We start from the raw sequence: 576,716 nt of genomic DNA, 5'->3' as shown, positions 1-576,716 counted from the left end.
GTATTGAAGTCTGCGTCTTTTATTATACTGCTGTCTATTTCTCATTTAAGTTCTGTTAATATTTGTTCTGTATATTTAGATACTTCAGTGTTGCATACATGCATATTTACAATTGTTATTATATAATGACCTTCTTTGTCTCTAGTGACAGTTTTTGACTTAAAATTATTTTGCCTTGGTATAAGGCTCTGTTATGGTCACCATTTGCATGGAACATCTTCTATCCCTTCACTTTCAGGCTGTGCGTGTACTTATAGGTGAAGTGTGTCTCTGTAAGCAGCAGGTAGTTGAATTGTATTTTAAAATTCATTCAGCATTCTATGTCTTCTGATTGGATCATTTAATCCATTTATATTTAAAGTAATTATTAATAGATAAGGAGATACTATTAGCATATTATTAATTTCTTTGCTTTGTAATTCTTTTCTTCCTTTCTTGCTATCTTCCTTTGTGACTTGATTTTTTTGTAGTGATATGTTTTGATTTATTTCTCTTTAACTTTTGTATTTACTATAGGTTTTTCTCTTTATGATCACCATGGGGCTTACATAAACATTTTATAGTTTCAACAGTCTGTTTAAACTTCATTTTAATTTTGACTTACTGCTTTCCAAGCCTGTTGCAGATTTTCAAGCTAAGATTATTGTTATTGCATTCCTGGGTTAGTTCCACTTTTCTTGGGTCACAGATATCTTTTCTTTATTGAATTCCTACTTTCTGTGATAGAACATATCTTCAAATGCTTTTTAAATTTTTATAAAGGTTTATGGAAGATAAACTTACCTGGAACTGAATTTATTTTTATTTTTTATTTGATTGATAGTTTGGCTGGGTATGGATTTTCAGGTTTGAAATATTTCTCACCCAAAACTATAAATGAATTTCTATCCCTTGTTCAAGTAGGGTATTGAAGTCCACGTCTTTTATTATATTACTCTGTTGTCTTCTAACATTTTGTGTTGTCAATTGTAAATCTTATGTCTAGCTTAGTAACAGCTCTTGGTAGAGACTACCCACCATCTAGCTTTTCCTTCTTCTCTATTTTCTTTCCAGTCCCTTATTTTGTTTAAGTGTCAAGACCATTGCTTTGAAGAAGGAGGCCATCTTCCCCAACCAGTCATGATAAGTCCATTCTTTTCATGAGTCATTGCCTCAGAAATAAGCTTTTATGTGTTCTTGTTTGAGGATTTGATGATTCTAAATTGTTGCAGCCATCCTGTGACCATGAGAAGAGCAAAATGTCACAGATAGTAGAGTAGAAAGGCTGAAAGAATCTGTTCTCATCTCTCTCTGTTCCTGTCTGTCTGTCCCTATCTAGCCCTCTCTCTGACTCTCTCTCTGTCTCTGTGAAAAAAAAAAAAAGAATATTATTTGTGTACTTGTTTGGGTTTATTGGTTTGTCATCGTATTTGTCTCCCCTTCCTGGGCTGACAGGCGCTCAAGGCAGAGGTTGTCCCCGTCCGAGTCAGCAAACCAGGAAGTGTTAGGGGATGAGGGTCGAGTGCTGGGACAGAGGCAGAGCAGGCCAGGAGCCCATGAGGTCTTAGTGAGACCACCACCCAATGGCAATTGTATTGATGATACAATTGTACAGTTGAATTAACCAACCCTAAAAATGCTTCACACTGTAAAATTTTCATTTGTTAATAGATTTTTAAATAGTCTTAGACCGAGGATCACTTTGCTTCTTGAAGACATTACTTTTATTATGTATAACTCTTATTTTGAATCATTAGCATCTCAACATGATTGATTTTTGTGTTAAAATAATTCAGGTCATGTGTTTCTCTAATCTCTTCTTCATGAAGTAGTGGGGAACTACAAAAAAAGAAAAAAGTGTCTCTACAATAAATTTGATAGACTTGTAAAACTGAAAAGGCTGTCAAGATTTAATTTAGTATATTGTCCTGACTCTAAGCAGGCTTGATGAGAAATGGCCCCATAAAATTTCTTCATGTGCTTTTCATAGACATAGAAATGTCATTTCCTCCCTTGCTGTGGTGCATTTCAGCATGTCGATGCCAGGGAAGGAAGTATGGCATCGAAGTTTTATCCTGAAATAAATGTGCTAGCATTTGTTCTGTAGAATCAGTTTCTCTTAGTGTGTGGAGGCCTGTCTTGCTGTAAGAAAATCAACTAATGTGAAAATTTATGAAATTGAAAGATTCAAGAAAGTCAGAGTTTGAACTGTAAAACTAGCTTTATTTTACAAAATGTTTCTAGAGTATTCTTTTAAACATAGGACTCACCAAATGGATTAAAAATGTAGCTTAATTCCAAAAATAAAAATCCGAAATACTACATATCTAATGGGAAATTTATTTTAAGTGATTGATAATGCTGTCAAATTTACAAAACTCTTCTATTATGTAGTAGCAATTGGAAAGCCTCTACTTTGGGAGTGGCATTTGCCTTCTCTCCACCATGCATTTCCTGAGGGTGGGGATGTGCTCAACAACCCTAATTCCTTCCACATGGAGGCTATGACCATCTGCAGTTGCAAACCACAATTTTTTGACACGCAAATCCCAGGTGGTGCTTTGAATTTAAGGCCCATATTGCATGCAGACTTCTACCACATGTGGTTTCATTCTTTTGCTTATTGTTACTCAATGCATACTCACTGTGGGAGAAAAAAAAGGTAGATAAATACATAACATAAAGAAAAAATATTCTTAGACCCATGACTATTAATATTTCAAAATGTATCCTTCTAAATGTTTTTAAGGCATATTATTTATACGTATAACTTAATTTTTTCTTACAAAAATGGTCTTGTACCTGTCCTGCCCAGGACTGCCTCCTATCTTGCATGTACATGCCTTGAATGCCGTGGGTCACAGGCGACTTGGACGTACCCCACAGGAGCTACTGCTTGGGAGCTCATAAACCTATGGGAAGATAAAGGAAGCCATTGGACCCAGAGCTACCAATTATTGAGCACCTACTGTTTGCTAGTTAATAGGCTACATGTGTCATCTCTACTTCTCACAACTATCTTCAGAAAGGGCTCGTTATCTCCTCTTTGTAGATGAGGAAACTGAGGTTGGCTGAGTCAAGATTTAAATTCAGATCGCTTTGAGCCCAAAGCCAGTATTCTTGTAGCGCTCCAATGCGTCTGGCTACCCAGCTGCTATGCCTTCCAGATCACAGAGACCTAGGGTGGAGGAGGATGGAAATGGGGATGACCAGAGATCCTTGTGATGGACAGAAAGGCTGCCCAGGGAGTGCTTTCTGCACAGGCAGGAGGAGGGTGCTAGTGGCAGGATTAAGCCTTAATGGGAAAGGTGGACTCTAGGGTACACAAGTCGGGAGGCAGGAAGAGTTTCCTTGGGGAATAACATGAATCTAGGAAAGTTTGGTTTCTACCAATCTGCAAAGCTTTCAAGCTTGCCAGGTCCCTGAAGCCCCTTTAGGGGGTCCCAGACCACATGCCTGATTCTATGGCCTCTTTGGACAAGACTAGTCCAGAGTGTAGGTCTCCCACATGTCCTATCAAAACTCCCACATGCAGTAGTCAATCTCTCAGCATGCTTTCTCTGTAAGAGCTAACTCAAGAAACGCATTCATACTGTTAGGTTAATGGATATTATTGGCTCAATGTATATCTCTCTTCCTTGTGCATTTTAACTGCATTGTTGGTACCACGTGCCGGAAATCCAAAGATGAGCCAGCTTCTCTTTAGCAGCTTACTATAGTGGGGAGATGTGGCACAGGGGGTGTGATAAGGTATGTGTAAAAGCTATTTTCTCTTTCTCATCTTTCTTTCTCTCTCTCTCTCTCTCTCTCTCTCTCTCTCTCTTTCCTCTGGAGAGAGTTGGTGGAATGTAGCCCTGGAAGGACAGGTTTGATGGGGCTCTGAGGGATGAGTAGGAGATGTGTACCTGGTTGAGGAGTCACTGGGCAGGGAAGTGACATACCCAATGCTTGGAGACAGTAACAGCCTCTGCTCTGGCTCAATAAAGTAGGCCACAGCCAGCAGTCTGGACAGGACTGTCGAGGGCCTCATGAGACATTAATAGTGTTCTGTGGGTAGCTGGCTCCATCATACTTAAAACTGTTTTAATCAGAGAAGAGACTATCTGACTTGTGTTCCAGAAAGACAGTCTTGGTGACAATGAGGAGGCTGGATGGGTCATTTGCAGAAAGAGAGACATATTCCTGAGATTTCAGTAATACAGACGGACATCTTCAGCAGATGGTGAAGGGGAGTGTGGGCCCAGGGGGCCTTTTCCAGGGTTCCGATGACAGAAGATGAGCTCTGGCCTCAGGGAAAGGAAAACAGCCTTAGGGAGGGTGGGTGGCATCTCTTAAACCTGAGAGGTAAGAGAGCACTTTCCCTGGCTCAGGGGCTGCAGGGGCTGAAGACCCCAGTTATTCGTGGATTACAATAAACACTTGGACTGGCCAATGGGAAGCCCTGGACACCCTTTCAGTGTTCACTTTCTGATAGTATCCAAGTTTTGTAAAACTCTTCTGTTTCCCGAGGGGGGAAAGAGCACAGAAAACAAGCTCTGAGGTGGTTCTGCCAAGCCCTGGGCTGAGAAGGGGTTCCAACTGTGCAGAAAGGCTCTGGCCCAAACAAACAGCCAGCAACAGACTTTGGGGAACCTTCCAGGGGTGGGAGCTAGCGTGGACAGGACGTGGTCTGCCAAATGCTTCTTGGGCACAATTGTTGGTATTAAACTGCAATTAAAGACAGTGGCTCATCCTGATTACGAGCAAGGACTCTGGAGCTAAAGTGTAGGTTCAAATCCCAGCCCTGCTGCTTCTTCACCTTGGGAAAGCTGCTTTGTCTCTTGGTGTCTTGGTTTTCTTATCTGTAACATGGGGCAATGATGGTACCCACGCTGCAGGTTTGCTGTGAGCTAAGTCACCTACAGCACTTAGAGCAGCGGGGGCCTTGTGAGTATCATGTACAACACATTTGAGTCCCTGTCCCCAGATTCACCCTGGTCTCTTCCATCTTCCCCTCAACACAGGTAGCAGCTGCAACCTGAGACACCCGTCTTCTCTCTCCATACTTCCTGCAGACCCAAGGATCAACCGGAGCCCAGACATACCCAGTTAAGGGACTGGGGAGGGGCAGTGTGGCACTCGGCCTGTCCTGAGAGCCCCGTAGAGACAGGGGAGGGACCCGCTCGGCCCAAACTGTCCAGCTGCACCTGGACCCCACCCCTGTCACATCACCCCTTGCCTGGAACTGCAAAGTGGTTTATTTTTTCTTTTCACATTTGGATTCCAAGAATATTTAATGGGATGTGTTACAGCAAAACAACCATAACTTAAGAGTCTTTCTCTCCAGGTGCAGGATCCTTCTTTGGCCAAGTTCGTCAGCAGCTGGGGGCGCCCGATCTCTGTGGGCCTTTGTGGCTGGGCCTTCTTCCTGGCTTTGGGGCTCCCCAGATGCCCCTGTGTTCAGAGCTCTGACGCCCCAGCTGTCCTGGCCACAGTGAAACATTGCACTCCCTCACCACGCTGGACAAGCCCATCTGAGCTGTGACAGTCTGAGGCAAAAACGAAAAGTATTTTCCTGTTATCAGGTGCTTTTGACTGAATTCACATGCTTTCCGAGGTGGAGGACAGGGAGTGAGACTGTTAAGCCCAGTGGGAACCACACTGTGACAGTCATGAAGAGCCAGTTAGTGAGATCTCTCCTCCCCCTTTCCCCTCTTCAAAGACTCCTGCTCCCACTTTAAGGATTGTTCCAGCATCTTATCAGGGACAGAGACCAGCTCAGCCCACACCAGGGCTTGCAGGAAGTGTGGCCTCCCCTTGGGCCCAGGGACCTTCTTTCTGCCTCTCCCCTCTCTCATGGTCATGTCCTATTGTAAACAATACTGTCAGAGAGCCAGTGGCTCCCAGGGAGGTCCACTGCCAGCTGGTGATAGGTGGGCCTGGGATGGAGCCTTGGGCCTTGTCAGTCACACCTATTGCCTGCTCCAGAAAGGGCCTGTTAGCACAGCCCCACGCAGACCATCCATCTCCAAGTTCCGGGTATTTTCAAACAGCTGTGGAGCCAGCCATTTCAAAGGGGAACATAGTTCCGGTTTGTGGTAAGAATAACACACAAAATGTGCTCCAAATCTCAGCCTGGATTCCAGCCTGGATCCCTGAGCCTGGGTGTGGCCATTTCCTCTTTGGGTCTGTCACCGCAGAGGAAGCTCCCTCTCCGCACCTCCTTCTGCAAATGGTCATGCCTGTTAGTCACCCAGGGACTCAGCTCAGGGTGCACGTAGGTGGAGGATGTTTCCTCTCTTCCCCTCTCCCTGCGACCTCCTTTCTGTGCAACACCCCAGGAGCAGTGCTCGGGGCCAAAGCCTGGACCAGGAAGGGTATTTCTTCCCACAGATGGACATCATCTTCCCTTCATCCTCTGCCCTCTTGTCCCTTCTCTTTTTCTCTTGCTTCTCTCCCCCTCTGCCTCATGTTACGCTTTCTTTTCCCAGGGAGACCTAGCTCTGAGGGGGTGGATTTGGGTCTGCAGCAGTCACCCGGCCAGCCTGCTGTGTGGGTACTGGCCCACGGGTTATAAGGGCTGGTCATCAGCAAGACACAGTGGCTGCTCAGTGAGAACAGAGACAGATGTGAGAGTGAGGATTGAGGCACACAAGGACCCGGTGGGAGACAGAGGGGCCCAGAGGGCAAGGACAGAGGAGGGGACAGAAAGAAGAGTGGCCAGGCTCTAGGGCCCCACTGACTGTCCCAGCACCTCAGAGCCAAGTTCATGGCTACACAACGGGGCTGGGCTGTGAGGCTGGAGCCTGGCATCCCCCTTTCTTCTTTCCAGAACTGCCAACACGTTGAAACAAAGGGCCTTCCCCATCACCCTGCCCACTACAGCGCTGGCCTACAGAGAGGGGCCTACTGACAGCATGCAGTGTGCCTGTCCTCTTCAGAAGTTTCCCTCTTTTTCTTGTCCGAGGTTCAGGCTGCAGGCACCTCCGGTAAACACTCAAGGTCCATGAGAAATCAGAACTTGACTGGTGTGGTCTCAGCTGGGTTTGTGAAATTGGATACTGTTTTCATTTTTTTTAAAATGTTTTATCATCCTGGGTGTCATGGAGCCCAGATGGGCATTCATCTCCATGTCCGCCTCAAAGCTGTCTCTGTAGGGAAACCTTCCAGTGTTGGGGATGTCCGCCCAGGCCTGATCCCCAAGAGTGGCATAAGCAGGCCATGCCTTACTATGACTCCCTGGTCAGCTTCTCAGCTGTGTCACCAGCACTTGCTAAGCCTAGAGGCTCCCTCGCCTGCTCCATCCCTCCACCGGTGCCCTCAAAGACTGGAAGGCAGGGCACAGGAGGGGTGGGGTGGGGGGTAGATAGCGCAGAGCACAGCACCCTGCGTCACACACATAGCAGGCCCATACACGTGTGTGGCCATATTCACCATGAAAGTAATCACAACCACAGTACAGAGCATTTAATAAACAGATATAATAAACATTAAATGCTAGACATTTCTCAAGAAAAAAATAATTCTCTTTATTTAAACACACCCCATAGTAATTTGGGCTGGGAAGAGCTGCAATTTCAAAATTAATGAGCAGTTGTTAGGGCTCCAGAAAAGGCTGGGGACTGTGCCCTGGCTTAGCTCCCTGTAGAAGCCTTCGGGCAGTCGCTTTCATTAGTTTTCGTCTTTTTCCTCATCCCATTTTGTGGCATCTTTCTCCTTTTGTCTCTCGAGACCTGCCTGCTCTGATTTAGGGTTATCTGTGGGGCCCCAGCCCTGGGCCACACATTAGGCTGGGCACCTTCCAGGGCTGAGCGCCCCTATCCATTCCTACCTGGCTGCTTTAATTGTCACTTCCCTGATGCAAAACACCACCTAAAGGAAATGGGTCTCAGTGCTCTACTGGCCATTCGTCCTCCTCTTCCTCCTGCTCCTCCTGCTCCTCTTCCGCCTCCTCCTCCTTCCTCTTCCTCTTTCCTATTCCTCTTCCTCTTCTTCCCCCTTCTCCTCCTGTTCCTCCTCCTTCTTCTCCTGCTCCTCCTCCTCCTTCCTATTCCCTTCCTCCTCCTCCTTCCTCTTCCTCCTCCTCCTGTTCTTCCTCCTCCTTCCTCCTCCTCCTTCCTATTCCCTTCCTCCTCCTCCTTCCTCTTCCTCCTCCTTCCTCTTCCTCCTCCTTCCTCTTCCTCCTCCTTCCTCTTCCTCCTCCTTCCTCCTCCTCCTCCTCCTCCTCCTCCTCCTCCTCCTCCTCCTCCTCCTCCTCCTCCTCCTCCTCCTCCTCCTCCTCTTCTTCTTCTTCTTCTTCTTCTTCTTCTTCTTCTTCTTCTTTCTCTTTTTCCGAATTAGGGACTGATTACTTTCAGTCTCCCTCTCTGCTTGTGTGAGCCTGTTGTCCCCCTGGCTCCTGCAAGTCCTGAACACTCTGCTTCAGTGATGCCATGAGTGTTTCCTCCCATCTTTCCCAGAGCGTGTGCGCCACCCATTCTTCAAGGTGCTCAGATAATTGAAGCAATCCATCTTGGTCAGAGCCAGCTTGGGGGGGGGGGCAGGAGGCCAGCCTGGGGATCTGTGGTTCGGTGTAATTACTCTTCTGAGCAAATCCCAATCCTGGAAGCTCTTCTCAGCCTCCTGCAGATCCCCAGTGCCTTGAGCTGTGTTTCTGTCACCCCTCTCCTTCCTCCTCACCAAATCCATCCTTGGGCTTTCATCCTAGATCAGTTTTAGCAACACTTTTACCCTGATCTGAGAAACACAGATGGGCCTTTGAGGGGGCTGGCCATTAGAAAGAATGTTCGTCCCTGAAGCTTGGAGAAACTGAAATACACTACTGAGAAAGGTGATGGGACTTTTTTAAAGAAAGATCTAGGGAAAGGACAGAAAGTGGGTTTCTCTTGAGAGACTATTAGAAAATTAACTGTCCTCCCCCAACCCATTCCCAGTATAGGCAGGTGCACCAAGTTTGGCTTCATGTGTGCAATTTTAACATTAATAGTACATAGTATTTTTAATTTATTTAAAAATATGGTTAACATGTATTTTTATTTTCCATCTCTCTTTTTTTAAGGGTTCTAATCTTTTCTTCTGCGCCTGGGGCCTCAACCAACCTAAATCTACCTCAATACAGGGAGAATTGTTGGAGTTGGAAGAGACCTTAGCAATAATCTATTCCAACTTCGCATTCAATAGCAGTTTTGGGATATCATTTCTTAGCATGGATCTTCCCTATTTATTCATTCACTTACCCTAGTCATTCATTCCTTCTTTCCTTCTTCCTTCTTCCTTTCTTCCCTTCTTTCCTTCCTTCCTTCCTTCCTTCCTTCCTTCCTTCCTTCTTTCCTTCTTTCCTTTCTTCCTCCCCCCCTCCCTCTCTCCCTCTTTCCCTTCTATCCTTCCTTCTACAGATATCTATGACTCAGGTCATCATATGGGTATAGGCAGCAAGACCAAAGGAGTGTCCCTCTGGAAGAATGAAAACAGTTGTATAAATGGCTTTAATATTGTCTCCAGACTGTCAAATTAATAAAAACCAAAAAAAAAAAAAAATTATCATCAGTTGTTTTAGGGGCATAGTCTGCAAGAGAGACTTTGCATTCAAAGGGACATCATCTCTTCCAACCATGGCCAATCAACAATGGTAATGAAACAGAGACATAATCACAGCAATAAAGAAAACCTTAATATGTGTAGCCTTGTAAATGTAGACCATGCAATAAAAGACCAGAAACCCAGTATTTCAACTAGGTGTGTAATCACAGAAATAGTTTGCTCTAGAGGCCCAGACAATTTGAGGCGGTAATTATTTCTGAAACCCTTTGCACACACAGACAGGCAGAATATGGCTGCCTCACTTGGAATTCAAGTCTTTTGAGATAAGACCTCAATTTTACCTTCTCCTCATGGGCTGCTGTTAATCCAAATTCGGAGGGACCCGAATTATGGAAGACAGAAGCAAGGTCCGTCGTTTACACATTAAAGCTTTATTGTCTAGCTTGGCCAAGCGGCGGGAACTCCGACAGAAATCTGACGGAGAGCGCACAGGCCCTTTGTTCTACTTAGTTTTTATAGTTTTGTAAGTGGGAAGTACAGAAGCAAAAATTGCAATTAGGAGCCCCTTACCGCTATTGGTTATAGTCATATGTCCTTTAACATGATAGGACCACGTTCAATTTGCAAACCATACATCATTTTGGAGAAAACAAAATTTACAAGTCAACACAATGGTAGAAAGATGTCTCTTTACATATTAAAAGGCCTTCCTATATTTTCTAGTGTTCATCCGCCATCTCTCTGTCCAGAGTCAGATGTATTAACCACATGCATTTACATAAGAGAGGTAGTTTCCGTGGGGACAAATGCCCGCAAATGGCTCATTGCTATAAGAAAAGGTTTATTTTGGCTTTTCCCTTCCTGCACCTGGCTAGCCATTCACTCCTTTCCCCACAGGTGTGGTGGAATGTCAGCGAATCTATGCTTCCTTCCCTTTTCATTTACAATACAATGGCAAGAGCCATCCTAGTTATGCTAATCACACAGCACAGAGACTATTCTCACAATTTCTCTTAACCCAAATTAATAAAATGTTCTCCAAGCCTCCTAAAATATTAATATTAATTCTGTAGCCTTTGGTACTTTACAACACCTGTGGGTGAAATGGCTCAGTGGCTCCTCAGCTGCATTATAACTTTAGAGGTCCCAAGTATTGATATGATTATGGTGTCTCATCTCTCTCCTCCAGAGGAGTAAATGTAAAACATTATTAAAAGCCATAACATAAGTATAAGGAAGTCTAACTCTGTTCTGAATTTTCCATGATATCTTCTTGACGTTTTAAAAAATATATCAATAGTAAGTTCTTAAACAAAAATTGTTGGTGTCCTTGCTATGTTGGTGGTGTGAGTATGTGATCAGTTTGACAGAGGATAACCAATCATTGTCTCCTGTGTCCTCCCAAGAACCCTCCACTCAGTCCAGTCTGATCTCATGCTCAGGACTTCCTTCGTGTCTAGAATATCTCTCTTTCTTCTCCGGTTGCATGACTCCCACTTTTCTCTAAGGTCCTGCTCTATTCCAGACCAGCAGCACCACCAAACCACCCCCCCAACTATGGAGGCCTCTACTGACGATTCCCACTGACCGCTGATCTCTATCAAAAGTACTGCCACACCACTTAATAACACACCACATTGTGACATGTCTCACATCATTACTATATGCTTGTATTTATTTTTAAATTTAAATCTTATTTTTTGTTTTACTTACTAGATGTAAGGCCAGTGGATGCTGCATCATGGCCGTGCACATGCAGATTCTCATTGGATTTGGGCAATGGTAAAGAAACAGTGGAGCCAAAAAATGGTGGGCCATTTCATTTATTCAAGTCTCGCACCACCGATGAGCAAACACACAGGGCGTTGGGGGTGCGCAAAGCCCAGGGCTTTTTTCTGCCTCCTCTCTGTAAACATGGCTTCTTTTTGTCTCTTCTCCTTCTCGTTCTTTTCAAAACTTTCTGGTATAAAAACCTTTCCCCCAGCAAACATTAGCAAAACAATGGCCTTTTCCAAGCAAGAAGGTAATTTGCAATTTCACAGACCACATATACCTGGTGCTGCCCAGCCCCAATGCAAAGTATAAGTAAGCAAACATAAAAATCATATTTTACAAACTTATTTGACCAACACTAGACCACCAGTTTATTACAGAAGGATACAACTTAGAAACAGCCCATTGGGAAAGATGCATAAGGCAAGGTATGGAGGAGGGCACAAGACTTCCATGCCTCTCTCCCAATGTCCACATGTATACCCACCTGGAAATGGATTTCTTTTTTCTAAATGTTCCTGTATTGTTTCATAATGAGCCTATAAGTTTCCAAGGGTAGGACTTGGGTCTGATGTTTCTGTCTCTGCCTTCGGTACTACCCCAATCTGAGGAACAGAGAGACTCACTTTAGAAGCAGAGATTTTCCATAACACTGAGAACACGATCCACTTTAGAAATATTGTGCTAAAAGTTGGTGATTTCTTGATTGTAAACTAAAGCTTACAAGCAAGCACTGATTAACAGAAAAGTGAAAATACAAAACCTAAATGTCATGAAGACTGTTAGACCCTCAATTATATATCTTTACCCCTACTTCTGCCCTGCCCCTGCCCCACCACCCCCTTTTACTACTATTCACATTTGAGAAGCACTGAGCTAAGTGTTTGAAAGTTGTTATCAAAGTAGCAAATAGTTCACCCATTAACACCTCAGCTTCAATTATCTCTTTGGCTAAGTCATTCTTCACTTAACAGTACAATAGGAAAGAGGGCACAAGCCAGTTGCATTGTTATGGGGTGAGAGGAAGGGTGGAAAATCTAGAGTTTTAGATACTCAGTACCCTGAGATTCTGGACAGTCCCAGCAGGTCAGACTTCTCCATGTCAGAGCAAGAACCAGGAGGAAAAACACTTAAGTGTGAGTTTCAAGACAGAAGATATGTTGGCGGATGATGCCAGGCGCCATGTGGAGAGGCACTAACACTAGGAATTGGGCAGAGTTTGCAGTGCATTGTTCTTCAGGAGAGAGGGGTGAGGTGACAGAGCAGGACTGCAGCAGTGGGTCAGGTGCTATGTGGGAGGTGAGAACGTGGAGGGAGAGAGGGTAGAAGGGACACTTGAGGAGGCATGAGATGAAAGAAAGCTTTTGTTGGTTTATTTTTTCTCTGGATACAGTAATGAGCATATTTATAGCTGAAATGACTGGAGGTTCAAAAGAGATGGTGCAAGTGATGAAACAAGGATGGCCAGGGTGGGGTGGGGGCTGAACTGACAGCAGGAGGAAGACTTTCCTAGAGGGTGCAGGAAGTGACTTTTCCCTCAGAGACACAGGCAGAGAGTGACGTTATAATGCACCACAGAAGAAGAGGTCTTTGATGGTAAGTGGAAGAAACAAACTTAAATCTGGTAAGAGAAAAAAAAAAAAAGACAGAAGCATGGCGGGGCCTCAGGAACATCCAACCAGGACTCTCCATGTGCTCTCAGATACTCTCCATTTACCTGATTCTTCTCTCAGCCCTGCGGGTCCTCAGCTTCTTCCATGTGTAGAGAAAACAAGGCTGCAGATGCAGCTATGGGGGACCGACTAAACTGACGCTCTTGGCCCCAAACCCAGAATTCTAGGGATTGATTTTTACTGGTCCATCTTGACTTTTTTTTTTCTTTTCTGCCCCTCCCCTCCCCCAACCACTCCCTCTTCTCCCTCCACCCCATAACCCCCACACTCTTGTCCATGTCTCTGAGTCTCATTTTTATGTCCCACCTATATATGGAATCATAGAATTCTTAGTTTTTTTTCTGGTTTACTTATTTTGCTCAGTATAATGTTATCAAGGTCTGTCCATGTTGTTGTAAATGATCCGATGTCATCATTTCTTATGGCTGAGTGGTATTACATAGTACATATGTACCAAAGCTTTTTCATCCACTCGTCCACTGACGGACACTTGGGCTGTTTCCAAATCTTCGCTATTGTGAACGATGCTGCCATAAATATGGGGGTACATTTCTTCTTTTCAAATAGTGCTACGGTGTTCTTGCGGTATATTCCTAAAAGTGGTATAGCTGGGTCAAAAGGCAGTTCGATTTTTAATTTCTTGAGGAATCTCCATACTGTTTTCCACAGTGGCTGCACCAGTCTGCATTCCCACCAGCAGTGCAGGAGGGTTCCCTTTTCTCCACATCCTCACCAGCACTTATTCTGTGTTGTTTTGTTGATGAGAGCCATTCTGACTGGTGTGAGATGATACTCATTGTGGTCTTAATTTGCATTTCTCTAATGATTAGTGATGTTGAACATTTTTTCATATGCCTATTGGCCATCTGTATGTCCTCTTTGGAGAAGTGTCTATTCATTTCTTTCACCCATTTTTTGATTGAATTGTTTGTCTTCCTAGTATTGAGTTTTACAAGTTCTTTATAAATTTTGGTTATTAACCCCTTATCAGACATATTGTCAAATATATTCTCCCATTGTGTAGTTTGTCTTTTTATTCTGTTCTTATTGTCTTTAGCTGTGCAAAAGCTTTTTAGTTTGATATAGTCACATTTGTTTATCCTGTCTTTTATTTCACTTCCCCGTGGAGATAAATTGGCAAATATATTGCTGCGAGAGATGTCAAAGAGCTTACTACCTATGTTTTCTTCTAAGATGCTTATGGTTTTATGGCTTACATTTAAGTCTTTTATCATTTTGAGTATATTTTTGTGAATGGTGTAAGTTGGTGGTCTAGTTTCATATTTTTGCAGGCAGCTGTCCAATTTTCCCAACACCATTTGTTGAAGAGACTGTCTTTACTCCAATGTATGCTCTTACCTCCTTTGTCAAATATAAGTTGTCCATAAAAGTGTGGGTTTATTTCTAGGAATCTCAGTTCTGTTCCATTGATCTATATGCCTGTTCTTATGCCAGTACCAGGCTGTTTTGAGTACAATGGCCTTGTAGTATAACTTGATATTTGGAAGTGTGATACCTCCCACTTTATTCTTCCTTTTCAAGATTGCTGAAGCTATTTGTGTTCACTTTTGGTTCCATATAAATTTTTGGAATATGTGTTCTATATCTTTGAAGTAAGTCATTGGTATTTTAATTGGTATTGCATTGAATTTATAAATTGCTTTGGGTAATATAGACATTTTAATGATGTTTATTCTTCTTAACCTTGAGCACGGTATATGCTTCCACTTGTTTGTATCTTCTCTGATTTCTTTTATCAGTGTTTTATAATTTTCCGAGTACAAGTCTTTAATCTCCCTGGTTAAATTTATTTCTAGGTACTTTATTTTTTGGTTGCAATGGTGAAGGGGATTGATTCCTTAATTTCTCTTTCTGACAGTTCATTGTTAGTGTATAAAAATGCCTCTGATTTCTGAGTATTGATTTTATATTCTGCCACCTTGCTGAATTCATTTATCAGGTCAAGTAGTTTTTTGACTGAGACTTTATGGTTTTCTATATACAATATCATATCTTCTGCAAATAATGATAGTTTTACTTCTTCTTTTTCATATTGGATGCCTTTTATTTCTTTTTCTTCTCTGATTGCTGTGGCTAGGACTTCCAGAACTATGTTGAATACGAGTGGTAAAAGGGGGCACCCCTGTCTTCTTCCTGATCTTAAGGGGATTGCTTTTAATTTTTGCCCATTGAGTATGATGTTGGCTGTGGGTTTGTCATAGATGACCTTTATCATGTTAAGGTATTGTCCCTGTATTCCCACTTTGCTGATCATGAATGGGTGCTAGATTTTATCTAATGCTTTTTCTACATCTATTGAAATTATCATGTGGTTTTTCTCTTTCCTTTTATTTATGTGATGAATCACATTGATTGATTTGCGAATATTGTACCAGCTTTGCCTCCCCAGAATAAATCCCACTTGATCATGGTGTATGATTTTTTTCATATATTGCTGGATCAGGTTTGCTAATATTTTTTTGAAGATTTTAGCCTCTATATTCATCAGGTATATTGGCCTATAATTTTCTTTCTTTGTGTTGTCTTTACCTGGTTTTGGAATCAGAATTATACTCGCCTCATAAAAGGAGCTTGGAAGTCTTCTTTCCTCCTGAATTTTTTGAAATAGCTTGAGAAGGATAGGAGTTAGTTCTTCTTTGAATATTTGGTAGAATTCACTTGTGAAGCCATCAGGCCCAGGACTTTTTTTTTGGGGGGGGGAGTTTTTTGATAACTGTTTTGATCTCATTTGCTGTAATTGGTCTGTTTAGATTTTCTGATTCTTCCAGATTAATTTTTGGAAGATTATATGTTTCAAGGAACTTGTCCATTTCATCTAGGTTGTCTAGTTTTTTGGCGTACAGTTCTTCATAGTATTTTCTTACAATATTTTGTATTTCTGTCGTGTCAGTTGTTATTTCTCCACTCTCATTTCTAATTTTATTTATTTGAGTTCTCTCTCTTTTTTTCTTGGTGAGTCTAGTTAAAGGTTCATCGATCTTGTTTACCTTTTCAAAAAACCAGCTCCTGGTTTCATTTATCCTCTGTATTGTTTCTTTAGCCTCTATGCCATTTATTTCTTCTCTGATCTTCATTATTTCCTTCCTTCTACTAGCTCTGGGATTTACTTGCTGTTCTTTTTCCAGTTATTTTTGATGCAGGCTCAAGTTGTTTATTTGAGCTTTTTTCTAGCTTCTTAAGGTATGACTGTAATGCTATCAACTTCCCTCTCAGGACTGCTTTTGCTGTGTCCCATCCATCTTGACTCTTTAGGAGCCCACCTGTGGGTCAGTAAATTGTGGCTAGGCCATGGGGAGGACGTCCCACCTAAGCACATGTCTGCACCCATGGGGACCATACAGATGGATTGAGTGGAAAGAGGGTCAGTTTTCACTGAAAAGGGTGTGCACTAACACATGAAGTTTGGAAGTGAGGAGAGTTTAGAAAACCTGAGAAGTTCACATATGACTGGTTTGTTTTGTTTTTGTTTTTCATTCTTGATGAAGTTAGTTCTTCGGTGAAGAATTTGGGGGATAAGTGGGGACTTGGGCTACCAAAGGTTTTGACAGTCACCATGTGAAATGAGAAAGCCAACAGAACAACTGAGCAGTGTTGAACAGCATTCAAGGGTCGAAAGCATAATTGTTTCATGGGGTCAACCCAGACTTATTCACTTGACAAACATTATTGATGCCAATCTCTATCATCTCTCAGCACCCTGGACATAACACCAATAAAAAACAGATGGCTGGGTTGATCCAAGGCAGGAGAGTGGAAATGCAGATGCTTTAGTTATAGAGGGTGTTGGTCAAATAAGTTTGTAAAATATGACTTTTATATTTGCTCGCTTATAGTTTGCATTGGAGGCTGGTCAGTACCAGGTGTATGTGGTCTGTGAAATTGCAAATTACCTTCCTGCTTGGGAAGGGCTATTGTTTTGCTAATGTTTGCTGGAGGAAAGGTTTTCACACCAGAAAGTTTTGAAAAGGGAAGAAGGAGAAGAGGCAGAAAGAAGCCATGTTTGCAGAGTGAGAGAGAGGAGAGAATGCAGAGTGCTGAAGAAGAAGCCAGTTTATGCAGAGAGAGGGAAGGTGTGCAGATGGGGAGCCAGAGCTGAGGGGCTTTGGGAGCTGCACTAAGGCTGGTGGGGCCTTTGACTCTAGGAGAAACTGGAGAAGATTCTCCTGGTTGTGGATCTGGAAAATGCATCAGCGGCTTTGGGAGTCCTATGTGTTTGCTCGTTGGCCTATTGTGAGACTTTAATAAAGGAATGTCCCACCATTTTTTGGCTCCACTACTTCTTTACTGTCTGTCCAAATTCAATGAGAACCTGCATGTGAATGGCCACGACGGCGGCTCCTGGCCTTACAGAAGGCAAAATTGCCAAGGTGAAGAGACAGGCCGCGGGGGCTGAAGATGTGTCTACAGAAGGGGACCAAGGGCTAATGAGTTCAGAGACATCATCAGGGAGGAGCTCACAACTACTGTGTTTCAGTGGTGTCCCTTCTGATGGCCCTTCACAAAGAAGATGACCCCTCAAGTGAGGTAAACACACTCTGCTTTGCTGAGGAAGTTCTGTGGAATTATCAGTGGCCCCTCTTTCCATCAGTGAGAGTTCTGAATCTGGGTGCTGAATCACTTGGTAAGTGCATCACGGGCCAGGTCTGAAGTGACAGGGAACATTACTTCTCAGGGATGTCTTTTCATTCTCGGTTGTAGCCCCAGGCCTGATGGTCTGGAAAGAATAAACCCTGAGCTCTCAACTGGCTTCTCTCCTGGTCACCATGAGGGGGATGGGAACACATGAAGTCTCCAGTGCCTAGAGACATGGGGTCTAAAGAGAAAGGACCAGAGACAGACACAAAGGTGCCATGGCCTGTCTTGCTGTCTTACTGCAGGAGGAGGGGGTGGGAAGAATGGCTCCACTTCTTGTCAGTGGCAAGTGTGCCCGCATCCAAACCAGGTCTTGCAGGCTAGCTGGTACACCCAGGTGCCCACATCCAAACTGGGTTCCCCAGGCTAGCTAGTATACCCAGGGTGCCTCAGGGCAGGTAGTGCCATAAACCACTTGCAGTTATGACCACCCACTGCAGCTGTTAATGGCATGAAAAGGACTAGGGCCATGCTGAGATTTCTCTGCTCCCACCACAGTGGAGACCAACCATTTCTTGCCCATAGTGAATTCTCAGTACATACTTGCATGACAAAATAGATATCCTCCCCAGAACAGACTGGAGCTATCTTGTCTGAGGACTCCCAGTGGCCATGAACTTGATGTGCAGAACTAAATGTGCAACAGTATGCCCAGGAGATGGGGCAAGTGAGGATGGGGAGCAGGCTGTCAGGACCTGGGGTAGAGTCCTTTCACATGCCAGCTGGTGATCAGCTTATACACTAAAGCACAACATTAATAACCAGGGTAATTTTATTCTAGTCAGAAACTAACTACAGATGTGGGCTTATTGGGTGAAACAGTTAATCCCTTCTACATTTGGCTCGTTCATGAAACGTGATGCCTCAGGTTGTCAAAACCACAATTCCCTCACAGGCCTGCTGCTGGGTGCAGCCTCCTCTCCAGGGCTGAGTGGGCAGATGTCTGTGTTCTTGCCTGTTGGGTGAGCAGACATTATCACTTGACTGATGATGGAGGGGAAGAGAAAAGGAGTAGGGGTGTGTGTGTGTGTGTGTATGTGTGTGGACATGGAGGGGAGGGAGAGTAGAGTTGAAGGAAATGGTTAAGTGTCAGAATAGGTGGTTGTACAGAGAGGCTGAAGGGAAAAAGACTGTTGGAAATAAATGTAGGGTTCATTGCAACTACAAGTCCCAAAGCCTTGAAGGGGTGAGGAGGCAGCAGGAGGGGGGAAGAAGGCTGAGGAAAGTGCTGTAAAGTACCAAAAAGCTGAAAATTGATATTGATATTCTGGGAGGAAAGGTCAGGCTTTCCTGTCAGGCTTTCCTGTCCTGTCCCTCCTTTAAGAAGGGGAGGGAGAAGAATGTAGAAGTTTCTGGCTTGCAAGAACAATGGGTCATTCAGTTTTAAATCTAAAATAAAGGTTAACCTAGAAACTTCTTCCTTTCAATAGGAGGCAGAATTTACATACCACCTTGCATTGACTGTAGTTCCTCCCCCTTCCTGGAATCTTGAGGGTAAAATACCTCTAGGCTAGTGAGGGAAGATGAACCCTGAAAGATTTGTACACATCTTTGATTGTGTTACCTTGAAAGTCTTAATGTTTCTGTGTATCCCCTAAACAAATGTTGTCAGCTTGTACCTTGATGTCGTGCTCTCCCACTCTCGTGTGTGATCAAGGGTATATAAGCAGCCCCTTAACTATTTTTGGCACTGCACAATTTGGGCCTGATGCCCTGTGTCAGCCATATGCAGCCGGCATATTTAATAACTCTCCTCCTCTAATGAAACTCTTCAAAATTCATCTGGACTGGATGTCTCTATGTGAACTTGATGAAATGAGGTACAGTGCTTTTCTAAATCTGGGGTGTGGTACTTTATAACATATGGGGGCTCATCCGGGATCTGGTGTTTCATGTCACTAGATAGAGACACCCTGAATTGGCTGGTCTCTCCAGGGAGCTGCCCGGCCTCCTTGAATCTCATGGAGTGGTGCCCCCTGAGACTTTTCAGGGCTCCCGGTCTTCCTGTGGGGTCCAGACCGTTCCTTGGTAGATGCCTCCTGGTTCCCAAAATCAACAATTTGGACAATTTGACAGAGAAATCAAGGAGGTAGGTAGAGCAACTCTTTTTGCTTTACTGAACTTTCTAACTTCCCTTTGAACTCTTACTTTCACTTTTTTGTTTGTAACTAGCTTGTAGTCTGTGTCGGACTAGAATGTAGGTAGAGTAGATTTGGGGGCTTTGCTGATTTGGAAATCCAGGGATGTGGAACCCTGGTGAAGAGGTAGGGCTTTCAAAACTGCTTTGTTGGTTGTAACTAGACTATAGTCTTTATGTTTTGAACTGGATCTGGCGTGAAACAGACCAGATGTAGTCGTAAGTTCACGCAGGCTCTCCAAGACCAAGACATTGGTGGGGAGTTTTGGTGGTCCTGCTTTGGGTTCTCGTTGCGCTCTCAGTAGAATGCCAGAAGTGGGGACATGCGTCTTTCTCTAGGAAGGCTAGTGGAGGTTAAATTTGTCCAGGATTAGTCAGTCTCACATCACACTGAATCAGAGGAGATTGAGCTAATCTGGATTAATTAATCTCGACCCAAGACTTCCAAGACATGTCTCTGTGTTTGTCGAGATCTCAGTCTTTGCCTTAATGTTTCTGTCTCTAAAACTCTTGGTTAAGAAATCTCTGGTGCCGAGACCTGCGTGCACCTGAGAGGCCATGAGGGGAAGCCTTCCCTCCTGTGTGAGGCTTTGTCTTTGTTCATCAAATTATCCAGTATTATTTAATTGAAATAGGTGCATATTGTTTGTGTGTATAAGTCCTTTGTTTAATGTCTAAAAGTGTCTATTTGAGTCTTTTATGTCAAGATTGGAAGCTTCTGACTAAAAAGCAATCTTAAGTAGCGAACTGTTATTCTCTTTGTCCTCAAATTAGCTTCAGGGCACCCTGTAGGGTGGTTTCTTCTCTGAAAAAAATCATTCTCTTTGGTTGGCTTCTTCCCCTTGTCTTGTGTAATAACTAATATCTTTATAGTCAAACACCCTCTTATTCTGGGTGCTAGTTAATTATCTATCTTATCTTTATTGATAGTGCACTGATTCTTAGATTCTCCTGAAACAAGTTTCAGTTTTGTAATAAGTAATAGCAACCGGAAATTCTAATCCCCAGATAATAAGGACAGTCTGGAATATAATAATTGGGAACCCAGGTTGTCCCGATCAGTTTCCATACATTGATCGGAGGCTAAATTTAATAACAAATCCACCACAGTGGCTTAAAACATGCTCCATACAAAGCAGGTGCCACATCTTCTTTGTCATGCAAAATTTCAGTCAAAAACAGGAAAAAGGAATAACTAAGGCAACAGTAGCAGCATTCCAAGAGACAAACTCTTCTAAGGGTAAGGGACCCTCAGAGGAGGAAGAAGAGTTCTCTGAGGTACATGAGGACATGGCTACCCTTGAGAAGGATTATGAGAAAATTAGTGTAAATTCTAGCAAAGGAGAGGGGGAAGAAGAAAATAGAGAAGGAAATAATTCAAGAAAGAATATGACTCAGCTAGAAAAGAATCAATGTGCATATTGTAAGGAAAAGGACCACTGGAAAAATAAATGTCCCAATTTATAAGCAGCCATGGGGAAGAGAGAAAAGCGAAGTCCACAGATTGAAAGTGTTTCTCCAAACTCTGGAGCAAAAGGAAAAGCAAGTAAGCAGTTTGAGAGAAAAACCGAGCCAGTCCGTGCGGTGCGTGGAGCGAGGGGTGGGGCCGTGGTCAAGGGGAGGCAAATGTACACATGCCCCTCCCCTCTCTGTTGTTCCCCGGTCTCCCAGGTGCTACACCAGAGCAGAAGGCAAACAGTAAACAGCAAATCAAGAGACAAGCCCCACTACCTTCAGGCGCATGGTTAGGTTAGGATTCAGCCTGCTATGTGTAGAGCAACAGAAAGGTAATTAAAGTAAGGGTAAGGTAACTAAAATATAGAACAGAAATTAGTTTCAAATGTCTACCTACTGACCAAAAGAGGTTTTGCCCATTTAGAAAATACAAGATAGGAATAGTATTAAAAATTAAACTTTGCTTTAGAAAAAAAGTCTCTAAGGTGAGAAAAAGAATTTAGAAATTAACAAACCGTAGGTGTGGACCTTGCTAGTTAATTGGTAGTTTCTTAAATTGCAACTCCAGAAGGAGTAATAGAATCATAAGTAATAGGATTATAGGGAATAAAATTAAAAATAAGCTCTCCGAGTGTTGGGGATGATGGCTTGTTGCCCCCACTGGTGTAAAAATAAGGAAAAGTTCCAACACTCTCCCACGGGCAGAGAGGGTGTTGGAATCTTTCCAAGCCTCTCAGTTATGTAGAAGACATGAAGTTCATAAGGAAGACCCACAGCATTAACCATAATGGTAAAAACTGTAAAAGGGAATTTTCAGGAAATTGCAGAAAAATTTGGAAACCTCATATAGGCGAAGGCAACTCACTATTGGGAAAGTAATTTTGTGAAAATTGTATTTAACTACTGAAAGCAAGGCAGGTGGCAAATTGATTCAAGTCCTGCTTAGGAGAAGTCCCATTATCTTGCTAAGGAGCTTGGCTACAAATTGCAGAAAATAAGGAGGGGCGGTAAAAGCTGCAAGCTCTCAGTTCTTGGAGTCTGCTTCTCCATCAGGCATCCACCCCACCTCTCATGATTGACTTAATAGCGTAAATTACTGTGGGTCAAAGAAAGTTAATATCTCATTGCCAGCTGGGTAGTTTATACCAAGAATCCCTTATTGTATAAAAGTATTTTCCATGTTAAAATGTATATATTATTTTAAAGGTGTTTTGTTAATTCCTTTATTTGCTGTTTTATAACCCTGTAATATTGGAATCTTAGTCTAAATATTAGGAATTGTGAATAATGTCTTTTTATGTAATGTTAAGTTTATTATGCTAAGTAATATAAGAAAAAGAAGTCATATCTTAGAACTCCTGCAAATCTATTTTATCATGCTTTTGTTAAAATTTCTTTTGAATGCTAATGTACTGAATCATTTAGCAGCGAAGAGACTCTGAAATTCTAAAGGAGACACCCAAACCTATTTTTCTTGAATTGATCAAGCTAATGATGTTGCTTTTGTCTTTTTCCAAAAGTTTATATAAACAGATAAGAACCCTCAAGTCCCTCAGTGAGATTTTCTGAGCATGACTTTTAAGGTCTATAATGACCAAAATAGTAACAGAAAAGGCAAATAAGGCCCAAAAGAGGTCAGGAAATACCAGCTTTTGGCATACGCTCTAAAGCAGTGGTTCTCAACCTGTGGGTCACAACCCCGGTGGGGATCGAACACAAAAAATGTATTTCTGATGGCTTTAGGTGACCCCTGTGTTTTGGTCGATTGACCCCCGCCGGGGTCACGACTCACAGGTTGAGAACCACTTCTCTAAAGGCTCCAGTGCCCTTAAAGGGTTTCATAGGATTCCATCAAGGCCTGCTTCAAGAGTGGAAAGAAAGGTCATTGAACTGAGGCCTGCCAGGCTTCTTGACCTCACTGGGGAACATGTCTTTGCTGTGGAAAGAGGGACACGAGAAGGTAAGCTGCCCCCTTGCTCCATGGAGGGAGGGTTCAGTCTCTTCTAGCCCTGCTTCAGCTACCTGTGACCTGACCTTGCCCAGCATACTGGGAATTGCCAATGAAGGCTAACAGGTGCCCAAGGCAGGCCATTGGCCCCATTTCATGACATCATTCATGAGCCTAAGGTATTTCTTCCAAGTAGCAGGTAAACTGATCTCATTTCTTATGAACACAGGGGCCCTTTACTATGCCTTGCCTGAATATTTGAGCTTTATTTATCCCTCGAAGATCTCTACTGTGGGTATTGACAGTCTAATTTTATTGCTTTATTTAACATATAGTGTCTCCTTTATTCCTCTTGTCTCAATGTCTCATGCCTATTGTAGGCGGGACCTGCTGCTAATTCCAGCTAGAAGCAGTGGTCTCCAGGACTTAAACGCTAACTGCAAAGTGTAGAAATGTGACCACAACTCCAATGCCTTGTGGACTTTTCTGAATATGTATAACTCTTGTTTTTTAGGACATTTCTCAGACTAAAGTGAAATTAAGTTACATTGGCAAATAATATAAAGCAATGAAAATGTCAACATAGACTTTGTAAAATTACATTAACATGTTAAGAACATTTGTGACTGTAAGAATTTTATTTTGAATCCTGTTATATTAGTTCAAATTTTATTTTTGTTTAATAATCTAGTAGGCTCTAGTCACTTATTGTATTAAGATGCTTGTTATAGTATTTGTTAACATTAGCTATTTGAATTTTATTGTTAATTGTATATTTTTCCAGTCTGACTCAAAATCAGAATATAGTAATTCAAATAAGTAAATGCCACCCAGAACCAGTGGGGTTTTGGGACCCTTATTGCCAAAGGTATATTCAAAACCAATTAGAAGAAGGATTTGGCCAACAGGAAAGAGATAATTAGAAAAGCTAAACTTAGAATCTATTACATAAAGCATAATATCTGAATGTTTAGTTTATGCCCAAGTGAATACTAAGCAAAATAAGGAAATTATAGAAAAAACAGGAAAAAAAAAAGGAATTTTCCCAAGTAAACATTTAAAATAGACTTTATAGACTTTAATAAATTAATTGACAATTGTTAGGAAATAGCTATATAAAATTCTTTCTAGGTTTGGATTGCCCATTCTAGTATTAGACCTGCATTTGTGTCCACAGTCTCAAAGCCAGTAGGAAAGGAACCCAATATTAATTAGAAACTAATTTGAAGTTACATTGTGCCCACAGGTACCAAAAGGTTCAGGGCAAGTAAAATGCATGAAACAAATAGTAAAAGAAACATAACCACTCTTTTCCTAAGTACTTGCAGGATTTATAGGTTAGTCAGCAAACTGTTCAAAGACTATCCAAGAGGTGCTTCCAGTACTACCAGGAGATCAAGTACATTACTCAAAGACTGACTTTTACGTGGATGAGTCCACACACCGTGATCCTGACCACTCCCACTGCTGCTAAAGTAGAAAAATGGCGTGTCCTACTCCAACCACAAACCGGAAGCTGGTTGGTCTACATATGGCGAATGTATAAAGAAACTCACTAAGGACTTCTTTCTAATCAGACTTTGGGAAAAGGGAAACTCGGGTAAAAAGAAAGTCAACTTAATTGTCACTAAAGGTTAAAGGTTTTAAAATTAAGAGTTCTGACTAAAGGTAAATTTTTGCAAAGGCCAATTAGTCTGATATAAATTGCAAAAAAGGATTGTATAGTTAATAGAAAATTAATTAGTAATATTTGTTTCTTCAGTGAACTGTAATGCTATTAATTCTGTCTGTTAAATATCTGTTACATGTTATAAGTTAATAACCCTAGACAACAGCCTCATACTCTTCAGTAAACTAAGTCAAGGATTTGACTTAGGAAATAGAACCAGTGGGGAATGTTGTAAGGTACCAAAAAGCTAAAAATTGATATTAATATTCTGGGAGGAAAGGCCAGGCTTTCCTGTCCTGTCCCTCTTTTAGGGAGGGGGGGGAGAAGAATGTAGAAGTTTCTGGCTTGCAAGAACAATGGGTCATTCAGTTTTAAATCTAAAATAAAGGTTAACCTAGAAACTTCTTCTCTTTCAATAGGAGGCAGAATTTACATACCATTTCTCATTGACTGTAGTTCCTCCCCCTTCCTGAAATCTTGAGGGTAAAATACCTCTAGGCTAGTGAGGGAAGATGAACCCTAAAAGATTTGTACACATCTTTGATTATTGCCTTGAAAGTCTTAATGTTTTTGCGTATCCCCCAAACAAATGTTGTCAGCTTGTACCGTGATGTCATGCTCTCCCACGCCCGTGTGTGAGCAAGGGTATATAAGCAGCCCCTTAACTATTTTTGGCACTGCACAATTTGGGCCTGATGCCCTGTGTCAGCCATATGCGGCTGGCATATTTAATAACTCTCCTCTAATAAAACTCTTTAAAATTCATCTGGACTGGGTATCGCAGCATGAACTCGATGAAATAAGGTACAGTTCCTTTCAGAATCTGGGGTGCAGTACTTTATAACAAAAAGGGCTTGCCCTTGGGTGTGCACGCAGGTCTCTGAGCCAGCAGGCACCAGTGAGGTCACAGGGTGGTAAGTGGTTGGAGGCTCCAAAGCCTGGAGATGCAAACAATTCAAGAGCTGCTGCTTGTAGGGCAGAGACGACAGGGTTCCCCAGCCAGTCCATGACAAGCTTCGAAGAGCAGCCACGCAGGGCTAAGAACTGAGGTCTGAACCCAGTGTTGTCCAGAGAGCCCAGCGGGCTCTCCAGAGTGAGCGGGGCTCAGCACGGGGCTCAGCACGGGTGGGGGCACGTGACCGCACCCCACCTCCCCATGGGGAGTGCTCTGCCCTGAAACTTCCCGCCCTGTGCGTAGGAATACCGGGAGGTGGGTCCACCACCCCCATGGGGCGGCAGTGCTTTGCTCACCCCGGCACCTCGCCTCTCCGTGTTTTCAGCCAGGAGCTGAAGGAGGAGGAGAACTTAAAACTTCTTTCCAGAAACTTGAAGACATGCCCTGGGGTTCTTGGAAGCCATTGCCTGTCATTCTTAGCTGGACCCAGAGACAACACTGGGCTCAGGAGTCCCCGGGCCGGCAGAGGACGCAGGGGTGTGTGGGAGAGGGCAGAGTGACCCGAGGCTGTTAATAAAACCTTCTGCTCCTCTCCCCCCTTCCTCTTCCCTGGTATCTAGTGTCCTTATTTGATGCCCTCTGAACCCCCCCCCCCAAGCTCTTGCAGGGAAGGGCGGCCTTAGGCTCTCTGCTGAGCTAGGGAGGGTTTGGCCTCTGCCAGTGGCTCTGGGTTGGGAGGCTCACATCACCAAGGCAACGAGTTTTTCCGGTGCAAATGAGAAGCCCCAGAACGTGCAGGAGGTTGGAGGAGGATCGGAGGCTGGGGGGCACAGTTGAGCTTGACCAGCGACCCTGAGCGTGGATTCAGAGCCCTGTATGTTTTCTCCGAATTAGATGGGGCCACACGTGCTGGACACGTGACGTGCTGCGCTCTACCACTGCTGCGGGTTACCAAATGGATTTGCTGACTGGTTTAGGACCACCACTGCTTAGCTTTGGGCTGAGCCAAGGGGGGCGCGTCTGTTCCATCCTCCCTGGGTGGGGAAACGGGAAGCTCCTGTTGAGAGAACAGGAGTTTGAGCTATGCAATTCAGTTCTGTGTGGCTCAGGCCACTGATTCCATTTTTATATATTTTTGAAACCTGGTTAAATCATGAAAAAAAATTTTTTTTTCCAATTTAGAAAGGTATGAAGAAAAAAATGAAAATGATTCCCAATTCCCAATTCTTCCACCCAAAGAGAACCACTAACATTTTGGTTTCATCCTTGCAGATTCTTTCTGCACACGTTCATGTATGGATGTAGGTATAGTTACAAAAGGAGATTTCAGGGTGCATAATGTTTTGTCACCTGTGTTTTCACTTACCACACACGTGGGGGTAAGTGAAAAATCTGTATCGTTACTTCTAATGGCAGTGTAGGATTAATATAATTTATTAACCAATTTATTCTGCAAATTTAAGTTGCTGCCCAATTTATACTCTTCTACTCTGTGATAAACATCATAATATATAGAGTTTTGTACACTCACTCTGTTAGTTTTCAAGGTAAACTTCTAGAAATACAATTACTGGGTCAAAGGATGGGTATTTACATTTTTGAAGCACATTTCTAAATTCTGGATCTATGGATTTTTTTAAAGAACCAGTAGATTTCATTTATTCATTCATTCATTTAATTGAATTTATTGGAGTGACGCTGGTTAACATAATCATACAGGTTTCAGGTGCCCAATTCCGCAGCATATCTTGTACATTGTATTGTATGTTCACCCCCAAGTCGAGTCTTTGTCCAGTAGGCTTTATTTTCTTCTCCATTGGTGTTGGAAATAACAGGGACAGGTCTGTTAAATACAGTGACTTAGTTTATATTTTCCACCAAAGCATCATGTGAAACAGAATTAGGGTGTAATTTGCTTTTTTCCAGCGGTGAACCAAGGAGTCTAAAGGGTGAACACAAGGTGTACTAATGAGCAGGTTACTGCTGTGGGCAACAGGGGCCCCCATCCTTCTGGGAACCTTCTGAGAGAGCACGGTAGAACATTCCTCAGAATTGACCCTCATTAGTCTCTACAGGTTTTAACTCTCTCCAGATCTTCTGCGTTTTTTACTATTATTTGGAAAATGTCTACAAGCATGGCAAGGGGACATGGCTGAAGAACCTACAGCCTCAGATACAAATGAATTATTACCCTTTCCCCTGAGCCCAAGCCAGGGGTGAGGTTAACCCAGGACAAAGTTGCATGCTGGATTGAGGTTTTCATCATCACTCCCTCCTCCTCTCTTTGTTCCCTCAGTGCCTGCCTGTGCTGTTCAAGGCGCTGAAGAGATTTAATTCTCCAAGACACATCAAAGAGGTCTTCCCAGTGATTTACTTACAGTGTTAGAAACAACATGTGTCACTCTTCCAGGAATATTTCAATTTTACGACAGGAACCAAAGTGGAGAATCATTCTGTACAAAAGGAACTGGTGATGGTGCTGGCACCGCAGGCAGCTGAATGCATCCCTGGCAAGGGTGTCCCCGCTTGTGCTGGTCCAGAAGAGGAGTTCTGCTTGTCCTTTCCTGACCTGCAGCAGGTGTCAGGCAGGCAGAAGTGGAACAGGAAGAAGAGTCCAGAGCCATGCTTCCCTTGCCCTGATGACACTCAAAGGCCTGCGGATTTTAGAAAAATGAGGCAGGAAAGAGGAAATAAGGCTGTCTGTGGCTGGAAGGAATGGGAAGAAAGTGAGCCGCCAAAGCAGGCTGGGCAGAACGGTTGAGAAGAGGACCTAGCAGGTGAAAACAACAGAGAAGCATCTCCATTGGCACCAGGTGAAATGAACGAGGCACTCACTTGAAAGAGGGACTTACAGCCTCAGTCCCCATCTTTACTTGCTGCTTCTTGTTTGCCCTCCTTCCTCTTTATGTAGGGGTCCACTTTTTTTTTTTTTTTTTTTTTTTTGTATTTTTCTGAAGCTGGAAACAGGGAGAGACAGACAGACTCCCGCATGCGCCCGACCGGGATCCACCCGGCACGCCCACCAGGGGGCGATGCTCTTCCCACCAGGGGGCGATGCTCTGCCCCTCCGGGGGGTCGCTCTGTTGCGACCAGAGCCACTCTAGCGCCTGGGGCAGAGGCCAAGGAGCCATCCCCAGCGCCCGGGCCATCTTTGTTCCAATGGAGCCTTGCTACAGGAGGGAAGAGACAGAGAGGAAGGAGGGGGGAGTGGAGAAGCAATGGGTGCCTCTCCTGTGTGCCCTGGCCGGGAATCGAACCCGGGTCCCCCGCACACCAGGCTGATGCTCCACCACTGAGCCAACCAGCCAGGGCCTGTAGGGGTCCACTTTTTTCATGCCCCTCCCCGAATGCTCATACTACTTAGAGTTCTGTCCTGTGCCCTTTCTCCGCTCCACCTGCACACACTCTCTGGGCAGTCAATGTCCACCATGGCTCCTGCTGCCGTCACACACAGATGCCACACAGATGGCTGGCCCAGCTCTCTCTTCGGAGCTCAGGCCCCACCTGTCCAGGAGTTGACAGAAGTCAGGGCAATAGGAGAAATCTTGGGACAGACAGGCACATCCTTCAGTCTCTGAGTTCTTTGGTTGTTGTTTTTGAAAGCTGGGTGTTCACAGTGAAGTTTGAGCTGTGTGAAGACAAGGGCTATGGCTTTTACTTCCTTGATTAGTCATGTGCAGTGACCATCAGACACCGGTTGAGTTAATCCTTGTAGGAGTTTCCTCATCAGCAACATTATGGGGACATCAGAGGATGAGGTCCTTGTTTTTATTGACACAGCCCCTTCCGACCCTCCATGGTTACCAGTAACCCTCTGTTCACCAAATAGAGTAGACTTTCCCAGTTCTCATTCTCCTTGCTCTCTTTGAAGTATCTGGAACTGTGCTGGTTGCACCATCTTGAAACTATATTCTTTCTTTGCCTCTACAATATTTCACTCTTTCAACATTTTTCTGTACAATAAGCTGTTTCCTTTTGTCTCTTAAACATAGTTCTCCCTCAGACTCCATCCTTTGGAGCAGGATGAGGTAGTGGAAAGAATGCAGGTTTGGGAGCCAGAGTGGCTGTGTTTGATTCTGGGCCACATCATTTATTAGTTGGGTGACCTCTCTGAGTCTCAATTTTCTCCACTCTAAAATGCAGATAATCATGAGGTTTGAAGATATTTCAGGCTAAGGGCCTGACACAAAGTAACTGCTAAATCCATGGTAGTGATGGGTGTTCTTGTGTGATTCTGCCAAATATTACACAACCTCATGTTGACCCACGGCTCACCTCTGGGCTGAGGAGTGCCAGCACTCTCTCTCCATTCCTGATCTCTCTCCTGCATCTGGTCCTTGAGTCCACATATATGCTAACTATTTTTACTTTTGATGTCTTGCCATGACCCCCAATATCAGCTAGCATAAACCATCCCTGTTATTTTTCCTTTTTAAAAACTTTTTGTGCTAGTGTTTCTCTGATTCAATTAGAATCTCAGGCTTGAAAATGTTGGAAGTGTTTTTTGTTCAGCCATATCCTTTCCTTCCATATTTGGAAATAATAATTATTGGTAGAGTGCCTCTGCATTCATTAACTTCAATAGTATTTTGAAGTAAAATATTATCTAGCCTGGAGAGGAAAAATAATCTGCCTAAGGAGAGAGTGCATAGCAGAGCAGGACTCAGATGCAAAAACTGGGCTTCTGTCATTTCTTAGAGATGCCTTTCATGGAAGGACTGGCAGCTAGGCTGGTCCTAAGTCCCACCAACTCAAGATGCTGAAGTCTCTCCATCTGAAAAACAAGCTGACAAGCCCTTTCCCATGTCTCCTCCAACACCAGCCTCCTTTCCCCTCCCCTTCACAGATAAACTTTTAAAATGTGTTCACACCTACTCAACCACCTTATTCTCTTTTCTTTGGTTTTTCTATCACTGTCATCCAGCTGCCGCCTCCCCTGGACGCCTCCCCTCACTAAGGTCACTCAGTCCCCAGGACACTCTAGTCCTCCTCATGCATGAGTCCTGCTTAGCCCCCCTGCAAGCCATTCTTCCTCACAATACCCACTCCCTTGGTTTCCCTCCTGAATTTCATTTTATCTCTTTGACCATTGTGTCTTAGTGTCTTTGGCTCAGCAATTTTCAGCATACTTCACCTAATGGCACACATAAACTAATTACTAAAATTCTGTGGCACACTATATATTTTTTGCCAATATGACAAAAATAGGTATAATTTAAACTGAATTACAAGAAAAATTACCCTTTTTGTTATAAAGAGGTTTAAAAAAACCATGTGTGACCATTGGACCCACAAGAAACCTCCTACCACCCTCCCAAGACAGGGAGTCCTGGTGTATATGGTTAATACATAGAAACAAACTCAAAGAACCAGACAAAATGGGGAAACAATGACAACAAAATGCCTGAAATAGAAGAACAGGAGAAACCCCCAGAAAAAGATTTAAATGAAATGGAGGAAAGCAACTTATCAGATATAGAGTTCAAAGCAATAATTATAAGGATGCTTAACAGCTTGAAAAAGAACATAGAAAGCATAGAAAAGAACCAATCAGAAATGAATACAATCTCTGAAACAAAAAATACAGCAGAAAAAACAAACAGGTTGGATGAAGCAGAGGATCGAATCAGTAATTTGGAAGACAAGGTAGAAAAAGCACCTGATCAAAGCAGCAAAAAGTAAAAAGAAATAAAAAATAATGCAGATAGTTGAAGGCAGTGTTTTTCAACTGCTGGTCTGTGGACCAGTCTGCCAGAAATTTCCTGCCAGTCCATGAAAGGGTTAACCACCCTGATGTTGTATGAAGATATAAACTCCGTGATCCTCGATGAATTTACTTTTTTTTAAATTGATTTTAATTTACTGTGTTTACATAGATGTTAGTGTTGCCCCAAATGCATCCCCCCTCCACCATATTTCCCTCAACATCTCCCTTGCCCTCCTCCCCATAGCACCCTCCTATCATCCCCCTTCCCTCTGTTCTCTTTTCCTCTGGTCCCTTTGACCTCTCCTCTGTCTCAATTCCGTTCCTCAGTTCACATTGTTCATTGGATTCCTCAAATGAGTGAGGTCATATGATATTTTTCTTTTTCTGCCTGGCTTATTTCATTCAACATAATAGTTTCCAGGTCTATCCATGTTATCGCAAAAGGTAAGATTTCTTTCTTTTTCATGGCCCCATAGTATTCCATAGTATATATGTATCAAAGCTTTTTAATCCACTTGTTTACTGATGGACACTTGGGCTGTTTTCAGATCTTCACTATTGTGAACAATGCTGCCATAAACATGGGGGTACATTTCTCCTTTTGAAACAGTGCTATGGTGTTCTTTGGGGATATTCCTAAAACTGGGATAGCTGGGTCAAAAGGCAGTTTGATATTTAATTATTTGAGGAATCTCCATACTGTTTTCCACAGTGGCTGCACCAGTCTGTATTACCACCAGCAGTGCAGGAGGGTTCCCTTTTCTCCACATCCTCGCCAGCACTTATTATATGTTGTTTTGATAATGAGTGCCATTCTGACTGGTGTGAGGTGATATCTCACTGTGGTTTTAATTTGCATTTCTCTAATGATTACTGATGTTGAGCATTTTTTCATATGCCTTTTGGCCATCTTTATGTCCTCTTTGGAGAAGTGTCTATTCATGTCTTTTGCCCATTTTTTGATTGAATTGTTTATCTTCCTGGTGTTGAGTTTTACAAGTTCTTTATAAATTTTGGTTATTAACCCCTTATCCGACATATTGTCGAATATGTTCTCCCATTGTGTAGTTTGTCTTTTTATTCTGTTCTTATTGTCTTTCGCTGTGCAAAAGCTTTTTAGTTTGATATAGTCACATTTGTTTCTCTTGTCTTTTATTTCACTTGCCCATGAAGATAAATTAGCAAATATATCGCTGCGAGAGATGTCGGAGAGCCTACTGCCTATGTTTTCTTCTAAGATGTTTATGGTTTCATGGCTTACATTTAAGTTTTTTATCCATTTTGAGTTTATTTTTGTGAATGGTGTAAGTTGGAGGTCTAGTTTCATTTTCTTGCAGGTAGCTGTCCAATTTTCCCAACACCATTGTTAAAGAGACTATCTTTTCTCCATTGTATGTTCTTACCCTCTTTGTCAAATATCAGTTGTCCATAGAGCTGTGGGTTTATTTCTGGGTTCTCTGATTTGTTCCATTGATCTGTATGCCTGTTCTTATGCCAGTACCAGGCTGTTTTGAGTACAATGGCCTTGTAGTATAACTTGATATCTTCCTTTTCAAGATTTGCTGCTCTGCTTCCGTGCCTTTATTTATCTTGTCCTCTAACTCACTGATTCGATCCTTGGCTTCATTCCTCCTGCTTTTAATTCCTTCCACTGTGGTCTTCATTTCTTATATTGTATTTGTCAGTTCTGACTGATTCTTTTTTATTATTTCAATGTCCTTTTTTATACTTGCTATCTCTTTAGGTGTTTGCTATGTCCATCTATTGTTGTTCTAAGTTCTTTGGCATCCTAACAATCATTATTTTAAACTCTGCATTCTATAATTTGTTTATATCTGACTCATTCAGGTCCTTTTCTGGGGATTTCTCTTGATTCATTTGGTTTGCATTTCTCTGCGTTTCCATTTTGTCTGTGTATAAGACGAGTGTGGCCACTGGAGTCCAATGGGTGTGGCCTCTATGTTCCCTAGATGTGGTCTGTCTGCAGGCCCACCACCCCCTCTGCTGCTGCCTCGGGTATTCAGGTATGGGCATTGCCAGCACCTGCCCGCTTCGCTGTTGCTGTGGTTTCTGCCTCTCCTCCACAGAGGGGCTATGTTCACATGCCTAGGCTACAAGCCCTGGAGGGCCTTGGCCTTCACCCGCTTCCGCTGGTGGGGCTGCAAGCCTTGGCACTGCGGGTGAGGCTGCACACCTACGCTCACCCACTGGTCTCCGCCTGTTCCCATGTCTGGCCGCAAGCCCCGGCTCCACAGGCCGGGCAGGGATGCGTGCCTGTGCTCAGCCATGCATCTCTGCAGTTCCCAGGCTTTCGCCTTTCTCCTGGGGGGCAGGATTGAAGATGAAACCACTCTTGCTTGCCCAGCCCTGCAGCCAGGCTGGACAGCTTTCCTGTGTCCCCTCCGCCACTGCCAGGTGAGACTGAACTCATGCTGGGCCTCAGTCTTGGTCTGCCCAGCTTTCGGCCCCATTGATGCAACTGTGCTTCCACATCCTGCTGCTGCCTGACCTCCGGCAAGCCCTCAGCAGTGTGGGTGGGGGTGCTGCACCTCAGACCCTAGCACTCAATACTGTATTCCTGAAGGCTCCCTCCTTCTAAGCGACTCTGCTCTGAGTGCTCCGGGAGAGCTTGTTTTCTGGTGTCCTGCTTCCCTTTGCTGGTATTACTGTTTCCAGGGGAAATATTCAGTTTAGATTTGGGTGGTGACTGAGCCCAGGGGTTAGGGTGGCTGTCCCTCAAAGTGTTCCTCCCTGTGCCTCCTAGATTATACTCTCTTCCCATTGCTCCAGTCCTCTCCTCTCTCCTGTCCCCCAGAGCCCTGGGTGGGTGGTTGTGAGAGAAGTTTTTTGCATGGTCCCTTTGTTGTAAAGTACCATACCCCAAATGTTGTAAAGTACTGTACCTCACTTTGGCGGGTTTAGGAAGAGACACCAAGTCCAGATGAATTTTGAAAAGTTTTATTAAAAGGAGGAGATTTATTAATATGCTGGCTGCATATCACTGACACGGGGCATAGCAGACCCAAATCGTGCAGCCCCATATGTATTTTATAGGCTAGTTATATTCCCTTTGACCACACACTGGTTGAGGGGAGCATGACTGCATGACATAATCATTAACAAGATTATAACATTTGTTTAGGGGATTTAAAAAACTTTCAAGATAATACGATCAAAGACATTCACAAGTCTTTTAGTGTCTATCTTTCCTCTTTTGTCTAGAGTAGAGGTCGGGAACCTTGGCTCATGAGCCAGATGTGGCTCTTTTGATGACTGCATCTGGCTTGCAGACAAATCTTTAATAAAAATAATAATAACATTAAAAATATAAAACATTCTCATGTATTATAATTCATTCTTTTTCTACTGCTCATGTTCATGGTTGCGAGTGGCTGGAGCCAATCACAGCTGTCCTCTGGGACAACACCAAATTTTTATTGGATAATGTATAACGTACACGGATCATTGTGAGGTCAGGAAGTAAACTTCCCTCCTTTTAATCAAGTAGTCAGGTAGCTAATTGCAGAAACCCTTTTAACTAAGAAGATGGCTAAAAGAAAGAAAGATGAGGAGTATTGTAATTTTTAGCAGGAATGGACAGAGGATTTTGCCTTTGTGGAGAGAGCCGATTCTGCAGTGTGTCTAATATGCAATGATAAAATTGCATTGATGAAATGGTTAAATATAAAGTGGCACTTTGACACATGCCATACTTCATTTGCATCGAAATATCCAGTGGGGGACAGCAGAAAGAAAGCATGTCAAGAGCTACTGTGCAAAGTGCAAGCTAGTTAGCAGCAACTCCGTGTTTGGACTCAACAAGGAATTCTGCTAGTTTTGTTGGTGTTTTAGCAATTGTGAGAAACAGAAAGCCATTCACAGATGGGGAGTATATCAAAACATTCATGCTTGATGTTGCCAATGAACTTTTTGATGACTTTTTAAATAAAGACAAGATAATCAAGCGAATAGCAGACATGCCTCTATTGGCAAGAACTGTTCACAATTGTACCATCATGATGGCAAATCAAATTGAGGCAACACAAGTGAAGGACATAAATGCAGAACCATTCTTTTCTCTCGCTTTGGATGAGTCAACAGACATAAGCCATTTATCCCAGTTTAGCATGATTGCAAGGTATGCTGTTGGTGAGGAAAGTCTTGCTGTTTTGCCTATGAAAGAGACAACAAGAGGGGTGGATTTATTCAAGTCTTTCACTGAGTTCGCTAAAGAAAAAAAATCTACCAATGGATAAACATTTCAGTGTGTACTGATGGTGCTCCATGCATAATGGGGAAAAACAGAGGATTCGTAGCACTTCTTTGTGAACATGAAAAGAGACTCATCCTAAGTTTTCACTGCATCCTACATCAGGAGGCACTTTGTGCTCAGATGTGTGGCGAGCAGCTTGGTGAGGTGATGTCACCGGTCATTCGGGTGGTCAACTTTATTGTTGCCCAAGCTTTAAATGATCGCCATTTAAAATACTGCTGGATGAAGTCGGGAATAATTATCCTGGTCTGCTTCTGCACAGCAATGTGCGTTGGTTGTCAAGAGGGAAGGTGTTCAGCCATTTCACGGCTTGTCTGAGTGAAATCCAGACTTTTCTTGAAATGAGAAATGTGGAGCATCCTGAGTTAGCTGACACTGAGTGGCTCCTGAAGTTCTATTATCTCATGGACATGACTGAACATCTGAACCAGCTCAATGTGAAAATGCAAGGCATTGAAAATACAGTCTTATGCCTTCAACAAGCAGTGTTTGCATTTGAAAACAAGCTGGAACTCTTCATCGTGGACATTGAAACAGGTCGTTTACTACACTTTGAAAAACTGGGAGAGTTAAAGATGCATACACAGCAAGTGACCCTGCTCAACATCTTGATCTCCAGCAGCTAGCGGGTTTCACATCTAATCTCCTGCAGTCATTCAAAGTGCACTTTGGAGAATTTTGTGAGAGCACTTGTCTTTTTAAGTTCATCACCCATCCACAGGAGTGTGCAGTGGACAGCGCCAACCTGAGTTACATCCCCGGGTCTCCGTCAGAGATTTTGAGCTACAAGCTGCTGACCTGAAGGCCTCAGACATGTGGGTGAATAAGTTCATCACTGAATGATGATTTGGAAAGACTTGCATGAGAGCAAGCAGAGTTGGCGAGCAAACACAAGTGGGGAGAAATGAAAAAACTTAAACCCGCGAACCAACTAATTGTCAAAAGTTGGAACGCGCTTCCTGTCACACCAACACTGCAGCGTGTGAGTATTGCTGTACTGACAATTTTTGGCTCTATGTGTGCACGTGAGCAGTCTTTCTCACATCTAAAGAATGTTAAGACCAACCTAAAATCACATTTAATGGATGGAAGTCTCAACGCCTGCATGAAGCTTAACCTCACCACATATCAACCAGACTACAAAGCCATCAGCAAAACCATGCAGCACCAGAAGCTACATTAATGGTAAGAAGTACTTTATTCATCATTGGTTAGCAACAGCATAACAATGTTATTAAAAAGAATTCAGAGACTTATTTTACTTTAAAAGTGTTGGTCTTACATAAAATGCACACATTTACTTGTATTTAGTGTTAAACACATTGTATGGCTCTCATGGAACTACATTTTAAAATATGTGGCGTTCATGGCTCTCTCAGCCAAAAAGGTTCCCAATCCCTGGACTAAAGAGGCAGCAGGCTCTGGAAACAACCTGACATCAACCTGCAGAAGCTTTGGATATCCGTGCTGTGGGATCACTTCCCCCTTTCCCTACTTTTAAAAAAATTTTTAACTTTAATTTGTTGTGTTTACGTAGTTACAAATGTACCCCTGAATATATCTTCATCTCTTTCATCCCATGTTCTCCTTGATACCCCACTTGCCCCCTCCCCCCACCGCCATACCCCTTTCCCTCCATGACCTACTATCCTGCCATCTATCTCTCTGTGTTATGTGTATATACTTTCACTAACATCTTTCTTTTCTTTGTTCCCCTCCTCTCATCCCCTTTCCCTTTGACTGCTTTCCCTCTGGACTCTTTAACCCCTTCTTTGCCTCTCTTCTGTTCCTCAGTTCACATTGTTCATTGGATTTCTCATATGAGTGAGGTCATATGATATTTTTCTTTCTCTGCCTGGCTTATTTCGCTTAGTCTAATAGACTCCAGGTCCATCCATGTTGTTGCAAAGGTAAGATTTTCTTTTTTATCATGGCTGCATAGTAGTATTCCATTGCATATATGTACCACTGCTTTTTAATCCACTTGTCTACTGATGGACACTTGGGCTGTTTCCAGATCTTGGATATTGTAAAACTTGTTGCAATAAACATGGGGGTGCATTTCTTCTTTTGAATCAGTGATTTGTTATTCTTAAGATATATTCCTAAAAGTGAAATAGCTGAGTCAAAAGGCATTTCATTTTTAATTTTTTGAGAAGTCTCCATACTGTTTTCCACAGTGGCTGCAGCAGTCTGCATTCCCACCAGCAGTGCAGGTGGGTTCCCTTTTCTCCACACCCTCACCAGCACTTATTCTGTGTTGTTTTGTTGATGAGCACCATTCTGACTGGTGTGAGGTGATATCTCATTGTGGTTTTACTTTGCATTTCTCTAATGATTAGTGATGTTGAACATTTTTTCATGTGCCCATTGGCCATCTGTATGTCCTCTTTGGAGAAGTGTCTATTAATTTCTTTTGCCCATTTTTTTTTTCATTTTTCTGAAGCTGGAAACAGGGAGAGACAGTCTGACAGACTCCCGCGTGTGCCCGACCGGGATCCACCCAGCACGCCCACCAGGGGTGACGCTCTGCCCACCAGGGGGCGATGCTCTGCCCATCCTGGGTGTCGCCATGTTGTGACCAGAGCCACTCTAGGGCCTGAGGCAGAGGCCACAGAGCCATCCCCAGCGCCTGGGCCATCTCCGCTCCAATGGAGCCTCAGCTGCAGGAGGGGAAGAGAGAGACAGAGAGGAAAGCGCGGCGGAGGGGTGGAGAAGCAAATGGGCGCTTCTCCTGTGTGCCCTGGCCGGGAATCGAACCCGGGTCCTCCGCACGCCAGGCCAACGCTCTACCGCTGAGCCAACCGGCCAGGGCCCCTTTTGCCCATTTTTTATTGAATTGCTTATCTTCCTGGTGTTGAGTTTTATAAGTTCTTTATAGATTTTGGTTATTAACCCCTATCGAATGTGTTGGCGAATATGTTTTCCCATTGTGTGGGTTCTCTTTTTATTTTGTTTATATTGTTTTTAGCTGTGCAAAAGCTTTTTAGTTTGATATAGTCCCATTTGTTCTTCTTGTCCTGTATTTCACTTGCCCGTGGAGTTAACTCAGCAAATATATTGCTGCGAGAGATGTCGGAGAGCCTACTGCCTATGTTTTCTTCCAAGTTGATCATGGTTTCACAACTTACATTTAAGTTTTTTATCCATTTTGAGGGGTTTTTTAATGGTGTAAGTTGGTGATTTAGTTTTATTTTTTTGCATGTATTTGTCCAATTTTCCCAACACCATTTCTTAAAGAGACTGTCTTTACTCCTTTGTATGCTCTTACCTTCTTTGTCAAATACCAGTTGTCCATAAAGGTGTGGGTTTATTTCTGGGTTCTCTGATTTGTTCCATTGATTTATATGCCTGTTCTTATGCCAGTACCAGGCTGCTTTGAGTACAATGGCTTTGTAGTATAACTTGATATCAGGAAGTGTGATACCCCCCACTTTCTTTTTCTTTTTCAAGATTGCTGATGCTATTCGTGTTCTGTTTTGGTTCTATATAAATTTTTGAAATATTTGTTCTATATCTTTGAAGTATGACATTGGTATTTTAATAGAAATTGTATTGAATTTATACATTGTTTTGGGTAGTACAAACATTTTAACAATATTTATTCTTCCTATCCATGAACACAGTATATGCTTCCACTTGTTTGTATCTTCCTTGATTTCTTTTATCAATGCTTTATAATTTTTTTAGAACATGTCTTTAACCTCCTTGGTTAAATTTACTCTTAGGTACTTTATTTTTTTGGTTACAATAGTAAAGGACATTGTTTCCTTAATTTTTCTTTCAGACAGTTCATTGTTGGTGTATATAAATGCCACTGATATCTGAATATTTTTATATCCTGCCACCTTGCTGAATTCCTTTATCAGTTTCAGTAGTTTTTTGACTGAGACTTTAGGGTTTTCTATATACAGTATCAAGTCATCAGCAAATAATGATAGTTTTATTTCTTCTTTTCCAATATGGATGCCTTTTATTTCTTCTTTTTGTCTGATTGCTGTAGCTAGGACTTCCAGAACTATGTTGAATAAGAGTGGTGAAAGGGGGCACCCCTGCCTTGTTCCAGTTCTTAAAGAAATTGCTTTTAATTTTTGCCCATTGAGTATGATTTTGGCTTTGGGTTTGTCATAGATGGCCTTTATCATTTTGAGGTATGTTCCTTGTATTCCCACTTTGCTGAGAGTTTTGATCATAAATGGGTGCTGGATTTTATCAAATGCTTTTTCTGCATCTACTGAAATTATCATGCGGTTTTTATCCTTTCTTTTGTTTATGTGATGAATCATATTGATTGATTTGCAAATATTGTACCAGCCTTGCCTCTCTAGAATAAATCCCACTTGATCATGATGTATGATTTATTGCATGTATTGCTGGATCCAATTTGCTAATATTTTGTTGAGAATTTTAGCACCTATGTTCATCAGGGATATTCGCCTATAGTTTTTTTTTCTTTGTAGTGTCTTTGCCTGGTTTTGGAATCAGAATTATACTCGCCTCATAAAAGAAGTATGAAAGTCTTCCTTCCTCTTGACTTTTTTGATATAGCTTGATAAGGATAGGAGTTAGTTCTTTAAATATTTGGTAGAATTCACTTGTAAAGCCATCAGGCCCAGGACTTTTCTTTTTGGGGAGTTTTTTGATAACTGTTTTAATCTCATTTGTTGTAATTGGTCTGTTTAGGTTTTCTGATTCTTCCAGATTAATTTTTGGAAGATTATATGTTTCAAAGAATTTGTCCATTTTATCTAGGTTGTCTAGTTTTTTGGCGTACAGTACTTCATAGTATTTTCTTACAATATTTTGTATTTCTGTTGTGTCAGTTGTTATTTCTCCACTCTCATTTCTAATTTTATTTATTTGAGTTCTCTCTCTTTTTTTCTTGGTGAGTCTGGTTAAAGGTTCATCAATCTTGTTTACCTTTTCAAAGAACCAGCTCCTGGTTTCATTGATCCTCTGTATTGTGTCTTTAGCCTCTATGTCATTTATTTTCACTCTGATCTTTATTATTACCTTTCTTCTACTACCTCTAGGCTTTACTTCTTGTTCTTTTTCTAGTTCTTTTAGATGCAGGGTTAGGTTGTTTATTTGAGCTTTTTCTAGCTTCTTAAAGTATACCTGTAATGCTATGAACTTCCCTCTCAAGACTGCTTTTGCTGTGTCCCATAAATTTTGAGTTGATGTATGCTCATTATCGTTCATTTCTAAGAATTTTTTTATTTCTTCTTTGATCTCATTGGTAACATATTTGTTATTTAATAACATGCTATTTAGTTTCCAAGTGTTTGAGTATTTTTCAGTTTTTCTGTTGTGGTTGATTTCTAGTTTCATGCCATTGCGATCATTAAAGTACTCAATATAATTTAAATCTTTTTAAATTTGTTGAGACTGCTTTTGTGTCCTAACATGTGGTCTACCCTAGAGAATGTACCATGAGCACTTGAAAAAAATGTATATTCTGCTGCTTTAGGATGAAAGGTTCTGAAGATATCAATTAAATCCAGTTGATCTAGTGCAGCGGTTCTCAACCTGTGGGTCGCAACCCCAGCGGGGGTCGAATAAACAAAACACAGGAGTCGCCTAAAGCCATCGGAAATGCATATTCTATTTAAAAATGTCGTGTATAATAAATATGTATTTTTTGATGGCTTTAGGCGACCCCTGTGTTTTGGTAGTTCTACCCCTGCAAGGGTCACGACCCACAGGTTGAGAACTGCGAGTTCTTTATAAATTTTGGTTATTAACCCCTTATCAGATGTATTGTCAAATATGTTCTCCCATTGTGTAGTTTGTCTTTTTATTCTGTTCTTGTTGTCTTTCACTGTGTCTCAGATGTCATTCTTATGGGGGCTCCTTTGTAGGTGATAACTTTTTTTCTCTTGCAGCTTTTAATATTTTCTCTTTACCGCTTAGCTTTGGTATTTTAATTATGATGTGTCTTGGTGTAGGTTTCTTTGGGTTTCTCTTTAATGGAGTCCTCTGTGGTTCTTGTATTTGTGAGAGTTTCTCTTGCATTAATTTAGGGAAGTTTTTAGCTATGATATGATTGAACAAAGTCTCTATCCCTTGTTCTTTTTCTTCTTCAGGAACCCCTATAATGCGGATGTTATTTCTCTTCATGTTGTCACAGAGCTCTCTAAGAGTTTCCTCTGACTTTTTAAGTCTCTTTTCTCTTTTCTTCTCTGCTTTCATGCCTTCATTCCAGTTGTCCTCTAACTCGCTGATTCGATCCTCTATCTATCCTGTTTTTAATTCCTTCCATTGTGGTCTTTATTTCTGATATTGTATTTGTCATCTGCAACTGATTCTTTTTTATACTTGCTATTTCTTTATGTAGGTTTTCATACTGACCCTCCATTGTTGTTCTAAGATCCCTAAGCATCCTTACAATCATTATTTTGAACTCTGCATCTGGAAGTTTGATTATTTCCATATTACTCAGTTCATCTCCTGAAGGTATCTCTTGTGGTTTCATTTGGATTGCACTTTTTTGTCTTCTTATTGTGTTTGGGTGTTTTATTTGTAGAGTTGGTTGAATCTAGGCTTGGTGTTGTCTGCCTCCAGTTTTCAGTTGTGTTATTTCTAGGTCTTCTTGGGTTGGTATCAGCTGTTATCTGTAATCCACTTTTGGATTTGGGCAGCTTTGAAGTCTTGATTTGTTTGTTTTCTTAACAGGTGATAGTCTTGTTTACTGATCTCAGCAGGGGGCTTCCTTGAAACTGTATTCAGGAATGCGATGGGTGTAACCTGAGACTCTGAAGGCCTCTTTGGCCAGCTAATCTCACTGGGGGAAGGGTGTTTTTTCAGCTTCAGTAGGGGGAAGTGTATCTCAGATCTCCATGGAGACCTGAGTTACTGCCCCTCCTCCTCACTTCTTGTTTTCAGCTGTGTCTTGTTGCAATGATTGGAGCTGGAGAGATGTCCGGAGATCTCTGATCCGGAAGCACTTCAGCTCTGTTTTGTGGAAGGTTCAGTCCCTCCCCCAGCTATGGCCATCTCCAGCACGGATGAGTCAGCCCTTTTAGCTCGTCTCTTGCATTCCTTAGCCCCTCACAATCTGTCCCTCTCCCTTTCCTCTCTACCTGGGAGATAAGCTGGTCCTTTCAACACACCTCGCTCCCTGGTCACCAGGCAAGTGGCTGTGAGCAGTATTTTCTGCTCCCCTCCCTCTGAGATCCTCTTTGGGCTCTCAGCCCCACCCCCCCCCTGTTCCGGCAAGCAGAGGAGGTTCAGGGGCTCCCTACCAGGACTCCTGTGGTTTCTTCTTTGCTCCTTGGTTTTTGAGAGCCATTCCTGCAGTTCAGAGTTGGTTTCTCATGCTGATTTTTCCTAAATTGATTTGTATTCCAGTTTGGAGGTGAGAGCTGGGCGTTTGTGCATCCGCCTACTCCGCTGCCATCTTTTTCTCTTATATCAAGTTGTGTTGTATTTTATCGAATGCCTTTTCTGCATTCATTGATAAGATCATGTGATTTTTCTTCTTTGTTTTGTTGATATGGTGTATTACGTTAACCGTTTTACGTATGTTGAACCATCCTTGAGATTCTGGGATGAATCCCACTTGATCATGATGTATTATTTTTTTAATATGTTGTTGTATTCGATTTGCTAGTATTTTGTTTAGTATTTTAGCATCTGTATTCATTAGAGATATTGGTCTGTAGTTTTCTTTTTTTGTGCTGTCCTTGCCAGGTTTTGTTCTGAGGGTTATGTTAGCCTCATAAAATGTGTTTGGAAGTATTGCTTGTTCTTCAATTTTTTGGAAGACTTTCAGTAGAATAGGAATCAAGTCTTCTTTGAATGTTTGATAGAATTCACTAGTATAACCGTCTGGGCCTGGACTTTTATTTTTGGGGAGGTTTTTAATCGTTTTTTCTATTTCCTTCATGCTAATTGGTCTGTTTAGGCTTTCTGCTTCTTCATGACTCAGTCTAGGAAGGTTGTATTGTTCTAGGAATTATCCATTTCTTCTAGATTGTTGAATTTGGTGGCATATAATTTTTCATAGTATTCTACAATAACTCTTTGTATATCTCTGATGTCTGTGGTGGATTCTCCTCTTTCATTTTGGATTTTGTGTATATGAGTCCTTTCTCTTTTTTTCCTGGTAAGTCTTGCCAAGGCTTTTTCAATTTTGTTGATATTTTCAAAGAACCAGCTCCTTGTTCTATTAATTTTTTTATAGTTTTTCTGTTCTCTATTTCATTTATTTCTGCTCTGATTTTTATTATTTCCTTTCTTCTGCTGATTTTGGGTTGTCTTTATTCTTCTTTTTCTAGTTCTTTAAGGTGTGAAGTTAAGTGGTTCACTTGGGCTCTCTCTTGTTTGTTCATATAGGTCTGAAGTGATATGAACTTTCCTCTTATCCCTGCTTTTGCTGCATCCCAGAGATTCTCATATGTCATATTGTCATTTTCATTTGTCTGTATATATCTTTTGATCTCTGCGCTTATTTCTTCTTTAACCCATTTATTTTTTAAAAGTATGTTGTTTAGTTTCCACATTTTTGTCGGGCGTTTTCCCTCTTTTTTGCAGTTGAATTCTAGTTTCAAGGCTTTATGATCAGAAAATATGCTTGGTACAATTTTAATTTTTCTAAATTTGCTGATGTTATTTTTGTGGCCCAACATATGGTCATTTATTGAGAATGTTCCATGTACACTAGAGAAAAATGTATACTCTGTCACTTTGGGATGAAGTGTCCTGTAGATATCTATCATAACCAGGTGCTCTAGTGTTTTGTTTAAGGCCAATATATCTTTATTGATTCTCTGTTTCGATGACCGAGCTAGAGCCGTCAGCTGTGTATTGAGGTCTCCAAGTATGATTGTATTTTTGTCACTTTTTGTTTTTAGGTCAATAAGTATCTATCTTATGTATTTTGGTGCTCCTTGGTTTGGTGCATATATTTTAAGGATTGTTATATCTTCTTGATTCAGTGTCCCCTTAATCCTTATGAAATGACCAGTTTTGTCTCTGAGTACTTTTTCTGTCTTGTATTCAGCATTATTAAATATGAGTATTGCTACACTTGCTTTCTTTTTATCTGTTTACAACAGGCCCCTTAACATTTTCTGCAGCATTGGTTTAGTTGTAATGAATTTCTTGAGTTGTTTTTTGTCTGGGAAACTTTTTATTTCTGCTTCAATTTTAAATGATAGCCTTGTTGGATAAAGTATTCTTGGTTGTAGGTTCTTGTTCTGCATTACTTTGAATATTTCTTGCCATTCCCTTCTGGCCTCAAGTGTTTCTGTTGAGAAGTCGGATGTCATCCTTATGGGGGCTCCTTTATAGGTGATAGCTTTTTTTTTCTCTTGCAGCTTTTAATATTTTCTCTTTATCACTTAACTTTGGTATTTTAATTATGATGTGTCTTGGTGTAGGTTTCTTTGGGTTTCTCTTTAATGGAGTCCTCTGTGCTTCTTGAACTTGTGAGACGTTTTCCTGCATTAACTTAGGGAAGTTTTCAGCTATGATATGATTGAACAAAGTCTCTATCCCTTGTTCTTTTTCTTCTTCTTCAGGAACCCCTATGATGCAGATGTTATTTCTCTTCATGTTGTCACAGAGCTCTCTAAGAGTTTCCTCTGACTTTTTGAGTCTCTTTTCTTTTTTCTTCTCTGCTTTCATGCCTTCATTTCAGTTGTCCTCCAACTCACTGATTTGATCTTCAGCTTCATCCATCCTGTTTTTAATTCCTTCCATTGTGGTCTTTATTTCTGATATTGTATTTGTCATCTGCAACTGATTCTTTTTTATACTTGCTTTTTCTTTATTTAGGTGTTCATAATGACCATCCATTGTTGTTCTAAGATCCTTAAGCATCCTTACAATCATTATTTTGAACTCTGCATCTGGAAGTTTGATTATTTCCATATTACTCAGTTCATCTCCTGAAGGTATCTCTTGTGGTTTCATTTGGATTGCACTTTTTTGTCTTCTTATTGTGTTTGGGTGTTTTATTTGTAGAGTTGGTTGAGTCTAGGCTTGGTGTTGTCTGCCTCCAGTTTTCAGTTGTGTTATTTCTAGGTCTTCTTGGGTTGGTATCAGCTATTATTTGTAATCCACTTTTGGATTTGGGCAGCTTTGAAGTCTTGATTTGTTTGTTTGTTTTTTTTTATTGATCTTACCAGGGGGTTTCCTTGAAACTGTATCCAGGAATGCGATGGGTGTAACCTGAGACTCTGAAGGCCTCTTTGGCCAGCTAATCTCACTGGGGGAAGGGTGTTTTTTCAGCTTCAGTAGGGGGAGGTGTATCTCAGATCTCCATGGAGACCTGAGTTACTGCCCTTCCTCCCCACTTCTTTTCAGCTGTGTCTTGTTGCAATGATTGGAGCTGGATCGATGTCTGGAGATCTCTGATCCGGAAGCAATTCAGTACTGTTTTGTGAAAGGTTCAGTCCCTCCCCCAGCTATGGCCGCCTCCAGCTCAGATGAGTCAGCTTTTTAAGTTCATTTCCTGCATTCCTTAGCCCCTCACAGTCTGTCCCTCTCCCTGTCCTTTCCGCTTAGGAGATAAGCTGGTCTTTTCAACACACCTTGCTCCCTGGTCACCAGGCAAGGACTACGAGCAGTATTTTCTGCTCTTTTCCCTGGGGTGAGATCCCCTTTGGGCTCTCAGCCTCCCTCTCCCTTCTATTCCTGTAAGCAGAGGAGATTCAGGCACTCCCTACCAGGTTTGTTGTGACTTCTTCTTTGCTCCTTGGTTTTTGAGAGCTGTTCTTGTAGTCCAGAGTTGGTTTTTCACACTGATTTTTCCTAAATTGATTTGTATTCCAGTTTGGTGGGGAGAGCTGGGCATCTGTGCGTCCACCTACTATGCTGCCATCTTCTCATCCCTCTACACCTGCTTTTTTTTGGATGTTATTTGCTTGGAGTATTGTTTCCAGCCTTTCACTTTGAATTTGTTTTTATCCTTGTTGCTTAGATGTGTTTCTTGTAGGCAGCATACAGTTGGATTTTATTTTTAATCCATTCTGCTACTCTGTGTCTTTTTATTGATGAGTTTAATCCATTTACATTTAGTGTAATTATTGACACTTGTGGGTTCCTTATTGCCATTTTAAAAATTGCTTTCTGTTAGTTTTGTATCTTGTTTGATTCTTCTCTTTTGTTTTTCTATCATTTGTTTTTGTTTGTTTGTATTCCATACTTCTTTCCTCTGTTGCTACTTTTTTTAAGTCATGTGCTTCTGTGATGGTTTTTTCAAGGGTGGTTACCATTAAGTAATGAAAAGGGTACCTACCATATTCATTGTAGTACCCTATCTTATGAGTGTTTCTGCACTTTATCGTTTTGTTGTCACAGTTTAAATTTGGTTTTGTTCTTGGTGGAGCTTTTACTTGTGGTTTTGTTTTGTTTTGTTCTTTGAATCTGGTTGGAAAACCCCCTTTAGTATTTCCTGGAGTGGGGTTTTTTGATGATAAATTCCCTCATTCTTTCTGTATTTGTGAATGTTTTTATTTCTCCTTCATATTTGAAGGATAGCTTTGATGGGTATGGTATTCTTGGCTGAAAGTTCCTCTCTTTCAGGGCTTTAAATATTGGGGTCCATTCTCTTCTAGATTGTAGAGTTTCTGCTGAAAAATCTGATGATAATCTAATAGGCCTTCCTTTATATGTTGTATTCTTCTTTTCCCTGGCTGCCTTGAGAATTTTTTCTTTATTGTTGGTTTGTACCATTTTTATTATGATATGCCTTGGAGCAGGTTTGTTGTGGTTAAGAAAACTCGGTGTTCTGTTTGCTTCTTGAATTTCTGGCTTTAGTTCTTTCCACAGGCTTGGGAAGTTCTCATCTATTATTTGTTTGAATATATTTTCCATTCCATTTTCTCTCTCTTCTCCTTCTGATAAACCTATTTTTCTTGTTATTCTTTTTGATGGAGTTAGACAATTCCTATAGGGCTTTCTAATTTTTTAAAAATTTTTGAGTCTCTCTCTTCTTCTCTCTGTTGTGCCTGAAGTTGCTTGTCTTTTATGTCACTAATCCTTCCTTCTATCTGGCCTGTTCTATTAGCTAAGCTTGTTACCTCATTTTTCAGTTCATAAATTGAATTTTTCATCTCTCTTTGATTTTTTTTTTATAGTTTTAATTTCCTTGGTAAGATATTCTTTGTTGAGTTCTTTTCTGAGCTCTCTAAATTGCCTTTCTGTGTTTTCTTGTATATCTCTGAGTATTTTTAGGATTTCTATTTTAAATTCTCTGTCATTTAGCTTCAAGGTTTTTAATATATTAAATTTTTTCTTCATAGATTTTTCCACACATATCTGTGCTACTTCTCTATCTTTTGTATCTATGATATTCGATTTTATTTTTCTTAATGGCATCTGAGGGTGGTCTTGTTGATAGCACTAATGAGAATTAATAAAGAATAAAAGGTAAAAAAGAAAGAAAAATTTGAAAAAAAATAATAATTTATTATTTTTCTTTTTTTTCCTTCTCTTCCCCTCCTCTCCCCTCCTCCTTAGGAAAATATTATGATGAACTGTGAATTATATTATGCTAAATGGAACAAAAACTGCCTATAATGGAGGGCCTGAGTTGGGGGAAAATGATCAAGGGGCAAAAAAGGTGGTAGGGACCCACAAAATGCAAAAAGGAAAAAAATTTGGGTCAAGTATAAAATGATTTTCTTGTAAGTGATGTCGACTAAGAGATATAATGAGAGGTATAAGAGGGAAATAGGAAAAAGGAAAAAAAATTACTATTGTATTAAGTGGAGCAAAAACTAGGTAGAATGGAGAGCCTGGGTTCAGAGGAATGCTAATGAGTTAAAAAGTGAAGTAAAAATCACCCAAAATGCCACAAAAAACATTGAGTCCCAAATAAAATAATTTGTTCATGATTGAGGATTGGATGAAAGGAAAAGGAAAAGGAGAAAAGAAGAAAATAATAGAGAGGGAGAAAAAAGAAAAAAGGGAAAAGGAAATGAAGGACAAAAAACAAAAAGAGAGAGAGTTAAGGGTTTTGGAGTGTAATTTTCATGCTGAGAAAGGAAGAAGCGAAGAAAGAAAATGGGAAATGTAACACTTATGGGTAGTGTAGTTCAAGAAGAGGAAAGAATAAGATGGGCAGAGAATAAAAGGACCAAGATGGAGGAAAAAGAAATAATAATAATAATAATAATAATAATAATAATAAAGGCAAGAAATGAAAGAAACAAAAAAAAATAGTGGAACAAGTTATAAAGTCTGTGGATTTTTCTTGATTTTGAGATGTTTACTTCTTCCTTTTTCTTTCCTCCCCCTTTTCCTGGTCAGTGACTCTGTACCCCAGGCTCTGCCCCTGTAGCATGCTTAGGTAGAGATTTGCAGTTGATGAGACTCTAAGGCGATGTTATATATTAAGCTTCAGTCTCGTTGATAGTCGGGGCTTGTTAGTGTTTGCAGCCTTCGACAGTGAGAGAGTCCGTTTTCCCGGAGCCTCTCTCCTAGTCTCTCCTTCCTAAATTAGCAGCCTGATGATCCAGCTATGAGGCTGCCGCTGCCTCTGCCTGGGGAGTAAGAGGCTCAAAGAGCTGGCAGATCCCCACTCTATCCCCACTCAACACAGGGCTCTGGGTAAGGCTCTGTCAGTCAGAGCCGCCAGTGTAATCAGGCGGGGCTGGAAGCTAATTGTTCTCAAGGTGACTTTCTATGAGCCTCCAGGCCTGTTCAGCATGCCTAGCACTCTGTGGGACCATTCTCCCCAGGCTTTTTGCACTTTGTAACCTGTTTTGGCTGGGAAAAAGATGCCCCAGTTGCTGCCTGCAGTACAGGAGGTCTTAAAAGCTGCCAAGTCCCTCTTTTTAGCATATATCCCTGAGTATGAAAGCTCTGCCAATCATAAGTTTCCCCCACCCCTTTAGCAAGAGGCACTAAAAAATATTGCGCCTCTTGTCTTAAATCACTGAACTGAGAGAGATCTTGTCAGTTAGAGCCGTGTAGGTCAGTTGGGAGGTGAGCAGATTGTGGGTTAAGCTAATTTCAGTGATTGGGTCCTCCGATCTGCTCCAGGAAGGTCTGTAAGTTGCCCACATGCCCCTCCCCCGATGCTTGATTGTTAACTTGAATGGCTGGGTGAGGCACCCCACCCGACCAGAGAAGCTCGGGCATAAGGAAGTTTGCTTTGGTGCACTCCCCACGCTGCTGGCAGCTGAGCTGCTGCTCACCCGTCCTTGCTGTGGACCGGTGCAGGCTTTAGCTCACGTGGTCTGAGTCTCCGCAGGCACACTCTTTCCTCGGCTTGAATGTCAATGCTGCAGCCTAGCTTCCTTCACACCCTTAGGCCTCCCAACTCTATCTCAGTTCCAAGTGAAAGCAGCACTTGCTCAAGTCAGTGAGGAAGGCGGAGTGTTCCTTTCTCCGTCTTGTTTTTTTCAGGGTTGATTATATATTTAGTCAATTTTTTGCTCAATCATACCTTCGTTTTCAGTGTGTGGGACTCCCAGATGCTCCAAGGAGAGATTTTACTGTCTCTGGTTGATGAACTTGTTGAAATTTTGGGAAGATTTGTTGGTCACACTCCTCACGGCGCCATTTCTCTGACAAAACTCCTCTGGGTTTCTCTTTAATGGAGTTCTCTGTGCTTCTTGAACTTGTGAGACGTTTTCCTGCTTTAATTTAGGGAAGTTTTCAGCTATGATATGTTTAAACAAAGTCTCTATCCCTTGTTCTTTCTCTTTGTCTTCAGGAACCCCTATGATGTGAATGTTATTTCTCTTCATGTTGTCACAGAGCTCTCTTAGAGTTTCCTCAGACTTTTTGAGTCTCTTTTCTTTTTTTTGCTCTGCTTCCGTGCCTTCATTTATCTTGTCCTCTATTTTGATGATTCAATTCTCTGTTTCATCCATCCTGCTTTTAATTCCTTCCATTGTTTTCTTCATTTCTGATATTGTATTTGTCATTTCTGACTGATTTTTTTTTATTATTTCAATGTCCTTTTTTATATTTGCTATCTCTTTATTTAGGTGTTCTTAATGACCATTTATTGTTGTTGTAAGATCTTTGAGCATCCTAACAAACATTATTTTAAACTCTGCATTCTGTAATTTGGTTATATCCGACTCATTCAGGTCCTTTTCTGGGGATTTCTCTTGATTCATTTATGTTGAATTTCTCTGCCTTCTCATTTTGTCTGTGTAAAAGAAGGTTTTGGCCACTGGGGTCCACTGAGTGTGACCTCTATGTTCCCTATGTGTGGTCTTTCAGCAGGCCATCCACCCCCTTTGCTGCTGCTGCCTAGGGAAAATGCCTAGGGCATTTTGGTATGGACGTTGCTGGTGCCTGCCCACTGGGGCTGTTGCTGTGGTTTCCGCCTCTCCTTCACAGGAGTGGCTGTGATCACATGCTTGGGTGTATAAGCCTGGGTGGCCTTGGCCTTTGCCCGCTCCCACAGGTGGGGTTATGCTCAGCCATGAGGGCAGGGGTGGGCACCTTTGCTCAGCTGCGGGTCTCCAACTGATTTCGGGCTTTTGCCCTGCTCCTGCAGGAGGAGCCCACCTGTGGGACAGCTGCAAGCCTTGGCTCCACAGGCCGGGTGGGACTGCATGCCCACGCTCAGTAGCGGGAATCCACCTGTTTTGGGCTTTTTGCTCCACCACCATGGGAGGAGCCGGCTCCCATGTCAGGCCTCAAGCCTCAATTCCACAGGCGGGGCAAGGCTGCTCCTGTGCCCTTGCTCAAGGGCAGGTCTCTACACCTTCCGGGGTTCCTGCACTTCCCTCCACAGGCTGGATTTCAGGTGGTCCGCAGCTGGGCTTGACCACTTTCGCACATCCCCTCCTCCCCAGCTGGGCAAGACTGAGCTCACACCTGGGCCTCAGTGGTGGCCAGCTGGCTTCTGCCCTGGCCAACAGAACTGCACTTCCGCATCCTGCCACCTGCCCTTGGGCAAGGCCTTAGCTGTGCGGGTAGGGGCGCTGCAGCTCAGACCCTAAGACTCACTACTCTAGTCCCAAAAGCTCTCTCCTTCTAAGCGACTCTTCTCTGAGTGCTGGGGGAGAGCTTGTTTGGCTGGTGTCCTGCTTCCCTTTGCTGGTATTGCTGTTTCCAGGGGAAATATTTACTTCAGATTTGGGAAGTGACTCATCCCAGGGGTTAGGGTGGCTGTCTCTCAAAATGTTTCTCCCTGTGCCTCCTAGATTACACTCTCTTCCTGCTACTCCGGTCCTCTCCTCTCTTCCTGTCCCCCTGAAGCCCCGGGTGAGTGGTTGTGAGAGAGGTTTTCTGTGCAGTCCCTTTAAGAAGAATCTTGGGTCTGAGAAATCAGTCTCTTTCTCACAAACAGTATCCTGACTTGTTTCCAGCTAAATACTGTCTGTACGCCTCTTCTAGGCTCTGGGGCTGCAGGCTGGGACTTTGTTCCTGGGACTCAGAACCTTCCGCTCTCTGTTAAATTCACTTCCCCCCACACGAATCTCTCCCAGCTGCCACTCACTCTGCTCCAGGGAGCTGGGCGGCCCTCTCCACGTTTCCGCTTTTTCTACCAGTCTCAGTGTGGCTTCTTCAGTGTTCCTTGGGTGAAGAGTCCTCTTAGTTTAGTCCAAAGTTGGTTTTTCCAGATGATGGTTCTTAAAATTAGGTTGTAATCCACTTTGGTTCTGGGAGGTGGAAGTTGGTATGTCCACCTACTACATTGCCATCTTGTCCTTTGGGAGTTTTTTGATAACTGTTTTGATTCCATTTGTTGTAATTGGTCTGTTTAGATTTTCTAATTCTTCCAGATTGATTTTTAAAAGATTGTAAGCTTCAAGGAATTTATCCATTTCATCTAGGTTGTCTATTCTTTTGGCATACAGTTGTTCATAGTATTTTGTTATAATATTTTGTATTTCTGTTGTGTCTGTTGTTATTTCTCCACTCTCATTTCTAATTTTATTTATTTGAGTTCTTTCTCTTTTTTTCTTGGAGAGTCTGGTTAAAGGTTCATCGATCTTGTTTACCTTTTCAAAGAACCAGCTACTGGTTTCATTGATCCTCTGTATTGTTTCTTTAGCCTCTATGTCATTTATTTCCTCTCTGATCTTTATTATCTCCTTTTTTTCTACTACATCTCGGTTTTATTTGCTGTTGTTTTTCTAGTTCTTTTAAATGCAGGTTGTTTATTTGAGCTTCTTAAAGTATGCCTGTAGTGCTATAAACTTCCTCTCAGTACTGCTTTTGCTGTGTCCCATAAATTTTGAGTTGTTTTATGCTCATCATCATTCATTTCTAGAATTAAAAATTTTTTTTCTTTGATCTCATTGTTAACCCATTTGTTATTTAAAACATGCTATTTAGTTTCCAAGTATTTGAGTATTTTTCAGTTTTTCTGTGTGGTTGATTTCTAGTTTCTTGCCGTTGTGATCAGAGAAAATGCTTGATATGATTTCAGTCTTCTTAAATTTGTTGAGACTACTTTTGTGCACTAACATGTGGTCTATCTAATGTACCATGAGCACTTGAAAAGAATGTACATTCTGCTGCTTTAGGGTGAAAGGTTCTGAAAATATCTATTAAATTGAGTTGATCTAGTGTTTCCAATAAGTCTGCTGTTTCTTTGTTAATTTTCTTTCTTGAGGATCTATCTAGTGATGTTAGTGGGGTATTGAAATCCCCTACTATTATAGTATTGCTGTTGATCTCGCCCTTTTAATCCATCAAAGTCTGCTTTATATATTTAGGTGCTCTTATATTAGGTGCATAGATATTTATAATAGTTATATCTTCCTGTTGGACTACTCCCTTTATCATTATGTAGTGGCCTTCTTTATCTCTTACTATATCCTTTGTTTTAAAGTCCAATTTGTCTGATATAAGTATTGCTACCCCAGCTTTTTTTTCATTTCCGTTTGCATGAAACGTTTTTTTCCAACCTTTTACCTTCAATCTATGTGTGTCTTTTGTTCTAAGGTGTGTCTCTTGTAGACAACATATGTATGGGTCCTGTTTTCTTATCCACTCAGCTACCCTATGTCTTTTGATTGGATCATTTAATCCATTTACATCTAAGGTTATTATTGATATGTAGTTGTTTATTGCCATTTTATTCTTTAAAGCTGTATTCCTCTTTTGCTATATTCTTTTCCCACTTTGATCTGTTTACAACAGGCCCCTTAACATTTCTTGCAGCATTGGTTTGGTTGTAATGAATTCCTTGAGTTGTTTTTTGTTTGGGAAGCTTTTTATTTCTCCTTCAATTTTAAATGATAGCCTTGCTGGATAAAGTAGTCTTAGTTGTAGACTCTTGTTCTGCATTACTTTGAATATTTCTTGCCATTCCCTTCTGGCCTCAAGTGTTTCTGTTGAGAAGTCATATATCATCCTTATAGGGGCTCCTTTGTAGGTGATAGCCTTTTTTTCTTAGCAGTTTTTAGTATTTTCTCTTTATCACTTAGCTTTTGTATTTTAATTATGATGTGTCGTGGTGTAGGTTTCTTTGGATTTCTCTTTAATGAAGTTCTCTATGATTCTTGAACTTGTGAGAGTTTTTCCTGCCTTAATTTAGGAAAGTTTTCAGCTATGATATGATTGAACAAAGTCTCTATCTTTTGTTATTTCTCTTCTTCTTCAGAAATCCCTCAATGTGATGTTATTTCTTTTTATGTTGTCACAGAGCTCTCTTACAGTTTCCTCAGACTTTTTGAGTCTCTTCTTTTTTCTGCTCTGCTTCCATGCCTTTGTTCAACCTGTCCTCCAACTCACTGATTTGATCTTCAGCTTAATTCATCCTGTTTTTAATTCCTTCCATTGTGGTCTTTATTGCTGATATTGTATTTGTCATCTCAGACTGTTCTTTTTTTGATATTTCAATGTCCTTTTTTATACTTTCTATTTCTTTATTTAGGTGTTCGTAATGACCATTCATTGTTTTTCTAAAATCCCTAAGCATTCTAAGAAGCATTATTTTAAACTCTACATCCAGAAGTTTGGTTATTTCCATATCACTCAGTTCATTTCCTGGAGGTTTTTCTTGTGGTTTCATTTGAATTGCACTTTTCTGTCTTCTCATTATGTCTGTGTGTTTTTTTTGTGTGTGTTGTTTGTAGAGCTGGTTGAGTCTAGGCTTGGTGTTGTCTGCCTCCAATTTTTAGTTGTGTTATTTCTAGGTGTTCCTAGGTTGGCATCAGCTGTTATTTGTAATCCACTGTCGGATTTGGCTTTTCTCTAGAAACAAGAGTAATCTTAAAACAAAAATCTAACTTTACACTTAAAGGTACCTAAAAAAATAATGAAGCCCAAAATGAATATAAGAAAAGAATGAATAAAGATCAGAGCAGAAATAAGAAGTAGAATCTAGGCCCTGGCCCGTGGCTCAGGGGATAGAGCATTGGCCTGGTGTATGTATGTTCCAGAATCGATTCCCAGTCAGGGCACACAGGAGAAGTGACCACCTGCTTTTCTCCTCCTCTCTTTTCCCCTTCTCCCGCTCTCCCCCTTCTGCAGCCAGTGGCTCAATTGGTTCAAGTGTGACCTGGGCACTGTTGAAGTGTGACAACTTCAGGTGCTAAAAATAGCTTGGTATGGAGCATTTTCCCCGGTGGGATTGCCAAGTGGATCCCTGTGGGGGCACATGTAGGAGTCTGCTTCACTATTAACTCTTCTCACCTAAAACCAAACAAAAAATAACAAACCACCAAATAAGAAAGATGTCAAAATCAGTTGTCTTAACACTTTCAAGCAATAAAAAAAGATGCAATGGTTAATGAATTCTTGTTCACCTTGCTATAAGCACATTTTGTAATTAGCATATTAATTGATGATATTCAAATGAGAGCTGGAAGATTTTAGCTTTTTAAAACAGACTAAACACAATCACAATCCTCTCTCTCTCTCTCTCTCTCTCTCTCTCTCTCTCTCTCCTTGAGAGAGGCAGGGAGACTGGAAGATGGAGCTTCTCCTGTATGTGCCCTGACCAAGGAATCGAACTGGCAACCTCTGTGCTCCAGGATGACATTCAACCAACTGAGCTATCTGGCCAGGGCTTAATTTCTTTTCTTCCTTTTTCTTTTTCATTTTTTTAGAGACAGAGAGAAGTGGTAGAGAAGGGAGGGGAAGAGAAGCATTCATTTGTTATTCCACTCAGTCATGTATTCATCAGTTGCTTCCTGTGTGTGCCTTGACCAGGGACTGAACCCATAACCGTTTTGTTTCAGGACAATGCTCTTAATTGACTGAGCTAACCAGCCAAAGCTACAATCTTTTTTTTAAATGTTATTAGTTTGTGTTTTGAGGGATAGATAGGGCACAATGGTAAACAGCATAACTCTTGTTCAAATAGTGACAGATGTTAATGACTTGGAGATAAGTGATTAAGCTTTTACACTGAGTCCATTTTGCCCCCTAGGTGCCCTCCATGAAGCAGCCAATGGTAACAGAGGGGGGAGAGCATGCTGGCATCCCCTGCAACGCCGCAGGGCTGCCCCCCTTGTAGAATGTAACATTTCATCTTTCTTCCTTTGGAAAGTCCTGAAAGAGAAATTCCTCATTCCACATGGGGTGGAGTAGGATCTGGAGGGACCAAAAGGCATTGAATGAGTCTGATTCTTTTCAGAGAATTTGGAAGTTTGAACAGAACATTAGAGTCAGAGAAGGTTTGAAATTAGAGTTTTGAGGTCATATTTTTTTTATGAGACAGGCCAGGATGTGTGGTCCTGGTTCTGGACCTTTGTGTGACAGATTAGAAAGTTTCTCTGTCTTCTCTCACTGTCACTCCAGAGACCCAGAGACAATGGGAGTACCTAAAATGCCCCTCTTGAATGGGGAGCAACCCTCTTCCTCCTGCATCCAAGTGAGTACCTTTCCCTGGACCATGGTCCATGCCTTAACCAAGGCAGGGGGTGACTTGCAATCAAGGGACTTAACACAGAGCACCTGGAACTCAGTTTTTGCCCCGACTCCCCCAGGGCTGCCGTTCCTTCCAGAAGGTCTCACCGCAGAGGTCAAGGCGCTAGGCTTCTGGTGAAATGCGGGCTCTGCCTGGAGTAGAAAGAGAAAGAAGGCACCCAGGCTTGCAGTCCGACCTAGAGTCACATGAGGAGGACCCAGCAGCCTGTCCGTGCCCAGGGCTGCTCCTCCTGCAGGATTTCCTGCAGTCTGCGTGTACAAGACACCCCAAATGACAAATGGCAAGATCAAAGTTTCTTCCCATCAGGATGAAGGCACCTCAGGGCACTGCTCACCAGGCTCTCCTGGCGCTGGCTGAGCCATCCTGGGAGAATGAGTCTGAGCCTCAGGATGCAGGGTGAGCAGCAGCCACCATGCCCTTGCCCCCAGAGCAGAACTGAGGCTACAGGAAGCAGAGGCGCAACCCTGACCCTTTCCTTTAAGGAAATGTTGCCCTGATGTTGCATAATCTCTTCTTCCACTGGGCACAGTCACCTGGCCACAGGGGGGCAAAGAAACATGGCCACAAACCCCGCTAAATCTTGGCACGTCTGTTATTGTGAGGGGTGAATGATTATACAGGAGATAGCAATCAGACTCAGATACATTTTTTTCATTAAACTTTTCTAAATATTGATTTTTAAAAATTTAAAATACTTGCTTACATCAAACAATACAAAGATAGATGAAGAAAAAGCATGCTTCTGAGGGAAATAATATTAACTGCTTGATGTATAGTCTTTCCTGCCTTTCTTGAGTCATTTAAAAATACTCAAACGTTTCTGTCTCTCTACCCATTTTTATATTTTTAAAATGAGTTCTGCATTTTCAAGATAAAATATTTCCTACAATTGGCTTGTTTTTCATGTACAATAAATCATGTACAATTATCAGTAACTACATATGGCTCTAACCTGTTTTTAATGACTGCCTAATAGCTCACAGTGCAGATTTCATAGTTGAATGCACTGATTCCTTCTGTTGCCACAGTAAGTAAAGTTGCAACAGAAACAGCTGTGCAGATGATTCAGGAATTTCTTTCTGGAGGGTACCATCATCCAGCAGACAGGGAGGCTGAGCCCAGGGTGCCACTTGACTCGGCCAAGTCCACTGAGCAAGGAAAGGTGGGCAGGGTTTGGGTTCTAGGACCCACTGCCAGACCCCAAGCTGTCTCCGTCACTCAGCACTGCGCTGGTCAGCATCTCTGGGTTTTGGCTTGTGTGTCCTTTGCTTGTTCTGATTTGCAGCCTGGTGAAGCCCTGCGGTGGCCAGGCCACACAACCTTGAGGGTGGGGTAGGGGCCACAGCTGGGGGTGGAGAGTAGGCCTTCCCACTCCTCCTTCTCCTCCTCCTAGTTCTCTGCACACCAATACCCCCCCCAGCACTGCAGAGCAGGGCCTTGAGGGGGCGATGGCCCTGCAGGTCCTGATGACCAGTGTTGCCCAGCGTACAGCTGGCCAAGGCAGGGAGGGCCTGCACACCTGCGCATGTTGTTCCCGCTGGTCCGCTCAGCCTGCAGCCCCACTGCATAGACTGGGGACTTGGGAGTGACGAAGTGGAGACTGAGCTCGGGACTGACCCTCCAGACTCTTGCTTCCCCTCCACTGCTGAGGGTGCTTCTGTCTCTCCATCGCAGGCCTGATGCCCCCTTACCCTGTGTTCCCTTCTGTCTCTGCAGGGAAAGGGGAGAGACTTTGGCAAGGATAGGCTAATTCTTCTGCATGCTCAGCATCTTGAAGGGCACCCTCTTCCTGTTGCAGATGTTCAGCCTGGGGGTGAGAAGGGTGCTGTCTAACTGTAGGTCAGCTTGGGGTGGTCCCACCCCCCTCAGGAACCCCTTTGTGCTTCCTGGATTCCTGGACTCTCCACTCTCAAGGTTTCTACCTCTTAGAATGATGTAACCCACTTCCCCCACACATACAATTGTGTCCTGGACATATGATATCAATTGATCATTGTCGAAGCAATCTTACGGCCAATGGGAAATGACCCACAGCTGGAGAGAGGAGGGCAGTTTCTCCCAACTCTTGTGCCTCTTGTGTCTTTCAGTGAAATCACTGCTAGTGATTGTTGTTCTGGACAAATCAGACTGTCCATTTGAATAACTACAATTCAGGAGCCTGCTGCCCTTGCTTGGACCTGTCAGCTCTACCTGGGTCCTGAGGTTTCTCTGCTTTTCTCAGCCTGGGGGAGCGGTCAGCACAGCTGTCTATAGGGCCAGGCCAAGGACCAGCCACACAGTGCCTGAGTGTCCCTTTATCTGCCAGTGGCTCTCACAGTCTGAGGACACCTCATTCTGGGCAAACTTCCCTTTGTTCCTCAGGAGTTTAGATTTGGCTGTTGTTCTCCTCGCATCTGGGAAAATTCAGACTTTGTGTCCTTCAGGGTGAAGACAGAGGCCAGGGCTGGGTTGTATGTTCTGCTCAGCAACTCAAGCTGTGGCACTGAGAGATACTTCTAACTTTGGAAAAGGAGGGAAACAAGGCCCCCATGGCAGCCCTGCTGGTAGTGTGGCAAGGGCGGGGCCTAGCTGGCCATTCTGGGTCAGCGTGAGCTCCCCAAGGGGCACTGACTGTGCCTTCTGATTCTGAGTCCTCAGCACCTCCACAGGGCCTGGCCCGGAAAGTGCTCCATAAATATATACTACTGGGCAAGTGCATATATTTAGTGCATATACTGGGCAAGTGCAAAGAGACCCTGGGCTCAAAGGCAGAGCCTGTGCCTAAGAACCCAATGTCTTCTGTGGCCCCATGTACCCTGGGCAGTGGGCTGGAGGCTCCGCATCCTGGAGCTGACTGGGGATCTTTATTTCTGTATCACCAGCTCTGTTCCAGGCAATTGAAATCCCTGGGCCAGCCCTAGCGACAGCTACCAAGGTAAACAAACAGCAGAGGAAGACTGGATCCCAGCAGAGGAAGACTGGAACCCAGCTGGCTCCCTTTTGGGGGGCTCTGAGAGAGACACGGACATGTGGGCCCATCAGGGTGATCTCCTGGGGCTGGGTTGAGGCAGGGAGCAGCGTGGTGCCCCACCCAGCCACTTGACATGTGTAACTAAATTGAGTTAATTCCATTCTGTGGCACAGAGCCCAAGAGTCAGGGTTCTCGAATAATGCTATTATCTCACTTTGTGTAAATGTCACAGTGGCGCATCTGGAGCGGGAAGAAAGGACATTGTTGAGATGTTCCTGGTCCCCTGAGTGGATTGTGTTCCATTCTGGCAGCATGAAGTCCATCTAATCCCAAGGCCTCCAGGAGCTGGTGCTGATGCCATGTTACATTTCTAGAACCTTCCACAGAGTAACAGGAAAAGTGCTTTTTCTGGATCAATCCAAGAACTGAATGAGGGACCCTGACGGAGCAGTGGAGCCCGAGCCCCCAGCCTGCCCCCCCCCACCGCGTCTGCTCAGGGACCAGTTGGAACCATTCACCTTCCCAGGTCTGCCCCGAGGGGAAGTGACTGAGAAATGGAGACATGAACCCAGGCAGCCACGTTCTCCTTTTCATCACGGGCCTGCAGCAACTCCATGAAAGTGGGTGGCCCTCAGGGACATGGCTGGGAAACGGTCAGTGAACAAAAAAGGGACTGCATGGTCCCTTTCAAGATAAGGACATGAGATACAAACCAAACTTGTGCGCTGTGTGAGATCAGAGCCTGGACAAACTCAGTCATTCTTTCCAAGTGTTCCAGAGGGAAAGACTTGACAAACAAAAGCAACTGGGAGTCTCTTTCTGGGCCCTTTCTGCTGCACAGCCCTGCCCTGGGGGACGTGGGCAGGTGCCACAGCCTCCTGGTGTTCCCTCCCTCACACCCACCCCAGCCTCCACCTCTCCGCGTGGCCGTTTGCTCACAGGGCTGCTCTGGGTGCTCACCAGTCTCTCAGGGGCCGGGGCTGCCCTGGGTCAGGCTCCCTAAGAAAGCAGTCTGGCTCAGGGGCAATGTCTTTGCTGCTGGGTTGGAGCTCTGACTGTCCCCAACACTGCAGTGCTGGCCTCAGTGATGGGCTTCTGTGGTTCTGCAGGTCTCTGTGCTAGAATGGTAGAAGTTGAGGCCTTAGATCTCAGGAGTGAACAACCCAATAGGAAAATATCCCTAGCTTCCCGAGGAGGGGTCTCAGAACCTGAGGACCACACGTGCCATTTTTGTGAGGTGCATGTTTCTCCATGTGACCACTAGGACCCTTGGGATGGCCATTTGCTTGTGCCCTACGGAAAGTGGCCTGTGGCCTCCCAACTTCTTTTCCACCTGCTCAGATGATGCCGCTTCTGCTGTGTCATTAAGCCACTGGACCCTCGGAGTCTGGATTTCACAGAAACATGTGTTTTAGGCCTGAAAGGGGTCTCAGAAGTAGTTTATATGTATTTCTGTTATGTTACATAGCTTTAAACTGCTCTCTTGAGCATTTCCTCATCTTAGCATAAAGACTGTTCCTCCCCACAAAGAGCACAGAGCAGGACACTGAGGTTGACAGGTCAGTTGACTGGGTTAAGGCGATGCCGATTCCACTCCCTGTCCTCCATGAAGTGTCCACAGGGCCTGTGAATCCTCTTCCTCGGTGGACTGGCCCCCACCTCTGGTGTTAAGTGGACCACACAGCATGGACCCGACCAGCTACGGGGTGGGGGTTGAGGCAGCCGCAGCTGGTTTTCCTGAGCCCATCACAACTGGAAGGTCTTGAGGCCTTTGCCTAAAGGCCTTGCCAAGGCAGCTCAGGGCACGGTCTGCCCAGACTCAGGCCTCCTGCAATCCACAAACTCGAAGTGCGGCTGATGACTTCTGGTGCTTTCATTCAGAATCCCTAGCAGCTCTCTTGTGCCATGGATCCGAGAGCCTGGGAGCCTCCCTCTCAGAACAGGGTCACACTGAGGGTGAGGTGCCCAGGACTGTGCTGCTGAGTGAAACCTAAAGCGATCTCCACCATGGGTGCTTACCAACCAAGAGAGAAAGGTGGCTTGCTTCCCCGCCAGATCCTGGGCCGACCACCTGCTCTGCCTGGTTTGATAAGTATTTGATTCACCTTGAACAGGTCACCCCAGCCACTCCCCTGCCTCCTGGCAGGCTCTGCAGGGGCCGTCACGGGCAGGCAAACCTGACTTGTTTTTGAAGGCCTGTTCCGTGAGCAGGGACTTTCATGTGAGGACACAGACAAAACACACTGGTTTGTGGTGCTGCTTCCTGACTGATGTGTGGTGCTGGCAGTCCAATGGAGGGACAGTGACCAGACCCAGCCTGGGTGTGTGTGCTACCCTGAGCAGCCACTGGGAAGGAGGGTGGCACAAGTCCTGCTGCAGGCCTCTGGCACTGAGCCAACGCACGACACTTAACTCGAGAGTAAAATGGGAGAAGAAATTGGTGGTCCTCCTAAGCAGGACAGCTTTGCCCAGAGCAGACAGAGCCAAGCAGCCTTCTCCTGCACAGTTAGCGTTTCCACAGAGCCAGCTGACCTGGGCTGCAAGATCTCGCCATCTCCTAGAAGGCTGTGGTGCTTCCATCCTTGTTCAGACAGGGAGATCCTTTGAAACTGAGCGCTGGTGAAGAGACTCAGCTCATTTTTAATGGACTTTGACAGCAGGATTGGGACTCTGGCCATCACTAGTGCCTGTGGGATCGTTGTTGGTACCAGGAAGGATGCTGAGGCTGAGGCTGAGGCCAGTGCGAAGGTGGGGATCAGGCTGCGGGTGGACTACTTTCTGCACTGGCAGAATGGGTGCCCCACCAAATACCCCTCTGGAGGGTTCAGGTGCACATAAGCCTGTCCTGCCCCCTCGCCCTGCAGCATTTTATCAAGCCCCATCCCCACATCTGTATTGTGCTGCTCTGATGACTGGCGTCCCTGATTCTTCCTCATGGACGTGCTATGAGAGGTCAGAACCGGCCTCCACTGGCACTCCTGAAGAAGTCATTCCAGGGCTTCACCTGTAGGAAAATAAAATACTGTTCGTGGTTTCAGATTTTGTATATGCATCTTTGTAAAATGACATGTGTATTTGTAATTTCCTTTTCCCACTCAACACCGTGTTTTTAGACCTCCTTCTGTTGCCATCCACTGGTCTGTTTTGCAGTGTTAATACTGCCCGGAACTCCACAGTATGCACTCCACGTGGCTTTTTGTTCATTCTTATAGCAATAAACACTTTGATTTTGGAGTTTCCTGATACCAAAAACAATGCTGCAAATTGCCTCCTACCCACCTGCTGGGAGGGCCTCTGTGAGAACTCCCAAGTTCTTTCCGCAGAAGTGGGCCTGCTGGGCCTGCGAGATGGGCAGGTTGGACTCCACTGCACGAGGCAGAGTGGCAGGAGCAGTGCGTTCCCCCAGGGCAGCACAGGAGGGGTCCAGGTTTCTTCACATTTTCTCGAGAATCTGATTTAATCCACGTTAACTTTCCCTCTACGAATGTCATCTCCTTGCTTTCGTTTGCATCCTTTCCTTAGGAGTTTGTGGTCCTCTCCTTAGTTCCCCTAGTTGTTTGGATTTCATTTTGTAAAGTGAGTCTTCATATCCTTTTCCAAGCTTTTCTACCAGATTTTCTGTTGTTTCTGCTTGTTGAGTGACAGGGATTTCTTGAATGCTCTAGATGTGTCAATTTTAGATATAAAAAACATCTCCTAGTTGGTCATATGCTAATTAACTTTAATTAGGATATCATTTCTGATAAATCTTTAATTTTTTATGTAGTCAAATATATAATTCTTTACTTTAGGGTTTGTTCTTTTGGGGTCTCATTTGAGAAGTCCTTTCCTGCCCCTGTGTCACAGAGATATTCTCTTACACATTCTTCCATCAGCCTCATTTTTCTTCTCCACTGCCCCATCCCCCATTCGGTGATCTTTAATTCCCCTGGAATCAATTTTTACAAACAATATGAATGGGAATTTTATTTAATTTTTTTCATGTGGTGAATCAGTTTTCTCACCACCACCTACTAAAGAATCTGCTCTTTTCTCATTAATTTGTGGTGCTAATTATATCATATGTCAAATGCACACACATATACACTATTAAAAGGTAAACTGAGGCATATTGAAAATTTTAAGTTTATTTGAGCAAAAATTGATTGGAATTGGACAGCACCAACCATGAAGTGGTTAAGAGCATTCTGCTGACAGGAACCATAAAGACTTGTGTAAAGAAAGTGTGAAGCAGTCTGACCAGTGGATAGAGCATCAGCTTGGGACTCTGAGGACCCAGGTTCGAAACCCCAAGGTCATTCATTGTCTTGAGCCCAAGGTTGCTGGCTTGAGCAAGGGGTCACTGGCTCAGCTGGAGCCCCACGGTTAAGACACATATGAGAAAGCAATCAGTGAACAACTAAAGTGCTACAACTATGAGTTGATGAGTCTCATCTCTCTCCTTTCCTGGCTGTCTGTCTCTCGGTAAAAAAAGAAAGTGTAAAGCGAAGATAGGAAGTTGTTTGATTGACTACAGCTTAAAGCCTACATGGCTATTGGTGATTGATCCTCCTTAGCGATTTCTTGACCCTGAGGCAGTTATAGGTGGTAGCCTCCTTATTTAGAAACACATGCACACAGCAGATTCTTATTATCCATAGAAGTTATCTTCTACTGTATTTGTGAAAAATGCTAAATTAACACAAAATTAGTGAATTTTCTAAGAATTACTGTTCTTAGGAAAAATACAAGGTTAAGTTACTTTAAGCCTCTAGTCACAACATTTTCATCAACCAGTCAACACGCAGCCTTGTTTTATGTGTGTTTCTGTTTAAGAACCCCTTACTTAACATGTATTTCTCAGAAATAATTAATTCAGTCTTTGAATAATTTAAAGTTCATAACCCTCATATGGTAGAAAGAGAGTGAGAGAGCTCCCTGGTGTGTCTGTTATAGGAGCACTATTCCATTCATGAGGGCTCCACACCCTGGCTTAATCACCTCCCAAAGACCCTAATTCACCATCACAGTGGGGGTTAGGTTTCAACGTAGGAATTTGGAGGGGGACACAAACTACTGTAGCAATGGGTTTGGGTATATAGGAATGCGTGTAGGAATGCCCTCTGGGTTTGGATACTTTGGGAACATTAAATTCAGTTTTCTAATAATTATTGGTCTATTCAATATTTTACTTTCAGCCTGACCTGTGGTGGCACAGTGGATAAAACACTGACCTGGAATGCTGAGGTCGCCAGTTCAGAGCCCTGGACCTGCCTGGTCAAGGCACATATGGGAGTTGATACTTCCTGCTCCTCCCCCTTCTCTCTCTCTCTCCTCTCTAAAATGAATAAATAAAACTTTTTTTTTTTTTTACTTTCTTCTTGTACCATTATTTTGGTCTTTTTTTTTTTTTTTTTTTTTTGGTTGTGTGGTATAATTGACATATAATAAATATTATGTTAGTTTCAGGTGTACAACATAATGACTGGATATTTGTATACATTGTGAAATGGTCACCACAGTAAGTTGAGTTCACATCTGTCATCATATTTAGTTACAAAATAAGTTTTTCCCCGTGATGATTTTTAAGATCTACTTTCTTAGCAACTTTCCAATATCTAATGCAGTGTTGTTAACTACAGTCACCATGCTGTACCAGACATCCCCAGGACATATTTATTTTATAACTGGAAGTTTATAAAGTCTATACCTCTTATTCCTTTTCACCTCTTTTACTTGAGAGTATAACAGAGAGTATACCTACGTGATTGGACAGATTCATCTTCTAATTTGTGTCTACTGGCCAGAGCAGACCCAGTGTTCTTTAACAATCAGGAAAACATTTCCCATGCTTTGGTATCAATTGCTCTTTTCAGTTTTCTTTGGGGATTTTCTTTCTTCCTTTTCTCTTCTCTCTCTCTCTCTTTTAGAAAGAGGCAGGGAGAGAGAGAGAGACAGAGAGAGAGGAACATCAAGCTGTTTCTGTGTGTGCCCTGACCAGGGGTTGAACAGGCAACCTCTGCACTTCGGGATGATGCTCCAGCCAACTGAGCCAGCACTTAATTTTTAATGATTGACTGATATTTAGAAAGACGAAGAGAGAGGAGGAGAGAGAGGGGGGAGGGAGAAGGGAAGCATTCATTTGTTGTTCCACTTAGTTGTGCATCCATTGGTTGCTTTCCAGTGAGCCCTGACCAGGGATCGAACCCACAACCTTGTCATTTTGGGAGGACGTGCCAACCGACTGAGCTAACTAGCTAACTAGCTCTTTGGGAATTTTTTTAATCAGACTTTCTTGGAAGTTATATTAAAGGGTTTAAAGTATGTACATCAAATATAATTTCATACATGATGTAATAGAAGAAAAGTACACCCGATCCCTTATTTCAACACCCGTCACCAGAACTTGGGAAGATTAGGGCCCAGGGGAAACCAGGCTACTATCAAATAATCATACAAAAATGAAAATTACAATGGTGGTCAGTTCCAAGGAGCAGAGAAAGGTGATGAGTGTGATGTAGGAGCACTGGCTCAATCATGACAGTCAAGGGAGGTTTTCTTGAGCAAGTGGCAGAAGCTAACTCAGCAAGGAGAAAAAGGAGCAGCGGTAGAGATAGAGGACGCGGCATGAACAAAGGTCCCAGAGCAGGGTATCGATCTGATTAAACCGAGAAAAAGACTGAGTAAATACAGTCAGAGATTTTTGTCATCAAGTTTGAAACAGTGGGGATGGCTGTGCATATAGACAGAAGAGTGTTGAGAAAAAGTCCTAAGTTGTAAACTACAAAGGGAATGCATTAAAGTTAGGGAAAACTAAAAGACACATCAAGAAATATAAATCTGATTTGCATCCTGAAAAGCAACTGCAAAGACATATTTTAAGAACTAACCATACCCTCAGAAAACACTCCTCTCTCACTTACCACAGATGCCATAACAAATATTGTCCTTGGAAGAGTTTGAAATTACTTTTACAATTGATTTGAAATAATTAAAACTCAAAATGTTGATGTTTAAAATTAAAAGTAATTTAAATTTAGAATGACTCTGAGTGTTAGGTCTAGAGTAAAATTTGTTCAACTTTCTCATCATTTAATATTGAAAATTAATATATTTTTATTTCACACAATACCATTTGCTTTTCATTTGGGTTAAAAGGTGCTGATTAGGAATTTTTCTTTTTTATAGATTTCATTTATTGACTTTTAAAGAGAGGGGTCAGCGGTAGAGCGTCGGCCTGGTGTGTGGGGGACCCAGGTTCGATTCCCGGCCAGGGCACATAGGAGAAGCGCCCATTTGCTTCTCCACCCCCACGCCCTCCTTCCTCTCTGTCTCTCTCTTCCCCTCCCGCAGCCAAGGCTCCATTGGAGCAAAGATGGCCCGGGCGCTGGGGATGGCTCCTTGGCCTCTGCCCCAGGCGCTAGAGTGGCTCTGGTCACGGCAGAGCGACGCCCTGGAGGGGCAGAGCATCGCCCCTGGTGGGCGTGCCGGGTGGATCCCGGTCGGGCGCATGCGGGAGTCTGTCTGACTGTCTCTCCCCATTTCCAGCTTCAGAAAAATACAAAAAATAAAAAAATAAATAAAGAGAGGGGTGAGAGAGAGGAAGGGGGTAGGGGGGAGGGACAGAGAAATAGAAAAATGGAGAAGTGGGAAGCATCAACTCATGGTAGTTGCTTCCTCTATGTGCTTGACCCAGCAGCCCGGGGTTTCCAGTAGTCCAGATTGACACTTTATCCACTGTGCCCCCATAGGTCAGACAGCAATTTTCAAATCTTTAACAAAAAGCTTTCCTTAAGAGCACCAATTCATATGCCCTGGACGGATAGCTCTGTTGGTTAGAGATCATCATGATACTAAAAGGTTGCATGTTCAATCCTCAGTCAGCACATTTACAGGAACAGATCCATGTTTCCTTCTCTCTCTAGTCAATAAATAAAATAAAAATAAAAATAAAAAAGAGCACCAACTCAATTCAGCCGTGGTGCACCATGGCGGTGCACTGGGTCTAGTGAGCGAGAGGTGTGCAGCATTGGCGCTTCTGCTGCGTCAGGACACACACCAGCATTTGGGTTGAGAGATAATATTCACAAGCACTAAATATTTTTTAAAATGAAAAGCCCAGGTTTGCTCAGAGAATACAAACTTCAGCTGCTCCACATGTGTGAGTGTAGGCTACAAATTAGCCTTAAAAAAGTCAAGAAATAGGATGTGATTTACAGCTTCTGTTCCAAAGAAAAGGCAAAACAATTTGTTCATTCTAATAGGTTTTTTCTTTCTTTTTATTCCAAGAATTCACAGATTTGATCATTATTTTTCTTAAATTTTAAAAATTTTTTATTGATTTTAATTTGTTTACATAGATTCAAGTGTCCCATAAAATACATCCCTCCCACCCCGTGTTTCCCTCAACATCCCCCTGTCCCCCTCCCCCCAAACGCTCCCCCTTTGCCTCCAGAATTTGCTTTCCTGTTCTCTATAACACTGCGGTATGTGTATATAATTTCACCAATTGCTTTCCCTTCTCTGATTCCCTCCTTTCATCCCCTTTCCCTCTGTCATTTTCTTTCTGGTCCCTTTGATCCCGCCTCTGCTTCTATTCCGCTACTCAGTTCACATTGTTCATTGGATTCCTCAAATGAGTGAGATCATACGATATTTTTCTTTCTATGCCTGGCTTATTTCATTTAGCATAATAATTTCCAGGTCCATCCATGTTGTCACACAGGTAAGATTTCCTTCTTTTTCACAGCCATGTAGTATTCCATTGCGTTTTTTAATCCACTCGTCTATTGACACTTTGGTTGTTTCCAGATCTTGGCTATTGTAAACAATGCTGCAATAAACATGGGGGTGCATTTCTTCTTTTGAATCAGTGATTTGTTATTCTTAGAATATATTCCTAAAAGTGGGATGGTTGGGTCAAAAGGCAGTTCGATTTTTAATTTTTTGAGGAATCTCCAGTTTTCCACAGTGGTTGCACCAGTCTGCATTCCCATCAGCAGAGCAGGAGGGTTCCCTTTTTTCCACATCCTTCCCAGCACTTATTCTGTGTTGTTTTGTTGATGAGCACCATTCTGACTGGTGTGAGGTGATATCTCATTGTGGTTCTAATTTGCATTTCTCTAATGATTAGTGATGTTGAACATTTTTTCATATGCCCATTGGCCATCTGTATGTCCTCTTTGGTGAAGTGTCTATTCATTTCTTTCGACCATTATTTGATTGGATTGTTTATCTTCCTGGTGTTGAGTTTTACAAGTTCTTTATAGATTTTGGTTATTAGACCCTTATCAAACCTATTGTTGAATATGTTCTCCCATTGTGTGTGTTGTCTTTTTATTTTTTTATATTGTCTTTAGTTGTGCAAAAGCTTTTTAGTTTAAAGTAGTCCCATTTGTTGTTCATCCTGTCCTTTATTTCACTTGCTCGTGAAGATAAATCAGCAAATATATTGATGCAAGAGATGTTGGAGAGCTTACTGCCTATATTTTCTTCTAAGATGCTTACGGTTTCACGGCTTACATTTAAGTCTTTTATTGACTTTGAGTTTATTTTTGTGAATGGTGTAAGTTGGTTGTCTAGTTTCATTTTTGTGTAGGTAGCTGTCAAATTTTCCCAACACCATTTGTTGAAGAGGCTGTCTTTACTCCATTGTATGCTCTTAACTCCTTTGTCAAATATCAGTTGTGCATAAAGGTGTGGATTTATTTCTGGGTTCTCTGTTCTGTTCCATGAATCTATATGCCTGTTCTTATGCCAGTAACAACCCGTTTTCAGTACAATGACCTGTAGTATAACTTGATATCAGGAACTTTGATACCACCCACTTTATTCTTCTTTTTTAAGATTGCTGAGGCTATTGTGTTCTTTTTGAATTTCATATAAAATTCTGAATATTTGTTCTATATCTTTGAAGTATGTCATTGGTATTTTAATAGGAATTTTGTTGAATTTATAAATTGCTTTGGCTAATACAGCTATTTTAATAATGTTTCTTCATACTATCCATGCACACTGTATATGCTTCCACTTGTTTGTACCTTCCTTGATATCTTTTATCAATGTTTTATAATTTTCTGAGTCTTTAACCTCCTTGGTTAAATTTACTCCTAGGTACATTATTTTTTTGATTGCAATAGTAAAAGGGATTGTTTCCTTAATTTCTCTTTCAGACAGTTCATTGTTGGTATATAAAAATGCCTCTGATTTTTGAATATTAATATAGCCTGCCACCTTGCTAATTTCATTTATCAGGTCTAGTAGTTTTTTGACTGAGACTTTAGGATTTTCTATGTACAGTATCATATCATAAGCAAATAATGATAGTTTTACTTCTTTTCCAATTTGGATGCCTTTTATTTCTTCTTCTTGTCTGATTGCTGTAGCTAGGATTTCTAGAACTATGTTGAATAAGAGTGGTGAAAGGGGGCACCCCTACATTGTTCCTGATCTTAAGGGGATTGCTTTTAAATTTGCTCATTGAATATGATGTTGGCTGTGGGTTTGTCATATATGGCCTTTATCATGTTGAGGTATGTTCCCTGTATTCCCACTTTGCTGAGAGTTTTTTGATCATGAATGGGTGGTGGATTTTATCAAATGCTTTTTCTGCATCTGTTAATATTATCATGTGATTTTATCCTTCCTTTTGTTTATATGATGAATCACATTGATTGATTTGCAAATATTGTACCAGCCTTGCCTACCCAGAATAAATCCCACTTGATTATTATGTATGATTTTTTTCATGTCTTGGTGGATCCGGTTTGCTAACATTTGTTAAGAATTTTAGCATCTACATTCATCAGAGATATTGGCCTATAGTTTTCTTTCTTTGTATTGTCTTTGTCTGGTTTTGGAATAAGGAGTATGTTCACCTCATAAAAGGAGCTTGGAAGTCTTCCCTCCTCTTGAATTTTTTGAAATAGCTTGAGGAGGATAGGAGTTAGTTCTACTTTAATATTTGGTAGAATTCTCCTGTGAAGCCATCTGGCCCAAAACTTTTGTTTGTTGGAAGTTTTTTGATAACTATTTCAATTTCATTTGTTGTAATCAGTCCGTTTAGGTTTTCTGATTCTTACGGATTGATTTTTAAAAGATTATATGTTTCAAGGAATTTGTCCATTTCACCCAGGTTGTCTAATTTTTTGGCATACAGTTCTTCATAGTATTTTCTTAGAATCCTTTGTATTTCTGCTATGTCATTTGTTACTTCTCCACTCTCATTTCCATTTTTTTTTTCCGAAGCTAGAAACAGGGAGAGACAGACAGATTCTCGCATGCGCCCGACCGGGATCCACCCGGCATGCCCACCAGGGGGCGATGCTCCGCCCCTCCGGGGCATCACTCTGCGGTGACCAGAGCCACTCTAGTGCCTGAGGCAGAGGCCAAGGAGCCATCCCCAGCGCCCGGGCCATCTTTGCTCCAATGGAGCCTCGGCTGCGGGAGGAGAAGAGAGAGACAGAGAGGAAGGAGAGGGGGAGGGGTGGAGAAGCAGACGGGCGCTTCTCCTGTGTGCCCTGGCCGGGAATCGAACCCGGGACTCCTGCATGCCAGGCCGACGCTCTACCACTGAGCCAACCGGCCAGGGCCTCCAATTTTCTTTTTTGAGTCCTCTCTCTTTTTATTGGTGAGTCTGGTTAAAGGTTCAGCAATTTTATTTACCTTTTCAAAGAACCAGCTCTTGGTTTCATTGATCTTCTGTATTGTTTTTTATGTTGTTGTTGGTTTTTTGTTTTTGCCTCTATGTCATTTATTTCCTCTCAAATATTTATTATTTCCTTCCTTCTATTTCTTTGGGATTTACTTGCTGTCTTTTTTCTAGTATTTTTAGATGCAGGATTAAGTTGTTTATTTGAGCATTTTCTTGCTTCTTATGGTATGCCTGTAATGCTATGAACTTCCCTCTAAGGACTGCTTTTACTGAATTCCATAAATTTTGAGTTGTTTTATGTTCACTTTCATTTCTTTCAAGAAAACTTTTGATTTCTTCATTGATCTCATTGTTAACTCATTCGTTATTTAATAACATGCTATTTAGTTTCCAAGTGTTTGAATGTTTTTCAGTTTTTCTCTTGTAGTTGATTTCTAGTTTCATGCCATTGTGATCAGAGAAGATACTTGATATGATTTCAATCTGCTTAAATTTATTGAGACTCATTTTATGCCCTAATATGTGGTATATCTTAGAGAATGTACCATGCACACTTGAAAAGAATGTATATTCTGCTGCTTTAGGGTGAAAGTCTGAAGATATTACATCCAGTTGATCTAGTGTGTCTTTAAAGGCTGCTGGTTCTTTGTTAATTTTCTTTCTTGAGGATCTATCTAGTGATGTTAGTGGGGTATTGAAATCCCCTACTATCATAGTATTGCTGTTGATCTCTCCCTTTATGTCCATCAAAATCTGCTTTATATATTTAGGTGCTCCTATGTTAGGTGCATAAATATTTACAATGGTTATATCCTCCTGCTTGATTGTTCCCTTTATCATTATACAGTGACCTTCTTTATCCCTTAGTATAAAGTTAAAGTTCATTTTGTTTTAAAGTTCATTTTGTCAGATATATGTATTGCTACCCCAGCATTTTTTTCATTTCAATTTGCATGAAATATTTCTTTCCATCCCTTTACTTTCAGTCTATATGTATTTGTTTTGAGATGGGTCTCTTCTAGACAGTCTATGTATAGGTCCTGTTTTCTTATCCATGCCACCAGCCTATGTCTTTTGATTGGAGCATTTAATCTGTTTACATTTAAGGTTATTATTGATATGTAGTTGTTTATTCCATTTTATTCTTTATCTCTACATTCCTATTTTACTATATTTTTTCCCCACTTTGATCTGTTTACAACAGGCCCCTTAACTTCTTGCAGCATCAGTTTGGTTGTTATGAATTGAGTTTTGTGGGTTTTTTTTTTTTTTTTTTTTTGTCTAGGAAGCTTTTTATTTCTGCTTCAATTTTAAATGATAATCTTGCTGGACTAAAAAGTTTTGGCTGTAGGCTCTTGTTGTGCATTGAACAAGGTTCAATGCACTTTGAATATTTCTTGCCATTCCCTTCTGGCCTCAGGTGTTTCTGTTGAAAAGTCAGATGTTGTGACATCAGAGAAATGGCACTGTGAGGAGTGCTCCTGATACCTCTCCCTGAAATTTCAACAAATTCAACAACTAGAGACAGAAAAACAATCTCAGGAGCATCTGAAATACACATACATCAAACAAAGGTACGATTGAGCAAAAAGGTGGCTGAATATATAATCCACTCTGAAAGAAATAAGATGGAGAACAAAGTATTTCGCTTTCTTCACTGACCTGAGCAAGGGCTGCTTTCACTTGGAACTGAGAGAAAACGAGGACTGGGGGCATGGAAAAAGCTGGGCTAGAGCAAAGACATTCAAGCCGAGAAGAGAGTGTGCCCATGGCTCAGCCCACATGGAGGTAACAATGTCAGTGCCAGACCCTGGAAGAGGTGGGCGAGCAGTTGCCTTGTTTACTCCCAGTATCCTGGTCAGCAAACGTGGGCAGTGTGCGAGTGGATCCACCTGGCGCTTCGGGCGTGGGTGCCCTTGTTTCCGGATGGAGGGGCTGGGTGGGAGACTGTCACAGTCTGTGTGGGCTGTGACCAGAGTTTTTGGATAATCCTGACTTCCCAAACAGTGCACATGAAGTGCATGAAAGCAAGCTTCCCTACACCCAGACCTGTCTAGGTGACGCACCTCCACCAGCCATACAGGCTAACAAAGCACACTCCTGGGGAAGAGAACTGCAGAAGTGGTGGGGAGAAGGGCGCGCAGTCAGCTTACAGACAGCCCCTGAAGAGCACACCTGTGGAGTGCTGAGGTATACTAGACATGGCCGGAGGCTCATAGAAAGACACCTGAAAGGCAATCGGCTCCCAGCCCTGCCTGATTATGCTGGCAGCTCTGGCTGGCAAAGCCTTACCCAGAACCCTGCATTGAGTGGGGACAGAGGGGGGATTTGTCAGCTCTTAGAGCCTCTTGCTCTCCAGGCAGTGGCTGGGGCAACTTCACAGCTGAGTCCCAGGCTGCTTGTTCAAGAAGGAGAGATTTGGGGAGAGGCTTTGGGAAAACGGACTCTCCCATTGTTGGAGCCTGCAAACGCTAACAAGCCCCGCCTACCAACGGGACTGAGGCCTAGTTTATGTCATCACCATAGTGACACAACAGCAAATCTCTGCCTAAGAGTGCCACAGGGGCAGAACCTGGGGTACAGCATCACTTACCAAAAAGAGAGAGAAGAAAGAAAAAGGAAAAAGATAACTTCTCAAAACCATAAAAAATCCACAGACTATAACTTTTTCCATTTTTTTCTTATATTTTTTATCTTTTTTTTCTTGTACCATGGTCATTTTATCCTCTTTCTGTTTTATTCTTTTCTTTTCATTTTGAACATTATTACCTGTAGGTGTTACTTTTTCCATTCTTTTTTTTCTATAAGTGTTACATTCCAAAAAATTTAACTCAATTTTTTTAAATCTCTTTTTGTTTCTTTCTTTGTCTTTCATTTTTCTCTCATTTGAATATCACCCACCAACAAATTATTTTATTCTGGATTCAAATTTTTTCTTTGTGGCATTTTGTGTGCTTTTTACTTTGCTTTTTATCTCTTTAGCATTTCCCCCAACTCCGGCTCTCTATTCTATAGTTTTTGTGCCACTTAATACAAAAGAATTTTCATTTTTCACTGTATTTTTTTCTCTTTTTCTTTTCTCTTACACTATTTCTCTCATTCGACCATCATTTACAAATTATTTTATTCTTGATCCAAATTTCTTCCTTGTGGCATTTTGTGGGTTCTTGCTTTGTTTCCTTTTGCCTCTTTGTCACTTCTCCCCAACTCAGACCCTCTGTTCTATGTATTTTTGTTCCACTTAGTACAATAGAATTTTCAGTTCTTCATTGCATTTTCTCAAGAAATTTTTTTTTACCAACCCTTATTAGTGTTATTAACAATACCACTCTCAAATGCCATTAAAGAAAAAGAAATCAAATATCATGGATACAAAAGACAGTGATGTAGCTCAGATAGATTAGGAAAAATCTATGAAAAAAATTTCAATAGCTTAGAAACTTTGGAGTTAAATGACAGAGATTTTAAAATTGAAGTCCCAAAAATACTCAGGGATATACAAGAAAGCACAGAAAGGCAATTTATGGAGCTCAAAAAACAATTCAAGGAACAGAAAGAATACTTCACCAAGGAAATTGAAACTATAAAAACAAATCAAACAGAGATTAAAAAAAACTCAATTCATAAACTGAAAAACAAGGTAACAAGCTTAGCCAATAGAACAGGTCAGATAGAGGGGAGAATTAGTGACATAGAAGACAGGCAACTAGCAGTACTACAGAGAAGATGAGAGAGACTCACAATTAAAAAAAAGAAGATAGCCCTACAGGAATTGTCCAACTCCATCAGAAAGAGCAACGTAAGATAATGGTTATATCAGAAAAAGAAGAGAGAGGAAATGGAATGGAGAACATATTCAAACAAATAATAGATGAGAACTTCCCAAGCCTGTGGAAAGAACTGAAGCCTTGAATTCAAGGAGCAAACAGAACACCGAGTTATCTTAACCCTAACAAACCTACTCCAAGGCATATCATAATGAAATTGACACAAACCCATGACAAATAAAAAATTCTCAAGGCAACCAGGGAAAAGAAAAATACAACATATAAAGGAAGGTGCATAAGATTATCAACAGATATCTTAGCAGAAACTCTACAAGCTTGAAGAGTGTGGACCCTAATATTTAAAGTTCTGAAATAGAGGAACTTCCAGCCAAGAATACTATACCCATCAAAGCTTTCCTTCAAAAGAAGGAGAAATAAAAACATTCACAGATATAGAAAAGATGAGGAAATTTATCACCAGAAAACCCCCCCTTCAGGAAATACTAAAGGGGATTTTACAACCAGACACAAAGAACAAAACAAAACAAAACTACAAGTAAAAGCCCCATCAAAATCACAATAAAAACAAGATTAATCTATGACAAAGAAACAAAAAAGGGGAGAGGACAAAGATTAACAGTAGCAAAGGAGGTTGGAGTGCAGAAGCACTCATGAGATAGTGTACTACAATGAGCATGATATGTATACTTTCCATTACTTAATGGTAACCACCCCAGAAAAAACAACACAGAAGCACATGACTTGAAAAAAGAAGTAACAGAGAAAAGAAGTATGGATTACAACCAAACAAAAACAAATTATAGAAAAATAGAAGAACCAAACAAGATATAAAACTATTAGAAAGTAATATATAAAATGGCAATAAAACCCCTCAAATGTCAATAATTACACTAAACATAAATGGATTGAACTCACCAATGAAAAGACATAAAGTAGCAGAGTGGATTAAAAAAGAAAATCCAACTCTATGCTGCCTACAAGAAACACATCTAAGCTACAAGGATAAAAGCAAATTCAAAATGAAAGGTTGGAAAACAATACTCCAAGCAAATAACATCCTCCAAAAAAGCAGGTGTAGCAATACTCATCTAAGAATGCTGACTATAAGACAGCAAAGGTAATCAGAGACAAAAACAGTCATTTCATAATGATAAAGGGAACACTGAATCAAGAAGACATAACACTTCTTAATATATATGCACCAAACCAAGGAGTACCAAAATATATAAGACAGCTACTGACTGACTCGAAAACAAAAAATGACAAAAATACAATCATACTTGGAGACCTCAATACACCACTGACAGCTCTAGATCGTTCATCCAAACAAGAAATCAATAAAGAAATGTTGGCTTTAAATGAAACACTAGAACAATTGGATATGATAGACATCTATAGGATATTTCATCCCAAAGTGCCAGAGTATACATTTTTCTCTAGTGTACATGGAATATTCTCAAGAATTGACCATATGTTGGGCGACAGAAATAACATCAACAAATTCAGAAAGATTGAAATTATACCAAGCATATTTTCTGATCATAAAGCCTTGAAACTAGAATTCAACTGCAAAAAAGAGGTACACAAACCCACAAAAATGTGGAAACTAAACAACATAATTAAAAAAATGAGTAGGTCAAAGAAGAAATAAGTGCAGAGATCAAAAGACACATACATGCAAGCGAAAATAACAAAACAACATATAAGAATCTCTGAGATGCAGAAAAAGCAGTAATAAGAGGTTAGTTCCTATCACTACAGGCCTATATGAATAAACAAGAAAGAGCCCAAGTAAACCACTTAACTTCACATCTTAAGGAACTAGAAAAAGAAAAACAAAGACAACCAAAAACCAGCAGAAGAAAGGAAATAATAAAAATCAGAGCAGAAATAAACAAAATAGAGAACAGAAAAACTATAGAAAAAAATTAATAAAACAAGGAGCTGGTTCTTTGAAAATATCAACAAAATTGACAAACCCTTGGCAAGACTCACCAAGGAAAAAAGAGAAAGGACTCATATAAACAAAATCCAAAATGAAAGAGGAGAAATCACCACAGATACCATAGATATACAAAGAATTATTGTAGAATACTATGAAAAACTATATGCCATCAAATTTAACAATATAGAAGAAATAGATAAATTCTTAGAACAATACAATCTTCCTAGACTGAGTCATGAAGAAGCAGAAAGCCTAAACAGAGCCATAAGCAGGGAGGAAATAGAAAGAACTATTAAAAACCTCCCTAAAAAGAAAAGCCCAGGGACAGATGGCTATACTAGTGAATTCTATCAAACATTCAAAGAAGACTTGGTTCCTATTCTATTAAAAATCTTCCAAAAAATTGAAGAAGAAGCCAAACACATTTTATGAGGCCAACATAACCCTCATACCAAAACCTGGCAAGGACAACACACAAAAAAAGAAAACTACAGACCAATATCTCTGATGAATACAGATGCAAACATACTAATGTGTTGAAACAACACATTAAAAAATAATTCATCATGATCAAGTGGGATTCATTCCAGAATCACAAGGATGGTTCAACATACATAAAACGGTTAACACCATATCAACAAAACAAAGAACAAAAACCATATGATCTTATCAATAGATGCAGAAAGGCATTCTATAAAATAGAACATTATTTTATGTTTAAAACACTTAACAAAATGAGTATAGAAGGAAAATATCTCAACACAATAAAGGCCATCTATGATAAACCATCAGCTAACATAATATAAAATAGCATAAAACTGAGGACTGTTCCCCTAAAATCAGAAACAAGACAAGGTTGTCCACTCTCTCCCCTCTTATTCAACGTAGTGCTGGAAGTTTTAGCCAGAGCACTCAGACAAGAGAAAGAAATAAAAGGCATTCATATTGGGAAAGAAAAAGTAAAGGTTTCAGTTTTTGCAGATGATATGATCCTGTACATCAAAAACCCCAAAGACTCCAAAAAAAAAAAAAAAAAAAAAAGACTACTAGAAACAATAAACCAATACAGCAGGGGTCCCCAAACTTTTTACACAGGGGGCCAGTTCACTGTCCCTCAGACCGTTGGAGGGCCGGACTATAAAAAAACTATGAACAAATCCCTATGCACACTGCACATATCTTATTTTAAAGTAAAAAAACAAAGTGGAAACAAATACAATATTTAAAATAAAGAACAAGTAAATTTAAATCAACAAACTGACCAGTATTTTAATGGGAACTATAGGCCTGCTTTTGGCTAATGAGATGGTCAATGTGCTCCTCTCACTGACCACCAATGAAAGAGGTGCCCCTTCCGGAAGTGCGGTGGGGGCTGGATAAATGGCCTCAGGGGGCCGCATGCAGCCCGCGGGCCGTAGTTTGGGGACCCCTGTAATACAGTAAGGTCGCAGGATACAAAATTAATATACAAAAGTCCTTTGCCTTCCTATATGCCAACTATGAAACATCAGAAAATGAGCTCAAAAAACAATCCCCTTCATGGTTGCAACAACAACAAAAATACCTAGGAATAAACATAACAAAGAATGTAAAGGACATATATAATGAAAACTACAAAGCATTATTAAGAAAAATCAAAAAAGATATAATAAAATGGAAAAATATTCCTTGTTCTTGGATAGGAAGAATAAATATAATCAAAATTATATTACCCAAAGCGATATAAAAATTTACTGCAATTCTCATCAAAATTCCAATGTCACTTTTTAAAGAAAAGGGACAAAAATCATCAGGTTTATATGGAACTATAAAAATACCCCGAATAGCCAGAGCAATCCTAAGGAAAAAGAACGAAGCTGGGGGCATTACAATACCTGACTTCAAATTATATTATAGAGCTATGATAATCAAAATAGCATGATATTGGCAGAAAAATAGACACTCAGACCAATGGAACAAAATAGAAGGCCCAGAAATAAAACCACATGTATATGGTCAAATAATTTTTGATAAAAGGGCCAACAACACATAATGGAGAAAAGAAAGCCTCTTCAACAATGGTGCTGGGAAAACTGGAAAGCCACATGCAAAAGAATAAAACTTGACTACAGTTTGTTCCCTTGTACTAAAATTAATTCAAAATGGATCAAAGACCTAAATATAAGACCTGAAACAATAAATTACATAGAAGAAAACATAGGTACTAAACTCATGGACCTTGGTTACAAAAAGCACTTAAGAATTTGACTCCAAAGGCAAGGGAAGTGAAGGCAAAGATAAATGAATGGGATTACATTAGACTAAAAAGATTTTGCACAGCAAAAAAAACTGAGAACAAAACAGACAGCCAACTAAATGGGAGATTAGATGTTCAAGCAACAGCTCAGATAAGAGCCTAATATCTAAAATATACAGAGAACTCATAAAACTCATCAACAAACAAGCAAACAGTCCAATAAAAAAATGGGAAGAGGACATGAACAGACACTTCTTCCAGGAAGAAATACAAATGGCTAACAGATATATGAAAAGAAGCTCATCTTGATTAGCTATTAGAGAAATGCAAATCAAAACTACAATGAGATACCACCTCACACCTGTTAGATTAGCTATTATTAACAAGACAGGTAGTAAGTGTTGGAGAGGCTGTGGAGAAAAAGGAATCCTCATCCACTGTTGGTGGGAATGTAAAGTAGTACAACCACTATGGAAGAAAGTATTTTCAAAAAACTGAAAATAGAACTACCATATGACCCAGCAATCCCTCTACTGGGAATATACCCCCCAAAACTAAAAAACACTGGTACGTAGGCACATGCAGCCCCATGTTCACTGCAGCATTGTTCACAGTGGCCAAGACATGGAAACAACCAAAAAGCCTTTCAATAGATGTTGGGATAAAGAAGAAGTGGTACATATATACTATGGAATACTACTCAGCCATAAGAAATGAGGACATCGGATCATTTACAACAACATGGGTGGACCTTGATAACATTATACTGAGTGAAATAAGTAAATCAGAAAAAAACTAAGAACTATATGATTCCATACATAGGTGGGACATAAAAATGAGACTCAGGAACATGAACAAGAATGTGGTGGTTACCAGGGATGGGGTGGGGAAGGGAGGGGTGGGGGAAAGGAGGGGCACAGAGAAAACCAGATAGAAGGTGACAGAAGACTATATGACTTTGGGTGATGGGTATGCAACATAATTAAATGTCAAAATAACCTGGAGATGTTTTCTCTGAACCTATGTACCCTGATTAATTTAATGTCATCCCATTAAAATTAATAATAAAAAAAGAAAAGTCAGATGTCATCCTTATGAGGGCTCCTTTGTAGGTAATTGACTACTTTTGTCTTGCAGCTTTTAATATTCTTTATCTCTTAGCTTTGGTATTTTAATTATGATGTGTCTTGGTGTAAGTCTCTTGAGTTTCTCTTTAATGGGATTCTCTGTGCTTCTTGAACTTGTGTGACTTTTTCCTTCATCAATTTAGGGAAGGTTTTAGCTCTGATTTCTTCAATCAGGTTCCCTATTCCTTGTTCTTTCTCTTCTCCTTCAGGAACCCCTATTATGCGGATGTTATTTCTCTTCATGTTGTCACAGAGCTCTCTTATAACTTCCTCAGACTTTTTGATCTTCTTTTCTTTTTGCTGTTCTGCTTCTGTGCTTTCACTTATCTTGTCCTCTAAATTGCTGATTTGATCCTCTGCTTCATCCAGCCTTTTAATTTCTTCTAGTGTTGTCTTCATTCCTGATATTGTATTTGTCATTTGTCTGATTCTTTTTTTATGATTTCAATGTCCTTTTTGATGCTTTCTATCTCTTTGTTTAGGTGCTCTTTATGTCCATCTATTGTTGCTCTAAGATCCTTGAGCATCCTAACAATCAGTATTCTAAACTCTGTATCTGGTATCTTGGTTATTTCCATCTCATTCAGTTCTTTTTCTGGGGCTTTCTCTTGTTGATTTATTTGGATTGCATTTCTCTGTCTTCTTATTTTGTCTCTGTATAGACTGCTCCTTTGGATGTGGTGTTTGTGTAGCTAGTTGAGTATAGGTTTGGTGTTATCTGCCTCCAGCTTTCAATTGTGTTGTTTCTAGATCTACTTGGGTTGGCCTCTGCTGTTGTTTGTAATCTGCTGTCGGCTACTTGTCTGCTGCTACTGTTCTTTTTGCTATTTGTGTCAGTGTTTTTTATGCCTTAGCTGGGTCAGGTGTGAGGAGCCCTTCCTTAAGATACCATTCTAAGTAGGATTGTTAAATCCTGAGCTGATGATCTCTGTATCCGGCCCCTGGATGTACCAGCCCTGGACCTTCCTGCGTGGAACCTGGTGCAGACCAGTGGGGGTCACTGCTTATGACTGGCCCTTAGCAACCTTCTTGGAGCTACAGGCAAGCCAGAATTTGTGGCTGCCTCTGCTAGGGCAATTCCTGATGGCATTGTAACTATCAGCTGCACTCCTAGGCTGGTTTTTATCTACTCTTGGCCAGTGTGTGTGGCCTCTCTATTCCCAAGGTGTGGTCTTTCCATCAGCCTGCCACTGCTGCCACCTCCTCAGGCACTTGAGCATCGGTACTGCTGGGTATATGAGCTTGTGGGCTGCAGCTCAGGCTGCCCCATGGGCTTGTGGGACCCCTCGCTGGGCTTCACCTTCTGCAGGCATGCAGAATGCCATGCCCCACCAGGCTCCGCCTTTGGTGGGTGTGCCGGACACCACTTTTTTCCTGCTAAATACTGCCCATATGCCTCCTCTATTCTCTGGGGCTCTGGTCCTGGGGCTGAGGACCCACAACTCTCTGGGCAACCCACCCCACCTTGAAGGACCCTCCAGGCCACCTCTTGCTGGGAGTAGGGCAGCCCTTCCTGTGTCTCTGCCCTTCCTACCAGCCTGTGTGTTTTCTTCGATGATGCCTGGTTATAGATTCTTCTTAGTTTAGTCCAAAATTGGATTTTCAAGATGATTGTTCCTAAGTTAAGTTGTAATCCACTTTCATTCTGGGAGGTTGAAGTTGTAATGTCCGCCTAATCTGTTGCCATTTTCTCTTCCCCCTAATAGGGTTTTAATAGACTTTTTCCCATAACACTTATTGCAAGCTAGAACATTAAGCAGGACAAAAACCTTCTTATGACCGTGAATCCAATAATGTGACAAACACGCAGCTTTGGTTATAAAGCCTGAGACTGGCTTACATGTATTTGGTTTTGCAGCAGATGGCCTTCTTGGAGAGCCATTTCCCATGCACTGTGCCTTTCTAATTAAAACTAGTGATTTCCGCCCTGGCCGGTTGGCTCAGTGGTAGAGTGCCGGTCTGGTGTGCAGAAGTCCCGGGTTTGATTCCTGGCCAGGGCACACAGGAGAAGCTCCCATCTGCTTCTCCACCCCTCCCCCTCTCCTTCCTCTCTGTCTCTCTCTTCCCCTCCCACAGCGAGGCTCCAGTGGAGCAAAGATGGCCCAGGTGCTGGGGATGGCTCCTTGGCCTCTGCCCCAGGCGCTAGAGTGGCTCTGGTCGCAAAAGAGTGATGCCCCAGAGGGGTAGAGCATCGCCCCCTGGTGGGCAGAGCATCACCCCCTGGTGGGCGTGCCGGGTGGATCCCGGTCGGGCACATGTGGGAGTCTGTCTGACTGTCTCTCCCCGTTTCCAGCTTCAGAAAAATACAACCCCCCCCCCCCCAAAACTAGTGATTTTCTTTGTCACCTAATTATTTCTTTCATCCATTTCCTGGTGCAGAAACCTTCAGAGTCACACAAAGACTGAATATCACAGTCAGAAACTGTAGCTCCTCCCTGGCCTGTCCTCTTCCATTCTCCTGCAGCAACCATGCAGGTACACACCTACTTGCCCCTCCATGGAAGGGCCGCAGGCCTCCCCACCTGTGTCCTTCAGGAAGTGCTGCCTGGAAAGTCCTCTTTTGTTTGTCTTCCATCTTGGTCTACTGAAACCCTTGCAGTTCCTTCAGGATCAGCTCAGACGCACCAGGCCTCCTGCAAGATTCACCTGACCTAATTATGTGTCCCACCTGGGTTCCTCACAACACCAACCCTATGATCATCTCCCTGGAGTCACAAAACAAAAACAGCACCTTAAATGCTCCAAGAAGTCATATGGTAAAGCTATCTGTTAATTTTTGTCCTGCTCAGCAGCTCTTAAGACTTATTTGACCATGGAATTCTCTTTTTCCCCCAGATAACATTCACATCCCAAAGAGCTCACAGTGCAAAATTTTCCCTGCTACACCGTGTTCCCTATTCTCACATCCTTATTTATCCACCACTTGGTTAACTGATATACATTGACCATCTTCTAAGTGTAGAAAAGGATAAAAAGGACTCAGCACCTTGAGAGAATTTAAAGTCTGTATGTGCCATGGCAGAAGCCCTGGTAAGAGGCTGTGGAGGCTCCAGAGATGGAAAACATTATTTCAACCCAGGGGAATATGGTAGTCTGGGTTCTTCAGGAAGCAGATTCGAAGCCAGGACTAAATGTACAAGAATTCGACTCAGCGATACCAGCTACGAGAAATGGGGAGGAAGCTGAGCAGCCTGGGAGAGCCATCAGGCCATCATGTGAGGCTGACTCTGCATTCAGGAAAGAGGGATTGAGAGTCAGGTGGGTGTATGTGGCTTCCAAGGAAGTTCCAGCCAGCTTTAGGAGTCTTCTAGCCAAAGCAAGCACATCCGAGTTGTCCAGAACCTCCCGGGAACAGGCCTGCTGCAGTGTTCCTGTCATACTCAGTCACTGGCTGGGAGCAGCCCACAGGCAGTGTGGCCTTTGCACAAAGATAACAATTAAATTCAGAGTGAAGCCATGGTCTGGACATCAATCCCAACCCCTGTCACTGCAGTAGTTGAGGTATATTCCCAGGGTTACCACAGGAAATTGGGGGAATCTGCAGGAGCTGGCATTGGTGGTTGACCTTGATGGAGTGCTTGGTAGATGGACTTGGGAGAGAAGAGTGTTCCAGATAACAGGAGTAGCATGAGTAGGAAACTCTGAAATTGTCTATGGAAAACTGGGAGTGTTTTATTTATTGTTGGAACTTCAGATGTGGGGCAGCAGTCACAGACATAAGCGTGGATTCTGGAGTCAGGTGGCCTGGTCTAACATCCCAGCAGCTCCCCTAACTTGAGTAAGTCACTTACCATCTCTTTGTTTCAATTTCCTTATCTTTAAAATGGGAACAGCTGTGGGACCGTTGTGTCATTCCAACAGCTAATTCTATGGTTCTTTGAAACAAACTAAATTTCTTATCATTCAATCCAGTTCTTACACTGACTACCTGGAGTTATCACAGATGCCAAAGTTGAGGGCTCAATCTCACTTAAATGACTGTCCTGCCTTAAGGTATCAGTTGCAAAAGAGGTCTCATGCTACCTGCACTCCTGCCCAGCTAGCTGTAAATTCAGGGTTTTTCATAATTTCTCCTCTCAGGTTTGATAATTCATGAGAATAACTCACGGAACTCAGAATAGTGCTTTACTGACAATTGCTAGTTTATTGCAAAGGATACAACTCAGGAACAGCCAAATGGGAGAGAAGCTTAAAACAAGGTGTAGGGTTGGGTGTGCAGAATTCCATGCATCCTCCAGGCACACTCTGTGTCCCAACACATACACGTACACCAACCTAGGAACTCACAAGCCTCACTGTCCAAAAGTTTTAAGTTCTTGTAACATAGGCATGATTGATCTTATTGGCATGATTGATCACATTTGTCATTAGTGATGGTACTCAATTTTCAGATCCACTCATTTCCCTGGAGGTCAGGGGGTGGGGCTGGAAGTTCTAACCTTCTAATCATGTGCATGGTCTATCTGGTATGGCCAGCCCCTTCCTTGAATCTACCTAAGGGCTTACCTTGTCAGCATAAACTCTGGTATGGTTGAAAGAAGCTTGTTATGCATAATAAAAGACACTCCTGTACTCAGGAATAATAATGTTTATGTAAAATACATATAACATAAAATTTATCATTTTAAACAGTGCATAGGGTTCCAATTTCTCCACATTCTCACCAAAATGTGTTCTTTTTTTCTTTTTAAATAGTAGCCATGCTACTGTGTGTGAAGTAGTATATCCTTGTAGTTTTGCCTTGCACTTCTCTAGTGATTAGTGACGTTGAACGTCCTTTCGTGTGCTTCACTCAAATACTTTTATTTCTTTCAGAAATGTCTCAAGTAGTTTTAAGTAGACTACTTAAGCTGGTTTTTGAATTGAATTGTTTTTCTGATGTTTTAAGAGTTCTCTATATATTCTGGATATTAAACCCTTATCAGATTTATAATTTGCAAATATTACCCCCATTGGGTCGGTTCTGCCTTATTACACTTGTTGATGGTGTCTTTTGAGACCAAAGCTTTAATTTTTTTATGAAGTCCAACTTCTCTGTATTTTGTTTTATCTGTGCCTTTGGTGCAATATCCAAAACATCACTGTCAAATCCAATGTCAAGATGCTTTTGTTTTGTTTTCTTTGGAAACCTGTATTGTTTTAGGTCTTACAGTTAGACCTTGATCATTCTGAGTTAATTTTTGCACATGCTGGTAGGCAAGAGTCCACTTTTACTCTTTTTGCAAATGGTTCTTCAGTTTCCCAGCCTCACTTGCTGAAAAGTCTGTCTTTTCTTCAGCTGAATGATCTTGGCACCCTTGTCAAAAGATCACTTGATCCTATATATGAGAGTTTCTAGGCTCCATACTCTGTTCCATTGGTCTATCTGTCTGTCTTTTTGTCAGTACCACACTGTGTTGACTACTGTATCTTTATTGTAAGGTTTGAAATCAGAAAGTGTGAATCCACGTTGCACCATGCTTGCATTTCAGAAGTAAATCCTATGTGCTGAGGGTGTATAATCCTTTGAATAAACTGCAGAATTCTGTTTGCTAGTATTTTGGTGAGGACTTTTCCATCCACGTTCACAGGGATTTTGTCATTTCATTTACTTAAATTTTTTTTATTGAATTTATTGGAGTGACATTGGTTAATAAAATTATATAGGTTTCAAGTACAATTCTATAATCTATCATTATTTTCTTTTCTTGTAGTGTTTTTGCTTGGCTTTTACATCAGGGTTCTACTGTCTGTTGAATGGGTTAAAAAGTGTGCCCTACTGTTCAGTTTTTAGAAATGTTTGAGGTGGATTGATATTAGTTATTCTTTAAGTTTGGTAGAATTCAGTAGTGAAGCCATCAGGTTGTAAGCTTTACTTTGTTGGGAGGTTTTCGATTCCCAATTCAATCTAGTTATAGGTCTATTCAGATTTTCTATTTCTTTGTGATTCTGTCTAGATAGGTTTTGTGTTTCTAGGACATTTTCCATTTCAGCTAAGTTATCCAATTTGTTGGTGTAGAATTATTTATAGTACTTTCTTATCCTCTTTTTTATTTCTGTAAAATTGGTACTAGGTGCCACACATTCAATTCTGATTTTAGTAATTTGAGCCTTCTCTTTTTTCTTAGTCAATCTAGCTAATGGTTAATTTTTTTGATCTTTTTAAAGAACCAATGTTCTATTATATTAGTTTGTCTATTCTTCTATTGTTTATTTCACTTACCTTGCTCTAATCTTTATTTTCCTTTTCCTGCTAGCTTTGTTTGTTCTAGTTTGTTCTTGTTTTTCTAGTTCCTTGTGTTTGTAAAGTTATTTTGTTGATTTGAAATGTTTCTTTTTTAAAAAAAAATTTTTTTAAGGTGTTTATAGCTATAAATTTCTCTTGTAGTATCATTTTTGCTGCACCTTGTAAGTTTTGGTATGTTGTATTTTCATTTTTATTCATCTCTAAGTATTTTCTCATTTCCTTTGTGATTTCTTCATTATGTTATATCCGATTGTTTTACCCAATATTGTGAGTGGGGTATGGAAAGTTCCAACAACTATTATAGAACTATTTCTCCCTTCAATTGTTACTTTTTGCTTCAGATATTCTGATAGTCTGTCATTTGGCATGCAAATATTTGTAATTATTATATCTTCTCATGGTATTTAATGTTTTATAATATATGATGTCCTTTTTTTGTCTTATGCAACCCTTTTTTACTTCAATTCTATTTTATGTGATATTACCATAGTCCCTGAATTTACAGTAGCTTAACAGTAACATACAAACACTGCTCCCTTACCTTCACCTCTTGTGGTTGTTGATGTCACAAAATTGCATTGTCACATAGTGTATGCCTGAAAATAACCTAATAATTATTTTAAGTGCATTAGTCCAAAGTAAAGTTTGAAATTATAAACCAAAGTTACAGCAATACTAGCTTTTATACCAGTAACTGTTTTTTGTCTTTAAATGTATTCACCTTTTAAATCACGTAGAAAACAATTCAATCGATAGTATCCCACGTGTCTCTTAGGCTCTGTTCACTTTTACAATCTTTTTCTTCAGTTACACAGATACAATAATTTCCATTGCCCTATGCATTTTTCCCCCCATTTAATAAAAATTTACATTCAACATAATTTTTATTAGTTTCAGGAGTTCAGTGTAGTAGTTAGGAAATCATATACTTTACAAAGTGTTCCTCTAATATTTCCAGTACCTGCCTGGCTCCATATGCAGTTATTATAATAACACTGACTATATATCCCTATGCTGTACTTTACATCCTTGTGACTATTCTGTAACTACCAACCTGTACTCTCAATCTCTTCACCTTTCTCAAACAGTCCCCCAACATCTCACTCCTTTAGCAACCACTCATCTATTCTCTGTATATGATCTGTTTCTATTGTTTGTTTATACTGTTCTTTACATTCCACATATAAATAAAATCATATAGTATTTGTCTTTCCCTGACTTATTTCACTTAGTATAATACCCTCTAGGTTCATCCATGCAGTCACAAATGGGAAGGTTTCATTCTTTTTTATGGCCTGTAATATTCCATTGTATAAAGGTACCATCACTTTTTCATCCACTCTTCTACTGATGGACATGTAAGTTACTTCGGTATCTTTGGTATTGTAAATAACACTGAAATAAAATAAGGGTTCACATAGTGTTTCAAAGTAGTGTTTTGGGTTTCTCTGGATATATACCTGAGTGGAATTGCTGGGTCATAAGGTAGTTACATTTAACTTTTTGAAAGAATCTCCAAAATGTTTTCCATAGTAGCTATACCAATCTGCATTCCCACCAACAGTGCACAAGGTTTCCCTTTTCTCCACACCTGATCAACATTTGTTGTCTGTTTATTTATTGATGATAGCCATTCTTAAAGGTGTAAGCTGCTATCTCATTGTGGCTTTAATTTGCATTTTTCTGATGATTAGTGATGTTGAGAATCTTTTCATACATCTATTGGCCACTTGTATGTCCTTTTTGGAGAAATGTCTATTCAGGTCCTTTACCCATTTTTAATGGATTGTTTGTGCTTTTGGTCTTGAGTTATTTAAATTCTCTACAAATTTTGGAAATTATCCCTTTATCAGATGTAACAATGGTGATAATCTTCTTTCATTCCAATAGGTTGTCTTTTCATCTTGTTGATGGTTTCCTTTGCTATGAAGAAACAATTTAGTTTGTTGTAGTTCCATTTACTTAACTTCTGTTTTGCTTCCCTTGCTTGAGGAGATATATCAGAAAAAATATTGCTAAGAGAAATATTAGAGATTTTACTGCCTGTTTTCTTCAAGGAATTTTATGGTTTTGAGCCTTTTGAGTTTTAATCCAATTTGAGTTTATTCCTATATGATGTAAGAAGGTAGTCTGGTTTATTTTTTTTTTCATGTATTTGTCAAATTTTTCCAACACCATTTATTGAATAGATTGTCTTTGCCTCATTGTATGTTCTTGCTGCCTTTGTCAAATATTAATTGGCCATAAAGGCATGGGTTTATTTTTAGGCTGTCTATTCTGTTCCATTGGTCTATATATGTTTGTTTTCATGCCAGTGCCATACTGTTTTAATTACTGTAGCCTTGTAGTGTAGTTTGATATCAGGTAGCATGATACTTCCAAATTTCTTTTTCTTTCTCATGATTGCTGTGGATATTCAGGGACTTTTTTAGTTTTATAAACATTTTTGAATTATTTGTTCTAGTTCTGTAAAATACACCATTGGTATTTTGATAAGAATTGTGTTGAATTTATAGTTTCCTTTGGGTAGTATGGACATTTTAATGATGCTAATTCTTCCTATTCATTAGCATGCTATAGGCTTCCAGTAATTTATATCTTCTTTTCTTTTTTCTTATGCATCTTAAAATTCTCTGATTTACTTCCTTGGTTAAGTTTATGTCTCAGTATTTTATTTAATATTTTTGATGCAATTGTAAATGAGGTTTTCTTAATTTCCCTTTCTGATAGGTGTATAAAAGTACAACTGGCTTCTCAATATTAATTTTATATCCTGCTCCTTTATTGAATTCATTCATCACTTCTAGTAGTCTCTTGGTGGAATCTTTAGGGTTCTCTATATACAGTATCATGTCATATGCAAATAATAACAGTTTTACTTCTTTTCAAATTGGATGACTGTATTTCTTCTTTTTGTTTGACTGCTGTGGCTCAGACTACCAATACTATGTTGAATAAGAGTGCTGAAAATGGACATATCTGTCTTGTTCCTCATCTTAAGAGAAACACTTCTAGTTTTTTCCCATTGAGTATAATGTTAGCTGTGGGTCTGTCATATATGACCTTTGTTATGTTGAAGCATGTTTTCTCTATTCCCACTTTGCTCAGAGTTTTTCTCATACATAGGTGCTGGATTATGTCCAATGCTTTTTCTGCATCTATTGATAAAATCATAAGATTTTTTGCCTTTATATTTTTATGTGGTGTATGTATTACATTAATTGACAGGTAATAACAAATGTGGAGAAAAAGGAACCCTAACTCACTGCTGGTGGGAATTGTAAACTTGTGCAACCATTATGGAAGAAATAATGATGGTTCTTCAAAAAAAAATTAAGAATAGAACTACCGTATGACCCAGCAATCCCCCTACTGGATATCTGCCCAAAAAACTCAAAAATATTGGTACGCAAAGACACATGCACCCTCATATTCACTGCAGCATTATCCACAGTGGACAAGACATGGAAACAACCAAAATGTCCCTTGATAGAGGATTGGATAAAGAAGATGTGGTACATATATACAACAAACTACTACTATGTAGCCATAAGAAATTATAACATATTGCCACTTACAATATAAATGAACCATGAGAACATTATATTAAGTGAAATAAGTAAATCAGAAAAAGCTAAGAACTGTATGATTTCACTTATAGATGGGATATAAAACTGAGACTCATAGACATAGATAAAAGTGAAGTGGTTACCATGGGGAGGGGGTCATGGGAGAGGAGGTTGTGGGGAAGGGAAGTAAAAAGGGACAAACGTAGGTGATAGAAAATGATTAGACTTTGGGTGATAGGCACACTGCACAATCAACAGTTCAAATGCTATAGAAATATTTACCTGAAACCTATGTACTCATTAATAGATCAATGTCATCCCATTAAATTTTTTTTTTAAAATGTATTGTCAATTTCCAATAATTTGTGGGAGTATTTTTTAGATATATATTATTAACTTCTAGTTTAATTCTATTATATTCAAAGAAAACACTTTGCTTGCAATTCTTTTGAATTTGAGAGTAGTAGTTTTATGGACCATAATATGGTTTCTCTTCATGAACGTCCTATGTGTTGTTGGGAAGAGAGCGTTGTTGAATGGAATCTATGTTCACTCGAGCAGAAGAGCTGCTGCTGCTTCTTCTTTTTTTTTTTTTTTTAGGTTCAGATAAAAGTCCATATAGTGACTCTCCTAATATAGCCTCCCACTGATCTCAAGAGAAGAAATCTGTTGTTAAGTTTGCATTTTCATGTTGTCAAGGTAAATCTTAAGATTGCACACAGGGCCCTGGCCGGTTGGCTCAGCGGTAGAGCGTCGGCCTAACGTGCGGAGGACCCGGGTTCGATTCCAGGCCAGGGCACACAGGAGAAGCGCACATTTGCTTCTCCACCCCTCCGCCGCGCTTTCCTCTCTGTCTCTCTCTTCCCCTCCTGCAGCCAAGGCTCCATTGGAGCAAAGATGGCCCGGGCGCTGGGGATGGCTCTGTGGCCTCTGCCCCAGGCACTACAGTGGCTCTGGTCGCAACATGGCGACGCCCAGGATGGGCAGAGCATCGCCCCCTGGTGGGCAGAGCGTTGCCCCTGGTGGGCGTGCCGGGTGGATCCCGGTCGGGCGCATGCGGGAGTCTGTCTGACTGTCTCTCCCCGTTTCCAGCTTCAGAAAAATGAAAAAAAAAAAAAAAAAAAAAGATTGCACACAGATTTCAGAATACTCAGCCCCCTCTTTTAGCCCACTATGGAATGTGTATTAGTCTTGCTGATATTTTCTACTCCTATTATTTAAGACCAGGCTTGAGTTAAAATGTGGACAGTGTAAATTTATTCTTACATGAGATGTGATATAGGCTAGCTAAGAGTATGGAGCTTAGCATGCTATAGGCCTGTGTTCAAATTCTTATTCTGCTTCTTAAATTGTATGTATTCATGGGCACATGGTCTTTAGATTTTCTAAGACTTGGGTGAAAGTTAATTTTGATAATAGCAGTGAAGCATCTCTCATGGCACAAGTAAATAACACATGACACTGCTGTTATGTAATTTGAGGGAATACTGAGAAATGTTCACATGTTTTACTTTTCAAAACTTTTCTGATGATGCCTGGATTCCTATATTAGCCATTTATCCACACATAGCTTCTCTGAGCTCCTTACTGCAGCAGTTACAGTATGAGTGCCCCAGGGGAGGGGTGCTTACTCTTATTGCCCAGCACTGTGCCATGAATTTGCTTACTAGACAGCTGTTCTCAGTGACAGAAGAAATGAAGCAACATAACATTAACGAGCACCTGGAAGTGTGAGGCTATAGAAAGGGACCTGGGTCCTATAATAAAGAGTTTAGTAGGATTGACTTATCACTTCTATGAGCCTTGAATGCCTGTGTCATGTACCATTAAGTTAAACACCAGATATATACCTAGAACTGAACTCTCAAATCAGAACATTATGGCAATAGGAAAAGGAGGTATAATTTAGTATTTGTCTATTTTGTCTAGTGTTTGATAGGACCCGAATAAGAAAATTATTCAATTGAGAACATTTCACAGATATGTTCTCAAAGTAGAAGCAAAATAGTAAAAACATAGCTGAACTGTGTTAATGTGTAAATTATATTTTCATTCAAGGTTGCCCCTACTGGTGCTAGGCATCTGTGAGGCACTGGGGATGTGGGAGCAACTGGCAGCTGGTCCTGTCCCTAGGGGGGTGATAAGAAAGATACAAGGGGCTGTGGGAGTGCAGAAGAAAGGCAAGCTACACCCGGGGTTCCTGCCCGACCCAAAGGAGGAGACTGTTACGGGATCAACAGTAAAGGGTTTCCGGAAGAGAGAGCAACCTCCATGGATGGCTGTTAGTCATTATTCTGACCTCACCAGAAACAGCCCCAAGAAAATCCACAACCTACTGATGAATGTCTAAAACATTAGTTTGTTACTCAAACTGAGTCCAAGATAAACCAAGGGCAGAATGACAATGTAAAACCTCATTTCACAGAGTTAAAAAAACCTCTCAATAAAAATTAAAAGATGACAGCAGGTCAGGCTTGTTGATGCATTTTATTGTGAGATGGGAAGTCTGGTAAAAAACTAGAAAATGATCATGGTGTAACAAGGAACTTAAAAATGAAGAGTCAGATTTGTAACTTACATACATGAATACAGGAACAAATTGGCACAAAATGTTAAACATTGTTCCCAACACTGTTTATATCGGGTTCCCCTAACTTGGCTTACTAAGGAGATGAGTTGTATGGTTAGGCTAATCTCTTAATAAAACTGCAGAGCAGCATGCTATTAGTCACACAGTGAATTTCAAAATTTCAGAGTTTTATATTAAAAATTGGGTAAAGGTAAAATGACTTGATTGTAGTTGTAAAACTAATACATTCCCATTTAAATTCTGTTCTACAGTCCCAAGGCAAGTATAAATGTTAACATAACACTGTTAAATCAAATCTCAATGCAAGAGAACCAATTGCATCTCTACTTTAAATCTTATCAACTTTCCAAATTTTCATACTAAAATATATTATTGTATTAATACAAACTACAGTATTATACACTACACTGTGTAATAAATAAAGAAATATAAAAATAAGACACATAAATATAAAAGTTTTCTAAAACTAAAAGTACATATGTCAGTAAGAAGGGTATTAATACTGCCAGATTTGAAGACATACAGTACAAAAATGTTGTACAGATCTATAAACTAAAAGAAATAATACTGATAGGTAAAAATCAGCTAATGATGTTAATAAACTGGGTCCATAATAACTAACATTTGGAAACAGTTATGAGCCAAATAACAAATGGCATGTCCATGTCAGAAATGCAAGTAAATGGATAAAGCAGATTAGAAAATTTCCCTTTCATTTCTGTAGAGAAATTCTGAAAGTCAATTAACGTCAAATGAATACTGAGGAATTAAAGGATAAAGTGTCCCAGTGTTTCAGTTTCTTTGACAGAGTCAGTGGTTTTAATGTTTACTTTGGAATTTGAGAAAAGAAACAAATCCACAAATGCTAGTTATTGCAGGCCATGGGATGAGTGAAGGCGGGCAGAGCCTCAACAATACTGACAAATGGCACTTACAGCACACAGGTCTTGCTTAAGGCCAAAGGAGATACAAAGCTTCATATCAAATCCTTCATATTTGTTACCACATACTCAAACACAATTACAAACACTGATTCTGACTACTCTGCTGTCCTTACCAGTATTAACACGGTTAGTCCCTGCAATCAGAATGCAGTGACAACCTTCTGAACTCCATTTTAAACATGAGTAAGAAACTCCAGTTCTGTTCTCGGCTGCTCTCTTAAGGCTAACAACACACTTTAACTGAGAATACACTCTACTCTGACATCTAAATATTAGAAATGACTACCTTCGAGGTGGAATTTTTAAAAGGTAGTTAGCACAATTTGGAACTGCATAATACTTTTCTGTGAAGGGAATTTTGTAGTGCAGAAGTTCTCACATTAAAAAAAAACATAATAAAATACTGAAGCGGATTTACATATGTTTATCAATAAAAAATTATAAAATTTCTCCCAATTGTACAGCTTAAGAATAAACCAATATGATAATTAATACTGATAAATGAAGCAATGCCAGATGTTGAATCAATCAGCTTTCTTTAACCTGTTAAATCTTTGCTTTCTGAGTCATTATAGTTTTCTAATCTGCTTCATGTTACAAACTTTTTCCTAACTTTGAAAAACGCACAAAAAATTACTAGGTTGGAGGTTCAGGCACACCTGGATTTTTTTTTGTTTTTTTCTTTTTTTTTTTTGTATTTTGTATTTTTCAAAATTTTTACTTTACACAGTAGTGAACAGAAATCACAGTATACAGGTTACTGTGTTTCCATGAAAAGCATGTATAATATAGAATAAACTTCATTACCAATTGGAATTTATTTGCCTTCTAGAAAAACTACTAGGCTTCATTCGTTTTTTCTTCTGACACTTGCTCACTATTCTCGCTCACTTTTTGTTCTAAGCCGCTGCCCCGCCTTCCAGCCCCACCATCCCTCATGGCGCTCTCAGTTTCTGCTCCTTCGCCTACATCCTCTGCCTCTTCTCCCTCCTCCTCCTCCTCCTCCTCCTCCTCCATCTCCACTTCCTCCTCCTCCTCCTCCTCACCCGCCTGTGGCTTTTCACATTCTTTTTCTTCTTGTAGTTCCTCCATCTCTTTATCCTCTTCCTCCTCTTCCTCCTTCTCGCTGTCTTCATCTTCCTCCCTTGTCAGGCTCTCCCTCTCATCGGAGTCGGCCGGGGAGGGAGAGGCCCTGGCCCCACGGCCCCTGCCCGGGACCCCGGGCCCGGCCTCTTCCAGCTCCGCGCTGTCCCGCTCCTCAGCCTCCCGCTTGCAGTAGGAGTATCGGTGGTTCATGTGCTGCGAGTAAGACCCGGAGTGGGAGAAGCGCTTCCCACATTTGTCACATTGGTAGGGCTTTTCCCCAGAATGTAACCGCATGTGCTCAATCAAGTGATGTTTGTGTTTAAACGCCTTTTTACAGATACCACATTCGTGGGGTCTTTTACCTGCATAAAAGGAAGACAGATATGAAATAGAATGGTGGTTTTAAGCAAATAAAATCCTCATTAAGCTTCTGGGGGGCACTCCAGGTTGTGAAAAGGGTTAGAGAAGAGATGCATTTTTAAAAAACTGTCAGGTTCATCAACATACCTGTGTGTTCATATTTATGTCTCAATAACGAACTACTCTTTTGGAATATCTTATCACACAAATCACAAGCATACATTCCATTTTCTGTCTTCCGCATCTTCTTCTTGGGTGGTGTAGAATCAGAGTCATTCTGATCCTCTACATTTGAAACTCCTTCTGAGCTAGTGTCTTGCCTTTCATCCTAACAGATAAAAAGGAATAAGAAAATTTAAATTTAAAAGGTAAGCAAGAGACATTAATAAAAGTATAGATTAAAGGACGACTTTGATTTATACTTTCTTTTTTTTTTTTTTTTTTAAATATTTTATTTATTGATTTTTTTTTAGAGAGAGAGGAGTGAGAGAGAGAGAGACAGAGAGAGAGAGAGAAGGGGGAGGAGCAGGAAGCATCAACTCCCATATGTGCCTTGACCAGGCAAGCCCAAGGTTTCGAACCGGCGACCTCAGTGTTCCAGGTCGACGCTTTATCCCACTGCGCCACCACAGGTCAGGCCTGATTTATACTTTCAACAATTTGACCAAAGCAAGCTCACTGCTCCGCACTGCACATGGGCTCTGCGCTGGGCTAGATGAGTGGGGCGGAGGCAGACAAGAGTGAGCTTGGGCAAGATAGTTGCAACCGTAACAAAAACATATGGTCAAATGGTGCTGAAAGGAAAGGTCCCCAAAGGAAAAAGTGTAAAATTTGTGAAAAAAACAAAATTTACTTAGCTCCCTGTAAATCATTACTTTATGAGAAATTTACAGCAAGTTTAACTCATGAATATGGGATATAATCACTAATATCTAACTATATCCTTTACCTTCCTTTTTTCCTTCTGGGTCTCACTAAGCAAAAATTGAGATTCTGTTTTTTAAAAGTGGTCTTCAGATTGTATCTTCCAGAGCATCAGAGTTCTATGGACTAACCTCCATGGTCTCCTTGAAAAGAGAGAGTTTACGCTATCATGGTTCTAAGGAGTAAGACAGAAAACAGGGCAGGAGGATCTAGGTTTTCAAATGAGAATACTTGTCTGTCAGAATGAATCTTCAGCATTTTAGTAGAATAAAAACATTTCAGGCACTCTCAGGGAGACACTTCAGGCAGGGGCCATCACGTAGGGAGGATAACCCTTCAGGGAGCCTACAGTGGAACTGGGTCCCCTGACAGCCTTGTGTCTTTTCTGAAGCCTTCTATTTTGTTGCTTCTAAACCCACAACTTTTCTAAAAGTTCAAAGGTTCCCCACAGCACTTATTCTGGCTTTGGAAGGGAGGAGAGTGCAGCCATCTGTCTGGGTCACTTCTGAGCTGCCAGCAGGTGCTAAGGAAGGCGACTCCACCCTCAATGCTATCTGATCTAGTCATAATTGAGCAAAATGTTAGCAGTCCCCCCATTGTTATTCAAAGGCGTGCACGATGTTCCACACACTAAAAACTTAAGATGAATTCACTGGTCATGTGAAATTTTTCTCAATAGTCATCACAATTACAGAAAACCCAATTGGTAGCAATATTTAAGGAGGAAAAAGGCATAAAACACATTTGAACAGGATATTGTAATTATTTTAGCTGTGTACCTACTTATAGCAAATATTTGAATAAAGGAGCAAATCATTTGACTCAATCAAAAATTGATGGAAAAAATGGAGAGGCATCAAGGTTAGTCACAGAAAAGCCTGGCCAATGAGGCACACCACAATCACATAAAAAGTTTCTATCTAGAATGATCATAACTTTTGGGAGAAAGTTAAAAAGGATATGCATTTATTGATAAGACTGCACCAGATGTCATCTCTGTGTTTGGATTCAGACCCATTTTGGTGGTGGCAAGACAACTGGCTTTGGCATGATTTACGATTCCTTGGATTACACAAAGAAAAGTGAACCCAAACAAACTTTCAAGACAGGGCCTGTACAAGGAACACGAGAGCAGAATACAGACAGTCGGGGGGGGGGGGGGGAGGGCTGCAGGGGCCAACTGGGTGCTGGCAAAGATGACAGAGACCGGACAGCAGAAGGAGCAAAGGTTCTTCAGTGACATTATCTCTGGCGACTGCAGGTCTTTTATGAGAGAATTAATAAACTAAGAACTTCAAAAAATAAAAATATATTTCCTCAGATATATTATGACTGAACCCTGTTTACGTTATAGCTCATAAAGGGATCTGTAAATTCACTAGATGAGTTCTTTGTATACTTAATTCTTGTTTAAAGCTTTTTATAAACAGAGGAGCTAACATAAAAAATGAGAGCTAAGTCTGCCTGGTGTGGAATGTCAGTGAGTCTGCCTAGTGTGGAATGTCTGTGAACGAGAACATGTTTTCATTTATTAATGATCATAATAAAGGCAGAAATTATCATAAAAACAAATCCAACTAGTGAATATTCCAACATTTCTTTTCTGTCTCTAGCTTCAAATAGCCAAATCTTTGGCTGAGACTAAGCAATAGGTTTTCACAGCAGAATAACTCTCTGAACTAGAGTCGATAACGATACCTTGGATTAGGAAACAGCTGAAGACATGATGCTACTACTAAGGTCAAAGCAAAAGTTCATCTATATTTACTTTTTAATTTTTTTAAATTTTTTAATTTTAATTTTTTGTATATTTCTGAAGCTGGAAACGGGGAGAGACAGTCAGACAGATTCCCGCATGCACCCGACCGGGATCCACCCAGCATGCCCACCAGGGGGCGATGCTCTGCCCCTCCGGGGTGTCGCTCTGTTGCGACCAGAGCCACTCCAGTGCCTGGGGCAGAGGCCAAGGAGCCATCCCCAGCGCCCGGGCCATCTTTGCTCCAATGGAGCCTCGCTGCGGGAGGGGAAGAGAGAGACAGAGAGGAAGGAGAGGGGGAAGGGTGGTGAAGCAGATGGGCGCCTCTCCTGTGTGCCCCGGCCGGGAATCGAACCCGGGACTTCTGCACGCCAGGCCGACGCTCTACCACTGAGCCAACCGGCCAGGGCCTATATTTACTTTTTTTAAAATGGCAGTTTGTAGCAACCTGTTTGGCTCTGTAGAAATTCATTGAAATAAGTCAAGCTAGCATTTTACGAAACAGGTTTGGAATGGAAGCTTTTTACCTGATTTCCATTTGACTGGATCACCTTCAAGGGCGCTTCTTGGACTGCCGGGCTGACTGTAGCTGAGTATGTGTAAGCCACCTGGGGGATCAGAATAGCCTGCTTATTGGCAGCTAGTGCTCTCAAGCACGGAACACTGTTCTGGTCGGCAATGGCCACGATCGTGGGTAACTGGGCAGTGACTGTAGGTATAGCAATATTTATGGGGTTGGCACTTGGTGGGATTACATTTACAACTGGTTCTGAGTCTGTAACACAACTGTCCTTTTGTGGCTCCTTTTTTGCACAAGACAAGTTCAAGGGTTCTTCCTGGACAGAATAAACACTGTTCTGGTAAACACTAGTGATAGTTGACCTTTCCAATAATTCTCCCTGTTGCTTTGGTAGTGAAAGATCAAGAGGTTCTACTTGTGGCTCTTCCTGTGCACCTTCTGCTGTGTACAAGTAACCCTGTGTATTTCTGGATGAAGAAAGGTTTAGAGGTGATGGGGAGGATGTAATACTTCTGGAACCATTGACGGATGATCCCACTGGTAAAACTGGAGAGTTAGTGATCTTCAGAGGACTTTGTAGATTTCCTGTGTTGTCCTGGGATTCGTTTACATTTGTAGACTGAAGCTGATCATCGTTCTTTGCTGAGATACTTACTTTTCCTGCTTCGGGAGAAGATGGTTCAGAAGACTGCACTGAAATCTGTCCGGCTTGCATCTTTTCAAACCACTTTTTTACGACATCCAGGGGTAGGTTTACTGAATCAGCAATCTTTGAGAGCTCTTCTGCACTTGGTTGTGCATTCAAAGCATAATATGCTTTTAGAAGAGACAAGAGGTTCTTCAACGGTGGCTGACTGGGAGACAAATTGCCATCTCCAGGCCCTGATGAAGCAGAGGACTCAGGCTTCTCAGCCTCCAGGGCAGGGAGTAGAGGGAGCTGGGCAGGCTGCTTCAGGTTATAGTGCTTTAGCTCTGGAAGTGCACTGATATCTCCTGGACAGTCGTCACACAGAAGGCAAGTGCTCTCGTTCACTCCTTCCTCGAAACTTTTGTCCCTCTCAGATTTAACAGTAAGATCTTCTGGTAACTTTTCACTTTTGCAACTGTTTGTTGGGACTGGATTTTCTTTTTTTAAATTTTGAGGAACAACTTGAAGTTGGCTAGGTTGCTCAAGACTATAGTTAATGATAATTTTGGTTGTTCCATCTTGATCAACCAAAGGAAGACTGATGGCTGAAATAACAGAATGGCCACCTTGCTGTATGGATGAAGCACTGATTGTTTCCTGTTCTTTGGATGCAAGGTTGGCTTGATTATTCTCCAAAACTTGCCTTATTACATTACCATCTACAGCCACTTTAAGTACATTCTGAATATCACTTAAATTGATACTTATGGGAGACACCAAACCAACTGTTGGCAGAACAACAGCTTGCACCACACCCTGAGGAGAACTGGTTGCCTGTAAGGGGCCACCACCACTGAAAACCCCGTTTTGCAAAGGGGTTGAACAGTTGATTCCTGAAGCAACCACTATGGGTTTGAATTCATAATCCACAGGTTCAGTTTTAATTTGGTTTACAGAAAGTTGTTCTTGAAGGGGTTTATTCTCTATCTTCTGCCGTATCTGTGGCCGCGTGGGGCTGCCTGGTGATGCGGAGAGAGATGGTGAGGAACACTGAGACGTCTTGAGTCCTGTTCGTGGTCGCCCGTTCACAGGCATCAGGCTGATACATTTCTTACTGCTTATGTGTGAGCTATAGGAACCAGAATGGGAAAAACGTTTCTTGCAGTTTGGGCACTCATATGGCTTCTCTCCTAAACAACAACAAAAATATATATTTATACATTTTTATGTATCTACATTTTCCATAAAACAAACAATATCAATTTAAAAAGGGATTGCCATGTATACTTGTGGTACAGTTTTATTTAGAATCATCATTTAAGTTCAAAACCTATATAATCTGTACTACAATTGGTAACCACAATAAGGGCGTCTTCTCTGCATATATGTGTTATATTTCTGCTAACTTTTAAAACTTCAAATCATTCTCAGATATCCAAAATATATGACACCCTGCTCTCCCAAGTATTTTTTTTCTTATCCTGTTTCACCAATGTATGAAGTTGTCTATACTTCATTCTTCTTAACCACCTGTAGGAGAAAATAATATTAGAGGAAAAAAATAAATGAACTATTCTGAAAAACTTAACAAGTCTGAATATCTCTGACTGAATCATATACATATCTCTTTCCCATATCTTTAGGTTTTTTTTGAAAAGACTTTCTCAAAGAGAATAAAACTTTAAATATAAGATACTTCTATAACTGGGATGTATGTATGCCCAGAGACATAAGGCAATGTTCTAGTGGAAATGCAAAGTACCTTGGAGTTTCAATTTTAGTGACGTGATTATGGTAACTTAAAGTATTATTTTTATATTAAAACAGATTATACGTTGTTGCACAAATGCATCATCTGTGTGAACTGTTAGGAAGAAAGCACAATGTCAAAGAAGCTTCTTGCTTGTAGAGGCCTCCATTCAAGTTTCTGCCCTAAACCCCTAGGGCACAAGGCATCCCCCTCCTGCCAGGAGGGGTACTATGGTAGAGAATAACGAGAAGCACTGAGCTAAGCAGAATATTTCATGCCACTCTAATTCTTCATGTTTAATCTACAGTTATAGTTCATTACTTTATAAGTTACAGGTTATTGGTGGAGAGTGTCAGAAACAAGATGGACACTTGCAGGTTTGTTTGCCATTTATCCCTCGCACCTACTACAGCACAGACCACAAAGATGCATATCAAACCTTTTTTTAGGTTAATGAATGGGTAACTATAGAACTATGAAATGTAACAATATTGATTTCTCTACCCAATGTCAAAATAAAGCTTTCTTTCCCCCTTTCTTTTTAAGAATGAAGATTAATTAAAATTAAGTGCATTAAAATAAAAGCATACACTGAGAAATCAATGTAAGTTCTCTTAGTTATGTAATTTCAATGTTGTCAAGTTTTTAAAAAGTGAGTTTTGTTTTCTCATAAATTAGATTACTTGAAGAATCAGAGATTGGAATTGGAAGCAAGTAAGAAGTCCCCTAGTCCAGCCTTCTTTTCAATGATCTGATATCAACCCTGACACTGGCTAGCTTCCGAGAGACTCCCGTATTAAGAGGAGGTCATCACTGTTGGGCAACACTATGAAGATGGTCTAGTTCGGTCCTGCTAAAGAAAATGGATCTGTGTTCAGATCCTAGGTCTGCCACATACTGTTTCCTTCACTTTTCCATGACTTGGTGTTCTGGTGTGTAAATAAATGCAGCTACACCCTCACTGGCTTGTTACAGCAGTTATATGAGATAATACAGCAAAACTCAGTGTGTTCTTGGTAAATGTTAGTGACTCTTAAAAAGCATTTCTGAGAAGGTACAGATTCAGTTGGCTTGGTATAACGCTGATTTACTTCCTTCTGATGCCCCAGAGAACAAGCCTGACCTCCACACAGAAGAAGAATTGTTCCATGCATCCTTAAACTAATCTCAGGTAGGTTAAACCTTGCAGGCCCTTCAAACCCTCATGGGACATGGCTTTCAGAACCCTCACCTGCTTGTTAACTCCCCTCTGGAAATTCGCTGCCCATTTATCACTATCTTCCCAACAGAATGCCTAAAAGGTGATTCAGTACTCAAAATGCATCAGATAAAAATTTCTAGGAGTGGTAAAACAAGTGACACAGTCTCATACATCTCTATTTTAACATTTTTAATACTTTCATAAACATTTTTTAGATAAGCTACATGTTTGTTCTCTTATTTTCTTGATTCTTTTGCTCATTAGGAAAATAGGCAGCTGTAATGTAGTTTATCTTATCTTCACAGACAGGGGGGTAGGAAGCACAATTGGTAAGGCAATGGCTTTGGAGTCAGGATGGCTACAGCTTTGCCATACATTAGATGAGTGAGACAATGGCCAAGTTAACTAGGCTCTGTCAGACTCCATTGCTCTCATTTGTGTAAAAAGGAGGAGGTAGGAATATATGCCTCACAGGGTTAATAAGAGGATTCTCAGTTAATGCACATAAGTAGCTAGAATGTGGCTCTACAGAGTTAAGTGTTCAATATGTGCTATTATCATTATTGTTATTGTTGGGAATTACTCTAGTATTTTATTGCTGCAAAGAAAGTCAACAATATTCTAAAGCCAAAGTCACTATGTTTGTTAGAAAACTCCTACTTTCTTAACTTCACAGCTTTATGGTACATAACTAACATATATCACTTAATTCATCTATTTAGGTTAGTGTTTGTAACTACTACATCCTGGAAGTGATATCAGTAAGTTGCCCTGCTCAAAGATAGATGGACTATAAATACTCTGTTTTTTTAATGGCTGAGGTGAGTGTTTGGTTACATACCATGTAAAATTTTTCCAGGCTACAATTACTATATGGCCATGGAACTACTGTTTTCTGGGGAGTGCAGGTGCTACTCTGTCTCACCTCTGAGTGGACATGTGGTGGCCTCCATTCATCACAGCTCAATTCCCACATGCAGAGTTCAAGTGATAACTGACACATGGCTCTGCAGTGGGCTCATTTATGGGCATCAGAAGAAAGCAATGATCAGTGTAATTTTAGGGTGTATAACTGAGGACCTTGATCCTTAATAACTTTTAAAAAAATTGAACTGAGAAAAAAAAATTACACAGGTTTACTAAAGGACATGCAGTTGTCCACTATTAGATACTTTAACCAGTGCTTTTAACACTATCTGTGGTGAAGAACTGCTTTTCCTTTAATTCTGTTTTAAATTTCCAAACTACCGTGGACTTGTATCTGTAAAACAAAATGGAATTATTACTGCACTGTTTTGACATGTAACATTTTCTAAATGCTTCCTCTTAATTTGTGTATTTAAAGAGCTGGTAACAACTAGCTGCAGACAGCGACCAGTCCTGGGGACCAGTCCCCGAGTGCCCCTCCCAGACATCTTCCCTGGGGTGGTAGGGGGGGACAGGCCATTAGAAATCTGTAGACTTGGATTGTCAAGTGGCCACCTGGAGAAATGTTTTTTTCCTAATTGCAGTTTGGTGAAATATCAATGGACTCTGTTTAAGAATCTTATTTTAAAAGAAAACCCTATCAAATTCTCCACTGTATTATGTTATTGAGGATGATATAAATTGTGTTTTGCTCTTTCTTCTTTATGATACTTCAAGAAACAAGTTTATCTATAGACTTAGTACCAGGAATAGGTGTGCTTTTTCTAGCAACAGGTGCCTTTATCACTGACACTGGTCTTGGTTACTGACTGCAATTTTCTTACTTCCTAAACTGTAGAGTCTAATTTGTGGTCTACATCTAGGATATGCAAGGGATTTCATAGCATTCTCCCCCCCCCCCCCCGCCCCCCCCCCACATTTCATGTCAGTTTTACTTTACTAATTTTATTTTCCTTATGTATTTTAAATTAAATTTTCTTGCCATATTAAAGGCATACAAGCTTCATACTAAATAACATTGAGAACAAGACAGGTATAAACATGTAGTGACACTGCTAAATTTGCATTAGCACTTTAAGCAGCAGTAGCACACTGCAAGTTAGATGGGGAAACCTCTTGGCCATTCAGACTCCTACAATCCCTCTGTAGGCACTGCAGACGGCATGTCCTTACTTACTAATCCACTGAGGCTATGTCCTTACTTACTACTCCACTGAGGCTATGTCCTTACTTACTACTCCACTGAGGCTATGTCCTTACTTACTACTTCACTGAGGCTATGTCCTTACTTGCTACTTCACTGAGGCTATGTCCTTACTTACTACTTCACTGAGACTATGTCCTTACTTACTACTTCACTGAGGCTATGTCCTTACTTACTACTCCACTGCAGACGGCATGTCCTTACTTACTACTTCACTGAGACTATGTCCTTACTTACTACTCCACTGAGGCTATGTCCTTACTTACTACTCCACTGCAGACGGCATGTCCTTACTTACTACTTCACTGAGACTATGCCCTTACTTGCTACTTCACTGAGACTATGTCCTTACTTACTACTCCACTGAGGCTATGTCCTTACTTACTACTCCACTGAGATTATGTCCTTACTTACTACTCCACTGAGGCTATGTCCTTACTACTCCACTGAGGCTATGTCCTTACTTACTACTCCACTGAGACTATGTCCTTACTTGCTACTTCACTGAGACTATGTCCTTACTTGCTACTCCACTGAGGCTATGTCCTTACTTACTACTCCACTGAGGCTATGTCCTTACTTACTACTTCACTGAGACTATGTCCTTACTTGCTACTTCACTGAGACTATGTCCTTACTTACTACTTCACTGAGACTATGTCCTTACTTACTACTCCACTGAGGCTAAGTCCTTACTTACTACTCCACTGCAGATGGCATGTCCTTACTTACTACTTCACTGAGACTATGTCCTTACTTAGTACTTCACTGAGACTATGTCCTTACTTACTACTCCACTGAGGCTATGTCCTTACTTACTACTCCACTGCAGACGGCATGTTCTTACTTACTACTTCACTGAGACTATGTCCTTACTTACTACTCCACTGAGGCTATGTCCTTACTTACTACTCCACTGCAGACGGCATGTCCTTACTTACTACTTCACTGAGACTATGTCCTTACTTACTACTCCACTGAGGCTAAGTCCTTACTTACTACTCCACTGCAGATGGCATGTCCTTACTTACTACTTCACTGAGACTATGTCCTTACTTAGTACTTCACTGAGACTATGTCCTTACTTACTACTCCACTGAGGCTATGTCCTTACTTACTACTCCACTGCAGACGGCATGTCCTTACTTACTACTTCACTGAGACTATGTCCTTACTTACTACTCCACTGAGGCTATGTCCTTACTTACTACTCCACTGCAGACGGCATGTCCTTACTTACTACTCCACTGAGGCTATGTCCTTACTTACTACTCCACTGCAGACGGCATGTCCTTACTTACTACTTCACTGAGACTATGTCCTTACTTACTACTCCACTGAGGCTATGTCCTTACTTACTACTCCACTGCAGACGGCATGTCCTTACTTACTACTCCACTGAGGCTATGTCCTTACTTACTACTCCACTGCAGACGGCATGTCCTTACTTACTACTTCACTGAGACTATGTTCTTACTTACTACTCCACTGAGGCTATGTCCTTACTTACTACTCCACTGCAGACGGCATGTCCTTACTTACTACTCCACTGAGGCTATGTCCTTACTTACTACTCCACTGAGATTATGTCCTTACTTACTACTCCACTGAGGCTATGTCCTTACTACTCCACTGAGGCTATGTCCTTACTTACTACTCCACTGAGACTATGTCCTTACTTGCTACTTCACTGAGACTATGTCCTTACTTGCTACTTCACTGAGACTATGTCCTTACTTACTACTCCACTGAGGCTATGTCCTTACTTACTACTCTACTGAGGCTATGTCCTTACTACTTCACTGAGACTATGTCCTTACTTGCTACTTCACTGAGACTATGTCCTTACTTACTACTCCACTGAGGCTAAGTCCTTACTTACTACTCCACTGCAGACGGCATGTCCTTACTTACTACTTCACTGAGACTATGTCCTTACTTACTACTCCACTGAGGCTATGTCCTTACTTACTACTCCACTGCAGATGGCATGTCCTTACTTACTACTTCACTGAGACTATGTCCTTACTTACTACTCCACTGAGGCTATGTCCTTACTTACTACTCCACTGCAGACGGCATGTCCTTACTTACTACTTCACTGAGACTATGTCCTTACTTGCTACTTCACTGAGACTATGTCCTTACTTACTACTTCACTGAGACTATGTCCTTACTTACTACTCCACTGAGGCTATGTCCTTACTTACTACTCCACTGCAGACGGCATGTCCTTACTTACTACTTCAGAGACTATGTCCTTACTTACTACTTCACTGAGGCTATGTCCTTACTTACTACTCCACTGAGGCTATGTCCTTACTTACTACTCCACTGAGGCTATGTCCTTACTTACTACTCCACTGCAGACGGCATGTCCTTACTTACTACTTCACTGAGGCTATGTCTTTACTTACTACTTCACTGAGGCTATGTCCTTACTTACTACTTCACTGAGACTATGTCCTTACTTACTACTTCACTGAGGCTATGTCCTTACTTACTACTTCACTGAGGCTATGTCCTTACTTACTACTTCACTGAGGCTATGTCCTTACTTGCTACTTCACTGAGGCTATGTCCTTACTTGCTACTTCACTGAGACTATGTCCTTACTTGCTACTTCACTGAGACTATGTCCTTACTTGCTACTTCACTGAGACTATGTCCTTACTTGCTACTTCACTGAGACTATGTCCTTACTTGCTACTTCACTGAGACTATGTCCTTACTTGCTACTTCACTGAGACTATGTCCTTACTTACTACTTCACTGAGACTATGTCCTTACTTACTACTTCACTGAGACTATGTCCTTACTTACTACTTCACTGAGACTATGTCCTTACTTACTACTTCACTGAGACTATGTCCTTACTACTTCACTGAGACTATGTCCTTACTTGCTACTTCACTGAGACTATGTCCTTACTTACTACTTCACTGAGACTATGTCCTTACTTACTACTTCACTGAGACTATGTCCTTACTTACTACTTCACTGAGACTATGTCCTTACTTACTACTTCACTGAGACTATGTCCTTACTACTTCACTGAGACTATGTCCTTACTTACTACTTCACTGAGACTATGTCCTTACTTACTACTTCACTGAGGCTGATCGCTGACTATCAATGCAGGGTTCTGTGATGAAATATCAACTTGCTTCTAGATCTGCATTGTAACCTTTGGTATAAGCCACACCTCCAAACTTTGTATTCTCTATAGATCTGCTTGGTTCTGCTACACAACTGCAGCAGGACCATGTGACATTCACTTTGTACGGGAATCTTACTCTGAGCTTTATTCTTCCTGTACCCCATTTCAACGTGTCAAAAAAGGTCCCCCAAATTAGCTGTCACTCTATCAACATCTTTGAATCATCGCTGGTAGGAAGGAAGGTTATTAAAAATATACTGATGAAAACTAGAGCTAAGAAATAGAGCCCTGTGGCAGGCTGCAAAGGACAGCCTCTGTGTTTCGGAAGCATTCAGGTGTGGAAATAAATAAATGTTTTTGTAAGAATTTTGTTTGAGCATTTTTAAGAGATAGCTTTAACATTATTTAGCCCTCAATGAGCAATACAGTAAAGCTTCCAGAACCTCTGAAGTCCCACAGTAAAATACAGGTATTACAAACCACTCTCACCAAGCCATCCAACTATACTATTTCTGTGAAATAATATGTTTGTAAATGTGAATGCTAATACAATAATTTCCACAAAATAAGAAATGTGTAGATACAATTTCCCAATGATTAACTAATAATATTTTAATTAAAATTGTTTTAGTCTAAAATGGCATATCATACTTAACAGGAAATGAACAGAGTTCACAGTGCAATGTGGTGCTAGGTTTTCTTAATAGCCTCTAAGCAGAGCCTCAGAAGAAATGCAAATACGGTTATCTTTGTTTTTGAGTTTCTAAAAGAGACATAATATCCTCACCATATGACATTATTCTTTCTCTGGGTATTGGTTTAGAAATGACGTGGGCTGGAAAGGTGGCTGCTGCGGAGGCCACTCCCTTCCAGGTCTCTACCCACGGCTGCTCCACTGGGTGCTGCCGCCTGCCACCAGCGCCCTCAGCAGCGCCTCCCACCTGCAGTGCGTTTCCACTGCTCCCTGTAAGCAGTTTCATCTCATTTCCTCGAGCAAACTGTACCTCTATACCCTTTTTCATTATCTTGTTAACTGTGCCAGAGAGGCCATAAAATTAATGTTCAAGTGTTTTTAGGTTGTACTTCTTGTTAAGACGTTTTATTCTGCCAAGGAAATTTTATGTGTCTTATTATATTTACCTGATGATATACTTTAGTAAGATTAAAACACCAATAAAATACCATTTATGGACAAAAAAATTTCTCCAGATTCATTTATATCCTAAAAGAAAAGCAAGGCGTTTCTAATCATGTGTGAAGATCACATGTTATATTTATTTCCATGTATGCTGTAATATTCAAAGTGTAGAAAGATAAATATTTACCACTGTGGATTCTTAAGTGCTCTTTTAGATGGTGTTTGTATTTGAAAGCTTTTCCACATTCAGTGCACTTGAATTTACGATTACCCCCCGACTGCGTCACATGTCTCTGTAAGAAAGAATTGGTATTTTATTTATAAAGCAAAAAAAGCTTTAGACATAAAGAACATTCAGTCTGCTAAAAGTAATGTTTTGGTGGTTATTGTGTTTCTTAAAGACCTCTAATTATTGCAGTCACAAAAACCTAACACTTGAAACATTACCAAAAAGGAGGGTGATAGTAGAACAAAATTTTGACATAAAGAAAAATCTCCACTTTATAATTTAATGTATCAGAATACTTTATTAAGCAATATAGTATTTAACAAAAATAATAATACTAGGAACTGGAGATAATCTCATTTACACTCTCATTTATAGATAAATCAAGATCAAGAACATTCAGTCATCTGTCTAGAGCAGTTACTCAATAGGAGGCCAGGCCTACTGAAAAGTAGAAGAGGCCAGCCTTTTCAAATATTTTATCCTGTCTCTTACAATGCCTTGCATTTCTAAAAATTGCATTCTAATAAATTTAAAAAATACTTCCATTTTTTTCCTTTTTATGGAATTTATTCAGGTGACACTGGCTAACAAAATTATATAAATGGACAGTTCTACAGCACACCATCTGTACTCTGTATCGTGTGTTCATCCCCAAGTCAAGTCTCCTTCCATCACCATTATCCCCCTATGCTCTCCTCCAACACCTGTCTTTCCAGCCAGATATAAATTACTATAATGACTTTTTGTGTCATTTATCAAATCTTCACTATTATATATTTCAAATATATTCTACACCCTTAATCTCAGGAAAACACTGCTTAAATTGAATTGAACAAAATCCTGCTTATAAATCTCCGCAGGATCCCACCCCCTGGAATACAGCCCGGAGTCCACAGGCTTACTCCTCACCAGCAATCTGGGGGTCCTGCCTTGGTCATTCAGTGAGTCAGTTTTGCAACATGATGCTCTTCTCTCTCTCCTTGCCTCAGTTTATGCTATTCCTTATTTCTTGGCTATATTTCCCTTTCATTATGACTTTTAATATTCTACCTGTTTTTCAAAGGCTTATCTCAAGACTACCCACCTCATGCTCAGCCCAAGCGGAATCTCCCTCCTTGTCTTTCGTGTGGGAAGGAAAGAGAATATGCACTTACTGTGTGTCAGGCCCTATTTTATCCAAATCCCTGCTTTAAAAACCAAATCTCTGGTGACAATTCCTAAATCTGTACCTTTAAACCTCTCCCCTCAACACCAGACTCATTGCCAATTGCTTCATCAATACTCCTTGATATTGGAAAGTGACAGGCATCTGCTAACATGACTAACACTAAACTCAGTTTCTCTCCTAAAAGTCAGCAACACTTCTAGTGTTTCCTATTTTCATGAGTAACACCGTCCTTTACTGGATTATTCCTTAGGCCCTGAACTTTGGAGTGACTCTTTCTTATATCCTTACCCATTCCATCAGCAAGCCTTCTGAATACATTCTGAACCCAGTATTTATCCTTTGGTGATGTCTGTCACCATTACTGAGTTTAAAGCCACCGACCACCTCTGGCCTGAATTACAGCAATAGCCTCTTAAGTGGTCTCCCTGCTTCCATTTTTGTCTCTCTTAACCTAGCCTGTACCCAAAAGTATTCTCTTAAAAATAATTAAAAAAAAAAAGTTGAAATCCAATGTCCTTCTACGGCTTCCCTACTGCACTCTGGAATAGATCAAATCTTTATCACGGCTTCCACAAGGACCTACATCATCTGCTCCCCACAGCTCCCCGGCCTGCCCTTCTTTTTCCCCTTCATTCTCACTGGCCTCCTGGCTGTTGCCTGGTGATACTGGGCAGGGTTCTGCTGCAAGGTCTTGCCATGCTTCAGTCTGTCCCTTTGAGCACAATGCCTTCCCCAGTCATTCTATAACTTTCTTCAGTTCACTCCGGTCTGGCCAGGCTGCATGTCCTCAGAAAGGTCCTCTACCCTTTCAACAAATAGCAGTGTTCATCATTTGCCATCCTCTCACCCTACTTGTCTTCATACTACCTGCTTTTATGTTTTATATCACCTACTAATACAGTGTTGTATAAATGAAAAATACAATAATTAATAAACAATAACGAGAATAAACTGTTTTGTGTGCTCACAACTGTAAACCTACTTGCCCCATCCCGTACTTGCCCCCACTGTCAGGGACTTCGCTGGTCTTTTTTATTATTCTGCCTTCAACACCTACAACAGGGCCTGACACATGACAGAAACTCAAATAGCTGTTGACTGAATAAATGAATAAAACGTGGAAACGCTTACCTTTAAGCTGTGGAATGATTTTCAAGGCCAGCAAGCTACACAGTCTACTCTTTGGTTTGCTGCCTCATCACCTTAATTGTTTCCGAACCCTCACAATAATAGTTCCTCACTTGACTGCTCCCACATTGATCACATCTCCTTTTTGACCTTAGTCTGATCACACACTTCATATAGCGAACCTGCTACCTTGCCCCCATCAGAAAATTCATCATGCAGAGTGTTTCATGCCCATCAGAGAGCTCCTGGTTTGCTTTCACAATAGCAGCTCCTGTTCTCACCATCAGCTTCGCCTGACCCTGGAGACCCTTTCCTTCCACAGGGGCCCATGGTTGAGGGAGGATATGGGGGAAACGGGTGTGGGACAGATCTGCTTCCCAAACATCATGTGAATAGGCTCTTTTCCCAAGGCCTGTCTATATCATGGTCGCTTCAGGACTCTAAGATGTAAAGAGCACCTGTCTTCCTTGTCCCCAGTGGGACTAACAGTAGGGAAGATGGTAAGCAGATGGTGTCCATCTTCCACAGTTCCTTCTCTGCACGTTTCCTCCTTTTGGCACTCTGTCCCACTTCAAGGCTCCTTCAGAGACTTAACCATTAGCCTACTGACGGCCATCTTGGTCCTGTAGTCCCTGATTTGCCAGTGCCCAATCCCCAGTCTTACTTCATTAGTGCTGTTGCTAAAGTCCTGAAGAAGGTAGGCTGACCATGCTCAATTACTACTCCTCACCCATCATTTTTTGTTTAGTTTTTTGGTTTGGCCATCATCTTAGCAAAAAGACTAACTTATTTTCTATGGGACATATGACTTATCTTAGGTACATTCCTAGGGCAAAGCTCATGCAGACTCATGTAATACAGATATTCACAATCCTTTGATGTAAGAAAATGGACATGAGCCCCAACCCCAACATATAGCCTTGACATACCTGGTGTAGTTGAATATTTATTTGATTTTTAAAGTTAGAATTAAGGAGCTATTTAGTTGATTGTTTATAGTTGATAGTTATCAAAAATTTATAAAAAAAGGGATGACAAGATTCTTTAACTCTTTAACTTTAACCCTTCAGTATAGAGCCGACAATGTATAGTAGCTTACACTTACAGAGTAGTACTGGTTCATATTTCTAGAGACTGAGGAAAAGTGACACAGAAGTAGAATAAACCATATGAAAACTTACTTTTCAGAATAAAAATGCATTAGAATCTAAATTTTAGATTCTTAAAGGAGGCTACAATAACGCTATAGTTTATACTGAGAATAGTCACTTGTTCACAAAATAATGAAACTTTATTATGCTTTGATTTTCTTTAACATTTGGTCAGTAAGTAGTAAGTCATGTGGTTTATGTAACAAATATTTATTTTCCTATCCTGAACATTTTAGTATAATGCATTATAAAATCCAGTTCTAAACTTAAGAGAAATATTTATTACTGTATAAGACAAATAATTAAATTAAGATGAAAGATCTTTTTTGAAAAAGAATCTTTGATTTTTAACTCAGAAATGACCAGATAAATCAAATAAATAACTGATTTCACTTTGATAAGGCCACAGACAAGATGCTTTATAGTACATCTTTTTAGCTTTTAAGTATATTAAACCTCTTGCCTTCTACGAGGGACGAATTCTTAAAATCCAGAGAGCGAGTTAATCGATCATTTCACTTACTTGTTCTCGTCCTGATTTATGTGATGTCATGTGACGTTCCAGCTGGGTTCTGTATGCAAAGGTATAACTGCACAGGGAGCAACTAAAGTTATCTTCATTTTTTTCATGGCGGTATTTAATGTGTTCTTTCAGAGAGGTAAAGCGTTTATAGCCTCTATCACAATACGGGCAGGTGAGTAACTGGGAAAATGCATCTGGTGTTCCTGTAAAAGAAAGACCACATAATTTTGAATTTAAAAAATTTAAAAAAAGGTAAATTATATAATTGTCTAATCACTATGCTGTATACTTGAAACTCATAAAATAATATTAAATGTCAACTGTAATAGACTAGTAAAATTTAAAAAATTCAAAAATATTACCAAAGCTACTTTTGAGTCCTTCCATATGCTATGTGACAGGTATTATGCTGCCTAGTTATTTATATACAATATTTGATACATTGTATTATATCAAAACAATACAATGATACTCGTCTATACATTATAAAAATAAAAATGTGAGGCTCAGAAAGATTAAATAACTTAAAAGTCACATAGCCAGTAAATGATGAAGTCAGGATTCAAATGTGTGCTGTCTGACTTTAAGATCTCATATATTTTTCACTAACCCCAATTCTTTTTTTCTTTTATATGGTCAATTAGACAAAGAAAACAAAAATAAAATTAGAATGTAGATTATATTGGTAAATGTATACATATTAACGGACTTGTATACCACAATAAACTCTTTCTGCAGGCAACAATGTCATCATGATTTATTTAGTGTTCATTCTTTCAAATTTGAAGATGACATTAGTTACTGTCATCTCAGAGTAAGTAGTACATACATAGTTGGACTATCTTTCTAAGACTTGTCCCAGGTAGGTGGCCACATGACCAAGTTCAGACCAAAAGAAGGCACATTATTGGGGGGAGTGGCACAGAAATGGGAGCCAGATTCAAACTTGGACATACAGACCATTCATGCATCATTATTCTTGTTCTTTTTTCTACTGAAACACACTGACATATTTTCTGTATTTTTATATGGAAGAATATAGGATAGCTTTCAGAAGATGAAGGCATTCTGAATAAATTGGGGTTCACTGAATGAACTGTATGTGATTTTGGAATCATGTAGCCTTACAATCCTAAAATGTAATAATAGTACTCTGTCAATTAATATTATTTAACTAGGGGTAGTTTTTCATATTTGATTTATTTTTTCAAAGAAATAAATTCCTAAGTGAATCTATTGTAAATGTAATCTCTACTTTCATTTTTGAAGAAGTAATTTTTATAGAAAAACAGACTATCAAGAAAAATTTCATAACAACCTCCAATGCTCCATAAACTTATATTACTTTTACTGAAATTCAAGTTTACCACATTTCCCCATGTATAAGACACACCTTAATTTTGGGGCGTGAAATTTGGGGAAAAAATATATTACATAAAGTTATTGAACTCAAGTTTTATTCATCATAAAATTCATACAACTCCTCATCATTGTCAAAACTCCCACCCATTAGCTTGTCTTTATCTGTGTCTGATGACGAATCACTGTCTTCAACAATGAGCACAAAAGCAAGCTCAAAAAAGCAGGAAATGCAAGTAAAAAAAACTTACAACCACTATATAAAACTCACCCAGTTTTTAGACTACAAATTTTTTGAAAGAGTGTGAGGCTTATACATGGGAAATGTGGTATATAAATTTCATGTCTTGCTCAAGGACCAGCCTGCAAATAATGGACTGAGCAACTAACTCTATATAGCTAGGTAAATATGCTAAAATATGTATCAAAATATGAATGTGAATATTTTATTCAAATACTAAAAATCAAACAACCAAAACTCCTGAAGATTAGGATGGCATCTTTTGTTAACAAGGCACCCAGAACTAGAGAGTTTTCTATAGGTGATGACTCTAACATGACTCACTTCTTTGGAGACTAGATTTGCTGCATGAGGAAATTTTTTTGGAAATCATGTTTTGTCTAGTATCAATTTCCTGTTTGTACAGGCAGGTGGGAAGTCAACATTTGACACACTCTCCTTGCCAGACTGCCTTTTTCATCCTATTAGTTTAGCTGCTTACAATGGCAAAAGTCAGAGTTCACCAGTGCAGGTGTTCACTATTGGCCCCACAATCACAATATGATTTCCTTCACTCAGCCTGCTTGTACCCTACAGTGTTATAGAGCTGTCTGCTCTCTTTATTTGCTATTTTAATTTTTGTCTTCAGAATTAATGCCTCCAATTAATAAATAAAATATTAATAATTTTGTAAAAATGACAGTTGCTTATATTTCAACAGCAAGTTATTTTCATAAATCAGTATCTATTGAATTGTCTCAGACACAAGATCTGAATTTATTCTTTTAGGTCACTAGCATAAAACAATGAAAAGTAAGTCTGAATCTCTGACATTATAAACAAGTTATAGAATGCAGTTTTAAAAATTTAAGTGAACCTTTCTGTTTCCATTTTTAAAAAAGACTGATTTTTGTCTGACCTGTGGTGGCGCAGTAGATAAAGCATCGACCTGGAATGCTGAGGTCGCTGGTTTGAAACCCCCGGCTTGCCCGGTCAAGGCACATATGAGAGTTGATGCTTCCTGCCTCTCCCCGCCCTCCCTTTCTCTCTTTCCTTTCTCTAAACTCAATAAATAAAATCTTAAAAGTATATAGTTCTTCTAAAAATTACTTTTTAGCAGTAAAGGCTTTTCATGTAAGGAAAAATATTTCTTAGAATTCCTTTAACAAACTTAAGGCACAATTCAATATAGCCAAAAATACAACCTATCTGATCACTTTTTAAATTTCTTATAATTTATATATCTGAGTCCATTAATATGTTTATTTAAAACCTTAAAAAATGTTTTGTATCCTCCTCTTTCTTTGATAGGTAGCATATAACACTTCAAATTGAGAGCATTACTTGATGTAAAACTTTTGAAAAATCTTGATCTGTTCCCCACTAATCTAGAATCTGTGCTAATTCAACCTACTGGAGTAAAGTTGGCTGGTTCAAATTTAGGAAGTGCAGGGAGGGCACATTTAATCTCCTAAAGCTTAAAAAATTTAGGAGTTTCTAAAGATAACAGCTTTTTTACATTTAAACAGATGTTACTGGTGTGACGGAATATCTACTGTGAAATACTTTATTAGCAGTATACAAATTATATTATATACCTGAACATAAGGAATACCTGAATCAAATACATATTCTATAATTTAAACATTTTACAAGATCAGAATGGTGAGGGCCCCAAGTTTTGGGGATTTTACTATGTTGATTTATAACAATGAACTTGACAAAGATTAATCTTATTTGACCTAGGCAATGGAATATTTCTTTAGTTTTCATTGTTTCCTTTCACTGAAGTCTTCTGAAAACATTTTTGTTACATAAAAATTTTACATATATACATATTGTGTTTAAAATTTTCTATTTCTACTTCATATTTATTTTAACCATTTGCTTCTACAGGTCAAATACTAATACATGTTCTTTAATAAAAAACAACAACAACCAAGAAATGAAAGTAGAAACAGTAGAGCATTATAGGATTATAGTGCCAATAACTACTGCCTCTCCAAATATGCAGCAAGGTCATCAGAACACTAATCAGTAAGCTGAAATGCAGTGTCCTTAGGGGCACTAATCTACAGTGTCCATAAATGTGACCTTTTGGTACACTGGAAGAAACAGTTTTGGAGTACCCTACTTCTACCTTCCTCTGTCACTGATTTAGTTACAGAAAATCTATTTATTCTGGCATGAAATTTCTGTTTCTTCTCTTTTTCATAGCTGATGCCTGATTTAAGGAAGATACAACTGGCTCTTTTCAATGGGATCTATTTTGTTTTCTCTACCATTTTTCTCAATTCCTTTCAAAATTTAAGTTTATTGATATAATACCATTAACATCAGCACCAAAATGTTGAAATATTTAGGTATAAATCTAACAAAACATGTATGAGGTTTATATGAGGAAAACTAAAAAACTGATGAACAAAATCAAAGAACTAAATAAATGGAGAGATATTCCATCTTCATGGATAAGGAGACTCATATTGTCAATATGTGAGTTCTTCCTAACTTGATCTACAGACTCAGTGCAATCCCAATAAATATCTTAGAGAGTTGTTTTATGGCTATTTACAAAGATTCTGAAGTTTATATGGTGAGTCAAAAGACCCAGAATAGCAATCACAATATTGAAGAAGAACAAAGCCAGAGGACTGACACTATCCAACTTACTATAAAGTTATAGTAATCAAGACAGTGTGGTCTAGACAAAGGGACCAGTGAAACAGAACAGAGAGCCCAGAACTAGATCCCTGTAAATACTGTCAACTTATCTTTGATAAAGGGGCAAAGGCAATACAATATAGCAAAAAACAGTCTTCTCAACACTGGTAATAGAAATGAACATCCTCATGTAGAGATGTTCTCTCTGAACATATGTACCCTAATTTATCAATGTCACCCCATTAAAATTAATTAAAAAAGGAGCTATCAAGCCATGAAAAGACATGGAAGAACCTTAAATGCAGATTTCTAAGTGAAAAAAGTCAACCTGAAAAGGCTATATACTGTATGACTCTGGAAAGAACAAGGCTAAGGAGACTTAAATATCTGTGGTTGCCTTGGGGAGGGGCGAGGAGAGAAGATGAATGAACAGAGCACAAAGGACTTTTAGGGTCAGTAAAACCACTCTGTGTCATATGGTAATAATAGATACACATCCTTATATATTTGTCCAAACCCATGGAATATACAACACGAAGAGTGAACCCTAAGGTAAACTATAAACTTTGAATGTGTCAATATAGGTTTATCCTTGGTTAAAAAAAGAAAAGAAAGTACTATTCTGGTTATAGTACTATTCTGGTTATATTGATCATGGGAAAGGCCTAGACATGTGTGTGTGTGGGGGTGGGGGGTGTTAAGGGGTATATGGGACATCTCTGTACCTCTGTCTCAATTTTGTTATAAACATACAACTACTCAATTATTCTAAAAAATGTCTGAAAAAAAGTTGATTATTTGAATATTAAGCTAAATATATCCATTAAACTGGGATCCTGGAAAAATCAGCCTAGTCTTAGGATCTTAAAACTTGAAGTAATCTTAAACATCCCAAGTAACTTCCTACTCTTTGGTACAGATCTTGCATAAAATTTCTGAGAAGATTATCTGCCAGCTATTTTCATCTGTTTCTGGTATATAGAAGGGCAGAGAAGTAGCCTATTTCTTTTTAGGAGATTACAAACACTTTATAATTGCATTTTGTTACACTATATACAGCGGCTGTTCATATCAGAGTGGACTAAATCAGATAGAGAAAAACCATTTATCTGCAAATTCGTATGTTTTGAGCCGGACAACCATGTTTTGCTTGCTAGAAGAACAGTGGGAAAAAATCAGTTCATTGTAGCTTCCATATCTACTTGCTGCCATATGTGTTAGTCAATGAAAATCAATGTCTACACACTGTTTTAAGCATTTCACATGCAGTGGCAGGCATTACCACTATATACATTAGATGCCACTAATAGAAACTATACTGTTATCACAGACAGTGTTCCTTCCATTAATTAAAGAGATTAGTCTTTACAGCCACCTGCAGTTAATTTTGGTTTTCAAAAATGATCTGTGTAGCAGGATAGTAGGTTCCCACAGCAGAGGAATGGGAATATCCAGTAAAGGTGAGAAACAAAACACCGTGCCGCTCCACTCACCATTCTCATCATGGCCGCTGGCTTCTGGTGTGCCCTGCCTCTGGTCCTCTTCAGGTGCCTCAGGGTAAATGACAGCGGTGTCTTGTTGCTGCAGGAACTCTTCCACATCAGGGTCATGGTTTTGTTCATTTTCTGCATCCGAGTCGCATTCATCATCTTTTACTAAAAGGAATGTATACTTTATTAATAGCAACTTCACCAGTTTTTCTAAATGAGAAGCTGTCTATCCTGAGAGATTAGATTGTTCTTAAATCTGTAGGAAATATTTGCTGAATATCAAAAACAAAATTCACTTAACCTGTTAGAATCGATTAAGAAATGATTCTAAATGATTTAAAAAATAAATTTAAAGTGTCATAAAAGTGTTAAAATTTCACAATATTCCTTTTACGCTTCATAGCTTTACTTGTGCTCCATTTTAACAGACAAGACACAGAGAAGGCTCACGCAGGGGGTAGCAGTCCTAAACTTCTCAATGCTAAAGCAAGAAAAAAAAAGACAAAACCTTAGTCTCAAAACTTGGTGTTTCCAACGAAAGAGAAGGAACAAACAAGACACAAAACTAACAGAAAGCAATACATAAAATGGCAATAGGGAACTCACAAGTGTCAATAATTACACTAAATGTAAACAGAATAAACTCACCAATAAAAAGGCACAGAGTAGCAGAATGGATTAAAAAAGAAAATCCAACTGTATGCTGCCTACAGGAAACTCATCTAAGCAACAAGGATAAAAACAAATTCAAAGTGAAAGGCTGAAAACAATACTCCAAGCAAATAACATCCAAAAAAAAGAAGGCGTAGCAATACTCATATCTGATAATGCTGACTACAAGACAGAAAAAGTATTCAGAGACAAAAATGGCCATTTCATAATGGCTAAGGGTACACTGAATCAAGACATAACAATTCTTAATATATATGCACCAAACCAAGGAGCACCAAAATATATAAGACAGCTACTTATTGACCTTAAAACAAAAACTGACAAAAATACAATCATACTTGGAGACCTCAATACACCGCTGATGGCTCTAGATCGGTCATCCAAACAGAGAATCAACAAAGATATAGTGGCCTTAAACAAAACACTAGAGCACCTAGATATGATAGACATCTACAGGACATTTCATCCCAAAGTGACTGAGTATACATTTTTCTCCAGTGTACATGGATCATTCTCAAGAATTGACCATATGTTGGGCCACAAAAACATCAGCAAATTCAGAAAAATCGAAGTTGTACCAAGCATATTTTCTGATCATAAAGCCTTGAAATTAGAATTCAACTGCAAAAAAGAGGAAAAAAATCCCACAAAAATGTGGAAACTAAACAACATACTTTTAAAAAATGAATGGGTCAAAGAAGAAATAAGTGCAGCGATCAAAAGATATATACAGACAAATGAAAATGACAATACGACATATCAGAATCTATGGGATGCAGCAAAAGCAGTGATAAGAGGGAAGTTCATATCACTTCAGGCCTATATGAACAAACAAGAGAGAGCCCAAGTGAACCACTTAACTTCACACCTTAAGGAACTAGAAAAAGAAGAACAAAGAAAACCCAAAACCAGCCGAAGAAAGGAGATAATAAAAATCAGAGCAGAAATAAATGAAATAGAGAACAGAAAAACTATAAAAAAAATTAATAGAACAAGGAGCTGGTTCTTTGAAAAGATCAACAAAATTGACAAACCCTTGGCAAGACTTACCAAGGAAAATAGAGAAAGAACTCATATAAACAAAATCCAAAACAAAAGAGGAGAAATCACCACGGACACCATAGATATACAAAGAATTATTGTAGAATACTATGAAAAACTTTATGCCACTAAATTCAACAACCTAGAAGAAATAGATAAATTCCTAGAACAATACAACCTTCCTAGACTGAGTCAAGAAGTAGAAAGCCTAAACAGACCTATTAGTAGAGAAAAAATAGAAAAAACCATTAAAAATCTCCCCCAAAATAAAAGTCCAGGCCCTGACAACTATATCAGCAAATTTTATCAAACATTCAAAGAAGATTTGGTTCCTATTCTACTGAAAGTCTTCCAAAAAATTGAAGAAGAAGCAATACTTCCAAACACATTTTATGAGGCCAACATAACCCTCATACCAAAACCAGGCAAGGATGGCACAAAAAAAGAAAACTACAGACCAATATCTCTAATGAATACAGATGCTAAAATACTAAACAAAATACTAGCAAATCAAATACAACAACATATTAAAAAAAATAATACATCATGATCAAGTGGGATTCATCCCAGAATCTCAAGGATGGTTCAACATACGTAAAACGGTTAATGTAATACACCATATCAACAAAACAAAGAACTAAAACCACATGATCTTATCAACAGATGCAGAAAAGGCTTTCGATAAAATACAACACAATTTTATGTTTAAGACTCTCAACAAAATGGGTATAGAAGGAAAATATCTCAACATGATAAAGGCCATATATGATAAACCATCAGCTAACATCATATTAAATGGCACTAAACTGAAGGCTTTCCCCCTTAAATCAGGAACAAGACAGGGTTGTCCACTCTCTCCACTCTTATTTAATGTGGTACTAGAGGTTCTAGCCAGAGCAATCAGACAAGACAAAGAAATAAAAGGCATCCATATAGGAAAAGAAAAAATAAAGGTATCACTTTTTGCAGATGATATGATCCTATACATCGAAAACCCCAAAGAATCCACAAAAAGACTACTAGAAACAATAAGCCAATACAGTAAGGTCGCAGGATACAAAATTAACATACAGAAGTCAATAGCCTTTCTATATGCCAACAATGAAACAATTGAGAACAAACTCAAAAGAATAATCCCCTTCACGATTGCAACAAAAAAAATAAAATACTTAGGAATAAACATAACAAAGAATGTAAACAACTTATATAATGAAAACTATAAACCATTGTTAAGGGAAATCAAAAAAGATATAATGAGATGGAAGAATATAATTTGTTCTTGGTTAGGAAGAATAAATATAATCAAGATGGCCATATTACCCAAAGCAATATACAAATTTAATGCAATTCCCATCAAAATTCCAATGACATTTTTTAAAGAAATAGAGCAAAAATACATCAGATTTATATGGAACTATAAAAAACCCCGAATAGCCAAAGCAATCCTAAAGAAAAAGAATGAAGCTGGGGAAATTACAGTACCTGACCTCAAACTATATTATAGGGCCACGACAATCAAAACAGCATGGTATTGGCAGAAAAATAGACACTCAGACCAATGGAACAGAATAGAAAGTCCAGAAATAAAACCTCATATATATAGTCAAATAATTTTTGATAAAGGGGCCAACAACACACAATGGAGAAAAGAAAGCTTCTTCAATAAATGGTGCTAGGAAAACTGAAAAGCCACATGCAAAAGAATGAAACTGGACTACAGTTTGTCCCCCTGTACTAAAATTAACTCAAAATGGATCAAAGATCTAAACATAAGACCTGAAACAATTAAGTACATAGAAGAAGACATAGGTACTCAACTCATGGACCTGGGTTTTAAAGAGCATTTTATGAATTTGACTCCAAAGGCAAGAGAAGTGAAGGCAAAAATTAATGAATGGGACTACATCAGACTAAGAAGTTTTTGCTCAGCAAGAGAAACTGATAACAAAATAAACAGAAAGCCAACTAAATGGGAAATGATATTTTCAAACAACAGCTCAGATAAGGGCCTAATATCCAAAATATACAAAGAACTCATAAAACTCAACAACAAACAAACAAACAATCCAATAAAAAAATGGGAAGAGGACATGAACAGACACTTCTCCCAGGAAGAAATACAAATGGCCAACAGATATATGAAAAGATACTCATCTTCTTTAGCTATTAGAGAAATGCAAATCAAAACTGCAATGAGATACCACCTCACACCTGTTAGATTAGCTTTTATTAACAAGACAGGTAATAGCAAATGTTGGAGAGGCTGTGGAGAAAAAGGAACCCTCATACACTGTTGATGGGAACGTAAAGTAGTACAACCATTATGGGAGAAAGTATGGTGGTTCCTCAAAAAACTGAAAACCGAACTACCTTATGACCCAGCAATCCCTCTACTGGGTATATACCCCCAAAACTCAGAAACATTGATACGTAAAGACACATGCAGCCCCATGTTCATTGCAGCATTGTTCACAGTGGCCAGGACATGGAAACAACCAAAAAGCCCATCAATAGATGACTGGATAAAGAAGATGTGGCACATATACACTATGGAATACTACTCAGCCATAAGAAATGATGACATCGGATCATTTACAGCAAAATGGTGGGATCTTGATAACATGATACAAAGTGAAATAAGTAAATCAGAAAAAACCAGGAACTGCATTATTCCATACGTAGGTGGGACATAAAAGTGAAACTAAGAGACATTGATAAGAGTGTGGTGGTTACAGGGGGGGGGAGGGGGGAAAGGGACAGGAAAAGGGGGAGGGGGAGGGGCAGAAAGAAAACTAGATAGAAGGTGACAGAGGACAATCTGACTTTGGGTGATGGGTATACAACATAATTGAACGACAAGATAATCTGGACTTGTTATCTTTGAATATATGTATCCTGATTTATTGATGTCACCCCATTAAAAAAATAAAATTAAAAAAAAAACTTGGCAACCTACTGTATCGTATACTTAAGAGTTGTAACTTGAATCTGAATCATTCTCAATATAAACCACTGTGAAGTATAGTTATTTTCTTAGAAAATAGCTTAAATAGTTATCTCCTTTTGCTCTTCTTTTGCCTCAACAGACCTTTAACTGTGGCATTGAGGCAGAGGCACTTTTTTTCCTGAATTAGAAAGGTTTAAGGGATAACAGCTTACCTTCACTTTGAGAAGACGGCCCGAGTGCTGCTGAGGTTCTAAGCAGCACTACGCCTCAGCCCTCCTCCATTCCACACTGGCAGGGGGTCTGTCTACTTGGCTAGGGGAGCTCTCCTGGGTTAGGATGGTTCCCAAATGTCTCCTGGCTGCTTCTTTATGCACTTCTAACTGCACTTCCGTTCCCAGCAGAGAATAATTGGGCCAAATTAAAATGATGATGTATAGGCATCTTTTTTGTTCAGCAGCCATTAAAACAATCTTGCTAAATTTCTTCCTGCACAGTATTAGTAGCTAACCTCCTTAGGGGGCACTGCTGTTTAAAACCATAGAGTCAACAACATGGTAATAATGGCGACCCACCATTTTTTCCCCTTCTTTTCATACAGCCAATGACTACTGAATATTTAGCATCTGCTATACACCGCCAGTAGTTACCAAGCTGGGGTTACTGGTCAGAGAAAACTCTTTAAAAGTTGCTGGTTCTGTTGGTTCTAAGGGGATCTGCTCTCAGAACCTCAACTTCCACGTATGATCTTTCTTAGTCTTAGAGGTTCATTTTTCTCTCTAGCCTCCCCTTTTCACAGAAAAGAAACATCCCTCCACTGACGAGTACATAACACAACACGTTGCCTCAGAACACAAAAACCTTCAGGTTGCCAAAAGAAAAAAATTCAAAACACTGATTGGGAAAACTTCTTAATTTTATTTATTTATTTATTCATTTTATAGAGGAGAGGGGGAAACAGAGAGAGAGAGAGAGAGAGAGAGAGAGAGAACGAGAGAGAGAGGAGAGACAGAGAGAGAGAAGTGGGGGAGGAGCTGGAAGCATCAACTCCCATATGTGCCTTGACCAGGCAAGCCCAGGGTTTCAAACCAGCGACCTCAGCATTTCCAGGTCAACGCTTTATCCACTGCGCCACCACAGATCAGGCGGGAAAACTTCTTTATTGCTTAATCAAGGCAACATAAATCCATGACAAGCATAGCTGTGTTTGTGGTTTACATGGGTGTCTATTAGGGTGAAGAATAGCAACTGAAATGAGAATACTGAGTCCTAGTTAGGAAGCTCTGCAATCAGTCATATAATAATATGGCAGAGGGAAGTGACAGTGATTATCCTCTAACGACCTCACCTCTTCCATTCCCTACTATTAAAACATTCATTGCTTTTCAAGAGCCTGGTGTGAGAAAGCCAAAGAGAAGTCTCAAAAAATCATTCTCAGTCTCCATCATTAGTGGAAAGCAATAAGCATTCTTGAAAAGCTAAAGCATAAAGTCAGCGTCACTGAATCTTCAACATAACTTTAAATTATCAAGTTAATTTAGATAAGTCATAGTAAAATTAGTATTTTATGACTTCTTATAGATTCATGTAGAGTTAACAAGAAACAAACTATTTTATCAAATTATGTTATAAAATGTTTCTTTCAATTAAACAGTCTCCACTTATAAAATGTTTATACTTTTTATATCTTGATAACTATATATACATACACACGTATAAACAAACAACTCATACATATGTTGTTATCATGGGTTTTTAAAATAATATACACTTTTCAGAATTACATAGTCTGCACTTTAAATATGAACCTTGAATCTTTAATAAGTTTTAATACTCTTCTATGTACAGACTGGTTTAAATGTACTCATTTAGAGACAAATATAGATAAGGTCTAAAATCGATTTCCCAATTTTAATGATCTTTAGTTAAAAGATACATTTATTATATGTAATATAGTCCTGATTATTAATAACTTCTATATTTTTGAGAAAATTTATATTTTTATTTTTATCTTTTTATTGATTTTAGTTTATTGTGTTTACATAGGATCTAGTGTCACCCTGAATGCATCCCCACTTCTCTGTATTCCTCTCAACATCTCCCTTGTCTCCCTCCCTATAGCACCCTCCCCCCTTCCCTTCAGGTTTATCCCATCCTCTCATCCCCTTCCCTCTATCCTCTTTTCCTCTGGTCCCTTTGATCCATCCTCTATCTCAATTCTGTTCCTCAGTTCACACTGTTCATTGGATTCCTCAAATGAGTGAGGTCATATGATATTTTTCTTTTTCTGCTTGGCTTATTTCACTTAACATAATAGTTTCCAAGTCCATCCATGTTGTCGAAAAGGTAAGATTTCCTTCTTGTTCATGGTCTCATAGTATTCCATTGTATATATGTACCAAAGCTTTTTAATCTACTCATCCACTGACGGACACTTGGGCTGTTTCCAGATCTTCACTATTGTGAACAATGCTGCCATAAACACGGGGGTGCATTTCTCCTTTTGAATCAGTGATATGGTGGTCTTGGAATATATTCTTAAAAGTGGGGTGGCTGGGTCAAAAGGCAGTTTGATTTTTAATTTTTTGAGGAATCTTCATACTTTTTTTTTCATACTGTTTTTAATAGTGGCTGCACCAGTCCTTATTCCCACCAGCAGTGCAGAAGGGTTCCCTTTTCTCCACATCCTCGCCAGCACTTATTCTGTGTTGTTTCGTTGATGAGTGCCATTCTGACTAGTATGAGGTGATATCTCATTGTGGTTTTAATTTGCATTTCTGTAATGATTAGTGATGTTGAGCATTTTTTCATATGCCCATTGACCATCTGAATGTCCTCTTTGGAGAAGTGTCTATTCATTTCTTTCGCCCATTTTTATTGGATTGTTTAACTTCCTGGTATTGAGTTTTACAAGTTCTCTATAAATTTTGGTTATTAACCCCTTATCAGACATATTGTCGAATATGTTCTCCCATTGTATGGGTTGTCTTTTTATTCTGTTCACATTGTCTTTAGCTGTGCAAAAGCTTTTAGTTTGATATAGTCACATTTGTTTATCCTGTTTTTATTTCACTTGCCCGTGGAGATAAATTAGCAAATATATTGCTGTGAGAGATGTCAGAGAGCTTACTGTCTATGTTTTCTTCTAAAATGCTTATGGTTTCACAGCTTACATTTAAGTCTTTTATCCATTTTGAGTTTATTTTTGTGCATGGTGTAAGTTAGTGGTCTAGTTTCATTTTTTTTGCAGGTAGCTGTCCAATTTTTCCAACACCATTTGTTGAAGAGGCTGTCTTTACTCTATTATATGCTCTTACCACCTTTGTCAAATATCAGTTGTCGATAAAGGTGTGGATTTATTTCTGGGTTGTCTGTTCTGTTCTATTAATCTATATACCTGTTCTTATGCCAGTAACAAGTTGTTTTCAGTACAATGGCCTTGTAGTATAACTTGATATCAGGAAGTGTGATACCTTCCACCCTATTCTTTTTTTTCCAGATTGCTGAGGCTATTCATGTTCTTTTTGTATTCCATATAAATTTTTGGAATATGTGTTCCATATCTTTGAAGTACATCATTGGTATTTTAATAGGTATTGCATTGAATTTATAAATTGCTTTGGGTAATATACACATTTTAATGATGTTTATTCTTCCTATCCATGAACATGGTATATGCTTCCACTTGTTTGTATCTTCCTTGATTTCTTTTATCAATGTTTTATAATTTTCCGAGTACAAGTCTTTAATTTCTTTAATTAAATTTACTCCTAGAACTTTACTTTTTTGGTTGCAATAGTGAAGGGAATTGTTACCTTAATTTCTCATTCTAACAGTTCATTGTTGGTGTATAACAGTGCCTCTGATTTCTGAGTATTAAATTTATATCCTGCCACCTTGCTGAATTCATTTATCAAGCACAGTAGTTTTTTGACTGAGACTTTAGGGTTTTCTATATACAATATCATATCATCTGCAAATAATGATAGTTTTACTTCTTCTATACCAACTTAGATGCATTTTATTTCTTCTTCTTGTCTGATTGCTGTAGCTAGGACTTCCAGAACTATGTTGAATAAGAGTGGTGAAAGGGGGCACCCCTGCCTTGTTTCTGATCTTAAGGGGATTGCTTTTAATTTTTGCCCATTGAGTATGATGTTGGCTGTAGGTTTGTCATAGATGGCTTTTATCATGTTGAAGTATGTTCCCTGTATTCCCACTTTGCTGAGAGTTTTGATCATGAATGGGTGCTGGATTTTATCAAATGCTTTTTCTGCATCTCTTGAAATTATCATGTAGTTTTTCTCCTTCCTTTTGTTTATGTGATGAATCACATTGATTGATTTGTGAATATTGCACCAGACTTGCCTGCCCAGAATAAATCCCACTTCATCATGGTATATGATTTTTTTCATATATTGCTGAATCTGCTTTGGTAATATTTTGTTGAAGATTTTAGCATCTAAATTCATCAGGGATATTGACCTATAATTTTCTTTCTTTGTGTTGTCTTTGCCTGGTTTTGGAATCAGAATAATGCTTGCCTCATAAAAAAAGCTTGGAAGTCTTTTTTCCTCTTGTATTTCTTGAAATAGCTTGATAAGGATAGGAGTTAGTTCTTTGAATATTTGGTAGAATTTATTTGTGAAGCCATCTGGCCCTGGGATTTTGTTTGCTGGGAGTTTTTTGATAACTGTTTTGATCTCATTTGGTATAATCGGTCTGTTTAGGTTTTCTGATTCTTCCTGATTAATTTTTAAAGACAATATGTTTCAAGGAATTTGTCCAACATGTTGTCTAGTTTTTTGGCATATAGTTCTTCATAGTAATTTCATACAATATTTTGTATTTCTGCTGTGTCAGTTTTTATTTCTCCACTCTCATTTCTAATTTTATTTGAGTCCTCTCTCTTTTTTTCTTGGTGAGTCTGGTTAAAGGTTCATCGATCTTGTCTACCTTTTCAAAGAACCAGCTCCTGGTTTCATTGATCCTCTGTATTGTTTCTTTAGACTCTTTGTCATTTATTTCCACTATGATCTTTATTATTTTCTTACTTCTACTATCTCTGGAATTACTTGCTGTTCTTTTTCTAGTTCTTTCAGATTCAGGGTTAAGTTGTTTATTTGAGCTTTTTCTAGCTTCTTAAGGCCTGTAATACTATGAACTTCGCTCTCAGTACTGCTTTTGCTGTGTCCCATAAATTTTTTTTACATTTTTTTTATTAATTTTAATGCAGTGACATTGATAAATCAGGGTACATATGTTCAGAGAAAACATCTCCAGATTGTTTTGAAATTTGATTATGTTGCATATCCCTCACCCAAAGTCATATTGTCTTCTGTCAGTTTCTATCTGGTTTTATAGTGGCCCTCCCCTCACCCCACCACCTCTCTCTCCTTCCTCGCCCTCCCCCCCATCACATTCTTGTCCATGTCTTTGAGTCTCATTTTTATGTCCCATCTATGTATGGATTCATATAGTTCTTAGTTTTATCTGATTTACTTATTTCACTCTGTATAATGGTATCAAGGTCCATCCATGTTATTGTAAATGATCCGATGTCATTTCTTATGGCTGAGTAGTATTCCATAGTATATATGTATCAAAGCTTTTAATCCACTCGTCCACTGACAGACACTTGGGCTGTTTCAGGATCTTCGCTGTTGTGAACAATGCTGCCATAAACATGGGGGTGCATTTCTCCTTTTGGAAAAGTTCTATGGTGTACTTAGGGTATATTCCTAAAAGTGGGATAGCTGGGTCAAAAGGCAGTTTGATTTTTAATTTTTTGAGGAATCTCCATACTGTTTTCCACAGTGGCTGCACCAGTATGCATCCCAAACAGCAGTGCGGGAGGGTATCCTTTTCTCCACAGTCTTGCCAGCACTAATTCTGTGTTGTTTTGTTGATGAGTGCCATTCTGACTGGTGTGAGGTGATACTCATTGTGGTTTTAATTTGCATTTCTCTAATGATTAGTGATGTTGAGCATTTTTTCGTATGCCCATTGGCCATCTGAATGTCCTCTTTGGAGAAGTGTCTATTCATTTCTTTTGCCCATTTTTGATTGGATTGTTTATCTTCTTGGTGTTGAGATTTACAAGTTTAATAAATTTTGATTAACCCCTTATCAGATGTATTGTTAAATATGTTCTCCCATTGTATGGGTTGTCTTTTTATTCTGTTCTGAATGTCTTTAGCTGTGCAAAAGCTTTTTAGTTTGATATAGTCCCATTTGTTTATCCTGTCTTTTATTTCACTTGCCTGTGGAAATAAATCAGCAAATATATTGCTGTGAGAGATGTCGGAGAGCTTACTGCCTATGTTTTCTTCTAAGACGCTTATGGTTTCACAGCTCACATTTATGTCTTTTATCCATTTTGAGTTTATTTTTGTGAATGGTGTAAGTTGGTGTTCTAGTTTCATTTTCTTGCATGTAGCTCAATTTTCCCAACACCATTTATTAAAGAGGCTGTCTTTATTCCATTGTATGCCTCCTTTGTCAAATATCAGTTGTCCATAAAAGTGTGGGTTTATTTCTGGGTTCTCTGTTCTGTTCCATTGATCTTCATGCCTGTTCTTATGCCAGTACCAGGATGTTTTGAGTACAATGGCCATGTAGTATAACTTGATATCAGGAAGTGTGATACCTTCCACCTTATTCTTCTTTTTTAATATTTCTGAGGCTATTTGTGTTCTTTTTTGGTTTCATATAAATTTTTGGAATATGTGATCTAAATCTTAAAGTATGTAATTGGTATTTTAATAGGTATTGCATTGCATTTATAAATGGTTTTAGGTAATATAGACATTTTAATGATGTTTATTCTTCCTAACCATGAGCATGGTATATGCTTCCACTTGTTTGTATCTTCCTTGATTTCTTTTATCAATGTTTTATAATTTTCCGAGTACAAGTCTTTAGTCTCCTTGGTTAAAGTTACTCCTAGGTACTTTATCTTTTTGGTTGTAATAGTGAAGGAGATTGTTTCCTTAATTTCTCTTCTGACTGTTCATTATTGGTGTATAAAAATGCCTCTGAAATAAAAAATTTAAAAAATGCCTCCTATTTCTGAGTATTTATTTTATATTCTGCCACTTTGCTGAATTCATTTATCAGGTCCAGTAGTTTTTGACTGAGATATTAGGGTTTTCTATATACAATATCATATCATCTGCAAATAATGATAGTTTTACTTCTTCTTTACCAACTTGAATACCTTTTATTTCTTCTTCTTGTCTGATTGCTGTGGCTAGAACTTCCAAGGACTTTGTCGAATAAGAGTGGTGACAGGGGGCACACCTCCCTTGTTCCTGATCTGAAGGGGATTGCTTTTAATTTTTGCCCATTGAGGATGATGTTGGCTGTGGGTTTGACATAGATGGCTTTTATCATGTTGAGGTATGTTCCCTGTATTCCCACTTTGCTGAGAGTTTTGATCATGAATGGGTGCTGGATTTTATCAAATGCTTTTTCTGTATCTATTGAAATTATCATGTGGCTTTTCTCCTTCCTTTTGTTTATGTGATGAATCATATTGATTGATTTGCAAATATTGTACCAGTCTTGCCTCCCCAGAAGAAATCCCACTTGATCATGGTGTATGATTTTTTCCATATATTGTTGGATCAGGTTTGCTAATGTTTTCTTGAGGATTTTAGAATCTATATTCATCAAGGATATTGGCCTATAGTTTTCTTTCCTTGTGTTGTCTTTGCTTGGTTTTGGAATCAGAATTATGCTCGCCTCATAAAAGGAGTTTGGAAGTCCTCTTTCCTCTTGAATTTTTTGAAATAGCTTGATAAGGATAGGAGTTAGTTCTTTGAATATTTGGTAGAATGCACTTGTGAAGCCATCAGGCCAAGGACTTTTCTTTGATGGGAGTTTTTTGGTAACCGTTTCAATCTCATTTGGTTTAATCGGTCTGTTTAGGTTTTCTGATTTTTCCAGATTGATTTTTAAAAGAATGTATGTTTCAAGGAATTTGTCCATTTCATCTAGGTTGTCTAGTTTTTTGGCATACAGTTCTTCATAGTATTTTCTTACAATATTTTGTATTTCTGTTGTGTCAGTTGTTATTTCTCTGCTTTCATTTCTAATTTATTTGAGTCCTCTCTCTTTTTTGCTTGGTGAGTCTAGTTAAAGTTTCATCGATCTTGATTACCTTTTCAAAGATCCAGCTCCTAGTTTCATTGATTCTCTGTATTGTTACTTTAGCCTGTATGTCATTTATTTCTGCTCTGATCTTTATTATTTCCTTCCTTCTACTACATTTTGGCTTTACTTGCTGTTATTTTTCTAGCTCTTTTAGATGCAGGGTTAAGTTGTTTATTTGAGCTTTTTCTAGCTTCTTAAAGTGTGCCTGTAGTGCTATGAACTTCCCTCTTAGTACTGCGTTATCTGTATTCCATAAATTTTGAGTTGTTGTATGCTCATTATCATCCGTTTCTAGAAATTTTTTTTCTTTTAGATCTCTTCCTTAATCCATTTGTTATTAACAACTTGCTATTTAGTTTCCATGTGTTTGAGAATTTTTGAGTTTTTCTGTTGTGGTTAATTTCTAGTTTCATGTAATTGTGATCAGAGAAAGTGCTTGATATGATTTCAATATTCTTAAATTTGTTGAGACCACTTTATGTCCTAACATGTGGTCTATCCTGGAGAATGTACCATGAGCACTTGAAAAGAATGTATATTCTGCTGCTTTAGGGTGAAAGGTCCTGAAGATATCTATTAAATCAAGTTGATCTAGTCTGTCCTTTAAGTCTGCTGTTTCTTTGTTAATTTTCTTTCTTGAGGATCTATCTAGTGATGTTAGTGGGGTATTGAAATCCCCTACTATTATAGTATTGCTGTTGATCTCACCCTGTATATCCATCAAATCTGCTTCATATATTTGGTACTCTAATATTAGGTGCATAGATATTTATAATAGTTATATCTTCCTGTTGGATTGCTCCCTTTATCATTATGTAGTGGCCTTCTTTATCCCTTACTATATCCTTGTTTTAAAGTCCATTTTGTTTGATATAAGTATTGCTACCCCAGCTTCTTTTTAATTTCCATTTGCATGAAATGTTTTTTTCCATCCTTTTACCTTCAGTCTATGTGTATCTTTTGTTTTAAGGTGTGTCTCTTGTAGACAGCATATGTTCGGGTCCTGTTTTCTTATCCATGCAGCTACCCTATGTCTTTTGATTGGATCATTTAATCCATTTACATTTAAGGTTATTATTGATATGGAGTTGATTATTGCTATTTTATTCTTTAAAGCTGTATTTCTCTTTTGTTATATTCTTTTCCCACTTTTAGCTGTATACAACAGGCCCCATATCATTTCCTGCAGCTTTGCTTTGGTTGTAATAAATTCCTTGAGTTTTTTTTTGTCTGGGAAGCTTTTATTTCTCCTTCAAATTTAAATGATAGCCTTGCTGGATAAAGGAGTCTTGGTTTTAGGTTCTTGCTCTGCATTACTTTGAATATTTCTTGCCATTCCCTCTGGCCTCAAGTGCTTCAGTTGAGAAGTCGGATGTCATCCATATGGGGGCTCCTTTGTAGGTGATAGACTTTTTTTCTCTGGAAGCTTTTAATATTTTCTGTATCACTTAGCTTTGGTATTTTAATTATGATGTGTCTTGGTCTAGGTTTCTTTGGGTTTCTCTTTAATGGTGTTCTCTGTACTTCTTGATCTTGTGAGAGTTTTTCCTGCATTAATTGAGGGAAGTTTTCAGCCATGATATGATTGAAAAAAGTCTCTATTCCTTGTTCTTTCTCTTCTTTTTCAGGAACCCCTATGATGTGGATATTACTTGTCCTCATGTTGTCACAGAGCTCTCTAAGAGTTTCCTCAGACTTTTTGAATCTCTTTTCTTTTCCCTTCTCTGCTTTCATGCCTTCATTCTACTTGTCCTCCAACTTGCTGATTCAATCCTCAGCTCCATCCATCCTGTTTTTAATTCCTTCCATTCTGGTCTTCATTTCTGATATTGTATTTGTCATCTCCGACTGCTTCTCTTTTAATATTTCAATATCCTTTTTTATACTTGCTATTTCTTTATTTAGGTGTTTGTAATGACCATCCATTGTTGTTCTAAGATCCCTAAGCATCCTTACAATCATTATTTTGAACTCCGTTTCCGGAAGTTTGGTTATTTTCATATCACTCAGTTCATTTCCTGGAGGTTTCTCTTGTGCTTTCCTTTGGATTGCACTTCTCTGTCTTCTCATTATGTCTGTGTGTTTGGGTGTTTTGTTTGTAGAGCTGATTGAGTCTAGGCTTGGTGTCATCTGCCTCCAGTTTTCAATTGTGTTATTTCTAGGTCTTCTTGGGTTGGCATCAGCTATTATTTGTAATCCACTTTCGGATTTGGGATGCTTTGAAGTCTTGAATTGTTTGTTTTCTTAACAGGTGATAGTCTTGTTTACTAATCTCAGCAGGGGGCTTATTTGAAACTGTATCCAGAAATGCGGTGGGTGTAACCTGAGACTCTGAAGGCCTCCTCTGCCAGTTACTTTCTCTGGGGGCAGGGTGTTTTCTCAGCTTCAGTAGGGGGAGGTGTATCTCAGTTCTCGATGGAGACCTGAGTTACTGCCCCTCCTCCCCACTTCTTCTTTTCAGCTGTTTATTATTGGGATGATTGGAGCTGGATAGATGTCTGGAGATGGGTGACCTGGAACCACTTTAATCTTGTGTTATGTGGAAGGATCAACCGCTCCCACAGGTATGACTGCCTCAAGCACTGGATGAGTCTGCATCTCAGGTTTTCCCTTGCATTCCTGTACCCCCCACCATCTGTCTCTCTCTCTCCCCTTTCGTTTTGAAAGACAAGCTGGCCCTTTCAACACACCTTGCTCCCTGGTTTCCAGGCCAATGGCTGTGTGCAGTATTTTCTGCTCTTTTCCTTGGAGTGAGAGCCCTTCTGGTCTCTCAGCCTCACCTCCCCATATTCCTGATGGCAGGGGAGATTCAGGCACTCCCTACCAGGTTTGTGTGGCTTTTTCTTTGCTACTTGGTTTTTGAGAGCTGTTCTTGTAGTCCAGAGTTGGTATTTCACGCTGATTGTTCCTAAATTAGTTTGTAATCCAGTTCAGTGGTGTGAGCTGGGAGTCTGTGTGTCTGCCTACTCTGCTGCCATCTTCAGATCCCTCCCATAAATTTTGAGTATTGTATGCTCATTATCGTTTGTTTCTAGAAAATTTTTATTTCTTCTTTGGTCTCATTGTTCACCCATTCATTATTTAAAACATGCAATTTAGTCTTCAAGTGTTTGAGTATTTTTCAGTTTTTCTATTTTGGTTGATTTCTAGTTTTATGCACTGTGATCAGAGAAAATGCTTGACACGATTTCAATCTTCTTAAATTTGTTGAGACCACTTTTGTGCCCTAACATGTGGTTTATCCTAGAGAAATTACCATGAGCACTTGAAAAGAATGTATATTCTGCTGCTTTAGGGTGAAAGGTTCTGAAGATATCTATTAAATCAAGTTGGTCTCGTGTGTCCTTTAAGTCTGCTGTTTCTTTGTTAATTTTCATTCTTGAGAATCTATCTAATGATGTTATTGGGGTATTGAAATCCCTTTGATCTCGTCCTTTATATCCATCAAAGTCTGCTTATATATTTAGGTGTACCTATATTAGGTGCATAGATTTTATAATAGTTATATCTTCCTGTTGGATTGCTCCCTTTATTATTATGTAGTGACCTTCTTTATCTCTTACTATAGCCTTTGTTTTAAAGTCCATTTTTTCTGATATAAGTATTGCTACCCCAGCCTTCTTTTCATTTTCATTTGCATGAAATATTTTTCCATCCTTTTACCTTAAGTCTATGTGCATCTTTTGTTTTAAGGTGTGTCTCTTGTAGACAATATATGTATGGGTCTTGTTTTCTTATCCACGCAACTACCCTATATGTTTTTATTGAATTATTTAGTCCATTTACATTTAAGGTTATTATTGATATGTAGTTGTTTATTGCCATTTTGTTCTTTAAAGCTGTATTCCTCTTTTACTATATTCTTTTCCCCCTTTCATCTGTTTAAAACAGGCCTTTCAACATTTCTTGTATCATTGGTTTGGTTGTAATGAATTCCTTTAATTTTTTTTTTTTTGTCTGGAAAGCTTTTAATTTCTCCTTCAATTTTAAACGATAGCCTTGCTAAATAAACTAGTCTTGGTTGTAGGTTCTTGTTCTGCATTACTTTGAATATTTCTTGCATTCCCTTCTGACCTCAAGTGTTTCAGTTGAGAAGTCGGATGTCATCCTTATGGGAGTTCCTTTGTAGGTGATAGCCTTTTTTTCTCTAGCAGCTTTTAATATTTTCTCTTTATCTCTTAACTTTGGTATTTTAATTATGATGTGTCTTGGTGTGGATTTCTTTGGGTTTCTCTTTAATGGAATTCTCTGTGCTTCTGGAACTAGTGTGACTTTTTCCTGCATCAATTTATGGAAGTTTTTAGCTATGATTTGATTGAACAAAGTCTCTATCCCTTGTTCTTTCTCTTCTTCTTCAGGAACCTGTATGATGCAGATGTTATTTCTCTTCATGTTGTCACAGAGGTCTCTCAGAGTTTCCTCAGACTTTTTGAATCTTTTCTTTTTCCTGCTCTGCTTCCATGCCTTTATCTTTTTCTTTATCTCGCTGATTCGAACCTCAGCTTCATCCATCCTGCTTTTATATTCTTCTGTTGTGGTCTTCATTTCTGATATTGTATTTGTCACTTCTGGCTGATTCTTTTTTATTATTCTGGCTGATAGCAAGTCTTTTTTTATACTTGCTATCTCTTTATTTAGGTGTTTGTTATGTCCATCTATTGTTATTCTAAGATCTTTGAGCATCCTAATAATCATTATTTTAAACTCTGCATCCAGTAATTTGGTTGTATCTGACTCATTTAAATCCTTTTCTGGGGATTTCTCATGATTCATTTGGGTTGCGTTTCTCTGCCTTCCCATTTTGTCTGTGTATAAAGGTTTGGCCACTGGAGTCCACTGAGTGTGGCCTCTGTGTTCTCTAGGTATGGTTTGTCTGCTGGCCCACCACCTCCTCTGCCACTGTCTCAGGTGTTTGGGTATGGGCGTTGCTGGTGCTGGCCCTCTGTGGCTGTTACTGCTGTTTCTGCATCTCCTCCACTGGAGGGGCTGTGTTCACGTTCCTGAGTCTACAAGCCTGGGTCAACCTCGGCCTTCACCCCGTCCCCACAGGTGGGACTGTGTGTGGCACTGTGGCCGCAATCCTTGGCACCGTGTGCAGGGCTGTGCACTTATACTCAGCCACAGTTCTCCACCTGTTTCCCAGCATTTGCTCCGCCCCCACGGGCTAAGCTATGTTCTTGTATCTGGCTGCAATCCCAGCTCCATGGGCCGGGTGGGGCTGTATGTCTGTGCACAGCCATGGGTTTATGCATTTCCCCAGGATTTGCCTTTCCCCTGTGGGCGGGATTGCAGTCGGGACTGCTCTTGCTCACCCAGCCCACAGCTGGGTTCGATCACTTTTGTGCACCCCTTCCATCCGTCAGGTGAGACCAAGCTCACGCTGGGCCTCAGTCGTGGCCAATCTGGCTTCCACCCCTGCAGACGGGACCACGCTTCTGCATCTTGCTGCTGCCCGCCCTCCTGCGAGCCCTCAGCTGTGTGGGTAAGGGTGCGGCTGCTCAGACCTCAGCACTCAATACTGTATTCCTGAAGGCTTCCTCCTGCTAAGCAACTCTACTTTGAGTGCCATGGAAAGCTTATTTGGCTGGTGTCCTGCTTCCCTTTGCTGGTATTGCTTGCTCCAGGGGATATATTCACTTTAGATTTTGGGGGTGACAGGGGTTAGGGTGGCTGTCCTTCAAAGTGTTTCTCCCTGTGCCTCCTAGATTACACTCTCTTCCTGCTACTCTGGTCCTCTCATCTCTCCCCATCCCCCAAAGCCTCAGGTGAGTGGTTGTGAAAGAATTTTTTTGCACGGTCCCTTTAAGACAAATCTGGATCTGAGAAATTTGTCTCTTTCTCACAAACAGTATCCTGACTTGTTTCGCAGCTAAATACTGTCCATACGCTTCTTCTAGGCTCTGGGGCTGCAGGCTGGGGCCTTGTTCCTGGGGCTCAGGACCCTCTCCTCTCTGCTAAACTCTCCACCATGTGAGTCCCTCCAGGCTGCCATTCACTCCCAGGATTTGGGCAGATCCCTCCACGTTTCCGCTTTTCCTACCAGTCTCAGTGTGGCTTATTTAGTGTTCCTTGGTTAAAGAGTCCTTAGTTTAGTCCAAAGATGCTTTTTCCAGATGTGGTTCTTAAAATTAAGTTGTAATCCACTTTGGTTCTGGGAGGTGGAAGTTGGTTTATTCTCCTACTCCATCGCCATCTTGCTACCCCCCTTTTTTTAAATTTTATATTTCTCTGAGTAAATTTAAAAAAATTTATTGAATTTAGTGGGTTGACATTGGTTATAAAATTATGTAGGTTTCAAGTGTACAATTCTATAATACTATATATCATCTGTATATTTTATATGTTTAGCATCCAGGGTTAAGCTTCCTCCTATCACTCTTTATCCCTCTTCACTTCTTTTACCTGCCTTCAACCCTCTTTCCCTCTGGTAATCACCATACTATTGTTTGTATCTATGAATTTTGTTTTTTTTTTTTGCTTAATCCCTTCATTGATTTCACCCACTTCCCCTCCTCTCTGACAGCTGTCTGTCTGTGCTCTGTATCTGAGTCTGTTTCTATTTTATTTGTTTATTTTGTTCATTAGATTCCATATGTCAGTTAAATATGGTATTTATCTTTCTCTTACTGGCAATTTCACTTAGTATAATACCATGCAGGGTCCATTCTCAAATATACATTGACATATTTATTTGAATTAGAAAAATGAAGAGGCACTTTATTTCCTAACAAAATTCCAGAAATTAAATGAACTAAGTTTGTACTTCTAAGATATTGATCAAAATATAAATAGTTCAAAAAACAAATTATGTATTAAAATGTATTAAACAATATTTCAATTTCCTGAACTGTTTCTCAATATATAAAGCAAGGTCCCTCTGCATGAGAAGAACAAAAAAATAATAAAATCTAAAACCAGGTATCTTTAGTTCTTTGATAATAAGTAAAGCCTTTTGTGTTGTATGTCCCAGAAAATGAAGGTATGAATAATTCTAATGACTGGGAAACAAATCCTTGAGGTGGCTCTCAATCTTTGCTTTCAACAAACTTGAAGGAACATTTAATTTTCAGTTGAAAAGATACTAGAAATACTTTTATTGATAAACATAACTTTGCATATAATATAATGGGTAAAGAATACAAAAATGTATTTTATCTTTTATTTAGGAGAGTAAAGTTATCTCAGTGCTAAACACAAGATAGAAATAGAATTAATGCTAAACATGTTTTCTTCTAGAAATCAGTATCATTAAACTACTGATATGTGAACTAATTGAAGAATACTTCAGTTCCTTTCATTTCATTTTCAGTAACATTTTTCTTTAACAGTTACTTGTTAAAATTTCCAATGTATTTATGTTGTGATCAACAGTATGGTACCGACACTTAAAATTTGATGAAGCTTCTGGTTCCTAAATTAAAGAGAAACTTAAATTTCAATTTATAGACATGTTTTCTTATAAAGAAATGACAGTTGATCAAAAATACCTTCAAATAGGAAATAGAAACTATGTTAGTATAGGCTGTGTAGAATGGAAATATGAGCTCAAGGAGTAAACATTATGGTATAATTTGTGGGACAGAAGGTATTATGATATAACAGTTTACATAATATAAAACTTGGTAGATAATAACAGTACCTTTTATGGTTTTTAAAAATTAATTAGAGAATGTAACTTATTCATATAGTATGTTCTTAGTACTGTACCAGACACATAGTAACTGCAATGTAATTGTTACCTATTTTCCTCAAAGCAGTCCTGCAAGGTGAACATTATAATTTCTCAATTAAAAAGTTAAGGTCAGAAAAGTTAGATAACATTTCCAAAATCACAGAAAAAGTTATCACTCTTAGAGCAGGCAGTTCGGTCTCAGGTGTCACGTCCAAGTCTGCACTCCTCCAAATGAACTACACTGTCTCCATGAACCTGCACTGACCAAGCCAATTTCAAGCAGAGAGAAACTGCAGTTTTACACATAAAATTTAAAGTGTTGAGAAGTGAACACTGTGAAAAGGTCAATTATAACACTAATTCCTAGTCTTAAACTGAGAAACTTATGTACTTGAATACTAGAGACAGAGGAGCAAATACACAGAAACATAATGATAATTTGGATTTCGATATGACAAAACTCAGAGCTGATTGTCAAAGTATAGAATTCTAGGACTAATTCTAGAATCACTTGCCAATGTGTAGAATTATAGGGTTAAAATCATAAATTTGTGAGAGCAACAATAAAGAAAACATGTAACAAAGAATGAAAAGTTTTATTTATGTAGTTTTTGATACTTTATTGCCATCAGAATAGGTATCCTTAAATGTTTTTCTATTATTATTCTAATTTTTTGAAACTCTGTAAAACTATTAACTACATAAGTACAAAGGGGATGCTTAGAAGGAACAAAGGTTGTTTTAGGTGAATTTTTTAAAATTATTGGGGTGATATTGGTTAATAACATTATATAGGTTTCGAGTGTACAATTCTGTGATACATCTTCTGTATACTGCATTGTGTACCCCCAAAGTCAAACCTCCTTCCATTTTACCCTTTAGGGCCCCTTTACCCCCTTCCTTCACTCTCTTCACTCTCTGTACTCTAAGGTGACAGGATAGTTTTCTTAACTCCATGAACTATAAAGGGAGTCAGCTATAGAAGGGATCTGACAAAGTTCTGAATAAATGGTGGAACCTCTGATAATGTTTCTGTTTACTCTGTCAGCACATTATACCCCAGAAGTCAAGGAAGTCACAAAAGCAAAGGCAACACAAAAATTTTATGTTGAACTACTCAAAAGTCTCAAATGGCTATTTCCATCCTTCCTTCCTTAAAACTGCAAATATTAGGGCTTTATTAAATGTTGCTTACTCTTAATTCCCCTTGTTGTAGGGGAATAATGTAGCAGGATCAGCATCTTGTGGGTAGGGGAGACCTTGCATTTCAGCAGCCAATGTGGTTAATACAAGATTACTCTATCTTCCAGATGTGATTTTTTAAGGGAGAGGGGAAATAATGTCCTATCCAGTACTTCAAACTGAAAGAATTCATTCATTTTTGCAGTGAAGAGCAAACTGTGAGGTATAATACTATAAACCTGGAACCATGAATGTTTTTTGTAAAATAGTATTTTGCCAAAAAGGGTAAACAATCTTCTGTAGCTCGGGTACTATGTATAAGTCATCTAAGTTTAACATTAGGTAAAAAAGTAATAAAGAATAGTTTTTTGTGTCCATTAGCATTATTTCACTAATAAAAAAATCCATATTAAGTATTTTATATAATGTGTAAGTTAGCATGACAAATATTTGATAACACGCATACCTAAATATGTTATTTATGCAAGTTAAGCACAACCAAGTTAAAGCCAGAATATAAAATGTTAGGCTGCAGGCACCATGAATTACTATATATTTCATTATTGTTTAATTAATTTGGAATGCACATGTAATGCATACAGCACAGATTTACTCTGTGTTTTGCAGAACTGACTGACAAATATGGGAGTGCTAATGTTTATGTTATAGAAGATAATCTAATCTGACACATTACTGTGAAACACACTCATCTTACATAATTAAAGGTAATTTATAAGGATATATGGAATAGTCCCATGATGGCTGCAAGGAAAAAAACTATAAATGTTAAATCAAGGAAGAGAAGAAAAAATAAAAATTTAATTAAAACTATATAATAAAAATATCAAATTTATTATTTAACATGCAAATTACAATTATACTCCCTTTTTTTTTTTTTTTTAAGTGTGAGGACAGGAGGGGAGATAGACTCCCACATGTGTCTTGACTGGGATCCACTAGGGAATCCCTGTCTAAGGCCGATGCTCAAATCAATCAACTGAGCTCTCCTCAGAGCCCTGGGCCGACGCTCTGACCAATTGTGCTACTGGCTGTGGGAGGGGAAGAAGGACAGAAGTGGCAGGTGGAGGGGGATAAAAGTAGTGGTCGATTCTCATGTGTGTGGTGACCAGGGAACAAACTTGATAATTCTGCATGTGAGGCTGATACTCTATCCATTGAGCAAACTTGTCAGGGACAATTATACTACTTTTAAGTATAGCATTTTGATGAAATGATTTAATAATTTTGAATTCATTTTTAAAGTTACATTCTAAGAATTCAGCTGACATATGTGGCACAATTTCAGTGTCAGCATTATCATACATAAGGTCTGGATTTAAGTTCTGCACTTACTCTTTTGCTTCAGAAATCTGATTTGAATTCATTATAGAGGAACAGCCTTCAGTCTCAGGGAGCATGCTTTCAGTCACCTAGAAGCATATGATTTAACTTCACTTTGACCTCTTTCACTCACAAAAATCACAAGTAAAATGATTTTTTTTTTTTTTTGCTGTGACATGTTCATTCAACTCCTCAATATTAATGATTATCATCTGGTTTATATATTTACTTATTCTTTTCTCTTCTGCTTTCTTGTCTTGTGGGCAATTCAATGCAGATCCTGGTAACTTAACTAATAGTGAAATTCAAAATAGTAGATCTGCATTTCTTGGTAAAAAAATATAGTAGATGTTTGAATCATCATTCAAACATTTATTTTTTATTTTATATAGATGTATGTATTATCTCTGTATTACTTATCATCCATATAGATGGAATCTGCTCTGTCATATAAATCTGTAAGTTTACAAGTGTATTTAAAGAATATACATTTCTAACTTCTTATATGGTACTTAAACATTTAAGGAGGGTAAGATCAAAGGGGAGGAAAAGACTAACTTCAGTACACACGAATGCATGCACCAGTGACACAAAAGCCCTGATCAAAGACCAGGTATGAGGGGAGTCAGCAAGAGTACCTGCACATCCCGCTCTGTCTGCTGCAGCTTCAGGCCCCAGGATTTCTTGTCCTTCCTTTCCTGCAAAAATCAAAGAGCAAGGGATTAAAACCCATTCACGTGTCACAAACACTACGTTCTAGAAATCTGAAAAGAAAAATTTGAGATTATATTTAAATTTGGAATTTTTTTATAGATAATTTGTCCTTGGAAAGTAAAGCTTTCTCAAGAAATTAAGCAGATAGTTTTAACAAATTCACAAGACATTTTATAGAACCAAAATTAGTGAAGATTTATAAATAATTCTGAAATGATCAGCATATTAGTATTGTAAGCATAGTGGCATATTAGCAGTGTTTTAGAAGAGGGCTCTACCTATAGATAGTAGGGTTCCTTTTCCTTTTCATTTCTTCCCCAGAGCTCAGATTTCTCTGTTCTAGGCACTGTGCGAGATGAGTTACACACTTATTTCCTTTAACTTTCATAATTACTTATTTTATAAGCTAAAAAACAAAACCTGAGGCTTGAGGATGTTAAATCACTTGCCCAAGGACATGAAGCTGTAGGTGGTGGAAGGGGAATTTGAATGCAGGACTGAACTGCTTTAAACCTTCCTTTCACCACAGATACAAGGTAACATCGATATTACAGTTTAAAATATTTTGGAAATAACTTTTTTTTTACTTAAAGTTGTTATTATAGCTCATTTAAACACTGTCCACAATACAATTATTTATTCACTTCTCCACTCCTTCATTTCTGCTTAAAATATAATCTAGGCTTCTTCCTTAGATGAGCATTGAACATAGTTCGGAATCTGGTCCCAGACTTACAATTTAAACATAGAAGTTTTCATTCTCTCCCTCATTATTGGGGCTGAATTTTTGTTCAACAACTAACACCATGTGACTAATGAGAACAGAAAGCCCCAGATGCTTGCCTGTCATGTGAACATGCTTCTTTCCTGTGAGTGCTGTCCAGGGACAAACTGTCCTGCCTCAGGACAGACCAGCATGATGGCATTCCGGAACAGGGGCAGCTCTAATTATTTTTCAAGCAGCATTCTCTCTCATGTGCTTGATCTTCTAGTTTAAGGTGTAAGAGGAAAATAGTAAAGTATACTTGTACATAAGATTTTTTCTCCCGTAAGACTTAATAATGTCAACTCATTATGAATGACTAACATGTGCAATTTAGAAAGGAAAACTAGGATGTTCTTGAGGTTTTGCTTTTAGCCAAAATTCCAAAGTAAATATATAGATGAGAAAAACTCCTGAGGAACAAGAATTTTTTTTAAATAATGGCAAAATACAGCTGAAAAATAAGTCATGAAATACTACTCAGTGATAAAAAGGAATAAACTATTTATACATGCAACAACTTAGATAAACCTCCAAGAAATCATGGAAAGTGAAGAAAAGCCAATCCAAAAATTTTTACATACTGTATGATCCAATTTATGTAATATTCTTGAAATGACAAAATTAACAACTGGAGATTAGTGGTTGCCAGGGCTTAGGGGTGTGCAGAGGGGAAAGTGGTTGTATAAAAGGCAACTGGGAGCCCTGTGGTGATAGAATTGTTCTGTATCTTGCCTATGTCAATGTCAGTATTCTGGTTGCGATACTGTACTCTAGTGTTAAAGATGTTACCATTGGGGGAAACTGGGTTAACAATACATAGCATATCTGCATTATATGTGAATATAAAACTACTTGTGAATTACATATTTGTGACTCTATAGTTATCTCAAAATTAAAAGTTTAATTTAAAAACTCAGATAAAAATATCATAAATTTATTTTTTATTTTTTAAATTTTATTTAGAAAATTAAATTTAACAGGGTGTCATTGACCAATTAGAGTACATAGGTTTCAGGTGAACATTTCTATAGTATTGAACTGCTGATTATGTTGTACACCCAGCACAAATTTAGATCAAAAGAAGTAGCTCTTGTTCATTTTGCATTAAAATGAAATTCCTAATAAGTAGAAACAAAGATGGCAACTGTAATTCATTTTAATTAAAAATCTAGAAAACTTATCAATGGCAGGGTAGAGCAGCTCAAAGTACAAGACTGATTATAATTATTTAGTAAAGTACACATACTAAACTCTAAAACTTGCATTTTTTAAATTTTTTTTTTTAAATCAAATGAGAGGTAATAGCCCCGACTGGGATTCACTCAGCAACCCCCATCTGGGGCTGCTGCTCTGCCCAACTGGAGCTGCTGCTCCATTGCTCAGCCACCAAACTATTTTAGCACCTGAAGCGAGGTCATGGAGCCATCCTCAGTGCCTGGGACCAACTTGCTCATTTGAGCCATGGCTGCAGGAGGGGACAAGAGAGAGAAAGAGAGAGAGAGAGACAGAGAGAAAGAGAGAAGGGAGGGAGATGGGTAGAGAAGTAGATGGTCACTTCCCCTGTGTGTCTTGACTGGGAATCAAACCTGGGACTTCCACACGCCGCACCTATACTCTACCACTGTGCCAACCAACCAGGGCTAAAACTTGCATTTTTAAAATTTATACTGATGTGTTTCTAACCATATCTTTGTGGGAATATTTTGTAATAATCTCTAATAAGGTGAAGTAAGTGGCTAGCTGAATCAGATTTTCCTTTCCTGCTTTAAGCTCTTCCTCTACAACACACATCCACACATGCCATACACACCTGTACCTGTCTTTCCTCATTGTCCCCTCTGCTTAGTATTCTATTACCCCTTCCAGCTGAACAGATCCTAATAATCTAGGTCTTTAAAGATCAGTTCATGTCCTTCATTTTGTGTCTTCCCTGACCCTGATCTCTGTTCTTCCTACCCGACTATCCCTGCAATAGGAATACTATACAAAAAGCAAATGCTTAAAATTTTTCCTAATTTAATAAAGATACAAACTAATAGATTAATTGAATATCAAAGAAGTTAACTGAATCTCAAACAGGATAAAACCCCCAAAATCTGGGCCCAACCCATGAATCAAACTCAGAAAACAAAAGTTAAAAAATTCTGAAAAGAACCAGAGAAAATGATACATAACTATAAAGGAACAATGGTTAAAAAGATAGCAGATTTATCACCAGAAATCAAGGATTTAAAAAGGAAGTGGAACATTTTTTTAGTGTTAAAAGAAAAAGTTTTCAACCCAAAATTCTATATCCAGTGAAAATATACTACACTTGAAAGATAAAGATAAAATAAAGACAGTCTTAGATCAAGGAAAACTAAAAAAGTTCATTGCCAGTAGAACTGATCTAAAATAACTATGAAGGGAGATCTTCAGAAAGGATATATTATATTAAAGGGAAATGTGAAATGTCAGAAATGGAAGAATAAGAGAAATAATATAGTCCATATGACAAATACAAAATAAAGGAGGGAGAGTAAAGGAGCCCACAGGGGGTAAGGTTTCTACATTTCACCTGAAGGGGTAAAATATTAGCTCTAAGTAGCATATAAAAACTTAAGTAAGTATGTACATTCTGATCTATTAACTACTAAAATTTTTATATAAAGATAAGAGTAAAAAATGAAATAAATAAAAATGGAACACTAAAACATATTGAAATGATCAAAAACAGGGCAGGAAAGGAGAAACAGAATAATAAAAAAGCCAGCGGGAACAAGAGAAAATACTATACTATGGTAAACCTAAATCCAAACACCAAAAAGTTACATGTAACATCTAAAAAATATTAAATTGTTTAAAATTTACATATTTTAATGTAATTTGTCTAAATGTAAATTGTCTAAAAAAGTCAATTAAGGGAGCATGATTTTCAGAATAGATTTTAAAAACCAATCTCCATATACAGTTATCTACAAAAAAAATTATTTCATACCTAATAAAATGAGTAGGTTAAAAGTAAAAGGATATAAAAGATATACCAATGGAACACTAATTAAAAGAAGTCTAAGGTGACTCATATCTTGCACAACTCACAAAAATTAACTTGAAATGGATTGCGGATTTCAACATAACACAAAACTATAAAAGCCTAGAAGAAAACATGGGAGAAAAATTTCTTGACACTGGTCTCAACAATAATTTTTTTTGGGGGTGTGATATAACATCAAAAACACAGGCAACAAATAGAAATAACTAACTGGGACTACTAACTAAATGCTTCTCCATTGCAAAAGAAAAATAAAAAGGCAACCTATGGAATGACAGAAAATGTCTACAAACCATATATCTGAAAAGAGGTTAATATTCAAAATATACAAAGGAACTCATACAACTTGATAGCAAGAAACCCCCAAAAGATCAATTCAAAATTGGGCAAAGGACATGAATAGACATTTTCCCAAAGAAGATAAACAAACATGTACATGAAGAAGATAAAAGGCCAACATGTACATAAAAAGGTGTTCAATATTACTTATCATTAGGTAAATGCAAATCAAAACCACACTGATGTAACACCTGTCAAAATGGCTATTATTAACAAGACAAAACATTACAAATGCTATTGAAATGTGGAGAAAAGGGAACTCTCTCATAGTGTTGGAGGGATTGCAAATTGGTTCAGCCACTATGAAAAAGAGTATGAAGGGTCCACAAAAAATTAAAACTAGAAATACCATTTCCGTTAGGTCTTTACCCTTTCCCATGAATTTAAGTATATATATCAATATGGATGCATGGATATAAATGGTTGACCATCATATTGTATACCTAAAACTAACCATATCGTATGTCAACTGTAATTAAAGAATTAAAAAAATAGAACTACAATACAATAGCAATCCTATTTCTTGATATATCTCCAAAGGAAATAAAAATGACTATCTGAAATACCTGCACTCTCATATTCACTGAAGCATTATTCACAATAGCCAAGACATACGAACAACCAAACTGTCCATTGATGATGAATGGATAAAGAAAATATGGGTATATATACACAATGGAATATTATTATTCAGTTACCAAAAAGAAGCAAATTCTACAATTTGCAACAATATGGATGAACCTTGAGGGTATCATGCTAGGTGAAATAAGTCAGACAGAGAGACAAATATTGTATCATCTCCTTATACACAGAATCTTAAAAAACTTAACTTACAGAAACAGAAAGTAGATTGTTGGTTGCCACTCTCCTCTACCTCCCCAACCCCTGGCAATCACCACATTATAACCTGGATCTATCAGGTTTTCTTTCCTTTTTCCTTTTTTTGTTCAATCTTTCCACCCACCTCAACCAGCACCCCCACAACTCTGACAGTTGTCAAGCTTCCTCTCTATGTACGAGTCTGTCTCTCTACTTTGCTTGTTGGTTCATTTTGTTCATTAGATTCCACATGAGTGAAATCATATGGTACTTGTTTATCTCTGACCAGCTTATTTCCCTTAGGGTAATGCTCTCTAGATCCATCCATGCTGTTGCAAAATTTAACATTTCCTTCTTTTTTATGGCCACATAATATTCCATTGTATAAACGTATCACTGCATTTTTATCCACTCATCTACTGATGGACAACTGAGATGCTTCCAATTCTTGCCTATTGTAAATTACACTGCAATGAACATAGGGCTGTATATATTCTTTTGAGTTGGTGGTTTGGTTTTCTTCAGATAAATTCCTAGAAGTAGAATCACTGAGTCATAAGGTAGTTCCATTTTTAATTTTTTGTGTGAAAACTCATTGCTCCACAGTGGTGCTCCACAGCTGCACCAGTCTGCATTCCCAACAACAGTGCACGAAGGTTCTCTTTTTCTTTTCTCCACATCCTTGCCAACGCTTGTTTGTAAATTGATGATAACCATTCTGACAGGTGCAAGGTGATAGCTCATTGTTTTAATTTGCATTCCTCTAATGATTAATAACATTGAGTATCTTCTCATGTGTCTACTGCCCATCTGTATGTTGTCCATTCAGGTCCTTTGCTCGTTTTTAACTGGATTTTCTTTTTTGGTATTGAGTTTTATAAGTTCTTTTATAAAATTTGAAGATTAATCCCTCATCAAATGTATCAGCAAATATGTTCTCCCACTCACTAGGTTATTTGATTTTGTTGATGGTTTCCTTTGCTATGAAAAAAATTTTAGTTTGATGTAGTCCTATTTATTTTTTCTTTTGTTTCCCTTGCTCAAGTAGATATATAGAAATATAAAAATATTGCTACAAGAAATGTCTGAGATTTTACTGCCTGTTTTCTAGTAGGAGTTTTATGGTTTTGAGTCTAGTATTTAAGATTTTAACAATTTTGAGTTTATTCTTGTGTTTGGTGTAAAAGGTGGTCTAATTGATAAGAGTGTGGTGTTACAGGGGAGGGGGGAGAGGGAACGGGAAAGGGGGAGGGGGAGGGGCACAAAGAAAACTAGATAGAAGGTGACAGAAGACAATCTGACTTTGGGTGATGGGTATGCAACATAATTGAATGACAAGATAATCTGGACATGTTATCTTTGAATATATGTATCCTGATTTATTGATGTCGTCCCATTAAAAAATAAATTATTAAAAAAATAATAATAAAAGGTGGTCTAGTGTCTTTTGTGTGTGCGTGCATCTGTCCAGTTTTTCCAACACTATTTATTGAATAAACTGTCTTCACCCCATTGTATTTTCTTACCTCCTATATGTCAAATGTTATTTGGACATATAGTGGGTTAATTTATGGGCTCTGTATTGTCTCATTGATCTGTATATCCGTTTTTATGCCAGTAACATGCTGTTTTGATTACTGGGCCTCATAATCGAAGTTTGGTATCAGGTAGTATGATTCCTCCAACTATTCCTTTCAAGATTGCCATAGTTATTTGGGGTTGCTTTTGGTTCCATATAAATTTTTAGAATATTTGTTCTATGTCTGTGAAATATACCATTGGAAAGGAACTGCACTGAATCTATAGATTGTGGTAATATGGGTATTTTGATAATGTTAATTCTTCCTATCCATGAACACGGTATATGCATCCGCTTATTTGTATCTTCTTCAGTTTCTTTCTTCAGTGTCTTATACTTTTCTGAGTACATTTGTTTCAAAGTAACTTTTGATTTCTTCCTTGATCTCATTGTTAATCCACTCATTATTTAGTAACCTGTTATTTAGCCTCTGTCTTTGTGTATTTTCAGTTTTCTTCTTGTGATTGATTTCTAGTTTCATACCATTATGGTCAGAGAAGATAGATGATGTGATTCAATCTTCTTAAATTTATTAAGACTTGTTTTGTGTCTCAACATGTGATCTATCCTAGAATATGTTCCATGTGCATTTGAAAAGAATATATATTCTGCTGCTTTGGGGTGAAATGCTCTAAAGATATCAATTAAATCCATTTGATCTAGTGTGTCATTTAAGGCTGCTACTTCCTTGTTGATTTTCTGTCAGAAAGATCTGACCATTGATATTAATGCAGTGTTAAAATCTCCTACTATGACAGTATTGCTGTCAATCTCTCCCTTTATGTCAATCAAGATTTGCTTCATGTATTTAGGTGCGGCTACATTGGGTATATAAATGTTTATAAGGGTTATATCCTCTTGTTGGATTACTCCCTTTATAATTATATAGTGTTCTTTGTCTCTTTTTTTTTTTTTTTTGTATTTTTTCTTAAGTTGGAAACGGGGAGGCAGTCAGACAGACTCTCGCATGTGCCTGACCGGGATCCACCTGGCACGCCCACCAGGGGGCGATGCTCTGCCCATTTTGGGGCATTGCTTTGCCACAATCAGAGCCATTCTAGCACCTGGGGCAGAGGCCACTGAGCCATCCTCAGCGCCCCGGCAAACTTTGCTCCAATGGAGCCTTGGCTGCGGGGGGGGGGGGGAAGAGACAGAGAGGAAGGAGAGGGGGAGGGGTGGAGAAGCAGATGGGCGCTTCTCCTGTGTGCCCTGGCCTGGAATCCAACCCGGGACTCCTGCACGCCAGGCCGACGCTCTACCACTGAGCCAACCAGCCAGGGCCTGTTCTTTGTCTCTTTTAAAGTTTATTTTGTCAGATATAAGTACTGCTATTCTAGTTTTTTTCTCCTTTCTATTTGAATAAAATATCTTTTTCCACCCCTTTACTTTTAGTCTGTGTGTATCTTTTGTCCTGAAATGGGTCTCTTGTACAGAGCATATATATGGGTCTTACTTTCTTATCCATTCAGCTACCCTATGTTTTTTTTATTTTAGCATGTAGGCCACTTAAAGTGATCATTTATAGTTATGTATTTATTGCCATTTTATTGTTTTAACTCTGTTCGTCCTTTGTTTTCTTCTTCATCAAGCAGGCCCTTTAAATTTTCTTGTAATACTGGTTTGGTGGTAATTAACTTTAGTTTTTACCTGTCTGTGAAGCTCTTTATTTCACCTTCAATTTTAAATGATAGCTTTGCTAGGTAAAGTAGTCTTGGTTGTAGGTCCTTGCTTTTCATCACTTTTAATATTTCATGCCAATGCCTTCTGGCCTGAAATGTTTCTGTTGAGAAATCAGCTGACAGTCTTATGGGAGCTCCCTTGCAGTTAACTGCTTTTCTCTTGCTGTTTTTTAAGATTCTTTGTCTTTAACCTTTATTTTAATGATGTGTCTTGGCATGGGTCTCTTTGGGCCCATCTTGTTTGGGACTCTCTGCACTTCCTGTACTTGTATATCATATTTCCTTCATCAGGTTAGGAAAATTTTTGGTCATTATTTCTTTAAATAGGTTCTTGATCCCTTGCTTCTATCTCTTTCTTGGGTACTCCTATAATTCAAATGTTCTTATGCTTCAAGTTGTCCCAAAGGTCCCTAAACTTTCCTCATTCTTTTTTTTTTTTTTTTTTGCTGCTCTGATTGGTTGTTTCTCTCTCCCTTGTCTTCCAAATTGCTGATTTGATCCTTGCCTTCATCCAACTAACTCTTTATTGCTTCCAGTGTATGATTGATGTCAGATATTGTATTCTTCATTTCTGACTGGTTCCTTTTTATAGTTTGTCGTTTTTTGTGCTTGATATCTCTGTTGAAGTTCTCACTTTGTTCCTTAAGCATCCATATAACCATTACTTCTAACTCTGTATCTAACAAAATGTTTACCTCTATTACAGTTAGTCCTTTTTCTGGAGATTTCTTCTGTTCTATAATTTTCAGGGTGTCTCCCCATTTTGGCTACCTCTCTGGGTTTGTTTCTATGTATAAGCTACATCTGATATGATTCCCAGTCTTTGGGTGGGTGGCCTTATGTAGTAGGTGTTCTGTTGGGTTCAGAGGTGCAGTCTCCTTTATCATCTGAGCTGGGTTCTCTAGGAATGTTCCTTGTGTGGGTTATGTGGGCCCTCCATGTTGTATTTGAGTATTGATTGCTATTGTATGGGACTGACTCCACTCAGTCTGGCTATGAGTCTCTACCTCAACCAAAGTCTGAGAGTTGGTGGGCAGGTGCTGACCACAGGAGATGGAATTTGCCTCAACTGGATTTGATGCCTGATGAGATTTCCCTTTGGATATGCTGCTTGTGAAGCTAACTGGATCCTGCTCTGATGTTGTCTGAAGCTGGCCACCATGTGTTTCTTCTAGGACTTTTGGGAGGAAATCCGGTGCGGGCCAATTTAAGATGCTGCCTGTGACTGGCCCTTAGCAACTGGTAGAGGTACAGGTGACCACTGTTTGTGGCTGCCTCTTCTGGGCTTAGGTAAGGACCATGTTGCAAATCAAGGCCGGCTTTTAAAAGCACCAGGCCTGGGGGAAGGTCAGCAAAAGTTGCAAAGCACCCTGACATTTGCTTCTTGCTGCCTCTGCCTGCTAGCTGCCTGATAGGCTCTGTCTCTGAAAAACCCTCTGGTGGAGTTGGTTGGGTGGCGCTAGTGAATCTCCTTTGAGGGGGTCATGCCCATCAGGCTTTAGGGAAGGTGGCAGGTGTGCCCCCCACCACAGAGTCACAGGTCTCAGTCTGTCCTGGATTTTTCCCTGTGGGGCAGAGCCACTAAGAGTTAGATGGGTGGGGTCTTGGAGCCCAGAGTGTAGGTCTGCTGACAGCCAGGAGGATGATTCCACTGAAACTCCTCTGAGAGGGAAGCACCAGTCAGATTCTCAGGAAACTGGAACTGCCCCCATCTCATAGCCAGACAAGTGAGTCACTGTCATCCCCTGAATCTGTACAGACCTCTACTTCTTGACCAAGGCAGCTGACTCCTCAGCAGGGACTAATCTCTGCAGGGTGGGGCATAAAGGAGTCGACAGTGGGGCAACTGCTTTCCTCCAGGCTGGTGCCACTCAGAGGGGAGTGTTCTGTCCAAGAAAGATGGCCACTGTGATATGCGAGAATGAATCAGCACAGGGATCCTGGTGGCCGTCTTCCCATGTCTCTTCCCAGAACCACAAACCCCAGACTCCTCATGTAGCTCTAGTCTGCTGAGTTCTCCCTACTCCAAAGCCTGGTAAGTGGCTGTGAACTAAAATTTGTGTTGGCTCTTTAAAAGGGTGCCTAAGTATCTGCAGACTCCTGTCCCTTTCTGGCAGACAGAAACCTTGTTGCTTTTCACAGCCTAATGCTATGTGGGTGCCTCTTCCTGGCTCTGGTGCTGTGGTCTGAGGATCCCTGCTTGAAGTTTAGGCCTCATACTTCTTAGAGGGAAACCCCATAGCTGAGATATCCCTCCAGAACCTCAGCCACTACCTGTGGGAGCAGAGCCAGCCCTTTTCACATCTCTGGCTTCCTACAAGTCTTGATGTGGCTTCTTCTGTGAATCCTTGGTTATAATAAATGAAATCCTCTTCATTTAGTCTTGAGTTGGTTATTCAGGGTGATTGTTCTTAAATTAAGTTGTAACTCCTATCTGGTCCTGGAAAGAGTTGAGTGTAACATCTACCATCTCTGCCACCATCTTGGATCTTATGTAGTTGACTTTTGCCAGGTTTTCAACTAATTTTCTTTTTCTGGATCCTACAGTGTATTTAGTTGTCATGTCTCCACAGTTTTTTCCAAATCTGACATTGATACTTTTGAAGAATACTGACCACTTATTTTGCAGGATGTCTTCAACTTGATGTCTCAAATACTGTCTAATGTTTGATAGACAAAATGCATTTTGAGTGAATAACACTGAAGTAATATGCCTTTGTTAATCTATCACTGTCTTATTACTGATGACAACCTTGAACACTTGGTGAAAGTGGTGTCTGTCAGGTTTCTTCTGTTTATGTATGCACTATGTATTTATTATTTTTAAATTTTCCATTGATTGAGAGAGAGAGAGAAGAAGAAGAAGGAAAGAAACAGAGGGCAAGGGAGGGGGAGGGAAGGAGAGTAGAAGGTAAGGAGGAAGAAGGAAAGAGAGAGAGTGAGAGAGAGAGAGAGAGAGAGAGAGAGAAGCATTAACTCATTGTTCCACTTAGTTGCATTTTTAGGTGTGCACTCATTGATTGCTTCTTGCATGTGCCCTGACCAGGAATCAAACCCATGACCTCAGTGTGCCAGGACAATGCTTTATGCATTGAACTTCCAGCCACGGCTCTGTCTAAATAATGGTTATTATTAATGTATTTCTTTACAATTAATAATTATCTAGTGGGGAAAATACTTTGAGATTTACCTTTTTTCTCATTATGCTTTCACCCACTAATTTCAGCATCCACTGATGGTTCTTGCCTGCAACACTTATTATCATGGTAGCTGTTGAGCAGTGATTGTCCTTTTCCAGTGGTGGGATTGAGCTGGTTTGTATCAGTTCAGTAAAACCAATACCTAATTTTTTGTTGAGTTCAGCAAACCGGTTGTTAAAATGGCACTTGTAATCAGGATTCTAAGGTGGGCACCTGCCCAATGTGGAAATCACAAATTTACATTCCTTACTCTTTTAATGTTCATCTGTGCAATAGCATATTCTAAGCGCCCGTAGTAATGTTCATTCTGTCCATAGGTGAAAACAATTGCAAGTGAGAACGCCAATCAAGAAACAATATGGAAATATATTAAATAAGTTTTATTGTTTATTGTCAGATATTTGACATTTTAATTAATATTTTAAAATTATTTCTTAAAATCTAGTTTGTGTACCTCTTTTATTGTTCTTATTTAAGTACTAAATGCATGAAATAATAAATTACTTTTCAGTATATTTTTTTTTCTTCGTATTTTTCTGAAGCTGGAAACGGGGAGACAGTCAGACAGACTCCCGCATGCGCCCGACCATCTGGGGCGTCGCTCTGCTGTGACCAGAGCCACTCTAGCGCCTGAGGCAGAGGCCACGGAGCCATCCCCAGCACCCAGGCCATCTTTGCTCCAATGGAGCCTCGGCTGTAGGAGGGGAAGAGAGAGACAGAGAGGAAGGAGAGGGGGAGGGGTGGAGAAGCAGATGGGTGCTTTTCCTGTGTGCCCTGGCCAGGAATCGAACCCAGGACTTCCGCACGCCAGGCTGCCGCTCTACCACTGAGCCAATCGGCCAGGGCCCAGTATATTATTTTTTAATACTTAAACTGGTCATTAGGGCAGAGAACCAGTTGTTAAAATGATTTGAATCCCACCACTGTCCATTTCCCTAATTACCTCTTAATTTATAACTGGAATGAACATGTCTTAGTTTATTTAATATCTACAATAAAATGTTGCTTCTTCTATTTAATTCTTGTTCTAAGAATTTGATCCTAACTTGAGATTTCATTCACAGAAAATGACTTTTTAAAGGTACTTATAATATTAACATTTCAATAGATTTTAATAGCATATTACATTTTTCAAGACCCTTGATTCACACTATACTATAGATGTGTGTGAATATCAGTTTCACTTGGTCTCGAGTATAGTTAAATGTCATTGACCCCTTTCTTCTTTGTTTCCCCTTAAAAGTCTGTAAAATAAAAGAACTAATTGTCTTAGATGGGGTTTCTTCCTTTAGCTCAGCAATGTAAAGGGCGCTTTGCTTCACCACTCCTTTCTCATCCTCAAGAAGTAGACAAGAAACTCTCTATTGAACAACCATCTAAATTTCCTCCTAAAACCTTAAGTTGCAGCTACTCCACTTTCTAACCAAATATTGCTAATCTCTTATATTCAATATCTGGAAATTTTACATATTTAGATCTTTTTGAAGTTATATTAGCAATATGATTAAGAAACCCTACAAGTTTTCTTTTTCTTTTCTTTTTTTTTTTTTTTTTTACATTGGGTAGTAGTTTAATAGGACAAACAAAAAAGCAAAAAATACAAGAACAGCAGAGAAGACAATTCTCATAAAAGAACAGAACCCAAAAGTAACTGTGCATAAAGTGAAACTCTACCCAGTAGGTTCACTTCTCCTTAAAAATAAACTCATCCTGTAGTAATTCCAGTTTTCTGCTCAGGATCAGCTTGGTTTGGTCAATGATGTCTAATCTGACAGATAATTTTCCATCTTTATCCCCAAGGATCACCTTGAGGAGCCATAGCAATTCAGTGTTCTCTGTTTGGATCTGAAGTCATAAACTTTCATTTGAATCCATGACTTAGGGCCACTTAATAGTGACCAACTATTAAGAATTACTTACCTTGAATTCATGAACTTTAATTTACTGAATATTCTGGTCCAATATCCTAATAGGTTACCCGGCATTACTGGGCAGTACTACTTAATGTCTATGTGCATTTTCACAAAGATATTTTATTTGTTTGTTTGTTTTTGTTTTTTTCTTTTCATTTTTCTGAAGCTGGAAACGGGGAGAGACAGTCAGACAGACTCCCGCATGCGCCCAACCGAGATCCACCCGGCACGCCCACCATGGGGCAACGCTCTGCCCACCAGGGGGCGATGCTCTGCCCATCCTGGGCGTCGCCCTATTGCGACCAGAGCCACTCTAGCACCTGAGGCAGAGGCCACAGAGCCATCCCCAGTGCCCGGGCCATCTTTGCTCCAATGGAGCCTTGGCTGCGGGAGGGGAAGAGAGAGACAGAGAGGAAAGCGCGGCGGAGGGGTGGAGAAGCAAATGGGCGCTTCTCCTGTGTGCCCTGGCCGGGAATCGAACCCGGGTCCTCCGCACGCTAGGCTGACGCTCTACCGTTGAGCCAACCGGCCAGGGCACAAAGATATTTTAAACTCCAGAAATTATAAAGAATACTATTCACCTGGTAGAATACCAGAATTATCTTGATTTCTGGCTTTCCATGGCTGAGACTATTTTTTACTTTGGTCAAAATTGTTTACGAACAGTTTTGCCTGTGGTGGTGTAGTGGATATAGTGTCAACCTGGAATGCTGAAGTTGCCAGTTTGAAACCCTGGCCTTGCCTGGTCAAGGCACAAACAAGCAGCAGCTACTATGAGTTGATACTTCCTGCTCCTTCCCTGCCTTTATTTTTCTATCTTCTCTAAAAATTAATAAATAAAATCTTAAAAAATAAGTTTTGTGTTTATTGGTTTGTTCTACTTGGTGAGGCAAGATTTTTTTGAACATGGTGTGACATATATAAACTTTTAATTTTATTTTTAAATTAGGTGAGGAAGAGTCTAGAAATAGAACTTTATGTAGTTTTATAAATGTAGTTTATTTATGAAAGAAATGTATCTTTAAATGAATTCCTTCCTGATGTTCCAAGATTCCTTCTTTTATCATTTCTTTTCTGTTCAGACATACCTTGTTCACAAAAAAAAGTTGTCAGCATTTTTATCATTAAGAATGATGTTTGTGCCTGACCAGGTGGTGGTGAAGTGAATAGAGCCTCGGACTGGGATGTGAAGGACCCAGGTTCGAGATCCCGAGGTCGTCAGCTTGAGCATGGGTTCACCTGGTTTGAGCAAAGCTCACCAGCTTGGACCCAAGGTCACTAGCTGGAGCAAGGGGTTACTTGGTCTGCTGTAGCCCCACAGTCAAGGCACATATGAGAAAGCAAGCAATGAACAACTAAGGTGTCGCAACGAAAAACTGATGATTGATGCTTCTCATCTCTCTCCGTTCCTGTCTGTCTGTCCCTATCTATCCCTTTCTCTGACTCTGTCGCTGTCTCTGTAAAAAAAAAAAAAAAAAAAAAAAAAAGGAAAGAAAAAAAAAGATGTTTGTTTGTGATAGATTTTACATAGACACACTTTATTAGATCAAGGAAGATCTCTTTCTAATTAGTTAGCTTTTATGTTATCTATTCACAGTTATTGAATTTTCCTAAAAGTTTCTTTCTGTGTCTGTTGAGATGAATATTTCATTGTTTTTCTTAAGTTTCTTAAAGTGTATTTTAAAACTGGTTTAAACATTATTTTGACCTTGCATTCCACATGTGTATACCTCCACAGGGGTGGGCAAAAGTAGGTTTACAGTTGTGAGTACACAAAAGTTTATTCCTGTATTAGTATTTATTATTATTTGTATTACAACTGTAAACCTACTTTTGCCCACTCCAGTGTAATGTATAGTTAATATTTTGTTTGAGATTTTTGTATCTGTGTTATGAATGAGTCTATAATTTTCCATTCTTATGCTTATTTGGTTTGGTGTCAAGATAATGGTAGCATCTTTTAAAAAGTTGGGGAATATTCTCTCTTATTATCTTTGGAAGAGCTGTCTAAAATATTAATTATTAGCTCCTTCAAAATGTAGAACTTATCAGCGGTGTCATCTTGTTTAGAGTTTTCTTAGCAAGAGAAAAAAAATATAGACACATACACATTTATACATATATAAATTTTTATACAAAAAGTTTTACTGTTTGTTTCTTTTGATGTACCTTTTATGAATTTTAACCCATGTACAGATTCATGAAACCACCATTGAAATCAGGGCTCAAAATGGTTACATCATCCCTCCCAAATCCCCAATGCTATTCTTTTATAGTCACATTCCCCTCCTCTTGAGCCCGGCAACCACTGATCGTTATTCAGCACATAGTGTGTTGTTTTTAAATGTCATATGCATGGACTCATACCTTGTGTAACCTTTTGAGACTGACTTCTCTCAGTCAGCATAGTAATACATTTGAATTTTTTTTTCCTTTTTTTTATTTTTTATTTAGCTTTTTAATCTTTATTCATTTTAGAGAAGAGAGAGAGACAGACAAAGAGAGAGAGGAGAGAGAGACGGGGGGAGGAGCTGGAAGCATCAACTCCCATATGTGCCTTTACCAGGCAAGTCCAGCGTTTCGAACCGACGACCTCAGCATTTCCAGGTCGATGCTTTATCCACTGCGCCACCACAGGTCAGGCGGTAATACATTTGAGATCCATCCACATTGTTGCTTTTGTCCCCCCCCTTTTTTTGTTGCTGAGTAGCATTCCTTTCTATGAATGTACTATACTTTCGATTTCCTTTCACCTGTTGATGGACAGTGGATTGTTTCCAGTTTTTTTGCAACTATGAATAGATCTTCTTTAAACATCAGTGTACAGCCTGACCAGGCGGTGGCGCAGGGGACAGAGCATCGGACTGGGATGCGGAAGACCCAGGTTCGAGACCCCGAGGTCTCCAGCTTGAGTGCGGGCTCATCTGGTTTGAGCAAAGCTCACCAGCTTGGACCCAAGATCACTGGCTCAAGAAAGGGCCACTTTGCTGTAGCCCCACGGTCAAGGCATATATGAGAAAGCAATCAATGAACAACTAAGGTGTCGCAAGGAAAGACTAATGATTGATGCTTCTCATCTCTCTCCCTTCCTGTCTGTCTGTCTGTCCCTGTCTATCCCTCTCTCTGAATCTCTGTCTCTGTAAAAAAAAAAAAGAAAGTTGATGCTTCCTGCTTCTCCTCCCTTCTCTCTCTCTCTCTCTCTCTCTCTCTCTCCTCTCTAAAATGAATAAATAAAAAAAAACCCAAAAAAAACATCAGTGTACAACTTTTTATGTGAACCTAAGTTTTCATCTCCTAAGGGAAAATACGATCCAGACACAAGATTTCTGGGTCATAAGTTAAGTGTATATTTAACTTTATAATATACTTCCCAACTGTTTTCCAAAGTGGCATCCATCTTCAATCCTATAAGCAAGGTATAAGCAGGGTGTAAGAGTATGAGTTACTCCATATTTTCACCCACTTGTGGAAATATTTTTGACCACCAATTCAATTTGTTTAGAAGTTATAGGATTATTCATGTTTTATAATTCTTCACGAGCCAGTTTTGTATAAGAATTTCTATCCTATCCATATTTTCAAATTTACTGGCACACAGTTGTTCACAATACCTCCTATTGCCTTGTCAATGTCTGTAGTATCTGTAATTATGTCTTCTTTGCCATTTCTTATTTTGGCCATTTATATTTTTCCTTTTTTCTTGATCTTGTTAAACTTTCAAAGAATAAAGTTTTGCCTATGTTAATCTTTTGTATTGTAGGTTTATTTTCAATTTTATATTACTTACTTTTTTTTTTACTTTCAAACAGCTCAGTTTGCTATTCTTTTTCTAAATTCTTGAGCTAGAGCTAACTTCATTAACTTTTAGCCAGAATCTTTCCTAAAATGTATACTTAAAATTTCTCTAAAAAATGCTTTTCACCAAGATATATATACCCCTATATTCACTGAAGCATTATTCATGGTGGCCAAGACATGGAAACCATTAAAGTCCTTTAACAGAAGATTGGATAAAGATGTGGTACATATGTACAAAGGAATACTACTCAGCCATAAGGAACAACAAAACACTGTCATTTGCGACAACATGGATGGACCTTGAGAATATCATGCTAAGCTAAATAAGTCAGTTGGAAAAAGCTAAGAACCATATGATTTCTTTCATATGTGGAATATAAAACTGAAAACTATATATACAGATAACAGTATGGTGGTTACCAGATGTAAGGGGCATGGGGGGCAGTAAAGAGTAAAGGGGGCCAAATATACGGTGATAGAAGATAATTTGACTTTGAGTGGTAGGCATACAATGCAATATACAGCTCATCTATCATAGAAATGTACACTTGAAACCTATATAACCTTATAACCAAAGTATCTTCCTCCAAAAGTTTTGTATTTGCTTCTTCTTAGTGCCAAAGGGTATTAGCATCAGTTCCAATTTAAACAATCATGGCTTAAGATTTATCAGGCTAGCTAGTAGTGTGGATGTGCACTGTAAATCAATGAGACACCCTGTGGTTACTACTTCTCAGAGACAATTCTCTACTGCCAATTCCTGACCAAGGAAATTGTGTCCGCTAACTCCTGAGAACGGTGGGTGACTGAAGGTTTGCTTTTAGATCATGATATAATCAAGATGTAATCCATACTAGGGGAGAATCTGCAATTAAACATTTTGGTGGTGCAAGGATTTGTTTCTTCTCAGAGGCCAGGAAACCACATTTACATTCCTTTGGTTAGGGAAATGTCCTTAAGACCAAAGAGTCTTTATACTGAGCTCTGCTCACCTTTATGCGTTCCTGTCTTCACTTAGATTTTGGTATGTTGTCTTACACTGTGATTGGCTCTTTAAATCTTTCAAAAAGATTTATTTATTTTTAAATGTAGTATCATTAGTTATTCTCAGTGAGACAGTCCAAATAGTCCATCCTAATATATTTTCAGAAACAGAACCTCTTTAAGGAATGTTCATCTTTCTTTTTAGCTTCATCTATCTCATTTTCCTCATCTTCCCCCTTTCCAGACAAACAGTTTCCTTATTGCTTCCACATTAAGACTTTGGATTAACTACACTGATGGGTCAATTCTGGCCACAGACAAGAAATACATAAGCAATTCTTGCTCCCAAATGTTCTGAGCTCAGTATTAAAGTTTAACAGGTGAATAGCCCTGCCATTAACCAGTGTGATAATAAATAAGCAACTGAACTTACCTGAGTTCTGTTTTCCAGAAACCCAGTAGTTACATAGATCCTTTCCTCTGAGTTACTTCCCACATAAAAATCAACCACATCTTCTATGTCCTATCTCCAAATATTTCTGTCAAATCTCTCCCCTTTACACCCACAAGGACCACTTCTTTAGTGCAAAATCCCTTGTCATTACCTGAATTATGATAGCCTCTTTTCTGAAGGCACTACCTCCTGCCTCTAAGTTCCCTCCCTCTAAAATTCTTTTCCACACTGCTACCAGATTTATTTCTAAAGTTCATATGAGTAATGTTATTTTCAAATTTCCAGGATTGAGCTCAAATTCATTGACACAGCACACAAGGCCCTTCCTAGTCTTTCCCTTCTTGACTTCCCTGATCCCATGTTCTGCAAACACAGTCTGTTCAAACCTCTGTGGTTTCGTGTATGTTGTGTCATCTGCTTGAAGCACCCTCTATTCCTTGTCTTTACCTAATTAACCTCTGCTGATGGTTTATAACTCAAGACCAGCAGTTTCACTCAGAAATTCTTCTAGGACTTCTCCTCTCTTAGATTTGGGTGTTTTATAGTATATATATATATATATATATATATATATATATATATATATATACACACACACACACACACACACACATACACACACACACATTTTTATATACATGGAGAGGGGAGGGAGAGAAGAGGAAGAGGGGAGGGAGAGGGAAAGAGGGAGGGAAGGAGCGGGAGAGAGGGAGGCAGGTTGGCTTACAAACACTAAAAATATTCCAATGATTTATCTTTGTCTGGAACTCTTGCTCACTAAATTATTGTAATTTTACTAAACCAAATATAATTTGTTGGTTTCTAAGTAGACTCTTCATGCACAGTCACAATATGAAATTAAAGATAGGTTCAATTATATGTACAGCATATGGAAAACTTTATTCTTTTTAAAAACTCTACTAGAGTTCAATGTATTATTGCACTGTACATTTGGTCATAATAACTTTATTATTCTGCTTCATAACTTACTTTTTGGTAAACAGAGGGATCTCTTCTGTTGATTAATAGACAAATTTACAGTTCATTTCAAATTTTTCATCCATTTATCTTTTCAGTTAATATATATTTTTTAAAGACTCAAGAGAATAGAGTATTACAAAACGAAATGAACTTGCCATCGTCCTCCCAGCAGCTCTTGGCGCTCCGGTCCCTGTCGCCGCTCTGGGGCAGCGCCGTCTGGTCTCCCAGCAGCTCGTCTTCCGGCAGCCCGCCCTCGCAGTCGGCGGCATCGGCGACACTTTCTTCTTCCACGATGTGGAGTTTGTCTTCATCATCTGAATCTGAGTTTGTTTCTACCACAGTATTATAATTTGTAACTGCAATACGAAAAAGAAATAAATAATCAAAACATACTAGTGTAAATATCAATTTTTATACTTCAGTAAAATGAAAAATTTTAAAATATTTACAACAGATTGTGATTCAATATTTCTTTTTATAGCTATACTTATTGACTACTTTCTATATGTACAAGTGACTTAGAAATAGTAACTCATTTAATTCTTACAACAACCTTACAGCAACTCTATGAAATAGAGTATCTACCATCTACAACTTATATCCCTGTTTTACAGCAGTAGAAACCAAGACACAGGGAAGCTTCAAGATCATCCAACTAGGAAGTGGGAGGGCCGGGATTTAAACCCTAGTGGTCTGGTTTCATATTCTGTGCTCTTAAACAACACATTAAACACCCTCTCCAACCACAACGAGCTTGTTCTATGTGACACTGTTCATGTACAATTAGGGCTTCAAATATTGAAAGCATTACAATTTAAGAAAAGATCCCAGGTACTCTAATAAAACAAAAATATATCATCAAATTTACCATAAGGAAAGTATTTTCAGGTTAGCAATTAAACCCAAGCATTTCATATTAATTGTCACTGGCTTTAGAAAAAATCAACCATTTTAGCAACATATCTACATAATTCAGGTAAAATTTAAGTAACATGTATATGTGAGTCTGTCATTCTTAAAAAGTAATTGAAATTGAGAAGTTTTCAAATGGGTACCCTGTTCATATTTTTAATGAATAACAATAAAATTTAATATCAACATTATAAAGGATATATAATTATTCTGAATGGATACAGCTCACATAAACATGAGTAATAGATGAGAATAAAATTCTCTAAAACAAATAATTTAGTATAGTCAGTATTTTTCCTTCATAGTCCTTGCAATAATGACTGTAATGGAATATAAATTATTTAGTACCTCATTGGGTATGGTCACTGGAATACCTTTTTTCAACTATTTGAAAAGGTGATTCTTATTAAGATAGATTGAGAAGGGAAAAAAAGGAAGCTTTGCTTTGTTTAGATAATTAAGCAATGATTATTTCCAGTTCTATATCTTCCTTAAATTTTGCAACCTTTCTTGATAGGAGATAATCACCTAAATGCTTAAATGATATGCATATATAGCTCCCTTTACACACCTAAGGACATGAAAGAAGAAATACAATAAAAAGTATGACTGCACATGTTAAAGTGAGTACAAATAACCAAAAATCTCCAAAGCTGCTCTTACAGACCTTGGGAAGACCACTCTGTTCAAAAGATAGTGGAGTTACCATTTTGCCAACATTAAGAACTTATTAATATCTTGTACCATAAGAAAAATGTTAAGTCTTGTGTCATAAATACTTTAGTGTGAATACATTTTCCAGTTCTTTTCCCAAGAGCACATCATTTTCTCCCTGATATTCTTATACAAGTAATATATTTTCATTGAAAAAAATATTCAGACCATACATAACATGTAAAATTAGTAAAAACTTCCCTCCCATTTTTCTTCTTCAACTCACTCTTTAAAGGTAACAATAACAGTAAATTTTATTAATTTATACACTAAGTAGGAATGATAATAATCATTTTATATAGCTTATCCTATTTTATTGTAATACAGCTCTCACCTTTACACATATGTATCTTATATTTAATAAAATCCTATATATAAATGTTTATATGCATATTTAATACACATGAGATCATTTATATATTTTGCTACTTAGTTTTCTGCTACTGAATAACATATTTTGGAAACTTTCCTATGTGAGTGCATGTGGAGCTTTATCATTTTTTTCTGAATAGCTACACAGCATTTCCTTGTACAGATATAATTTAACTAATCCCCTATTCTTAAAATTTAGTTTCTTTCCAGCGTTTAAGCATTAGCAACAATGGCATAATAAATTTTCTTATAATTATATCTTTGGCCATTCCTTAAATACATCTGTCAGATATATCAGTAGGGGTAGAAGTGCTGAGCCAAAGGGAAAATGTATTAAGTAGATAGTCACAAAAACATGGGGAATTCCTTGTGCTCCAGCCACACTAGGAGCAGAGTTAAGTGTGGAACAGTGTGTGTCAATAAAGGGAAGGATTCTCAAAGCATGGGCTGCAGTTGGACGAGAATTACTTGATGAGCCCTTACCTGAGTGTAAGATGCAAATGTGTGTGTGTGTGTGTGTGTGTGTGTGTAATTTTTGTAATGAGGCATCTTACTGGCAAATAATGCACCATGCTATTAACTTTCATTTTTCTTTTCTTTCTTTTTTTTTTTTTTTAGAGAGGAGAGAGAGAGACAGAGAGAGAGAAGGGGGGAGGAGCTGGAAGCATCAACTCCCATATGTGCCTTGACCAGGCAAGCCCAGGGTTTCAAACCGGCGACCTCAGCATTTCCAGGTCGACGCTTTATCCACTGTGCCACCACAGGTCAGGCCATTTTTCTTTTCAAGGTTCCTTATTAGTAACCTACTAAGTGATTTACTAAAGTACTTAACGTTGCTATGGTGTGCAGTCATTTATACATGCTAAAATTAGACAATATTCAATATTTACTGAGGATCATTCAATTTTGTATTCACTAGCTCTGGCCACCACAGTGGTTCACTGCAGAGCTCTCACTATGCATGGAGAGCTGAAATTTCTATTCCTTTGTGAAGGGAGGTTTTTGTGCTTCCTTAGTATCATGAGTTGACCATGGTTTTATACTGCTGCTATTCTTGCCTGTAATGATATAATGCTATAGTTCAGCTTTATCGTTATCAATTGTGTTAATTGTAGGTTATTTGGTTGACCAAAGACTATACATGTAACTCATGTACATTTAGAGTATTTGGGGACTTGAAAATTTTTCCAATAAATAGGCTTTCAGATATATATGCAGCCTGACCAGGCGGTGGCACAGTGGATAGAGCGTCGGACTGGGATGCGGAAGACCCAGGTTCGAGACCCCGAGGTCGCCAGCTTGAGCGAGGGCTCATCTAGTTGAGTCCAACACCGCTGGCTCAAGCAAGGGGTTACTTGGTCTGCTGAGGGCCTGTGGTCAAGGCACATAAAAACAAACAAACAAACAAATAAACTAATACAGATATATATGCATTATAGTTCAAATATTAACTTGCATGCTGTATATTTTCACTAAGTTCTTTTCACCTTGAGCTGTGGGTGTTTTATTCTGAATCAAGCATTGCTCAAAGTACTCTTCAAGAATAACTGTCACTTTCTAGGACTCTAGCAAAACTCCTTTCTGTCCCCCAGTAAAGCTGCCATTGTGGTATGCAAGATTATAAGCCAAATACCGGAACCACAGAACATATATATTATAGTCATCTTGTGCATTTTCCCAAAGCACGTTTTGATTATGTGGTATAAAACTTGAGAAAATTAAAAAGCAATATATTTTATTAGTTAGGATGGAAAAAGACCAAGAACTAGTTCCCAAGGCTTCTTATGTCTTCTGCTTCACAGTCACTTAGCTGAGAGGAAAATCAGTGCAAATCACTTATATTATCATAACTTAGATAATAGGCAAGTTTCCTTGTGTTTCTGAATCTATCCTTCTGTGGATCTATAGAGCTAACTTTAAAAATAGGGTCACAGCACCAAAAGCATAAAGCAGGACCCTGATAAATTCTAATAGCCAGGGAGAGTGTCATTCTTATTTCAATTGTCTGCCCGTGTATTGTTATACCTTTATACTGTCTGACCTTTAGCTAAAAAATAGAATAAAATATAATTTGTTTAAAGAGTGGTATATTCTCAGTCACAAGTGATCATTAACTTTTAGTTGAATTTTAATTAAAATAATATTTCAAGAAAGCAAAGATAGAAGAAAATAGAAAAGGTAGACAGTTTTAAAATCTTTTAAGTATAATTTATAATTCACAATATGAATTTAAATTTCAATAGAAAATGCTAACATTTTCACTGTAGTCTTATCGTCATCAGATTGTGGTTAAGGATACAAATGACTTTTTGGTGGTAGTTCTTGTTGGTATTATTTGCTAACAGTGCTAGATATAACAGTATCCACACTGCATAAGGAGGTTATGAGCAGCTAATGATTTAAAAATGTATTCTGTTTAGATCAGTGTCTTGCATATAGTTAAGACTATATAAGTGTCTGCTATCATCATCATCATCATCTCATTGAATCTTTACAACAATTCCTAAGAAATAGGTACTATGATATCTCCCTTTTATAATAAAAAAACATATATATGTAAAGAGAGTAACTAAGTAATCTGGCTGAGGTTATACAGCTATTATGTTGTTGAGCTGGACTCAAATCCTGGTCTGCTTGATTCCACAGTCCATATTCTGTAACTACTATGTATAAAGCCTCCTGAGAGAAAACTGTTGCACTAATGAGAAATATCCTTAAACTTGGATTTGTGTGTCTAGCCTATTCTGGAGCATTAGAATTCTATACTTAATTTACTACTGAAAAAATTTTCAAACGACTAAAAAAATATAATAATTAGATCTCATTATAATACAACAAACAGTAATACTGTGTGGTAACACCATCATTTTAATAAACATTTAGAAGACTTTCATACAACATATTCTTTTTGCACTTGATTGCATGAAGCACCATATCAACCACATAAATTAAACTCCAATGTAAACATCTGTTTCTAGGTGATGTACAATTATAATAAAAGAATTTGGTGAGCATGGTTCAAAAAGAGAGTAATACCATCTTAACTTTATTAAAATAAGAGCAAGATCATCTAAATGCTTTATAAATAGGGAACTCCACCATACAATGTTTATTGTAGTTCAGAATAGTAAATTAAGCTACATAAAAGAAGGGTTAAGGGAGAGAAGAAAGGAAGAGGGGGAGATGTAACTCTCAGGTCTTCAATTCCTGTCAGGGAATCACTGTGGCCAGTGCTGATTGAAGCTACATGCTGAGGCTATGTTTCAACATCTTTTTTAGGTGTAGAAAGGCTTTTTTTTTCTTTCTAGAAAAGGAAGTTCTGCTTACATCAAGCTATTAATATCTGCTTAACTACATCCTACTCATTCCTACCAAATAATCAAAAACACATATCTGCATGGTAGAAAAGAAAGATAAAATCTCTTTTAGGAAAAAACAAAAACTAATTCTTAAAAACTATCAGACTGCTTCTAACCAGTTGTTTCATATCTCTAGACTAATCTACTGTCATAATTTAAGAAACCAAAAACAGATACACTTTGAGTCATGTTCTCCTGAGTAATGGATTATAGTTGAAGGAGTAGAATATTTTACGCATGTTCACACTATGCTGGAAACAAGACAATTTAGGCACAAATGCTGTGAAATCTGAAGAGAAAGGTGGAGACACTGAAAAAGTAGTTACGTTATTCTTTAAAATCAGCTGGGACAGCCTGACCAGGCAGTGGCGCAGTGGATAGAACCCGGACTGGGATGCGGAGGACCCAGGTTGGAGACCCCAAGGTCGTCAGCTTGAGTGCGGGCTCATCTGGTTTGAGCAAAGCTCACCAGCTTGGACCCAAGGTGGCTGGCTGGAGCAAGGAGTTACTCGGTCTGCTGTAGCCCCACGGTCAAGGTACATATGAGAAAGCAATCAATGAACAACTAAGGTGTCCCAACGAAAAACTGATGATTGATGCTTCTCATCTCTCTCCGTTCCTGTCTGTCTGTCCCTATCTATCCCTACCTCCCTCCCTCCCTCTGACTCTCTCTCTGTCACTGTAAAAAAAAGAAAAAATCAGCTGGGACAGAAGTAACATCACTTAATATATTTTTCTTATCTTGAACAGAGTCCCTAGCACACTGTTTCCACACAGTGGGTACAGAATTATTTATATAGAAAAAGCCAATCTCTTTTTCTTAGCGAAGAAATAAATCATATACTTAAGTGTTATCGATAATTCAGGAAAATGAAGAAAAACTTGCAATGACAACCAGACAAAGAATTCATACATTAGCACATGAAATGAAAAGGAGCAGTCTTTTGCCAGTTCACAGGGTTAGAGAAAACTTACGCAAATAATGTTACTCCAGGAAAGCAGAGATGATATTGTCCACAAATACTCAGTTCCCACTGTAAATATTTGTTAACCTGGCTTTTGACCGAATTTAAATATAATATAAACTCACTATATGTATTTTACTATATAATAAAGATTATGATGTAATATACATATTTAATGCAACATATAATATAAATTATATATAATGTATATATTATCTAATTTTAATTTAAAATTTTTAAAAATAGGCATCATAATGGTTTTTAGGGTGCTCCAAGCACGATGAACAAGTTAGGTTTTAATAAATACTGACAGTTTAGCAAATTTTGGAGGTGAGTTTTTTTAAGCCCTCTCTAGGTAATATTTTTCTTTATCTAGGATGCCTATCAAATGGAGCAATAATACATAGCCTCTTTTTACATTTTCAAATACATTTAACCTGTTGTAACTCCAATGAAGTCAATGATTTTGAAATTTGCTCTTGCAAAAGGGTTGGTGTTTTTTGATGTCTTCAAATACAAGTTATTAATAAAATAAAAACTGACCGTCAAAGGCAGGGAAGGGGGTTGTTACTATGCACAGAATCCTAATTCTTATCTTCTCCCCTCTTTCATTACACAAAATTTACTAAGTATTTAAGAGGTTTGTCTTTGGTACTCTCTCAGTTCTTTTCCTGGACTTTTCTCCATTCTCCATAGGTCCTCTGTCTACATGATCCCAACAAGAGCCATCCCAAATTACCTTCTCCTTTCCCTGCATTATCAAAACTCCAACTCATGAGCTTATTTCAGCCAGTGTTAGTGTAACTCACTAAGAGGTAGATCAGACAGTTAAACAGCTAAGGTCTTAGAGATTAAACTAAATTCAGTCCTAGGAGTCTCTGGTTCTTTTGAATGTGGGAGGAAAGTATCTAGACTGAGATAATTCATACTAAATTTTCAATAACTAATATTTTCTTTATAGGTACAACATACATTTATAAAGAGGATGATTTTTAATTTATATGACTTGTTAATTATGGAATAAAGGCAGTATGACAAAACCCAAGTAAAATGTGAAGATGAGATTAAAAATACAAATGCAGAAATTGAGTCGAAATGTAGAAAAGCCATAGAATTGATAAATCAATGCAACAATCAGATCTTTAAAGAATTAATGAAATAGATGCATTGCCAGCCCACTTAGACCCAGAAAAACAATTGAGTGTCATGAATATTCAATATTAAACTGTAAATGAGAAGTAAGTACAAAGGAATTTAGAGACTTACTTTATAACTATTTTGTACAAATCCAAGCAAATACGTTTGAAAACCTGGATAAAATAACTTTGTAGAAAAATGAAAATGATTACTAAATTTAATGATTCCATAAAATAATCATTTTATGAAATTATAGGAAAGAGAGCAAAGGTTGACAGACCATGGAATAAATTTAGGAAACTATCAAAAGAGTCAACCACTCAAAAAGTGCTAATTTTTTTGCCAACTGAAATTGTTCAGAGCTTCAAAGGACTGACAATTCTGTTGCTCTTTAAAGGGAGAAGAAAAAGTTTAAATTCTTTCTATGAAGCTGGCATAATAACAGCAAAATAAAGAGCACACACATGCATGAATTCAGTCTCACTGGTGATGATTAATGTAAAAATATCAAATAAAATATTAAATCTGATAGTGAATTAAAGAATATTGTACTATCAAATATTATTCAACATTAGGAAATATATGAAATTTCACTATAGCAGTGATTTTCAACCCTTTCATCTCATTGCACACAAAAAATAATTACTAAAATTCTGCAGCACATCAAAAAATATATTATTTGCCAATCTGACCAAAAAAATAGGTGTAATTTTGATTCATGGGACAGTTATTGTTGTGTTGGCACTTGTCATTTTATTTGACAATCTAAAAAAAAGAGGTCAGTGTCCCTGAATAAACAGGTATTGCATGTTTTAAAAATTATTGCAGCACATGGGTTGAAAATTGCTGAACCATATATTAACATAGTAAAAGGAGAAACAATATGACTTCTATAAACACTGAAAGGCTTTTGATAAAAAAGTTTCTATTCCTGGCTGATAGTTTTTAATAAAAATAAAACTGAAGTCACTATCATAATAAATATGTATCAGAGGCATTTATAAAATAAAGATGCTTACTTTCATCATCATTTAACAGTATTCTAAAAAAGGAAGCTAATTTTAAAAAAGAACAAAATAGCCTGACCAGGCGGTGGCGCAGTGGATAGAGCGTCAGACTGGGATGCAGAGGAACCAGGTTCGAGACCCCAAGGTCGCCAGCTTGAGCATGGGCTCATCTGGTTTGAGCAAAAGCTCACCAGCTTGGACCCAAGGTCGCTGGCTCGAGCAAGGGGCTACTCGGTCTGCTGTAGCCCCCGGTCAAGGCACATATGAGAAAGCAATCAATGAACAACTAAGGTGTCGCAACACGCAACGAAAAACTAATGATTGATGCTCCTCATCTCTTCGTTCCTGTCTGTCTGTCCCTGTCTATCCCTCTCTCCTGCTCTCTCTCTGTCTCTGTAAAAAAAAAAAAAAGAACAAAATAAGCAAAAATATTGGAAGAGAAAGCAAAATTATTATTTGCAGGTGATAATAATGATGTTTCTGGAAAATTCAAGAAAAAATCACTAAAATACTATTAGTGATTATAAAATCTGGTAAATGATTATTTCTAAATTTAACAGGGAAAAAATCAATAGCTTTCCAATAAGCCAACATTAATCTGCTAAAAGATGACAGAAGAAAAAAATTCTATTAGTAGTAACTCAAAAGATAATACATAAAGGCAAAACAAAAACAAAAAGAAAAAACTCATGGAAGAATTACATAAAGTACTTTAGCATTCTGCTGAGGGTCATAAAAGAAAATTTGAACAAATAAAGACATAAAGACATATACCCTCTTACTGGACAGATTGAGTTAAAATTGTAAAGATGCCAATTCTACCTAACATAATCTATAAATTCAATGCAATTCTAACCCAAATGCTAATAAGACATTTTAGATTCTAACTCGAAATGATTTAGACTAAGTGATTCTGAAGTTTTTATAAGGAGAGGAAAAGCACACTCTCTGAAGCCGGAATGCCTCATTCAAATCACAGCTTCACCACTTAGTAGCTATGTCGCCTTGCGCATGTTACTTAATCTTCTCGTGTCTCAGTTTCCTTATCTCTAAGATGGGGATAATAATAGTATGTCCTATTTTAACATAGTAAAAATTATATATTGAAAAGCTTAATACAGTACTGTACATAGTGCTTAATACATATTGTTATTATTATTTTCTGGGAAAAGAAACCTAAAATATTCAAAAAATTTTTCAGAAAAACAATGGTAATGGTGGTGGTAGAACATGACCTAGTCACATCAGATAAGAAAGGTGTCTCCAAACTATAGACATGGGAACAAAGTACCAGACCAAGGAGAGACAGACAATCAGTGGACTTATACAGAATTCAGAAGGAGATCCTACTAATCAGATTCCCACATTGTAACCTGAACAAAAATAAAATATATATGAATCAAAGATTTTAATTAAAAATAAAACCATAAAAAAATTGAAAGTGTAGGCAAATCATTTTACAGCCTTAGAATAAGTGCGTTATAATCATGAAAATCCATGACTGTTCATAGAAAAAAGTCAAACGACAAAACTATGAAAAATATTTTCAGTACATGTTATCAAAAGCTGATTTTTCTATTATACAGAGAACTTTTACATATCCATGAGAAAAAAATGAACCACCCAGTAAGAATATACAAAAGGCAATTCACACATTTATACACACAAATATGAGTGGTCAATAAACATGTAACAAGGTGCCCAACTTCATAAAGAAAAAACGTACTTTACTCAACACATCTTACACTCTCAACCCTGTTGCCTTTCTCTGACTTCACAGCCCTATTTTGGCTAAACCATTATTCCAATTAAATCTGACTTTTTCAAGCTCTATACCCCTTTCCTGCAAAGCTTCTTTAAAAACTTGCCTGTACCTATCTCCAAGTACACTTGCCTACACTTTGTTTCTCCCTCTTCTCTCCTAAACCTACTCCAGTCACAAAATTGTTCTTGTCATGATTGGGAAGGACCTTTTACACTGTTAAATACAATGACAATGATCAGTCCTCTTTTTGCTTGATATACTAGTAGCATTTCAAATAAATTTTCTTTTTTTAAAACAATCTCTTAATCCTCTAGATTTTCCTCCTAACTCACTGCTGCTTTTGTTTTTACCCTCCATCTCCCAGACCTCACCCTTTCTCATGACTCTAAATACCATTTGATGACTCCCTATCTTATATCCAGCCCAAATTTCTCCTCTGAAGTCCAGACTTATATAACCAATTGCCTACCTGACATCTCTGGATGTCTAATGAGCAAATCTGCCATATACAAAAGCCAACTCTGGATCCTTTGACAGCCTTTTCCATTTCAGTTGCTCAGAATGAAAATCTTGGTGCTAGTTTTGACCCCCACATCTAGAAACAAATTACCTTAAAGTTTAGTCAGAATTTGACAATTTACAACTCACTCCCCACCACCCACCTCCTTGCTCTAAAACACTGGCATCTCTCATCCAGAATATTGCAATTCTCCTATCTGGTCTCCTTGCCGCCACCTTTGTCTTTATACAGTCAGTGCTCAATACAGTCGCATAAGTCATTTCTCTAAAGCATGAGAGGAGTGGTGTCCCTGGTGTCCCTCTACTGAGCAAACCGTCTGACGGATTCCCATCTTATTCACTGTAATCCAAAGGCCCTTCCTGAGCTGTCTGCTGCTCACCCATTCTCTCGGACTCCATCTTCTACTACTATATAATTGCTCAGTCCACTCCAGATACACTGGCCGCCTATCTCAAGACTTCTGTATTACATGGCACTCCACCTCGAATGTTCTTCCTTCACAGCTTAATTTTACCTCCTTAGTGTGGTCTTTGCTGACTGCCCTGTTTAAATTTAGACCTCCCCCACCACAAAAGCACACCTCAATCTCTCCTGTGATCTATTTCTTTTTGTAAACTTATCAACAACTGCCATAACATTTTTAAACATTTTTATTAATTTTTATTTAACAGATCCATCTTTTTTTTTTACTTATTTTATTGATTTTTAGAAAGAGGAAGGGGGAGAGAGAGAGAGAGAGAGAGAGAGAGAGAGAGAGACAGAAACATAGATCTGTTCCTGTATATGCCCTGACTGGGGATCTATCTGGCAACCTCTGTGCTTCAGGATGGTACCCTAATCAGCTGAGCTATCCAGCCAGGGCTAATTTTCACTTTTAATTGGACTAATTAGGGTGACATTAATAAAATTACATAGGTTAGGTTTCAAGTCACAATTCTATCCTACATCTCTACATTGTACTGTGTGTTCAGCACTCCAAGTCAGATCTCCTTCACCATTTATCCCTGCTTTCCCTTCTACCTCCAACCACCCCATTTCCCTTTTGTGATCACCATACTGTTGTCTGTGTCTATGAGTTTTCTTTGCTTAATCCTTTCACTTTTTCACCCAGCCCTCAACCCCCTTCCCCTCTGACAGCTGTCATTCTGTTCTCTGTATCTGAGTCTGTCTCTACTTTATTTTGTTCATTAGATTCCACAAGTAAGTGAAATCATATGGTATTTATCTTTTTCTACATGGTTTATTTCACTTAGCATAATAATCTCCAGGTTTATCCATGCTGTCACAAAAAGTAAGACTTCCTTTTTTAGGACTGAGTAGTATTCCATTGTGTGAATACACAACAGATCCCCCCCCTACTCATTAACTTATGGGCACTTAAACTGCTTCCATATCTTGGCTCTTGTAAATAATCACTTAGTCTAGTTTGATATCAGATAGCTTCAATGAACACAGAAGAGCATACAGGGGGTCCTCAGCTTATGACACAGATCTCTGTTCCTATGACAGTGATGTAACCCAGATTTTGAAGTAAGTTGAAACAGCCTAGCCTAACACAAACAGAACATTTGCACTTTTAACAGTCCAAAATGGTGTAGGTAAGGGTACTGGAAGACATCAATTTCCTCACTCACAGCTGGCATTACTGCATATTCTTCTGCCGTGCACAACCAAACTAGTTCACCCACATAGTCCATCAGTATGATGTTAATGGTACAAGTGGAAACACGTCTTAATTTTTTAAGTTTTTATGGGAGTGAGGGTTGTAAACTTGAAATGTTGTATGTCGAGACAGTTGTAACCCGAGGATCCACTGTATATATTTTTGAATTAGTGTTTCAGATTTCTTTAGATATATTACCAGAAAAGGAAGTGCTGGGTCATAAGACAATTCCTATTTTTAATTTTTTGAGGTAATAACTCCATATGGCTTTCCATAGTGACTACATCAATCTGCATTCCCAACAATAGTACACAAGGGTTCCCTTTCTACACATTCTCGTCAACACTTCTTTGTTGATTTATTGATGATAGCCATTCTGATAGGTGTAAAACGCTTCATTGTGGTTTTAATCTGCATTTCTCTGATGATTAGTGACATTGAACATCTTTCCATATATCTATTGGCCTTCTGTATGTCCTCTTTGGAGAAATGTCTATTCATGTCCTTTGCCGATTTCTTAATTAGATCGATTGTTCTTTTGGTGTTGAATTCTATAAGTTCTTCACAAACTTTGGATATTAAATCCTTTTCAGATGTATTGGCAAATACATTTTCTCATTCAGTGGACTGTCTTTTCATTTTTTTGATGGTTTCCTTTGTCCAAGGTGATATATCAGAAATAACACTGCTACAAGAAAGGTCTGTGATTTTGTTTATGTTTTCTTCTTGGATTTTTATGGTTTTGCATCTAACATTTAAATCTTTAATCCATTTTGAGTTTATTCTTGTGCATGGTGTAAGAGGATGGTCTAGTTTATTTGCACATATCTGTCCAATTTTTCTAACACATTTATTGACTAGACTATATTTATCTATTGTATGTTTTTGTGTCCTTTGTCAAATCCTAATTGACTATAAAGGTGTGGGTTTATTCCTGGGTTTCCTATTCGATTCCACTGATTGATCTACATATGTCTGTTCTTATGCCAGTACCATGCTGTTTTGATTACTGAGGCCTTGTAGTATAGTTTGACATTAGGTAGTGTGATACCTCCCACTGTTATTCTTTCCCAAGATTGTTGTGGCTTTTCAGGGTCTTTTATAGTTCCATATAAATTTTTGGAATGTTTGTTCTAGTTTTGCGAAATACACTACTGGTACCTGGATAGAAATTGCACTGAATCTATAGATTGCTTTTGGTAATATGGAAAATTTAATGATGTTAATTCTATCCATGAACATGGCATATGCTTCCACTTATTTGTATCTTCTTCCATTTCTTCAGTGTCTCATACTTTCCTGAGTACAGGTCTTTTACATCTTGGGTTAAATTTACTTCTAGGCATTTTATTCTTTTTGAAGCAACTGGGATTGTTTTCTTAGTTTCCCTTTCTGATAGTTCATTATGGAGTATAAAAATGCAAATGATTCTGAATATTTCATATTTTGCTACTTTACTGGATTCATTTATCAGTCACAGTAGTTTTTTTGGTGGAATCTTTAGGGTTTCTGATATACAGTATCATGTCATCTGCAAATAATGACAACTTTACTTCTTCCTTTCCAATTTGAATGCCTTTTATTTCTTCTTGTATGATTGCTGTGGCTATGACTTCCAGTACTATGTTGAACAAGAATGATGAAAATGGACATCCCTTTGTTCCCAATCTTAAAGGAAATGCTTGTAGTTTTTGTCCATCGAGAAAGAAGTTGGCTGTGGGTTTGTCATACAATAGCCTTTATTGAGACATGTTCCCTCTATTCCTACTTTGCTGAGAGTTTTTACAAATTCATACTGGATTTTATCAAAAGCTTTTTCTGCATGTATTAATATGGTCATCTGGTTTTTCTCCTTCATTGTGTTTATGTGGTTTATCACGTTTTTGATTTACAGATATTGTATCAACCTTGTATCCTCACAATGAATCCCACTTGATCATGTGTGATCTTTATAATATATTGCTGGATCCATTTTGCTATCTTGTTAAGGATTTTAGCATCTATGGTCATCAGGGATACTGGCATATAATTTCCTTTCCTTGTAGTGTCCTTTTCTGGTTTTGGAATTAGGATAATGCTGGCCTCATAAAATAAGCTTAGAAGTCATCCTCTTTAATTTTTTGGAATAGTTTGAAAAAAATAGGTGTTAGTTTTTCTCTGAATGTTTGGTAAAATTCACCTGTGAAGCCATTTGGTTCAGGACTTTTGTTTGTTGGAAGTTTTTTAAATTATGGCTTCAATTTATTAGCTCTAACCAGTCTGTTCACATTCTCTGATTCATCCTAATTCAGTTTTGTGAGACTGTATGTTTCTAGACATTTATCTACTTCATCCCAATTGTCCAATTTATTGCATATAATTATTTGTAATATTTTCTTAGAATCCTTTGTTTTTGTGATGTCAGTTGTTACTTCTCTTTCGTTTATGATTTTATTTACTTGGGTCCTCTCTCTTTTTCCTTAATGAGTCTGGTTAAAGGTTTTCCAGTCTTGTTTATCTTTCAAAGAATCAGCTCTTTGTTTTATTGATCTTTTGTATTTTTTTTAGTCTCTATTTTATCTAGTTCTGCTCTAATCTTTATTATTTCCTTCCTGCTACTCACTTTGGGTTTTGTTTGTTCTTCTTTTCCAACTTCCTTTAAGTGTAAAGTTTGATTGTTCATCTGAGATTTTCTTGTTGTTTTCTTTTTTTTTTTTTTTTTTTAAAGTAGGTCTGTAATGTTATGAATTTTCTTCTTAGGACTGCTTTCACTGTGTTGCATAGATCCTGGGTGGCTGTGCTCTCATTTTCATTTGTTTCAAGGTATCTTTTGATTTATTCCTTGATTTCATTGTTAACCCATTCAATGTTTAGTAACATGTCATTTAGCCTCTATGTCTGTATGTGTTTTTCAGTTTTCTTCTTGTGATTGCTTTCAAGTTTCATACCACTATGGTCAGAGAGGATGCTTGATATGATTTCAACTTTTCTAAGTTTATTGAGACTTGTTTTGTATCTCAATGTGTGGTCTATCCTAAAGAATGTTCCATGTGCACTTGAAAAGAATGTACATTCTGCTGCTTTGGGGTGAAATGCTCTGAAGATATCAATTAAATCCAGCTAATCTAGTGCATCATTTAACGCTTCCATATCTTTATTGATTTTCTGTCTGAAAGATCTATCCACTGATGGCAATGAGGTGTTAAAACCTATCATGACTGTCTTGCTGTTGACCTTTCCCTTCATGTCTATCAAGATTTGCTTTACATAGTTAGGTGCTCCTATGTTAGGTGCATAATGTTAACAAGAGCTATATCCTCTTGTTGGATTGCTCCCTTTATCATTATGTAGTGACCTTCTTTGTCTTTTACTATAGTCTTTTTTCAAAGTCTATTTTGTCAGCTGTAAGTATTGCTACCCTAGCTTTTCTTCATATAATATTTTAGTCTATATTTCACTGTTTCCTCTCAGTAGAATGTAAATTCCCTGTGGGTAGAATTTTATCTGTTTTGTTCACTGTTGTTTCCCATGCATGTACGACACTGCCCAAAAGTACTGAACTGCTCCATAAGTGATGTTTGCTTAATATGGTTGAAATTAATATTAAATTATAAATAATACAAAGCATAAAAAAACCAATAGCACATGGTTTATGCAAGGATTAAGGAGATAAATACATTCTTGCATGTTGTTGTGTTCATGTGGCAACATGTTAAAATCTAAAATGTTGACCCAGCAATTTCTTGGCATTTACTCACAAATTAACTTACACATATGGGTACAGTCGTCTCTTACCATATTGAGGTTTACTTTTCATGGACTCACTGTATCACTAATTTTTTAATTGTATATATCTAATTTTGTATTGCGGATATGTGGGATTTTGCAGTATATAAGTTCTTTTACATTTTTATTATTTTAATTATCAATATTTTTGCAGTAAAATAAGCGTTTTCTAGCCTAAAAAATTGAAAACAGTATAAATATATAAAAATATTAATTAAAACATATTAGTATTCACTTGTGAGTACCCATATAGAATTTTCTATGTTGTTAAAATCAGTAGGTTTAAGAGTGTAGAAATGTTTAAGAGCATAGGAAGTGTTTATAAGAGTGTGGGAAAGATTAGTAACAGTGTGGGAAAGGTGTATAAGAGTGTGGGGAGGGTTTATAAAGCCTTCATTTATATATAAATTATTTATATATAAATAATAAAATAAATATAAGGTCGCTACTTCATGGATTTTCATCTATTGTGGGGGGTTATAGAACCTAACCACCACAATAAACAAGGGACCACTGTAAATATATGTATGTTTTCTGCAAACTTTTTAGTTACAAAAGGCCACAGTAGCCAAAGGTATGTCCCTTTGTACTGATATAGAGAGGAGTCCTCCAAAATAGTTTGATTCCTTTCTTTCAGAAAATAAAGACATAGAGTATACATACATGTACTTGAGTAATAAAAAAAATGTCTAGATGGACACTGAAGTCATGAAGTAGTGAAAGAGAGACTGTAAAAACATTTTTTATTCCTTCTATACTATTTAAGTGTTTATATTACTTATAAATTTTTAAAAGATACATTTTAAATGCACAAGTCTGAATATTCAGCAGACTGTTGCTAGTGGTGAACTGTAGAAAACTGAAGTGGGATCAGGGGAAACATTTTCTTTCTTTTTTTAAAGACTTTATTCATTTTTAGAGAGGAGAGAGAGAGAGAAGGGGAGAGGAGCAGGAAGCATCAACTCCCATATGTGCTTTGACCAGGTAAGCCCAGGGCTTTGAACCAATGATCTCAGCATTCCAGGTTGATGCTTTATCCATTGTACCAGTATAGGTCAGGTGGGAAATACTGTCTTAATATTTTTGTTATTTGAATTTCTGTAACAGTATATAGCAAGTATAATTACAAACCAATCAATATGTTAAAATGAAAATCTAAAAATAATTAAAAGGTTAAAATTACATTTAAGGAGAAAATAGATACTATATTATAAGTATATATCTTGTGGATTTCAAAATAAAACAATTTATTTGAAAATAATAAGCTGTATTTTTCTTATGTATAAAAGACAGCAGCTTGTCTTAATAACATTCAATTTTTCTATTCATAGCTACATAAAATATAACAATATCTGAAATGAGCCTGACCAGACAGTGGCACAGCGAGTGGACAGAGCACTGGACTGGGACATAGAGGACCCAGGTTCAAACCCCCCCCTCTCCCCAGGTTGCAGGCTTGAGTGCAGGCTCATCCAGCATGAGTGTGGGATCACAGACATGACCCTATGGTTGCTGGCTTGAGCCCAAAGTTGCTGGCTTGAGCAAGGGCTCTGCTGTAGCGCCCCAGTCAAGGCACATATGAGAATGCAATCAATGAACAACTAATGTGCCGCAACAAAGTATTAGTGCTTCTCATCTCTCTCCCTTCTTGTCTGTCCCTATCTGTCCTTCTCTCTCTCTGTCAAAAAATAAATAAAATAAAATAAGTGACTTCTGCTCCTTTCTATTAGGTCTGAGGGCAGATGCACATGTATTGTGCAGATCTCTATATGCTTTTCCTTGTGAAACACAACTAATAAAAAATACAGGTTAGAGCACTCAAACATCTATACTCAATCATGTTTAATAGACTCTACTTTAGGAGTTGGCATGATTCTTAGTTTTTCTCAACTTACAAATGAGTTTTAAAGAAATATTTTGCCATTTATCAATCCCAGAGGATACTTTCTCCTTGATTAGTTTTGAGAGTGATTCATAGCTGAACTGGTTATGAATAATAACTGGAGAGGACACAATTTTTATTTTAGTTCCTATCACTGGGGTTCAGATTCATTTAAGCTAGAAATATAGTGTTTATTATTTGAAACTGTTGGTTATGTGCTGGACACCAGTGTCCACAAGGGGAAAAGAAACCATAAGAGAAGTAAAAAGAAACAGGTCAAGAACCCCAAGAATGTTGTCTGAGCACTGGTCCTCTTGTTTCCAGGGAAGTGGCAGTATACAATAATCCAAGTACAGTTTCATGGGACCTAACTCAGGTACATCCTCTTCCAAAGCTTTCTTCAAGGCCAAATTTCAATACAAGGACACTAATTCCTTGAGTCTAGGCACAGAAGAATATTAATAAAATTTGAATTTATTTTTAATGATGCATTAAAAACAAACAATTTATACATCACTAGAGTTTAGTTTTATTGAGACCTTGTAAACATAACATGTTACAAGCTCTTGAGTTATCAAATTAGAATGAAAAATTTAGTTTCTTTGACTTGTTACAGAAGGTAGGATTATAAAGACATATAATATCTAGTCCTGCCTCCGAGAGACATGCAATATTTATAAACTATGAGTGGCATAAGTAAATATCACAGAGAGATATATGACAGTGCATAACTAAATGCTAAATTTAGAGATATGCAGAAAATAAATACTACTGAATTCCCTACTTTATTGCATCTAATCTCTATTTATGCCTTGTTAATGCACCACAGAAAAGAAATTTTGAATAGTTTGGGTTTTTTAATTTGTGGTATGTTGTTGGTAAATTCAATGAATTTTAATGGTAGTACCAAATAATCCCTAGTGCTTTGTTTTACCTGATTTATCTCAGAAGCAGCAGAATGGTAACCATCTTCAGACAGAACTTATTGAGAAAATACTGTATTTTCCCCATGTGTAAGATGCACCTTTTTTCAAAAAATTTGGGGTCTAAAAACCAGGTGCATCTTCTACAGTGGTTGTGGCATTTCAAATGCCACAGATGGAGCTGAGGTTGAGGCAATATATGAAGACAGTGATTCGTCATCAGACACAGATGAGGACAAGCTAATGGATGGGAATTTTGACAGTGATGAGGAGTTGTATTAATTTTATGATGAATAAAACTGGAGTTCAATAACTTTATGTAATATATTTTTTTCAAATTTCGGGCCTCAAAATTAAGGTGCATCTTATACATGGGAGAGTCATAAACATGGGGAAATATGGTAAATAGTATCTAGTAAACTAGATGATCCTGTGAACTCACCACATTTACATTTTCATATAAATTTTATCTTAGAGAGTAAATACCAACCAAAAAGCCTGTCAATAGATGACTGGATAAAGAAGATGTGGCACATACACTATGGAATACTACTCAGCCATAAGAAACGATGACATTGGATCATTTACAGCAAAATGGTGGGATCTTGATATCATTATACGAAGTGAAATAAGTAAATCAGAAAAAAAACAGGAACTGCTTTATTCCATACGTAGGTGGGACATAAAAGTGAGACTAAGAGACATTGATAAGAGTGTGGTGGTTACGGGGGGAGGGAGAAGAGAGGGAGAGGGGGAGGGGGAAGGGCACAAAGAAAACTAGATAGAAGGTGACAGAGGACAATCTGACTTTGGGTGATGGGTATGCAACATAATTGAACAACAAGATAACCTGGACTTGTTATCTTTGAATATATATATCCTGATTTATTGATGTTGCCCCATTAAAAAAATAAAATTATTAAAAAAAAGAGTAAATACCTTAGTAGTGAAAGAAGTGAACATTATTGGAAACTTTAATACCATTTACAGAAACAAACATAGAAAGGGGTATTTTCAAAGTAGATTAAAGAACTTAGGACCTATGGAGTTTCTACCACTAGTAAAGAGTTAAATCACTCAGTGCCACCTACATAGTTTGCACCCTGCCCCACCTTGCCCCATAAAGTACTTACTAAGTATATGCAGTTCAGTTATGAATTAATCCTTACACGAGCCAGATGAAGTATTATTATAATTTTATGGATAAGGAAACTGAGATGTAGGGAGGTTACATAACTTGCCAAAGGTGAACCACTCAGTACTGAAGCCAGGATTCCAACCAAAGCCAAATGGCTTTGGGAGACCATGCTCTGAATACACCAACTCTCTGAAGCAAGCAACATACTAGAGCCAACAAATGAGTAAAACCCCTCAAAAACAAACAGAACAAAACAAAACAATGAACAGGTTTACGATCAATTATTAAACACTTCGTTGACTAGTATTTTAATCTTTCTGTGCTCTGAATTTAAGAATATAAAATTTAAAATATTCTTTTTATACATCTTTACCTAGGAATGACAATGGAGAACATATATAACTATAAAACTTCAGTTCAGAGATTTTGTTTTATTCCCTTGGTCTAAAGTTCTGGTGGCTCTGCATGGATTACAAACTCTAATGCATGGCAAATAAGGGTCTCTGGACTGTGACTATGATGACCTCAATTACCTTTTAATTTACTTTTATTTATATATTCTGCTCAATATATTCCATTCCTTAGACATCACTCTATTTTCATGCTCACCTTTGCCTTTTCTCCTTTACTGCCAAATTTCTATGCAGCTCCAAAACTCATATCCACCCATTAACAAATTCTGGGTTATATATCTCTCCATCTTCATGCCACTGCTCTATTTCAAACTGTCACCTCATTTCTTCTGGACTACTATAATATTCATCCACCTCATTGGTCCCTTGTCTCCATTTATCACATAGCAGCCAGAATGATCTCTCTAAAACATAATGTAGAATATGTCACTCTCCTTAAAAACTTTCAATGGCCTTCTTGTGTTCTATCACGGCCTACAAGATTCTTCATGGGTCCTGGCTGGGGAGCACAGTTGGCTAGGGTGTTGGGGCCCAATATACCAGGTTCTATCTGCATTCAGGGAACATACAAGAATCAACCAATGAATGCATAAATAAATGGAACAAAATGATGTTTCTCTTTCTCTCTCTCCCTTCCTCTCTCTAAAGTTGATCACTCAAGAAATTAAAAATTTTTAAAAGGCTGTGCATGTTCAGACCTCATTTTCTTCTCCATTATATACATTCTCATTGAATGGTCATTTTATTGTTTGTATGTGAAAAGCCTTACTCCCCTCCCCTCAAGCCCTTCTACTTGCCCTTTCCTCTACCTGGAATGCTCTTTTCCTAGATATTTCCATGACTGGCTCTTCCTTTTCCTCATGTTTCCACTCCAAGGTCATCAAAACAGTTGTTAATTTACAGTCCTTTAAGTCAAAAGTTTAAAATGGGTCTCGATGAGCTAAAATCGAGGTGTTGGCAGAGCTGTGTTCTCTGGAGGCTGTAGGGAAGTCCATTTTCTTGCCTCTTCTACCTTCTAGTGGTTGAGTGATTTCTTGAGAACACAGCCCCTTCCATCATGAAAGTCAGTAATGGCACCTGTAGTCGCTCACGTCACATTATGCTGACACTGACCACCTTCTTTTTTATTTTTTTTATTTTTTTATTTTACATATATATATTTTTTTCTTTTCATTTTTCTGAAGCTGGAAACAGAGAGAGACAGTCAGACAGACTCCCGCATGCGCCCGACCGGGATCCACCCGGCACGCCCACCATGGGGCGACGCTCTGCCCATCCTGGGCGTCGCCATGTTGCGACCAGAGCCACTCTAGCGCCTGAGGCAGAGGCCACAGAGCCATCCCCAGCGCCCGGGCCATCTTTGCTCCAATGGAGCCTTGGCTGCGGGAGGGGAAGAGAGAGACAGAGAGGGAAAGCGCGGCGGAGGGGTGGAGAAGCAAATGGGCGCTTCTCCTGTGTGCCCTGGCCGGAAATCGAACCCGGGTCCTCCGCACGCTAGGCCGACGCTCTACCGCTGAGCCAACCGGCCAGGGCTGACCACCTTTTTTTGCTTCCTGCTTCCACTTTGAAGGACCCTTAGACTGGGCCCAACTGGATCACCCAAAATAATCTCCCTATTTTAACATCAGCTGAATAACAGCCTGACTTTCTTTTGCTGCTTTAATTCTCCTTTGTCGGGTAATGTAAAATATTCACAAGACTGGGGATTAGGACACAGACATCTTTGGGAGGCCATTATTCTACCTGACATACTTCCCCACTAAAATATGAGCTCTGTGAGGGTAAGAACATTGTTTTGTTCAGTTCAGTAATTTAAGTTCCAAGCAATATATATAGGGCCTATCGAGGCACTTAAGATACTTGTTGAATTAATGAGCAAATTAAAACACTACGGCTTGGTGATACTCTTCTTGACTTTTCCTGACTCTTGTCCTCACTTTTGTGCTTCTGAATTTCTTTGTGTGTGTGTGTGTGTGTGTGTGTGTGTGTGTGTGTGTATTTTTCTGAAGCTGGAAACGGGGAGAGACAGTCAGACAGATTCCCGCATGCGCTCGACCGGGATCCACCCAGCACGCCCACCAGAGGGCGATGCTCTGCCCCTCCAGGGCGTCGCTCTGCCGCGACCAGAGCCACTTTAGCGCCTGGGGCAGAGGCCAAGGAGCCATCCCCGGGGCCCGGGCCATCTTTGCTCCAATGGAGCCTTGGCTGCGGGAGGGGAAGAGAGAGACAGAGAGGAAGCAGGAGGAGGGGTGTGGAGAAGCAAATGGGCGCTTCTCCTATGTGCCCCGGCCGGGAATCGAACCCGGGTCCCCCGCACGCCAGGTCGAGGCTCCACCGCTGAGTCAACCGGCCAGGGCCTGTGCTTCTGAATTTCTACAGTAGTGTCCACGTCCCAAAAATTTTCATTGTGTTCACATGCTTATCATTATGTCTTTGGTGAAGAATGAAGTGTTTTAATGGTATGTCAATAAAGCATTAGGTACTGTGAAAAATGTGTTGAATCAATGAATTGTAATGTGAAAGAAACATTATAAGGTTTCAAAAATTTTGTTGATGATTTTGTAACTGTTTTTATGGTTTCCTAATTAAGTGTGGAATATTCTAATAATGTGTCAATAAAAGCTTACCTTGCTATAGTGTATGCTAATGAATTTTAAACCCAAAAGAATGTGAAGTATGAGCCCCATATTTTAGATTTGAAATCCAAAGAAGCTAATTAATTTGTTTAATTATACAAAAAATTGTGAACCTGGCACAAAATTCAGTGGAGTTTCTATAAAAAATATCCCCTGAGGTTGCCATGGAGATTAAATTAATGCATACATATGGCTATATATATAATTAGTAAACTGAAAAAGAGGTAATTTTTAGTAAGTTCAAGTCACGTTTATAAATAGTAGCAATCTAAGAGACCATATTAAAAGGTTGTATTTGGCTTGAATAAGGAGGTGGTTTATTAATAGAAACCATAAAGGTATAATCTAACAATGTAACAGAGACTTTGGAGTCAGTCTGATTTGAATTCAAATTATGGGTCACACATTAGGTGGCTCTTTACTCTTGTGTAAGTTTTCCTACACATAGCAAGATAATAATAATAACCACATGTAAGATTGTTTTCAGGATTGAATTAGGCAATTAATGTAAACTGTTTAGCACAGAAAATATTTAGTAAGTGACTCTACACACCACACACATATACAGATTTCTCCAGAACACAAATATATTTACAAGCATCTCACCTTGACTCATATAGTTATCAATAGAAAAAGTTTAAATAGCCTATTATTTCAAATATCATTTACAAATTTATTTATTTATTTTTTTTCATTTTTCTGAAGCTGGAAACAGGGAGAGACAGTCAGACAGACTCCCGCATGCGCCCGACCGGGATCCACCCGGCACGCCCACCATGGGGCGACGCTCTGCCCACCAGGGGGCGATGCTCTGCACACCCTGGGCGTCGCCATGTTGCGACCAGAGCCACTCTAGCGCCTGAGGCAGAGGCCACAGAGCCATCCCCAGCGCCCGGGCCATCTTTGCTCCAATGGAGCCTCGGCTGCGGGAGGGGAAGAGAGAGACAGAGAGGGAAAGCGCGGCGGAGGGGTGGAGAAGCAAATGGGCGCTTCTCCTGTGTGCCCTGGCCGGGAATCGAATCATTTACAAATTTAAATAAGAAAATTAAAAGATTCAGAATCCAAAATCATATGCAATTGCATACTAAGAGCATCTAAAACAGAATCTCAAAATCCCATGAGACTCCTCTCCTCAAGTAAGAATTGTCTATAGTATTCTTGACAGACTTGTTCCCTTTAAAAGAAACCAGTTCAAACTCTTTAGACAGGGGATGAAGAAAGAGAAAAAAAATTTTTGGAGAGAGCAAGAGGGAGAAAGCTTTATCTCTAGTAGAGAGACAGAGGCTGAGAATAAGTCTTGATGAAATAAATTTTAGCCTCTGGATAGATCAATTCTTGAATCCATCACCTCTTGTGCTTTTCAGTTATGTGAGCCAATAAAATCCATTCCTTACCCTCCTCCCCTTCTGGCTATGCCTACTGATTGAATTGGGTTTAGTTGAAAGTTACAACTAAAATGGTATTTATTAATATACTAATTATGGGTGAGGATTGAGCAATGAGGTAGAAGGGAGGTTTTATTTCCACAATACACATTAAAATTCTTTAATAAGTGATGAATTTAGCACTTATATTAAAAATACGCATTCCAGAACTTATGTCCTTAATCATATGATTTGGTAAATGGCAGCACCATCACAGTCATGCCACAGAATGATGTTTTGTTCAATAGACCACATGCTTGATAGCGGTTCCATAAGATTATTAGTGAAGCTGAATTTCCTGTAAGAACTGGAAGGCTATCTGTGTGGTTCAAGAGGAATGTTCTTTCTGTCGGGAGCAGTATCTGTGGGGCATGGCAATAGATCCCCTCTCACACACAGCAACTCAATTCTGAGTGCAGATTACATCCCAGTCAGTCAGCCACGCACCTGTCTCAGCACAGAGGAGCCTGTCCCGTGGCACTACATATTCAGAGGGAGCTAAAGCCCCTCGCCCCCCAGATTTAGCTTACTGGTCTTCTGAACATATTGATGTAAGTTTTTTGTTGAACACCTAACAACCTGCACATGACAAGTCCACAGGAGCTCCTTGAGCAAGTATTATGGGCCACTGCCACTGCAGTGAGCGCTCGCAGAGGTAGTATGGGCTGAGTCTGTTCCTGCACTTTGCAAATATGACTTTCAGACTATCATGATGCAAAGCATAGATAAGTTTAATTTCTTCCTTCAAGTCAATCCCAGAGAGAGCTCTTTGTGTCAGATAAAATAGGACAAAGAATAAATTTCCAAAATCAAAATACTGAGCTTAGTTCTATACCCTCATTGTGTTAGACATCCTTTTTAAATAAATACTACATAGTTCCTTAATCTAACCACTGCTTCAACATTGCCATGAAAATTCCCCGTATTCCTTTATTGCTCCATCTTTATTTCTTATTTCTACTGATCCAAAGGCCACCTTTCACTCACACTTGACAGTCACACCTTACCCAGCCAGTTTCTCCTTGATATTTCTAACCAATCCAGCCCACATCCCTGTTCATAAAGCAGCACTGATAGCGTTGATGCTCTGATTCTAACCCTGTGGAAAAAAGAAGCAGGGCATGTGGGACAGTGCTATGAAGTCTACAGCCGTGTGCAGTGCAGTCCTGGCCTTCATGCTCAGTCACCACTCACTCCTTGACCCTCCTGGAGCAGCTGCCAGCCCTGCAGGCTCCATTCACAAGTTAAGTGCCCTAGACAGGTGCACCTGTTTTTTAAAATTTCTTAGACCATATTTTTAAGTATACTTTTATTATATTTAGATATGTTTAGATACACAGATACTACAGGTTTAGCTCAGGAGGAATAGGTTATACCACATAGCCTAGGTGTGTAGTAGGCTATACTTTCTGGGTTTGTGTAAGGGCATACTCTCTGATGTTTCCACAACAAAATCAACTAACAATACAGGACTCAGAATGTATCTCCATCATTAAGTGACATATGACTGTACATATACCCTTGAGATGTAACAGTAGAATTCTTTTCTGAATTAAGACAAGGTTGCACACATGTGTAAGCATGTTTTTAACCATATATTTTGACATTCTGTAAAGAGAATCAAAGAGCAACAGAGACTGAATTGTATTTTCCAATTCTTAAAAATTTAGATAATTAAATTCTTCTCCCAAAAAGATTTCTTCTATATTGATAGGAAGATTGTCAATTCAAACCTATTTCTTCAGTTATACAGAAAGATGTCAGCTCTGTACTTGAACTTGAAGTATGTCTTCCATCCAGACCAACGGCAGTGCAGTCCAGAGCATGACAGTGGAGACATGACTAAAGACCTATCTAAATGATCTCGCCTTTTTAAGCAGAGACTCGCCTACAAGAGGTTTTCGCTTAGGGAGAAGGTAAATAAACACTCAAATTATAGATCTCATTTGTAGAAGGTACTGTGCAATCTGGCGCTAGAATTTCCAGGCATCTATTCTATTAGTCACAAACAGGATATGGGTGGGATTAGCTTGTGCACTACATCACTGGACATCCCGGTTGTAAAACCTGAACAACATGAGAGCCATCTATACTTTTCTTGGATGATAAAGCTAGACTGACCCTATAATCAGACTATCTTAGTATTCAAAGACTTTAGAATGAGGACCAAAAGCTATCTTTCATGAAAAGTGTGTCAAAAGGCCAAACTGAACTAGAAGTCAAAGAATATCCATAGAGAGTTTCCCAAACTGTTCTGTTTTTCCCCTGAGTGTCTCTTAACTGAGAACAGCCATCAACCTAAGTCACCCTGGGGGAGCAGAGTCATGTTTTCTCTAGGTCACATGTTTCATATTCAACTTGAAACCTCAAGTTGACAAGCAGTAAAATAACAAAGTCTCTCAAACTTCACATTTCTATTAAAATCTACAAATTACAAAGCACTTTAATCAGAACATGCTCACAGCGACACTGGTAAGACTGGCAGAGTTTGGTATTACTGTCACTTTTAAGGAAAAGGCATACATTGATGGTTTAGTGAAGTTAAGCAAGTTACTTAAATTTACAGAGAGTAATTAGGAAAGTAAAGATGAAATATAGGTCTCTGCAATTCTCTCCAAGGTACCATGGTATTTCAGGAATATATGCAAGTCTCATGCTAGGCTCTTTGTGTATACAATCATATTTAATTTCACAAAATCTTTATATATGCATATGTAATTTTGCTTGATATCTTAAAATAATGATTTCATCCTTTGGTAAACATCTGTATTCCAAATTCTCAATATGTGGGAACATGTCAGTTCTAGAAAAAATATGCTTTTAATTAAGTTCCATCATAATATAAGCTGCTACACAATAAATTTTTAGACTTGCAAAAATGAAACAAAGGAAAAATCAAGTAAAAAATTAAGTTTCAAGCCAGACTGTTTAAAAACTTTAAAAAAAGGCAAGACTGTTACAATTAAAAATCTGTGGGAGACTGAGTCTATAGATCACAACTGGGGAAAGTGAATCAAGTAATGAATTATTTAGTGAAGTAAATTTGTCATGCTAAGAAATGTGGCTTATTTTGGATACATTTTTTGGATTAAAACATTCCTCAGCTTTATTGCAAATTATATATGTAGTTTTATTGTTATTTCCCTAAACTTTGCTTTCTATGAGGCTTGACTTTCTCTGTTGTCATTTTGCCAACCTTATTCTTTTTAGAAACCTAACTTCTTGGCTGGTAAGAGATAACTGAGTTGTAATATTAAAAGGCAACTTAGTACTAAATCTTGAAGTTAGGGTGGTACCAATGACCACAGTGTGCTGAATCTATCTGTACTTAGAAGTACTTAAAATTTACTCAACATTTAGCACCCCTTGCCCACATTTTCATTTATTCTTAGAAATACTGTTTAATTTGATTAATTTAAATTAATGTATTTTTGTTCTTTATATTTAAAATTAATAAAGGCTTACTGACATACCAAGTATAAGACTGCATTTTTGGATATACTGTGTTATCCCAAATTTCTGCAGCAGGACTGACATTCTTCCCAAAGTAACAATTGCTGAATATCATCAACCTACCACGTTTAACATTTTCTGGATGAAATTTATTTTTTTCAATTAAAAAATACAAACTTAATTGCATTCATCTTATATGAAAGCTTCAGACAGATCACCAATGCTGTGCTTAAGGACCAATGCTCTGTCTATATTGACTATTTGATTGATTACCTATACTAAATTATTATTAGTAAGCATAAAATATTGATTCATTAGACTAAAGGGGGTTCAAAACATAAATCAACACAATCCTATAATTTAGTAAATTACTTTAAAGAGAAAATCTATGGTGTATATTATACTAATAACCCACAGGTCAAAGGACAGTCCCCACCTTAGAAAAACACAGTACAGCTGAGCAGCATAATGTTCTAACACTAGTTTAGCAAACCAGGGGCTGACAAGTTCTAATAACCTCTGATTCACACCTCTTTAATCACTGCCACAGAGTCGATTATAAATAGCCTCATACATTTTTAAATAAGGTCATTCTGAAGTGAAACAAAGACGGCAGTAAATATTCTCATAATTAAGTATTTCAAATCCTAACACACTACAGAACTGTCGTGCTCAAATGTTCACTACAAAAAAAAGCTAACAGAACCTTTTATTAACTATGTTAAGTACGCACTCCATGTGGATTCAGTAACTAAATTGCAGCACCATTTAAATACAGCAGCTTAAAAAAAAAACACTTCCCCCATAAATTTCACTCACATTACTGAGACCTTAGGCATGACTTGTGGTATAATAAAAGATCTAATAATTAATTTGTTGATCTACCTGAAAGAATGCTATGCAAAGTCATGGTGAAAAGACTTCCTATAAGCAAGATTTACAGTCTTATTGATGATATCACTGGCTATTAATTACTCCATATCTAAAACCTCAAATAATTCTTTAATATGAATTTATAAAAACATGTTAGAGAAGTAGTAAACTGTTTTAATGGAGTGGCAGAATAATTTTCAGAAAAAATTTAAAGTAAAATTGAGAAAAAGAAAATAAACTACCACATGGAAGGCAAGGATCTAAAATAAGATAAAATTAACCAACCTAAAATAAACACAACACGAATAAGTAACAAAAGTAATAATTTGGCTTTGTATAAAGTGTCCTTTATAACAACTGCTCTTCCTAGAATCTCTAAGAAAGTCCAAACTCTCCTAATCATTCTCAGAACCATACTGTGAAGCTGGCAGCACCCCATCACCTGCTGAAATTGGGTAGTGCACTACTGAAATTCCTTGTTTGAGAACTTCAACAGAATCAAAGACTGGGTGGGTCTGAAGAAAATTTGATATTAATTATAATCAGATTGACTTAATTATTTTAAGATTTCTTATAAAGTTTGCAGACTTAATAAAGTTTTCAATGTTTAAGTTTTCTGGATATCCATGTTTGTTACATAACCTACTCTCTCCCACCTTTCCACTGCTTCTTACAAGTGTGCCTGCATATAGATAACCTTGAAAGATAAAACATTTGGGGGAAAGATCAATTATAGAGGTTTATAAAACTTAGTTCCTCAATGCTGATCCTTATGCATTTACACTATATAGTAAGCACAACCTTTTGGAAATATACCTACCTCATGAACTTTTATTAGAAAAATTTGAAAGCAGAAGAAAAAGTTAGAAAAGTATGAATGATATTAAATGATTTAATCTCTATTAAAATCACATGCATATACCAACTTTTACTAAATCATTCATTTCCTTCACCTGTTTTAGAACTGTTAACTTAAAAATATTGTTTCTTGCATAATAAATAGTTACCTCCTAGACTCTGTTTCCCATCTATAAAATATTTTTTAAACAAAAGTTTTAGTTAATTGTAATTATTTAAATGTCTGACAAGATAAGTACCAACAGAAAGTGTATGACAGAGAAGAGCATGAAACGAATTTCTCCCCATATCTCACAAGAAGAGCTATGCACTATACACTCCTTAAGTCTACACTCCTATGCTACAGTCATAAATATTTTATAAAATTAATTCCTATATTAAAAAGTACATTTCTGATATGGAAGCTATTTCTTCCAAGGCCGTAATTCTAATGATGCCACCGTACCATCTTTAATATTGCTTTTCAACAGTGAAATATATAAGGATCTTCAGTGGAGATGGCAATCTAAAGATACTATCTCTGACTCAGCTCTCAAATATAAATATAAAATTTCTCTCACTAGTAGTCCAAATATTATACAACCTTAAAATTATTCTGCATTTAGGCCCAGGCCAGGTGGGTCAGTGAATAGAGCATCATCCTGGCACACTGAGGTCACGGATTTGATCACCAGTCAGGGCACATATGAAAAGCAACCAAACAGAAAAACTAAGTGGAACAATGAGCTGATGCTTCTTTCTCTCAAATAAATAAAAAAAATTTTAAAAATTATTCTGCATCTACAACCTTAACAATATAACATATGTTTAAAAATACGAGGATTTCTGAAGATCTTTGGTTAATACCCCAAACCAATGATTCTGGGATTATAGTTCTTATTTGTTTATTTCATATCATCAAAAGTTCACTCAAATGTAACGAATTAGGCCCTGGCCAGTTCAGTGGATAGAGCATCCTCCCAGCATACGGATGTCCCAGGTTTGATCCTCGGTCAGGGCACACAAGAGAAGCAACCATCTGCTTCTTTCCCCCTCCTCTTTTTCTTTCTCTTCCCTTCTCAATCAGTAGCTCAATTGGCCCAAGGTTGCTGAGGATAGCTCAGATGACTGTTGGCCTCAGGCACTGAGGATAGCTCAGTTGATTGCACAATCAGTCCCAAACAGAGTTGCCAGGTAGATCCTGGTCTGGGCGCATGTGGGAGTCTGTCTATCTCCCCTCAACTCACTTAAAAAACGTAAATAATTATAATGAATTTCCTTGACTATTGCTGCATCCTATACCAAGCACTAAGCTTTTCCTACAGTTTCTGAAGTGACTTACAGGGCTTCAAGACACAAAGGCTTTGTCCCAGCCATATCTTTTTGGAAGACTGATCTTATGATTTTAAATATGCTGGTTAGGCAGGGGTTGGGTAACAGATATTTCTAGGCCAGAATAACTAACCTAGTTGTAGAAAGGATGGCCAGTAGTTAAAATATCTATCCAGGGAGCAAAGTAAAATAAATTTATCAGGGTCAGTGTCTGTACCTGGGGGAACCACATCTGGTCACCTAAAGGCAAATGGGTAGAAATACTGTGATTTGGGTTCATGACTGACTCATATACTTATTTAAAACATTTATTGGGAATTTGTCATATGCGAGAAACTATGGTTAAGAAAATTAATAAGTCAATTTCTATCACCACAGATCTCACTAGTGCAGACAAACCGTAAATAAATAAGTTATAATACATTATGATAGTACCATTATTTCCCCATGTCTAAGACATTCCCATGTATAAGACACATCTTAATTTTGAGGCCCAAAATTTGAAAAAAAAAAAGTATAACATAAAGTTATTGAACTCAAGGTTTATTCATTATAAAATTCATACAACTCCTCATCACTGTCAAAACTCCTATCCATTAGCTTGTCCTCATTTGTGTCTGACGATAAATCACTGTCTTCATATATTGCCTCATCCTCAGTACCATCTATGGGCATTTGAAATGCCACACTTCTTAAATGACTTGACAACCAGTGTGTAGGACACACCCAAATTTTAGACTACAAATTTTTTGAAGAAGGGTGTGGCTTATACATGGGAAATATGATAATTGATGGGAACACCTACAACCTAGTAGTGAAGAAACAAAAAAGGATGAACTTTCTCAAGGATGGACAGTAGGGACAGGTCTCTAGAAATGAGAATGCTTTAGCAGAGAGGTAATGTCTAAGCTTTTTCTCCCCAAAGCATTTTCTTCTTTTCTTTTTTTTTTTTTTTTTTGTCTTTTTCCAAAGTTAGAAGCAGAGAGGCAGTCAGACAGAATCCCACATGCGCCCACCTAGGATCCACCCGGCATGCCCACCAGGGGGCGATGTTTGGCCCCTCTAGGGCATTGCTCCACTGCAATTGGAGCCATTCTAGTGCCTGAGGTAGAGGCCATGGAGCCATCCTCAGTGCCCAGGCCAACTTTGCTTCAGTGGAGCCTTAGCTGTGGGAGGGGAAGAGAGAGAGAGAGAGGAAAGAGAGGTGGAGGGGTGGAGAAGCAGATGGGTGCTTCTCCTGTGTGCCCTGGCTGGGAATCGAACCCGGGACTCCTTCACACCAGGCCAATGCTCTACCACTGAGCCAACCAGCCAGGGCCCCAAAGCTGGTTTTTAATGGATAAACCAGTAAGATAAAAAAAGAGGGATGAAGGTCATTTCAGAAAGGAGAACGGGAAATGCTTCCTCCAAGGAAATTCACAAGCTATTCCTAAATTAGAAAAGCTGTAGAAGACTTGAAGGCCTTAAGTTACATGTAAGATACTCAATTTTGCCAAAGGACAGAGGTTGAATTCGTGTGCAAATGCTACACTTAAATTGTAAGAATATGTTTCTTCCTAGCCAAATAATTCAAAATCATGTGTTGATTAATACCACATGGCTCCCCAACACCCATTCATGTCTGGCCCATCTTAACAAAAGCCATCACCCCACACATACCCTTCTGGGCACCCTGACATAACATAACAATACTCCTCTCCACGCTACTGTGGCTGCATCAGCTAGAACCTGCTGACATAACTGCCTACCCTGAGGTGGTACAGTTTTCCCAACCATCCTCAGGGTTCCTCCACCATCCATGCACAACTACACTACCCTAAATGGCCAGACCTGTCACCAATCCTTCTCCTCTACCTCTCCAAATGGATCCAAGAATGGCAGGAAGTAGTACAACAGATTGCTGTTGTTTTATTCATTTATACCGATGAGGTTGTTATTCAGCAAGTGATTGGAGGATAAAGAACCTACTTTCAGTTTTATTTTAGAAGAAAATATAGTCCTCAGCCATGGGAAAACAAAAAATACAGGTTGAATGGTTAATGGGATGTTCTATGGAACCTGAAGATGAATGGAATGAAGAGAATGAAGAAGGACCCATCAAAGACATGGAGACACTAAGAAGAGCATGCCTTGTTGGAAGCCAAGAGACGTGAAAGATTTCAAAAAGAGGCAAATGAGGCAGGCAGAATTCTCAGAAAACTGTCTCCAGTGAGTCATGCCTTCGTATAATTCCCTTCTCTTCAATGTGGGGGGAGCTGTGAATATTATGAGATAGCATTCCCATTATAATGTTAAATTGTATGACAAATATAGAGGGATTTTTCAAATGGAGTTCAGGTCCCTAATCAGTTGACTGTGTTTTTCAGAAGAGCTTATCCTGAGAAGGCTCAACTTAATCACACAAAACTTTTGAAAGAGAGCTTAGGCCTCCCCTGCACTTAGAAACTTGATGCAGCAGAGGCTCTCTCTTGCCTGTTGTCACTGAAGCATCGAATAACTATGTTATGAACTGCCTGTAGAAAGGGGCAGGCTCTCTGGAAGAGTAGAAAATGAATTGTCAATAATATGAATGAGCTTGGAAGAGGACCCTGAACTAAACATGAGAGTGCAGCTTGGCTAATACCTTGATTGCAACACTGAGCAAAGGACCAAGTTAAGCTGTGTCTGGACTGCTGACCCATAGAAATTGTGAGATGATAAAGGTGTGTTGTTTAAACCACTAAATTTGTGGTAATATGTTAAGCAGAAATATATGGGTAATCTCTTAAACCAAGTCCCAACTTCTCTAAGAGTAAAGAAGAACTGAGACTCAATCTTTAGGTTGTCAGGTCCCTGACACATGTGTCAGGATGTAAAAGGGGCTATATTTTCAGCAAAGATAATCAAAGTGGAAACCCCAGTAGCATAAATCAGAAACAAGAGGCGGTTGGGAAAAATTGTAGTTAACTGATAATAGGGTCTCATGGTTCATCCAGGGCATTCTAGATACTGACATTGGAACAGGCAGGAAAATTCCACACACCTTTTAGTAGGCATGAGGCCAATATACTGTTTGCTTTGCTCGGACCTGATTAGCTGAACTAGAAGTATAAGTCATTTGATGGCAGCTATGCCTATCTTATTCACTGATTCTACAGTGTGTCCGTAAAGTCATGGTACACTTTTGACCGGTCACAGGAAAGCAACAAAAGACTATGGAGGCCTGACCTGTGGTGGCGCAGTGGATAAAGCGTCGACCTGGAAATGCTGAGGTTGCCGGTTCAAAACCCTGGGCTTGCCTGGTCAAGGCACATATGGGAGTTGATGCTTCCAGCTCCTCCCCCCTTCTCTCTCGTCTCTCTCTTCTCTCTCAACTCTCTCAACTCTCTCTCTCTCTCCCTCTCTCTGTCCTCTCTAAAAATGAATAAAATAAAAAAAAGATACGACAAAAGATGATAGAAATGTGAAATCTGTACCAAATAAAAGGAAAACTCTCCCAGTTTCATACCTATTCAGTGCAGTTCGATGTGGGCTCACGCACAGATTTTTTAGGACTCCTTAGGTAGCTATCCCATATAGCAGGGGTCTCAAACTCGCGGCCCGCCCACCAATTTTGTGCGGCCCGCAGACTAATCAAACTTCGTGGATTAGTCTGCGGGCCAGTCTGCGGGCAGCACAAAATTGGTGGGCGGGCCGCATGCGGCCCGCGAGTTTGAAACCCCTGCCGTATAGCCTCTACAGACTCATCACTGACTGATGGCCTACCAGAACGGGGTTTCTCCACCAAACTGCCGGTTTCCTTCAACTGCTATCCCACCGAATAATGTCATTCCTGTGTGGTGGCGCTTCATTATAAACATGCCGATATTCACGTTGCACTTTGGTCACAGATTCGAATTTTGCGAGCCACAGAACACATTGAACTTTCCTCTGTACCATCCACAACTCGACTGGCATGGCCGTGGGCTGCTCCACTGTATACACGGTGTTAGGTCATTATCTGTGCATGCGCACATGCTGCCACATCATCCTACCGAAACTGGGAGGGTTTTCCTTTTATTTGGTGCAGATTTCACATTTCTATTGTCTTTTGTTGCTTTCCTGTGACCGGTCAAAAGTGCACCATGACTTTATTGACACACTGAGGCTCCCAGTCAGTACCTGGCACATTTTAAGCGCTAAAACAATATTGCTGAATAAATGAATGAATGAACACGTGACTTTGATACTGGTCGAAGTGATGAGTACTTCAAAATAACTGAAATTATACGAGGGAAAATTAATACAACTTGACACCACTCTTTGTGACTCTTCGATAATATTCAATTTAACTATGGTTAAAGTATAAATAACTTTGGATGTTACTACAGAGACACTGACAAACAGGGATTCTTCATTTTATTGTGCTTTGCTTCACTGTGCTTTAGAGATACTGCCTTCTTTAATAAATTGTAGGCAACACCCTTCACAAGCATAAAAGACTATGATTTTTGCAGTTTATTGCAGTGGTTTGGAACCCAAGCTGCAGTGCCTCCCGGGTATGCCTGTAGTCATCATCAGCGAATCCACAATTATCTACTAAGTGCCTACTGTGTGCCAGAGGCTAGAATACTTCTGCAATGTCCTTCTCACTGATGTCTGTATTCTATCTAGCTGTTCTCAGCCAATTTCCACACATCAGCCAGAGTAATCTTTTAGGACAAATCATCTTATTTTATCTCCTTGTTCAACATCTTTTAGCACTTCCTTATTACACTGAGGATAAAAACCAAAGGCAACTTGACTTTCAATAATCTGGCCTTTGCCTCTGTTTCCAGCTTTTCCTCTCACTGCTCATTTTATGACCTCAGAGCATTCTAGCATGTTACACCCCTGCCTGGAACATTCTGTCCTTGCCTACCTCCTACTCACTCATCCATCAGATCCCAGTTGAAATCTATACTTAAATGTCACTTCAAAGGTCTCCCAATATAAATTACCCCTTCTACACAGCATTTATCACAAAGTTTGTAGCTATATCATATGATTACTTTTTATTATTTGTCTCCTCCATTACACTGGAAACTCTACTAGTTCAAGGGCTGTGTCTGTTTTCCTTGGAGAAGTATCATCAGTTCTAAGAACACTTGGTATATATTTGTTGAAAACATACAAGTAAAGGCCTAGGACATTACCGACCAAAAATTATGAAAGCTACTGCCTACCAGCTAGAACCACAGAGCCCTACCCAGTAACATAATGTTACTCTAGAATGCAATTCCTAATCTCAGTTGAATGCAGAGGCAAGCAGCCAAGAACCTATCATCATCCCTACCACTCCACCATTCCACCATAAAACACAAGAAAATAAACATCAAACACCAGCAGAACTAAAAACAAACAAAGTACTTCTCCTTTTACCTTTTTAAAAATATTGTGGTGCTGTATGAATTTAAAAATTCTTAAGCATGCTACTTCTGGTGGTGACAGTGCACCAAGCACAAAGAAGACATTTCATGAGCAAACTAAATTGGCTTTCAAGAGCAAAATTCTTGGCTTTGGGTTCAAGATGGTGGAGTAGGGATATCCTGAGCTCACTTCCTCTCACTGACATCAAAACCACAACTGCATATACAACTACAATGATCTCTGAGGACGACATGAAGGCTAGCAGAACACATTTCTACGACAGGTCTAAAGAAAAGCCACACCAAAGTGAGTAGAGGAGGCAGAGACTCAGTCGAGTAGGACCTACCCCACAATCCCTGTGAGGTGACTCACAAGTGGGAAGGATATCACAGTTGCAGAGGTTTGCTTCCCCACAAAGAATAAGGGCTCCGAGCCTGAGCCTAGGGACCTCCACCAGGAAGAAAAGCCCATAACATCTGCCTCTGAAAACCAGTGAGGGTTACATCTAGGAGAGCCAAAAGGTTACAGGAAACCAAGGTTCACCGTTTCCAAGTCCCAACACAGAGGCAGCATTTTGAAAAGCACTGGGTCACCTGTGAAGGTGATATATTAAGTAATCTTAGGGCATATTTTGAAGGAACAGGGATCTGTTAGAACTTACTCCAGAGTCAGCAGTCATGGTGGGCACCATTTTATTCTCTTCTTCCACCTACTTGGTCTGATGTGGCAGGTGCCATTTTTGAAACTCTCCATTAACCTTAGTAACACTATTCACTCCACCCTAGTGTTACCTTGAGGGCCCACCCAGCTGGCACCTCTCCCAAGCAGCTCCTGTCCTTCCACACCCAATGGGTAGCCTCAATTAGCACCAGCACACAGCAGTGTGTCTGCGACTTCAAGGCTGGGTCTCGCAGCCTCCCACACCAAAGGCCTGCCCTACACACCAGTGAGCGCTCAACAGTTATGGCCAAGCCTCACAACCAGCCGGGCCAGGGACCAGCCTTGCTTGCCAGTGTGTTCTTAGCAGTTGTGGCCCAACCACAGCAGGAGGCCACATTATTCCACACAAGGATTATCCCTAGAGCACTTGGCTCTGGTGACAAGGGAGGATCCCAGTATTGGGCCCCACGGGCTACTTTTTCAAGACCAGGAGACCTACCGTATTTTTCGCTCCATAAGACGTACCTGACCATAGACATGCCTAGGGTTTTAAGGAGAAAAATAAGAAAAAAAAATTCTGAACCAAATGGTGTGTTAAAATATTTAATAAAATATACCACAATAATACTGTATTTCAACAGTGTAAACTCAACAGCAGTATTAACAACCATTAGCACTGTTATTAACAAATGAGAAGAGACTTTAATGTTCAAATACTCTTCTAGTCCAGGAACCCCAGGAACTCATCATTGCTCGTGTCAGAATTTAAGAAGCATAGTTGCTCACAACCACTTACCAGTTTCTTCACTATTTTCATATATGATACCATCTTCAGTGCCATCTAAGGCATTGCTAATGCCACATTTTTTGAATGACCATACCACGGCTTCATTCTTCACTGACTGCCATGATATTTTCACTCATTCACAAACTTGGGTGATAGTGGGCCTCTTCATTCTCCAGTTGGTGTCAGATCATGCTTACCAGCAGCCATCCATTTGTTCCACTCTTCTCGCATAAAGACTATAAACGGTTTGTTGATGGAAATGTCGAGAGGTTGCAACTGGCTGGTACGACCCCCAGGAATTACAGCTAGATGAGTCTTCACCTCTTTAAAGTGTTTTTTGTGGTTTCGCTAATATGTGCTCTAAACTGGTCAAGCACTAATAGGGCAGCAAGTGACGTCAGCACTTCACACAGAGCCCAGCAGCTACAGTGCAGCCCTCCACCACTGCAGCTCACCTCTCACGTTTGCCCTCATGATGCCAGATGAATGTGCCCACATGATGTCACTCGCCTTTCCTCCTGTGCTGCATGCAACTGTGGAAACTGGAACCAGGAGATCACTCAGCAGATGTCAGGGTTCCACATGCTGCCCTGGCGGGTATGATTACACTCCAGCTGGCACTCATTCTACAATGTTTACTGGCCCAGTGCCCCACAGCAGCTAAAAAAAAAAAAATGAACATTCGCTCCATAAGATGCAAGGGCATTTTCCCCTTCACTTTTGGGGGGAAAGTGTGTCTTATGGAGTGAAAAATACGGTAGCTAATTTACCTAGTACATAGAAACAAAGAGGCAAAATGAGAAGACAAAAGAATATGTCCCCAACAACACCACTACCACAAAACCTCAGAAAAAGACCTAAACAAAATGGAGGTAAGCTGTCTATTAGACAGAGAGTTCAAAGTAATAGTAATAAGGATGATCATCAAACCCTGCAGACAAGTAGAGAACTTCAACAAAGATAAAAACTGTAAAAAGAATATTAGAACTAAAGAATATGACAACTGAAATTTAAAAAAAAATACACTAGAGGGAATCAACAGCACTTAAGGTGATACAGAAGAATGGATCAGAAATCAGAAAGACAGGATAGTATAATCAGTGTTTTTCAACCACCAGTCCATGGACCAGCCTGCCAGAAATTTCTTACTGGTCCATGAAAAAGTTAACCACATGATGTTGTATGAAGATTATAGATCCAATGGTCCTAGTCAAATTCACTTATGCTTAGGGCAATTTCTGCTTTAGCAGTCCCTGAAGTAATTCTCCTATTTTCACCAGTCCCCAAGTGTAAAAAGGTTGAAAGCTACTAGTGGGCCCTGGCTGGCTGGCTCAGTGATAGAGCATCAGCCCGGTGAGTGGATGTCCCAGGTTCGATTCCTAGTAAAGGCACACAGGAGAAGCATCCATCTGCTTTTTCACCCCACCCTCTCTCGCTTCTCTCTCTCTCTCTCTCTCTTTTTGTCCTCTCTTCTCCTCCGCAGCCATGGCTCGATTGAAGAGAGTTGGCCCCGGGTGCTGAGGATGGCTCCATTGCCTCAGCATCAGGCACTAAAAAATGGCTCTGGTTGCAACAGAGCTCTGCCCATATGGGCAGAGCATCACCTCCTAGTGGGCTTGCCTGGTGGATCCCAGTTGGGGTGCATGTGGGCATCTGTCTTTACCTACCCTTCTCTCACTAAATTAAGAAAAAAGAAAGAAAACCGCTAGCATAAATCACCCAACTAGAAGATGTGTCATACACACACACACATACACAAAAGAAAAAGAAGAATTTGGCTTTGGCCCCATAATTCAGTTGGTTGGAGCATTGTCCTGATAAAACCAAGGTTGTGGGTTCCATATTTGGTCAGGGTACACAGAAGAATTAACCAATGAATGCATAAATAAGTGGAACAATAAGTCAGTGTCTCTCTGTCTCTCTCAAATCAATAAAAAAGGAATTAAAAAAGAATGAGGATAGCAAAGGGACCTCTGGAATAATATCAAGGCATACTAACATTCATATCATAGAGGTCTCAAAAGAAGAAGAGAGAGAAAGGGACAGCAAACTATTTGAAGAAATACAGTAATGGCTAGAAATCTCCTTAACTTGAAAAAGGAAACAGATATCCAAGACAATAAGCACAGAGGCTCCCAAACAAGATGAACCCAAAGAGACCTGAATCAAGACACATTATAATTAAAAGGTTAAAATTAAAGATAAAAAGAGAATTATCTTAAAAGTGGCAAGAGCGGAGGTGACATCACGGAAATAACGCCGTGAGCAGCACAGATCTCCGACAGATCTCCCCAAAATCACAACAAATTTATCAACTAGAAACAGAAAAATTTATCCTCGGAGCATTCCGGAGTTCCACACAAACTGAAAGCGAAAGGACTGTTATCACTTGAATCTGAGAGACGAGGGTGAGGAGGAAGCTACCGCAGGGACGTTGATTCAAGCCGCGGAGGGAGTGCGCCTGTGTGCTATCAACAAGACCACCCTCAGATGCCAATAAGAAAGAGGAAATCGAATATTATGGATACAAAAGGAAGAGAGGTAACACAAATAGATGTGGAAAAATCTATGGAGAAAAGACTTAACATATTGGAAGCCTTGGAGCTAAATGACAGAGAATTTAAAATAGAAATCTTAAAAATACTCAGAGATATACAAGAAAACACAGAAAGGCAATACAGGGAGATCAGAAAACAACTCAATGAACACAAAGAATATATTACCAAGGAAATTGAAACTATAAAAACAAATCAAACAGAAATGAAAAACTCAATTCACGAGCTGAAAAACGAGGTAACAAGCTTAGCTAACAGAACAGCCCAGATTGAAGATAGGATTAGTGAAATAGAAGACAAAAAACTTGAGGCACAACAGAGAGAAGAAGAAAGAGACTCAAAAATAATAAAAAAACGAGAAAGACCTACAGGAATTGTCTGACTCCATCAGAAAGAACAACATAAGAATAATAGGTATATCAGAGGGAGAAGAGAAAGAAAATGGAATGGAGAATATACTCAAACAAATAATAGACGAGAACTTCCCAAGCCTGTGGAAAGAACTAAAGCCTCATATTCAAGAAGAAAACAGAACACCGAGTTTTCTTAACCCCAACAAACCCACTCCAAGGCACATCATAATAAAGATGACACAAACCAATGACAAAGAAAAAATTCTCAAGGCAGCCAGGGAAAAGAAGAGTACAACATATAAAGGAAGGCCTATTAGATTATCATCAGATTTCTCAGCAGAAACTCTACAAGCTAGAAGAGAGTGGACCCCAATATTTAAAGCCCTGAAAGAGAGGAACTTTCAGCCAAGAATACTATACCCATCAAAGCTATCCTTCAAGTATGAAGGAGATATAAAAACATTCACAAATACAGAAAAGATGAGAGAATTTATCAACAGAAAGCCCCCACTCCAGGAAATACTAAAGGGGGTTTTCCAACCAGATTCAAAGAACAAAAGAAAACAACACCACAAGTAACAGCTCCACCAAGAACACAATAAAACCAAACTTAAACTGTGACAACAAAGGAAAAAAAGGCGGGAGAGGATGGAGATTAACAGCAGCAAAGGACGATGAAGTGCAGAAATACTCATAAGATAGGGTACTACAATGAATATGGTAGGTACCCTTTTCATTACTTAATGGTAACCACCCTTGAAAAAACCACCACAAAAACACTTGACTTAAGAAAGGTAGCAACAGAAGAAAGAAGTATGGAATACAAACAAACAAAAACAAACAATAGAAAAACAAAAGAGAAGAATCAAACAAGATACAAAACTAACAGAAAGCAATCTATAAAATGGCAATAGGGAACCCACAAGTGTCAATAATTACACTAAATGTAAATGGATTAAACTTACCAATAAAAAGACACAGAGTAGCAGAATGGATTAAAAAAGAAAATCCAACTATATGCTGCCTACAAGAAACTCATCTAAGCATCAAGGATAAAAACAAATTCAAAGTGAAAGGCTGGAAAACAATACTCCAAGCAAACAACACCCAAAAAAAAAGCAGGTGTAGCAATACTCATATCTGATAATGCTGACTACAAGACAGAAAAAGTACTCAGAGACAAAAATGGTCATTTCATAATGATTAAGGGGAAGTTGAATCAAGAAGACATAACAATCCTTAATATATATGCACCAAACCAAGGAGCACCAAAATATATAAGACAGCTACTTATTGACCTTAAAACAAAAACTGACAAAAATACAATCATATTTGGAGATCTCAATATACCGCTGACGGCTCTAGATCAGTCATCCAAACAGAGAATCAATAAAGATATAGTGGCCTTAAACGAAATACTAGAATACCTGGATATGATAGACATCTACAGGACACTTCATCCCAAAGCGACAGAGTATACATTTTTCTCTAGTGTACATGGAACATTCTCAAGAATTGACCATATGTTGGGCCACAAAGACAATATCAGCAAATTTAGAAAAATTGAAATTGTACCAAGCATATTTTCTGATCATAAAGCCTTGAAACTAGAATTCAACTGCAAAAAAGAGGGGGAAAACCCACAAAAATGTGGAAACTAAACAACATACTTCTAAAAAATGAATGGGTCAAAGAAGAAATAAGCGCAGAGATCAAAAGATATATACAGACAAATGAAAATGAAAATACGACATATCAGAATCTCTGGGATGCAGCAAAAGCAGTAATAAGAGGAAAGTTCATATCACTTCAGGCCTATATGAACAAACAAGAGAGAGCCGAAGTAAACCACTTAACTTCACACCTTAAGGAACTAGAAAAAGAAGAACAAAGACAACCCAAAACCAGCCGAAGAAAGGAGATAATAAAAATCAGAGCAGAAATAAATGAAATAGAGAACAGAAAAATTATAGAAAAAATCAATAAAACAAGGAGCTGGTTCTTTGAAAAGATCAACAAAACTGACAAACCCTTGGCAAGACTCACCAAGGAAAAAAGGCACAGGTCTCAAATAAATAAAATCCAAAATGAAAGAGGAGAGATCACCACAGACATCATAGAAATACAAAGAATTATTGTAGAATACTATGAAAAATTATATGCCACCAAATACAACAATCTAGAAGAAATGGATAAATTCCTAGAACAATACAACCTTCCTAGACTGAGTCATGAAGAAGCAGAAAGCCTAAACAGACCAATCAGCAGGGAGGAAATAGAAAAAACTATTAAAAACCTCCCCAAAAATAAAAGTCCAGGCCCAGACGGTTATACTAGTGAATTCTATCAAACATTCAAAGAAGACTTGGTTCCTATTCTACTCAAAGTCTTCCAAAAAACTGAAGAAGAAGCAATACTTCCAAACACATTTTATGAGGCCAACATAACCCTCACACCAAAACCTGGCAAGGATGGCACAAAGAAAGAAAACTACAGACCAATATCTCTAATGAATACAGATGCTAAAATACTAAACAAAATACTGGCAAACCGAATACAACAACATATTAAAAAAATAATACATCATGATCAAGTGGGATTCATCCCAGAATCTCAAGGATGGTTCAACATACGCAAAACGGTTAACGTAATACACCATATCAACAAAACAAAGAACAAAAACCACATGATCTTATCAATAGATGCAGAAAAGGCCTTTGATAAAATACAACACAATTTTATGTTTAAGACTCTCAACAAAATGGGTATAGAAGGAAAATATCTCAACATGATAAAGGCCATATATGATAAACCATCAGCCAACATCATATTAAACGGCATAAAACTGAGGACTTTCTACCTTAAATCAGGAACAAGACAGGGCTGTCCACTCTCTCCACTCTTATTTATTTATTTATTTATTTATTTATTTATTTATTTATTTTTGCATTTTTCTGAAGCTGGAAACAGGGAGAGACAGTCAGACAGACTCCCGCATGCGCCCGACCGGGATCCACCTGGCACACCCACCATGGGGCGGCACTCTGCCCACCAGGGGGCGACGCTCTGCCCATCCTGGGTGTCGCCATGTTGCGACCCTCCTGGGCGTCGCCATGTTGCGACCAGAGCCACTCTAGCGCCTGGGGCAGAGGCCACAGAGCCATCCCCAGCGCCCGGGCCATCTTTGCTCCAATGGAGCCTTGGCTGCGGGAGGGGAAAAGAGAGAGAGGAAGGCGCGGCGGAGGGGTGGAGAAGCAAATGGGTGCTTCTCCTATGTGCCCTGGCCGGGAATCGAACCCAGGTCCTCCGCACGCTAGGCCGACGCTCTACCGCTGAGCCAACCGGCCAGGGCTCCACTCTTATTTAACGTGGTGCTAGAAGTTCTGGCCAGAGCAATCAGACAAGACAAAGAAATAAAAGGCATCCATATCAGAAAAGAAGAAGTAAAGGTATCACTTTTTGCTGATGATATGATCCTATACATCGAAAACCCGAAGGACTCCACAAAAAGATTATTAGAAACAATAAACCAATATAGTAAGGTCGCAGGATACAAAATTAACATACAAAAGTCCATAGCCTTTCTATATGCCAACAATGAAATATTAGAAAACGAACTCAAAAAAATAATCCCCTTCACGATTGCAACAAAAAAAATAAAATACCTAGGAATAAACATAACAAAGAATGTAAAGGATCTATATAATGAAAATTACAAAGCATTGTTAAGGGAAATCGAAAAAGATACAATGAGATGGAAAAATATTCCTTGTTCTTGGATAGGAAGAATAAATATAATCAAAATGGCCATATTACCCAAAGCAATATACAAATTTAATGCAATTCCCATCCAAATTCCTATGAGATTTTTTAAAGAAATGGAACAAAAAATCATCAGATTTATATGGAACTATAAAAACCCCCGAATAGCCAAAACAATCCTAAGGAAAAAGAATGAAGCTGGGGGCATTACAATACCTGACTTTAAACTATATTATAGGGCCACGATAATCAAAACAGCATGGTATTGGCAGAAAAATAGACACTCAGACCAATGGAACAGAATAGAAAGCCCAGAAATAAAACCACATATATATGGTCAAATAATCTTTGATAAAGGGGCCAACAACACACAATGGAGAAAAGAAAGCCTCTTCAACAAATGGTGTTGGGAAAACTGGAAAGCCACATGCAAAAGAATGAAACTCGACTACAGCCTGTCCCCGTGTACTAAAATTAATTCAAAATGGATCAAAGACCTAAATATAAGACCTGAAACAATAAAGTACATAGAAGAAGACATAGGTACTAAAATCATGGACCTGGGTTTTAAAGAACATTTTATGAACTTGACTCCAATGGCAAGAGAAGTGAAGGCAAAGATAAATGAATGGGATACATCAGAATAAAAAGTTTTTGCTCAGCAAGAGAAACTGATATCAAAATAAACAGACAGCCAACTAAATGGGAAATATTTTCAAACAACAGCTCAGATAAGGGCCTAATATCCAAAATTTACAAAGAACTCATAAAACTCAACAACAAACAAACAAACAATCCCATAAAAAAATGGCAAGAGGACATGAACAGACACTTCTCCCAGGAAGAGATACAAATGGCCAACAGATATATGAAAAGATGCTCAGCTTCATTAGTTATTAGAGAAATGCAAATCAAAACTACAATGAGATACCACCTCACCCCTGTTAGATTAGTTATTATCAACAAGACGGGTAATAGCAAATGTTGGAGAGGCTGTGGAGAAAAAGGAACCCTCATTCACTGTTGGTGGGACTGTAAAGTAGTACAACCATTATGGAGGGAAGTATGGTGGTTCCTCAAAAAACTGCAAATAGAACTACCTTATGACCCAGCAATCCCTCTACTGGGTATATACCCCAAAACCTCAGAAACATTGATACGTGAAGACACATGTAGCCCCATGTTCATTGCAGCACTGTTCACAGTGGCCAAGACATGGAAACAACCAAAAAGCCCTTCAATAGAAGACTGGATAAAGAAGATGTGGCACATATACACTATGGAATACTACTCAGCCATAAGAAATGATGACATCAAGATCATTTACAGCAAAATGGTGGGATCTTGATAACATTATAAGGAGTGAAATAAGTAAATCAGAAAAAAACAAGAACTACATGATTCCATACATTGGTGGAACATAAAAACGAGACTAAGAGACATGGACAAGAGTGTGGTGGTTACCAGGGGTGGGGGGAGGGAGGACATGGGAGGGAGGGAGGGAGAGAGTTAGGGGGAGGGGGAGGGGCACAGAGAACTAGATAGAGGGTGACGGAGGACAATCTGACTTTGGGCGAGGGGTATGCAACATAATTTAATGACAAAATAACCTAGACATGTTTTCTTTGAATATATGTACCCTGATTTATTAATGTCATCCCATTACCATTAATAAAAATTTATTAAAAAAAAAAAGTGGCAAGAGCATAACAACTAATTACATACATGGGAATACTCATAACACTATCAGCTATTTTTTCCACAGAAACTTTGCTGGCCAGAAGGGAGTGCATGATGAAAGGGAAAACCTACAACCAAGATCACTCTATCAGGCAAGGTTATCATTCAGAATTGAAGGAGAGAAAGAGTTTCCCAGACAAGGAAAAGCTAAAGGAGTTCATCCCCACTAAACTGACATTACAAGAAACGTTAAAAGAAATTCTTGAAGTAGAAAAAAAACAAAACTAGAAATAATCAATATATATTTTTTAAAATATCTCACTAGTAAAGGTGAACACAAAGGTTGTAGATCGACCTCTTAGAAAGCCTGTATGAAAACATTTAAAATGGCAATATATACATACCTATCATTATTTTAAATGTAAATGGATTAAGTGTTCCATTCAAAACACACAGGGTGGCTGAATAGAATAAAACACAAGACATCCACACGTGCTGGCTACAAGAGACTTCACTAAAGAAACAGTTTGAGGGTAGGGGCACAAAGAAAACCAGATAGAAGGTGAAGGAGGACGATTTGACTTTGAGTGAGGGGTATGCAGCATAATCAAAGGTCAAAATAATCTGGAGATGTTTTCACGGAACATATGTACCTTGATTTATCCATGTCACTGCATTAAAATTAATAAAAATAAGATAAACAAAGAAACAGTTTGAAAGTGAATGGGTGGAAAAAGATATTGCATGCAAATGGAAATGAAAAGAAAGCTGGGGTAGCAATACTTAGACCAAATAGACTTTAAAACAAAGACTTTAACAAAAACAAGAGTATGGAGTAATAAAAAAGGGCTCATCCAACAAAAGGATATAACACTTGTAAGCATCTATGCACCAACAAAGGAACACCTAAGTATATACAGCAAATATTAACAGATACAAAGGGAGAGGCTGACAGTAATATAATAATAGTGGAGGACTTAAACAACCACTTTCATCAATGGATAAATCATTCAGAAAAAATCAACTTTGAAATACTGTCCTTATGTGACACGTCAGACTAGATGGACTTTATAGATAAGTACAGAATATTAAATCCCCAAACAGTAGAATATACATTCTGTTTAAGTGCACATATATGTTCTCCATGATAAGTCACATGGTTGGCCACAAAACAAGTCAAGAAGACTAAAATCATATCAAGCATTTTTCCAACCACACTAAAATTAATTGTAAGAGAAAAACTGGAAAGAACACGTGTGACAGCTCAACAACATGCTACCAAACAACCAATGAGTCAATGAAAAATCAAAGAGGATATCAAAAAATACCTTGAGACAAATGAAAATGAAAACATTACAAAATCTATGGGAAAGTTTATAGCAATACAGGCCTATCCAAGAAACAAGAAAAGTCTCAAATAAAGGAAGTAGAAAAATAAAAACAAACAAAGCCCAAAGTTAGCAAAAGAAGAGAGTAATAAATAGAAGAGGTAAATGAAATTGAAGGTGAAGACCTCACTCACCCTGATTTTAAATTATACTACAAAGCTATAGTAATCAAAACAGTATGGCATGAACATGAACACAAACACAAACACACAGGTCGATGGAACAGACAAAGAGTGTATAAATAAACCTATGCTTATATAAACAAATTTACAACAAAGGAGGCATTAACATGCAATGGAGAAAAGGATTTAATAAATGATGGAAAAGCTGTTCAGTTACATGCAAAAAAGTTAAACTAGCTCACTTTCTTATGTCATATATAAAAATAAACTCAAAATGAATCAAAGACTTAAATTTAAGACTTAAAATCATAAAACTCCTAGAAGAAAACACAGACAGAAAACTTTGACAGGGTCTTAGAAATATATTTTTGAATGTGGATCCTTGGACAAGGGCTACAAAATAAAAAAGAAACAAATGGAACTACATTAAACCAAAAAACTTTTGCATAGTGAAAGACACCATCAACAGAATGAAAAGGCAAACTACTGAATGAATGAAGATATTTGCAAATAATGTATCTGATCAGGGGCTGATATCCAAAATATTTAAAGAACTTAATAAAACTCAGCATAAAATAAATGAGAAGACCTGAATAGACATTTTTTCAAAGACATACAAATGCATGACAGATACTCAACATCACTAATCAGCAGGAAAATGCAAGTAAAAACCACAATGAGGTGACATCTCACACCTGTCAGAATGGCTGCTATTGAAAAGATGTAGAAACAACAAATGCTGGCAAGGATGTTGACGCAAGGGAACTCTTGTGTTCTGTCGGCAGGATTATAAATTAGTGCAGCCACTGTGGAAAACAGTGTGGAGGTGCCACAAAAATTAAAAATAGAACTATCATATAATTCAGCTATTTCAGTTCTGAGCATTTATGTGAAGAAAACAATAGCAATTGATTCAAAGAGATATATGCATCCTATGTTCACTGCAGCATTATTTACATTAGCCAAGATATGAAAGCAACCTCAGTGTCCATCCATAGGTGAATGGATAAAGTAGATGTGGCATGTGTATATATACATACATACATGTGTATGTGTGTTTAATAATATATTACTCAGCCATATAAAAAAGAATAAAATCTTGCCATTTGCAAAAACATGGATGTGCTAAGTGAAATTAAGTCAGAGAAAGAAAAATAACATATTTCACTAATACGTAAAATCTAAAAGACTATAAACAAATGAACAAACTAAACTAACAGACACAGAGCTACAGAGTGCAAACTGATAGCTGCCATCGGGTTGGATGATGAGGGGAGGGGCAAAGAGTTGAAGATTAAGAGGTATAAACTTATAACATGAAAAAGTCACAGGATATAATGTACTGCATAGGCCCTAGGAATAGTTAATAATATTGCATAACTTTATATTTTAGTTACTAGACTTCTTGTGGTGATTATTTCATAAGGTATATATTATAAATGTTGTACATCTGAAACTAATATAATACTGCATGTCGCTATACATAAAAAGAGCTTTACATTCCAGAATAAAAACAAAAAATTCCACTGCTAGGAAAACAAAAGTTTTTAAATCACTGTTTTAAGGGATCTAAAATGTTTTTTAAATAAATATTTTTAATAGTGAAAAAGTACAGAGTAACATTAAAAAATATCTAATTAGTAAAAAGTATGAAAAATAATCTAAACTGGGCTCAGATAAATTCTGACAATAAAATATAATCAGGTCACTTTTCTTTAGCTTAAAACCTTTCAGTGACTTCCCATTGTCCCCATGATAAGAATTTCATGTCCTAACAGGACCTGTACAGCCCTGACTATCCCCTCCTAATCAATAACCTCCAACCAAATTTTTGTTCTGGCCTTACAAAACTACTTTCCCCAACTTGCCTTTTCTTCTTTTTGCCACTGTGCCTTTGTCTCTTTCAGGATGACCTCTACTTGTGTCAGTTTAGCCATACCTTCTTCTCAGAGGTATAGTAGTTCCAGAATTTCTATAGGGAAAGGCTTAGGGAAGACATTCTGGAGGGAGAAGATGCTGGGGGGTTGTCTTACAGCTCTATTTGCATGACAAAACCACACTGCTGCTTTGATCATACAGTTTATTTGGTGTTGTTTGAAATACTAAAGAGGATCATCAGAGACTAAAATTGGTGCTAACACTGCTTCCATTGGAAAAGTTTGCTTGATAGCCCCAGAACTAGGTACCACATACTATTGTGTATTTACATATATTACAAAACTTACATTGTATTGGGCTTGGCTGTTCACATATCACTTCCACAAGCCTACTAGCAGGCTGAAAGCACAGACTATCTTTCATGGCTGTAGTCCTAGAATCCTATGTCCTGGCACACAATAATTTTTTTTTTTTTTTTTTACTAAATAAATGTATGAAAACCTATGATGTAGTAGATACCATATGAGGTATTCAGAGTGGGGGGATATAGTTACTACCTAGTTAAAAATATAAAACATAAAATATTACAATAGCTTCAAATAGATGAAACATAAGCAAATATAAAATAGCAAAAACTAAAAAAATTCTATTAACCAGCATTCCCATATGTCTACACTTTTAAGTGAAATGCCTTCTATATCATCAAGGAAACATTAACTACATTATAGTACATTTTCTTATGATGGGTATTTAACCGAATAAAGAGTGCTTAGTATTGTTAACTTATGAGTAGTATGTGATAGGCCACCAATTAACTAGAATACTCAATTTCCTGATGATGCTTTTAGGACCCAGAAATAAGGAATAATCTAGATTAGACAACTAAATCAACTGAAACCTCACACCTCACAAGGTACTCTTGGCTGTGTTTTTAAAATTTTAAGGAGTATATTATCTGTGAAGAGGAAATACAAGGTGTCAGGACAAGAAGTGGGAACAGGAACATACTCTGCTAAAAATACATATTACCATAAAGAAACTGTTAAAACAGTCATTTTTTATTCCTTCTGTTAATTTTGGGTGTAGAGTATTCTGGTTTATCTAGGTTCTTGAATTGTAAATGTAGATTATTTGAGAGCTTTCTTTTTTAAAATGCAGGCATTTACTGCTATAAATTTTCCTCATAGTATTGCTTTCACAGCATATTGTAAGTTTTAGTAACTTGTTCTTTTCATTTTCATTTTTCTAAAGATAAATTCAAAAATTCCCTTTTGATCCCTTTCACTCAATAGTTGTTCAAGAGTGTGCTGCTTAGTTTCCACCTGTTTGTGAATGTTCCTGTTTTCTTTCTCTTGATTTTTTTGTTTCATTCTACTATGGTCTGAGAAGATATTTGATATTATTTCATCTTCTTAAATTTGTTGAGACACATTTTATGACCTAATGTGATCTATCATAATGTTTTTTTGTTGTTGTTGTTGTTGTTTTTGTATTTTTCCGAAGCTGGAAACGGGGAGAGACAGCCAGACAGACTCCCGCATGCGCCCGACCGGGATTATCTATCATAATGTTTCACAGGTGCTTGAGAGGAATGCACATTCTACTGCTGTTTGGTGAAGTTTTATAAATATATGTCTGTTGGGTCTATTTGACCTATACTATTCAAGTCAGCTGTTTTCTTATTAATTTTCTGACTGGATGTTCTATCCATTACTGAAAGTGAGATATGAAAGTCCCTTACTATTATTCTATTGTGATTTTTTTCCCTTTAGATCTGTCAATATTTGTTTCATATATTGAGGTGTTCTGATTTAGTGCATATATATTTACAACTATCTCTTCTGTTAACACTTTATTTTCCCTTTGAGTAGTATGAACATTCATGTATGTCTTTGTGCCTCCTGACCATCCAGAGTACACATTTTAAAAATGTGTAAGGCAACATTAAAAAAAGATGAATGTATGTTCTTCTTGTTTCCATAAATTGGTTATCAAACAAACATGATTTTAAGTTAATAAAAAGAACTAATTTTACTTTTTGGAAAAAAGCTCACTCCCAGGGGTCAGCGAGCATGAAAAAAACCTCACTACTCAAAGGATTATTAAACAATGATTTTGTCTCTAGTAACAATTTGTCTTAAAGTATACTTTGTCTGATACAAGTATAGCCACCCTTGCTCTCTTTTGGTTATTTTTATGGAAATTTTCTCTTTACTTTAGCCAATGTGTCTTTGTGTCCAAACTTTATCTCTCTTGTAGTCAGTGTATCACTAGATCTTAAAAAAAAAAAAAAATCAATCAATCCTCCTACAAAGGCATGTCTATTGTTCCCTGTCTTTGGACATGTAAGAATTGGAGGCAAAGAAATGTGGACTTGAGAGGTCTGGGGTCAGCTTGCTCCGTGCAGGCTCAAGATCAACCATCTCACATAGGAAAAAAAAAAAATTAATCAGCCACTCTATGCCTTTTGATTGGGGAGTTTCATTCCCAGTTAAAGTAATCATTGATAGGTAAGGACTGACTCGTTCTATTTTGTTTTGTTTTGAAGTTCTTTATATTCCACTCTTCCTCTCTTGCTGTATTCTTTTGGTATCTTGTTTTGGTACAATTTTGTTTGGCTCCTGTTTACCTATTGTGCATCTATTAGAAGTTTATCCTTTGAGGTTACAATAAGAGTCCTATAAATCTTGTACTCATAACCATCTATTTTTTTTTTGTATTTTTCTGAAGTTGGAAACAGGGAGGCAATCAGACAGACTCCCGCATGCGCCTGACCAGGATCCACCCGGCATGCTCACCAGGGGGCGATGCTCTGCCCATCTGGGGCATTGCTCTGTTGCAACCAGGGCCATTCTAGCACCTGAGACAGCAGTCTTGGAGCCATCCTCAGCACCCGGGCCAACTTTGCTCCAATGGAGCCTTGGCTGCAGGAGGGAAAGAGAGAGACAGAGAAGAAGGAGAGGGGTGGTGGAGAAGCAGATGGGCGCTTCTCCTGTGTGCCCTGGCTGGGAATCAAACCCGGGACTCCTGCACGCCAGGCCAATGCTCACCACTGAGCAAACCGGCCAGGGCCCGTAACCATCTATTTTAATTTGCTAAAAACTTCAGTTCAATTTCATATAAACACTCTATGCATTTACCTCAGACACTTTGTTCTTGAAATCAAAATGTACTTTTCGTATTATCAATCTGTTATTCAATTTTGAGGGTGAAAGTTATTCTAAATACATCTGTCTTCTAATTTTTATGTGATAGTTACAGGTAATTTACACAACACAATTACACTGCTATATTATTCTGTATTTGTCTATATATTTACCTTTACCAACAAGATTTATAATTTCATAGGTTTTCATGTTGCTGTTTAACATATTTCAATTCCATGTAAAAAACTCCCTTAGAATTTCTTTTTTGGCAGGTTCAGTGATGACAAATTCCCTCTGCTTCCATTTTAAGGACATCTTTGAAGGGTGGATTATCCTTGGTTGGCAACTGTTTACTTTCTGTACTTTGAAATACATCATCCCATTCTCTCCTGATCTGTAAGGTTTCTATTGAGAAAAACAGTAACAGTCTTGAGAGGGTACCCTTGTATGCAGTGAATAACATTTCTTTCAGCTTTCAAAATTCTGTGGTTGACTTTTGACAGTTTAATTTTAATGTTTCTTGGGATAACGATGTTTATGTTCAATCTATTAGGGGTCATGTGGATTTCTTGCATCTGGACACCTATTTCTCTCCCCAAATTTGAGATATTGTTATTATTTCTTTAAATACCTTGCCCCTTTCTCTATTCTCCTTTTAAGACTCCCATAATCAGTATACTGATTCATTTACAGTGTCCCATAAATCATATAGGCCTTTTTTTTTTCATTTTTCCCCTTCCAAACAAATAATTTAAAATGACCTGACTTTGAGTTCACTGTTTTTCTTCTGCTTGATTGAGTCTGCTGTTAAAGCTATAATTGTTTCTTATTATTTATTTTAGCTCAGCCATTGTATTATTCTGCTCTAGCATTTCTAGTTGATTCTTTATATTATTTCCTATCTCTTTGTTGAACTTGTTTTGCTGTATTACTTTCCTGATTTCACTGAACTGTTTATTAGTGTCTTCTAGCTCACTGAGCTTCTTTAGGACAATTATTTTGAATTCTTTTCTGGCAGTTTGTCGATCTCCATTTATTTGAAATAGGTTATTGGAAGTTTACTGAGTTTCTTTGGGGGTGTCATGTTTCCCTGATTTTTGGTGTTCCTGGCTTCCTTGAACTGATGTCTTTGCATTTAAAGAAGAAGTCACATTATCTAGATTTCATAAACTAATTGGCTTCCTTAGAGAGATATCTTTAGAATCTGCCTGTTAGAAGGTGTGAAGGGTGGGTGCTTGGGTACAGCTTGAAGGATGTGTAAGAGTGCACTGTTGCATTAGGTCTAACTGTTCACTGGATGCCAATTTAGAGGCATACAACAACTTCAAGTGGGGGGAACCTGGTAGGCTGGCAGCTGGAATCTTTTAACATCAATAACTGCAGGGTCCTGGATAGCGACAGCTGATGAGGTAGGTCAGCAGTGGCTGTGAGGGCTTGTGGGGTCCTCAGCAATGAATATACTTGGGTAAGCATCAGGGGACAAGATCAGTTGTGTTTGATCATTCTCTTGTGAGGGTCACCCCTAGATACTTAGTAATGGGAGCCAGAAGATTGCAGAGGCCCGATATGGCTATGGGTAGAAGTGTGTAATGGTGGTACCCAGCTGAAAGCATTTGTGTGGGGGTAAAACCAAAAGTATAGCACAGCTGTGGAGGTTGACTATTGGTTATTAATAACAGTGAAAACTGAGATTAGCAGTGGGATCTAGGCTGGTCACACTTGATGACCAATTGTGTCTGGTGGCAAAGGCTATTTTATTTTGTATTATAGTACTAAAATATAAAATAAACTGTTCAACCTATATATTTAATTATACTAATTTTTGGCTCAGAAATCTATATTGCAAAAAGATAAAAAGATTAAGAGCCCATTAATAAATGGGTTTAAAATTAAACTTCACAAAAATAGAAAATATTAAATTATAACCAATCAAGAACAACAAAATATTTAGTCAAGATAGTCTCTGTTAAAAGTAAACAGTATGCCATATTTAATTAACATCTGGAGAAAATATATCACTCCTCAGATAATCACACTTCTACACAGGATATGAGCTAATTAAACAGCGAGGAAATATTTCACACAGTCCAACACATTTTTCATGCCAGCAATGATAAGGTGGAACAGAAAGCCAATCAAATATTAGCATTTAAATCTCATATCACAAATAATTTCAGCCTTAATTAGCAATTAGTTATTTCATATTCTGAAACCCTTTAAAATTTTTTAGTATCAATTTGGGTGTCTCTTAAAACACTGGGTAATTATGAATAATTTTTTCATTATTGTTCATAATGTAAGAAATTAAAGTTGTTACTAATAATTATAGTCTGACCAGGTGGTGGCACAGTGGGTAGAGCATCAGACTGGGATGCAGAGGACCCAGGTCTGAGACCCCGAGGTCGCCAGCTTGAGCACCGGCTCATCTGGCTTGAGCAAAAGAAAGCTCACCAGCGTGGACCCAAGGTCGCTGGCTTGAGCAAGGGGTTATTCGGTCTGCTGAAGGCCCGTGGTCAAGGCACATATGAGAAAGGAATCAATGAACTAAGGTGTTGCAAAACAAAAAACTGATGATTGATGCTTCTCATCTCTCTTCGTTCCTGTCTGTCCCTATCTACACCTCTCTCTGACTCTCTCTCTCTGTCCCTGTAAAAAAAAAAAAAAAAGAAAAAAAATATATATCTTTATTATATGCGGCTTAAGTGTCTGTCGCCAATAGCTTATTGGTTGCTTGCGTAACTGTACTAGCCAATGGGGTGAAGTTGCCATGGCATTCAAATAGTCCCGCCTTCTGGCATGCCACTTCACAAATTGAGGTTAAAGATCGGAGCAATTATTATGCTGTTAAGAAATCATAACACCAGAAGGGGTCTTTACAATGGTACAAGACTAGAGGTTCTCCAATTGAAAAATAATGTCATAATAGCTAAGTCTTTGACTGGCTCCTCTAAAGGTGAAATACATGTCATTCCAAGAATTGATTTGGCTACATCTCAAACAGGGTTGTCGTTTCAATTGAGACATAGACAATTTCCTGTAAAACTTGCCTTTGCTATGACCATCAATAAGTCTCAGGGCCAAACGCTTAAGCGTGTTGGCATTTTTTTACCTGAGCCTGCATTTGGACATGGTCAACTTTATGTTGCCTGTTCAAGAGTTTGTGAAAGAACGGACGTAAAATTAAAAATAATTGATGGTCCTCTGCAAGGCGAGCTTAAAAATGATGGAAAGATCTACACAAGAAATGTTGTGTAAAAAGAGATCTTTGACATGTGAATTAACATTTTATTATTTAAATCACCTTTATTTATTGAGCTAGAGGGTGGCTCTTAAGAAATGTACCACCAGTGGTTTCCTTCATTGCACTCTACTTTAAGCAATTAAGCAAGTAGAAGGGGGAAACCCCGTGGGGCAGTAAGCAAAGAGGCGTCCTTGCCGCCTGCCCTGGGTAATTCAGTTTGAATTAGCAAACACCTTTGCACAAATCATTTTAATTACAATTTATAATATCTAGAACAGCGGTCATTTCGTATGACCGCCAGGCTTTCTAGTGTGTGTGTGTGTGTGTGTGTGTGTGTATAAAGGTTCATGAAACAAACAAGATAATCAACCAATATTAGTGTTTCTAGATTATGCTTGAGAAGGCAAGAAAGTAACAAATATTCCAAATACAGGTTTTATATTCAAATGAGTTTTTTACTTTTCTTTATTTAGAATCCCTTAAATTTGCTAATGTATGTCAAAGTATTGAGTAAAGGGCTCTATTAGTGTCAGAAATAAATTATATAAATGAAAAATGATGATTTAAACAAGTCCTATATGATGGAATGTTATTTTTAAATTTAAAGAAATTTTAAATATAGAAGAACTTGATTTTCACTTGAGAAAAACAAAAGTTAAGAAAAACAACTTTAAAAAGATGTGATCCCACCACCCATAATACCTTTGCTCCCCTACCCCACAACCAGAGACTTTTTTCTATACTAGTCATAGTCATACTAGTACTAGTAACAGCAGCTGCAGCAAGGACTATTAAGGTATATGTGATTAATTTATTTAATATATATGGGCTAAATATTCCTAGTGCTACGTCTCAAAAATGTAATGTTTCTATACACATATATCACACCAGTGGTTCTTAAGAAGTTTTTGACATTTAAATTTCCAGAATTAAAATGAGCAAGGTTAATCTATTTTTATAGAATTACATCATCTTTTCATAAAAATCACATTCTTCTTCTTGGACAGCTAATTATATTGGAAACAATTTTGTATCCTAATGGGTGACTTCAGGGCACTGGATTTCACCATCAACAACGCCTACCAGGTCAAAGTTCTTTGCAAAGTGGATAATGAAGGTAGACAAGGAGGTAGATAAAATGATTTTGTGTGAGAAACAACATATTACTGGTAAAACTGGATTGAATGAAATCTATGCATTATTTCTGCATCTCAATAACTGTATGAATAAAACTAATCCGCTCATATTGTTTTACTTCCAATCTCTCATCAATGATCAAGACTTTACCAAGTATGAACAATACTTTTATCATTCTTTGAGGCATGTGCTCCTTATTTAATGTATCAAAAAGTCTGGTTGACAATGCTGCTATTTATAAACAAGTGAAAATTGAATTTTACTTTGTTGAGGTATCTTGAAAGACAGAAGAGAGATCATTATAACAGGTAAAGGTTTGGTATGAATATTATGAAGTGTCCAATGTGATGCCAAACGTGACAGATACACGATGATCAAATGATCTATGCGTTATTACAGATAGGGATGTGAGAACACTGATTTGTAACTTCTAAACTGAGTCATTGATGGAGATATGGACTTAGGGACTTGCCTTCATCTGAGAAGCAAATAATTTCATAACTAAATTTGCCTGTCTCATGTAACAACCCCTCTCACTAATTTTCAAACTTATTTTAAGGTCACTATGATTTATAATTTAAAATGTCCTTTGTCAGATAGTGATTATTTTTGTTATGCCCCAATTAACCTTAAAAAAAAAAAAGGTGAAGAGAAAACACTTGAAAATGTCTCTAATGAGAACAAATTTATATGTAACCCAGTGTACAAATACCAAATTTTGGCACCACAATTCATTTAATTTTTTTCTCTAAGTTATTACTTTTCAGTAGAGTTATTACCAGTTGAAAAGAAGAAAAACAAATAACATCTGCTAAACTAAACTCAACTATTATGTGCCCTGCACTATGCTGGAGCTTTCACATATTAGCTCCTTTAATTAAACTAGCAGTAAAGCTTTATTATTTCCATATGAAATAACAAAAAACAGAGGCACAGAGAGATAAAGCAATGTGTAAAACTCTATCTAGAATTGAAAGGGGTAATGGGAAAAGAGAAAATAAAAAATGACTCTTAACTGACCACACCAGCAATTTTCAAGCAGTATGCCGCACACTGATATTCCCAAGAGGCCCACGGGTGCACCATGAGAATTTTTAAAACATGCAGTACTTATCTATTTAATCAGGGACACTGACCTCTTTTCTCTTAGATTGTCAAATAAAATGATATCAGCTAATACAACAGCTTTTCAGTGTGAATGAATCAAAATTGTACCTATTGTCTGATCAGATAAAAAAAAGTATATGTATATACACACACATATACACATACACGCACACATATTTGATGTGCTGCAGAATTTTAGTAATCAGTTTATGTGTGCCATGAGATGAAAAAGGTTGAAAATTACTGTGTTAGTGTACAGATATACCACTAAGAGAAAAGAGAAGTTGAAACGAGGCAGTCTTCACCAGTCGATGGCATGGAAAAAAGCATGTGTCAAGGGACACGCTTCCATACAACAGCAGGCAACCAAGACCGCTGTTGTAGGGGCAGCTAAAAATTCAGATTGGTACAGATATCAATACATTTTATCTTTTATGTTTATGAATAACAAGTTAAACTGCTATAAACTTATGAAAACGTTCAGTCTACTATAATATTATTAAACTGCTCAGTTTACAAACTAAATTCTGTTTTAAACAACTGTTTTTAAGCTAGAAATCATTTGGCGGTGGGGTGTTTTAATCAGCCAGGCTCCCAAGAGCTACTACTACCCAGGGTCTGGGCTCCACCCTTTCCTACACACCAGTACCCTTCCTGCCCTCACGGGGCCCTTTCTCCTGGGAAAACTGTGTGACTCTGGGTTGAGGCACTGCACACACCAGTTCTTGGTCCCTGAAGACCCCCCTAACCCCAGGCCACAAAAGACAGAGAATTTAAATTAAAGAGACAATAAACATTGGAATTGGCCCTGGCCGGTTGGCTCAGCGGTAAAGCGACGGCCTGGCGTGCGAGGGACCCGGGTTCGATTCCCGGCCAGGGCACATAGGAGAAGCGCCCATTTGCTTCTCCACCCCCACCCCCTCCTTCCTCTCTGTCTCTCTCTTCCCCTCCCGCAGCCAAGGCTCCATTGGAGCAAAGAAGGCCCGGGCGCTGGGGATGGCTCCTTGGCCTCTGCCTCAGGCGCTAGAGTGGCTCTGGTCACGGCAGAGTGACGCCCCGGCAGGGCAGAGCGTCGCCCCCTGGTGGGCAGAGCGTCGCCCCCTGGTGGGCAGAGCTTCGCCCCTGGTGGGCGTGCCGGGTGGATCCCGGTCGGGCGCATGCGGGAGTCTGTCTGACTGTCTTGCCCCCTTTCCAGCTTCAGAAAAATACAATAAATAAATAAATAAATAAACATTGGAATAAAAAATAAAGATACAAACCATCTCTGTATTCTTAATAGCAGTAAAAAAACTTAACAGACTACAAATCAGTCTAATTGGAGACTGTATTTTGTCTCTTTGAAACTTTTTGCCCTGAAGGAAAACTCGCTGAAATTTCTATTAGTGAATAATATACTACCACTGAGCTCTCCAGCCTGACTCTATCAGCTTTCTCCTCACCTTTTATATTTGTCTGTTCCTTTCCTTTCTTTTGCAAATAGGTTCAGTCCTTTTGTCCAAAAGGTTTTGCTTTCCATTTCTACACCACCACAAATCTTTGGCTTCCAATTCCTAAAGCCATGATTCTCCCTACCTCTCAATCTGTAATCACACGTTCTCTTTCTTTCTCACTGCAGTTTGTCAACAGAAGTTCTTCCATCATCTATACAATATCTAAAATATACCTCCTGTGTAAAGTTTTCCTTGGCTAAAGCAAAAGATGCATTTTTTTCTAGACCAATCCCACAGAAATAAGTATTATCTGTGAAGCCCAAAATGTACTTACCATTTTACTAAAATATTTTTTGATTCATGCCACTTATTCAGTTGCTTGCATATCTTCTATATGTATATGTTAATACTGTATGTTTTAAGTTTCTGATGGGCAGACATTATATGCAAAAATCTTCATTTTTGCAGTTATTACTCTGAACAATGTCATGCAAAACTAGGTGCAGAACTAATGCTTCTAATATAGTTTATTTTCTATATAATCTTAATATATAATCTTATAATTCTGGATAAAAATAAATTAAATAAAATAATTCTTGTCCATAATTTAGACTCTATAGTTTTTAAAAATTATTAACTATATGACTCTTTAAAAATATCCTCTAGCAATGGGAGAAACTGTAGGTTAAGACAGTTAGCTTTAAGTTGGTGTTTTCTCTCTTAGTTACGCTTCCAGGATATAAAAGAGTTTCAACACCTTCACTAGGCTTATAGCAGTTCTCTCTGCTTAACTCTCCAGCCTGATGCTCACCAATAGCTCTTTTGAAACATGTATTTCCAAACCAAGGAACACTTTCCTAAGGGCTAATACATTTTGGGCTGAAGCAGGGTCCTGTTTGCGAATTCTTAAAAAATTTAAGATTGCAACAGCAGAGCATTAAATCAAGTGCAGAGCCCTTCAGAGTACTCTGCCCTGTGTGACTGCACAGGTCACATGCCCATGAAGCTGGCCTGCTCTTGTCCCTATGTGACCCTGACTATGCTTCATCCCCTCACCCAGTCTGCTGTTGAAGACTTACTTCCTGTACTGTCAGTCACCTCTGGCTTCACCCATCTTAGCCCCCACACGGCTGACTGGCAGAGACCATGTTTTATTCTCTGGTACTGCTACTATCTTAGATTGAAATTAAAAAAAAAAAAAGAGATGCAGTCTGAACATAATGAAAAGCAAGGTCTAGTGTTTAACACAATACCTCCCAATGGTGTTTGAGTTATTTTAATTGTAACTTAATCTTTGTAGGATAAGAACAGGATATGATACATGCTTTAAAAAGATGGACTTGCTAGAAAACTACACAAACACAAAGTGTAAAGTAGTTAATATATGAAAGCAAGCGGATATAATCTTAAAATATGAGCAAATCTGTTTTTTTTCTGCAATGGTAAAAACAAAACCTCTCAAGTAGAAGGCATGCATTTTACTTTTAACCAAAAGCATCAAAGTATCAATAAGTTAATGAGATTTTTTAAAAATGACTTCAAATTCTACACTACTACTTGTACTTGCATCAATAAATGTACACAGGCAAGGAAAAATCTATACAGATAAGCAGAAGCCTATATTTACTATTAACAACTAAATAATCACGTATTCTTCCTGACACAGAAACCATGATAATGAAAAAGACTTTCAGAGTCAAATATTAAAAAATAGAGGAGATGGAAGTATATGCAGCAGTCAGAGAATCAACGGTTTACTGTACTAAGACACACGTTTCAAACAGAACTGCAATAATAAAATAAACTTATTTCAAACACATTGTTTCTGCTCTTCAAAAGAAAAAGATTTACTATTTTTAAATGCCCAACAGGATAATACACTGACTGTTTGGAAATTTAAGTGAAAATTTAATATAATATAGAACAGTCTGTTAATAGTCAACACATAGCTAAATTCCTTAAAGACTGTGAATTTATAGCAGAAATTTGCCTTTTATATTTTCTTCATCTATTTTGAAAGATTTTTTATTTCAAAATGTAAAACATTTCTGCAAAAACATGACGATTTTACCATTTAATTGGCATTATCAATCTGTTTTAATTTATTTTTATTTATTTTTGTATTTTTCTGAAGTTGGAAATGGGGAGATCAGTCAGACAGACTTCCACATGCGCCCGACCAGAATCCACCCGGCATGCCCACCAGGGGGCGATGCTCTGCCCATCTGGGGCGTAGCTCTGTTGCAACCAGAACCATTCTAGCACCTGAGGCAGAGGCCACAGAGCCATCTTCAGCGCCCGGGGCCAACTTTGCTCCAATGGAGCCTTGGTTGAGGGAGGGGAAGAGAGAGACAAAGAGGAAGGAGAGGGGGAGGGGTGGAGAAGCAGATGGGTGCTTCTCCTGTGTGCCCTGGCTGGGAATCGAACCCAGGACTCCTGCACGCCAAGCCGACGCTCTACCACTGAGCAAACCAGCCAGGAAATCTGTTTTAATTTAAAGCAATAGCATAAGTGATGTTAAGAAGTATCTGATTTTAAAGTTATTTTGAAATGTTTAAATAGATGTTATAAAAAGCAAAACTGAATATGTAATATAAATAACAGATTGGTAAATAATCTTTAATGACCACGATATTAGGTATCGTTAGAGGAAGTAGTGTAAGCAGGATTCCACAGCACGTTGTTTCTATTACTTCGTCAGATCTAGCAGACTACTGTTCTGAAGACTCTTTTAAAAATAATTTTATACTAGTCTCAGAAAAAGTGCTATTTTTAAATACAAGAAATAAAATGGAAAATCACGCTAATTTAACACAAAATATTTCCTCTATAAACAAAGACTGATTTTGGTGTTTCAATAACAGAAGAAATTAGTTCCAATGACCTGGATAAAGGTCATTATTTGTTTTTATGGTATAACTCAGTAAAAAAAGAGTCACAAAATTACCTTTAATGTGTGCAATTCAAACATTACTAATTTTTCACTGTTGGGGGGGGTGAAGTAAAGCTACTGTTATTAGTTAACTATAGTGATTCTCAAAGTATGATCCACAGAATACCATCGTGGAAACTTGTTAGAAATTTATTGAAAATTCTGGGACCCCTGCCGAGACCTACTAAATCAAAAACAATAAAGGAAGGGTCCATCAATCTTTGTTTAACAACTCTTCCAGGTGATTCTGATACAGCAAAATTTAAGAACCAGCAGCTTTCCATACCTATGTGGTCAATTAGTATTTGACAAAGGAAGCAAGAACATACAATAGAACAGAAAAAGAGTCTATTCAATATTTTGTCCTGGGTAAAGTGAACAGATATATGCAAAAAAATAAAAATAAAACTAGGTCACCTTCTTATAGTCTATACAAGAATAAACTCAAAAAGGACTAAAGACTTAAATATTAGACAAAAAACTATAAAACTTCTAGAAGCAAACATAGGCAGTAAAATCTCAGAAATTTCTTGTAGCAATATTTTTTCAGTGTGTCTGCACAGGCAAGACAAACAAGAGAAAAGAACAAATGGGGCAACATCAAATGAAAGTTTTGCACAAAATATAAAGACAACCCACTAAAAAGCAGAACATATCTGCTGATACATATGATAAGGGGTACATATCCAAAATTTATAAAGAACTTACAAAACTCAGCACCAAAAAATATAAACAATCTAATTTAAAAATGGGTATAAGATGTGAATAGACACTTCTCCAAAGAGGACACACAGATGGCCAACAGACATATGAAAAAGAAGCTCAATGTCACTAATCATTAGAGAAATGCAAATTAAAACCACAATGAGATATCACCTCATACCAGTCAGAATGGTGCTCATCAATAAATCAACAAATAACAAGTGCTGGCGAGGGTGTGGAGAAAAGGGAACCCTTGTATACTTTTGGTGGGAATGCAGACTGGTGCAGCCACTGTGGAAAGCAGTATAGTTACCTCAAAAAATTAAAAATAAAACTGCCTTTTGAACCAGTGATCCCACTCTGGGAATATACCCTAAGAATCTAAACATACTAATTTAAAAGAATATATACATCTCTGTGTACACTGCAGGGTTATTTACTACAATAGCCAAGATCTGGAAACAGCCCAAGTGCCCATCCGTACATGAGTGGATAAAAAAACTCTGGTACATTCACATATTGGAATACTATGCAGCCATAAGAAAGGGAGATCTTACCTCTTGTGACAGCATGAATGGACCTGGAGAGCATTATGCTAAGCGAAACAAGCCGGTCAGAGAAAGACAAATACCTTATGATTTCACTCATATGTGGAATCTAGTAAACAAAATGAACTAACAAGCAAAATAGAAGCAGACTTCTACACTGAGAGCAGCCTGACAGCTGTTGGTGGGGGTGGGGCTGGGCGAGGGAGTTAGAGGAATAGAGGAAAAGAAAGGAGAAAAAGAAAAGACTCACGAACACAGACAACAGCGTGGTGCTTGCTGGTGGGAGTGGGTAGAGGAGGGTATGTGGGGATAAATGGTGATGGACAAAGACTTGATTTGGGTAGGTGAACACACAGTATGGCATGTAGAGATGTGTTATAGAATCAGGGACCTGAAACCTATATAATTAGGTTAACCAGTGTCACCTCAATAAAATTCACTTAAATAGCACTCACTTTGACATTAAAGAACCAGTAGCTTAATATGTCTTCAAAATGTATCATAAGGTATTTGGAATAAAATTGCTCAAATTTCATGTATTTTTTCATTGATAAAGTATTCCTAGAGCAAATGAGTAGTAAATGCAGCTTAGAAGAAACAAGAATCAAACCATATAAGAGAACAATTATGACTGAATATAATGTCTTGGTTAACAACAGGTTAGGGAATTAAAAAAAGAAGAACCACCAAAAATGCTACAAGCAGAGTATATACTATGAATTGAGAAATCATAAGTATACAACTCTACTGAGTCAACACCATGTACAAAATGCAACATAAAAGAAGGTAGGCAATATGCCCATTCCTAAGGCAGTGGTTCTCAAAGTGTGCGCCAGGGTGCACTGGTGCGCCCTAGATTTCCAGGTGAGCCCTATGGTATTCCAGAGAAATATGTGCCTGTTGGGGACCAAAAAACCAACAGGGTTTTTGGAGTTTAGATTTTGGGGGGACAGAGGTGTGAGGAATTGGCTGTAAGCTGACAGTCTGCCAACCTCCCACCTCACCTGCCTGATTAGGTTGCAAAAGGCTGTTAAGCTGTGGTGCTGGATTGTTTACACTACCCCCCATGTTCCCCGGAAAGACTGGAGGCAAGTTTCTTCTATCCTTTGTTTGGTGTAAAGTTAAGATGATATGTATGGTGGGGGTTTTCTGCACTCAACACAATTAAGAGTAAAAAGAGAGGAATTCTCCAATGTATTGACGAGGAAATGAAAATTTGCCTTTCAAATATACGTCCAAAAGTTGAAGAAATCGCTAGGACACATCAGGCTCATGTTTCTCATAAACATAAGAATGAAAAAACTTAAACACATTTGCGCTGGGACCTACCAAATTTACTAAATCTTATTAAGAATGTATCTATCTATCTATCTATATATATATATAAAAGATAATTTTGTCATTTTTTTATTTTTTAACCCCTCTTTTTACGATCTAAAAAGCATAGCTCAAAAAATGTAACATAAAAATGTTTTTTAATGTCAGAATAAATATAATTTTGTCCTATTTCATTTAACATAAAAGTATGCTTGGACTTTATATTTTTTTCTTTAATATTTGACTTAATTTATTATAACATATTTCTCAGAAATTTGTATATAGTGTGCCTACAATTATATATAGGATTTTAAATGTGCCCCAACTTTAAAAAGTTTGAGAACCACCACCTTAAGAACAAAAGTCAGAAAACATAGCTCTCTTACTACAGTTTGAATCAATTCCAGCATAAAATAAGTACTCTAATAGCATATTGTTTGTCATTAATATTTACATCTTTATGTTTCTTGATTATTCAATATTTCTTTTCTCTTGAACATAAATCTTTCTGCTTCTGTCATAAAATATATACTCAAAGTATTAGGATCTTTTTTATTTCCTTCTGATTTTTCATCTTTTCCTATTTTGCCTTCCTGATTAATATTTTTCTTGATAATCCATAGTCATTTTCATCCAAATTTTCTTCTTAGTTTTGAAGCTCATACCTATATGATCACTGTTCTCTCACTACTCCTTCCTCCTATGTATGTATGTGAATAAAGAACTTTCTGGGCCTCCTTTAAAAAGTATAAATCAAGCCAATGAAGCATATCTCTATACTTTCTTTAGAAACCTGAACAAATTAATATTTCCAAAAGAGGCCACTGAGAACCACAGGAACTTTCTTCCAGTTAAATACTCAGCATTTTCTTCTGGCTCTGGCTTTAGAAAATAATAAATCTGTATACAGTGTGTCAATACAGTTATAACATTATAAAAAGTAACCAATAGTCCTTAAAGAGAAGAGAATTAGCTCTGATTCCTCTTACAAAATTTGTTTGCATTATACTACCTAACCTTTCTAAAAAGTGTACTTCTTATGATTTTATTGGACTATCTTTTGAATCTAGCAAGTGTTCTTACAAGAGGAGCACAAGACAGGCATTTATATGGAAGAAACACTTCTTTAAAAATAAACATTATTCCGTTTGAGACTTGACTCTCCTAAAACTCTGAAATAGGAATTCTAAAATAATTCTTTAGTTTGCCAAATCATTTAAGCTGCCAAAAGTTCTGTCACACACATACAACATAGACACACACACACATACAACATACACACACACACAATGATTCTAATTACAGGATAGGTATTAGAACAAGTGTTTAATACAGCTACAATTTTGAAAAAGTACTAAGTGCAATAATAACTGTCACTGATAACTGATACAGGTTAGTTTACTGAACATAAGGCTTAGTACTTTACATTCTCTCCAACCCCATGACAACTGTCAACTCAGTATTATTATTCCAATTTTACACAGAAATTAAGTCATCCTCTAAAATCAATCTTTTCATGTCAATTTGCCTAATGTTAAACAGCTAATAGAGTAGTAAAATGAATATTTGAACCCAAGCCAACTAATTGTAAAGCTGCTCTTTTCTTTTATATGATAGTGCCTCCCCTAGATTGTATTTAGTACATTTACCATATATACACATATAAGTGTATGTACATATACATAATATGACATTATATTGGTATTGTGTTACTTTTTTCTGAATAATTTTTTTCTTAAGTGAGAAGCAGGGAGGCAGAAAGAAAGACTCCTGCATGTGCCCTGACTGGGATCCAACCGGCAAGCCCCCTATAGGGCAATGCTCTGCCCATCTGGGGTATTTTTCTGTTGCTCTGCAACCTATCAATTTTAGCACCTGAGGTGAGACCATGGAGCCATCCTCAGTGGCTGGGGCCAACTTGCTCCAAACGAGCCATGGCTACAGGAGGGGAAGAGAGAGATATAGAGAGAGAAGGAAGAAAAGAAGGGGTGGAGAAACAGATGGTCGCTTCTCCTGTGTTCCCTGTCCGGGAATCGAACCTTGGACATCCATATATTGGGCTGATGGTCTACCACTGAACTAAATGGCCTGGGTCTTGAATAACTTTTGGGGGGCTTTCTGGTAGTTAACAAAAATAAGAACCCCAAATGTATTAAAGAATTCCAGAATGCTTTTTCCAAGTTTGGGCATATATCTAATCTTCCTTGCTCCAATTTTGATCTATGAGGAGTTGCTTCAGGCTGAGAAAGAGAAATGGAACAGAAGTTCTGCAATCCTGTGTCAGGTCAAGTGTTCTAGTATTAAGGAAAGTTTAATTGGGATTGAGCATTGAGTCCTCTTCATTTCTTTATAAACTGAAGTTTTTATAAAGAGGTTACTAGAAAACAATCAGAAGAAATAGTTGGACCTGGCTGGTGGCTCAGTGGATAGAGTGCCGGCCCAGCAATATGGATATCGTGGGTTCGATTCCAGTCAAGGCACACAGGAGAAGCAACCATCTGTTTCCCTCCCTCTATCCCCCTTCTCTTCACTTTGTCTCCCACAGACAGTGGCTCAGTTGGTTTGAGCACGGCCTGAGTGCTGAGGATAGCTCCGTTGGTCCAAATGTCAACATCAGGTGCTAAAAATAGCTCATACTAGAGTATTGGCCCCAGACAGGGTTGCTGGGTGGATCCCAGTCAGGGTACATGTGGGAGTCTATCTCCCTTTTCTCATCTAAAAAAAAGAAAATGAAACAAAGAAATAGTAATGATGTTCAAATAAAACAAAAAACACAGCTATTGTTCCAAAGTTAGAAGAGACTTCAACCATGATCTAGTAGGCCAATACTTAAATTTACAGATGAGAAAACAGGTATCAGAGCAATAAACACCTGTCCAGGGTCCCCATATGATTAATCAAATTCTCCTGACAGTTCAGTTCTATAAACTCATCATTTCAAGAATATTCTCCTCCCACTTACATAGCTCATCTTCTTTATCAGCCATTCTTTTCCTAGATCATTCTTTTTAACCACTCAAGATAATTCTTTGGTGTAATTTTGGAAAAATATTTATATCCTTGTCCTACATTTAATCCGAAGACAGAGCCTGCCTACCATTCACATTCATATATTCTTCTCCCTTCTTATTTCCCACACTGGATGGCAACCTCCAACAGGAGGAGCACAGTCTATTAATAATGAACATCAGCAATATGGTCTATTATTATGTCACCTAAAAAGACAATAATGAAACATGGAAGAAATGAATGCCATTTTTAGAAAATAAAATTAAATACATATTATAACTAAATTATTTTAGTAGTTACACATGTAGTCAAAGAGAAAATAAATATAAAAATTTGAAAATAGTAGCTATGTGATATTTTTGAAAAATTATTTTAAAAATCAATAACCTCTGTCAGTAGAGTGAATTTGCATTTGTTTTATACTTTTTGAGATTTGTAAAGTTATAAAACATAAAACAAGGGTCTTGAAGTGTGTGGTCTCTGTATTACCTTTGCAAGCCTTCTATAAATCTAAAACAAAGTTTTAACAAGTATAAAAAAGAAAATTCTTACTAGTGCACTAATGAACAACACTTTTAATGAGAAAAACATTATTTTTTAAAAATCCACATTCTTGCATACTCAATAATCATTTCAAATTCATATAACATTTTTTTTTTCAGTATTATACACATAAAATAACTAAATGACCAAAAACAAAGATCTGTTCAAAGAAACAAGTTCTACATCTTATAATATCAGTATGTGGTACTCATGATAATTAGGGTGTTATGTGTGAAAACCCTCACATCTCGAGTGTATAGATGGGGGCACGCAATGTCCACATTACACAATACACTGTTGTTGTGCTCACTAAGAAAGGAGGGATAAGTGAAAGAGGAGTATTTCAGATTGTCTTCTGTGAGCAGAGGCTGTGCCCTGGTTGGTCTGTTTGCCACACAGAGCTGCCTGTCAATCCATACTCAAAACTCTGCCTACTGGTAGACCCCACACATTTCCTTCTCTGTAATCTGATTCTACAGTGACTACCAGAGGAGTCCTAAAGCATACGCATTTATACCCAAAGGTCATGCATGCTTTGCAGGCATATGAGTGGTGAGTGCACAGAGATCTGTCTGGGGGCTGGCCTGTGTGCACTGCTAAGGGGACACAGTGAGACAGCACAGGATTTAACTGAACACCGTCAGTCATGGGTCACACTGCCAGCATGTTGGGTGTTTGTTCTTGTTACTATAATGTATTTTCAGGTGTTCTGCTTTCTAAGTTAATTCTCTCACCCTGCTGTCTGACTGTGAACTGCTAATAGTGTTAAACTTGAGCTAAATAAATGAGGCCCTTGAAAGGGCTGTCTGCCTATTGTCTCACAGGGCTTACCAACTTGTGTTCTATTTTAAATAAAGGCTGAATTATTTTATTGGCAAAAAATGTATTTCTAATACTTTTAATTCTAGGCATTTTGTTTACTGAAGTATTTAAATGCGTATTAAGTAATCCAAGGGCTCTTGAAATCTATGAACTATACATATTTAAAAATATTTTGTTTTGACTTCTTTAAACCACATTCATCCATTCAGCAAATATTAACCAAGTGTATAATATGAGCCAGGCACTGTATTTCTATGTGAGAAAGGTAGAACAGTGCACAAAACAAACAAATTCCTGCCTTTACATTTCAGAGAATAAATAGGAAAAGTAAAATAAATGGACAGATGGTAATAAGGCTTACGAGAAAACATAAAGGAGGAAGAAGAACGGGTGGTGTGGAAGAGATTTGCAATTGTAGATTTGAGTGGCTAAAGAAAACCCAAGTCAACACTGAAGAAAAAGTCCCAAAGTGATGAGGGCATGAGCTATGCAGATAATAAGGAAAGAGTTCTGCAGGCTTAAGAGCCCATAGAAAATCTCTGAAGCAAGAACTTGCCTGACATGTTCCAAGAAAAGCAAAGAAGTCAGCAAGACTAGCGCAGAATGAGTGAGGAGAGAAAAGGAGTTAAGGTCTGGGAATAACAGGCCCAGAGGATAAGAGCCATTTCTAGGGCTTTGGCTTTTATTCCGATTAAGATAAGAAGTCAATTTGGATTTTCATCCAAGAAGTGGCATCATATGGCTAATTTTTAATATAATTACTGCTGCACTAGGAGTAAATGGGCAGAAACAGACCAATCATAGGCGGCTTTCGCACTAACACGGCAAGACATACAAGTGACTTGGTCAGAGATGTAGCAATGAAAATGGTGATCAGGGACTGAATTTGGGATATATTTTAAGTGTATAGACAAGAGAATATGGTGACAGAGATGTGGCAAATTACCAGATTTGGGGTGAAAGAACTATAGGTATCAAGAGTGACACCAAGGCTGGTCAAAAGCATGTAGTTGTTCTGTACTAAGATGGGGAAAGCTTAGAAGGAAGTTTCGGTGGGGGAAGATAAACAGTTCAGTTTCACTAAGTGAGTTTTACTCATCAGCAAAGGAATGGTCATCAAAAGCTATGGCACTGGATAAGGAGACCAACGGGGTAAATGTGAACAGACAGAGGGTTAAATTCCAAATGCTGGAGCATTCTCAATCAAAGGTTGGAGAAGTGAGGCAGAACTGACAAAGGAGACTGAGAGTAGCAGCCAGAGCGGCAAGAGGAAAAGTGAGGAGAGCGCAGTATCTGAAAGCCAGATAAAGAAAGTGTTCTATGCTGCTGCCAGGTCAAGTGAGACAAGGCCTGAGAAGTGACCAGCCTGAGGGTCAGTGCAGGGCAATTATGATGCAGTGGCAGGGCTTACAGCAACTGAATTCAGAGCACGGGTGACTCTTTCAGAGAGGTCAGCTATAATGGAGAGATGCAGGGTGCTAAATGAAGAGAGAACTGGGAACAATTGTTTTTAAGATGGGAGAAGAAGAAAACAGTGTTATTTATTGAAGGAAACAAACTAGTAGTGAAGGAAAAATTAGAATAGAAAGAAGTTAGAAATGCCCCAAATTTTTGAGACTCACTAGTTATGATGCATAATAATTCTCCATTAATGTATTTCAATATTTATCTGAAAGTTAGAAATCATAGTATCGTAAGCATTCATAATAATACAAAATAAAAGATATATTTAACAGTTCCAAAAGTAAATATAAAGGCTGAACAAGCCAATGAATAACATATTTTTTTAGCAAGTGCCATGCCCAGCACTTTATTAAATATACAGTGTGTCCACAAAGTCATGGTGCACTTTTGACCAGTCACAGGAAAGCAACAAAAGACGACAGAAATGTGAAATCTGCACCAAATAAAAGGAAAACTCTCCCAGTTTCATACCTGTTCAGTGCAGTACGATGTGGACTCACACACAGAGTTTTTAGGGCTCCTTAAGTAGCTATCCCGTATAGCCTCTACAGACTCCTCACTGACTGATGGCCTACCAGAACGGGGTTTCTCCACCAAACTGCCGGTTTCCTTCAACTGCTTATCCCACCGAGTAATGTTATTCCTATGTAGTGGCACTTCGTTATAAACACGCCGATATTCACGTTGCACTTTAGTCACGGATTTGAATTTAGTGAGCCACAGAACACACTGAACTTTCCTCTGTACCGTCCACATCTCAACTGGCATGGCCGTGGGCTGCTCCGCTGTATACATGGTGTTATGTCATCATCTGCTCGTGCACGTGCTGCCACATCATCCTACACGAACTGGGAGGGTTTTCCTTTTATTTGGTGCAGATTTCACATTTCTATCATCTTTTGTTGCTTTCCTGTGACCGGTCAAAAGTGCACCATGACTTTACGGACACACTGTGTATTTCCTTTCACCATTATATACTTGTTGCTTTAGGTAATTGGTATCTTCAAAAGTAAAGGTTATATTTTTATAATAAATATAAAAATTACATTTTAGTATTTATCAATAGTTCTGCATTGTAGCTGAAACATCATTCAAGAGGAACAAATCTACTTTCATATTCACTTCATTATTTGAAATGGATTACTCAATTCACATTTTGCTTTTGCTCAGTCATTCCCAACTTCAGAATCTCAACTCTTAGCGGAACACTCAGGGTGGAAAACAGATGACATTAACTAATCAACTGTGCTAGAATTATACAAATACATGCCTATCTTCAAAAAATATTGACCCATAAGCACTCTATCATCTGATAGAATAACATGTATTTGGTAAAGTTCAAAAATTAAACTATTTTAAATTAAGTTTGGCAAAAAAAAAAGGTGCCAAATAGTAAATATTTTAAGTTTTGAGGGCCACATATAGTCTCTGTCACATCCTCTTTTTCTTCTTCTTCTTTACAATGTATAGTTTTAAATGTAAAAACAATTCTTAGTTTATAGGCCATATAAAAACAGGCCTAGAACTAGATTTGTCCCATCATCTTGAATTTGTCGTCTCCTGCTTTAAACAATTGCATAAAAAATTACATGTGATTCAGGTGAGTCATATTTCAGAACTGAAGTTGGACATTTATTTAAAATGTTTTATATTCTGTAGCAAGGAGATGTATGTTTATCCAAAAATAAGAAAAAAATTTCTACCTGAAATAGCATACCAGCAATATGCCTGTATCTAAAAAAGCCAGTTAGTGTTCTTTTATTGAAAGCCACAAAATTCATTAAAAAATCCATTCTCTGGTTACATAATCAATCCAGTTGCTACACTTTTCAGGATTCTCTCTTAAATATCGTACCAGTGAGAGAAAGGGAAGGCATTATAACATTCAGCATGTTTTTATTTTCCTAGTCTTATTCCCTATATTAAAAATATTTACACAAAGGAGTTAGCAACTGTTTTATTCAGTTCTTCTTGATTGTCAGGGCCATTTAAGACTCTGATAAAGGCAATAAACTCTTTCTCTAGAAAAAACATACATCCACATTTCAGCCTCAATTTCAGGAAGCTAATCCACAGGTCGGGTCCTAAACTCACTCAACAAGCACAATCCTTCACTTCTTCAGATAATTTCACATAGGGTTTCTATAAAGACAAGCAAATAATTACATTATGATAAGTAATATAAAGCTATACATACAGACAATCTAAAAATCAAGATGATAATCAATTCTCTTATATCTGATGAATTTTGATAGTAATTTTTATAATAAATATAAAGATTACATTTTAGTATTTATTAAACAGTCAAAACATAATGAACCTTCTCTCCACAAACCAGGTTGTTCTCTGTGCTGCAGTCTGGTCCATTTCTCACTGTGCCCAGTGTCTGCCAGATGCTTCCCTGCACTTTTTCTCATGATGCTCCCTCCTTGCCTGCACTGCTCTGGCCACACCTATTAGAGTCCTACCTATCCATCAAGACCTAAATTAAATTCCACCACCTCCATCAGTTGTTCTCTGATATCAGAGTCCATAATTTCTTTCCCTTGAAGTCCCTGCTTTTTCAACACTATTCAGTCAGTTACTCCAATAATAATTTGTATTATCAAGATATTTTTGTATGTTCTGAGTTTCCCGATTACAGTGCAAGTAACAAAAGGCAGATTTCTTTTTGCATTACTTTAAGCTATAACACTATTATAAATATGAGATATATTTAATCAGTTATGTTAAATAAATGAATTAACTTAAATGTCTTCTGAAAGTACTGGTCTGATTTCACTCTGACAATGTCCATTATAGGCAAAAATTTGGAAAAAAAACTCCATGAAATAAAATGAAACATTTAATTAAAAAAACAGTACTATCTAGGCTGACCTGTGGTGGCGCAGTTGATGAAGTGTCAGCCTGGAACATTGAGGTCACTGGTTCGAAGCACTGGGCTTGCCTGGTCAAGGCACATACAAGAAGCAACAACTCTGAGTTGATGCTTCCTGCTCCTACTTCTCTTTCTCTCTCTCTCTCCTCTCTCTAAAATCAACCAATGAATAAAGAAACTAAAAACAAACAAACAGAAAACCTGTATTATCTGGTAAGCGACAGAGCCAAAGGTAGGCAAAACTCTATTAACTAAAAATCATGATCATAATTGTTGTTTCTTTTTTTCATGAACATGATAAACTGCCTTGCCTTTAGTTCAAATTTTGTGGTCTAAATAAAACGCTGAATCATAACTGATTGGTGTAAACAGGGTAAACCACTGAGTCTACTTAGTATTCTATTGTGTCCTAGGCATTGATTTTATTCAGTGCTATTCCTACCTTCCTCTTCCCACACATTTCCCAAGGGCACCACCAAGCCCAGGCAGCCCTGGAAAGCAGGTGCAGTTCCCTGTTCACTGGTCCAACCCCATCCCTTCGGCACCTTTCGTCTTGCTCTCTGACACCCAGGGTCTCCTGGTGGCACCCTGCCTAGGCTTGTGCTCAGGCTGCAGGTTTTAATCCTCTATTATCTTTCATTTCTTTTCCCTAACAAAACATAATAAACATTTATTTTAGTCACTTTAGGTCTTGCCATGTAAGTTAATCATTACAAGTAAATACATTTAAGGTGTGATTATTGTGCTAATTAAAGGAAAGACTATAATGATAGAAACAATGTTTAAAGTATGAGGACATATCAGGTATACAGGAAGGCACTCTGCGTGCATATAAACTCAGTCCTGCTTCAGGGGATATCCACTGCACAGGGTGGGGCAAAAGTAGGTTTACAGTTGTGAGTACGCAAAGCACAGTTTGTTCTTGTATTATTTACTGCATTATTTTCCACATTAAAATACTTTTGCCCCACCCTGTAGATATTTTAAAAAGAGAAAAAACATAAACTGTGACCAAACCACTCCTAAAAACAATAGTAAAAGAGTATCTGGTGAGATTTAGAGGTGAAGAATATACAGTGAGAAAAAAGACATTTTATAACTTTCCATAAGGTAGAAAAGCTCTTTGTTAGCACACTGTTATTAAGGAATGTAAATCATATATTCATTCAGTTAATAAATAGTTTAGTTGTATAAGGCAGACCTGTGCAACATTTCACAGGTACCTCAAATATATCAGATATTGAATTAGCAATCCCCTCTATCGCTGAAACTCAAACGCTAAGCCATCCCTGTCCAGTGTTTGGACTTATACGGTACTTAAGGGCACACCATCACCTTCTGTCCAGTCAGAAACTCATGAGTCATCCTTGCTATTTCTGTATTCCTCAACCCCTCAGCTAATAATCCTGTGTCTTATAAATTCTAACTCATGAATCTCTACTACACCCATTTCTCTTCATCCTCACTGTCACCAGCCTCCCTCAAGCACCATTATCTCTCTCCCAGATTTGCTCTGAGACATAACTGACCTCACATGAGGTGTGGCAATCACAGAAAAATGCAAATCTCGTGGTACATTCATATGACGGAACATTACACAGCCATGAGGAAGATATGGTCAGCAACCGCACTCATTAACACAGGCAAATCTTATGTTGTATCTGGCTTCTTCCCCTCAATTGAGCATATACTGTATGCTCCCATTTACATAAAGGTCAACGCAGGCAATACCATCTATGGAATAAGAAGTCAGGTGAGAAGGTGTTTTTAAGGGTGGAGGAAAATCTGACTGGAAGAAAAGCTGAGAAGGAACTTTGGGGAGCTAATAATGTTCTGTTTCTTCATCTGGGTGATGGTGAGACAGGGGTATTCAGGTTATGAACTTTCATGTTTATGATATGCTTACTTTTTTAGATGTACATATTTTAAGCTTTAATAAAAGTTTTTGAAAAAATACAAATTTGTTGTTCAATGTCTTCTGCTCTTAAGCTGAAACCCAAAAGCCAAATATCTAATAACAACTTAAAAGATGTTTTATCATACAGTTTCATAATTCCCCCTCTCCATAAGTCTTTGTCTTGCATATATGTCTGTCTTCCTTCAGGGCTTTTATATATGCTCATTCTGCCTTCCCATTTTGTTTGACTTTTTTTTTTTTTTAATAAATTTTTATTAATGGTAATGGGATGACATTAATAAATCAGGGTACATATATTCAAAGAAAACATGTCTAGGTTATTTTGGTTTGACTAACTCTTAATAATGCCTCGGGTTCTGTTAAAATTTCAGTTTTGCAAGGAACTCATCTCTGGCCACCAGTTAGGTTAGCAGTGTCTCCTACCTTCCCTTCGCTCTGTTCCATCTCGCAACTTTAGCACACTGCAAGCCCTAGGATACAGATGGGTTTCATGGGCCACTCTATTTTTATAGTTTTCTATATGTATTTGATGACTGATAGAATACATTTATTTCCAGTACTAGAACATGGCAGATAGTTCTGGCAAAGTGTCAAAGTCTATGCATTGCAGAATAAACAGTGAAATTGGTAAAAAAAAAAAACAAAAAAAATTTTTTTAAACAGAGACAGAGAGTCAGAGAGAGGGATAGATAGGGACAGACAGACAGGAACGGAGAGAGATGAGAGATGAGAAGCATCAATCATCAGGTTTTCATTGTGACACTTTAGTTGTTCACTGATCGCTTTCTCATATGTGCCTTGACTGTGGGGCTACAGCAGACCAAGTAACCCTTGCTTGAGCCAGCGACCTTGGGTCCAAGCTGGTGTGCTTTGCTCAAACCAGATGAGCCCACGCTCAAGCTGGCAACCTTGGGGTCTCAAACCTGGGTCCTCCACATCCCAGTCCAATGCTCTATCCACTGTGCCACCACCTGGTCAGGCTAAAAAATTTCTTGATACACAGACTTAAATGAAATAAGAGTTAAATGCTGAATTGTTTATACATAGAAGGATAGACACCATCCATGCATGTAGGCACACACAGAGAAATCATTTTACTAGCTCTTATTTGATACTTTATTAAAAAGTTCTATTTTAAACAATTCTGAGATAAAATTGATCACAAATAAATTTCTGTCTCCACACTTGTATTACTTTTAATCATCCACAAAATCCAGGCTCTACTGCTGGTCTAGTAAAGTGAGTATGTCAACTGTTATAGTTTGTAAAGAGAACACTTAACACCAGTCTAACTTAAAAAACAAAACACCTATTTATAAATATTTTCAAATGTTCCTAAAAAGAATTTAACTTTTCTATTTTAAAAATAATTTGATGAGTTAAAAGTAAAATTTTAAGTTTTTATTAGAATTACCCATGGAAAGGAACACAGGGGCCAGTCTGAGTGGTATTTACAAACTGTTCTTCCTGGACAGAAAACAAAACCTGGCTTACTTAAAAGGCAGGAGAGTGCGAGTGATAACTACCTGAGGTGATAATGTGCAAAGGAGAGAAAAAAAGCAAAACTGTAATCTCTTTTGAAAATCAATGTCATTTTCTATAATGAGCTTTATACCATCCATTTCGGAATCTTTAAGAGTAATTAAATTTGCCTGACTCGTGGTGGCACAGTGGAGAAAGAACTGACCTGGAATGTGGAGGTCACTTGTTCAAAACCCTGGGCTTGCCTGGTCAAGGCCATATGAGAAGCAACTAAGTTAATGCTTCCTGCTCCCCTCTCTCTACCTCCCCTTCTAATATCAATAAATAAAATCTTGAAAAGAAAATAATTAAATTTATATTTGCTATAAAAATATAAGTAATGTCCTAAGTTGTCTTATTTTTCTTTTCCTTTTTGGAAATAATTGCTTTTTGTGTATCATTCCTCAAATTAATTTTCACTCAAATATTCACGGTGTAAACTCATTAAAACTTGAATTAGGCAGACTTTACTGGCTAGTACCAGGAAGAGAAAAAAAAAGAAAAAACAATATTTCTTTTATTTTGAGAAATAAATGATTAGTTCTCTTAGTTAATACAGAATTTGTTTACTAAAGCATTACTGTAATAGTAAAAAAAATCTTATAATAAAAAAAGAATGATCTTAAACTACTTCTCACTTAAAAACAACTTGAAATATATATAATCTGCCATAGAATTTCTTTAACTAGGGTTCAGAACCAGAAAATGTTCCAATAATGTTCAATGCAGTGATTATTAATAGGCAATTAACTGCTTTTCTAATACTCTGAGAAATAACAAATATAACATTATTCACCTATTGAATATTTTGTTGGGCTTTAGTCACTCTTTTTGAAGGTAGGATTTAAAAAGAAAAATAGGATGTAAATTATAATAGATAATTCTTTCTTTAATCCATTTTCAAGAATTTATCACAGTTTCATGCTTTATTGAAGGGCCATTATTTTATGTAACATCTGGCAAAGGGTAGAACAGAAGAAACTATTATCAAATTAATTGCTCCCATTTAGGAGCAGTTCTCAAGTTTAATTAATTCAAGTTAAAAACTGGCCCTGGCCGGTTGGCTCAGTGGTGGAGCGTCGGCCTGGCGTGCGGAGGTCCCAGGTTCGATTCCCGGCCAGAACACACAGGAGAGGCACCCCTCTGCCTCTCCACCCCTCCCCCTCTCCTTCCTCTCTGTCTCTCTCTTCCCCTCCCACAGCCAAGGCTCCATTGGAGCAAAGATGGCCCGGGCGCTGGGGATGGCTCCTTGGCCTCTGCCCCAGGCGCTAGAGTGGCTCTGGTCGCAACAGAGCAACCCCCCGGAGGGGCAGAGCATCGCCCCCTGGTGGGTGTGTCGGGTGGATCCCGGTCGGGCGCGTGCGGGAGTCTGTCTGACTGCCTCCCCGTTTCCAACTTCGGAAAAATACAAAGAAAAAAAAAAAAAAAAAAAACTATTTTCCTTCTAAGAGTAAATACAATGCTTCTTAGAAATAAACTTTAGTTTTTACAAGTATTAAATGTCAAATGAATGAAGGCAAGTAATTTGTATTCTTTGAAACTCAGTTTCTTTGTCAGTAATAACATTAGATTAGATCAGTGGTGACAACCAGCTCTTTGTGACAAAACCCTTCAAGAATATGATGAAAATTACACAGTCTTTGCAACAAAAACACATATATATTTATAAAATTTGATTATAATTTCAGGGGATTCACAGACCCTCTGAAGCTCATCCAAAAAGAAAGTTAGAATATATTTAAAGTACTTTGCAGCTTTAACTTTTGGTTTCAGAAATAATTTTAAAGTCTTTAAACAAAAGGAAGTCAATCATAAGACTAAAAGTAAAAACCCAAACAATCTGTTAATTTACTCATTGTGATTAAAGCTATTAGCCTGGAAAGGCTGGACACTTTAGGTGTCAATTTAATAGAATAATTCGTGTCTCAGACATCAGAAGTTAGGTAAAATAATTCTTTCATAAACCTAGGATATTTATAGGCATGAGATATGTGATAGTCACAGCTTACAAATGACGAAAAATTGTCTCCTCCTAACCCCCTCCCCTTCACTGTCAGGTTCTATTCCTTCTTAGAGTGAGGAAGAAAACTATATAACATAGGCTATATTAAAGACTTTCAGGTGATTGTTTTAGGGTAAGGGAAATACTTTCAAATCCTTAAATTTCTTATTTAAAAATAATTGTTAGGTCACTGCCAAAAAAAAAAAAAAAAATTAAAACTTACCTGCAATTCTTGTTCTCTGAAGGAAATGCAGTAATTATAAACATATCCACACTCTTGGGTACATTCTCCTAAGCGTGAATGGATTTGGAATGCACCATGGCTTAAACTGAACTGCTGAACTGCCACACCACACGGCAGCTGGACCTGCCTAGCTACCTGGCAATGAAGCAGAGAGGTCACCTACAGTCGTTCCCCTGGTGAAGGCAAGTGTTTTCCCTGGGAGGGAGTGTGGAGTTGGTGTAATTACTGTCCTTAGAGAACACGAATTATAAACAGTCTCTTCTCCAGAGCTTAAGGGGGATAGAAGTTGTTACATGTTTCAAGAATAGTATTAAAATTTGAACATTAAAAAATGTTTTAAAAAGTAAGAATAGAAAGCTATTCCTCCGTGAAAGAGTCCTTGGGGGAATTAGAGAATGGGTCTAAGAACTGCCTAGTTGCTGAAGGGGTCAGGTCCAAGGGTCAACACCAGAGCGCAGAATTACAAGTACCTAAAAACTTGTGGAGTAAGCCTCATGCTGGGATTCAGTGACATAATATTTTGTGTTAATGTTTGCCAACTTAGAAGGTATGCGACAGCAGCAGTGGTAACCAATAGTAGGAAAATAGCTAGGACCCTGAAAACTGCTGAGGTGATCACCAACGGTGAATTGATTCTCCTAAGATGTGATACTAGACAGATGTATTATTAGATGTATTATTAGATGTATTATTAGACAATTTATATTTTATAAAGTCAAGTAACTCATTTGGTTTATAAAATTTCATAAGCCTTACAGCCTAATGTAATAGTTTAGATTTAAAATGTTTCAATATGTAAGAACTGATTCCCTGTGATATAAACCCCTCTTCTTTTCAAACATCTTAGAGATTTATAAAGGAAGAAATGGCTCACTGATAGTTTCCGATTTGCATGCTGATTTTCAGGGAGTTATTAAAATCCTCCTCAGAGGAAGAGTTTATCTTCTATAATTTTTTAGGCACTTAATGATGTCTTCCACTTAGTTAAACCAGGGTAGGATTGCCAGAAAAATACAATACATTCTATTAAATTTGCATTGCAAATAAACAATTCTTTATAAGTATGTTACAAATATAACAAGGAACATAATTACACTAAATGATTATTTGTTATTTAACTGAAATTCAAATTAAACTAGGCATCCTGGCGTTGTGCTGTTGCTTTTGTCCTCTGATAAATCTGGACACTGTGAACCAGTGGAGTCCACAGGATTTCCCCATGGCCTTCAGCTGGGATGACGCTGAAATGGGAGCTGCACTCCTGGTCTAGATCAGCCTCATCTAATATGGTAGCTACTGGCAAGGAGCACTAAAAAAATGGCTTGTTGGTTGAATATGAAATGCTCTCTCAGTGTAAAATATATACCAGTTTTTGAATGCTTAGTATGAAAAGGTAAAACATTTAATAAGTTTTTATACTGATTATATATGTTGAAATAATTTTAGATCTATTAGGTTAAATAAATGTAATTAAAATTAATTTTACCTGTTTCATTTTACTCGTTTAATGTGGCTACAAAAGAACCTTAAAATTACATATGTAGCTTGTATCTGTGGCTTGCATCATATTTTTACTAGACCGTGTGGGTCTACATGGCTTCAAGGAGAGGGCTGGGCTAGAATTTCTTTGTTGTTCCTTCCCTAAAAAAATCAATATTGGTAAACACAGACTGCCTCTCTCACCTCCCTCTAGCTGTTAGAGTAGGTAGGGAACATGAGCACACCAATGAAACTAAATTTCCAGTTGGAGCTGTATTCACAGATTGGCTATAGTCCTTTAAAATGAACAAGCACTAGTATGTATATTTTTGTATAATTAAGTATGTAAAGGTATATATCCTTCAGTAGCATTGTGTTGGCTTTTCACTTCTATATATTATCAAAATCATAGAAGAATACCTTATTTTGTTGCCTGTCATAGGTTGAGGTGATATAAGTTATCAATAAGAATTGTGGGAAAAAGATCTCACTAATATTTGATACTCTAGCTCTCAGTGGTCCCCACTTTATATAGATTCATGCTACAAAATAAATTTGGAATTACAACACTACTTACAGACAGTAAAATAATTTTTTCTTTTTACAAATTATATTGCCAATACTACATTAAGACAAAGTTTTTTTTTAAAAGGGACAGAATTTTTATATGAAAAAATTTAGTTATAATAAAGCTTTGGTTTGGGTAAGAAACAATAATCTGTTTATTCTTATATCCCCTCCTTTACATTTTCAACAGGTTTAGCCAGGGGTCTCCAAACTTTTTACACAGGGGGCCAGTTCACTGTCCCTTAGACCATTGTAGGGCCAGATTATAAAAAAAACTATGAATAAATCCCTATACACACTGCACATATCTTATTTTAAGGTAAAAAAACAAAACAGGAACAAATACAATATTTAAAATAAAGAACAAGTAAATTTAAATCAACAAACTGACCAGTATTTCCATGGGAACTATGCTCCTCTCACTGACCACCAATGAAAGAGGTGCCCCTTCCAGAAGTGTGGTGGGGGCTGGATAAATGGCCTCTGGGGGCCGCATGCGGCCCACAAGCCATAGTTTGGGGACTCCTGGGTTTAGCTTTTGATGCAAATTGTTTTTTCAAATGGCCCCAAAAATAAAGGTATTCATACATTCCGTTCCATACTATCATAAAGGTTAAAAACATTTAATATACTCACATAAAAATTCAAAAAATTACATAGATAAATTATTTCTAAATATTCAGTGATCTCTATTTTTTCATTAATATAGTTTATCTCTACTGGTAGAATCAATGTATATATTCTTCATTTCCTGAAGACAGGAAAAGTTGTAAGATAAGAAAAAAGCAGTTGATTTTAAGTGACATTCTCTTCAGTAACGATCTGACATAAGAAATTTTATGATCATATGCCTAATAAAGATTAAGAAGGCCTGTGCTTCTGTACTTTATAAAACTTAATACAGATCAAGAATGGTCTGAGGGACTTACTCTGAAGTAAAGGTAAGAAACACCTTCAAAAAGATCATGAAAGTAATCTTCAAAGTCAGGTAACTAACCTGTATATCAATTTAAGCTAATAAGGCACCAGACTGCTTAAATGCTGTCACTGTTTCAAAATTTTTGAATGCAAATTTCAAGATATCCAGGGAAGTTCTTGATGAGGGATCAACCACAGCAGTTATTAAACTTATTTAAGATGCACACTGAACTGAAAGACAAATTTCACTCTGGGAATTTTAAAGAGCAGAACAAAGATGTCCATCCATTTCTAGGACATACTTCACTTCTAAACAATGCAAAGCATCTCTTGATAGATGTACGTGATGTCCTGCCCACAGTGGCCACCTGTGCCCCTCTGTGAGAAAGTGTGATGGTCTCACCCTCCATGGAGCATTCCAAAACCAGTCCTGACGAGGAGCCTGGGCCCAGGAGTGTGCACTCACTACACGGGCTTACCTTTAGAGAACAAGGTGGCTGACACAAATTGATCAAGTTCTCACACCCCACACCTCCAAGAACACTGAAAAAGATCTGCAGATCTTTCTTGGTGCAGGAGGAACCTCTTTTTAATCTTCTTGTGGTGGAAGTTTAAGATTTTCCTGAAGGAGGAGAGAAGAGTAAAAGATTATACTGAGATTATACCATTTGGTTCAAGTTTATCTATCCATATTACAAAAAGTAGGTTCTGAAGAAAACAAATTAGATAAAATCATGAGTGTACAAAAAATCACACTAATCTTCTTTAAAAAAAAAGTATTATCCTTAAATAATACTGTATGTTTCAAATATTAATTCTTAAACCTTAAATCTAAAATGACTTACTAGTACTAGTTCAACATCTACTCCAGCACTGAACTATCAGTTGGGAAGTTGAGAAAAATATGGAAAAATTTGGGCTGCTAAATTATCACAGTTGTAAATTCTATTTTAAAAAATCAGTACAGCTAAACTCATCAAACAGCAAAGTTAAACAGAAGAGGTTCTGTCTGCTCCTTTATGTCTCTGTATTTCCAAATAATAACATACACATCTCTTGGCAAAAGAGAAATAGCCCTTTGAATTGTGCTAAACATCACAGAATCAAGTATGAAGTAATCTACTAGAATGTAAGCTCCCTGAAGAAATGAAGTTTTGTTTTTTGTTTTAAAAAAAAATCACTATCTAAAGAACCTCAAATAGCTCCTGGCATATAGTAAGCACTAAAAAAATATGATAAAGAGAAAGAAAATTAACCAGTCAATATTCTCAAGGTTGAAACTTGCATGAAATAAAACAAGTAGAAGCTTATACATGTTCTCAGGAGCTTGCAAATGCTTCTATTTTATAAATAATATTTTATAATATTATTTTTAAAAATAATATTAACAAATATCAACCTTTAATCACATACTAAGTAATTTAAGAATATAATGTTTTTAAAATGCTACAGCATAAAATATTTATAAGAAAATGCTATAAATATACTATAGCCCACACTTCAGAAAAGGTATGGAATACTATAAGATCAAGAAATCATACACTGTTCCTTAAAAAGACATTACCAAATATCAAATGTAAGAATAAGAATATTAAGATAGATTAAATATAACACACCTTAATATTTTAGTATTATTTTTCACCTTTTGAAAAGTAGGTCTACATAACCCAAGTGATATGATTATCTACATCTATAATTCTCCCTAAATAAACTAAATCATTACCATAATATTAAACTAAAATCAGAAGATAACAGTATAATTTTTATATTTATATTAAATATATACATTTTTCAATCTTAAAAAACACAAAATTTAACAAGAAATGCTGAATACTATTCATTTGTTTTTCTGTAACTTATAGACTATTACTAAAAATAGATTGATTTCCTTCAGCTGTTTTTCAACTCCAATTTGATAAATTAGGGAAAAAAATAAGAAATGTTGAGGTCAGTAATAGATAACTAAGTAATACTGACAAAGAACTGTGTGTGTGTGTATACATATATTTTAATACAAAATGTAAGGTAACAGGAATCAAAATTGTTACCAAGTACTTGATTCCATTTAACCTCAAATTCCACAAAGCAGAATCAGTTCTCAAAAAAAATAAAGAAGTAAATGAATAAAATAACACTGTGTACATGAAACATTTCATTTCAGAGTAGACAACCATGAATTGTCATTTCAGAGTAGAGCCACAACCAAAGTAAAAAAAAAAGGTAGTGAATTTAGAATTTATCCTCTTCCCATATCATTAAAATAATGCTTTAGCTGACACATTATAAAGCCTTCCATATTTCACAAACAGTTCAATTTAATATCCTGAAGCAGGGAATCATTCTTGAAATGTGAAAAAAGGGAAGAAATTTTAAAACAAAACTTTAGAAGCTCACTTAATTTAAAACAATTTTCCTATTCGGCACATCTTGCAAGCCTTTGAAACTAACTCAAGGGGTTAAGGGATGAAAATAGTTCCAAAGAACTAAGTGCAGCAACATGCCAAAAAGAGATTTAAAAGGGTAAAGAAAAAACAAAAACTGGGAAATTTCACTGAAAGGAAAAGCTTCTGCTGGCTGGTGCAGCCCCCCAGGCCCAGGAAGGGGAAAGGAGAAACAAGTCCCCAACACAGAGGCACTGACTAGGGACTCCTTTAAAATCCTCACTCACATTGGTGGATAACGGATTTCTCCCCTCATTTCTAGCAGGAGGGATGAAGTCTAAGTTTACCACAGAGATTTAGCATTCAATTATTAGTTTCCCTATCAAGTAAAGATTATTAAGTTATACTCACAACTAATTGAAGTTCCTTACAAAGCTGCCCTGAGCAATCTATTTTATCTTTTTCGTCTTGACTCTTTTTATTTCCATCGTGGGCCCCATGGACCACTGCTCATACTGCATGAGACTTTCTTGGAAGTTTTTATAATAACCAGACCAGTTTAGTCTATCCCTCAGTGAAATAAGAAAGGTGATGTGCTTGGATAGCACAGAAATATCTCCTTGCTATAAAAATATAAAACCATGTAAACAAGTCCTGAAATTGAATAAGCATTTAGTCACAGATTGATACAACCAGCACTAGTCTGCTGACCATACTTGATGAAGTGCTGATCTATATTACAAGTGTAAGGTCCTATGATATTGCTCTGTACATCTTTTTTTCCTGAATCTAATTTCCAATTTTAATTAATTTGTGCCTTAGAAATTACCAACCAATAAATTTTAAAGGACTTGTTCCAGTGTATTTCTTTCATGAGCTCTATCTGCAGCACTGTACCATAGGAAGTTTTGTAATGGCAGAAATGTTCAGAGCAGACTTTGTTCAAAAGGTGCACATTAGCCATGTGTGGCTACTGAACACATGAAATGTGGCTAGTGTGACTGGATTAAAAAATTAACAGGAGAAACGATCATTTAATATGTGCGTACAGAAAATCATAACATGATGCTCAGATCAGAAAGTGAAGTTCAAAGAGATGACTGAACCAGTAACTTTCATACTTTTTAGATGAAGAAACAATAAATTTATAAGAAAGTGACAAGACAAAGAAAGTCGGTCCTCATTACAAAGAAATCTAAGCAAGGGTTGGCCATTCGTAGAGAGGAGTCTAAAGAGTTAGGGCCTGGGTAGTATATTAGGGAGGGCATTATTAAGCCTCATTTACACAGGCTTTCCAGTCTGGATGCTTTTAATTCTTATGACAAGGTGTCTCTCTGCCCTCAGAGGAACTAAATTTTAAATTTCACTTAATTTAAATTGCCACGTCCAGCATATGGCCACCATATTGAACAGTGCCGGAATACTATAATTATTTGCACTTGGTCTTTTAAATAGCATTTTTATTTTAAAAATCACCCATTTCCTTTAATACTAACACAAATAGTTTAATTATGAATATAATTTTCCATATGTACATAAAGGTATTTACATATTTATAACAGCATATAAACTTTATTTTCATTTACACTTAATATTTCTCCATAGTTTTAGAAATGCACTGTTCAATACTGTAGCCATTAGCCCCATGTATTTAAATTTAAACAATGTTAAGTAAAATTAAAAACTCAGTTCCTCAGTTGCCCTAGCCACATTTCAAGTGATCAGAAGCCACACAGGCCAATAGCTATCATTATTATACAGTACAAATTACAGAATATTTCCATCAACACAGAAAGTTCTATTGGACAGTTAGTTTCCTAGGGTTTTCAAAAATAATTACTTAAGACAATATAATATTTTACATTAATGTCCTACATTAGTTTTCAAATTAGGCATTTTTCTACATATATGATTTATAATTAGCATAACATTTCCTAAATTCCTAGCAGTGAGATAGCTGAACATTACTGTGCCTCTCATCATACAGTCCTGTATTTCTTTTCAAAAGTTTGGTATCACTGCTTATCTTGACAATATTAAAAAGTTTGCTTCCTTTAGAACAATGAAAAAAATAGGCCTTGGCCAGGTGGTTCAGTGGATTAGGTGTTGTCCCAGCAAATGAATATTGTAGGTTTTATCTCTGGTCAGGGGATGTGCAAGAAGCAATCAATAAGAATAAACCCAGATGAAGAACAAGCTGATGCTTCTCTGTCTTTCTCTCTTTTCCTTCTCCCCTCCCTTCTTCTTACTCTCAAATCAATGGAAAAATTCTTTTAAAAAAGAAAAAAAACTATTCCTTAAAGGCATTTTATTTAGTAAATTATGATAAGGGCATAACGTCTTCCCTTATATTTTTTATTATTCCTAATATTTTGTTATTTTCAAATTTTAATCTGTCATATTTTTCTCATTTATATATATTAAGATCTTGATTATATATATGCATACTTTTCACAATATAAATAGTATCATGGTCTTTGTAACTTTTTTTTTCTGTACGAGAAGGGGAGGCAGAGACAGACTATTGCATGCACCCTGACCAGAATCCACCCCACAAGCCCACAAGGGGACGATGCTCTGCCCATCTGGGGCCCTTGCTCCATTGCAACCAGAGCCATTTTTTAGCGCCTGAGGCAGAGGCCATGGAGCCATCCTCGGCGGCCAAGGCCAACTCTCTCCAATTGAACCATGGCTACCGGAGAGGAGGAGGAGGAAAAGGAGGGGGGGGGGAAGAGAGAGAGAGAGAGAGAGGGAGAGGGAGAGAGAGGAGAGAGGAGTGTTGTGGAGAAGCAGATGGGTGCTTCTCCTGTGTGCCCTGACCAGGAATCAAAATCAGAACATCCACAAGTGGGGCCAATGCTCTATCACTGAGCCAACCAGCCAAGGCCCTTTTTAACTTTTGGTGCAGACATTTGCCACAACTTTCTGTAATCCTTTTGCTTATAATATTTTGGTTCAACAAAAATTTTAATATGCAAGGCACCTTCACCTTGGTGAATTCTATTATGCTTTAAACATGAGATGCAAAAGTACTTTCTTTGCTACTTTTCTTTTTGATTCCTTTGGCTGTATGAAAAGAGTGAAAACATCTGTCTAATCACTCTTGCAGTTGTACCACTGCACACTACTACCTGATACCACTAAATGAATATCCTATAAGAGGCATTTCCTTTAGGAAAGAATATTTTATCTTATTAAGGTGTTGTATGTAGATGGGACTAATTTTGGATTCCTCATAATGCTCCAGTAATCCATGTTTTACAAGATGGAGAAAAGTTTACTTTTCAGAATTCCTCTTCAGAAGGCAACTGTATTAATTTCAGAACAACATGAGTAGAAGAAGAGCATGGATATGTAATGTTTTAATCAAAGATTAAGAAAAAAAGTGCTAGTTTTATCACCTACTCATAGTTATTAAACTCATAAAAAGCTAAATATATAAAATTTTGAAACTAGGAAAGGTGCTGGTTTCACATCTCTATTTGATACTGGCAGAAATCAGGAGGGCTGCAAGCAGAGGCAAAACACAAGGTCATAAGTCAAACAACAGAAATTTGCGTAAGTCACAAGACCAAGGACCTTTCTCTTGACTCTCACTAACCCAGAAGTCAGTGGTTCAAGGAATATTTATATTTAAATCTCTTAGGGGTACAGAGTTACCTTCTAGTATCTGGATTACACATCTACTATATTTCTGCATCATCACCACTGTTTTAGACAATGTACTTTAGAAATGTTTCTGATGTGTAGTAAGGCAAGACTTCCTCTCACTATAGACTCTGCAAAATAAATCATCAGAATTTTTTAAAGTAAACCTTTTCTAACCAGTGGTGGCACAATGAATAGAGAATCGAACTGGGACGCTGAGGTGCCTGGTTTGAAACCCTGAGGTAGTCAGCTTGAGCATGTAGGCCCAAAGGTCGCTTGCTGGCTTGAGCCCCCCAGTCAAGGCACACATGAGAAGCAATCAGTGAACAAGTAAAGTGCCACAACTATGAGCTGATGCTTCTCATCTCTCTCCTCCCTTTTTCTCTTTCCTTTCCTCTCTCTCTTAAAAAAAAGTAAGCCTAAAAGTCCATAAATTACCTAAAATCAAATAATTTGCCAATATTCTCATGATTCAGAAAGAATTTCTCTCCATTTATTTGAATCTTAAAAAATGTTTTCCAATATACTAGTGGATTTTTTATAAAGGTCTAACATCTTCCTCAATTTTATTGCTAAGTGTTATATTTTGTTTGTTACAATTCTGAGTGGGTTGTTTTCCAATTGTTTTTTAGCTGGTATAAAAATATAATATATAGCGTGACCAGGTGGTGGCACAGTTCATAAAGTATAGACCTGGGATGCTAAGGACCCAGGATTGAAACCCCGAGGTTGCTGGCTTGAGCGTAGGGTCACCAGCTTGAATGTGGGAGTATAAAGATGATCCCAAGGTCACTGGCTTGAGCTCAAGGTCACTAGCTTGAGCTCAAGGTCACTAGCTTGAGCAAGAGGTCACTGGCTCAGCTGGAGTCCCCAGGTCAAGGCACATATGAGAAAGCAATCAATGAACAAGTGAAGTGTCACAACTGAGCTGATGTTTCTCTCTCGTTTAAAAAATAACATGTGCATGTATATATACATATATACATATATACACCTAAGTTATTTTATTATTTAATATTTGTTGTTAATAATGGATTTAAAGTTGACTGCTAAAAATTTTTTAAATCAATCATGACATCTAAAAATAAAATAATTTGATTTTATTTCTTCAGGTTTTACTAACAGTATTAAATAAAAATGTAGTAGTGATTATTGAATAAATAATAAAAAGATATGGTATGTATAATGGAATATCACATTACCTAGGCATAGAAAAGATGAAATATTGCCATTTGTGACAACACTGATATAAAACCAAAAGAAATAAAACCCCCAAACTCATGGGTACAGACAACAGAATGGTGGTTACCAGAGAGAAAGGGAGGGGGGGTGAGAGGAGGTCAAAGAGGGTACAGTGAGTCAAATATATAGTGTCAGAAGGAGACTATAGACATCAGGTGGTAAGCATACAATATAGTACACAGATGTCATATTACAAAGTTGTACACATGAAATTTATAAACTGTCACTAACCAATATTATCCTAATAAATCTAGTAAAATGATGATTGTTTTTCAGCCCCAAATTTAAGTTTTTGATTCTAACAGTATAAAACCATCCCCGACTAAATGCTATTATTCTGCATGGTGATGTTCAGCTGCTGCTGAGCTAAGGAAGAATCCTATTTCCTGAAGCTCAGCTCATCACAAAGCAGAGTATTTGACCAAGTTGAACTGGAAAAAGGTGCTCAACACCTATATGATCAACACTGTATGTTGATGATATAAAGCAATCCTAATACTGACAGTGTTCATAAAAATCAAGTAAGAAATTTTTAAAATAAAAATTTGAGAATTACATAAATACTTAAATGCTATGTGTTCCTTGTATGCATACAGTTACTGTTGGATATTAATCTAGTTATTTAAGAGATAGTAAAAGTGCCAAGTTTCTTTCTTGGATGAACTATTTCAGGGAAATCAAAAAGCCCTATTTTATGAGAAAAATTTCTTCTTTAAATAAGAATTCCCAGTAATTGATGTGGAAAGGGTGGCTGATTTATTATCTTTCAAATCTTAATGATAGAATTGAGTCAGAGAACAATTAGCAATGAATGAAACCATGACAGAAAACTCAGTGGAGAAACTGCAGTCACCACTGATGAACTCAGCATTGCTAGAAGTGTGAAGAGTAAACATTACCTACTACTCCCTGAAGTGATGCAGTATGAAGGAAGAGACCCATGTATGAATTATTCTTACTCACCCTCCCCCAACATCAAAATCAAAGCTTAACTTGAATCTATTAAATATTATAAGCTAACTTTTAATTTACAGGAAATTTAGAAGTTAGAGAAATAAGTTACTAGGCAAGCCAACAGAAAAATCCAGAATGGAAAATATTCTATGGGACAGCCTACCATATTTTTCGTAACGTCAAAGAACAGGAAGAGCAAGAAAGAGAAAGGAAGAAGGGAAAGAGGGCAGGGGTGGGAAAGGGAGAAAAGTAGAGTGATGAAGAGGAAGAAAAGACATTTTAATTATAGAACAGACCTAACAACCAAATACTGCATGCATCTTATTTGGATCCTGAATGAACAGCCCAAATGTAAAATGAGATTTTAATATCCAAATCATGGGAAACTGAATAGAGAGATAACACCAGGTGACAAAGAATTACTGTTTATTTCGTTTGGTGTGACAAGGTATGGCTATATAAGAAGATGTCTTTTTTGTAAGAGATGCATACTGAAAAATGTTGAAAGATGAGGTCTGAGATCTGCTTTGAGGAAAAAAGGAGGAAGTAGCTGAAGCAAATGTGGTAAATTTTTGCTAATTGTTAAGTTTGGGCCATACATATCAGATGTTTATTACATGAATCTCCCTTCTTTTGTGTAAAAATTTTCCATATATATATATATATATATATTTTTTTTTTTTTTTTAATCAGCCCCTGGAACATGATCTGTTAATCCAAATATATTCTATTATGTAAAAATAGAACCACTACCTACTAGCCTGCTACATATCAAACACTGATGACTAGACAAAGGATGTTCAGGATTCGACAGATTGCCCTTTGGCACAGATGGGACCACATTCTAAATGATTCATTTAAAAATTAAGTTTGACTTGTATTTACTGTTACTGTGTATATGCATACTTATAAAGAAAAACTTTTGTAACTTTTAATTCAACAGTACTTTAGGAAACATGTTTCATAAAAATAAAATAATTTGTACCCCAGAATAAACTAGCAAATAAAAGATATGAGCACACGGGCCCAATGCAAATTAAATTATTTTATTCTGATGTCTTCTTACCTTCTTCATATCTCAATAAACACATACTGCTTTCTGATTTTACTGATACATATTCTTGGGTCTGTATTTTCAAAAACTGTCCCATGATTCAAATGATTCCTCTTTAACCAACGATACAACCTTCTCTGAATAAGATCAATTGGTTTCAGCTAATAGGAGATAGCCTTTCTGTACTAACTATAAAACAGTACCATGTTTTATACAAATAGGAACTCAGGAACTCAAATTAATGGCAGATAAAAGTTTAACATCAACAGATATATTTGTATTTATATGCTCCTCTTAAAGAATTTAAATGAATTTCTAATAGGTAACATGTATGGCAGAAATACACGTAAACCTGAAACACTCCCCTATGCCCCTTGCATATTCCACTACCTATGCCTCTAACCAAGAGAAGTTATCACTTATTCTTCCCCTCAAAAAATATTTTACAGAATAAATCCTGGGGAAAAGTTTTATGCTAATTTTATTTTCTTATAAATTTCAGTCTTCTTTCAAATGGTTGCATGTTAATATTTCCTTTGAATAATTCATAAATTTAAATATTACCTGTGTCCAAAACTTTTTTGCCTTCAATGCCCTTGCAATATTTTATCAGTTAAAATGTAGCAGTTCACAATACAGGTGTTGTCAACTGTCTTCTATTAAGTCTATAAAAGGCATCTATTTTAACTCTGTAATTTTTTATATGAAAAATTATTCTAATTGACTATAGTAGCATCTAAGAGTAGGAAGACCAACCAAGTTATTACTTTTTAGCTATATACAGCATTTTCCACCTAATGTTCACTTGACTTGAAACCTATCAGGGCAAAGACCTCCAGAACACTAATGCACAGCTGGATAACTTAGAGCTGCTTTAATGACCAGCTCCCAACTGCACTCTTCTTTTTAGCAGGAGTGGATGGTGTTGGAAGTGATTTAGGGAGATCCTTTGGTAAAACAAACAAGTAAGAGAGAGAAAGAGAGAGGATACATACCTAAATTATGCTTGTTTTGTTTTTTCCCTTAAAAAGCTACAGTCTACTTTTTAATGAAATAGTAAATGAATCTGGGAACTCAGGACACTATCTGCAAAACCAGAAACACCCTACCAAGTTGCAAACAGAAGAGCCGTGAGACTTCTGCCCCTATTTGAAGCTGGTATATAAAAAGTTAGTGCAAAAGTTTAAAAAAATCACTTGGTTAACTACTAGAAATGTGCATTAAAACCCCATTTTAATCTTATAACAAGGAAATCAGTTTGAAATTAGACAGACTAAAGGAATTTTCATTTCCTTTGGAAGTTTAAAAACAGTACAAAATGTATATGGAAATATTTGAGAAGTCCTGAAATAATATATATAAAAACTAATAATGTATTTTCACTTGAAGGGCATCATGTAAAATACTTTTTAGAATAAAATTCTTTACTTAGTATATTTGAAAATTAAAAACAATGAATTCTTAGATTTTTGTTTCACTTAGGAGCAATAATTTGGGAAATATATATATATATGTATGTATACATATGCACACACATACACACACAAGTGCACACACATATCACACATATATAATGAGGAGACAGATATTAAGATGGCCTCATCGTTTCAGTAGGTTCATGTATCTACAATCCCTCCATTTATTAATGGCAGGACTAAAACTGGATCTAAGATTTTCTGGATCTAAGTGTTACTGCCACGGTTCTAGTCTTCATAAGAGCTAAGTAGAGTAATAGCATAATTCTTTTAGGCTACCACGATACTATTATTAGCAAGTTACAATCAAAGAAATAGTTCTGTGTTGTAAACAGAAATACCTAATTTTAGATTTAATTCAAATATTTCATCTAAAAACCATTCATTAAAATTGAACTTATAGCTAAATTAAATGAATCCACAAATCCATAAATTACACACACACACACACACACACACACACGCAAAAGCCAAACGATTACAGTTCCCAAAAATGTTAAGTGTGATACCCTGAAATTGTTTTCCTATAAGAATTACTTTGCAAAAATTATTTAATTCTTAAAACATTTTGCTAGGATATCACACTAAAAGATATAGTAAAAGGTATAAATAAAAAGATTCTTTACAAATTTAAAAATATTTACATACACCATATATAGAAGTACATAATGTAATATATGACTCTTGAGACAGAAAACAGTATGTTTCCTAAAAAGGTAAGTAAAATAACAGGTATTTCTATCTATGATTAAGTGTACAAATATAATATAGATCTATTATAGAAAGGAATCCTTTTTTTGAGGTTTCTGCAGGGAAAAGAATATTTAATATCGACACAGTCATTTCCTTCCCAAACTTACTCTAAACTGGTTTGGTCTTCTCTTCAATGGAGTAAATAAGAGAAGACCTTAACAACTTCCTTCCTTGAACAAGAAGGATCAGTTCTATGATGCCTGGGATAAACTGAATTTTGGGTTAAATGCTGAGATAACCTTGGTCCTGGAGGTGCATTCTATGGAGACCTTTTGAGTAACTGCTATATTGCTACTTAAATACATTCCAAAGCTTGGACGAGGACTTCAGTGACATTTCGTTTAGCAGTAATAAAGATCACTCTGTCATATTTTATCTAAATACACATATATATTTGAAGCACCATTCTGCAATTATTTCAATTAGTGCAACTTTGTGAATTAGATAGACGTTTTTGACATGAGGAAATTATTATTGATAGTTACTATTAAAGCCCTTCCTATAAGCACACTTTCTGTGTGCTAAGATACTGTTCTAAACATTTAATATGCATCCAATAATCTATTTTTCTATACAAAGTATGTACTTTTATGATACCCATTTTAAAGATGAGAAAGCTGAATGAAGTACAGAGGAGTTACACAATTTTCCAAAGACTACAAAGCTTGTACATGTCAGAGTTAATACTCAAACCGAATTCTGACTCTAGAGCCCAACTTCTGAACCATTACAACTCAGTAATTTTTAAGGTAGCACTGCTACATATAATTTTATTAGATGACGTATATCATGCATGATATACATGATAGGCATTATGAGTTTTTCCTGCTTATATTTCTATTTCTTAGTACCTCAGAAACTTGAAGACCTTTCTATAGCAGTTCTTGTATTAAATAACCAATAAAAAAAACAAGACTATTTCAGTCTCTATTAGTTTCTAAGGTCCATTCTCAAAGAATTTTGTCCACCTTTTGTCAAAATAACATCATTTCATGAGGAAAGTAAACTGATTAAATAATTAATTTTCAAGGCATCCCTAAGAAAGGATTTCTTTATTGTTATGTCACAAGCCACCATACTTTATGATGATTATTTGTTTAGTGTCTGTCTTCCTTGACAGACTATAACTATCACATCAGTCTTATTTGTGACTATGCCCCTAATGCCAAGTGCAGTACCTGACATAAAACAGATTGTCCATAAGAATTTACAAAAGAAATAAAAGGGATTTGTTCTTCTATCTCTTAAGTTGATTTAGTAAAGATCTCACTATAAGTAGTAGCTTAGTATTTCTAGTAATATCTATTTCACATAACAGTAAAATATTGTATTTATATCATTATGAATATATTAAATTTAAAGATGCGCCAAAAATTTCCTTCAAATACTGCTGTGATTTAATTCAGCAAGAACCTCTTCTTTATAAACTTCTGTCACAACTTCTGAAAAGAATGAACCTTGGAAGGTCATCCATCTTATTTTCCACACTTAAAAGCTTTTTCCTTATACTGAACTTAAAACGATATTTTACTTCCCACAGCTAACAACAATAACTGTAATTAAAATTTTTCTTTCTCAAACTTGCAATTCCACACAATTATGACTATTTCTTCTGACAGTAGTAGTCCCAAATTTCAAAACAGAAGCCATTATATTCCAACATAAACAAACCCAATCAGATGCTATATTGTTTCCTATACTGAAAAGTTACATAGTTAAAAACTGATGACTATGGGAAGACCACACTTTGCTTAAATACAAAGGTCATTTTTCATTCTTTTCAGTAAAAGAAATGCTATATACTGCTTTCTATCTCTGATGTTTACATATCTACGTTTTAAACATCTTTATGTGACTAAATGCCCAATTCTCCACCTGACAACATGGACCAATGAGAGCTAACAGCATAGAACCAAAAGGAGGTGTCACAGAGACAATGTCATTGGCATGGCACTGCTGGGAAACACGGGAAGGACATCTTTCTCCCAGCCCTAACAAGTATTCAGTACAATTACCTGGGTGTTTGACCTCAGACTTTCAAATCAGAACACTTAAAAGGGAGGTCGATGACCTTCTTTTGAGTCCCCCAGAAAAGAAATTTAGAAGTCACTGTAGAGATTAAATTGAAAATAATAATTTTGAGAAAAAGTTATCTATGAACTTAATTTGGATTTTTGCCATTTAAAAAAGATTCATATCCATTTAGTATTTTAATGGATTATATATTTTAGTAGTAAATTATGGAAAAATATTTCTATTTAAAAAGAAACTTTATGATTATCGGTTCATACTAGATTGTACACTTTGATTCAATTTGTTTATTCAGACAAATAAAGAAAAGCTAGTCTTCAATGAGAGTGTTGACAGATTATAACAAAAATGAAAACTAACTTCAATTTTTCTCGCTTCACTAGTGTCCCTCCCTTAGACAAGATTTTCTGTGTCCTACATAAAAAATGTAAACATTTAGCATCCAATGCTCTACCTCTTTATTTTTTAATTAAATAAATATGTATGTCTTAGAATTAATTTATTAAAAACATACACTTTAAATTTTCTTTCCAAGGGATAAAGTTGATTAAGAAAATCATACTACCATTAAAAAATGCCTACATATAACAAGTCAGTAGTTACTAAGGAGAGGATTGCAGTTATTTTTGTGAGGCAGACTAAAATAAAAAAGTGGGAGCCACTTTTGATTGTGAGCATCCTTTAACTTAAATTCAGTTGAAAAAATTAGGGTTATCATTCATTGCATTTAATCCTGAAATGTTAAAAAAGATCCTATAAGAATTCTCTCCCATAAGTGCTATGCATGTTATTTGGCAAGGCTTTGTTGTAACAAATCTATGAAAATAGAATAGCAGCACAAACAAAATTATTTCTCCATGGTTAGAATTTAGTCTTCCAGCATGATTTGCTTAGAAAATATTCATTTACTAGAATTCTAAACTTAAAAGGCCCCCCCCAAAAAAACAAGTTATCAATTCAACTTAAGAAATAAATGTGTGGGTTCTATGCTTCATTTATACACTGACCATATTGCTTCTACACTCACAGTAACTTATACCTTTCCATAGTATTGGTTCTAGTTCAACTTTACATTTGTTTGTATAATTGTATCTACACTGTAAGTTCAAGAGCAATTAGGAAATATCTGATTTTTAATTACATCATTTTATCCTTAGCACCTAGCTGAATGGATAGTAAACAGCAGACCATCTATAAAAAGATGGCTTGAAGGACAGATGTTGCCATTTAGAGTACTAAGTTCACTGTCAACATTTGAATGCTTACAGGATAGCAGATGCTACGCTAGGTACTTGTCACATGTGCTATCCCTAATGTGTTTATTCTGCTCTAGAAAACAGTTAAGAACATGGTCACATTTGATTCACATCATTTAGATATCTCTAACTAAGTAAGAAAAATTACTCAAAATATGTCAATCTTAAAAATATGTTTGACAACAGAATCACAATCTATTACCAATATATGACCTTAATCATACATTATCCAGTTATCACAAAGCTACTATATCACTGGAGACACTGGAATAAGCTCGGATAAACAGCAATTTTAGATTTCAATCTTTATAAGCTATTACCACGTCTGTCCAAAGTTAACTAATCATAGACCCAGTAGGGCACCAATGTCTAAATAAAGAAATACAATGAGAATAAAAATATTAAGTTTAAGGTCACCTGAAGTGTATAAAAATGCAGCCAAATTTGAATTATTTTATCAGTGCAAACATGTATAAGGCAGGGGACAGAAGTATGGTATTATTTAATACTGTGCTATATGCTATATTATGAATACCTGTTCCACTTTATTTTAAGTATATAAAGATCTAATCTTAAGAATTAAATATTTCCCATACAGATATAGCAGCATTAATACATTTTTAAAGAATATTAAACTAAGTGATATTATTATATGACATACTTTTTTCCCCTAAAATTTTATGACATTTACTTTACTTAAGAAGCATCTATGAAACTAAGATAAATTCATTTTGGTATAATTTTTTAATGAGTTACACTTTATTCAAGCAACATTTATAATATGCTATGTTTAAAGATAAACAGCAGAACTACAAAAAATGAAAGTTCTTAAATTAGACAATATGTGTAACTGATTTTTCACATTTTTATTACTATTTTTATCAACATAAAGCATATAAGATTTCTTATTTATAAAACCATTCTTTGCATATATCTTTCGTTACAAATGTAAGTCATAGATACATAAATTCAAACATCTGGCATTAGTTATGTTCTAAATTTTAAAAGTCCTGAATCTTAATTCAAATATAATATATTGTTATGGTTTACACACACACATAAACACACACATAGACATTATAATTTAAGTGAAAACTCTTACCATTGATTTTCTTTTGATAGTCACTCCATTAGTTTTTCTTGACAGGGCCTTGCTACGTCAAGCAGACTGTAGCCAAATCACAAAATGACATATGGATGCTCACTTCTTCAGAGGGAGTTTTCGGCCAATTGCCAGTAGAGAATTTAAACTGAAACTAAATTACCCAAACTTTATTAAATTGTTTCCACACCCACCAACTGACAACGAGCAATGATTCTAAACTCAAAGTGAATGATTTTGATTCACTTCTTATCAAACAGTATTCTGTTTAAGAAGAAATGCCGATATAAAATAAAACCAAAAACAAAAAACCTCTAAAATTCTAGTATCTTCAGAGAACAGTTTGACGTAAACTCTAATTAAATCTTCCAAAAATATCTGACTATTATTCTGTAACCAAAATTAGCACATAATAAAAACAGTATTTATTCAATGATATATCTATCAATTGTAGAGACACAAATTTTAATTATTCCAAATATTTACTTAAAACTAACAGTAATATTTGGAAACACTTTGACAATATCATATTTATTCATAAAACATTAAATCATCAACAACTCGTAATGGCACATATTATCACAGTTCAAGGTTACACTGAAGAACATGCCCTGCCCACAAAGATAATTCTTTGAATTAAGATAAAATTTATGATTACAAACTTCTAATCCTAGTGCACAAACAGCTCAGCTCTTTTTTCTGCACTTATTTAAGCTTTTTCTCTATAAAGTTTCATAGCGCATTTTGAGTCTAACCTATATATGCCTTTCAGCCATTAGGCTTTATGATAGTTGAATTTTACAGTTTCTGTTCCATGCTTCTAAAATATTAACCCTTTGAGGAGTGAGTTTTTTTCATGCTCGCTGACCCCCGGGAGTGAATTTTGTTTTTCTTTTTCAAAAAATGAAATTAGTTCCAGTTAGTTTTATTAAATCATGTTTGTTTGATAACCAATTTATGGAAACAAGAAGAACATAAATTTGCCTTTTTTTTAATGTTGCCTTACACATTTTTAAAATAATTCACACTCTGTATGGTCAGGAGGCATGAGGACGCACATGAATATTCGTACTACTCAAAGGATTATGTATAGTAAAATTTCCTCCAAATATTATAATGTGTCCTAGAGCCTCTACCATTTCTGCCCAGTTATAAGATGGTCCATTTCAATAATTATTTATCCTTTACAATTTAAGTCTTTGGAAAATATACAATAGAGCTAAAACGAAAGTATGAAAGGAAAATATGTCTTTATTTTCCTAAGCTATCATGTTTACTATTGATTAAAAACTGTTTCTGATTGTCAACTATAATAGCTCCAATATTAAGTGCATATAAATAACTATGTAAGACTCAAATATTAACACGCACCCTAAATTCTCATATATTCTGTGTGCCGCTCTCTCTCTCATACTTACACAGGAGTACCTGGGTACACAGACACGCACTTCTATCCACACGCACCTCTTTACCTGACAGACTTTCCAATATCAGTAACTTAATATCATAGTATTATAAAAGAGAGAATATAAGGTGAATAATGAATTTATGGTTAAATCAAGAGGAAATGATTTCAGAACAAGACTTAGAGCTTAAGAAAAGTGCTATCTATGTCTCTGAGTTCATCACACTGACACAAAACAGTTACGTAGCCTAGAAATGTTATTTCAGGGCTACGTTTCAGGGTTATTCCATTCTATCCAATCATTTGAATTCAAAGTCCTCAATATTAATTACATTTATAAACTATTCAGAGACTAACAGAGTTCTTTCCTGGGTACTATGTGATACAAAGGAAAAGTTAAACTCTTTTTTCAAATAATGTATAATCTAAAACTTGACATGGAGTGTGTGTATGTGTGTGTGTGTGTGTGTGTGTGTGTGTGTGAGAGAGAGAGAGAGAGAGAGATGTGTGTGTGTGTGTGTGTGTGTGTATCAGGAGGGCAAACAGCTCATAAAGACATATAAATGGTTATATTTTCAAGAAAGAAACAAGTATATTGGGGCAGCTTAAATTGTTTGAATCTATTTGTCATACATGGGGCTAGATTTGAGAAGAGTTTATAGCAAGAAGAATTTTTAAACAGAAAGTATACTTTATTCTTAGCCTGATGAAACCCACAAAGCAAAAATTAAATATAAAATACATTAATGGAAATATTTCTGCCCTCACTATGGAAAATGAAGAAATAGGTCCAGTAATAGGTCATTATGTGTCCAAAAATCACACAGCTAGTCTGCAGCAAAATCAATACCACTTAAGAAAAAATGCTTAACTACAGTGTGTCTATAAAGTCATGGTGCACTTTTGACCGGTCACAGGAAAGCAACAAAACATGACAGAAATGTGAAATCTGCACCAAATAAAAGGAAAACCCTCCCAGTTTCTGTAGGATGATGTGGCAGCATGTGCGCATGCGCATATGATGACGTAACACCGTGTATACACAGAGCAGCCCACAGCCATTCCAATCCAGATGTGGACAGTACAGAGGAAAGTTCAGTGTGTTCTGTGGCTCGCTAAATTCGAATCCGTGACCAAAGTGCAACGTGAATATCAGCGTGTTTATAACGAAGCGCCACCACATAGGAATAACATTACTCAATGGGATAAGCAGTTGAAGGAAACCAGCAGTTTGGTGTAGAAACCCCATTCTGGTAGGCCATCAGTCAGTGAGGAGTCTGTAGAGGCTATACGGGATAGCTACCTAAGGAGCCCTAAAAACTGTGTGTGTGAGCCCACATCGTACTGCACTGAACAGGTATGAAACTGGGAGAGTTTTCCTTTTATTTGGTGCAGAATTTCACATTCCTGTTGTCTTTTGTTGCTTTCCTGTGACAGGTCAAAAGTGCACCATGACTTTACGGACACACTGTATAGCAAGGAAATAAATAGTTATGCCTCAGAGAGAGATATAATTTTAATAGAAAAATTTCAACTTTTTAACCTACATGGTCATCTCAAACACTCAGATCATCAGCTGTAGAAAATGCAAAAAGCCAACTCATGAAATAGGGAAAGACAAAAATGTGATTAATTTAAACCTGATACCTCCCTTTTTATAAGCTTTAAGGAAGGCATTCAGTCTTACATCAGCTTGTACAGGTTAAAAATGTGATTTTGAGAATTATATAAAATGTTATCAAAACTTAAAAAATAAATTTTCTAGAATTATCGATGGCATCACATCTATTTTCCTTCATTTCCTAGCATCCCATTTTATCCTGTTTTTCATAGGATTGTCTACCAATTTAAGCATGCTACATAGATAGTGTCAGAAATAAGAGGTTTTATGTTTCACTTTCTTTTGACAGAGACAGAGAGAAGGGCAGTTAGGGACAGACAGAGAGGAAGGGAGAGAGATGAGAAGCATCAATTCTTCATTGCAACACCTTAGTTATTCAGTGACTGCTTTCTCATATGTGCCTTGACCTGGGAGCTACAGCAGACTGAGTGACCCCTTGCTCAAGCCAGTGACCTCGGGCTCAAGCCAGCGACCATGGGGTCATGTCTATGATCCCATGCTCAAGCCAGCAAGCCCGCACTCAAGCCAGATGAGCCCACGCTCAAGCTGGTGATTTCCGGGTTTCGAACCTGGATCCTCCACATCCCAGTCCAACGCTCTATACACTGCACTACTGCCTGGTCGGCTTATGTTTCATCTTGACTGCTTCAGGTGATATAACTCACCCCAATCATATATAAATGGGCAGCAAGAGAAATTCAGATAATTTGTAAATAGAAAATATAAAGAGAAATAGTTGAAACACTGCTTAGATTTAGTTGTAAGGATAAAAATTGACTGCTAACTCAATTTAGACTTCATTGTCTATTCAGTCATAACTCATAAAATGTTTATAGTAAAATGTAACCTACTTTTTAGGTCTACTGGTCTCAAAAGTCAGAGCACTCATCAGCAACACCTTAAAAGCACTCTTCAAACTCTTCTGAATAGGCACTGATGGTAGCCAATCAGTTCTCCCTAGCATCACAACCACCATCACACGAGCCTCTCCCCACCCACTTCTGTCCAGTCTATGATGCCAAGGGCATAAAATATTCATTCCATTCATTATTAGAAGTAAAATAATATATTTTATCACAAAAAATCAAGATTTACCATACACCAGTAAAGTGGAAAAAAAAAAGAAAAAAGAATATAGTTAAGTAGTTTTACTTATATTCCATTTGGTCATAAAATAATATGCACTATAATATATATGTATATATGTAAATATGCATGTATGTGTATAACTATATATATATCTGTATGTGTTAAGATGGGGCAGCTGTCTTATAATTATATGTTTATTGGAAATTGTAATAATTTACAATTATTACCATCGTTTTCCTGATTGTGCTGAGTTTGTGTGTGTATGCTTACTTTTTTACCCAGCCTTGTGACTGGCTCCCTAAAGCAACATAAGGTATATTTAGGGCTAGTTGTTGAGCTATCCTATCCAGAACTGGCATGGTGACACGCCAGTATAGTATACAACAACCAGCTTATTCACTTTGATTCACATTATTCACAGCAATCCTTTAGAAAGTACTTTTTACTCATCCAAAGAAATAGGCCACTTCTTTTTTATGGATTTTTACCATGTTTATAAGAAAGTTATTTTGAAGACAAGTTATTAAATTTATCTCTGCCTTAGTTTCTCCATCTGAAAAATGAAGATAACAGCACCTTATAACATAGGCTTGCTATGAACATCAGGTAAGTTTATAGTTGTAAACTGGCTAGAAGAATGTTTCAGGCACAAATAAGACTTAAAAAAGTGGATTATCACAATCATCATCATCCTTCGCATAATTATAATATCACCATCACTGCAACCAGCAGCAGCACCTTTGTAAGCACCTTACGTGAGGCTTAAATGCAGAGTCCTAGGTCACACTCCCAGGGACTCTAATTGAATATCATACCACAGTTTTAAATATTGTATTAAAGAAAAGGAAACTAAATATGCTTGTACCAATACAACCCTATTACTGCAGTAACAAGAAGCATTAACACCATAAAACAGAAATGGCCACTGGTTTTAGAAGTCCAATAATAGATATCCTTCCTTGTCCAAAACACACACAACCTATCCCAATTGCCAACAGTTATTTTCTAATGACTCAACTATGTACTCAAGAGAAGTTAGGAACTAAAGTAAGGGGTCCTGGGTTCAACAAATAATTAAAGAAGCTTACACATTTAATTCTTTTTTTGGTTAGAGTAGCAAGCAATATTATATAAAAAAACTAAAGTAAGTAAAACAATTATCAAATATTTTCACATTCACTATATTTGCTATGCACTGCTAAGGAGATGCTCAAGATATGAAATTCTATTCGAATCTCTTTGGGAAAATAACCTCTCACCATCTTCCAAGTTTAACAGAAGTCTTGTTCCAGCTCAATGAGTAGTATGAGCTATAAGCTCAGAGAGGGATTTTAGTTAGGGTTGATAGGACAAACTTCAAGAATAGTAAAGATCCTTGTTAGACCTTATAATAACTAAGGTTATTTTTATAGGTAAAGAGAAACTGTACAAAGAAAACTGTAAGCAGAAACTTAGAGCACTACAGGCATTTCAGGGTAGTATACACTGCACAGTACATATTCTGCATCCTGGAAACGATCATCTCTCTCTCTGCTCAAAACCAGACTAGTACTTCACAAAGACTCTTTTGACAATGGTATGCATAACGGGGTGGATTCTGACAGTCTAACAGTGGCTTTGAAAACGAACAGGAATAAGAATTTAAAGGATCATTTTAATCAATTGGCTGTGAGGAACAAAACACATACCAGATGATTTAAGTTTTAAGCCTGTTTTACTTTTTTCTTACAAATTTCTATTCTTCCCTGTTAATTCAGAGAAGAAAATGGTAGAGAGTAGAAGCTGTCAAAAGGGGGCTTGAAGGTGGTCTTAAAGATCTTAGAAGAGGACTAAACCTGCAGTAGTAAAAGTAGAGAGCAATTTGAACCAAGGTTTGGCAGTTGGACAGTACAAACATCTTCAGCTCAATCAGCTCTCCTTTGCTGGAGCCAAATTGCTCACAACTTTTTCTTATGATACATCAAAAAAATCTTAAGAGCATTACTGAGGAAGAAAGAAAAGGCAAAACAGTTTAACACATGGATGCCTCTAAATGATAATAATCTAAAGTTTAAAGATTATGTTTCATATATTTGATATGACATACAAATGTATTTTAATAATGTTTACAATGTAAAATATTCACAAATTCAGCTTGTGCAACAAAACAAATCAACAATATAGGTTTGCTACATTCAGTACAAATAAGCATGTCAAGTACTTGTGGACAATCTCAGTGATCATCAACAAAGCTCATTTATTTCCTCAGGAAGCAAGAATTCTTGCTCTGTTAGAGTGGACTTACTGTTAGATTTCATATCATTATTCTTAAGCATAAGAAAATTTTGAATTATATCTTTGATTCTCATTCATACTCTGCCTCCACCACTGGCCCTCTGGGAAGTTTTTATTAGGCAATTTCTGCAGAATTCCATTATATAATATTACATGTGTGAATCTTTAGTTAAGTAGTTCATATCATGTGAGACAGCTCAGTAGAGGCAGAGCCCATGCTGTTTGTTTTTTTCCCTCTGGTACCATCAAAACCTAATGGTGTTAGATGTGTACTTACTGTACTTATTAAATGAATGATATTCTATAATCTAAACTGCAAATGGATTATATAATAGCTAAGAATAATTATGAAATTTCAATATGTAATTTTAATATTGTAATTTCTTTAATTACAGTAAGTAGTTAATTTCTAGAGTGCCTGTGCAGTCTTGTTCAGGTCCCCACAGCTGCTGCAACAGGGCGTCAGCTGCTGTGGCACTCATAAATGCAAGCGGCCTGAGAACTCAGGAGCTGTGACCATACATGAGTACAGAGGTTAACATTTACCGTTGCAACAAGAAACAGCACTCATTAGTTTATAAACTCTTTGGAGATATTAAAAAATATATATTTCAACATGATTTAATTTTATTGACTGAAAGATGTTTCTCACATTTTAGTAAAAAATATTTTTCTTGCATCTGAATTTGTATTTTGTCAGTCTTTAAAAATATTCCACACTCCATTCGTATATAATCAAATTGATCAATACTTTGTTATATACCATCTATTTCTGAATAAAGAGATCTTATAAAATTACTGTATGTTAGGAATAACTAAGACTAATTAATCCTAACAGAATCATGATAAAATATGCAAATATCATATTTCCAAATTATGTAGGTCACTTATCTTAAAACATTAGGAAACTACATTACATGTAAAAATACCTTGATTTAAGATACATTATTTCTAATCCTCACTCACAATACTGGGAGATAGGCATTTCATAATTAACTTGCCTGAATCCCTGAGCTACTGAATGGTCCAGTTATAACCCCATCATCATCTGTCTAACCTTTCTTACAATAACTATCTGTAACATTGCCAAGTACATGTTTTAAAAAAAAAAAAACCAAAAAGTGAGGCCACAGGGGGGCAGGCTCCTGGAGCCCAGTGTAGGCACTAAGGGAAATAAAGTAAACATCATAAAGCACCCAGTACTTTTTTCTTCACCAAAGTGTTCTTCAAGTCTGTAAGAAACTTTTCTCTTACTTCACTCAGAAATCTTTCTCTGCATGCTATTAGCCATACAAATTGATATCAAGCTTTGATAAATATTTACAAAACCTCAAAGCAAAAATATCTACTGAGAACTGTAAGGATGGTGATTCTATGATATGCTTCAGTAACCCCTGAAGATACTGTATCAACAAATATTCATCAATAATTCAATGTCATTAAGATATGTAAATCTTCCTGAGATATTTTACAATAAGAATGGTTAAGATTACATTTTTTAGCAATCAAAGAAGGTAAATATTGTATATCTGGAAATTTATTAATTGAATGTCCAATAATACTAAATGAATAAATTATTAATTTCCTTCAAGAAGTACACATGCTATAATTTTATACTTTCAAAACAGGATACAATTGTGTGAAATCAAGTATTCTAAATTTAACAAAAAGAAAAAAGGAAAAATTTCCAAAGGTACAAAGTTCTTATATTAAGAAAAGAAACACTGTATTCACACAAGTTGCCAGTAAATTATATCCCTTAAAAGAAGTTATTTCACAATAGGATTTTACAGTCTATAGCAGTAGTCCCCAACCCCTGGGCCACAGACTGGTACCGGTCCATGGGTCATTTGGTACCAGTCCACAGAGAAAGAATAAATAACTTACATTATTTCCGTTTTATTTATATTTAAGTTTGAACGATGTTTTATTTTTTAAAAATGACCAGATTCCCTCTGTTACATTCATCTAAGACTCAACTCTTGACGCTTGTCTCGGTCACGTGATACATTTATCCGTCCCACCCTAAAGGCCGGTCAGTGAAAATATTTTCTGACATTAAACCGGTCTGTGGCCCAAAAAAGGTTGGGGACCACTGGTTTACAGTATTTCAAAAGTGAAGGTGAAAGCTGTGTTGCTCCAGTTTACTCCTCTCATCTTTCCATGTCCCTTCCCTTATCTCAACATAACACGACTTCTCATTTGGCGTGAAGAAAAGTGTATATTCTGGCCCTGGCCGGTTGGCTCAGCGGTAGAGCATCGGCCTGGCGTGTGGGGGACCGGAGTTCGATTCCCAGCCAGGGCACATAGGAGAAGCGCCCATTTGCTTCTCCACCCCCCCACCCCCTCCTTCCTCTCTGTCTCTCTCTTCCCCTCCCGCAGCCAAGGCTCCATTGGAGCAAAGATGGCCCAGGTGCTGGGGATGGCTCCTTGGCCTCTGCCCCAGGCGCTAGAGTGGCTCTGGTCGCAACACAGTGACACCCAGGAGGGGCAGAGCATCGCCCCCTGGTGGGCAGAGCCTCGCCCCTGGTGGGCGTGCCGGGTGGATCCCGGTCAGGCGCATGCGGGAGTCTGTCTGACTGTCTCTCCCCGTTTCCAGCTTCAGAAAAAAAAAAAAAAAAAAAAAAAAAAAGATAGAAAAGTGTATATTCTGATGTGACAAGTGAAACAAGTTTACTTGTAAAATTTATGCAGGGTGTTTAGGAATTTTGAGGCTCTCAATACCAAATTGCATTCAGGTCAAAAAAAAAATCTTCGTTTCTACAATTTCTCTAGCATTTTAAACAAGGTTTCACACAATAATTAGCCCTGCAGTAGGTAAATTTAACGTGTGATTCTTTGTAGAGCAACAATTCTAAAACATAGCAGCCAAGAGCATACTTATTTATTTGCTCTGTTACTTTGCTTGATTCAGGGGGAAAAAGTACCACAAGACCAGTTTTATACAAAGAACTAACATAGCACTGTGCAAAAATAAGTAAACAAGTTGAGTTGAAAGGGAACCAAATAATGAAAAGTCAGAGCATGGTCAAATGGAGAACCAAGCTGGCAACTGAGAAGCATAAACCATTTCGGCCTAGATTTGTTTGTAATGACTGTGTGACCCAGATACTAAAATATTAGGCTAATATGAAGAAATTTGAACACTGAAAGAAATGAAATATATGGCCAAGCTAGTTGAATATTTTAGTCAAAATAATAGGTACTTAAAATATGTAATTAGCATATTCTATACAAAGACTTTAAAATAAGTATTTATTTTTGCTTTGAAAATAACCTCATAAATTATACTTCACTTTTATAATAAGATAAGAAGAATGACACTACTACAGAGATTAAGATATGCAAATCCTTTGGAGAGCAGGAAAAGAATATATGTTATTTAAAAGTAAAGCTTATTTAAGGAACTATATTTTCCAAAACAAACTGTGTTCTATGCATGGCCCACATAGTTTATTCTACAGAGAGATTGTCTTAAATGATAAAAGAATTTGGGGGCAAAAAAATCAAGTCAGAAGCAATAAAAGTTTTGCTAATGAATGTGCTAGAACACAGGAGACAGACTAGATTCACCAGAGACCCACCTTCCGCTTTCTGGACTTGATGGAGGAAGGTGGTGGGCCTTAGGAGAAGCTGACTGAGCCTGGGATACAAGGTAAACCACAGCTACTCTAATCTGTTATTAGGGTAAGCCCATTCCTCCTTTCAAATTAGTTTAGGAATTTCTTCATTAGACAAATTTAGGGTAGGGATGAAGGGAAACCCCTTAAGGGAAAAATAAAGCTATTTTGCTTATAAGAAAGTTAGAGAAGTTAGTTCTCCTCTTTTTGAATCTGAAGAAAAAGATAATCTTGATTCCAATCAATACTCACTTGTCACTACGTATTGAGAGAGTGGCAATATTGAATAGGAAGACTAGAGCAGAAATACAACCTGAGTCCTTCGAAATATCATTTAGCCACTGGCTTACATACCTTGATGGATGTCTAACTTTCTGGTCTTTTCTTATGTGAGCCAATTAATACTTTTAAAATTTAAATTAGGCTAATCTAAAAACTAATTAGTTATTAGGAAATTAGTAAGGGCCAACCTCTAAATACTTTTAGGAAATTATAAAATTATTTTATCTAATCTTGGCTTTTAAAGAAAAGTGCTATATTACTTTTCTATGTTTTCTTAATTGCCTACAATGATTGTGTATTATATGTGTTATTGGGCAAGAGAGAGTACATCAAACAATTTGACCCATTCTTGATCATTATTATAAGAGTTAAATGATGCTTTTACTACAGTAATGCTTTCATGGGTCCTTGCTATATTCAGATTGCTGTGTTTTCACAGTCTGGTTTCTTGCTGGTATCAACCGTCTCCTGTGCTTGCTATACTTTATTCCTGCTGAAGAGAGAACCACAAGACTCTCCTTCAGACAATCCATTTGCTTCCTGCTCTCTACATATTCCCATTTCACTCTGAGTTCCAATTATGCATATGTTGAAATTGTTAGAAGTATACTTTGAAGCAAATAAAATTTATCTAGAAACAGTGAGTCTCTTTGAATTCAGTTTTAACTAAAAATACAGCCTAATTTTGTACTTCTTATATTTCAAAAAATTGTATTTCCTCTTTCCTTTCTTTCCTTCTTCTTTTGACATTTGTCTTGCCTAGAAATAATTCTGACCTTTTACCTTTATATAGTGATTAAAGACCTCTATAAAGCCAAGGCTGTAAAGTGGAGGCCTATGGACCAAATATATTCCATTTGCCCTGTAGTGCTGGGTGTTTTAAAACCATTTGAATTACTTGCCAACTAGTTCACATAAAAAGCTACTTCAGGATCCTTAAGAAAATTTGGCAACAATCCATCTGAATCCTCACAGGGCCACAGTCAGACGGAACAGAACAGGTGCCGTCTCCCTCCCCACTTAGGCATGCACAAACTCTCTAGAATTCCAGTCTCCTTTTTACTTCCCTAATGTTCCAATTCTTCACAAAACCCTTATGAATATTTGATTATTCTACTGCTAATAAAACAGACTAATAATGCTGTATTCGTGCAAAAAGTTAATGTTGGCTAAGAAAATAAAGCAGTTCATAAGTAATTCAAGGAAGTATGATTCTAAAACTCTTTCCTCCTGAACCTAATTTAACTAGGAATCTGTTTCTAAAACCAATGAGCCAGCAATAAAATCTTACTAATAAAGGAAAAGTGTTTATTATTTTACTTAGCTTATTGGGGTGGTAATGGTTAAACCATATACTATAGGTATCAAGTGTACAACTCAACAAAATACCATCTGCACACTGCATCATGCACCCTTCGCCCAAAGTAATGTCTCTTTCAGTCCCTATTTATCCCCCATTTCCCTCTGGCTATCACCATACTGTTCTCTGTGTCCACGTGTTTATATATATATATATATATATATATATATATATATATATATATATATATATATATCTTAATCCCTTCACTCTGTTTACATTCATCATTTAAGTTTTGACCAATCCACTAAGAACAGAAAAGTTCTAAATATTCAGTCAACTTTCAAATCTGATATTGATTACTAAGTGGTATGAACAAAATGCACTATGTATGTACATATCATGTATTACAAACTTATATGCTTTTCCATATAAATTATTAAGATGCCGAATTCTCTTTTGAAACTAATTTCTCCCTATACTTCATAATGGACTCTATCACATCACAAAATTAGCTCAATTCACAAATTAGTTTTTAACGCTTTTAGTATGAACATTCATGTACGTCCTCGTGCCTCCTGACAATCCAAATAACAAAAAATTTTTATTTTAAAAAATGTGTAAGGCAACATTAAAAAAAGGCAAGTGTATGTTCTTGATCATTTTTATGAGTTAATGCTTTTACTACAGTAATGCTTTCATGGGTCCTTGCTATATTCAGATTGCTGTTTTCACAGTCTGATTTCTTGCTGGTATCAACTGTCTCTTGGCTCGAGCAAGGAGTTACTCGGTCTGCTGAAGGCCCACGGTCAAGGCACATATGAGAAAGCAATCAATGAACAACTAAGGTGTTGCAACGAAAAACTGATGACTGATGCTTCTCATCTCTCTCCGTTCCTGTCTGTCTGTCCCTATTTATCCCTCTCTCTCTCTGTTAAAAAAAAAAAAAAAAAAAAAAAAAGTGTAACTGGAACTAACTTCATTTTTTGGAAAAAAAAAACCCTCTCTCCTGGGGGTCAGCGAGCATGAAAAAAACTTACTATTCAAAAAGTTAAGGAAAAATACTGTCTAAATTATGTATTATTAATATTGTCACTTCCTAACATTAAGCAAAAGTTACTGAAAGAATTTTGGAGATGAACTTGCAATCAAATGCTATATATGGAACAATAACAATACTAGTTTTATATTTCTGTCACACCCTTAGGCTTTGTCTACCTACCAAATGTCAAATCTATGCCCTTTTCTCCAACTCCACTACTGTATCCACAATCAACTGCAATCAACCTGATCTATACAAGCAGCTTCTACCAACAGGCTTGTAGATTCACTGGAGTCCGATTCATGTTTTTCTAATGAAAATGTAACCAAGTTACATCTCTACTTGATATCTTTCTACAGCTTCCCAATATCCTTTAGAACGAAGGCCAAAATCCTGAACAAGATCATAGTTGGTTTCTCAATAAAGTACATAGAAGAAGACATAGGTACTAAAATCATGGACCTGGGTTTTAAAGAACATTTTATGAACTTGACTCCAATGGCAAGAGAAGTGAAGGCAAAGATAAATGAATGGGACTACATCAGAATAAAAAGTTTTTGCTCAGCAAGAGAAACTGATATAAAAATAGACAGCCAACTAAATGGGAAATGATATTTACAAACAACAGCTCAGATAAGGGCCTAATATCCAAAATTTACAAAGAACTCATAAAACTCAACAACAAACAAACAAACAATCCCATAAAAAAATGGGAAGAGGACATGAACAGACACTTCTCCCAGGAAGAGATACAAATGGCCAACAGATATATGAAAAGATGCTCAGCTTCATTAGTTATTAGAGAAATGCAAATCAAAACTACAATGAGATACCACCTCACCCCTGTTAGATTAGCTATTATCAACAAGACGGGTAATAGCAAATGTTGGAGGGGCTGTGGAGAAAAAGGAACCCTCATTCACTGTTGGTGGGAATGTAAAGTAGTACAACCATTATGGAGGAAAGTATGGTGGTTCCTCAAAAAACTGAAAATAGAACTACCTTATGACCCAGCAATCCCTCTACTGGGTATATACCCCAAAACCTCAGAAACATTGATACGTGAAGACACATGTAGCCCCATGTTCATTGCAGCACTGTTCACAGTGGCCAAGACATGGAAACAACCAAAAAGCCCTTCAATAGAAGACTGGATAAAGAAGATGTGGCACATATACACTATGGAATACTACTCAGCCATAAGAAATGATGACATCAGATCATTTACAGCAAAATGGTGGGATCTTGATAACATTATAAGGAGTGAAATAAGTAAATCAGAAAAAAAACAAGAACTACATGATTCCATACATTGGTGGAACATAAAAATGAGACTAAGAGACATGGACAAGAGTGTGGTGGTTACCAGGGGTGGGGGGAGGGAGGACATGGGAGGGAGGGAGGGAGAGAGTTAGGGGGAGGGGGAGGGGCACAGAGAACTAGATAGAGGGTGGCGGAGGACAATCTGACTTTGGGCGAGGGGTACGCAACATAATTTAATGACAAAATAACCTAGACATGTTTTCTTTGAATATATGTACCCTGATTTATTAATGTCATCCCATTACCATTAATAAAAATTTATTAAAAAAAAAAAAAAAAGATCATAGTTGGTTTCCTGCATTCCTTTCCACCTTTATTTCTCCTCGGTGCTCAGCCACATTGGAATCCTTTTAGTTCTTTCTTTTTGCTTTTGCAGATGCTATTTCTGCTACCTGCAATGCTCCGATTCATGCTGATTCTTTCCATCTCAGACTAAAAATTATTTCTCTGTTCTTCCCTGGCATGACCATCAACTTTGCCCACCATTCTAGACTAGGTTAGGTTTGCTTCTCATATAGTCTCACATTACCTTATAATTTCTACCTTAACATTCATCTTAGTTGTAATTATTTGTTTAGTTTTAGTCTTTTGCAATGTCGTTGGTTACATGAGGACACAGACCTTATCTATCTCGTTTACCATTTTATAGTATCATTTAACATAATGCTGGCATCAATGGCATTAAATACATGAACCTCATTAAATTGAAGTTAATTCATTACTAACTTACAAATGAAAGGGTAGCACAGTACAGTACATATACCTGGAAGTCTTGAAGACCTGGTTTATAAGCCCAGACTTACCACTTCCTGGGTGACCTTATGTCTCACACACTCAGATTCTTTACTTAAATCGGAGCACTGCCCAAGGCCTATTCTGTCTTCTTTACGTAGTTGTTGGGAGGGGAATAAAAAAACTGTTTATTTACTCAATTTTAAAATGTTTTCACTTTAACTTTTTTCAAACCAAGAGGAGTTTTACAGTAGATATCAAAAGATCCCCGCCAGTCATTACACAGGCTATAATACCTTGTAACTGTCTATCCATGTATGAATTTATTCACGGCTAAGAATAGGCCTTTCATGTGTCACCTCAGTTGTCTGTATTGATAGAACCACATCCAGTTGAGTTTTAACTTAATGCTAAATACTTAATTACTTCTTAAAATGTCTTTACAAAAATTACTGTAACAGCATTGAAATAAAGTCATTATGGATGTGGAACTGGGTAACTTTCAAGAGTTGTTATTTACCTTCTAGTGATATGTAATATAATTAGTAAAAATAAATACCTGTAGGTTTAATTAAATAGGAAATAAAAAAACCAAGCCAAAGTAATTCCTGGATGTGTCTCAAAATTATGCTATCAATTCTAAAAGTTTCGGAGGTCAAGAGCAGCATGTGGCTACAATGCCTATGGCTAAAAGTATTTCGGAATAATCCTTAGAATAGATAGAATACTCCTCCTTTCTCCAAGAAAAGTATTTTATTTTCCCAATAGAGAGAATAGTTGCTAAATCAAAGGGTGTGTCTTACAATTGATAATTTCTTAGAATCAAGAAAGTACTGTAGCTCTAGCCGGTTGGCTCTGTGGTAGAGCGTTGGCCTGGCATGTGGATGTCCCAGGTTCGATTCCCAGTCAGGGAACAGAGGAGAAGTGCCCATCTGCTTCTCCACCCTTCCCCTTCTCCTTCCTCTCGCTCTCTCTCTTCCCCTCCTGCAGCTAAGCCTTCATGGGAGCAAAGTTGGCCCGGGCACTGAGGATGGCTCCATGTCCTTCACCTCAGGCACTAGAATGGCTGTTGTTGCAAGGGAGCATGCCCTACAGAGCATCGCCACCTAGTGGGCATGATGGGTGGATCCTGGCCGGGCCCATGCGGGAGTCAGCCTCTTTGCCTCCCTGCTTCTAACTTTAGAAAAATACAAGAAAAAAAAAAAAAGAAAAAGTACTGTGATATGCATGAACATGTTCTCAAATTAAGAGCTATACAAACAGATAATTTTAAAGGTCTCCATTGTGTACCGTGTACCAAAAAAAATGTGTTTTACATAAAATTTGAAAGTTACTCCCAAAATTATACTAAACATAAGAAGATGCAGGATTCCCATGTCATTCATTTTTTCCTAGAGAAAAGAAAACATTCCCTCTTTCAACAAACAAGTGATTTTCCCCTGTTTTCACTTTTAGCATTTTCCACATAATTCATAATATTTTTACAAGTTTAATTCTTTAAAATTCTCTCTTGGGAGCCTATTCTAATATTTCACCATTATAACCACTGTTTAAAAGTTCTTCCTTATGTCTACCTTCATTCTTTCAATTGTTTATTAATTTAATGTAATATTTTATTTGATTGTTTCTTTGTATATAATGTTTTTAAATTTTTTAAAATTTATTACTTAATTTATTTGGATGACATTGGTTTGTAAAATTATACAGGTTTCAGGTGTACAATTCTATAATACATCATCTGTATATTGTATTGTGTGTTCACCACCCCAAGTCAAGTTTCCTTCCTGTTTTGACCAATAAAATGGCTTATTATCCAGAATAAGGGCTTGAAAAGAGCTGCAGCTTCTGCCTCTGCATTACCTCTTGGCATACAGCCATCATGCTGTGAGGAAGCCCAATTACCTTCACAGAGAAGCACAGCTAAAGGAAATAAGCATCCAGGGCCAGGGTAAGCTGTGCTCACAGCTAGCAGCCTTCATTCATTGCCAGTCACATGAGTGAGCCCATTTGGACTGCTCAGGCCCCTGAAGCAGACCACACTGTGCAAAAGACTCACCTAGTCAACCCTCAAAATGATGGGAATAAATCACTGTTGTTTTAAGCTACCAAGCCTTAGGGTGGTTTGTTATGCAGCAATTGATAAGTGAGATACCCACTGTCCTCCTTAGAAATATATTTCAGCAATACCAGTGTCAGTACTTAAATGGCCAATAAAAACCACAACAATATTTGGTTTCTGTGACTACTGAAATACAATTGTTAAAGACTGTATAAATCCTATTTTATTCATTCTTAAGGGTTACACTTAGATTTAAAAAAACATGCATTAACACTTAAAAGCACAATGTATCATAAAATCACAATGTATGGATAAAGTCGGTACTCACTGAATCACTAAGTCTTTTTTCTAAAGTTGTATTTATTTTTTTATTTTTAATATTATTTTGTATTGGTTTCAGGTATATAGCATAGTGGTTAGATAAATCCTTTCATTAAGTCTTTTATTAAAAAAACAAAAAAGCATTTCTTAAAGTTCAAATAAGAAAAGTAAGCCTTGGTCAGCTGGCTCAGTGGACAGGGCATCAGCCCAACATATGGATATCCTGGGTTTGATTCTCAGTCAGGGTATACAAGAGAAGATACCATCTGTTTCTCTCCCTCTCCCCTGTCTCTCCCTTTTCCCCTCCTGCAGCCAGGGGCTCCATTTGTTCAAGCATTGGCCTGGGCACTGAAGTCAGCTCAGTTGCACTGAGTGCTGAAAATAGCTCGGTTGATTTGAGCACTGGCCCTAGCAAGGGATTGCCCGGTGGATCCCAGTCAGAGCACAGGCAGGAGGAGTCTATCTCCCCTCCTCTCACTTAAAAAAAGAAAGAAAGGCAAAAAGGTAAAGAATAGTTTGGTTATATCAAAAAAGAGCATCTAGGTCAAGTTTATTAACCTGGATTACTGTTATATAAAGAATAGCATACCAGGGGTCCCTAAACTTTTACACAGGGGGCCAGTTCACTGTCCCTCAGACCGTTGGAGGACGACCACATATAGTGCTCCTCTCACTGACCATCAATAAAAGAGGTGCCCCTTCCGGAAGTGCGGTGGGGGGCCGGGTAAATGGTCTCAGCGGGCCGCATGCAGCCCGTACGGGCCGTGTTTGGGGACGCCTGCAATAAACTTTACAACACTGAATTATACTAAACATAATATTTTATCTCATTTAGAAACTTCTTCAAGTATAAACATTACACTGGTGAAGTATCAATATAATGAAAAAGCAGAAAACACAATTCATAAATATTTCCAGTTAATAGAAGTCTGGATTATAGTCTTATGTCTTACTTTAAATTTGTTACATAAATGTAACAGTATTGTTACACAATGAAATGTGCTAAATATACACAAATTTCAAAAATTATTTTTAGCCTGACCTGTGGTGGCACAGTGGATAAAGCATTGACCTGGAATGCTGAGCTTGCCGGTTCAAAACCCTGGGCTTGCACGGTCAAGGCACATATGGGAGTTGAAGCTTCCTGCTCCTCCCCCCTTTCTGTTTCTCTCTCTCTCTCTCTCTCTCTCTCAATCTCTCTCTCTCCTCTAAAATGAATAAATAAATAAAAATAATTTTAAAAAGTTCTTTAAAAAATTATTTTTAGATAATCTCTTAAGTATATCAAATACTTATTACAAAATATGAATGTTTAACTTATGAAAGATAATTTTCATCTCCAGTGGTATCATTGTCAAATAGGCTATTGGGTTAGAAAGACAACTGCTTTGACCTCGTAAAAAAGACTGAGTCCCTTATGACTTAAATAGAGAAAATAATCTGGCATAATTCCCACTTTGGTGTTAATACTAAAGGCAGGCAATATGGGATTTCCCATATTTAATATAATGTTCATAATTCTTAGAAAATAATTCTAAAATACCATATAAACAATAAAATTCTTATGTATTATCAGACTAACTCTGACAATGTCATTTGAACTAGTAAAAAGCTTTCCAAAAAACTAGATGAAATTGAATGATTTATTCAATTTTAAAATTCATTTTGCTGGAAGGCAGACACTATGAAAGACACTAGATCCAAAACAAAAAGTGTATTTTACTAAAAGTAATTCCCAAAGCAACTGCACTGTACGGGTTGGGCTAACAATTTATAACAACTACCCACCTCTCCAGGTGCCCTTGGAGAGTACACAGGTGAGGCACAATCTTCATTCTGCTAAGTGACCCCAGAAACGCAGCCAACACTGAGCTTGCAACTATGCCCGAGCCCTTGCACATTCACCCTATGTTGTTCCTCTTTGGCTGGAAAGGACCCTTTTAAAGGAAAGAAAGTGAATATAATGGGGGAGAAAGGAACTAGGAAAAAAGAAAAAGCTGCTTTTGTGCCACTGAATTATTTATTCAGTCAAGCAATGAACTCAATATTTCTAACTCTAACAATCTACCAGGGAACTCAAAGACTAATAAAGCTTAGAAACTACGTATCACTATTTATTCAGCAAATTTTCATTTTTTTCTCCTTAAAAACATTTTTAACACTGATAATTATATCCTTCAGAGTAATTTACATTTCTAATTGATAAAGTTTATAATCAGACTAAAAGCAAAAGTGTAAATTTTTAAAAGACAAAAAAATCAGCTCATAACTTTCATCACTATTTCAAACTATTTTGTTATTTTTAATTTAGAAAGCTAATGACAAACATGCAAACTTCTCAACCTTTTTCTTATTACTGTTATTTATATCTGTTTAACAATTCAATGCTTTAATCTGGTTCAGAAAATCTCTCTCCTCTGTTGATAGTGCCGCTGTGATTTTTTTTTTACAGAATTCTCTGGAAGGTAGTCCTGGTTCTTGATGAGCTAGATGAAGGCTAGAGTCAGATTTCTTTTACAACCCTGAAAGCTGTTTAGTTGCATAAATTATTAATAGAGATTAAGTTGTCTCTGAATAAAGACAGAAAAGGTCCTTGATTTTTGAAAAGAGAAATAATCAGTTTTAATCTATGCTCAGGCCACCATTTTCTACAGAATTTTTGTCTCCCTTCTCATCACAAAATAATTTATTTTAAAAAGTTAAAATATTTTGCCTATTGTGTGAATGTTCAAATCCTTTTTTCCCTTTTTAAACTGAATGTATTGGGGTGACATTGGTTACTAAAATCATATATGTTTCAGGTATACAATTCTATCAAATGTCTGAATCTTTAACAAACTTTTTTTTTTTTTTTTTTGCTTGATCATTTTGAAACCTATAACCCACACACAACTTCTTTTGAAGAGCTACATATGTCTCTCTTATACTTTCATTTTCTATTTAAAACTGATTGAAATCCCTAAGTCTCACTAGAAGAGCTTCTGTGATATAATCTGACTGGACTCTATTCTTCCTCAGATAGAATCCCCAGAGAGTAAACCAGGTGTCTTGTTTATTTGGCCTCACTTCCCCCATCTTCTAGGCGCACCTCATTCCTCTGTTCCTCTCCTTTCCTTCCAGACAGACCCCCACGTCAGGCATCAGCACCGACCTCCCTTCTTTAAACCCATTGTATAATAGAATGAGAATGAGAGCTGGGAGAATACTTAAAATTCACCTAAATTTATGGTGATAAAACTGAGTGAGATCCACACAAGTTACGTTACTAACCCAGATACCTACAATAAGTATGGCATAGAAGAAACTAGAAACCATATTTACAGACACCATCTGATGCTCACTGCTACATGTCCTCACCAACCTCCCCAAAACTGATCAAACCTTTTGGAAAGTACTTTAGCAATATGTACTGTGAGGCTTAAGAGATTTTCCCAATAATTCCACTCCTGGAACTCTATCCTGGTATAAAGTGTCAGACATTATTCATGTCCAATATTTATAATAAAAAAATTTAAATGTAACCCATGCTCAATAATAAGAGATGGTATACCCACTAAATTAACTCTAATGAAGTAATCTGAAATGTTTATGGAAGTTTTTAGACTAACTTTCCTATGTTAGTTTGGTATATGTGTGTGTGTGGAGAGGGACCAGTTAGAAAAACTCATGAATGTATGCAAAACAAATGCTTTCAATCAAATAAATCTTCAGTTCGTCATTGAGCAATATCCTATTACATTATGATTGACAGCTAAGAAAGAAATATTATTTTAAATAGGAGTTCATGGGGGAGAATGATCTTTCTCTAAGAAATGCATCTGCTTTAATTTAAAAAAAAAAATTGGTACTGAACAATTTCATTTTCTTTCTCTAGCACCTGATAGGGAACAAAAACCTACCCTGCTAATCAATCACTTTAGAGTGGGAATGAGTTTCCTTACCCCAAACAATCCCTCAGACCCTCTTTATCTAAAGCTCAGCAACATTTACTTATGAGAACTGCAATATGTTTTGAGAGATTTTTTAAAAGTCCTTTTTAAAAGCACTAAATCTCACTTAGCAAAGCTTCAAACAATCCTCAGTACTTAGAGGACTTTCAAAATCACAATATTAAAAAATAAGTAAATCCTGTCTAAACTTAACCCCAAGGAAAGGGCTGGATTAGTAGAAGTACAGTCTGAAGATGGGAAAATATTTTGTGCACCTCTCATCAAACAAGCAGAGCAGAAAAATGTGCAAATGATACTCATATAAGACTCAAAGGTCTGATAACATTTATTTTGTAATCTATAGTGTAAGACCTAATAGCTAATATCATACAGGCGTCCCCAAACTACGGCCGGCGGGCCGCATGCAGCCCCTGAGGCCATTTATCCGGCCCCCTGCCACACTTCTGGAAGGGGCTCTCTTTCATTGGTGGTCAGTGAGAGGAGCACTGTATGTGGCGGCCCTCCAATGGTCTGAGGGACACTGAACTGGCCCCCTGTGTAAAAAGTTTGGGGACCCCTGTATGGAACATGGATAGTTAGACCCCAAGACAGAAACAGGAATTATGTGTAAATTGACAAAATTTATTAAGTTCTCTTACACAGTAAAGAATACCCAGATAAAAAGTTAATGAAAAAAAATTTATCCTTTTCTAACAGGATTTTTTCTATTTTAGTTACTATTTCATTACCTTCTTCAATAAGTAGACTCGTAACCTATCAAGACATAACCTAAAATGCCTTATCCACCTCAAAAAGAGAAAAGAAAATGGACATACTAAAGTTTCACTTATGTATTTATTTTTTGCCCAAAGAAATATTACTCCCAAACCCATCTAATTTAAGATAAATTGTTAAGAGTAATTGCTGAAACATCTCAAAAAGTTATTGTTTCATTCAAATTTAAGTACTAAATTGACATCGTTCTACCTTTAATTTGGGTCCAAGGTTTCCATATATTAACAACTCTTAGGTTAATTAGGTCTCCCTAACTGGCAGTCTGAAAAACTAGCCAGTTCCTAAAAAATTACCATTAAGTAGTTGAAATACTTAAGTTAGCAAGAACTCTCCCATAATTCGTGCTTGTGGTAAGGTCAGATTCTTTCACACAGGTCACTGAGGAGTTTTCCTTCTGAAACAAAGCGGATGAGCTACAATAAATAAATTGTAGTTAATTACATAGTTCTTTCATCATATGGTCCCCTGTAACTTCCTTACATTTTAACAATGACTGTTCACACTTTTAACCAACCAAACAGTAAGTAAATTGTAGATTTCACTCAAACTCGCTCATTTCTGCACCAAATCACATAATTTTTTGAGGTTCTCAGTTCCTACCTATAAAATAGCCATATCAGATGAATTTCTTAATGTCTCTTTACATTTTAAAAATCCCTATTTCATTTATCTCAGTCTTAATTCAAATCATTTTCAGAAGTGATAAGGTACTTAGAATAAAAGAAAATGAGTTTGTACAGAAGTTGTCTAGGCCCTCCCAGCATTTTCAAAACTTTCCTTAAAGAACTGGAGAATCTGATCTCCGCTGAGACATGATGATCCCTATGAATAAATGTATTTGCTAACAGCCTCCTTTTAGACTACTGGTCCCCTAAGTGTTCTGCTTAGTCCAGATGAACCTTATAACCCAGAACAGGGTTTCTCTCCACTAACAGGTGTTAGAATTTTTTTTAGTTTTGTCTTTCAACTTTATGGAAAACATCAGTGTTTCTGGAAAGTAGTTTTGTGCACCTAGACAACGTGCAGCACATAGGGTCTATATTCACCATATTAGTTAAAGAATGTGACAAACTAAGAGGGAAAAAATAATTTTAGGTTACAAGTCTACATTCCGGTCGTGAAAACAATCCTAAAAGGCAAAGTTAATATTTATGTTTTAAACAGCTTTAATAAAATTTATGGCCCTGGCCGGTTGGCTCAGTGGTAGAGCGTCGGCCTGGCGTGCAGGAGTCCTGGGTTCAATTCCCGGCCAGGGCACAAAGGAGAAGTGCCCATCTGCTTCTCCACCCTCCCCCTCTCCTTCCTCTCTGTCTCTCTCTTCCCCTCCCGCAGCCAAGGCTCCATTGGAGCAAAGATGGCCTGGGCACTGAGGATGGCTCCATGGCCTCTGCCTCAGGCGCTAGAATGGCTCTGGGTTGCAACAGAGCATCACCCCCTGGTGGGCATGCTGGGTGGATCCCTGTCGGGCACATGCAGGAGTCTGTCTGACTGCCTCCCTGTTTCCATTTTCAGCTTAATAGAGCTGTCTTCAGAACTTTATAAAGACTAGCTAGTCAACAAATATGCCAAAAACGTGTTGTTTAATGAAATACTTATAGATATGGATATTTAGCATGTTGGTGGTTAATCTGGCCTTAACTATCTCCCCAATTCCCTTCCCTCTCCCAAAATAGTTAAAATTAAAACAAGTTTTTCTCATAGAAAACATTCTTCTTCTAGTCATATCTTATGATCTAGACAAATTTTTAAATGTTTTGATTTTCTATGTTCTACAAGAAATTACTGAACATTTTGTCTAAGTAATGCTTTTTATTAATTTATATGTGTCAAATTAATTTCTTTTTTAAATTAAAAATTTTGGGGTGACATTGACTCACAAAACCATACAGGTGTCAAGTATACAACTCAATGAAACATCATTTGCACACTGCATCATGCAGCCGCCACTCCAAGCAAAGTCTCTTCCCCCTCGTCATTAACCCAGCTCAACTAAGCCTCCACCATATTTCTTTATTAAATCTGTTAAGAGCATAAACTTTAATTACTAAAGTATTGGTTCAACAAAATAAGAAAAAATAAAAGTTTTTAACATTCCAGGACTTCAGCACAATATGTTCATAATAACCCTGAACAAGTTGAAATGTCCAAGAAATTTCCCACAATCCTCCTCTAAAAGGAGGCAAAGGTCTTTTCACGCAAGGCACTGAATAGAATTTTTCTTCTGAAACAAGAGTGTATGAATCATGTATAGTGAACAAACTGTAAAGGTAAGTAGTTCTTTTGTCATATGGTCCCCCTACAAACTTCTTCTATTTTAACAATTAATGACTGTTTGCAGCTTCTAATTAATGAATAAACAGTAAGAACATAGTAGCTTCTGCTAATGAAAGTCACAAGAGCCTAAGCATATCCCTAATTTTCAAACAGATTATCAGAATTTAAATCAGAATGTTTTGACAAAAAAATTCAAGAATTTTCAACTTTCATTACTGTAACGTTAAAACAGTAATTAAGTTCTAAATACTTGTATTTTATATTTAAGAGTTGACAAATTGGCAAAATAGCCAGATTTATAAAAATTAATAGAGAAAAATAATTACATACTATACTACTTGAACACATGAAAAACCTCTTATATTAACTAGTGTGAAACAATCTAACCTAGTTTATTGATAAAGAAAAAGTGAGGTACTTCTGAATATAGTGCCTTAATTGAATTTGTCAGTTAGTGTGCTTAGTATATAGCAGAAGTGCTTGGATCAAATTAGAACCACAAATACAACTAGCAACCCACATAGTCTGCTTTCTTTTAATGTATGGACATCACCAGGACCCAGTGAGGCTTCTGGGAAAAGTATGGAGAAAACAGCAAGTCCACCTATACTCGGTTTGCAAGTCCTTCTCCAAAAGAACTGTCTCTCCTGCCACCAACAAACCTCTGTAGTAGAACAAGAAAAACATGGGATTATGCCAAGTTGACCTCAAGCTATGTTCTCCTCAATGCACGTTTAATAAAAATATCTAAACAAACATCTGATTTGACAAGCAAGCATTAAATTAGGTTTACAAAGGAGGGGGTGAAAGTGAAATCATACTTGGGGCCTTCACGGTTCTGTGTCAAAGGTCATTTAGCAGCGTTTCAGCGGCTCCTTACTAAGATCTCAAGTGGACAGAGCACAGAGAACCACAACACCATTGTATATCTACTCTAAAAAGTATCGCCTTCAACCTTTTTATCATACAAACACATTTTATAACATATTGATTACCTTGAATTTCCTAAGAGCTAGTCAGAGGATGATATTCATTTGTGGGAAAGACACACACACACACACACACACACACACACACAAAAGAACAAGTGGTCATAACTATACAACTAAAAAATAAAAAATTCTATAATGCTTTAAATTAATATGATGAATAATAAAATTTAGGTTTAGCACAATCCTATAATAAATTACTGAACTGTATTCACCACAGAAATTATAATTCTATCAAAATATCAGAAAAGAAATTAAAGCCTTTCAAAGCAAACAAAGTACCGTGGTCCCTCGTCTATTGCGGGGTTAGGTTCCAGACCCCCTGCGATAGGGGAAAATCCACGTAGTAGTAATTTTATTATTTATTGATTATTTATTATGTTTACTTTATTATTTATATATATTTTAAGACTTTATAAACCCTCCTCACACTCTTATAAACCTTTCCCACACTGTTATTAACCTTTCCCACACTCTTATGGACACTTTCTATGCTCTTAAACACTTTCTACACTCTTAAACCTATGTAATTTTTAAAACATATAAAATTCTATATGGGAACTCACCAGTGAATATGCTACAACTTGAATGATGAAGATGATGATGAATTAGCTGTGCAGTACTGATGACAATGAGATGAATGTACTGCACAGCCAGGAAGAGCATTTCAGCTCATCTGAAGATGCCACCTCAGGTGTTCATCAGGTGGTGCAGTATCTTTGCCCTCATCCCTAACTTCTGTTTTCGCTAAAGGAGTAGGCGTAACTGGTGTCTCCTTCCAAGTGAGGAACATAGTTATAAAGAGTTGCTGGTGCTGCTTTTTCTTCTGGGCAAGAAGGTTTTTATAAACCAACATGCCACCTTAGATTGTATTTGAGCTGCAACGAATGAAGCATCTGGGGGTCCCATTCTTGAGCCACTCGCTGAAGTTCTTTGGCCATTGTGACCATGGTTGCAAGGCAATCAAGCATTAGGCCAGCCTCCTCTTCTTCAATCCCTAGTTCCTCTTGTTCTTCTTTCTCTTCCTCGCTTGCCAACTTTGTCATCTCCGTCAGGTCTCCATCAACGGTTGTTAAGACTTAAAGCCTCCTTCCTTGATGGCGGTTCTGAATGTGTTGTTCATGTACTCCTTGACTTCGGCTTTATCCGAAGAGACAGCTTCTCCATGCAGAGAAACGCTCTTAAGTCCAAATGTTTCTGAAACTTGTCAAACTAGCCCTTGCTGGCACTGAATGGGGTTGGTCTGGTTGGGAGAAGCAGTTGATGGTCATCTGCTGTACACTACATATTTTAATATTCTTTTAATGTTTTAATTAATATTTTTTATATTTTTATACTTTTTCTATTTTTTTTGGCTAGAAATTGCTTATTTTACTGCAAAAATAATTAAGATAATATATAAAAATACCTATATATCGCAAAATCCTGCGATATAGTGAAAAATCCATGATACAAAATTAGATATGTACAATTTAAAAATCCACGATACAGTGAGACCGTGAAAAGTGAACTGCGATGCGACAAGGGACGATTGTCTTCAAAAATGAAACCGGATTGATCAATTAAATTATCAAAACACTCTGAAAACGCTCAAATTAAAATGTTAACTATAATTTAGTGCTAAAATGAATTCTACTTTTTTCTTTTCCACAATGTAATATAGAAAGTTCTCAAGAGCTTCTTGAAACAAAAGCATTCAAAAAGAGGCTTGGAGAGTGAGCTAGAGCACAGGAACAACGGGCAGCCGCCTGGGCAGTAGCTGAGGGTCTGGAAGACCGAGTGCATTCCGTGCGTAGCCTCCTCGGGATGTGAACTCCACAGCTGCCCAACAAGAGGTGAGCCATGCGCTACAAATACCAACAACTACAGACTAAAGGTGAAGTGGGTTTCTTTGCAGGAAAGAAGTGTAACATTTAAAATTCATACTGTAAGTATGAAAGAATATCAGGCAAAACTTAGAACTTTTTTGTATTTATATTCTGAATATTTTTCAAGTTTTCCTATAGGATTATCCATACTCAGGAGGAAAAAATAAATCATTTTCAGCAAACTAGATCTAACTGTGACCTATGTTAAAATATGTAGATGACATATTATAGAGCTGTGCACTTGAAACCTGTATGGTTTTATTAACCAATGTCATCTCAATAAATTCAATTAAAAAAAAAAACTAGCTGGAATGCAAAGACAGTGACATTCATGTATTCCATTCTCTGTATACAGTATCTTCATAGTCTTCCTCTCTACCCAGATTTCTATAATATCCTTAGAATTTTTCAATATCTACATAGGTACCCACAGAGCTTCAACATAAACTCCACTCCATTATTAAGAGCTGACTTGGTCTTCATCCAGAACTATACCTCAAAAAAATGGAAACTCCAACATTTTACTCTCTAACCATACTTCCTCCTCTTCTGTATCTCATCTCTCATGCCTTCATTTCTACTTCATCTCAGGGAGCTCTCCACTCCCAGAACCCCTCAATTTTCCACCAGCTCCCTCTCCAGGCTCGTTTCCTTTCCTACTTACTCAGCCACTAAAAAGCATCAGTTACTTAATCTTTACATTGCCCAGCTACTACATCTGTAAAATGGATCTAATACATACTTCATATTCACTAATTTATTCAACAAGTATTTGAGCCCATTCTATATGTTGGGCATGAGAATACAAGAGACAAAACATACCACCCTGCCCTCATTACAGAATCTTCTGTAGTGAGAATTAAAATGAGTTAATTTGCCACAGTTTATCATCTAAACCAGTGGTCCCAACCTTTTTTGGGCCACGGACCAATTTTATGTCAGAAAATATTTTCACGGACCGGTCTTTAGGGTGGTATGGATAAATGTATCATGTGACCGAGACAAGCGTCAAGAATGAGTCTTAGACAGATGTAACAGAGGGAATCTGGTAATTTTTAAAAATAAAACATCGTTCAGACTTAAATATAAATAAAACAAAAATAATGTAAGTTATTTATTCTTTCTCTGTGGATCGGTACCAAATGGCCCATGGACCAGTACCAGTCCGCAGCCCAGGAGTTGGGGACCACTGATCTAAACTGCTCTAACATCAACACATTAGCTTCCCTAAACTCATTACCTCAATACCAGATTAATGCTACATTCTGATCTCCATCACTCATTTTGACCACAGAGTGCATCTAAGGAAATCACAACTACATATAACAATCTGTTCCACTAAAAATGTATACTTTCTAGTTTCAGTTGGGTTCACAGGTCGGCTCAGTGATTATTTCATTTCTCTTGGTTAGCTCCTTCTCTCCTTTGTGGGGCTCCTTTTTCTCTGCTTGACTCTGAATGCTCCCCAATATCCTGTCTTCTATCTTATTTCCTCCTCAGCTCTCATATGCTCCCTATATGGTCCCATGGTTTCAGTCGCCTCTCACACTTACTTTTCCATCCTAGGGCCCCAAATCACATCCCACAGCATCAGATTCAAGGTCAATTGCCTTGTTAGACCACCCCATTGGTTATTTCACTAACATCTTAGATTCAAAATATCCAAAACTGATTTCCTCAGCTTCTAAGTTGATCCTCACTCCTGTACTCTCCCTTTGGTGCCCTCATCATCCACACAATCACTGCAGCTAGAAACATGGTGTTTCTAGCCTCCACTGGCCATTTCCAAACATCAAGTCCTACTGAATTTACTATTTATTAACAACAAAAGAATCTAAAATGTTTCCTCTTCTCCATTTCTATTAACAGAGCTCTACTATAAGCCCTCATCACTTTTATTAAGCCAACTACTCCCCTTGCCTCCAATCTTTTACCCTTTGAATATATCACCCATGAATGACTTACCAAAGCACAGAATGAGTGACCAAGTTCAAGCTCCTAAAAATGGCATAATAAATGTCTATGATTGGCCCTGCCTGGTTGGCTCAGTGGCAGAGCATCAACCCTGTGTGTGGAAGTCTGGAGTTCGATTCCTGGTCAGGGCACATAGGAGAAGTGACCATCTGCTTCTCCTCCTCTCCTCCTTTTCTCTCTCTCTCTCTCTCTCTCTCTCTCTCTCCTCTTCCAGGAACCACAGCTCTACTGCTTCAAGTGCATTGGCCCCTGGCACTGAGGATGGCTCCTTGGAGCTTCCACCTCAGGTGCTAAAAATAGCTCAGTTGCAAGCATTGTCCCAAGATGGGCAGAGCATCAGCCCCAGATGGGGATTGTTGGGTAGATCCTGGTTGGAGTGCATGCAGGAGTCTATCTCCCCTCCTCTCAAATAAATTAAAAAAGTCCACGATCTGGTTTCACACCTGTCCATCACTATCCCTTTTTTATACTCTTGACCACACAACACACATGTCCTTGCACCTCCAGAACACATCCTTCTTTTATCACCAATGTACCTTTGCTCCTACTTTCCCCTAGAGTGGTCCTCTGCTCCCATTCCCCTCTGTCCCCTCACCTAAATTCTCATACACAAACACATAAACACAGACATAACCTTCTTTAACACTCACTTTAGACATTATCTCTCCCATTAATGCTTTCTTTGGCCATTCTTTCCACTTCTCAATATCATAGTGACTGTACTGTATTACAAATATGTTTTTATGACTCTTCCATTATTTGTGAGGTCTGTAAGAGGAGAACCATACTTTATCCATCATTGTATCAATAGCATTTACCACAGTGTCTACACCTCATAGTAGGCAATCATTAATGTTTATTACATTACATTAGCTAATCTAATACCAAGAATAGCAAGTAACAAATTACAAAATTATATAAAACTGAAAATAAAAAATTAGATGATTTTTCCTTTCTGAATGTTAGTGTTATCACTCAAGTGTTAACAAAACAGGGGGAGGTGTTTAAGGACTAGCTGCAGCTCCATTCAACAACAACAACAAACACCCCAGACTTTTAAATATAGTTCATCCTCCAAATGGCTCACGTCTTTACCAAAAAAGTAATTTATAAAATGAATCCCTAAGTATTTTGACATTTGAAAGAAAGATGCTGGTAGTTGGTAGAATACATGGAGACTTGAAGCTACCTATTAGAAAAATATACTCATCCTAAAGGGGTCATCTGACCCAATTTTTGAAGAGAAACAATTTAATACAAATTTCAGTTGTTCTTAAATTAACACACACAAATATTATGGAGTAACAAAGCAATTTTGCATTAATTTAAAAAATATAATCAAGATTATTTCTCATTTTCTGAAAAACATTCCATGAAGGTTATACTCCAAAATTTGCCAGGGGTATATTTACTTTCCTATGTTGTTAAGATGGATTAAATTAAAATATAAAATACCATATATTATAAGACCTGGTCTCCCCAGCAGAGAAATGGATAAATACCGGATATGGATGGGACACTTCATAATTACCCAGAATCCTTTGTGAACATCCCAAATTATCTGACAGTCAGAGCTATAAAATGCTGAACATTTACAGGCATGCTTTAAAAAATGTCTTTATTCAGCTAAAAGAGCTACCTTAAAAAAAAAAAAGTAAATAACTGCTTATAACATACCACATATAACTTAATCTTGGAAAAATAAAACATTAACCACTCAAGTAAATTAAGAAGGAAATACTGGTCTTTTGAAGAATATCTGCAAGTAAATTTTTACAGTTTCAGCTGAAGAGGAAAAATCAGTAATAATTGTGTTCTGCTGACACCCTATATCACTAAAAGTTAAGCTATTCAAATTTTAACAAAGAAGCCTGACCTGTGGTGGCGCAGTAGATAAAGCATCGACCTGGAAATGCTGAGGTCGCTGGTTCGAAACCCTGGGCTTGCCTGGTCAAGGCACATATGGGAGTTGATGCTTCCAGCTCCTCCCCCCTTCTCTCTCTCTCTCCTCTCTAAAAATGAATAAATAAAATTTAAAAAAAAAAAAAATTTTAACAAAGAGCAACACACAAAAAAGCTGAAATTCTTTTTTTTTAACAGTTCTTTTTTAGACAGAGACAGAGAGAGAATCAGAAACAGGGGTAGATAGGGATAGACAGGAACAGAGAGAGATGAGAAGCATCAGTTCTTTGCTATGGCATTTTGGTTGTTCATTGATTGCTTTCTCATATGTGCCTTGACCGCAGGCCTTCAGCAGAACCCCTTGCTCAAGCCAGCGACCTTGGGTCCAAGCTGGTGAGCTTTGCTCAAACCAGATGAAACTGCGCTCAAGCTGGCAACCTCGGGGTCTCAAACCTGGGTCCTCCACATCCCAGTCCGATGCTCTATCCACTGTGCCACTGCCTGGTCAGGCAAAAGCTGAGATTTTTAAAGACAGCATACATATAGCATGAGACCTCTCAAGAAGCTCTAAAGGAAAGACTTTAAATGTGACTAGGGTTAGGAGTTGACCCATGGAAAAACTTTGATGTAGTTATGAAACCTGTGACTTTATATGGAAATTCCTGTAAACTGACCAGATTCTCAAGAATGTAAACCTTAATGGGTAAAGAACCAATGCTCTAAAGCAGGAATTTCCAACCAGTGAGCCGCCACAAGAATTTTTAAAACATGCGCTAGTCAGAGGTACTGACCTCTTTTTCCTTAGATTGTTAAATTAAAAAAAAAAATGACAACAGCCAACACAATATCCATGCAGTGTGAATGAATCAGAATTTTATCTATTTTTTGTCAGATCAGCAAAAAATGTATTTTTTGGTGTGTCACAAAATTTTAATAATTAGTTTGTGAGCCATGAGATAAAAAAGTTTGAAAATTACTGCTCCAAAGGATGAGTCAGATTTTTCTCTCTTTACCCCAGGGGCTCACTTTTACATATCAATATTAGCTTCTTCACAATTGCCCAATTTTCTCTATTCACAGTCTATTTTATTTTAAGATTCATCCCTGAATCAAATACTGCTTTCTGGAATTTATACATGCTACATTTAAACTTTCTAGTTGTAAATTATTACTTCATCAACTCATTTTTGGAAGAAGAAAGGTCACTATCATTTGTGCATAGGAGCATATCTGCAATTAGACTAACAGGTACAATTTTACCTAGCTACTTTTTTCATTGCATGAATATACGGACACAAATTTCACTGAGGAGTAAATTTAAGCAATATCTAGAAATACATAATTTACCAATGTAACTTTTAATATTCTTAAAGGGAATTATGTAATCATTTCCTCATAATCTGACAATGTGCTTGCAACCTTAAAACTGGTACCCCATTTATAAAAAAATATTGAAAAAATAGCATATCCCCTTAGAGATAGATCCATTTCATATGGTCTTCCACAGTTTTGTGAATAAACACATGGTATGGGGCCAGGCTGCCCACTAGGTTTGAATACAGGCTCCACTACGTGACCTTAGGCAACAATCTCTCTGCCTCAGTTTCCCTATCTATAAAATAACAGTATCTTCTTCATAGGGTTTTAATCCAGATTAAATGATTTAACATTTTTAAGTGCTTAGAATAGTGCCTGACACACAAACACCATTAAAAGTTTGATAAATAAAACAAAATGGAAATATTCTCAAATAAAATGTTATATCCACAAATGCAACTGTAAAAATAGACATCATATATGGTTTATGTTAGAAAAATAAAAGGTAAGGCTATGCCTTCTCAAACTTTTTGCAACATGATCAATAAATGAAAAATTTATGAAGGTAGAAAATCATGTTAATACAACAATGTTAAAAACTTAAGTGTCTGTACCCCTTGAAATAAATAAATACATCTTGGAGTATCTCACATCCAAGAGTAGGTATTATATTCTACTAAACAGAGTGATTATTAATATTAAGTAGTAATATTAAAAATAAGTTTAAGGTATATATATATAAACAATAAGTATAGAGTTACTGTTACCTCTTATATCTATCCTCTGTCCCTCCCATTTGGAACATGAGTTTGTCATGTTATTAACTCATCCCTAAATTTTTATCACTCCCTTCGGCGTTGTATGCTATTTGTATCCTTAAATAATATATTGCTTCATTTTTCATGTACTTATCTTTATATAACTGTATAAGAATATATGGCATGGCTCCAGTTTGTTTTGTTCCAACATTATATTCCAGGGTAACTCAAGTTGTTGAGCTTAGCTGTCAATTTATTCATTTTTAGTATTGAATAGCATTGTTTTATGAATACCAGTATTCATCCTACTGTTGATAGATTTTTGAGTGTTTTGTTGTTATGAACCATGCTGTATAAACAACAACATACATCACCTGCTATCTCTATAAAGAGGTTTAAGACATACTTAGAAATAGCTCAGAGTGCATCTTCAGTTTTATTTAATGTCAATTTTTTATCCTAGTGGATATACCAGTTAACATTACTATCAGCACTGCCTAAGCATTCCAGTTCCTCCATATTCACATGAACAGCAACACAATTTGGCTTTTAATTTTTGAAAATCTAGGATGCATTAAATGCCTTCTCATCTGGTTTTAATATGGATTTCCTTAATTATTCATGGGGTTGAATATCTTATGTACATTATGCTTATTGGCCAAGTGAGTTTATTCTTCTATGAAGTACTTATTCAAGTCTTTTGCTTAGTTTTCTATGAAGTTGTTTATCTTTATTTCATTGTGTATTAGAACTTTATATGTGTTGAATACTAATCACCACTCTCTTTATGGTATGTACTGGTGAAAAGAAAGAATTAATTTTGATGTAGTCTTATTTACTAATCTTTTGCTCTATATTCTGTGCATTAATATCACTCAAAGTCATTAAAATATTCTACTTTATTTTCCTATAGTTTTACCATAACTACACCTTTGCCTTATGGATAGATCCAGCCCAATGGATTTCCCTAAATATGAGGCAGTGGTCCAACTCAGTTTTCTTTTTCCATTTGATTAACTAAGTTCCCCAATTATTAAAAGAGCATCCCTGTCCCCAGTGCCATTATAAGTCAAGTTTCCTTAATGAGAACCTTGTTATTATTATTGCTTGGATGTTTTGTAGAACTTGCTAGTAACCTGTATGGAGCTGGTATGTTTCTTTGTGAGAATATTTTTCTTTATATTAAGACGACTCAATTTTCTCTTCTTTCCTGATCCAATGTGAGGTATAGTTTTCTAAGAAGTCCATTTGATCTAAACTTTCAATTATATTAACATGAAGATGATCATTCCTGAAACACCTACAGTAACATGCCCTCTTTCAGGGGTCCCCAAACTTTTTACACAGGGGGCCAGTTCACTGTCCCTCAGACCATTGGAGGGCCGCCACATACAGTGCTCCTCTCACTGACCACCAATGAAAGAGGTGCCCCTTCCGGCAGTGCAGCGGGGGCCGGATAAATGGCTTCAGGGGGCCGCATTGTGGCCCGCGGGCCGTAGTTTGGGGATGCCTGTAATTTCCCTTGATTAATCTTGCCAACAGTTTTCAATTTTAAGTCTTCTCACAAATATCCATTTTTAACTGCATGCTTCCTAGAGCTATTTTGAATGAGAAACTTTCAGAAAATTAAAGTTTTGTTTTATTTGTAATCTGCAAGTTTTGTATATGCCGGCTTATTTCAATGTAGCCAAGAAAATGGCCAGTTCCTTCATTAGCTTCATTTATCATAGGCAAGGCAGTACCGAATCATGCCATCTAAATGTATTTAATAAAATATCTATAGTAGAAAACCGATCTCAAAATACATATAACAGAGCCCTACACAGAAACATTAATAAGTGCCAGAAATAATCTAGAAAACTCCTTACTAGTACTAGACACAGAGGATTTTAAAACTTTGGAGAACCATAATTAATGGCAGTCAAACCATATTATTCTTTAGAACTATTAAATCTACAACAATTTTGTATGAGGTGTGATTTATTGATTTGGAAAGAATAAAAATAACACAATTCCTCACAAGAGTTGAGAACTTAGAAGTAGAGTTCCAACTTGGTGCAAAGATTTCAGCAACCAACTCTAACCAAGGCCACTTCTACTTCTAGTGAAGTAAACCTTTTATGTTGATATTGATTATGATGGTAGGCACAATGGTGACAGTGATGATGGTAGCAGTGCCATTTAGGACAAACACTATGTGAATCTATTAGCACTACAGTACATATAAGCAAAAACTCTGGAAAACAAGACAAATCAGCTTTTACTTTATAGCTTCTCCTACTTTTAGTAAAGCAAGCACGTGGATTCTTGAATTTTTAATCATTTAACATTTAATAAAGAACATAAAATGATGAATTATATAAAAATAATAATGTCACTCTCTACTTTAAGACCTCTGGCAATTCCCCATCACTTCCAAGATAAAATCCAATCATGGCAATATAAAGCGTTTTTTCTTTATTTGCTTCCTACCTGATTCTCCAGCCTCATCTCTAGCCATTCCTCCACTCTCTCCTACAGAGTTCAAACAAACATGACATGCCTGCCCTTTGCCGTGTGTGCGCCTCATGCTTTTGCATATACTATGCCCCTGGTCTGGAAAGTTATTTTCCACATTTTACTAAGGTAAGCCACATATATCCTTTAAGACTTCTCCATTCCCTCTATGTATGTGGAATAGAATATCACAGCAGTTACCAAACTATATTCTAAAGGTCTGTTTCTCTATTTTTCTTTTCTGCTATACTGTGAGCTCTCCAGGGTAAGATACTACATCTTTCATCTTCAGAGTCTCATTACCTAGCACACAGTAATCCATGATACTCATTCTACAGATGAACAAGCATAGGCCCAAATAAATTGAATTACTTTCCCAATTTCATAGGCCAACTAATGGCAGATTTAATATTAGAATCTAAGACTTCAATCTCCATGTCAATGTTCTTCCTTTAAACGGACCTTAAGGACACTAGACGAGAAGAAATTATGCATTAATATCTAGAATGTTCAAGCAAACACAAGCTAAATGGAGTATAAAAAAGATCTTTAGAAACAAAAATAAGAAGGCACAGTTATAATGGATTTTCAGGGAATTGAAATTGATGATAAAAATAAAAAGTCAGAAAAATACTATCTTAAAAATAAGAACTGCGTGGGAGTTAGTCCAGTGACACGCATATTTATTCTTAGGGCACAAAAAAGACAAATATAAATAAGCAAATAAATGTATCTGTAATCAACTTCAAAGTCACAAAACATTTTTTCTTTGGTCATAACAAAATGAGGGGTAAAAAAGTATATCGCTAAAGATCAAGCATTTATGCCAAGGTAACTGGCAGAATAATAATTAATGCCAAGATAGGAGTCACTTTATTTAGTGTACAGGGGAAAAAGTTAAAAGAAAATAATATTTTAATTTAAATTAAAAAATCACCTACCTAAGAATGAACTGAAAAAAATCTCTCAATTTACAAATAAAAATAATATATAACCAATTGAAATGTATGTTTTAATATTCATGAAATACAAGGAAACAAAGCCTAAGTACATCTTATTAATAAGTCTTTCAAGTTACCTTTGGGGCAGAGGGGAGTGGGGCAGTAACATTTTTAATCATTGTTCAACAGCACTGAATGCCCACACCGGGCCAGGGGCACTGGGAAGCAATAAAAGGCAGTAGCTGAAAGCACAGACTCTAAAGTCAGCCTAAATGGAGTCAAATCCCTGATGTACTACTGCTTACTAGCTGTGTGACCTTGTGTACATTACTTAATCTCACTTTGCCTGTTTCTTCATGTGTAAAAATGGACCTAAAATAGTAATAGGATTATTGTGAGAATCAAATGAGCTAATAAATGTAAAGCACTCAGAGCAGTACTTGGCATACAGTAAGTCATGTATGTGTAGTAGCTGCTATATGTGCCATGCTATTACTACAATGACTAACATCTACTGGCATCCCAGAATGAGTAAGTCTCCATTCTGAAGGAAACCATAGTCAGGTAGAGGAAATGACAGATGAACAAACCATAATACAACAGAATAAATACAGTAACATAAAAGACAGATTCACAGGTATAACAAAAGAGAACTTTCTAGGACAAATGGAAAAGAGATAAGGGAGCATTTTGGAAGAAGACAGACATACCTGAGATAAATTCCTGTTCACCTTTCAAAACATTCTGGAAAACATGAGGTAGGGAGAAAGGAAGTATATTTCAGGTATTCACAGACATGGAGAGAAAGCTTGTAGATCTAGGACTCTATGGGCAGTGGGTAGTAGGTGGGAGGTGGTCAGCAGATAGATGGAAGTGGTGGTAGGGGCAGAATCATAAATCAGGACCTGTGTGTCATGCTAAGGATCTTAGTTTTATCCAATAAATTAATAAAGAACCAGGAAAAGGATTTAATTGGGGAAATGATTAAACTTTTCTTTTTTTACAGAGATAATTTTTGGAGCAGCCTACAGTCTAGTATAAGAATTTGGGTAAAAAAGGAGGATCCTAAAGCAATAGAAATAGAAATGGAGAGAGAAAGACTGATTTGAGAGATATTCAGAAGGCAGAAATAACAGCTTTGGTGATTATCAGGTTATGAGAGGGAAAGTTAACCCTAGGTTTTAACTTGGGAGGGTAAATCATTGGTGGTGGCACTAATAATGAATGCAGAAGGAAAGCAAGACTAAGTGGGAGATAAAAGAAATCATTTCAACTTTGAACATGTGAAATTTGAGAATCCTGCTGGACATATAGTTAGAGAAATTGCATTCATTCTAGTTCTGAGCAAGAGATAAAGATTTTAAAAACATCAGCATAGACGTAATAACTAAAAACTAAGAGAGCTGGATTGGGTCACACTTAGGGTGTATCCCATGAGAAGAGAAGCAGCCCTGGATAGTATCAACGAGGAAGCTTTAGGAGAGAAGAAAGAGAAAAGATGAGAAAACTAGAAGGGTAGTAATATGGAAGCTAAGGAAGCAAAATCTTCCAGCAGAGTCAACAATATCAAATACAGGGAAGTCAAATAAGGTAAGACTGAGAAACTTTCATGGGACCTGGAGATAGTGGAGACCTCTGCACTGCAGCTTCAGCTGAACAGCAGGGTGGACTCCATATGCAAGGAACTTAGAGATGGTTATGGAAATCATATCAAAAGAATGATTATGTCTCTTAATGAACTCAAAAAAGTGGTAAGTTAAACAAATTCCCCATGTATAGATAAAAGGTATGGAATGTGAAAAAGAATTGGTACAGTGCTCAAGTAATTAAAACTACAGAGGAAATAAAAGGCCATTCACATTCTTGCCACTCTCTTTGGGCATCTTTCTCTGGAACTTCAGCCTATTGAAGTATGTCTTCATGAATTAAATATGTGCCAAGAACATGAAAAATTTTGAAAACACTAAGAACAATGCAATGGCTCTCAATTTTAAAAACATATAAAACAAGAAAAGTAGGGTGTGCTCCTCTACAGTCTTCAGCTTTGGTTTGTAGTTGGGTCCTGAAAAAAAATTTTTTTAAAAACTCAAATAGAAATTCTCATGTTAAATTTTGATGAGTAATAACAAGTTTTTGTCTCTTGCAAAGTCCTCAAGATTCCTTAGGCAGGCCTATAGATGAAAATCAAAACAGGGTATAGATAAAAATTAATCAAAAATGGATCACAGACCTAAATGTTATGGTCATACAGCTGTAAAAAACAATAGAAACAAACAAAAAACATATAAACACATTCTCTTGGAGTAGGCACAGATTTCTGAGAACATAAAAATCATGAAGCCTAAAAGAATGAAATTATAAGCTGGACGTCATCAAAATTTACAACTTTTGCACTTCAAATATACCATTAAGAAAATGAGAAGACAAGTCATAGGAAGGGAGAAAATATTCCAAAAACCTATATCCAAAAAAGTATTTGGATCCAGAACATATAGTAAACTCTCATAATTCAATAATAAAAAGATAAGCAACCCAATTAAAAATGCGCACCATCGCAACAGACATTTTACAAAAGAAAAATATACAAATATCCTTTATCAAAATACTCAAACATTATTAGAATCAATAAAATCTAAATAAAAGCCAAAGTATACAACCATAAACCTACTGGACTGCTAAAATTAAAAATACGCACAAATATTTGAAAGAACTGCAGCAACCAGAACTTCCATACATTGCTGGCAGAAATATGAAATGTTATAAGCACTTTAGAAATTATTTTGAGCTCTGGCCAGATAGCTCAGTTGGTAGAACATTATTTGAATACACAAGGTTGCTGGTTCGATCCCGGGTCAGGGCACAGACAGAAACAGATCAATGTTTCTCTTTTTCCCTTCCTCTCTCTCTAAAATCAGTAAATTTTTTAAAAAATAAATCAGTTTTGCAGTTTCTTATATAGTTAAGCATATACTTCTTATGACTCAACAGTTCTAATTCTGAGTATTTATCCAAAAGAAACATAAGCCTATCAATACAAAAATTTGTGTGTGAATGGTCATATAAGCTTTATTCTACAGCAAAGAAACAAATTCAAAAAGTAAGTCCATTGTAGGTGAATGGCTAAACAAATTGTGATATAATCATGTAGTGAAATGCCATTCAGCAATATAAAAGGAATGTAGCGCTAATACATGTAATAACATGGATGAATGTAAAAAAAACATTATGCTGTGCCAAAGAAAGTAGACAAAGAGTACCCACTTTATGACTGTTTATATAGAACCCTAGAAACAGTAACTCCAATCTCTAGTAGTTAAAAACAGATCAGTCGTTGTATAGCCCAGAGGTAGAGACGATTGACTGAGATGAGATACATAGAAATTTGGGGTTGTGATGGAAATGTCTTGATTGTGCTGGTGTTTACATAGGTGTATGCCAAGATTTTTCAAAATGTGTATCTATTTTATATACTTACCAAATGTATATGCAAATTCTACTTTAACAAATTTTATTAATACACACACACACACACACACACAAGTACAACTTTAAATTTTGCCTTAATCTATACCACAAGAGAACAGTAAGACAACCATCATCTTAAATACATTCTAAACCAAATGAGCTTATAGAAGCCATGGACTCCACACTCCTTAGGCTAATCAAATACAGAATGTAAACTTTAGCTGGAGCTTGATTTGTTTTATGCAACAGAATAACACTAGGACATGGTCTCTGAAGTCCCTATCAATATTATACATAAAAGTAGTTAGTATAGTAAGCTCTCTCAATATAATGCCCCTTAAAAAGTGTCCAAGGCAGCCTTCTTCAAGCTAGAAGACATATCACAAATAGCATAAGGATGAAGCTTCAGTGTATATTACTATTCTGTTACTACTGATTTAACAAACAGCCTTGTTATTTGGGCTAGAACAACTAAGTAGTTTGTCAAAGCTACACAAAAATGAATAATTTTACAACATCCTTTTAGATAGCAATTATGTTAGAGTTAATATTAAAGAAGAGGATAAGAATTTAAGTGTTGCCTGACCAGGCGGTAGCGCAGTGGATAGAGCATCGGACTGGGATGCGGAGGACCCAGGTTCGAGACCTCGAGTTCACCAGCTAGGGCGCGGACTCATCTGGTTTGAGCAAAGCTCACCAGTTTGGACCCAAGGTCGCTGGCTTGAGCAAGGGGTTACTCAGTCTGCTGTAGTCCCACAGTCAAGGCACATATGAGAAAGCAATCAATGAACTAAGGTGTCGCAACGCAAAACTAATGATTGATGCTTCTCATCTCTCTCCGTTCCTGTCTGTCTCTATCTATCCCTCTTTCCGTATCTAAAAAAAAAATTAGTGTTTATTGATACAAAATTTAAAACAAACTTAATCTAATAATATAAGTAAAACATTAAAGAAACATTTTATCAAATACTTAAAACATACACCACAACTGTGTTTTACCCGTCTCATTTAACCTTCCCAGCTCTGAGATTACTATCCTTATTTTACATATGGGGAAATCCAAGCATTAGAAGCCTGAGTAACCTGGCCAAAGTGACTCAGCTAGTAAATTACAGGATCAATCCAAACTCTTATCCATCATATTTGCTCCTCTTAAAAAAGAAATGCTATATTCAAAAGGTGAACACAAGATGTATTAAAGACCTAAGTGTAAAAGGTAAAATTACAAAGCTATTAGAATTATATCTTTGCAATTTATGAATTAGGAAGGTCTTCTTACCATCCAAAAGTAAAATTTTGATAAATTTAAATACATTACAATTAAGGATGCCTGTACCATAGTGAAGTCAACCAATAAATGACCTATTGGGAAAATATTTGCCATGTCTAAAACCACCAAGGGATTCCTCTCTCAAGTCCACAAGGAAGTCTGGGAAATCAACAGGAAGTGGAAACCCAACTATAATAGAAAGAAGGGCAAAGGATATGAAGAGGCCAGACATAGAAAGAAAAACCTAGATGGCTAGCAAAGGCATGAAGACATGATCAACTTCCCTGGCAAACAGAGAAACATATATGAAAACAAACATGAGATTCTATATAACTGTCAAATTAGCAAAATGTATGATATTGTACAATATTCAAAACAGGCAAAACTGTAAGAAAATAGAGATTTTTAAAAAATTCATTGTTGGTAAAGGTAAAAATTGGTGTAGTCATTTTTAGAAATTATTTGGCAAAATTTAGTTATATTACATATGAGACTACCCTAGAACTCGGCAATACCGTGCCCGGATAGATGTCCCCAGAGGGTTTCCCACAGCCAACAGCAACACGTAGAAGGAAGATGTATATATTACATAATTATTTGTACCCAAGAGCTGGAGTCAACCTGAGCGCCCATCATTAGGGAAACTGATAAGTAATTTGTGCTAGATGCAAACCATGAAATACTGTACAGTTAGAAGCAATGAACTACATGTGCATACAGCAATATGAACAGATCTCAAACATGCTGAGTGAAGTAAAATACAGAGCAAAACAGCAGTTATATAGATGCAAAACAGCTACATAACTTCACAAAGATAGAGACAAATACATATATAAAACACGTAAGGTTGGGAACAAGTGAAGGCTGGAATGATAGTGTGAATGGGGCTTGAGACTGGAAATGAAGAGAAAAAATTATAATTAAATTAATGAAAGTATGCCTCTATACTAAATTCTCTTCATCTGAAATGTTTTAAGTGGTACAGTCACATCAACTATACATTTGTATTTATGCAAATGAATTAGAGATTCCTTTTTCTGAGATGACTGAGCATTTTGATTTTAACTAGAATAAATTTGAAAATTTATGGCATCTAGTTCTTGGTTACCTCACCATCATAAATAAATATGCTCCAAATGGTCTAATAAAAGGATACTGAACTATGAATCTGAAAAGCTATAACCTAGTCCAAGCTAACTAGAAACAGCAACTTCATAAAGTTCTTTTACCGCTTTAAATCTTGCTTGCTTCTCTGCAAAAATGAATTTGGATGATTCTTCCTAATCTCTCCACCTCCAAAATTATTCCATTTATTTTCAGTTAGTATTTATTCATATGGAATTATAGTCTCTGTCCTCTAACTATTCCCAGGAAAAAACAAACAAACAAAAACAAGCACATTAAGAGATTTAGAATAGGTACGTAGCAATAGGAGTGAATAGCAACTTAGTTTTTTAAGAGCTGAAAGGAGAAAATGATTTTCACAACCTTTTCAAGTATACAAGACAGAGAGGTGGTTACCTTGAGCCCAGAATCAGACAATCTATTTCTTAAAAGATTTTACATGTCACTATTACCCCTTCTCAAGATCAATACCCCTTCTCAAAAAAAATGTCATCCCTATTTTATCTAGTTCCTATTTAAAGGCCATAAATTTCAGCTATCTCTATCAGTTTTCATATAAAAATGAACTCTAATGGTCCCTTTCATATAAAAAAATTATAATATTCCAAGAGAATGATAATTTAAAAAAATCAACAAACTAGTCACATTTGGTGTTTAAAAATAAAAAACCAAACATTCCATTTGAACTGTGGATTAAACAAATATAAAGATCTTAAGAATAAGGAAAATTAAAATATAGTGTAGATTGGTGAACATGAATGGTAATGAGATATCTGAGAATAGGGGTGTCACATTTATAAACAGAAAATTCAAATCAGAGTACTCAAAATACATTAAAAATGAAAATTAGAATATTTTAAAAGAGGAAATAGAGGACTTTCAATATTCTTAGAACACAACAATAAACATAAAAAACTGACCTCATTCTCATATTTATCTTCCATTCACATTTAATTTTAAACATGACTGGGGTAAGGTGTTGGGGGAGGGTGGTGGGAATTAAAAGGTCACAAAACATCTGTTACTAATAATTCTAGCACAGATGTAGTTGTTACTGCAAGAGATGATGAAGGTTTTCCCAGGTTGCCATACTATAAGGTCTTCTACCAAAAGCCTTAGTTTATATCTGAAACTCCACATATCAAGTTTCAGTAACTATATATAAAGTTGATTATGAAGAGAAATGTGTGTATGAACAGGTAAATGTCATCCCTATGAATATAAAGGGCATATATTAAACAACAGGAAGATGACTAAAGAAATAAGAGAAAAAATAACTTCTTAGAGGATGAAAACTCAAGAATCTAATAACATTTCATAGCTATAATAGAAAAGGAGACTTGAACTTGACCCTCTTTTGCTCTTCCCTTTTGGAATCTTTTAATTTATCTACACCTAAATGATATACTCTAAAATACTAATTTTTTCTCTGCCAACTTAAGACAAATATTACTTATCAGAGTATCCTATTTGAGTGGTATACCACCTTGCCATATTTTCAAGTAACCTAGTTTCTTAAGCTAAAAAGCAGCATAACCACCTCCATCAAATTTACAATGTAGACATGCTCACACCATAATGAAAAATTTTAGGACATTCATGTCCTAAGAATGCTCCCTTTAGGAATATAAAACACTGTCCCATCCCAAGGAAAGGTAATTTCCTATAGCAATGCCTATATAATAGATCATATTTACTTTTAACTTGGGTCACTGCAAAGCTTTTTCTACTATATGTATATCCATTTATTTTCTACATTTAGCACGTCATTGATTATTTAGCAGGTAATATGTATAACATGTAGCCTTTTTAAAAATGTTTTCAAAGTCATTTTATTATATTTCCTAATCAAGGTACCTTTCAACCTTAAATTTTTAAAAAATTTCAACAATGAACGTTTTTTAGCTTACATATTAGAAATGAACATGCATTTCATTTAGTGATCAAGCTACAAAGATTAAGAAAACTTTTTCAATCCTAGATACTATTTCTACAATTTTATCAAGTCATCTAACCTCTCAGTACACTGCTGCACACTAATGCGTATCTCCTTCCAACATCTCCATGATTTTTCTTCTACACTGCAATTCAATACAGGTAGTTAAGAGTAGCTAACAATATAATTCCACATAATATTGCATCTGTGTTTACATTTGGCTCTAATCACATGCTTAGAAGTGATTTATATAGGGGAAAGCAAAAAAGGGTAAAAAAAAACCAAACCACACAACCATGATAAATTACGCTATTATTTTTAAAATATTTCCAATTTCTCACCACATGCTTAAAAGCAACTAAACCTGCAATCATAGGGTATGGCATTTTTTATCAGGGTCATATTAACAAGTGATTGGTCCTTCCAATTCATAAGATACTTTAAGTTTTTCTTCATGCTACAATTATGTATGTCATGGCTTTGTTCCTCCATTCATTAAAAAAAAAGTGAGTGAATCGTACCCAATCACTACTGATCTCTAGGAATCAGAATATCAAATTCAAGAACTATGTATTAAGAAATATAAAACTATATTCTCCCTCTCTCTCTCTCTAACATGACATACTAAAATGGGAAATTCACACAGGCTTACCTAACAATTCAGGTAACTTTACTTAATTCAATATAAACAGTATCACTTTGCATTATAGTACTGGCATTGGCATTTATAGAAATAACTTAAAAATAATTAGGGAAATAAATACTTCTACTATTTGACCAATGAAAGGCTTGCAAAAGTTTACAGTTATATTGACTTAAGTATTTAAGGACACAAACAAACAAAAAAACTAAATTCATTAAGTCTTGTGCATTATTTATATGTAAAAGATATCAATTTACATAATTTGTTTTAAAGAATTCTTTTAATACAAGCATACAATAATTAAAAAGACTTTTCCACTGTATTTAAATCCTCTAACAAACTTACATTCCTTAATGTATAGTTGGTAAATTTAAAATTTATGCACTAACTGAATGTGATTCTTAATAAAAAGGAAAGGAAAAAATATAATCTAGAAATCACAAACATCTAAGTGACTGCTGTTTAAGATCTCATTAGTAGTTGTCTGCCAACCCATGCACAGTTTCCTATGTTATGGGAAAATAATTACACAGTATTATCAATCAATTAATTATAATTCTTCTTATCATATTTACCATTAATATCTTTTATGTTTAAAAATATCTTCTTCAGGGCTCTTAACACGAATAAAAAAGTTAAAAATATGGTAAATATGCAAAATAAATACTGGCCAATCCAAACCTCAAACATAAAACATTTTTTAAAGCAGTAATATGACCCGTCTAAAGCAAGACTAAATTGATTGGAATCTCAATTTCAAGATTTAAAAAGCTAAAATATATAAAATTGTTCAAGTTAAAACATTCCTACCTCTTTCCAGTCCTGGCAGGGCTGGTTTGAAATAACAGTAAGATTCAAACTTAAAGGAAAGGTCCCTTTCAACACAGAGGTCCCAATCAACAGGAGATAAACATACTCATGGTACCACCACACCAATAATTATTTTTGTTAGCATACTCTACTGGTGGTTCCAAAGACGGAAAGAGGTGCAAACGACAGAAAGATTTGTACCCGCTATTCCATCTAAAGTGAATTAATCAGCATGTGGTCATTAGCAGCTAGAGTATGTGTCCAAAAATAAATACTGGTAAATACGTAAGAAAACCACATGGATAATATAAGTAGAAAATAAGCCATTTTAAAAACACAAACAAAGCATTAGATTATAAATGATAAAAAGCGATTTAAGCATAATTCTAATGCCACCTCTTTACAAATGACTATCATTACCATAAAGTTACTACATAAGGTCTGATGCTTTGGCCACACCTTAATTGGTTTATCCCTGTCAGGTTACATTACTTGATTCTCACGTTAATATCCTACTCTGCAGATATATTCTAGAAAGGAAATCAAAATATTTTTACCGGAGGTTCATTAGTTAAATATGCACATCTTATTTTTAAATGAACAAAAATCATTTATATGTAAATAATAGCATAAATCAGCTCTATGACTACCTGCCACTGCATAGAGCATTTATTTCTTCCTTTAAAACGATCTTAGAGTTCACATTTTTTCCAAGCAATTCTCTCCAATAAACAACTGCAACTTAAATATGATTGCGTTGCTAAGAAATAACCAGCACCTACACTGTTTCACCACACAATGACATGTAACTTCATTTTTAAATTGCAAATTGTAAAGCTTAATCAAATAGCATGATGGTGATCATCGGCAACGGATGAAATGTATTTGAGAAAAAGAAACACAAGGAAAGAGCCAAAAGTGATGAAAATGGAAGATACCTGTGGTAGAACAGTGCTATCTTAAACACCTTTTGTTTTCTCAGAGTAATGCATACTGCAGACAAGACATTTTGTGCTAAACAGACCTAAATCTATTTTTCTAATATTAAACACAAAGGAAAAACACTGACAGCAAGCGTGGTAAATAGATCCCTCCCTCGAGAATAAAAGCAACAGACAGGAGATGGGGAGGGGGGGCTGACATACATGCCGGAGAAAACTAAACACCATCTTTTTTCTACCTGCACAAGTTGCCATTTGCTGCAGCGACCGAGAACCTCTTTTTCCTGTTGATTTCAAGTACCTTTCAGGATAGCTTTTCCCCCCTCAAGTCATCTGTTGATATGCCTTATAGGTGTAATATTCGTATCACAGGATCATTAAGAGAAAAATCCATTCTTTCCTGTTCAGGTAAACATGTTTACAGCAGCTGCACAAACGCTGGGTGGTTCAGACTCACATGTCACACACATGTCGTCAGCAACAAGAAAAGCCCCTTTCTATGGCGATGAACATTTTATACAAGGTAAAAAGCGAACAGCCCTTTCCGAACCAACTTACCTTTCATAAAGCCACATCAGCAACAACGGCAACAGCTCAATATAGAACACACTATTTGACGCTAAAACAGGAAATTAAAATTTAGCCTATGCTCCGCTCCTTGCTGTAACAAGTCATCTCTCCACAATGAAGATGCCAAATTATTAGTCATCAATCATAACTGATAGACGCTTTTAAAATCCGTTTATTTGAATAACTAAAATCATTCATGTAAGCAGGGATTTTAATGTCGGCTGAAATATATTAAAATATGTTTACGATTGAAAGGAAACGTCTTGGAACAGCTTAAAATCTTCGTATCTCCTTCTAGACAGGAAATCCCACACAAAACCTAAAATTGCCAGGAAAGGTTACAAAACCTCGCGTTCCACATCCGAGAGGGGAGGGAGAAAGGGAGCCCAGGCGCGGAGGTGGGGTAGGGTGGGGGGAGCGCGCGAGAGTTTTTACTTAAACATGTATTTCCTCATTTTATGGAAGATATGGAGATCCCAATGTAGGCGCATTTATTTCCCTATTCTTAAAAAACGTATTTTAAAAATAACACAGGGACCTAGGCAAGCCCCTCCGTGCGAAATGTACGTGTAATTCCTTATATAGCCTGGGCCGCAGCCGGCAGCAGGGCCGTTGCCGCCCATTATTATACAAACAGGTACCCGGCGGGCGGGCGGGGGCCTCTCCACGCGCTCACGCCGCCCCCCGAGCGGACAAGTCTCGCCCCTCTCGCCACAGGAACTGTCCAGACAATAACAATAAGCAGACATTTCGCTGCTGAACAGGAGGGAGAGAGAGCACAGAATCGCCCCCGACATAAGCAGAAATGCAATCAACTTACGTCTCTCCAAACTGGAAGAGGCGACTGTGCAACAACCACATGTTCGGGTCGCACTCCCTCGGTCTCTCTCTGATTTATTTGTTTGTTTTAAACTCTCTCGCCAGGCCGAGGGGTGTGTGTTTCCCCGGCACATCAGCACAAATCAATAAACACTGCAGCTGCAGCGTGAGCAGCCGACTCGCGCGCCGTCGGTCCGCCGTCCCCTCCCCCACCCCCTTCCACCCGAGACCGTGAGCGCCATCCAAGCTCCATTATCCGACTTCAGCGCTCCGAGCGTCCGGCCCAGGTAAAAACTTCCCCAAAAACCGAAACAGAAAAAGAGAGGCGTAAGCACACAGCCCCATCCCGGCAAGGAGAAGAGTCTCCCCCGGGAAGGAAGCTCTGTCTGTGGTTATTCCCTGCCTCTACCCAGGTAACAACTCCACCAACACACCCGCTGCCCGGCTCGCCGCCATCCACGGATCACCCCCAGCAGCAAGTAGGCGCCCGCGGCCGCCCAGTCGCCCCGCCAGCGCCCCACAGGACGTGGACCTCGCTGGCGGGGCTCGCCTCGGGGGCTCAGGGCTCTGTGGCCGCGGCGCGGAGGAGGAGTGCTTAGGGACCCGCGCCTCAGCCACTGATCCCCACTCCGCGAGCGCGCTGGCCGGACACAACTTTGCCGCCGCCGGCCGAGCCCGATCCACCCACAGCACGGCGCGCCCCACCGGCGCCCGCGCACACGCGCGCACGGACGACACGCAGCCGGGCGCCGCGTCCCGCCGCCGCCCGCCGCGCGCGCCCGCCCGCCCGGACCGAGCCGCGGGGCCCCGAGCGCCAGTGCGGGCCGCGGCCGCGGCGCGCGGAAGCCACTTTGCACGGTCAGGGCCGCTCAAGTTAGTTCCCAGCTCCGGGAGCCTGGGCGCCGAGGGAAGGGCGGCGAGGGGGTGAGGCGGGACGGCGGGGAGGGCGAGGGGCACAAGAGTGGGAAAAGTGCGGAAAGAAGCAACAGCCGCTCCACCCAAGCCCAGAAAAGTGAACGCCGTGTCCCGGCCGGCCGCCCAGCGCCGGGATGCGGAGGCAGCGGCTAACGGTCCAGGGAGGCGGCAGGGGCGGCAGAAGCCGCTAGGCGGAGAGAGACCAGGTAAGAGACATAACGGTTCAGGGAGAGCGAGCGGCCGCGGCGCGGCTCCGGAGCGGAGGGGGGCAGAGAGCACTACTTTCTACTTTCCCACTCCACTTTGCCCGTCCCTGCCCCGCCGCCCCCAGCCCGCCTCGCCCCTCACCCGTGGGGCGCCCCGGCTGCCCGGCTCCCCCTGACTCCGCCGCTCCCCGGTCTCCTCCGCCACTCACCGTTATTGCGCCGCGGGTTCGCCTGCTTTCTGCGCTTACACCTGGGGCCATCCGCCATGATCCTCTCGCTTGAGTCTAAATGCTCGAGTCACCTCCTCCCCCTCCCTCCCCCTTCCCCCCCACCCCTCCTCCTCTACCCTCCCTTTCTACCCTCCCCTCTCCCCACCGCACCTGGTTTACGACACTCGCGGCTTTACGACATCACCTTCCTTACACCTAGAGCCACTCGCTCTACGGCCGGAACCGTGTTGCTAGGGAGAGGACGGTTTGCGGCAACTGAGGGTCCAACTGAGTTTGAATTGGGGGGCGAGGGAAAAGTTTTCCTCTGGTGTCACGGGACAGGGCTTTTAGGAAACTGAGGGCATGTGGTCCGGAGGACGACAAGCTGTCGGAGTGTGAAAGGTGAAGGAGGAGTGCTCTGTCTGTTGTGGCCACACCCTCCGCGGCTGCCAGGGGAGGTGTAGGACTGGCTCGTGCCCCTCGGCACCCTTCGTCCTCCGAGCAGCCTGAGCAGCCTGTCTCCCTGATCCCCCACTCGCGTCCGTCGCTTCCGGGGCCCCGGGCGGGTGTGCGCAGGGCTCCCCAGGGAGTCCCCGGGCTTAGGGGAGGCAGGTTCGGGGGACTGACTCGGAGGCTCGGCCTCTGACGGCGGGACACGACGTCGCGGGAGACTGCCTGACCCTGCCGCCCTACTGCCTTCCCTTACACGGGCGTACCCCCCCCCCCTTCCCGCAGCGAGCCGGGATGGGAAGTGACTTCAGTCACAGAGCACTTCAGCTGGACCAAGAGCGAGGCGACAAGTTCCGCTTGCAAGCCACCTCGGCGGTGAAGTGAAATGAGTAATAGCCACACTGGCCCTGTCTCACTTCCTCATCCGCAACAGGCTCACCTGCTGTCACCTCGGCCCCAGCTCCTCCGGCTTTCCCCTTAGCCTGGTCCCACGAGGTAGCAGCCATCAAGATCAGGGTCAAGGTGTCAGCAGGCCACCGCTGACCACCTACATGGGCAGTCATTGCTGTACATGAACTTACGGCAAGAAGCACGACTGACCAATGTCGTCTTGGAGGCAAGATTGCTGACTGTACTTCAAGTCCCTTCCTTTATACAAGTAGGGGGGTTTCTGAAAGGGTATGTAGATAACACCACAGATACCAAGGAAGTCTGGTCTTAACTAGTCAGTAGGATTTAGCTTTCCCTATCCCCACCTCCCTCTCCAGTGAGGAAATGTCTTTGGAATGAACACAGTTGTATATCCAATAATATAGTTATAAATTAACATAAGAATTATTGGGAGAGAAATTGGGAAAACTGAAACGTGACATATAGACTATCAGAAATAACATAGTTGCCCAGCACAGTGCTGTCACACAGTAGGTGCTCCATAAATTTAGGCCTGTAATATGTGTCCTATCTATGCCAGGATTCTTTATTATGTTAAAACACAACACAAACCTCTAGAGTTTTAGAAGATTCACTAATAATTTCTCCAAACCTTCCAACTGAAATAAGTTTACAGCCTAAGTTTGGTCATTTAAAATGAGAATGTTTAATCCTGAATGTAGATGAAAATTTTCTCTCCCACCTTTACTTTGGCATTTTGAGAAGTGAGGGCAGTATTTATTTGAGCATGAAATGTGTGAATATGCCTTGCTATACATTATATGTCAGTATATTGATTCACCCTGAATGCCAAAACTGGAATTGTTCTTAATGGTCATTTTAAGTACAGGCAATTCTCACTTTCCTCAACATCCTGTTAACTGAGTTTATGTGTCAGAACCATGTCCATGCTTTCCTTGGTTCAAGTGGTAGGTTTTGTATTCTTTTAAGAGTGTATCATGTTCTTCAGTTGCTGTCTGAATCAGATTATGGACTTTATCCTTTGCCAACTTCCTTCCCCCCCCACACACACAAACAACTTTTTTTTACAGTTACCCTAATTTCTAGTCACAAAGGAAAAAAATACACTTTCTAACTCTGGCACATATTTCACTTATCTTTAAATTTAAGAACTATCACAGATGCCGTTTGCTCTTTCTGAAGTGCCTATACTGTAACTAAGTTTCCCTCATTGTTCCGCCTCACCTTGAAATCAGAGACAAAATGAAGGGACACATGAAGTAGAAGTCAATTTTTTCCTTACTTTAATGTTACTGGTTTAGTTAGCTTGGGCCAGATGTATGTAACAGATACCTTTTTTTTTTTTTTTTTTCCTTACACCTGTATGTCCTCCGTATCTAGCAGAGTACCTAGTTACATAATAAATGCTCAGTAAGTAAGTATTTCTTTATTATTATTTTTAAGTGAGAGGAGGAGAGATAGACACACTCCTCCTGCATGTTCCCCAACCAGGACCAACCAGGCAACCATCATCTGGAGCTGATGCTCATATGAGCCAAGCTACCCTCAGTGCCCTGCGTGACACTCCCAGTCACGCCACTGGCTTTGAGAGGGAAAGAGAGAGAAAAAGGGAAGAAGGAGGGAAGCAGAAGCAGATGGTCACTTCTCATGTGTGCCCTGACTGGGAATCAAACCTGGGATGTCCATACACCAGGCTGACACTCGATCCACTGAGCCAACTGGCCAAGGCTGTAAATATAGTATTTCTTAAATTAACATTGACTTTCCTGAATCCGTTCTTGACTATGAAGTAAGGATTGTTATCTACCTTCATCACATTAGTTCTTAGGAGCAGTTGAAATAAGGGATGTAAAAGCCTTTATCATTCATATTCTGATTTATCTTGAGACAATTGCTCTTGATTTTAGATTCCCCATAATCAGTTTCCCCAAATGATTAACTGTGCTCACTCACATTTTTAAAATATGCATAAGAAATATTGACATCCCAACTCCTTTAATACAAAATTTCAGTTTTGTAAAATCCTGTGATAATTAGGGATATTATAAACTGAATATTTGATTAATATATTTTGTTGATTGTAAATGTTCCCAGAATTATTGAAATCCAAATTGGAAAGAAAACAGACAAAAGTAATTCTCAGAATAAATTGCTGCTTTAAATCTGATATATATGTGATGGTTCTTATCTCTTAAATACAACTAAAGAATTAGAAAAATCTTTAGCATGAACTTAGAAAAGGAATAAGTTTACTAAAATTTAAATTTATATAAATCAAACATGATGGGGATATTAATAAGAGTTCAATACATATTCTGTATTGTTGGTTTTTAATAATTATAGTTCTATCATATGATATATATTCAATATATGTTACTTTTAATGTTAATGAAGTGTTAACACTGCTTCCAGTGAGCACTGGGATTAAATACACCGAAGTGGAGGTGTTCTGCTGAAAATGAATTACTGTAATTTATGAATTTAAAGGAAAAATGTAAATGGGTAGAATATTTTCAATATTGAGTTCTTTTCTATAATTTTTTCATGAACCCTTTGCACCTGGGTTTGCTTTCCATATAAGATTTATGTATAAGTGAGGATAAAATATGACATAAAATTATGTTAAGTTTAAAATATAGATATTTTATGGTGTTCCACATTGAACCTATGATTTCCTAAACACATTTGAGAAGTTTAACATGATCCTACAATCTTCATCATAATTATACTGTCTTCATCAGAATAAAAAGTTGGTTATTTTCATGGAAGTATAAAATATTAATTATGTTTATTAAGTTAATTATATTAACATGTAATTTTAATATTTGAGGCTTGAAGGAAAAAGAATAAATGTGATACCTGTTATCCATAAAAGTACAGAATTTAGAATCCCCTAAATTTGTTCCTCAGCCCTTGGCTCAATAACGACTCTGGATACGTGGTTTACAGTGAGAGAAAACAGGACAACAGTCATCTCATTCACTGCCTGCAGTTTCACCAAATGCTGTAATGACTGAGTCAGGAAGGGAACAGGACTATAGGGTGATGCAGAATCTACAGTTGTCTTTATGACCCATGAATGAAGCCTCACAGGAGGGAATAGTAGGGACAAATGTTTCCCCCACACTTTCATGTTATTTTATTGTACTACAAACTGGTATTTTTCCCTCTGGGGAGTAAGACTCATTTTTAATGTAAGTCAATGAAATGTTAATATATGGAGTTTTTTATTTAGGGGGCAGTTTTTCAGGAACCTATCTAATAATGTAATGATAAATGTAAGTGTAAACCATTTTGAGGGATGCTAATGAACATCCAAAAACTAAAATATTTTTCCCATAAAATAACAATAAAACAGATTGTTTTCACAGGCTACTTCCACAGAAGATAGATTATAGTTCCTAATGATAATACATATAAACACGAATAGTGTTTTTCCTATACTAAACAGCCATAGGTAGGTAATTTGTACTAAAGGGAGAGAGCAACATGCATATTTTAATTTTTTAATTTTTAATTTTTTTAATTCATTTTAGAGAGTAGAGGGAGAGACAGAGGGAGAGAGAGAGGAGAGACGGAGAGAGAAGGGGGGGAGGAGCTGGAAGCATCAACTCCCATATGTGCCTTGACCAGGCAAGCCCAGGGTTTCGAACCAGCGACCTAACATGCATATTTTATATTTGAGTGAATTTTCAGTTACTTGCCATGATATCAGAGATATGGTTCTACTGTTACTTCCACCACCCCTCATTTGTTTTCATGTATTTCTTTTCTCTGTCATTTTAATTTCCTCTAGCAGCTGACTGTTTCTCTTACAGAGCATGTCTGTTTCTTTGACCTACAGTCCTGGCCTTCTGTATTCCACAGATCTTCAATTACAGTCACTGCCACTGTTCAGTCCTTGGAGTATACATATTTAAAATATTTTTAGTGAATAACAGGTTTTAGATGTTCCACCCTTGTGTAAAACTGACATAAAAAGTTGGTAATAAGACATAATCGTGTGTTTAGATATACCAACAAGTTTAAGATCCCTGGTCAGACTCTTCTAATTCTTTCATGCCTCTATTTCTTTGTTCACTCTTTTCATCCTGCTTACATAAATAGATCACGTACTATGCCCCTCACTACTGTTTTACTGTTTAATAGTTCTCTTCCTCCATCTTTCTTTGTCCCAGGTCTGACACAACTCTATTTAGATCAATTCCTTTTCTCTTTTTTTCAGGCTTTTTAAATTGTTTTAACTCTGTAAAATGCTTTGCTTTTTCATATTATGCTGGCTATTGTCTCTCCTCCACAGTCCAGCCTCTGCCTTTCCATGCTCGGGGAGGCTGATTTCTATGGACCACATCGCCCAGGCTCCTCTACCCTCTGGTTTCTGTTCGGTTTCAGCCGATTTGGAGGCATTGCCAAATATGTTCAGAGGACGGAAAGAGAAAGAGGTTACAATATGTATTTCACCTTTCTCCATACTCCCCCCTGCTTGTCTGTGGCTTTTGGCAGTAACTTTATTCCTCTACCTAAGACCATGCACCTGTCAGACAACCCTGTCCTTTGGCCAATGGTGTTGGCAAGTTTCAGAAACTGCTTCTTTCATTCATCCCCTCAGGCCTAGGAATGGTAGAGGTTTTCTCCTGCTGTGAGTCCTTGGGTTCTTTATCCCTTATTGACTCCCTTAAGCCTCTATACATCTTTGTAAATAGACTTCATCAGATTATCTTCAGTTTACCCTTAGAGTATGCCTTGTTTTCCTGCCAGGTCCCTAAATAAAACACATACAGAAATAGTATTTTTCACCATATCTATTATCTTCCAAGAATTACACTTCGTTAATTATAGCACTAGAGATTAAATGTGATATAAATGTTATAATGTTATTCATTGACCAAGTATATACTCATATTCTAATGTGTAAATATGCAAACTGTGGAAGAAACTTGTCACACTTTATTACATAGTAATTATTCAATAACTAGTTGTGGATTGAAGGCCCTTGCCCTAAAATCTAGATGAGGTAGGGAAGCAGGCACCTGATCTCCTGGGGATGCTTAAAATTTGGGACCCTAGATTGAAAGCAGTTATGAGCCATGAAAGGTTTTTTTGTTTTTTTAATTTCATGGGTATCCACATTGGGGAAGACTATAGTGTTCTGTGATGGAAAAGAAAAAGTAAGCAGAACACCCCTCCTTAAGAGAGCTCTGTTCTCTTGAATAATCATTTACAAAGGAATAACTCAGCAAGGAAAGGCAATACACAGACAAGATGTGTGGCTGTCTGAAAGAAGCACAGATGAAGAACAGCCTTTCCAGACCATATTAACAAGTAGAGTAATACTGTTGTTAAAATACAAGCAGTCTACAACATGACGTTTCCAATGTTTACAATATTAATAAAATTGTTTCTGATTATACATTCTTGTAGCAGTTTTTTTATGTCCTAGTACTGCCTTAGTACATGGGCAGGCCCTCAAAATTAAATGATAAAGGAATGACTATAAAAAAAGAGTTTCCAATATATTCTTTAATACTTCCATTTTTCCCGCTATTGTGGTTACCTCAGCCTAATGCATAAAAGCTAACATATTCCCCATTCAGATTCTAATCCATCTTCCAGATAACTTTATATACCATACCCTGTATTTCCAAGAAGGCAGATTAGTTTTCTTTCCCTGCATTTCACATGATCTCAGCACTTTCCAGGTGTTTCGAAAATCTTGGGAATGAGACAACCTGCCCCACACAGCTAGTAGTTCCCTGCCATCCTTCAGGGTACCTTGTATACACCACAGTTTTAGCACTTAACACTTTTAAATATGTTTTACATCTGTCTCATCTCCTCGTCTGAACTTCTTCATCTTTGTATTTCCTCCCTAATGCGGTCTGTCTAACGAGACACATACTCAATAATTATGGAAGAGAGGGAAGGTTCCTGTCATTTGCGAAATACTTCTGCCCTGGGGTTTTGTGGAAAGCAAATAAGATATTGAATGTGAAGGGTTTTACATAGTGCCTGGCACGTGGTAAACAGTGAATGATGGATAATAGTAACAAAAGTAAATTCTTAGGCAGTGATCAGAGTAGGATTTTAAGAACATAAGCCACCAAAATTTATGCACTGCCTTTTTGTTCAAGGCTAAAAGATACTTTTTCTCCCTGTAAGTGTCATTTCAGGCATAGGTGGAATGACTGTAAATTTAAGGACAAAAAGAAGGGATGATATTAACATGTTTATTTACCATTAGTTGGAATATTTGTTATATTGTCCAGAAATACTGTTGGCTCACAATAGCTAAATTGTCTAAGGAATTGTTTACACAATAAGTAAACTTACTACCCTAGGATGGTAACTAACAATTTTTGCACTGCAACTAGATGGCATGTAATCCTTTTAAAAAAACAAGTGAGGTGACACTTAAATGTGTCCACTAGAACATTACACAACACTTAGAGTAAAAGTAGTATTTCTGTGCCTATGCCAATGCCACTATTTTTCAATTTGTTTTCACATGTATAGTTTATATTGCTATAATAATGCCATATACATGAGAAAAACATACATAGGCACATAATCTTTATACTTGAATTATTTTACTTGACTAATATTCCTCACATTGATATAATTTACTAAGCCAGTTACATATTGTTGAACATTTAAATTTTAGTTTCTTTGTTTCATGAAGGATAAACACACTTGTGGTATAGAATTTGTTTAGTTCTTGGTTATTTCCTAGGGAAATACTCTCAAAACTGCAATTATGTAGTCAGTGGAAATGAACATAGTTGTATCTTTTTAAATATATCATCAGTTTGTTTTAGAAAAGGATTGTACCAATACAGGGTGGGGCAAAAGTAGTTTTACAGTTGAAATGACGAGGACGTGAAACAGAGTTGTTGTTTTTGTATTATTTGTTTATTGCATTATGTCCCATATGAAACAACTGTAAACCTACTTTTGCCCCACCCTGTATATGACACCACCAGAAATATGTGAGATTTGGTCTTACCATGATTAAAAATTTTTGAAAATTGGTAGCTTATTCACACTGATTGAAAACATGAATCTCTCAGAGTTTTAGAATATGTACATAGGCAAACAATTACATGGACTAATAAAGAGCATATAAATATGTAATAAATTCCATACTGGATTAAACCAGTAATCATTCCAGCTCTGGATCTTGAGGCCTGTTTAAGTTCTTTCATGACTAGTATTACAAAAAATATATATGTATGTGTGTTGATTTATTTCAGATTCCCTTACTAATCAAAGAGTGGTTTGTGTTTCATTTAGGATCCGATTAAGCTTGTCACTAGATATTTAAAATGTCTAATTGTACTTAGAATTTTTGTAAGTTTAAATTCTTGCTTGCTCTTAAGAAATAGTCAACTACAAGGATCCCTTTTAAATGTAGCAAAAATTAGCAATTTTGGAATTCTTGAGCAACTGTACTTAACTACAGTGAATTGGAGAATAATCCAAAGGATTTCCTAGGAATACTATGCAGTCATTTAAAATGAATTAAGCAGTTAATCTGAAAAGCTCTCTAAATTAAACAGGCAAGTCAGGTAAAAGCAAGGTAAAGAACAGTGTATATAGTTTGCTACCATGTGCTACTCACAAAAATTAGGGGATCTGGGAACATGCAGATACTCCAGTACTTTCAGCCTTTTGTATAGTGCATTTTCACCAATAAAATAAAAGTTGGTTTTGCATCTCATTTGCACAATCGAACAACTTTCTTTTACTTGTTTGCTTTTCTGATGCTCTTGTTTAATAAAAAAAGATCAAGCCCTGGCCAGTTGGCTCAGTGGTAGAGCGTCGGCCTAGCGTGCAGAAGTCCTGGGTTCGATTCCCGGCCAGGGCACACAGGAGAGGCACCCATCTGCTTCTCCACCCCTCCCCCTCTCCTTCCTCTCTGTCTCTCTCTTCCCCTCCCGCAGCCGAGGCTCCATTGTAGCAAAGATGGCCCCGGCGCTGGGTATGGCTCCTTGGCTTCTGCCCCAGGCGCTAGAGTGGCTCTGGTCGTGGCAGAGCGACGTCCTGGAGGGGCAGGGCATCGCCCCCTGGTGGGCAGAGCGTTGCCCCCTGGTGGGCGTGCTGGGTGGATCCTGGTCGGGCGCATGCGGGAGTCTGTCTGACTGTCTCTCCCAGTTTCTAGCTTCAGAAAAATACAAAAAAAAAAAAAAAAAAAAGATCAAATGCTTTTTTTATTACTTCGAATTCGTTTTGAAATATCCTCTAATTTTTGTGAGCAGTGTATATTTGTGTTTTTATTGGTTTCTATATCTACACACACAGTTATACTCTTGTACATGTGTAAGGGCACAAGCTCTCTGTGGAAGGTCGTGGTAGCCAATATTTACCTCTAGGGAGGGATTCTGGGAGGCGGAAGTACAGGAGAGAGAAAGACTGACTGACTTTGTACTGAATTAAAATTTTAAATTTTAGTCGTGAATAGATTTATCTATTCAAAAACCTGAGTAATGGTAGTTTTTAATAATGGGTCCACACAGCTAGGTAATCTTCCTAAAACTTGTTTTAGGTGGATGGTTTTTCATTAAGGAGTGGCACTTATAAACTAGATTCTCAAAATCATGATAAAGTGATTTCACTTAAAGCTGCAAAATATATGGTCATCTTTTAGCCCTGCTAATAGGTAAAGGCATAGCAAGATCTGACAAACTTAAAAATCTGTTAGCCAATATTTTTAAATTTAATCCACATTTAAACCATACAGTTCTGGTCAATTTCCTCTTTTGCTGATTTTCTGTGGTGAATTCTTAATCTCAGATGGCTTATTCTTACTCTCCTCTCTCAAGGCTGCCTTCACATGACAAAAGATAACTTAATACTAGCAAAAGATGGAAGAATGAACAAATGATATTTGAGAGTTTTCACTCAACTCTACTTTGGGTATAATATTAGACAAATCACCTAACTTCTATGAGACTGACTTCCTTCTCTGCAGAATCAAACCTAAATTCCCTGTGTAAACCAAATTTCCCTACATATTCACAAGGGTTTTGGCGAGTGTAACATGAGATAATGGATGGGGAAGTTATTTTGAATGTCGTAAGACATAGAGTTTTGGAGTTCCACTGTACAAAGCTGCTGTATCAATATAAAAATTCTAAAGTCAGATGTTAATGAATTTTAAATAGCTCTTTTGTGTTTTATTAGAGCTTGTATAATATTAACTCACTTCAGTAACATAAATCAAGTTATTTTTAATTTCTTGTTTGTCCTCTGATAGAAGTGCTATTAAACAGTGAAATGTAAAAACAAACATACAAAAATAGGGTAAGAAGGGGTCTAAACTGAAATGGTTTGTCAAATATTTGACTTACATTAAATCTGCTCTGATAGAGCTTTCAAAAGTATAATTATTTGCTTTTTATTTGTGAAGGTTTTTGCAAAGAACTGGCTTTGATTTTATGACCAGTTTTATCTCTGAAATTATCTGCCTGATTTTGGCCAATGTGTTCTATTAACTAACTGTAAAATGCAATTGAATTTAATAATATTTTTCTTTCTAGTTTACTATATAAAGTGTCCCTACAGATCATAAAAAATACCCACAAAGAGCCTAATTATTATTTTATTCTTAGCTTTGATACTGTTTTATACCATTGCTGTATAGATTTAGATAATTATGTTGTTTCACCTTCAGTAGTCATATTTTAGCTATAGGTAAAGTCATTCTCAAAATAGTATATAATTCATGCACATTTGGAATCAGCATTATTCAATACATTTTGCTATTACAACTAGCAATTTATATTATTTTAATGTAAATAGTTGTGGAATTTAGTCATTTTATGCACATTGAACTAATTAGTATCATTAAATAAGTATCTTTTCTTTTTAGTAGCTCAACTTATTTCCTGATTCTGCCCTTTTGATTGGTAAAGCCACTGACAAATAGCTGTTACTGGTTTTCAAATAATATCATCTCTAATAATATGAAAGATTTCCTGGCAGATATTTCATTAGGTGACTAGGGACATTTTTAGTAATGCCAAAAACTAATATATCAGTAAAACACTTCAAACTTTCAATTGTTATAAATAGCAGAATGGTTAGAAGAAATTACTCCAATATCATCTACTAAAAGAAAATGATTGAAAACATTGACTATTGAGAAAAATATAATTAGTCTCTAGATTATTGAATAAATTGATTACTTGTTTATTCTTGTTTTATTTTCTGTGCCTGTACGTCATAGTAAATTTTTTTTAAATGTATGGCCTGAACTTTTTTCATATTACCAATTTACATACACTTTTGTCCTCTCTTGAGCTCACTTTCTCCAGACTTTCGATATGTTTTGGTCGAACCACTAACACCCACTTTTGTTGGTCGATGTTAGTTTTAAAGCATGTCCTTGTTGCATATGCTCCCCTTCCAATTTCTAGTCAGCCTTGAACTAACCAAAAAGCTGTCAACCAGATAGAAGAATTTGATGCAAATAAATTAACAACCCATTAGCTAGAAAACTATCCCCTGGGTAATTTAAAATTGATTGAAGTTTTTCCCTTGTATATAAAATTGTTTTGCAGTTCCATTCATTTTTGCATTTATTCTTTGTGTAGCCTTTGAAAACATAGATCAGTGGTGTGGCAGCAAAGACATCATGATACGAAATAGAAAATGAGGACTTGGAAGGGACTTTGGACCTCTTAATTTCTAGGCCACTTGATAGCAGATACAGTTCATTACACGGGAAAATTGCTTGATCTCAGGAAAAGAGGGTCCTGGAGGTAAAGGAAAATGAGTTACTCACCAATACAGTTCACCTTGCAATTCAGTCATTTAGATCTAAGTAGAGAATGATTGCTGCCATGTTCCAGATAAAGAGTGAAAGCTTCTTCCCACAATAAAATGGTGAATCATGTGTCCCTTGTGTTTAGATTCTATAATAAAAAAAGAAGTGAGAGGAAGGAAAAAACTATGCTATGTATGTTAATGCACACCTACCAATTTTAGTAAAGAATGCACCATTTGTGGAGCTGAAGAATCTACTATCACATAGTTTTATTTGAGATTCATTATAGCACTAATCGATATTATTTTCATCTCATATGTAGAAAGATTTTGAGAAGCTGCAGGCACATAGTTCATATAGTCTAGACTGGGACTCTCAAACCAAGACTGTAACTATAACTGCCATGTTTAAATACTATTGTACTCACTCGATAAACATCAAATAATATTCAGGGCTGGGCTAAGACAAAACTCTAAAGCATAAAGAAAATGTTAATATCCAGGAAAATAATTATGAGGAAAAATATTTTACTGAGTATTTTGTTACCTGTTCAATACTGATATAAATTTTCTCAATGTACAAAATTTTGAATGACATAATCCTTTCTATATTCCCTTTTCTTGAGTTGAGGAGTTAAACAAAACATTCCCTCCTACTCCCATGTTTCTAAAGATGTTTTTCTTCTCACTCCACTCAAACCCCTCCTTATATTCCCTTTATTCCTCATTGATTTCCCTAGTCTCTTACCACCCGGCCCAAATTTTTATAATATTTATTTCATAATTAATTGTTCAGTGTCTTATCTCTCATGCTCTATTATATACTTTTTATTGTAGAGACCATATTGTTACAGTGATGAGCATATCTGGAAAGTAAATATGTTTTAATATCTTCTGTGATAAATAAAGACTATCTCGATTGGAAGCTGATATAAAAGCAGATCACAGCTTGCCTCTGGCAGTATTTAACAGCCTGAACTTTAATCTGACAGGAAGCAAAAAAAGATATTAGTTCTCACATTTTAGCACATTACATGTGGTATTAGTGTACCTGAATTCTGAGAGCTAAAGAAGAAAAGATTGCTTTTTAGGGCAAACATCTTTAACATCAGGTCAAAGGAAAATAGCAGTCAAGAGTTGATAAGTATCCACCATTCAAACAACTTGAATTTGGAATTAGAATTTTGTATCTCTGGACTAGGAAAGGATCTAGGTTAGATTGTCCATGAATGTGTAGATATGTGACATTGTATCTTTGAAGTAATGAAGACTGGAAAGGTCACAATGTATCTTCTAGAGTGAATACATTAAGTGGGATAAACTCACAGTTGGGAGAAATCAAATATACATCGTTTCTAGCGTAACCCACAACATAATAACAAGATTATTTTGAAATATAATTTAAAATTTCTTATATTTATACAGATATGAAACTAAGAGGACCATAACTATAGTAGTTCCATTTGGACAAAAATGAATTGTCAGCCAGATAAAAAATTAATATGTAAAACTCTCAAGGTATTGTGCCTTCAATATGCACATTTTAAAACATAAAAAAGAAATGAAAGAAATAGAAGTGGAGGAAGAAAAGTATTTAAGATATCACAAGATATAGTTGTCCTGAAAGGAAATTTAAACAGCCAGGCAAGATCTCAAAAGGGTATATCACTCACAACATCATGGCAACCTAGAATTTCAGACTCTCTGTGTGGTCAACAAATGACTGCTCGGTGAAAGAAATCTCAGAAGCCTACCAAAAAAGTCTCACACAGATACACACAGACCACACATACACATAAGATGTAGTGATTGAGAATTGTAAAGAGTAAAATGAGATTTTAAAGTTTTAACTGGGTCTCTGAGGCAAATTATGATAATGATTAAAAAAAAAAAAAAAGCATCACATACCCAAGAAAAAAGGCTAGAAAGAATGTGAAATAGATGCAGGTTTAATAAAGAATTATCACAAAGAAATGTTCACAGGGAATACTTTCCAAAAGTCATCCTAGTCATTGACAAAGATCTTAGAACAAAAGAAATCATAGTAAGATAGAGGATTGGGAGATTTCTGGATGTAGCCAGTTATTGGTTTAAGGCAATGATCGTTCTTTCAGTAGCAGGAAAGGTGATTATGGTAAGGTCATTACAGAAAACATTGTTGGGTTGTTTTTAGAAAACTGGGAAGGTGTGGGCCTAAGTAAGATAAAACTGAGATCAAATATTAAGCCAAAGATGTCAAAACACATTATTTACCCTGATAAACCTAGCAGGGAACCAAAGGAAAGTACCTAATCTTTCTAAAGAGGGCTACATAAAAAGAATTCATTTATTCATTTACTTGACAAATACATATTGATCTGCTTCTATGTGCTAGGCACTGTTCTCAGTTTTTAGGCTACATCAAGGGACCAGACAGACAAAACTCCCCACCTAGCAGAATTTATATTCTGGTGGAATGAGACACATAATAAGAGATAAATAAATAAGCAGATGAATATGGTAGAAAAGGATTAAGTGCCATCGGAAAGTAGAGCAGGGTAAGAGTAATTGAAAATGCAAAAGAACCGTGGTTTCCTCCTTTAAATTACAAAACAAAATTCTAGTGCTCTGTAACATGTACTGCAAAAGGGGTGCACTGGTATAATGAGGGGAAGTTGGTGGGTCTAGGCACATAGGGTGTGTCCAGCAAATGACTGTTTGATTTTAACTACTCAGTAATTCTTGTTTTGCTCAAAGAAGAAAGTTAAGTTGTCATAGAAGAAAGTAAGTTGTGGAATTCTCATAAAATATGTGTAGTTTTTTATGAATGCTATAATAAACAAAATCTGGGATGTCTCCCATTAATTGAATTTCGAACACCTGTTCTCTTTTGTTTTGCATTTTGTTGAAACTACTACTCACTACTATTTTAAAACAAAATAGCTGTACATATGTGCAGTTTTAGTCAAAACATTTACATTGTTTCCATCAGTGTTAATGATATAATTGTATGTTTAAGAAAACAGGTAATTTCTTGAGCACAAATGAGCACAGTACACACAGCACATGTCTGTGCACAGGTGTGAGGAATATGAAGGATTTACTAATTTAGGGACAAGTAGGGGGTTTGGCTTCATGTATCTCTTGATTACTTCTTGAGTTTTATGCAATCACATTATCAATGAGTCTGAGGTCCACATAGATATAGAAACATCTGCCTTCTTTTTTCAACCCTTGAAACATCATTAGAATTAGGAAACTAATGTATTATTATTAAACCACAATAATAATAGTTTAAAGAGCTTTGGGCACTTTTCTGCTTAAAAGCTCACATGATCTTTAAAAATCATATTATGATGTTAAGGAAGGAAGATTCTTTGGAAACCCTATGTGACCAAGATCACTAACCTAATAGGGATGAAAGTGGGGGGGAGTTTGGTGGTGGGGAGGGAGGCGGTGAGAACTGCACAGTTTGGTGGTGGGGAGGGAGGCGGTGAGAACTGCACTGATCTTTAAGAAACAAACGTCTAAGTTACTCATGTTTAAGTGGCTTTGTTTTGTTGTAAAAACTGGAAGAGGATTTGGTATAGCTTCCCAGATCTGGATATTATACTGTCCTGGTAGATGCGGGCGATTTGATGACTAAGCCTTTCTCCTGTCACTTCACTGTTCCCACTGCTGCGCCCCAGCCAGCAGCTCAGCTCACCTCGTCTCACCCCCACTTGTCATCCTGGGAAGGTGGGAACACAGCTAATGTCATCTCCAGTGAAGGAAGCAACCAAGTGTGTGCACGAATTTGAGTTGGCTGACTTTTAACGTTATGCTCACTTAGGATACAAGCTATAGAATTTTTAAAAAGTGAAACAATACTGTTTGTAAAATAATTCTTAATAATTCAGTTTTTTAAGATCAGAAAAAAAATTCAAAGCTTAATGATACTTTAAAAGTTATTTCAAAGTCAGTTTTTTATTACTACTTTGTATGTAACTTATGGATCAAGCCAAATTTTTAGAATTCAAGTATGTGGAATGTTCCAGTCTCAATGGACTCATATTATTACAGAAGTAGAATTGCCAAACCCTGGGTTATTTTAGTTTTTTACTGTATACTAGTGAGTCTCTTGAACATTAACTGCCTAGTCCAGGGGTCCCCAAACTTTTTACACAAGGGGCCAGTTCACTGTCCCTCAGACTGTTGGAGGGCCAGATTATAAAAAAAACAACTATGAACAAATCCCTATGCACACTGTACATATCTTATTTTAAAGTAAGAAAACAAAACGGGAACAAATACAATATTTAAAATAAAGAACAAGTAAATTTAAATCAACAAACTGACCAGTATTTCAATGGAACTATGGGCCTGCTTTTGGCTAATGAGATGGTCAGTGTGCTCCTCTCACTGACCACCAATGAGAGAGGTGCCCCTTCCAGAAGTGCAGCGGGGGCCGGATAAATGGACTCAGGGGGCCACATGCAGCCCGCGGGCCGTAGTTTGGGGACCCCTGGCCTAGTCTTTGCTTTGGGTCTCTTTTTCCAACTTGCTCATTAAGCTGGCAAAAGAATAACCTATCCAAATTTTTCTTATGAAACGGTGACAATAAAAATATAACTCTCCTTTAAATCTAAACATTTTTTCCCTTGCTGTTCAAAAATATCCATAGAGGGATTTGTGTGTGTGTTGGGGGTGCATTCTACTACGGGATTTTGGTAAGCAAGTTTAATTGTATATCTAATAATGCGACAAGATTTAACATGATCCAGCAGGAGTGCCCTCTTCCACTCCCAGATGAAGAGTATTATATTATTAGTGGGGTGCTTCTAAAGCTTGAAGTAACTCCCCAGATAAGGAAACATAACCTCATTTTGGATTTTTATAGGCTTATCAGGATATTCTTTCTTATTGCTCAGATTACTTACAACTTTTGCACTTTTAGACTTTACTTTGGTTTTCTTCTTAATTGGCAGTAAGGCAACGTGAGCCCCCCTACCTGTGTACTTAATCCCAGAACCTCTCAGCCACTCAGGGACTGAAATGACTTCCCTTCTTCTGCATCAGTTTTCTCTCCAGTAATACAGTTTAGCGTTAGGTCCAATGTTAATTCGAAGTCTTTATGGTCTTGTGATAGCAAATCCTCGCAGTTGATTCTCTGTCCTCCTTGAAATACTTTCTGCATTTGGCCTTTAGGACACCATACTAGCCTGGTTTCCCTGTTACATTTCCCTATTACTCCTTTTCACTCTCTTACTGTTCCCCAATCTCTAAATATGGAGTGCCAGGATTCAGTCAATGGGTATCTTTCCTTCTCTGTCTAAATGCCTAAGTGATCTTACCCATGTTCTTCGCTTAAATTCTCATTTTCATGTCATAATGGCTGCTAAATAAATATGTCTATCCAGTATCTAATCTGTGAACTCCACCCTTATTTGGCCTCTCCATTTGGATGGCTGATAGACATTATGAACGTAAATGGCCCCAAATGAGCTTCTGGCACAAGCTCTCTCTCCAAACCAGCTCCTTCTTCAGTATAGGTCTCTTATTTCACACACTAGAAACTCCAACCTTCTAAAGGCTCAGACCAGAACTTTGGAGTGAATCTTGACATCCCTTTTTCGTTAATCTCATGTTCAAATTTTCAGGAAAGCCGTATGTTCTACTCTCAGAGTACATCCAGAATTTGATCACTTTTCATCTATTCTTTGCTTCCATCTAGGCCCAGCCGCCATTGTGCTCATCTGTACTATTATAATCTCCCTCACTGGGTTTCCCTATTTCTTCCTTTGTTGCCCATCATCCTATTTTAAAAGCAGCCACAGTTATCATATTAAAACACAAGTCAGGTCGTGTCACAGATCAAGTCAAATCATGGTCTTTGCTCAAACCCTCCAATGGCTTCCCCTTTCAATATATTAAATCCAAAGTCTTTGCAATGGTCTTCAAAGTGTACATGATCTGCCCACACCCATCTCTCCAGTCTTACCACCTATGGTCCCCATTCTTCACTCTGTTCTGGCCACATCAGCCTCCTCCGTGTTCCTTGAATGTGCTGGGCATGTTTCTGTCATAGAGCGGGGTTTAGAACCAAGGTCTCAGATTCCAAAGGCTATTCCTAAATCTAGATTACAGAGACTCTTCAGAAATCCTAATAAAAATATTTTCATAGAAACGTAGTACCTACATCATATACTAATTTTTAATGCCGTTATTAAAAGGAATTCTAAACATATTACTTCATTTTGCTAGGCTGTTTCCTAAAATCTGATACAATTATGAGACTAAGAAGGATCTGACATATGATATATACAGACTAATTGAACTAAAGCTATTTACATACCATCAACACATGGTTATTTAGTATCTACTAAGTGCTCGCATCTACAATGAACTCAGGGGTGTCAGGCCCCATGTTTGGGGGATGCAGTGGTAAATAAGAGACAGAAAAAGAGAGAGAAACTGTAGAAGACACAGTGATTTTGCAAAAGGGACTACATGATGTCTTCTCCAAAAGGCAGTGTAACATGTGACTGTTAAATGAATCTGGGACTACAAGTCTTATTCAACGTTATAATATCAGTTAATGAATTTATCATATTAACAGATTAAAGAATAAAAACTGTAAGATATCTTAGTTGATGCAGAGAAAACATTTGATGCAATACATTTACTCATTTAAAAATATTAGGAAAATATAAATAGAAGAAAATTAATTTAACAAAGTACCTATAAAAAAAGCATATCAAATATTGTATTTGCTGGTGAAATGATGGAAAACTTCTCACTAAGATCTGAGTGAGATAATGATCCTGAATATTAACATGTCCAATCAATAGAATAATGAAGGTCCTAAGCAGTGCAATACGAAAACAAAGGATTGAGAGGTAAAAAATAAAGTTCGTTGTTCAGGTAAAATTTGAGAATTAATAAGAGCATTAGAAATGAGACTGAGCCCACAATCAATACATGAAAATTAGTTGTATTTCTCTATAACAGCTATACATAGGGGAGAAAACTAAAGCTACCATATAGAATAGTTTTAAAAAGCATCAAATGCCTAGGAATAAACTTAATAAAAGATGTATACCTTGGCCCTGGCCAGTTGGCTCAGTGGTAGAGCGTCGGCCTGGCATGCAGGAGTCCCAAGTTCGATTCCCAGCCAGGGCACACAGGAGAAGTGCCCATCTGCTTCTCCACCCCTCCCCCTCTCCTTCCTCTCTGTCTCTCTCTTCCCCTCCCGCAGCCAAGGTTCCATTGGAGCAAAGTTGGCCCAGGCGCTGAGGATGGCTCCGTGGCCTCTGCCTCAGGCACTAGAATGGCTCTGGTCGCAACAGAGCAACGCCCCAGATGGGCAGAGCATCGCCCTCTGGTGGGCGTGCCGGGTGGATCCCTGTCGGGCACATGCGGGAGTCTGTCTGACTGCCTCCCCGTTTCCAGCTTCAGAAAAATACAAAAAAAAAAGAAGATGTATACCTCTACACCCAAAACGGTAACATTGTCAATAGCATAGAAGACCTTAAATACATTTTCATTGGAATAGTTAGTGTTTTAAAAATGTTTTCTCTAAATTCCGTGAGCTTATGCACTGAATATATTCAAACAAACCCAATGAAAATTCCAGCAGGTTTTGTGAAAACTGACAAGCTGATTCTAAAATTTACATGGAAATGCAAAGGGCCAAGAATAGCTGTGTCTCGAAGAAGAAAAAGAAGTGTGGAGGAATTTATCAAATATCACGATTTATTATATATAAAAAAGTAATTAACAGCATGAATTGGCAAAAAGATTGATGAAAAGACCAATGGACCAGAAAAGAGATTTCAAATCTGACTCATGTACATATACGGACTCTTGGTTTATTACAGATGACATATTTTAAATAAATGGTATTGAGACAATTGGCTATCCATTTACCAATATGGTAAAAGATGAAACTGAACCCTTACTTCATGCCATACGCAAAAATTCATTACAAGCAGATTATAGGTATAAATATGAAATATTAAACATTAAATACTCCAGGAAATAAAATTAGATAATTTCTTTAGAGTGTTAGAATAGGCAAAGATTTTTTTAAACAGAAGACAGAGTACTATCTAAATCAGGGGTCCCCAAACTACGGCCCGCGGACCACATGCGGCCCCCTGAGGCCATTTATCCGGCCCCACCGCACGTCCGGAAGGGGCAGTCACTGGTCAGTGAAAGGAGCATAGTTCCCATTGAAATACTGGTCAGTTTGTTGATTTAAATTTACTTGTTCTTTATTTTAAATATTGTATTTGTTCCTGTTTTGTTTTTTTACTTTAAAATAAGATATGTGCAGTGTGCATAGGGATTTGTTCATAGTTGTTTTTTTTATAGTCCGGCCCTCCAACGGTCTGAGGGACAGTGAACTGGCCCCCTGTGTAAAAAGTTTGGGGACCCCTGATCTAAATAGAAAATGATACATTAGATGATATTAAAATTAAGAAGTTTTATCACTCAAACAAATCATTAAGAGGGTAAAATAAAAGCCACATAGTAAAAGACAATATTTGCAACTTGTATAAGCAAAAAAAGAGCTCATATCCAGGATATGTGAAGAATTCATACAGAGAAAGTGTATGATAAGAGAAAGATAACCAAGGGAGAAGTGGGCAGTATTTGAAGAGACACTTCATAAAAGAGGATATCCAAGTCCTGGCCAGTTGGCTCAGTGGTAAAGCATCGGCCTGGCATGCAGGAGTCCTGGGTTTGATTCCCAGCCAGGGCACACAGGAGAAGTGCCCATCTGCTTCTCCACCCCTCTCTCTCTCCTTCCTCTTTGTCTCTCTCTTCCCCTCCTGCAGCCAAGGCTCCATTGGAGCAAAGTTGGCCCGAGCACTGAGGATGGTTCTGTGGCCTCTGCCTCAGGCGCTAGAATGGCTCTGGTTGCAACAGAGTGACGCCCCAGATGGGCAGATCATTGCCCCCTGGTGGGCGTGCTGGGTGGATCCCGGTCGGGTGCATGCGGGAGTCTGTCTGACTGCCTCCCCGTTTCCAACTTCAGAAAAATACAAAAATACAAAATAAAAAATAAAAGAGGATATCCAAATGGCCAATAAAGATATGAAAAGATGATAACATTAATCTTCTGGGGAATTGAAATCATAACCACAAAGCAATACCACTTCAAATTCACCAGAATGGCTCAAAGAGAAAAGCCTGACAGTGTTATGTGAGGACAAAGTGAGACAGTAGGAACTCCAATATTGCTAGTGGGAACATAAATTGGTACTGGTAATTTAGAAAACAATTTTATATTATCTACTAAAACTGAACACAGTCATACCTTATGACCTAGTAATTTCACTCCTTGCTAGAACAAGACACAGAATGTTTATAGCAGCATATATGTAGTAACATTGTAAAATGTCCATTTAAACATTGAAAATGAGCTAACCATTGTTTTTCTGTTTATAAAATATTGAAAAACAGATAAAACTAGTCAATGGTGATAAATATCAGAATACTGATTATCTTTCAGGAGAGGAGAGGATTTAGAAATGGAGAGGGATAGGCCTCAATGGATAGAGCATTGGCCAGCATATGGATATTCTGGGTTCGATTCCCAGCCAGAGCACACAAGAGAAGCAACCATCTGCTTCTGTTCCCCTCCCTCTCTGTTTCTCTCTTTCCCTTTCACAGCCAGTGGCTAGATTGGTACAAGGATACTGAAGATAGTTCATTTGATTTGAGCATTGGCCCAAATGGGTTGCTGGGTGGATCCCCAGTGGGTACTCATGTGGGAGTCTATCTCTCTTCCTTTGACTAAAAAAAAAAAAAAAAAGGAGGGAGGGAGGGGAGAAGAGAGAGGGGGTTGGAGGGAGGGGGTAAGGAAGGAAAAAAGAAATGGAGAGGGACCAAAGGAGGACTGGTAATATTTTATTTCTTGACCTGGGTAGTGGTTATAAGGGTGTTCACTTTGTGATAGTTCATTGAACTTATGAGCTTTACTTTAATAAATGTCTTTGTATTTCAATAATTTTAAAAAAATATTTTTAAATACTTATTGAAATATAGCAACTCTTGCTTATTAGATACCATTTTTTACATATTTTATCAATTTATTTTGCAGCATCCTACAGTTGTTGGGAAAGGCATTTGAACTAATAATTTTTTTTTAATATTTATTTTTCTGAAGTGAGAAGCGGGGAGGCAGAGAGACAGACTCCCACATGTGCCCCACCAGTATCCACCCAGCATGTCCACTAGGGAGTGTTGCTCTGCCCATCTGGGGCACTGCTCCATTGCTACCAGAGCCAGGGCCCGGGCCAACTTTGCTCCAGTGGAGCCTTGGCTGCGGGAGGGGAAGAGAGAGACAGAGAGGAAGGAGGGGGGGAAGGGTGGAGAAGCAGATGAGTGCTTCTCTTGTGTGCCCTGGCCGGGAATCAAACCTGGGACTTCCACATGCCGGGTTGATACTCTACCACTGAGCCAACCGGCCAGGGCTGAACTAATAATTTTTTTTTTACATTTTTAATTTCAAATACTTTTTATTTACATTTTTTATATTTTACTATTATTTGTTTTAGTGTCAGGTGTACAGCATAGTGATTAGACAGTCACATATTTTGCAAGGTGTTCCCCTGGATATTTCCAGTACCCACCTAATACAGCACGTAGATATTACAATGTTATTGACTGTATACTATGCTGCACTTTACATCCCCATAACTGTTTTGTCACAACCAGTCTGCTCTTCTCAATCCCTTTGCCTTTTTTACCCAGTCCCCCAACCCCTTTCCATTCTGGTAACCATCAGATATTTGTTTCCTGTATCTGTGAGACTGTTTCTATTTTATTTGTTTATTTACATTGTTCTTTAGTAAGTGAAATCAAATGGTATTTGTCCTTCTCTGACTAACTTATTTCACTTAGCATAATACCATCTAGGTCCATCTATGCAATTGCAAAAGGTCAGATTTCATTTTATTTTATGGCCGAGTAATATCCATTGTGTAGATGTACCACAGCTTTTTTATCCACTCATCTATTGATGGGTACTGGGGGTGCACCCATCACTTGAGTATTGTAAACAATGCTGCAATAAACATGAGGGTGCATATATTCTTTTGAATTAGTGTTTTGGGTTTCTTTGTATATATACCCAGAGGTGGAATTGCTGGGCCATGAGGCAGTTCCATTTTTCAATTTTTTGAGGAAACTCTATACTGTTTTCCTTAGTGGCTGCACCAGTCTGCATTCCCACCAACAGTGCAGGAGGGTTCCCTTTTCTCCACATCCTCACCAGCATTTGTTGTTTGTTGATTTATTGACAATAGCCATTCTGATAAGTATGAGGTGATATTTCATTGTGTTTTTATTTGTATTTCTCCAATTACTACTAGGTATCATTCTTACTTAATGTTGAGAATGTTTTCATGTATCTACTGGCCATTGTTATGTCCTCTTTGGAGAATTGTCTATTCAGGTCCTTTGCCCATTTTTAAAATTGGATAATTTTTTTTTTTTGGTGTGGAGTTGTATGAGTTCTTTATAAATTTTGAATATTATAAACCCTTATCAGATGTATCATTGGCAAATATCTTCTCCCTCGTGTGGGCTGTGTTTTCATTTTGTTGATGGTTTCCATTGCTGTGCAAAGACTTTTTGTTTGATGTAGTCTCATTTATTTTCTGTTTTGTTCCTTACCTGAGGAGATATATCAGAAAAAATATTACTAGAAGAAATGTCTGAAATTTTACTGCCTGTGATTTTTTCTAGGATTTTTGTAGTTTTGAGTCTTACGTTTAAGTCTTTAATTCATTTTGAGTTTATTCTTGTATATGGTGTAAAAACTGGTGAAGTAATAAATATAACAGCAGCCAGGAAATTATACTTTTGGTCTGAAAAATGCCTGCATATTTTACCAAATATTTTAAGTTAGCAAGTGTAGGAAGAAATAAAACTTTAAGAGGCACTTTATCAAGTAAATACTTTTTCAAATATTCTGATTACAAATGAATACATTCTTCTGTGGTTCTCAATAGCAATGCATGCAGTATATAAATCAATACATGTAAATATATATAGTATTTTAAAAATGAAATGTGATCATTTCTTACATATTATTTTGTGATTTATTTTATATCTAAAATATATTTTAAATCATTCTTTTCATTTATTTATTTTTATAAATGCTAAGATATTCAAACTAAAAATTGACTGTAGAGTGGAAATTAAGATCTCCTTTGCCCCTCCCCTTCACCATCCCTCCTTCCCAGAATTAAACATGTTCCCTGATTTTTTTCACATCCTTCCATAAATTTTTCTTTGTTTTACAAGGTCTGAGATAATATTCTTCTGCAACTTCATTCTTTATTAATATTATTTCAGCATATTTACATATTTGCATATTAGCACATAAATGTTTATATCACTTATAAATCTAGATTATATCCATATTATTTTAAATGGTTGCATAATATTCCACCATAGGGAAGTTTGATAATTTATTTAGCCTTTCTCCTACTAGTAAGTATTTAGATTGTTTCCAGTCTTTTGTTATTACAAAGTTTATTACAAAGATGTTACAACAAATGCTGTGTGCTTGTGTGTTTGCATTTGTGTGTATCTTTATGTATATGAGAGAGTATAGTTATGGCAATTGTTGGGTCAAGAGACATTACAAATAACTTGAATCATTTTGTTTTTGTGAATAGTCATTGAGATTTAGATACAATATTCTAACAATAAAACTAATTTAATCAAGAATTAAAGTAAGGCATAAAAAGGAACCAATGCCTTAAAAGTAAGGCAGGCAGACTATATGAAATGTTCGTGATGTGGGGTTTTAGTGGGAAGAAAGACACATAGGAGATAATCTGTCCCTGCCCCAAGGCCACAACCATAAGACTCATTTAAAAGTCAACCACTAAACAAAACCACAGCCTGTATTCACAAACAAATTATAACACTATGTGACGATATCACCCATTTGTAATTCTAGTAATAAATAAAATATTTTACTTAAATTCCTTAAAATTAGACATTGTCTTCTTAGGAGTAGGTCACATTCACTCTGAAAAGCCATCACCCTTGAGTCATGTTGTTCTAAGAACTGAGTTTGACTTCTAACAGAGAACTATTGATCTTGTAAGTCTGTACCTACTACTGATAGGGATTCTTAGTTTAGTACCAGGAAGTGGTGGCATTAGAATCTCTTAGAAATGAAGCAGTGGGAACTAAATGTATTAATGTGCTCTAAAAATAATTTAGAGAGGAATAAAATTTCTTCTTTCTTTTTTTTTTTTTCATTTTTCCAAAGCTGGAAACGGGGAGGCAGTCAGACAGACTCCCGCATGTGCCCGACTAGGATCCACCTGGCATGCCCACCAGGGGGCGATGTTCTGCCCCTCTGAGGCGTCGCTCTGTTGCATCCAGAGCGGTGTTTCCCAACGTGGGGCCCACGCCCCACAGGGGGGCAATTCGATAGTTAAGGGGGGCAATTTGAAAATGGACTAGACACGACTTTAACTCTTTCGCCCTGGGCCATTTAAATGCAATGCTAGATATCGGTGCCAAATTTAACAAAAAATGCAATTCTTAAATAATTGCGGTAAATAATTATTAAGTATAATTTTGTTTGACGAGACCAAAATATCAACTGGGTGATTGGCGTCGTCAAGTAAACTTTGTCCTGCGTTCACCGCAGAGCGTGCCGTCTGCCGCGGGGAACCCCAGACGTTTTAAAAACTCGCTAAACAACGCAGTTATTCTCACCTAATTGGCCCATCACAACTTGTGTAGTGTTTCACATCATTCAGTTGGTGTTAATTTGAAATAAGTGTCAGTCAAAACTGTTGTAAAAGCTCGTTGATTTAATAAATATACATATATATATTGTATAGATATAATTGGTAAGTATTTGATTTTATTTTTATCAATATTAAACTCTTTATTAAGTACTTCTTGCATCGGGGCTAGAAAGCACTAATGTTTTATAAATATTATTGGGGCTATAATAGTGCATGCACGACAATTTTAATTTTACAAGCATAACTTTCCAGAAAATTTTGTCAAGTGGAAAAAATATAGATACCTTTTGATTTGTGGTGGTAGTGTAGTAAATGTGTTATATACATTTAAATAAATATGAATTTTTAGTATATGTTTACTCTATGTCACATTGAATATATTTTAACACATATTTTAATATTAGTTTTTAATTGATCTTTTATTTCTTATAGCCCATAGTAAAATGAGTGGTGCAAGCAAGAAAAAAACTCGTCAATATTCGGAGGAATATTTAAAATTTGGGTTCATACCCGCTGTTCACGATGAGCAGATTCCTTTTTGTCTTTTATGCCAGCAATGCTTGACCAACGAATCAATGAAACGAGGTCGTCTTGAGGCACATTTGAAGGCGAAACAAAGTGCTCATATTAATTCAGATTTGAGTTACTTTAAAACTTTAAAGAAAATTTTTGAAAAAAGAACAACATTAAAGTCTCTATTTACTGCTCATACTTCAACTAATAATCATGTTCTTGAGGCTAGTTATCAAATTTCTTTATTCATCACTAAAACTGGAGAAAATCACACTATAGGAGAGAATTTAATAAAACCATCAATATCAGTATTTCTTAAAACGGTTCTTGAAAAAGATGACAAAGATGTAAAAGCTATGCCATTCAGTAACAATACTGTTAGCAGAAGAATAGATGAAATGAGTGAGGATATTGAAAAACAACTTACTGAAAAGCTGAAAACAATAAAATTCTCCTTGCAAATGGATGAATCGGCTTTGAGAGACAGTGAGGCAGTATTGATAACTTACGTAAGATATATTGATAAAGGGCATTTTGTTGAAGAAATTGTTCTGTAAAAGATTAGAAAGCACCACTACCTCCAAAGGTATATATAATAAGCTAAAAAACTATTTAGATGTCAATGATATACCAATGAAAAATATAACATCTTGTGCTGCAGATGGTGCTCCCAATATGATGGGCAAGAAAAATGGCTGCTTAAAATTGATGAAAGATGCGAATCCAGAAATGATTCTTGTGCATTGTGTTATTCATAGGGAAAACTTGGTAGCTAAAAACATCTTGCCTGTTCTGAATGAAGTATTACATACAGTAATAAAGTATGTTAATGCTATTAAAGCTAGTGCCAAATGTGAGCGTCTTTTCAAGCTATTTTGTAAAGAACAAAATGAAGACCATGTGAGACTTTTACTTCATACTGAAGTAAGATGGCTATGTAAAGGAAACTGTTTGAAAAGATTTATGGAACTGTTTGATACTCTTAGTGATTTTTTAAGCGACAAACCTGAAATGAAGTATCTGTTAACAATAGATGGTAAAGCATTTGTGAGTTATTTAGCCGATATCTTTGAAAAACTAAATAAATTAAATAAGCAACTTCAAGGAACAAATAAAACTCTTGTCGATGCAAAAGCAAAGATATTTGGTTTCATTACCAATATTGAGTTATGTCAGAAACATATTAACAACAAAAACTTGAAACAGTTTCATTGGCTCCAAAAATGTGAAGTAACTGATACCGCTTTGTTATTGTCAATCATTTGAATATTCTATTGGCTGATTTAAAAGAAAGATTTTCTGATTTAAAACAAATTGATTTCCCAACATGGATGATGCAGCCAATGTTAGTGGATTTGTCTGATATATCAAATATGCAGTATCAAGAAGAACTCGCAGAATTGCAAAATGATGAGTCAGTTAAAGCATTATTTAATATCAAAGGAGCGATGGCATGGCTTTGTGAGGAAACAGAAATCAAATACCCAAATTCAACCAAATGTGCAAGAAAACTATTGCTACCGTTTCCATCTTCATTTTTAGCTGAATGTGGATTTAGTGCTGTAAATGATTTACTGGTAAAAAAAAGAAATCGGCTGGATATAACACAACGTGGAGACTTGAGACTAAAGCTAACCAAATTGGAACCTAATATAAAATCTCTGTGCAGCAAGCATCAAGTGCAAGGATCACACTAAATTAAAATAATAAATTAATATAGAAAAATCTGTATTAAAATTATTTGGAATTTAAATTTCTGTTTTTCATTATATGTTTTGAAATTTTACTTACTGTGTTTTGTTAACAATTTCATAGTGATTTCTTCCTAGAACCTATCATTTATGTTTATTAAGTGAACAAATCAATTTTTTAATGTTAAAAATTATGTATGTTACATAGGGGGGGGGACATAAAAATTTTAGAAAGGTTAAGGTGGGGCATGGCACAAAAAAGGTTGGGAAACACTGATCCAGAGCCATTCTAGTGCCTGAGGCAGAGGCCACAGAGCCATCCCCAGTGCCATCTTTGCTCCAATGGAGACTCGGCTGTGGGAGGGAAAGAGAGAGAGAGAGAGAGGAAGGAGAGGGGGAGGGGTGGAGAAGCAGATGGGCGCCTCTCCTGTGTGCCCTGGCTGGGAATCGAACCCGGGACTCCTGCATTCCAGTCTGACGCTCTACCACTGAGCCAACCAGCCAGGGCCTAAAATTTCTTCTTTACAGGGAGATGACTAGTTACCTGGATCTTTGGTTTTTACTTGCACCACGCATCAAAATACCATCTTTTTTTGCCACAGTACAAGCATATTATTGATAGTAAGGAAACAGGTGACGTGGTGGCAATCTAGATAGCTCAGTGGCCTTTGCCTTTGTGGATTATTATAGCTAAATCTGAGTGCTTATTATGTACTTGGTGCATTGTAAGTGCCCAATTTGTATTATTCCATTTACCAGCTATAACACTACTAATGGGGTGGATGTTTCAATAAGCCAATGTTAGCAGTTTGGGAATTGGAAGTGTGGAAATGTTGAGCAAGCGAGACAACTGGTAAGCAGCAGGGCCAGCGTTCAAACCGGTTAATGTGGCCACGAGGCCTTGCACCATTCCACTAGAGCTGGAGCCCCATTCGGTTCTGGATGTGTGCAGCCCACGCCTTCTCATCTCTCTGCCTTCTCCCGCTTTGGAACCCAGCCTCAGTTGGTGCTAAGTTTTCCCTGCCATTGGGATGAGGAGCTGGGCAAGGCCAGCTGTTTTTATGTGTGTATCGTTTGTAAGACCCGTGTCTTAACCTTGTCTTGCCTTTCGGCATGCCTTGCACTTTTTGCTGAAAGCTGGATGTGATATACTGTATATGGGAACTGAGGTAATCGAGCTTTTAGCAGGAGGTATTATGCTAATGTGGCTGGAAGCTGGGCTGTGTTTAATGTATGCTGTAGCTGTGCCAGGGGCTTTAGTGTCCTCGGGGTTTTGTGAGTGTGTCTGTTTCTTGTGTGTGCATGCATGTGTGTGTTTTGTGTGTGATTCTTAGGGAGAGGGGGTTCCTCCCCTGCTATATGCAGATTTCCCTAAGAACTTCTCGAACTGAGTCCATGTCTTGCAGCTCTCATGATTGTAACCTAGTGTTGTTATACTGGAGCCCTATTGACCTGGTGGTAAGGTGTTGGGAAGGGGAGGTGTTGTATCATTTCATGACCAAATCTTTACCTTTTCTCAGGGAAAACCATGCAGCTATCTACTCTAGGCATGATGGTCTGACGGAAGTTACAGCAGTATTCAGTCATGCACACAGAACACGTGGTATTGAGAGGCCTGGTGGGCCTGGCCATGCCCAGTGGGTATATGATGAGACAGTGGAGGGGGCACACAGAACAACAAGGAATTGAGAGAGATATGATGATGAATTATCTTCATTCACTCTAACTCCCTGAGAAAAAGAGAAATCTACCAGATTTGTTAATGAGCTCATCATGCAATGCAGCCCTTAGGAACTCCCAGAAACACTTGTGGCAGATTTGTGGAGACCAAGCATGCTGTATTAGCTAGTGACAGGAAGCTCCACTGAAATCAGCATAACACTGCTTAGCCATAAGTAAGTTTTTTGTAAGTATAATGGACTCCTAGGCCTCCTATCAAGCCTATTCTCACAATCCACTAACATATTTATGCAGGGGTGGGCCAAAGTAGGTTTACAGGTGTCTGAAAGGAAAAGTATACAATAATTAATAAATAATACAAGAGTGAACTCTGTGTTTTATGTCCTCACAACTGTAAACCTGTGTTTTCCCACCACAGTATTTAAAGTCAATGTCATATAAGGCTCGGGAACAGTCCTGGACCTAATAACAGCAAAGAAGGGATTTTGGGTTGGAAAATCATCAGCCTAACGTCCAGTTGGTCAGTTCTGGTTTCACTCCATCTATAGTTAGCCACTCTCTGAGTCTTGTTTGCTTCTCCCAATTACCAATTTTTATTCAACATTTGGAAGTCTTGACAACTGACTTTTCTGGCCTGATTCTCTCCTGCTCCTACTGGTACATATGCTCCAGCCATATGAGACTTCTTGTAATTCTGCAGATATGCCCTGTATTGTCTTTAACGTACCATAATCTTTTTGTTTCTTATTTAAATTTATTGAAGTGACAATGGTTAATGGTTAATTATTGGTTTGACAGTGGTTAACAAGACTAAATAGGTTTCAAGTGTACAATTCCATGATATGATCATCTGTATTTTGCATAGTGTACCCACCACACAAAGTCCAATCTTTTTCTGTCACCATGTGTTTGACCCTGTTTACCCTTTCTTACCCTGCATCTCCCTTCCTTTGTTAACCACCATACTCTTGTCTGTGTCTGAGCTTTTGTTTGTTACTTTTTCCTGTTTGTTCTTTTGTTGCCTTCACTTTTATATCCCACATATGAGTGAGATCATTATGCCATGTATTTTTTATACCTTTAGGATTTTATGTTTTTGGTCCGTTCCTGGAAGCTATCCTCCCATTTATCTAGTCCTTTTTTTAATCCAACCCTCTTCTTTTTTTAATTTCTTGGTCTATGGTAATTTTACTTTCTTTTTGTATTTTTCTGAAGTGAGAAGCAGGGAGGCAGAGAGACAGACTCCCGCTTGCACCCAACCAGGATCCACCCAGCACGCCCACCAGGGGGTGATGCTCTGCCCACCTGGGCCGCTGCTCAGGTGCAATGGAGCCATTTTAGCGCATGAGTTGGAGGCCATAGAGCCATCCCCAGTGCCCGGGCCAACTTTGCTCCAATGGAGCCTTGGCTGTGGGAGGGGAAGAGAGAGATAGAGAGAAAGGAGAGGGGGAAAGGTGAAGAAGCAAATGGGCGCTTCTCCTGTGTGCCTTGGCTGGGAATCGAACCCAGGACTTCCACACGCTGAGCCAACACTCTACTGCTGTGCTAGCCAGCCAGGGTACTTAACTTATTTTTTAATACTCTCTCTCACGCCTCTTTCTCTATTAAATATTTATGTTCCCAGCCAGATGTGACCTGTTCTTCCTTTAAGCTGCTGTAACACTTGCTTATGTCTCTCTTAAGACTTTTATTATAATCTTCCTTGAAGAAAATTTGTTTGTGTTCTTGTATTGTCCCTTTTATTAGACAGACAACCCTTTGAGGAACACAACTGTGATTTAAAAAATAAAGAAAATTCCACAACAGGGCGTATTAGAGTCTTATAAATGCTAATCAGTTAATAAATATTTGTCCAATTAAAATATTAGTGACATGTGGCCCCATCAGCAGCCTACAACAGGGCTTTCTTTCTGGCATGTTTCTCTGACTCCTCCCCTTTCTTTATGGACTCAGCTGATTAGGTAAAGCTTACCTGGAATAATCTCTTCACTACTCCAAGTGGATTTATAATTTACTCATGGCAGTGATAGTTCATTATATTGACAGTTCTACCTGTACTCAAGAGGAGGGATACTCAACAAGATGGGTAATAGCAAATGTTGGAGAGGCTGTGGAGAAAAAGGAACCCTCATACACTGTTGGTGGGAATGTAAAGTAGTACAACCATTATGGAGGAAAGTATGGTGGTTCCTCAAAAAACTGCAAATAGAACTACCTTATGACCCAGCAATCCCTCTACTGGGTATATACCCCAAAACCTCAGAATCATTGATACGTAAAGACACATGTAGCCCCATGTTCATTGCAGCACTGTTCACAGTGGCCAAGACATGGAAACAACCAAAAAACCCTTCAATAGAAGACTGGATAAAGAAGATGTGGCACATATACACTATGGAATACTACTCAGCCATAAGAAATGATGACATCAGATCATTTACAGCAAAATGGTGGGATCTTGATAACATTATAAGGAGTGAAATAAGTAAATCAGAAAAAAACAAGAACTACATGATTCCATACATTGGTGGAACATAAAAATGAGACTAAGAGACATGGACAAGAGTGTGGTGGTTACCAGGGGTGGGGGAGGGATGATGCAGGAAGGATGGAGGGAGAGAGTTAGGGGGAGTTGGCGGGACACAGAGAAAACTAGACAGAGGGTGACGGAGGACAATCTGACTCTGGGTGAGGGGTATGCAACATAATTTAATGACAAGATAACCTAGACATGTTTTCTTTGAATATATGTACCCTGAATTATTAATGTCATCCCATTAACATTAATAAAAATTTATAAATAAAAAAAAGAGGAGGGATACTAAGATATTGGGGTTCATTTTAGACCACACCCCCTTTTCTCAGCTGTTTTGTATACCTCATCCAAATGGTTGTCAGCATGTGAGTCCTGGACCATCAGCATCAGTATCACTTGGAACTTGTTAGAAATGCAGATTCTCGAGTGCCATCCCAAACATGCTGCGTCGGAGATGCTGGGGACGCAGTAACTGGTGTTTACACAAGTCGTCCAGAAGAGTCTGATGCCTTCCCCACCACCGGTCTTTTATTTTAGTGCAGTGCCATAAAGGATTCCCTCTATTCTTTGCCGTGATGGAATACAAAACAAGAAACAGCCTAATCATATTCCACTAGCTCTCTTCATCCTCAATTAGGAATTTTTAAGGAAACTCACTTCTCTGAGTTGCCACATCAGGCCACCAGTGGCTCCCTGGCAGTTCATGATTTCACCCTCTTCTCCTTGTGGTCCTTTGCCTAGCAAGGGGAAACAGAGTGGTGGCGCTGTGTATAATCCAACTGGATTAACTGGGTGATTCTTTACCCATTCCATTTAAAAATCTGAAAAAATTGTCACGACTCTGGGTTTATTGTTTTTGTTGTTGTTGTTATTATTGCTGCTGCTATGTGGGAATAAATAGAGAATTCTTATGTAATAAATATGACTTCTCCTAAGGCTGACAGTTCAGTGGTGCACCTTGTAATGACAGTGTTACATTCTGAGGAATGCATTATTAGGCAATTTCGCTGTTCTGCAAACATCACAGAGTGAATGTGCACAGACGTACATGGTGTGGCCTACTACACCCTTAGGCTATTTGGTATAGCGCTATTATCTATGCAGTCCACTGACTGAAACATTATGCAGCACATGATTGTAGTTGATTAATCTCAGACATTAGCTTTGAAATTGAATTTTAAAAATATTATAAAAACAGAGATTTTGCTACATCTAAGTAGAAATATGTTATATAGGAATTAGTGTATAACATTTTATGTGTAGGTTCTCATGGTATAGGACGGGAAATCTCAGCATGGCATGAGTTTGCTCCATTACCAAATCTATAATATAGTAAGTTGCTGAATTAGTATACTTTGGTGAAATCTTAACCACAGAAATTAACCAGTCGCCAACCTGATGTTTTCCAAATTCAGAAATATTTTACACATGGATATATGTACAAATCTCCTGTATTTTATGAAAAACATCTTACAGAATTGGCATATAAGCACATGTCTATAAAATGAAATCAATTTTCACCTTGTCTTTCCTTCCCTTGGCGTCTTCCTCCCCAAGGTAGGCTTCACGAGGGTGAGGCTTTCTGTATGTTTTGGCCTGAAACTAAATCCTCAGCACCCAGAAGAAGGTTCTCAACAGATACTTATGGAATAACTATACTTTCTGAACTATTTTAATAGAGAAATCTTCCCATGGGGGAAAATAAAACTGACGGTATTTCCTGACCATCGCTACGCCACGTGAGGACCAGTGGCTATTTTAGTAAGAACCATTTCCCAGCGAGAACACAGCCTGGGATTTAGGCATAACTCAACCATATAGATTACATGCTAAACTAAATTTACAAAATTTAATCCACACTTCTTGTCTTGTAACTAGGGATGTGTACTCATGTATTCCACAGAGTATGTGTCTGTGGGTGTGTTGCTAAAGGTAATATATTTTATATACTTTTTATTTTATTTTTTGACAGAGACAGAGAGAGAGTCAGAGAGACAGATAGGGATAGACAGACAGGAAGGGAGAGAGATGAGAAACATCAATTCTTCATTGCAGCACCTTAGTTATTCATTGATTGCTTTCTCATAAGTACCTTGACCTAGGGGCTACAGCAGAGTGAGTGACCCCTTGCTCAAGCCAGCGACCTTTGGGCTCAAGCCAACAACCATGTCTATGATCCCGTGCTCAAGCCGAATGAGCCTGCACTCAAGCCAGCAACCTCAGGGTTTTGAACCTGGGTCTTCCGCGTCACAGTCTGATACTCTATGCACTGTACCACCACCTGGTCAGGCCATTTTTATATACTTTTTATATTCATGTTTATTTTCAATCATATCAATGAAAATGGATTCATTTATTAAGTGCCCTTTACAGTCATTAGCTGCCGGCAGGCTGTTGGCAGAGACAACCTTTCTGAACCACCTGGTGAGCAGGTGAAGAGCAGGCATAGGACAGAGCTGGGCAGGGCTGCTGGGAACTCCGGGAAACACCATCCTTGTTCTTCCTCTTCAGAGAACAGAAATTGTGACCCTGACCCAGAACTGAAGGGTAAAAAATGAAAAGAATACTCCAGACCAGGGCTACCTGTATTCCTATAATTTTTACGAATAAAATTAGAAACGATTAAAAAATAAATTACTGTATGAATTGTGGAGTAAGCAGGCAGTTTCTACACTTGTCTTGTAAAAATAAGGACAATGCAGTTTTCTTCTTTGTTCACTGTTTAAAGGGCTTCAAGTGTGGTAACACAAATAATGGTGGCATCGGAATGGCACATTCCGCTCAGAACGCTTCACTTGTGACTTGTAGTGTTCATGGTGCTGCACAGGCTTTCCAATCTCACAACATATAGGATGATGGAAATGAGTCTTTAGGTAGCTCTTTACCTGGAAACTCAGAGCATTTGGAAACGTTTGTAGTGTAAATAGTAAAGTATAGAAGATGGAAAGGAGTGTTAATTCAGAGTTAGAATATGTTTCCAATTATGGGGGCGAGAGAACCTTTCTGAGTCTTTCCCCTCAGATCTTCACTTGCCCTGTGTTCGCTCTTTCCCAAAGAAGCCGACTCTCCAGCGTGGGAATCCCTGTCACTCACACCTGGAAAGAGCTTTTAGCCTCTTTGGAAATGTTACTTGTGATCTCTCTTTTATGTACATACTTTTATGGGTGGGTCTCCTTTCTTTTTTCTAAAGCTCAAAATAAAATAAATTAAGCGTTTTTGTAACTAGTTTCAAGTCAATTACTAGTAATTTAAAAACTGCTTTATTTGCCTGCATTAAATCTTTTCCTTCGGTTGCTTTCTGTTTCTGTGTGTGGGTGAGCAGCACAGGTCCCTGTGAGCCTGTCTTCTTTCCCAGTTTCTACTGAGTACGTGAAATTTTCCACAATCCCTCAGCTTTAAATATTTCCTTCTCCAGCTCTCTTTTCTAACTGATCTGCTCTCCTTTCACTTGCCCCTTTACTTCTCATCCTCTATTGAGTATCTCTCATCCTTCATTTTTTGGGTTTTTTTCTATCCATTTGGGTCATAAGAATTAAATTCCTAATTGGAAGATTTCTTTTTAAAAGAACACATTGTAATCTTTAACCTCAGGTTGCAATCACTTGGTGTCGTTCTAAAAGTAGCTTCCTAAAGTTAGTAGCATCTGATGATCTGGCCCCACCCCCAAGATGAGACTTTTTAAAAATGTTACTTATTTTTTCATGTATAACGTATTACATGAATATATTTATGTATTTTGAAATTTAAAAGCCTTACAGTCTATATAGCTGGAATTAATATTATATGTCAATCACATCTCAATAAAGAAAAAAATCCCTAAAAGTCTTATTGAATAACAACAATAATACACCCCCTATACACCCCCAAACTGATGGCTCAGAGGCAGCCAAATTCATTTTTTTTATTTTCTTCTTTACATATTAATATATTTATAATACAGTTTCTTGGTTTATGCTACTGGCTGTTATGGTAGGAGAGGCCATAATTGTTGACACCACCCTGTCCACTCCTCCTCTCCTATTTTCCCAATAGAGTGCACTTCTTACTTTGCTCACGCAGGTAGTATCCTTTGTTTCTTTTTTTCTTTGTACAACTTTTTATTCTTTCTAGAATTAATAATTGCCTTCATTAATTTATTTATGTATTTGAATGCTGCAACATATCTATCAAACAACTAAAAATAACTTTCCCAAGGCTAAACACAGCAAATCCGACAGCTCTGTATTCACCTCTCTGGAGATTTCTCCCCCGTGACTTTGGTCTCCTTCGTCAGACACGGCCTTGCTGCCCAGGCCACCGCACAGCTCTCCCGCAGGCTTCTTTACTGCCTCTGGAGATTTTCTGTCTCCTAAGTCCCCTATTTCCTGTATCTCAGCTCTTCCTTTTTCTTCATTTACTTCCTCTTTTGTGGAGCACATTTCTCTTGTAGCTTTGTGAGAAGAAGGTAAAATTTTTGAGCCTTTGAATGTCGTAAATAACCAACAGAATCTCAGAAATACTTGGCAATTTGTCTGGGTGCACTGTTTTAGGTTGGAAATCATTTTGCCTCAGAATTTTGAAAGCATTTCTCCATGGCCATCTAGTTTCCTGTGTTATTATTGGGAAGTTTGATGCTATTTGACACCTGACTCTTTGTGAGCAGTTTTAGTGTGCTTGTCCTTTCGGAGAAGATTTTAGAATCACGCCTTCCTTCTGTCATTACTTAATGTCACTGACAATGGGACTTGCTGTGGCTCTTTCCTTGTTGGTGATGCTACCCCCTTTTGATCTGGAAACCCTTATTTTTTAATTTTGGGACTTTTTTAGAATTATGTGTTTATACTTTCCCCCATTTTCTCTGCTCTCTCTAGGACTTGCAGATAATTTCAGTTTCTAATCACATCTCTTTAGAGCTGTCTACATCACAAGGCTCATTTATGGTGATTTTCATGACTCCCACTCATTTTGAAGGAAGAGCTTGGGGAGGGGGGAGAAATATCAAGTGTGAATCTAAATAATGATTTATCTTTCTCTGACTCAGTTTTATTCTTTATAAATCTTGCTTTTATAATGCATTTTTGAAGTAATGAATACCTGCTTGTTTTACTTGCTTTTACTGTTAGCAGTTAATGCTTTTCAATCTCAGCAGTATTAATGACATCATGATTGTAAATCGTAATGGCTCTCATTACGGCTGCTATTGTGCCTCAGGTTTCTCACTGTAAAATTGGGACCACAATAGAATCCATCCTATAGTATAGTTGTGAGTATTAAATGGGTTGTAACACATAAAGTACTTGGACCTAATACTGTACACAGTGAGTGCTCATAAATAATAGTTACCTATTTTTATGTTACTATGATCCAGTTTATATAACACTACTATTATCCTCATTTTAAAGATAAGGAAACTCAGGCTCAGAATGGTTAAATTACTTGTATGAGGCAACACACCAAGCAAGTGGCAGAGCTGGAACCAGCTTGTTGGGCTGGGAAATCCATGCTCTTTTTATTCTGCTACTGCTAAGTGAAGTGTTCTTGTCTTTCTTTCCATGTTCGTTTTTTCTATCCCTTGATACATCTCACTCACTCATTCTAAAATACAATAGTGTGCAAGGTCAGTGTTGGATCACTAAAGAGTAGAGGCTGTGGACTTCCTTGAAGACACCAGAAGCACAGGAAATACTCTGGCCAGACACATTAAATTCTTGTGTGGAGACAGAGTAGAGCAATGCATTTTCAACATATGCTATTCCATGTCATTATGGAAAGGTTAAGATCTGTCTCAGTTAGGGTTGTGATGATTTTTAGTTGATGGTACACGAAAGTCATTGCTAACTGATATCTATACCATGTGTTAAACAAGCGAGACATGGTATCCTGTCCAGAGGAAGTGAACAATTGGCAATTTGTGTTCTTTTGGACCCCTTTCAAATAGAAAAGGTTCCATTTGTGATTGTACAGGCAATAAATATGTTTTCCAAGTCAGTCACACGAAAGTTCATCTCCTTGAAGCTCTCCTGAAATATCCCCACATTGTGCCTTGAGCTCTGAAAGCCAGACACCTTCCAGAATCTCAGGCTCTGTGCCCACAGAGCCGTGTCCTATGCCGAGGACTGTGGGATGCTCAACAGAGCTGGCTGCAATAGGTTTTACCTCTAATTCTGCAACTGAAAAATGTTTTGTTTGTTTGTTTGTTTTATAAATGTGGACATATGTTTGGATGAATCTATTACATTAGACAACTTGTGAGCTAGAAATAACAAACTATCTTGTGTTGAAAAGGATCATTGCTTTTCTCATTATTCAATAATCTCTTAAAATTCTTAACAAATGGAAAAAAGAACAAACACTGATGGAGGCACTGAGATGTGGTATTCCTGTGATGCTGAGCATGTGCCCTAAATAGGAAAACGCCCAGGACAAACAATTTCAGATATTGAGACTCTGGATATACAAGGAACAAAAATATGCGACAAAAGTTTAAATATTGGTCAATCCATTTCTCATCTTTTTCTTATTGAAAATCCTGCTCCTCAGGACCACTTTCATGTTTCTGACAGTAATGAAACAGCTAGGAGTCTAGAAGCCGAAATATCAAGCTGAAAAGAAGCATATCATTTCTATGATGTATCCTAATTCTTCTTGTCTTTTCAGGTTTACATAATGAGAAGAGATGGCAGCTCTTCCAGATTAAATAATTGGGTCAGGAACAGAGGAGAGAGAAGATGCTGACTTAGACTGGGCACCTCATATGAGTCCTGCACACCTAGACTCTTTCCATACATTTTCTATCTAATTTATCAAACTTGGTGAGGTAGTCATCTCTGTTCTCATTTTGTAAGTGAGAAAACTAAATCATTTAGAACTTGTCCACAGAGACTTGACATGGGGGGGCAGTGAATACACAGTACAGTGTACAGATGATGTGCTGTAGAACTGTGCACCTAGAATCTGTATAATTTTGTTAACCAGTGTCACCCCAATAAATTCAATAAAGGGAAAAAATAAATAATACAATAATTAATAAATAATAATACAAGAAAAAATAACTTGTCCAAAGCTACATAACATATAGAGGAAGAGCTAGAATTAAACCCAGTCTTGTTCTCGTTCCACTCTACCATATTTCACACACATCACACACAGCTATTGCAGACTAGCTAACTTTTAGAGGCAGTGGGTTGGTTAATGGGTAATAGACATAAAACCAGACTGCCCCTGTTCACGTTCCTGGCTCTCTTAGTTATTAAGTGTGAAGCGATGGATACATGATTGTACTTAACCTCTGTGACTCACATGAGTTTTCTCATCTGTAAAATGATATAACATCAGAACTTACCCCATGAAGTTATTGCAAGATTTAAGTGATTTTTATATAAAAATATTTTAAATAATGCTTTCACAGAGGAAGCATGCAAAAACGAAAATTGTTTCTAAAAATCCAGTATAGGTGAGCAGTACTATAGATGACTCAGGCAGAATGGTCACTGGAATATCAGTATCAAACAATCTTATTTTTTAGGCAATCTCATTTTTAATATGACTAATAACCATGTCTGTTAATTTACCTTTTTAAATTTTATTTTGTATTTAAGTATAGTTGGTATACAATTTTATATTGATATATAATTTCAGATATGTAATATACTGATTCAATATTTTGCAATGTGGTCAACCACTAATTCTAGTCATCATCTGTCATGGTGAAATCTTATCACAATATTAACTGTATTCTCGTTCCTCTTTTACCCACCTCCCATCTTTCCCTACTCATAATTATCCCTTTGATCTGTTTCTATGAGTCTGTTTTTGTCTTTAATTTCCACATACAAGTGAAACCATACAGTATTTGTCTTCCTCTACCTAACTTATTTTACTTAGCATAATACCCTCCAGATAATACATCTGTATTCTTGCAAATGGCAAGATTTTATTCTTTTTCATTGCTGCATAATATTCTATTGCATATTCATTCATTCATTCATTCAGGTATCAATGGAAACTTAGGTGGCTTCTATGTCTTGGCTATTGTAAATAATGCTGCAAATGAAATAAGATAGGGGTGCATATACCTTTTTCAATTAGTGTTCTGTGTTTCTTTAGATAAATACCCCAGAGTGGAATTGCTGAGTCTTATGGTATATCTGTTTTTAGTTTTTTAGGAATCTTCATACTGTTTTCCATGGGGGATACATCAGTCTGCAATCCCTCCAGCAGGGCACAGGCTTCACTTTTCTCTCACATCCACAACAAAACTGGTTGTTTGTTGATTTATTGATGGTAGTATCTGACATTTAAGAAAGAAGTTGGAAAGGGCACAGACAAATGGAAGAATATACTGCACTTGTGGATTGGATGAATTAAGGTTGTTAAAATGATGGTATCACCCAAAGAAATGTCAGATTCAGTACATTTCTTATCAAAATACCAATGTCATTATTTTTGGAACTAGAACAAATAATTCCAACATTGATATGGAACAAGAGATGACCTTGAATAGCCAACGCATTTGGGAGAAAGAAGATCAAAGTTTTCCTGATCTCAGACTATACTACAAGGCTATAGTAATAAGAACAGCATGGTACTGCTTTAAAAAAGATACATAGACCAATGGAACAGAATAAAGAGTTCAGAAATTCTCACTTTATAGTCTACTATCCTATGCCAAGAGAGGTGAAAAATATACGATGGAATACTGACAATCTCTTCAACAAATGATGTTGGGAAAATGAACAGATATGTGCAAAGAAGAAAACTGGACCACTTTCTTATACTGAAATCATAAAACCAAAAGGAATCATCAAAAGTAAGCTATTTGTCTTCAGTCTGAGTAATACGTTTTTGGATACATCCCCTGGAACAATAGAAACAAAAATAAAACACATATGCTTATTAATAAGAAAAGATATACATTTCATGATTTGAAAACTGATAAATGTGGACAGATGTGTTGGTAGGAAGGCCAGTGCAGATGTCCAAGACAACGTTACTGCAGTGGGACTTGTGGGGGCACCATGGACTCCTGTAGGGCCACATTTATCAAGACCTGTCATAGTGGTGGTATGAGAATTCACCTGCCTACCTGGAGGAAATATTCGAGTGAAATATCTCTAGATTTACTATTTTTATTTTGTTATCACAGTTATTATAACATGCCTAGGTGACAGTAACTTCTACATATTACCTCTCTGTGAACCCCAAGGTTTCTCTGCCCAATCCCTTGTTTGCCAATGAGGGAGAGTAAAGAGGCAACAAAGCAGGAGGTCTGGAAGAGGGTACGTGAATGATTGAAAGTCCAGAATGACCTTTCTCAGAAGGCCTGAGCCAGGGAGCAAAGCATGGATTGTTTATGTCTCATTTCCCCTCCCCACTGGCCCTGCTGCTCCTGGCATGAGTGCAGAAGGAAGACGGGCCTGAGGACTGTACCATAGAATGAATGTCGTGCACCATCCAAGGACATGGATTGGGTCATGACACCCAGATTCCCATCTCAGCCACTTGCTCTCTGTGAGATCCTGGCAAGTCATGTGAAGTATCTGAGCTTTGCATATTAGAGCAGTAACATCTGTAGTTCCTTTCCCTTCTCACATCCTATGACTCTGATCTGTGATTCTTCTGCTCTTTGGGTCCAGAATTAATCTGTTGGATCCAAGAAAGCATCTGGCTCTACAAATATGCAGATGACAGTCTGAGAGCCAGCAGCCACCCATCATCATCCTTAATCCCTTTTGTCAGTTCCAGGTGGTGCACGACCCCCAGGGAGTTTACTCTTCTCAGCTGGCTGGAGTAGTGCTGCCTCAGAACACTGGAGATGGAGGCTTTCCCTTGCCCTTGTGTCTCCCTTGCTGGCATATCTTCATTATTCTCATCCTTTCCAGTCATGACTCGTCTTCCTCTTTCCCACCCAAGGGTGAGTAGAATTAATGGCAAATAGGTAAATAGAGGGAAATCTTCAGGCAAACCCTTTTTACTATAATTTATTAAATTGCACAGTAGTTTTTCAAATCTCCCTGACCTGAATTCAGGAAAACTGGCTAAATCCCTCACAGGAAAATATAATACAAAGAAAAATGCAATCCCAAAGGTAGTTAGAAGAGGGAAAAAGAAATTTCCATTTCAAATTCTAAATTTCAAATAATCTAGTTTTAATTGTAGGGCAAATAATCATTATTTATTGAAATTTTCTTCAAATAACAGTTTGTTAAGGCTTTGTTAATTATTTGGGGAATGTATTTAACTTATTTTCTACTTGAAACTCACATTAGAACAATTATTTTAAGTATAATAAAATACCATTTAAAAATTTTATGTAATATTTTAATGATGGATAGCTACTTTAAATTTATATAGCCAGCTATGTAAATGGTCTTAAGTGATATTTTATTATCCTAAATGAAAGAATGATAAGTAGTTTGACATATCAATGTGAATGCAATGTAGGCATACCATTTATAGCTTATTAAACAGAAAGGATGCTAATCAGTCTTTATATTTAAAACAACATCCATTTGGAGAAAGCGATTGACTTGCTAATATAAAAAATATTTTCTTAGAGTTAGAATTAATTCTATAAATACTTAACTTTAATAAGTAAATTGGTAGTAAGAATACACAATTGTAGTTGCTAAGGATTAGTAGCTTGACCTTAAAAATCAACGGTACGCTTGGATCTGGTTGGGGTGAGATGTGGTGGGAGTTCTTGGTGGATTTCCTAATCAACGAACTGGCAGATGTTTAGCTCCTCTGGCATAAACAAGATATCGACACTTCATAGTAGTGTAAGCCCTGAAATTTAATGTTTGCATATTGATGTCTAGATTCTACACTGTATTTCTTTAGTTTTACATTTAAAAAAGGCTTTTTACTAAAGCATTAACAACAGGACTGACATCAAAGTAGAACTAGTCTAGCCACGAGCAAGCAACACAACCTTTAAAAATCACATTTGTGAAATATCTGTTGATTTTTCTGCTGCAAAATGTTTGGCCTAGGTCTTTAACTGCAATGACTAGATGATGAGTTAAAAACATTTTGACACATTTAATTTTTTATTCTGGTATAACTGAAAAATATGTATTTGTTTTAGGTGTACAAGATAGTGATTCAATATTTGTATATATTGCCTTAGGTCTAGTTATCATCCATCACTATACATAGTTACAGAGATTTTTTTCTTGCGATGAAAACTTTTAAGATTGACTTTCCTAGCAACTTTCAAATGTGCAGTATAATATCATTAATGATACTTACCATGCTTGTTCATTACATCTCTTGATTGATTCATTTTATAACTGAAACTGTGTACTCTTTGACTCCCTTCACACATTTTACCCAAGCTCCTACCCTCCGCCTCTGGCAATCCCCAATCTGTCCTCTGTGTTTATGAGTTTGGTATTTGTGTGTGGGGGGGGGGGGGGAGGGGGGGTGGAGTCCACATATAAATGAGATCACATGGTATTTGTTTTTCTGTCTTATATCACTTAGCATAATACTCTCTAGGTTCATCCATGTTGTCATAAATGGCAAGATTTCATTCTTTTTATGGTTGAATAATGTTCCATTATAAATATGAATATGTATGTGTGTGTGTGATATAGATATCACAAATTTTTACTCATTCATCTATCAATGGACACTTTGGATATTTTCATATTTTGTCTATTATGAATAATGTTTTCATTTTCTTTGGATAAATACCCATCTGGATCATATGAGAATTCTATTTTTAATTTTCTAAGGAACCTTCATATTGTTGTTCATGGTGGCTGTACCAATTTACATTCCTACCAACAATGCACAAGGCTTCCCATTTCTCTACATCCTTGCCAACATTTCTTTTCTTTTGATAGTAGCCATCCTAATAGATGTGAGGTGACATCTCATTGTGGTTTTGATTTACATTTCCCTGATGATTAGGAAAGTTGAGCTTCTTTTCATGTACCTATTGGCCGTCTGTATGTCTTCTCTGGAAAGATGTCTGTTTAGTTTCTCCGCACATTGTTTAATCTGATTATCTGTTTTTGTTGTTGTGTTTGCTATTGTGTTATAGTAATTTTAAAGTAATTATATCATATTTTTTACACAGCTAATTTTTCCAAGGAATGCCAGATTTATGAATTGTTTTGACCAGATATTGTCAGCAGAAAATCAGGTTTGTTTCAGCTCTTTGACTCATGTTGGTAACCTTTTCTAAAATACATATTCCTAGTTAATTGTTATAGCAATGTTTAATCTGATTTTGAAGTTAGTAACTTTTCTTGGAAAGGAAAAAGTATAAATGTGGGTGTTCAATTAGTTTAAATGATTAGTCTGCATTTTATCTTTAATTATATTATTTTACAATTCTATAATACTTTTTGTGTGTGTGTGTATTTTTCTGAAGCTGGAAACAGGGAGAGACAGTCAGACAGACTCCCGCATGCGCCCGACCGGGATCCACCTGGCACGCCCACCAGGGGCAACGCTCTGCCCACCAGGGGGCGATGCTCTGCCCCTCCAGGGCGTCGCTCTGCCGCGACCAGAGCTACTCTAGTGCCTGGGGCAGAGGCCAAGGAGCCATCCCCAGCGCCCAGGCCATCTTTGCTCCAATGGAGCCTTGGCTGCTGGAGGGGAAGAGAGAGACAGAGAGGAAGGAGGGGGGGGGAGTGGAGAAGCAAATGGGCGCTTCTCCTATGTGCCCTGGCCGGGAATCGAACCTGGGTCCCCCGCACGCCAGGCTGACGCTCTACCGCTGAGCCAACCGGCCAGGGCCCAAATCTATAATACTTTAAAAACTGAAAAAAGAAAGCATTTTTATATGAATATTGTCTTTGTCATTCCATTTTCTACATTTCTTACAAGCTTTATTTAATTCATTTATTTAATAGTGGCGGGAGGCAGAGACAGGCTCCTTCCTGTATGCGCCCCGACCTGGATTCACTCAGCAAGCCCCCTACCAGGGATGCTCTGCCTATCTGGGCTGCTGCTCCCTTGGTTTGAGCCATGGCTGTAGGAGGGGAAGAGAGAGAAAGATGGTAGGGAGAGGGGGAGAAGCTGATGGGTGTTCTGTGTGCCCTGACTGGGAATGGAAGAATGGAACTCGGGACTTCCACACTCCAGGCTGACGCTCTGCTGCTAAGCCAACCGGCCAGGGCCACATTACCAGCTTTAATTTCAGGCATACTATGATGTATCAAGGCCAAATATAGCAGAATATATTTCATCTAATATCATTGAAAAAAATAAATGTAAATGTGGGATTTTAAGTTTTAATATATTTCTCTGAGGGCTGACATTACACACAGGTGGAATTCATTCATCCATTTATTCAATATTCATCCTAGTAAATAGCTACTGAAAGTTTATCCCATGTAAACTACTAAGCTAAGTCATGGTGAGGTTACAAAGTGAATTAAAAATAACCCATGCTTAGGCCCTGGCTGGTTGGCTCAGCGGTAGAGCGTCGGCCTAGCGTGCAGAGGACCCAGGTTCAATTCCCGGCCAGGGCACACAGGAGAAGCGCGCATTTGCTTCTCCACCCCTCCGCTGCGCTTTCCTCTCTGTCTCTCTCTTCCCCTCCCGCAGCCAAGGCTCCATTGGAGCAAAGATGGCCTGGGCGCTGGGGATGGCTCTGTGGCCTCTGCCTCAGGAGCTAGAGTGGCTCTGGTCGCAACATGGCGACGCCCGGGATGGGCAGAGCATCCCCCCCTGGTGGGCAGAGCATCGCCCCTGGTGGGCGTGCCGGGTGGATCCCGGTCGGGCGCATGCGGGAGTCTGTCTGACTGTCTCTCCCCGATTCCAGCTTCAGAAAAATGAAAAAAATAATAATAATAATAACCCATGCTTCATGAAGAGTTCATTTGTTAGGCTAATTACTTAGCTGCTATCACAAAATGATCCAAAATTCAGAGGTTTAAATAAGATAGAAAGGAATTTATTTCCCCTATAGCAATCCATAGGTGAGTATGTCCAGGGTAACAGGTGCTCTGTCTCCCTAAACACGTGGCTCCTGGGACTGCTGCAGTCATTGTGTAATCCAGCCACTAGGAAGAAGAAATTGGGACAACTTGCTATTGAGGTGGTAACACAGAATTCACATATATTATTTCTGTCCACCTCTCTTTGCAGCCACACCTGGGGAAGGTAGTCTCTGACTGGTTGGTGGGTGTACAACTAAACTTCAGGGACTCCATACTGATAAGAAGGGGAATTCAACAATTGAAGGGATCAAAATATTAGTATGTGCAACAACATGAATGAATCTCAAAACCATTAGGTTAAGCAAGAGAAGTCAATCACAAAACGTTATGTACCTTTCATTCCACACTTAAGACACTTTCAGAAAGGCAAAATAGAGTGTTGTCAGTGGTTGTCTGGGATGGGGTCCTGGGGAGGTGACCAACACAAAGTGGCATAAAGAGGCTTTTCTGCGTGATGGAAATGTTCTAAATCTTGATTGTGGTTACATGACTGTGTACATTTACCACAACCCATAAAGCTCTATACCTGAAGTGAGCTAGTTACTATTGTTGCTATAGCTCGCATTGTCATTAGTGCCTTGAGTGGGGATTGTAGAGTTTCAAGGGCATTAAGGGGGGAAAAAAATCACTGCCTAGATTTGGAATTGTTGAGCCAAAAAATTAACATTGCTTTATTTTGTTTGGATTAACATTTTTTAATCTTATTTTTAGTAATTTTAATGCAGTGACATTGATAAATCAGGGTACATATGTTCCGAGAAAACATCTCCAGATTATTTTGATATTAGATTATGTTGCATACCCCTCACCAAAAGTCAAATTTTCTTCCGTCACCTTCTATCAGGTTTTCTTTGTGTCCTCTCCTCCCCCCACTCCCTCTCTCTCCTTCCTCGCCCCCTCCCCACCCCACCTCCGTTACCATCACATTCCTGTCCATGTCTCTGAGTCTCATTTTTATGTCCCATCTATGTATAGGTTCATATAGTTCTTAGTATTTTCTGATTTAATTATTTCACTCCATATAATGTTATCAAGGTCCATCCATGTTATTGTAAATGATCCGATTTCATCATTTCTTATGGCTGAGTAGTATTCCATAGTATATATGTACCAAAGCTTTTTAATCCACTTGTCCTCTGACGGACACTTGGGCTGTTTCCAGATCTTCTTTATTCTGAACAATGCTGACATAAACATGGGGGTGCATTTTCTCCTTTTGGAACAGTTCTATGGTGTTCTTAGGGTATATTCCTAAAACTGGGATAGCTGGGTCAAAAGGCAGTTCGATTTACAATTTTTTGAGGAATCTCCATACTGTTTTCCACAGAGGCTGCACCAGTCTGCATTCCCACCAGCAGTGCAGGAGGGTTCCCTTTTCTCCACATCTTCGCCAGCACTTATTCTGTGCTGTTTTGTTGATGAGCACCATTCTGACTGGTGTGAGGTGATATCGCATTGTGGTTTTAATTTGCATTTCTCTAAAGATTAGTGATGTTGAGCATATTTTCATATGTCTATTGGCCATCTGTATGTCCTCTTTGGAGAAGTGTCTATTCATTTCTTTTGTCCATTTTTTGATTGCATTGTTTATCTTCCTAGTGTTGAGATTTACAAGTTCTTTATAAATTTTGGTTATTAACCCCTTGTAAGACATATTGTCAAATATGTTCTCCCATTGTGTAGTTTGTCTATTTATTCTGTTCTTATTGTCTTTGGCTGTGCAAAAGCTTTTTAGTTTGCTATAATCCCATTTGTTTATCCTGTCTTTTATTTCACTTGCCCGTGGAGATAAATCAGCAAATATATCGCTGCGTGAGCTGTCAGAGAGCTTACTGCCTATGTTTTCTTCTAAGATGCTTATGGTTTCATGGCTTACATTTAAGTCTTTTATCCATTTTGAGTTTATTTTTGTGAATGGTGTAAGTTGGTGGTCTAGTTTCATTTTTTTGCAGGTAGCTGTCCAATTTTCCCAACACCATTTATTAAAGAGGCTGTCTTTACTCCATTTTATGCCCTTACCTCTTTTGTCAAATATCAGTTGTCCATAGAGCTGTGGGTTTATTTCTGGGTTCTCTGTACTGTTCCATTGATCTATATGCCTGTTCTTATGCCAGTACATGGCTATTTTGAGTACAATGGCTTTGTAGTATAACTTGATATCAGGAAGTGTGACACCTCCCACTTTATTCTTCTTTTTTAAGATTGCTGAGGCTATTCGTGTTCTCTTTTGGTTCCATATAAATTTTTGGAATATGTGATCTATATCTTTAAAGTATGCCATTGGTATTTTAATTGGTATTGCATTGAATTTATAAATTGCTTTGGGTAATATACACATTTTAATGATGTTTATTCTTCCTAACCTTGAGCACGGTATATGCTTCCACTTATTTGTATCTTCCCTGATTTCTTCTATCAATGTTTTATAATTTTCTGAGTACAGGTCTTTAATCTCCCTGGTTAAATTTATTCCTAGGTACTTTATTTTTTTGGTTGCAATGGTAAAGGGGATTGATTCCTTAATTTCTCTTTCTGACAGTTCATTGTTAGTGTATAGAAATGCCTTGATTTCTGAGTATTAATTTTATATCCTGCCACCTTGCTGAATTCATTTATCAGGTCTAGTAGTTTTTTGACTGAGACTTTAGGGTTTTCTATATACAATATCATATCATCTGTAAATAATGATAGTTTTACTTCTTCTTTTCAAATTTGGATACCTTTTATTTCTTCTTCTTGTCTTATTGCTGTGGCTACAACTTGCAGAACTATGTTGAATAAGAGTGGTGAAAGGGGGCACCCATGCCTTGTTCCTGATCTTAAGGGAATTGCTTTTAATTTTTTCCCATTGAGTATGATGTTGGCTGTGGGTTTGTCATAGATAGCTTTTATCATGTTGAGGTGTGTTCCCCGTAATCTCACTTTGCTGAGAGTTTTGATCATGAATGGGTGCTGGATTTTATCAAGTGCTTTTTCTGCATCTCTTGAAATTATCATGTGGTTTTTCTCCTTCCTTTTGTTTATGTGATGAATCACAGTGATTGATTTGCGAATATTGTACCAACCTTGCCTCCCAAGAATAAATCCCACTTGATCATGGTCTATGATTTTTTTCATATATTGCTGGATTCAGTTTGCTAACATTTTGTTGAGGATTTTAGCATCTAAATTCATCAGGGATATTAGCCTATACTTTTCTTTCTTTGTGTTGTCTTTGTCTGGTTTTGGAATCAGAATTATACTCACCTCATAAAGAAGCTTGGAATTCTTCCTTCCTCTTGAATTTTTTGAAATAGCTTGAGAAGGATAGGAGTTAGTTCTTCTTTGAATATGTCGTAGAATTTACTTGTGAAGCCATTAGGCCCAGGACTTTTTTTTTTTAATTTATTTATTAAATTTAATGCAGTGACATTGATAAATCAGGGTACATATGTTGAGAGAAAACATCTCTAGATTATTTTGACATTTGATTGTGCTGTATACCCCTCCCCCAAAGTTAAATTGTCTTCTGTTACCTTCTATCTGGTTTTCTTTATGCCCCTCCCCTCCCCCAACCCCTCTCTCCTTCTTCACCCCATCCCCCCTCCCCCCACCCCCACCCCTGTTGCCATCACATTCTTGTTTATGTCTCTGAGTCTCATTTTTTTGTCCCTTCTATGTATGAATTCATATAGTTCTTAGCTTTTTTTCTGATTTTTTCTTTTTTGGGAGTTTTTTGATAACTGTTTCAATCTCATTTGTTGTAATCGGTCTGTTTAGGTTTTCTGATTCTTCCTGATTAATTTTTAAACATTATATATTTCAAGGAATTTGTCCATTTCATCTAGGTAGTCAAGGCATACAGTTCTTCATAATATTTTCTTACAATATTTTGTATTTCTGTGTGTCAGTTGTTATTTCTCCACTCTCATTTCGAATTTTATTTACTTGAGTCCTCTCTTTTTTTTTCTTGGTGAGTCTGGTTAAAGGTTCATCAATCTTGTTTACCTTTTCAAAGAACCAGTTCCTGGTTTTATTGATCCTCTGTATTTATTTGAGCTTTTTCTAGCTTCTTAAATTGTCCTTGTAGTGCTATGAACTTCCCTCTCAGTACTGCTTTCGCTGTGTCCCATAAATTTTGAGTTCTTGTATACTCATTATTATTCATTTCTAGGAATTTTTTTATTTCTTCTTTGATCTCATTCTTAATGCATTTGTTATTTAACAACCTGCTATTTAGTTTTCATGTGTTTGAGAATTTTTGAGTTTTTCTGTTATGGTTGATTTCTAGTTTCATGCCATTGTGATCAGAGAAAGTGCTTGATATGATTTCAATCTTCATAAATTTGTTGAGACCTCTTTTTTGCCTTAACATGTGGTCTATCCAAGAGAATGTACCATGAGCACTTGAAAAGAATGTATATTCTGCTGCTTTAGGGTGAAAGGTCCTAAAGATATCTATTAAATCAAGTTGATCTAGTGTGTCCTTTAAGTTTGCTGTTTCTTTGTTATTTTGTTTCTTGAGAATCTATCTAGTGATGTTAGTGGGGTATTGAAATCCCCTACTATTATAGTATTGCTGTTGATCTCGTCCTTTATATCCATCAAAGTCTGCTTTATATATTTAGGTGCTCCTATATTAGGTGTGTTGATATTTATAATAGTTATATCTTCCTCTTGGACTGCTCCCTTTATCATTATGTTGTGGCCCTCTTTATCTCTTACTGTATCCTTTGTTTTAAAGTCCATTTTGTTTGATATAAGTATTGCTACCCCAGCTTTTTTTTCATTTCCATTTGCATGAAATGTTTTTTTCAATTCTTTTACCTTCAGTCTATGTGCATCTTTTGTTTTAAGGTGTGTCTCTTTTAGACAGCATATGTATGGGTCCTGTTTTCTTATCCATGCAGCTACCCTGTGTCTTTTGATCAGATCATTTAATCCATTTACATTTAAGGTTATTATTGATATGGAGTTGTTTATTGCCATTTTATTTTTTAAAGCTATATTTCTCTCTTGCTATACTCTTTTCCCTCTTTGATCTGTTTACAACAGGCCCCTTAACATTTCCTGCAGCATTGGTTTGGTTGTAATGAATTCTTGAGTTGTTTTTTGTCTGGGAAGCTTTTTATTTTTCTTTTGATTTTAAACAATAACCTTGCTGGATAAAGTAGTCTTGGTTGTAGGTTCTTGTTTTGCATTACTTTGAATATTTCTTGTCATTCCCTTCTGGCCTCAGTGTTTCTGTTGAGAAGTCTGATGTCATCCTTATGGGGGCTATTTTGTAGGTGATAGCTTTTTTCCTCTAGCAGCTTTCAATATTTTCTCTTTATCGCTTAGCTTTGGTATTTTCATTATGATGTGTCTTGGTGTAGGTTTCTTTGGGTTTCTCTTTATTGGTGTTCTCTGTGCTTCTTAATCTTGTGAGAGTTTCTCCTGCATTAATTGAGGGAAGTTTTCAGCTATGATTTGATTGAAAAAGGTCTCTATCCCTTGTTCTTTCTCTTCTTTTTCAGGAACCCCTATGATGTGGATGTTATTTGTCTTCATGTTGTCACAGAGTTCTGTAAGAGTTTCCTCAGACTTTTTGAGTCTCTTTTCTTTTTTATTCTCTGCTTTCATGCCTTCATTCCACTTGTCCTCCAACTTGCTGATTTGATCCTCAGCTCCATCCATCCTGTTTTTAATTCCTTCCATTCTGGTCTTCATTTCTGATATTGTATTTGTCATCTCCGACTGCTTCTCTTTTAATATTTCAATATCCTTTTTTATACTTGCTATTTAGGTGTTTGTAATGACCATCTATTGTTGTTCTAAGATCCCTAAGCATCCTTAAAATCATTATTTTGAACTCCACATCCAGAAGTTTGGTTATTTCCATATCACTCAGTCATTTCCTGGAGGTTTCTCTTGGGTTTCATTTGGATTGCACTTCTCTGTCTTCTCATTATGTCTATGTGTTTGGGTGTTTTGTTTGTAGAGCTGGTTGAATCTAGGCTTGGTGTCTGCCTCCATTTTTCAATTGTGTTATTTCTAGGTCTTCTTGGGTTGGCATCAGTATTATTTGTAATCCACTTTCGGATTTGGGTTGCTTTGAAGTTTGATTTGTTTGCTTTCTTAACAGGTGATAGTCTTGTTTACTAATCTCAGCAGGGGGCTTATTTGAAACTGTATCCAGGAATGTGGTGCATGTAACCTGAGAGTATGAATGCCTCTTCTGCCAGTTACTTTCTCTGGGGCCAGGGTGTTTTCTCAGCTTCAGTACGGGGAGGTGCATCTCAGATCTTTATGGAGACCTGAGTTTCTGCCCCTCCTCCCCACTTCTTGTTTTCAGCTCTGCCTTGTTGTGCTGATTGGAGCTGGAGAGATGTCTGGAGTTATTGACCCAGAAGCACTTTGTCTTTTGTTTTGTGGAAGGATCAGCCCCTCCCCCAGCTATGGCTGCCTCCAGCACTGGATGAGTCAGCTTCTCAGGTCATCCCCTGCATTCCTCTGCCCCTCGTCGTCTGTCTCTCTCTCTCTCCTTTCTTTTTGGAAGACAAGCTGGCCCTTTCAACACACCTCGTTTCCTGATTGCCAGGTAAGTGGCTGTGAGCAGTATTATCTGCTCTTTTCCTTGGAGTGAGAGCCTTTCTGGGCTCTCAGCCTCACCCTCGCCTATTCCTGTAAACAGGGGAGATTCAGGCACTCCCTACTAGGTTTGTTGTGGCTTATTCTTTGCTCCTTGGTTTTTTTTTTGTTGTTGTTGTTTGTTTTTTTGTATTTTTCTGAAGCTGGAAATGGAGAGAGACAGTTGGACAGATTCCTGCATGCACCCGACTGGGATCCACCCGGCACACCCACCAGGGGCGATGCTCTGCCAACCAGGGGGCGATGCTCTGCCCCTCCGGGGTGTCGCTCTGCTGCGACCAGAGCCACTCTAGCGCCTGGGGCAGAGGCCAAGGACCCATCCCCAGCACCCAGGCCATCTTTGCTCCAATGGAGCCTCGGCTACAGGAGGGGAAGAGAGAGACAGAGAGGACGGAGAGGGGGAGGGGTGGAGAAGCAGATGGGTACTTCTCCTGTGTGCCCTGGCCGGGAATCAAACCCGGGACTTCTGCACGCCAGGCCGACGCTCTACCACTGAGCCAACCGGCCAGGGCCGCTCCTTGGTTTTTGAGAGCTGTTCTTGTAATCCAGAGTTGGTTTTTCATGATGATTGTTCATAAGTTAGTTTGTAATCCAGTTCGGTGGTGTGAGCTGGGAGTCTGTGCGTCTGTATACTCCGCTGCCATCTTCAGGTCCTGCCTCAACATTTTATTTTAAAAAATGAAAAGTACATGTATTTTTTAATAAAAAATACATTGAAATGACTGTTATACACACAACCCTGAAGCTCAATAGCCGAACTGCGAAATAAAAACAATATCTCACTGTTTCTCATTTAGGTCGTGGTCCTAGTGGTTGGTTGCTCTTCTTCTAGCAGCAGTTAGGGATTTAGCTTCTTTCCTGTGGTGGTTCCACTGCCTTTGGGGCCTTGAAGCCCTTTGGGATCTTGGAATCATCTGCAAGATCCTTGGCAGCCAACCAGGGCCTAGTCTAGAAGTGGTATACCCACTGTTGCCTGTATTCCAGTGGCCAGAATGAATCATGTGACCATACTTGAAAGGGTGTCTGGAAATAGAATCTCCTTGTGAACTCAGAGCAAGGGTGAAATGGTCATGAACACATAGTGTGGTGTCCTCCATGGTGCAAAAAGTTATAAAGAAATGGGAGAAATGATAAGTCATCCTCAGTTCCAGTTGGAAACACGTAAGAGTCTGATTCATTTTCTTCTATTCTTTTTATTCATACATTTTAACATTTTGTCATCTGTGGATTGTGTATATAATTTGTATACTTACTTTTCACTAAGTATTACTAAATATTATTCTATTAAAACGTTCAAATTCTGTCCCTGAAGCATACTAGTTGGGTGAATTTGGCAGTGTTTCTAGGCCTTAGATTATTTAATTTAGAAAATAGTAACATAAATAATACCTACTAAGCAAGGCTGTTGTGAGGATTCAGTGAGATAATTTATTTACAGTGCATAGTATGAGGCCAGACACACAGTATTTCATTCTGAGTTATTCCATGGACCTGAATTTTCGGCTCAGTTTTCTTTGCATGAAGCACACAATGATTTCATCATTGCCATTTTTTAATGTGTTGATGTGTGCTTGGGCTAGTTCTTTATCATATTTTGTGTTCATGAAAGAATGAAACACTATTTGTGATGGTTCATTTTTCCAAGTCAACGACAGAATACTTTTCCTATCAATGTGTGCTTTTAGCCTGAATTTTTGGGGAAATGGAAACCAGGAGATAGGACTGACACTCATTAGGGAGTGCAACTCCCGGGGGCACTGTGAGGGCCAAGGAAGTTGGAAGTGAAGCAGGGAAGGGGTGAGCCAGTGCCAGGTGCTGCTCCCGCACTGCCTGTTCCGCAAGGCACTCCCCTTGGAGCTGCAGGAACTACATCTCAAGCCAGTCAGTCCAGGGGAACAAAGGGGAGAATTTTGTCCAATGGACCTCATATCTCACTGGTTAAAGTTTCACCCCACCGGGAGGCCATTTCACACACTTCAGGCTTGATTATAACTCAGCGGCACCCAGCAGGTCCCACAGTGGTCATGGCCAGTGTCAGACAGGAGCCCCGGATGGAGCCCCAGCAAAGGCAACTCAGGACAGTTGGCAAGACTGGATCTGGAAGGCATCCTGAGAGGCTGCATCCTTGGAGTAAGTTACCCACTCTTCTCTGGAACACAGCAATAACATTTGTAAGAGCCATCCCATTTTCTCCTCAAAGCATGTGTTTCTGTTGCATTTGATTTGCTTCCATTAGTCTCGAAGTAGCAATAAGCTGTATTACAAAGCAGGCTGGGAGGGAACTCTTACCTCAATGAAGACAGCTGGCCAACTGATCGAACCCACGCTTGTGTGGTACCTTGCCTTAGTGAAAACGGAAAGCAGGAAAAGGGTTCTATTTTTAAAATCAAAAGGATTTGCCACAGCCTTTGGGAAAGGAACCTCGCTGGTTCCTGGCAAAAAACCCCAGAGATTGGAGGGTCCCTTAGCATTCTCACCCCACCCACTGCTGATCTGCCTTAGGCAACTTTCTTCCTCCACGGATGCTTAACATTCCTCAGAGCTCCTTCTTTGGCTATAAGTTACTCTTGTTTAAAAAAAGAGAGTCATATGGTAGTTCTATCCTTAATTTTTTGAGGAACCACCATACTTTCTTCCATAATGGTTGTACTACTTTACATTCCCACAAGCAGTGAATGAGGGTTCCTTTTTCTCCACAGCCTCTCCAACACTTGTTATTACCTGTCTTGTTGATACACTGGGGAACAATTTTTTTTTCATTTTCTGTTGCATGAAGTTTTAGAACTGTGTCTATATATTTCTGCATTGCTGATTCCAAATCTGAAATTCGTTTTTTTGGTGCATGCTCTAGTTTTTATGCAATTTTAATTTATTTTTGTTATAGTTAATGGCATGCATTGGTTTTTAAAATGGAGTTAAAGGGCAATGACTCTTGGATTGAACATAACCACAAGGCAATTAGTGTTTTACAAACATCACTTTTACATAATTGTAGTTGTTTTTAAATGTAAAAAAATTATTATCTGATAAAAAAAACACTCTCTTATTTTGTTTTAAGATTGAATTATGGCTTCTTCGGGTAGGTGTAAATGTAAGAATAGTCCTGACACCTTCTGTTATATATGTGACTGTTACACACTTCAACATCAAAGGCACAATATTTTATCACTTGTGACACGTGCATATATTGCCTATTTTCAAGTTCCCCTTGGCAGTCAAGACAGGAATTGGGTTCCTCATATTTTGTATCATAATTGTGAGGATATGCTTTGTGACTGGACAAAAGGAAAACTCAAAGGAATGCCTTTTGGTATTCCCACGGTTTAGCTTGAACCTAAGGACCACAGCAGTGACTGTTATTTCTGTCTGACCATACAAAGGGCATAGGCAAGAAAAAAACGGCATATGATCGCATATCCTGATATTCCTTCAGCAATACAACCTATCCCATACTCTGAGACACTCCCAGTTCCAGTTTTCAATGGTTTTATTTCTTCTAAGGAAAGTGAACATGGTGATCAAGTGTATTTTGATAAGACGCATGAGGAAATGGTTGTAGAATCTGAAGGGTCTTCTTCTGATGCCAAGTAGTCATTAACCCCTCAGCAGTTTAGCCAACCCAAATTGAATGACTTAGTAAGAATGACATAAAAATTGTCCTCGATTTTCTGAAGTATGAGGAGCATAACTGGATCATTTGTGTGGATCTTAAAATGGTAAATTTCCTGCTAGGACAACAGAGAGGTTAACATGCTTTCTGTGTTTGTGGGACAGCCGAGCTCAGGAGAAACACTGGACACAGAAGGAGTGGCCGAAACGTGAAGCTCTGGAAATAGGAATGCAAAATATTGTGTATGAACCTGTAGTTAATCGAGACTGGATCATTTTCCCCCCACTTCACATCAAAGTTGGCTTAATGAAACAGTTTGTTCAGGCTTTGAATAGAGAAAGCGAATGCTTTCAACATATTATTTCTGCTTTTCCTGCCTTGTCTTTCGAGAAGATAAAAGCAGGTGTATTTGATGGACCTCAGATTCGAACCCTCATAGGTGACGAAGAATTTGCCAGGAAGACGAATAAGGAGGAGAAAGCAGCATGGCAGTCTTTTGTGGCAGTTACAAAGAACTTCCTTGGCAACAAAAAAGCAGAAAATGATGAACTTCTGGTTCATAGGATGCTGTTGGCTTTCCGTGACATTGGATGTAACATGAGCATTAAGAGTCACTTCCGGAACAATCACCCTGGTAAGTTTCCTGAAAATCTTGGAGCTATTATTGATGAGCAGACTACACTGCTGGAGCATCAAATGAGATTGTCCTCAACAAGTACACAAACGCAAGAGCTACAAACGCAAATTTTTGCCCAAATAGAATTTAAATAAGTTTTGCGCAAATTTTATGACTAAAATAAGTGTTTTAATATGTTCTATTTCAAAATTGTAGACAAATTCTGAGGCAATCATATCTTTTAGTGTATTAGTGTATTTACTGCATTATATAAATTATTATATTTTCACAAAGATGATGCCCAAAAAGACATTCTACTTCATTATGTTAAACTAAATGTTGAAAATTTTACAATAAAATGAAAACCTAAAATATTGAATTGCAAAAAAACTAGCTTACAGAGAAAAACTAATGTCAATTTGAGATCAGCACACTCGAATTAGGTAAGAACAAGTGTTTTTGTGGATGCAACAAAAATTTTGTTCCCCAGTGTAATAGCTAATCTAACAGGTGTGAGGTGGTATCTCACTGTAGTTTTGATTTGCATTTCTCTAGTAGATAGTAAGATGAGCTTCTTATCATATATCTATTGGCCATTTGTATTTCTTCTTGGCAATCCCTCTACTGGGTATGTACTCCCAAAACTTGAAAACATTGGTATGTAAAGACACATGCACCCCTATGTTCATTGTAGCATTGTTCATGGTGGCCAAGACATGGAAACAATGAAAATACCCTTCAGTAGAGGATTGGATAAAGAAGATGTGGTACATATATACTGTGAAACACTACTCAGCCATAAGAAATGATGACATAGTATCATTTATGACAACATGGATGGACGTTGGTAACATTACACTGAGTGAAATAAGTAAATCAGAGAAAACTAAGAACTGTATGATTCCATACATAAGTGGGACACAAAATTGAGATTCATGGACATAGATAGTGCAGTGGTTACCAGGGGGAGGGGAAGGGAAGAGAGGGAGGGGCACATAAAGAAACAAATATAAGGTGACAGGATGATTTGACTTTGGGTGATGGGTATACAACATAATCAACTGTTCAAATGATGTGGAGATGTTTTCTCTAAATCTGTGTACTCTAGTTGACCAATGTAACCCTGTTAAAATTAATTGTCTAAATAAAAAACAAAAAAAGAAAGAGGAGAGAAAGAGACAAGGAAAGAGAAAGAAAGAAAGAAAAAGAGAGAGAGAGAAAGAAAGGAAGAAAGAAAGAAAGAAAAAGAAAGAAAGAAAAAGATGGAAGAAAGGGAGGGAGGGATGGAGGGAAGGAGGGAGGGAAGGAAGGAGGAAGGAAGGAAGGGAGGAAGGAAGGAGAAAGAGAAAGAAAGGAAGGAAGGAAGAAAGAAAGAAAGAAAGAAAGAAAGAAAGAAAGAGAAGAAAAAAGAAAGAAAGGAAGAAAGAAGAAAGAAAGAAAGAAAGAAAGAAAGAAAGAAAGAAAGAAAGAAAGAAAGAAAGAGAAGAAAAAAAGAAGACAATAAAGGTTTGTGTATAGCATGTCATGGACCTCCTCCAAACTACCCTCTTTGTCTCTTGTCCACCCCTCAAAACATAAAATCCTGGGCATTGTAAGCATCATCAATGGACATATGGAGGGAATATTCCCCATCTTTTGATGAGCTATAAATCTGAGAGTTGGTCATAGTTGATCATTTTGCATTCAAGAAAATAGGCTGTGTGGGTCTGGTTTCCTCTCTTATTCAAAGGACTTTTCATGAGAGCCAGATGGAAAGTCTCTAGTCTGTGACTCTGAGCTGTACAGAGGGGCATCTAATATGTGCAACCCATATCAGCTGTTTGTCATGATTATTCTGGGACACTGAGCTTTGGGTTGGTCCTCGTCTATCCACAGAATTGCTGCCTGCCCTTTGGTGGTATTTTACTACTCCTCAATGTCTAGATGTGCCAGTGTTATAGTGTTATTACATGCTATCAGATATCTGCAGAGTGCCATTGCCATTGGCTATTCATTTGTGTGCTCCGACATTCTTATTTACTGCCCTGGGTCCGTCCTGTAATAGTTGGTGACTTCCACTGGAATGTCAGCCTTTTTGGCAGGAGTTTCTCCTTAGCCACAGAGGAACCCTGAATTCCTCAGGTCCTTCCGCAAGACAGGAATGCAATGGCAGCAGCCGATACAAAAATAACTAGGAGCAAAATAGACATCAAATTCAGAAAAAATACTGAGAAAGGATTTTCAGCAGAAGCAGTTTTCTTTTGACATTGAACATTCTACGGGATTCAGTGAGAAATTGGCTACCAATGAGTATTTTGAACAGGAATAAAAGAACTGTGTATTTTGACATGTTATTTCATATTTTAAATACAGATGATTGAATCCTTACTATAGATTTTACTCTTAAATGCAGGTGAGTGATTGATAGATTATGTTAATAATACATGGGCATAATGACAATAGAACAGAAACTTCTAATACACTTCCATTTTTAACCAGACCCAAATAAAGCTTTAAGACTTCACAAAATAATGGATCTAGTGGGTGGTTAATGTTAGCATCTAAGTTTCTGCTAATATTTTCAAAGGGTGCTTTTTATAATGTTTAAAACAACAACAACAACAAAAACTGTTGCACTGATTGGAAGGCCCAAGCTCCTCGAGATACACAGTATCTCTGCATGAGCATTCCAAAACACTGAGTGTCCCCATCTGGCGTGGATTGCTTTTTCTTCGGCATTCCTCTCTGACACAGCCACATTTCTTCAGTTATATGTTCTGGGACAAGACTCCTAGGCAGTCCCACCAGAAAGCATTAACACTGTTCTATTACCATAAAAGTCTGCCCCGTGTGTGTTATTTAAAAAACAAAACAAACGGGCTGCATTAGAACAAATAGCAGCCTTCCCTCCTGGACTGGAGGGAAGAAGGCACACTTAACACTTTGGTTGCTGGAGTGTCCGTCTTCCTAAAGGGATGGTGGCCTCCACCAGTGCACAGAGACTTCCGTGTAACTTTTGTTTTTGCTTTTTTTTGTTTTTACTTTCTCCTGAAGGTATTTTAACGCATGAAATCTGACATTTAAAGATGTCTTTGAGAATCGAGGAGAAATATTTAAACATTTATGCATTCGTCAAAGATTTATTTATAAGACTGTTGATTTTGGGACACCCAACTCTTGCATTTAACTGGCAACATGAGTCATGTTTGTGGGAGGTAATTGCTACCAGAAAGTACAACTAACTTGTATGCTTCTCTTTAAAATGTCCACTCACATTCTACAATTACTGTAAATAACAGGCTCCCAGGACGCGTACTCTGTTGTATGGCTGTATATATTTATTACAAGTGCATTAGTGTGCCCAAACACACTTCTGTCACAGAGGAGTTATTTAAGGATAAATGAATCCCTTTATTAAAGTATCAGTATATATTTCTGAGAATGTAGGATTAAAAAGATATAATTTTGAGGTCTCCCTTCCACTGGAGGGAAAGCCCAGAGAACAGCTGGCTCAGGAGAGAAGTAATAGATTCCAGTTGGTGAGAAATGCATATGTATGATTTGTGCCTCATCAAAGAGTGGGCCCAATCCACTGAAATTAGAGCAGGTATTACTTCTCCAGCAACTCAGTGCCTTTCTCAGGCCGGTGTTGTGTCCCCTTGGGAGGCTCTCTGGTTCTCCCCTTAGTGATGGATGAAGCCCACACCCATCTGACTAGTAGCAGTGAGTAACTTCTTGTGGGCCATAATGCCAGCGTTTCTGAGAACATCCTGCAGTTAAAGCATCCATGGCTCTTTCCTCAGCAGTCAGTCCCTAACATTTCACAGATAAAATGTCTAGAGAGCTGCTGTTGTAGAAAGGAGAAAGAGTAGGAGGAAATTTGTTGTTTCCTGGAGTCAACTTACACAAGGGACTGTCACAGCAGGGGCTGGAGAGAGCATTTGAAAAGAAAGGCTAGACTTCCCATAGATAGACTGGCTTCTTGATGGTTTTACCCTGCCAAATCCTTAGCCAGCCTTTGTCTTAACCTTGCTTAACATAACCCAGCCATGATATCAAGACCTCCTGGTCTCCCCTAAAGCTCCCCTGACTCCCAAGTCAAACACATACCCTTCTCTGTGGGTCTGAGACTCAGCCAACTGAATAATCATGCCTCATCTGGATGCCTATGACTCAGATGCCTTCTTGTGCCTGTTCACATTCATTCATCTGTCACTCATTAACTCATCTTTTATCCAATAGCCATTTACTGAGTACGCTTTATGTGTTGGTTGTTATGCTAGGTACTTGTTGGGCAAATAAGTTTGTAAAATTTGTATTTTTTGGTTTTGCTCACTTTTATTAAAAATGATGCTGTCCATGTGGGGCAGCTGATTACCTTCCTACTTGGAAAGGGGTTTGGTTATGCTGATGTGTGCTGGGGGAGGACTTTCACAACAAAAAGTTTTTTTTTTTTTTTTTAATAAATTTTTATTAATGGTAATGGGATGACATTAATAAATCAGGGTACATATATTCAAAGAAAACATGTCTAGGTTATTTTGTCATCAAATTATGTTGCAAACCCCTCGCCCAAAGTCAGATTGTCCTCCGTCACCCTCTATCTAGTTCTCTGTGCCCCTCCCCCTCCCCCTAACTCTCTCTCTCCCTCCCTCCCATGTCCTCCCTCCCCCCCCACCCTTGGTAACCACCACACTCTTGTCCATGTCTCTTAGTCTCATTTTTATGTTCCACCAATGTATAGAATCATGTAGTTCTTGTTTTTTTCTGATTTACTTATTTCACTCCTTATAATGTTATCAAGATCCCACCATTTTGCTGTAAATGATCTGATGTCATCATTTCTTATGGCTGAGTAGTATTCCATAGTGTATATGTGCCACATCTTCTTTATCCAGTCTTCTATTGAAGGGCTTTTTGGTTGTTTCCATGTCTTGGCCACTGTGAACAGTGCTGCAATGAACATGGGGCTACATGTGTCTTCACGTATCAATGTTTCTGAGGTTTTGGGGTATATACCCAGTAGAGGGATTGCTGGGTCATAAGGTAGTTCTAATTGCAGTTTTTTGAGGAACCACCATACTTTCCTCCATAATGGTTGTACTACTTTACAGTCCCACCAACAGTGAATGAGGGTTCCTTTTTCTCCACAGCCTCTCCAACATTTGCTATTACCCATCTTGTTGATAATAGCTAATCTAACAGGAGTGAGGTGGTATCTCATTGTAGTTTTGATTTGCATTTCTCTAATAACTAATGAAGCTGAGCATCTTTTCATATATCTGTTGGCCATTTGTATCTCTTCCTGGGAGAAGTGTCTGTTCATGTCCTCTTCCCATTTTTTTATTGGATTGTTTGTTTGTTTGTTGTTGAGTTTTATGAGTTCTTTGTAAATTTGGATATTAGGCCCTTATCTGAGCTGTCGTTTGAAAATATCAGTTCCCATATAGTTGGCTGTCTGTTTATTTTGATATCAGTTTCTCTTGCTGAGCAAAAACTTTTAATTCTGATGTAGTCCCATTCATTTATCTTTGCCTTCACTTCTCTTGCCATTGGAGTCAAGTTCATAAAATGTTCTTTAAAACCCAGGTCCATGATTTTAGTACCTATGTCTTCTTCTATGTACTTTATTGTTTCAGGTCTTATATTTAGGTCTTTGATCCATTTTGAATTAATTTTAGTACACGGGGACAGGCTGTAGTCGAGTTTCATTCTTTTGCATGTGGCTTTCCAGTTTTCCCAACACCATTTGTTGAAGAGGCTTTCTTTTCTCCATTGTGTGTTGTTGGCCCCTTTATCAAAGATTATTTGACCATATATATGTGGTTTTATTTCTGGGCTTTCTATTCTGTTCCATTGGTCTGAGTGTCTATTTTTTTGCCAATACCATGCTGTTTTGATTATCGTGGCCCTATAATATAGTTTAAAGTCAGGTATTGTAATGCCCCAGCTTCATTCTTTTTCCTTAGGATTGTTTTGGCTATTCGGGGTTTTTTATAGTTCCATATAAATCTGATGATTTTTTGTTCCATTTCTTTAAAAAATCTCATAGGGATTTTGATGGGAATTGCATTAAATTTGTATATTGCTTTGGGTAATATGGCCATTTTGATTATATTTATTCTTCCTATCCAAGAACAAGGAATATTTTTCCATCTCATTGTATCTTTTTCGATTTCCCTTAACAATGCTTTGTAAGTTTCATTATATAGGTCCTTTACGTTCTTCGTTATGTTTATTCCTAGGTATTTTATTTTTTTTGTTGCAATCGTGAAGGGGATTATTTTTTTGAGTTCGTTTTCTAATATTTCATTGTTGGCATATAGAAAGGCTATGGACTTTTGTATGTTAATTTTGTATCCTGCGACCTTACTGTATTGGTTTATTGTTTCTAATAATCTTTTTGTGGAGTCCTTCGGGTTTTCGAAGTATAGGATCATATCATCAGCAAAAAGTGATAGCTTTACTTCTTCTTTTCCGATATGGATGCCTTTTATTTCTTTGTCTTGTCTGATTGCTCTGGCCAGAACTTCTAGCACCACGTTGAATAAGAGTGGAGAGAGTGGACAACCCTGTCTTGTTCCTGATTTAAGGTAGAAAGTCCTCAGTTTTATGCCGTTTAATAGGATGTTGGCTGATGGTTTATCATATATGGCCTTTATCATGTTAAGATATTTTCCTTCTATACCCATTTTGTTGAGAGTCTTAAACATAAAATTGTGTTGTATTTTATCAAAAGCCTTTTCTGCATCTATTGATAAGATCATGTGGTTTTTGTTCTTTGTTTTGTTGATATGGTGTATTACGTTAACCGTTTTGCGTATGTTGAACCATCCTTGAGATTCTGGGATGAATCCCTCTTGATAATGATGTATTATTTTTTTAATATGTTGTTGTATTCGGTTTGCCAGTATTTTGTTTAGTATTTTAGCATCTGTATTCATTAGAGATATTGGTCTGTAGTTTTCTTTCTTTGTGCCATCCTTGCCAGGTTTTGGTATGAGGGTTATGTTGGCCTCATAAAATGTGTTTGGAAGTATTGCTTCTTCTTCAATTTTTTGGAAGACTTTGAGTAGAATAGGAACCAAGTCTTCTTTGAATGTTTGATAGAATTCACTAGTATAACCGTCTGGGCCTGGACTTTTATTTTTGGGGAGATTTTTAATAGTTTTTTCTATTTCCTCCCTGCTGATTGGTCTGTTTAGGCTTTCTGCTTCTTCATGACTCAGTCTAGGAAGGTTGTATTGTTCTAGGAATTTATCCATTTCTTCTAGATTGTTGTATTTGGTGGCATATAATTTTTCATAGTATTCTACAATAATTCTTTGTATTTCTATGATGTCTGTGGTGATCTCTCCTCTTTCATTTTGGATTTTATTTATTTGAGTCCTGTGTCTTTTTTCCTTGGTGAGTCTTGCCAAGGGTTTGTCAATTTTGTTGATCTTTTCAAAGAACCAGCTCCTTGTTTTATTGATTTTTTCTATAGTTTTTCTGTTCTCTATTTCATTTATTTCTGCTCTGATTTTTATTATCTCCTTTCTTCGGCTGGTTTTGGGTTGTCTTTGTTCTTCTTTTTCTAGTTCCTTAAGGTGTGAAGTTAAGTGGTTTACTTCGGCTCTCTCTTGTTTGTTCATATAGGCCTGAAGTGATATGAACTTTCCTCTTATTACTGCTTTTGCTGCATCCCAGAGATTCTGATATGTCGTATTTTCATTTTCATTTGTCTGTATATATCTTTTGATTTCTGCGCTTATTTCTTCTTTGACCCATTCATTTTTTAGAAGTATGTTGTTTAGTTTCCACATTTTTGTGGGTTTTTCCCCCTCTTTTTTGCAGTTGAATTCTAGTTTCAAGGCTTTATGATCAGAAAATATGCTTGGTACAATTTCAATTTTTCTAAATTTGCTGATATTGTCTTTGTGGCCCAACATATGGTCAATTCTTGAGAATGTTCCATGTACACTAGAGAAAAATGTATACTCTGTCGCTTTGGGATGAAGTGTCCTGTAGATGTCTATCATATCCAGGTGTTCTAGTATTTCGTTTAAGGCCACTATATCTTTATTGATTCTCTGTTTGGATGACCGATCTAGAGCCGTCAGCGGTGTATTGAGGTCTCCAAGTATGATTGTATTTTTGTTAGTTTTTGTTTTAAGGTCAATAAGTAGCTGTCTTATATATTCTGGTGCTCCTTGGTTTGGTGCATATATATTAAGGATTGTTATGTCTTCTTGATTCAACTTCCCCTTAATCATTATGAAATGACCATTTTTGTCTCTGAGTACTTTTTCTGTCTTGTAGTCAGCATTCTTAGATATGAGTATTGCTACGCCTGCTTTTTTTGGGGTGTTGTTTGCTTGGAGTATTGTTTTCCAGCCTTTCACTTTGAATTTGTTTTTATCCTTGTTGCTTAGATGTGTTTCGTGTAGGCAGCATATAGTTGGATTTTCTTTTTTAATCCATTCTGCTACTCTGTGTCTTTTTATTGATAAGTTTAATCCATTTACATTTAGTGTAATTATTGACACTTGTGGGTTCCCTACTGCCATTTTATAAATTGCTTTCTGTTAGTTTTGTATCTAGTTTGATTCTTCTCTTTTGTTTTTCTATCATTTGTTTTTGTTTGTTTGTGTTCCATACTTCTTTCCTCTGTTGCTACCTTTTTTAAGTCAAGTGTTTTTGTGGTGGTTTTTTTAAGGGTGGTTACCATTAAGTAATGAAAAGGGTACCTACCATATTCATTGTAGTACCCTATCTTATAAGTATTTCTGCACTTCATCATCCTTTGCTACTGTTAATCTCCATCCTCTCCCCCCTTTTTTTCCTTTGTTGTCACAGTTTAAGTTTGGTTTTATTGTGTTCTTGGTGGAGCTGTTACTTGTGGTGTTGTTTTCTTTTGTTCTTTGAATCTGGTTGGAAAACCCCCCTTAGTATTTCCTGGAGTGGGGGCTTTCTGTTGATAAATTCTCTCATCTTTTCTGTATTTGTGAATGTTTTTATATCTCCTTCATACTTGAAGGATAGCTTTGATGGGTATAGTATTCTTGGCTGAAAGTTCCTCTCTTTCAGGGCTTTAAATATTGGGGTCCACTCTCTTCTAGCTTGTAGAGTTTCTGCTGAGAAATCTGATGATAATCTAATAGGCCTTCCTTTATATGTTGTACTCTTCTTTTCCCTGGCTGCCTTGAGAATTTTTTCTTTGTCATTGGTTTGTGTCATCTTTATTATGATGTGCCTTGGAGTGGGTTTGTTGGGGTTAAGAAAACTTGGTGTTCTGTTTGCTTCTTGAATTTGAGGCTTTAGTTCCTTCCACAGGCTTGGCAAGTTCTCGTCTATTATTTGTTTGAGTATATTCTCCATTCCATTTTCTTTCTCTTCTCCCTCTGATATACCTATTATTCTTATGTTATTCTTTCTGATGGAGTCAGACAATTCCTGTAGGGCTTTCTCATTTTTTATTATTTTTGAGTCTCTTTCTTCTTCTCTCTGTTGTGCCTCAAGTTGTTTGTCTTCTATTTCACTAATCCTATCTTCAATCTGGGCTGTTCTGTTAGCTAAGCTTGTTACCTCGTTTTTCAGCTTGTGAATTGAGTTTTTCATTTCTGTTTGATTTGTTTTTATAGTTTCAATTTCCTTGGTAATATATTCTTTGTGTTCATTGAGTTGTTTTCTGATCTCCCTATATTGCCTTTCTGTGTTTTCTTGTATATCTCTGAGTATTTTTAAGATTTCTATTTTAAATTCTCTGTCATTTAGCTCCAAGGCTTCCAATATGTTAAGTCTTTTCTCCATAGATTTTTCCACATCTATTTGTGTTACCTCTCTTTCTTTTGTATCCATAATATTCGATTTCCTCTTTCTTATCGGCATCTGAGGGTGGTCTTATTGATAGCACTAATTAGAATTAATAAAGAGTAAAAAGAAAAAAAAAAGGGGTAAAACACCCCACAAAAAAAAACAGTAATAATTTATTATTTTCCCCTTTTTTTCTCTCTTCTCTTTCCCTCCTCTCCCCTCCTCAGGGAAATATCGTGCCCATAATGGAGGGCCTGATTTGGGGTGAAGAGTTCAAGGGGAAAAAAAAAGGGAGTAGGGACCTACTAAATGCAAAAAAAAAAAAAAAAAAAAAAAAGGAAGAAAATCTTAGACAAGCATAAGATGATTTGCTTGTAAGTGATGGTCAACTAAGAGATATAATTAGAGGGATAAGAGGGAATCAGAAAAAAGGACCAAAAAAGAATAATAAAGAAGAAAAAATAAAAATAATAAGTAAAAATCTGTTGTATTAAGTGGAGCGAAGACTAAATACAATGGAGACCTTGGTTTGGGAGGACCCAAAATGCCACAAAAATAAACAAACAAGAGAAAAAAAAAATAAAAACAAAAGCAAAAAAGAGAAATAATGCCAAAAAAAAGCCTTGAGTCCCAAATTAACTAATTTGTTCGTGATTGAGGATTATATGGGAGGAAAGTAAAATGAGAAAAGAAAAAATGAATAGAAAGGAAAAAATAAGAAAAAGAGAAAAACGAAGGAAGAAATAAAATAGGAGGAGAAAAAAACAAAATAAAGCAAGACAAAAAAAAAAACAAAAGAGGAGAGAGTGAGAGTTAAGTGTTTTGGAGTATAACCTTAAAGGAGGGTGAGGATGAAGAAGAAAAATAAAATGCAACACTCATGGGTAGTGTAGTTCAAGAAAGGGGAAGCATAAGATGGGCAGAGAATAGAAGGACCGAGGTGGAGGAAATAAAGGCAAAAAGATAGAAGAAACAAACAACAACAACAACAAAAAAAAATTAGTGGATCAAGTTGTAAAGTCTGTGGGTTTTTCTTGATTTTGAGAGGTTAACTTCTTCCTTTTTCTTTTCTCTCCCTCTTCCTGGTCGGTGACTCTGTACCCCAGGCTCTGCCCCTGTGTCACTCTTAGGTAGGGATTTGCAGTTGATGGGATTCTATGGCAATGTCATATAATTGGCTTTAGTCTTGTTGGAAGTAAAGGCTTGTTGGCGTTTGCAGGGCCCAACGATGAGAGAGTTTGCTTTCCTGGATTCTCTCTCCTAGTCCCCCCTTTCTGAATTAGCAGCCTGGTGATCCAGCTATAAGGCTGCAACTGCTTCTGCCTGGGGAGTAAGAGGCTCAAAGAGCTGGGAAATCCCCACTCTATCCCCACTCAGTGCAAGGCTTTGGGAAAGGCTCTGAGAGTCAGGGCCTCCAGTGTAATCAGGCGGGGGTGGGAGTCAATTGTTGTCAAGGTGACTGTTCAGCGCCTATCATTTAGTTGGACCTCTCAACCCAGGCTTTCCACACTTTGTAGCCTGTTTTTGCAGGGAAGAAGAGGCACTAGTCTCTGCTTACGACTAGTGTAGTGTAGACCTTATTATCTGCCAAGTCCTTCTTGTTAGCGTTTATCCCTGAATATGGAGGCTCTATCAATCAGAAGTTGCCCCCGCCCCTTTAGCGAGAGGCACTAAAAAATATCACGCCTCTTGTCTTGGATCGCTGAACTGAGAGAGATCTTATCAATTAGAACCGAGGGAGAGAGATCTTATCAATTAGAACCGAGGGTGCGCAGATTTTATGGGTTAAGCTAATTTCAGTGATTGGGTCGCAGCTGTGCTTCCGAAGGTATTTTAGGCTGCCTGCGCGCGCCCCTCCCCCAACGCTTGATTGTTAGCTTGAATGGCTGGGTGAGGTGCCCCGCCCACGGAGAGAATCTCCCAAGCCTCTCCCGCTCGCCCCGCCGCTGGCGGCTGGACCGCACCAGGCGCAGGATAATGGAGCCCCCTGGGTGTGCGGGCCAGCAGGGCGCCCTGGGCGCGTGGAATGCCCAAGGCATGCGTGCGAATGGGGCGCTCCGGGCACCGGTGGCCGGCGACCCCCACTCGCAGTGTGCGGGCCGCTGGGACCATCAGCGGTGCTCAACCGGACCGGGCGCGCGCGCGGCGGCTCGTGGCGGCCGCTCGCGGTGGCGGTTCGCGGCGGCCGCTCGCGGCAGTGGCTCGCGGGGGCTCGCGGCGGCTCGAGGTGGCGGCTCACATCGGCTGCTCGTGGCGGCTCGCGGTTCCCAAGTATATGGGCTGACTTACCGCAGGCGCACTCCCTCGTGGCTTGAATGAGCATCGCTGCGGTAGCTTCCTCCACACCCTCGTCTCTCAGATTCAAGTGATAACAGTCCTTTTGCTTTCAGTTTGTGTGGAACTCCGGAATGCTCCGAGGATAAATTTTTTTGTTTCTAGTTGATAAATTTGTTGTGATTTAGGGGAGAGCTGTCGGACGCGCTTCTCACTGTGCCATTTCCGTGACATCCACAAAAAGTTTTAAATGGAGGAGCTAGGAGGCCATTTTAGGAGAGACCATATTGTTGCAGAGAAGAGAGAAAAGACCACATTGTTGCAGGAGAGAGAGGCCACATAGTTGTAGAGGAGGCATAGAGCAAGATGGCGGGGTGCTGAAGGGGAACATAAGTGGGGCCTTTGATTATAGGAAAACTTGGATGAGTCAGTGGCTTTGGGAGCCCTGAATGAAAAGGGAAGTGTTTTCCCGCTGTGTGTATTTACTCACTGGTGGAGTGAGAGGCTAGAAATAAAGAAAATGGCCCACCAGTTCTTGACTCTGTTGATTCATTACCATCTGTCTGAATTAAATGGGAACCTGAATGGGCCAGGTGGCCATGATGGTGGCTGTGGCTACTGATCATACAGTGCTGGAAAAATCTGTCAACATAACCCAGAGTCTGTCTTTGAGGATGTTGAGCAAATAAGTTTGTAAAATTTGTGTTATTTGATTTTGCTCACTTTCATTATTAAAAATGGCTGCTGCCAGGTGATACTGCTAATTACCTTCCTGCTTGGGAAGGGGCTTGGTTATGCTAATGTGTGCTGGAGGAGGGGTTTTCACACCAAAAAAAGTTTTAAGAAGAAAGAGACCACATTTTTGCAGAGAAGGAGCCAAGATGGTGGGTGCTGAAGGAGAAGCAAGTTTGTGCAGAGAAAAAGAGATGGGGAATCAGAGGGGACTGAGCTGGTGGGGCCTTTGATTCTAGGAAAGCCAGGAGAAAGTCAGTGGCTTTGGGAGACCTGAATGGAAAGGGAAGTGTTTTTCCGCTGTGTGTATTTACTTGCCTGTCGGTGTGAGGCCAGAATAAAGGCATAGCCCACCAGGTTTTGGCTCCGCAATTTCATTATTGTATCCAAATCTAATGGGAACCTGCATGTGCCAGGTGACTGTGACATCCATGACTATTGGCCATACTCCTTGGTTGGGAAGATGACCAGGTAAAACGGCAACTTCAAAGTTGTATGATGAGGCCCTGGCCGGTTGGCTCAGTGGTAGAGCATCGGCCTGGCGTGCGGGGGACCCGGGTTCGATTCCCGGCCAGGGCACATAGGAGAGGCGCCCATTTGCTTCTCCACCCCCCCACCCCCTCCTTCCTCTCTGTCTCTCTCTTCCCCTCCCGCAGCCAAGGCTCCATTGGAGCAAAGATGGCCCGGGTGCTGGGGATGGCTCCTTGGCCTCTGCCCCAGGCACTAGAGTGGCTCTGGTTGTGGCAGAGCGACACCCTGGAGGGACAGAGCATCGCCCCCTGGTGGGCAGAGCGTCACCCCTAGTGGGCATGCCGGGTGGATCCCGGTCAGGCACATGTGGGAGTCTGTCTGACTGTCTCTCCCCATTTCCAGCTTCAGAAAAATACCAAAAAAGAAAAAAATTGTATGATGAATGCTAAGTAGGGGTAAGTGGGTGTTATGAGGACACATGAGAAAAGTGTCTTACCTGATCTTGGGGAGCAGAAAACATTTTGCATGAATGCCCAGGTTTGAGTGAAAACCTTAAGGAAAAGTAGGAGAAAGGCAAGAGACTTAAGGTAGAGCAATGGTCTGTGCAGGAGAAAAGGAACAGGTGAAAGCCTGTGAGAAATAAGAAGATCTGATTCCAAAAAGTGCAATTAGTTCACAGTGGGTGGAGCAGGAACTGGAACAGTCATGGAATGATTATAGACAGGCTCAGCATAGAAAGCAGAATGTGAAGGTCTTGTCTGCCATATTGAGGAGTTTGGATGTAATTGGGTTCTCTCTACTGTGTTTCCATTAGAGAAGCCATCTACCAGATGTTTCATATGCTTGTACTATACACCCAGATTTAATCCTGGGTGTGTTAATAAACTCAATCTTTTGGTTAGCTTTCTTTTTTTTGGACATTGATTTGTTGTTCCACTTATTCAAGCATTCATTGGTTGAATTTTTTTTAAACATTTTTATTTATTGATTTTAGTGAGAGAAGAAGGGACACAAAGAGAGAGAGACATGAACATCGATCTGTTCCTGTATGTGCCCTGATTGGGGATTGAACCCACAACCTCTGTGCTTGGGACAATGCTTTAACCAACTGACCCATCCAGCCAAGGCTGGTTAGCTTTCTCATTCTGTCTTTCCACAATTAAGAAAGCTATGACCAGAGCAAGTGCACCATTTTCATCCTCTGGCTGTCCTTTGACTGGCAGCATTGCCTGACTTGTTCTACCATCCTTAGTCATACCCCGCTCCCCAACCTATATTACCCATCTGGGCCACAACATACGTACAATGCTCCTGCTGATGTATTTTCATTGAAATATCAGTCTTGCTTAATTTAACACAAATTAATATCTGGAATATATAAAAATATATGAATTTACACTCAGCAAGTATTTAACTACAATATACAGGAAATGGTCCAGTGACATGACCAAAAAAACTAAACCTCCACCGTAATGATGTTGACATTTTTGAAAAAGAAGATAAACAAATAAACAATATATCAGTGATAATTGTGGTGTAGCAATGTTATAATTGTTGAAAACTTAAGCAAATAAGGACTATTGAAGATGTCATTTTACTGTACGATTGCAATATGCATGTGTATGCACATTAGGATAGATGCATGCTGCTATATTGTAAGCATGTGTCAAGTTTTTAATGACTTCAGGAATCAAAAAGTAGACAATTCACCTTTACTTCTTCTTTTCCGATATGGATGCCTTTTATTTCTTTGTCTTGTCTGATTTCTCTGGCTAGAACCTCTAGCACCACATTAAATAAGAGTGGAGAGAGTGGACAATCATGTCTTATTCCTGCTTTAAGGAGGAAAGCCTTCAGTTTTGTGCCATTTAATATGGTTTATCATATATGGCCTTTATCATGTTGAGATATTTTCCTTCTATACCCATGTTGTTGAGAGTCTTAAACATAAAATTGTGTTATTTTATCAAATGCCTTTTTTGCATCTATTGATAAGATCATGTGGTTTTTGTTCTTTGTTTTGTTGATATGGTGTATTATGTTAACCATTTTACATATGTTGAACAATCCTTGAGATTCTGGGATGAATCCCACTTGATCATGATGTATTATTTTTTTTAATATGTTGTTGTATTTGATTTGCTAGTACTTTGCTTAGTATTTTAGCATCTGTATTCATTAGAGATATTGGTCTGTAGTTTTCTTTTTTTGTGCCATCCTTGCCAGGTTTCGGTATGAGGGTTATGTTGGCCTCATAAAATGTGTTTGGAAGTTTTGCTTCTTCAATTTTTTGGAAGACTTTGAGTAGAATAGGAACCAAGTCTTCTTTGAATGTTTGATAGAATTCACTAGTATAACCATCTGGGCCTGGACTTTTATTTTTGGGGAGGTTTTTAATAGTTTTTTCTATTTCTTCCCTACTAATTGGTCTGTTTAGGCTTTCTGCTTCTTCTTGACTCAGTCTAGGAAGGTTATATTGTTCTAGGAATTTATCCATTTTTTCTAGATTGTTGAATTTAGTGGCATAAAGTTTTTCATAGTATTCTACAATAATTCTTTGTATACCTATGATATCTGTGGTGATTTCTCCTCTTTCATTTTGGATTTTGTTTATATGAGTCCTTTCTCTTTTTTCCTTGGTGAGTCTTGCCAAGGGTTTGTCAATTTTGTTGATCTTTTCAAAGAACCAGCTCCTTGTTCTATTAATTTTTTCTATAGTTTTTCTGTTCTCTATTTCATTTATTTCTGCTCTGATTTTTATTATTTCCTTTCTTCGGCTGGTTTTGGGTTCTTTGTTGTTCTTTTTCCAGTTCCTTAAGGTGTGAAGTTAAGTGGTTCACTTGGACTTTCTCTTGTTTGTTCATATAGGCCTGAAGTGATATGAACTTTCCTCTTATCATTGCTTTTGCTGCATCCCATAGATTCTGATATGTCGTATTGTCATTTTCATTTGTCTGTATATATCTTTTGATCTCTGCACTTATTTCTTCTTTGACCTATTCATTTTTTAAAAGTATGTTGTTTAGTTTCCACATTTTTGTGGGTTTTTTTTCCTTTTTTTTTTTGCAATTGAATTCTAGTTTCAAGGCTTTATGATCAGAAAATATGCTTTGTACAACTTTGATTTTTCTGAATTTGCTGATGTTATTTTTGTGGCCCAACATATGGTCAATTTTTGAGAATGATCCATGTACACTGGAGAAAAATGTATACTCTGTCCTGTAGATGTCTATCATATCCAGGTGCTCTAGTGTTTCATTTAAGGCCAATATATCTTTATTGATTCTCTTTTTGGATGACCGATCTAGAGCCGTCAGCGGTGTATTGAGGTCTCCAAGTATGATTGTATTTTTGTCAGTTTTTGTTTTAAGGTCAATAAGTACCTGTCTTACATATTTTGGTGCTCCTTGGTTTGGTGCATATTTATATTAAGAATTGTTATGTCTTCTTGATTCAGTGTCCCCTTAATCATTATGAAATGACCATTTTTGTCTCTGAGTACTTTTTCTGTCTTGTAGTCAGCATTATCAGATATGAGTATTGCTATGCCTGCTTTTTTGGGGATGTTATTTGCTTGGAGTATTGTTTTCCAGCCTTTCACTTTAAATTTGTTTTTATCCTTGTTGCTTAGATGAGTTTCTTGTAGGCAGCATACAGTTGGATTTTCTTTTTTAATCCATTCTGCTACTCTGTGCCTTTTTATTGGTGAGTTTAATCCATTTACATTCAGTGTAACTATTGACACTTGTGGGTTCCTTACTGCCATTTTATACATTGGCACAGAACTGTCAGTTTTGTGTGTTGTTTGATTCTTCTCTTTTGTTTTCTTATCCTTTGTTTTTGTTTGGTTGTATTCCATGCATCTTTCCTCTGTTGCTATCTTTTTTAAATCATGTGCTTCTGTGATGGTTTTTTCAATGGTGGTTACCATTAAGTAATGAAAAGGGTTCCTACCCTGTTCATTGTAATGCACTATCTTGTGAGTACTTCTGTACTCCCTTTTCCTTTGCTACTTTTTTTTTGTTTTTGTTGTCACAGTTTAAATTTGGTTTTATTGTTTTCTTGGTGGAGTTTTTACTTGTGGTTTTGCTTTGTTTTGTTCTTTGTATCTGGTTGGAGACAATTCACATAATTTGTTTGAAATCATAGTCCTGGATAGTAATGTCACAAATTTCAGATTTCAAGACTTTATGATTTTTAGTTTACTAAATTCTATGCACGTCATTCACTGCTGGTGGGACTGAAAACTGGTACAATCATTATGGAAGAAAGTATGGTGGCACCTAAAAAAGTAAGAATAGAATTACCATATGATCCAGCAATCCCTTTACTGGTTATACCCAAACATCTCAAAAATATTGATACACAAAGACACATGCACCCCCATGTTCATCGCAGCATTGTTCATAGTGGCCAACACATGGAAACACCCAAAGCATCCCTCAACAGAGGATTGAATAAAGAAGCTGTGGTATGTATATACAATGGAATACTACTCAGCCATAAGAAATGATAACCTATTGCCATTTATGACAACATGGATGGACCTTGAGAACATTATATGGAGTGAAATAAGTAAATCAGAAAAAGCTGTTATATGATTTCACACATAGGTTGGATATAAAACTGAGACTCATGGAAAAAAAACAGACTCATGAATATAGATAAAACTGAAGTGGTTACTGGGGGTGGGGTGGGGGAAAGGGAGTAAGGGGGGCCAAATATGTGGTGACAGAAAATGAGTTGACTTTGGGTGATGGGCACACAACACAATCAACAGTTCAAATGCTATAGAGATGTTTACCTGTAACCTATGCACTCTTATTGGTCAATGTCACCCCATTAAATTTAATTTCTAAATAAATAAAAATAAAAACATTTTTAAAGAAATAAATTCTATGTATGATTATATTTTTAGCCTTACAGTATAATAACTGGGCTTTTGCAGTAGTTTTATCATCTAAATGTTCCTTGTTTATATAGTGTGACTCAATACATTTTTTGACTTAGGATTTGCTTTAATAAAATTATAGTTAATCACTTCACTATTTATAGTTATCTCAATTTTCATTTGGAATGTTGGAGAAACATCAGTACAACCTTTTTGGCAGTAGCAGGAATTTTGATAGGGAGTGACACAAGTTCTCTAATATGTGCCAACAAGGGGAATGGGGGAATAGTACATGAAGAAAGAGGACATGAGATTTCACAGAACTGTAGGGTAAGCATGAGACTCACATTAGAAGTACACAAGTAGCAGGTAGGTTGAATACAATAAGTGTACTACATAGTGAAAGTGAAGAATAACCCAGTGGGAAAATATGGAATACAAGATAACAGTGAGCATAGACATTGATAGAAATAAAAGATAGTATATTAGCTACTGACTATTAGGTAAGTTTTTGGTGTTATAAAAGATAAAACTGAGGTTCTAAATAATAATAAGAAATATTCAGTGGGAGGAGGTTAAAACTCTGAACAACTTTAGACTTTACTCTAAAAAAATTTATAGGTACGACTATATTTAAAAATTGTAGTGCTAATCATCAAAAATATATAATCTATAGCTTTCAAACAAGTAGAAGAAACAGCAGGATCAAAATTTTTATTTAATAGAAGACAAAAAAGGAGAAAATTGAAAAAGAAGTGATAGAAAATTTAAAATATTAATATATGCAATATATCAATAATCACAATAATTATGAATGGATTAAATCCAGAGTTGGCAACATTTTACTTTTGTAAAATTTTTAAAGATTTTGTTTATTGATTTTAGAGAGAGAGGGAGAAAGGCAGGGTTGGGGATAGCAGGAAGCATCAACTCATAGTAGTAGTTGCTTCTCATATGTGCCTTGACTGAGTAAGGTCAGGGTTTTGAACCAGCGAACTCAGCATTCCAGGCTGATGCTTTATTCACTGTGCCACCACAGGTCATGCTGGCAACATTTTTCTGTTTTAGTATATGTGCTGCCGAAGCGAGCACAGCAACATTTTTCTGTAAAGGCTCAGATATATATTTTAGGTGTTGTGGGCCACATACAGTTTCTGCCTTTTCCTTTTAAACACCTAAAAAATCATTCTTAGCTTGTAAGACATACAAAAACAGATTTCAGGTTAGATTTGGCCTATGGGAGTAGTGGGTCGATACTCTGCACTAAAATTTTAACAGACAAAATGTTCAGATTGGAATTTTTAGGCCAACTAAGTGGTTCTCATAAGAGTCTGAGAGACATAAGAGGTGAATAAAGAAGGGTAGGGAAGATAAAACGATGGATATATACTGATCACAAAAATTAGGGGATATTTTCAAAATGAATATGAAGTGATAAAATATCCCCTAATTTTTATGCGTATTATAGTAGCCAAAGAAAAACCAGCTGGCAGACCCGAAAGCAAGGAACTGCGGCACTGTGGGCGCTGGCACTGGGGACCTTAACTCCCTGGCTCTCTTGGCTTGTCTTGTGAATAAGTAGAATTTTCTACCATGGCCAGGAAGAAAAATAAAACAACCCCCAAGCAGAAAGTCGCAGGTTTTTGCAGCAAGCAGTCTTTACAGATAGAGAGATGTGTGCATTCTGCTACACCAGTGAAACAATATTAGTGTAAGTCAAAATTGAATTTAGGGCAATGGACACTAATAGGAATAAAATGGGAAATTACACAATAATAGAGGAATAATCTACCAACATAGCGAAATCAAGTATGAACTAGCTCAAGACATAGCATGGAAATATGCAAAGCAAAAATGGACAGAATTTTAAAGCTAAATTGACAAATCTATGATCAGTTGGAGATTTTAAATAAACCTCTTATGAGAAAAGAACAGGTTGAATAGACAGAAGTTAGGAAGGAAAATAGAAAATATGATGGAAAATATGAAATTGTGATAACCCATAAAAATGAAAACATGAAAAAAAATCTGAATTATATGGGTTCCACTGGGCTAAGTCAAGGTCAAAATCCATTCCTTGGCCACTTTCCTCCATCTGCAAAGCCAGCTGCACAGCACCTTCAAAACTCTGAGCATCTCACCTTGCTTTTTCATGTCTAAGGGCCCTGGTGATTACATTGGTTTCATCTGGGTAATCAGGAGAATCTCTTTATCTCAAAATCCTGAATGTGATCATATCTGCCAAGTGCCTTTTGCCATGTTAGGTAACAAATTCACAGATTCCAGGATTAGCACAAAGACATCTTAGGATGGGGAGAGGGAACATTGGTCATGTGGCATCATTCTGCCAACCACACAAACCATATAAAGTTTTGCCTTGCATATATTAGAGACAAAGAAACACATTTCTAAGGCTAATTTAGATTCAGACACTTTTCAAACCACGTTAATTTTTTTTTTTTTTAATGAGAGAGAGATAGAGACAGGAAAGGAGAGAGATGAGAAGCATCAACTCATAGTTGCGGCACTTTAGTTGTTCACTGATTGCTTCTCATACCTGCCTTGACTAGGGAGCTCCAGCTAAGCCAGTGACCCCTTGCTCAAGCCAGCACCTTTTGACTTCAAGTCAATGACCTTTAGGGCTCAAGCCAGCGACCATGGGGTCATGCCTATAATCCCACGCTCAAGCAGGCAACTCCATGCTCAAGCTGTCAAGCCTGCACTCAAGCCAAATGAGCCTGTACTCAAACTGGAGACCTTGGGGTTTCCAATCTGGGAATCTCACTGTCCTGGGTTGACACTCTATCCATAGCACCACCACCAGTCAGGCATAGTGGTTAGGATTTGGCACTCTCAAATCACATTCTTTCTTCAGATGCTTTATTGGAATTCTGTTTTAGTGCTATAGTTTCACAAATAAAGATTAGATAAATTGTTCAATGTAGCCAACCATAAATCTATAAAGTAATAGAACCTAAAAGTTGCACAAAAGAGGTGTTCTGTAGCCTCACTTCAGAGCCTACTCCATATTTACTGTGTTTGTTCTCTCCTGCAGTGTTACAGAATGCACCTTTGCTTACAAATAATTGGACTAGTCAATCTACTCTAGTCTACAATAATTAGGGGATATTTTATAGCTTCATATTCATTTTGAAATATCCCCTAATTTTTGTGAGCAGTATCTTATAAAGCACAAAATTAATATGATTGATCTAATAGTTTTATATAGGAGGCTATAGCCCTCCCATAGAAAGAACATTTTCTTTTCTTTTTCCCTCCTTTTTTTTTTTATTGAGATGAGGGGAGGCAGAGAGACAGACTCCTGCATGTGCCTGACCGGGATCCACCCAGCAAGCCCCATTCAGGGCAATGCTCTGCCCATCTGGGGCCCTAGCTCCATTGCAAATGAAGCCATTGCTTTTAGCACCTGAGGTGAAGCCATGGAGTTATCCTCAGCGCCTGAGACCAACTCACTTGAGCCAATGGAGCAATGGCTGTGGGAGAGCAAGAGAGAGAGAGAGAAAAAGAAGGAGGAGTGTAGAAGTAGATGGTTGCTTCTCCTGTGTGCTCTGACAGGGAATTGAACCCTGGACTATCACACGCTGGACAGACACTCTACCACTGAGCCAACGCATCAAGGCAAAAAAAAAAACACCCATTTTTTCAAAAAACATAGAATGTTTCCAAATATTGATCATATACAAATAACAAATGAAACAGTAAACTTGAAAGAAATGATAACCTAAAGAAAAATTCTTTAAGCAGAGAATAAAGTTAAGTTAGAAATCAACAATATAAAGATGGGAAAAACAGAGCTGAAAACAGCTGCCATAGGAAGTTTGACGAGATCACAGCAGAGATTGCTTTCAGCACTAACCAGAGGGCACGGCTACAGAGACAGCTACAGTGCTACGTGGCATGCAGAGGGGAATTTATAGTACAAAACACCTTTATTAAGAAAAATTTAAAAAATAAGCTAGTGATTAGATTGAGAAGTGAGAAAAAAAGGAAAATGAATCCAAGAAATGTAAAATAAAAGAAATAATAAAAATAGAAATTAATTAAGTAAAAAGTAAAGGAACCATAAAGGGGATAAAAAGGAACTGAAAATTAATAAAAAAGAACAATCAAGAAAAAAGACAAAAGGCACAGTTTATATTATTAGCATCCAAAAAGAAACTTACTACAGAGAATAAAAGTTTTTAGACCATAATTAACTATTATGAACAAATTGATGCCAAAAATTTAAATATTTAGATAAAATTTTCTTTAAAAAGATCACAAAAATTAACATAGAATTAGACAGCATCAATAGTCTAATAGTCACTGAAGAGCCTAAAGCAATAGTTAAAACTGTCTTCCCCGTGAACAAGACAACAGGTACTGATGACTTTCTGGAAAAGTATTAAATCAACTTATTAACAGATAATTTCCAACTTATACACATTATTTCAGGGAAGTAGGAAAGAGGAAAAGTTAGATGACTCATTTCTATTTTTTTAAAAAAGATTTTATTTACTGATTTTAGAGAGAGGAGAAAGAGACGGAAAGTGTGGGGAAGAGCAGGAAGAACTAATTCATAGTTGCTTCTCATATGTACCTTGACCAGGCAAGCCCAGGGTTTCAAACGGGTGACCTCAGTGTTCCAGGTTGATGCACCACCACAAGTCATGGCTGACAGCTCATTTTAAAACCTAGTGTACTCAAGATCAGGGAAAAATATAAGAAAAATATAACAAAAATATATAAGAAAATATTTATGAACACAGAGGTAAAACATTTCCATTAAAGTAGTAACAAATCAAATTCTATAGTGTTTATGTTCAAGTTGGTTCATCTCAGGAACAGAAAAATGGTTTCAGAAGGGATTCCAAAATCTTTTGATATAATATACTACATTAAGAGAGTACAAAAAATTTTAATGGTTATCTCAGTAATTCCAGAACAACCATTTGATTAAAATGTCAACATCTGTCATGATTTTTGAATATCTTAGCAAACTAGGAATACAAGAGAAGGCTCTTTATCGAATATTCAAAATATACAATAATCTTTTTATTGATGAGACTTTGGAGGCATTCTCATTAAAGTCTCATATAATTAAAAATTATATTTAAAGGTCCTGGCCGGTTGGCTCAGTGGTAGAGCATCGGCCTGGCATGCAGAAGTCCCAGGTTTGATTCGCAGCCAGGGCACACAGGAGAGGCGCCCATCTGCTTCTCCACCCCTGCCCCTCTCCTTCCTCTGTGTCTCTCTCTTCCCCTCCCGCAGCGAGGCTCCATTGGAGCGGAGATGGTCCAGGCGCTGGGGATGGCTCCTTGGCCTCTGCCCCAGGCGCTGGAGTGGCTCTGGTCGCGGCAGAGCGTCGCCTGGAGGGGCGGGTGATCACGCCCTGGTGGGCAGAGCGTCGCCCCCTGGTGGGCGTGCCGGGTGGATGCTGATGGGGGTGCATGCAGGGGTCTGTCTGGCTGTCTCTCCCCATTTCCAGCTTCAGAAAAATACAAAAAAAATTATATTTAAAATTAAATGTATATCATGTCATGACTTCTATTCAACAATGTACTAGAGGTTCCCAACAATTCAATAGATGAATAAAAATATAGAAGTTACAAGAATTGGAAAGAAAGGAAGTATATTTATATACACATATAACCTAAGAAGTAATAGTATTTTAGTAATGAAATACTGAACCAATATAAACTTCTTAAAGTACGTTAAAAGTAGATCCAGATTTTTGGATATAAACTCAACATAATAATATTCCTAATAGTCCATCAGAAATGCAGCATATGAAGCCTGACCAGGCAGTGGGGCAGTGGATAGAGCACTGGATTGGGATGCGGAGGACCCCAGTTCAAAACCCCGAGGTTGCCAGCTTGAGCACAGGCTCATCTGGTTTGAGCTCAGCTCTCCAGCTTAATTAAGCCCAAGGTCACCAGCTTAAGCATGGGCTCAATAGCTTGAGCGTGGGGTCGCCAGCTTGAGTGTGAGATTATAGACATGATTCCATGGACACTGGCTTGAAGCCCAAGGTTGCTTGCTTGAGCAAGGGGTTACTCACTCTACTGTATCCCCCACTCCCCACCCCACTCCCGGTCAAGGCAGATGAGAAAGCAATCAATGAACAACTAAGGGGCCGCAATGAAGAATTGATGCTTCTTATCTCTCTCCCTTCTTGTCTGTCCCTATCTGTCCCTCACTCTCTGACTTTGTCTCTGTCACACACAAAAAAAGAAAGAAAAGCAACATATGAAACATACTTTGTGCAGTGACAACAAAAACCATAGTTTACCTAAGTATAAATCCAACAACAATGCACAAGATGTTCAGAAAGAAAATAAAATGTTATTGAAGTAAAGGAAGTCTCAAATAAATGGGAAGGTTCTAAATAAACATCATGGCTGGAGATTATAAGAGTCACTATAATACAGATGACAGTTGTCTCCAAATTAATTTATAAATTCAATTTAAAATTTGATTCCATTTAAAATATCAGAATTTTATATAATACTTGACAAGGATTCTTAACATTCATCTGGTAAAGGACCATAATAGCCAAAAAATCTTTAAATAAGAACAAGGTGGGGAAGAGATCAATATTTTTTGTAAAGTTATAAAGTTAATACAATGCAATTTGGGCACAGGTGTAGACAAGATGCCCAGTGGACAGAATTGAGAGCTCAGTCCCATGCATTCAGGGAAGCTTAATATTTGTCTGCAGGTGCATTACTAATCAGTGTGGTGATAAAAGGTGGTAGAAAATTAGTTATCTGTATGGAAAAGGGTAAAATTTAATTCTTACTTTATTTTCCAGGCTGGCTGAAAAGCTAAATGTGTAGAGCAGCATTTTAATAATTTAGAAGATAGCATAAAAGAATATCTTTAAGATCTTAGAGTGGATAGAGTGTTCTTAAACAATATACAAAAGCAATGAAGGAAAGAATTGATGAATTTGACTCCTTTAAAATATCAAACTTCTTTACAAAAAAAAGATGCTATACATAAAGAAGACAAAACACAGACTGAAAGAAAATATTTACAGTGAATATTGCTGACAAGGGGTTAGTTGCTATAGTACATAATGATTGCCTAAAATTAAAGAGAGAAAGAGAAGAAATAGCTCAATTAAAAATAATAGGCAAAGGTTTTCTTTGGTGGGGAAGGAAAAACGGATAAGTGGAGTGCAGAGGGTTTCCAGGGCAGCAAAAATATTCTGAAGGATACTGGAAGGATAGATACTTGTCCAAACCCTCAGAGAACGTACAACACCAAGAGTGAACCCTAACAAACTATGGGTGTAGAGTGATAATGTAGGGTCAGTGCAAGTTCATCGATTATAATTGGTGTCTGTGGAGGAGTGGGGTGTCAAAATAAATGTGCAATACTGGGAAATCTCTGTAACTTTCCCCTCAGATTTGCTGTGAAACTGAAACTGCCCCCAAAATAGTCTTCATTTTCAAAAATAGGCAAAGTTATGTACTATGGCAGTTGAGAGAAAAGTATTGCTGAATGACCAACAGAGATGAAGAATTATTTAACTTTTACTAGTGATCAGAGACACGCAAAAGAAAAAATAAGTTGCCGTTTCCTATCATGATAGGAAGAAAGTGGATATGTCAGTGGATAGGACATTGCACTGAGGTTGCAGAAAAGTGCGTGGTCATGGTGTCATGGTGTTACCTGAGCAGGAGAGCTGGAAGCACTACATGCTTTTGGAGAGGTTTGAACTGGTAATGATTTTTGAGTGGAGCACTTGTTTCCCACTTAATGATATCCTTGGATGCTTTTCCATTTCAAAATTCATGGTTCTACCTCACGCATTTTAATGTAGCCTTCTATTTTATAGATGTGGCATAATTGAATTAACCAATTTCTTAGTGTAATCATTTTAAATTACAATAACATGTTTATTAAATTAATAGATGACTATCCTTACAGGAATCCTTACCCAGAAGTCTCTGACCTTGTTGAGACTGGGAGAAGGAAAAGAAGTCTTGAGGTGCCAGAGAAACTTGAGACCACAGCCACTGACTGGAGGCCTGTCTAAGGGGAAGGCACCGCCTCGGGCGGGACAGCCTGGCCTTGCTCTGAGAGCCCAGCCATGCGGGGAGAGAGATTGAGTCAGTAGCTTGCCCATTAGTGTATATTAATTACTTATTTAATGCAGTAAAATTCACTGAGTTGCTTCTATGTGAAAAGAACTGTATCAGGAACTGGAAAGGTATAAATGCTCTCAAATACAGGAGACATTATTAGATAAGGGCGTAAATTATTATAATGCAAAGTTGAAGCAGGAGCAGATTTAGCGTCAGGGGAAGGAAGCTCCATTGTCGGTGCCCCTCATGTACCTGGGCCACTTCGGGCGCCCTGGTGGAGACACTGGATGCAGATGTATGTGGTCATATGTTTTTGTCAAATTTGCAAATGTGAGATTTTAAAAAACCCTGCAGGTAGTTAAACTGTCTCTTTCCCCCTCCTTCTCCTCCCACTGTTGGCATGGCTAAGGATATTTTTGAGATGTAGCAGGAGAGAAGTTGTATTGAGAACACACTTAGTTGAATTATTAAAATGTCTGTATGTAGATCACAAATACTTTACTTTAGAATAAACTGATTACCAGCTGCACAGGTGTAGGAGTGATTTATAGAAGCATCTCCCCACCCTCTGTGCTGACTCACCAGGTGTTCATGACATGAAGGTGCAGAATAGAGGCTTTGTCAGGACGGGAACATGCCCTCTTGTTCCTGTCATGGCACTCAGCTCCGGAAGCAGGTGGCTACCAGAGAGACATAAGATTTGAAGTGCATGGGGCCCAAAGCTAGTCTGTGGGAAATTCTTCTAATCAGACATGGAAAACTGTATAAACAGAGGGCTTGATTCTTGGAAGTTACTGGTTACAACAGAACTTGCTGACATCCTGAATACCCTCTGTAGCACAACATAACTGCACAGTTACACACACACACACACCATACATTATTTTTTCCTTTTTATTGGTGATTGCACAATAACACAGACTGTATAGGTGGGTATCTATAGACAACCTGGTAGGGATACGACAAAGAGTATGTGTACATGTAAAGATGTATGTGTTATTTATTTTAATTACCAATAATAAAACAATTGTGACCAACTATTTGAAAATACTGAATTATCTTTCCATTTTATCTATAGAAAAAATTACAATTAAGTAATTCCAACAGGTGGTTACTTAATGAAAATTTTATTTTTCCAGATTTTGTAATTTTTGGTGTGTTCATTCACTTGTTAAAACTTGATTTTGTTTTAATTTTTTATTTAAATAAATATTTATGCCCTGGCCGGTTGGCTCAGCGGTAGAGCATCGGCCTAGCGTGCAGAGGACCCAGGTTCGATTCCCGGCCAGGGCACAAAGGAGAAGCGCCCATTTGCTTCTCCACCCCTCCGCCGCGCCTTCCTCTCTGTCTCTCTCTTCCCCTCCCGCAGCAAGGCTCCATTGGAGCAAAGATGGCCCGGGCGCTGGGGATGGCTCCTTGGCCTCTGCCCCAGGCGCTGGAGTGCCTCTGGTCGCAACATGGCGACGCCCAGGATGGGCAGAGCATCGCCCCTGGTGGGTGTGCCGGGTGGATCCCGGTCGGGCGCATGCGGGAGTCTGTCTGACTGTCTCTCCCCGTTTCCAGCTTCAGAAAATAAATAAATAAATAAATAAATAAATAAATAAATAAATATTTATGTTTGTATGTAATTTCATATTAATCACTTTCTTACTTTTCCTGAAGAGGTTCCTCCAAAGTGCTGACACTGCAGGCCTTTCTGAACCTGGACTTGCCCCTGTACAAAGTAATCAGTGATATGACAAAAACATGAGGCGCTGAGGGGGTTCTGAAAAGGAAGAAATTATTCATGATGATCAGGAAAGGGTTTTACCCAAGGTCTGATCAAGTGGAAGAATTTGAATTCAGAGGTAGGACAAATGGTGTTCTAAATGAAGATGGGAATTCTTCATAATTTTATAATAATTTCTGTTCTAGATTGATTACTCTAATAGTTGGTTACTGACATACCCCCTTCTCTGCCTTTACATCCTTCCTGATTCCATAGCCAAAAACTTTTTCTACTGATGTTTTGTGGACATGGGTTCACGTAGAACAGGGGTTGGCAGAGAGAGCCATGAACACCACATATTTTAAAATGTAATTCCGTGAGAGCCATACAACGACCCGTGTACATTACGCATTATCCAATAAAAATTTGGTGTTGTCCTGGAGGACAGCTGTGATTGGCTCCAGCCACCCGCAACCATAAACATGAGCGGTAGGAAATGAATGGATTGTAATACATGAGAATGTTTTATATTTTTAACGTTATTTTTTTTTATTAAAGATTTGTCTGCGAGCCAGATGCAGCCATCAAAAGAGCCACATCTGGCTCGTGAGCCATAGGTTCCTGACCCCTGACGTAGAATATTCGTGGGAACTTGGTGGGTGTTTATGGAAGCAAATTTCCTAGGGTAGATTCTGGGTAAGAGTTCAATCCTCGGGAAATGTGATGATTCTATAATGTAGTCCAAGCCCTATTACATAAATTATGTAAAAACAAAGCAAACCTCCCCTGCTCCCCGATTATGCAATGATTAGTAAATAGGAGTCAGAGAAAGTTTTATTTTTAAGCTCTGGGCTGGGGTCACCTTCATTCATTCATGAGAAGAAACCATCATAATATGCAGAAGCCAAGGGCAAGAAGTTATCTTCCCATAGGGCAGTATGACTTAGATACTGTGACACTAAATCTATGACTTGTGAAGATTGCATGTGTGCATATGTGGGAGAGAGACATAAAGAGACTGAGACTGAGATGAAGACCAACCATGTCCTATGAAGGGCAGAGGATCCCTGAAGAAAGTGCGGGTGTTCTGTGTCTGCAGTCACTTCCTTCCCTGTCTAGAGCCACTTCTCCCAGTGCAGGCTCAGCCTTCCCTAGGTCTGGTGACTCACTGAGCAAGTTCCAGGGGCCCTCAAGTCTGCATGACTCAGCTCTGAGTGAGCTTACCATGAACCTCGCTGACATTAGCTGGGAAAAAAGAGCACCTGAGACAAAGAAGGTCAGTTCGAGGACCTGGGGACCAAGGCTGGAGACAGGTGCAGACAGCCGAGCAGTGGCTGAGGGGTGGAAGGAAGGACTGAGCGCCATGACTCCTGGAGTTGGGAATATGGGAGTGTGAATCCTAACGACTTTCCTCATGCCGGGGCTGATGCATAGGCTCTGTGGGAATGCAGCAAAGCTCTTATCATCTACCAGTCCTTTCCCTGCCTTGAGCCTCAGTTCCAGTGACTGGGCTTCCACTTGGTGCTAATGGCCGATTTCAGGCTTTCTGCTCACTCGTGCTTTGGTTTTCCAGACCCCTCAAGACTGGTGGCTGAGCCTGGGGTCTCTGAGGCACATCACCTGTGGCCAGGATGACCCACACCAGTTTTCCTTAGCACAGGAGTTGTGTTATCCCACCAGGCCCCACCCTTGTCCTCTGCCAGCCTCTTGGCAGTACTACTTCTGGAAGATTTCTGGGCAATGTAGAAGATGTACAACACACTGGCCAGCTGTTAACCCTGCGGTGTGGGTTTCCACATTTGCAATTTAATACAATTTCTTCCTTACATCTACCCTCTACGACAGGTGTAATTACCTAGGTTCCAGGTAGGTAAGCCGAGACTCGGGTTGTACCTCACGCAGGTCCCATAGATGATCCTCTTCACCCTGGCTTTATTCCTCTTTCTTCCACTTTCATAAAATGTACTTTCTCTGCACAGTTTCTTCTTCAGAACTGGGGAAAATAATGTCTACAGGATTGTTTTTAGGATTAAATTAATTCCTCAATATGAAAGTGCCTGGCACATGGTAAATACTTAACAAATAGTAACTTCCTTATTTCATCATAATCTGACTTCTGCATAGAAAACCACACTTCGCTGATGGAGTTTGGGCTTGGCTCATGTCCAGCACAGTGCTGGGACATGTAGAAGGCTGTAGTAAATGGATGGATGAATTAATGGATGGTCAATGGAAGCATTCAAATTCCTTTAGGGTTGGTGAAAACCTGAAGACCACCCTTTTCTCTCCACACTGTGCTCCTCCTGGCCCCCTGCTATCTAGGTCTATAATCTGAAAATGAACATCAGATTTGCTTTTCTTGCTGGGTTTCTCTTCACTTGTGGCTGAGCCTCCTCAGCCAATCCTCACCTGTGCAAAAGAACATGCTTCTCTGTCTTGCATGTGCCTACTCACCAGGTTCCAGGCTCTCCTAGCTTATCTGTACTTTTTCCTTCCAAGTTGCCACCCTGATAATCTGGATGAAGCGGCCAAATAAAAATGTGTTTACTGGTGGTCCTGCTGGGGCCGCCAGTAAGACATAGACTTGTATCAGACCGAGACCCAGGCAATACTCAGCTTCTGTGCACTTAGATCTGGGATGAGCAAGGCAAGGCCACCTGCTGGCTCAGCACCTTTCCAAATAATTAAGCAATCTACTGAAAGCCTAGAGTTTGGAACCAGAAAAAAATCTTTGGATAGACATATAAGTAAAAATTTTATAGATGCATTTTCCCTAGCCAGCAGTTCCATTAAGGAAATTTATTTTACTGTTTTGGAAGCATGAAAATTGTAGTTCAGTCATAGACACTTCCAGTCATTATTCAGTCCTCAGTCAGCGGATTCAAAGGAAGCTGAGAGGGAAAACCCCAGGATTTCAGGCCATCTGTAAGACCTAGGCACAACTACAGCCATACCAGAAAGGGAACACGTGGCCCCTGCTCTCACTCTGCTGAGCATCTATTAGGTGTCACAAGAATGATGCTTGAGATAATCGAGGCACAAAATCACTCCAGATCTTGTTAAATATCCAAAACTAAGGATCCTGGAAAAGAATAAAGAAATCTACAGATAAAAGTCCCTAGAGCAAAGAAGGAGGCTGTGACCAAGCAGTTACCTTCTCTTCAAGCTCTCCTGTCCTGCAGCAGGACCACTAAGTGACTGCTGGAGACTCAGCCTGGCCCCAGGCTCGACCACCAACTCCACTTCTGATCAGGAAGAGTGTAGGAAACCTGCAGGAATACCTGTGAGCTTTCAGAGTCAAGTCAGCCTCGCTCTGATGCCCATTCCTATACTGCACTCCTGAATCCGGTACAGGGATTCTTAGTATAGGCTTTCTGATCAGTTGGAATCTGTGACTCAGAAGTCCCAGACCTGCATGCTTTCCTTAATCCTGCACACCTGAGCGCTTCCCTGCCTCTCCATTTCCAGGGCCGAATGCTTGCCTTGCTGTCTAACACAATAACTTGCAGGGATCAGACTCCTCTGTTGCTTGTCAGTCTGAAGTTAATTTAGCTTGCTCAGTGTTGAACTCTTCTAAGTTAACCTGCTTTAACCCATTGAGTCAGCCAAGTTTTGGCCCATCACAGTTCCATCTATCCAGACCTGATGTTTGACAGCACCCTGACTGTGAAAGAGTAGAATTAGATGGATTAATTCAACTCTGCCCAAGACTTCTGTTTATGCATGTAACCCTGGGGCATGGGTGGAAGCTGCTGAAGCAGCAGGATATACTCAGACATCTGGAGCTACCACTGAGCATGAAAGACATCACTACTTCTACTTCTAAACTGAAACCTCCCAGCCATACCAAGAAACCTGACTTCTTTTTTTTTTTTAATAAATTTTTATTAATGGTAATGGGATGACATTAATAAATCAGGGTACATATATTCAAAGAAAACATGTCTAGGTTATTTTGTCATCAAATTATTTTGCAAACCCCTCGCCCAAAGTCAGATTGTCCTCTGTCACCCTCTATCTAGTTCTCTGTGCCCCTCCCCCTCCCCCTAACTCTCTCCCTCCCTCCCTCCCATGTCCTCCCTCCCCCCTACCCTTGGTAACCACCACACTCTTGTCCATGTCTCTTAGTCTCATTTTTATGTTCCACCAATGTATGGAATCATGTAGTTCTTGTTTTTTTCTGATTTACTTATTTCACTCCTTATAATGTTATCAAGATCCCACCATTTTGCTGTAAATGATCTGATGTCATCATTTCTTATGGCTGAGTAGTATTCCATAGTGTATATGTGCCACATCTTCTTTATCCAGTCTTCTATTGAAGGGCTTTTTGGTTGTTTCCATGTCTTGGCCACTGTGAACAGTGCTGCAATGAACATGGGGCTACATGTGTCTTCACGTATCAATGTTTCTGAGGTTTTGGGGTATATACCCAGTAGAGGGATTGCTGGGTCATAAGGTAGTTCTAATTGCAGTTTTTTGAGGAACCACCATACTTTCCTCCATAATGGTTGTACTACTTTACAGTCCCACCAACAGTGAATGAGGGTTCCTTTTTCTCCACAGCCTCTCCAACATTTGCTATTACCCGTCTTGTTGATAATAGCTAATCTAACAGGAGTGAGGTGGTATCTCATTGTAGTTTTGATTTGCATTTCTCTAATAACTAATGAAGCTGAGCATCTTTTCATATATCTGTTGGCCATTTGTATCTCTTCCTGGGAGAAGTGTCTGTTCATGTCCTCTTCCCATTTTTTTATTGGATTGTTTGTTTGTTTGTTGTTGAGTTTTATGAGTTCTTTGTAAATTTTGGATATTAGGCCCTTATCTGAGCTGTCGTTTGAAAATATCAGTTCCCATATAGTTGGCTGTCTGTTTATTTTGATATCAGTTTCTCTTGCTGAGCAAAAACTTTTAATTCTGATGTAGTCCCATTCATTTATCTTTGCCTTCACTTCTCTTGCCATTGGAGTCAAGTTCATAAAATGTTCTTTAAAACCCAGGTCCATAATTTTAGTACCTATGTCTTCTTCTATGTACTTTATTGTTTCAGGTCTTATATTTAGGTCTTTGATCCATTTTGAATTAATTTTAGTACACGGGGACAGGCTGTAGTCGAGTTTCATTCTTTTGCATGTGGCTTTCCAGTTTTCCCAACACCATTTGTTGAAGAGGCTTTCTTTTCTCCATTGTGTGTTGTTGGCCCCTTTATCAAAGATTATTTGACCATATATATGTGGTTTTATTTCTGGGCTTTCTATTCTGTTCCATTGGTCTGAGTGTCTATTTTTTTGCCAATACCATGCTGTTTTGATTATCGTGGCCCTATAATATAGTTTAAAGTCAGGTATTGTAATGCCCCCAGCTTCATTCTTTTTCCTTAGGATTGTTTTGGCTATTCGGGGTTTTTTATAGTTCCATATAAATCTGATGATTTTTTGTTCCATTTCTTTAAAAAATCTCATAGGGATTTTGATGGGAATTGCATTAAATTTGTATATTGCTTTGGGTAATATGGCCATTTTGATTATATTTATTCTTCCTATCCAAGAACAAGGAATATTTTTCCATCTCATTGTATCTTTTTCGATTTCCCTTAACAATGCTTTGTAAGTTTCATTATATAGGTCCTTTACGTTCTTCGTTATGTTTATTCCTAGGTATTTTATTTTTTTTGTTGCAATCGTGAAGGGGATTATTTTTTTGAGTTCGTTTTCTAATATTTCATTGTTGGCATATAGAAAGGCTATGGACTTTTGTATGTTAATTTTGTATCCTGCGACCTTACTGTATTGGTTTATTGTTTCTAATAATCTTTTTGTGGAGTCCTTCGGGTTTTCGATGTATAGGATCATATCATCAGCAAAAAGTGATAGCTTTACTTCTTCTTTTCCGATATGGATGCCTTTTATTTCTTTGTCTTGTCTGATTGCTCTGGCCAGAACTTCTAGCACCACGTTGAATAAGAGTGGAGAGAGTGGACAACCCTGTCTTGTTCCTGATTTAAGGTAGAAAGTCCTCAGTTTTATGCCGTTTAATAGGATGTTGGCTGATGGTTTATCATATATGGCCTTTATCATGTTGAGATATTTTCCTTCTATACCCATTTTGTTGAGAGTCTTAAACATAAAATTGTGTTGTATTTTATCAAAAGCCTTTTCTGCATCTATTGATAAGATCATGTGGTTTTTGTTCTTTGTTTTGTTGATATGGTGTATTACGTTAACCGTTTTGCGTATGTTGAACCATCCTTGAGATTCTGGGATGAATCCCACTTGATCATGATGTATTATTTTTTTAATATGTTGTTGTATTCGGTTTGCCAGTATTTTGTTTAGTATTTTAGCATCTGTATTCATTAGAGATATTGGTCTGTAGTTTTCTTTCTTTGTGCCATCCTTGCCAGGTTTTGGTATGAGGGTTATGTTGGCCTCATAAAATGTGTTTGGAAGTATTGCTTCTTCTTCAATTTTTTGGAAGACTTTGAGTAGAATAGGAACCAAGTCTTCTTTGAATGTTTGATAGAATTCACTAGTATAACCGTCTGGGCCTGGACTTTTATTTTTGGGGAGATTTTTAATAGTTTTTTCTATTTCCTCCCTGCTGATTGGTCTGTTTAGGCTTTCTGCTTCTTCATGACTCAGTCTAGGAAGGTTGTATTGTTCTAGGAATTTATCCATTTCTTCTAGATTGTTGTATTTGGTGGCATATAATTTTTCATAGTATTCTACAATAATTCTTTGTATTTCTATGATGTCTGTGGTGATCTCTCCTCTTTCATTTTGGATTTTATTTATTTGAGTCCTGTGTCTTTTTTCCTTGGTGAGTCTTGCCAAGGGTTTGTCAATTTTGTTGATCTTTTCAAAGAACCAGCTCCTTGTTTTATTGATTTTTTCTATAGTTTTTCTGTTCTCTATTTCATTTATTTCTGCTCTGATTTTTATTATCTCCTTTCTTCGGCTGGTTTTGGGTTGTCTTTGTTCTTCTTTTTCTAGTTCCTTAAGGTGTGAAGTTAAGTGGTTTACTTCGGCTCTCTCTTGTTTGTTCATATAGGCCTGAAGTGATATGAACTTTCCTCTTATTACTGCTTTTGCTGCATCCCAGAGATTCTGATATGTCGTATTTTCATTTTCATTTGTCTGTATATATCTTTTGATTTCTGCGCTTATTTCTTCTTTGACCCATTCATTTTTTAGAAGTATGTTGTTTAGTTTCCACATTTTTGTGGGTTTTTCCCCCTCTTTTTTGCAGTTGAATTCTAGTTTCAAGGCTTTATGATCAGAAAATATGCTTGGTACAATTTCAATTTTTCTAAATTTGCTGATATTGTCTTTGTGGCCCAACATATGGTCAATTCTTGAGAATGTTCCATGTACACTAGAGAAAAATGTATACTCTGTCGCTTTGGGATGAAGTGTCCTGTAGATGTCTATCATATCCAGGTGTTCTAGTATTTCGTTTAAGGCCACTATATCTTTATTGATTCTCTGTTTGGATGACCGATCTAGAGCCGTCAGCGGTGTATTGAGGTCTCCAAGTATGATTGTATTTTTGTTAGTTTTTGTTTTAAGGTCAATAAGTAGCTGTCTTATATATTCTGGTGCTCCTTGGTTTGGTGCATATATATTAAGGATTGTTATGTCTTCTTGATTCAACTTCCCCTTAATCATTATGAAATGACCATTTTTGTCTCTGAGTACTTTTTCTGTCTTGTAGTCAGCATTCTTAGATATGAGTATTGCTACGCCTGCTTTTTTTGGGGTGTTGTTTGCTTGGAGTATTGTTTTCCAGCCTTTCACTTTGAATTTGTTTTTATCCTTGTTGCTTAGATGTGTTTCGTGTAGGCAGCATATAGTTGGATTTTCTTTTTTAATCCATTCTGCTACTCTGTGTCTTTTTATTGGTAAGTTTAATCCATTTACATTTAGTGTAATTATTGACACTTGTGGGTTCCCTACTGCCATTTTATAAATTGCTTTCTGTTAGTTTTGTATCTAGTTTGATTCTTCTCTTTTGTTTTTCTATCATTTGTTTTTGTTTGTTTGTGTTCCATACTTCTTTCCTCTGTTGCTACCTTTTTTAAGTCAAGTGTTTTTGTGGTGGTTTTTTTAAGGGTGGTTACCATTAAGTAATGAAAAGGGTACCTACCATATTCATTGTAGTACCCTATCTTATAAGTATTTCTGCACTTCATCATCCTTTGCTACTGTTAATCTCCATCCTCTCCCCCCTTTTTTTCCTTTGTTGTCACAGTTTAAGTTTGGTTTTATTGTGTTCTTGGTGGAGCTGTTACTTGTGGTGTTGTTTTCTTTTGTTCTTTGAATCTGGTTGGAAAACCCCCCTTAGTATTTCCTGGAGTGGGGGCTTTCTGTTGATAAATTCTCTCATCTTTTCTGTATTTGTGAATGTTTTTATATCTCCTTCATACTTGAAGGATAGCTTTGATGGGTATAGTATTCTTGGCTGAAAGTTCCTCTCTTTCAGGGCTTTAAATATTGGGGTCCACTCTCTTCTAGCTTGTAGAGTTTCTGCTGAGAAATCTGATGATAATCTAATAGGCCTTCCTTTATATGTTGTACTCTTCTTTTCCCTGGCTGCCTTGAGAATTTTTTCTTTGTCATTGGTTTGTGTCATCTTTATTATGATGTGCCTTGGAGTGGGTTTGTTGGGGTTAAGAAAACTTGGTGTTCTGTTTGCTTCTTGAATTTGAGGCTTTAGTTCCTTCCACAGGCTTGGCAAGTTCTCGTCTATTATTTGTTTGAGTATATTCTCCATTCCATTTTCTTTCTCTTCTCCCTCTGATATACCTATTATTCTTATGTTATTCTTTCTGATGGAGTCAGACAATTCCTGTAGGGCTTTCTCATTTTTTATTATTTTTGAGTCTCTTTCTTCTTCTCTCTGTTGTGCCTCAAGTTGTTTGTCTTCTATTTCACTAATCCTATCTTCAATCTGGGCTGTTCTGTTAGCTAAGCTTGTTACCTCGTTTTTCAGCTCGTGAATTGAGTTTTTCATTTCTGTTTGATTTGTTTTTATAGTTTCAATTTCCTTGGTAATATATTCTTTGTGTTCATTGAGTTGTTTTCTGATCTCCCTATATTGCCTTTCTGTGTTTTCTTGTATATCTCTGAGTATTTTTAAGATTTATATTTTAAATTCTCTGTCATTTAGCTCCAAGGCTTCCAATATGTTAAGTCTTTTCTCCATAGATTTTTCCACATCTATTTGTGTTACCTCTCTTTCTTTTGTATCCATAATATTCGATTTCCTCTTTCTTATCGGCATCTGAGGGTGGTCTTATTGATAGCACTAATTAGAATTAATAAAGAGTAAAAAGAAAAAAAAAAGGGGTAAAACACCCCACAAAAAAAAACAGTAATAATTTATTATTTTCCCCTTTTTTTCTCTCTTCTCTTTCCCTCCTCTCCCCTCCTCAGGGAAATATCGTGCCCATAATGGAGGGCCTGATTTGGGGTGAAGAGTTCAAGGGGAAAAAAAAAGGGAGTAGGGACCTACTAAATGCAAAAAAAAAAAAAAAAAAAAAAGGAAGAATATCTTAGACAAGCATAAGATGATTTGCTTGTAAGTGATGGTCAACTAAGAGATATAATGAGAGGGATAAGAGGGAATCAGAAAAAAGGACCAAAAAAGAATAATAAAGAAGAAAAAATAAAAATAATAAGTAAAAATCTGTTGTATTAAGTGGAGCGAAGACTAAATACAATGGAGACCTTGGGTTGGGAGGACCCAAAATGCCACAAAAATAAACAAACAAGAGAAAAAAAAATAAAAACAAAAGCAAAAAAGAGAAATAATGCCAAAAAAAAGCCTTGAGTCCCAAATTAACTAATTTGTTCGTGATTGAGGATTATATGGGAGGAAAGTAAAATGAGAAAAGAAAAAATGAATAGAAAGGAAAAAATAAGAAAAAGAGAAAAACGAAGGAAGAAATAAAATAGGAGGAGAAAAAAACAAAATAAAGCAAGACAAAAAAAAAAAAAAAAAAAAAAAAAACAAAAGAGGAGAGAGTGAGAGTTAAGTGTTTTGGAGTATAACCTTAAAGGAGGGTGAGGATGAAGAAGAAAAATAAAATGCAACACTCATGGGTAGTGTAGTTCAAGAAAGGGGAAGCATAAGATGGGCAGAGAATAGAAGGACCGAGGTGGAGGAAATAAAGGCAAAAAGATAGAAGAAACAAACAACAACAACAACAACAAAAAAATTAGTGGATCAAGTTGTAAAGTCTGTGGGTTTTTCTTGATTTTGAGAGGTTAACTTCTTCCTTTTTCTTTTCTCTCCCTCTTCCTGGTCGGTGACTCTGTACCCCAGGCTCTGCCCCTGTGTCACTCTTAGGTAGGGATTTGCAGTTGATGGGATTCTATGGCAATGTCATATAATTGGCTTTAGTCTTGTTGGAAGTAAAGGCTTGTTGGCGTTTGCAGGGCCCAACGATGAGAGAGTTTGCTTTCCTGGATTCTCTCTCCTAGTCCCCCCTTTCTGAATTAGCAGCCTGGTGATCCAGCTATAAGGCTGCAACTGCTTCTGCCTGGGGAGTAAGAGGCTCAAAGAGCTGGGAAATCCCCACTCTATCCCCACTCAGTGCAAGGCTTTGGGAAAGGCTCTGAGAGTCAGGGCCTCCAGTGTAATCAGGCGGGGGTGGGAGTCAATTGTTGTCAAGGTGACTGTTCAGCGCCTATCATTTAGTTGGACCTCTCAACCCAGGCTTTCCACACTTTGTAGCCTGTTTTTGCAGGGAAGAAGAGGCACTAGTCTCTGCTTACGACTAGTGTAGTGTAGACCTTATTATCTGCCAAGTCCTTCTTGTTAGCGTTTATCCCTGAATATGGAGGCTCTATCAATCAGAAGTTGCCCCCGCCCCTTTAGCGAGAGGCACTAAAAAATATCACGCCTCTTGTCTTGGATCGCTGAACTGAGAGAGATCTTATCAATTAGAACCGAGGGAGAGAGATCTTATCAATTAGAACCGAGGGTGCGCAGATTTTATGGGTTAAGCTAATTTCAGTGATTGGGTCGCAGCTGTGCTTCCGAAGGTATTTTAGGCTGCCTGCGCGCGCCCCTCCCCCAACGCTTGATTGTTAGCTTGAATGGCTGGGTGAGGTGCCCCGCCCACGGAGAGAATCTCCCAAGCCTCTCCCGCTCGCCCTGCCGCTGGCGGCTGGACCGCACCAGGCGCAGGATAATGGAGCCCCCTGGGTGTGCGGGCCAGCAGGGCGCCCTGGGCGCGTGGAATGCCCAAGGCACGCGCGCGAATGGGGCGCTCCGGGCACCGGTGGCCGGCGACCCCCACTCGCAGTGTGCGGGTCGCTGGGACCGTCAGCGGTGCTCAACCGGACCGGGCGCGCTCGCGGTTCCCAAGTATATGGGCTGACCTACCACAGGCACACTTACTTGCGGTTTGAAAGAACGTCCCTGTGGTAGATTCCTCCACACCCTGGTCTCTCAGATTCAAGTGATAACAGTCCTTTCGCTATCAGTTTGTGTGGAACTCCGGAATGCTCTGAGGATAAATTTTTCTGTTTCTAGTTGATAAATTTGTTGTGATTTGGGCGGGAGCTGTCGGAGGCGCTGCTCACGGCGCCATTTCCGTGACGTCACTCTTGAAACCTGACTTCTTAAGTACTGCGTGTGTTCCTCACCTCGGCCTTCCAAGGCCTTGGTATTTGTATCACATGTCTTCATTTCAACGAATGGTTCAGTTAAGGATCTTAAGCTCTGTGAAGCAATAGAAATTTCCTTAAATAATAACTATACAGAAGATCACTTTCAAGACTGAGATGTTATTATTTGAGGCATTCTAAATTAAGCCCCAGAGAAACATTTTACTGCTAATAAATAATCTCTTATTTTAATATGTATTATTGCTGAGATAATAGGCTACATCAATATCTATTCAGGTAATTGTAACTGAGAAATAGAAACTGGGAATACTACTTTGTGTGCCAGCATTGAGGAAAAACAAATATTAATTTTCATAGTGTCATGTTTGGTCTAAACAATCAGTTCTAAAATAGAGGCATGCAGTCATCTTTGGTATAATGAATTCATTTGTTTCTTAGACACATTTGATTTTATTAAATTTCTCTCTAAATCAATTTTATATGATAAGAAACAACAAAACAGCTCATGACTTATCAGTTGATTAGGTGACCAATTATCCTCCTTTAGGGATTACAGTCCTCCTTTTGTAAGTTCTGTCCTCCCTTGAAAACTGTCCTCCTACATGTCCTTCTTTTTGATATTGGAAGACTAATCTATAAATGTCCATATCAATTGATGCAAAGTCGATCCATTGCGTGTGATGTGACGTATTTGTATTTGACATGAAGATTCATCAAGGATCAGTACAGTGTGGCGAGACGCGATTATGAGATGCATGCACTCCGCACGGGAGACCTTGAGAGAGCGTGCGATATACCAAGCCACAAGTGGCTTTGTGTACTTCTTACTGAAACACGACACGGCACATACAACATTGTAGACTCATGATTATTTCTTTCTCAGTGAATATTCAATCATAGACAGGTAAGCACAATTCACGTTTTATTAATTGATTATTTAATAATTTCCAAATACATATAATTCTATTTACAAGTATTTTCCTGAAATTCGAGTTTTAAAGTGGAAATCTAACCTCAAACCATATCTATTAATAATGCATCTTGATTAAATAGTTGCATAAAGCAGACATTTTTAAATTAGAAAATGATAAATACACCCAAATATCACTCCCAGTTAGTGGTTTTGTTTGATATATACAATGTGTCCGTAAAGTCATGGTGCACTTTTGACCGGTCACAGGAAAGCAACAAAAGACGATAGAAATGTGAAATCTATACCAAATAAAAGGAAAACCCTCCCAGTTTCAGTAGGATGATATGGCAGCATTTGCTCATGCGCAGACGATGACGTAACACTGTGTATACAGTGGAGCAGCCCACGGCCATGCCAGTACAGATGTGAACGGTACAGAGGGAAGTTCAGTGTGTTCTGTGGGTCGCTAAATTCGAATCCGTGACCAAAGTGCAACGTGAATATCGGCGCGTTTTTAATGAAGCGCCACCACATAGGAATAACATTACTCGGTGGGATAAGCAGTTGAAGGAAACCGGCAGTTTGGTGGAGAAACCCCGTTCTGGTAGGCCGTCAGTCAGTGACGAGTCTGTAGAGGCTATACGGGATAGCTACCTAAGGAGCCCTAAAAATTCTGTGCGTGAGCCCACATCGAACTGCACTGAATAGGTATGACACTGGGAGAGTTTTCCTTTTATTTGGTGCAGATTTCACATTTCTATCATCTTTTGTTGCTTTCCTGTGACCGGTCAAAAGTGCACCATGACTTTACGGACACACTGTAGTTTTACTAAATGAGTACCTTTTTCTTAAAATTATTATTAAAAATTAATAAGCATGTAAGCATAATTACAATATAAAATATTACAAATGTTTTTATTATGCATTTATCATATTATAGTGTATTATTGTTTCAATGAATAAAATGTTTCTTTTATTTACGATATTGTTTTCTTCAATTTATTTTTGTCCTTTTTATTGTAAAAACGTTAGTCACTTTATAGTTGATAATGCATTGAAAGTAATTAAAAGAAAGTGTTGATGAAGTCTTTACATTTTAAAAAAGGGGCTTTATAATAAACTCTAAAATATTTATATTGAAAGTTTAAAAATATCTTAGCTCAGATTCTTGTGCGTTTCCTCTCTGCTGGGCTACGTTTCAGAATGTGTACATTTTTTTAAAAAATTCTGAATCTTCTATAGATTCTAATTTTTAACAAATGTAATCAACTCTCTTGGTGGAAAGTCACAACCTCTGATTGACTTCTAAAGTTTGATTTGAATTTTTAATCCACAAAAAGGGATTGCCAAAAAGGTAACATTCAGCCCTGGCCGGTTGGCTCAGCGGTAGAGCGTCGGCCTAGCGTGCGGAGGACCCGGGTTCGATTCCCGGCCAGGGCACACAGGAGAAGCGCCCATTTGCTTCTCCACCCCTCCGCCGCGCTTTCCTCTCTGTCTCTCTCTTCCCCTCCCGCAGCCAAGGCTCCATTGGAGCAAAGATGGCCCGGGCGCTGGGGATGGCTCTGTGGCCTCTACCTCAGGCGCTAGAGTGGCTCTGGTCGCAACATGGTGACGCCCAGGATGGGCAGAGCATCCCCCCCTGGTGGGCAGAGCGTCGCCCCTGGTGGGCGTGCCGGGTGGATCTCGGTCGGGCGCATGCGGGAGTCTGTCTGACTGTCTCTCCCCGTTTCCAGCTTCAGAAAAATGAAAAAAAAAAAAAAAAAAGGTAACATTCTCCCCCTGTGGTTATTAAAGTTTAATTTAAAAAGACATTTATTCCAAGGTAAATTTAAATGGCATGAGACTCATGAAATGATTCACTTTAGAATAATCTAGAGCTACTGCAAGTTTTTGTTTTCAATTTTATGATCAAACACCTCTAAAACCATATAAACTGAGTGGGGGACTAATAGAGAGAAAAGTGGACATAAATAACCAATAACAAAGAAAGCTATTTAGTAAAATGATTTTAAATCCATGTTAAAAGTTTTCCTGACAATAGGTAGTCCAATGAGCTTCATAGTAGTTCAGATATAAAGCTCTACCAAATAACCTTTCTAAAAGAAACATTAAATCACTATGTTCTAGAACTTGAGAAGTTAAATATAAAGGACCTTGGGTTTGGAGAACTTTGTGTGATGTAACATGAAAAGCATTAAGAAGTGAAAAATCATCCTATAAGTGCTGGATTTTCTTTCCAAACCATAGAATTGATAAATGCTTCTACTAAAATGGCCAGGGCTTAAAGGACTGATATCCCAGAGGAAAGGGATGTTGAGGAAAGCTCAACATCTAGTGTCAGTTTTTTTCTGTGAAACATTTTGTGAATCTGAAACTGCAGGGCAAAGTCTAAGAAACTAAGCAGAAACAACTGAAATAGTGGCATTCTGACAGTCTCATGGACTGGCAAAAACAATAGATGGATTTCATAATCTGCCAGAAGGGGAGGGGGTCTAGTAGACACCACGGCTTTTGCTTGGGAATCCTTGGAGGCTGCCCCAAGCCTGTAGATAAGCCAAGCCTTGTAAGGATTGTATCTGTACTTTGAGTGACTCAATTCCTGATTGAACTGAACTCATCTGACCCCATTATCAAGATGCCTCACAGAGGACAGGGAGAAGACTCTTTGGGCAAGAAGTCTCTTTGGATAAATTTTTTAATTACAGTGTTTATCACTAAATAAAATACCAAGCATACCAAAATATAAGACCTATACATGACTCAAACATTGGAGTTGTGAGACATATATTTTGTTTTAAAAAGTACAAAACTTGGCCTGACCTGTGGTGGCGCAGTGGATAAAGCGTCGACCTGGAAATGCTGAGGTCGCCGGTTCGAAACCCTGGGCTTGCCTGGTCAAGGCACATATGGGAGTTGATGCTTCCAGCTCCCCCCCCCCCCCCGTCTCTCTCTCCTCTCTGAAATGAATAAATAAAATTTTTAAAAAAAGTAACACTTTAAAAAAAAAAAAAGTACAAAACTTGACAAAGTCGTCCAAAACCATCATTCAGGTCTCTGGGAGTTAAGCAAAGGCTGGCAACAGATGAGGAGCATTGGAATCTAATGAACAAAATAATCTATCAAACAAAATAAAAACAGACTCATAGATACAGATAACAGACTGACAGCTGTCAGAGGAGATGGGGATTAGGGGGAAATGTAAAGGGATTAAGCAAAGAAAGAAAAACTTATAGACACAACAACAGTGTGGGGACTGTAGAAGGGAAGGGGGTGGGAGGTGGAGGAGGGTAGAAGGGAGACAGACGGGATGGTGATAGAGGGAGACTTGACTTGGGGCGGGGAACACACAATACAGTATACAGATGATGTGTTATAGAATTATGCACCTGAAACCTGTATAATTTTATTAACCAATATCACCCAAATAAATTCAATAAAATTTTACAAAAAAAAAAAAAGCACTTATTCTTGAAAAACTGTTAGAGCTCTGGTTGAGAACAAAAGAAGTCTTCAGCCTTCTTGCTTGGGGACACTCTCATCTCACTCCACAGCTTCATAGAAGAGAACTATTTTATCAATGTGAGGCTGAGTACAAAAACCAGCAGCTTTGCTACCAGAGAAGCAGATGTAATTTTGAGTATAGGTGAAAAAAGCCCACAACCTTGTTAACTAAAAGTACTGAACTTGGTAGAAAATAAATAAAAAAAACCTACAGTTCTGCTGGTCTATCTGAGGTTGCTGTTCCAATTGGAGCAATGATGGAACAGTTAGACATTGAAAAAGATCCTGGAATTGGAAAGGCTATTATAGGAAGGCTGGAACAATCTTGCCACATGTCCTTCGCTGGTTCACTAGGAAAGTGTGAGCATGAATTGGGAGTTCTGAGAGAAGCTGACAAAAAGTAGTAACCAAGGCAGACTTGAGAACTAGCTGCAACTCTGAATGGGCTCCCCAACCCTCACACCGACCTACTTGGCAAGAGGTTGAAAACCTTATGGGCTTGAGGCATTTGAGGACAAGTGCTGCACAACTCATTGGCCCAATACTGAGCAATGCAGACACAGAGGTGACTTATAGGCTAAATTATGAAAATAAAATATAACAAAGCTAAAGCAGGCTTAGCATGAAATATATCATTTTAAATACTTTATTAATTAACTTTATGAAGGAAATCCTTTCACAATGTGTGTCAAATCACTATGTTGTACATTGCAAATATCTTAAATTGTATTTGTCAATTATACCTGAATAAAGCTAGGAAAATGCTTTATTAGAAAGGAAGAAATTTAAAATCAATAATCATTAAAAAAATAAAGAACAGTGATTTCACTGTCCATCTTTAAAAATTAGGGAAAAATAGCTCCTATCAAGTTAACCCAAGAATGTAGGTGGAAGGAAATAATAATAAGAGCAGAAAATAAAATAGAAAGAATAAGTACAATAGAAAAAAATAAAGTTGAAATTGGGTTCTTTGAAGACTGGAAAAGAAAAAAAGAGACCCCATATAACCAATATCAAGAATAAAAAAAAAGTATCACTACAGATCATAGACATTGAAAAGATAATAAAAAATCTGGGAAATGTGTTTGGGCAAAAAAATTACAAAATTTGATGAAATGAACAAATTCTTAAGATAATATAATTTATCACAACTGATACAAAAAGAAATATGGAAGATCTAAATATCTATTTAAAACTTAATTCTGTAATTAAATACCTTCCCACTAAGAAATCTTCAGGTCCAGATGATTTCATTTGTGAACATTTCCAAACATCAAGGAAGATATAGCACCACTCTTAGAAAAGCTATTCCCAAGATTAGAAAAAAGGAGACTATGTTCCTAAATCATTGTTTTTTTGTATTTTTCTGAAGTTGGAAATGGGGAGGCAGTCAGACAGACTCCCGCATGCGCCCGACCAGGATCCACATGGCATGCCCACCAGAGGGCGATGCTCTGCCCATCTGGGGCGTCACTCTGTTGCAACCGGAGCCATTCTAGTGCCTGAGGCAGAGGCCATAGAGCCATCCTCAGTGCCCGGGCCAACTTTGCTCGAATGGAGCCTTGGCTGCAGGAGGAGAAGAGAGAGACAGAGAGGAAAGAGAGGGGGAGGGGTGGAGAAGCAGATGGGTGCTTCTCCTGTGTGCCCTGGCCAGAGTCAAACCCGGGACCCCTGCATGCCAGGCCGACACTCTACCACTGAGCCAACCGGCCAGGGTCCCCCAAATCACTTTTATGAGCCCAGCATAATCTTGATTTGAAAGTCTGGCAAGAATATTACAAGGAAAGACAGTTATAGGCTGATTTTTCTCATGAACATAGATACATGATGAAAACAAAATATTAGCAAATTAAATTAAGTAATTTATAAGAACAAAAACAAACATATCACAAAAATTTGGGTTTATTCCAGGAATACAAGGTTGACTTAGTATCATAAACATCAGTAAAATGTAATTCACCACATTAACTGAAAAAATGGAGAAAAATTGTTTTATCATGTTAATAGATGCAGAAAAACTATTTGATAAATTCAAACCCTGTTAATGACTATATAGGAAAGAATTTAGCAAAGTGGGTACAGAAGGGAAGTTCCTTAATTGGATGAACATGTATGCACCAAATCTTAGAGCAAACATCCTAGAATAATAAATAAAATAATAAATAAAAATTCTAGAATAAATCACAGAAAAATACCTTAATGTTTTGAAGGTAGAGAAACACTTCTAAAAAGCACAAACGTAATAAATAAATAGAACATAAACAAATTTAATTTTAGTATATCAAAAGTTTTCTTTCTTTTTTCAGGAATGAGACAAAGGTGCCTAATATCACCATTTCTATTTAATGTTGTAATAGAGGTCCTAGCCAGTACAATAAAGGAAGAATACAGTAGAATGATTCAAAAAGAAATAAAACTGTCAACATATGTTTAATATGCAAAATAATCTATAAATTACAATTATTTATAATTTAATTTAGTAAGGACTCTAGGTAAAATATCAAGACAAAACTTGTTTTTATTTTCATATACTAACAACAAAGTTATAAAATGAAAAAATTAAATGTACTTGATAGTAGGATCAGAAATATTAAATATCTGGGAATGAACCTAATAAAAAATGTGCAAAAATTTTATGGATAAAATTACAAAATATTAAAGAAATAGATTGAGCTACCTAAATAAATAGAGATGTATACCATAGTCAAAGATTAGAAGACTAATAGTTTTAAGATAGCAAGTGTCCACAAGTTGATCAATAGAGGAAATGAAAACTCAATAAAAATTTCAGCAGACCTATATTTTGGTGGAAGTCAACAGGCTAATTCTAAAATTTATATGGAAGTAAAAACTCTAGAAATAGCAAAGATAATTTTGAAGAAATACTAATTTGAAAAACTTATACATCAAAACTAATTATAGGAATATAATAAAGTCAGTATGCCATTTGTACAAGGAGAGACAAATTAAGAAATGAAAAATAATAGAAAGAAGCAAACTCAAATATATAGCCATTTGATTTATGACAAAAATGATATTGACATATGATGAGAAAAAGATGGTCTTTTCAATTAGTGGTGCCATACTGAAAAAAAAATCATAATCAAAATCAATTCTAGGTGGATTGTATATCTAAACGTAAATTACAAAACCAATAAAATTCTAGAATAAATTCCAGAAAAATACCTTAATGTTTTGAAGGTAGAGAAAGACTTCTAAAAAGCACAAACGTAATAAATAAATAGAACATAAACAAAGCATATATAGTAATTGATAAATAGTACTACACACAATTCAAAAACCGTTGATGTAACAAAAACATGAATAGAGTGAAAAGACAAGCCAAGAAGTTGTGAGATGATTTTTGTAATTCAGATAACCTAAAAAGGAAACATATATAAAAGTGTAAAAATACTTAAAATATATAAAGAACTCATAAAGAGACAACCAATAAATATATAGTTATGCACTTCACAAAGGAAGATCTCTAAATGGCAAATAAACATGTTATGAGGTGCTCAAAATAATTAGTCACAAGTTAAATGCAAATTTAAATCATAAGGTACCTCTACCCATTCATGACTACAATAAAAAAGACCAACAGTATTAAGTTTTGCAAGCATGTGGACTGACTGAAAATCTCACATACTGTGGGTGTGTAAACTGGTAAAAACCACTTCAGAAAACTGGAAAGTAGAATAAACTGTACCATGAGGTCCAACAATTTCACTTCTTAGAAGATTAATTAAATTAGAAAGAACCTAGAAGGTTAAGAAATAGACACTAGCCAGTTTTGTAATAAAAAGAAAAAAGGAATCACCAAAAATATTTTCAAAAATTAAAATGAGCATTTCAGGATGATGTGAAAAACATTTATGCCCTCCCCAAAATAAAAATTGAGACAAAATGAACATATTTCTAAAAAAACACAACTTTTCAAAACTCATAAGAAGAAATAAAAATCAGAATAGTCCTATAATACTAAAGATATTAACTCTGTAATTTAAAACTTTCCCACAAACAGAATTCTTAAGTCTAGATGGCTTCACAAGTGAATTCTACCAAACATTTGTTATTATTTTAAGCAAAATGACACTGTGATCTTGGAATAGGAGATAAGGAATGTGACCTTAGATTAAAGAATAATTATACAACTCTGATAAATGCTCTTTTATTGATTTCCAATATTAGAATCAATCTATAGGCAAACTTCAAAATATTTAACTGTCATCAGAGGCAAAGTGTAAATAACTTTGGCAGTATAAAATAAGAGCTATTAAAGGTAGGAATTAAAGATTGGAAGAAAATGTATAGGCAGTGATATTCTCATATTGCAAAGCAGGGAGTCAAGTACACTAATAGAACAGGAGGGAGAAGTATAGATATAGTGTTTTAATTCACAAAGGTAATCAAAAGAGAGGGGGGAAAAGTAATACAATTCTCAAATATTGACAGAGGAGGGAAAGTAGATAAAAGAGTATAAATGTGCTAAATTCTAATCTATCATAGCAGGAATTTTATAGATAACAATGAAGGCTATATTTTATTGTTTAACAATGTAGAGATAATACTAGAAAAAAATAAAACAAATGGCTAAAAGTGTTTGTTTCTGATGAACAGGACTATCATAGTAAAGGTAAGAGTAGAGGCCCTGGCCGGTTGGCTCAGTGGTAGAGCATCAGCCTGGCATACAGGAGTCCCAGGTTCGATTCCCAGCCAGGGCACACAGGAGAGGCGCCCATCTGCTTCTCTACCCCTCCCCCTCTCCTTCCTCTCTGTCTCTCTCTTCCCCTCCCGCAGCCAAGGCTTTATTCGAGCAAAATTGGCCCGGGCACTGGGGATGGCTCTGTGGCCTCTGCCTCAGGCGCTAGAATGGCTCTGGTTGCAATGGAGCAATGCCCCAGATGGGCAGAGCATCGCCCCCTGATAGGCGTGCTGGGTGGATCTTGGTTGGGCACACGCGGGAGTCTGTCTGACTGCCTCCTCATTTCCAACTTTGGAAAAATACAACAAAATAAAAAAGGTAAGAGTAGAAGGCCATTATTTTTATTGTTAACACTTCATCTACAATCTGATTTTTAAAAACGTGTGCCTATATTTCAAAAAAAATGTTTTAAAAATTAAAAAACAAACTGGTATGAGAATAAATAGATAAACTAAAAGAATACAGGTTTATGTAAAAATCTGGCTTATAGGCCCTGGTCGGTTGGCTCAGCGGTAGAGCGTCGGCCTGGCATGTGGGGGACCCGGGTTTGATTCCTGGTCAGGGCACATGGGAGAAGCGCCCATTTGCTTCTCCACCCCCCTTCCTCTCTGTCTCTCTCTTCCCCTCCCACAGCCAGGGCTCTATTGGAGCGGGGATGGCCCGGGCGCTGGGGATGGCTCCTTGGCCTCTGCCCCAGGCGCTGGAGTGGTTCTGGTCGCGGCAGAGCAATGCCCTGGAGGGGCAGAGCATCGCCCCCTGGTGGGCAGAGCATCGCTCCTGGTGGGCGTGCTGGGTCGATCCCGGTCGGGCGCATGCGGGAGTCTGTCTGACTGTCTCGCCCCATTTCCAGCTTCAGAAAAATACAAAAAAAAATCTGGCTTATGACAGAAAAGGAATGAATCAAAGCAGTAGAGAAAGAATTTTTAAATAATGCTGGAGGAAAGACAAGATGGCGATAGAATAGGTGGATATACCAACTTCCACCTCCAAGAACCAAAGTGGATTACAAAATAATTTTAAGAACCATCATCTGGAAAAACCAACTTTGAACTAGACTAAGAGGACTCTTCAACCAAGGAACACTGAAGAAGCCACACTGAGACTGGTAGGAAAAGTGGAAACACAGAGAGGGCTGCCCAGCTCCCCAGAGCACGGCTACCTGGATAGACTTGCGTGGCAGGAAATGAGTTTAGCAGAGAGGGGAGGGTCCTGAGTCCCAGGAACAAAGTCCCAGCCTGAAGCCCCAGAGCCTAGAAGAGGCATACAGAGAGTATTTAGCTGGAAACAAGTCAGGATACTGTTTGTGAGAAAGAGACTGATTTCTCAGACCCAAGATTATTCTTAAAGGGACTGCTCAGAAAACCTCTCTCACAACCACTCAACCAGGGGTTCAGGGGGATAGGGAGAGAGGAGAGAACCGGAGTAGCAGGAAGAGAGTGTAATCTAGGAGGCACAGGGAGAGACACTTTGAGAGACAGCCACCCTAACCCCTGGGCTGAGTCACTTCCCAAATCTGAAGTGAATATTTCCCCTGGAAACAGAAATACCAGCAAAAGGGAGCAGGACACCAGCCAAACAAGCTCTCCCCCTGCACTCAGAGCAGAGTCGCTTAGAAGGAGGGAGCTAAGGGCTCGCGTGAGGGTGGGCAGCAGCGAGATGCGGAAGTGTGGTTCTGTTGGCAAGGGCAGAAGCTGGCTGGCCACCACTGAGGCCCAGGTGTGATCTCAGTCTTGACCAGCTGGGGAAGAGGGGACATGCAAAAGTGGTCAAGCCCAACTGTGGGCCGCCTGTAATCCAGCCTGCAGGGGGAATGGCGGGAACCCTGGAAGGGGTGGAGACCTGCTCTTGAGCAAGGGAGCAGGAGCACAGCCTTGCCCTGCCTGTGGAACCCAGGCTTGTGGCCTGACTTGGGAGCTGGCTCCTCCCACAGGGGTGGACTCAAAAGCCCAGACCAGGCAAATTCCCACTACTGAGCATGGGCATGCAGTCCCACCCAGCCTTTGGAGCCAAGGCTTGCAGCCATACCACAAGTGGGCTCCTCCTGCAGGGATGGGGCGAAAGCCCGGAATCAGGTGAAGACTCGCAGCTGAGCAAAGGTGCTCACCACTACCTTCAGGGCTGAGCATAACGCCACCCACGGGGACAGGGTGAAGGCCAAGGCCACCAAAGCTTGTACACAAGAGCATGTGATCACACACTCCCGTGAAGGAGAGGCAGAAACCACAGCAACAGCCCCACTGGGCAGGCACCAAAAATGCCTATACCTGAATGCCCTAGACAGCAACAGCAGAGGGGGTGATGTGCCTGCAGACAGACCACACCTACAGAAAAAGAGGCCACATGCAGTGGACTCCAGTGGCCAAAACATTCTTTTACCCAGACAAAATGAGAAGGCAGAGAAATGCAACACAAATGAATCAAGAGAAATCCCCAGAGAAGGACCTGAATGAGTCAGATATAACCAAATTAACAGATGTAGAGTTTAAAATAACGATTGTTAGGATGCTCAAAGGTATTAGAACAACAATAGATGGTCATTATAAACACCTAAATAGATAGCAAATACAAAAAAGGATATTAAAATAATAAAAAAGAATCAGTCAGAAATGACAAATACAATATCAGAAATGAAGAACACAAAGAAAGGAATTAAAAGCAGGATGGATGAAGCTGAGAATCGAATCAGCGAGTTAGAGGACAAGATAAATGAAGGTGCAGAAGCAGAGCAGAAAAAAGAAAGAAATTCAAAAAGTCTGAGGAAACTCTGAGAGAACTCTGTGACAACATGAAGAGAAATAACATCTGCATCATAGGGGTTCCTGAAGAAGAAGAGAAAGAACAAGGGATAGAGACTCTGTTCAATCATATCATAGCTGAAAACTTCCATCAATTAAGGCAGGAAAATGTCTCACAAGTTCAAGAAGCACAGAGAACTCCATTAAAGGGAAACCCAAAGAAATCTACACCAAGACACATCATAATTAAAATACCAAAGCTAGGTGATAAAGAGAAAACATTAAAAGCTGCTATAGAAAAAAAGACTATCACCTACAAAGGAGCCCACATACGGATGACTTCTGACTTCTCACAAAAAAAAACTCAACCAAACCAATGCTGCAAGAAATTCTAAGGGGCCTATTGTAAACAGAACAAAGGAGAAAAAGAATATAGCAAAAGAGGAATATAGTTTTAAAGAATAAAATGGCAATAAACAACTACATATCAATAATAACCTTAAATGTAAATGGATTAAATGATCTGATCAAAAGACATAGGGTAGCTGCATGGATAAGAAAACAGGACCCATACATATGCTGTCTACAAGAGACACACCTTAGAACAAAAGATGCACATAGACTGAAGATAAAAGGATGGAAAAAAATATTTCACGCAAATGGAAATGAAAAAAAGCTGCGGTAGCAATACTTATATCAGAAAAAATGGACTTTAAAACAAAGGCTATAGTAAGAGATAAAGAAGGTCACCACATAATGATAAAGGGAGCAATCCAACAGAAAGATATAACCGTTATAAATATCTATGAACCTAATATAGGAACACCTAAATATATAAAGCAGACTTTGAGGGATTTAAAGGGTGAGATCAACAGCAATACTATAATAGTAGGGGATTTCAATACCCCACTAACATCACTAGATAGGTCCTCAAGAAAGAAAATTAACAAAGAAACAGGAGACTTAAAGGACATACTAGATCAACTTGATTTAATAGATATCTTTAGAACCTTTCACCCTAAAACAGCAGAATATACATTCTTTTCAAGTGCTCATGGTACATTCTCTAGGATAGACCACATGTTAGGGCACAAAAGCAGTCTCAACAAATTTAAGAAGATTGAAATAATATTGAGCACTTTCTCTGATCCCAATGGCATGAAACTAGAAATCAACCAAACAGAAAAACTGAAAAATAATCAAACACTTGGAAATTAAATAGCATGTTATTAAATAACGAATGGGTTAACAATGAGATCAAGGAAGAAATAAAAAAATTCCTAGAAACAAATGATAATGAGCATACAACAACTCAAAATTTATGGAACACAGCAAAAGCAGTCTTGAGAGGGAAGTTCATAGCATTACAAACATACCTTAAGAAGCTATAAAAAGCTCAAATAAACAAATTGGCCCTGCATCTAAAAGAACTAGAAAAAGAACAACAAGTAAAGCCCAGAGCTAGTAGAAGGAAGGAAATAATAAAGTTCAGAGCAGAAATAAATGACATAGAGGCTAAAGAAACAATACAGAGGATCAATGAAACCAGGAGCTGGTTATTTGAAAAGGTAAACAAGATTGAAGAACCTTTAACCAGACTCACCAAGAAAAAGAGAGAGAAGACTCAAATAAATAAAACTAGAAACAAGATTGGAGAAATAACACCTGACACAACAGATATACAAAATATTGTGAGAAAATACTATGAAGACCTGTACACCAAAAAACTAGACAATTTAGGTGAAATGGACAAATTCCTTGAAACATACAATCTTCCAAAAATTAATCTGGAAGAATCAGAGAACCTAAATAGACCAATTACACCAAATGAGATTGAAAGAGTTATCAAAAAGCTCCCAAAAAAGAAAAGTTCTGGGCCTGATGGCTTCACAAATGAATTCTACCACATATTCAAAGAAGAACTAACTCCTATCCTTCTCAAGCTATTTCAAAAAATTCAAGAGGAAGGAAGACTTCTAAGCTCCTTTATGAGGCGAGTATAATTCTGATTCCAAAACCAGGCAAAGACAACACAAAGAATAAAAATTATAGGCCAATATCCCTGATGAATTTAGATGCTAACATCCTCAACAAAATATTACCAAACCAGAGCTAGCAATATATGAAAAAAATCATACACCACAATCAAGTGGGATTTATTCTTGGGAGGCAAGGTTGGTACAATATTCGCAAATCAATCACTGTGATTCATCATATAAACAAAAGGAAGGAGAAAAACCACATGACAATTTCAAGAGATGCAGAAAAAGCATTTGATAAAATCCAGCACCCATTCATGATCAAAACTCTTAGCAAAGTGGGAATACAGGGAACACACCTCAACATGATAAAGGCCATCTATGACAAACCCACAGCCAACATCATACTCAATGAGCAAAAATTAAAAGCAATCCCCTTAAGATCAGGAACAAGGCATGTGTGCCCCCTTTTACCACTCTTATTCAACATAGTTCTGCAAGTCCTAGCCACAACAATAAGACAAGAAAAAGAAATAAAAGTCATCCAAATTGGAAAAGAAGTAAAACTATCATTAGTTAGAAAACCCTAAAGTCTCAGTCAAAAAACTAATGGACCTGATAAATGAATTCAGCAAAGTGGCAGAATATAAAATTAATACTCAAAAATCAGAAACATTTTTATACACTAACAATGCACTGTCAGAAAGAGAAATTAAGGAATCAATCCCCTTTGCCATTGCATCCAAAAAAATAAAGTACCTAGGAATAAATTTAACCAGGGAGATTAAAGTCTTGTACTCAGAAAATTATAAAATATTGATAAAAGAAATCAGGGAAGATACAAATAAGTGAAAGCATATACCGTGCTCATGGTTAGGAAGAATAAACATCATTAAAATGTCTATATTACTCAAAGCAATTTATAAATTCAATGCAATATCGATTAAAATACCAATGACTTACTTCAAAGATATAGAACACATATTCCAAAAATTCATATGAAACCAATAGAGAACACGAATAGCCTCAGCAATCTTGAAAAGGAAGAATAAAGTGGGAGGTATCACACTTCTGGATATCAAGTTATACTACAAGGCCATTATACTCAAAACAGCCATGTACTGGCATAAGAACAGGCATATGGATCAATGGAACAGAACAGAGAACCCAGAAATAATCGCACACTTTTATGGACAACTGATATTTGACAAAGGAGGTAAGAGCATACATTGGAGTAAAGATAGCCTCTTTAATAAATGGTGTTGGGAAAATTGGACAGCTACCTGCAAAAAAATGAAACTAGACCACCAACTTACACCATTTACAAAAATAAACTCAAAATGGAGAAAAGACTTAAATGTAAGCCATAAAACCATAAGCATCTTCTAAGAAAACATAGGCAATAAGCTCTCTGACATCTCTTGTAACAACATAATTGCCCATTTATCTCCACAGGCAAGTGAAATAAAAGACAGGATAAACAAATGGGACTATATCAAACTAAAAAGCTTTTGCACAGCTATAGAAAATAAGAACAGAATAAAAAGACAAACTACACAATGGGAGAATATATTTGACAATGCGTCTGATAAGGGGTTAATAACCAAAATTTATAAAGAACTTGTAAAATTCAATACCAGGAAGACAAACAATCCAATCCAAAAATGGGTGAAAGAAATGAATAGACACTTCTCCAAAGAGGGCATACAGATGGCCAATAGGCATATGAAAAAATGCTCAACATCACTAATCATTAGAGAAGTGCAAATTAAAACCACAATGTGATATCACCTCACACCAGTCAGAAGGGCGCTCATCGAGAAAACAACACAGAATAAGTGCTGGCGAGGATGTGGAGAAAAGGGAACCCTTCTGCACTGCTGGTGGGAATGCAGACTGGTGCAGCCAGTGTGGAAAACAGTATGGAGATTCCACAAGAAATTAAAAATCTAACTGCCTTTTGACCCAGCTATACCACTTTTAGGAATATACCCCAAGAACACCATAGCACTGTTTGAAAAGTAGAAATGCACTCCCATGTTTATGGCAGCATTGTTCACAATAGTGAAGATCTGGAAACAGCCCAAGTGTCTGTCAGTGGACGAGTGGATTAAAAAGATTTGGTACATATATACTATGGAATACTAATCAGCCATAAGAAATGATGACATTGGATCATTTACAACAATATGGATGGACCTTGATAACATTATACTGAGCGAAATAAGTAAATGAGAAAAAACTAAGAACTATGTGATCCCATACATAGGTTGGACATAAAAATGAGACTCAGAGTCATGGACAAGAGTGTGGGGGTTACAGGGTGGGGGGGTTGGGGGAGGGGAGGGGCAGAAAGAAAACCAGTTAGAAGGTGATGGAAGACAATTGGACTTTGGGTGATGGGAATGCAGCATAATCAAATGTCAAAATAACCTAGAGATGTTTTCTCTGAACATATGTACCCTGATTTATCAATGTCACCCCATTAAAATTAATTTAAAAAAATAAACTAAGGCATTTAAAAAAATAATAATGCCGGAACAACTTTTATCTAGTTAATTGTACCTGCCATATACCATGATCCCATATAAATTCCACGTGTATTGATGAAATAAAGATTACAAGAAGACCATGAAAAACTAGAAAATGAAAGTAAAGTTTTTTTATTTCTTCTTAGAGAAAGAGTGCGCAAGCATGGAAGCTCTGAAAAAAATCCAAGAACAATATTTGATGTGTTTAACAACATGAAAATGGGAAGTTTGGGTGTTAGGAAAAAAACCCATCTAAATTGGATTAAAGAGAAATAACTAATTGAGGGAAATACTTTCAATAATAAGGAAAATACTGGCCTGACCTGTGGTGGCACAGTGGATAAAGCATCGACCTGGAAATGCTGAGGTCGCTGGTTCGAAACCCTGGGCTTGCCTGGTCAAGGCACATATGGGAGTTGATGCTTCCAGCTCCTCCCCCCTTCTCTCTCTCTGTCTCTCTCTCCTCTGTCTTTCTCCTCTCTAAAAATGAATAAATAAAAAAAATAAAAATTAAAATTAAAAAAAAAATTTTAAAAAAATGTTTAAAAAAATATAAAAAATAAGGAAAATACTATCATGGCAATATGTTAAAGTATACTAATAAAGGAAACACTTAGAAATTTTTTTGTTTGCACAATGTAGAATAGTGTTGACAGAGGAACCCTGCGGTGCTTGTGAGGTTTGAATGAAATTGAAACTTTTAGGAAGAAATTTGTCAACATGTATTACAAACACAGAAAGGTCTACAACTTTTGACCTAGTGATTTCATATCTGTTGGTCTTAATGAAAAACCCAGACATTCTGACAAATAATTGTGCATTTGAAATACAAAATATTCAAACTGTTTAAAAGGAGAGAGTGGGATTCTGGTCAGGGAGCATGTGGGAATCTAACTCCACTCCTCTTACTTAAAAAATAATAAAATAAAACAAAACAAAATAAGAGAGTGGGATGGCTAGAAAGATGTAAACCACCACATTGACACACTGAAAAGCATTTATTGAGCGTTTACTACATGCCAGATACTGGTGAGAAGACAATGAACCGACAAATGCCTGTCCTTTAAGGAGGTTACATTCTAAGGATAGCTAACAATGGAGGAAAATGTTCGCAATACACAGGATCTGGTATCATCTCAATGGTGTAAAACAACACGCAGAAAGAAAGCCAGAGATACACCACGCTTTTCACAGTGGTGATCTTTGCAGCAATTTGTGTGATGTCTACTTTCCTGCTGATCCTTGCTCAGTACTTTCCACCTCTTCTTTCATGAGCACATATTACTTTAGCCATTATAAAAAGATATACAGGACGAAAAGGACAGAACAGAAAGGAAAAAAAAGAATAGGAAGGGAAAGGAAGAAAAGGATGGTCATGAGGATGAGATGAAATGAAATACGCCGGGAGCTTGGCAAAGCTTGGCTTTCGTAGTTGCTTGCTTTCCCTGTCCCTGCGACCAGAACATTGATTTGTTCTTTGCTGTTCTTTCCATTTTACTCTGGACAGTTTGGTCTGTTGCCATCTCATTTTTGCATTTCGTTATAGTAAGTACATTTTAACTTTTAATCAAAATTGCCACTATTATTAATTGGGTTGCCTATTATTTTATTTATTTACTTATTTCTTTAAATAGTTCAGAGCTGTAGGAAAGAAATCTTCAGGCAGAAGGGCTCACCAAAGTACCTCAGAACATTTCTTGGAAGGAGCTGCTTTCTTTGCTGTGGAAATTGATAAATGCTGTGTTTCTATGGTTACTAGTCTTCCTTTACTAATGCTAAAACAATATTCTGATTTTAGTCTCCTAAATAAAAGCAAGAAAATGTGCTAATCTTTAATGGCATGATTGTATCAATGATGTTTTCCAGGCTACGTTTAGTACGGTGTTATCCTTTGTATAGTGCAGTAAGTACTGTGTCAAACTTACACATAAACTACAATTTTCAAGTTTTTCCAATGGCCATAAAATTGCATGCTTGGCAGAAACTTCCCCTAAAATGTACCATACATGGTGTCTTCTCTAAATATAGATGACTCTGTGGACTGTGACTTTGCAATTACTGTATGGAGGGCTCTCCCGCACCTTTCCCAGTTCCTGCAGACTGCTGCTTATTGTGAGCGCCTAATGACCTGGATTCTGTTACAGCCTGGAAATGTTTGGCAGGTATTGACTTTCCTTTACTTCTTCCCTTATATGTTGGCTCCTTGGCAATCTTAGTTAAGAACTGACAGGTACCTTTGGAGGACACCCGAAGAGGCAATCTCTGCATCTACACATTGGTGAGGGAGCTAGTGGTGTGTGGAGGATGACCGGACGATGGTGACAGGACAGCGGCACTGCCAACAGGTCGAGCGCTACCCGGGCATAGAAGGCTGTTCTGGAATCTGGAAGTCCAAGATTAGGGTCCCTGCTTGACCAGGCTTCCGTGAAAGTTCTTTTCCCGGCTGCAGGCTGCCGACTTTTCACCGTGTTCTCACAGGGAGGAAGGGCAAGGGGGCTCTCTGGGGTCTTTTCTTAAAAGGGCACTAATCCCGCTTGTTAGACCTCGGCCTTCATGAACTAATCACCTTTCGAAGGCCTCACCTCCTAATACCATCACATTGAGGGTTAGGATTTCTTTTTTCTTTTCTTTTTTTATAAATTCTGTTTACAAAATTAACTTTAACAGGTGAGAGGGTTAGGATTTCAACACATGAATTTGGGGGTGGACACAAACATTCAGAAACCACAGCAAAGAGAATCCTGAACATTTACTAAAATGAGTCATGAAAAGAGACATAACAGCTAACTTTTCTTGAACACGTACAGCATGCAAGGCAATGTGTGTTTTTTATGCTCTAACTCACTTGAATCCATATGATGTGGGTGCTAGCATCACTGAAAACTTACACATGAGGAAACTGAGGCTCAGAGAGGTAAAGTAGCCTCCCCTAGGTTCTACATCTAATAATAGAAGAGGTAGAGGTCAAACCCAGCGGGGGGCTCTCGGGCATGCACTGTGGGGAGGCATTGCAGGCACGAGATGGCACAGGAAAGACCCAGCTCTCCCTCCTTGAGCCTCCTCCCCCAGCCTCCCTGATCTTCCTGGCTATTCAGAGCCTGATGACCTAATGCCTTCTCCCCTCTTTTCCCAACATACTTATTGGAAGTTATGAGAAGGGCCAAGTTACCCTGTATTTTTTGGCCGCCTTTGTTACCTCTGTCCTAGAAACCACCTGGAACCACACACGTGGATATATGAGGATTCTTCTCTCTCTCTCTCTCTCTCTCTCTCCTTCCATCCCTCTTTCTTCCACCCCACCTTTCTCCTTCTCTTACTCTATCTTTCCCTCTAGTAACACACAGTTTTAGAAAAAATTATATAGGGCTTGCTTGTTTGCCTGTTGGCATTCAGGATGACCTTTGAGCTCAGGTACTGGTTAGCCCCATACATTTTAAGTTTTGATGAAGCAACTATGGAGTTGCCTCATAAACTGTGTTTTATAGTTGCAAAGCTCTGCTATTGAACATTTATAACCCTTAAAAAAATAAATTAGACTGACTTGTGGTGGCACAGTGGATAAAGCGTCAACCTGAAATACTGAGGTCACCGGTTCAAAACCCTACACTTGTCTGGTCAAGGCACATATGGGAGTTGATGCTTCCTGCTCCTCCCCCCTTTCTCTTTCTCTCTCTCTCTCTTTCTCATTCTCTTTCCTCTCTAAAATGAATAAATTTTAAAAAGTGTTAAAAAAAGAAAAATAAATTAGGTTTAGTAACTTCAGGATTATTTTTATATTTAATTCCAAATCTCACCCTGTCCACCCAAGCCAGCATAAGGCAGGCAGAGTAACAGATGGGCATAGGGGTCCTGGGCTGAGCATTATGGTGTGTTCCACCTGATGAGTAAATCCTTGTCTGGGTGAGCTCTTTCCTCCCTACCTGTGCCTTCTTTTCACGAGATCCCGCATATGTGGTCTTTGTGAGGATGGAGTATCTCAGCTTTCTCAGGGACCTCCATGTAAGGCTCTCCTTCTTGACAAGTTGACTACACTTTGAGAGCATGTGGGAGGGGGCTAGGGGTACACTATGACCCAGAAGGGATTTTCAAATACAATAAAAACACAACACATAGTAGAGGTTTTACAAAACTGGATATTTTGAACATACTTAAACTTAGAACTATGATGAACATCTTTTTTTTCCTCTTGATCAGCAAGTACTAACCACTTGCTTTACATGCATTTTGCACAATCACAGATTTGCTTTCAGAATAATCTAAAGTTGAAAAGCTTTTTAAAAAATTATTTTTCAATTACAGTTTATATTCAATATTATTTTGTATTGGTTTCATGTGTATAGCATAGTGGCTAGACCAGGGGTTGGGAACCTTTTTGGCTGAGAGAGCCATGAACGCCACATATTTTAAAATGTAATTCTGTGAGAGCCATACAACGGCCTGTGTACGTTACGCATTATCCAATAAAAATTTGGTGTTGTCCTGGAGGACAGCTGTGATTGGCTCCAGCCACCCACAACCATGAACATGAATGGTAGGAAATGAATGGATTGTAATACATGAGAATGTTTTATATTTTAACGTTATTATTTTTTTATTAAAGATTTGTCTGTGAACCAGATGCAGTCATCAAAAGAGCCACATCTGGCTTGTGAGCCATAGGTTCCCGACATCTGGGTTAGACTATCATGTACTATCTAAAGTGTTCCCCCTGATATTTCTAGTACCCACCTGGCACCATACATAATTAACACAATATTATTGACTATACTTCTTATGCTGTACTTATAGCCCCATGACTATTTTTTACTTCTCAATCCCCTCACCTTTTTCACTCAGTCCCTCAACACTCACCTCTGGCAACCTGTATCTATATTCACTGTATCTATGAATCTGTTTCTGTTTTATTTGTTCATTCATATTGTTCTATAGATTCGACATGGAGGTAAAATCATATGGTATTTGTTTTTCTCTGACTGACTTATTTCACTTACCATGATACCTTCTTTGGCCATCTATGCTGTTGCAAACAATAAGATTCCATTTTTCATGGCTGAGCAATATTCCATTGTATATATGTACCACTGCTTTTTCATCCACTCATCTATCGATGGACATCTAGGTTGTTTGCATAGTTTGGCTTTTGTAAATAATGTTACAATGAACATAAGAGTGCATATATTCTGTCGAATTAGTGTTTCAGATTTCTTTGGTTATCTTTCCAGAAGTGAAATCATTGGGTCATAAGATAGTTTCATTTTGAACTTTTTTTGAGGAACCTCTATACTTATTTCCATGGTGGCTGTATCAATGTGCATTCCTATCAACAAGGCACAAGGGTTTCTTTTTCTCCACATCCTCACTAACACTTGTTATTTGTTGATTTATTGATAATAACATTAGACAGGTGTGAGTTGATATTGTGCTTTTAATTTGCATTTCTCTGATATTAATGTTGAGCATCTCTCATATGTCCTCTCGAAGAAGTGTCTGTTCAGGTGATCTCACTTTTTAATTGGATTACTTATATTTTTGGTGTTGGGTTGTATGAATTCTTTATAAATTTTAGATATTAATCTCTTATCAAATGTTGATATAATTGATCAGATTGGTGATAATCTCTTCATTCTAGGCTGTCTTTCCCTTTTGTTGATGGTTTCTCATTTAATTTTTGTTTGTTTGTCTGTTTGTTTGTTTCCCTTGTCCAAGGAGATAAATCAGAAAAAAGTATTGCTCAGAGAAATGTTCAAGATTTTATCACTTGTTTTCTTCTAGGAGTTTTATGGTTTTGAAGCTAACATTTAAGTCTTTAATCTGTTTGCATTTTTTTGCATATGGGTTTAAAAATGTGGTTTACTTTACATTTTTTTGCACATTATCTGTATAGTTTTCCCAACGCCATTTATTGACTAGATTGTCTTTACTCCATTGCATGTTCTTGCCTTCTTTTGTCAAATATTAATTGGCCATATAAGCAGGGTCTATTTCTGGGCTTTCTACTTGGTTCTCTTTATCTATATGTCTGTTTTTATACCAGTGCCATGCTGTTCTGATCACTATAACCTTGTACTATAGTTTGATTGCAAGTAACACAATACTTTCAACTTTGTTCTTTTTTCAAGATTGCTGTGACTCTTTGGGGTCTTTTTTGGTTTCATATAAATATTTGTAATATTTGTTCTAGTTCTGTAAAATACACCATTGGTATCTTGATAAGAATTGCATTGAATCTATAGATCACTCTGGGCAAAACAGACATTTAATGATGTTAATTCTTTCTACCCATGAGCACAGTATATGCTTCCATTTATTTGTATCTTCTTTCATTCTTTCTCCAATGTCTTATTTTTTTCCTAGTAAAGGTCTTTTACCTCTTCAGTTAAATTTATTCCTAGGTAATTTTTAATGCAATTGTAAATAGAACTGTTTTCTTAGTTTTCCTTTCATTTCTGAAAAATCATTACTGGTGTATAAAAACACAACTAATTTCTGAATATTAATTTTGTATCCTGCTACTTTGTCAAATTCATTTATCAGTTCTAGTAGTTTTTGTTGGAATCTTTAGGGTTCTATATATGCAGTATCATTCCATCTGCAAATAATGATGGTTTTAGTTTTTTCTTTCCAATTTGGATGCTTTTATCTCTTCTTCTTATGTGACTGCTGTGGCTAGGACTTCCAAAACTATGTTGAATAAGAGTGGTGAAAAGGGGCACCCCTGCCTTGTTCCTGATCTAAGGCAAACACTTTTACTTTTTCCCAATGGAGTATGATATTAGCTGTGGGTTTATCATATGTGCCTTTATTGAGATTTGTTCCCTCTATTCTTACTTTGCCAAGAGTAAAAAGCCTTTGTATTTTTAATGTGGCATAATACTGTCAGACCAGTGAATAAAGTGTGATATTTTTATATACATCAAGCTAACTAGAGCTGGAATCAAATGAGGTAAAACCTTACAGTTAGCTTTTTCCAAAAGAAAAGTTTCAAGGTAAATAACAGTTTTAAACATTAATCATCATAATCATAACAATGTATGATGCCAGGTGGGTACTTGAATATTGAGGAGAACACTTTATAAAGTATATGATTGTCTAACCACTAAGCTGTGTACTTAATACTAATAAAAACAATATTAAATGTGAACTGTAAATGAAAAATAAAATTTTTTAAATCTATAGCAAAAATGCAATAAATATTTGATTAAGTAGTGTTTGAAGTTTCTGGAGGTGGATATCAAGACAATGAAATCAGCTTTGTGTTTTCTCAACATTTTCAAAATTTATTGGAGTGACATTGGTTAATAAAATTATACAGGTTTTAGGTGTACAATTCTATAATACATCATCTGTATATTGTATTGTGTGCTCACCACCTCAAGTCAAGTTACCTACCATTAACATTTTAATCTTTACTAGTCTTCCATAGAGAAAGTTCACGACATTGCAAGAGACATATTATGAAAAACACATTAAAAAATAACAGTCATGGCAGCTTTTTCATAATAGTAAAAAGCTAGAGACAACTCAAATGCCCATCAGCAGTACAATGAATATACACATAATAGAGTATATTCATGAAATGCAACATTCCCCAGCAATGAGAAAGAACTACCACTATTTGTAACAACATGGGTGAATCTCACAAACATGTTGTTGAGAGAAAGAAACAGAAACAAATCAAGTACCACAGGAAAAAGCTATCTCTCCTGATATAAGTCAGGTGGCTTTCCACCTAGTTTCTTTGTTGAGAAGTCAGCAGTCTAATTGCACTTCTTTTGTAACTGATCTGTCTTCTTTTTCTGGCTGCTTTTAGGATCTTCTTTGGTTTTACTGTGATTTTTCAAAAATTATCCTGGTTGGAATTCACTTACTAAGGACTGATGTGTTTCAACAACTCTGAAAAATTATCTCTGAATGGTGCCTATTTTACATTCTCCCTGCTATCCCTCTGGACTCAAATTACACATATGAGATTTTATTCATGTCTTTTGGGTTTATCTTTTACTCCCCCCACCCCATCAGCTGTGTCTAATCTTCTATAAAGTCAGTCCAATGAGTTTTTCTTTTAGTTTTTCTTAGTTGCTAATTACTTTAATCACTATTTTTAAAATCTATTAATTAATTTATTTAGACAATTAAATTTAACAGAGTGACATTGGTCAATCAGAGCACATAGATTTAAAGAAAAAATCTCCACATCATTTGGACAGTTGATTATGCTGTGTACCCATCACTCAAAGTCAAATCATCTTCTGTCATCCAATATTTTGTTTCTCTTTAAGCCCCTCCCCTCCCCCACCCCCCATCCTTTTCTCTCTTCCTCTCCCCCTGGTAACCTCTGCAGTTTTATGTATGTCCATGAGTTTCAACTTTGTGTCCCACCTATGTATGGAATCATACAGTTCTTAGCTTTTTCTGATTTACTTTTTTCACTCAGTATAATGTTATCAAGGTCCATCCATGTTGTTATAAATGATGGTGTGTGTGTGTGTATATATATATATACACACACACACACACACACACACACACACATCTTCTTTATTCAATCCTCTACTGAAGGGCATTTTGGCTGTTTCCATGTCTTGGCCACCGTGAACAATGCTGCAATGAACATGGGGGTGTATGTGTCTTTACATACTAATGTTTTCAAGTTAGGAAGGTATATACCGAGTAGAGGGATTGTTGGGTCATATGGTAGTTCTATTCTTAATTTTTTGAGGAACCACCATACTTTCTTCCATAATGGTTGCACTCAATGAGTTTTTAATTTCACTTATTAAATTCACTTTAAACATATCAAACACATTATTATTTGCCAAGCAGTTCAAATATCTGAAGTAGTTAGGAATTTGTTTCTATTTCATGTTGTTTCTGCTGAATGTCTCCCTTGATGGCGTTTTCCCTGAAATGTTTTGTAAATTTTGCCGATTGTTTGGGAAAGTCATCTGCACAGGCTCTCTGAGGCTTGATCCAAAATTGAGTTCCTCCATAGAGAGGAGTTCCCCGGGCTTCTCAGAGATCCCAACCCCACACCATTTTAAATAAAGTTTCAGCCTCAGGTTTCCTGTACCACTCAGGTGGTATGAATTTAAACTGATGGCTTATGGTTGCACATTCTCAGTGGGAGGAATGAGCTTTCTTTCCCTTACCTCCAGATCCAAATGAAGACAAGTTTCCTTTCTGTCCCTTTCTTAGTGTCTGGCTTCCTTCTCTTTCTTCCTTCCCTTAGGACTGTAGCCTAGAGGTTTCCAGATAACAAGGGGTCTCCTGTTGGATTTCCCCTTGGCAGTCCCACTCGTAGCTTCTGTCCTCTGAATGCCACACGTTATCAAAGCAGAAACAGCATTGCCTTCAGAGCTTAGTGTCATTTGGTATCAGCCTGCCTCCCAAGATGCCCATGGCCACTTCCTCTGTGGTTCTGCACCTTCCTTAATTTTGTGCCAGTGCAGTGATGCATTTAAATTCGTGAGGGGTGTTTTTTAAACATTTAATTTAATATTTTAGTTTTGAAGCAGGAGGGTCATTCAGGGTATTTCTCAACAACACCTTTGGAAAGAGAAGACCCAAAGCCTACTCTGCAGTGACTGATTGTTTCCTTCCAGGTGCTCAGCCCAAAGTTTGACTATCACTGCTTACTTCTGTGCATTCTCTACCATTCGCCATAAGAAGAAATGACTCTTTCTTCCCTCCCATCAGAACTTAAGTAGGAAGGTGACTGGGACTTACTGTGAGGAATATTTGAGCGGTAGAGAGCCTTGATGATTGAAATTAAGTCTTACCATTTTAAATCAGTTCAAACATTCTTCACTTCCATTGTGAGAACTATGAGGAGCTTGGAATGGGTTTTATAACACCATAATTCTTTCAAATGTATAACACAGCAGCAGTTCAAGCCTTGTAAACATCTCCAAAATGAGCAGAAGGAACCCACGCTCTACTGTCACCATCCGGCCAATGGGAAAGGGATGTGTTGATTTATAGGGATGGATGAAGACCACTAAAGTTATTGTCCAAGTTTGTTCTATAAATTGTCTCCCCTTTCCCTCCTTCCTTCTCTTTATTTTCTACTTCTTTCCACAGTATGTTTTTTATAAAAATCACTGGTTTGGAAATTTCATTTAGAGATCAATAATAGTATTCATAAGTCAAGCATGGTGAAACGAAACATGCTAGATAGTTAGTTACCTTCTAGAATTAAAATTATTTCTTTGATAAGGAAACTTTCTAAAAAGTTATTCTATGATGATAGGTTTGGAGTGCTATCAGATTATGAAAAATGAAAACATTAATATTTCATAATAATTCTTTTTAAATGGGAAATGCACAAGACATGATTACTGTTAACAGTATTCCTTTAAAATACTTATTTTTTTCTTTCTTATTCTTCTGGACACAGGTGAACTCACTGCCAGCCATTGCTTTTCCATCCCCCAAAATCACTACTACCATGAATTTTATGTTTATTCTTCTCTTGATTTTTTAGTTTGTAGTTTTATAAAATACCTTTGTGTGTTTGAACAATGTATTATTTAGTTTCATCTGTTGTTTTGAACTTTATTAAAAATATGTACAGGCTTCTGAGATTTGTTCTCCATTCAACACTGTTATGAAGATAAATCATATTGTAATGTGTGTCATTCATTGCCAGTGCTCTGTAATCTGTTGTTTGAAAATTCCACAGTTCAATGATCTATTCTCCTATCAGTAGTTATTAGTGTTGTTTCTAATTTTTTTGTTGTTGTTTTAAACAGAACTTATAAGGAAATTCTTATATGTGTTTCTGGACACATAAGGGCAAGAGTTTTGGGGTATTCTTACCTAGGAATGGAATTGCTGAATGGTAAACTGTAAATATTCAACTTCAGAAAATAAAACCAAATTGTTTTTCAAAGTGGTTGTACCAATTTCTGTTCTAAAGATCACTGTGTAAAAGACTGCCTTCATGGACATGCTATTTACTATTTGGTATTGTCAGATTTAATTATTTTGCCAACTGAATAGATAAAAACAATATCTGCATTGTAGTCTTCATTTGCATTTTTCTGAATCTTGAAAGTTGAGCATAACTTCATATGATTATTGGCCATGTACATTTCTTTGTGAAATACTTATTCATGTTGTTTGCTCAGTTTTATAATGATTTTGTCATTTCATTATTATTTTAATTTCATAATTATTTTAAATATAGTCTTTATAAGAGACCTTTATTTGTTATGTGTGGCAAATATAGTCTTTTAGATTGTAGTTTATTTTTTCATTTCTTTTAGGTTCATTGTTAATAAATAAAACATGAGTCCCTTCCCCCTAAAATGTAAAACATTCATTTAACAAATAATGGGCATTCATTTTGTGCCAACTGCCACTTAGGTGCCAGGGATAGCGCTGCGAACACGACAGGCTGAGACCTTCTTTTTGTGGAGTTGGCCTTAGGATGGGCTTGTTCTCACCTCTACCATCCAGCTATCTGTAGGAACTTTCAAGGCTATTCCAGTTTTTGTCCCAACAAAATGGAGCCTGAGATTCTCATCCCTGCCTTCCTGATGAACTCTGGACAGCAAACTGGACACTCTTTCTGATTTGATAGAGAAGGGAAGGCCCACCCCTCACTTCTTCCAGTGTTGTCACTGGCTTCTTCTTTGAGTGGGGTTCTCATTTCAAGGGACCGGTTGGTTCTGCACTCTAGCTCATCCAGGGATATCGTGAGCTGTGCCGCAGTGAGCTCCTGTTCCCTGCAGAGATCTCCGGGCAGGGTTCAGAGACAACAAGTGCTCTTAGATAAATTCAGCCTCGCACTCTGAATAGTGTTCAATGCTTGTCTGCTGTAACTTCTCTAATGGAAATCAAGTCTCACTGAACATTTTGATTGTCACACATCCACAGATAAAGTGTTTGGTCTCTCTGGGCTCAGAGGTCCTCCCTGTCATATATGTGCATATGTGTACCTGAATGAGGTGAAATTGTGAGAAACTCTAGGGCTGGCCAACTAGGAATCTTAGATCTTCTGTTTTCTTTGGAAATGATCACATGGTTATTCTCCAGGGAAAATCCCTCCTTAGCTTTGGCTGGCTAGATATCTGCCCTTGAGAATAAAAGGTAATGCTCCTCTCATAGCTTGAGGTGTCAGTGAATTCTTCATGCTTGACTTAATTCACTGGCGGTCCAGAGAAGTCAATGGGAACAACAAGCTTTCTCATGAGTGAGAGTCATACAAACTACAGCTACTACGAACAGTAAACATTTATTGAGCATTTATCTCTATTCTTGAGTATTGACTCTTTTTATCTCCACAGTAATTATAAGAGGCAGCTGTTATCCTCAGCCTATACAGGAGGAACTGAAGCAAAAGAGGTCAGGGCTGTGCAGTTGGGAATCTGAAGGCGTGCAGGGTGCCCTGGTCCTGCCTCCCGGCAGCAGGAAAATGGTTTCACATTCCCCCTGGCAGCGCCTCACTGTTGGGCCGCCTGAAAACTTTGAGGGAGGAGCTCCTGCACGTGCCTCCTGGTGGGGCACTGGAGGGCATAGCTGGCAGGATGCTACCTGTGGGCGATTTGTCATATGCCAGCAGATAGCTAAGTGGACTCTGAGGACAGGGAACAGCCCTGACTCTTGACACCCCCACTCCACCATTCTCCACTCTCCAAAGATGAAAAGGGTATGTTACCAAGCCTGTTTTGTTTGTTCTGTTCTGTTTGTTTGGCTTTTGTTCTTTAAAAACAAACAAACAAAACTTTCAACTAGACACTAAAAGAACAGTGGGCCTTGTGAGCTCACCCAGAGGTCAAGACTGGGAGGAGGGGAAACACGAATCCATTTGGCCCTGCCTGGCTGTCACACCTTCTGCAGCACTAATTGCTTGGCCCTTTCCCTGGGCACTGCCAGCCTGAGGGTGTGCCTCCCTGTCAGGCCCGAGCCCAGCACTCACGGCGATGCAGGGCCCTGCAGAGGCTGAATAACGCCATGTAAGCCTGGACCAGGAGCTGCAGGCATCTCAAGGTTTGAATTTTTCTCAGACGCTGTCACCCAGTTGCTCTCAAACATGCTGTGTCATTCCCAGGGCTTAGCACTAAGCAGGTTTACCAGAAGCCAGTCATCACAAAGAAGAAAATGAAAATCGCCCCCATTACATGCACTGAGAAACTCCCCACTTTCATTCTTCTTTTTATTAGTCTTTCAGAAAATGTCATCTTCTACTGCGAATAAGATGTCCTATCATAACCGGCAGCCATGAGACCAGGGTGCACACTCAGAACTGGTTCACCTTAAAGGATGTAACATTTTGACTGTTGATTTTACTGCTTTTGGCACAAAGCACTAGTTCTCTCTGCAGTGTGAACTTGAAGTTGAGGCTCTAGGAAGGTGCTTTTACAGCTGAGTGGTCTGTGCAGCTAGTACAGGCCATGGCCAGGAGTTAGTTCTACAGGACTTCTCCTTTTGGTTTCTGAATGTCATCATCAGAGGCTTATTAAGTTCTATCTGAATGTGAGGATGTTCCAGATGTTACCTTTACCTTCCATCTAGGGAAAGGTGCCAGAGTTTTTCTTTAGGGATCCTCTAGTTTGTAAACCATTTGCTGACTATAATAACACAGGGATTTGCCAACAAGAGATGGTTAAGGAATGGTTAGTTAATGGAGTGTCCTGGAAAATTAATTTGGCATAACCATTCAAACCAATTTTCAAAGAATTAGAGTTCCAGACATAGCAAAATGATGTCAACAGCCATGCCGCCATTCATTGACAGACTCCTGGTGCACACGGAAGGGCTTGCTGTGAGAAGCAGCTCTTCGTGTGCCTGGGTGCAGTGGAGGAAGTGGGCCAGTGCAGGGAGTCGGTGAGGGCTCAGCACTTAATGATGACCATCATAAAATGATTATTTGATGAGGGAGAAACTTTGGGAAGTTCAGAGAAAAGTGATCAGACAGATTTTATAACAGCCAGGAACAGGATGTGGTAAGCAAGCAGTTCCAGGAAGTAGGTCAGGGAGTCAGAGCCGGGGCGAGGATTAGAGGAGCGTAGGGTTATGGGGGGGGTCCCCGGAAAAGTCTGCAGGAGAGGGAAGCAGAGGAGTCAGGGCTTCAGGGAACATCTTAACCAGGAGGAACTAAGGTTATTAGAGGGGACAAGCAGTAAGCCAAACTATCCAGATTCTGGGGACTGAAGAGGGTGAGTAGCAGGAGGGAAAGTGGGACAGGGGATTGTACACTGCCTGGGAAGTTGATGCAAGATTCTCAGGAAGGAAGTCCATTCTTAGAAAGGGTTCGGAGGAGCAGGTGCACGAGGGACAATGACTGCAGTTTGTGTTCTGGACAGTGAGGAGCTGGGCCTGACATGGGGAGAGCTTGTGCTGTAGGTGCTGCTGCCTGAGTTCCCTGAGGGGCTTCAGCAGCTGGAATTGACTAGCCATTGGGTCAAGAAATTAGGCAAGTCACTACAGAGGGAAGGACATCTGTGCAGCTGATGTAGGGCTCACAAACTCAATGTCTGTGGAGGAGAGGCAGCAAACAAACAAAAAATAATGCAGAAAGCAGTCAGAGACATGAGATAGAAGGAAGACACAGGAGCAAATGAAAGCTCAAAGATGAAATAAATGACATAGCAGCCAAATCCATCTCGGGTTTAAGCTCAGGCTGGACTCGGCCTGTGGACTGCAGCTCACAGCCCCTGGTCTCCAGGGGGCCCAGGGTTTAGAAAGTCTCACTCATCTGAGGACTCCAAGGAATAATGAGAACTGAGGAACGGAATTGAGACAGAGGAGGGATCAAAGGGACCAGAGGAAAAGAGGACAGAGGGAAAGGGGATGATAGGATGGGATAAACCTGAAGGGAAGGAGGGAGGGTGCTGTAGGGAGGTGGGCAAGGGAGATGTTGAGGGGAATAGGGGGGAGGGGGATGCATTCGGGGTGACCCTAGAATCTATGTAAATACAATTAATTAAATAAAAAAAATTAAAAAAAAAAAAAAAGAAAGTCTAAAGACTCAAGACAAAGACACCAGGCCCTAAGACCAGAACTCTCAAAGGGGAAGTAGGAACCAAATATTTACACTAGAACTGTGAATGACCCTTCGTGGGAAGAGAGGCAGGCCCCTAAGGAAGCCCTCTGACCACTCGCACACGAGACTGTGCTGCCCAGGGGCACAGGCAGCTGATGGAAGTGGGGAACTTGACCTAGAATGAATATAATAAAAAAGAGTGCCACAAACCCACCTAACGCAGAGGTGAAGGGTGAAGGCTCAGACTGAATGGAGACCGGTAAGGATGCCAAAGGCAAGAAAAGGCTTTGGAAGCTCAGGGAGGCAAAGGAGGGGCAGAGCGTCACTCAGGGCATGCAGGGTTAGTGAGAGAAGACCAAGAAAGCAGACAGAAATAGAAGTAGCAATCCAAGTAGTGCATAGAAGTGGGATGGAGCCTAAAACTGTGAAGGAGGAGATGGTAGGACCCACTGTGCTGCTTTGCTCAAGCTCACATATCCTCCATACATGCCATCTCCCTTCCCACAGAAGCACTGGGGCCTGCTGTCACGGCCCCCTGCAGCCTGCCCCCACTGCCAATGCTTCAACAGACACCTGGGCACCCTCTGAGGCAGAGCGGGGCAGTTGATGAGCCCCCAGCACCTGGGCCTAGCCTAGGCCCCCAGAACCCCCTCTGTGCTCTTCCAGCATGGACCCATTCAGTGTCACTCCCTTGGCTCAGCATGTCACACGTGTGAGGCCTGGGCTCCCTGGTATCCTGACCTGATGGGAGAGCCACACAGAGCTTGGTGGGTGCTCATGGAATTGCCCGGAAGCCTGTAAAACTACAGAGGCAGGTCTGCCACCCCACACGTGGAGGCAGAAACTCTGTGTCCATCTTTATTCTAATATGTTTTCCAGATTGAAGAGTGTTTGAGTTTATCATTGATATTTATGTGGCAAGGAACGTCATTTAGTCTCTCTGTTACTTTCCCCACCTGATAAGTAGAAATAAGAATGATAATCTAGCCTAGTTTAAGTTTAAGAGATTTATCATGAGATTAGCGGAGACGGCACATATGAAAGTGACTTGTGACCCGAACAGTGGTATTCGTGTAACATTATGCCATGCCATGGTACCGAGAAAGAGAGAGAGAAGTGCTCAAAGAAATCAAATGGTCAATGGAACAAAGAAGGACACTTTCTCTCAATTATTATACATTTTTTCAAAATCCGTTGAAATACAAAAGGTTTGTTAAGGTAATGTTTTCATGGAGAAAATAAAGCCAAGAACATTGAGATCTCCTTTTTGGAGAATGTGTAAACTTCTTCTCTTGTGCTTGGATGATGACCATTCCTAGGATGAGTCCAGGATGTTAACTGTGCTGTGTCCTGCTGAGTACAACAAAACGTATTCGGGCATGGAGACACTTAGCTTAGAATTTTATGATTGTCACTACTTTAAATCTCAATATGATGGACATCTTAAAGTTAACAACTTTAATATTATTATTTTAGATTTTTTTTATTCTAGAGAGAAGAAGGGAGAGGGAGAGAGAATGAGAGAGTGAGAGAGAGAAAAAGAGAGAGAAACACCGACCTGTTGTTCCACAGAGAGAAAAAGAGAGAGAAACACCGACCTGTTGTTCCACAGAGAGAAAAAGAGAGAGAAACACCGACCTGTTGTTCCACAGAGAGAAAAAGAGAGAGAAACACCGACCTGTTGTTCCACCTATTCACGCCTAGATCGTGGTGGTCGCTCAGTGCCCTTCTCCACTAAAAGGAATCAGAGCACCTTGGAGAAAGAGGTGATTCTAAGGACAGAGCATGGAAAGTACACCATGAACTTGGAACATCTTATGGTGCCAGAAAGCAAGGAGTGCTCAAAAATTGATGGACGTATGTCAAAACGACACAGGGGCTAATCTTCTGTGGTTCCTGCAGGCCAAATTTGGGACATTTTGAGCATTAAAATATATAATGATATTAAAAGATTATAAACTAGTGAGTAAAATAAAAATGTGTGAGTCCAGGCTCAAATCAGTAAATAATAAAGGGAGATGTAGAAGCTCTTTTTACTAGAGAGTGCCAGTTCAGAAAGGTAGCATGAATGATGGGTTTGGAAAAATCTCCGTGTGACGTAGTAATTCTTGATCCAAGAAGGGATCACCAAGGAATGCTTTCAGTAATGGGTGAAAGTTGGATGAAGTAAAGGATACTTACATAATCTAAAAATATCTTCCCACAAATCACTTGCTAACTACAAAAGGAGAAAGCAATATATTTACAGAGGACAAAACTGATGGACAGCACTTTAACCAAGGCATCAACACTGAAGCATCCTACATTCCAACCCAGTAGGAAATCATATGCAGCCTCTCCCTTCAAACCATACCCAGCCAAACCACTGTCATCTCTCATGAAAGGTTGCAGATCACTTCCTCAAGTGTGTCCCTGCTTCCCACTTGTCCACCCAGAATCTACTACCAGCGGGGCAGCCAGAAGAAGCCTGTTAAAATGTGAGTCAGATGATGTTACTTCTCTGAGCTAAACCTTCTCATGCCCTCAACTCAATCAAAACAAAAGCCCAAGTCCTCACAATGGTTGCAGACCCTCTGTGTCTCCAACCTCCTAATCCTGTCCCCCTCTCTTACTCGTGGTGATCTGTTTGCTGTTCCCTGATGGCTTCAGGCAGGCTCCATCTCAGGGTCTCAGCACTTGCTGTTTTTCCTGCCTGTGACAGTCTTGCCCCGGGCATCTTGCCTGCTGCCTCTTTTTCAAGTCTTTGGTTGAATCTAACCTCTTCAAATGCATCTTCCTCTGGAAACTATTTAAAATTATAAATGCCCTGCTTCGCCACCCTGGCAATCCTTTAGGGAAATAAATCCTCGCTTTATTTCCTCTGTACCTGCTAACAGTTTCTAACATACTAAATATATGGTTAATTATTTATTTTGTTAATTGTCTGTCCCTACACTAGCATTTAAGCTGGGAGGAATAGATCCCTAAAACCCAGAGCACAGAGGACACTTACTGAAATGTTGAGTGAATATATGCTGATTATGTTCCTACTCTCTGTCACCAGCACTGCACTAGGTAGGCATTGCACAGGATTAAGAAACAAAAAACAAAAAACTAAAACTAAAATAAACTACATTAAACAAAAACTATTTGTCATGGTTCCTAGCCCTTCAGATGTTGAGATCTTGGTCCCTTCTGTGCAGATGAGCTGGGTTCCAGGAAGGGAGCGTTTCCAGGCACTAGCATTCTAGAGGAGGTGAGAGGGCTGCTTTGGGTAGGCAGGAGGGTAGGCCAGGAAAGTGACACTCTAGGCACAAGAAGACAGTGCTGAGATGCTTCTATCAGAGCCTAGGACAGAAAGCCCCGGGGAAATGCAGGGTCCCAGTGACAGAATTGGAGGGGTTTCTGGTGCTCAGGGTCCTTCATATTTCCACCCCACTCAGCCTATCCTGCCTGTCTTCAGGTAGGCTTGCTGTCTTATTTTGCATGCCCCCGGCAGCAGATCTGAGACAGGGATTGAAGTTCCCGCCATGTTGCTGGGAATCAATATAGGCCCTGTGTGCAAATAAGCAGGATGCCCCATGGACATGGGACTCACCTCGCAGGGGCCTGCCGGGCATTGTGTGGACTGAGCCTAACAGGACTCTCCCTGGTTCCCATTCTTCCTTTGCTAGGAGCTGCTGGGAGGCAGGGCGGCACCTCCCTGGCACCTCCAGCCTGCCCCAAGCCCAGCCTGAGACTCAGTCACAGGCCCCACTGCCATGAGCAAAAACAGGGAGCCCCTGGGGGCAGGAGATGGGCATAGCAGCAGGGTCACCCTTGCAGTTTATACATTGTGTGGTAAGGAGAAAGGTAAGTTGTAGAAACCAAAAACATAATTTCTCTTCTAAGAGAGGAAAGTAAAAATTCCTTTTGTACCAATGCAACACCCCTAGGCCAATTTAGAGTTCCCAGGAAACCCAGTTCCTAATCCATACCTTATGAAGATGCAGAAAGGACAGGCCTATCTGGTGCAGTTGATCAGTGGCACTAACCTACCCTTCCTGCTAATGATGTAACCAGTACCTTTATCTCCAAGCTTTGCAAAGCACTCTCCCCCATGGTGACTGAGCACAGGGCCCAGAAATAAAACCCAAGCCACATCCCAATTCGTTCACAAAGGCAGATAGCACTTTTAATTAAGCATTCAAATTAAACCCTATCCTTTCTGGGTAAAACTGTAAAGCAAAACTCACGTGTCTCCTGGCTGATGCAAACAGAATCACAAGGCCTCAGAGAGCTCTGTGCCTGAAGGGAAATACCCTTGACTGCTGGCTTCCTTTGGAAATCTTTTCCATGCAGAGGAAAAGGACAGGGACCCATACATACCACACTCTTTATTGTCACAGCAGCCTAACGGTGTGCAAAGGCTGCCAAAGGCGGAGGAATGAGGACCTTGTGGAAAAGGGGAGCGTGCCTCCACCAGGAAGACTCAGGGACCAGGGTCCTGGGGAGCCGTGGGCACACAGCTCTGCCTGCAGAGCGAGAGGGAAACACCCTTGAGTGCTGCAGTCTGTCAAAGCCCTTCCCATCAGAAGTAGCTCCACTTTCCACCTGCTGGTTACGGGAGAGCAGGGAGGCACTCCTCATTCTGGTGGACTCTTTTTGACCCCGGGCCTGCCGGAATGCAGCTTAGGGGTCAGCCATGCGGCCTGAGAGTGGGAGGTGCAGGCATTTTGGCAGCTCCTCGGGGGCAGCCAGCACATTGTGATCCTCCCTGGGCAATTGTCATGGAGTTTTACCTTCGTCCCTCCAACCTTTCAAGAAAGGGGTGTAAAGGGAACCTTTATGGTCCTGTTGGGAGTTCGGTGAATGAGCCAATAATTAGGAACACTTATTTAATCTAGGAAGAGTACCAATTTTATCCCAGTGCCCTTCCCCACGCCTCCCACAGAAACGACCATTCAAAGCACAAGCCTGTTATCACATATTAATAAAAAAGGGATGAGTGTTCCCCCTCGCTCATCGCTGTATAGGTTGTCTCAACCCAAGGGCTTTTCTAATAATGCAAGGAATAGTTTCCAGGTGAAAAAGATAATGACAGTGACAATGATAATGGCCACCATTCATTGAGCACACACCAAGGCACAAAATCTAAAAGATTTATAAGCACCATTTTTCAAATTAACTCTTTAAACAACTTATGATTTAAACAATATAATCATCCCAATTTATAGATGAAAAAGCTGAGACTTGGTTAAACATTGTGTCCTAGATTCCAAAGTCAGCAAGCGGTTGACCTGAACATGCAAACCCACTGGGGTGTTCCTGACCTTGCCCTTTGGCCTCAAGTGTCTATGCCACACCATGCACAGAGGCCAAACCTACAAACTGCCCAGCAAGTGGACCAGAAATCTTGCCACTAATAAGACAAACACTGTATGATTTCACCTATACGTGGAATCTAAAACAAAACAAAAAACAAAATCAGTGAACAAACAGAACAGAAACAAATTCACGGACACAGAAAACAGGCTGATGGTTGCCAGGTAGCAGGGGACTTGAGGAACTGGGTGGAGGTGAAGGAATTAAGTACAAATTGGCAGTTACAGAATAGTCATGGGGACGTGAAGTACAGCATAGGGAATGTAGTCAATAATATTGTAATAGCTATACATGGTGCTGGGTGGGTACTAGACTTCTCATGGGATGATCACTTCCTAAGGTATATAAATGTTTACTCATTATGTTGTATACCTGAAACTAATACAATATTGCATGTCAACTATAATTTAAAAATTAATTTATAAAAAGTAAGCATTAGCAGTGATGGAGATTGAAAAAAAAATGTTGACTTTGAAGAAGTACAATTAGGTGCTAAGTGCTATTCTGATTACTTTCATGCATTAACTCATTTTGCCCTCACAAACAGTCTAATGAACTATAAACTGTTATCATTTCTCCACATCATATGGGGGGACAGCCTTGTAAAGAGTTTAAGGCACATGCCCCTGTGTGTAAGCCCTGAGTGTGAGTTCTGGAGCTAACTATCTGCTCTCACTGCCTGTAGACAGTGCAAGTAACATGCCCTTTCACCCTCCAGGTCATAGTTGAAGGCAGATCCCATTTAATAGATACCCTGTTCAGAAACAAAGTATTATCTGGAGTATTTTTTAAGGTAAAGGGTTACTCTGGCAGGGACTGGAAAGAGCATCAGCTTGATCCAGACTCAGAAACCCCTGAGACACATTGTGCCTTGGGAACTGGGTGAGGGGAGGGGATGGTGGAGACATCAGCCAGAGTTGTTGGCAGCTGTGCTGTGGGCAGTGGGTTGTCAAGGTATCAAATGGTGTCGGTCACTAGCACATCTTGTGCTGTGTGACAGCGTGATAGGCAGCCTCCAACTTTGGTAATGACTTTCCCTGAGACACGGAGTCACCTGAAACCAATAGCACTCGTCACCTGAACCTACCAGTGCAGTGATTTTTAGATATTACAAGAGTAGCCTTCTCTAGCATCTCACTGGATGGGTGCCTCGATTTGAAAGGGTAGTTCAGTTGGTGAGAGCATTTTTCATCTCAATACACCAAGGTTGCAGGTTCAATCCCCAGTCAGGACACATCCAAGAAACAACCAATGAATGCATGAATAAGTAGAACAATACATTGATATACTGATGTTTCTCTCTCTCTCTCTCTCTCTCTCTCTCTCTCTCTCTCTCTCTCTCTCTCCCCCTTACCCTTTCTCTCTAAAACTCAAAACAAACGAACAAAACACCTGAAGGGTGCTATAATAGTTCAGGTATCACTGCCTCATAAACTCCTGGGTTGTTGAGGCTGAAAGAAAAGCTGAAGAAAAAAGAGAGAGAGAGAAAAAATTTCACCTGACTCAGTTTTTCTAGAAGTGTCTTTTTCCACATGATAATAAGCAAATAGAATGGCACTGAATCAGTGCAAACCTTGAACAATGGTTATTGGGTAAATGCCATTGTCAAATGGTGTTTTAGAGCTGATTGGTTCCCTCCCATAATGGGGAATGTAATGTCTTTACCTTAGTAAGTTTCTCCTGGAAAAGGGCAATGATTGTCACAGAAAGCAAAAAAAACCAAAACACTCACTGACAACATCAATAATTAACCTCTATGTCTCACTCTCATCTTCTGAAAAGGGTGCACTTAAGGAAAAATTGTCAAAAGACAACAAAGAAATCTAGGTAGTGGTAATATCATCATAGGATTCCAAGACTTCCCTGGAGAAGATGCCTCATAAGGTTGAGAAGACATTAGCTGAATTGAATCTCAGGATCTAATTGATTCATATTTGATAAGAGCTGGCACTGAGACACGGGAAGCTAGGAGAAGCTCCCCTTGCCCATCCTGTTGCCAAAACAGCAAAAATGAAGACCCTCAGTCAAGCTGTAATAAAGTTAAATGTGTGCTTAATTTTCCTTAAATTTATCCTTTCATTCATTCATTCATTCAACAGACTTACTCAATTCTACACAAGGCATTTTTCTAGGTGCTGGAGGTATAACACAGATCAACACAAAGTCCCTGTCCTGATGGCATTTACATTTTAGGGAGTGAGAAAAATATGTACAATACACATATATGTGAGATACACTACATAACATACAAAATGATGATCATATATTGCATTAATATATTATATGATAGTATATATTATGTTATATACAATTTAATGTTATACATATATAATCTCATGATAATTGCCATGAAAAAATATACAATAGGGTAAAGAGGATGGGAAAAGAAGCAGGGGCTGCTATTCTTTCATGTTGGATGGTGTCAAGAAAAGCCGCTGTGATAAGGTAACATTTGATCGGAGACCTGGAGGAAGGGAGGAAGAAGTCATGCTGACCTCTGAGGGAAGATGGTTCCAGGCAGGGTTTAGCGGGCAGAGTCTCTGAGGTAGGAGAAGATGAAGTGTGAACAAGGAGCAGCAGTGAGCATGGGAAAGAAGTGTAAGCAGCTGGGGCCCAGGAGAGTATGGGGCCAGACCACACAGCACACTGTGCACCGTCATCAGAATCTGGCTTCTACCCAGGATGAGCTGAGAAGCGTTGGAGGGGTGATTAGCTGAGGAGAGATATGAATTGATCTACTAAAACCAAAACACAACACTGATATTTGAGTAGAAAATAAACTCAAGGGCAGCAAAATTAGCCATTTAGGAATGTTTTGCAGCAATTCAGGCAAGAGATGCTATGTAATGCTGCTGGTAGATCAAGTAAGACAAGGACAAAAACAGACCACAGGGCTAGCTGTGGGGAAGCCCTGATGATGAGAGCAAGAGCAGTTTCTGGGGAGGGGAGCAGTCAGGTGAAAGCCTGGCTGGAATGAGTCCAAGGAAAAAGGGGCACATTCTTTCAAGGGCAGAGGAATGAGGCAGTGACAAGGGGATTGCGGGGCCAGAAGGCTGTGCCTGTATGACGGGAGCAAGAGCGGGATGTTTGTATGCGGAGGACAGTGGTCCAGGAAAGAGTGGAGAAGTGAGGTTACAGGAACAAAAGAAGGCAGAAGCTGGAGAGACTTGCAAGGGGATGGATTTTCTGGACCAGTGGTGGGGCAGCGCTAAGATGGGAACCCTCATGGATAGTTCGCAGTCATGGGAGAGAAGACAGATGGCTCACAGCAGTGGGTGGGTGAGTAGATGAGGTGGTAGAAATTTGAAGACGCCCTCTTCTGACAATCTCCTTTCTTAGTAATATGAAGTAAGGTTATATACTCACAGAAACAGCAATAGGTGAAAATGGAAAAATACAATGTGGAGATTTCCAGAGAAGAGAAATTGTGAATAGTCTCATGGGAGAGCAAGAGGATAAAGGGACAATGGAATCCTCGTAGGGCACACTGAACTACTTGATAGTAGTGTCATTAATGTGAAGTGGGACCAATGAGGCTGGTTATATGTTTTTCTCCCACCATGTTTAGCCAACAGGTTCAGGTATAAAATAGGTGGAAGGTTGGATTCAACTAAAATCAGGATTTTTCTCAGGGAAGCAAGACAGAAGGATAGTCATAGGAGTTGAGAGTGCACAGCTCAGAGTTACAGGTGAGTGATTATAATTCTAGGTCATGGTGTCTGAGCCATATAAGAATGATAGGACAACTCCACTCAGATGAGGGAGAAAGATGATAGGCTCAATTGATTGTAGGTCCTAGTAGAATCCAAAATTTGTTAGAATTGGATTGTAGAGGGAGTAAACTGTAAAGAGAGGTTAGGCAAACCTAACCTCATTTGCTAATGGAAAGAATGTATATTTGTTTCTTATTGCTGCTGTAACAGGTTATTAGAATTAACTGGCTTAAAACAGCATGCTACATTATTTTCTATTTCCTCAAGTTCAGCATTCCAAAATGGGTCTCACTGGAGTAAAGTCAAGATGTTGGCAGGACTGCGTTCTTATCTTGAGGCTCTGTGGAGGAATCCATCTCCTGGTCCTTTCCAGCCCACAGGAGTCACCTACATTTGCTGGCTCATTTTCCTCCATCTTCAAAGTCAACACAGTGGGTCGAGTTTCTTTCACACAGCATCGTTCTGGCTTTCTCTTCTGTTTTTCCCTCTTTCATTAAGGGCACTTGTGCTTACTTAGGGCTTACTTGTGTAACCTAAAGTAATCTCTCCATTTAAGGCCAGCTGGTTAGCAACATTAATTTCCCCTTTGCCATGTAATGCAATACATCCACAGATTCTAGTGCTTGTAGTGAAGACATTTTGGCAGAGGAGAGAGGCAGTCATTGGTCTAGCTATCCAGAAGGACTGTAGTTATTGGTAAAAACAAGGTCTAGGCATCACCATGAAAGTAGGTAATTAATGGAAGTTAGAGGCCAAGATCATAAGAAGAGATGGGAAGGCCAGGGAATGAGAGGCTAAGATATTGGAAAGAGTGTCTATAAGAAAATAGAAATTACCAAGAATTAAGTAGGACTAGTTTAGGAGAAAATGATCGTTAATCAGGAAATAAAAATCAAGAAATAAAGAATAATGAAGGCCCTGGCCGGTTGGCTCAGTGGTAGAACGTCAGCCTGGTGTGCGGAAGTCCTGGGTTCGATTCCCGGCCAGGGCACACAGGAGAGGCGCCCATCTGCTTCTCCACCCCTTCCCCTCTCCTTCCTCTCTGTCTCTCTCTTCCCCTCCACAGCCGAGGCTCCATTGGAGCAAAAGATGGCCCGAGTGCTGGGGATGGCTCCATGGCCTCTGCCTCAGGCGCTAGAGCTATGCCCCAGAGGGGCAGAGCATCGCCCCTGGTGGGCGTGCCGGGTGGATCCCAATCGGGCGCATGCAGGAGTCTGTCTGACTGCCTCCCCATTTCCAACTTCAGAAAAATACAAAAAAAAAAAAAAAAAGAATAATGAGCAGGGGATAGAACAATTTCCACTGACAGATTGTTGGGTAAGAGGTGGTATTGGAAATAGATGCAGCTGAAGCTGGAGTCAACAGGCAAAGACATTTTCCAAGCTCTGTTTCTTGTAAATATCCATAAAAGGTTATCAAACGACAGAGAATTTCAGAAATGCAGATTTCCCTTATTGTGTGTCTCAAGGTGAGTGATTATAGCCATGGTTATTGTTTTAACCTGTTCAAAACTTTGGAACCTTTATTTTCTTCATATATGCTCAACTGTGAGATGAAAACAGGCAAGTCATATTGCCCCTATATCATAGTTTGGAAAATAAGGGATTAATTGATGGCAAATAAGTGGAGATGGCAAATCTCCTGTGCCCATTTAATTACTTAGCTGAGTTATTGAAGATTTTGTAGAAAATCCAGTAGAATATATCGTATAGTTTCTTTCCTCCAGGAGACTAAACTGTGAGGTTAAAAATCTCTTTGATAATCTGACTAAAGATCAAGATTTTTTTTACCCTAAAAAGACATGTAGGCACAGACATAAAAAATTATACTTATAATTTCATTATACCATAGTTTCCCTAAAGTCCTAAGGGGTCCATACATCCCAGGATAAAAATCTCTTGTCTAAATGCTGAGATGAAACTATACACAGTATAAATGGACTAACCATGTAAGTCACAAGGGAAGGTATAATTAGGTACCAAATGAGTGATATAAAAAAATAGTAGTTATGAGTCATGAACAGCAATATATCAGAGACCTTGGGGATAATTGTGGAAACACTGTGAAGAATCTTGAAGAATTGAGATGATTGTATGGAAAGGAGGAGAGATAAAATTGCAACTAGGAAGAGGAAGAGGAAAAGAGTTAGAAATTAGCTTGGAATATTTGGGAGACATTGACTAGACCAGCCTGACCATCTGTGAAATGTGGGCAAAATGACTTCTAAGGTATATTTGTAAAAAATAATAAAAACTCCTGGTTAAAGGAGCCACCATAAAACATTATTAATATGGTAGATGGATTTTATTCAGGACAAATAGTGCATAAGATTATTACTGTAGTTGGTTTAGTAAAGATTTCTAAATGTGTGCTAAATACTTTTTAAAGGGTCATTCTCTATAAGATAATGTAAGAACCACTGAATATTACATTTTTCCTATTATTTTTATTTATATTTTAAATGTTTTTAGCTTCTGGGACACTGACTTATGAAGACAAAACAAAGGCCCTTTTTTTTGTAACTGGGGTTAATAGTACTTCCATTATTTCAAGAATGAATATGAGACCCAACACTCATCTTCTGATCCATTTCCTCCAACTTTCTTTTGTTTTCTACAAAATATGAGCTTCCATGTGGAACGGGATAATTATAAATGTTAATATACTGTGGCTACTTTGATAGCATTTAAAGAAAAGTAAAATGTTTAGTGATTCTAAGAGGGAAGTTCATAACAATCAGGACTACCCCCAAAAATAAGAAAAGTCTCAAATAAACAGTCTAATTTATACCTAAAGGAACTAGAAAAGAAATAACAAGTCCCAAAGTTAGTAGAAGGAACAAAATATCAAAGATCATGAAATAGAGACTGAAAAAACAATAGAAAATATCAATGAAACTAAGATATGGTTCTTTGAAAAAATAAACAAAATTGATAAACCTTTAGCCAGACTCATCAAGACACAAAAAGAGAGGGCCCAAATAAATAAAATCAGAAATGAACGAGGAGCTACAACCTATACCATAAAATGCAAAGGGCAGTAAGTGAACACTGTGAACATCAAAAAATTTAAAAACCTAGAAGAAATGGATAAATTCTTACAAACGTACACAATCTTCTAAAATAGAATTAAGGAAAACCAAAAAATTTGAACAAAGTAATAAAATTGAATAAGTAGTCAAAAACTCCCAGGAAATAAAAGTCTAGGACCAGATGGCTTCAATTGTAAATTCTACCAAACATTTTTGTATTGGTTTTATCGGGGTGACACTGGTTAACACAATAAACAGGTGTCAGGTGTACAATTCTACAACACATCATCATACACTATATTGTGCGTTCACACCCCTGAATCAAGTCTTCTTCCATCACCATTTATCCCCCTATAACTTCCTCCACCAACCTCATTCCACCTTCCCCCAGCAATCACTATACCTTTGTCAGTGTCCAGAAGGTTTTATTTGTTTGTTTGTTTTTGAAAGAGAAAGAGAGAGAGACACACACACACACAGGAAGGGAGAGAGATGAGAAGCATCAACTCATTGTTGCAGCACTTTAGTGGTTCATACGTGCCTTGAATAGGGGCGGGAGGTCCAGCAGAGAGAGTGAGCAAGTGACCCCTTGCTCAAGCCAGAGACATTGGGCTTCAAGCCAATGACCTTTGGGCTCAAGCCAGCGACCATGGGGTCATGTCTATGATCCCACGCTCAAGCCGACGACCCCACACTCAAGGTGGTGAGTCCACACTCAAGCCCAATGAGCCTATGCTTAAGCTGGCAACATCAGGGTTTTGAACCTGGGTCCCCAGCATCCCAGGCCAATGCTCTATCCACTGCACCTCAGCTTGGTTAGGCTGTGTCCACGAGTTTCTCTCTCTCTCTCTCTCTCTCTCTCTCTCTCTTTCTTCTTGCTTAATCCCTCCAATCCCTCCACCAATATTGACTTCTAAGCCCTCCCTCTCCACTGACAGCAGTCAGTCTGCTCTCTATGTTTGAATCTGTCTCTATTTTGCTTGTTTATTTTGTTCATTAGATTTCACTTATGAGTGAGATCATATGGTATTTATCTTTTTCTGACAGGCTTATTTCACTTAGCATAATGCTTGCCAGATCCATTCATTCTATCACAAAGGATAAGATTTTCTTTTTTTATGGCTAATATTTTATTATATAAATGTACCACAATATTTTTTATCTACACATCTACTTCTGGAGACTTGGGATGCTTCCAAATCTTGGCTATTATAAACAATGCTGCAATAAACATAGGGCTGCATATTTTCTTTTGAATTAGTGTTTCAGGTTTCTAGGATAAATTTACAGAAGTGGACTGACTGGATCATAAGACTGTTCCATTTTTAATTTTTTAAGGGAACTCTATACTGTTTTACACAGTGGCTGCACAATCTTCATTCACACTAATAGTGCATGAGGGTTCCCTTTTCGCCACATCCTCTCCAACACTTGTTTGTTGATTATTGATAATAGCCATTCTAATAGGTGTGAGGTGATATCTCATTGTGGTTTTAATTTGCATTTCTTTGATGATTAGTGGCATTAGGCATCTTTTAATATGTCAATTAACAATTTATATGTCTTTTTTGGAGACATGTCTTTTCAGGTCATTTGCCCATTTTTTTAATTGAATTGTTTGTTTTTGGTGTTCAGTTTTATAAGTTCTTTATAAATTTTAGATATTAAGCCCCTATCAAATGTATCAGCACATGTGTTCTCCCATTCAGTGGCTTGTCTTTTGTCATGGTTTTTATGTCTTTTTTCATGCATTCAGTATCCTTACAACTTTTACTTTGAACTATATCTCTGATAAATTGCTTGCCTCCATTCATTTAGCTCTTTTTTCTTGAGACTTCTGTTCTTTCATTTGGAGGCTGTTTTTTTGTCTCCTTATCTTGACTACCTTTTTCTGTTTGTCTATATGTATTAGATAGATCTGCTACGACTCCCAGTCTTCTGTGGTAGGTGTACTAGGGGGTATAGTCTCATTAATTATCTTCCCTGGGTGCTCCAAGAATGTCCCTTGTGAGGGTTATGTGGAGTCTCCTTTTGTAATTGAATCTTGATTGCTATTGGCCCCTTTGAGCATGGGATTGACCCTCACACTGGTTGATTGTGATGCTTAACCCTGACCATGGCTCGTGAGCTGCTGTGCAGGTGCTGCCATACAAAGGGGAATTCATTTAAGCAGGGGTTGGTGCCTACTAAGACCTCCCTTTGGATATGCCACTTGTGAAGCTTACTGAATCTTGCTCTGATGTTGTCTGAAGTTGCCCAGTGTGTGTGTTAGTTCTGAGCTTCTTGGGAGTGGCTCTGGTGCAGGTCAGTGTAAGATTTTTCCTGTGACAGGCCCTGGGAAACCTCTTTGGAAGTACAAGTGACCCACAGTTTTTGGCTGCTTCTGGGTATACCAAGTCTCGCTGCCACCTGTTGGGTGCTCACACATCTTTGTGTTGGTACAGGGTCTCAGCAAGTCCTCAAGATAAGGCTAGCATTGTGTATCAGGTCCAAACAGGCCAAGAGGTGGCCATGTGAAGGGAGGACTTTGCTCTGGTCGGGCATGCAAGGGAAAACGGCCCCTGTTGTAGAGCCACCCAGCCCAGTCTGTCCTAGATTCTTCTGAGAGAAGATGGAGCTCCACAAGTTGGGGCGGCTGAGATTTGGGAGGATGGGACAAGTAGATCTCCTACAAGAGGGAGAAGCGAGTGAGGCTCTGAGGAAAGTGGGGTGTGTGGCTTCAATCCTAGAGCCACACCACTCAGTCTATCCTGGTTTTTGCCCTGACCTCGGTGGGATGAAACCACTAAGAGTTGAGTAAATGAGGCATTGGGAATTGGAGCCAAAGCCTGGAGGGTGGTTCTACCAGATCTTTCATGAGGGAAAAGTGCCAATCAGATTCATAAACAGTGGGGAGAATGACCCTTCACAAAACCATATGACTCATTCACTGACACCCCCTGAGTCTGCCCAGACCAAAGCAGCTGACTCCTCAACAGGGCATAAAGTGCAAGATGAGGCAAGAAAGAGTCCAGAGGGCGAGGCCACTGATGCATGGAGAGGAGTGCTGTATTCAGAAAAGATGGTCACCCAAGTCACCGTTTGTGGTATGCAAGAATGTATTAGCACAGGTATCCTGGTGGCTGTCACTTCAGCTTTCTTCCCGAGCCACAAATCCAGACTCTCCTCAAATCAAATGACATTAGTCCACTCCACCCTTCCTCCACCAGAGCCCAAGCTGAGGGGGTATGAATAAAAACAGGTACCTTGAAGAGGATGCTTGTGTCTCTTGTGGACTCCCATCTCTCCCTAATGGACAGAAACCCCACTGCTTTTCACAGCCAGATGTTAAGTAGGAGCCTCTTCTTTACTCTAGTGATCTGGGCTGGGAAACCTGGGTTGGGGTTTAAATCCTATCTTTTTTCCAAAGAACCCCATGCAGGTGAGATGCCCCTCCAGACCTCAGTAGCCACTTGTGAGAACAGGGAACAGGGACAGCTTTTTTTTTTTTTTTTGCTTCTCTGACCTTTCTACCAGTCTTGATGTGGCTTCTTCTATAAATTCTTGGTTATAAGACTTTTCTTCAGCCAATCATTAGCTGGTTATTCAAGATGATTGTTCTATAATTCAGTTGTAATTCCAGTTTGGTGCTGGGAGGTGGTGAATGTAACTTCCACCTATTCCACTGCTATCTTGGATGCCATAATTCTACCAAACATTAAAAGATCAGTTAATACCTGTACTTTTCAAACTATTTCAAAAAATTGAAGAAGGAATATTTCAGTACTTACTCTCTGAGGCCAGCATAACCCTGATACTAAAAGCAGACAAAACCATTACAAAAAAAAAAAGTTATATAGCAATATCCCTGATGAACATAGATGCAAAAATTCTCAACAGAATATTAGCAAACCAAATTCAACAAAACACTAAAAGGATCACCATGATCAAGTGGGATTTATTCCAGGGATGCAAGATTGGTTCAAAATTCATATGCGATCAAGGTAAAACACTACATTAACCTAACAAGGTCTAAAAAATCATTTGATAATCTCAATAGATGTAGAAAAAGAATTTGACAAGATATAACACTTGTTTATGATAAAAAAAAAACTCAACAAAGTGAGAATAGAGAGAACACTTCTCCATATAATTAAGACCATATATGATAAACCCACAAATAAGATTGTACTCAAAGGTGAGAGGCTAAAAGCTATTCCCCTAAAATCAGGAACAAAACAAAAGTGCACTCTTATCACATTTATTCAATATAATATTGGAAGTTAACTTTTAACCATAGGACTAAAAAAAGAAAAAGAAACAAAAATTATTTAAATTATAAAAGAAGTGAAACTTTCACTATTTTCAGATGACATGATAATATATAAGACCATATATATATATAATATATATTATAATATACAAGACCTTAAAGACTCCACAAAAAAACCTGTTAAGAATTAATAAATAAATCCAGTCAAGTTTCAGTATACAGAATTAATATATAGAAATTAATGACATTTCTATACATTAATAATGAACTATTAGAAATAGAAATTAAGAAAACAATTTTATTTACAACTACATCATATAAAATAAAGTACCTAGAAATAAATTTAACCAAGGAGTCAAAATACTTTAGAAATGTAAGATAATAATGAAAGAAATTGAAGACAACAGAAAGTAAATGGAAGGAAATACCACACTTATGGAATAGAAAAATTAACATTGTTATCATGTCCATGCTACTCAAAGCAATATACAGATTTGATGCAATCTCTATCAAAATACCAATGACATTTTTCACAGAACTGGTACAACTAATCCTAAAATGTATATGGAATACACACAGAAAAGAAACCCAAAATAACCAAAGCAACCTTTAAAAAAAGAACAAAGCTCCCTGATTTCACACTATACTACAAAGCTGTAGTAATCAAAACAATATGGAACAAGCACCAAAACAGACACATAGCTAAGTAGAAAATAGAAAACCCTCAAATTAACACATGCTTCTGTGTTCAATTAATCTAAAGCAAAAGAGGCAGGAACATATACTGTAGTGGTGAAAAGACAGTCTCTTTCATAAGTAACATTGAGAGAACTGACCAGATACCTGCCAAATAAATAAATAAAGCAATAAAGCTTAACCTTTTTCTTACAGTATATGCAAAAATAAACTCAAAATGGATCAAAAATTTAAATGTAAGCCCTGAAACCATAAAACTTCTAGAAAAAAAATAGCAAAGTCTTTGACATCAGTCTTAGTAATATTTTTTAGATATGTTACCACAGGCAAGGGCAACAAAAGCAAAAATAAACCAATGGGACTAATCAAATAAAAAAGCTTTTGCATGGTAAAGAAAACCATCAATAACACAAAAAGACAATCCATAGATTGAGATAAGATACTTGCAAAGGATATATTCAACAAGCAGTTTTTGAAAGGGTATGTCCAATAAGCAGTTAATATCCAAAGTACATAAAGAACTCATACAATCAAACATAAAAAAATCTGATTAAAAATGGCAAAGGAACTGAATTGTCATTTCTCAAAAAAAAAAAAAAAAAAGACACACATACAGCTAGTAGACATTTGAGATGCTCATGGAAATGAAAATTAAAACCACAACATGATATTAGTTCATTCCTGTCAGAATGGCTATTATCAAAAAAACAACAAAGAACAAATCTTGGTGAAGATATGGACAAAAGGAAAACCTTGTGCACTTTGGTGGGTTGTAAACTGGTACATCCACTATGGAAAACAGAATAAAATTTCCTCAAAAAGTTAAAAATATTACTACTATATTACCTAGAAATCCCACTCCTCAGTATTAATATGAATAAAATGTTCAAAAAGATATATGCACCCCTGGCGGTGGCAAGATGGCAGTTAGTAGGTGGCCATCTTCCACTTCCCAGAATCAAAGTGGATTACAACTTAATTTTAAAAACCATCATCTGGAAAAACCAACTTTGGACTAAACTAAGAGGACTCTTTAACCAAGGTACACTGAAGAAGCCACACAGAGACTGGTAGGAAAAGTGGAAATGCGGAGAGGGCTGCCCAGCTCCCAGGTGTGAATGGCAGCCTGGAGAGACTCGTGTGGTGGGAAGTGAGTTTAGCAGAGAGGGGAGGGTCCTGAACCCCAGGAACAAAGCCCCAGCCTGCAGCCCCAGAGCCTAGAAGAAGTGTATGGACAGTATTTAGCTGTGAAAAAAGAAAGGATACTGTTGGTGAGAAAGAGACAGATTTCTCAGACCCAGAATTCTTCTTAAAGGGACAGCACAGAAAACCTCTTTCACAGCCATTTACCCAGAGCTCCGGGGGATGGGGAAAGAGGAGAGGACCAGAGTAGCAGGAAGAGAAAGCAATCTAGAAGGCACAGGCAGAAACACTTTGAGGGACAGCCACCCTAACCACTGGGCTGAGTCACTCCTCAAATCTGAAGTGAATATTTCCCCTGGAACCAGCAATACCAGCAAAGGGAAGCAGGACACCAGCCAAACAAACTCTCCCACGGCACTCAGATGCTTAGAAGGAGGGAGCCTGAGCTGCACTGCCCTCAACCATATGGCTGAGGGCTTGCCAGACAGATGGAGGCAGGATGCAGAAGCACAATCCAGTCGGCGGGGCAGAAGCCAGGCCAGCCACAACTGAGGCCAAGCGTGAGCTAAGTCTTGCCCAGCTGGGGCAGAGGGGATGCACAAAAGTGGTCAGGTCAGACTGCGGGGCCGGGCAAGCAAGAGCAGTCCTGCCTGCAATCTCTCCCGCAGGAAAAAGGCGAAAGCCAGGGAACAAGCGGAGACCCACGGCTGAGCAAAGGTGCTCACCCCTGCTCAAGGTGCTGAGGCTTGCAGCCTCACCCATGGGGGTGGGGTGAAGGCAGAGGCCCACAAAGGCTTGTAGACTGGGGCAAGTGAACACAGCCCCTCCTGTGAGGAGGGGAGAAAACTGTAGCAAAAGCCAGCAATGTCCATACCCAAATGCCAGAGGCAATGGCAGAGGGGTTGGCGGGCCTGCAGATAGACCATACCTAGGGAACACAGAAGACACATTCATCAGACTCCTGTGGCCATACCCTTCTTATACACAGACAAAACGGAAGGCAGAGAAGTGCAACCCAAATGAATCAAGAGAAATCCCCAGAAAAGGACTAAAATGAATCAGATATAACCAAAATACAGAATGTAGAGTTTAAAACAATGATTGTTAGGTTGCTCAAAGATCTTAGCAGAACAAGTAATGGTTATAATGAGCACCTAAATAAAAAGATAGAAAGTATAAAAAAAAGGACATTGAAATAAAAAAAATCAGTCAGAAATTACAAATACAATATCAGAAATTAAGACTACAATGTAAGGAATTAAAAGTAGGATGAATGAAACTGAGGATTGAATCAGCGAGTTAGAGGACAAGATAAATGAAGGCATAGAAGCAAAGCAGCAAAAAGAAAAAAGACTCAAAAAGTCTGAGAAAACTGTAAGAGAACTCTGTGACAACATGAAGAGAAATAACATCCGAATCATAGGGGTTCCTGAAGAAGAGAAAGAACAAGGGATAGACACGTTGTTCAATCAAATCATAGCTGAAAACATCCCTAAACTGATGTAGGAAAAGTCACATAAGTTCAAGAAGCACAGAGAAGTCCATTAAAGAGAAAACCAAAGAAATCCAAACCAAGACACATTATAATTAAAATACCAAAGCTAAGAGATAAAGAGAAAATATTAAAAGCTGCTAGAGAAAAAGAGGCTATCACCTACAAAGGAGCCTCAATAAGGATGATATCCCACTTCTCAACAGAAACACTTGAGGTCAGAAAGGAATGGCAAGAAATATTCAAAGTAATGCAGAACAAGAGCCTACAACCAAGACTACTTTATCCAGCAAGGCTATCATTTAAAATTGAAGGAGAAATAAAAAGCTTCCCAGACAAAAAAAAAACAAAAAACAAAAAACAAAAAACTTAAGGCATTCATTACAACCAAACCAATGCTTCAGGAAATGGTAAGGGGCCTGTTGTAAACAGATCAAAGTGAGAAAAGAAAATAGCAAAAGAGGAATATAGCTTTAAAGAATAAAATAACAATAAACAACTACATATCAATAATAACCTTAAATGTAAATGGATTAAATGATACAACCAAAAGACATAGGGTAGCTGCATAGATAAGAAAACAGGACCCATACATATGCTGTGTACAAGAGACACACCTCAAAACAAAAGATGCACATAGACTGAAGGTAAAAGGATGAAAAAAATATATTTTATGCAAATGAAAATGAAAAAAAAAGCTGGGGTAGCAATACTTATATCAGACAAAATGGACTTTAAAACAAAGGCTATAGTAAGTGATAAAGAAAGTCACCACATAATGATAAAGGGAGCAATCCAATAGGAAGATATAACCATTATAAATATCTACACACCTAATATAGGAGTACCTAAATATATAAAGCAGACTTTGATGGATATAAAGGGCATGATCAACAGTGATATTAAAATAGTAGAAGATTTCAATACCGCACTAACATTACTAGATAGATTCTCAGAAAGAAAATTAACAAAGAAATAGCAGACTTAAAGGACACACTAGATCAACTTGATTTAATAAATATCTTCAGAACTTTTCAACCTAAAGCAGCAGAATATACATTCTCTACAAGTGCTCATTGTACATTCTCTAGGATAGACCACATGTTAGGGCACAAAAGTGGTCTCAACAAATTTAAGAAGATTGAAATTATGTCAAGCATTTTCTCTGATCACAATGGCATGAAACTAGAAATCAACCACAACAGAAAAACTGAAAAATACTCAAACACTTGGAGAGTAAATAGCATGTTTTAAATAACAAATGGGTTAACAATAAGATCAAAGAAGAAATAAAAAATTCTTAGAAATGAATGATAATGAGCATACAACAACTTAAAATTTATGGGACACAGCAAAAGCAGTCTTGAGAGGGAAGTTCATAGCATTACAGGCATACCTTAAGAAGATAAAGAAAGCACAAATAAACAATTTAACCCTGCATCTAAACAAACTAGAAAAAGAAGAGCAAGTAAAGCCCAGAGCTAGTAGAAGAAAGGAAATAATAAAGATCAGAGTGGAAATAAATGACATAGAGGCTAAAGAATCAATACAGAGGATCAATAAAACCAGGACCTGGTTCTTTGAAAAGGTAAACAAGATCAATGAACCTTTAACCAGACTCACCAAGAAAAAAAAGAGAAAGGACTCAAATAAATAAAATTAGAAATGAGAGTCGAGAAATAACAACTGACATAACAGAAATACAAAGGATTGTAAGAAAATACTATGAAGAACTGTATGCCAAAAAATTAGACAACCTAGATAAAATGGACAAATTCCTTGAAACATATAATATTTTAAACATTAATCTGGAAGAATCAGAGAACCTAAAAAGACCAATTACAACAAATGAAATTGAAACAGTTATCAAAAAACTCAAAACAAAAAAAAAGTTTTGGGCCCAATGGCTTCACAAGTGAATTCTACCAAATATTCAAAGAAGAACTAACTCTTATTCTTCTTATGCTATTTCAAAAAATTCAAGAGGAAGAAAGACTTCCAAGCTCCTTTTATGAGGCGAACATAATTACAATTCCAAAAATAGGCAAAGACAACACAAAGAGAGAAAATTATAGGCAATATCTCTGATGAATTTAGATGCCAATATTCTCAACAAAATATTAGCAAACCAGATTCAGCAATATATGAAAAAAGTCATACACCATGATCAAGTGGGATTTATTCTTGGGAGGCAAGGCTGGTACAATATTCTCAAATTAATCAATGTGACTCATCACATAAACAAAAGGAAGGAGAAAAACCACATGATAATTTCAATAGATGCAGAAAAAGCATTTGATAAAATCCAGCACCCATTCATGATCAGAACTCTCAGCAAAGTGTAAATACAGGGAACATACCTCAGCATGTAAAGGCCATCTATGACAAACCCACAGCAAACATCATACTCAATGGGCGAAAATTAAAAGCAATCCCCTTAAGATCAGGAACAAGGCAAGGGTGCCCCCTTTCACCACTCTTATTCAACATAGTTCTGGAAGTCCTAGCCACAGCAATCAGACAAGAAAAAGAAATAAAAGGCATCCAAATTGGAAAAGAAGAAGTAAAACTATCATTATTTGCAGATGATTTGATATTGTATATAAAAAACCCTAAAGTCTCAGTCAAAAAACTACTAAACCTGATAAATGAATTCAGCAATGTGGCAGAATACAAAATTAATACTCAGAAATCAGAGGCATTTCTATACAGTAACAATGAACTGTCAGAAAGAGAAATTAAGGAAACAATGTCCTTTACTATGGCAACCAAAAAAATAAAGTACCTAGGAGTAAATTTAAACAAGGAGGTTAAAGACTTGTACTCAGAAAATTATAAAACATTGATTAAAAAAAATCAAGGAAGATACAAACATATGGAAGGATATACCGTGCTCATGGTTAGGAAGAATAAACATCATTAAAATGTCTATATTACCCAAAACAATTTATAAATTCAATGCAATACCAATTAAAATACCAATGACATGCTTCAAAGATATAGAACATATATTCCAAAAATTTATATGGAACCAAAAGAGAACACGAATAGCCTCAGCAATCTTGAAAAGGAAGAATAAAATAGGATTATCACAGTTTCTGATATCAAGTTATGCTACAAGACAATTGTACTCAAAACAACTTGGTCTTGGCATAAGAACAGGCATAGAGATCAATAGAACAGAGCAAAGAATCCAGAAATAAACTCACACCTTTATGCACAACTGATATTTGACAAAGGAGTTAAAGGCATACAATGGAGTAAAGACAGCCTCTTCAACAAATGATGTTGGAAAAATTGGACAGCTACCTACAAGAAAATGAAACTAGACCACCAACTTATAGCATTCACAAAAATAAACTCAAAATGGACAAAAGACTTAAATATAAGTCGTGAAACCATAAGCATCTTAGAAGAAAACATAGGTAGTAAGCTCTCCGACATCACTCACAGCAATATATTTGCCGATTTATCTCTACAGGCAAGTGAAATAAAAGACAGGATAAACAAATGGGACTATATCAAACTAAAAAGCAAAAGACAATAAGAACAGAATAAAAAGACAAATTACACAATGGGAGAATATATTTGACAATACATCTGATAAGGGGTTTATAACCAAAATTTATAAAGAACTTGTAAAACTCAACACCAGGAAGTTAAACAATCCAATAAAAAAAATGGGCAAAAGAAATTAATAGACACTTCTCCAAAGAGGACATTCAGATGGCCAATAGGCATATGAAAAATTGCTCAACATCACTAATCATTAGAGAATGCAAATTAAAACCACAATGAGATATCACCTCTTGTTAGTCAGAATGGCGCTCATCAATAAAACAACACAGAATAAGTGCTGGCGACGATGTGGAGAAAAGGGAACCCTCCTGTACTGCTGGTGGGAATGCACACTGGTGCAGGCATTGTGGAAAACAGTACGGAGATTCCTCAAGAAATTAAAAATCAAACTGTGTGTTGACCCAGCTATCCCACTTTTAGGAATATATCCCAAGAACACCATAGCACTGTTTCAAAAGGAGAAATGTACCCCTATGTTTATGGCAGCATTGTTCACAATAGCAAAGATCTGGAAACAACCCAAGTGTCTGTCAGTGGACTAGTGGATTAAAAAGCAGTAGTACATATATACAATGGAATACTATGGGGCCATGAAAAAGAAGGAAATCTTACCTTTTGCGACAACTTAAATGGACCTGGAAACTATTATGTTAAGTGAAATAAGCCAGGCAGAAAAAGAAAAATATCATATGACCTCACTCATTTGAAGAATCCAATGAACAATGTGAACTGAGGAATGTAATTGAGACAGAGGAGGGATCAATGGGACCAGAGGGAAAGAGAACAGAGGGAAGGGGATGAGAGGGTGGAATAAACCTGATGGGAAGGGGGGAGGGTGCTATGGAGAGGGGCACAAAGAAGATGTTGAGGGGAATACGGGGAAAGGGGGATGCATTTGGGACAACACTAGAATCTATGTAAACACAATAAATTAAAATTAATTTTAAAAAAAATATACACCCCTATGCTCATTGCAGCATTATTTACAAAAGCCAAGATATGGAAACAACCTAGGTGTTCAATAATGAATGAATGAACAAAGATGGGTTATATATACAATGGACTATTGCTTGGACATAACAAAGAGTGACGAGTGGATTAAAAAGCAGTGGTACATATATACAATGGAATACTATGGGGCCATGAAAAAGAAGGAAATCTTACCTTTTGCAACAACATGGATGGTCTCAGAGAATATTATACTAAGCGAAATAAGTCAGTCATGAAAGGACAAAATACTGTATTACTTCATTTCTATGTGGTATCTAAAATAAATAAATAAATGAACATTCAAAACAAGTCAGAAACATATTTATAGATACAGAGAATAAATTGATAATTGCCAGAGGGGAACGGGGTGCAGAATGGATGATAAAGATGAAGAGGAATTTAGAGGTACAAACTTCTAGTTATAAAATAAAGAAGTCACAGGGGTGTGATATAAAGCATAAGGCAAATAGTCAATAATATCATAATAACTTTGTATGGTGACAGATGGTTATTAGACTTATTGTGTTGATCGCATTATAAGTCATATAAATGTTGAATCACTACATTGTACACCTGAAACTAATATAATATTGTATGTCAACTATACTTTAATAAAATATGTTTGAAATACACTTAATATCAAATGGAAAACAGATGAATGATAAATTATTCTATCTATAGCCAATGAGTGGCCACATTGGAATCTAAATCTGAGCCATTACAAGGAAATTTCTGTGCATGACTCATCAAAGAACTGAATTACACCAAAATGAGATCCAGGTTAGGAATGTGTGTGAAGTTTAGAGAAATCCCCTAAAGCTGAACTAAATTCCCTTTGGCAATGAAGTCATAAAGAATAATTATGAGTATTGTAAAATGTTAGGCTGGAAGGAACTGAAATGCCCTTAAGTCTGACTCCATAGTTGACACTTGAATTCCCTCTTCAACATGCCAGTCTGTCTCTGAGAAAACATATATGAAGATGGGCAAAATCAGTAGTGTGCTGGTAAATGCTCAACAACTAGAGCCCCAAAGGAAAAGAAAGACTGTGACTTGTAACATTTGCCAATTTCCATGGTGTAAATACTCCTACCACGGCCTATTCAAACTACCCACATGACAACACCATTACATAGTATTTCTACTATATAGATATAATAGAAGTAAATAATCTCAGGAGCATAGATAATAGAAAACACAATAACATAATCAGGAAGTGATGAATTTTTAGTGTTTTTACCTTTTAAAAATAAAATTTGCTTGTAATGTTACAGTCTTTAACTTATAATAATGGCTATGCATAATAAATTGACTTTTGTGAGTTGGTACAAGCTAGTTCTGATATATCACTATAACAATGGCTCTAGAAAAAGATCTAGGACCACCCTCCCCCCCGAAGGAGCCTCAGCAGGTTCTGATCCATGTTAACTCCCCAATCTCAACACTCAAGCACTCAATACTCTTAAACCAGGTCTGTCATCTTTGCTTTACTCCTATTTCTTTGAAGTTTCTTTCAACAACAAACACCATTCACAAAAATAAAGTAGGAGATATATAGATGGATATTAAAGAACTAGATGAAATATTATATATAGATATTTTTATAAACTTGAGGCAATATAGACTTCTTAAGCATAACATGGAATCCAGAAACCATAAAAAAATAGACTTGATTTAATAATTTAAAGCTCCTTCAATAAGAAAATATTTCATTATTTAAGAATTCAATAAAAATCATAAAGTAGGAGAAAATATGTCACATATCTAACTGGTAAGTGGCCATACTCTATATAAAAGCTCTTTGAAATAAAAAGAAAGATAAGAGACCAAATTGAAAAATTAGTCAAGGGGCTGGGTTAAAAAGGTGAAGGAATTAAGCAAGGCAAAAGACCTCATAGACACAGACAGTAGCACATTGATTACAAGAGGGAAAAGAGGGTTGGCAGGAGTAACAAGGAGATAAATGGTAATAGAAGGAGACTTTACTTTGGTGGTAAACACACAATACAATATACAGATGATGTATTATAGCATTGTACACCTGAAACTTATATAATTTATTAAATAATGTCACCTCAATAAATTCAATTAAAAAAACAAGTGCCAGCCTGACCAGGCAGTGGTGCAGTGGATAGAGTGTCAGCCTGGGACACTGAAGACCCACGTTGGAAACCCCGAGGTTTCCAACTTGAGCACAGGCTCACCAGCTTGAGCACGGGGTCATCAGTTTAAGTGTGGGGTCATAGACATGACCCCAAGGTTGCTGGCTTGAGCCCAAGGTGGCTGGCTTGAGCCCAAAAGGTCACTGGCTTGGAGCCCAAAGGTCACTGGCTTGAAGTCCAAGGTCATTGGTTTGAGCCCAAGGTCACTGGCTTGAGCAAGAGGTCACTGGTTTAGTTGGAGACCCCGGTCAAGGCACATATGAGAAAGCAATCAATGAACAACTAAGGAGCTGCAACTATGAGTTGATGCTTCTCATCTCTCTCCCTTCCTGTCTGTCTGTCCTTCTTTCTGTCTCTCTGTCTCTGTCTCTCTCTCTAAAAGAAAAAAGAAAGTCAATAAATATATAAACAGATGCTCAAAGAAATCACAGTGAAATGATCAGACACTTTTTCCACTAAAGAGATTAAGAAATGTTAACATGTTTGGCAGCCCCAGTGTTGGGGAGGGCATGAGAAAACAGGCATTTACACACTGTTGGTGAAAGTGTAAATCAGTGCCGCCAATTTGAAGAGAGAAACAGCAATACCTAACAAAGAAAAATAAATGAAAATGTCTATATGTCTTTACCTGTTATGAATTTATTTAAATATAAAGACATGAGCTAAGATATAGTTACAGAAATGTTTGTCACAGCATGGTTGTAATGGCATAATAGTAGAAGCAATAAATCTTCTCTAATTGGTGACCAGAAGAAGAAACCCATGTCATGGTCTTACAATGCCCGGTCACTAAGCTATTAAAGATATGTAGACACAAACATGAATGCTCTCCAAGATATCTGATTAGATAGGGAAAAGTGTCAAGCATAGTGTTCAAAATTATTCTATTTGTGTAGATTTAAAAGGATATGTGTACATATGTTTGTATAATCATATCTTTTTCTGGAGAGAAATAAAGGAAACTGATAACAGGTATTACCTTTGGATAGAGAGACTAGAGGTTAGAAAATAAAAGATGTTCACATTTTGTTTTTGATCTTTTTGAACTTAAAAAAATACTAGGTTCATGCCTCACCTTTATTTGAAGAATAAACTTTTATTTTCATAAATAAATGAGTGTCTTAGTTTGAGCTCTCCAGAAGCAGACCCTGAGACAAGGATTTGAGTGTGATGGCTCATTTGGGAGGTGAACCTAAGAAACATAAGTAGGGATGGGGGAAGGGAAAGAGGAAAGGGAAGCATGTCAATCAAGAGGATGCTGTCAATCAAGTACCACTGTGGGCAGTGGGAAACTCTGTGACTCAGTGTAAAACTCGGGCTGCAGAGTGAACCCACCAAAGGCAAAGGAGCCTAGGTGTGCACCCATTAACTCCTGTGGGTCACTGATTGAAGTCTCCTCTGGGGCATTCAGTCCATGAGTCACGCACAGAGTAAGCACTGGTGGCTGCAGAGAGCCTCAGGCATAGGGTGGGGACAGCCTGCATGGAGATGGCAAGGGAGGATGTGGGTGTGACACTAGGCTCTTATCCACGGAGACCACAGCCATAGTAAGTGTGCATATTGTGCAGACCTAGGAAGTTCATATCTAGGAAGCTCCCTCCTGATGTACTAACATGCCTGAGCCCTGGTCAGCAGTTCAAGAAGACAGATTTTATTGCAGAATTGTTTACAATACAGTAGGGCCAAAACAGAAAATCAATATGAATGTCATTCAGTAGGGAACTGATTGAATAAATACATCATGGTGTACCCTATGTATAAAGCAAAAAAAAAAAAAAAAAAAAAGTATGAGGCAGATCTTATTACCTCAGAAAATCTCTGAGACACATCACATTGTGCATCTATATATATAGTAGGAGTTCTTTGGAAAGGAGAAAAACAAAACAAGCACGTAAACACACACACTTCTAGACCAATATATTTGCATTCATATGTCCACCAAAAAAGGTCAGAAAAAAACAAACAATTGCAGGAGTAAATGCATGTAAAGTATACATTATTGTAGGCCTTAATGTATTATTGTATGTTTTTAACATACTGTAAGAACTCACAGTTTATGAAAATGGGGGCTGGAAATAGAACCTACCTACATCATAGATTACTGAAGATATTAACCGGGATAATACACGTAAAATACCTAGCATAGCATCACACATACATCTTCAATCAATAATTGAATGATGACTGACTGTCAAAGGAGCTGGCTTTCCACAGCATGAGGAACCCATGAGTATAAAGTGAGTCGACATTCTCCTCCTCCCACATGGTTTTATCCACCCAGCTAGGTGATGGCTAGCACGAGGGTCTCCTACCGCCCAGGCATGCAGATGCATCAGGACAGAGGACTACTCCTGCCTCACCAACTCCCACTGCACTGGGGCAGACAGGGATCAGTATCCACGGCCAGTGGAGAGAGCCCTGAAGAAAAATAAAGCAGGGGAAGGAGGATAGGAGTGTCGGGGCCAGGCAGCTATTGTTTACAGATGATCTCTCATAAGGTAACATTGAGCAGAGACTTGAAGAAGTAGGGAGAGAGACCTGGGACTTTTGGAGGATAAAGTTCTCCAAGAGGGAGGAACGAAGACAAAGGCCCCGAGGCAGGTGTGTGCGTGACTGATTTGAAGAAGAGCTCAAAGGCCTGCATGGCTGGAGCAGATGGGCAGGGGTGAGGAGGTGAGGCTGGACCCGCGGCAGGTTCTAAAGCACATGGATGGCATGCAGGAGAGCTCTACTGAGTGAGATGTAAAATGTTTGAGGGGTAACGTGGGCTTGATATTTCACCATCGCTGTGGTTGCAGTACAGAAAATGGATTGGTGGAAAGGGAGGTGAGCAGGGGGTATGGATGAGCTTCTCCTTTCCAATAGGAGAAAGAAGACCCTTGAAGGTTTGGCGGTGAGTGTGGGGAAGGAGGGAAGGGAACGCTGTGAAAACAAGTTAAGTGGTGAAATCAGCAAGTAGAACCTTGTAATTAATTATATGTAAAGTATTGAAAAAGAAGAAGGAGAAGAAGAAGGAGGGGAGATGGAGGAAAAGAAGGAGGAGGAGGAGGAAGAGGAGGAAGAGGAGGAAGAGGAAGAGGAGAAGAAAGAAGAAGAAGAAAAGGAGTCAAGGCTGAGGCTGTGATAAATTTGAAATTCCTCTAGGGAACAACTATTGAGAAATCTTGAGGGAAAGGGCTGCCGAGGAGAGAGCCTCCAGCTTCTTGCCCAGCCATGTCTCCTTCTACCCGTCACATACTGGAATTCCCCAGCTGCACCAAATTCTTGAGTTACCCAAAATGTCCTTGCTTTACTTGACTGCCTAAAGAACTCCTCTTCATCCTTCAAAACCCAAATAAGATATCACCAGGTCTGGGTAGCTTAATGCTATAACTCAAATGAATCGTTCACTCTTCTTCACAGTCTAATGCACAGCTTCCCAACCAATGTTAAGTAGCACATGGTGTGTTGCAAATAGTTTGTGGGTGGGACCTTGGGCCTTGAGGTGTCCACGTTGGGCCTCAAGCTGCTGGAGCCCCTGGCCAGTCACCTCAAACTGTGAACAGCACATCCATTCACCCTAGAGTACCACTCACATATTGTCATTTTCAGTACATGCTATGCCCTGAGGGGAAAAAAAAGGATGCACTATGCTAATTGTACAAGATGCTAAATTAGAGCTATTTTATTCTCAGTTCTAACTGAGGCTCCAAAGCAATAGATGAAACATTATAAAGTGAGCTGCAAGATTTGTAAAAGGTGCTTATAAAAATTAGTTTTATACTCTCAGCCAACTACCCACCTTCAGACTATAAAAGATGACAGAGAAGCCAAGAAAAAAAAAATGAAGTTTACAGTAGAGATGTTTCTGAGAGAAAGCTAAGGTGTAGGTCTCACCTGGAAGAATGGGGTGGCTTGCCCCACCTCTAACCTGTAAACAGGAGCTTTGAGGAAGGATTGGGAGGGCTAAGCTCTGTCCCCTGGAGCTCTGGGACACCAGGAATAGGGCTTGACTGAGGACTGCAGAGGGGAGAGCCTGGCAGTCAGCTGTTCTAACAGCAAAGCAAGAAGAGGTATCTGCCATGGGATCAGCTGGTGCCCAGCACTTCTGTAGAGTTAGATGAGGGCTGTTCAGCAGGAGAGGGAGAAGGGGCCCAAGTTCAGGCCAGGAAGTGATTTCAGATTCCCAGGAGCTGAGAAAAGAGTGGAAAGTGAACAGGCAGATGTAATGCAAGAAGAACATCAGGGCCTACAGTGGAGGCACCCCCAGGACTTCAGCTGAGCTAGGAATGGAGGTGGAGGGTGAGGGAGGACCTGTGAGGGCGCCGCACCAGACACTGACAGAGTGCAAACCTACTGCCACGAGGAGTCCAGCGAGACCCTGGGGCTTCCTGACTTTCCTGCTCCTCCCACCCCCAGTGCTGAGGAGCCTCTGAAGACATTATTAGCCTGAGGTCAATGCAATCAGGGGAGGGGTCACTGAAATTTTACTGAGAAATGAAGTGTGAAGCTTCTGAATATTACACTTGATTAGCCATATTAATTACTGACATGAGATGATGTTTAGAGATTTAAATGACTGGGGCTTTTTCACATTGGAATGTGATCAGCAAAGTCATGAGCCCCAAGTTTCCCGGTCCCCCACCCCCGGACTGAGAAAGGACAGCCCCACCAGATGCACTAAGAGGAGCCTAAAGATTAGAATAAACTTATCTCCTCATTGCACCACGTGAGGCTGCTGGTCTGTGTTAACAGTGCACATGTGCTTCCATTCTCCTCCCAGAACCTCAGCCCCGCCATGCGGGCTTTCCAGGGCATCAACACCACATGCATCTATCGATGTCCTCAGATCTGCTACATTGGGCACAGGGGCTGTACAACGGCGTTCTGGGGGTTGACCTGCATGCCGTTGTACCATGTTGCCTTCTGCTTCTTCACACTTTGTTCATTTTGAGTTCCTCATCTTTGTGCTGAGCCCTCAGTGTGAGAAGATACTGGCTGTCCTCAGCCCCCAACTTATCCCTGGGGGCCTTCAGGCAAGTCCTCCCACCCACCCCAGGCTACAACAGTTAACTCCCGCCACAAGCACACCTTTATCCCCAGTACCCTTAAAGAAACCAACATTCCGACTTTTCTGCTCTCAATGCAATTGTTTAAAACATCCCTCCTCCAAAGGGCACAGTGCTAGACCATGGCCAGCTTCCTGTCACCGCATGAAACAATAATTTTGTTTTGTTTTGTTTTGTTTTAAACCTACAAGAGCTAAATTTTGCACTCCTTCTTCTCCATCTTTCTCGTGGCCATGTGGAGTTCAGTGTATTTTGTGATTGTAACAGAACAACATTTCTACGGACAACACTACAGAGCTGCTGTGCATTTAAACAATGGGGACAGCTCCCTTCGAACCAAGCTCAGCTCCAGACCCTGGGGACAGCTGTGCTCCTGGATGAGCCCAGCCTCCACATTGGGACTCTATTTAGCCACTGGGAGAGGCTTGTGAGAACAAGTCATAGTGTCATGCTCTGTTCACCTATGGGTGCTCCAGGCCTTTCCTGGCCTCTTCGCTTATTCCTGGCCCTGCATCCTGTGTGGTCTGCACATCTGAGTTCCTGTTTCCTGCCTTCCTGGACTCCAGGTCTCACTTTCCAGGCTTACAGTACCAGACGCCTGATGCCACATCTCCTGGGCTCTGCCCACTCCAGCCCTGGTTCACCTGGGCACAGAACACGCTATCCTAGGTGGTTGGTGGTCCGGACATTTGTACCAGTCCTGTTCATTTGCAACTCAACCCCAGTATGGTCTTATTGGTCACAGCATCTTGAAGTAATTGAGTTATTATTAGAAAAGATGGGGACAAAGGTAGGGGTTGAGAAAAATCATTTGACTCTAAAGACCATCTGAGCTGAGCTGGAAAGCAGGTGTTTTGAGGAACTTGGTGGGAATACTTAGCAAGCAGTGTTGGGGCTGGGCTGTCTGTCTCAAGCTAGGAGGCACTGGTCATGACTAGCTTCACCATTATTTGGAGAGTCAATAAAGACTACATATGGGAAAACATTGTCCAAAAAAGTCTGGTTCAACTTGATAAAACTCTGGAATAAAACAAGAATAGAATTTTTTGTTTAGTCTGACATACAATTTGCTTTAAAATGATTAAAACAACCATGAACAAAAGCCATAGCCCTGAATCTTTGAGCTCTGCACATGAAATGCCTTTAATTTCATGGGTTGTTGGTAAGGGGGCAATTACCTTCCGTATGTCAATGAAGTGACTCCCTCTTTGCCAGATGCTGTGCAGGAAGAGGCTACCTCCCGAGGGGACATTGGATGTGTTCCCCCTCTGTAGGTGGGCCACCCTATTCCTTCACATTCTCATTATGGAACACACATCTTACCCCAAGCCTTGACCACCGCTCCTCCTTTGTGGCATAATTTCTCAGAAGTGGGCACAGGACCCTTCAGAGGTGGGCAGGAAGATGCTGCAGGACACGGGGCAGCCCGTGTGAGGTCTGGGTCAGTCTGGGCGCTGCTCTGGGAGCCTGAGCCACTTCTGGAACCCATGTCCTGGGATGCAGTCAAGGGCACAGGTCCACTGTGGCCTTGCCTCACAGCGAGCAGGACAGATGTTTCGCTGAGAAGCCGCAGCACTGGGCACTGACTGTCCTTCCCTACTGACACAGGGCAACACTGCCAGCATGTCCAGCCCCCCACAGGACTGCATTCCTTTCCAGCCCCTGCAGCCTCTGCTTTGCCACAGCAGTCTGTAACACATCACACAATCCAGCACCATGACCTCATGGCCACTAAGTAGGTGCTTATGTCCCTTCAAATCCTTCAATGGTGAATGAAGGTTTTTATTCCTCAAACAGAAATCAGGCTATAATGGGAGCCAGAGATGCCCAACCTCTGTGCCAGTTGGGTTAACAGGTGTATGGACAAACTGATCCTCCTGCCAGCCCTCCCACCCAGCCTCCAACTGCGGTTCCAGTGACCACACAAATAGTATCATTTCCTGTGCCAGTCATGACATGAAAATAGCGTTACATGACAGCAAATCTTTTCATTGGATAGGGTTTGATAAGAGAGGGCCCAAGTTCCTCCAGAAACATCCTCCACTCTTCAGCAGTTTAGCCAGAGAACATCACTACCCACAGGAGGGGTGGCTGGAGCTCCATCCCCTCTGCTGGGCAGACCTGAGTTCTGATGGACCACCAAACATGGGAAATGGAACATTCCCCATAAATCTAACACCTCCAAATCCTTCCTGGCTGATTCTTGTTTTTCTCATTCTCACTCATGGGGGGGGGGCCTGCCAGGGCAACATCATGCCCTTTCCCTGTCTGGTCTCAGACTGGGAGTTCAGAAGCAGATGTGGAAACAGCCTGCCCTCCAACCCCGGTCGCAGAGGAAATGGCCTCCTCTTGGCCTTCAGCAGGAAGACTCCAGAAAAGGCAAACATGCTCTGATTTGGAAGGTTTATGAAACACATTACCCCTCAAAAAGCAGGAATATTTTAAAAACAAAATGTGTTATATTTTATAAACAAGAGCGGTTTTCAAACATTTCAAAGCAAAAGCAGTTTTTAAACATTTCAAAAAATATTAGATGGTGAGTCAATGTCTATTCTATTTTCTCTCATTTTGAACATACAATATATGCACACATTACACTTGGAGCGGATACTTTTTAGGATGTAAATACAAAGGAAAGAAACTGGCATTGGAAGTCCTGATTCTGGAGGGGGTGCCTTGGTACCAACCTTGCACCTGGGGCATCTGTCTGTTCATCTTCAAGTCTGTCACCTTCCTAGCTTGTGTTTGCTGATCTGATCAACAAAGGGTTTGGCTAACGTCCCACTCTCACACCACCGTGCGTGGAGAGGTCCCAAGGCCGGCAAGTCAGACTTGGAGCAAGGTCATTACCTACTTCTAACAATATCAGGTAATAAGCATTTCCGTCCAATTTTATTGCCGTCCGTTAGAACTATTGTCAAGGGAGTGAGCAGGTTTGGGTACCATAAATGCAAAAACAACATAACATTAGAAAATCTTAATATATTCTTGTGTCTTAAAATTGTAAAAACCTTATATTGGTTTCAGGACATTTGTGCTAGACTTTGATTCTTCTCTCGCAGAGTCCGAGAGGAAGTCTTCCCTTTCTCGCAGTGTGACACAGCGCCCACTCCCCTGGCACGTGGACGGCGTCCTGTGCACACTGCAGAAATAAAGCTGGTGCATGCGGTCAATTCCACGGTGGAGGCTTTCCTAGCAACATAATGACACCAAAGCCACACAATAACCTTTGGTCTTTGGCTCTATAACGCATTGTGGCCATTAGTCTCACTAGAAAATTCAAAGGATATTTTGCAAGTAGAGTGTGATTTGAACCTGAAGTTGTTTTTGTTTTTTTTTGCATTTTCTTTTGCATTTTTCTGAAGCTGGAAACAGGGAGAGACAGTCAGACAGACTCCCGCATGCGCCCGACCGGGATCCACCCGGCACGCCCACCATGGGGCTACGCTCTGCCCACCAGGGGGCAATGCTCTGCCCATCCTGGGCGTCGCCATGTTGTGACCAGAGCCACTCTAGCGCCTGAGGCAGAGGCCACAGAGCCATCCCCAGCGCCCGGGCCATTTTTGCTCCAATGGAGCCTTGGCTGCAGGAGGGGAAGAGAGAGACAGAGAGGAAGGTGTGGCGGAGGGGTGGAGAAGCAAATGGGCGCTTCTCCTGTGTGCCCTGGCCAGGAATCGAACCCGGGTCCTCCGCACGCTAGGCCGACGCTCTACCGCTGAGCCAACCGGCCAGGGCCAAGTTGTTTTTTTTTTTAATTGAATTTATTGGGATGACACTAGTTATATATGATTATACAGGTTTTGGGTACCCAATGCTACAACACATCACTGTACACCGTATTGTGTGTTCACCCCCCATCCCAACAAGTTGTATTCCTCCATCACTTTTTGTGCCCCAATACCCTCCTGCCTCTCCCCCAGCCATCATCACACTGTTGTCTATTTCCATGAGATACTTTTTTTTTTTGTCCTTTAATATTCTATCCCTCTACCTCTCAAGTTTTGACATTTGGAGCCCCTCAGTTGTTTTCCAACCTGGCGGGCACAAGATTTTCACCCTTCCGAGGGAGGCAGAGGCTGGGCGAAACATGGGATAGGACTGTTCTAGTCTGGCCCTGGCTAGTGAACTCCCTATGTATGGCTGGCCAGGGTATGTGAGCTCCAGGGTCTCTTCTCCTCTCTTCCCGGTGAGCAGCTGCTTCTTCACCATCGGTGGTTCTTGCTACCAGGTCAGATCCTCGGCCCTGTCCTACTTCTGCTGCGTCTGCAGCTCTGCAGCTGTGTTCCAGGAAAGTGACGACTTGTAACCAAAGGCAAATGGCTGACATCGCTGAACAATTGTCAGTACGCTTGTGTAATTCGTTTTCCAATTTGTTTGCTTGGCACTAGAGAGGATCAATGCACACTTTGGGATTGGTACGTTAGGTGCAGTGTGGGGAACATTTCTCTGATAGATTTCATAAAAGACTGAACCAACAATTCTGTGCTGTGTGTAGGATTTTCTAACTAAAGAGTGTTTTCATTATTGCTATATTTAAATTATTTCCCTGCCACAGTTTCTCCAGAAGTGTATATGCTATTAAATAAGAAATCTCAAAAGTGTCTTCTAACTGTGTATAAAAATTTGGTAAAATGTTTTAAAATCCTGAATTGAGAATCATACATTATGCTTCAAACATAATCAGGGTCTTATAGTTTTTAACATTCTGAAGTCTTCATTTCAAATAGCTTTGTTAATCATGACAATTTTGTTCTATCATCTTCTAATATTACAAAGGAATACTATACACTTAGGTCAATGCTAATTGTTAATAATAATAAGTGTTAAAAGCTTTATTTCAAATAGATTGTTTTAAATTTCAACTTGAGAGTTTTAAATTTACAGAAGGCTTGCTAAGATAGAATAAGGAATTTCCATATCATTACATACAATGGAGTATTACTCAGCCATAAAAAAGAATGAAATGTTGTCATTTGTGAAGCATGGATGGACTTAGAGGGTTTTATGCTAAGTGAAATAAGTCAGACAGAGAAAGACTAATACTGCATGATTCCACTTATGTGTGGAATCTAAAAAAATAAAAACGAGCAAAACAAAATAGAAAAAGTCATGGATACAAAGAACATTTTGATGGTTGCCAGATGGGAGGGGGTTGGGGTTGGATGGAAAAGAGAAGAGATTAAGAAGTACAGACTGGTAGTTACAGAATAGTCACAGGGATGTGAAGTTCAGCACAGGGAATGCAGTCAATAACACTGTTGTAACTACGTATGCTGTCAGGTGGGTACTAGACTCATCAGGGCGATCACTTTGTAATTTATATAAATCTCTAATCACTATGCTGTACACTTGAAACTAATATAATAATGTATGTCTACTGTAATTCAAAAAATTTTAAACTATTAAAAAAAATTCCTGGCCTTGGTTGGTTGGCTCAGTTGGTTAAGAGCATCGTTCAGAAACAATTAGGTTGCCGGTTCAATCCCCAGTCCAGGCACACACACAGGAAACAGCCCCCAAAAAAGGAATTACCGTACACCCTTTACCTAACTCTCCCTAATGTTAACATCTCATAAAACCACAGTATATTTCTCAAATTCTCAAAACTAAGAAATTAACATTAGTAAAGTATCAATAACTAAAGACTTTATTTTCATTTCTCCAGTTCCATTATTCTTATTTTTCTGTTCCAAGATACCATGTTATCAAAATAGTCAATAGTCAATGCCACATAACAATTTTGTGAAGATTTGTTGATGGGCAGTTAGGCGGGCTGTGTGCCATTGGTGGCTGTTATAAAGGATACTGCATAATTTTTCATGTATCTGTGGGTGCTGTCACCCTGCTTTTAAAAAGGACTGAGAAAGGTGAGCTCATTATTCCATGGGATACCAGCTAGCAGTCCCAGGTCATTACCCAGATCTTTTTAAAAGGTGCCTCTCTTCCAAAATAGAGTTTTAAGGAATCAAAGGATACTACATTCCATTCTTAATATGAAAATCTTAGGTTAAGCTTTTAAAATACTTGCATGCAGGCCCTGTGTGCTGGATGCATATTTGCAGATAGGGTAATACCTGATTACCATTGTCAGTGTCTCTGGTGGGGAGTGGAATGTTTTTATTGAAATTTCTCCTGTTTGTTTTTCAGAAAAAGGTAATGAAAGCAGATCTACAATCTGGGTCTGGTTTTAATCAGAGCATAATCTTTATGAGACAATGCAAGGCTAAAATTTTTTTAATATATTTTTAAAGAAAAATACGTGTTCCAAAAGAACACAAACCAATCACCCTTAGAAGAATGATGGAAAAAAGAAATCTTGTGCACAAAAAAGAAGCAGGAAATTCCAGAGGAGTTTCAGACGGAGGAGGGGGAAGACATAGGTCTATATTGCTATTTACTAGGTTATTTCTTAGTATAGTGCAATATCTGGTTTTGTTGAACAACTGAAATTCAGTTTAGAGGAAATTGCAGAATTCGGATTCCCTAAAGTGAGAACATAGTGATGATTTACTGAACATATTACATGCACACTATGTGTCCCGTGACCCATGGGCCCTTTAAATAAATATTTCATCCTTTTCAGAGAATCTTCCCATTCTGGTCATTGATTCATCTTATATAAGTTGATTTAACAACTAAGTAATTTGTAATATCCCTGAAGATATTCTTCATATTTTCTTTTAATGGTACATTCCACTGATTGGGGGTAAAAAAGTAATTTGGCATGACTTCAGGGTTAGTTGTTGAGATTTAAAGGCATTTTCATAAAATGCTCTGCTATAGTGGGAATAGTAAAATCTCAATCTTCCAATAAAGCTGCAAAACTATTAATGGATTTCTAGGTACTGTTGTTTTGTGTTCAGACTCGGTGGAATATATTTTTCATTAAGTATGAAAGTGGTCCAAGTGTGTTTTACACTAGGTGTGTTAACTTTATTGTTTCCTGGAGTGTCTATAATTTCAAAATTAATCTAATCTTCTTTTATATGTTTTTCTTTCATGAATTTTGGCTTTTTTTTTTTTTGCAGACATAATGACTCAACCATGGAGACTAGAAACTTGCACGATAAACCCAATAAAAGCATAAATAAAGTCAAAAGTTGCAGAGAACTGAGATTTACCAAGTGATATGCAGCCTGGTTCCATTCCTGCCAAAACTTCCATCTGAAGTGTATTACAATGCAGCCCATTCAGTGTCTGTTTGTGCCAGTTTCATAGCATGAATCAGATCCTGAAGGTCAGATGAGTAAAGGAAGCACCATTTAAAAATTCATCCTTGGATTAGAAGAGTGTCTCTTTTTTTTATTCCTATTGTCTTGTCTCTTTCCAAAGCAAAAAAATGTTAAATTTTTTGTGACTGAAATAGTCGCATGTTAGAATTCCCTAAGACTTAAACTTCAATTGCTCTTATACATTTCTTTTTTATTTTATTTTTTATTTTTTTTATTTTTCTGAAGCTGGAAACGGGGAGAGACAGTCAGACAGACTCCCGCATGCGCCCGACCGGGATCCATCCGGCACGCCCACCAGGGGCGACGCTCTGCCCACCAGGGGGCGATGCTCTGCCCCTCCGGGGCGTCGCTCTGCCGCGACCAGAGCCACTCTAGCGCCTGGGGCAGAGGCCAAGGAGCCATCCCCAGCGCCCGGGCCATCTTTGCTCCAATGGAGCCTTGGCTGCAGGAGGGGAAGAGAGAGACAGAGAGGAAGGGGGGGTGGAGAAGCAAATGGGCGCTTCTCCTATGTGCCCTGGCCGGGAATCGAACCTGGGTCCCCCGCTCGCCCGGCCGATGCTCTACCGCTGAGCCAACCGGCCAGGGCGCTCTTTATACATTTCAATGTCCTAAATCCACCGCAGAAAGAAAAAAAACACTAGACACATTACATGTCTAATATTTTTCTATCATTATTCTCCATTTAGTTCCCAATGCTATAAATTACATGTTTACTAGAATGAATACTTTTTCCTATTGCTTAACCCCCATGGTCTACAGAAAGTGGTGAGAGCTCATCCATTATCTGAGCTGTTGGTCCTATGACAGAATTCATACCTATATCCGCTTGAGCAAATAGGTTGATGGTGAAGGTCCACGTGGACTTTCTGCTTGGAAATCCCACTTTATAGTCTCTGTGACATAGTTCCTGCTAGTGACGTTTCTCCATGGAATAGTGATACTGAGTATCTTTTCATATGTTTATTAGTTATCTGTATATCTTCTTTGGTGAATTGTGTGTTCTAATGTCTTGCTCATTTAAAAAACAGACTTGTTAAGAAAAAGAAAGGACAAGCCACAGACTAGGAGAAAATGCTTACACGTCACATATCTGATTAAAAAGTAACTGGTATTCACAATGTATCAATAACTCCCAAAACTCAGTAATAAAAAACAAACAACCTTATTTTTTAAATGAGCAAAACATTGGAACACAAAGGAGATATACAGATAACTAATAAACATATGAAAAGATACTCAATATCACTATGCCTTGGGGAAAATGCACATTAAAACCACAAGGGATCCTACTGTGCATCTCTTAGAACGTTTGAAGTTAAAAAGACTGACCATATTAAGTGTTGGCTAGGATGTCAGTGAACTAGAACTCTGGGGGAGAACATAAAACGGTACAAATACCTGGGAAACAGTTTGATACCTTGTTAAATAGTTAAATGTACACAGACCATATTATTCAGCCATTCCACTTCTATTTACTTAGGTGAAATAAATGCTTATGTCTGCACAAAGATTTGTGTGCAAATATTTATAGCATCCCTGCTTGCAGTAGCAAAATAAAAGAAAGTAAAAGAAACCAATACTGAAAACAACCCCACTGTTCATCATCAGGTGAATGAATAAACAAATTGTGGCATATCCATACAATGGAATACTATTCAGCAATGAAAAAGAAATGAAACATTGAGACATGCAATGCCATGGATATAGCTCAAAATAATAATACTGGTAAATGAAGCCAAACAGAAAAACAGCAGACCCTGTATGGTTCCATCATATAGAACTCTAAACAGAAAAATTTTGAGATGATGAACACTTTGATCACTTTGTGGTGATGGTTTCATGGGTGTATGTATGTTTCAGCTTGAACGACATTATACACTTTACATGTGTACAGTATATACTTTGCTCATCAGTCCTCAATAAAGCTGTCAAAAAAAACAGGGCAGGTCTTCCCCAGGTGATGCGGGGGTAGGCCCTGAGACAGGAGGAGGTGAGACCAGAGGCAGCAAGACAACTCAGGAAGACACTGAGAAATCCAAGCATCCTTATACAAAGAACCAACCCCCTGGTTGCCAATTTTATGTAAGTTACTCTAATATAAACCTAAAAACTCAGCTCGATTAAGGGTGACCTCATTTGCAGGAAAATAATAAATAAGAAATAATGAGCAAGGCCTCTGCTAGTAGCTAGTACAGTCACAGCCGCTCTGCTGCTTACACAAAGGCGGCCCTGGTGGCGCTGGCCTGTCCCCCTCGGCAGGGCGCTGTCCTGTGCGTGGTCTGCATAGCAGTCTGCAGCAGCCCGGTCCTGCAGACCACGTGGTTCACTGGAAACAGCACCAAACCCCAGAATCTTTCCTCTGCCATTAACCATATGCAGCCTTTGGAGAGTCACCCAGGCCTTCACACCTTGCTTTCCTGCCCACTGTGACAAAAAGACTATGATGGGGACTTGGAAACCAACCTGGGCTCCATCAATTTGTTTTGACCAGGAGGTGAGAAAAAAAAGGAGGGGCTGGTTCTGGAGTTCAGGTATTACATTCCTTCCCTGGAGGAAATCTAATATTAAGAATGTCCCAGGAATTTTTATTACTCTTTACTAAGACATGCAACATGCTATTAAACAGGGCTGTCTGGGATCAAACTGTGAAAGGCGTGCTCCATCTCACCTGCATCCCCACTGTTTCTGCCCCACTGCTACCTTCCATGCCCTTTTTCCCACCAGTCCCGCAACAAGGACCCTTCACCACCCCCTCTGTTGTCCCCAGGACCCTGGGAAGACCCTCCCGGTGAGGCTTGCTTCCTGAATTCCCAATTTAATCTGTTCCTGGCTTCTACTTTCCATCGTCAGTCACAGCTGGGATGTAGGAGCTTCTCCAGATGAATATCCGCTCAGGATGGCATATAAACTAAGGCCCTTCACCTTTCAAGAGACGTTTTCATTCTAAGGAAATGCTTGCTTACTCCAAAGAATGTGTCTCTAGTGGTAGAATTTGATACCAAGTAGCTAGTTCTTTGAGCATGGATTGAAGGTGGTCTCTCAAAACAAATCTTTAAACTTGGTGTCTTCAGATCTTTCTGTGGGAACTCACATACATTAAACTTCCCAAAAATAAGTGTCAAAAAGATATATACAATCTCTACTGCAAACTATTCACAGGAAAGAATGGAATAAAAAAGTTTTTTTTAAATGAGAAACTGATGTACTGACTGAAGGCTGCTGCTACCCATACTAAGTGCTTTCAGATGCTGTTAGTGCCTGAAGTTCAAGTTAGTAGTTCCAGTGATTCAGCTCCATTTACTCATATGACCTAGAGTATAAAGTGAATGGCGGCAGTGTGGAAAAAATGTGCTGATGACACCAAAATAGTTTGGTAAAAGCTATGGAGGATTGTGAGGAACTTACGAAGGATTCAATAAACCCGAATGACTGAGCAAACACAAGGCCAACTATATGCTACAGAGGAGAGAAAAGACGGTAGACAGTGAAAGGAATAACTTAAGCTCTGTATAATTAAGTTGTACACACTGAGGGACTTGGAATTTATGTTTGTCTCAAAGGAGAAAGATCTACTAGCCCAGTGGTCGGCAAACTCAGTCAACAGAGCCAAATATCAACAGTACAATGATTGAAATTTCTTTTGAGAGCCAAATTTTTTAAACTTAAACTATATAGGTAGGTACATTCCTTATCGAGGTAGCACCCGCACGTGGTATTTTGTGGAAGAGCCACACTCAAGGGGCCAAAGAGCCGCGTGTGGCTCACGAGCCGCAGTTTGCTGACCAGGGTTCTAGAGGAATCAAATAAATAAAAATAATTCAGTAAAATCATTTAGTCTGCAACAGTCCCTAAAAAAAAAGGCCAAAAAAGTCTCAGTATAAATTCAGAAAACAAATGGAAAATACCTATACAGGTAAACACTGGGAGAACAGGGCTGGGTGCCTGCCTGACGAGCTTCTTTCCTGCTGACTTTGTCCTGAGGTTTCCCCCAGTTACCCTCACCCCCACTCTTCATTCAAGAAAGTTGACTTTTCCTCATTCCCCGAGATAGGTCTGCACCAGCAGTCCGCACAGTGTGATCCGCAGACCAACAGCAACAAAATGACCAGGCAATACATTAGAAATGCCAACTACTAGGCCCCATCCCTTATACACTAAATCTCAACTCCAAGGTGGCACAATGCACTCTGCATTTTAACAAAGCCCCCAGGAGATCTGGCTCATGCCGAAGTTTGAGAACCACTGGCTTAAAGCAGTTCTGATCACTTCATCCCCCTTTGCCAATGATTATATTAGTAAGAATGGATTCCCTTTATGCTAAGATACAAGTAAAATCTGCTTGGGGCTTTTAAGAATAGTCTTTCTCCCTAATGAAAGGAGAAAGACACTGCAGCATTGGGCCATAGCTGAAGGACGATGTGATATCTGAAGTTATAGCAGCCATCTTGTGGCCGTCAGAGTGTACACCTGAGGACTGCAGAGCGCAGGGTCATGTCTCTGTGCCACTGATTTAACCAACCTCGGCCCCGCCCTACCTCCAGGATGTCTGACTCTGTGAGAAAGTAAATGCCACTTTGGGTCAGCCATATTAGTCCTTGCATCTGAAAGTATCTCCCAAAGCACACTCGTTCCTTCTCCACTACGGCACAGAGGGAACAAACCCAAACAAGCAATTGTTCAGAAGCAGTGAGACAAAAAAATGGAAAACAGATCTTCTTTCTTATCGTTCTTACATGAACAACATAAGAGCTATATTCCCTGATCTTCCAGCACGTGTACTTTTGAGGTTCATTGCCTTTATATACTGTATTAATATAATACACATTTACTTTTCCCACAGTTAGTTGTGAAGTCGCTTTAGTAATAGAGCTATGTAAGAATATAAAAGTCCCTCCTAGGGCCAGCACGCAATCTATCTCACATCGGGACCCATGTGACTAAAGGGTCTGTTGGGAAGAAAGGCCAAGGTTGTGGCAGTTCTCGATCTCAAACTTGCAAAGTCACTGCTGCAGCAGGGCTCTTTGTTTCCCTTAAAAACACATCATGCATTGGCTGTTTATGGGTCTATCCAACTCTTAATGTTGCTATTTATATTATGGATTAAGAGATGACATAGCAGAGGCAAACTTCATCTCTAGGATCACTTTCATAAAAAATAAAATGCCATGACAGAGGAAGGATAAGGCATCTGCACAGACAGCAGGCAAAAGGCACTTTCTGCTGACTGTGTCTTGGTAGCCCAGCCACGTGCATTGCATGAGACAGTAAACAAAGTCACAAGAAATTGGGCAGAGAGTGGGACGATCAACCAAAGGAACACATCCTCTTCTCTGCACCCTCTCAGCTTCACTTTAGAATTAAGCCCCCAAATGACTAACTACAAAAACAGATGGGTTTGTCATCGTGCCCTGTAGGTCAGTAAACCAGGCTTTACAGGACTGACAGCAGGCATTGTTCCAAAACCAACTGTCCTCCTCTGAGAACTCCCTGTCAGCTGTCAAAGAGGCCTGGCTCCATGGAAGTGAGCTCTCAGAGAGTGCAAAAGGGGAGAGGAGATCTCTCAGAGACAAAAAGCAGACTTTGTAGGATTTGGGGACTTAAGTATGTACAATACCTTTCAGTGCATGCGAGGCCATTAAGGAAGCCGGCAGCATCTGGACCCCATATGCCCAAACAGGTCTCCCTGTGAGAAGAGGCTGCCCTGGTTTGCCCTGTAACTCAGTGCAGGTCATGAGAGAAGGTACCCAGGCACCCAGCCAGAAAAGTGGAAGGGCTGGCTCCTGGGTGCCATTAGAGGCCAGGCTTCTTTATCTAGTCTGGAGCCATGATTTTAAGGTTTCTTTGTGTTCATTTTCTGCCTTTGAAAGTTGAGATAATTCTTGTCTCATCATGGAGTGAAGATAAAATAGCATAGGTGATGGGAGGAGACATTTGATTACGTTAGCTTATATGACCCCTGTGGCAGTAACAGTTATGTACTCACCAAAACCTATTTCCCAGATTTCTTTGCAGATAGGTGAGGCCATGTGACTGAGCTCTGACTGGTGGAATGTCAGCAGAAAAGACGTGCATCTCATCCAGGCCTGGTCCATAAAATCCCACCTCATCCATTTTACAGAACCTCTTTTCTCCTGTTGGTCATATGTATGGGATCCAGCAGACCACTCCAAAAGCACAGGACACAGTGGAGCCATGAGATGAAAGAAGCTCAGGTGTCTGAATAACTGAAGTCACTGCCTAATACAGGGGTCTCCAAACTATGGCCTGGGGTTCACATGTGGCCCCCTGAGGCCATTTATCCGGCCCCTACCGCACTTCCGGAAGGGGCACCTCTTTCATTGGTGGTTGGTGAGAGGAGCATAGTTTCCATTGAAATACTGGTCAGTTCGTTGATTTAAATTTACTTGTTCTTTATTTTAAATATTGTATTTGTTCTCATTTTGTTTTTTTACTTTAAAATAAGATATGTGCAGTGTGCATAGGGATTTGTTCATAGTTTTTTTTATAGTCTGGCCCTCCAACGGTCTGAGGGACAGTGAACTGGCCCCCTGTGTAAAAAGTTTGGGGACCCCTGGCTTAATAGGAACATCTGCATAAGATTTTTTTTGGATGAAAAATATAACTTGCATTGCGCTAAACCACTCTAGAGTTCAGGGATATCAAATATCACTTCCCCTAACTAAAAGAAGCTCTGATCATCTCCTGGGCCAGCGATTTTCAGCTGGTGTGCCACAGCAGGAACACTGCTTTGCCACCAGAATTTTTATTTTTATTTTTTTGGATTTTTCCGAAGTCAGAAGCAGGGAAGCAGTCAGACAGACTCCTGCATGCGTCTGACTGGAATCCATCCGGCATGCCTACCAGGAGGCGATGCTCTGCCCATCTGGGGCGTTGCTCCATTGCAATCAGAGCCATTCTCGGTCCTGAGGCGGAGGCCGTGGAGCCATCCTCAGCACCTGGGCCAACTTTGCTCCAATGAAGCCTTGGCTGTGGGAGGAGAAGAGAGAGACAGAGAGGAAGGAGAGGGGGGATGGTGGAGAAGCAGATGGGCACTTTTCTAGTGTGCCCTGACCAGGAATCAAACCCAGGACTTCCACTTGCTGGGCCGACGCAAGTCTACCACTGAACCAACTGGCCAGGGCCGCAGCTTGTGAGCCACATGCGGCTCTTTGGCCTCTTGAGTGTGGCTCTTCCACAAAATACCACGTGTGGGCGCTACCTCGATAAGGAATGTACCTACCTATATAGCTTAAGTTTAACAATTTTGGCTCTCAAAAGAAATTTCAATTGTTGTACTGTTGATATTTGGCTCTGTTGACTAATGAGTTTGTCGACCACCTAAGGTTTAGGTTGTCAAAAAAAATGACAACAGCCAACACAATAATAGCTGTCTGGTATGAATAAATCAAAATTATGCCTTTTTTTTTTCCAGATCAGCAAAAAATATGTTTTTGGGTGTCCCACAGAATTTTAGTAACCAATTTATGTGTGCCATGAGATGAAAAACGTTAAAGATCGCTTGCTAGGGTCCCTGGGAGCTGGGGCAGGGAGGGCGGCAGGGATGGCACACCCGTCAAAGGGATGACTCAGTGGCGCTCAGGAAGCAGCACAGCTCCTGCTCCCTGGACGACCCCCTACCAGTGCTGGGATGCTCTGGATGTTTAAACACTGACAGCCCGCACCACCAGCTGGCTATCAGTGTTTAAACAGATAGCCAAGGGGACCGTGAGCAGACCTCAGGGATTTCAGGGTCTGAAAGAGATGAACCCAGCCTAATCACCATCAAGGAAGTCTTTTTTTTTTGGGAGACAACTGTGGTCAAACACAATCCATACCATCTCTTGGAAGCTACAGTGTTCCCTGCCATTGAATTAATCTATAGTTGAATGTTGACAAGGAGGGAGAATTGGTGAATGTATACCACCAGGTTAATATCAATTTCCATTGGCTTGGTAATTAACCTGTATTAAATATAAATGTGTTTAATATAAAGTCAGCTCTACAAAATCTTATTCTAAAAATTGCAATTAATATTTTAATGTAAATATTTGGCCAAACTTTTTTATGCATGAATAGCCAGAAGTGAACAAATTCATTTTTGATGCTCAAATATTATCTCACTTTTTTCGGGTTTTTTTTTGTTGTTGTGGCAAAATATATTTTACAGGAATTTGTCATTTTAATAATTTTAAGTGTACAATTCAGTGTCATTAATATAGTCACAAAGTTGTGCACCATCATCACAATCTATTTTTCAAAACTTTTTCTTCATTCCAAATAGAAATTCTCTAACCATTAAGCAATACTTTCCCTGGCATTGGGTGGTTTATAGGGTTATATTTATGGAGATTGTGGTTTCTCTTGAGCATAAGTAGATCACTACTAGTCATCCCTGTATCGGAATAGTTCTAGAGGTACCACTCACTGAGGGACTTAACAACACGGGCAGAATGGACTGGTGTTAGCCAAGGCATGAAGGCAGGAAAGCCTAGGCTAGAAGGACATAAAGTTAGAAAGGAAATTTGGGCTGCAGGGGTCAGCAACCTTTAATAGCAAGTTTTTTTATAAATGGCCAAATGGGAGTCGTGTAGTCCCTGTCACTATGACTCAACTCTGCTACCATAGCACAGATGCAGCCACCAGCAACCTATAAATGAATGGATATGGCTGTGTTCCAATAAAACTTTATTTACATAAACAGCCAGTGGACCAGCTAAGTAAACAATGGGGCACATATAGCCAGCAGAAGGGTATTATAACCTGACCAAAACTGGAAAAGTGATTTGGCCATAGGGTAATACTAGAATTAGAGGGAGCTGGGAGGCTGTTAGTGTTTTGGGTAAGAAGCTGGAATTGGGGTATTGAGAGCAGAAATGAGGAGGCCAAATTTATAAAGTGTGGTAACTTAGTGGGTGTGGACAGACATGGAGAGAGCCTAGTGAAAGATGGCTTCCAATCTGGGGCCTGGGGATGAGATTTAGGGACTGCAAGGCAAGCTCGTGAGCAATATAATGAGGAGGACTTGGGGGCCAAGAGGGCCGTGGGATGGCTCTGCGCTGGCAACAAGTGGTGTCAGGTGGCAGAGCCTCCTTTGTTTGTGCCGGAGGCCATGTGGACACAGCTGACCCGGGGATCCAGGGTGACCCCTGAGGCTTTGAGCAGACTGCACCTGACACTTCCCAAGTCCAGCCAAACCTGGGCTCTGAGCAGGCAAGGATCAAGATCCCTGAGCTGCTAGACATCTCGGAGGACAGTCAACGCCACGCCAGCAAAACCAGTCCCACCTGAGGCAGGCAGGCGGAGGCCGTGCCAAGTGATCATGGAAGCTGCGTGTGTGGGCCAGATTGCTTTCTAATTATACTGCACTCCAGACAAGACAAAACTGTGTCTCTTGAAAAGCGTGTATGTGGAGTGAGGGTAAGTCTAGCGAGGTCAGGCCTAGTGGAAATCGGAGCGAGGATTCATTGCCATTCTGGAAGGAAGAGCAGGGGGCAGCTGGGGAGGCCGTGCGTGGCTCAGCTGAACACCTTGGACATGCTGTGAGAGACCAAACGCGGCTTAACAGAGTAGGTGGTTCTAGGACAGAATGTGCCCTTTCACTATGAATATCTCATCATTCTCTCTGGAACTTAATATAACACCCTCCTGGAAAAATCATATAAAGGCTTTTTTTTTCCTGCCTGTGTTCTGTAGCAAACAGTCTCCCTGCTGCTCTGCGTGCTGAGACAATTTAGTTGAAAAGGAGCCACCTTTGAATATGCCACATTTATGTCTGACAAAGAGGCCGTTTACTCACCAAGTTATACACTTTCTTGCTGAGTGCAAATGTTAAGGTTTGGCAGGTATTGAAAATGCTATTTTGATATTTTATGCATTTTCTTGGCACTCTATTTTAGAAGTGCATCAATAAAAAAATATTTGTGAGTTAAAATATAAATATAAAGCTAGCACTCGGGGTTATTTATTCCCAGGCAATCAATCAAGAAATCTATTCAGAACAATTTCAAACAGGGTTCCAGTTAAATGAGTAATCTTTCTATTTTCTTTTCCTATGTTACATGGTTTTTGAAAAAAGATAAAGTAGGAGAAGAATTAAAAGTCACTCTGAATCTCAGAGAGTCAATATGAATATCAGACTGCCAATTTTTAAAGGAATGAAATGGGTTTAATTATGCTGAAACAAATACTGATCTTGAAACTATTGAAACTAAATACTACTCACTATATTAACATGCACAATATTCTAACTGCAACCAGTGATTCCAGGACTTTTTGGCAGCTCATAATTTTTTTCAGGATGAAGGATCAGCCAGCTGTTACCCAGTCTCATCAGCCTGGTCCCAGGTAGTCCAGACCAAGGGCATCTCCACTCATTTCAGTGGATGAGTTTCCATTGTACTTACACACCATGTGCTCTGGCCATACTTTTTGGGAAAATGGTTAAGAAGCACTGATGATAAAAGTTAGGCATGGGTTCTTTATGTTTCATTCCCAGCAGTGCATTCTGGGGGATGAATAGACCCATGTAAGGAAGACTGAGCTGAGGCAGGCATAGTAGAGTAGTCACAGGGAAGCGAGTAGCTTGGTCTTCATACAGGGCTTTTTCTGATCAAAGGTTCCTCTTCCTGGACTGTGTTCAAGGTGAGTTTGGCCTTGGCAGGATGTGATGGAAAGGCCCAGGTGGCTGGGTCAGGGACAGATTCCACTTCAGTGTCAGTTCTCCTGGTTTGGAATCCCAGGTTGGCCACAGGCTGGTGGGTCCTGCCCTGCACTTGAAGGTGCATGATGCGCAAGGGTTTGGCAAACACAGTGCTGAAAGCCTGTGCTTGTAATTGGGTAAGAAGTCGATCCCAGACCACACCAGCTCCTCCCGGCTCCACTCATGATCAGCATAGTACAGGCTGCACTCAATGCGGACCCGGCTTCATGTGTGGTTGGCCTTGGTGTCTGAGAGAAAGGTAGAACTCCTCCCTCCCTCCCGGGGGCCTCACGCACAGGCCTGCACTGATGATGACAGGAGGATCTTCCACTGATCACCCAGGTAAGAAGTGGAGAAGGTGGAGTTGTCTTCATTTTTCCTGTGTGTCTCTTTGTGTGCACTTGCAGATACCCTCCTCCATTTGCAGGGACCCAAAGACCTCCTGCTCTCTACCCTTCCCACCCCCACCGCTGCCTAACAGAGCCGACCCCCAGTAAGAATTCACGGGAGTCTATGAGATCTTACGGGAAATTTTCTGTGAGCGTCTCCTCCTGTCAGATTGGCAGAGAGTCCTTAGTTCAGGTGGTAGAGTTTCAGATGTTGTTTCCTGTTTAGGGCTTTCAGGCAGCAAATGGCAGAAAAAGACATGTGAGGAACATCTCTGTACAGATGGCACCCAAGTCCCGTCCCACTATACCTGTGCTCTGAGCACACAGAGTTGACAATATACAGAGACTCAAGGAAAAAATACGCTGATTCTTAGAAAAGAAGTTTGGATGTGAAAGCCAGTTCATCTGTGCTGCTTTTGGTCAATTACATGGTTGGGACTGCAGTACATGACTGTCAGACAGCAAGTAATGGAAAGAAGTCCAGTCCCCTCAGCAGCAGGGAGGTCTCTATCTCACTGTGGATCTCCTCCAAATAAACTTGGCAGGCTTTCCCCTCTTCAGCCCATTCTGGTCTGGCCTACTTTCCCTGCCTGCCGTTGACAGAGCCCTGTGGCTGTAGCCTGAGAAAGGAAGTGACCTGCTGGGATGAGAGGTTTTCCCTGGTGACATCCATCCAGCTGGCCACAGTGGAGGCTCATCTGGGGCCTTATACATACAGAGTTTCAGAATGTGCCAAGGTCAGCAAAGAGAAGATCTCTGCACAGAGGGGCGAGTGGGCAGGGCTGAGTGGCAGGTCTGAGCCCAGACTTTACTTCTAACCTCTTTGGTCTGTGGAACCCAAACTACACTCAGGGACTGGCCTGGTTGAAGAGACAAAAAGAAGAGAGAAGCCAAGGTCACAGCTGAAAATCTTCAGACACTTTTGCAGATCAGATGGAAGCAGCTGTCTTGGCTGCCAGGGTGCCCAACATTCAGCTCCGCGTGGTTTTGATGCCGGAGAATTACTCCTGCCAGAGAACTCCATCATCATCTCTGAGTGACTGCTTTTATCTGGCTGGCCCTCCACACTTTGGATATTATCATTATTCGCTTCTAATTGGTCTTGTGCCAAACTTAGAGACATTATGAAACTAGAAAGAACAACGCTGAAGGGAAAGGACACCAACTTGAAGTCTGGTGTTTGATAAAAGACTTGCCCTAATTGAATGGAGAGCTCTGGGTCAGGTCTCACCGAGTCTCTGCACGGCTCTGCAGCCGGAAGGGAGACCGTCCCAGCAGATACCCTCCGGGGTCCCTGAGAACAGGCTGTGCAGATTGTACTGGGTGGCTTCAGAGAGGCGGCTCCCACTTGGCATGGCAGACAGCTGTCTGTTTGATTTGCTTCCAGAAACACATGATCTTCCTGCCTTTGGGAGGAGACATGGTTTGTGGGACCAGAAAAGTGCAGAAGAGTCCTGCCCACTTAAAAAGCCAGGCTGTGCCGTCTAATGTTGATTGTTACTGAGGTCTTGAGAAGGGCCTGACCTGCTAGGAGGACAGCCCTGGGCTGGCTCTACCCTGCTGTGCTTGCCGACACTCTCCAACCCATCTGTTGTCAGCGGGGCCTCCTCCGGGTTGTTCTGTGGGTTAAATGGCCCACTTTTCGCTTGCACATGATTAGTCTCCACAATGGTAATCTGGACTGTTTGCGGTGTGTTAGATTTTCTGTGTGTGCATGGAAAAACAAACAGACAAACAAAATATGGCCTTCCTTCAGTTAGTGCTTTGCTGTATAAAACAAGGACTGAGAAAGTTAGAGGAATTGAAGATTACATTTGAAACTTCCAGAACAGATGTTTTTGCATTTATTTTCCCCCGAGGAAGACAGTGAATGCAAATCGTTCATTTGAGCGATTTCCATTCCTTTTGGACAGCCCCTGTCCTCTTGCGGTGAAATGTGCACAGCTGCTCCACCAAATTGTCTGGGATGGCTCCGAGGAGAAAACCTAGTTAGCACACTTCAAATTAGAGGACTGCATGAGAGCGTGTGGGAATCAGAGGCACTAACCACACCAGTCACAACGACTCAGGCCCTTAGGGGAAGAGATGCTCAAGGCTCAACAGTTCTGACACCCCAAAGGGACGGGAGGAGATCTAATGCACTTAGAAAAAATAGATCATTATAAAATGTTCTGAAATTTTAGTTGAGCATCTTTCTTATGCAGGATCAAGATTTTAAAGTCTCCATATCCACGCAGTCTGTGTGCAGGCCAGCTCCTGAGATTGAGAAAGGGGAGGAGTTCTAATTAGGCCTCCCTTTCCCTCTCCCCTCCCATCTCCCCTTCCCCTCCATCTCCCTCCTTCTCCCTTCCTTCCTCTCTCCCTCTCTCTTTCCTCTTCTCTCCTTTTACAGCTGAATGCTGGCGCTCACTTCCTCAGCGAGTTCAGTTTCCCTGGAACTCCAAGGCAAGTAGAAAACTCCGGAAACTGAAACCATGAAACCAACAGGGTTCCCAGAGGAAACTGGACCACCCAGTTTCTAAACTGGGAACATTTCTAAAACCAGGGCTAACTGACCAAATTACAAGTCAGGAAAATGGTCTTCAGTGAATGAGCATTTCTGAGGTCTTGGAACGTTTTCACTTGACTGAGGGCATTTGAATTCAAGTTTTTGGTTTTGCATGTGGATTGGGAAAAAAATATGTGGTGCAATTTCCTCCTCAGGAGAGCAGAACAAGAGGACTGTGACTGTCCTGAGTGCCACAGGGGAGGGCTGGGAATGGCAGAGACAAGTCCCCAGGTCTCCGGTGACTCTCACTCTTTGTAGCCACTACATGGGGACAGCTACGTCACCGATGTTCGCCACCAGCTTGGCCCTCCAGAGGCTCAATCACACAGACTGTTGGTGTCAGGGATTTTCAATTCAGCTAGTCAAGTTTCACTGTTTTTCTCAAGCAGATAAAAAGTTTTGACTTCCTTTGTTTCTAATTAAAGACATATGGGCAGAGGATGGCCGCTCCTTCCTTTGACTACCCTGTACTACCATGTGGCCCAATGGCAGCCTGGCTTGCCTGTCACGGATTTGCCAGGCAGTCTTAAGTAGGTTACTTGATCTCCTGCAACCTGAGAGTAATATGCACCTCGTTGATTGGTGTCCTGCCCTATTTCACTGTTTGGTGATATCAAGTGGTAAAAATGGTTTAGAAGCCAAGTCCTGGGTTGTCAAAATGTCCATCTATCACCATAAGCAAATTTATTCCATAACACTTCAGGTCTTTAAAGATAAATTACGTAACTGCAAGAAGTCTCTGTGAAATAATAGGGAGAGGGATCAAGCAATAGCACGATCCCAGCAGTAAGCAGTAAACTCTCTGGGTGTTTTCTACTCTGTGGGTGCGGACACTCCAGGATAGCACAGGCTGGCAGCATGTTTCTCTGCCCCCAAAATGCAAATTGTTTGTTTATTAATATTGGTCACTTTGTGCCTTGTCCCTTGAAAATACACATCAACACAAGTCATCGTTCTTGTACGGCAGCAACGGTTAACATTAGGTCAGTCTTTCTGTGAATCAAATGAACCAGTGTTTAGTTAATGTAACGTGTTTTCAGATCGATGGGTTGTACATGATGATGGCTGGAGGGATAAGGAGCTAGCATTTATTGAGCACTTACTCTATCTCAAATGCTTGTGTGTTCACTCATGAAATCCACACAAATTCAGTGGGTAGGTAACTCAGTTTCTCCATTTTAGAGAAGAAATTAGGATTAAACAACTTTCCCCAAATCACACTGCTTCGAGGTGGCATGACTAGAATCTGCACCTGGACAGTATGACTTCAGGTGATACTCTTATGCACCTGCTACCCAGCCTCCAGGTTTCCAATGCTGGTCTGATGCGGGAGCCCCATCAGGTTAGGATTCTCACTCACTGGCTGTCGACTGACCTAGAATCCAATAGTCAGTCAAAAAATGCTAACTCCCTCCCATCCTTTTCCATCAACCCTATCTTACAGCCACAGAAGAGGCAATATTTTGGAGAAAGATGTTTAAGGGTCAGGAAAGAGGAAGAGAAAAACATATTTGAAAAGGTCTTTCTCTCTACATTGCATAAAGAATTTTAAAAGGGAAAAGCCTTGTTATTTATACCTCAATAAAGCTGGGAAAAAATAAAGTATTTTTGCTTAAAGTAAATTGAAAGAAAAGGTAAGAGGGTGGAGGCTTTCAACATTTCCAAATGTATAAATTCCCAAGCACTGGTGAGCGCTGCATTGGGTATTTCAGTAATGATTTCTGTCAGAGTCTAAAAAACAATGAAGTCATCCCCCTCAGTGTGACTCACCATGTGTAATACACTTGGAAAATAGTGAGTCCACCTGCTAATAGAAGTCCTGTGAGTGGTTCCCTGGGGACCCGGGGATGACTATGTTGTCTGTCTTCCTGGGAGTGGCCTTCTTCTTCCTTCTAGAAGGAGGTCTGGAGGATTGAATCAGTACTGAAAATTATTATAGTTCCAAACCTTTGGACTCAAGTTCCCCGAAACAAAACTGTTCCAACCTTCTGCAGATGGGCTCAACTTCTGGAAGGTCAAAGGCAAGAAATGTTGGCACAAAGGGGTCAGAAAAGGGACTCCTGCTGTAGTCACACAGCCAGGCTCAGCCAGGTTCCCTGCAAGTCACCACTGATAGAGTGTTGCCCTGGGTTTTTGGCCATCATTCCTGACCACATCTGGGGTGCGATTGGCTGGTCGGGGTAAATGTTGTGTTTTTTGTGGTCTTGTTGGTGGCTGTACATACTCAGAAGACCCTGAAGCCCGGAGCTAGCCATGCCTGTGAGAACGATCTTAAATGCCAGTTTCCACTAAAGATAAAAGCAACATGTTTGGGGCTGTGTGCCTGTACACTCTTTTGTTTTGTTAGACTGGTTAGCAGCAATCAGAGTCCTTGGAAGGATTTCTGCTCTGAGCTCTGGCCCTCCAGGCAGCTCACAGCCCCTCTACCACATCCTGCCTCTCCACTTCCTCCTCCCTTTTCCAGTTCCAGGAGCCAAGCTGGGAAGTCTCTCACGACCCTGTGGCTTGGCGGGGAGGAAGCCTGAACTGGATACAGCTGGCTGTCGCGGGCCTGGTCAGAGTATTTATCCCTGAGTCTCTGCTTCTTTGCTCACCTATTTTTAGCCTTGTGCTGCAGACCTTTCTGAGGGCTCAGACATAAGTCTCCTTCAGGGCTGGGCCACGCCAGGAAGGAGGCTCGTCTGAGGGTCTGCCATGCACCTGAACAGGGACCCAGGCTGCAGTTAAATGCGGTTTGCTTCAACGGCAAAAGGAAGAGAAATGAACACCCTTAACCGACTCCCTGCCATCCTCCAAGAACAAAGGTTTGAGTTTTCTCCTCCACCTTAGCAACAAACCATGGAGGGTGGCTGAGGCGTGTGACCTTACTGAAGAGGCAGAGGGAGGAGTGTCACACTGGGGACCAGTCTGTCTCAGAGCACTCAGGCACAGAGCTGCCCCTCCAGGCCACCCTCCCACCACATCCCTGTCATGAAGAAACACCCTCCACTGCCCACACCATGCCTCAATCTCCACGGCTTGACACCTGTGGCTCTACAGAACTATTTTCGCTGATCTGTGCTTTGTCCTTCAAGAACCAGGTCAAATGCCACCATAGCCTTCATCACCCCAGAACAACTGATGTGTGGCTGTTGCCCTCACCTGACTGGGCCAAGTGGAGGAACAGGAGCCGTGTCTGCTCACTTTCCACCGCAGGTGTGCCCAGACAGCTCACTTGTGAGGGGCTGGGGGACAGGCAAGAACATGTGGGAGATGAGGCAGAAGGCAGGGCCTGGGGCAGCGTGTGAAGGGAATCCCACATAACAGGTGTTCAGGAAAAGCTGAATGAATGAATGAATGAACAAATGACTTACAGCAAAAAGATGTTACAATTTAAAATCAAGAACAGCCACAACTAGAAAAAAATAAAACTAGCTCATTCATGTCCCTGCTTCTATTTGTACTTATAAATCTTATTAATTTAAGTCTTTATGAATTGACTCCATCTTCCAATTCAAGAGACTTATTGCACCTCAACCTGGGTTGACTAAGCCAAATGTCATATGTGCATAATTAAAATATAATTGTAAAATATTGACTATATCTCCTCTGAACTGTCACCAATATTGACATATACAGGCAAAATATCATATCCAAAATAATCAGACTTGAACACAGAATTTTTTTTAAAGAACCAGAATTCACGCGCTGCCAAAGGCCTTTGCCTGAGAAAAACCATGGCCAGTCCCTCACAAAGGTTTTGGCAATGTTCCTGTGGGTGATGACAGCGACCTCCAGGGCTCAGTAACGCTCGCTCCTGGTGGGGCGCACGGGAGGGTGTGGCCTGGGGGCCAGCGCCCTGGCAGCCGCGGAACCGCCAGATGGAGTGATTCGGAAAAGGCAGACACAGCAAACCATGTCCTTTCTGAGGTGGGTTTCCGGGTGTCCTCCTCCCGGAGGAGGAGTTTCCGGGTGTCACACCCTCCCTCCTCACTTTTGTGGGCACTTGGTAAAAAGAACTTGTCCCACCCCACCCCCATCTCAATTTGAACTGTCAATGTTGTCAGAGCTGCTCTGTCTTCTCCCTTCACAGGGGCCGAATCCTCCTGTCCACCTCCCCCTTCTGGATTAGACACTTTCCTAAGTGCTGCATTATGAGCACTTTGTCTACTCCACACAGCTCATCCCACAGGACAAAAATGTGCTCAGCCTAGGACTCATGGGTCTGCCATCTGTGACCGGGGGGCCTTGGTCTCCACTTGACTAAGAAAGGGTATCAGACAGGCATGGGGTGAAATTGCAGAGCCAACACTGGAAGGCAGGGTTTCAGAGCCGAGTTCAGAGGTCAGGTGACCAGGACAGTGCAGGGGGCCCAAAATAGCTTGGGACAAAGTGCAGCAGTGAGATAGCTGTGCAGAGTTGGCATGGGAATAGGTGGACAGAACAGGCCTGATCCTACGACTGGGAACAGCCTCCTGGGAACAGGCAGGTTCTGATGGCCATGAGCCCAGTAGTGCTGCTGCCTCAGGTCAGACCCAGTTAACCTGAATTTAGGTGACTCTCTGGCTTGGTCCAGATGGGCTCATGGCTATGCTGCCCCACAAAAAGGAGCTGAATAGTAGATTCTGGGAAGATCATTAAACCAGTGGTTCAAAACCCACGGGTATAATCAGAATTACCCTAGCACTAGTTTTTTCAATTTCCACCTGCCAGGCCCTCACTCTACACTTGGCAAATCAAACTCTCGGGTGAGTTTGGGGTAGGGTGGGCAATGTCTGACTCTACAATACGGCACAGGGGACTTGAATATAACTTACCACTCCCTGACTCAGGATAGACACCATTCCGTTGTGCAACATTCAGGCCACAGACCATGTCTTTCTACTTCACACTTAGCATGGTTCCTTTCACATAATAGACCTAAAATAATTTTTGTTGATTGGTCAGATGAATGAACATGTGAATAAATGAACAAACACTGCTGGTAACTGAAAGAATTGTTGACTATGTCAACAAATACAGGGAAAGAGGAGAGTTTCCCATAACGGATTTTAACTATGGTTGTAAGCAAGCCTTCCAGTGACCCATTTGTAACAACAGCTAAATTTGACAACATGAAGGTGCAATTTTATCGACTAGTGTGGCTCGACAATATACGGTATTCCTAAACAAAACTAGGATTTGTATTAACATTCTAGATGAGTGTGAAATGAAAGAAGGCACTCCACCTAACTCACAATTAATTATATAATCTGAGGCTTAATTCTGGCTTTGGAAACAATGGGAGCCATAATTACATGTCAAAAGCCCAAAATGGAATCCCACAAGTGTTTGACAAGTAGAACATAGGATGATGGAGTGGTTTACCCTTAAGCTTGACCACAGGGCAACCCTGGTGAGTCACGATTTCAGGTCGTGGCAGGATTTCTCATTACCTTCCATTCTTCCACAGTGAGTATATTGAGCTCTGGGCCACTTGATGGATGTGACTCTGTTTGTGAATTCAGGCTGGCCTGCTGTCTTCCTGGAGCTGACCTGTATATAGAATAGTCATGCAAATTAGCATGGGCCTCAGGCCAGGAAAAATTAATCCAAGCCTAAAAGCAATCAAGTAAAAGGTGTCAAAGGGCAAGCTGAGAGAGAAATAGGACTGGGAGCAAGGAGGCACTATTTTTCAGGTGTCTCTAGCTCACCACCTTGGGATTCTTTTTTCTTTTGTCATCAGAAAACTTGCCAATGTAGGAAGAGCTGGTAGAAATCTTTCCAAATATTTATGGGATGAGAAAAAAGTTCAAATTGAAAGTTGAATCAAAGGATTCAGAGAGGGATTACCTGTCATCAGATTGGAAGTAGGCTTCCAGGCCTGTCCCTGGTCTTGACCCCAGTGCCCTGTTGTGCTTGCATGGCACCTGCCACATGGATTGTTTCATTCACTGGTTTTGTGGCATTTGCCTGTCTCCCCCGTTGGACTGTAAGTTCCTTGAGGCTAAGAATTGAATCTCTCTTGCCCATCTCTGACTCCCTATACAGCACAGGCATTCAACAAGTACCCATTAACTAGTGAATGAACACTGTGTGACAGTCCTGACTCAGCCTTCTTGCAGTACGAGCAGGCCAGGAGGTTGTCAGCCCTCCTTGGCACTCACATCTTCTCCTGTTCTGGCTCAGGACGCCTTGAATACTCATTAGCATTTCTTTTATCCTCCCTGGCATGCTGCCTGGTCAAACACCACTCTGAGCAATGGAGACAGAATGTGGGGCAGCAAAGGTGAACATGAGAAGAAAAGGCAGGAGCTGGATTAAAGGGTGGGCCAGATTCAGGGAGCAAAAGCTCAATGGAGAGCCTGGTCTGCGGTCCCAGTTTTGGGAGTTTGGGGAGGGGTGCAGTTGCACGTTTGGCAATGCGGAAGGCAAGGAATCAACAGAAGGCCAAGATTATGGAGACCTGGGTCCTGAGGTCCCCTGTTTCACAGAGGATCCCATTTATGTGCCTTCTGTAGGGGCAGAAGCAATGATCACAATAATAGCAATAATAACTAATATTTTTTGAACTCTTACTATATTTACCGGGCAGAATATCACCCTTGTGGGAGGAACTGATACATGTTAAGGACTGGTAACTGTCAGAAGTTAGAGATCAGAGAAGTGAGGATTTGATGGCCAAGATGGTATCATCGCTAGAGAACCAGAATGGCCCAATTGTCTGCAGATGTATCCTCCTCCCATGAGATTGTTTTGTGCTTAACAACTCACAGGGCAATGTGTGTAATGATGCACAAGTAATAACTGCAGAATGGCGATCAAAATGCCACTTTGCCATTATCTCCCAACTGCCTCCAACAGGGGACTCCTGGCTAAGCTGCACGGGAGCCTGTGCCCAAGACTTGGGGCCAAACAGACCTCCCAATCTACCACAAAGACCTCCTCCCCCAGCACACACAAATCAATATCATAGGACAAGCTAATTAAGAATGTCTGTAGGGAGAGAAAGAGCACACAAGGGAAGGCTTGACCAGAGCACATCTGACCTACCTGCCCAAGTCAGCATGTCCTGGGCAAAGCCCATCAGAAGGTGGCTTGGCACACACCGTCAGATGACGGTAGCCTCTGAGTCTCCCCTTTTTATCAGCAGATATTCCTCAGAGAACAAGGTGTTGGACAAAGTAGCAGCAATATCAGGACACGGTGAACGGGCAGAAGGATGATGACAGGGAAGGAAGCTTACCCCTCCCCTACCGCAGCAGTAGTAATAATAATAATGACAATACATGATTAGATGTTATCAGGTCCAAAGTGCACTTAATGTATGGTTTAATCTTTACAGCAATGATGTTAGGTAGCTGTTATTTGCCCTGGAATATGCAGATTGCTTAAGTGATTTACCAAAGACCATAAGCCTAGTAATAAGGTGACCAATCTTCCTCCTTTAAGGAGGACAGTCCTTCTTTTGTAAGTTCCGTCCTCCCTTGAAAAGTGTCCTCCTGCCTGTCCTCCTTTTTGATATTAGAAGATTAATCTGTAAATGTCCATATTCAATCAATGCAGAGTCGATCCATTGCATGTGATGTGACATATTTGTATTTGACATGATGATTCCTCAAGGATCAGTACAGTGCAGTGAGATGCAATTATGAGACGCATGCTCTCCACAGGGGAGACTTTGAGAGAGCACGTGATATACTGTGCGCACAAATGGTTTTATGTACTTTTTACTGAAACACGACATGGCACATACAACATTGTAGACTCATGATTATTTTTTTCTCAGTGAATATTCAATCATAGACAGGTAAGCACAATTCACGTAAAATTCAATACGAAAGATATTTCTTGTTCAGATATTTCCAATATATTGTTACAAGATGATACATGGACAAAAAATATCTATTCAATGAAAAAGTACTCATTTAGATAATGTTATTACAATTATTATTAAAAATTAATAGGCATGTAAGCATAATTACAATATAAAATATTACAAATGATTCATTATGCATTTATCATGTTATAGTGTATTATTGTTGCAATGAATAAAATGTTTCTTTTATTTATGATATTGTTTTCTTCAACTTATTTTTGTCCTCCTTTTCATTGTAAAAATGTTGGTCACCTTACTAGTAAGTAGCAGAGACAGAACTCAGTAACAGAAGAGCAGATCCCACCAGCTTTCTGTCCACACCAATAACTAAATTAATCTAGCTGGGCAACAGTCTAGCTGGGAAACACACCAACCAGGCCCGCTCTTTCCTATCATTGGTCCTTCTAAAAGTCTACTGCCTCTTTCTTGCTACGCCCAGTGGAAAGAATTCTCTAGCTGGCTATACCTTTCCAATTTATAATTTACATAAATTAAAACTTTCCTATGACCCGTTAATTCCAAAATACAGAAGTCAATAACCAGTCTTGAGTTAGTCATTAGTCTAGGATTTATGGCAAAGGCAGCATCTAAACATATTGGTAACTCACTGTATAAAATAGAATGATCTTGATACTGGACTAGACAAGCCAATGAAACAGACCTAAGAATATAGTTATTCACTACAACAGAAAGACATCATTTCAAATTATTGAGAGAAAACATGGGTTATTAATAAATGGTGACAAAATAACTGGTTAGTTAAAAGAAAATTTAGTTGGATCTTTACCTTACTTCTTACCATCAACATATAAATGCATCAAATATTTAAATATGAAAACCAAAGATACAAATATACTAGATAAAAGGCATAGATCAGTACTTTTATAATCTTGGAATGAGGAAGGGTTTTTCACCCCAAGATTATATTGATATGGCATATAATTTTAAATTTCACATAGCAAAAAAATTTATCATAGATAACATTTAAAGAGAAATAATGAGCCGGGAAAATTATTTGCAAAATACGGTGTGTCCGTAAAGTCATGGTGCACTTTTGACCGGTCACAGGAACACAACAAAAGACTATAGAAATGTGAAATCTGCACCAAATAAAAGGAAAACTCTCCCAGTTTCATACCTATTCAGTGCAGTTCAATGTGGGCTCATGTGCAGATTTTTTAGGGCTTCTTAGGTAGCGATCCCGTATAGCAGGGGTCCCCAAACTTTTTACTCAGGGGGCCAGTTCACTGTCCCTCAGACCGTTGGAGAGCTGGGCTATAAAAAAATTATGAACAAATCCCTATGCACACTGCACATATCTTATTTTAAAGTAAAAAAACAAAACGGGAACAAATACAATATTTAAAATAAAGAACAAATAAATTTAAATCAACAAACTGACCAGTATTTCAATGGAAACTATGGGCCTGCTTTTGGCTAATGAGATGGTCAATGTCCAGTTCCATATTTGTCACTGCTAGCCATAACAAGTGATATGACGCGTTTCCAGAGCTGTGACACATACAGTACTCCTCCTCTCACTGACCACCAATGAAAGAGGTGCCCCTTCCTGAAGTGCGGTGGGGGCTGGATAAGTGGCCTCAGGGGGCCGCATGTGGCCCGTGGGCCATAGTTTGGGGATCCCTTCTGTATAGTCTCTACAGACTCGTCAGTGACTGATGGCCTACCAGACGGGGTTTCTCCACCAAACTGCTGGTTTCCTTCAACTGCTTATCCCACCGAGTAATGTTATTCCTATGTGGTGGCGCTTCGTTATAAATGCGCCGATATTCACGTTGCACTTTGGTCACAGATTCAAATTTAGCGAGCCAAAGAACACACTGAACTTTCCTCTGTACCGTCCACATCTGTACTGGCATGGCCGTGGGCTGCTCCGTTGTATACACGGTGTTACGTCATCATCTGCACATGCGCACATGAAGCCACATCATCCTACAGAAACTGGGAGGGTTTTCCTTTTATTTGGTGCAGATTTCACATTTCTATCGTTTTTCTTGCTTTCCTGTGACCGGTCAAAAGTGCACCATGACTTTACGGACACACTGTATATAATAGACGAAAAGTTTACTATACACAAAGTCCTACAAATCAATAAAAGAAAACAAAAGCCCAATAGAAATGCAAAAGGATATCTATAAGCTATTTATATAAGAAGAAAAACTGAACATATGAAAATATACAGCACTCTTAATAATAAGTATAGTGATAAATAAAACAGTAATTAAAGTGGGTATGTTTGCCTACCAAACACAAAGAATAAAGTAATTGAGAGAATAATGCTGGCAGTGTGTTGGGAAATGCATTGGTAGTTGAAATGTAAATTAGCATGACTTTTGGAGGAAAGTTTGGTACTGTGTTTCCCCCAAAATAACACAGTGTCTTATATTAGTTTTTGCTTCTAAAGACACGCTAGGTCTTATTTTCAGGGGAGGCTTTATATTTCTAAGCTTGAAAAAAATTTTACTAGGTCTTATTTTGAGGGGATGTCTTATTTTGAGGGGATGTCTTATTTTCAGGGAAACAGTAATATATACTCAAATTTTTTATACACACTTACTCTTAGCCTAAAAATTCCAAATCAAAGAATTGATTTATTTTTATCTTGGTAAAATAGATATGAAATTTGCTATTATCACCATTGTTGAGAATACAGTTTAGTGACATTAAGCACATTCATATTCTTGTGCGACCATTACCACCATCCATCTCCAGGACTTCTGTGCCTTCTTCAACTGAAGCTCTGTCCCTATTACGCACTGGGGAGTTTCCCTCCCCTGAGCTCTGCAACTGTGCTCCAGTTTCTGTCTCTAGGAATTTGACTAATCAATTTATTGTAAGGAGATAATGATACAAGAGAAACAACATATAGCACAAAAGATATATTCATTCAAAAAATATATCCTGAGGACCTACTATGTGCTAAGTAATAAATAAAATAGACCAGTTTACTGGTCTTATGCAGAAGTTATGATCTACAGAAGATTGACCATAAATAAATACGTAAAAAATAAAGTATTAGGTTTTTAAAAATAAATTGTTATTAATTTTAATGGGGTGATATTAATAAATCAGGGTACATATGTTCAAAGAAAACATCTCCAGGTTATCTTGTCATTCAATTATGTTGCATACCCGTCACCCAAAGTCAAATTGTCCTCTGTCACCTTCTATCTGGTTTTTTTTGTGCCCTTCCCCTGCCCCCTCTCCCCACCCCCCCCCCGTAACCACCACACTCTTGTCCATGTCTCTTAGTCTTGTTTTTATGTCCCACCTATGTATGGAATCATGCAGTTCTTAGTTTTTTCTGATTTACTTATTTCATTCCGTATAATGTTATCAAGGTCCATCCATTTTGTTGTAAATGATCCAATGTCATCATTTCTTATGGCAAAGTATTAGGTTTTGATAAGTACTATGAATAAAACAAACAGATTCATGTCATAGTGATTTGGGGGTTACTTTAGATAGGGCAGTAAGAAAAGGTTTCCCAGGCACTACTTACACAAGCAAACAAATTGGAAAAATCTAAACATCTCCCCAACATTTTGCTAAGGTATGGAATTCACCTGGCCAGATATCAGCGCATAACAGTTCACTGTGTAGACTGTAAAAGAGCCTTTCTCAGAACTAACTCCATTAATTCAGTGTGCCTTTTGTAGGGTATATTCCCACAGAGAGAGTGTTTCCAACAGTTTGGGGTAGAAAATAATTTATAAGGCATACATGCCAATGTGTCTTGATTCTGAGAAGAAACGTGTAGATGACAGTTTCAAGCATTTGATGTCCAACCCTTCCTAAAGCTGTGAAATACCAGCAGGACGATCAACAGGCTGCTCTAACTCTTCTTTCTGTGGTTTTACTTTTATTCTGGCAGACTGAGTGACATTGGAAAAAAAATTACAGCTTGTGCTTGGGAAATATATTCTTTCCTCTTTCTTGACTAACCGACATATTGGAGAGCAGACGTGAGTCAGGGGCAATGGCCTTGCTTGTGATTGAGCTGGAATACATGGAACAACTTAAATGGCATCAAGGGCCTGGCCTACCCTTCACCCAGGCAGGAAATTCAAGAGTAATATAACACTTTGCTGTTAAGTAATGCCATTGGAATAAAAGCATGTTTGGGATGACTTTTGGCTCTCACTTGGAATTTCTGTTTCATTTGCTTCCAGAAAGAACTTTTTCACCACCCCCACCCCTAACATTCTTAACTTGTATTTCAGAAGTTTCTGTAGCTGTAAAAATACACTGTATACAAACCTTGACTTAAACCTATGTGTCATAGATTGTGCTGAAAAACAAACTCAGGACCTTAGCTTTAACTCTGGGGCTCCAGAACAGCAGCTCTGTATAATGTAAAGAGCGAGTGTCAGGTTAGACACCTCACAACTACTTGTTAGCTGTGTGCCTTGGATGCCGAGCCTCTAAAAGAGGACTAACAATCGTGCCCACTTGGAGAGTTTTTGTGAGAATAAACTGAGAAAACGTGTGAGGCTCAGTGCTAGCCACAGTTGGGCTTTTTGTTTCTTCACTCTTCCCTGGGCTTTGTAACTGAGTCTGACATTGCTGACACAGTAGAAAAAGACTAAAATGGAAAACTAAAACTTATTTTTGCCTGAATTATTTGGATATGGTCCGACTGATCCCCCCGTTGGTTCCCAGCCACACTCCTCTTGTGCTCCTCCCAGACTGCCTCAGCAGGGACTGAAGCACCCGCTTCAAGTTCAAAGGAACTTGGACTAAGTGGAGCATCTCTAGATAACTTGGGAGTGTGGGGGAGATTCAGAGCCATGGGAGAAACTGCTGACAGACCTGCAGATGTTTAGCTGGGAGGAAACTGCAAGGGGACATGTGAGCTCTCTCCAAATATTTGGAGGATAGTATTATGTGGTCGGGAAATTAGATTTATTCTGCATGGCTCCAGATGTGGAGACAGAGTCCACTTTTATATATAAAAAAGCTTTTATTTAAAAAATAAGATCATCCAGGAAAGATTGCTATTTTTCTAAATTAGGGAATCCTAGAGGGCATCTATCAGAGAATAGCCATTCCCTCCCTGGGAGTTGAATAGGGAAGTCTGTATCAGAAAAGGGCTGGAGGAGGTGCCCTCTGGGGTTCTCTTCCAGGTCAGGGAAGCTGCTGCTATCCAGGGAGTTACATCTATGAAACATTTTGCTGCAGGAACTTAAGAACAGCCATGGCAAGGTGTAAGGCACTCACAGGAGCGTACAGGCTGTGTTTATGTGTGAACCTTAACCTCCTATAACTGAGGAATGCCATGCTACATTGGAGGAAAAGGGGCCTTTAAGGGCTAGAAATGAAAACGTACTTACTTTAGACAAGTATATCATATTTTATAGGTTCATGTAGACCCAGGGGCCAAATGAAACTGAACCAAGATCTTAGGCATTAAGTTACACTTTAATTTTACCTCCCCCCCCCCCCTGTGATTTTGACATAAGTGATTAAAAATGAACCTGGAACTTTGACCTACCCATTTGGGTTTTCAGTTCGGGGGGGGGGGGGGTGTCTTTTCATCCCCCACCCCTTTCCACCTGCAAACCTCTGCTGATTATCTCATAGAGCCTTGGTCAACTGCTTTTAACAGCTAAACATTAAAGCCACTGAGAGCATAAACAGGAAACCCGTGTTTAGGTGGGAGTTCCTAGGAATTTTATACTACTGATCACAGAGGCCAAGAGAGAAAGGAAATAGGAAAAACAGTGTAAATACCTGGGTGACTAATGTCTTTGCCCAGCTCAGCTGGCTTTTCTGAACATTGAATAGTGAATCTCTTGCAGGGCAAACGCCCTGAAATCTTTTCTGGACCCCGCGTGGAACTGCAGAGCCGGCTAGCAACCCGACAGCAGGGCGGAAAGATTGCCTGTTTCTCCCAGTGACCGGCCCTATTTGCATGCGTGGTGCAGACATTTTGCCGAGCACCGGGGTTCCCAGGCCTCCGATTTGTAAAGGGCTGTCTAGCCGCCCCTGTCCTCGTTCACATGGAGAGAGCCTAAGAGGATTTAAAATCAAGTGGGCACATTTGCAGGGCCTTGTTCTGAAAAGGCAGCTGGAGCGCGGACGTCGGCCTGGCGCAGAAGACCGCGGGTCCCGGGGGACGCATTGTCCTCTGAGGGGCCGCCACTGGGGCTCCATTGTGCGCGGGGCAGGCCTTTCTCTCTTGCCCTCTGTCTCTCCCAGGCCTCCTCCCAACCCCCACGCAGACTTTTCTCTCTTGCTGCCCGGATCCTCCCGCTGCTACATTTCTCATGCAGAGGCGCGGTCCATGCTGCTGGCCATCTGCACCGGGAGATTGACAGCAGCCCCGGAAGGTCAGTGCCTCAACGATTTCTGTCTGAACAGCAGGCCACCCAGGCCTCCGGAGTAACACAGGGACATCTGCTCCCCTTAATTTAGAACGCCGGTTCCAATTTCACCAAAGCCCCACGCTAGACGCCGTCCTCCAGCTCCTGGGGGAGGGGACGGAGAGGTGCCTGGCAGGCGAGCCTCCGGCGCTCAGCTCCCGAGTTCAAAGTGAAAAGCTGAGTCTTGAGGGAGGGGAGGGGCAGTGGGTGTGGGGCCCGGTCACTCACGTGACCCAAGTGACGTCATGCGGGGAGGGGTGGGCCGCATTGTGGGCACGCAGGTTCCCCGAGCGAGCGCGGAGATGGTTGGGTGGGTTCCGGTCTACGGGTCAGCGCTGAGTGGGCCAGAGGGTGAGGCCAGGAGCGTGCTGCTGAATCTCGCTCTGCATGGACTAACGCGGCTACCCCACGGCCGCTGGAGGGAACAAGTGGGTGGCAGGAAAGTTTACTGCCGCCTGAGTGCGCAGTAGGGCTCTGCCCTCCTCTCACAGGGCTCTGCGCTGGCGTTATGAAAGCTGGCAGTCCCTGGGCAAGGCCGAAATCCTGCCTGGAAGATTAATATCCAAACTCATGTTGCCTTTCCTACTTAACATTTAAGCAAAAGGGTGCAAGAACTGCATTCTGTTGAGTTTCCACCACTAGATCCTAAGCTCCTAGAACGCACCCACTGCGTTTTATTCCAAACGGTGTCAACACCTTGGAACACAAATGTGTGGGGACTGTGTGAAGGAGGGGAAGTTGGTGTTCCCGGTGAGGAATGAGGCGAACTGTTCCCTTTTGTAATAAGACAGGAAACAAGACATTGCCCAGAATGAACCCGTACCTACAGTTAGGCATTAGTCAGAGGCGGATTAGGGTCCATTGAGGCTCCGTCGCAGAAGAAAATATTGGGCCCCTTAAAAAAAAAAAAGAGCCTGACCAGGCGGTTGTGCAGTGGATAGAGCATCAGACTGGGATGCGGAAGACCCAGGTTCGAGACCCCGAGGTTGGCAGTTTGAGCTGAGCAAAAAGCTTGCCAGCTTGGACCCAAGGTCGCTGGCTCGAGCAAGGGGTTATTCAGTCTGCTGAAGGCCCAGGGAAGAGACACATATGAGAAAGCAATCAATGAACAACTAAGGTGTCGCAATGTGCAATGAAATACTAATGGCTGATGCTTCTCATCTCTCCATTCCTGTCTGTCCCTCTCTATCCCTCACTCTGACTCTCTCTGTCTCTGTAAATAAATAAATGAATAAATAAATGAAAGAGAGAGAGAAACACGGACAATAAAAATGCATGTGTTGGGCAGATAAAATGTATTATGCTCACTTTGTTAAAGATGACGCTGCCCACGAGGAGGCCATCGCCCAGGTGATATTAATGTGTGTTGGGGTGGGCTAACGGCAGGCAGAATCCTTGTAGCTGGGGCTTGGTTTTGGGATTAAGCCTTTTCTACCCTTTTTGATGTAGGGCGGTACAATCCAATCATGCCTAAGAGAAGTGACTTTGTATTAGAGACTTCCCTGTTTTGTATATTGGATTAAAGGTTTGGATTTCTACACAATAAAATGGGGGCAGAACGAGAGCTTGCGCTCTTGGTTCCTGAGATTAATATTAGCATTAGAGAGCAGAGAGTAGAGAAAGGCCACGTGGAGGAGGCGAGGGGAAGCAGGCAAGATGGCAGAGTATTGAGTGAGAGGCTAGTTTGTGCAGTTTGACGCTGGAGAAGGAAGGAGATGGGGAACAGAGGTGAATAAAGTCTGGTGAGCTAGAAACCTTTGATTCTAGGAAACTCAAATAAGTCAGTAGCTTTGTGAGCACTGAATGTGAGTGGGTTTTGGAGCCTAGTGTGCGTTTTTTACTTGCCCGCCGGGAGCAAGCTAGGATTAAAGACTATGGCCCACCAGTTATTGGCTCCGTTGTTTCTTTACCGACTGTCCGAATCCAATGCGAACCTGCTTGGGCCAGGCTGCTGTGATGGTGGCCCTGGCCACTGGCTTTACAGCATGTTAACCATATTTTTAAATAAAAATATTATGTACTATTAATCTTAAAATTGCATATATGAAACCAAACTTGGTGTCATTAGAAAAAAGTGTAGAGTTGGGGCTTGTGGGGCCTGAGGTGCCATCTGGTGCACTTGTGGTTAAATCCGCCTCTGGCATTAGTGAATGACTGTTGTCTCTCTTCTTCTTCCCTCCCTCTTCAATTAAGTTGCCCTGCATGTCAGACATGGGGCACTGAACTGGGGATATAAAGGACTCCTAGCTCTCCAGATGTGGCCACCTTGTGAGAGGTGCTGGGTGCAGCTGACCAGGCTCTGGGTGGTGAGTGCTGTTGGTATAATTGGGTTCCTCCAACCCCCTTTTACCTTCTGCTCATTCTCAGGTCTGGGGTGAAAAGTCATTTCCCCAATGCCTCGACAAGAGAAGGTCATCCCTAAGTGACTCTAGCACCTCACACTTTCCTCTGGTGATACTTCGTGACATGTACAACTGGTCAAAGTTCATCATTTCTGTTGAACTGTACGCTTCTTGAAACAGAAACTGGCCTTTCTGTTCATAGATACAGTCACCATACCCAGTGCAGTGTCTGCCCCTCATGTTCCCTAAATATGTGGTGAACGGAGCAGACTATTCTTAGGTTAGTAAGAAACCTCAGATGTTTTCAGTTTGGGATGTGAGGTCAGACTGTCGCTACTCCATTCTTTGAGTAGCATGTGGGAATAGAATGACCTTGGTGGAGAATTCATCATTTTGCAGTATTCTGCTGCTCAGTGATTTCCCAACTATCTTTTGCAGAATCTTTGTGAGGTAGGGGCTCCTCAAAGACACTATAATGAGACAGGTTGGGGGAAGACAGGTTGAGCCCTGACTAATAGGTTTATGAACTGCAGGAACTCAGCCTTTAACGTGTGTGCACATGGTCCTAAGCCAGATTTTATTTTGAGGGAGCAGCCAGTAACTTTTTGCATCTGGGGGATAGGGATGGAGCTAAATGCTAACCTTGCTGCATTTCCCTCAGTTCCTTCTGGGTTCTGGGAGGTGCAAGGGACCCCTATGGGGAGAGCTAAACAAGATTAGTTGGCCAGCATGAAGATTGGCGTTTCACTTGGTTCCTTTGTTACATCGTGTGATACATTTGTTCCTTGCTTTTTTTTTCCCTTCAGTGAGAAGCAGGGAGGCGGAGAAAGACTCCCCCATGAGCCCAGACAGGGATCCACCAGGAAAGCCCTCTATGGAGCATGCTCTGCCCATCTGGGGCTGCTGTTCCATTGCTCAACAACCTAGCTATTTTAGTGCCTGAGGTGAGGCCATAGAGCCATCCTCAGCTCCTGAGGCCAATTTGCTCCTACTGATCCATGGCTGTGGGAGGAGAAGCAAGAGAGAGAGAAGGGAGAAGAGGAGGGGTGGAGAAGCAGATGGTCACTTCTCCTGTGTGCCCTGACCAGGAATCAAACCCAGGACACCCACACACCAGGCTGACGCTTTACCACTGAACCAACCAGCCAGGACCTGTTCCTTGTTTTTTGACAAAGAAGAGAGGATAGATGATGTTGATTAAAGAGGCATTGGTGGCAAAGTGCTGCCTGGGTTGAAATCCATCTAAATCACTCTAGCTGTGTGGTTTTGGAGGCAGTCCTTAGCCTCTCTGTGCCTCAGGCACTTTCTTTGTGAATATAAATAATAGTGTCTCTAATTTATGGTGACATTGAGATTTTAAGAGCTCTCATGTATGTAGAATTTTCATGATAGGTGTACATTTTACTTAGATGCTAAATTTTTAGTTAAAAATCAAAAACCCAATTCCTAATAGATTAATATAACTAAGTCTCATATTTGTGGAGAAGGATCACAGCGGACTATGGCCTGAGGGGCGAGCTTTCTCTGCTTGCTGCCTTCTGAGCTCAAGTGCTACATTCTGCGTCTGTCATTGCTTTTCCAGCAAGAAGATTTCAGTCCTTTAACAGCATTTACTGTGCTCTCCCTCTAAGTAAATTCAGGTTGTGATTGCATTACAGTTTGTTCTCAGAGAAGTGGAGCAGCTATATATCAAGATTCAAAATTTTTGCCTACAGATTTCCAGGACTGATTTAGTAGCCAAGTGCAAAATTTGTCAGCAACAGAGTTATGATCCAGAAGACCATGTGATTTTAAACAATAGAGGCCTACCAACAATGAAAAATGAATAGGATCTTGCTTTGTGTGTCACAGCTTAATTTGACTGTGAAAAAAAAAAGGTAAATACTGGATTCTCAGAGAAGAAAATGTCTTCAGGGGCTGTGTGTTCGACCACAGTATGAAAATTCACATTGTAATTGCACTTAAACTGTCCAGCCTAATAGAAAGCTGCTTCTGGAAACTCAGAGGTACTCAGGAAATGAGCAGCAACTGGCTTCTTACCCATGTGTGTAATAATCAGCCATTTCACTCCTTCAACTCTCCTTGTCTGCACAGGGTATTCACTTCTGCAGGGTTTGCTAGACTCAGTGTTGGCAGTGGATCTGTTTTCAGATACACATTTATGAAAATATCATACTTTGAAACAGGAAGCAAAGGACATACTTTTTAAATGTAGGCTTTTTTCATGGATAGGATCTTGGTGCCCACAATGGTGCTGAGCCCAAACACCCTGTTATCACTTAACTCTTACATGTGTCATTACTTGGGGACCAGAAATTTGCTAATGGCAGAAGATTCTCTCCTTAAAAGTACTTTAAAAGCAACATCCAACGGACTTCCTGGAGTGTGCATAGGGCACCTCTTGGGTACCACCTCTTGCCTTTGGGCATCCCCTGTTCCTTATTCCAATCATTGATGCAGGCTCTGAGCAGCAGCCTTTCTCAGGGTGCAGCCCGATAGGACCTTGCCTCTTGTCCAGGCCTCACACCCTGCTGGAGCTTCCCAAGTTTGTCCAGAAGCTTCTCTGAGTCATACATGGCAGGGCCTATGCACTGACTAACCCTGAAATGCAGAGGAGTATGTGTTGGGGACAGACTTTTGGCCAATGAATGATGAGCACTAATGGATAAATGCTCTCCTTTCTTCCTCCCAGATGGACAGTCCCGAGATGGCTCTCACACAGCCCCCCAGGTAGCCCAGAAGAAGCCAGCAACCATTTGCCAGAAGCTATGGCCAATTTCATAACTCACCATGCTATGGTTTTCTGTTCTCCTCTGCTTCCTTCTTCTTATCCTGCCCTCCCACTTGCTGGATCACATTCCTCAGTAAAATACAGTGTGTCTGTAAAGTCATGGTGCACTTTTGACCGGTCACAGGAAAGCAACAAAAGACGATAGAAATGTGAAATCTGCACCAAATAAAAGGAAAACTCTCCTAATTTCATACCTATTCAGTGCAGTTCAATGTGGGCTCACGCACAGAGTTTTTAGGGCTCCTTAGGTAGCTATCCCGTATAGCCTCTACAGACTCCTCACTGACTGATGGCCTACCAGAATGGGGTTTCTCCACCAAACTGCCGGTTTCCTTCAACTGCTTATCCCACTGAGTAATGTTATTCCTATGTGGTGGTGCTTCATTATAAACACGCCGATATTCACATTGCACTTTGGTCATGGATTCAACTTTAGTGAGCCACAGAACACACTGAACTTTTCTCTGTACCATCCACATCTCGACTGGCATGGCCGTGGGCTGCTCTGCTGTATACACGGTGTTACGTCATCATCTGTGCATGCGCACATGCTGCCACATCATCCTACAGAAACTGGGAGGGTTTTCCTTTTATTTGGTGCAGATTTCACATTTCTATCGTGTTTTCTTGCTTTCCTGTGACCGGTCAAAAGTGCACCATGACTTTACGGACACACTGTATTTACACTCAAGCCTTTGTCTCTGGATCTGCCATCTGGGAGAGAACCAGGCTAAGACCAAGTCATTCTGACATTTTTTGCCAAATGGATTTATAGTGTCCAACCTGTCCTCACAACCCTTCATCCCAACCTCTCTTCATATGTGGGTCTCCATCCAGGTACTGTTTGTGAACTAGTGAGTGGGGTTACCTGTCTCTGTGCCTTGAATGCAGTGGGTCTCAATGGAAGAGGTAAACCATTACTGCCTTGGCTTTGGCCCTAGTGGGACACAGCATGAAGTTTGTAGCCCTCATCTGGCACCCAGTCAGTGACTTTTGCCCTGTGCTTTGGTCTACTAACTTTAACCTGACTGTTTAATTTTTTCAATCTGTATTTTTAATTTTTCAGCTTTTTATTTGTTCACTTGATTTTGCTCCATCTATGGAGTTGCACAGTGCAAATAAGCAAAGATTGGTATGAGTAGGCCTTGAAAAAAATCCTATGGCCCAATGTCCCCAAGTCACAAATAATACACTTAGCACATGCCAGAGCCCCATCGGATCAGCTGACTGAAGAGGAAAGAGTTCACGCTTGCTTCCTGGCTGGGCTTGCTCTGCCAGCAGGCACCAGCTAGAAACGGCACTGTCTGCCCCACAGCCTCGTTCAGGGTGGTCTTGAAAGCCAATGCAAGGGACAACCTCAGTGGTGTCCCCGGTCATGCACTCTGTGTTGAAAGAGAAGTGGCCTGAGCTTAGACTCACGGGCAGTAGCAAATGGCTTGGCCAAATGGGCAGGGGACTAGAGAATGAAAAAACAGGCAGATCGGCACCAAGCAGGTCTGGTGTGGACATACGCATGGACCTGTGCAAAGGCACACAGTGCAGAGATCTTTGTACATGTTGGCACCCACATGAGACCAGTACTGAGCATGCCAGTAGACAAAATGACTAACCAGCTGACAGCAGCCAGCATGTGTCATCAGCATCACAGTGTGGGCACAACAGGACAGCAAACGTCCAGAAGAGCCATGGTGGCAGGGATGGCGGTGATGCAGGGCCCACTTATTGAAGCTTTTCTAGCTACTGCTATGGCCAGATGGCTAGTATTCTAATTGCAGAGAGTGACGTGGAGCCCCATGATAGCACCACTCCTCAAGGAGACCAGCCAGACACCTGTGCATACATTTTGGACACCTTCCACCCTGGTAGAAATAGAAAGTCATTTTAACATGAATAGACACATATCATAGATATGAATCCACATTTCCTGTACCTAGGTCTCGGCTAGCACATGATCCAAGGCTTAGACCAGGGGTCCCCAAACTTTTTACACAGGGGGCCAGTTCACTGTCCCTCAGACCATTGGAGGGCTGGACTATAAAAAAACTATGAACAAATCCCTATGCACATTGCACATATCTTATTTTAAAGTAAAAAAAAAAAAAAAAAGGGAACAAATACAATATTTAAAATAAAGAAGTAAATTTAAATCAACAAACTGACCAGTATTTCAATGGGAACTATGGGCCTGCTTTTGGCTAATGAGATGGTCAATGTGCTCCTCTCACTGACCACCAATGAGAAAGGTGCCCCATCTGGAAGTGTGGCGGGGGCCGGATAAGTGGCCTCAGGGGGCAGCATGTGGCCCACTGGCCGTAGTTTGGGGACTCCTGGAGACAGTGTGAAATCCATTGTCATAGGATCTCATATAACATCTCATCAGAACAAGGAACCCACTTTTTAGTGAAGGAGTTGCTGGAATGCACACTTGATCGTGGACTCCACTGGTTCTGTCTCATGTTGTACCATCTGGAAGCTGCCGGCTAGGCAGATAAAAGCATAGGCAGACCTGTTGAAAGCTTAGCTGATGTTCATGTTCAAAGGTGATGCTTTGTGAAGAGGGAGCACCATTCTGCAGGAGGCAGGGCACAGTCTAAACCAAAGACTTTTGTATGGCATTGTGTTCATAATGGGGAGGAGACACAAATCCAGGAACCAAGGAGCAGAACCAGAAGTGATCCTGTCAACCATCACTCCCAGAATTGGGGCTTCTTATCCTCGTGACACTGAACTCTGTGGGTTTTGCGGTCCTGGTCCCTAAAGGGAGAATAGTTCAGACAGGGGACACAGCGACCACCCCACTGAACTATAAGTGTGGCTGATCCATAGGCACTTTTAGCTCCTTGCACCAAGAGGCCAACAGGCAAGAAGGGATCATTAAACCTGGTCATCAAGAAGAGAGGGCTACTGTTACACACAGAAAGGAGAGGAACAACACAGTCCAGGTGATCTACTTCGGCTCTCTTGGTACAACCTTTTCCAGCTTTGAAAGAAAATAGACTACAGCCTGAGAGGACATATGGCCAAGGGCTCCAGTCCATCAAGCATCTTGTCTCACCAGAAAAGCCACTGAAATTAGTAGTGGTAGTTGTTGAGGGTGAGGAAAATCTTCATTGGACAACAGAGGGGAGAGAGGATGAGTATGAGTTGTCATCCTGAAACCAGCTATGGCATCAGGATCTGTCATTTGTCCCATTCACCTTCCTCTTCGAAGTCCCTATTAGGACTGATGCTCACTGATAACTTGGAGGAGCTTTTCCCAAACATATAAGAAGAGGATCCAAGGGTTGCCAGGGGTGAAGTAGTGGATGCTTTGCTGCACTGTCCAGATTCCTATTCAGGAACGGAGCTTCTATTCCCCAGCTGTCCGAACATGGCCCTCCCTTAACCTGGGGGGTTGCCTCATCTAAAAAAACTTCACAGTCATCTGAAAGTCACATCTCTTTCCACGGATACCCTATGTAGAATGACTGTCTTTCCCTAGAATTGGGACAACTTTAAACGGCTACCCCAAGGCCAGAGCTCCATGTGGGGTTTCTGATGCTTTCACTGAGACTGCACCACCACTCAGCCTGTCCCTCTGTCTCGTCCTGCTGGCCTCCTTCCTTCCGTAAGTACTTATCCAAGGGCACCCTCGGGGCATGACCTGCAACAGCCAGTAAAACTTAGGTTACTAACGAGACCCAGGTGAGACAGTCGGTGTTCATAGGCTGGTGGAGCCTAGGAATGAAAATACTGTTGTTTCTATTTTATTAATACCACACTGTAATTATGAGCCTCTTGCTAGCTGTCAATTGAGTTTGAGCAAATTGTAACATGTAATAAAGTGAACTCTTTCTGAAAATTCTTAAATATGTTCAATCTGGGCACATCTCAATTCAAATGTCAGATTTCCAACCCTGATTTCAATTCTCAGTTTAGATTTTAGCCATTTTGTAAAAAATAAAATAAAAAATGCATTTTCACACAGCTCAGTAGATGCAAATAATCCTTGGAGTTTTGATATATGGTCAGAGACTTTAGGAGAATTTGTAGAGTCATATGCAAGGTGTGACAAAAGCAGGATTACAGTTGTTCATATGGAAAATAATACAATTATTAGTAAATAATAATACAAGAATAAACTATATTTTGCATACCCACAACTGTAAACCTACTTCTGCCCCAACCTTGTATTTACTTCTAGAATCCTAAGGTTTTGTAACTTTGTTGCCTACATGGCTTTTTTACCCCTGGCCCAATCAGTTCCTGAAATGGAACCACACTAATAAAGCAAATGTTTAATAATTCAGATATGTACTGAGGTTTGCATTCCATGGGCAACTGCAGGAACTTTAAAACTCTAGGAATCTTTTTTTTGAATTATGACTCCAAATTCACCCAGTAGCAGCTCTATAAATGCTGGATGTTTGGGGGAGCTCAGAGCTGATCAGGAAACTAAGTCAGTATATCCTCACTGCCATTTGTTTGCTCACATGCCTGGACAAATCAGCAAAGCAAGTTTTTTCTTCCTTGCCACTTCAAGTGTAGGTCTTGTCTCATCATCAAGAAAGTCCAATCTTGAGAAACTTTGAGAAAAGAAAAAAGTAGTTCCTCAGCTTTGTTTCATGACCAAAAGTTCTTGGTCTGAGTTCAGAAAGCCTCTTCAAGAAGCTTTCACAACTTAACCCTCTAATTACACTAAACAGGGCAAGTGCCCACACTTTCCTGCACATTCTTCTGGATAGCATATACAGGGCAAAGAAAATACACATGTCATCATTTGCTGCCCCTCATCCCGTAATGAACCTGAGTAGTCATGTACACATGCTGGTTCTTCAACAAATCATACAATGGAAGTTGAGCGTGAGTGCCTGTTATTTTGATTTGAGTAAAGAATTGAGAACTTTCTTCCCTTTTCATAAGGTATTTCTGAAGCAAGTGAACTTGATTTTCTAATTGATATCAAATTTCTCAAATCTTTTACTGGAAGGGGCACATGGGCTAATTTATCCTGCGGAGCTGTCATTGCTCATGGTCCCAGATGGACGACACCTCCCTTTTTTTCCTCCCTATGTCCCTGTCATCTCCAGCTTGGTCCTCGGGGTTTGGATATCCAGTTCTCTCTAACAGTCTCTGGTCAAGAGGACTGTAAAAACAAACCCCCTCAGCTCCCAAGCTTTGAAGGTAGGGTACATGAGTGCCATGTTCCTACTGTAAAGAGGGCCACAGAGGGTCATGCCAGAGAAAGGACAGGAGAACAAAGTAGGCAGGGTAGCCCAGCTTTGTAAGAGCCTGTGTCAGGACTCACATTTTCTGGACCCTGTGCTTTCTCAGTTAGGTTAGGATAGGCCATCTCCTTCAGACGGCCTTCACAATTGATAGAGCCAGCACCAGGGGAGTTGGTCTATAAGAATATTGAGCTCAGCCCTCCTGTTGGCCTTATCAATATGCATTTTGATGCTCTGATTAGCCATTTGGTGGACCATCTATGCTTTGGGGTCCTCCTACAACTTTTCAAGTGCTATGAAGCCTAGGCTATTGGGGGGGGGTGAAGGCGAGGATCAGAGAAAGCAATCCAGAGGTGTCGTCCATGCAGAGTCCTGAGGACAGTCAGAATTTACCAAACAATCTACACTCCTCCAGCTAATGATGGGACCATTTGCCATCTGCTCCCCTCCCTGCCCTTATCTTTTTAATCTAAATTCTCCTTATTCTACAACCAGCCAGCCCTTTTGTTCCAGGGAAGCTAATCAGCTTTCTGTAACCCCCAAGGACTGGCCAAATACTTTCTGGCCACTTTCGTCCATGCTAACCTTTCTCCGTGACTATATGTTCATTACATTCTGAAAGGTCCTGCTCAAACTCAAGGGGTCAAGGCAACCCTCCCTAATGAGTTCTCTTCTGATCCCTTTATTTCTCTCCTACTCAGAGCTTGTGCTTTTAGCTTATACAGTGAGATTCTTTTTTTTTACATAAATTTTTATTAATTTTAATGGGGCAACATCAATAAATCAGGGTACATATATTCAAAGAAAACATGTCCAGGTTATCTTGCCATTTAATTATGTTGCATACCCATCACCCAAAGTCAGATTGTCCTCTGTCACCTTTTATCTAGTTTTCTTTGTGCCCCTCCCCCTCCCCTTCCCTTTCCTTTCTCCGTCCTTCCCCCCCCCATAACCACCACACTCTTGTCCATGTCTCTTAGTCTCGTTTTTATGTCCCACCAATGTATGGAATCATGCAGTTCTTGGTTTTTTCTGATTTATTTATTTCACTCTGTATAATGTTATCAAGATCCCACCATTTTGTTGTAGATGATCCGATGTCATCATTTCTTATAGCTGAGTAGTATACCATAGTGTATATGTGCCACATCTTCTTTATCTGGCTATATATATATATATATATATATAGTCACATATATATATATATTATTGTGATTAAAGCCTTTAAGCAAACTCTTGGCCAATACAGCAAGAATCCATAAAAGAGTAGTGTCCTTAACATGTTCACCAAGTCCAAGTTGGCACCAACACCATTCCAAATCCCTACAAATGCACCCCAACCCCAGTTCAGTCCGTTAGGAGCTATCACAAGGAGCAGGAGTCCAGAAAAAATCCACATCCAGGAAAAGTCTGCATGGCACTGGAATTGTTGTCACAATTCTATACTTTGCAGCTCACGTCCAAGTCCCAATGACCGCTGCTTCTAGCTGGTAATGATTCAGGTAGACTAGAAAAGCCATCTGCAGCATGTGTGCAGATGGAGCCTCTGTTCTCTGCCTGGAGAGATGAGACCAGGGTGCTTTTCCCTGGAGCTCTGCAACTGTGGTGTGGTAAAGAGAACCTTGGGATACACTAAGCTGGGTGGCAAAGGTAAATTCATAATAGAAGTTGGCAAAAGGAGGAGAGAGAGCTCTAAATTAGGAGTAGGTCCCAGCCTGAAATATGAATGGGGCATTGAGGTAGGAGGAATAAAGGAAACACTATATATTAAACAAAGCAGCAGAAAATAGGACTATCAACACCCACAACAGAGATCTTTGAGGGAAGAATAAAAAACCTGACTATTCAAGCAAGACATAGTTAATTGGCCCTTGTGCAAATGAGAGCAGTTTACCTGCTTCTTGATATAAATACCCTAGGCTCGTCCAGAGTGTCGTAGATGGGGCCAATGGCCCTGGGCACCTTCAGCCTTCAGTGGCAACCCCCAGCATTCTGGGCAAGGTTAGGTCATAGATGGCTGGAGCCGGGCTGGAAGAGACTGAACCCTCCCTTAGAGGAGCGAGGGGGAAGCCTACCTTCCAGTGTCCCTGTTTCCTCACAGCAGAGGCATGTAAGCCTGGTAGGCTTTAGCTCAATGACCTTCCTTTCCACTATTGAAGCAGGACCCAGATGGCATCCTATGAGACCCCTTTGGGGCATTGGAACCTTTAATGGCATATCCTAAAAGCTGGTAGTTCCCCTGATCTCTATTGGGCTTTTTCTGCCTCTTGATACTTTAAAAGTCATGCTCAGAAGATCTCGCTGAGGGGTTTGAGGATCCCCATCCACCTATATAAACCTTTTCCGTATGTCTGGAGCTATTTGGAAAAAGACAAAACAGTGTTCTTAGCTGGATCAAATAAAAGAATGTAGAAGTTTGCAGGAGAAGAAGATTTGGCATCTCCTGTTCATCAGCATTCAAAAGAAATTTAAGAATTTTTAATTACACATCATGATATGGTAGACCTGTAGGAGTTTCAGGATATGACTCCCCCTTTTTAGATTTTTTTAAATTGACCTTAAAATATTTTCTGGGTATGCTTTAATAATACCTTGACTTTAAAGATTATAAGAAATACCCATAATTTGAAAGGTTTGACAAAATACAGTAAATGCTTTTGCTACATAAGCAGGAGCATTGTCAGTTTTAACCAGTTTAGGAAATCCAATAATAGAAAAATGCATACAGACAATGAGCTATAACCTGCTTAGCAGCCTCTCCTGTTCTGGCAGAGGTTACTATGTATATAAATTCAGAATAAGTATCCACTGTAACGTGGACATAGGGCTGTTTGCCAAATGAAGGTATATGAGTAACCTCCATTTGCCAAAGTTGTCCTGGTACGAGTCCTTGAGGGTTAACTCCAAATGAAGGGACAGATTGTAGTATAGGACACCTTGGACAAGATTTACCAATCTGCCGTGCTGCTTCCCAAGAAAGTTGAAGCTGTTTACACAGGGCTGCAGCATTCTGGTGATGAATAGTATGAGACTGAATTGTTCGATCTCTCATGGTTGCTCCAAATAATTTTCTTTTGGGTAGTTTGATCAACAAGGGTATTCTCTTGTGCTAAAGCTCCAGGGAGCATGGAGTGAGCTTGAGTATGTCCTATAAAACATGGAGCTCTATGTTGACATATATGTCTTTGAAGAAGGAGGGACTGCTGAAATAGTTCATCTGCAGTTGTCCCTAAAACAGCAGTCTTTATAGTGGAAACAACCATAAGTAAATATTTGCTGTCTGTATATAGATTAATGGAGGAATATGGCAAATGCTGAAAAGCCATGATGATGGCATATATTTCTAGTCTTTGAACTGATTTTAAGTTCACTGTTTCAGTATAAAGTTGTCCATTGATTTGCAAAAGCGATTTGCCATTTAGTGGAAGTTTCCCAGAGCCATTGTTGTTGATCCTTTGAAAAAAGGAACAATAATTTTGAGGCTCAAAACCTATAAGCTGTAAGGGTCACCTATGCCCCTTGATAATCAAGGAGGCGACAAGATCAAAATATGGAAGTGTATTCCATGGGCTATTAGAAAGTTCAATGTGCCCAAGCTGTAGTTGCTCTTGTACCAATCGAGCTGCTGCCCTAAGTTTCTCCTGAGAAAGGGGCCATTGGTCTACCCATACAGGATTATCTGATTTCCAAGTAATTGGGTCTACACAATGCATTATTGGGGTAGCAGGAGCTACCAAGGCCCCTATGCTAAATTTTGATTTCCTAATCCACACCTTCTGGTATTGGGTGCCACTTCTATGGGGGTGAGAATTCCTCTCTGTTCTTTCCCTAGTCCCTTAGTGGGCAAAAATCCCCGGTCAAGCATCTGAGTACTGACTAAACCATTAGGATTGACAAGCAATGCTCACATAGTTTTCAAAACATCTCTACCCCACAAATTAGTTGGCCATTCAGGGAGCGCCTAAGGCTTAAAAAATCCAGAATGACCTTCTTAATCTTCCCAAAGTAGAAAACTAGAACTTTGTTGAGGGGATTTACTCTGCCCTATACCTTGTAATTCTGTGGCTGCTGCATGAGTGGGCCAGGAAGGAGGCCAATGTAGCTTAGCAATAACAGATACATCAGCTCCAGTATCTAAAAGTCCTTTAAATGTATGCCCTTGTATTGTTAGTTCCATTTCAGGGCGTTTCTGACCTATCTTTTTTTTTTAATGCAATTGGCAAAATCAGAAGAGCCAAATCGCCTATTTTCTTGGGGCCCCTTTTGCAGGATGTGGCCTGAGAAGCAGAATTAGCATCCTTATACTACTCTTCTAACTTCCTGAATTAGCCCTGAGACAAATTCTTTTTTTTTTTATTAATTTTAATGGGGTGACATTGATAAATCAGGGTACATATGTCCAGAGAAAACAGCTCTAGGTTATTTTGCAATTTGCTTATGCCGCATTCCCATCACCCAAAATCCAATTGTCTTTTGTCACCTTCTAACTGGTTTTCTTTGTCCCCCTCCCCTCCTCCTCCCCAATCCCTCTCCTCCTCCCCCACCACATAACCCCCACACTCTTGTTCATGTCTCTGAGTCTCATTTTTATATCCCACCTATGTATGGAATCATATAGTTCTTAGTTTTTTCTGATTTACTTATTTCGCTCAGTATAATGTTATCAAGGTTCATTCATGTTGTTGTAAATGATCTGATGTCATCATTTCTTACGGCTGAGTAGTATTCCATAGTATATATGTACCAAAGCTTTTTAATCCACTCGTCCACTGACAGACACTAGGGCTGTTTCCAGATCTTCGCTATTGTGAACAATGCTGCCATAAACATGGAGGTGCATTTCTTCTTTTCATACAGTGCTATGGTGTTCTTGGGGTATATTCCTAACAGTGGGATAGCTGGGTCCAAAGGCAGCTTGATTTTTAATTTTTTGAGGAATCTCCATACTGTTTTCCACAGTGGCTGCATCAGTATGCATTCCCACCAGCAATGCAGGAGGGTTCCCTTTTCTCCACATCCTCGCCAGCACTTATTTTCTGTTGTTTTGCTGATGAGTGCCATTCTGACTGGTGTGAGGTGATATCTCATTGTGGTTTTAATTTGCATTTCTCTAATGATTAGTGATGTTGAGCATTTTTTCATATGCCTATTGGCCATCTGTATGTACTCTTTGGAGAAGTGTCTATTCATTTCTTTCACCCATTTTTGGATTGGATTGTTTGTCTTCCTGGTATTAAGTTTTACAAGTTCTTTATAAATTTTGGTTATTAACCCCTTATCAGATGCATTGTGAAATATATTCTCCCATTGTGTAGTTTGTCTATTTATTCTGTTCTTATTGTCTTTAGCTGTGCAGAAGCTTTTTAGTTTGATATAGTCCCATTTGTTTACCCTGTCTTTTATTTCACTTGCCTGTGAACACAAATCAGCAAATATATTGCTGCGACAGATGTCAGAGAGCTTACTGCCTATGTTTTCTTCTAAGATGCTTATGGTTTCACAGCTTACCTTTAAGTCTTTTATCCATTTTGAGTTTATTTTTGTGAATGGTGTAAGTTGGTGGTCTAGTTTCATTTTTTGCAGGTAGCTATCCAATTTTCCCAACACCATTTGTTGAAGAGGCTGTCTTTACTCCAATGTATGCTCTTACCTCCTTTGTCAAATATCAGATGTCCATAAAAGTGTGGGTTTATTTCTGGGTTCTCAGTTCTGGTCCATTGATCTATATGCGTATTCTTATGCCAGCACCAGGCTGTTTTGAGTACAATGGCCTTAGAATATAACTTGATATTTGAAAGTGTGATACCTCCCACTTTATTCTTCCTTTTCAAGATTGTTGAGGCTATTCCTGTTCCCTTTTGGTTCCATTTAAATTTTTGGAATATGTGTTCTATATCTTTGAAGTAAGTCATTGGTATTTTAATTGGTATTGCATTGAATTTATAAATTGCTTTGGGTAATACAGACATTTTAATTATATTTATTCTTCCTAACCATGAGCACGGTATATGCTTCCATTTATTTGTATCTTCCCTGATTTCTTTTATCAATGTTTTATAATTTTCTGAGTACAAGTCTTTAATCTCCCTGGTTAAATTTATTCCTAGGTACTTTATTTTTTTGGTTGCAATGGTAAAAGGAATTGATTCCTTAATTTCTCTTTCTGACAGTTCATTGTTACTGTATAGAAATGCCTGTGATTTCTGAGTATTAATTTTATATCCTGCCACATTGCTGAATTCATTTATCAGGTCTAGTAGTTTTTTGACTGCGACTTTGGGGTTTTCTATATACAATATCATATCATCTGCAAATAATGATAGTTTTATTTCTTCTTTTCCAATTTGGATGCCTTTTATTTCTTTTTCTTGTCTGATTGCTGTGGCTAGGACTTCCAGAACTATGTTGAATAAGAGTGGTGAAAGGGGGAACCCCTGCCTTGTTCCTGATCTTAAGAGGATTGCTTTTAATGTTTGCCCATTGAGTATGATGTTGGCTGTGGGTTTGTCATAGATGGCCTTTATCATGTTGAGGTATGTTCCCTGTATTCCCACTTTGCTGAGAGTTTTGATCATGAATGGGTGCTGGATTTTATCAAATGCTTTTTCTGCATCTATTGAAATTATCATGTCGTTTTTCTCCTTCCTTTTGTTTATGTGATGAATCACATTGATTGGTTTGCAAATATTGTACCAACCTTGCCTCCCAAGAATAAATCCCACTTGATCCTGGTGTATGATTTTTTTAATATATTGCTGGATCCAGTTTGCTAATATTTTGTTGAGGATTTTAGCATCTAAATTCATCAGAGATATTGGCCTATAATTTTCTTTCTTTGTGTTGTCTTTGCCTGGTTTTGGAATCAGAATTATGCTCACCTCATAAAAGGAGCTTGGAAGTCTTCCTTCCTCTTGAATTTTTTGAAATAGCTTGAGAAAGATTGAAGTTACTTCTTTGAATATTTGGTAGAATTCACTTGTGAAGCAATCAGGCCCAGAACTTTTCTTTTTTGGGAGCTTTTTGATAACTCTTTCATTCTCATTTGGTGTAATTGGTCTGTTTAGGTTCTCTGATTCTTCCAGATTAATTTTTGGAAGATTATATGTTTCAAGGAATTTGTCCATTTTATCTAGGTTGTCTAGTTTTTTGACGTATAGTTCGTCATAGTATTTTCTTACAATATTTTGTATTTCTGTTGTGTCAGTTGTTATTTCTCCACTCTTGTTTCTAATTTTATTTATTTGAGTCCTCTCTCTTTTTTTCTTGGTGAGTCTGGTTAAAGGTTCATCGATCTTGTTTACCTTTTCAAATAACCATCTCCTGGTTTCATTAATCCTCGGTGTTGTTTAGCCTCTATGTCATTTATTTCTGCTCTGATCTTTATTATTTCCTTCCTTCTACTAGCTCTGGGCTTTACTTGCTGCTCTTTTTCTAGTTCTTTTAGATGTAGGGTCAAGTTGTTTATTTGAGCTTTTTATAGCTTCTTAAGATATGCCTGTAGTTCTATGAACTTTCCTCTCAAGACTGCTTTTGCTGTGTCCCATAAATTTTGAGTTGATGTATGCTCATTATCTTTTGTTTCTAGGAATTTTTTAATTTCTTCTTTGATCTCATTGTTTACCCATTCGTTATTTAATAACGTGGTATTTAGTTTCCAAGTGTTTGAGTATTTTTCAGTTTTTCTGTTTGGTTGATTTCTAGTTTCATGCCATTGTGATCAGAGAAAGTGCTTGATATGATTTCAATCTTCTTAAATTTGTTGAGACTGCTTTTGTGCCCTAACATGTGGTCTATTCTAGAGAATGTACCATGAGCACTTGAAAAGAATGTATATTCTGCTGCTTTAAGGTGAAAGGTTCTAAAGATATCTATTAAATCGAGTTGATCTAGTATGTCCTTTAAGTCTGCTGTTTCTTTGTTAATTTTCTTTCTTGAGGATCTATCTAGTGATGTTAGTGGGGTATTGAAATCCCCTACTATTATAGTATTGCTGTTGATCTCACCCTTTAATTCCATCAAAGTCTGCTTTATATATTTCGGTGCTCCTATATTAGGTGCATAAATATTTATAATGGTTATATCTTCCTGTTGGATTGCTCCCTTTATCATTATGTAGTGACCTCCTTTATCTCTTACTATATTCTTTGTTTTAAAGTCCATGTTGTCTGATATAAGTATTGCTACCCCAGCTTTTTTTTATTTTCATTTGCGTGAAATATTTTTTTCCAACCATTTATCTTCAGTCTATGTGCATCTTTTGTAGACAGTATATGTATGTATGGGTCCTGTTTTATTCACACAGCTACCCTATGTCTTTTGATCAGATCATTTAATCCATTTACATTTAAGGTTATTATTGATATGTAATTGTTTATTGCCATTTTATTCTTTAAAATTATATTCCTCTCTCTTTTGATCTGTTTACAACAGGCCCCTTAACATTTCTTGCAGTCTTGGTTTGGTTGTAGTGAATTCCTTTAGTTTCTTTTTGTCTGGGAAGCTTTTTATTTCTCCTTCAATTTTAAATGATAGCCTTGCTGGATAAAGTAGTCTTGGTTGTAGGCTCTTGTTCTTCATTACTTTGAATATTTCTTGCCATTCTCTTCTGGCCTCAAGTGTTTCTGTTGAGAAGTCGGAAGTCATCCTTATGAGAGCTCCTTTGTAGGTAATAGTCTTTTTTTTTTATCTCTAGCAGCTTTTAATATTTTCTCTTTATCACTTAGCTTTGGTATTTTAATTATGATGTGTCTTGGTGTGGATTTCTTTGGGTTTCTCTTTAATGGAGTTCTCTGTGCTTCCTGAACATGTGAGATGTTTTCCTGCCTTAATTGAGGGAAGTTTTCAGCTATGATATGCTTGAACAAAATCTCTATCCCTTGTTCTTTTTCTTCTTCTTCAGGAACCCCTATGATGCGGATGTTATTTCTCTTCATGTTGTTACAGAGCTCTCTTAGAGTTTCTTCAGACTTTTTGAGTCTCTTTTCTTTTTTCTGCTCTGCTTCTGTGCCTTTATTTATTGTGTCCTCTAACTCGCTGATTTGATTCTCAGCTTCATCCATCCTGCTTTTAATTCCTTCCATTGTTTTCTTCATTTCTGATATTGTATTTGTCATTTCTGACTGATTCTTTTTTATTATATCAATGTCCTTTTTTATATCTGCTATCTCTTTATTTAGGTATTTGTAATGACCATCTATTTTTGTTCTAATATTTTTGAGCATCCTAATAATCATTATTTTAAACTCTGAATCTGGTAATTTGGTTATATCTGGTTCATTCAGGTCCTTTTCTGGGGATTTCTCTTGACTCATTTGTGTTGTATTTCTCTGCCTTCTCATCTTCTCTGTGTAAAAGAAGGTCTTGGCCACTGGAGTTCACTGGGTGTGGCCTCTGTTCCCTAGGTATGGTCTGTCTTCAGGCCTGCCACCCCCTCTGCTGTTGCTGCCTAGGGCATTTGGGTATGGGCATTGCCGGTGTCTTCCCACTGGGGCTGTTGCTGTGGTTTCCGCCTCTCCTTCACGGGGTGGCTGTGATCACGTTCTCGGGCGTACAAGCCTTGGTGGCCTTGGCCTTCGCCCCGCCCTCGTGGGTGGCGTTATGCTCGGCCCTGAGGTCAGTGGCAGCACCCTTGCTCAGCTGTGGGTCTCTGCCTGTTTCCAGGCTTCCGCCTCGCCCTTGCAGGAGGAGCCCGCTCATGGGACAGCTGCTAGCCTTGGCTCCACAGGCCTGGTGGGACTGCGTGCCCATGCTCAGTAGCAGGACTCCACCTGTTCTGGGCTTTTGGCTCCACCCCTGCGGGAGGAGCCAGCTCCCAAGTCAGGCCACAAGCCTGGGTTATGCGGGTGGGGCAAGGCTGTGCTCCTGCACCCTTGCTTAAGGGTGATCTCCACCCCTTCTGGGGTTCCCGCCCTTCTCCTGCAGGCTGGATTACAGGTGGCCCGTAGTTGGACTTGATGCTTTTGCACGCCCCCTCCTTCCCAACCGGTCAAGACTGAGCTCACACCTGGGCCTCAGTGGTGGCCAGCCAGCTTTCACCCTTGCCGACAGAACCGTGCTTCCATGTCCTGCCACCGCCTGCCCTCCAGCGAGCCCTCTGCCGTGTGGGTGGGGCGCTGCAGCTCAGACCCTAAGACTCACTACTGTAGCCCCGAAAGATCCCTCCTTCTAAGCAACTCTACTCTGAGTACCGCAGGAGAGCTTGTTTGGCTGGTGTCCTGCTTCCCTTTGCTGGTATTGCTGTTTCCAGGGGAAACATTCACTTCAGATTTGGGGAGTGAATCAGCCGAGGGGTTAGGGTGGCTGTCTCCCAAAATGTTTCTCCGTGTGCCTCCTAGATTATACTCTCTTCCTGCTAATCTGGTCCTCTCCTCTCTCCCTGTCCCCCGGAGCCCTGGGTGAGTGGTTGTGAGAGAGGTTTTCTGCACGGTCCCTTTAAGAAGAATCCTGGATCTGAGAAATCAGTCTCTTTATCACAAACAGTATGCTGTCTTGTTTCCAGCTAAATTCTGTCCATACGCTTCTTCTAGGCTCTGGGGCTGCAGGCTGGGGCTTTGTTCCTGGGACTCAGGACCCTCCCCTCTCTGCTAAACTCACTTCCTGCCACGCGAGTCTCTCCCGGCTGCTGTTCGCTCCTCTCTGCATTTCCGCTTTTCCTATCAGTCTCGGTGTGGCTGCTTCAGTGTTCCTTAGTTGAAGAGTCCTCTTAGTTTAATCCAAAGTTGGTTTTTCCAGATGATAGTTCTTAAAATTAGTTTGTAATCCACTTTGGTTCTGGGAGGTGGAGTTGGTACGTCTGCCTACTCCAGCGCCATCTTGTCTTCTTATATGGTGAGATTCTAAGGGCCCAGATAAATCCTACTGGCATGAGCATGATTTGGATGTCTACAGATAAAAATCACTCAGGGAAAGGCATCTGGAGTCCCGTCATGCACTTTCACAAATACAGGAAAGGTAGGGTTCACAGCCTTGCATGTGAATATGGAAATTGACACTGTAGGGGATGCCCACCTCCCCTCCCCCCAGGGACTCCTAGTGTCTTCATGTCAAGACATAATTCTCCATGTAAATCTAGCATTGTTTTTAGATAGAAATATTTGGGAGGAAGGCTGGTGGGGAGATATGTCAACATAAGCTTTATAATCACTATTCTTTTTATTTGATGACCAACTGAGTTGTAGTCTCTTTAGTTTATCCATCTTTGTATTCCTATAGAAGAATAAAGGAAATGAAATAATAACTGTGACTAGCGCTTTACAGTTTACAGTAAATGTCACCTGCCCTGAGAGACCATCCTGAATACTTAGGAAAGCTGCTGTCACCGTTGTTTGTAGTCCCAATGCGCCTCATCATAACCCTAAACTAGCATCGCCAGAAAAGTTCTGTAATTTCTGTTACATGCCTGACCCCTAGGCAGATAGAATTCTTCAAGTGTGGAGAGCTTGGCTTTTCATTAGCATGCTTCTGTGGCCTGCCTCATGAGAGAGCTCAATATATTTTAAAAATTCCTATTGCACAAATAAATGAATAGATAAGTGAAAAAAAAAGAATGGTATTTCTGTATTAAGTATTGGATAAAGGTTTCTTATATTACTCTTTGACTATAATAGGATGAAGAAAAATAAAAGCAAATCTTGCTGATAACTATGGGAAAAAATATGTGTGAGAGAAAGTTTGGAGTTGTAGATGAAATTAAGCCTAACTTTTCTAAGTGTTCTTTTATCCCTGGAATAGATCATTCCAGCACTTCTGCCATGTTATGAAATTGATTATATTACATAGTATCTTTCCCTAAGAATTAGAAAAGTGACAGAGTTCCAAGATATTAAAAAGCGTAGAGCAAATAGTTACCATGTAAATCATGGGGCATTAGGGGCTTCCCTGAGTATTTTCTCCTTCATGCTTAAATGTTAATCTCTGAGTTATACACTATAATAATAGATCCAACTGAAAAAAACTTTCTGGAACTAATGCATAAAATATGTGCATGCAATTTAAAAAATGGTTTATTCTTTGGGGAGGGAAAGAATGGTATGAAAGCTACTGCCACTCTGGGGACACAGACGTGATTATCTACAAGGTTAGCTGATTTTAAATACTGATTGCCAAACTGTTCAATAAAATATGAATGCTTATTATGGCAATCCATATCACAAGTTCCATATCCTGTTTCCAGGGGTGACATGCATCTTCTTAAAGAGACGCACCCTAACTAGGTAATGTCAAACATTATAAAGTGAGTGAAAATTGGGACTAAAGTTCTTCTTTCCTATTGGGTGCTCAACTGGACTTTAACCTCTAGGAAAAGACTAGAACTATAAACAATGCCAGTATCTATGGTAACGTGCATAAGAAGGTAATTATTTTTTCTTTACATTTTTAAATTTCAGGGTTTAATAGCATATTATATGCATTGCCTCAGGCCCACAATTCCTGCAGTTGGTCATTAAGTATCAGGAAATGCCCTCTTTACCAGTCATTATTGCTTAAATAAAATGCCACTTACAAGCCTCCTGAACAAAAGAACTACAGTGTCAATGTGAGAATGTGGGGCACACCCCACCGGAGTGGTGATTTGGCAGAGAGAGCAAGGACCCCCAGAGCACCTGGCCCAGAAGCCAGGCTCATGTCCTGAAAGCAACATTCACAAGGATGCCTTTTCATTTTTGGTTAATTAGACTCAGGTGTTCTTCAGGTGAACACACCAGAATAAAGGCCCAAACCCAGATTCTTAGATGGTGAACCCAGCTGCTAAAAGAAGGCTCAGGCACAAACTGCTCTGGGGAAATCCAATGTGAGTTAATTCTGCCTGTTGTGTATGTAGAACCACTCTCTGGTGTGCCAATCTGGAAGTCTGGGTTTTGTACTATTTGTTTTTCTGAAGGAAGACTCATTTACAACAAATTATCTGACTGAGAATGTATGAAGGGAAACATTACTTTAAAAATCTATCAGATGTAAGTTCTACAAAGGCAGAGTGATGACAGCATTCTAATGGCAATCCAGAATATTCAGTCCAAATTGGAACCAAAATGCCTTCCTCTGGCTACTGAGGCTCCTCTTCCTCGGCCCCTGTACACCTGGGGGGGCGTCTACTGGACAGGTGCCCATCGCCCAGCTGAGGCAGCCTCAGTGAATCTGTTCTCAGGTGACTTGTGTAAACAACAGGGAAACTATGTGCTGAAAACTAGAGCTAATCTAGGAAGTTCTAAATTTAGATTGGATTTTTCTTCCAAGAGTTTGTTTGTAAATCAAGTTTTGGAAACTGGAGCAAAAATTTTCTCCTAGAAACACTGTAATAATTTCATCCCTAATTAAAATTAAATACTACACATTAGCAAAACATCTTTTATTGGCTGTATTGTTTTTTACTTTTTTACCTATGTTATGGCTGAAGTGGGCTTTTGTGGACTTGACGGGGAACTAGACCACCAAATGTGGTTTTTATGGAAAATTAGTCCCCACTCACAAGGCTGGATGTGAGGAATGCGCCTCCCACTGCTGAAGCTTCTCAGAGAAGAGAGGACCCCTCCTGTGGCTCAGATGGTGCCGCCCAGAAACAAGAAGGGGCGGCCTTTATTCTCGTAAGGGACATTCATAAATTTGGTGTTTGTATTTTGGGAATGCCAGCACTTAATTTAGAAAGTATTACAACTATATTAGGCTGAAAGTGGACTCAACAGAGTTTAGACTTGGAAGTTGAATAGAAAAAACCACTGAAACAAAATATAGCACCGAGATTTGAACAGAGATAGACACTGCAACTGAGAACTTCATAGCAGACTGTGAGCGAGACCAACATTCCAGTTCCAAACAAGGCAATACAATTTTTTTTAATAAAAAGGAAGTAAAAAAACAAAGGCAGCAAAGCAATAGATTGTGATGCAGATCACAGGAACTCTCTTCTTTTATCTTTGTCTACTAAATGTTAGTAAGTTCTGAGCAGTCTAAGCTATCATGCAGCCATGATACACATCCTAGCTACCTGCCCCACTCCATCCCCCCGAAAAAGCTGTGAGCAGCAAAAGCTATCCTTCTAGACCAGGGGTCGGGAACCTTTTCCGCTGAGAGAGCCATGAACGCCACATATTTTAAAATGTAATTCCATGAGAGCCATACAATATGTTTAACACTAAATACAAGTAAATGTGTGCGTTTTATGTAAGACCAACACTTTTAAAGTACAATAAGTCTCTGAATTCTTTTTAATAACATTCTTATGCTGTTGCTAACCAATGATGAATAAAGTACTTCTTACCATTACTGCGATTTCTGGTGCTGCATGGTTTTGCTGATGGCTTTGTAGTCTGGTTGATACATGGTGAGGTTAAGCTTCATGCAGGCATTGAGACTTCCATCCGTTAAATGTAATCATAGGTTGGTCTTAATGTTCTTTAGATGTGAGAAAGACTGCTCACGTGCATATGTAGAGCCAATATTGTCAGTACAGCAATACTCACATGCTGCAGTGTGTGGTATGTGACAGGAAGCGCATTCCAAGTTTTGACAATCAGCTGGTCCGCAGGTTGAAGTTTTTCATCTCTCCCCACTTGTGTTTGCTCGCCAACTCTGCTTGCTGTCGTGCAAGTCTTTCCAAATCTTCATTCAGTGACTTGAGCTTATTCACCCACATGTGTGAGGCCTTCAGGTCAGCAGCTTGTAGCTCAAAATCTCTGATAGAGACACCAGAGATGTAACTCAGGTCGGCGCTGTCCACTGCACACTTGTGTGGATGGGTGATGAACTTAAAAAGATGAGTGTGCTCATGAAATTCTCCAAAGCGCACTTTGAATGACTGCAGGGGATTAGATATGAAGCCCGCTAGCTGCTGGAGATCAAGATGTTGAGCAGGGTCACTTGTGCATGCATCTTTAAACTCTCCCAGTTTTTTTGGCCCTGACCGGTTGGCTCAGCGGTAGAGCATCGGCCTAGCGTGCGGAGGACCCGGGTTCGATTCCCGGCCAGGGCACACAGGAGAAGCGCCCATTTGCTTCTCCACCCCTCTGCCGCGCTTTCCTCTCTGTCTCTCTCTTCCCCTCCTGCAGCCAAGGCTCCATTGGAGCAAAGATGGCCCGGGCGCTGGGGATGGCTCTGTGGCCTCTGCCTCAGGCGCTAGAGTGGCTCTGGTCGCAACATAGCGACGCCCAGGATGGGCAGAGCATCGCCCCCTGGTGGGCAGAGCATCGCCCCATGGTGGGCATGCCGGGTGGATCCCGGTCGGGGAAATGCGGGAGTCTGTCTGACTGTCTCTTCCTGTTTCCAGCTTCAGAAAAATGAAAAAGAAAATAAATAAATAAATAAATAAAAATAAACTCTCCCAGTTTTTCAAAGTGTAGTAAATGACCTGTTTCGATGTCAGCGATGAAGAGTTCCAGCTTGTTTTCAAATGCAAACACTGCTTGTTGAAGGAATAAGACTGTATTTCCAACACCTTGCATTTTCACATGGAGCTGGTTCAGATGTTCAGTCATGTCCACGAGATAGTAGACCTTCAGGAGCCACTCAGTGTTAGCTAACTTAGGATGCTCGACGGTTTTCATTTCAAGAAAAGTCCGGATTTCACTCAGATAAGCCGCAAAACGGCTGAGCACCTTCCCTCTTGACAACCAGTGCACACTGCTGTGCAGAAGCAGACCAGGATAATTATTCCCAACTTCATCCAGCAGTGTTTTAAACTGGCGATCATTTAAAGCTCGGGTAACAATAAAGTTGACCACTCGAATGACCAGTGACATCACCTCACCAAGCTGCTTGCCACACATCTCAGCACAAAGCATCTCCTGATGTAGGATGCAGTGAAAACTTAGGATGAGTCTCTTTTTATGTTCACGAAGAAGCACTACGAATCCTCTGTTTTTCCCCACCATGCACGAAGCACCATCAGTACACACGGAAATAAGTTTATCTATTGGTAGATTTTTTTTCTTTAGCGAACTCAGTGAAAGACTTGAATAAATCCTCCCCTCTTGTTGTCTCTTTCATAGGTAAAACAGCAAGACTTTCTTCATGTAGTGTGTCACCAACAGCATACCTTGCAATCATGCTGAACTGGGATAAATGGCTTACGTCTGTTGACTCATCCAAAGCGAGAGAAAAGAATGGTGCTGCATTTATGTCCTTCACTTGTGTTGCCTCAATTTGATTTGCCATCATGATGGTACAATTGTGAACAGTCCTTGCCAACAGAGGCACGTCTTTTATTTGTTTGATTATCTTGTCTTTATCGGAGAAGTCGTCAAAAAGTTCATTGGCAACATCAAGCATGAATGTTTGGGCTTACTCCCCATCTGTGAATGGCTTTCCATTTCTCACAATTGCTAAAGCACCAGCAAAGCTAGCCGAATTCCAGTCACCTTGTTGGGTTCAAACATGGAGTTGCTGCTGATTAGCTTGCACTCTGCACAGTAGCTATTGACATGCTTTCTTCCTGCTGTCCCCCACTGGATATTTTGATGCAAATGTAGTATGGTGTGTGTTGAAGTGCTGCTTTATATTTGACCGTTTCATCAATGCAATTTTATCATTGCATATAAGACACACTGCAGAACCTGCTCTCTCCACAAACACGAATTCCTCTATCCATTTCTGCTGAAAAGTACGATACTCCTCATCTTTTTTTCTTTTAGCCATCTTTTTGTCAAAAGGTTTCTGCAATTAGCTAACTCCTTGATTAAAAGGGGGGAAGTTTACTTCCTGACCTCACAACGACCCGTGTACATTATGTATTATCCAATAAAAATTTCGTGTTGTCCCGGAGGACAGCTGTGATTGGCTCCAGCCACCCACAACCATGAACATGAGCGGTAGGAAAAGAATGGATTGTAATACATGAGAATGTTTTATATTTTTAACATTTTTTTTATTAAAGATTTGTCTGTGAGCCAGATGCAGCCATCAAAAGAGTCACATCCAGCTCGTGAGCCATAGGTTCCTAACCCCTGCTCCAATGTATTATTTCCACTGCACTGAAACACAGATGGAGCTACATACGAAGGTGCTGTTCATAGGGAAGGGGAAGTATCAGTCTGGCTGTTGGGAAGGTTGAGTGTGTAAGGCAGAGTTACATCAATGGGTGGAGCTTTTCCTACTCCTCTGGGCCTGAAAGGTTGAGCTCTTGTAAGACTGGTCCCTGTCTCATTTTGAGTACTTAATATAGAGGCTTTTAAATATGTTAATTTCATGGAAAGAAAAAGCTTCTTATTTCATTTAGTAACTTCTTCCTGGAGGAACCAAATGAAGAGAAATAGAAAAGTCAACTTAAAAACTAGACATGTTTCAATCTAATGAAATTGTTAGAAGTCTGACTTGGCGGGAAACCCTAGCCTCTGGGACATATACCAGGGCAGCCAGGTCCTTGCAGCAGAGGGACCTCTCCACTCCATGGTGTTTGGAAAGCATGGTCTGGACAACATGGATCATAAAAATATATCAGCCTCCTGAATACTCAGCCCAAAAGTTTACGTCCAGATGAATACCACCCCTGTCATTTGTATTGGATGGCTACATTTCTCAGGTGGGCTTTGTGCTCTAGTTCAGTGGTCCCCAACCCCCAGGTCATGGACCAGTACTGGTCCGTGGGCCATTTGGTACCAGTCTGCAGAGCAAGAATAAATAATTTACATTATTCCCGTTTTATTTATATTTAAGTCTGAATGATGTTTTATTTTTAAAAAGTGACCAGATTCCCTCTGTTACATCCATCTAAGACTCACTCTTGATGCTTGTCTTGGTCACGTGATACGTTGCCACTAAAATTAAACCCATAAACTAGCAAAATGAGTGAAAAACAAAATGCCATCGAAATTTTTTTTGCGAAGTGGAAAAGGGCCGGTGAGGAGACAGAAGAAGAACCTACAACCTCGAAGAAAAAGAAGGCTTCATTTAACAGTCAATACCAGGAGTCCTACTTGAATTATGGATTTATCACAACTGATGATTCTTGCGCACCAAGGCCGCTCTGCATAATATGTAGCAGCCGGCTAAATAATGAAGCAATGAAGCCTTCAAAACTGCTTCGCCACTTGGAGACCAAGCACCCTACTTTAAAAGACAAGCCTGCCCTGGCCGGTTGGCTCAATGGTAGAGCGTCGGCCTGGCGTGCAGAAGTCCCAGGTTCGATTCCCAGCCAGGGCACACAGGAGAGGTGCCCATTTGCTTCTCTACCCCTCCCCCTCTCCTTCCTCTCTGTTTCTCTCTTCCCCTCCTGCAGCGAGGCTCCAGTGGAGCAAAGATGGTCCGGGCGCTGGGGATGGCTCCTTGGCCTCTGCCCCAGGCGCTAGAGTGGCTCTGGTTGCAACAGAGTGACTCCCCGGAGGGGCAGAGCATCGCCCCCTGGTGGGCGTGCCGGGTGGATCCTGGTCGGGCGCATGCGGGAGTCTGTCTGACTGTCTCTCCCCATTTCCAGCTTCAGAAAAATAAAAAAATAAAAAAGACAAGCCTTCTGGGTATTTCAAAAGAAAAAAGCATGAACAAGAAGGACAGAAACAATCACTGGTGGCCACTACATCAATAAATGTGAGTGCACTGAGAGCATCACACTTGGTGACTAATCGTATTGCTAAGGCTAAGAAGCCATTCACCATTGGTGAAGAATTGATCCTTCCAGCCACTAAAGACATTTGTCGTGAACTTCTAGGAGAGGCTGCGGTTAAAAAGATAGCACAGATGCCTTTCGGCTACCACCATCACACAGTGCATTGAGGAAATAGCAGAGGACATTGAATCACAATTGTTGGAAAGGATTAATAAATCACCGTGGTATGCGAATCTACAGAAATTGACAACAAGGCAATGCTACTTGTTTACATGCGTTATCTTTATCAAGAGGATGTGCATGAGGATATGTTATATGCTCTATCATTGCCAACCAAAACCACAGCCGCAGAACTATTTAAATCGCTGGATGACTCTATATCAGGAAAACTGAAATGGTCTTTTTGTGTCAGTATATGCACAGATGGAGCTGCTGCCATAACCAGAAGGATGTCTGGTTTAACTACTCGGATTAAGGAGGTTGCACCTAAATGCAAGTCTATTCATTGTGTCATTCACAGGGAAATGCTGGCTAGCCAAAATATACCACCGGAACTTAACAGCGTATTGAATGATGTCGTTAAAGTTATTAACCACATCAAAGCACAGGCCCTTCACTTGCGCCTGTTCGAGCAGCTTTGTGAGGAAATGAACGCGGAGCACAGACACCTTCTCTTATACACAGAAATAAGATGGTTATCCCAAGGGAGGTCCCTGGCCAGAGTGTTTGAATTATGAGAGCTGCTGCAGAGATTTCTCTCAGAAAAAAAGTCACCACTAGCAGCACATTTCAGTGACGAGGAATGGGTCGCAAAACTCGCTTACTTGTGCGACATATTTAACCTCCTCAATGAACTCAATTGGTCACTTCAGGGGAAAATGACAATTGTCTTCAAGTTGGCAGATAAAGTAGCTGCATTTAAAGCCAAACTGGATTTGTGGGGATGACGCGTGAACAGGGGTATATTTGACGTTTCAAACATTTGCGGGAATTTTGGAAGAGACTGAGCCCAAGCTTTCATTGTTCCAGCTGGTGCACGATCACCTATAATCTGCCTGACCAGGCAGTGGTGCAGTGGATAGAGCATTGGGATGAGAAGGACCCAGGTCCAAGACCCCAAGGTCACCAGCTTGAGCACGGGCTCATCTGGTTTGAGCAAAGCTCACCAGCTTGGACCCCAGGTCGCTGGCTTGAGCAAGGGGTTACTCGGTCTGCTATAGCCCCACGGTCAAGGCACATATGAGAAAGCAATCAATAAACAACTAAAGTACCACAATGAAAATCTGATGATGCTTCTCATCTGCGTTCCTGTCTGTCTGTCCCTATCTATTCCTCACTCTGACTCTCGCTCTATCTCTGTAAAAAAAAAAAACACAAAAATCTTTAAAAGAGTTTGAATGCTACTTCCCAACCACAAAAGGCCCATGAATTGCCAAGGAATGGACCTGCGATTCATTTGTCAACAAACCAGGTGAATCCAGCGTGTCTATGCAAGAAGAGTATCAACTACTGGAGATCACAAATGACGGCGGCCTTAAAAATATGTTCGAGACTACAACTCTGCCTGTGTTCTGGATTAAAGTCATGGCAGAATACCCCGAGATCGCCACAAAAGCACTAGAAACCCTGTTGCCATTTCTGACATCCTATTTGTGTGAAGCAGGATTTTCTGCAGTGGCAGCAACTAAAACAGAAAAGACTGGACATAAGCAACACACTTCGGGTGTCATTGTCTCCCATTACCCCCAGATGGGACCATCTTGTTGCAGAGAAACAAGCTCAGGGCTCCCACTGATTTAGCGTTATGGTTGTTGAGAGATAGGCTACTACCTCTCATTCTATATAAACATTATAATAAATAACCCTTAACTTAAAATATTCATAACAATGGTGAGTTGTATTTTTTATGCACTTTATATTGTTTGTTTTTTTTTGTATCTTATTTTTAAGGTGTGTTTAAACATTACCATAGCGACTGGAAAGTGTTTGGAGGCAGAGAGGATGTTACTCATGTTATGTTGTTGGTGTGATGTTAAGAGGATGCTTCTAATAAAGTTGCATACGAGTACACAGTGGATTCATGTTTATTTTTATTGTCGTAGGTTCATGATTGGTAGTGAGCCTGAACCTATCATATTACATACTGACGTCAGACATGAAACGTTGTCAGAATAACAAATTTAAATACAGCCTGAATAATGAGGACATGCTCGTTCCTCCTTTAACTTTGCCCAATAAATATCATAAGTTTGACAATTACATTAAAAAATACCACAGTTTTTATGCCAGTCGCATAATTTTATTTTGTGCATTTATCCGTCCCACCCTAAAGGCTGGTCCGTGAAAATATTTTCTGACATTAAACTGGTCCGTGGCCCAAAAAAGGTTGGAGACCACTGCTCTAGCTCATTTCAAAGCAGGATTTGAGTTGGGTAAAAAGGATTTTATGTGCTATCCTGTCAGTTAATTCCCAAATTCAGTTGTGTTTATTAACATCTATGATCAGACTAAATAATCCTTAAAGAACCCACTGATTTGGATACACTGGAGAAGGTTTATCTTAATGATTGACAGTCTGGATGATGAAGCCATTGAGAGCACACAAGAAGTTTCATTGTTTTAAGCAGTTCGACAGTTATTGAGGGAGCTACATCAACAAAATAGTATGTTGTTTGTCTGGGTCCATCCATCATTTGCTTCTCTTCTACATCTGCCCTTTATTCAGGGGGTTACATTTTCCTTTCCTCTAAAAATCACAGACCGTCATGAGGTGGAAAGAACTGGAGATATCATCTAAGCCAAGGGCTGTCACACTTTTCTGTAAAGGGCCAGACAGGTCATATTTCATGCTTTTCAGGCCATATGGTCTCTGTCACAACGACTCAACTCTGTCAATGTAGCATGAAATCCATCATAGATAACATTTGACACAAATGATTATGGCTGTGTTCCAACAAAATTTTATTTATAAAAACAGACAACAAGCAGGATTTGGCCATTGGATTTAAGTGTGTTAATCTCTGATATAGTCCAACTTCCTCAGTTTACAGATAAGGAAAAAAAAAGCTGGGAAGATTGGGAATTTCCCAGAGATACTAGGTGGTTCATAGCAAAGCCAATCCCAAATTTGAAACAGAATCTAGAATCCAGCTTCCTTTCTACCATGCCATACCAGCTAGGTCTCATTTAATGAAGCATCTTCTGCCTTGTAGATGACATAGGTGTAAGACAGAAAGTAGTGCCTGACCTGTGGTGGCGCAGTGGATAAAGCTTCGACCTGGAATGCTGAGGTTGCTGGTTCAAAACCCTGGGCTTGCCTGGTCAAGGCACATATGGGAGTTGATGCTTTCTGCTCCTCCCCCTTCTCTCTCTCTCTCACACACACACACACTCTCTCTCTCTCCTCTCTAAAATGAATAAATAAATAAAGTTTTTAAAAAAAAAAAAAGACAGAAAGTAGTATTTGAGGAAATTATGCTCCAGTAAGAGACAATTATTTAATTAAAAATACTTTGAGGCCTGACCTGTGGTGGTGCAGTGGATAAAGCGTCGACCTGGAAATGCTGAGGTCGCCGGTTCGAAACCCTGGGCTTGCCTGGTCAAGGCACATATGGGAGTTGATGCTTCCTGCTCCTCCCCTCTTCTCTCTCACTCTCTTCTTTCTAAAATGAATAAAAAAAAATACTTTGAAGAAAAGGTTTTTATAGGAGAGTGTCACTTGTTATTGACATTACTCTCAATGCCATTGTTATGTTTCAAGATGGCATCAAAAGAGTGAAAAATCCTTGAAAAATTGTAATTATGTCATAGGGTCTCCTTTTAACAAGGGTTTTCACTAGAGTTGATTTGAATAAAGCCAGAAGACTAGCGCTTATAATTCACCAAAGAATACTAGCCTCCCAAGCAGAAGTTCTGAATGTGGGATGGAGAGGGATAATGAATCCCCGAAATTCATGCTGATGCTTCTATACCTGTAATTTTTTTCCCCTCAGGACAGGATGCACAATTTTCTTCAGCTTCACAAAAAGATCTGTGACTCACAAAAGTCACCAGATTCTAGATGGCCAACAATTCTCCAGCCAGGCTACCTGAAGAAAGAATGAAGGAGCTCCAACCAACTTTTCCTTCCCTGTGTACTCATGGCTACTTCTCCAGAGGGTAGTTCACTGGCTCTGAGGATTCAGAGAGGAAGAGACAAGTAGCCACGATTTGGTTGACAAAGATGAATACCCAAGTCTAAACTGTGGGATGAGTTCAGCATCAGCCGTCTCATGTGGAGTGATGCTCTAAGTTTGTATGCAGCAGTGCTGAAGTTCCAGGTTATCAGCTGGCTCAGAGAGAGACCCTATTAGTGACTGAATCCATGGAAGCTCAAATTCAATTCCCAGAAGCAAGTAGATGGGCATGACTTCTGGCAACATGGTAGACTGAGTTAACTCAGCCATACCTCCTGCTACAAGCACAGAGAATTCCTGGATGAAATACACTGCTCATAAAAAATTAGGGGATCAGAGAACGTGCAGATACTCCAGTACTTCCAGCCTTTTGTATAGTGTATTTTCTCCAATGAAATAAAAGTTGGTTTTGCATCTCATTTGCATAATTGAACAACTTTCCTTGACTTGTTTGCTTTTCTGCTGTTCTTGTTTAATAAAAAAAAATTAAATGCTTCTTTTTTTTTATTGCTTCATATTCATTTTGAAACATCCCCTAATTTTTTGTCAGAAGTACATAATGGGGGAAAAAAGGTTTGTTGTTATTTTGTAACACAGGTTAAATTCAAAAGAAAGAAATGAAAACTCATCCATGCCAGAAGCAAATAGTGAACTCAAATCAGAATGGGTGGCTTCAGCTGAAGCAACAGTGGCCTACATAGGACGCTAAATACTAAACTTTTAATTCCCATGCATGGATGAGAAACACAACCTTGAGCCCATTCAAGGTGAGGAGTTAGAAGAGAGATTTCACAAAATAACCCTTAATAGATTCAAGAAGATTGAAATCATATCAAGCATGTTGTCAGGCCACAATGGTATGAAACTAGAAATCAACCACAAGAAAAAAACTGAAAAGCATTCAAATGGTGGCTAAATATTATTTTATTAAACAACTAATGGATTAAAAATGAGATTAAGGAAGAAATAAAATATTACTTGGAAACAAATGAAAATGAACATAAAACAAGCCATATCTATGGGACACAGTGTAAGCAATGCTAAGAGGGAACTTCATATCATTACAAGCCTACCTCTAGAAGCCAGAAAAAAAGCACAAATAATCTCACTCTACACCTAAAAGAACTAGGAAAAGAAAAATAAACAAATCTCAGAGTAAGTAGAAGAAAGGAAATAATAAAGATCAGAGCAGAAATAAGTGACATAGAAACTAAAAAAAATACAAAAAATTAATAAAACCAAGAGCTGTATCCTCAAAAATATAAACAAGATTGAAGAACCTTTAACTAGAGTCATCAAGAGAAATAGAGAGAGATGAGCCTGACCCGTGGTGGCACAGTGGAACAAGCATCGACTTGGAATCGCCGGTTCAAAACCCTGGGCTTGCCCGGTCAAGGCACATATGGGAGTTGATGCTTCCTGCTCCTCCCCCCTTCTCTCTCTCTCTCTCTCTCTCTTCTCTAAAATGAATAATTTTTAAAAAAAGAAAAATAGAGGACTTAAATAAATGGGATCAGAAATAAAAGATGAGAAGTAACAACTGACTTAAAAGAAACACAAAAGATTGTAAGAAAATACAATGATGACAACAAATGGGACAACCTGGGCAAAATGGATAAATTCCTAGAAACATACGATCTTCCAAAACTGAATCTGGAAGAATCATAAAACCTGAATAGAGTGATCACAACTAATAAAATTGAAGTGATAATTTAAAAAACTCCCAACAAACAAAAGTCTTGGACTGGATGGCTTCACAGGTGAATTTTATCAAATAGTTAAAGAAAAACTAACACCTATTCTCAGACTATACCAAAAAATCCAATAGAAGTGAAGATTTCCCAGTTCATTTTAGGAGGCTAGCATTTTTCTTATTCAAAAACCAAATAAAGACACTTTCAAAGCAAAAAAACTATAGGACAATACCCTGATGAACACAGATGCTAAAGTCCTCAACAAAATATTAGCAAACCAGATCCAGCAATACATTAAAAAAGATCATATACCATGTTTGAATGGAACTTATTCTGGGGTTGCAAGGTTGTTACAATATTCACAAATCAATAAATGTGATACATCACATAAACTGAATGAAGAATAAAAATCACACGATCATATCAATAGATCCAGAAAAAACATTTGATAAAATTCAGCACTCATTTATGATAAGAACTATCAGCAAAATGAGGAACATACCTCAACATAATAAAGGCCATATATGACAAACCTACAGACTTTTATATCATTCTCAAAAGGCAAAAAAATAAGTGTTTCTTTTAAGATCAGGAACAAGACAGGTATGTCTGCTCTCACTACTCTTATTCAACATAATACTGGAGGTCCTAGCCATGGCAGTCATACAAGAAGAGGAAAGAAAAGGCATACAAATTAGAAAGGAGAAAGTAGCCTGGCAAGGTGGTGGTGCAGTAGGTAGAGTGTTGACCTGGGGTGCTGAGGACCCAGGTTCTAAACCCTGAGGTTGTTGGCTTGAGTGTGGGATCATAGACATTACCCCATGGTCGCTGGCTTGAACCCAAAGGTCACTGGCTTGAAGCCTAAAGTCACTGGCTTGAGCAATGGGTCACTGGCTCAACTGGAGCCCCTTGGTCAAGTGATAGAGCAATCAATGAACAACTAAGGTGCCACAACAAAGAATTAATGCTTCTCATCTCTCTCCCTTTCTGTCTGTCTGTCTCTGTCTGTCTCTCTGTCTTTCTCTCACGCGCATGCTAAAACAAACAAACAAACAAAAAATGAGGTGAGCCACACTCTTCTGCTTGCCTCTCCAAGGCCTGGCACCCACATGGTGGCCTCTGCCTTGACAGCCCCCAGCCTGACGTGACCATACCCTGAGGGCTACTTTTTGACAGCTGAGCAGCATCTTTCTAGAAGGTTAACCCTCCCTTTGCTGCTGTTCCCAGAAACCCCTTTGTTTCTGAGATGCTCCTGACATGCAGGCAAGGAAACACACCTGTCACAGGGGTCCCAAACAACTTGAGTTGGAAGCAGGAGATGCATGTCCACAGGCCTGCCACTCGGGAGTACTGCAGAAAGATGTGGATGTTAGAACGTTGCTGTGACTTGGGCAGCACACACTCGTGGCAAAAAACAACAACAACACCACCACCGACACTGTGATAGAGCAGCAGCAGCCCTGTGGGCAAAACTCCCAGTGACTTCAGAGGGACCTGGCACTGGGGGATGTTCACATGCCCTCGGCCTCCCTTACTTGATCAACGTGTATCCCTTCCAAAGCTGAGTCAGCAGTGGGAGCCAGGTCTGGGACAAAACGAGGACCTTTGCTATCTTAAATTACTTGGACCATCTAACTCCGTATATACTGCAAAATGCCTCTTAATAAAATCACCTTGATTTCCATAAGTGTGCAGTCCATCATCACAATGGTGATTTTATTAGGCCACTGGGAGGGCCCTTTGGAGAGTGTTAAAGGGCTGGAACAAAGGATGTCAACTCAGTAGGGGAAGCTGATTGTCCAGTTTCCTACCAGAAATGGAAATCTTGACTCTGGATATCTGAATAGACCTTCCTATTAAATGACATCCCAAGGTCAAAATGGTAGTGAAGATATTCTTTCTTAAAACCCAAAATAAAATCCCAAAGAAACTCCCTAGGTAGGCTACTTCTACCAGAGTAGTGTGAGAATAAATACTTTCAGTTCAGTTTTTACTCCCATGTCCAAAGTCACACTAGGAAGAGCACCTATTTCAGTTTTCTTCTAGTAACCCCCACAAAGCAGACCCGATGCCTGTGGCAGCTGGTACACAGCCTTGGCAGCACAGGGGCACATGGCTGAGGCTGGCTGCTGAGTGTCGTGGGGGCTGTGGTTCCGAGGTGGGCGGAGGGAGGGAGTACAAAAGCCCTCTGTTAGGTGACTCATCAGGAGACAGGGCAATGGCAGCAAGGAAGAGCTACCTGGGTCTGAGCCCCATTTTGCCAGGAATCGGCGATGAGACCTTGGGCATTTCACTTAACCTTCCTGTGTCCTGGTCTCCGTATTTGTAAACCGAAGACAACAACTGATCCTTTAGAGTTGTTCTGAGGACTACCTGTAGTAAGTTCTGTAATTACCTTGTAGTAAGCTAATTAGGGGCTAAGTGAACCTTCCTTTGTTGCCAGAGCAAGTGCTATGTAATATCACCCACTAGACACTAGAGAGGGGAATCCCCCCTTAATGTCACATGCAGAGGAAATCCTTTCATGGCTATGTGATGGCTGCAGAAAACAGAGGCATTTCCAAGAATATGTGGGCATTCTTCACTGAAAGGACATATCTTTATGGAGGAAAAACAGGACTTTGGCTTGCTGTTTTAAATGCAAGCGCTCTGAAAAGTGAAGGCAGAATTAGCAGGTAGCTCTTAGAGGTTGGAGAATTGATAAAGTAACCCCCGGAAAAGTGATGAGCACAATGCCTGGTACCAATCAAGCGCTCAACAGATGGTAGCCGTGCATTTGCCCAAAGCGCTCGCCCTTGGTGTCCCATCTAAAGCTCACCCTAGCCCCTTTGCAGAGCTCGCTTTCACAGGACAGTCATCAAGGACCATGATGCTCGTGTGTAAGTGAGAAGTGAGGGCTGAAGCCAGGGCTGTGGGGGAGCAGAGCTATGGGGCTCCAGGGCCTGTGCTCTTTATGATATGCTCTCTGTTCCCCAGGCCGGTTTGTTGTTTTTGAGAGTGTGAAGAGCCTCCTAATAAGTCCATAAGATTTGACCATCTTGTAATGCAGGATCCCTCAGTGTGCTCCCCTCACCAGGTCCAGTATAGTTGTCAGAACCTTCCTGAGTGACTCTGGCCTCCAATGATTTAGTGATACCATGCAACAAAGCAGAGGTATTCCAAGAACAGACAGAGTGCCGTCCCCCAAAGTCCTAGTCCCTGAAGGCACCTCGTGATGGAGGTCAGAGAAATCAATTCCTCTATACAATGCATGTAAACAGACTAATTAGTGGGCCAGCCCTCACTATATAAAACAGAACCCAGTAACACCTCACATAGCTGTCGCCCTGTAACACTGTTTATTTGGGGGGGGGGGTCGGGGGGGGTCTTTTTTTTTTAAGATTTTTATTTATTGACTTTAGAGAGAGGAGAGAGAGAGAGAAGTGGGGAAAGGGGGAGGAATGGGAATCATCAACTCGTAGTAGTTGCTTCTTGTACTGCCTTGACCGAGCAAGCTCAGGGTTTCAGGCTAGTGACCTCAGCATTCCGGGTTGGGGCTCTGTCCACTGTGCTACCACAGGCCAGGCCGTTTCTTCAGGTTTTAACCACTGAGGTTATCCCTGTTCTCTCATTTGCTGCTAATCTGTGGAATTCATGAGCTCTTAGTCACTGTTGTAAATGCTTGCAGTGCTCTGCGATGCTGTGTTCCTTGTTCTCAACGGCCTGGATGACGAGTATGATCCAGCAACTGGACTTACCTGTGCTTCTAAACAACCACACTACAAAACCCTGAAGGAGTGGAAAGCAGGGAGGGCCCCACAGGTCTGTATTCAATGTGCACTTGGACCTCAGAGCTGCCTGGAAGGGGCACTGCCTGCCTCACACTGCAGTCCAGTCTGCTCCGGATGCCCATCGCTGATAACAGAGGCATCACATTGCATGGCCCAGTTGCCAGAGGCTTGTCACATGGCTTATCTCACATGAATCCAGCGAACCCTCTGGTGTACATAAGACATTTTAAAGAGAAAAACAAAACAAAAACCTGAACCTCTGAGAGGTTAAGTGTCTTGCCCCAGGTTACAGAGCTAGCTCAGCTGGGGTTCTCCCTTTGGCCCAGTGTCCAGCCTGCTTGGCCAGCAGCCTCCCTGCAGAGAACAGAAAGCAGAGTGAACCCCATGTCCAAGCAGCCCTAGCAGGGGTGCTGCGAGAGTCAGGGTGGATGGTTAGGACATGAGGGTTTGAACAGCTTGATGGGATTTAATTGTTTGGAAGTCATTCAACACAGTATTTCCAAACACTAAAGAAGAACGCTGGGGACCGTTTTCCCAGATAATGAGGCTACCTTAATTTTGGAGAGTGCCTTCATGTTTACAAAGCAGTTCCACGGTTTTTTTCTTTGATTTCCGACCCAATTTGGGACTGGTGTGCAAGGTTTCATTGTCCTTAACTGGTATAATAATGAAAGGAAAGAAAGAAAGAAAGAAAGAAAGAAAGAAAGAAAGAAAGAAAGAAAGAAAGAAAGAAAGAAAGAAAGAAAGAAAGAAAGAGGAAGGAAGGAAGGAAGGAAGGAAGGAAGGAAGGAAGGAAGGAAGGAAGGAAGGAAGGAAGGAAGGAAAAAGAAAGAAAGAAAGAAAGAAAGAAAGAAAGAAAGAAAGAAAGAAAGAAAGAGAAAGAAAGAAAGAAAGAAAGAAAGAAAGAAAGAAAGAAAGAAAGAAAGAAAGAAAGAAAGAAAGAAAGAAAGAAAATGAAGGGAAGGGAAGGGAAGGGAAGGGAAGGGAAGGGAAGGGAAGGGAAGGGAAGGGAAGGGAAGGGAAGGGAAGGGAAGGGAAGGGAAGGGAAGGGAAGGGAAGAGAAGAGGATGGAGACAAGGAAAGGGAGACAAATAGGTCTTCCTGACCTATCTTCCTGACAGGTAGGTCTGCCTTCCTCTCTGCCTACCGGGTACTGCACTGCAGGCCAGGTTGGCCCACTAGGCTGGGGTTGGAGCCCTGAGCCTGATTCTTCCTGCCCTGTAGGCATCATCCACTTGTCTTTCTTGCCCAGTGAGCTTCTGACCTTGGAGGGATATGTGTTTTACTGCCTGCAAAGGTGTTTTACTGACTTGAGTTCATGTCCACAGGGGCTCATTAGAAACCAAGGTTACAGGTATGCCAAACAGTCCAGCTGCAGCTGCTAGGAGTTAGGGGTTGGGGAAGGCATTACAGGCCTGGAGGGGTCTTAAGGAGACATGAGGTATGAAACCTTCCCCTATCTGTGGATTTAAACACCCCCAGGTGAAAGTTAGCCAAAAAAAAAAAAAAAAAAAAAAAAAAAAAAAGACTCTATAGCCAAAGGGATGACCTGCCAGGCTTTGTCTGTTCTTTCTTGGGTAGATTTCACTACAGAGACAGCTGGGAAGAGGTGAGGTTGGCGTGGGGTAGGAGCCTGGGCAGACTCGGATGAGGCCACCTGAGCATGAGAAGGGGAGTCAACAGCCCGAGTTACAGCATTCAAAGGAGCGCAGGGGTGGGTCTACCCTCCACAGGAGTGAGCACTTTTCCTCTGGATTACTGATGAGCTTGTGGACTGGTCTTTCTGCTGCTCTGCTTGTCCTTCCACAGTCTGTCCTTGCACAGTGGCCAGAGAGAGCCACCCTTCTGAAACAGATCCTGTCACTCTGCTGCTCTGCCCGTCCTGCCAGGCCCTGCAGGACTCGCCTGCCCCTGCCCCCTGCCTGGTCCTCTCCTCCTCTCCTCCGCTCCAGCCAAGCTTGCCCCACGGCTTTTGTACTAGTCTGATGCCATGTGGAGTGCTCGTCCCCCTGAAATCCTCAGCGACGTCGTCGACACCTTCAAACCTTGGATCAAGTTTCCGCTTCCTGATGCGACCCACTGCCCAGCCAGCCGGCTCCCCACCCTACTGTGCGCTTTCTCCGCAGCACTGGCCATTTTCCAGCCTGCATGCTTACTCGTATGTTTGCTACCTGCCTCCTCCCACTAAAATGAGAATTCCCTGGAGGCAGGTTCAGTTCTGTCTTGCTCACTGATATGTTCCCCCCTCCAAGGCTGTCGTAGTGCCTGGCAGATGGTTGGCGCTCAGCTTTGATTGGATAAACAGAGGCCCACGGGTTGCCGGCAGACGTGATGGCCCTCAGTTCTAGACTGGTGGCTCCAAGGTGCCCAATGTCTCCTCCACATCCAAAAGGGAGTCCACTGGATATGTGGGGGAGGTCATCAGTTAATAAGTGTGAACTGTAAATTAAATAAGATGAATAAAAGGATGCTATCCTGAGTGAATATGTACTTTGAAATGACCCATTAACCTTTTATCAGAGGGCCTCCTTCTTTTGAAGCGTTGGTGGCTTCCTGCAGTAACGCTGTGCAGACAGATTGGCTGGGTGGCATTGCTATGCACAGCTAACTGCTCAGAGAAAGTTGGTCCCTGCCATGCCCACAGCAGCATCCAGGCTTCTGGAAAAGGGCTGCAAACTCTGGGCGGGGAGTCGGGCTCATGCAAAGCTGCTGAGGAGGCTTTTGTTTTAGCAAGACAATAACTGGAGGCAGAAGCCTGTTCCTCCTGGCTGCAGGTGTGAAGTGGGGTGGGGGCTCCAGGACTAGATGCAAACACCAGCCCCAGAAGGGGCAGCAAGGCTCACTGGAAGCCCTTCTGCATCCCAGGATAGGTGACCTTCGGGCTCGCCAGCCCTTGTCAGTGTTGGCTTTGGCACTCGGCAGGGTTGTGCCACGTTATTTAAGGGCTCGCTAAGAGAAGATGGAGATCAGATCCTGTTATGTAATTGGCAGGGAGCAGTCTAACATGGCAATGTGGGGGACCCTCTGTTAAAAATGCACCTAGCCTTTCAGGATGGGGACAGAAGACCATCAGCCAGGAATGGGCGCTTCTGAGGACTGACCATGGGAGTGGCACCCACAGCTCTCCCTTCCAGAAAGCTCCCACCACAGAGGCAAACCATTTAAGCCCAAAATGTGTGGCATGTTTCCCACTGAGGAAAGAACCCCTAGGATGCAGTGGGAGACAGCCTCAGAGAAAACCTAAAGCGGCCCAAAACTGTACCCTTGCAGTGAGCAGAAGGACCTGATATCATGCTGCAAGATGGGGGTGGGAAAGGGCAGAGCAATGGGACATTAAAGGTGGTATCTGGGGCCAGATTGGGTTAATGTTTATAACAAATGAGCAGCCAGGACTCTGGAACATTTCTCGTTCAAAAATGTGGTCCGTGATAATCAGCAGGTAAGAGAGGTGGAAGTAGAAAACCATAATTAGAAGATGAAAGCCCAGGTTGGCTCACGTGCTTGTGGCTTATTATGCTGGAAAGCCCAGGGCCCTTGCACATGAATCAGGTGGAAGAGGGGTATTATAGTCCTAGTCAGTATCCACGGATACCAGATGCTGTGGTGGGTACTACCTACCACCTTTCATGTGAATAGCCCTTTATAGTGTAATAAGTGTTTCCATACAGGATTCTCTCCTTACTTTTTACTAGGTTAGGAGAGTATCCACTTCCCCAGACCTGTGGCCCAACTCTCCTAGGTCTATAGGAGCCGGTAAGGACCAGAGAGGGTGCTGGAACTCAGTTCTTCTGACTTTGGGTCGAGCATTCTTTTTCCCTCTATGATGCTCCAGTCACTGGTAACTGCCATCTTTCCAGAGTTGATGGCCTGAGACCAACCGATGCAGACCAGGGCATCACTAGCACATGGCAGCATGTTGACTAACTGCCTCCTCCAGACCATTCTTTTGCCAGCACAGCCCAAGTGTGCTGCTGGGGAGGCCGAGTACCTCCCCGCCCTGTGCTCAAGGAAAGGTGGGTTTTCAAAGAGGCTGCATGTTTCCCTCATACAAATATTATATGAACTGCTTTTGGGGGTGGGAGTAGGGGAGGTCATCAGTTAATAAGTGTGAACTGTAAATTAAATAAGATGAATAAAAGAATGCTATCCTGAGTGAATATGTACTTTGAAATGACCCATTAATCTTTTATCAGAGGGCCTCCTTCTTTTGAAGCGTTGGTGGCTTCCTGCAGTAACGCTGTGCAGACAGATTGGCTGGGTGGCATTGCTATGCACAGCTAACTGCTCAGAGAAAGTTGGTCCCTGCCATGCACAGGCAGTGTCTTTGAGTTAAATACTTCCATCATTAATAATGTCTCTGAAAATTAACAAGAGCAATTAACCCATGTTTCTGAAATAATCTCTTGATGAGTTCTTTTTTGTTTTTAATCTGAAGCTCCATTTGAGTCACACAAATAAGAAAATGCATCTTAAAATCATTTCCATTTTAGAACAGGCGCCTGTTAAAAACAGCTGAACTTATTTTTCCCTTCAAATTCTGAAAAATTCACTCCCAAGTTTACTTTCTATGCCAAGTTTCAGAGCTGAGCACATTTTTATGGTCTAGTTATAAACCCTAGAAAAACAAGGTTTACAGGAAATGTTGACACAACCTTAACTAAAGTGGTGCTAGCTGACACCTCTATATTTTCAATTTGGAGATTTCTACTGGGAAAATATAAACGCTAATTCAGCAAAGGAAGCCAAAGATAATAAAAATGTTGTAGTCTTCCTGTTCACCCCGTGAAGTTTTACTTCAAAAGATGCCAGGGCCACGTGGAGGTGAGCTAGCAGGAGAACGCTCAGTATGCAGGGCACCTGCGAGCAGCTCAGCTCCTGCTTACATAAACCTCGCCTGGGAATGCACGGCCTCACCGTGAGCCATGGCTCCACTGCAGCCTGGCCATGGGGGTCGCCGAAGACTCCGTCTCTACCGGGAGGTGACTGCTATTCTCTCACGGCATACCTCAAATCTACCTGAAATAGACAAAAGCAGGTTTTTCACAAGCCAGTAAAGCAAATCCTAAAACACAGAGACACCCAAAATAGAAGCTTTGGAGTGAAGGCACACTCCTCTAGAAGGGTGACCATGAATGCAGTAGGGTTTGTCTGGCCGGGGCCAGTAGCCATGTCAGTGGGTCCCAGGTGTCAGGGCACGCCAAAACACAGGGACAGAGAGCCAACAACAGTTCTGATGCCCAATCCCTCCACACAGCCCCAATGAGAAGCACATGTGTTCCACATTTAGCCTTTGCTTTTTTTTTTTTTCCTCTTCTAAAATAGGAGGAGGTGGGAGCACGGGTGAAGTTTGACTCCAGACCAGAGATAAAGACTGACACACACAAATGGGCCATAATAGGGGGCAAAGTGAGTTAAACTGAAGTAAATGTTTTCAAATCCTCTGCTAAATAGACTAAACAGTATTGGCCCAGGAGTCAGGAGACCCAGCTGTTGGTCCAGAAGTTCCCACTTAGGAAACACGACTCCAGCCAGCCTGCAAAGTCCCTGGTGTCTCCGCTTGGCCATCTGTAAAATGGAGGGCAGCCTCCGTGACGAGGGGTGGGGTGGGTGAGGGGAAAGAGTGTGTCCCTGGCTGTGCTTTGTGAATTTGAACCTGCAAGTCAAGTGGAAATTTTGTGTTGTGTTTCTACTTTCAAAAACTACGCCCAGAAAATGGAGATATTTTCAACTGAGGGCCAAGTCCATCAGGATAAAAGGAGAGAAAAAACCTCCCTTGCATATCTGTAATTTCTTTTTGTTCATCCTAGGACGGAGTCGGAAGGGCGCTAACTGCTGACAACTTTGCGTTAAGTCTAATCGTCTACGAAGGAGGCCATTTTGGGGACACCCCAATTACTATCACATATGTCTGAACTTCACCAGCTCACAAGGGACCACTAAGTTACAGAATTTCATGAACAGAAAGTATTTTGGATGATTGTTTTTTCCTCCCAGGTTTCTAAGTCTGTTGGCAGCATTTTCCCAGAATGTTTTCAAAAGCTTTCACAAGACATCCTCACAACGTTGGCAACCACTACGAAGAGTACTTTGAGACAGACATTGAACTTCTGTGGGCCCTGCGTGTTTTCAGGTTGAAAACGAAGACAGCAAGTTCTGGATGTACCTGTCAAGACTAAATGATTGTTCATTTCCTGTGAATTGGGAATAACGTAATAACAAGCAGCTGGGGATGCAGGCTGGGTTTCTTGCTTTTAACTCTTCCAGAAGCCAGGTCCTTTACCAGCTGGGAAATATTACTGCATGAATGTGCTGAAAAAGTTAGGGGGAATGAAAAGAACAACCACATTCTAGATGTCAGCAATCAGTTTGATGGGCTTACCTGTATCAACTTGAGAAGATTTTTAAAAGCAAAGTATACAAAGATTAATTTAATTTAAAATGCTCTCTTGGGAGAAAAAAAAAAGGTAGGGTTTACAAAGCCACAAAATAATATTTCTCTAGAATTGTGCTGATTAGACTAAACTCTGTTATAATTATGCTTGCCTGTGACTGGGTGAGTTTAAGAGAAACAATTTAAAATAGTAAAGTATTTTTCACCCAAGAGCACATATTAGTATGAATCCAAGTATCTATGTCTTGCCAAAGTAGTCATTACCTGAAACAAAAAAAAAAGAAAGAAAGAAAGAAAAATTCAATGCTGAGTTTAAAATTGGAATTCAGCAAAATGTAATCACAGGCACTTATTTTAAATGCACACATATCTTTCGGTACAATAATTTTTGTTCAGAAATTTATTAGCCATTGTACTATATATATCATGATTATATCACATAATAGATGCTGAGAGATGGAGCCAGTGTTCAGGTCAGGTGATTACCTTTCCAACTCATCATCACAATCAAGGGAAGAGGAGGTGGGGTGGGGCCAGAGGGGATGCCTGGATTCTTCAGGGAGGTGAAGAGAGGCAGGAGAGGCCAAGGCAGAAGGAAAGCCTCTGCCAATGAACCCTTACAGCACCACTGTCTATTGCACACAGACCTACATGTGAAAGAAAAGACATTGGGGTCTGAGGGGAGTGTTGGGATGAGACAATTGTCCTGGACTGATTTCTCAGCCCTGGCTAGGCATAAGAATTACTGGTAGAACTTTACAAAAACAAAACAAAACAAAAAATCCTGAATCTGTCCAGTACTGGGGGAAAGCTTGAGCATGACATCTATATGTTTAAAAATATATACATTTAAAAAACAAAAGAGCCCTGGCGGGACGGCTCGGTTGGTTAGAGCATTGTCCCGGAGCACAGAGGTAGCTGGTTTAGTCCCTGGTCAGGACACATACAGGAACAGACTGATGTTCCTGACTCTCTCTCTCTTTCTCTCTCTCTTACCCTTCCTCTCTCGCTAAAATCAATAAATTAAAACAAAAACAAAAGCAAGAAAAACTACATTTGGTTCTTAATGCTGAGTTGGGTTGGAAACCATGGGTAGGTGGTAGTGGAAAATAAACTAAAAGGTGAGCTTGACAAAATTGTACTTTATCTAAATCTCTCATAAGCTTGCCTGAGTCTAAGGAAGAGCTGCATGTCCTGAAGTATATCCAATAAACAGAAAACAATTAGGAAGACAATAAAATCGTACCTGACACTGTTGTAGCCCACTGGGACTCTTCCCTAATGGACAGAACACATACACATCCATTATGCTCTTTCTTCCCCTCCTTCCTTTCCTTAGTGCAAGAATCATCATCCCACATCACAGAGAGAAAACACGCCACACTGCCCAGCCATGCAAATGGGTGAGCAGAGCCCTATTTGGGGTTCCTTCCTTGGATGCGGTTCTCTGCCCTGCCCTCTGCCTGTGTGGCATTCCTGGGGCGGGAGGCTGGGGGCCTGCTCTCAGCTGGTTTATGCTTATATGGGGAAGAGGAGAAAACACTTAGCTCCCAAGTTGACTGCAAGTGGAGAGGAGGCGTGTGTTTTGTTTTCACTTTAAACCACTGTCTTTCATTCAGCATATATAACAGTTTTTGACTTTCCATGTCATACAAATCCTTAAGTTGACACATCACATCGGTCTCCCATGCCTATTTTGTTACTTCCTGGAATTCACTAGAGAAGAGATAGGAGAAATGGTGCTGCAAAGACAGTGAAGAGCAGGGCCCTGGGTGTCCTACATGAGTTTATCTTTGAAGGATAGTGATGTTATGATAGCTACCGAGGTGGTAAATGGGCAGTGTTAAAATATGATGACTCGATCTCTTCTCGGACACTAATATGTATTTCACAGATTGATACAACTTGTTGTTCATATTGGTTTTACCCCATCATACAAAAATATATTTACAAAAAAGTGTCTTGTGGGTTTTTATAAATTAGGCTGACTGTTAAATATTTTAGCATCTACATGCGTGAGTTGACAGATTGGTGGTGTTTTAATTGTATTTAAATCCCACTTGGCTTTGTAATAGCCTATAGAGAAATATATTTTTGACAGCTACAGAAAGGCATTTTATTGAGAGTTGAATATACGGAACATAGCTAACCTTTTAAGCCAAGTGTGTAGAGCTACTTTTGGGCATGGGAGCAGTAAATAGGTCTTACCTAAGCATTGACCCACTAGCAGCTCACTGAAGTATTATTTCAAGAAAGCTGGTCTGGCTCAGCCAGAAAGTGTGCCAGGACTGACCAGTGATGCCTGTCGTGGGAGAGGACCAGGTCCTGGAGCTGCTTGTTTGCCGTCTCTGCTGTGGAACAAAAGGAAACTAAACTGTGTAGTGGACACATCGTTCACCATGAGCAAAGACTGTTGAAATACGTGAAGAATTCCTCTGATGGCATAGATTTTTGCCAGAGCAAAGACTCAACTGATCATTTCAAATAGTTTTAGATTTAAGAGCCCTATTAAAAGTGTTTAATGCCTATTTGGATGCCTAGTAGAGTAAGGATTTTCCATTTTCTTCAGCATACTACACTGTTATGCGAAATTCCATCGTTGTTATGGTAGTGAATGTCAGTCAGAATCTTTCCACCATACAAGCTGCAAACAAATAAGGTTTTTTTTCCCCCTTGAATTCCATCATCCTCAGGTACACTCAGCCTATTATCTTAATTAACATACTGATAGTTTTCATTGCACTCAAAGCAAATGCCATCATTTACACTGGTGGTTATGGTGCCCACGGGGAAGTCATTAAGCCCATCATATTTCTAACTTTTATCTTACAATAGTTGTGAGGCTACAACTCTAGCAAAGTCGCTGTTTCCTGTTAAAGATAATATGAATGGAAAGTAAGGTGGGGGTTATACCTCTGGAGAAGCCATGAGTTTAAGATGATTGATGTTGCAAAGGAATAACTTTCTTATTGAATCAGTGGCCTTTTCATCAGAGCAAGCTGTATTAAATTGCAAAATTTAATTCCAGCTGAGAGAAAACATTCCTCAATTATATTATAAATAGTGGCATATTTATATGCGTATCTTTAGCATGATTTCTACCAAAAATTCATCATTTCAGATAATTTTCAGTGCATGTGAGTTGCAGATTATTCCCCTTAGCTTTCAAATGGGTGGACCATTTTTATTATTTATTGATGGGATCCTTTAGGACACAGGTTGACTAGGAAGGGTTTTGGTTCTGGTTATTGTATACAACCAGGTTAGGGGGTGGTCAGGAACAAAAACCTCTAAGAATGTGCTATTTGTTTCCATGCTACCTTTCCTATTCTCCCTCAGCTAGCTAATCTGTTTTCTGGGACTCTCGGTCTGCAAATCCTAGCCCCACATTTCCAGCGACCATCTAAACGTGCCAGGCATCACTGTGCCACTTTCTTCGAACCAGTGTGAGCCCAACCTGAAGTTCATTGTAGCTCCTGCTTGTCTCCATTTCTCCACATTCCACAGACAGGGTTCTCTTTTTTTTTTTTTTTTTTTTTTGCTTTAAATCATGAAAGTAGCTTGCTTAAGTTGTAGGGGGATGTAGGGCATGATGTTTCTGAATTCTTACATTGTGGACAAGGCCCACTGGGGGTGAGGATGAAGGAGACACAAAGACCCGGCTCCAGGACCAGGTTCAGTGATGCAGATCCACTTTATTCAGGAAGTAAACTAGCTTATATACACAGGTTCAGCCTATAGGGTGTTACAGTGTGTTCTTCAAAGCCAATGGCTGAAAAGGTCAGGGAGCTGCCTGGTTGGTGCTGAGTTACTTCCTTACAGCGGGCGAGCTCCCTCTTGGGTGTGCCTAGGAGGGTTTCAGGTGCTGGAGTATTCTCACAGCATTGCATCAGCCACAGCTGCTAGGAATGCGCTCTGCACTCTACCTACATTTCCCCCTTCTCTTTTAATTAGGTCCAGTTAGACGTGATGAATGACAGCTTGCTGTTGTCTCTACGGGCAGGATAATGCCAGGGTAAGGAAAAGCAGCCCAGACGTGGGGGTCCACCCGTGTCTGGGAGTCAGCGGTTACTATAGCACACATAAGCAGGAACAGAGTACTAGGGCCTGGGGGCCCATCAGGGGCCATTCTCTGGTCTTGCTCCACTAAAGCCTTCATATCCCCCCAGGTGATGGGGTGTGCATGTTGGCTGCGAGCTCTTCTTCTGGAGACTTGCCATCTCCTGGGTTGGAGGGTTCGTCAGAAGGGTCATCTTGGGACACTGGGACTGGCCTTATGTTTCATCCTGGGATCCAAATTGGCTGAAAGGAGGCAGCGGGCCTCCCACAACAGAAGATGTGAACAGTGTATTCCGCTGGCTGCCATGGCCTGGGATGCAGCAGAATCTTTATTCATATTTGTTTTAAAAATAAATGAATGGAAAATTTTCCAAAATCATCCACAACTCAGAAGTTAAGAATGACTGCTCCAAAATTGTTCCCATGATAAGTTATATATTCATATCACATCATTTTTTTTTATATTTTTTTTATTAAATTTAATGCAGTGACATTGATAAATCAGGGTACATATGTTGAGAGAAAATATCTCTAGATTATTTGGACATTTGATTGTGCTGTATACCCCTCCCACAAAGTTAAATTGTCTTCTGTCACCTTCTATCTGGTTTTCTTTGTGCCCCTCCCCTCCCCTAACCCCTCTCTCCTTCTTCACCCCATCCCCCCTCCCCCAACCCCCCGCCCCTGTTGCCATCACATTCTTGTTCATGTCTCTGAGTCTCATTTTTATGTCCCTTCTATGTATGGATTCATCTCAGTTTTTTTTCTGATTTACTTATTTCACTCCGTATAATGTTGTCAAGGTCCATCCATGTTATTGTAAATGATCCGATGTCATCATTTCTTATGGCTGAGTAGTATTCCATAGTATATATGTACCAAAGCTTTTTAATCCACTCGTCCTCTGACGGACACTTGGGCTGTTTCCAGATCTTCGCTATTGTGAACAATGCTGCCACAAACATGCGGGTGCATTTCTCCTTTTTGAGCCGTTCTATGGTGTCCTTGGGGTATATTCCTAAAAGTGGGATAGCTGGGTCAAAAGGCAGTTCGATTTTCAGTTTTTTGAGGAATCTCCATACTGTTTTCCACAGTGGCTGCACCAGTCTGCATTCCCACCAGCAGTGCAGGAGGGTTCCTTTTTCTCCACATCCTCGCCAGCACTTATTCTGTGTTGTTTTGTTGATAAGCGCCATTCTGACTGGTGTAAGGTGATATCTCATTGTAGTTTTAATTTGCATTTCTCTAATGATTAGTGATGTTGAGCATTTTTTCATATGCCTATTGGCCATCTGTATGTCCTCTTTGGAGAAGTGTCTATTCATCTCTTTTGCCCATTTTTGGATTGGGTTGTTTGTCTTCCTGGTGTTGAGTTTTACAAGTTCTTTATAAATTTTGGTTATTAACCCCTTATCAGACGTATTGTCAAATATGTTCTCCCATTGTGTAGTTTGTCTTTTTATTCTGTTCTTGTTGTCTTTAGCTGTGCAAAAGCTTTTTAGTTTGATATAGTCCCATTTGTTTATCCTGTCTTTTATTTCACTTCCCCGTGGAGATAAATCAGCAAATATATTGCTCCGAGAGATGTCGGAGAGCTTACTGCCTATGTTTTCTTCTAAGATGCTTATGGTTTCACGGCCTACATTCAAGTCTTTTATCCATTTTGAGTTTATTTTTGTGAGTGGTGTAAGCTGGTGATCTAGTTTCATTTTTTTGCAGGTAGCTGTCCAATATTCCCAACACCATTTGTTAAAGAGGCTGTCTTTACTCCATTGTATTTCCTTACCTCCTTTGTCAAATATCAGTTGTCCATAGAACTGTGGGTTTATTTCTGGGTTCTCTGTTCTGTTCCATTGATCTATATGCCTGTTCTTATGCCAGTACCAGGCTGTTTTGAGTACAATGGCCTTGTAGTATAACTTGATATCAGGAAGTGTGATACCTCCCACTTTATTCTTTTTTAAGATTGCTGAGGCTATTCGTGTCCTTTTTTGGTTCCATATAAATTTTTGGAATATATGTTCTATATCTTTGAAGTATGTCATTGGTATTTTAATTGGTATTGCATTGAATTTATAAATTGCTTTGGGTAATATAGACATTTTAATGATGTTTATTCTTCCTAACCATGAGCACGGTATATGTTTCCACTTGTTTGTATCTTCCTTGATTTCTTTTATCAATGCTTTGTAATTTTCTGAGTACAAGTCTTTAGTCTCCTTGGTTAAGTTTACTCCCAGGTACTTTATTTTTTTGGTTGTAATTGTGAAGGGGATTGTTTCCTTAATTTCTCTTTCTGACTGTTCATTGTTGGTGTATAAAAATGCTTCTGATTTCTGAGAATTGATTTTATATCCTGCCACTTTGCTGAATTTATTTATCAGGTCCAGTAGTTTTTTGACTGAGACTTTAGGATTTTCGATATACAATATCATATCATCTGCAAATAATGATAGTTTTACTTCTTCTTTTCCAACTTGAATGCCTTTTATTTCTTTTTGTCTGATTGCTGTGGCTAGGACTTCCAGGACTATGTTGAATACGAGTGGTGAAAGGGGGCACCCCTGCCTTGTTCCTGATCTTAAGGGTATTGCTTTTAATTTTTGCCCATTGAGTATGATGTTGGTTGTGGGTTTCTCATAGATGGCTTTTTTCATGTTGAGGTATGTTCCCTGTATTCCCACTTTGCTGAGAGTTTTGATCATGAATGGGTGCTGGATTTTATCAAATGCTTTTTCTGCATCTATTGAAATTATCATATGGTTTTTCTCCTTCTTTTGGTTTATGTGATGAATCACATTGATTGATTTGTAAATATTGTACCAGCCTTGCCTCCCCAGAATAAATCCCACTTGATCATGGTGTATGATTTTTTCCATATATTGTTGGATCCGGTTTGCTAATATTTTGTTGAGGATTTTAGCATCTATATTCATCAGAGATATTGGCCTATAATTTTCTTTCTTTGTGTTATCTTTGCCTGGTTTTGGAATCAGAATTATGCTCGCCTCATAAAAGGAGTTTGCAAGTCTTCCTTCCTCTTGAATTTTTTGAAATAGTTTGAGAAGGATAGGGTTAGTTCTTCTTTGAATATTTGGTAGAATTCCGTTGTGAAGCCATCGGGCCCCGGACTTTTCTTTGTTGGGAGTTTTTTGATAACTGTTTCGATCTCCTTTGGTGTAATCGGTCTGTTTAAGTTTTCTGATTCTTCCAGATTGATTTTTGGAAGATTGTATGTTTCAAGGAATTTGTCCATTTCATCTAGGTTGTCTAGTTTTTTGGCATACAGTTCTTCATAGTATTTTCTTACAATATTTTGTATTTCTGTTGTGTCAGTTGTTATTTCTCCTCTCTCATTTCTAATTTTATTTATTTGAGTACTCTCTCTCTTTTTTGTGGTGAGTCTACTTAAAGGTTCATCAATCTTGTTTACCTTTTCAAAGAACCAGCTCCTAGTTTCATTGATCCTCTCTATTGTTTCTTTAGCCTCTATGTCACTTATTTCTGCTTGGATCTTTATTATTTCCTTCCTTCTACTACATTTGGGCTTTACTTGCTGTTCTTTTTCTAATTCTTTTAGATGCAGGGTTAAGTTGTTTATTTGAGCTTTTTCTAGCTTCTGAAAGTGTGCCTGTAGTGCTATGAACTTCCCTCTCAGCACTGCTTTCGCTGTGTCCCATAAATTTTGAGTTGTTGTATGCTCATTGTCATTCGTTTCTAGGAATTTCTTTATTTCTTCTTTGATCTCATTCTTAATCCATTCATTATTTAACACCCTGCTATTTAGTTTCCATGTGTTTGAGAATTTTTGAGCTTTTCTGCTGTGATTCATTTCTAGTTTCATGCCATTGTGATTGGAGAAAGTGCTTGATATGATTTCAGTCTTCTTAAATTTGTTGAGAGCACTTTTGTGCCCTAACATGTGGTCTATCCTAGAGAATGTACCATGAGCACTTGAAAAGAATGTATATTCTGCTGCTTTAGGGTGAAAGGTTCTGAAGATATCTATTAAATCGAGTTGATCTAGTGTTTCCAATAAGTCTGCTTTTTCTTTGTTAATTTTCTTTCTTGAGGATCTATCTAGTGATGTTAGTGGGGTATTGAAATCCCCTACTATTATAGTATTGCTGTTGATCTCACCCTTTAAATCCATCAAAGTCTGTTTTATATATTTGGGTGCTCCTATATTAGGTGCATAGATATTTATAATAGTGATATCTTCCTGCTGCATTACTCCCTTTATCATTATGTAGTGGCCTTCTTTATCTCTTACTATATCCTTTGTTTTAAAGTCCAATTTGTCTGATATAAGTATTGCTACCCCAGCTTTTTTTTCATTTCCGTTTGCATGAAACGTTTTTTTCCATCCTTTTACCTTCAATCTGTGTGTGTCTTTTGTTCTCAGGTGTGTCTCTTGTAGACAACATATGTATGGGTCCTGTTTTCTTATCCACGCAGCTACCCTATGTCTTTTGATTGGATCATTTAATCCATTTACATTTAAGGTTATTATTGATATGTAGTTGTTTATTGCCATTTTCTTTTTTAAAGGTGTATTCCTTTTTTTTTTTTTTTTCTGTATTCTCTTCCCACTTTATCTGTTTACACCAGGCCCCTTAATATTTCCTGCAGCATTGGTTTGGTTGTAATGAATTCCTTGAGTTGTTTTTTGTCTGGGAAGCTTTTTATTTCTCCTTCGATTTTAAACGATAGCCTTGCTGGATAAAGTAGTCTTGGTTGTAGGTTCTTGTTCTGCATTACTTTGAATATTTCTTGCCATTCCCTTCTGGCCTCAAGTGTTTCTGTTGAGAAGTCAGATGTCATCCTTATGGGGGCTCCTTTGTAGGTGATAACTTTTTTTTCTCTTGCAGCTTTTAATATTTTCTCTTTATTGTTTAGCTTTGGTATTTTAATTATGATGTGTCTTGGTGTAGGTTTCTTTGGGTTTCTCTTTAATGAAGTCCTCTGTGCTTCTTGGATTTATGAGAGTTTCTCTTGCATTAATTTAGGGAAGTTTTCAGCTATGATATGATTAAACAAAGTCTCTATCCCTTGTTCTTTTTCTTCTTCTTCAGGAACCCCTATGATGCGGATGTTATTTCTCTTCATGTTGTCACAGAGCTCTCTAAGAGTTTCCTCTGACTTTTTGAGTCTTTTTTCTCTTTTCTTCTCTGCTTTCATGCCTTCATTCCAGTTGTCTTCTAACTCGCTGATTCGATCCTCTGCTCTATCTATCCTGTTTTTAATTCCTTCCATTGTGGTCTTTATTTCTGATATTGTATTTGTCGTCTCCAACTGATTCTTTTTTATACTTGCTATTTCTTTATTTAGGTTTTCAAACTGCCCCTCCATTGTTGTTCTAAGATCCCTAAGCATCCTTACAATCATTATTTTGAACTCCGCATCTGGAAGTTTGATTATTTCCATATCACTCAGTTCATCTCTCGAAGGTGTCTCTTGTGGTTTCATTTGGATTGCACTCCTTTGTCTTCTCATCTTCTTTTTTTTTTTATTTGTAGAGTTGGTTGAGTCTAGGCTTGGTGTTGTCTGCCTCCAGTTTTCAGTTGTGTTATTTTTAGGTCTTCGTGGGTTGGTATCAGCTATTATTTGTAATTCACTTTCGGATTTGGGCAGCTTTGAAGTCTTGATTTGTTTGTTTTCTTAACAGGTGATAGTCTTGTTAACTGATCTCAGCAGGAGGCTTCCTTGAAACTGTAACCAGGAATGCTGTGGGTGTAACCTGAGATGCTGAAGGTCTCTTCCACCAACTAATCTCACTGGGGGCAGGGTTTTTTCTCAGCTTCAGTAGGGGGAGGTGTATCTCAGATCTCCATGGAGACCTGAGTTACTGCCCCTCCTCCCCACTTCTTGTTTTCAGCTGTGTCTTGTTGTGCTGATTGGAACTGGATAGATGTCCGGAGATCTCTGATCCAGAAGCACTTCAGCTCTGTTTTGTGAAAGGTTCAGTCCCTCCCCCAGCTATGGCCGCCTCCAGCACGAATGAGTCAGCTTTTTTATTTCGTTTCTTGCATACCTTAGCCCCTCACAGTCTGTCCCTCTCCCTGTCTTTTCCACTTGGGAGATAAGCTGGTCTTTTCAACCCACCTTGCTCCCTGGTCGCCAGGTAAGTGGCTGTGAGCAGTAGTTTCTGCTCTTTTTCCTCTGTGAAATCCTCTCTGGGCTCTCAGCCTCACCCCCCTCCTTCCCTTCCTGTAAGCAGAGGAGATTCAGGCACTCCTTACCAGGATTATTGTGGCTTCCTCTTTGCTCCTTGGTTTTTGAGAGCTGTTCTCTCAGTTCAGTGTTGGTTTTTCATGCTGATTTTTTCTAAATTGATTTGTATTTCAGTTTGGTGTTGAGAGCTGGGCGTCTGTGCATCCGCCTACTCCGCTGCCATCTTCTCTCCATATCACATCATTTTTATTCTCATTGAATTTCTTTTACTGAATTGGGTGATAGTATTTTGACTCCAGCTCCCTTGATAGCTGATAGAAGAAACATCTTCATAAAACTTTCAAGTGCCACTGGGATGTGTATCACTGTATTAGTGCCTTTTTATGAAGACCCACAGGGAGATTTTTCTGTCTTGTCTCAATACCAGAAAGAGTTGTGTTTTATTTGGGCAACTGGTTTGTATACTTAAGTAACTAAATAAGTAAGTAAGTAATCAAATTAATAAAGTAATTGATAATGTGATTAGTATCCCCCCCTTTTTTTGTATATGTCCCTAAAAACTTGGAACCAAACTTATGGTCCATTTTCAGCAAATACATAAGAATTCCTACCTATAAGTATTTTTGTATATTATTTCAACAAATATTGATTTTGTACAAACTTTTTCATGGGTTAATCTTGTTTGTCTTATCCTAATCTTTTGTCCCTGTTCAGAACATATTTTCACCTTCTTTTCTTATATTACACATATTTTAGTGGGCTGCTTTATATGTTTTGAAATATGGTGAGACATAATAAATTCATGGTTTTTGTTTGTTTGTGTTAATGATGAGGATGGTAACACAGAACCATGATTAGCCCCAACCTTTAGTCTCAAACCTACCGACACTCCTCTTCAACTCTTTCTTCCCTGATGTTCACTGTATTCTTTTTTTTTTTTTTTTTTTTTTTTGCATTTTTCTGAAGCTGGAAACAAGGAGAGACAGTCAGACAGACTTCTGCATGTGCCTGACTGGGATCCACCCAGCACGCCCACCAGGGGGCAACGCTCTGCCCACCAGGGGGCAATGCTCTGCCCCTCCGGGGTGTCACTCTGTCGCGACCAGAGCTACTCTAGTGCCTGGGGCAGAGGCCAAGAAGCCATCCCCAGCGCCCGGGCCATCCTTGCTCCAATGGAGCCTCGCTGCGGGAGGGGAAGAGAGAGACAGAGAGGAAGGAGAGGGGAAGGGGTGGAGAAGCAAATGAGCACTTCTCCTGTGTGCCCTGGCCGGGAATCGAACCCGGGACTTCTGCACGCCAGGCCGACGCTCTACCACTGAGCCAACCAGCCAGGGCCCACTGTATTCTTCTTGATTCTCCACTAGAGTCTTTACCACATTTTGTTACAAAGATTTCCTTAGGGAGGTGCAAGATCTTCTTGCCTGTCCCGAAGCAGAGCATTTTAATTCATCTATATTAATGTAACTATGTCAAAAAGTAAAATTACTATTAATTACACTATGAATTATCATGCTCAACTAAACCTTATCCCATCCCCAATATCCTCCTCTGTTAATTGTGAGAAACTTTCCCTTTCTACTTTATTCATTTCCAAATGGCTTGTAATTTTTATGAGGATAGCCTCTTTATCATCAGAAGGGAAAAAGTAAAGATATTAACATTTATATCTGGATTAAGCTCTAAGAAGTTTAGTCTTGTCTTCCCAACCATCATTATAATGAAATTTTAGAATAACTAAGATGTATGTATAAAACAAAGAATAGCAAAACAAACAAACAAACAAAAACCCAGACATGTGTTTTAGTTTGGCACTGAGAATGGAAAATCATATTATGGGCAAATTATCCCTTCACTCTGATGTCCTGGGTATACTTAATTAATAAGGACAAACAAATCAGACATGTCTATGCAGAAAATGAAATGAGTTTCATTTCTAAGTAGTTAATCTGTTCAATCCTAGAAAGTGAGTATATTTGACCACTGCCAATTTAAAGGAGAAGACAGAGAATCTGATAGCGACCATTCAAGATTCATGTGAAATCAAGAGAACTAGCAGACATCTCATTTGGAATGATTGATGGCCCCTGCTGTGATGAGCAAGTGTGAAGAACATATGGTGCCTGGCTTTCTGTGTTTTGGCTGCCAGATGGTGCCCAACCTCACCCCACTCCACCCCAAACCTGCCCTCATTCCCACTCATGCCAACTTCTGCCTTATCCCAAACCCTCTCCCTTGTCATCCTCAGTCCCTGTAATCCATCCTCCACCACAAGTGGGGGTTGGGGTGCAGTTGTGTGTGAGTCTCAGGTATGGAGTACAGATGTCTGTTTTACATATTATTGGGTAGAAAAAATAAGCTGACAATACAATGATTTGCTTCCTAGGACATACGCTGCCCACATCTAAACATTACGTAGCTATCTCTCCTACTTGATGCTTGCCTTGCTATCTTCATTGTCAAGACAGTTCCTAGAACATAGTAGTTATGGAATAAAGGCTTGTTGTACGAATAAATGAATGCACACATAATGAACCCATATAAGAACCCAATAAAAAAGGAAATGGAGTTAATTTGGCACAATCTGGTCTCTGTCAACCCAGGCTTCCTCCCAGTGCTCTTAAGTCATCTGTGTAAGAAGCTGTTGTAGAATTTGGTGGAAAGTCACATCCACTTTCTCCGCTTTTCATTTTGAGCGGCAAAATTCTTGCTTCACTCTAGTCTACCACGCTTTTCTTTTCTTTTTTTTTCTCCAAAAGATGCCCCAGTGGACTTGTGATCACATGTGCCATCGCTTTCCATTATTCAGATAATAATTCACGGGTGTTCACAGGCCCAACTCTCTTCAGGTTACATACTCTTTTACTGTGAATCAAACCCTCACTTTTTGATACATAAATATATACTTTTACTATGCTAGTAATTTAACCATATTTCCAAAAAAAAAAAAAATCTAGAATGTAGGGATGAAGGGAGGAAAAACATGATTCATAAACTAACTCAGTGTCTGATACAACTGCTATTAAAAGTTTGGTAAGTTTCCTTCCAACACTTCCTTGAGCATCTATTTTTGCATCGTTTCATATGGTTGCATTCAGATGCATACAGTTTTATTCCCTGATTTTTTTAACCAGTCAGAAAAGTAGAAGCAACACTATTTAGCAGAGAGAATTTAATATGAAAAAATTGTTAAACAGGTATGCAAGAACTGAGAACGTGTAAAGGAGACCCTGAAATAGAACAAGTGCAGGAAGCAGCTACTACCCCTCAGGCTGGAGGAACAAAAGGCAAAAGACTGTTTCTCAAAACTAGACGCTTGGGGGCAGGAGACTGTAGGCCTCTGGGAGGGGGTGCCACCAGAGCTGGCGCTGATAGCTCTGGGGGGAGAGGTAGCTTCTAGGTCTGGGTCCAAAACCTGGAGACTGGAGCTAACTGCTGGTGAAATTAACTGCCCCAGTTCTGAGTGAAGGGCATAGTGAGTAACGGACAAGGCATGAAGCACACAGGAAGGGGCTTGTCCCTCCTCCCCACTCCTGCCTTCAATCTCCCTTTAGTGCTCCTGTTGATGGAGTTTAGTACGGAGCCAGCAGGCAAAACAAATTTAATTTGCAGAATTAGCTGCTGCGTAAGAGAGCAACCAAGATGGGGACTGATCCCTTAGTAACCAACCGACAGCTTAAACTTTGTTTGAGTGTTACTACACAGTTGATATTTTCAATGGCTGTAGCATATTCCATACAACCATAGTACCTCATGTACTTAACCATTTCCTTATTGTTGGTATTTTAGTTTATGGCCAAGATTTTACTTTTGAAAATGATGATGCAATGGAATGGTGTCTTTATTTTTCCATGCCCTTTGGATGAATTCTCAGAAGTCTAATCTCTGTGTCAAAGGACAGATGAAAAGTGTTAGGACTCTTAGTATATATTGCCAAAATGCTTTTCAAACCAGTGGCTTCAGTTGTGCTTCCACCACCAGTATCTGAAAATGTAGCTGGCACAGACAATGCTGTGCCCTTGTGTAATTCAAGATGATGTCTTTGTTCCTCAACGCCTCCCATCTGATTTTATAAACAAACAGATAGACAGACACCTTCTCTATATAGCTTATGTCAACAAAGACCCATGTTAACACTATTGCTAACATTGTAGGCTAGTATAGTGATTTGATTTGTTAACTTTTGGATACAGTTCAAAAACCATCTTTTTTATTTAGTCAGCCCAATTAGATAAGCTTCTTTTCCCTTCTCTTTACACTGTTTCTGGTTTTTTGAACTTACACACCCAAGAGACTCAGCCCCTAAAAAGGCTATTCAGATGAGACCTACTCAAGTCTTAGACTAAGCGCCCCAGCCCTCTTAACACCATAGGAGTAAGTAGTGTGTGTGGGCCCCATTCAGTGGTGAGCTTCAAAATAAAGAATGAAGAGCTTAATGAGAATACAAAACTCATGCAAAAGCTGGCTTACTTTTTCCAAAATGTTTTGAGACAACATGGGAAATTATCTCTGCCTTTGAGTTTATATCCTTATCTTTTAATTATTTTAAATTATTTATATTGATTTTAGAGGGAGACGAAGGGAAGAGACAGAAACATCCATTTGTTTCTGTATGTGTTCTGACCAGGAATTGAACCGGCTACCTCTGCATATACAGACAACACTCTACAATGCTCTAACCAACTGAGCTATCCGGCCAGAGCTATCTTTCAATTTTTAATGTTAAAATACCACATTACATTTGAATTTTTAAGATACCAGTGATGTGGAAAACAGGATTCCTTCATGTATTTGGGTAGTGCCCTTTTAAAACAATGTCCTGTGTTGACTGTCCAGAGGAGGGTGGAACACATAACCTGGGGAAACAAGCATGCCTTGTGTGTATGTGTGTACCAGCTGTTTTGACATAGAAAAAAATTGTATAAAGTTTTATTCTTTATAATAATAGTATACATTAACCATACAGTGTAATATTATTTGAGTCTATATCGTTATAATGTTCTTTGTATGAATAAATTCACAAAATCAAGAAAAAAATCCCTTTGGATCTTATTATTTGGATCAGAAGTTGTTTATAAATGCAGACACACACTTTTATCTACAGACATAATGCCCACACTTATAGACAAACGTGTACGTGCATTTGTGTTCACAAGCTACTCCTTGGAGGGCTAGATTCTGTTAATAGATGACCATTTCTACTTCCTTTAATTAACTTTAAGAAGACAGATTTCATATAGCAGTTTGTTCTATTAAATTCAAGTCATCTCCTCTCAGTCCCCAAATTTATGATCTTTAATTTTGGCACACCTCATATTTATCAAAACCCTGGAAATGATGGCACACATTTCATGGTGACTGATGATGTGTTGTAAAGATATTTGTTTTGTCCTTTGGACCTGCAAGTCCACGGATCTCTGTTGAATGCTTTTTTTTTCCTCGAAGGGAATGGAAGGGAAGGCAAGTGGACCTTTGTCAGTGTGAGGGAAGTGATGGGGTGTGTGGGGCAACATCACTGTTTCGGATCCATTTCCGATTTATAAGTTAGTCGATCAACACTAGGTCCGGAGAGAAGAAAGAGGAGATCTGGCCTGCTACCGGCTGAGGGTTGCCAGGCTGGTGACTTGAACTCCTTAAAGGTAAATAAATAGAACCAGCAACATTTGGAGCTAGGTTTGAAGGATAGTCACAACTCAGCAAATGTGTGGTTGAGAGGCAAGAACAGAGAAGGTGGGGGACAAAATAGAAGTGAGTGCACAGGCAAGCACTGGGAAGGCTTGGAGCATGCTGCAAATGCCACTGAGCAGGGCACTTGGGCGGTGAGCGGGAGGGCGGAGATACCCTCCAACCAGGGTAACTGTAACATCGTGGGGTGGGAGACAACTTAGCATTGTACCTCTGCTGGCAAAGAGGATGCATCCTAGTGACATGCTGTGTTTGTAAAAAACCCTGTTATCAAAATTAAGAAATAATGCAAGGAATCTAAGAATATATATACTTTAGAATGAGAGCACACAGAAAAATTATTTAGAAAGATACTCTAAAATGTTCAGGAAAATTAGAATCTGCTGAGTTATGCAGTGTTCAGATAGTAAATAAGATGTACTATCCAAACTATTATCAGCAGCATCACATGGGCCCGAGGAAGGGGAAAGGTTCAGGGTGGGACAGAAGGCTAAGTGCGGGAGGAAAGGCGTCCAAGCATCCATCTGTCTGAGGTCTCAGGAGGCTCTGGGTAACGGCAAATTGATAAGAAAGTTGGCCAAATACAGGGTGTCCATAAAGTCATGGTGTACTTTTGACAGGTCACAGGAAAGCAACAAAAGACGATAGAAATGTGAAATCTGCACCAAATAAAAGGAAAACTCTCCCAGTTTCATACCTATTCAGTGCAGTTCGATGTGGGCTCACGCACTGAGTTTTTAGGGCTCCTTAGGTAGCTATTTCGTATAGCCTCTAGCAGGGGTCCCCAAACTTTTTACACAGGGGGCCAGTTCACTGTCCCTCAGACCATTGGAGGGCCGCCACATATAGTGCTCCTCTCACAAACCACCAAAGAAAGAGGTGCCCCTTCTGGAAGTGTAGCAGGGGGCCGGATAAATGGCCTCAGGGGGCCACATGTGGCCCACAGTTGTAGTTTGGGGATGCCTGCTACAGACTCGTCACTGACTGATGGCCTACCAGAACGGGGTTTCTCCACCAAACTGCTGGTTTCCTTCAACTGCTTATCCCACCGAGTAATGTTATTCCTATGTGGTGGCACTTTGTTATAAACACGCCAATATTCACGTTGCACTTTGATCACAGATTCGAATTTAGCGAGCCACAGAACACACTGAACTTTCCTCTGTACCATCCACATCTCGACTGGCATGGCCGTGGGCTGCTCCGCTGTATACACGGTGTTACGTCATCTGTGCATGCGCACATGCTGCCACATCATCCTGCAGAAACTGGAAGGGTTTTTCTTTTATTTGGTGAAGATTTCACATTTCTATCGTCTTTTGTTGCTTTCCTGTGACCGGTCAAAAGTGCACCATGACTTTAGGGACACACTGTGTATGCCTGTTCTGAAAATAGGTTTGGCAGAGAGCCTGGGGAGGTCAGGCAGCACGGGCTGGTCCTCCTCCAGGATCTCTCTGGAAGGAGTGGGGCACAGCCTATCAACCATCCCGGATTACCCCACTGGGTCAAATGAAAAGAGCTGTCAATCCAGGTGAGCACACCTGGCTCGGGACAACCTCCCCGTTCTGCCACCACCAAGCCCGCTCCTTCCTGCTGCCTCTGGGCTTTTTCATTGGAAATCCAAACTTTATTCCCACAATCAAAGATTAAATATTTTAAAACATAAATCTTGAGAGTTGTTGGGAAGATAAAATATATTATGCTCACTTTGTTAAAGATGGCGCTGCCCAAGTGGAAGCCCGTTGTCCAGGTGATATTAATGTGTGTTAGGGGCGGGCTGTGGGCAGGCAGGATCCTTGTAGCCTCGGGCTTGGTTTTAGGACTAAGCCTTTCCCACCCTTTTTGATGTGGGGTGGACTTTGTATCAGAGACTTTCCTATTTTGTATATTGGATTAAAGGTTTTGATTTCTGCACTATAAAGTAGGGCAGACCGGGAGCTTGCTCTCTCTCGGTTCCTGAGATTAGTATTAGAGAGGAGAGCAGAGAAAGGCCACCTGGAGGAGGCCAGGAGAAGCAGCCAAGATGGCAGAATGCTGAAGGAGAAGCCAGTTAGTGCAGAGTTTGCGCAGAGTTTGTGCAGGGAGAAGGAAGGAGATGGGGAACATAGGTGAATAAGGCTGGTGAGCTAGAAATCTTTGATTCTAGGAAACTCGGATAAGTCAGTAGCTTTATGAGCACTGAATAAGTGAGTTTTGGAGCCCAATGTGTGTTTTTACTTGCCCACCGGGTGCAAGCTAGGATTAAAAATGATGGCCCACCAGTTTTTGGCTCCATTGTTTCTTTACCAACTGTTCAAATTCAATGAGAATCTGCATGGGCCAGGCTGTTGTGGTGGTGGCCACGGATACTGGCCATACAAGAGTGGTAACATCTCGCCTAAAACTTATGTTCATTTGTTGAAATTAGTCATTCAGTAGCTATAATTCATTCTTATTAGAACCCCAGCAGAGTGGTTAAAATCCTAGGTTTACATATCAAACAGACCTGAGTTTAATTCCCACATCTGTCTGCTGGTTTCCAGTTAAGTGACCTTGTGCAAGTTGCTTAATCATCAAAAGCATCAGTTTCCTTGTCCATAAAAATGGGGACAATAATGCTAATAACTAACCTTGGGATTGTTGCCAAGGTTTAATCACCAGTTACATGAAAAGGATTTAGCATGTACTAAAACTCAATACATGGGCATAGCTGTTGCTGTGACTACTCATAATTTGAGTGGTTTGTGGGTGAAGCGCAGGGCGCATTCCTAGCAGCTGCAGCTGATGCAATGCTGTGAGAACACTCCAGCTCCCAGAAGCCTCCTGGGCATACCCAGGAAGGAAGCTCACCCGCTATAAGGAAATGACTTAGCGCTAACCACGCAGCTCCCTGATCTTTTCAGCCATTGGCTATGAAGGACACGCTGTAACACCCTATAGGCTGAACCTGTGTATATAAGCTAGTTTACTTCCTGAATAAAGTGGATCTGCGTCACTGAACCTGGTCCCCGGAGTTGGGTCTTTGCATCTCCGTCGTCCTCACCCCCGGCAGGACTTGTCCATAACTGGCGCCCAACATGGGTCAGGGACCTAACCGGCATCCAAGGGACGGGTGAGTGACCTTCTGCAATGGAAAACCTTCTCCCCCACTCTGGAGCCCTGCAGGTTCGAGGGACGGGCCTGCCCTCTCAGCCTCACTCCTGTCTTCTTAGCAATACACGCCTGCTTGACTGGTGCTCCGACAGGGACGCTCCGCCGATCCCTAAGGTCCTACAGGATACTCCTCTTTCAGAGGAGCCCCTACCTCCCTATTCGCCCCCTCCACTGAGGAGGAAAGTAGTTTAGCCACCGAGTTTGCAGCTGACCACGCAGAAATGAAACCAACCGAATTGCTAACTGTACCATCAGCTCTGCCGCTGGAAAAAGCAGAGAAGTCTCTACTTCCACATTCCCTGCCTGGGCTCAATGCCCCACCCCAGCCTCTCAGATGCTATTTTCTACCCCAGCTTTAACCCCAACACGTGTTCCTGCTGCAGACCCATGGGCCAGCCTATATGCCCCCATGTGTCTTTTTTCTTTCTGTCTGTCTGTCTTGTATCTCTAGCTCTCTCTCCCCCCCCCCTCTGAAATGACATTGGAAGGACCCAGCCATGGCACAGTGGCAGGAATCACACCCTCTTCTAATGCAAGGGAGAGGTTATGCTTGTGTTTGTCAGCCAATTTGGATCCCAGAAACCCCCCAACATGCTTGACAGGGTTTCTTGGGTACCCACTAAGTGCTTCAGTCTTCACCCGTCCAAAGCCACAGCCCTGGCCTTCTCCACACCGACTACACCTGAGGGGAAGAGGTTCTCAGCGCTCCAGAAGAAGATCTTGCTATTGGCAAGCACGCCTCATCACCTGGGGGGATGTGGAGGCTTTGGTGGGAGGTTCCAGAGAATTGCCCCTGATGGGCCCCCAGGCCCTGGTGCTCTGTTCTTGCTTATGTGTGCTATAGTAACCGCTGACTCCCAGATGCAGGTGGTGGCAGCCTGGGGCTTGAGTCTGGCAGCATGAGCTGGTGTTTTCAGTTCATTTTTGGAGGATGAGGAGAATTGGGCCGAAGTTGCGATTCACAGACTCCAGAAGGTAAACAGCAGCAGCTGCTGCAGGAGGATGAACAGAAGCCAGGCTTGCATCGCCGAGTGGCCGCTGGAACAGCAGGGAGTGCCTGCTAAGCAGCTGGTAGGTTCACTGACATTTTGGGACATAGGGGTGGCTGCCATCATGCTCTCCAGAGCAGAGATGGAAATGCTGACTGCCATTGCCATGTGCTCCTCTTTGGGACAGTGTAAGACCTGCCAGGATGGCAGGAATGAGGGAGGTGGCTGAGACCTCATGTGCATGGACTGATTTCCTGGACTACGACCCGAGTGGGCACTGGCTCCTTTGTTGGATGGACTTACGGATTTTGAACAATGTGAAATACCCTGATAGGGGTAAGGGCGGCTTTGCTGGAAGCTCTTCCCCTGTCCTGGGAAGCTTTTCCCATGGCTAGAAAGAAGGCCAAGGACATTTTGTGCTTTTGGCAAAGTGCTCAGAGACTGGTGAAATGTACCTTTGTAATTGTTGAAATTGTAAGATTTGTCATGTTGTTGTAATTTGTGTAATGTGCCTTGCAACCATATGCAGTGTGCAGCCCACAGCAAGCCATCCGTTTCGTGTTTGGACACTGGGACCTTTGTGGGAAGGGGGCATGCATGGACCTACGTCCATTTTTTACAATCAAAATGGAACCGTGTTTAATGGCACCTAGAAGGTCTCTGTAACACAATGGGAGGGAAATGACATCCTGACCCCTAGGAGGAATCCCCTGTTAAAGACCCCCATTCTATTTCCTAACTAGCCAAACATTACAGAAGCTTGCCTCATTGTTTAATCCAGCTAATCTATTCACATATAATATAATATGTATTATAGTTGTTTTAGTTCTACTAGGGTTCTGTTGCATAATGCGTAGCATTCAGGAGCTACAACAACAGCAAGCTGTCATTCATCAAGTCCAATTGGCCTTAATTAAAAGAGAAGGGGGAGATGTGGATGGAGTGCAGAGCGTATTCCTAGCAGCTGCAGCTGATGCAATGCTGTGAGAATACTCCAGCTCCCAGAAGCCTCCTGGGCACACCCAGGAGGGAACTCGCCCGCTATAAGGAAGTGACTTAGCACCAACAACGCAGCTCCCTGATCTTTTCAGCCATTGGCTTTGAGGAACATGCTGTAACACCCTATAGGTTGAACCTGTGTATATAAGCTAGCTTACTTCCTGAATAAAGTGGATCTGTGTCACTGAACCTGGTCCCCAGAGTCGGGTCTTCACATCTCCGTTGTCCTCACCCCCCGCAGGACTTGTCCACAGTGCCTCAGAATGCAGAGTGAGGCCCTGGCCGGTTGGCTCAGCGGTAGAGCGTCAGCCTGGCGTGCGGGGGACCCAAGTTTGATTCCCGGCCAGGGCACATAGGAGAAGCGCCCATTTGCTTCTCCACCCTCCCCTCCTTCCTCTCTGTCTCTCTCTTCCCCTCCCGCAGCCAAAGCTCCACTGGAGCAAAGATGGCCCGTGTGCTGGGGATGGCTCCTTGGCCTCTGCCCCAGGCGCTAGAGTGGCTCTGGTCGTGGCAAAGCGACACCCCAGAGGGGCAGAGCATCGCCCCCTGGTGGGCAGAGCGTCGCCCCTGGTGGGCGTGCCGGGTGGATCCCGGTCGGGCGCATGCGGGAGTCTGTCTGACTGTCTCTCCCCGTTTCCAGCTTCAGAAAAATACAAAAAAAAAAAAAAAAGAATGCAGAGTGACGCTGACCACAGAGTGGGATGGGTAAGGACAGGTATAAAGACGCTGGATTGGCATGAGGTTGGCCTGTGCAGTTCAGCTTTGTGCAACCGTGCCCTTGGGATGCACAGCACACTTTTGTCGTTTGGCTCTGTGAGGCCCACCGGCGCTGCTCATGGAATTTATGAGCATGATTTTATTTTAAAGGGCATCTGTCCTCAGAGGCATCCCCAGCTGAAATATAAAGGCCTGAAGAAGGGAGGGGGCTAGAGCTTGAGTTCTGGGCTGCTCACTTCACTTTTACACTGCAAAGATCTGTGTGACGTTTCTGAAGAAATGGGAGTGCCCAGGAACTTAGATTTTTAAATGGTACAAGTACTACAGCTCGGAAGACCTGAAGCAAAGTCATTTGTAAAGCATTTGAGCTAGAAAGGCCACCCCCCATCACCTTGTTGTCACCTACTCAAAAGGTGCCACTATCTTTTCTGTGCTCCCAGACTCTATCCTGAAATACTGGCCTCAGTCTGTCCTGCCTGCTGCTACTCTTCCCCACCTGGCCCTGACTGTTCCAGGTCATGGCCCCTAGACCTATTTCTTGTCCCTCTGACCTTTGGTCCAATACTATTTCCATCAGGCTGAGCTCTGGCTTCCTGCCTTAGCTCCGCTGTTCACCTTCCCCTGTATAACATTGCTCCACGGCTCTGAGCCTTTGCCTGGGACACATTCTCACTCCAGGTTGCTGCCCTCAGGTTCACTCCACTCCAGGAATGGACCCCAGATGCCCACCATCTTTCCTCCCATGATAAATTAGTTTTGAGCCACTTTAAAGACCTGACTGACATTAAGACTTTAGAATTTGGTCATCCCTGAGAACATAAATATGGATTCTGTAGCTAGAAAGGCCATATGTACAGAGAATGGACCTTCCCCAGGTATGCAGAGGGTAAGAACCAGACCTCACTCTCACATGCATGACAGTAGTCAAGCTGATATTCACATAGAAGGTAATTATGTCTTGATTAGAAAAGGATAACATAAAGATAATTTTAATGACTTCATATCCAATGACATGGTGTTCCAGCCATGTCTTGTGATGACTTTCCAGGTACCCTGTCCATGTACCAGAATATGCAAGATTTTCTGAATTTTGCTGTCTTGTACAGGTGAGGAAAGAGAATCACAGAGGTTAAACACCTGCCCAAGGTTACAGCTTGTGAATATGGGAGCTGAAATTTTTTTTTTTTACAGAAACTGAGAGAGTCAGAGAGAGGGATAGATAGGGACAGACAGACAGAAATGGAGAGAGATGAGAAGCATCAATTATCAGTTTTTCATTGCGACACCTTAGTTGTTCATTGATTGCTTTCTCATATGTGCCTTGACCTCAGGCCTTCAGCAGACTGAGTAACGCCTTGCTCCAGCCAGCAACCTTGGGTTTAAGCTGGTGAGCTTTGCTCAAACCAGATGAGCCCACGCTTGAGCTGGTAAGCTCGGGATCTTGAACCTGGGTCCTCCACATCGCAGTCCAATGCTCTATCCACTGTATCACCGCCTGGTCAGGCTGGGAGCTGAAATTTAAGTGTAGGTCATCTAGCTCCAAAAAACTTACATGCTTTCAATTCTTGCATTATCCTCTCAAAAGTTTTTTTTCATTCAGACATCTTGCAATAGGAATTGTTTTTATGTATGTTTGCTCTATAGATTCTTCAAGTTGGGGGTGAGCTTATTGGATAGGTGATGCTGTCTTAGCCAACATGGCTATTGATTATTATCAAATTTAAAAGAATGAAGTAACCAGAATTACAAGTGAGCTTGTTCAAGTAATTCATCCAATTTTCAAGCCAAGAAAGAATATAAGTTACAGCTAATGTTCAATGGTTTTGAGGGTCCTAATCTCTTATCCACATTTGGTCCACTAGATATTAGAAAAAACTAGAATTGTCTGCCCCAGGCTTAACAGAACACTCAATTATTAGATTTTATTCTTCTACCTAGTCTTTTCATGAAGAAGTCACTATGAACAAAATACGCTGAGAGCCTGGGTTATCTATTTATTTATAAAGCAACTCTAGTGGCTGCCTTAAGTTCACATAGTTTTGACTCAGTCTTCTCCATTCAAATAATTTTTAGAATGAAGCCTATGAGATGGTCCCAGTTTTCATTTCGTCCTCTGGCTGTGTTCACCAGGTCAGGAAAGTACACGTGTGTGCTAGATGGGCTCCCAAAATCACTGGCCATGAAAAAAATATCAATAACATTCCCTGGAATTTCTGGTTGAATACAGTTTTACTATTGAATAAAATGTATAATATGGGATTAGCACAATGCATGAGAAAAATATTCTGTATGCCTACCTTATATTGAGTGTTACATGGACACAAGTTGCCACGGATGTCACCTTCATGACAATCACTGTTAAGAGAGCACACAGATTCGGCGAAGACAGCTAAATGATGCACAATGTTAATCACATTCTAACAACATCCACAGAGTCTCCTTCAGAGCAAGACCTGACCAGGCTAGATGACATAAGTGAATCAAAACTGTGTAAGATACAACCTTACACAGATGACTACAACGGGAAGCAAACTAAAGAGCTACAACACCAAAGAACTCATAGGAATGATCTCAGAAATGGCAAACATGTGGCAAAGCACTGCCACACTCCTTCCCGTATCCATGGCAGACATTATCAGTCAATCATAAGACTCTTTCCACGATCCCAGCATTAGCCTGAGGACTAATAATGCCTATTATAATATCTGTCTTGTTCTCTTGTGTTTCTTTCTTGAATAGGACCGGAAGAAGTAGACTTACAGTTAGTTGGGAACGCCCACTGGGTTATCATGTAAAAAGTAACAAAATGTCATATGTGGAGAAGATTGAGATTTTTGGGAAGAGGAGCTAATTTTAGGTATCCAAGCTTTCACAATATTCATTTAAAAAACCATGGTGACTTCACTTGCACACTTTTGGAACTTTATTATTTGTAAGAAATTACTGTACACCTCACAGCTTATTCTGACATACTAGTTTGTCATGACATCTTCACTGAAAACCTGCCCTGGAGGTGTTAACTCCAAATACCATTCTAAACCAAGTCAAAAGAACCAAATAACTAAATAAAACCACCTTATTACACTGAGAAGTGACTAAGCCAATCCAAAGCAAACCATTCCCTTCTCTCCACATTCTTGAGCAGCTATCATGGTCTTCCTACTTTTAGATGCTTGCAATTCTTGCAAGTCAGTTATAACAAAGAAGAGCCAGCACACTGGGTTTTTTCCTTTATGGACACCCCCTCAGAAATGTGAGTAAGGCAGGGGTGGCTGTCCACCCTGGCAGCCTCCGTGTTATCACCCAGCGCCAGTCTTGGCAGAGCCTCCGAGCACTCTCCTACCTTCTCCCAGAGAAAATCTGCTTCATAAGGAAAGGAAGTCCCTTCACTGAAGGTGCTCAGGGTCCAAGACTGTTTCATCTCCAGTATCAAGCACAGGGCCGGTCACACGACAGATGCTTAGTCAACATGTCCAAACACAGTGAACTAAGTAATGAATGAAGAGTCAGTACAAGTCCCCTGGGCACATGTTTGTCCCCTCCCAGAGCATCTCTTTGGCCATGGGCAGCCTTCCTTTGCTCGCTTCCTTTCCCCTCCACTGTTCTGAGGCAGCCTGCCATGTCCGCCCAGGACCTCCGCTATCCTATAGGGGTGTCCTCCTCACGCGGGGCTACCTGCTCCCTGTGCCCCACCCCAGGCTCTCAGTCTGCCACCCTCACACCCCTCTTTAGACCCCTCCTTTTTTTGAAAGAAGCCACAAATTTGTAAAACAGCAAGGCACTTTTCTCTCACACAAATAAGACTGTCCTGTCACTCATGTATTTGTCATTTGCCTGCTCCCCAAAGGGAGTAATCTCTTTCAAGGCAACGGACCTTGTCTTTATTTGTAATTCAGTGTGATCCACGTGAGCTTGTGGGTGGGGGGCAGAGGGGACTACTGATGTATTACTTTGCATAGAAGGGGTTCTTTAATGTTTTGTGACTCTCAGAACAACCAAACCTGAGTAATATCAAGATTGTGTGTAAATACAAATGTGCTGGCAATTAGAGGGAATTCTGCTCTGGCCTTAGCTCTCTATAGACAGAAGACTTCACAAGTGAAAAAGGATTTCATATAGTTACAGTAAAGAAAATATGAGTTCTTTTCTTAAGACCATAATCTGATGAATAGAAACACGTTAGTTTAGGCAGACTTGCAAGAGCTCCTGAAATCTTTCCAGTAACAGGCAATGAGAAAAAAAAAAATTCCTATTTTGCTAGCTCTTTTATTCCTTTCTCTTACCTCTTCAAAATGTTCCCCACCCATTTCTTTCCCTCCTCTCCACACACTCAGATGCACACACAGAAATGAAAAGAAGACATATTCAAGTTGCCTGGAAAGAAAGTCCAAACTGTATGATTTATGGTTGAAAAAAACAACTATCTTTCTGCAACAATTTTCTACTAACCCCCCCCCCCCCCAAACATCGGTTCCAAGAGCTCAGCTCCTTTTCAAATGCACTTTGCAGGGTAAAAATCCCCACTCCATTCCTTGGAACTTAATTTTTATTTGATTTTCCTGACGCCTCTCTAATGGAATGTGGATTGCTTGAGCCCCCACGGAGAAGTGAGCAGGTGTGAGTAAAGCAAAACATCTTTTGTTAATAGAAGTACACCCTGGGAGTTCATGGCGATGCTGTCATTTTGATTGCTTTTATGAAAATTCTGCAAATTCCCATGTTGTGAATTTCAAACAGAGCTTGGGAGACCAACAGTTTTTAAGACAGGTCAAAGATATGGCTATTTCTATGACTGAAAGAAATGATCTGCTTTCTTTTTTTCTTTCCAAAAAATAAATTTAGGTATTTAATTAGAATGCTTAAACTGCAGAAAATTCTATTAACTTTGAGGCTGGCTCTCGCAGGTAAAATGGAGACTTTACTGTGATCAACCCGCAGGAATACGACTGGGTTCCCTGGGCAACTTCGGAAGCAGGAAGGGAAACTCAGTCCACCTTCATTTGGGTCCCAAGTGACTTCACCTCAGCATTGCTCGTTCTAGCTCACATCTTTGCACATGCTGTATTTCCCCATGTATAAGACGCGCCCATGTATAAGACGCACATTAATTTTGGGGCCTGAAATTTGGAAAAAAATGTATCGCGTAAAGTTATTGAACTCAAGTTTTAGTCATCATAAAATTCATACAACTCCTCATTCACACAAAAAAGCGAGAAATACAAGTAAGAAAAACTACAACCACTGTATAAGACACACCCAGTTTTTTTAGACCCCAAAATTTTGGAAAAGGGTGCATCTTATATATGGGGAAATACGGTAATTGTATTTAGAAAGTTGGGGAATGTGAACAGGTTCCCCAAACCTCTCAGCATAAGGAGTAATGTGTTAATTCTTTGTCTGTGTCTAGGCCTCTTGGTTCAGCTGCCACAGAGGGTCCAAGTGTAAGGCCAGGCCCAGCTTTCTTCCTGGTCTGGGGCCAGATGCCCATGGTGCTGCACTCTCTCAAGCTGGAAGGAAAGACGTAAGCTTGGGAGATTACAACTGCATGTGTCATTCGAAAAAGAAGTCAGAACGTTTTATTTAAAACTTTGTTTTCTCAGGTTGTATTGCCCAAGTGTATCTTGGCATAGACAGCTTTAGCTTCAAAAATTCCGAGATGTATAAAGAGTTTCACATAGCTGAAGCTATTATATTTGGTTATATGCCACTAACATATTTTCCTCCCTTCATTCTTGCATAGGAGGGAAGTGATGACTGAATTCCTACTAAAAATGTCGTTCTCTTTTCTTTGCAACCATGGGGTCTACTCTTGACAGGATCATTTATCTGCTCCAAAAAGAAAAATGCAACATTCATGATGAGGTAGGACCTTAGGGGATTTCTTGGATAAGGTCTTCAGAGTGAGAGCTTTCACCATTCCGGGATGACGTTCAGAAGAATGACCTAGCAGTCTGCTCTGTCCGGCTTGCCAAACTGCTTGCCCTTGGCTGGAACCACGGGTGCTCAAAAGCCTCTCTTTCTCCTATAGAGCAATTGAGCATCGCTTGACAGGGGCTCAGTGTACTCATGAGCTGTCTCTGGGGGTTGTTCTGGCTGAGGATAAACTCTTGTAAAGGACCTGTTTCAACAGACATCTTCACATCCACTTAGTTATGCCGAAACAAAGGTCACCTATAGAGAAGAACAGATGTGCCTTTTAAAAAAACATAGGCTTTTGCAGTTTCCTACACTATTTGGCAACTGGGTAAAGAAGTAACAAGGGTTTTGATTATTTTCCCCCAAAACTTCTCCATCAGATTCTTATGGGTCATTGCTATTCTGAAGTGTAAAGTTCTGATAGACTTGGGAACACTCCTGTACAACCCTTGAAATTCTCTGGAAATAGTCTTTATGGACAAGGACCAAGTCTAATCTCCCAGCCCTTGCCAATGACCTAAGCACGTAGAAATTGAACCAGGCCGGACCATGAGCAGTAACATCTGTCTCCAGAACCTTGCTTTATTTCCAAGCTGCATTACCTCAGTCTTTCAAAGTTACCACAGGCAATGTTAAAATTTAGTTTTGGTCCCTTTGGCCACACTGGGTAAGAATATTTGCTAGAAAATAACAAATGGTAGTCAAACAAGTGAGCTCTATAATTCTGCAAAGGAAAGGAAGAGACACGCCCGTTGCTTTCGCCAGTACTTCAGATCCAGCTGCCAACACCCCCCTTTTAAGTGAGTCAGTAAAACAGGGTGATTCTAGGAGGAGTGATCTCATGAGGGGGAGAATGGGAATGATCAGGAAGTTATTCACCAGCCCAACTGGCCCTGGTCTACAATTCCCTTGAGTCACCAGCTTACTTTCTGTCCAGTCAGAGCTATACCCAGTCAGGTATATGGTGGACAAGAAGGAACCATGGGTTAAGTGTTGGGAAATCTAAGTTCAAGATACAAAGCTGCCCTCAAGTAAGTCATTTCAATTGTAAAAACCTAATTTGTCGCCACAAAC

At 39.2% G+C, this 576,716-nt stretch overlaps 1 protein-coding gene, 1 long non-coding RNA gene and 2 other non-coding genes across 8 annotated transcripts; 3 read left to right on the top strand and 1 right to left on the bottom strand.

Moving 5' to 3' along the window:
* The first annotated feature begins 90,683 nt into the window (after positions 1–90,683).
* On the top strand, positions 90,684–90,759 carry TRNAV-AAC (transfer RNA valine (anticodon AAC)). The gene has a single exon. It is a non-coding gene; the product is annotated as a tRNA-Val (tRNA).
* A 1,669-nt stretch (positions 90,760–92,428) lies between these two features.
* ZEB1 (zinc finger E-box binding homeobox 1) lies at positions 92,429–309,128 on the bottom strand. 4 transcript variants are annotated; one of them, XM_066233122.1, is made up of 9 exons: positions 309,027–309,128; positions 161,499–161,699; positions 141,725–141,784; positions 118,081–118,242; positions 112,348–112,550; positions 108,336–108,441; positions 98,148–99,958; positions 95,088–95,268; positions 92,429–94,942 (listed from the first exon to the last, which is right to left on the bottom strand). In XM_066233122.1, exons 1-9 carry the CDS (start codon positions 309,082–309,084, stop codon positions 94,335–94,337), a joined length of 3,390 nt encoding a protein of 1,129 aa, XP_066089219.1. In that variant the 5' UTR covers positions 309,085–309,128; the 3' UTR covers positions 92,429–94,334. The 4 variants fall into 4 exon arrangements, with proteins under 4 accessions (XP_066089219.1, XP_066089222.1, XP_066089221.1 ...); XM_066233125.1 differs by lacking the exon at positions 309,027–309,128 and adding an exon at positions 307,698–307,791; XM_066233124.1 differs by lacking the exon at positions 309,027–309,128 and adding an exon at positions 306,866–307,144.
* Positions 213,288–213,417, top strand: LOC136307248 (small nucleolar RNA SNORA38). Its single transcript, XR_010725908.1, has one exon. It is a non-coding gene; the product is annotated as a small nucleolar RNA SNORA38 (small nucleolar RNA).
* Positions 308,666–392,863, top strand: LOC136306697 (uncharacterized). Of its 2 annotated transcripts, none has more exons than XR_010725659.1 (4): positions 308,666–308,817; positions 350,540–350,714; positions 352,890–352,955; positions 391,678–392,863. It is a non-coding gene; the product is annotated as an uncharacterized lncRNA (long non-coding RNA). The 2 variants fall into 2 exon arrangements; XR_010725660.1 differs by lacking the exon at positions 391,678–392,863 and adding an exon at positions 379,843–380,184.
* The last annotated feature ends 183,853 nt before the right edge of the window (positions 392,864–576,716 follow it).

The sequence above is a fragment of the Saccopteryx bilineata genome, chromosome 5 (genome assembly GCF_036850765.1).
Source record: "Saccopteryx bilineata isolate mSacBil1 chromosome 5, mSacBil1_pri_phased_curated, whole genome shotgun sequence".
Classification (NCBI taxonomy): Eukaryota; Metazoa; Chordata; class Mammalia; order Chiroptera; family Emballonuridae; genus Saccopteryx; species Saccopteryx bilineata.
Note: the sequence above shows the minus strand (reverse complement) of the source record. Positions and strands in the feature narration are given on the sequence as shown.

Coding starts and splice junctions, on each gene's coding strand:
- ZEB1 (XM_066233122.1), bottom strand. CDS start 309,084: ATGGCGGATGGCCCCAGGTGTAAGCGCAGAAAGCAGGCGAACCCGCGG. Junction 141,785..161,498: donor GAGCTGCTGGGAGGACGATG/GCAAGTTCATTT, acceptor TGATTTTTGCAG/GAAAGGAAGGACAAGAAATC. Junction 112,551..118,080: donor CAGCGGCCATGATGAGAATG/GTGAGTGGAGCG, acceptor TTTCTTTTACAG/GAACACCAGATGCATTTTCC.